Source organism: Vidua macroura, chromosome 31 (assembly GCF_024509145.1).
Source record: "Vidua macroura isolate BioBank_ID:100142 chromosome 31, ASM2450914v1, whole genome shotgun sequence".
NCBI lineage: Eukaryota > Metazoa > Chordata > Aves > Passeriformes > Viduidae > Vidua > Vidua macroura.
Window position 1 is genome coordinate 981,671 of NC_071601.1, and position 576,716 is coordinate 1,558,386.

The following is a 576,716-nucleotide window of genomic DNA, read 5'->3' on the forward strand; positions in this document are numbered from 1 at the left end:
TATTTTTTTTTTTTCTTTCCTATGACACCAGCTTTTAGTCAGGAATGTAATTGGGGAAACACACATTGCCCCCGGATGGAACCTTTTCTCTGCCTAATTTCACTGCCCCTATGCATATTCGTGGACTTAATTGTTTTATAAACTCCTAATTTGCAAGAACTGTGTCAGATAATTTGGACCTTGACCTCAAGCTTCCCGTTAAGCAAATATTAAATAATAATTAAATCAAGTACGACCTCCTTTGTGTTTTCAGTTGAGATTCTTTGTTGGCCGGGAGTGAGAGCTCTGGAGGCAGAAAGTGCTCTGATGCAGCCGAATATTAAGTTTCAAAACCAAACAAGAGAAAAATCTCAACCTCAAGGCATCCTTTAACAGAAATTACTTCACATTTTCCACCTCCAGTGATGTCTTTATACCACAGCGATGCTGCTCCAAACGTGGGGAATGCTGCTCCCTATTGGAGCGATCAAATACAACACTCAGCTCTCAGCCAGGAGACTTAAACATCTCCAAAATGAAAACCACAGCAGAATTCAGCTGGTGTGAAATGGGTCACACAAGTGATCATCCAAACCCTTGACACATGGGTGACAGCGCAATTACATTGATGTAAAAGAGATCTTAGTGGTACAATTCATGGCAATGGCTGCTACTGCCAGGAAGGGCACTTGGATCAGGGAATACAGGTAGAAGGATAAGGGAGGGATAAATTCTTTCATTTCAGGTCCAGATGACAGCAAAGAGTGGCCATTACAGAGAATGCCTGGGTGGCGGTGGCAGGGGAGGAGGAGACTTCCTACAACTCCCTCAAAGGAGGAAGAAATGGCCTTAAGTTGTGCCAGAGGAGGTTTATATTGGAAATGAGGGAAAATTTCTTCACTGAAAGGGTGATCAAATATTGGAACAGGCTGCCCAGGGCACTGCTGGAGCCTCCATCCCTGGAGAGATTTAAAAGCCATGTGGATGTGGCACTTGGGGACATGGGGCAGTGGTGGCCTTGGCAGTGCTGAGGGAATGGTTGGATTTGGAAGTTTTTTTCCAATCCGAGTGATTCTGTGAGGACGCTGGTGAGTGACCCACATGTGACCACTGAAAAGCAGATGAGGTGACACAGAGCTGGGGAAGGGGCTGGAGCACCAGGAGCAGCTTAGGGAGCTGGGAAAGGGGCTCAGCCTGGAGAAAAGGAGGCTCAGGGGGGACCTTCTGGCTCTGCACAACTCCTGACAGGAGGCGACAGCCAGGGGGGTCAAGCTCTGCTCCCAGGGAACAGGGACAGGAGGAGAGGGAACGCCCTCAAGCTGTGCCAGGGGAGGGTCAGGTTGGACATCAGGAAGAATTTCTTCCCTGCAAGGGTGGTCAGGCATTGGAGGGGCTGCCCAGGGAGGTTTGGAGTCCCCATCCCTGGAGGTGTCCAAGGAACGTCTGGACATGGTACTCAGTGCTCTGGTCTGGGTGACAAGGTGGGGATTGGTCACAGGTTGGTCTCAGTGATCTTGGAGGCCTTTTCCAACCTTAGTAATTCCATGATTTTCTGATCCTGTGTGACTCTATGATCACAGAAAGAGGACTCCTTATGGTTGATCTCCAAGGATTTCCTCCTGGAGAAAAGCGTTAAGTGAAACTTTTGAACAGGAAAATATCTCTCTGCCACAAGGTGAAGGTCTGGGCAGTATTTATTTGTTTTCACATCAGTCGAGCCTGATGAATGTGACCTGAAAGTGCAGAGAACTGGCAATAAAGTCTGGGGATAACAAATGCTGTGAGGATTCCTGGCAGTGGGATATGGCCTCAGAAAAGTATAAAAGGACCAGTTCAATACCCTTGTTTAAAGGAGGAAGTTGGGCATCCAGAGCAGCCAGTTTAATAGGACCTGATTATGAACTATTAAAAATAAACCACCAAGCTAATTATAAATTTAGAGATTTGCCAGGATAAAGCTCCACCGTACCAATGTAACTTTGCTGACAGACAGAAGGGGTCTTAGAGAGGAACAGACACAGATAAAATGTTTGTTTGTTTTGTCTATGAAAAAAAGACCAAAAAATATTTTAAAAACTGTCTTGCACGGTGTTCCCAAAGCAAACAGGGAACTGTAACATAAATCCAAAGGCACAGAGGCAAAGCAGTGGGAAAAGCTGAGCTGGGGAGCTGTAACCCAGCTGCCATCCAGACGGGAGGGTGGATGGAGAAAGAGCAGTGGGAAATCTGTCCTGATCCTCTCTGTGAGGAAAGGCTGAGGGAATTTGGCTTGCTCTGCCTGGAGAAGAGAAGCTTTGGGGTGACCTAATTGTGGGCTCCCAGTACCTGAAGGGAGTCCCCAGGAGAGCTGGAGAGGGGCTTGGGACAAGGGATGGAGGGACAGGACCCAGGGAATGGCTTCCACTGCCAGAGGGCAGGGATAGATGGGATATTGGGAGGGAATTCCTGGCTCTGAGGGTGGGGAGGCCCTGGCACAGGGTGCCCAGAGAAGCTGTGGCTGCCCCTGGATCCCTAGAAGTGTCCAAGACCAGTTTGGACAAGGCTTGGAGCAGCCTGGGATAGTGGAAGGTGTCCTTGACCAGCAGTGCCCAGAGGGCAAAGAAGGCCAAAGGGATCCAGGAGTTCACCAGGAGAGCGTTTCCAGCAGGTCAGGGAGTGATCCTGTCCCTCTGCTCAGCCCAGTGAGGCACATCTGGGGTGCTGTGTCCAGCTCTGGGCTCCTCAGGACAGGAGGGACACGGAGCCCCTGGGGCAGGCCCAGCAACAAGGATGATGGAGGGCCTGGAGCACCTCCCTGTCAAGGAGAGGCTGAGGGAGCTGGGGCTGTTCAGCCTCCAGAGGAGACACAGCTGAGAGGGGCCCTCAGCCCTGGGTGTCCCTGTGAGCAGGGAGGTCAGAGCAGGGCCCAGGCTCTGCTCCAGGACCCAGCAATGGCACCAGAGGAACGGGCAGGAACTGATCCCAGTGAGTTCCACCTGGACATGAGGAAGAAATTTCCTGTGCAGTGACCGAGCACTGAACAGAGACCAGAGAGGCTGTGGAGTCTCTCACTGGGGATATTCCAGGTCTGGACACAACCCTGTGCCCTGCTGGAGCAGGGAGGTGGCACCAGAGGAACTATTCCAACTTGACCCTGGTCCCTTCCATCCTGACCCATCCTGTGATTCTGGGCTCAATCCTCCCATTATCAACCTCACTCAAGGTATTGAGGACACCTGGGGCACTTCCAGGTGGCTCCAGCTGGGAAGGAGAAGGAGAAACACCAAATATCCACAATTCAGAAGAGCACAACAACATGGAAAGACACAAATACTGACACAGTAAAGGGTAAAAGACAGAATTGTCACGAACACAGAATATAAAACTTCTATCCCTCTATAAAAAGGGTATTACAGAACAAAATATTGCACTTAAAATGCAGGCAAGAGGGGAGCCAGAGGAAGCTGCCTGAAGAACTCAGTCATATTTTGGGTGCTGGTCTTCAAATAAAACAACTGAAGAGATGCTAAAAATCACAGAAAATATAAAAGATCAAGGGCTCAAAATGTAACTACAAAAAAAAAAAAAAAAAAAAAAAAAAAAAAAAAAAAAAAGCTTCCTATATAGAAGTGCTTTGATTCAGCAGCTCATCAGAGGGGTTGCTTCACTCCTCACTTCACTCCTCAAATACAATTTGCGGCAAAAAGGAAAAACTATTTTGTGTCCCCCTCCACCCCCATTTCACAGAAAGGCAGGAAGGGGATGTTTCTCAAGATGCCTCTGTGTATCTTCCCCCAGTTCCCTCTCACGATAGCGAGATTTGGGGAAATCCAGAGACATCCACACCCGAAATTCTCTGGAATATCCACCCTGCCCGTGCCCCTTATTTCCAACCACACACAGAGAGCACTGCTCATCTCCTTCCCCCTGCTCGGAAACAGCCGGCACACAACCGAGACGCGTTTTGAGACATTTATTAGAATTTTAGCAAATTTGCAAACTTTCTTTTCATTTCTTTAGTTTCACTTTGGTGGCCGCCGCGCTCGCCTGTTTTAAAACTTTTTTTTAATCAGGCGCTATTCTCGCCGCCCTTTTTATGAGCCGGAGGTCATGAAAGTCCCCTAGCAGGGAGGGAGGCCCCCAAGATGGCGATGCTGGCGGAGCGTGAGTGCCGATCCCGGCGGGAATGCCGCGGGAATGGGGACGAGCCGGTGTCCCGGGAGCTGCCTCAGACCCTCCCCACAGCCCTGCCTGAGGGGTCCGGGCTGCGCTGCCCCTCCCGATGGGTGCGGAGGGGTCCCAGGGCCGGATAAAGGAGTTGGGGGGTTCCAGAGTTAAGGAAAGGGGAGTGCAGGGACTGGGAGAGGTGGGATGAGGGGCCCCTCTGTCCAGGAAATTGGGTTCTCTGAGTCAGGGGAAGGGGGTCATGGGCCGGGAAAAGGGTTCAGGGGCTCCCGGTGAGCTGGGGAGCTGGGAAGGGCAGGAATGGGGGTCCGGAGGGGCCCAGTGTCTGGGAAGACGGGAGGTCTGAGAGCTGGAGACCCAGGCCGGGGCGGCAGAAGGGGCTCAGGAGGTCCCCGGTGTTGAAGAACGAGGGGATTCGGGTCCGAGAAAGGCCGGAATGGGAGTGTGGGGGTTCCTAGGGCCAAGGAAAAGGGGGGCTGGGAGACCTGGGCTGAGGCAGAGGAGGCGCTTCAGGGGTCCCGGGGGGTGAAAAACGGAGGATCTGGGGCCTGGCAAAGGCAGGAAGGGGCATCGGGGGGTCCCAGGATTAAGGAAAAGGTGGGGCCTGGAGGCTGGGAGGGCCAGGAAGGGGTTCCGGGGGGACACCGGTGCAGGGGGGCTCTTGGTGGGGTCTGTCGTGTCCCAGGCAGGGCAGGAGCGCTGGGAATGTCCCTTGGACACCTTTAGGGACAGCCGGTCCTGTCAGTGGCTCGGGGCCATCTCTGGCCGTGTGTTTGAGGGGAGACACCTCCAGCTCGGGGGTATGGGTGCTGGGGACACCCAGGGTGTGGGTGCTGGGGACACTGAGGGGATGTGGCAGAGCTGGGTGTGGGTGCTGGGGACACTGAGGGGACGTGGCAGAGCTGGGTGTGGGTGCTGGGGACACCCAGGGGATGTGGCAGGGCCGGGTGTGGGTGCTTGGGACACTGAGGGGACGTGGCAGAGCTGTGTTTTGGGTGCTGGGGACACTGAGGGGACGTGGCAGGGCCAGGTGTGGGTGCTGGGGACACTGAGGGGATGTGGCAGAGCTGTGTTTTGGGTGCTGGGGACACTGAGGGGACGTGGCAGGGCCAGGTGTGGGTGTTGGGGACACTGAGGGGATGTGGCAGAGCTGTGTTTTGGGTGCTGGGGACACTGAGGGGACATGGCAGGGCCAGGTGTGGGTGCTGGGGACACTGAGGGGATGTGGCAGAGCTGTGTTTTGGGTGCTGGGGACACTGAGGGGATGTGGCAGAGCTGTGTTTTGGGTGCTGGGGACACTGAGGGGATGTGGCAGGGCTGGGTTTTGGTGTTGGGGACACTGAGGGGACGTGGCAGGGCCGGGTGTGGGTGCTGGGGACACTGAGGGGACGTGGCAGAGCTGGGTGTGGGTGCTGGGGACGCTGAGGGGACGTGGCAGAGCTGTGTTTTGGGTGCTGGGGACACTGAGGGGACGTGGCAGGGCCAGGTTTTGGTGCTGGGGACACTGAGGGGATGTGGCAGAGCTGTGTTTTGGGTGCTGGGGACCCTGAGGGGACGTGGCAGGGCCAGGTGTGGGTGCTGGGGACACTGAGGGGATGTGGCAGAGCTGTGTTTTGGGTGCTGGGGACGCTGAGGGGACGTGGCAGGGCTGGGTTTTGGTGTTGGGGACACTGAGGGGATGTGGCAGGGCCGGGTGTGGGTGCTGGGGACACTGAGGGGACGTGGCAGAGCTGGGTGTGGGTGCTGGGGACACTGAGGGGATGTGGCAGAGCTGTGTTTTGGGTGCTGGGGACACTGAGGGGACGTGGCAGGGCCAGGTTTTGGTGCTGGGGACACTGAGGGGATGTGGCAGAGCTGTGTTTTGGGTGCTGGGGACCCTGAGGGGACGTGGCAGGGCCGGGTGTGGGTGCTGGGTTCGGTGCTTGGGTCATTTCTGGGGCAGTGCTGGAGCTGAGCTCAGCCTGTGCCAATCTCCCGCTTTTAGGGACTCTCCAGAGGAGGATTTGGAGGTGGGGAAGGCTCTGGAGGGACCGAATGAGCAGTGACCGAGGGCACTGGCTGTGTTCAGGAGGGGGCTGGGGTCGCGTGTTGGGGCTGCAGAAAGACGGGGCCGAGTGAAGAGTTTAAAAGATGGTTTATTGCAAAATCAGTCATGGAAGGGTGAGGCTGTGAGGTTGTGACATTCACACCCATCACATCAGAAGCCGCTACAATTCTAGTTGCAATGCCTTTTCTAAGGCATTTATTGTCCAGATTTCGGATTTCTTACTCAGTCAGCTGCTTCCACGAAGTTCACTGGCATCTTCATACTCAGTCGCTAATTGCTACATTTTACTTGATGTACCCCAATTTATCTTTTTCTATCCAGTCATGTAACTCTACATGAGTTACTGCTGATCTACTTCTTATCAACTCTATAACAAGTTCTATTGTTAAACTTGAGTTGTTTTCTACCATCTTGCTCAGCATATTTGTTCACTTATATGAGGCCTATGTCTACTTGCTTAAAAGATATTTCTGCTTAAACTACAAACCCTTATTCTTATTTCGTGTCTGTTTCACCACTCTATTCTAAAGCTTCAAGGCTTCTCCAGGGCCTTAAATCAAACTCTGTATCCATCTCTATCTCTGCATTTCCCACAGTCAGAGCTCATTGGGGCTGCTTCTCCTGAGGGACAGCTCCAATCTCTGCTCCCAGTGACAGGAGCCAGGGAACAGCTGGGGCTGTGCCAGGTTTGGGTTGGAGATCAGGGAAAGGTTCTTCCCCAGAGGGTGTCAGGCACTGGAACAGCTCCCCAGGGAATGGTGACATTCCCAAGGCTGCCAGAGCTCCAGGAATGTTTGGACAACGCTCTCAGGGATGCACAGGGTGGGATTTTTGGGGTCTCTGTGCAGGGCCAGGGGTTGGACTGAGTGATCCTGGTGGGTCCCTTCCAGCTCAGGATATTCCATAATTCTGTGAATTTTGTTTAAGCTTCCCTGATACTGGAAACAAAGAGCTTCAGTTTTGCCTCTGAGGGGATTGAGAAGTTGGGCTTCCCGTTTCTGACAGCACACCCTTGAGCCCAGGGTCTGGTGAATTTCTTTGCTGGGCTGCAGGAAATATGGACAATCCAAATAACAAATATGGTTTCCAGTAGGAAATAAAGGTCTGATTTTAGGGAAACAAATCTGCATTTACAAATGGAAATTTTTAGGTATTTTCGGTGTAAACTTTGGTTTATTTTTTTTTTTCAGAATTTATTAATTATTTTAATTTGACATGTCAATAATGGACTCATTTGGAGTGGAAGGCACCTTAAAGCTCATCCAATTCCACCCCCTGCCATGGGCAGGGACAACTTCCACTATCCCAGGCTGCTCCAAGCCCTTTTCAGCCTGGCCTTGGGCCCTCCCAGGGATCCAGGGGCAGCCACAGCTTCTCTGGGCACCCTGTGCCAGGGCCTCCCCACCCTCAGAGCCAGGAACTCCTTCCCAATATCCCATCTAACCCTGCCCTCTGGCAGTGGGAAGCCATTCCCTGTGTCCTGTCCCTCCATCCCCTGTCCCAAGTCTCTCTCCAGCTCTCCTGGAGTCCCTTTAGGCACTGGAAGGGGCTCTGAGGTCTCCCTGGATGCTTCTCTTCTCCAGGAGAACACCCTCAGCTCTCCCAGCCTGGCTCCAGAGCTTTGTCCTTCCTGTGCCCCCCAGATCATCTCTGGGCCCACAGGAGGGGTTTGAATGGGAAATTTCAGAAATTATAATTAAAAACATGCTCCAGGCATAGAATTCATCTTGGAAAAGGGATTAGTAATGGATCTTTTCCAGATTATGGAATATCTGAGTGAAGGAGTTGAGTTGTCCAGCCCTGGAAAAGCTGCCCAGGGCAGTGGAGGAGTCCCTGTCTCTGGAGGGATTTAAAATCCATGTGGATGTGACACTTGGGGACGTGGGTCAGTGGTGGCCTTGGCAGTGCTGGGGGATGGATGGACCCGGTGATCTTGGAGGTATTTTCCAACCTTGGTGATTCTGTGATTCCCTAAAGAAATGAGGATTTTCTCCACTGGATGGTGCTGCTCTCCCAGAGTTCCATCGCTGTCTGTGGCATCATTTTTGAAGAAGCCCAGAAAATTGGTGTTAAATTAGGAACTGAATCTTGTACCTGGTTTCCTCTCCCACTCTAAAGACATCAGTAAACAAATTTACATTTCTGGTAAATTATTAGCTAATTAGTGGATTTTGTTGTTTGTTTGGAAAGGGAGGATGATTTTATATTTTCTGTAAATGGCATGGAACTGTTCCCATCTTTCTTAAATACTTCTGTAAAGATGAAAGCAAGTTTGTTTGGGTTTTTTTCCTGCATCTAACTCACCCTTTTTAAAAATCAGAGTATGTTAACCTGGCAGAAACATGAAGATTAATCCCACAGTGTAGCTAAGGAGGTTGCAATACTTAGATTGAAAGTGCTGTGAAAGGGAATATCTCTTAATTTCAAGAAATAATTGTGTTTGATGCCCTTGTGCTTTGTTACCAACAGCTTCCTGGGAGCAAAACATCTCAGGGGCTTCTCCACAGGGAGAGATATTCAGGAAAAACCATAGAAATTCACTTTTGAAGCTGTGATAGAAAAAAAGGGCAGCTGCTCAGCTGGGGAACATAAGATCTGCTGGAGTCCTTGAACCAGAATCACAGAGGTTGGAAAAGATCTCCAAGACCACCAAGTCCAAGGATCCCCCAGCATTGCCAAGGCCACCACTGAGCCATGTCCCCAAGTGCCACATCCACAGGGCTTTGAAGTCCTTTCAGGGATGGGGACTCCACCACTGCCCTGGGCAGGCTCTTCCAGTGTCTGATCACCTTTTTCATGAAAAATTTTTTCCCTGATGTTCAATCTAAATCTCCCCTGGCACAACTTGAGGCCATTTCCTCTCCGCCTGTCCCTTTTCCCTTGGAAAAGATCCTGACCCCCCTGGCTTTCCCCTCCTGTCAGGGAGTTGTGCAGAGCCAGAAGGTCCCTCCTGAGCCTCCTTTTCTCCAGGCTGAGCCCTGTGGTTCTCCATGGGGCAGCAGGGAATCCCAGGTTATTTGGAAGTTTAAAATCACAGACTGCAGTGCTGGTTCTCCATCTTTTCTTGGCACCACAGGCAGGGCTTGGAGGAGTTGCTGCTCTGAGTTTCCTGGTGGGAATAATCACAGAATCTCAGGGTGGTTTGGGGTGGAAGGGACTTTAAAGTTCATCCCATTCCACCCCCTGCGATGGGCAGGGACACCTTCCACAATCCCAGGTGGCTCCAAGTCCCATCCAGCCTGGACTTGGATACTTGCAGGGATCCAGGGGCAGCCACAGCCTCTGAGGTTAATCAGTTGTTTCCTGTAGAGAAGTGAACCAGGCAAAGGTTGGATTCCCCTCACAGCCCTCAGGCCTTCAACCCACTGTAAAAACTGTTTAGGGACTGTTTGGAGCTTCAGAGTTTCGGAAGTGTGTTAAAAAAAGCTCCCACCTTGAATTCTGACAGTCTTAGTTCCTTAAAAATGAAACAAAACTGGGCAAAAAATGAGTCAAACATCCCTGTAATATTCAGTCCCTCTGGCCCACATCCCAAATCTTGTCTTTTAGGGAATGATGACTTCCTGATTACATTGAAAACACCTCATTGGATTTGGCTTCTCCCTGCCTTGTGTGGCCTTGGGTTAACCGGTCATTTTTGATCCAGCATTTCCCATGGTGTTTAATGAAGTTTGTGATCTTCCTGTCTCCCATTCTTTGTTTGTCTTGTTTATTTAGGTTCTCTTCCTGCCTGGGCTTAGGTGCACACTTCAAGTGACTGGTTAACCAGGCTGGCTGCTCTTCCTTGATTTCAAGGAAGCTGTTCCTGGTGGGAAAGGCAACATGTGGGTCTGGGAATCTTTAATTTCTTTAGGAATCCACATAGGACAAGGGAGCCTTGATTCTTCTTTGGATCTCTTTAACTTCTGCAATAATTTCTGGCATCTTTTCATTTCCCCTATAAACCATTTTTGAGAAATCCAAAAGCTGAAATCCCACAGTTTTCTATTCTGTCATTCCCTTTCTCTGATCACTTACATTGGATTTTTCATTTGGCTTTTGTTAGGAAGCCAGATATCAAAATCTGGGTTCTGGTTAAAGGGAAGCCTGGAGAATTGATTTTGTCCAGAGCTGGGAAAGCAGCATCCTAATCTCCTCCTCCATAGAGTCCATGTTGAAGCCAGATGTAAAACAAAATTGGAATAAATACAGAATTCACACCTAAATGGTAATCCTTAAAGCCTTCCCTGAACTGCAGCCCATCCTGAGGGACAGCAACTTCCATAGCAATCCTACTTTGGCATCTTCCCATTAATAATTAATATTTTCACTGGGCTTTTATTGTTGTTGTTGTGTTTTTTCATTTATTAAAATTAACCCCCAAAATATATTGAGTCTGGCATAAGTTCTGGGTTTTTTTGGTTTTTTTTTTGCAATGAAGAGGTTTGGTGAAGTGATTCAATACCAAGAACTCTCTGGGAATGCCAGTAGAGCCTGTTTGAATTTTCCCTTCCTGCTGCAGCCCGGAGAAAGCAGAAGTGGTCCGTGGATCCACGGAACAGCGCTTGGAGCAACGATGACTCCAAATTTGGCCAGAAGATGCTGGAAAAGATGGGCTGGTCCAAAGGAAAGGTAGGATCTAAAGGAGAACTGTGTAGCTGAAGGGTCTAAAACTGCCAGGAGTCAGTTTTGATTTATTCTCTTAAGTGCACAGGGAATTTGAGCAGTGATAGATTTCTACACTTTGTTACAAAGTCTTGTTTGTGCCTCTCCTGCTTTCCAGTTTCTCTCCATTCTTTGACAATCTAAATTCCCAAGTGACAGCAGGAGCTGGAACATTTAATCAGGTTAAAGGTTTTAAGCTGCCTTTAAACCCTTAGTTCTCTTCTTGCTTTTGATACTCTTTAAAGCAACTCCAGGACCTGCTTCAGTCTTGCACCTGGCTTTAAGATTTTTTTTCCTGATCTGTTCATTGAACCCCCAAAATGCTGTGAGCCATGTCCCTTCCCAGCTCCAGCCAGGACCTGTGGGTGAGGGAACTGATTTCTGGCACTAATAAAAACCTCCAGGTCAGCACAGACATCTGCAAACTGCAGGTTTAATTGCACAGAGGTGCCTCAGCAAAGGCTGCACATCAGGGTGTTTAGTGACAAGAATCCCCACAAAACCCCCACTACTTTTAATTATTCTTCTAGATTTCCTCTTCCAGACTTTCCTTAAAAGGCATAAAATTAGGATCATTCTCAATTCTGTAAATGCCTTAAAGCTTATTTTTGGATTTAAACTGTTGCCTCAGTTGTCTCACAACATTTCCCATTCGAGATACTGGATCTTCTTGCCAACAGTTGTACAACAAGGATTTATGTCTCCATTTAATTACAAACTTGGACAAATGGAACTTTCCCTTGATCAAATTAAGGGGTAAAAGCCCATCTGGGCAGTGAAATTAGGCTGCTTAACACCAGTCCTGTGAATGGTTGTACTGGAATTGGGTCAGGGAAGGATGTGTGGCCAAGTGTCCTGCTTGCTTCCACACTTTTTGGTCAGCAGAAGTTTCAAGGCAAATTTTCCACCCCATTGACCAAATAAACTCTTTGTTTGTAACAGCAACAGCATTTTCCAGATAGGCCTCATCCCTTCAAATATTCCATATCTCAGGCTGTGTCTGCAGGGCTTCTCTCCACTGCAGCACCATTTAAATGTTTATTAATTGTAACACATTTGGCTGATGATCTGTGACAGATGAGGCAAAAAGCAGGTAAATACCAGGAACAAAGTTTTAAACCCAAAGCTTTGCCTTTTAATTTTTTAGCCTTGACCATACAGCTGAGAATGATAACCCTGAACCTGGATATTGCTTCATATTATACAATCCCAAAGTTGTTTGCTCCAATATTTTCATCCAGTTATGAGGTGGAAGGAGTTGTGAATGTCCTGCTGGCTCCAGTCTGCTTCTCCCCTGCCCCTCCCTGCTCTCCTTCCATATAAATTTGGTTTGGATTGTGCGTTCCATGTGGATCTGCCTCATTCCCATTACCCTTCCCAGAGACAGAGACATCTGTGGGGTGAGGCACCTTCTTCTTATGTAGAGTCTTGTTTGAAAACTGTAAACAATTTGGGCTTGCTTTGGAATGTCAGGTGGCTTCCTGATTAATCACCCAACTACTTAATGTTGTTGCTATTTTAGTATTTATAATGCTTTGCTGGAGGCTTAAGTAGCAAATTTAAAAAACTTTGTGTGCTGTGTGGTAATGCCTGTGAATGAATTCAGCTACAAGCAGGTAAACAAACAGGAAGTTGTGATTTCTTGCTGTATTTCCTTGTGAACTGTCTCACAGTCCAAAAGCTCTAATTGCTGTTGTGAAATCCTTACATTTTTACCCTCAAATCCTCCTTAGGGTCTCGGGGCTCAGGAGCAAGGAAATCCAGAACACATCAGGGTTAAGGTGAAAAACGACGTGCTGGGATTAGGAGCTACCATCAATCATGAGGTGAGCACTAGACCCAGGGCAGGGAATGGATCCTATTTCAGCAGAAGCACAATTATTTGAGTGGAATATTAGTGAAAACTGTAGTCACAGCTGGTGGTAGCATGTACCAAACAGGATTGTTTAGGATTTCCAAGACAGCCCTTTTAATTTAATTTCAGTTTGGGGTGGCTGTAGGAGCTGTGGTTGGTGTTACCACCTGTGGAGCTTCCCAGGGTCCCTCCCACGGACAAGGATTGGATAGATCCAATTCATTTACTTCTAAGAGTCTTAGTATCTGTTTTGCAAAACTTAATATCTGCTTTGTGTTAGTTCTGAAGACTTCTGCCTTGTATTCATGTGGGTGATATTTACAGGACAACTGGATTGCTCATCAGGATGACTTCAACCAGCTTCTGGCTGAGCTGAATAACTGCCATGGACAGGGTGAAACAGGTAGGTTCATGCTTGGCTCAATCAGATGCTGGAAGCTCAGCAGAGTTTCCATTCTGTGTCTTGAAAAAGTTCCTGAGGCCCAGTTTGTGATGCAAATAATATTTTGGATAAGGTTGAGACCTCCTTCCCCAAAATCACTGGGAGCCAAAGGATGTCTTGCCATCCATGAGCATGGATTAGTGGATCAGTTTCGCTCTCAGCACTCAAAGAAAGGCTTTTTCTTGTGGAAAGAAAACATAAAATGTTTAACCTGATGAAATGTTTATTTCATCCAGGATCACAATATCTGGGACACTTTCCCTGGGCTGTACCTAGAGGAACATTTCTTTCTTTATAAAGCACCCAAAATCTGTCTGAAGGCTCACAATAATCACTCAGCACTGCAATGCTTTGCCTTCCTTTTGCTGATGAACTGTCACACTTGGCTTCCATGCTCCAGTGGCTTCTTAAATACCTCCTTTTCCTGTCCTTGGAGAGCTGCTCTGTAGCTTTTGCCTCAGAGTTCTACATCTCTGCTTTGAGTGTGGCATAAAGTGATTTTTGTAGCCCTGGTGTTGAGCACACAAGTGGGGAAGCTTTCCCAAAAGGGCTATTTTTGAAGTCTTCTATTTTTGAAAAGCTTTTTACAAACTGACCTTGCTTTGTGAAAATGAAGTTAGGAAGTTGTGGTGTGAGCTTAGAGAAAGAATTGGTTTATGAAGTGATTTATCATTTCTCCTTTAGTTAAATGTAGTTTAAACTCTGGTTTTGTATCTGAACACCTCTCTGGAGTGTTGTTAAACCAAGGGCTCCTGTTTGGACACAGCCTGTCCTTGTGCTTCTGGGGCAGAATTGCCAGATTAGTGAATTTAGCAACTCTTCACTCATTCTTGACCTTTGAGCACTGAAGTTTTTCTAGGAGAGAAAATGCAGAAAGAAGAGGAGGAAAATCACTTAGCAAGGAAGTTTTCTAATCCTGGAGTGCTAGGATCAAATTTTTGAGCCTGATGCCTCAAAACACCTTTTTTAACTTGTTATGCAAGCTGTCCTTGTGAAATCATGAGGCCACCCAGGACTCGCTGCTGTCACTCAGCTCCTGGAGAGGTAGGAGATCATTTCATGGGGAAATTCCACAAGTTCCTGTCTCTCTTCAGAACTAAATCCTGCCCAAGTTGCAACTTGAGCCCTGGGAAGATCAGGGAGGTGTAAGTGGTGGGAAACCTGCAGACTGATGAGCAGAGAGCCGAAATGACTTGCCCAGGGCCACGGTGAGTCAGCAGAGGCAGGTTCAGGGAGCAAGGCTTGGCCCCAAGCTCTGCTCTCCTCCCCGGGTCACCTCATGCAAAGTGACCCTTGAGAACTCTTATTTCTCCCTGTTTCACTCAGTTCTTTTGGTCCTTTTAGGAGGTGGGACAAGTTTCAATCACTGAGAATAAATTTGGGTGCACCTTTGGAAATTCCAGGTCAGAGTCACATTTGGCGATTTACAGAAAGGCATCGCTCTGAAACTTGTTTTTTTGGCAATTGTTGAAGCTGGCAAAACTCATCCAGGAAAAAACTCTGCCTGCAGCTGTGCTGCAGGAGCAAATGTAACATTATTGGCCACCCTCCAGTTTCAAACTGCATTAAAAGTCAGCTGAAAAACTTCATTGTTCTTAAAGAACCGGTGCAGTTGCCAGAGCTGGATTGCAATTAGAGGTTGGAAAGGAAGGGCCCCATGGGGGTTGATGCCAACATTCAGATACCCTCAGTGTCTGTAACTTTAGCTGTCTTTTCCTTTTTTTTTTTTTTTTCCTAGCTGAGCACTGAGTGAGGGCAGGTTTAGATTAGATTAAATATTAGGAAGAAAGTCATCCGCTGGTGGTGAGGCCCTGGCACAGGTTGTCCAGAGAAGCTGTGGATCCCTGGAAGTGTCCACGGCCAGGTTGGATGGGGCTTGGGGCAACCTGGGATAATGGAAGGGAGTTGGGACTCCATGGTCTTTTCCCACCCAAACCATTCTATAATTCCCGGCTCTTTTGCTGGGATACTCAGTGATGGTGACTATCCCTTTCCATGGATAAAAAGTGGGAACAACACCCTGGCAGTTCTTTGGCACATCCACCTCGATCAGATTTGCTGCAGAAATGCCACTTTGGTGGCTTTATTGCCCCAACTAAATGTGCTTTTTAAATGCTTAATGTGCTTTTTTAATGTGCTTTTTAAACAGCACATTAATATTCCTGCAGCGCTTGCTCAGTTTGTCAGAGGATTTTCCAGTCCCTGGAAGACACGGGGATGTATTTCCCTGCCCACTGCAAGTGCCAGCACGTTCTGTAGTGAAATTCCTCCCTGCAGGCACGAGGCGGTGCTGCTGCCCCTTTCTCTGTCGGAATAACGAGGAGGAGGAAGGCTCTGTGGAAACCTTTTGCTGTGTAATGCTCCTTTTGCTACCAGGAGGTTGGAAACCAGGCTCAAAGTGCTGCATGTCTGTCAGGATATTTTAGTTGTGATCCTTACTTTCCCCACAGACCCTTTTTATTGAGGATTTTTTTGTTGTTGTTGTTTAAAACTGGGTTTGCTGGTCCTTTCTCTTCCCATTATTGTGGGAGTGAGAGAGTGGATCTCAGCCTGCTGGCCCTCAGCTCTCGCACTGCAGGCTGAGGATTTCAGTTTCAGCTCAGGGATTCATCAGGTGGCACTGCCTATCAAACAGGGAAGTGCTGTAATTCCAGTGCCAGAAAAGCTTGGGCAGCAGAGCTTTCCAGGGTGGGATCATATGAAAAAGGTGACTCAACTTGGCCCTTGGGGTATGAGGTGATTTCCCTACCCATCCCACAGGCAGGAAAAAAACACCTCACCATAGTAACCTTCTGTGGAGTTACAGAGCAGAGACTCCTGTGGTGCCTCTTTTCAGGACTAGTAAGGCAGTAATTAACTGTACAACAGGTTAGTTCTCTCTTTCTGGCAATGTTTTGTAAATTAACAGATTCTGTGACTGCAAAGAGAACATTTGTACCCCCAAAATAACCTGCCACAGCAGAGGAGCTGTGCTATTAAATAGTGAGTTTTAACTTCATGTGGCCTTAACCTGCTCACAGTCTCCCAAAGTACTGCTGAGTGACTCTGGGACTGAGCCAACCCCAGAAACCATTCCCAGAGGACTGTTTAGATGCAGTCCCTCTTCTGGAAGCCTGGAAAATGAGATAATAGGGATGTGACAATTTGTTCTAGCTGGCCTTAGGGACAGAAAAGCTTTGTCACCATTCAGTTTCCTTACACAGATGTATCAGCTTATGTCCAAATAAAGGTATTTTGTGTAGAGTTAGAAATGAAAATTCTGTTTGAGGGGGGTTCCCCCCTTTTTCTTTCTGCTCAATCAGTATTTTATTTCCTACTATTTCTTACATCTTTCTCAGACTCTGGTGCTGGAGATACTCTATGAAAAACAGCACTATTATTATTCTCTTACCATAGACACGAACTTCCCTTTGGCCTGGAGTACCTGTATCTGCCTTTTCAAATTACATTGGATTGGAGATGGGAAAGAAAGGGAATGGGGCAAAAAAAATCAAGCATTGACATATTTCAGACAAAATTTAGAGTGTTTTCTTCAGTAATACTTTATGATATGTTGTTGACTGGATTTTGCGAAAGTTAATTACACTGATGTTTGAATTTGGTGCTTAAGTGCCTCTAACAGAACTGGACCCTGTTTGCTTGGGGTTTGTTTTTTTTAGAGTCCTCAGTGAAAAAGCAGAAAAAGACATTCAGCCTTGAAGAAAAATCCAAATCTTCCAAGAAACGTGTCCATTATATGAAGTTTGCCAAAGGTAAGAGGAATTTTGTTGTTTCATAAGCCCTGGCCAAGATTAGAACAAACCCTGCTCAAGGTGATCTGTTGCCTTGTGGAGTCTAAATTTGGCAAGTAAAACCTGGGTTTAAAAACACCCCCTGCAGCTACTTGCTTAAAGCTCTAATGGGCTGTTCCTCTTTATTTTGGGCAATTTTGGGTGGCCTTAGGCTGCTGATGTTGGGAATAAAACAATTCCCTAGGGAATTGTTGAAGGAACTGAATAAAGGAGCAGCGAATATTCTGAGCGGTCAGGGCGTGGGCAGGGATGGGAGCAAAAGGCAAAGGTGAGATGGGAGTGACTTGGGCATCTGCGTGGCACTAACCCCTGCAATCCCCAGTAACCCCTGCTCAGAGATCATGTGGATGAGATCAGGGATCAGATCAAACCTGCATGAAGGAAGAGGAAAGCCCACTTATATTGACCAGGTGCTTTATGGGATAAATTAGGGCAGCCAGAAAACTGTCAAGAATTTGTAGAGTTTAGTAATTTCTTTCTTTCTTAAGAGTGATGACATTATTTCAGTCAGCTTAGGTTCTGTCCCTTGACAGTTGTTCAGTCCTTTCCCTTTTGCTCTGTTCCCCTTTCACACGGTGTGTGCCCGTTTCAGGGCATGGATAGGATCAGTTTCCACTAATGGCTGATTTATTAAACTGAAAGCTCTGTGTAATGTTTTCTGACAGCAAATGCCTCTGCTAAAACAGAGCTAATTGATATCTGAATGGAGGCCAGATTTTCATATCAGGGTTTGGGATTTTTTGGTGAAATAATTAGACCTTGAAGTCCAAGCTGTTAACATGAGCCTGCCACTTTATGACATTAAGCAAGTAAATTGGTTCAGGGCTTGCAAGTACAGAGGCCATGGCCTTTTTGAGCAAAGAGGATTTATTTTGATTTGGATTTAACCTTTTACTAAATATAGAGGAAAAAAGAAGTGTCTTTTGAGCATGTAAAATACAGCTCAAAGCTTTTATATTCACAATATCGCTGATGTGTTTGGTCTCGTTTCCACAAGGCAGCCCCTCATTTGCTTGTACCCTCTGTGGCCTGACACAGGGAAATTGTCCTTTTTCAGGGAAAGAGGAAAACTTATTTGAGAAAGGCTTGTGTTGTCGTGGCCCTTGTTGTTGAAGTCCAGTCCTGCTTCCTTTCAGACTAAACAAGACAAGCTCACACAAAAGCGGGAGAAGGGAACAGCGACGGCACCAAACTCAGCTTCCGCTCCTGGGGCTGGTTTGGAGCCTCTCTGCTGGAGGAACAGCCACCCCTGGATCTGGGAAATACACCCCAAGCTCAGATTAAAACACTGATTTCAGCTGCTTTTCTAGTAGCTGCTCCCCAGTGATGCTATAGGAGATTGGGGCTGTCAGCTGAGCTGATTTTCTGTTAGAGAAAAAATAGGGGATATGTCCAGAGGGAGGCATGGAAAGGAAGCGTAGCCTGAAAACGGGAGCAGGAGAATTTTAGGTGTCACATTCCAAGTCTTGGCCAAGAGAAAGCTGAGAACAGTCCGTCTCTTCCAGCTTTCTTGGACAAAGCCATTTTGAGGCAGTGAGGCAACAGGAAGCTGGGGAACACTTACTCCTCTAGGCTGATGCGTCTCTTTACCCTCCAGGAACAGTTAAGGATCCCAGGAAAAAGAAGTCAGATTTGGGGATTTTTGTTTTGTTTTGGGTTTTTTTGGCCATTACAAGATTCAATTTGAGGTCACTGATTTTCAGGTGATTGAGACCCCCGCAAAGTCTTAACAAGTTGACCTGTCTGGGTTAATTTTGTTTCTTTAACTTTTGCTGACTTTTTCCAAAACAATTTTCTGACAGAGGCAGTGGACAACTCAGCAACTCCTGCACTGTGGAATTGGCTAAACTTTTGGCTGTATCTCTGAATATTACATCACACTCTCTGCTTCCCTCTCCTTGCTCATGTCTGATATCTGGCTCACCACACAACAATCAGATGGCAATAATGGCCCTCCTGGAAATCTTTGCTTCACCTTTAAATGGTTTTGAGTTGGACTAACCCAGTGTGTGGCAGAGGTGGAGGTTTTGCTTTTCAAGAGCAACATCAGAAATCGGAGAAAAGTCCCCACCGAGTAAAAATGGATTTTTTTTCATTGTGTGGAGGAGCTGTAACTCCCTAATTCTGTCAGAAATGGGGAATCCTTGTGAGAATCCAAAGATCCCAATGCACACACATTTCCTCTTGTGTACCTTCATTTAGTGGCCTTAGCATAAAACCACAGCATGGTTTGGGTTTGAAGAGACTTTACAGTTCATCTAATTCCAACCACCTGCCATGGCAGGGACACCTTCCACTATCCCAGGTTACTCTAAGCCCCATCCGACCTGGACTTCCTGATTTTTGTTTATCTCCAAGAGGAATTTCTCTCTGTCTGTGGGTCACACTGTTACCAAAATGCATCCTCAGATGTGAAGGTTTTGGGGTTTTTCCCTCTCTTTACCCCTTCCAGGTAAGGATCTCTCATCCCGCACTGAACAGGACCTGTCCTGCATTTTTGGGAGAAGGCAGAAGAGTGCCAAGACCCAGGTAAACAAGAATCTTCTCCTTTCTCTTATTTCCTTATTATCCCTTATAACAAAATATCCAAATGTCTTCTGCCGATGTGTTTTTTTAAAACTACTTGAAGTGCTGTGCTTGAACTGTGAGGAAATAAGAGTAAATTTAATCCCTGTTTTTGTGGATTATCATGATGTAACTTCTTTGGAGATAGGGAACTCCAGTATTTTAATTTTTTGGTAGGAAATGTGCATCACAAAGAAGAATTTTGCTTGACCTGTAAGGTCAGAGGTTGGACTCGATGCTCTCAGAGGTCTTCTCCAACCTAAACGATTTTGTGAAAGATCCACAAATATAGAAAATAAAATTGGACATTCAGTAGCAACTGGGAAATCTCCACAATCTGGCCTTGTTTTCACAAAAATTGGGAAAGGCTGAGCAGCTGCAAAAGATTCAGAGGTGGCCTGAACAGCGATAAATAATTGATGAGAAGACCTTTCCCCTGACTTTGGGTAATGAGATCCAGGTTTGAACCCATTTTTATTTTATTTATGTGTTCATTAGCATTTTGCACTTGCACAGCACAGACCAACTCTGTCAGTGGATAAAATAACTGTGACATGACCAACATATCCAGATATGGAAAAAATAACATCTGGAAAAGCACAAATGAATGTATTGCCTTGTTGGTCCCAAGTTCTTGGAAATCTCTGGTTTTAAGGAAAAGATGGGGCTTGAAATGGAGTGGAAATTTCTGGAATACGCTGTACTGTGTGACAACTTGTTCCTTGTGCTCTTGGAAGTTGTGGAATTTCACTGCAGGTCACTGGGAGCTGAAATAAGGATTTGGGAACTTCCAGTCTGTGAGAGCTGTTGGAGCTCTCTTATCCTGTGGGTGAACTTGTACCAGGGAGCCCTGTTGGTTCCGATCACCTAAATATGCCCTGGATCTTCTCCTTGGCTCCCTTGCTGTCAGATTAATGGGAAGCAGGACAAACTGGGATTTAAAGCAGCTCAGCATTGCTGGGGTTGAGACAGCAGATTTTGCCCACTCATGAGTTGTCTCAAGTAGTTGGTATTGTTTTCTCTCTATGTTCTACATCTTTTGAAATTCAGAGTTGGAAAGTTGCTTCTTCTGGGACTTTTTCCTGCAGAACATTTGCTCTTTTGTGGATAAACACTGCTAATCACATGGATTTTATGAAGGGTGTCTAAGTTTGTGCATGTTTTTGCCAGTCCATTGACAGATGCAGTGGCTGGCTGATGGCTACTGTGCAGATTTCCTGAAATGGTTCAAACTTCTGGCAGAAAAGTCACAGCCTGTTCCCTCCTAAGCATCCAAATTTCCTCATGCAAATCCAGGCAGGAGGGAACAGAATTTGGAGCTGCATTGTTGTCTTCTGGCTGCTGCTGAGCAGCCATAGGGGGAGGAAGCCAGAGGCAGCACAATTGCTTCCCCCAGCTCCCCCTTCTCCTTCTCTTCATGGATCAGAGATCTGTGGAGTTTGCACAGAACAGAAGTGCATTGCTCAGGCCCTCCAGCTCTGAGCAGTTTCATTGCACTGCACCCATGAACTCTTATGATCCCTTTCCATCTTGTTCTGGAGCCTGGTCCTTAAGGTGGCACAAAGGGAAGTGCCCTGTGAGGCTTTGCAGGAATTCTCTGTGTTTGCCTTCTGGTTTGAAATCCCTGAGCTCTGGGAATTTCCCTGCTTTGGCACAGAGCTCTCTGCAGGAGCAGGAAGGTGCTGCCATTCTCCTGGAACTGAGTTGTTCCTACGTGGAGATGAGGTAGGAAGGGCCCTGGTGCCCAGCAGAGCCCTGGGTTTGCCTGCAGGTTGTGGTAGGCTCCAGTTCCCCTCAGATTTCAGCTCCTACAACCCTGGGCTGCTTTCCCTGGTGACAGGATAAGGACTTCCATACTTCCACAGGATCCAGAACTGTTCCTGTCCATGAATCTGATTACAGGTTCCCGGCTGTGGTTGCAATGGAGATGATACATGGAAGTATCCCTGTTGATCCTGGAAAAGCTGGAGCAGTGGCCACAGGAATCTCATGGATTTAAAAAGACCAAGTGCTGGTGGTGCATCTGGATCAGGGCAACCCCTGGGATCAATCCAGGCTGAGGATGAAGGGGTGGAGCAGACCTGGGAGAAGGACTTGGGGGTGATAGTGGGTGAGAGCTGGACATGGCTCAGCCCAGAAACCCCTGGAGCTGTTGGAGCAAGTGCAGAGGAGGCACCAGGATGATCAGAGGGATGGAGCAGCTCTGCTGTGAGGAAAGGCTGAGAGGATTGGGATTGTTCAGCCTGGAGAAGAGAAGCTTTGGGGTGACCTCATTGTGACCTGAAAAGAGCTACAAGAAAGATGGAGAGAGACCATTTACAAGGACCTGCAGGGACAGGACGCAGGACAGGCTTCAAACTTACAAAAGACAGAGTTAGATGGGATACTGGGGAGAAATTCTTCCCTGTGAGGGTGGTGAGGCCTTGGCACAGGTTGCTCAGAGAAGCTGTGGCTGCCCCTGGATCCCTGGAAGTGACCAAAGCCAGATTGGATGGGGCTTGGAGCAACCTGGGGTAGTGGAAGGTGTCCCTGCCCATGGCAAAGGGTGGATCTGGATGGTCTCCAAGGTCCCTTCCAGCCCAAGCCATTCCATGCTTTTATAGCTTGAAGTCCTGTCTCTGAGGTTCTTTCTGAGGTACCATCTCCCTCTTGTGTTCTCAGAGATGCAGTTTGAGAAGCATTCAGCACACATTTGATGTGCACTGAATGACCCCAACAGAGCTACCGTTCCACTCTTGATATTTTGACAAAGATTATCAGCTTAATTCTTTTTTTCTTATTTCTATTTGTTTCAGTCTGGGATCAGAAAAACTTGGGTGTAATTTCATGGGGAGACGCAGGAACTGCTTTTCACAGAATTACAGAATTGCTGAGACTGGAGGAGATCTGGAGGTCTCCAGAGGAGTCACCTGCTCAGAGCAGAGTCACCTGTGGCAACTTTTTCAGGAGTTTGTCCGAAGTTTTGATTATCAGCCTTCCCTAATGCCTCCAGTTTAAGCCCATGACAAAATTTCAGTAGGTGGATAAAAGAGGTTACTTAAGGGGCAGAAAAGATCATAGAATCATGGAATTGTTAAGGCTGGAAAAGACCTTTACAATCCAAGTCTATTCACCAGTTAGCCATGTCTTCAGGTGCTATAGCCACGTGTTTCTTGAACGCTTCCAGGGATGGTGACTCTTCCACTCCCCTGAGCAGCCTGTTCCAGTGCTAGACAACCCTTTCCATGATGAAATTTTTCCTAAATCTAATCTAAACCTCCCCACTGTTGCACTAGGTCTGGCTGGTTGGCTGGTGTCACAACAAACTGCTTTTAGAGGTTAGGAAAAGAGAAGAAAAAAGCAAAACAGAGGGAATTCCATCTGTGCTTAATGCTCCAAGGGGAATTAGTGGAAGAACTCAAGGCTCAGTGATGGTCTCTGGACCAGCAGGATAATCCTGGCTCTTCTGAAGTGCTTGTCAAAAATCTGTCACCCCTGAACTGCTGCAGTGATAAACAGGGTCTCAGCAAATCAGATGTGTCACTGTTCCAGTCAGTCCTGTCCACTCTCTTCCAGTGTGGTCATTAGCAGTCATTCTATGATCTTGACTGTGCAAGTAGCCTTTGGCAGGAGATGCTCTCTTAATCTGAGCTCTCTGAACTGTGGGGCTGATCTCAGACTCTCTTTTTAAGTGTCTCAGTGGCCAAGGATTGGTCTGGTAATGGATCCTTTCTCTTGTTCCACACCAGCTTTGCAGCAGTAAGTGGGGAATGTTGAAACTTGGATTATCTACCTTATCAAAGGAAGAGGGAGTTGGCTAGAGGACTGTAAAGATTGCAAAAGAGGGGAATTGCAAAGGATGTGGAAGGAAATGCTGTTTGCCCCTGAGGGTCAAAAGGAGTTTCTCTAGAAGTAATAAAACTACAATGCTGTTGTTTTGATGGTTCTGGGATACATGTTACTAATCAGAGGCAATTGCAACCTCTAATTCTCCTAAATGTTCAACATAAGAGTCCTTTTTTTAAAATTATTTTTTGATAAATCATGTGTCCAACTGAAACCTCCTTAATAAGGGACCTTTGTTTAAAAAAAAAATATATATACAAGTCAAAAAAATGAGGTGGGGAAGAAAACAATGGCTGGGCTTCAGAGTGGACCTAAATTGAAAACGTCTGCAGTTTTTCCCAGGGAGAGCAAGTGATCGAAAATATTGAATTGTAATTATGATGCTCTCTGGAGACCTGCAGTGAGGACCTGTTTTGCAGGCTAAGGTCTGCCGGACTTGTTTTTTGCCACCACTTCTCCCTGTGATTTTCTCACTTGCTTAGGAACACTGGGGAGCTGGGGAGACAGAAAAACAAATTCCATTAGTTCCTATCTGGTTGAACTTCCTGGAACCCCCACTATTTTTTTTTGCTTCTCAGAATTTCCTTCCTCCATCCAGCTGTGTTTCCTGATGGAGCCTTATCACTGGAGAAAATGCTTCTGAGTGAAGCTGAGGATTTGGGAATGAGTTGCAGACAGTCCCAACTTGGTTGCTGAACAACATGATTCTGGCACTGATTTCGCTCTGGGGGCTGGGGGGGCCAGCTCTGATTTGCTCAAGCCCTGCTGGAGATGCATAAAAACCTGAGTGTTTTGCATCCATCACACATGCATGGCTCAGGCCATTCCATGAGTAATCTGCTTCCTCCAAGTTTGTATAACTTGGATGTAAACCTGCGTAAGTTCCCTTAAGCCACCCAATCCAAGTAGCCCAAAAGTCTCAGGCTTGCAGTGATTTCTTCCTTGTTAGGCATTAGAAATGGAACTGTCCACCCCTGGTGCTTTTTCACTTTTTTTTTTTTTAATCAGGAAATTGTCTTCTGACACATTTTGCAGAACTTCCTCAACTGATTTATATTTCCCAGCACTTATCAGAAAAGCCTGTTGGCTAATCTTAAGGGACATAGCTGAAAATGCATTAAAGTCTGGCTCTGCCATGGGCTCCCTGAAGTTATGGGTGAACTGATACCATTCCCTGCACCTCAACTTTCTCCCTGCAAAATACCAATCATGATATTGGTGTTTGTGGGGTTTCACACTTGTGACTTTTAGTCAAGTTGCAAGTTAAATCTTAGGGGTTTTTTTTTTACCCACGACCAAAATTGTTGCAGGGTTAGCACATAAATTAATTTGCTGCTCCCTTTTTTGGCAATGCCAGGGAAGGGAAAAAAACCTGCAGAAGAGGAAAATGAGTTACAAATTAACACAGATTTTTCACTGTTCTGCTTTGGAGACCACAGTTAGCATAAGGTATTTGGGGCTGAGAAGCAGAACAGAAAAAAAATAAAACATCAAAAACCTGGAGAGAGTCCAAAAGGATTTAGTAAAATGGGAGACAGGGTTAGAGGGCATGTCCTAGAAGGAGAGAGTGGAGGAACTGGATACGTTCATCTCAGAAAAGAGGCAGAAAAAAGATGACCTCTCTGCCTATAAATACCTGGGGGTCATGGGGAGGGAGGAGCAGAGGAAGGGAAGGGACAGTAATCAGAGTAGGCAAAAGCCAGGAATGGGACTGGGGGTGAGAACTTCAATTAGAAAAAGGAAGACTCAGACTTACTCTTCAGCAGGCTTCCTCACAGTGATGTCAGCAGGGCACTGGAGGAGTCTCCTGAGGGAAATCCCAGCTCCTCAGTGAGTGACGCCAAGAAAAAAGATGAATTTAACACTTTTAGACCCGTTGGGATGGGCAGAGATGGGTCAGTTTAAGTAAAACATCTCCCAGAAGCCGTTCTGTGAGCAGCTCCGCTACTGAAGTTGGATTCATGTGGTTGTGTTGTGCTTGGATTCTGTGTGGCTAAAGGAGATGAGCTCTTGCTGGAGTCCCTGTCCTTGTGCACGTGGATCTCTTGGCCTTTGCTATTCAGTAATGAAATATTTTGGAGTCTTCATATCTTTGAAACCTCTGCTGCTTAGACTGGCATGTTTTACTTGCTTCAGAATTTTAGTCTCAAGTGGTAGGACAAGGGGGAATGGTCTTGAGACAAGGCAGGGGAGGTTCAGATGAGATATGAGGAGAAAATTGTTCCCTGTGAGGGTGGGGAGGCCCTGGCACAGGTTGCCCAGAGAAGCTGTGGCTGCCCCTGGATCCCTGAAAGTGTCCAAGGACAGGCTGGATGAGGCTTGGAGCAACCTGGGATAGTGGAAAGTGTCCCTGCCCATGGAAAAGGGTGTAATGGGAAAGATTTTAAGGTCCCTTCCAACCCAAACCATTCTGTAATTATTATCAAGGTATTTTTACAGCCTCTGTAGTACTGCAGGAACTTCTTTGACCTCTCCAGTTTTGCTCTGGCCCCTACCATGGAGTCTTAACAGCCAAAAGGGTCAAAAAGAAGATAAAAAAACAACCCCAAACCAGATTCTGCCAGCAGTGAGCGGTGCAAGGCCTTTGCCTGCACCTGAGGAGCAGCCAGGACAGGCTGGTGACACAAAGTGACAAGGAGGACAACGGACAGTACAGCTGAAGGGCTAAATCATAGAACCACAGAATGGTTTGGGTTGGATGGAACCTTAGAGCTCATCCAGTTCCAACCCCCTGCACAGGTGGTACAGGTAGAGCAAATCTGGCTGCACAGACCCATGGAAAGTGGATCTAAAGCCCTGTTACGAGCTTTGAGCTGGTAACTTGCAACATCCTACGTAGCAAATCAGAAAATTAATTAGGCTCCAGGTGTTAATTTGGGCCATATATTAAATATTTCTCCATGCGGATGAGAGTGTTTCAGGAACACCAGGAAGAATTTCTTTTACCCAGCATTCTGTCCTAGTTGTGCTTTTGATAAAAAAAAAAAGAGGAAGAGCAAAGTATTGATGTTTTGTTGCCTATTCTATAAGCACCTTGTTAATCAACTGGAGGATAAATTATTACTGTTCAGATATCAGGAGAGAGGGAGAGGACGAGATATCTCCCAATCTGGAAGTAAAGGTGCTTTTTCTTCCTCTCTTCATTGGAGAAGTCTTGCCTCCACATTTGTTCCTTGGGGGGGTTGTTAAGGAACAGAAACAAGACTGGGGGAGCTCTTTTTGATTTATATTCTCTCCTTCCCTTTTGGTCACTTCCAGAGGCTTAAAGAGCCAAGTTGGCTTTAATGTGTTACCATTAGAGACCAGGCATTAGCTGGAATAACCCATCCTGCCTCACAGTGAAAAATATCCCTTGACTGGCTAATTAATCAGTCAAAGGGGAATGACATGGTCCTCGGCTTGAGGGACTCTGCTGCACAGGTAAACAGGTCATTGATAAATGGTTTACCCACAAATTCATATATCAAGAAAACTTAGTCATTTTTTAACTACACTTGGTGTGAAAGCTGTGCTGCGTTTTTTGGAGGTGGATTTTTGCTGCCTTTGCTTTTTTTTGCATCGTGGAAGCTTTTAGGCTGTGGAAATTTGTAAGAGGAAAAGGGCAATCAGAACTTTGTCACGTTGGAGTATTTCTGTTTTTTTTTTTTTCTTTTTGGAAGAAAAAAAAAAACCTCAAGAATTTTTTTCCCCTCTCAAAAAGAGGAAATCATTGACATGGCTTTGTATTGAGATTGAGTGGGTCTGAAATCAGGATGGCTGATTTTAAGTTGCTTTTGCAATTTAAATATCCTGAGGTTGCTCAGTTGGCCATATCCAGTCCTCAGACACTGCATGGACAAAAAAAACAAATCCATAAATGGATCTGATGAAATAATTGGGGAGAACCTATGGTGTAAGAGGCAGGTCTGTGTTGGTAAAAGGCTTTAACTGACCTGATTTCCTACTGGCTTTTGGCATTTCTGTGTTGTATATTATATATATTACCATCTGTATATTTTATAACACCTTGTCCTGCAAAGGTGGTTCTCCAGTGGGGTTTTTCACTGAGATTTAAAGAAAAAAAAAAGAGGGGGGAAAAAAGAAAATCAAAAGGGGAGGAAGGAAATTCAGCTCTAAATTAAATTGCATAAAAATATAATTTAGAAACACTTTTATCCATGGGGTAAATAGGGTTAAAGTAGTGGAATTGTGTAAGGGACCACAAAACAATGTTTGGCATAGCTGCTTAACTGGGTGCTCAAAACAAATCCTAATTGTGCTTTTTTTCTTGCAATTGTCTTTTTTTCTTTTTTTTTTCCTTTTTTTTTTTAACTGTGTATTGGGAGAAAGTAACACACCAGTACCTAAGAATATGAGTTTGGCTTCTAGGGAGTAAACCTCACCTTATTTTTTGTCCTGTGTAATCCCTTCCTCCCAAGCAACCCTTGCCATGGGCCTGAGCTTTATTGACCAGTTTTGTTTTGTTTTTCCTTTTAAAAATATTTGTCTGATCAAAGAGCTTTCCTTAAAAAAAAAAAAAAAAGAAAAAAAATGCAGTGCAGCAGTTCAAAACAAGGAAAAGTACCTTTTTTTGATCCTATCATAACAGGATTTGTATATGGAAGTGTGAACTAAGCAGGTGGCTTCCTGTTGATTTTTAAGCCAGGTGGGCAAGTTCTTGATGATGAGTTGGTCTCCCTCCCTGCCCTGCTTTCCCTGGGGCAGGAATTTGCTTATTCCTGTGTCTGAAGGAGTGGAATTTGGGCTGACAATTTGTGAGGATAATGCTGCTGTGGGAATGACATGGAAACAGCAGCTTGGTCTCTCTCAGAAATCAGGGATTGGGATACATTTTATTACCTTCGAGTGGCAGCTGGATGGATCTATTCAAGCAGCCTGCAAGGACTGGGTGTTCACAGCAATCTGGTTTTTGCTGACTTAGTGTCATTAAAGGGTGTCTAACCTTCCTTCAAGGGTGTCTTCTGATTTTTGGGTCATCAAACTGGTTATGAAACTGCTGGTTGGTTCAGATGGGTTAAACAAACCAGAAGTTGGAGCATAGGAAATGATTCAGCTTGAGAAAGTGCTTAAAATCTAAAGAAACAAGCTTTTCCACTTCCAATCCAGTATTTCAGCTTCTCTGCTGGATCGTTCTTTCTTCAGCTGTGAATATTTGCTTTTTTAACTCTCCAGTTAGGAGAAATATCTGGTGCAGGAGAGTGACTTGGTGGTGAAATTCCCCATCAGTGTCCAAACTGGTTCTTTGTCTCTCTGAGCTCTCTCCAGCTCCCTGGCATGTTTGCAAACTTGGCCATTTGAATTTAGTTTGGACTTATTTGAGTTTTCCCAAGGTTAAGACAAGGTTAAGAAATCCGGTGTCTGTTTTTCACTACATCTGCAGCCTCCCTCTGCAAACCACCATCAATCCCAGCATGTTTCCTTTGAACAATTATGGTGTATTGCCATAGAGAGAGGGACAAATGTGACAAAAGTGCTGATTCATGTCATTAATTTCACTATCTGGAAATAACTGTGCATATCCCTCAGCTAAGGAAAGAGGAAGAGGATGATGGGGAAGACAAATCATGCACGGGGACAGTTGGTGCCTTCTGTGCTCAGGTGGCTTCAGCATCAGCTGTGAAAGATGTGCCCCTTGTCAGGATCCTGGTGATGAGAACTTGCTGTTCTCTCTCATGGAATACGCTGTGGGAAAGGTCTCAGATCTGTAGTTAAGGGTGGATATTGTCCTGTTTTGATTTGTTGAGAGAACAGAACAGGGACTTGTGGACCTGTTAGAATATTAGATCACAAGGATGCTCCCAGGGCTGGAGTCCCTCTGCTCTGGAGCCAGGCTGGGAGAGCTGGGGGTGTTCACCTGGAGAACAGAAGGATCCAGGGAGACCTCAGAGCCCCTTCCAGTGCCTAAAGGGGCTCCAGGAGAGCTGCAGAGGGACTTGAGACAAGGCATGGAGGGACAGGACACAGGGAATGGCTTCCACTGCCAAAGGGCAGGGATAGATGGGATATTGGGAAGGAATTGTTCTCTGTGAGGGTGGGGAGGCCCTGGCACAGGTTGCCCAAAGAAGCTGTGGCTGCCCCTGGATCCCTGGAAGTGTCCAAGGCCAGGCTGGATGGAGCTTGGAGCAAGTGGATGTGCTGGGATAGTGGAAGGTGTTGACAGGGGGTGGAGTGAGATGGTCTTTAAAGTCCCTTCCAAACCAAAACATTCTGTGATTCCATGATTCTGTGACATTGTCCTTGGCAAACAATGAAGCCAAAGCTGGAGCTGAATGAAGCTGTGGCTGGCCCTGGATCCCTGGAAGCGTCCAAGGCCAGGTTGGACGGGGCTTGGAGCAGCCTGGGATAGTGGAAAGTGTCCCTGCCCATGGCAGGGGGTGGAACTAGATGATTTAAGGTCCTTTCCCACCCAACCCATTCTGTGATAACAACTGAAATTGGCCACAGAACCCAAGAGTTTTGCTGAGTTGGACAGAGTTTGGATACTCTGCTGAAAAGATTCCAAAATTTCCATGCACACAGCAGGGTCTGAAGCCTTCCCTGCACTGGATTAAGGGATGTGATCCATCTGTGGTGTGTCACTTGTCCCTTCTCTCCTTGGGAACAGTTGATCGTGTTTGGATTTGCAGAGTCACAGGGCTACAAACGCAGTGGGTGTGGGGCGGAGAGGCTGGAGGTTGGTCTGGCTTTGGAGCAGGAGGTGCTGCTGTTTGTGATCGTTAATTCCTCGGAAATTTTTGGTTGTAGCCTGGGATGGACCTCTGGAAGGTTCTGCTGCGATGATGCTGGCAGAAAGTTCTGGAGTCCCTCAGGATCCAGAATTCCCAGGGTGGTTTGGTGGCCACCTTGCAGCAACCTCTGCTGGAGTTTAAAACCAGCATATGTTGGATAAACTTTCAGCTCCCACAGAACGTCAGGATCGAAGACGATTTCACCACGGAGAGTAGAGTGGACAGAGGGTGAGAAGTGTGCCTATCCACAGCATTCGATTTTTAATTTTTTATTTACTGGGACTTATTGTAAGCCTGCTCTGTTTCACCAGGAGCTGACTTCTTCCAAGTGCTGGGAAGTGTTTTTGACAGCAGAATCCAGCCCAGCTCAGGGTAACACTGATCCTGTGTCACCTGTATGGTACAGGTTGTTTTTTAACAAATGAAGGGAAGATCAAAAATATTTCATGCCCTAAAATCCTGTTTTCCAGAATATTGAAGAATTTAAATGTCACTCAGTGCTTCAATACTTGAAAGAAAATTATTTATTCTCAATATTTTTCACAAAGAAATATCTAAGTTCGGGAGCAGAAGAAAGTTTCTGTAGTACAAGGTAGTCAAAGGCTAATGCTAATTAGGAAATGTTTTCTAGTTCACAGAAAATACAATTTATTTTTCTTAAAATTTCTAAAAAATATATTTTAATTTCAAATTGTCACCTTGTGTATTTTGCAATGAATATTTGCAGTTACAAAATCAGTAATAGCTACAAACATCTTGCTGTGGTCAAGTGCAAGCTTGAAGGTGCTTTTTTATTATTCATTAAACCACTATATCTCATAAGGGAGTAAAAAAATCTTAGATGAGGAAAAAAATCAAGCAATTTTATTATTTTAGGAAGCCCTTTATTTATATATTTCTTCTTTGATGTCTCATAATATGGATATGAGGTTTATATTTAGTGGAGAAAAAGAGGAACAGTTCAAGTAAATAAGCAGAAGGTTTTTGTTGGTTCTCTCCAAATCTTATCTACTGCTTAAACTCTTAAAAATATTGAAAAAGCACCAAATACTCCAAGTGACTGGAAGAGTTCTCAGGTTTCATGAAATATTTGTAAAGTCCTCTGGGTATCAGTGGATGTGGAATTTCTCTCCAACTACTAATGGATTAAGCCACTAAGAAATTTGATATGAAATATGTCAAAGACAACATCCCAAATTCTGTCTTGATGCATTCTGGGGGTGGCTGACTCTCCATGTTCCCGCTGTCACATCCAAGCAAAAGCTGTTCCTCCAACAACTCCCAAATTATTTTAGAGCTTCAGATCTTCATTGACTTGCCTGGCTCAACTCATCCCAGTATCAGCTCCCTAATCAGTTTGTAAACACCACATTTAGCCCAGTGGATTATTAAGTTTTCTAAATATCTCCCTTTTCTAAGGACTCAGTGTAGTGATAGCACCAGTTCAAAACTCCATTTGTTCCATGAAGACCACCCTAATATATAAATTATATAAACCTCCTGGTGCTGCTCAGCTCCAGTCTGGGGCAGTGATATAACAAAACACATGACTGTCAAATTATTCAGCTCTCAATTTGCTTTCCCCTAAAAATGTTTCTCATCCTGACTTAAAGAGGGAATGTTCTGTGGGGAGCAATTCAGCCTTGGCCAAAGTGACCTAAATTCAGCCTTTTAAGATCTGTGTCTGTGCTGATGCTGGGAGGTAAAGCATTCATTTACATTTCACCTTAAGAGTAGTGAGAATGCTGGGCCAAGCTTAGAGGTGATGAGAGAAAATTGGGTAATCCTACACGTCAGCAAGCGGCTGGAAGAGGAAGTTTTTTGTTGGAACTTGCACACTGAGAAGGCACAATGTCCCTATTTTAACTTCTGCCTTGCTAAGCCTCCTATTAATCACTGCTTTTGAACTCCTCTCTCTCAGCCCCTCTGGATTTGGAGGATGGGATTTGTCTGTAGTGGATCCCAGGAATCTGGCTCAGGTGAGCACAGCCAGGCTTTAGTCAGGGCTCTCTGGTTCCCTTTCACCACCTTCTGTGCAGCCTTGGGTCAAGTTTGCATCCCAATTTCCCAAGCACTAAACCCGATAATGATTCATGTGTCTCAAGAAGTGATATCAGCCTAATCTGTGTTGTGTGTGGCTCTTCATGAAGTGCATTGAAATACTGAGATGATAATTGAGAATTCTGAAGTGCAAAGTGTATCACCCAAGTTTCTCCCGATGGTTATTTCTGGTAGAGCTTTTGGGAGCATTCTGTGCTTCCCTGTTTACCTTTTGAACTTTACAGCCACAGCGCCCATATTGTGGTTTTAAGACATTGCAACTTAATTAAACTTTCAGAGAGTCCTGGAGCATGACTGTCTCCAGCTTTCCTGAAATCCCTGCGAAAGCAGGGCTGTTTACATAAAATCTGGATGGGAGAGGCATGCTGTGCTCCAGAGCATCCCCTGAGGGCACAGCTGAGAGTGGGGGTGTGTAACCCCGGAAATTTGTGGATCTTGGGAAGCTGAGGTCAGGCAAGTGCAGGAGTATCTCACCTGCAGGAGTGTTTGTGTAAGTGGTCAAGCAGAGCAGCAGCCCTTGTTTTGACAGCCAGGACTTCCATGTATCTCTTGTGCTGCTGATTCCCTGCCCTCCTCTCATTCCAGCAGTCCCCCTTTGCCCAGGCTTTCCCACCTGGAACACTGCAGGCTCGGGGGTTTTTCCCCCAACTGCGGGGTCAGGTTTTTTTCCCCTTTTTTTAAATAAGCCTGGCGTTTGTCAGTTACCAAATGGCAAAGGAATGCTGTGTGTAGCAACTGTGATGGATCTGGTCCAAAGGCAGGGAGCGTGGCCCGTTCCTTTTTCCGGCGTTGTCGTAGGGAAATGGGCGTCTCCAAGAGACGCCCAGCGGCTGAGCCCTCGCTCCGCAGCACCGCCGGCCTGGGGGTTCTGATCTGAGCACTTGCTCCTGGAAAACAGAGCTTTGTCACTCCTGGCAACTGGCTGTACAAAAACACTGATAACAATAAAGGGCTCCCTGCCCAGGCCAGGCTTGCTCTTGCTTTCTGGGAATCTTCCGGGGTAGAGGAGATGCTGCCCCTCTGCTTTAACCCCCAGTGGGCTTTTGTAGAGCCCTTCTGCTCCCAAATTCTGTACCTCCACAGACCTAAAGCTTTGCAAGGCTGTGGCAGATCCTCTTCCAATCACAGAATTTTGAGTCTTGAAACTCCTTTCTTCCCTGTATCAGCAGAACAAAATGCCCTTCACCTTTACAGAATGGCCGAAGGGATGGGAACTGTTCACACTCTCAGAGGAAGCTTGGGAAGTAGGAAAAATTATCTCAAGTTCATGTCAGGCAACAAGAGATTGGAATTTTGCCATGACATCTGTAAAGCACTTTTGGTACTAATTTTCCAATAAGTTTTTATGGTTGAAAATTTTGGACTGAAAGCTGCAAAACTCTTTTGTCCTAGTTAGTAACTGATTTTTCTGGAACCTGGATTGTCAGACTGTCAGACTCTGTTTTTGTGGGTCTGAAATCTTTGGAAGAAAAGATAAGATTGCACCCAAGGGGGAGTTGTGGGGCTTGACACCACATAAGGGTCCGGACAGAAAATCACCTTCAGGGTGTCATGCAGGAGGCACCCACTTGGCTTCTTGTTTTGTCCTTCAGGATACCTTGTTGATGTAGAGATTTCCTGATCCTGATTGATTCGAGGCAATATTCTCCAGTTGTTTCAGAGTTAAGCTAAATGCCTAAAGGAGAGGGAGATTAATCCCAGCTGAGAGGTTAAATACAGTGATGTAACATCTAAGAAGCAGGGGAAGAGAAAAGCTTCAGTGAAGGGCCATTTAACCTGCTTAAGGTGTGAGCTGTGCATTTGAGGGTCACCTCTCTCCATTGGATATGAAGATTTGAGACTCCACATGTAAAGCTTCCACTAAATATTAAATATTTGTTTTGAGCTTTAGGTACAAAGCTCTTGGTTTATAATCATATATTGGAAATATATAAAAGCTTTATATTATTTTCCTTCCCATATAGATACTTAGCAAAGCAATATGCTTGTGGCAGTTTCTGTCTTACTCTTTCCATGGAACAGAAGTACAGAATGGTTTGGGTTAGAAGGGACCTTAAAAATCATCTCATTCCAACCCCCAAGCCACAGCCAGGGGTTCACATTTTTCATGCTTATAAAAGGATTCAGTCCCAGAACATGGATAGGACCTCAAGGAACATTGGAAGGGACCACATGTACAGAAATTATTCTGTAGATTAATGCCACTTCCTAACTTATCCTTAGATAAATGATCTTTCTGTCACTTCTGATTGCTTTCCTTTCCCAAGTTCTGCAAATAAAAATACCTTTCTGTAGCAGATACAAGCAGAAATCCTTTTTAAGGTAGGAGCTTTATGTGTCCAGGAATTTATAGGCTCCCTTTCCCCAGTGTGCAGCTCTAAATCGGTACCTGGCTCTTATTTAGGAGGGCATATTATTCACTTTTCTCCAATATTTGGGAAAGCAGGACATGCTGCTCATTTGAAAATCATACCAGCTCCTTTATCACTGCCAGTCACAGTCAGCAACGCTGCATTCCCAGCTTGACACGAAGGAGGAGGTTTGCCCTGAATAAATAGAGGAGATAAATGGTCTTTCTGTTCCTCAGAGGAATTTGGGCCACTTCTCAAAGTTGGTGCCAGGAGTACAGTAGCAGAGTGGCATGGTTAAAGTTAATTGCCCTCAGATTTTAGTTAAAAGTCTAACTAGCTTGTCAGCTTTGAATTTATATTTTCACAGTTCACTAGGGAGTGATAATAGGGAGGCTTTGATGTAGCTGCCTGTTTTTTTGCTTTGTATGAAATGCTCCCAATTTTAGTAAATAAACTCTTATTGAGAGGGGGCAGGATTGACAGCTTAGAGCCAGCCAGGAGAATCACAGATATCCATTCCCTCACCGAGGGGCAGAGGGGCAGCAGGACATTGGAGCATGTGGCTGGAATGATAAAGGAGATTTTTGTGGAGCACGGTGCTGAGCTCTCTAAGAAACAGCTCATCAGAGATTTGTTAATTAGGTGTCACCCGAGACTTGCTGAAACAGTGAAGCTGCTATGCACAAAGCACTACCTAATTAACCCCTTAATAGCCCTGGAATACACTTGCTAGTTCCCTCCACCTGGGAAAGTGAGGAATGCTGGATTAATCCCCTGGGGCTGCCCAAGGCTATCCTGAACAGCATTTGAGAGAATAGAGATGAGGGACTGATTCAGAGCTTGTAACAGGAGACTGTGGCTTCTAAACCAAAAAAAGCCTCACCAAATTAATTGGTTACAAAGATGGTCATTCAGGCTTTAACTGGAACCAAAGTATCTTTTCCTTTTTTTTTTTTTTTAATTTTAATTTATGATGACGCTTGCTCTATACTGTATCTCTGCCTTATAGCCAGCTGGGAGGGACCCAAGCTGTTCAGTCATCTTTCAAGTAACAGAAGCAAAAAGGCACATTAAAAAACATTTAAATAATTTGTTACACCTTACTCTAATATTATTATCTTTTTCAAGATTACCTAATAATGTCACTCAGAGGGTGGTGAGGCCTTGGCACAGGTTGCCCAGAGCAGCTGTGGCTGCCCCATCCCTGAAAGTGTCCAAGGTTGGATAGGACTTGGAACAACCTGGGACAGTGGAAGATGTTCCTGCCCATGGTATTGGGCTGGAACTGGATAATTTTTAAAGTCCCTTCCAGCCCAAACCATTCTGTGATTCTGTTACTGGTTAATATTCTAGTCACAGCATTATTAGGGTTGGTACCTTCCAGGCAGCTGTTCTCTGGTTGAAGGGCAGATCAACTCCAAGAAATTGGAGTGTTCCCCCTAATTCTTGCTAAAATCATTCTTGGGACACTTTTGAATTTTAATAAATTTTTAATCCTTTCTCATTAAATGAGAAGAAATAACTTACTCTCCTGTTTCACCTGGTGATGTGTGAACAAACCATTGAGCTCTTTGGAGGTGCAAGTGGTTTTCTTGGCTCTGCAGCCAGGGTGGATGAATTCCATTGCCAGGATCTTACTGCCACACAGACGTTGTCTCAGTGGGCTGCTGGTTTTTGTAGTCTGTTCTTCAGCTGCTCTTTTCACTGCAGGTGGTTCTGCAGAGTGAGCTGGCTGCGTTTGGACATGGAGATAAACTTGTGCCTTTGTGCCTGAGCTTACACAAGCACAGATCACCTGCTGGCCACCAGGAATGTGGTCTGATCTTGTTCTGGCTGACCCGAGTGAAAATGGGAACTTGCATTGCCAAAACTATTGGAGCATCCAGTGGCTCCAAGGAGTCCAACGGGCTGCAGACAGGTTTGAACCGTCGGAGTGGGAAGGGACTTTCTGTTTTGTAAGCCCTGCAGTATTGATTTCAGCACTGCCTGGATGAGGCAGAGGTAATGTCAGCTCCTGGAGGAATAGCTGGAGCTCTGTCTGGGTTTGTCCACTCTGAAACCATAAAAGTAAAAATGTTACTTCCTTCAGAAAGTTCTAAAAGGAGCATTTGATGAAAAGAATCCATTTGTAAGGCAAACAATGAAACATTTACATGGAAAAAGCCATTATTGCTTTAACATAAAATCATGGAATCACAGGAAGGTTTGGGTTGGAAGGGACCTTAAGTTCATCCAGGTCCATCCCCTGCCATGGACAGGGGCACCTCCCACTATCCTAGGTTGCTCCAAACCTTATCCAGCCCAGCCTTGGATGTAAATTTCCTCCTAATTGGAAAATTACTGATTTTTAATAAAGTGTATGTCTGAGTTGTGGTTGAACTCAAAATTCTCCATTGTTTCACAGTTTCTGCCTGGTGTCACAAGAAATGTATTTGAAAATGATTTGTTTGAGGGAGAGGATGTTGCTCTTGGGTTTTTATGGCAAATTTTTGAGAGACCTGTCTCTTTAAAAAGTTTATGCCTTTGGGCTGTCTTGAAAATACTTGAATAAATACAATTCTGGAGTCCTGGAATGGTTTGGATTGCAGGGACCTTAAAGCTCCTCTAGTTCCACCCCTCTGCCATGGGCAGGGCCACCTCCTGCTATCCCAGGTTGCTCAGGGCCTCATCAAGCGGGGCCTTGGACACCAATTAATAAAATCCATCGAAATTTTAGGGGATTTTCCTTTCATAAGACACAGGAGGATATCATACAGGGAATGTTTAAGCCTCTATGAGGATTTCAGTGCTTGTACTTTGATCAGGCTGGAATTCCATGTTCTCCCAGAGAGTTTTGGGCTGCCTGTGCTGGATTTGGTTGAGTGGATCAGGCCATATCTCCTAGAGGCCTTTACACAATGCCCTTCTTGTACAGTCAGGAGTTTAAGGTTGATTTCATAATTTTTTCTTCTCTCTGTAATGTCACTTCTCCACATATTATATTGAACCTCATTCAAATACCAGTTTGTGTAGAAAAAAAGAAAAAACACCAAACAAAAAGCCCCCTAGAAATGCTGAATCTGAGCTTAATCATGTAATTTGACTCGCTCCAACCCTACAATGAGATTATTTAGACAATCATAATTGTTAATTACATAATTGTGTGCTGTTCATTTCTCTGGAAATGGCACTCACATCATGAACAGCTATTGAGTTTTTTGGGGTTTTTTTTCTCATTTAGGGTGTGCCCTTGGTCTTTATTTACTCCGTGCAATTCAAATGCAGTTCAGAAGACAGGATTTGGAATATTCTTGCTGGGAATTAGGGAATATTCTTTCTGTGTTGTTTACTGCAGTTGTATCTTCATCCTTTCTGGTCTGGGGATGGTATCAGGTACTTGCAGAGGACAGTTTGTTAGATGCTAAGAACAAATCAAAATCTGGAATTTGGGTGCAGCTGCCCCACCAGGCAATGTAGATATTTACTGATTTTAGATTTGCAGGTTGAGATGGCTGAGAACTCAGCTCTTTCTGTTTTTATATTGCTTCAAATGGTTGAGTTTGAGCCCAAAGGCCAAATTCACACATCTGGAGCTGAAAGATTTTGTGTTTTCACTACCAGTCTCTGGTGAGATAACTGAAGTACTAAAGAAGAGACAGTTTCTGATGTCAGCCCTGCTGCTTTGCTGTTCATTTGTCATGTATGGGAATGCATTTCTCAGCCTTCCACGTATTCCTGGATTGAAGGAATAAGCATTATTTCAGGTGATATTATTCATGACAGCACAGTGGGAAGTTACTGTTTTATTAGAAAGGCAAATTATACCTCAGGGAAATATGCTGGTCATATCACCTTCCATTTAGAGCAGTGTTCCATATCTGATGTGTCTGCAAACAAAGCAAACAAATTTGGAATTTTTTTCCACTATTGGATTCAATTTTTTTGATGCATTGACACTTCTGCCTTTTTTGGGAGGGGTTACAGTTTCTTAGATAAGTAGAGTCAGCTGGCTCACAAGGGAAGGGATATAAATACCTGGCTGGGAACTCAGTCTCTGGAGTTGCTCTATTAATTCATGCCATCCATCTGGGATGCTGCTGATGGATGTCACCTTGTGAACAATGCAGGTGGGAAAATGGAGCATGAGAGCTTTCCAGACAGAGTTTCCTGTAAAAATACCAGGTGATATTTTCAGAGGCCTTTGGCTACCTGAGTATAAGTGATGTCCTTGTGTATAATATACACAAGCCTGGTGCTTGTCTGTGTCCCTGGAAGTGCTTGTGAGCACAAATTCACAGCTTGTGCCTTGCTGGCATGTTTTATTAATCAGATCCAATTGATGGCACTCACTGGGAATTCCCTGGGAACACTTCAGAGTGCTCCATGCACAGACTTCGATTGCCTGTACTTCCATCAGGCTGGAATTGCTTGTGTGTGATTCCTGGTGCATTCCATGTGGTTGTGTGGCCTGAAGGCTTCTGGAGTCTGCAGAGTGCTTCGTTTGGGATGGATAAAGGTGCACAGGTACAGAGGGATTCTGCCCCTCTGCTCCACTCAGGTGAGACCTCACCTGCAGAGCTGCCTCCAGCCCTGGGGCCCAGCATAGGAAGTACATGGAGCTGGAAAAAGTCCAGAGGAGGCGTCAAGATATTTGGAGGGATGGAGCACCTCTGCTGTGGGAAAGGCTGAGGGAATTGGGCTTGGTCAGGAGAAGAGAAGGCTTCAGGGTCACCTAATTGCCCCTTCCAGTACCTGAAGGGAAGCTACAGGAAAGACGGAGAGAGACTTTGGACAATGATGTGGAGGGACAGGACACAGGGAATGGCTTCCTACTAGCAGAGAACAGGGATAGATGGGATATTGAGAAGGAATTGTTCCCTGTGAGAGTGGTGAGGCCCTGACACAAGTTGCCCAGAGAAGCTGTGGTCCACCTCTTAAAATGTTCCAGACCAGGTTGGATGGGGCTTGGAGCAACCTGGGGATAGTGGAAGGTGTCCCTGCCTAAGGCAGAGGGGAACTGAATGATTTCCAAGGTCCCTTCCAACCCAGTCCATTCTGGGATTCTGTGATTTGGAAGGCAGCACTTTGCTTGATGCACTTGGTTTACAGAGAGAAAAACATCTGTGTGTGTTTGCTTAGTGGTCTCTTCCTACTCTGGTTTCCATGGTTGCGACCCAAACCTTTTTCCAATTTCCCACCTTCTGCACAATTTAAGTGTCCCAATTATTTCTGATGTTTTCATTTAATACGAAACATGTCACAGTGGCAATGTAGCAATCATACAGAGTTTAGACCTCACTGAAATACCTCAAAATACCCATTTTTGTGGATGCACAAACCATTTACTTGTTATTGTGGAGTATTTTAAGAGTAGCAGCAGGAGGAGTATCTGTGGGTCAGGTGAAAGTTTCTTGTGCCAGGGTGTAAAAGCATCAATGGTTTGTCAGTATTATGAGATGTTTCTCTACTGTGTCATATTCCTGTGCCATACCTTGTCCTTTTTTCCAGCTTCCAGCCTGTGCTCTGCTTTTGGGGTGGATCAGGGCAGAAAAGGACAGCTTTGTGTTTCTTGGAGAGCCATTAAATTCACTCCTGGAGAGGCAGGAGCTGTCCAGGCTTTCTCCCCTTCAGATACATGTTATCACACATTAACTTATCTTGATTAATTCTGCACCAGATACGGGAGCAGTTCCCTGGAGTTCTTGTGAAAATGAGAGGGACCTGCTATCTCCCCATCATCCTCCCTCGGCGTCAGAGTGTCTGTCTCTGGCATGACTGGGAGCCAAGGGAAATTGCTTGACATCACTTCAATTTCTGAATCTCTCGGCAGCGGGAGTTTGGCACTGGGAAGGTGAATTCCAAAGCCAGTTTTATCCATTGGATGGTACAGATCATGTTGACACACTTCCTTTGCTCCTTGTACTAAATCTTCCAGGAAGACTTCCCCAGGTGAAGTCACAGCAGCTTGAAAAGTTGAGGATTTTCTTCTTTTTTTCCCCTTTTTCCTCCTCTGTTTTTTTTTGCCAGAGGTGGGCAGATGCCACCCTCCTCCCATCTAACCCCAGACTATTTCTGAGCATTAAATTGGGATTCTGGTCACTGTAAGATCCAGATGTTGTTTTTCCCAGTCTGAGGTAAATCCTCTTCTGTGTAAAACAAGCAAATTAATGAACTTTGGATAGAAAGTCACATTTCTAAGCCATGATTTCAATTTCATATCCAGGTAATATCCAGGCATGTCTTCAAGACAGAATTTATTAAAGCATGTCACTTTTGGCTCATTTTAGTCGATGGAAGCTTCCTTTAAAAAAAAAAAAAAAATTCAAATAGCCTAGTTTCTGCTGGGGAGGCTTTCTTCTGAATTGAGCATGAAATGCTTTTTTTTTTATTCAGAAAATCTGTTTCAGATGTGTTTCAGACTTTTGCTTTGATCAACAGACAAGTTGCCAATCAGCCTGTTGAAATTCGCTTTTCCAAAGGAGACCAAAAGAAAAGAAAAAAAAAAATGTTTTAGGAAGTTCATTCTGAGTTTTGTTTCTTCAGACACCACCTCAAAGCCACTTTACCAAACAGATTCCCCCTGAAATGGCTGCTTTTTGTCCTTTTTTTTTTCTTTTGGCTTTTCATTTTTGTTGTTCTTCGACAAGATTATCTCAGCAGTGTCAGAAAGGACCTGACTTACCCAAAACAGCAGCAGTTAACGAAATCCAGCCTCTGATCCGGGTTTTCCTCTCGAGACTCTGCTGAGTTTATTTTGCCATTCTTGAGAGGTGGTTGCTTTTCCAGTCAGCTCTGCCTTTGATATCCCAGCTAAGTAAAGCTGCTAAATTTGTCCTGGCTGTGTTTTCTTTTTGAGCATTTTCTGGACAAGTGTTTCAACTCTTCCTTTCCTGTCCTGTCTGATATCCAGGGATAAACACACCCGGACACACATACACATACACACACACACACACACACATGCTGGTTTATCCTGAATCCTGGGCTCAGTGCTGCTTTCATGTGATTAGAGTCTTAAAATACTTCTTTCATTCTAGTTTGAAGGAATATTTGACATTTTTGATGCCATCACTATAGTTCCTGTCTTGCCCTGTCTTGATAAAAAAGTATTTTATCATTATTTCTTTATTTTTGTATTATTGCAGGAGGTTTGAGTGAGGAAATTTTTCTTTATTGTGGTAGAACTTAAATGGCAGAACAAAGCTGGAGAAATGCTGAGCTCTCGTGATTTGCCTTTTGAATTCTTTGCTCAATAGCAGTAAGAGTAACATGAGTTTTCTTGTTCCATGTATACAGAACAGTGTTTTTCATTTAATGGGGGCACTAAGGCATGTTTAAGGGCAAAAATGTATCAGCAAAACAATTATTTTAAAAGCAAAACTTTAGAAGCTTCTTTTAAGGAGGAGGAGGAGCAGGAACTTCTAAGAGGGAAGTTCTATTTCGCCTCAAATGCCAATAAATTGATTTTTTCTTCATTGGCCTCTGTTCGTTTTGGGTCTCCACATGCTGTGGAGATTCTGAGTTCTTCTGTGTAGATACCAAGTAAACTCTTTCAATCACCTGGGAAGTTAGTATATTTTAGGATCTTTCGTGCTTTTAAAAATGAAACTGGACTGTTCTTTCAAACATCGTTCCAAACACCTTGTCCTAGAAGAAACTGGTAGCAGAAATAAGTCCAGAATTTGGGAATCTTGAAGTACTCAAGGACTTTCTCTGCCCTGTCACATCCATGAAATTCTCCCCCATTTTTTGGCACCCCATGACATCTGTGATGTAGATTTAACAGCTGCTGCAATTACATGAGGGGTGTTTCCTAAAATTGTTTCAATTTATAAACTGACAGTGCAGCCATATTTTTAATAATGACATTGAGGGCTGGGGACATTGGGGCATAGGAGCAATTCTTGGGGTTTCTAAAACAGCCATTTGGCAATTTTATGTGGGTATTTGCTAGATGATTTTTGGTTTTTTCTGCATCAGTAGATCCAGGTGGGGCTTTTTGGAGAGCTGGACGTTTGGTTTCCATCTGGAACATTTATTTATCACCTTTATGTTCAAGTCTTACTTGAAGGTGCCTCCTAAAATGACGTTGAGTCCATCTCACTTATGGCTGACAATGTTTCAACAGGAAGTAACTCCAGTTTTATAGAGGGTGGAGACTGAAGCACCCATAAATTAAATCCTATGTGGGCAGAAGATGGAAAGATGGGAGATAACCCAAAATCCTTGGAGGCTCTGTCTAGCCTGTCCTCTGCACATTAAGAAAATGAGGTAGCAGGATTGAAGGAACATAAACAGAAGGAGAGAGCAGTAGAGAGAGAAGGAAAAGCAAAAGAAAGCATGAAGTAAAAATACTAATTTATAGAACGGGCTTTGGAGCAAAGGAAACCATGAAATAAAAGCATTAGTTTAAAGAACAGGGCTTGGAGCAACCCAGTGTAGTGGAAGGTGTCCCTGCACAGGGCAAGGGGTGGAACAGGTTGATCTTTAAGGTCTCTTCCAACCAAAACCATTCTGTAATTCCAGCATCATTTCCATATGCAGGGAATGTCCTTTTGCCAGCTAATTGGTTTTATTTGCAAGGGGAAGAATTCTCATGTAGTAATGATTATTTATGTCATGAGATATCTTTTAAAACCTAAGTCATCCTGGGTGTGTCAGAGTAGGTCAGTTTACACTGAGAATACAGAAGATTTTAGGTAGTTTTCAGTACACTTAAAAATCATAGCAGTTTTTTTCCTAAAACTTCAACCTTTTGAATTATAGTTATGAGAAATACTTTTTTTTTTTTTCTTTTTCTCTCCTCCTCTTGCTTAAGTTTAATTTTTACTGCCAGCCTTGGTGGTGTCTGTTCTGGAGAGTAGCAGGAAAAGCTGATAAGGGCATAGGACAGAAATCTTTGTGCTTATCTCCCTGCAACACATGGAGCTGAGAGTGCATCCTTTTCCTGTCCTAGGACAGGAGACGTAAACTGACCATCTCCTGACAGCAGGGACTTCAAACAGAGCCTCCAGCGTCCAGAGGGTAGGAATCTTCTCAACTTCAGAGGCCAGCTAGGTGAAAGTGGGTCACTGGCTGTTTAGAAAGCTGGGTTTGTGCCAGAAAGAATAATAAAAAAAAAGCCCCACCACATTTCTGATAACTGCTGGGTCAATAGACATCTCTGTAGATATTGTGGAGTTTTGTGGTGGGTTTTTTCCCCCCAAAGGGCATGAATTCAGCCTGACTTCTAATTGTTTGTTTAGACTTTCACCAGAAGGTGAATTAAGTTTAAAACTAGGGAAAGAAAAAAGTGTGTTCCAAGAGAGTTTTATAAAATCAGAATTTTGCTGTCAGATTTAGAACAAAGGTCAGACAAAAATTGTCCTCACAGAAGGGGTTATTTGGACAGTGTTGTTACAGATGAACATTCTTTTATCTATTGTCTTTATGTGATCTAAAATTGAAGGGTCTAAGGCAGAGGGAATGGGAATTGGAGCAAAGAGAACCTTCCACCAGGAATGCCTGAGCCTCGGTGTGCCTGGAGCTGTGCCAAGGCCCAGGCTGTGACTCCAGGTTGGGAACCAATTCTTGGAAAACTGTAAACACAGTTAGGAATTTGTTAGAGCAGCTCATTTGTTACACTGAATAACAGTTAGGGTTCATTCCTAATTTTCACCATTAAGAGAGGCACAGAAAGTCCCAGCTCTTCTGGCTCCATGGGAAAATCTTCCTCAGTGGCCAAAGCCCAGGAAGAGAAATGCAGGAAGAAAACCAGGAGTCCCCACATCAAATATTGATGCTGAACAGTGTGGGACAAACTGCTTCAGTGCTTCCCAGGCCTTGGTGTCCCTGGTGTAGGACAGCCCAAGAACTCCATGGCAATGCCAAGTTCAACACAGAAGATCACAATGGAAAAGAATCTTTGGAAGTGTTTTTCTTTTAATTAAGTGCCTGCCTGGCAGCCTGACCCTTTCCAGAGTGGCTTTGCGCTGGAGTCTCCCTTCAGGGGAGTGCAGCGTCACATCTTCATTTTCCCAGAAATCCTGGGACTCTGCAGCTTTCACAGCTCTGAACAGCAGCTCACATCAGCTGAAGGTGCAGCCTCACTCTCTGAACATTTATTCATTGCTCTGACATTGGCAGGCCTTGCTGAGGCAAGTCTCATCTGCTTCATATGTTCACTTGGAGACCTCACCAAGGCTGAAGAAACAGCGATGATCTCATCCTTTCCCTTTGTTTCAGGATTCACAACAGTTCCTTCAGAATGATTGATTTGTTTTATTTTTTTTTTTTTAACAGTCACTTCTAGTAAATGTAAGGGCTGGAGGAATTAGTAGCATTAAATCTCAAAGGTTTTCAGCTCTAGGCTGGGATTTGAGGTTTACTACAGTCCTTAATCTCAGCTCGTGGTCACGTAACTTTGATAAAGACTGGCTTTGAGTGGAAAACCAGCAAACATTTATCTCTTCCCTCCTTCCAATCTGATATTCCTGTCCCAGCAAACCTCAAATTACTTCCCAAATGCAGCTCAGGCAGTGCAGAGCAGGTCTAGGACCCTTCAGCAAAGGCATGAATGGGATCCCTGGAGCCATGTGATTAATCCCATTATAATCCCAACTTCCTAGTTCTCTTCCAGTTCCTGTGAATCAGATGCAAATTGTACCCAGTGGGGTTGGCTAATCTGTCATCAATAGCAGGCTCTCAGCTGCCTCTGCAGGTCTTTTGGTGTTTCCAAAATCACCCTCAAACCTTTATATTGTTGTTCTTCCACGACTTTCTGCTCTCCAGGATACACATTATTGTCAGCTCTGCTTTAAAGACAAAGCACAACTTCTGGGGAATGTTGTAAAAGCTTTTCCTAAAGTAGTGTGAATCTGAGGCCAGGTTAAATTTGCTGAGATTAAGGGTTTTCTGCAGTCTTCAGACTAGTGATGGAATAAAGGCCTAAATTTCAGATTCAAAATCCAAATACCTGGATGCTGAGTTTTCTGAGAAGCAGAGGAGCTGGAGCTGGGAGTTCAGCTCCCAGTTTACACCCACATCCCCTTTTCTCCAAGGCAGGAAAACTGGGAACTGGTCTGAGCACAGGGTGTGAAGATCCCATACCAGGAGGGAACATTCTTGTACACAGCTCACCCTTCCCCTGGACTTGGCAAAATGAGCTCAGCTTCCTCCCTCTGAATCACTTTTACCTTCTGCACTAGCACAGAGTTGCATGGTTAGGTGGTGAACTGGGTAGAAGATGTAGAGGCAGAAATTAGAGTTATGGATGGTTTAGATTGGAAGGGATAATAAAGATGATCTAATTCCAAACCCCTGCCATGGGCAGAGACACCTTCCACTATCCCAGGTTGCTCCAAGCCCCATCCAGTAACTCTTGTGTAAGAAATTTGCCATTTGCTCTCAAGCCTGAAGAAGAATTCAAGTAGCTGTTGGTTCTGCAAAAGTTTCTGTCCTCTCAGAAGGACCCTGACCTGCAACTGGAATTTATCCCCAACCTTCCACATCACTTGGCCACTGCCTGAAAGGCCACATTACCCAGTAATTCCTGTTGGATATTGCAGAGGCTGTCACTCATCTCTGGAGCTGCCCAGCAGCGTAGTAGGAGCCGTTGTTACGTGAGTCCCATCAGCTTTTCCGTGCCCCGGGACATTTGGGAAGCAAATCCCACCACCTGCCAGGGATTTCAGGGCTGTCAGTAAATTCCTTAGTTCCTTGAGAAGTGTTGCCATGGAAGGTGGCCTTTTATTCCTGTTTGTGCTGGCTTGTCTGCATGAGTGTCAATAGCAGCATCAGACTGGGCAAAATGAAACCTGTCAGTAGCTGCCTCCCGATGTTAACGTTGGCAGCAGCTCCTCGGAACTGTTGCAGGGAAGTAGCTCTGGTGGCCAAATTCTTTCAAAATTCAGAGATTACCTGTTTGAATGGTTAACTCCTTCAGGAGAGCTCTCAATCCATTCCCAAGCTGCTGTCCAGGTTTCTTTACAGGGTAATTTAGGAGAGGACCTGAGAGCTCATGAAATCCATCACCTTTTCTCCAAGAGGGGGATCAGCTCTGCTCATGTGAGTCTTGACAGATGTATTCAAAAATCCCACCATGGGTGCTCTTTTACATCAACCTCACAGGCTTTGCACAGGCTGTTGTGTGCCTGAGCAAACATGGAAAGGCTTTTCCAGCTCTTTAAAAAATGCATCTCTGTTGCTTCTGTTTACAATCATTACTTCTTTACCACATGGAGTAGAACATGGAGGTGAGACCATCGTTCTCTCCCAACCTTTGAATCCAGGAATTATAAACCCCAAATCATGCATTCCTGCCCGTGTCCCTGGTTAAGGCTTTAATAGCTACTGGCACTCCAGGCAGTGATGAGCTGGCAGATTTTCAGGTTTTCTCAATCATCAAGGCTAAATTACCATTTTTCTCCTTACAGTGAGTATAACCTGATCAGCCCTCAGTGTGAATCATGGCAGGCTCAGACTCTGAATCTGTAGTCTGGCATCTTAACCATTACTGTGACTTGATTGTTGCTGTGCCTGACCTTTCCACTGAACATATTTTAGGGAGTTAAACTGGAAAAGACATTTAATATTGTTTATAAAGTGTGTGTCGGAAGGGGGGAAAAGGTGGGTAGGGCAGGTTGAAAGATGAAGGTGCTGGAGCATCAGGAGCAGCTGAGGGAGCTGGGAAATGGGCTCAGCCTGGAGAAAAGGAGGCTCAGGGGGGACCTTCTGGCTCTGCCAAACTCCCTGAAAAGATATTGTAGCCAGGTAGGGGTCAGGATCTTTTCCCAGGGAACAAGAACCGGGATCAGAGGAAATGGATCCTCCACAGAAGTAAATTCCCTCCCAGATTCTGCTTGGAAGTGAATGAGGAAACCCCCTCTGAGTTTCTGGAGACAGTGTCAGGAATCCTTCCCATTCCAGCCATATGGACTAGACTGAACCAAGTCTGGCTCCTTCCACCCTTCCAGCTGTTCTTTAATTCCCAAGTGTGGCCTTTCAGAGGCGGTTGAGCAGGTACCTTCACTTGCACGTTGGGAAAGCAGTGATGCCTGGCTGTTCTGGGTGGGCTTTGCAACAATTACACTGTTATAAATTGAAAACCAGCTTGAATACACACACACAAAACTTGTAACAAGAATTCCCAGAGCAGCATCCCATGGTGAACTCCCTCTGAGCCCAAGCAGAGAGATAAATCCAAATTTGTGCTTTTTAACTTCTACAGATGTGCAGCAAACAAGGGGGGGACTATTAGGGAATGAAGAATGTAGACTCTCTCCAGGGAGTTTAATCTGTCCTGGTGACTCCAGGCTTAGCAGGAGATACAAATGGTTCTGTTTCACTGCTTTGTTTTAATGTTGATTTGTTTGTAGTCTGCCCGAGGTACTAATTGGTGTTTTACAAGTAGAAATACAAAGGTGTCTGCCCTGAAGAACTCACTAACAAAAAGCACTGCAGCACCGTCTTAATGACAGTCAGATTTTCTGCCTAATGAACCAATCGCTTTGATAAAATCTCTACCTCCTGGTGAATTCCCTGCTTTGATTTCCCCCTCGACTCCCATCTCCTTTTACACCTCACTTTGTATTTTTTTTCCACTCTGCTTTAAATTTTGGGGGTGGTTCGAACTCTAATCAACATTTTACAGTTGCAGCTCCTGGAAAGAAAGTGAATCACCTCTTTCATTAGGAACAAACAACACAGGCTGATGTTGCAACTGTGGATATTTCAGCTAAGAAAGTGGAAGCCCCTGGCCTGGCACTGGATTTTAAGAGGGATGGTGGCCTGTCATTAGCTTTTAATCCCTTCAACATGCTGCGGTCCCTAACAGGTTGTAACACGGATGTCAGTGCCTGCATTTGCAGTGCTCATACCCAGGATAATAATTGAACAATTCCTCCTCTTCAGTGCTGTGTTGGCTTCTTACCACCTATGACTTAGCATGGATTCTTGCTTTTTTTTCTTCAGGAGGTGTTGATTGCTGCAAAAATAGTCATGTTAAAGGTTGCCACCAGCACCTTACTCTCACCACTTCCATTTGGATATCGTTGCTACTTTTCCAGAGGTGATTTCCTCTCTGAAAGAAGATCTGTGGCTGCTTCTTGTCTGCTTCAGCACAAAATATTTTTCTAAATGGTCTTTAGTGGTCATTCATACTGTGATTACTGTTTTCCTGTTTCTCATTGAGCCTCACTTCCACCTTAAATCAACACCTCCTTTGAGCACAAGTCGTGTTTGCATGAAGGAGGTGAAAAATGTCTGAGAAGTCAGATTAAGGGTAGTTGGAATTAATGGTAAATAGTTCTGGCACACTTGATTTTGGGGAGCTTTGGACCAATCAGCAATATATATGTATATTATACATTTTAACCTCTGTGTGATATACTGCTTTCTAAATTGTCCAACTACTTTTAGATATGGGATTTTAGACATGCAGAAGCATCAGTAACATCCAGTAACAGGCTGGATGAACTGCTGAAATACATCCTGACTTTCTAATTTTATACTATTTCATACTAGGTTCTATTTTACCCAAGTACATTTCTTTTTATTTATCAACACTGAATTATTTTGGTTTTATTTCAACTACTTAAAGGACTGCTTCATTTTTAGCCTAGCTTCCAGGTCAGTTAAAGAAGAGATTATTTTTTTTTCTTTTTTTTGATCACTCACCATCCTTGGAAGTGTTTGGAAGACGTGGCTGTGTCACTTGAGGATGTGGTTTATGGGTGAACATGGTGGCGGTGCTGGATTGACTTTTTCAACCTTAATGATTCTGTTTTTTTTTTTTTTTTTTTGTTCTATTCCATCCTCTCTCACTGATCTGAGGCACAATCCGCAGGCAGGCAGCAACCTCACAAATATGAAGATCCTACTCTTTCTGAAAATAAATGGTTGCATGAAAAGGAAAGACAAATTGTTTTCCCACCTGTGTTCAACTGTATCATTTGACATCAGAGAATCCACATGGAGAAAACGTGTTTAAAACTCCATAACCACAGTTACAGCTTCTCTCAGAACCTGTTAGAAGCTTTATCAGGTCCAGGATTATCCAGCCACAATATCCAAAGCCACAGGAAGTGGAGCTGCTTTGCTTAGAGTTACCACAACCATCCTTTTCTAAATGAAAAACAGAGCTCCCAGCTCGGAGCAGCCGTGACCTTCACCTGTGCTTGGAGTGAGTTCTTGGAGAACTCCGTGGCTCCACCCTCCTGCTTTTCTCAGGGCATTAAGTGTGGGGCAATGAAGGGAATGAACCTGAGCTGGCATTGCTCAGTCACTGCAGGGATCTGAGATGGGATGACTTGGTGGCGGAGGGAGCACCCAGCTCTGGAGGCAGCAGGAGGGATCAGCAGAGGGCAAACCCAAGGAAAGAACAGGGCAGGGGAGGATTAACTGGAAGGAGGCAAAGCAAAATTAGCAAGCAGATTTAAGGTGGATTTTAGAGCATAAATGGGGGCAAGCAACATCTCTTGAAGCTTCTGTGTTCCTGCTAAACATGGGGCACTCAGGTCTGCTGGATGAGGGGACACTCCCCATCCCTGGAAGTGTCCTAGGTCAGGCTGGACAGGGCTTGGAGCAACCTGGGAAAGTGAAAGGTGTCCCTGCCCATGGTCTTTAAGGTCCCTGCCAACCCAAACCATTCTGTCATTCTTTATTTCCCTTTTCTCTACACCCTTTTAATGCTCAGCATCAAGCAATAATTTCTTTGCTCTTTGGCATCTGTTTTTTTTTTCTCTGCTTCAGGACACTTAGGACTTCTTGCTGAGCTCTCCTGAGCCTTCCATTATGGATTTGAGACCCCAACCAGCAGCACTTCCCTCTCAACAGAACAGCTTCCCACAGCTGAGGAATGGGAGGAGGCTGGGGACAGCCAGCTCTGTGTTGGGCTGATACATCCCTGACAGGAGGGTACAGCCAGGTGGGGGTCAGGTTTTTCTCCCAGGTGACAAGTGACAGGACCAGAGGAAATGGCCTCAAGCTGCACCAGGGGAGGTTTAGATTGGATATTAGGAAAAATGGAAGGTTTTGTCCAGCCCTTACACTGCCCAGGGCAGTGGTGGAGTTCCCATCCCTGCAGGGATTTAAAAGCTGTGTGGATGTGGCACCTGAAGTCTTGGGTCAGTGGTGGCCTTGGCAGTGCTGGGGAATGGTTGGACTTGGTGATCCCTGAGGGCTTTTCCAACCTCAGTGATTCCACAATTCTGTTTTCCTTTGCTTACCTGCAGACCGCAGAGCATTAGGAGCAAATGAGACACTGGGAACAAATTGGTCTTCCCTTTAATCTGACATTTCCTCTTGAGTCTTCATTTTGCTGCTTATTCCTGGAGCAGTTTGCTGCTGAGCTGTGATAAGCATCCCATTCCCACTCCTTTTCCAGAGCTCCTGTGCCAGGAGATGTTCCGGCTTGGAACACGAGTGCTGCCTGCGGGGTCGCCTACCTGGCAATTATTTGTATTGTTTTGTACCCACTCAGAGCTTTAACCTGCAAGTCCCTTGGGGCACAGGTTCTGTGTTTTGTGTGGTTCACTGGGCAACCACAGAGCTCTTCACTCCCCTCAGGGCATTGCACAAAGTGTTAATAATAAAATCCTAGGAAATCTATCTGGAGTTGCAGGCACGGGGATTTTCTCATTGTCATTTTTTTGCATTGCTGCAGAATCTTTATGCTGTTCCATAAAGCTCATACTTGGTGTGATGAAAGACAAGTGTGCCTTTAAAACTCAGCCGGGTCAAAACCAGGGATGCAGTCATCACCAAAACAATTTTAAAAAAAGGGAAAACACCTCTGCACTGGAGTCAAGCTGGGAGAGCTGGGGGTGTTCACCTGGAGAACAGAAGGATCCAGGGAGAGCTCAGAGCCCCTTCCAGAGCCTAAAGGGGCTCCAGGAGAGCTGCAGAGGGACTTGGGACAGGGGATGGAGGGACAGGACACAGGGAGTGGATTCCCACTGCCAGAGAGCAGGGATAGATGGGATATTGGAAAGGAATCCTTCCCTGTGAGGGTGGACAGGCCCTGGCACAGGTTGTTCAGAGAAGCTGTGGCTGCCCCTGGATCTCTGGAAGTGTTCACAGCCAGATTGGACGGGGCTTGGAATAACCTGGGCTAATGGAAGGTGTTCCTGATCATGGCAGGGGGTGGAACTGCATGAGCTTTAGGTTCCCTCACAACCCAAACCATTCTGTGATTCTGTGAAAAGCAGAGCAGAAACACAAAGGTTGGCCATGGAAAGCAGCCCAAAGGCAAAGAAATCCAAGGATGAGGTTGAAGGTGGAAAATGAGTCTGCTTACTTTCAGGAGAGGAATTCAGTGTAAACCCAAGAGGAGGTTGGACGGATATGGATGTGAAACAAGAATAAATCAAATGTTTTCGCCTTTAATGATTGGGAGATCAGGACTGGATTACCCATGAGCAGAAAAGCTGAGATAAGATCCTGACTGTGAGGCTACAAAGTGTCTCAACATTACAGGATCAGAGAATCACAGAAGGGTTTGGGTTGGAAGGGTCCCTAAAGATCACTGAGTTCCAGCCATGCCATGGCTTTTTATCAGTTTTGAAGGACAAGATCTCTCCTCCTGGACATTCAAGACTTCCTTTGCCGCTGAAGCAGGCCTGGGAAATTTCTATGCTGTATGTGCTGATCTGAGCTGTTCTCTCCTGAAATGACCTAAGGTTATACCAGGTGAGTTGTTCTGCAGGTTGGCAGAGCCAAAGTTGTGCCAGGGATGGCAGATTTCACAAAGTGACCATGAGGATCCTTTGTCCCAGGTCACAGCAGACATGCTCTGTCTTGCTCAGGCTGCAGGGCTGGGTGAGACATTCTGGCACTCTCAGGCTCCGGGGATTATCCATAAGTTAGTGCCAACTGCTCCATTACAGGTTTTCCAGCTGCTTTGTGGCTCAAAAGTGCTGTTCACTTTCCTGTTCTCAGTGAGGATCAGCTCACTTTGGTGTTTCAGAACAGAATCAGTAGTGGGTGGATCTAAAATCAGAATTTCAGAGTATGGTCATCATTGTTAACCTACTCAAGGCTGTAAAATGTGGAGATTAGCCACATACTTTCTCCCCCCTCTTTCTTCAACATTATTCCTTCTCTGTACATTCCAAATGCCATCTTTCTTCATCCCAATAACCACTCCAAACTGATAATTTATCCTTTTCTTCCCTTTCTTCATCTTCCTTTATGCTTCCTTGGCTCCCCAGCAGAATTCTGCTTCAGCCTTATTAGAAACCTTTGTCTAATTGCTTTGGCACCTTATTTTACAGTATTGAAGGGATACCCAGGACTCATAACACTTCCTAGGAAGTGTGCAGGAGCCTGGAAAAGCTGTCTTACAGTAGGAAGCCTGAGGAGTTGGAAATATTTTATTTGCTGCTGAAATAAGAGTGAGTTTTTAGGCTTTCCCTGATAATTGTTACCATTCCTTACAGGCTGTTGTGGGGCATGTGGATGGAAACCCAAGAATAGGTTCTGTCCTTGTCTCCTCCAGCAGTTTTTTCATCCTAAATGATGTCATGATGTTGGTGTTGCATCTTGCTCATGGTTACAGTCATCCTGTCTTTCCTTCCTTCGGTACTCCTGTTGCCAGAGTTAATTTAGAACCAAATTATGAGCCTTTCACCTCCAATTCTGAGATTTATTGTGGAGTTCTCTGTCTAAATACTCACAACTGGTCGTGTTAATGAGCAGGGAAAAACAGCAAAGCCTGTAAATCCAAATAAAGTCAGAACATTTTACGTCTTCTTTAAAACACAGCGTTCACCTTTGCTTTTGTGCTGCCTTGGAGGAGAATCTGTGCCTCCAGGAACTTGGAAGCTGCAAGCGAGCAGAGAACAATGCAAGTCTCTGCAGAAATGGGGCTGTGATAACTTGGCTTTTTTGGCCTACATTTCTCAGTGGTTATTATTTGTTAATTATGTTGTAGAGTGCTCACAAGTGGGCTAATTGCTTCCCCAGAGAGCTTGTAAGGAAATGATGGACAGAACAAGGGCAGGATGTTACACATCTCAGATAGCAAGAGGGTAAGGTAGGACACGGGCAAGTGGGTAGGGAAACACTTGGAGCAGCATTTTGATGCTGAGAGGAGAAGAGTTGTGTTGGTTTTTGGAGGGGAGGATGAGTCCCAGTTGGAAATTATCTGAGGAGCTGATTGTCAGAAGAGTTGCTTAAGGAAGCACTGAAACTAAAGGCAGAAATGAAGAAGAAATGCAAGAATTTATTTAAAAAAAGGCTACAGAGAGGTTGTACCTGGCTGGGTTGTAGTCACTGGGCTGTGCTGTGTGAATCCTTGAAAACAAGGATAAGATCCTTATGAACTCTAGGCACACTGCATGAATGGTATTCCTTAAAAAATAAACCCCATTCCTCAGACAAACTCTTTTCTTCAGACCCTTATAGATAGGAGAGAAGAAAAAAAATGTGCATACACAGCCCTGCTGTTGTTTTTCAACTTTAATTCTCATTCTTGCTGTTTGTGTTTCTGCATCTGTCTTTATGCCTACACAGGAGGGCCCTGCTGGTATTTAAGGTATTTCTGGTCTGTCTTGCCCCAAATTGTGAAGCTGTGATTCATTTCCCTGTGCTCTGAGTCCCCCTTCACACCTGCTTAGAGGAAAGGAACCAAGCCTGAGGAAGGCACACTAAAAAGTGACAACAAAGTGACACAAGGTATTTCTCAGGCCCTCGGGCCACTGTTGGTGCTGAAAAACAGGAACTGTCTGTCCCCTTGCCCAGAGGTCTGAGCTGGTTTGGATCCATGGATCAGCTCTCCCCCAAATCACCCTCTCGGATCAGAGGAACAGAAGAGGCTCAAGTGTTGATTTTCTTTTTGAGAAGCATTTTCTGAGGGGAAGGGGAAAGGAGTGAAGCTTTGGTTTAAATTAACTGCTTCAAATGCTCCTGGAAGCACTTTATTTGTACACAGATCTGCTTTTCTACATTTATTATTAGAAAAGAGCCAGAAGAGGAGTTTGACATAGGCAGGTGTTGTTTTCAGATTTCGAAGCATGTGCGGTTTCCTCTGCCAGAAGCCAAAGCTGTGCTGCTGTGACTGTGCTTGCTCTTGAAATTGCTACCAGAACTCCTTTCTCTCCTCTGGGTGCTTCCCATGGTTTTTATTCCATTCTTTCTCTCAGCATCCCAAATCTTCAGAGCCCTCATTGATACCTTTGCTTGTATTCACAGTCTGGCTGGCCAAGCCCACTTGGTACTTCTTTTGGGGTTCTTCGATATCTGTGGAGCACAGGAAGAAATCCTGAACTCGAGAATCAGTGAGGGTTTGGTCTTCTGAATCCTTAATAGCAGCTGCCCATTCCACACACATTACAAAGGGATAATAAAATTGCCCAGGACATGTGGAGAAGGCTTGGATTGCTTCTGAGCATGCCACAGTACCCACAGAACTGGGGACAGGGATAGGGATGACTGTCCTGGACTTTTGAAGACTTTTTAGACATTTAGAGTCTGGATTCAGGATTAACAAAACAATCTGCATTGGTCTGCATCCTGGGCTCATCCCCCAATGTAGGTAGCAGGAGAAGGGGGGATTGTGCTGCTCTGCCCCTCTCAGGTGAGACCCCACCTGCAGAGCTGCCTCCAGCCCTGGGGCCAACAGCAGAAGGACGTGGAGCTCCTGGAGCAAATTCAGAGGAGGCCACAGAGATGCTCTGAGGGCTGGAGCCCCTCTGCTCTGGAGCCAGCCTGGGAGGGCTGAGGGAGTTCACCTGGAAAAGGCTCCAGGGAGACCTGAGATCCCCTTCCAGAGCCTAAAGGGGCTCCAGGAGAGCTGCAGAGGGACTTGGGACAAGGGATGGAGGAACAGGACATAGGGAATGCCTACACACTGCCAGAGGGCAGGGATAGATGGGATATTGGCAAGTAATTCTTCCCTGTGAGGGTGGGGAGACCCTGGCACAGGTTGTTCAGAGAAGCTGTGGCTGCCCCTGGATCCCTAGAAGTGTCCAAGGCCAGGCTGGACAGGGCTTGGATCAGCATGGAATGGTGGAAGGTGTCCTTCCATGGCAGGGGGTGGAACTGGATGAGCTTTAGGTTCCCTTCTACCCCAAATCATTCCATGTTTTTTCTCCTGCCCACTCCTTTAAAATACAGTATCTGAGACTCCTGGTGGTTTGATTCCTCACAGATCTGTCACAGGAGTGCTGCTGGGTCAGGTCTGTGTTTGATGTCCCAGCCCCAAGTGCACATTAGTGAAATTCCAGGGTTATTTCCATCCTTGTTCACCTGGGATACCTCTGTGAAGGATCTCAAAGCACCTTACAAGCACTTTATGAAACTCCTAGCTCTGCTGTGAGTTTCATGCAGTTGATCAGGCATGTTCTGTGCTTTGATAACCTGGGCCAGAGCTGGAGGGAATAACTTCTCCAGGATTTCCCAGCAGCTGGGAAGAGAACTTGGGAAACGTGACCTTCCCAGTCCTGTGCTCGCTTTGCTGGACTGTACTTCCTCTGTTATTCAAGGTGAGAACAGAACAGTTCGAATTGATTTAGGTGCTTTTTGGGAAGATGAAGTCACTGTGTTTGGATCTCTGCATCGTGCCAATAGAGAGATCCTAGGGGAAATATCTTCTAGTAGTTTTGTTTATATCCAGTCTAAGGCACAGATGTAATTTGCAGGGAAATGTGAAGGAAGAGAGGTTGTGCTGGCCTCAGCAGAGGGGCTGGAGTGGAATGAGATGTCACAGGGATATCTTTATATCTATAAGTGATATCTATATATCTGTAAGGGATATCTGTAAGTGTCTTTCAAGATATGAAAAGGATTTTCTCTGCCATGTGCTGAATTTTTTAACTCTTTCCTTATGTGCCTTCAGGCTTCTGCTCCTCTTGAGAATTATCCTATGGTATGTATTCCCCCTTAGCCTCAGCTCCTGGATTTTACTCTTTGCCTTTGTTGTGCAAAAACCTAAATGAATTGTGTTCTTTTTCCTGAAAAGTGTAAGAACAGTAGGAGGAAGTGTGTGTGTGTGCCCTGTGGGACACAGTGCCAGGATTCCCAAGCTGCCCTTGGAAATACAGGTGCTGTGGCCTGACCAGGATCTGCTCAGGACAGCTGGAATGAATCCCCGGGACTATCCTTGCAATCAAGTCCCTGGCCAAAATTTAATCCATTGCACTTTTGCAACCCTGTTGTTTCCTGTTCTGCTGGTGTTTGCAGGCTGGAGGCAAAACCTGGCTAAGTGTCACAGTTTTATTGTGAAGCTCCTGTTTCACTGATGGGATCAGGCTGACCTCCAGCTCATCCTAAAACCCTGGAAATGGATTGTTTGTATCACAAACAAATGGCATTTTGCATACCAGGAGTATTCAGCAAGAGAGATGGGGGTTTTCTGTGAATTATAAGAATGAATGAAAATTGCTAAAATTGGCCACTTGCTGAGGTACAGGATGAGCTTTTGACAAAAATATAAAGTAAAAGGACGAGACAGGCTGGGAGAATTTGGATGTGGGTTTAATAGAAACGCATCACCACAGAATTTAAAACTGAAATAAAAACGGAATCAGCAAATACAATGTAATTGAAAAGCAAGCACCTGTAGATTGCTGCAGTGGGGTGAAACGGGTGCTGTTATGTGGTGATAAAACCTCTTCATCAGGATGTGGTGCCACATCCAAGGCCAGGCTGGATGGAGCTTGGAGCAGCCTGGGATAGTGGAAGGTGGCCCTGCCCTTGGCAGGGGGTGGAATGGGATGGGCTTTAAGGTCCCTTCCCACCCAAACCATTCCATGATTCTGTAATCACAATAGGGATATCCTGAAGGGTGGTAGAACTTCTGTCTTTGGAGGTTTCTGTGACTCCACTAAAAAAAGTGGAGCTGGTCTAGTACTCAAAGTAGTTCTGCTCCAGAGGTCAATGATTCTATTAATAACCTCCAGATTATTTTAGGCATAGATTTACTATAATAAAATTCCTTGGCCTTTTGATTGCTAAAGAAACAATCTGCTCTTTTGTAGTTGCAAGTGTAGCAAAAATGGATCTTCATAATTCCATGGAAAACATTTTTCCTTGTCCTCTTTCCATTAATTACTTCCTTACCTCTCTTCTTGTCCTTGCTGTGTTAGAGACAGCTGATGGCTCATGTGGAGTGTAGAAGTTAATATCAACTGCAAGACAGCAGCTGATGTTTCAATATATTCTGGCACAGAATTTATTTTATCAGAGTCAAACAGGAAAGTGCTTCTCTGTAGTAATTGGAACTTGTCCTTTTAACAAGTGTCATATCACCCAGGTATTGGACATTCAGGATTTTCATTCCATTTCCCTTCAGTGGATTTATTGTTCTATTGGTACACAGGATAAATCATAGTGAAATTAAACCTTCCTATGGATATGTGGTGATTACACCACCATAGCCAACAAAAAATAGAAGTTGCAGGACACCTGAATTTTTACCACTTTTGTCCAGGTTGAGTATCCCTGCTTCTCATCTCTTTCATTAAACCCTCATTAATTTAACAGGCTGCCCATGGAAGTGGTGGAAGCATCATCCCAGGAGGGATTCAAAACTTGCGTGGATGTGGCACTTGGGGACATGGGTTGGTGATGGCCTTGGAAGTGCTGGGGAATTTTTTGACTCAATGGTCTGAGAAGGCTTTTCCAACCTTAACAATTCTGTGATAACCAGGAGGTCAAATTGCATCCCTGTTTAGGTTTTTGAAGCATTACAGGACTGAAAGGTGCTTCTGGAGCCTAGATCCTGCATTTGCCATTCCAAGCAAGGATTAACCACCCTAACACTTCCCTGGTAGTTGTCTGAGTTGCTTTCAGTGGTTGAGACTCCCAGTGGTTGTTGGGGCTTCAGAAAGAGACTGATTTCTCCTACTGGCAAAGTTTTCCTGTGGATAATTTCCATCTGCTGCTTGTCCTTTTCCTCATGAGCACCGGGGCAATTGTCCTGTTTTCCCTTTGCATCAGCCCTTTCTGTATTGGGAGTCTGTTCTCATCAGCTCTTCACAAGATGCTGTCTGAAATAAACCAATTTTAATCAGGTAAATTAAAAGCATTAGAGCCTCCTGGGTACCTGTTCTGATGCCAGAATTGACTGCAGAACTGATGGTATGTGGCCTTATTTATGCATGTATTTATTTTAATCCTGCTTAAACTCATCAGGCTACAGGTCTTTGTTCACCCTCACGCCTGTTTGATCCCAGTCCAAATGTTAATGCTTGTACTTAACTTGAAGTTGTCAACTCCTTGAAGCAAGACTCTGTCATCCTTGATGTCTGCAAAGCTCCAGAGTGACTCTTCAGGAATTATCTGCATCCATTCCTGGGATGGAAAGATACAGGGGTGCCCTCAGCTCTTGCCTCTCAAGTTTTGTGCACTGCATGGGGGTCCTACCAACCTCTCAGTGAGGATCTGAAGCAGCAGGAACAGAACAGGATTATTTTAATCTTATTGTTACAGTTTCTTGGCAAGGAAGTTGGTAAGAAAGGCAGAACAGCGGTGGCTGCATTTTAAAGCTAAGAGTGATCCTGTGTTCTCCATGGAACTCAGGCTCCATGTGCTTCATCTAGCCCACTTTCTGTCATTTAAGTGAGAGCCTATTGAAATAGTTTAGCTTTATTCTGCCTTTTTGCTCATCCCTTCTGGACTTCGCCTTTTGTGTCGTTTTTATGAATCAGATTTCACAAAATCATTGTGAATTAGTACCAACAAAGCAAAGTCATGTGAAATAACTGCCCTTAAGTAATAGTAGTTCATATGTAGCAGACAGAGATGGTATAAGAGATTCTTTTATTCCCCTGTTTTAAGGTTTTAAGTGCTAAAAAGGAAATGATTGCATTCTGAAGAGGAGAGAAACTTCTCTGAATTAATCCAGGCTGCTTCTCTTACTCCTGTATGTTGCCAGCACCCTTTGCTTTGCACATGGGTTCTATCTCACTTTTCCTCCCAGTGTAACATGCAGGTGCAGTTCTTATTTTTGACTATTACTTACAATAATCCCAGAATGGTTTGGGTTGAAACAGACATTCCCACCTCTGCCATGGGCAGGGACACCTTCCACTGGACCAGATTGATTTAATGATGTGTCTAAATCCTGCTCCCTTTAGGCTTCTTCTCTTCTTGTTCTCATTGATGTGAATTCCTTTGATAATTGACCATAATCCCCTGTTTTTTCCTTTCACTGAATAACTGAAAGGTGCTCTGAGAGCGGGATGTCCTAGAGATGCAATCCTGATCCTGCAGGATTCAAGGGAACCAGGACTTCCCTCTGTAAGTTTAGTGTACTCCCTTAATGATTTAATCAGCAGCCGAAGAAAGGCAGAGAAAAACACGGTGGTACATGGAGTGCTTTATGTCCTTTAGATTATTTTCCATACATTTCACTAATTACATAAACAGATGATATTTACAGGGGACTTCTGCCTGTAATTGACCTTCATCTCTTCCTGTGCACTTCCCAACCTCTCCTTGAATTTTGCTATTGTTTCCTCTTACTCATTCCACATTTAACACCATGTTTCAAGCAGTCCTTTTGTTTTGCTTGGGACCATCCTACCAATTCCCTGTTCCCAATTCCTTCTAACTTCATCTCCTCAGCACGATTTTGTGGGCAATTTTGGAACTCATGGCATGGACAAACATCTTTTCCAAAGCCCAGTCTTCAGGTTTCCCTCCAGTTCCACTCAACTGCTCTTTCCCTTTTACCTGATCATCAGTTCTCTGGAGCAAGAATATTTCTTTTTGTCTTTTATCTGTTGAAAATTTTGTCTTTCAGAAGCTTCAGCAGCAGAATCCACTTTTAGGGATATCTGCCTTATTTTTCTTTGAAATTTTTTCTCTGTGTTGGGTCAAGCAGGGGAGGAATTGCATAAACTGTGAGGGGTTAGAGAAAACCCCTGATTAGAGTTCAGCAGTGTTCCCATGGCTACTGGGACAGGTACACCACGGAAGCAGGAATACCTTGGCATTTAACAGCCCTTCCAGGTGATTTATGGTTTTACATAAGCTTTTCCTAAACTCAGAGGTTTTCTAGGGTTGGCACCTCTTTGCTTGTCTCCATGCCCTGTTAGTTCTGTGCTCAGTGGCCCGTGGTTATTAAAATTCTTATCAATAATGGGGTTTCTGAGCAAGGTTCTTATTTTCTGAACTCGTACATACCTTTGGAACTCCTCTGCTTAACCAAAGGAACATTTATTTTTATGCCTAATGTACTTCATGAAAAGAAAGAAATGTGTAGAGTTCAAGTAATATTTGCCTTCAATTACAGTAATTAAGTTGTCAGGACTTGAAGTCACCAAGGCAATGAGAAAATCCTTTCCTGGTTGGCCAGGGGGTAATGGGTGTTCTGAGCCCAAGTGTGTTTTACACATTGGGGTGGGGAGGGAAACAGTTCTGGCTGAAAACCTGGGAGTCTGTTTGTCCTTTTGCAATCCAGGGTGTCAAAATCCTGCTGTGGGGGGAAGGAAAATGACCCTGTTTGCCTGGGCTTCAGCAGGGCCAGGGCAGTGATTGTCCCTCTGAGCTGGCACTGCTGGGGCACCTCCAGTCCTGGGGACACTTCTGGGATTCTCTCAACAAGAGAGACCTGGAGGGGCTGGAGCATGTCCAAGGAAAGGAATGGAGCTGGGGAAAGGGCTGGAGCACCAGGAGGGGCTGAGGGAGCTGGGAAAGGGGCTCAGCCTGGAGAAAAGGAGGCTCAGGGGGGACCTTCTGGCTCTGCACAACTCCTGACAGGAGGGGACAGCCGGGAGGGTCAGGCTGTGCTCCCAGGGAACAGGGACAGGAGGAGAGGAAAGAGCCTCAGGCTGTGCCAGGGGAGGTTCAGGTTGGACATCAGGAGGAATTTCTTCATGGAAAGAGTTGTTAAACATTTGAAGGGGCTGCCCAGGGAGGTTTGGAGTCCCCATCCCTGGAGTTGTCCAAGGAAGACCTGTACATGGCACTCAGTGCTTTGTGCTGGGTGACAAGGATGGTCACAGGATGGACTTGATGGTGTTGGAGCTGTTTTCCAACCTAAATGATTCTGTGATGACATGGGATTCTCTGCTTGTTGGGTTAGGTCTTAATAAAAACAGGTTTAATATAAATACAGCTCAACCTGTTTATCCTGGGAATTCTGACTCGTTAAACTTCTGCTTCAGGTCCCCTTTCAGATGTAACCTGTGTGGAGACGTGTGTAGATACATCCTGTTTTTTCCCGTGTTCCACATCCCTTTTCAGGCTTCTTTGCCAGAAGTCAAATAGTTTTAGTTACTTCATAACCCTTCAGGAACACTACAACATATCCCTTCAAGAAAAGTCCCTAATTTTGATAAGTGCCCACACAAACATCACTGGAATCTCAAGTGCAGCCTTACTTTCGTTCCACTGGAATAGTTCTCTTGAAAGCAGATGGATGAGGAAATCACCACTCGTAATGCATCACTAATGACACCAATTTTTGCATTCCTGCTCATGGGAGTAAAGGTTATGGATGCATAAGGAGCCAGACCTGGAAAACCTTACTCACAAACCCTAATAGACCCTCCTTCAGCCAACAAGTTTAACGATGCCCTCAAGAGAGCCAGGTCCCTTATCTGCAGCATCACACAATAACTATAAAGTGTTGAGATAAGTGGGCTTTTATCTCCCTGCTCTCTGCTGGCCTTCCCTGAGTATCAGGTTATGGCAGTGAAAGTGGCTGTGAAATCTGACTGCTCTGATTTGGGCAGGCAGGATTCGGGATGTGTAGGCAGAGGGTAAGAGGGATGCTCTTACCCATCTGTGCATTTATGAATGGACATTCAGGGAATTCTCTCTGACTGTAATCCCTGTGGATCCCCTTTCCTTCAGGAAGGGGATGTGGGGCAGATGTTGGTGAGGATTCTACACCATCCTTCCCAGCTTTTCCCATCCAGAGGGGGTACCTGTTCCCTGTGGTGTGTGCAAGGCTTTGAAAAAACAATTAATGAGCTGAGGGAGCTGGGAAAGGGACTCAGCCTGGAGAAAAGGAGCCTCAGGGGGGACCTTCTGGCTTTGCACAACTCCTGACAGGAGGGGACAGCCAGGGGGGTCGGGCTCTGCTCCCAGGGAACAGGGACAGGAGGAGAGGAAACAGCTTCAAGCTGTGCCAGGGGAGGTTTAGGTTGGACATCAGGAGGAATTTCTCCATGGAAGGGGTGGTCAGACATTGCAAGGAGCTGCCCAGGGAGGTTTGGAGTCCCCACCCCTGGAGGTGTTCAGGGGGTGACTGGACATGGCACTCAGTGCTCTGGGCTGGTGACAAGGTGGGGTCAGTCACAGGTTGGACTCAGTGGTCTTGGAGCTCTTTTCTAACCTGAATGATTCTGTGATTCTGTGAAAATTTGGGATATTTCCAAGAGTCATTTGTGACTTTTGCTAAGCAAAATGCAATACCACAAAGGCTTTGTTTTGAGTGCTTTGGTATGTATGTGAACAAGCCTTAATTTCAGCTGCCTTTCTGGTTTGTTTCTTTTGCAAATGTCAGATAATTTAACAAATTATACATTTCCAGCTTGTGGTATTTGTTGCTTTCTCAGTCAGTTCTCTTTGTGCCATCCATAACATCCAGCTCCAGAGCTGTACTTTGCTTGTAGTTTGATATTTCTTAGTTTGATATTTCTGTTGTAGTAAGGAGACTCTTCAACTGCAGCTGGAGATGAGCAGCTCTTTATTTCATGTCTGCAGAAACCTTGTAAGATGTAACCTGTGATGTTGTTTGTGCCATCTGATAACGTGTGATCAAATGGAGCCTGTTTAAATAACAACATCTGGGACACCCTGACAGCAGAGCAGCTCCGAAACAAACATTTCCAGAGATCAGATAAGCTGAAAGAGATGCCTCAATGCTGGATTGCTCCCTGGATTACAAGTTCTTTGCTGAAGAGTTATTCCAGGCATGGGATTTCCTTTGTGCCACAGGCTAATGGATTGTAGTGGATCATTTTTCATGCCGGTTTATGTCTTGCAGAGACATGTGCTTTGTAAAGTCAGTGTAATGCACTAAGTATGGCAGTGGTAGACATGAGTTGCGTAGGAATAGGTAAACTAAGGAACTCAAAACAACTGAAAATTGTCTTGGTTTGTGTTGTCTTGCTGCCTTCCCTCCTTCCACCTCTTTTCCTTAAACCTACAGCATCTTTCACATTAAGAGCTGCCTCACTTCCACCCAAATCTGTACTTTCACAGTTAATTTTCAAAGCACCTGTTGCTTTTTAGTATTTTCCTTATTAGCATGCAAAAAAACAGCATTATGTTTTAAGCCATGACTCCTGACTCACTCCTGCTCCTCTCTGTTCCCTTGCAGGAGGATATTGCTGATCCTGATTCCCAGGAAGAGAAGGAGAGGAACAACTGGCTTTCCAGCCCTGGAGATGGTTCCAATACAGTGAAGAGTGCTCTCACTGTCCAGGAATATTTTGCCAAGCGCATGGCAAAGTTGAAGGGATCCCAGCAGGAAACAGAACCAAAGGTGGATCATTCCAGCCCAACAGCTGACGAAGCTGTGGAGCCTTCAGAAGAGCTGGAAACCAAAGTCAAAAAGAAAAAGAAGAAGCAGAAGAGAGATGGTGAAGCAGAGAGGACAGAGGACTGTGAGAAACCAGGGAAAAAGCCTAAGACAGGGAGCTTGAATGGAAAAGAACTGGATGATCCACTGAATGAATGTCACAAAAGGAAAAAAAAGAGGAAACATAAAGAGGAGAACGAAGGAGAAAACATCAGTTGTGATGAAAATACAGGCAATGGAGAAATTTCTGTGGGAATGTCTGAGGGGGAGGAACTCAGCGCAGAGGAGCAGGAGGAAGGGCAGAAGAAACGCCACAAGAAGAAGCACAAAAAGCAAAAAGAGGAGACAGAGGAGTGTGGGGAAGGAGCACCCAGAAAGAAAAAGAAGCACTGCAAGAACATTTAACCCTTTCAGGCTCAGGGGTGAGTCTGTGTTAGAGGAGGCTCTGTGCACAGCAACAATCCAGGCTTGGACACTGCTCCAGCTCCAGCTGGGACAGGTTGGATCTAAACTCAGGCTGGATCCAAACTCAGACTGGATCTAAACACAGGCTGGATCCAAACTCAGACTGGATCTAAACACAGGCTGGATCTAAACCCAGGTCTCCCAAGGGAAAATGTGGTGATGGGCCGACAGGAGCTTCAGTGCCATGTTCAAAAGGGAGGATCAGCACATCAGGACTTTGAAAGGCAGGGGATGACTTTCTGCTGCTTCACCTGTGTTCTTCTCAATCCAGGATAAAAAAATTTAAAATCACCTTAGTACTGCCTTTTTATTAAAATTGTTTTTACTCGTGAGAGCCCAGCTCTGCTTCTGGAAGCAGGAGGGGGTTTGCAAAGCTGTGTTTTTTCATTGATTTTTGAAAAGTGGTGTCTAATTTTTACATTCATCTCTTTTTACATATAAAATGAATGTTGTTTCTTCCCAAAATGCTTACTCTGATTAAAAGTTTGCTCCTGAGTGTCAGCTCTTAAGGGTGAAATAAAAAGACCTCCCTGTGCCTCCAAACCATTGTCAAACAGTTGTTACTTTGCACCAAAGCTAAAGGAAATGTGTATTTACCTTATCATTTATTAACCATACCTAAATCTTTGATTTCCAGGCCATATTCAGGATCTCTTCACTGGTACCTCTTACCTCTGGAATCCAGAAATATCTGCCTTGGATAGAGAAAGGTTTTTTTCCTGAAACTGGGACACCAACAGATTTTAAAAGCACAGTCAGATTGCTGTTGCCATTCACACATTGAAAACTTACAGTTTGGATTTATAACCAAACTAGAGCTTGGTTCTCATTGTAAGCCTGGAAATAAGGAATGCTGGAACTGGGCACTGCCACAAGCAGTTTTGTGGGAGATCTGAAACATTCAGTATGAATTTTGGCATTTTAATGTTACTCAGAGCTGTCAGAAGACACAGGTGAGCTTGGAAGTGGTGGAATGGGAAGAAGGATTCCTCTTCCTGGTGTCCTGTTCTGATATTTCTTTGGCCACACCAAACTGACAGCACAATCCTGAACACCAGCCAGTTATCCTGGCAGAATCCAGAATCCAAATCCATGAGCTTCTCATTTCATCCAGGCCTGGCTGGGTTTCATCAGTGTAAATCTAAAACATCCCATTGGCTGCTCTGCTGAAGAAAATGGGTACATTTTTATATTGTCTCAGCTCAGTGGAGTTGCTTAACATGGTCTGAGGGACATTGTCAAGATGCAGATGTTAATAGGGAAAAAAATTTCCTTAAGCTGCCTTTATTGTGCAGTGGAGGAAGCTCCATCTGCAGCAACCAGACCACATGGATGGTTTGGTTGCAGCTCAACTCCTCTTTTTGCAATCTCTTGGTTTCTAAAGCACCATTTTTTTCCCCTGCCTTCAGGACATGTTCATTCACTGCAGCAAAATGAAGTTTCACTTCTTGTATAGGAGAACAAGATGCCTTTCCCTGGATTTCACATGCCAGGGTTTTAACCCTTGTTGCATCTCCTTTTCAGGCTGTACAATTATTATTCACCATGATCTGCTTGTCCGTGGCTTCCTTAAATTAAATACCACCACATACCATCAGTTATTGTCAAACTGGGAAGAAACTCTATGCTTGAGGTGAAAAAATCATCTTCTCAGTGACAGAAGACAGCAAAATAATGTTTTATGTTAAACTGAAGCATCCCTCCTGATTTCTTGATCACCACAAGTCAGAATTTTTGTTATTAGGTTCCAAAAGCCTGATTGTTTCCAATTATTATTTTTTAACTCTTAAGCCAACTAAACTTGACAGCCTCTCTGGGATTTCAGTTTAAAAAGGTGCTACTCAAGGAATAAGGTTTCCTTCTCTAGATACTGTTGGGCTTGTTTGTTTGTTCCCTCTGTGAATTTTCATGTGTTTCTTTGTGCTGATTCTTGTGGGTGCTTGGCCAAATTCCAGTGTCAGTTACAGGAAGAATAAAACCAGGCATAAACCTTTAAATTTGTACTGTTGCTCCTATTAAACTCAGGATACCCAAGACTTAAATCTGGCTCAGATGGAAATACCAGCTACCAATGGAAGAGTCTCTATTTCTGCAATAAATACACGGCACTTTTTCCTGGGAAATGTGGAATTTTAATGTGCCCCAAGCTCTGCATGTGGTTGTAGGAGGGGAAAATCATAATAAATAAATAATCATAAATCATAAATTGCTTGCATTTGACAGAAACAATTGATTTAACTGCTCTGCTCTGTGTTTGTGGTCAACATTACTCAGTGAAAAGCTCTTCTTACCAGATACTGTCCAGTAAAATGGATGATTGGAACAAGAGAAACATGTCTCAGAGTAATAAATTACATATATATATATATATTTTTTGTTTGCTTCTAGTGGGTTTTGAATTCTGTTTTAACCCAACTCTGGGTTTGGCAAGAAGGCCTTTTTTAGAAAGCACAAGAAAAAGAATTACGTCAGTGCCCAGATGGTGGAATTAGCAGAATGTGAACACAAAGGAACGACTTGGTTTCATTTCCGCGAAAATCAGACTTTCAAACTCCGAGGCCTTTTGTTATAAATTCATCCATTGTACTCACAGAATGAGATGGCTCCCAGTGAAATTACCTGGACACCAAGGAAAATGAGAGTCCTCGCTCTGCTGTCGCTCCCCAACAGGGAACGAGGCACGTGCAGCACAGATATTAAAATGTTTTCAGTTTTGGTAACCCCGGGTCAGCAGTGACTGAAGGAAATTTTCCTTTTTGCTTTGGGAACATTCCAACACTGGTTTCTCCTGAGCTGTTCCATTCTTTGCAGGCATAGGGCTGTTCTTGGCTTTGAGGCTCAGAATTCACTGTGGGATCCACGGCCAAGGATGTGATTGGCAAGTGCAATGTTAGAGCAGCAATCACAGAGGTTGAATTGTGCTTGTAAACACCTGCAGCCACCAAACTACCCTGGGAAGCAGAGACCATGAAAAAATAGTCCTGGTACCATTGTTGGACCCAAATCTGTGTGAGTTTTGTCTGACTGTGGAGCTTTCCTTGATGCCAGGGATGGGAGATGGCACTGGAGCACCTCAAGTGACAGCCCTGACACGTGGTAAAGGCAGAATTACTTGAATTTCCTCCCAAGATGTTCCAGCTCTGATGCTTCACACAGAGCCAGTGTAAAGCAGAGGTAGAATTGTAGAATCATGGAGTCATTAAGGTTGGAAAAGCCCTCTAAGACCATCGAGTCCAACCATTCTCTCAGCACTGCCAAGGCCACCACTGACCCATGTCCCCAAGTGCCCCTTGGTAACAACCAGGGTTTTTTAAAGCATAAACGCAAGACACCATTAAAGATTTCAGAACCACCTGTGCTTGTGTCTAAGTGAATTTGAGTCCACTGGGATGCAGCTGCTTTGCGAATGGAAGAGTCTGGAGCATGTCCAGGCCAGGGAACAGAGCTGAGGAAGGGGCTGGAGCACCAGGAGGGGCTGAGGGAGCTGGGAAAGGGGCTCAGCCTGGAGAAAAGGAGCCTCAGGGGGGACTTTCTGGCTCTGCACAACTCCTGACAGGGGGGCACAGCCAGGGGGCTCAGGCTCTGCTCCCAGGGAACAGGGACAGGAGGAGAGGAAAGAGCCTCAGGCTGTGCCAGGGGAGGTTCAGGTTGGACATGAGGAGGAATTTCTCCATGGAAAGGGTGGTCAGGCATTGGAAGGGGCTGCCCAGGGCAGTGTTGGAGTCCCCATCCCTGCAGGGTTTTCAAAGCCATGTGGATGTGGCACTTGGGGACATGGGTCAGAGGTGGCCTTGGAAGTGCTGGAGAATGGTTGGACTCGATGATCTCTGAGGGATTTTCCATCCTAAACCATTCTGTGGCTCTGTGAAGTGTTTGAGGACAGCTCAGCATCGTGTCCATGGCTGCAGTTCTCCTTTCAGCTGCCCTGGTGCTCTCTGCCTCCAGCTCCTCAGTTCTCAGCAAGGACAATTAGCTGCATTCATCAGCATAATTAACCACTTTTCTCCTGTTTAAACACACGAGGCTGAAGTTGTTGCAGCATCCACCTTCAAAAGGCACAAGTTACGTCAGGACACCTCCGAACCTGCCAACACCAAGGGAAGGAAGGAAGCTCCAAGAAGAGAGGGAAACCACACAAAATCTGTTGAAAACACTACCCAGTGTTTCCTATTGGATATGGGGTGAGGATTGTGGGCATCCAAAGCCATCCTTTGCCTAATTCCCCCTCGTTCCTGGGCAAGAGCCCCCAGGAAGGATCTGAGCTCAGAGAACTTGGGACAATCACCAAGGCTTTTGTTTCTGTACCTGTTCCATTCAGGGATAAACCAATTTTGTCTTGGATCAGCAAACTTTTAGTGATGTGGGACTGGGAAATGCTGTACAAATACATAATTTGTGGTGGCAGAAGTGGGAATATTGTAAAACAAATTGAAGCTTCATTTCTCAGCAAGTCAAAATCTGCTTCTGAATCACACAAATTGTTTTCTTATCTTAATCCATCTTCATAAATTTAAAGGTGTAAGAGGGGAAACTTCCTACTTCCTTTTAACCTAAAGGCACTAAAATATATATTTTTGTAACCTTTAAACTGCATTTTAAAAGTAGTAAGAGCAGAAATATTGAGCACCATGCTGAAAAATTTAGCATTTCAAGGGGTGGGGGCAGGAGTTTTTCTGCATTTTTTTTGTATAATGGGAAAGCTCTGGGGTTTTTTACCTAGAAAATAAATGGTCTAGGTAGCAATCCCTGGGGAAAAGCTGGTTGCATCAAGGAGGATGGGTGGTGGGCAGAGCTGGGAACTACAGCACTGAGGGAATCTTCTGCTGGGAACCCCCAGCTCTCTCTGCAAAAACTTCCCTTGGGAGCCAAGAGTTTCATCAATAATTAAGGAACATGTGAATATTGAGCTAATTTAGGATTTGCACTTTCTCACATATTTTAATGTCCCTGAAGGTTGGTGGGGTGTGAGGTAGGGGGTGGGGGGGAGTGAAAATAAACCCTCCCTTTGCAGGAATAAAATTCCAGATGTCGGATCCACCCAAAAAAAAAAAAAAAAAAAAAAAAAAAAAAGGGATATTTTTAAAGAGGTGGTCGTTCCATATAGGGTTCAGCCACTCATTTTCTGCCTGGCCCATGGGAGTTGTTGCCACTGTTCCCCATCTGTGAAAATGGGGGAGAACAAAGCTTTCTTCCCCCCTTTGTCTGCTCCATCTATTTTCGCTCGCGGCTTTTCGCCGTAATTTCCCTGTTCCCAAAGCCCTGGGAGAGCTCTGCTGCTTCCTGTGCCCCAGATACAGGTGAAGCCTCGCAGCAGAGCGGGGAAGGTGAGCACACACACAGAAAAAAAAAAAAAAAAAAAGGTAATCCCGAGGTTTTTCCAGACTAATTACCCCGATCCGGTGGTAATTAAGAGGTGGCATTTTCACATGGCCCCAGCCTCCTTTATGTAACGTGGGAGCTTCTGACAGGACAGGTTTGACCAGCATTTTAGGCAGGGTGCAGAATGAAACCCTCCTTACTAATGCCATCAGAATGCCAGGTGCTGCAGGAGAGGGGGAGAAAGGGGGGGAAAAATGGTTATTAATAATAGTAGCAGTGTTTGCACTTAAAATTCTGTGTGGGGGCCCTGGGAAGGGAGGAAATCCAAATGAGGAATATTCTGCTGGATTTCTTTGTGCTGTAACCACACAGGAGCCCCAGATTGTGTCTCAGGAGGTTCTGAAAAGCCACGAGTTGACCCCTGTGATACCTTTGGGAGATCAAATGTTATTCCCAGGATGTGGAGGGAATAATGAGGATCAGGAACACCCAGAGAGGTGCTCCGAGAGCTTCCAGGCTTCAGCAAGAGAGGCAGGAGGTGGGTGCAGGTCCTGTCCTTGCTCAGAGTTTTATCCTCTCTCAAACCTATCCACCCATCCTGCAAAATGTGGAAACACAGGCCAAGGTGGAAGCAGTCCTGTAAAAGGCATCAACTGGAATTCATCCATCTATTTTCTTTTCCCAGGAAGAGAAATTCTGCTGCTACTACTAAAAATTCCTGGTCTCTGGGGCCTCCACAGAGGTGTTTTTATATTCATGATATCCAGGTCCTGAGCATCCCGAGGGTTAAAAAGTGAGCCATGCAACATATTCACCATACCCAAAGTACCATCCCATTCAAAATAAAACCTTGCAACCCCGGGCAGCCTCTTTTGCAGGGCACTTCCACCCTTCCTAAAGGGAACTAAACAGAATTAAGGATGTTCCAGGTTTTCTTCCCAAACTCTCACTGCCAACCTCTGCAGCAGCTCCAGCCTGCAAAATGCACCCAGGAGACCTGTGCAGGGCAGGGTGGAGAGTTTGGCATCCTCCCTCCCTGCCCTATCCCGGCACTTCAAGGCGTGAGACAGGACTTTGGGAGAGATCTGGAGCTGCTGGGACAGAACAAGCTGTCCTCAGGAGCGTGCCCGGCTCCAAACCCCAGATGAAAGGCAGCTCCTCCGTGTGTGTGTGTGTGTGTGTGTGTGTGTGTGTGTGTGTGTGTGTGGAAAGGTTTATAAATCTGTCCCGAGACCAGGAAATCTCCTGCGCCTTTTAGATTTAAGAGAAGTTGCCTTCCTGTTGTATTCCCAGATAACGCAGCTCTGATGGAGCCCACTTGTAAATAGCTTAATAGATTTAATCAGCTCCCTTGGAAAATGTTGTTGCTTCCGCAGGGTTTTAGTTCGGTCCCGGGGAAAAGCTCGGGGAGGGCAGTTGCTGCTTCTGCTGCGAGCGAAGTTGGCACATTCCAGCTCTCCTGACCCCAAAATCGCTGCAATCCACAAGAAACCAGAGCCATCGCGCTCCTGTGCAGAGGGAAGGGAGAGACCAGGAAACCCAGGCGGATCCTGCCCGGCTCACATTGACACGAGCTCTCTCCATCACTCCTAATCTGACAAGAGTCAATAGGAACACCCAGGCACGTGGGAAACCTGCCCGAGCTCCCCGGCCTGGGATCTGCGCCGGGGTTTTCCCCCCTGCCTTGGGGTCAGATGGGGCAGCCTTGGCCAGCCCCAGGAAACGCCCGCCCATCCCGCACCCAGTCCCGCTGCTTTTCTGGCAGCGCGGAGAGGAAACCCACAGTCAGTCAAAGCGGAGCCGCCGCAGCCCTGCAGCCCCACGTCCGCGGGTCAAAACCATACAGGAATCCATCCACCAAACACATTCCCCAGGGCAGGCTGCAGGGATGAGCCAGGAAAGGGCAGCCGGCTGGGGATTTTCCGTGCCATCTACCTTTCTGGAGATCCTTTGTCCTAGTGAGAGGAATGCTGCTTGGATGACTTTCCCACCCTTGTGAACACCGTTGTGTGGCCTTGGGATTTCCATCCCATCCAGCCTTTTTGGGTTGGGGCAGCACTCCTTGGAAAGCAGCAGCAAGGAGAAGATCCTTTGTTTTCCAGTGTCCAGGGATGGGCAGCGGGGACCGACTGGAGGTGTTTCAACCTCTTTGAACTGTGCCCAGCCCCATCCCTGCCTTGTTTTCCCCTAAAAGCTCCCTTAGGAGTCAAACAGGCTGGACAAGCCCCCACCACCAGGTTCACTGTGTCGTGGTTTCCATCCAATACAAGGGGACCTGGAAGTCTGGGGTGAAAACCCACATGGGGTGGGCAAAGCACAGCCTGGGCTGGTCGTTAAAGCAGGAGAAGTGGGGAAAAGTTGTCCCTGCCTGTGGGATCCACGCCTCGATTTCCCTTGGCAAACAGAGTTCCTGCAGCTTGTCAAAGCCTGGGGAGGGGCCTTTTGCACCCCAGTGGGATTTTCCTTTCAGTGCCATTTCCCTTTTCTTTCCAAGTTTTCAGTGCCTTTATCTCCTCTCTCTGTGTTACCCTCCAGCCTTTAAAGTTTGAATGTCTCTGAGGTGCAGGGGGGCAGCGGGGCTGTTTGGGGGCGGGACATCTCCAGCTCTCTCCTCACTCCCTTTCAGCGGGCAAAACAAGGAAAAATAATAATAAAAGAGGGGGAGGGGGGATTGGGAAGGAGAAAGGGGGGTGTTGGGGGTGCTACTTCCCCGGGGGGTGCCGGGCAGAGGGTGGGGAGAAGTTCTCTCCCAGCACCATCCCGGCCGGGGCTGAGGAGTTTGCAAACAAGGAGGAGCAGCGAGTCCCTTCGGTGTCATTGGAGGAGGCTTTTTCCAAGGAGCTCATAAATACTGGAGAGGCCGGGCAGGAGGCTGGGACTGCGCGGGGACCCCGAGGGCAGCGCGGCGGGGCGGGGGGGCCGGGGGGGGGGCCATGGCTGCGCTGCTCAGCACATTCCCCTGGCCGGAGCGGCTGGAGGGGGACGCGGGCGAGGGGCTGTCCCCAGGGCCACCCCCCCGAGCGTCGCAGGGCGAAAAGGGCTCCGAGAGCCGCATCCGCCGGCCCATGAACGCGTTCATGGTATGGGCGAAGGACGAGAGGAAGCGGCTGGCGGTGCAGAACCCCGACCTGCACAACGCGGAGCTCAGCAAGATGCTCGGTGAGGAGCGCGGTGGGCGCGGGTTTGGGGGGCGACGCGCGGAGGGAGGTCGGGGACCCACCCGGGCATCCCCGGGGGTGCAAAGCCTACGCGGATCCGGTGTCCCGGGGTGAGCACCCGGGCACCCACCCGGCCATCCAGGTGCAAATCCTGTCGGGATTCAGTGCCCAGGGGCACTCACCGGAGATCCCTGCGGGTGCAGACCTTGTCCGGATTCGGTACCCATGACTCCACCAGTGCATTCCCGGGGGTGCAAATCCTGCCCGGATCCGGTGGCCCAGAGGAGGCACCCACGGAGCCACCCAGGCATGGGATGCACACCCTGCTCGGATCCAGCGCTCCGGGCTTGGTCCTCAGGCACCCCCACCTGCGGTGCCTGGAGTGAAAACCCCGTCCGGATTCAGTGCCCTGGGAAGGGGATGCAGGCACTCTCCGGCCATTCCTGGGCTGCAAATCCCGTTCGGATCCAGTGCCCCGGGGTGAGCACCATGCACCCACCCGGTCATCCCGGGGTGCACATCCCATCCAGATCCAGCGCCCCGGATTGGGAATGCCAACGCCGCTGGCCATCCCTGGGGGTGCCAACCCTGCCCAGGTGGGGCACGCAGCAGGGGGGCACATCTACACCTTCCTGGCTGTTTTTGGGGTGCAAAGCCAGCCCGGGTGCAGCACCCTGGGGCTGCAATACCTGATGGAGTTCTGCGCCCTGGGAGCAGCACCGTGCACCCACCCTGTCACCCACGGGGTGCTCACCCCAGAACCGTCCCACACTCCAGGTGTGCAGCCACTCCTCAGGGTGCAAAGCCTGATGGTGTCCTGCATCCCAGGGGACAGGCACCCTGCCACCCCTCTGCTGCAAACCCTGAGGGTGCTGCCCTGCTGTGCAAGGAGGGACCCCCAAATTTCCCTGGCCTGTTCTTGCTGTGCCGCTTTGTGCCAGTATTACATGGCTGGGGTGGCTGTGTGTATTTCTGCTGTTACTTTTGGGGGATCACAACCCATTTCGAGCACACATTTGTTTCCCACTCCCCATCCACTATTTCTCCCTTCCTCTCAATCCCCATATTGATGTGAAACCAAGAGGGCAAAATTATCAGCCCAGACAGCCTGAGAAAGAGCTGCCCGAATTGCAACACAGCTTTGCTGCCCAACCTATTATCCAAAGTTTGTTTCCCTGGACAGTTCTGTGGTGTTTTCTTTGGTGGTTTGGGTTTTCTCCTCGCTGCTTTGCCATGCAGCATCTCAGCTTATTAGTGTTATTTCTGCTGTCTCAGGCCATGGGAAGGCATCAAAGGCTTTGATGTGTATCCTCATTTCTCTCCCTTACCCTGAGGAGCAGCCTGGGACAGCCTCACTGTGGGATAAAACCCCCCTGCCCAACGCTGCTTCTCTGTGCTGTGTCTTGGGGACATTTTATCTCAAACACGGAGGCACGAGGTCATAGGATTACAGAATCATGGAAGGGACCTTAAAAACCATCTAATCCATGGGCAGGGACACCTTCCACCATCCAGACCAGCTGTCACAGTGCCCAGGTCTCCTTGTGCCCTGGTGCAAGTCCTGGCAGGGCACAAGCTGGGGCACTTTAAAGGACAGCACGTCCTGACCTCTGCTCAGCCAGGCACGGCCTTGGCCGTCCTTTCTGCACAGCCCATGGAGCTGGGAGAGTTCATCTGCCTGGATTTATTTTCTAACCCTAAACCCACCTTGTGTGGCAACTTGGGATGAAGGGAGTCAGAGACCCTACAGCAGCCTGAATTCCCCCCTTCTCCTACCCGCTGCCGCCACGTCCCCCTGCGGGGTTTTTGGGATGTGTCCTCTGAGTGTGCCAGGTGGATTATTGGGCACCCTTGGGAGGCTGCGGGTGCTAAGGGAGCGTGTCCTCCGTTTCAGGGAAATCCTGGAAGGCGCTGAGCCTGTCGCAGAAGCGTCCCTACGTGGAGGAGGCTGAGCGGCTGCGGGTGAAGCACATGCAAGATTATCCCAACTACAAGTACCGGCCCCGTCGGAAGAAGCAGGTCAAGCGCATCGGGAAGCGGGTGGATCACGGCTTTCTGCTGGGCAGCCTGACACGGGACCAGAACTCTGTGCCGGAAAAGCGGACCTGCAGCCGGGCCGGGGGGGACAAAGAGGGCCCGGGTGAGTACCCGCCCCGCCCGGGGCTGCCGGCTGTGCGGGGGTACCGGGAGGCTCCAGGCAGCGGCAGCAGCACCAGCGTGGACACCTACCCCTACGGGCTGCCCACCCCGCCGGAGATGTCCCCTCTGGATGCCATAGACCCCGAGCAGAGCTTCTTCTCCTCGCCCTGCCCCGAGGAGCATCACCGCTCCCACCTCGCCGGTGCCACCTTCTCCCCGGAGTACGCGGGCGGCTCCCTGCCGTGCGGCCACCACCCGCTCAGCCCCATGCCACAGCCGGCCACCTGCATGATCCCCCCGGCCTCCAGCTGCCCTTCCCTTCCTCCTCCTCCTCCTCCTCCTCCTCCTCCCAGCTACTACACACCCGCCTTCCCCTCCCTGCCCCCTCCCAGCCTCCATGCCCACCTGGGCCAGCTCTCCCCACCTCCCGACCACCATGGCTTCGACACCTTGGACCAGCTGAGCCAAGCAGAGCTGCTGGGGGAGATGGACCGCAATGAGTTTGACCAGTATCTCAACAACCCCGGCCACGGTGACCACCACGGCGGGGCCTTGGCCAGTGGGCACGTCCCAGTGTCCGGCAGCTCCCACAGCTCCGAGAACAGCCTCATCTCCGTCCTGGCCGATGCCACGGCCACCTACTACAATAACTACAGCGTCTCTTAGGAGCCCAGCCGGGGCCGCCTGGACCGGCCGAGGAAGGACCCGACACTGTTCCGAGGCGCTGCTCCCTGGGGACATCACCTGCAGCCCCTCAGGGTGACCGAGTCAGAACCACAGGGCCCTGGAGTCTCCTCGGTGCTGTAGGTAAAGGATTTGGGGTGTTGGGTCACCACCGTGCAAAGCCTGGAGTGCTCTGCTCCGACTGTGGCCAGGGGGCACTTCCCGACACCAAAGCTCTTTGGCCAAGTCCCTCTTCCAAAGCAGGGATTCTCCTGGGAGCACAGGAAGGCTGCCCCTCATTTTGAGGCATCCCCAGTTCTGCTTTGGAGTCAGGAATGCAGCAGCACCCCGCAAACATCAGGTCTGAATTCCCCCTGGAAGGGGGAAGGGCAGGGATGGGAGACGGGAAGATTTTGGTAAAGGTCCATGAGCTGTGTTTGGGTTCTGGTGGCGGCGTTGCAGCCTGACCACTCTGACCTGCCTGACCACTCCAATGGAGATTAAAGCCCCCATCCCCTGGCCCAGAGCATGGATTGGGGTCTTCATCCCTCAGGACACCCCAGAGGGTATGGGACACCAACCAGGAGAGGGGTAGCCAGCCCTGAGAGTGCTGAGCCTGTTCTGGAGTGGGGTAAGATCAGGGCTTGGAAAGGCAGGATCCGGCCGGCATCCACCCCTGGGAGCAGGTCCTGGGATGAACATTTTGGCCAAGAGGTGATGATGTAGCAGACACTTTTTTTGTCAAACATCCTTTGAAGGGGAAGGCTCCGTGTTTGGAGCCACAGTGCCCAATGCCTCTCCTAACTCTGGCGTTCTATTGCTTGTAAAAAAGCTGTACATTGATTTATTCCTTCCATTATTCCTCCCGCCCCCCACCTCGGATTTTGTATTGCTCAAGTTCTCTTCCTTTCCATAAAGATGAAGCTTTATTTTAAATCAGTTATATGACATGATTAATCTTAGTGTTTACTGTATGGCACTTGGTAATGATTAGTTAGTAACGTGGTTATGATTTCCTGGTTTCAGTCCCCAAAATGTATTAATAATAATTGCAAAGAAAACTTTAAAAAAAACCCCCCAAAAGTTCACCGGTTTTTCAGCTAATACATTCCATCTCTTTTGTGTGACTCTATGCATTTTGAATGAGTGTAGATACGAGTTTGCATAAAATATTTAATTTAAATAAATATGTTTTTATATGATGATTGTTCGATGATTTAAATTGCTGTCGCTATTGACAACAGTTTTCAAAACAGAAACATTTCCCGTGCAAGTGCTATTTTTTTATATTTTTGTTGTCATCATTGTTGTTGGTATTTTCAGCCAAATTTTTCTACTACCATTTTTTTATAAATAAAACAAAGATCTGTGGTTATCTTTACAAATTGTGGATTACTTTCTAACAAACAGACTCAGGGCATGATGGGTGCTTACCCTCACTTTTCATGGAGTATCTCAGGGCTCAGGTCACTGTGCTGGCCTTGATCCTGCTTTTGCCATCTCTCAGATATGATATTTGTAATCCTGTTTCCATATTACAGTGAAGTCAAGAGCTTTGCCTTTGGTGTCTTGGTGAGCACAGATGGTGTTGCCAATTTATGGAGCGAGTGCCAGTGCCTGGAGCGTGGGTTTTAGTCACATTTAAGGTTCTCTTTTCTTTCACCGTTTGGGTAATTCACCTTTTTAGGTGCTTCACAGTGTGGTGACCTTGAGAAGGGTCCTCATTTCAGGTGCAAAGATCGAGGCAATGAGGCCTCAGAAATGTGTGGGGGTCAAATTTGGGGAGGCACGTGAAGGTGATGTTGAGTGATGGTCTTCAGGCCTGGCCAGCAAAGAGAAAAGCTTAATCCATGTAATTGTCCCTGGAAAAACATCACAGCCTGCTCTTGCCAGACATTAAATCAGGCTGTGCCCCTGCTGTCCTTGAGGTTAAGCCATGCACAGAGAATCCCAGAGTTGTTAGGGCTGGAAGGGACCTCTGGAGATCCAAGGCAGGGTAAATATCTCCCAAAGCAGTGTCCTCCCCGGCTGGGTCCTCCTGCTTGGCCCCCAAAAGTGGAGGAGCAAGTTTCTTAGTGCCCTTTGTGATGCCACCTCTGCGTGGTGGCTGGGAGGGGTCTTCAGAGGTCACCCAACCCCACCCAACCCAGTCCTGTCCCTTGTCTCCCATAAATGACATCTCTGATCCACGAAGCCCATGGTCCCAGAAGGTGGAGGCTGTGTGAGTATTTGGGGAGGCACCAACACGACCAACAGAACACTGTCCTGTTCTCCTTTATCCCCCAGTTGTATCCCCTGGATTCAGCTCTCCCACCCTGCCTCTTCCTTCTTCCATCTCTCAGGCATCCAAACTCACCCTTGGCCTTTCCTTTTAGGGGAAAAGGAATGGATGCCTCTGGGTGTCCTGCCAGCCTCAGGTACTGTGGCTGACTGGGGTGGCTCAGCCCAAATGTGACTCTTCCAAGAGGATTTTGGAGCTGGAGGGAGGGAGGTGCCAGGATCCTGTTTGGCCTCTCTGCCCAGCAGCGCTGACTCACATGGGACCATGCCAGGAGCAAGAGTGGGGCTGGAGAAGTCCTGCTTTTCCCTTCTCCATCTCTCCCTGCAATCCCTGTGGTGTCCCAGGTCCAAGAGGCAGCTGAGAACAGTGAAACTGCCCTGGGGAGGAGGCTCAGCTGTCCCAGACCCCCAGAAAATCAGCTCTGGGTATTGCCACCAGCCTGACCTGGGATGTCACATTCTTACCGTATAGGACCCTTTCTCCAGGACATTGGCTGCTCCCACTGGTCCTTCTCCTTATTCCCACGCCCTGAGCAACGATGGGATCAGCTGCACCACCCTATAAGCCTTTTCCCCTCCTTGCTTTCATCCCATGCAGGGCTGCTGGAGCTCCCAGCAGCTCCCAGAGCCTGATTTCCCCAGGACAGGGGGTTTCTCCACACACCCCATGCCCAAGGAGCCCATTGTGCCCGGATGAACGCAGAGCTCCGCCAGCCAAGCCTGTCCCCACTTGCTCTACCCGGAGCCACGTGAGGAGAGGTGGGAGCTTGTCCCTGTGCTCTCTGCACGCCAGGAACAGCTACAGGCCCCAACCGGGAGCTGGGGCCCCCCGAGGGCGTTGGGAGCCGCAGCCAAGGCGAGGTGCGGCTCCCTGGGAGCCACGGCCGGATCCGGGCACACGCCCAGCGCCGGGAGCAGCCGGCTCCCACCTCCAGGACACTGCAGCCGAGATGAAATTCAGGAGCACCATCCCTTCTCTGGGGGGGATGGAAAATGAGATGCTATGGGTCAATCCCCTCTACCCACAGCAATTTTTTGGGATGCAGGGCGTTGCTGCAGGGAGCAGATGAAAAATAAGTGGCTGGCAGAGGTGGGAAGGAGTGGTTTTGCTTGGAAGGTGGGCATCCATATGAGAGACTGCTGGCCATCATTGTTTACGGATGTTGAGGGGGGTCTCTACCCCAAGCAGGACTTGTTCTGCATCAGTCCTGGGCTTGTTTCTCCTCCTTCCCCATCCCAAAACCAGGAGCCCATGGCTGTCTCTGTGCATGCTGAGGAGTCCTGTGGTTTGTAGCCTGCTGTCCCCAGCCTGTGGTTTGTAGCCTGCTGTCCTCCAGCAGGAAAATCAAATCAGGGCTGCAGGAAGGGATAAAACGGCCTCACACCACATTTGGGCTCCTGCTTGGGGGTGCCAGCTTGGGCCAGGACGGGTATCTCCTTGCCACGAGGTGAGCAGGGTGTGAACCCTCTGCCCCCGGTGTCCAGTGGCCTTGGCCAGTCCTTGGCCCCGTGGCTGTGCAGGTCGTGGTGCTGGGCATGGGGAGCAGGGATGAGGTCACCTTCCTGGATAGCTGGAATTTGGGCTGGCCAGGAGCTGCCTGCCGTGTGTGTCATGCCCTGGGCAATTTCCCTTGCATCCCTTGAGCAGGTGGTGACTCCTCTGTCCTCTCTCTGCTTGTCCCAGTGCCACTGGACAGAGGTGGGCCCCGGTGACAAACAGCCAAAAGGATGTTCCATGCCTCAGTTTCCCTGTCAGTAAAACAGGGATAATTCTTCCTTCCCTCTCACCCTTTTTCCAACCAGTGCTGGACATGACCTGTTTCTTCCCCAAAATTTGGACAGGACCAAGTGCTTGTGCTGCCTTTAGCACAAGGGGTCCCTGCCCCATCTGAGGGATCTGGATCCTGCTACGAAATCAGTTGGGAGACAACAATTTTCCCTGATTTTTCAAAGCAGAACCAGGTGAGGGAAGTAGAGTCAGAGAAGGGGGTGAGGTAATTGGACTGAGCTCACCCTTCAAATCAGCGACAGAGCCTAGAGAGACCCTCAACACAGCCAACTCCCCCAAATCCCCACATCCTAAAATCCCCCTTTGCCCCCTTTTTGCTCACCTTCCCCCTCCATCCCTTTTTTTCCCCCCACCCCACCCTGACTCCGAACCCTGCTGCACCCCACAGCGGGGAGGGCAGGATCAGACCCTCCCTCCTGTCTCTCCAGAGGAGGGAATGAGACAAGCTGCTGAGTGGTTTCCTGCCCAGCACTGCCAATGGGAGCTGCTTGGGGTGCCGGGAGCAGGGGAGGATGTATCCGGAGCTGAGTGTTTCCTGGCAGATAAGGCCAACCCCTCCTGCCGGATGTTATGAGTCCAGGTCCTACCTCCACGTTTCAAGAGAAGGGGCCGAGGAAAGGCTTGGATGTTTATGTCAAGGAAAAATAACTTCTCCCTCTGTGTACAATCCTCTGGCTCCCCCAGGGCTACGTGCGGCAGGGTAAATGCTGGGAATAGGAAAGCGGGCGAGGAGAATGATGGGGAACAAGGAGGGCTGTGGGCAGGCTGGGGTCTATGCCTGCTTGGGAATGTGCCAAGGCAAAGATAGGATGGATCTGGGGAGAAGAGCCTGAGGATGGATAGTGCATGCTCAGCACTGAGGGATCAGGCTCATCATCAATCCAGGGTCACTGTGGCCAAACCCCACGTGTCACCCCTGGTGCCCATCTGGGGCACATCCAGGCCCAATTAGGATCTCTCCTCATCCTTCAGGTGAGCCCCTTCGAGGGCAGAGCCAAGGCAGCCCCCATGGCTGGAGATCAGGGTTATCCTGCTCACCTCTGTCATCCAGGGAATCAGAGATGCTGGCAGAGGGAGGACAGTGGCAGAGCTGGGTCTGGCAGCCCGGATGGCTGGGGAGGAGGTGGAAGTTGTGCAGTGGGTATGGAGGGAATGAGGAAAGCATGGATTTTTTCCATATTTTTTGCAATGAATAAGTGGAATCCAGTGCTGGCCAGAGCCTCCTCTTTGGCTTGTAGCTGTGCTATCCTAACACCCTTCTGGGAACATCCCCAAGGCTCAAGCCAGAACCTGTGCACTGCCTGAGGGCTGGTACATGTCCAGGGCCACCTCTGGATGATGGAAGGAACATGGAGAGACCTGCCCTAGACTTAGACTGGTCAAGAAATTAGGACAGGGAGGACTCCCAGCCCTCAAGTGCTACCATTCCCACTGGAATTACACCAGATCCCAGCACAACCATGCCCAGGCCACAAGTCCTGCCCCAGGCCCAGGACACAGGCAGTGAGGACATTCCTGGTGAGGCTTTGGATGTGATCACCTGGTTTGGATGGGTCCTGACATTGAACAGCTTTTCATGGAGAGTTTTTTCTTCAGCATCAATAGGGAGAAATCTGAAATTAGACAAAATCTGGCAACCTCTTGTCCAGGGTGATTAATGAGAGCTGAGCTGCCTTCCACTCCCATCTCAATCCAAAAGGGACCACTGGAGGTCCCATTCCCCACCCAGTGGGTCCAAGAGAGGACTGGAGGACAACCTGGGAAGAAAGGAGAGAGGGAAAAGCCCTGTTCTTCCTCCTCCAAGCTTGAGGAGCCCATGAGGCGCTGAAGGACATCCAGGGAGCACGGCTGCATTCAGGGAGAATTTTGGGACAAGAAGCCTGGTGCTGGAGCCTTGACCTGTGCCCTCCTCCAGTGCCTCCCAGTCCTCTTCCCTGAGCCCCCGGAATTCCCCTGAGTCCCATCCAGCCAGGACGCCGCACCCCGCCTCAGCCAGCCCGAGATGTTGTTTCTTTCCCTTTGATTTCCAGGAGCTCCCACTTGGCCCCCAGAGCTCCACGGCAAACAAAACATCAGAAGCCCAGGCTTGGCGGTGCAGGAAGGAAACCGGCTCATGTGGGGCTGAGTCACGATCCCGCTGCTCCTCCCGGCATCCCAGGGAGCGGGATCGGGTATCAAGGGATGCCCGGTCCCACCGACCCCTGACCAGCTGGGGCACCAAAAATCCTCCTACACCACCACCACCACCACCCCATTTTATTTGTTTTGATAAACAAAGCGTGGCTTGTGGGCTTTTTTTTCCCATTAAGCTGGAGTGGGAAAGGCTGGATTTGCTTCCTTGTTGAGGGAAAAATCTCCACACTGCCCATCTGGGCCTCGGCCAAAATTCAGGGAGGCTGCCAAAAACCTGAGTTTAAAAGAGGCTCCTCAGTACCCCTGACCTGGGACCAGCTACTTGATTTTCTCCTCTCAGGGCCAGACTTCTTGTCTAGAGCTTCACATGGTTGTGATTGACACCATTCAGACATTTCCAACTCTCCCACTCATATTAATGTAGATTAAAAAAAAATTAAAAATAATAAAAAATATGCACACACACACACTGTTTATATATATATATATATATATATATATATAAGAAAGATAGGTACTTCCAACTCTACCCCTCTCATTTACTGGAGGTACCAAACATACATAAATAAATATAAATGTATATAAATATAAACATATAATTAATATAAATATTTACAAATATATATAACATATATATAAATATAAAGATATATACATACATGTACATATATATATGTATATATAAGGGATCCTTGTGTATATATATAAAAAAAAGAGTTCAAACTTTTTAGCAAGGCCAGCAGTCATGATAGGATAAAGTGTAATCGTTTTAAACTGAGAGAGGGTAGGTTTAGATTAAATATCAGAAAGAAACCTGGTCTAGTGAAAGGTGTCCCTGCCCATGGCAGAGGGTGGAAGGAGAGGAATTTTGAGGTCTCTTCCAACACAAGCGATTCTTGTATTCCATGATTTTATGATTTTATACATATTTGTGTGTGTGTGTGTGTGTGTGCACGCAGAAGATGTAGGACATATGGCTTAGAGAAAGCGGCATCCCTTGGTTTCCTTTGCCACATCTCTCAGCACAGTCTGGTGGAACTCTCAGCAGTGTCCATGTCCCACGTGTCCTCTCAGGGGGATATCAGGAAAAGGTTCTTCCCCAGAGGGTGTTTGGGCACTGAAGAGGCTCCCCAGGGAATGGGCACAGCCCCAAGGCTGCCAGAGCTCCAGGAGCATTTGGACAACGCTCTCAGGGATGAACAGGGTGGGATTGCTGGGTGTCTGTGCAGGGCCAGGAGTTCGACTTGATGATCCTTGTGTGTCCCTTCCAAATCAGGATCTTCTGTGATTCCAGGATTCCATGATTCTCATCCTCTTCAGCACTGGCCTGGGAGAAGTGACAGCCTCTGACTGTACTTTGATGGCCTGGTGGCTCCAGAGGCTCCAAAGACCCCCATGGATCACCTATGCAGGAAAATGAAGGGATCAGCTCTGAACCCCACTGATCCATCCTCTCAGCCTCCCAAAAGAGGATGACAGAATCCAAACAGTGTCCTGGGAATGATCCCTGGCCTTTGCTCACCTTGCACCTGACCTGGGCAGTGGTTGCATCCCTGCCACTTGATCTGGGCCAAGATCACCCCCAAAAACTGGAAGGTCATTGGGAAGCCCGTGACTCTGCTCCTATTCCTTGATGGGTTCTTCTGGAGTGTGGATTTGTCTGCTGGGCTTTTACCACCTTAGAAAACATTCCTGCTTCCCTCCCCCGTGCCCAGGAAGATGGAAGATGTGTTGCAGTTGCAGATCTGTGTGCTCCAGGATTAGGAAAGGCCAGGCTGGAGCGTGTTTGTGCAACCTCCCTGCTCCTTCCAGGTGCCAGGCATTGCAGGAGAGCTGGAGTTGCAGGAGTTCCCAGGATGTGACAGTGCATTGGAAGGCACTGGTGGATCTTGTGGTTGCAGGATCACAATGAACTTTTCTCCCTCCTTGGACCACTCTCAGCTCAGGCAGATTTGGGTGCATCTACTCATCATTTAAGTTTTAGCAAGGCCTGCCAGGTCCCTTCCTACTGACTGCACTGGGAAAGCCTGATCAGTGATTAAAGGTGGGATTTAACTCCCAGGTGTGCCCAGCTGTCTCCACTCTGATTTGGAGGTCAAATCCATCCTGGTGCAGTTTTCATCTCAGCTGGTTGGAACAACAATGCCTTGGTTGTGGGTGTGATCCCTCTGTGGGAAATTCACTTAAAATTTGGACTTGATGACCCTTGTGGGTCAACTCAGAATATTCCGTGATTGCGTGATTCTCACAGAAATGCTGAGATTCTAAGGGACCTCTGGAGATCCCACATGGGATCTGTGACAATCTTTTCTTAGATGGGGGCCTGGCTTGGAGGCAGAAGGAGGTGGGACTTTCCTGGGGTTGGCTGTCCCTCTCCAAACCATCATGGCATTCCAAAATGCCTTTTCCTGGTGGCCTGAAGGCTCTTCACTTGAAACAGAACCCACATCTCCACTAGCAACAAACAGCTTGGGTGTCTCAGCAGCCCGGTCCCATAGAGGATCCATGGAGGTCCCAACTTTCCCAGGATCTCTCATGTCAAAGCTCCTCCCAATCCAGGCTCCTCTTCCCTTATTTTACTCAAGGGATAGAAGAGAAGGAAACCCACAACCCAGGTCCCCCACACCACCCTGCCTGCCTTCCGTCCCCAGCCTCCTGAGAAGCCCCAAAAGCCACTCCAAGGGAATTTCTCCAAGGCATGGGGCTCCCCTGTAAAGGACCTGCTGTACTAAATGACCCATCAGACCTTCCTGGTTGCTCTTCCCTGCTGCCTTCCCGGGTTCAAAAGGTGATTTAGGATGACTTGCTCTGTTCTACATGAACTTACCAGCTATTGCCAGCTCTTGCCAGCAGCGTGACGAGGCACCCCTTCGTTGTACATTAATTCCAGCAGGCGTACGGCCCAGCAATCAAAGTGCCTCATTAAAATTTAATTAAATCTCCCAAGTGATTTGCTCCCGGGCGGAGAACCTGCAATGCAAGCCCAAGCAAGTCTGTGTGTGTGCGCGTGTGTGTGTACATGTGTGTGTGTGTGTGTGTGTGTGTGTGTGTGTGTGTGTGTGTGTGTCTATGTGTGTGTCTGGGCTTTTGGAGTCTCTTTGGTCTTTTTTTCCCCAAAACATTAACAACATTTCATGGCTGTGGTATGAAATAAAGCCAGAGGTGGAAATGCAGGCCAGAGGTGAAAATCCAGTTCAAACTAGGAAGAAAAGCCAAACTGAACAGACATTCTGCTCCTGCTACTCCTGCTGAGTGCTGATCTCCTGGAAGAAGAGTCTCCAAGGCCTTCTCTTCTCCAGGCTGAACAATTTAAGCTTTCCCCGCTGTTCCCCTGGAAGACCAGGAAGATGTTGCACTGCAGTCCCTTTTGTAGGATATGGACAGGAGATAGAATGGTCAGGAATTAGAATTCACCCTCAGATCAGTTCCCGCAACCAAAGCTTGGCAAAAACCAGAGGGACAAAGGAATTCCAAACTTGAAATGGATGACAAACAAAATTAGATCTCTTTCTATCAATGACAAGTCTTAGGATCAGAGGGGAGAAGGTTAGAAGGAACCTTAAAGACCATCTAGTTCCACCCCCTGCCATGGGCAGTGACACCATCCACTGGACCAGCTTGCTCCAGGCCCTGTCCAACTTGCCCTTGGCCACTTCCAGGGATGGAGCAGCCACAGCTTCTCACATGAACCTGTGCCCATCCTCTGCCTTGATAACCAGTTGGCCTGGTCTGGTCAAAACTCTCTCCAGAGCAAGGTGGCTGCACCTGAACAACCACCAGAAATGGTCCTTGGGCCATGCTGACACCTGACCCACGGCTGGGCTCATTTGGGCTCACTCCAGCAGACTCAAACCCAAGCCAGGAGTGCAAACGAGCGACGTCCAGTCCTCATCGAGACACATCCAGGTTGTCTCTGTCATTTCCTGCAAGCTGCGAGTTGATCTCCAGATTCAAATTCCCTGAAGACTCCAGAAGGAGCCAAAACCAAGGCCGTGTTCAGGGGGCTGCACAAAACTGACCCGGCGCGGACTCCGCGGGTCCCTGTGCCGGGATCCTGCACAAGGTGAAATTTCCCTGTGTTTTTCCTTGGGCTGGAGTGGATGGATAGCAAACAAAAGCCAATGCTGGAGCACTTATTCATATTGAAAGAGGCACAAGCACAAAACCCAGTCACCCCCTTGAAACTTCGAGTGAGGTGGGGATTTCCATGTATTGCCTGCGCTTCCAGATCTGCAGATAAGGGTACAGCTGGTCAAACATTTTCCATTGATGATTTCCTTGCAGAAAACATCCTTGTAAGGAAAAAAAAAAAAAGAAAAAAAAAAAAAAAAGCCCTGTAACTTAAAGAAAACTTAGAGTTTAGCTTTGTTTCCTTTAAACACACTTAAAAAGAAAGTGGATTTTATGCAACTTTTCAGGTTTTTCTCATAGAGAAGAAAAATAAAAGTGATGAGGGACCAGTCAGAGTGAGATTGTTTGATTTTTTAAAATGACAAGATGTATATTTTTTTAAATGTTTTTCATAGCAATATCCAAACTCCCCAAAAACACTCATAGAAAACAGACTTTTTTTTTTTTTTTCCATGTTCTGTGCTTTTCCTTTCCATTAGCTGTACTTAACAGTTTCTTGGTTAAGTTTCATTCTCATCAACAGATTCTACCAGTTTGAAGACCTAAAGACCTAATTAGTTTTAGGGGTCAGAATAGATGTTCTTCGAGGATCCCTTGCAGCCCAGTGATTCTGTAATTTAAATCCTTTCTATTTTAATATTAACTATATTCAGGTGTATAACTGTGAGTAAAAATAAGAGATTTTTCAATAAAATTGATAGATTACTACTCTCAATTAAACAAAGATAAACATGAGATAGAGAAGATGATTTTCCCTCTAAAAAAAAAAAGATTTTAATAAGATTTTTTTTTCAAAAGGCAATTTTTTTATTGAGAAAATAAAGATGAGAACCTCAACTGGGAGAACAATTGGGATTTTCCAGAGGTTTGTTGCTGATTTTGCCTGTCGCTTCAGTCAAGCACGATAAAGACATTTCTAGAAATAGAGAATATTCATAAAAAATATGATTGGAAGCTGAAGGGAAACAGGAATCTGCTTCCTAACTCTAGAGCCTGCATTATGCTAATGGAAGAGAATAATTAGTAATGGAACCAGATCTCTGCATTTACACGATTTTGCTCCTGCCAGCAAATCATTCCACACCCTCTGCCACGTCCCTTAACCCCAGTGAGCTCTGTCTAACCTGTGGGCAGTACTGGGATGATAATTCCTCTCTTAAGGGACCTGGGAACATCTATTATTCCCTGCAAGACCCTGAAGTGAGCACACGCTGTTGTTGCTTTCCTCCAAGGTGACACGAGCGAGCTGGTGGGAGCTCGGTGTCTTGGGGGAGAGATGTCTGTAGGAATAGGCTGAGCCTTGGGAGATGAGGCTGTTAGCATGGAAACATTTGTCTGGGAAGGAAGATCCATGGCAAAACCTGGCAAAAGCCCAGCCCAGCCCGCTGGGGAAGTGTTGGATAAACTGATGTGGTGATTAAGCCCAGCATTCCCTCGGTGCCTTTTTGGTGGGGAATATCTGAGACAGGTTAATTGCAGGAGGCTGGAGGAGCCTGATGCCCACTGATTCCACTTGGAGGCTTATTCCTGGACTTTCTTCGGGCTGGATGTCCAAAAATGAGTCATGTCCCGGGAATGGGGTTAGGGGGTGAGACCAAGAATTGACTGGGTACGCCTCGTCCTGCCTAGGCATGAAAAATCTTTCAGGGATCCTGTGGGATGAAGAGGAACAGGTTATTGTTGTGCAAAGTGCCTGGCTACCACTCTCCAACCTTTTGCAATTATAGGTTCACGAGTAAAAGTGGAGTCTGCATCCTTTGTGCGTTTATACAGGGAAAAAACCTGCAGGACTGAAGTCCCCAAATCCTGCAGCTTTGAACACATCTCCCAGCAGACAAGGAGCAATATTATTTTTGGGGAACCGAAGGCCAGAGAGCCACCCCCTGCTTCTGATTTGTGCACAGCATTGGTGAATTCCCTTGTAGTGAAAATGGCAGGATAAACCTCAGCATCTGTCTTTTGATCACAATCTTGGAGGCCTTTTCCAACCTTAAGGATGCTATGGATTCTGTGAGCACAGAATAAAAGGTAGGGTGTTGTTTATCCCACTTAAATTATGGAAATTCAGAGCTTTATCTCCATTAGTTGTCTAAATATTCTAGGGAAAGGTGTCTCTGCCTATGGTCTTAATAGTTTCTTCTGACCCAAACCCTTTTATGATTCTATGATTTTACTATGATTATTTCCTGCCCAAATAATCATAATATTAAAGATTTTAGGATGGTACATCCATTTCGCCTGTTGGGAATCACCCTAGGAAATGCAAACTCCCAAAATCTGCACAGGAATACACTGGGTCTGTGCTGGTTTTCCAAGAAAAAAAAAAAACATTTCAGTGCCTTTGCTCTCTATCAGATGGGACAGCAGTGCTCCAGCACTGGTGCCTTGAGACCTCCTGGTTTGCTGGGAGATGAATGACCAAAAAATCCAGGTCTCAGCTAATTTAATTTGCCTCTAGTCCAAGAGGAGGACTGACAACCTCCAGACATGGTGAGGGCATTTTATACAGCTATTTAAAAATAAGACAACTTCTCCTTTTGAAAAGCAACCTTTGTTCTTACTCTATTTTTCAATTTTATTCTCCAGGTGTAAAGGGAAGCAAGAACTTGGATTTCTCCAGCTCCAGGGTGTTTCCTGCAGTTCAGTCAATCCCAACAACAAACAAAGAGCCTGGCAGCCTGTGCCAAGGCTTGACAACCTTCTCAGGGAACATACTTTTCCCAATATCCAATCTAAACCTCCTTTCTTCCCAGTATCTGACCCTGCCCTCTGGCAGTGGGAAGCCATTCCCTGTGCCCTGTCCCTCCATCCCTTGTCCCAAGTCCCTCTCCAGCTCTCCTGGAGCCCCTTTAGGCTCTGGAAGGGGCTCTGAGCTCTCCCTGGATCGTTCTGTTCTCCAGGTGAACACCCCCAGCTCTCCCAGCCTGGCTCCAGAGCAGAGGGGCTCCAGCCCTTGGAGCATCTCCGTGGACTCTCTCCAGCTGCTCCATGTCTCTCCTGTGCTGAGGACCCCAGAACAGGACACAGTTTAATGAGCCTCATTCCACTGATCATCCTGCCTTTTCCTTGCAGGAAGACATCACAGGTCAGGGAATGAACCAGAAATGTTGTGTTTCTACTTCTCACTCACTTCCTTTTTTATCCAAGTTCATCTAAACGCTGGCTGCTGGAAGCCTTGAGCTTCTTGTGCTCCAGCTGACTTTGCTCATCCAGGCTCTCACTGGAGATTTCCCTCAATGGAGCAAAGCAGGAAGAGCCTTTGTGCTCTCTAAATATGAAATAATTTTGGGTGGATTAAAATTCCCACGTAATCAAAGCCATACACTGTGGTTACAGCCATTAACCTCAGGATTTCTGTTAAAAAAACCCTTCTAACAAGGACAGTTTCAAGGCTTGTAGAGGGAATATCCAAGCAAGTCCTGTCACAGCCCTCCAACTCCCAATTTTCATAGCTCCTCACCTCCCAGAGCTTCTCTCATTCCCAGGACCCCACATCCCCCATTGCCCCCTCCACTGGTCCCTGTGTTTGTGGGGATGTGTGAGAACAAGAGCTGCCTCAGGATTTATTTTCGAGTATTAATACTTGTGTTACGGGAGGAGAAGTGCAGTACCAGCGTGAGAGCCCAGAAGGCAGTTTCTGAAATTACCCCCAGAAAAATGCACCTCCAGAAATCTGACCGGAACTGACAAAGTCCTCAAGGCTGTGCTTTCCATCCTTGTTTCTTAAACTGATTTTTTTTTTTTTTTTTAAATTGCCATCTCTCCACCTCCTCTCAAAAAGAAAGGAGCTGTGGAGGTACATCCTGGCTCTTCTGCAGGACTTTGGATTGTCATTAGCATCTCATGCATTTTTCAGTGAGCTGATTATGAATGAATCAGCATAGATCCCTCCCCTTGGAAAGCTGAGAAAAGCTGCAGCTCTGTCAGAATGCCCCATGGCCCTTCCTGACCCAGCTGGCTGCAAAAGGAGATGTAATTTCTTAGTGACATTTAATTAAAATTTAATTAATTTGTGAAGAAGCAGTGGATGTCCTGAATAGATTTCTATTTCAAAGGGAATGCTTGAGAATTGGTGCCCTGATCCTGTGTAGTGCTGGGAAAGTACTGAATGGACACTTTTTTATTAGTATTGGGAGATCACTGGGGCAAGAAGCACCTAGAGGAGGGTTGGGGGCGCGATGTTTGATCCATGATTGAATTTCTGTTATTTGCAAAATAAATAAGGGATGAATGATTATTAAGCACCTTCTGATTAGGAACACCAGCAAGAAGCAAAGATCCCCTCCAAGTCATAAAGCCTGGGATAAATTCCACCTAAACCCAGCAATGCAGGAGGAATTACCACAGTGAAAGCCAGCTGCTTTTCCCTTTTCCTCTTTCCTCCCTCTCAAAATTCACCCTGTGACAATTTCCTCAGCCTGAGAGCTGATCCCCATATCGAATTTGCTGAATGGATAAAATCTGCAGCAGCAACAGGTTGTCTGTGAGATTAATTTGTCTCTGGAATCAACATTATGCAAACGGGACCCACCCTAATTTGTGTGAACAGGCTGCGTATGTTATCTTATGATTAAACAGCTTTGTAAGCATCAAAATATCTCACCTGGCTTCCCTGAGCAGGGTCTGATCCAGGACAGGATCTTCCCTTCAGCTCTGCTCTGCAGCTCCACCGTGATCCTTAGGACTTAGAAGGTCCCAGCACTTTTTTTAGGGAGAGGAACCAACTCTCTGTCAAGTTATGAATTAGTGGCATCTTAATTTTATTTTGGAGGAGCCCTAAAAGCCCAGTGGGCAAAGGTTTAACCCAGCATCAGCACAACCCCGTTAGCTCTCTTTAGCCATGCCGTGGACATGGACCACCTCTCAAACGTGACTGAGGTGGGAAGAAAACCAGAATATTGTGCAAAATTCCACGGTGCTATAGCACCATTCCCTCTTTTCTCTGCATTCAGTGCAGGAGATGTTTTCTCACCCAACTGTTTTGTGGAAATCTTTTGAATTGATTGATGGAGCCTCACTGGTTCCTCTCATCACTTGCTCTCTTCTCATTCTCCATGGAGGCACGAAGAGAAAATGGATCATCCTCACCTTTCTCTTAGCTTGGATCTGATTCCTGCCTCACATGCTTCAATTCAAATAAGAAAAAAATTCAAAATACCAAGAAGATTGATATGAAAGAATCCAAGAGGAGGAGAATCTTTTTTACTCCTTCTGGAGTGCAATAGGGTGTAACAGAACAACATGAGTGTGTCAGAGAGGACTTTTCTCCTTTTTATGGGAGGCTTTGGTACATGTGGGACACATCCAGAATACTATGCCTGGTTGGAGACTTCCCAGTTTTGAGCTTTTCCACAAGGAGGGGATTGACAAACTGAAGAGAGTCAGACAGAAGGTGTCTGACAGGTCCCTATACCTGTCAGTATAAATACATATATATATGGATATATTTATACTGACAGATTTAGGGAGATAAAGAGCAGGATTTAGAAGCAGAGGCAGAGGGATCTGAGTTTGTTCAGCCATGGGAGGGTGTAGAGAATGTAGAGTCAGATTTTCCTTGGGTGTGCAGAGTGAAAGGAGAAGAGACAATTGACTTTAATAGCAAGAACAGAAACCCCAGTTAGACATTAGGGGATTGAAGGTGCGGGAAAACCACCATGAAGAGAATAAAAAATGGGAGGGGTGACCCAGAGACACCTGGGCAGGGGGGGGGGGTCTCCATCCTTGGAGATAAAATATTGCTGAGTATGACCCTGAGCAATGTAACTTTGAACTTGCATCTAACTTGGAACTGGGTTTTGGATCAGACACCTCCTGTCTGTGAGGAGCCTGGACATGGCTCCAGCTGCAGCTGTCCTGCTCAGCCCTGGAGGTGAGGGAAGCTCTAAGGAAGCTCCCACCAGGCTCCATGGCCAGAGATGATGTCCCCAGGTGAGGGAAGCTCTAAGGAAGTTCTCACCAGGCTCCATGGCCAGAGGTGATGACCACAGAGAGCCCCCCGTGCTTTGAAGCTGCCCTGTTATCTCGTAGGCAAACAAGGGAAGTGTTAACTCAGGATTATTTCTTGGCAGCGAGTGCAGGAGAGAAAGAATCAAACTAATGATGGTTTTAAACAACAACAATGCAGATACTTCAAAGCACTGAGGGACTGAGTGGGTTCAGTCTGAAGCCATTAACACAAGAAAACTGAGGCTCTTGCAGGGGGAAACCCTCAGGATAGTCTTATCTGTGCCTAAGATATTCTTATTCAACAACCCACAAACCAGCAGAGGCAACATAAAAAAAAAAAAAAAAAACCAAAAAAACAAAACAAAACAAAAAAAAAAAAAACAAAAACAAAAAAAAAAAAAAAAAAAAAAAAAAAAAAAAAAACAAAAAAAAACCCAAAAAAAAACCCCAAACCTTTATTGCAATATCTATAGATCAAACAGTGCCTTTTCCATTCTCTGGGACTTCATCCACCTGACACGGTTTGGACATGTCCATCCTGTCAAGTTCAGTCTTCAAAACAGGGTGGACCTGTGCTGACTCCTGATCCACACCTGGGATTTGTTCCTGAGAGTGGTGCAAGGTCATGCTGAAACCCTGCCAGGGATTTGACACTGGGTTTAGAGGTAGCCAGAGTTCCCAGTGACTCAAGTCAGCAGTCAGGTTATCCATGCACAGGCACGGACACACTCCAGGGCTAATTCATTCCTTAAAATTACCAGTGCATTCCTGATGATCCCCGGGGATCACTACTGGAAGGGAGTAGGAAATGCTCCATTAAGAATCATCCCATCTCTCATTAAAGAGTTGGGACCACTTCAGTGGAGAGTCAGAGCTGGGCAAGGTGGTGACATTCGCACAGCACCAGGGGTGGTGGCTCAGCAGATCAAGATGCTGGGTTTGGAAGAGAGAAAGTGCTTGTTCTCTGGGAAGAATCCATCTGCCCTGGGATTTGCAGCAATGGCATAGCCAGGCTTCTGCAAACTCCACCCAGTAGAGCCAATTTCTCTCCTCTGGACAGACTGTAATGCCCAACATGAATATAATAATCAGCATCAAGTGAGGGGTTGAATTCTGAACTTATTTTAATGATGTAAAGCCACAGTAGCTCCTTCATCTTCAATCTGATCAGATCAATGCTACTGTGATGGAGCATCTGTATCCAGACCTGATACACAAGAACATCTATAAGTCCAAAGCAATACAAGATACAAGTAAAATCAGTAGCAATTTTTTTTTACTGACATACAGGAGGCTGAAGTCTCAGGGTTTTTATTTAATTTTTCATTTCTGACATGGTGTAAATGTACTCTGAAAAGGCTGGGACAAGGAAAGGAGATGGATAAAACCCAAGACCTGAGTGCAAAGCTACAGTTGCAGAGCCAGTTTTTACCCAGGAGCAAATCCTCACAGAGCTCTGTATGGGAAGTGTGTGTGTGTGTTGAGTCGAGCTCCTTGCTGCACAAACCACAGGTACTCAGAGGTGTGCAGGGGCTGTGGGTAGGACCCTTCCAGCTCAGCACCGCGGGGATGTTTTCCCTGCCACTCTCAGATCCCTGCTTGGCAGGGCACAGATGGATGTTGTCATCCCTATTACAACACAGGGAAGCTCTTCACAGCTCATTGGGAGGTAGGGTGAGGGCACGATTTCATACCAGTCACAGCGGTGTGAACACACCAGCAACCCCACCAGACTCGTTCTGCCGGGCTGTGCTCCCAGACACTTCACCCAGAGCATGACTGCTCCTGGTGTCCCCAGCAACCACAGCTCCAACAAACCCTTCCCTCCTGGGCTTATCCCAGCCTGGGGCCACTCTCAGCCTGCCATGGAACTTTTCTGCCTGTATTTACACTTCCTCTCTGAAACAACATTGAATGGTTTGGGGATAGGACAAGAGAACACAGCCTTAAGCTGCACCAAGGGAGGTTTAGGTTGGACGTTAGGAATTTCTTCATGGGAATGGTGACTGGGCTTTGGAATGGGCTGCCCTGGGAGGTGGTGGAGTCACCATTCCTGGAGGTGTTTAAGAGAAGACTGGATGTGGCACTCAGTGCCATGATCTGGTTGACAAGGTGGTGTTTGGCCACAGGAGGAACTCGATGATCTCACAGGTGTTTTCCAGCCTAGTAAATTCTGTGTTTCTGGGTTGGAAGGAGCCTTCAAGACCATCTCGTTCCAAAACCTCTCCCATGGGCATCCACCTGCTGTGGCCTGGATTTTGAGCTGAACACCCCACACTCTTTATGTAAAACCTCTCTGGAGGCATCTTTCCTGTCTGCTCTCCCCACTTCCCCTCACCTCGGGAGACACAATGGGCAAACAGCTCCAGTCCTCCATATCCTTGAGGAGCTCTAGATCTTCCTCACTGCTGTTGTAGAGGACATCACTGAAGATCCCAAATCTGGTTGCAGTGGCACCTTTTTTGCTTGGGAGGGGTCTTCAGGCTCTGCAAGAGGCTTTTGGGAAACCAGAATAACGATCTGGAGCCCAGTTAGAAAATTATTGACTCCCACTCTTGGCTACTTCCAGGGAAAAAGAAAAATTCATTTCTGAAGGTGAAAGAAAAGTGAAAGGGAGGAAAAAAAAATGAGAGAGTGTCTGGGAAGAGCAGAGTGAAGTAGCTGGGAGAGTGGATTTTGAATCCCAAAAGGACACATGGTGCATCCTGTAACATTGTCATGTAAGGGAGTTTTAAGGCATTTCCCTTTTCAGCAAAGCCAGGAGAAATCCAAGCCACTTTCCCTGAAGGCATCAAGTCCCACAGTTGTGATTAAATCTCTGAATCTCATCCCCTGAAAGTTTTTCCAAGTGGACCAGAGTTGGGTGGTGGGTAGGGAAGGAACCTCCACTTTGCACACAGTGTAATTTCCCTGGGGAAGCGTTTCTGCCCTGATTCACATCCCCTTCAGCACTTGAGGACCTGACCAGAGCCAGATTTCCTTTTCCTCAAGGTTCTCCACCCTCTCCATCATGTTCTTGGCTTTCCTTTAGTCTCCAGCTTTTTCTGCTCTCTGAATCCAGCAAAATGATGATGCTGAAAACAGTCAGGGACAAGTACTGGGTTAACTGGTCTGTAAAAGCTGTTTGACCACAATCCCAGGTCTGGCCCAAACTGGTACCAAAGCCCATCCCTGATCCCAGACAGGAAACATTCATTTCATTTTGGAGGAAGTTTAATACTGTGGGCATTGCCAGCCCCGACAATTATCGTCAGCACCAGAAAATTTCCCCAAGCACTGATTGGTTTCCTGGTAGAGATGTCACCTTCCTGTCTTGTATCAGCACTGCATCCTAAAAACTGAGGTATGAAAATGCTGGAGTGAGCAAATCCTGGTTGTCATCACCCATCCTCTCTAAACCAAAAAAATCTGTTGTGGTTTTATCTGAATTCTGAAATTATTACCCACCTCTCTCTTCCCAGCCTCCTGTGGTCATTTGTGGGACAATCCCAGAAAACACAGGTCATGCTCCAGCATTCCCCAAAGGTGTCTTCAACTCCTACATTCTCTGGTTAACCATGGCTGCTGATCAGGTGAGATGAAATAAGAGTTTGTGTCCCAGGTTTAGAGGATTTTCTGAAGCATTCCCAGTCTGTGGCACAGCCAGGAGAGCACCAGAGCTTTAAACTTCCTACTCATCATTTCCATCACCATATTTTGGATGTTAAAGTGTTCAAACAAGCAGCTCCTGGATGAGTGGGAGAGGTTTTCCCATGTGCTGACATGACAGGCCAGATCTTCAGTTTAAGAATTAAGGAAGTTGCATCATTCCTCAGAATACAGAGATTTCCACATTTTTCCCACCTCCACCTCCCCTGCACGGCCTGAGTTTTTCCCAGCAAATATCTTCCCTAAGGAAGATCTCCATCTACTCTGTAAATACCTACAGCTTTGTTGGATGAATTCAGGCTGATGCAGCTGAAATTGTGGGAAAAAATAAGCCATTAAAAGCTCTGCTTTGCAGAAATTCCCTCTGGACTGAAGGCAAGGCCTCAAAGTGGAAGTGTTGGGTTATGGCTACAGCAATCAGCCAAAGCAGCTGATTCCTGCTGGGAAATTGTATCACCTGAGGAGAATGGGAGATGCCAAGCTGGCACATGGCTGTATTTGAGGGTAGCTGCAGACTAGGGGTGATCCAATTGAGGCCTTCCAGTACCCGAAGGGAGCCCACAGGAAAGATGGAGAGAGAATTTTTACAAGAGCATGAAGTGACAGGGCAAGGAAGAATGGCTTCAAACTGCCAGAGGGCAGGGGCAGATGGGATATTGGGAAGGAATTGTTCCCTGTGAGGGTGGGGAGGCCCTGGCACAGGTTGCCCAGAGAAGCTGTGGCTGCCCCTGGATCCTTGGAAGTGTCCAAGGCCAGGTTGGATGGGGCTTGGATCAACCTGGGATAGTGGAAAGTGTCCTTGCCCACGGCAGGGGTTTGGAAAGAGATGAACTTGAAGATCCCTTCCAACCCAAACCATCCCATGATTCTGAGACTCTACAAGATGAGAAATGAGTGCTGGAAGGCACAAGGAGCAGGCAAGGATGGAGCCCTTTAAAGACCAGTGACGTGGTGGGCAGGGGTGTGGAGGTTGCATCATTAATCAAGTCCCTAATGCTCTTATGCTAATCTATTAATGCCTCAGCATATACGGCAGTTACTTCTCTCTTAGACCAGTTTTGGGCCCAAGGGGATTAGGACAGAATGTCTCTCATCTCCTGTGCTTGTGTTGAGCAGCGCACCCTTGCATCTGCTGCACCTTGGAAAGTGAAAAAATGCAGTCCTGAAACTGCATTGCCCATTGCGGGTGCAACTGTGGCAAGGCCAGAGATTTATCTTCAGCCCAGCAATGCTCAGCTGGCTCCCAACAGCAAGGTGAGATCCTGATCTCAGAGCCCACCACACTGAGAGCATGGTCAGGGCAGGTATGTCACCCTGTGCATCTGCTGCTTGTGTCCCACCACCAAGAGATGGAGCCCTGAGGAGACGGCAGATGCTGCTCTCCAGATGAGATGAGCACAGGCAAGGCTGGCAAAGCTCCAGCTCTCCTTCAGGCTCACCTGGAAGAGCTGTTGCTGATGGAAGTTTCTGCTCAGACCACTGTGGGGAGCCTGGGGTTGATTTTAAAATCAAATCACAGAATCACAGAATAATGAGGTTGGAAGAGACCTCTAAGATCATCAAGTCCAACCTATGCCTTAACACCTCAACTAGACTATAGCACCAAGTACCATGTCCAGTCTTTTTTTAAACACATTCAGAGATGGTGATTCCACCACCTCCCTGGGAAGACTATTCCAGTACTTTATTATTCTTTCAGTGAAATTTTTTTTCCTAATATCCAACCTGTACCTTCCCTGACGTAGCTTGAGACTGTGTCCCCTTGTTCTGTCAGTTGCTGCCCGGTGGAAGAGACCAACCCCCACCTGTCTACAGCCTCCCTTCAGGAAGTTGTGGAGAGCAATGAGGTCACCTCTGAGCCTCCTCTTCTCCAGGCTAAACAACCCCAGCTCCTTCAAACGTTCCTCACAGGGCTTGTGTTCCAAGCCCCTCACCAGCCTTGTTGCCCTCCTCTGGACGTGCTCAAGCATCTCAATATCCTTCCTCAACTGAGGGGCCAAGCACTGGGCACAGTAAGGAGGGTCCCAGGCAGGAGGTGAGGTCTGGAAGATGCTCGAGCATCCCAAAGCTGTCTCGTACATCTGTGATGGACCAAAGCAAGGTAATGTCACTGTCCTGCCAGTCAAACCTCCACACAAGCAGTGTCTTGAGACCAGTGCTTTTGGCCTCTTACTCCTGACACAGGACATCCCAACAGTCCCACCCTGTGCCCCAAAGCACTGTCCAACCACTCCTGGAGCTGTGGCAGCCTTGGGGCCCTGGCCATTCACTGGGGAGCCTGGTCAGTGCCCAGCCACCCTTCTTTCACTGACCCACATAGCTTAATGCATTCACGCAGCTGCATTTCAGGACAAAACACAGTTTTCAGGCTTGTTTGGTTTTCAGGTGTTTCTATTTTTGTAAAATTCCAGAGCAAATGAAGAGCTTTCCCAAGTGACCCTGCAAGGCTGAAGCAGGATGTGTGTTTGGTGAGGAAAGAGGGGAGGTTTGGCAAAGAAATAACTTCAGTCTCAATGGCAAAGAAGAGTCTGCCTCCAGCTGCACTTCTCAGGTTTCTTGTCTCCCCTCATGCAGTCCTGTAGAATAAGAACCATGGAATGGTTTGGGTTAGAGGGGACCTTTAAAGTTGATCAAGTCCAACCCCCTGCAACAAACAGGCACATTTTCAACTAGATCAGGACAGTCTTGGTAACACCCAGGCTTTTAGACCTCCTAGAAGTTGATCACACACCATTGGGATCATCTGAGCAAAGCAGTCCTTAAGTGCAGTCTGCCTAAAATTGTACCATTCTGATGTGTCACCATGCACACAGTGAGAATTTAATTTTCTCTGGAAATTATTTTGGTAGAGAGCAGAAACTGATAACTGACACAGGGAGGTCTAGGCTCCTTCTCTTCTCCTGGGCAGCACAGTCACCTCTTGATGAACACCTCTGGGAGGCTGGGACTGAGGTCCTTTCACTACATGGAAAATAACTCCATAGGGAGAAAGTGAGGCCCTGTTCAGAAGAGGAAAACACAGGAGGAGGTTAAACATCTCCTGTAAATGAGGTGCTGGCTCATAATCCTATGGGAACAGGGACTAAGTAATTTCCCCAAAATAATCCCAGTTGTACCACACTCAGTTTTTCTGAGTGAGACCAAACAGCCTTGGTAATTTCACTGTTAAGTGCAAAACCTTTCAATAATGGATTAGAAACAGGTGCTAATAATATCCAAGCATCAGGAGGGGTTTATGGGAGTCAAGGGGATTAGGTTCTCCCTGTATGTCAGCAAATTTCTCCTGTCTTCTGCTAAATTTCTCCTCGAGGGGCAGGAGGTGTTTAGTAGGGGAGGAGGGGATTAGAAAAGGGGACCCCTGGGTTTGTTACTGCTGTTCAGTGGGTGTTTGAGCTCAAGACCTTACAGAACCCTTTATTTGGGGAGGAAATAGGGTCAGAACAGCCACTGTGGTGAGGAGCTGGGACCTACAGCTTTAATTTATTAAAAAGGCTGGAATCTGGGTTAACAGTTATCCACTCTGGTGCTTTCTCTCCCCTGTAGACTTTACTGGGGTTCAGCCTTGAATTTGAGCAGTGGTCCCAGCAGGAGTTTTTTCAAGCCTAACACATTTTCCAAAATGCCTTTTCCCTCCTGCATTCTCCCTTAACACTTAATAAAAGCTCCTCAGCCACCTTCATGGGTGAGTATTTTCATTAATGCCTTGAAGTTACATGGAGATTTACAGGTAAAATAGTCCAGGGAGGCTGCCAAAATGTAATTAATTATAATAAACAATTAATTATTGAGACAGTCTCGGAGGAGAAAAGTGCTGGCAATCCAAATCCGAGCAACTCTGTGTAATCTCCTTTTGGAAAAAACCCCAGTCAACCACAGCAGCGTGAGGTCAAGCTGATCATGTGCAGCTTTAGGTGATGAAGACATTGCACGGGGTAAAGCTGGAGAGATTCCCCCTGTTCTGATGATAAACAGCCACCAATCCCTCGGGAGATTTAACATGACACCTGCCTGGAGTTACAGCCTGCAATGTGTAGAATCCTCACACATGGCTGAAATCAGCTCCTTTTTTTTTGAGTCTCGGAGGGGATGGGGTGAGGAAGGAGGTGGGAGCTTAACGCACCAAGGGAGAAACTTTTTACACCACAGTTCTTGTGGCCTTGTCTTTTGGAGTGTTATTTTGGACCAATCATGCAGAATTTTAGATTTTTCTGAGGTTACAACCATTGAATAATTGCAAGCAGCCTCTGGTCTGTCATTAGTGGGGCAAGAGTCACTTGCAGGGGTAATTCAGAGCTGGCTGAGCTTTCCCTCTTTCCCTCTAGAAGAAACAGAAGCACCTGAATGTAGGTAAGAATTTCTGGGACTTTTTATTTACAGCCACACCTCATTTAGGATTATAGGATTCATTGAATAAACTCAAACATTGAACTGTTTATACTTCTACTGCACGTGTTTTGCATATGATGATATTCCTCCTGGTTGAGATGTGGACAAAAGGGCCTGGAAAATGGTTCAGCTCCTTCTCAAGCAAGGATTCCACGGGTGTTTGTCTTGGCCTGGAAGGAATAGTACCACTCGTTACATGGCTTGGAGCAGCCTGGGATAGTGGAAGGTGTCCCTGGCCATAGCAGGGGGTGCAATGAGATGTGCTTTAAGGTCCATCCCAATCCAAACTGCTCTAGGATTCTGTGACAGTTGTTCTGTGCTATAGTCAGTTTTCACTCTAGGATGACGAATGATTTTGGAAAGTGCTTATCCTCCCATATGACTGGTGGGCATGATGAAAGGATGCACCCATCCCATGTAATTCCAGCTGTTCATTCCAGAAGTCGGAATCTGAGCTAAAATCTCAAATTTCACTTATTCCCTGAAGTGATTAAGTCATTCTTGAGGGCGAATCGTGGAATCACAGAATATCCTGAGTTGGACAGGACCCACCAGGATCATCCAGTCCAACCCCTGGCCCTGCACAAACACCCCAAAAATCCCACCCTGTGCATCCCTGAGAGAGTTGTCCAAACACTCCTGGAGCTGTGGCAGCCTCGGGGCTGTGCCCATTCCCTGGGGAGCCTGGGCAGTGCCCAAGTGGGAATAAAGCCTAAGAAAACACAAGAATTTTGGCATGGAGGCATCACCTGGAGTGAGGATGTTGAGCTCGGCATTAGGACATTGGGGTCTGCGTTTGGCCTTACTGTGGGGAAAAATACCAGAATCTGAAGATGCCTCTTCTCCACTGTAAGGATGAAACCAATGAAGGAAGAAAAGCACTTACCCTCACCTCTCTGGGGTTGTGGGTTTTGTCATTCCTTATAGCTTACAATACAATTTAAGAGTCACGGATGAAATATTTGAAACTTTGTCCTGGATACTGAATTTTTCTTTTTGCCATCCATGAGAGTTTTTCAGGTTGGGAGAGGCTTTTGTATTCACTTAATCTGATTTAATTATTGCATATCAGAGGCTGGAGACTTAAAACATGGGCTTGGTGATCAGAGAAGGAAGGAAAGCCTTTGCCACCAGGAGCCAGTTTCTCCCTGTGCTCCAGCTCCTGGCTGGAATACACGTGGACAGAGGAGGAGGAGGGGGCACTGGGTCAGGCTGGGCGAGCAGCAGAGACCACGCTGCTCACAGTGATGCAAAATTCTCCGTCACTAAACCTGCATGGGGAACAAGAAGAAAAAACCCCACAACTTTAAAACCTCATTAGTTAATCATCATCACCACAGATGGTGCCCAGCTGTAAGCTCCTTTCTGCTCATCCTAATCCCATTCCAAGCAGCTCCCCTTGGCAGAGGAGCCTGTTGGCTTTGTTATCTGGAGAAGTGGCTGAGCATGGGAGCACCTGGCAGTGGGGAGAGCTGCAGGAAGGGGAGAGATGTAAAGATTTAGGAAGGGAGGTGGGGGCCCATCTCCCTGTGCAGGCAGGGACTGAGCAGAAGTGTCCCACCCTTCGCTCACAGGGCTGAGGAGCAGGAGCCAGAAGAATTCTCTGCTTGGCTTTTGATCTCCACTGTCAGTGCTCGAGGAAGGCCTGACCTGGGATGGATTACTGACCTGAGCAAAGCTATGTACCTGGATTACCTTTGCTGTGGTGAGTGGAACCTGCCTCTCTCTGTGCCTCTAGGAGCTTTTAAACCAACACTGGGAAAGGAGTGACGAGGGAGGTACTGGAGGAGTGATGTTACTACTGATTGTCTTTTTTCAGCAGCTCTGTCATCCTTTTTGATTTGTTTCTTACTAGGAAATCGAGGTGTTGTTGATTACGTGGGAGAAATAGGTGCCTGTGATAAACAGGAATTCTGCTTACAGGGAAAGGTTCTGATGGGAACAAGCCATCGCTGGTGGCTGTACTTTGCTCTGTTGAGCAATGCAGATGTTATCCCTGGAAGGCCTCCAAGGGCTGTGTTTGTGTTTTCCTAGGAGGCTTTGCAGGACTCTGGGTCCATCTTTTTTGAGGCTTTTCCCAGTCAAACAGGTCTCCTTTCTGACCAGAGCCGGATTCCAGTTTTCCTGATGTCACTTGCTGCGGCCACTTAAAGTCTCTTCTGCTATTTAGGGACAGCAGGAGATTGAGTGGATCAATCCCATAAGAAGATCCATGCTCCTGTGCACAAAGAGGGGACTCCTGTCCATTTTAAGCTGTGCTGCCCAGGCAGGGAGCCAGGTTTGCTCCAGGCCCCGATGGGAGAGATGTCACTGTCACCACAACCCCAGATGGAGTCTAAACCAGAATTTTTGCTCTGATTTTCTCTGTAAGAACTGAATAACCACAAGACCTTTTTTTTTACCCTTTTCTTTTTCTTTTCTTGGCAGCCCCTCAGTCTCTCTAAGCACAAACTAAAAGGGGGGCCTTTTGTTTTTTTGGCTAACATGAGCCTCAGATCATTAACCCTTGACAGTTCTTTAATGAATTACTATTTAAAAATGAATTGATTTCTTGAGATGAAGAGATATTTATACTGTTGGTGACATAAGGGTCATTTAGATCATCAAATGTGACTATTTGTATAGAAAATGGCATTGAATTTCATCCTGTAGCTCCTTTGCTTTCCGATCTTTTCACATTGTGTTGAGAAACTCATGGCAGGACCACATAAACTGAATTAATACAGAAGGGAAGGTGAGAACTGATATAAATTCACCAAGAGACCACAGTTCAGCGTCCCACTGAGCCTTTGAAAAGAAGAAACTGGAAATCCATGGTTTCCTCTGCTGAAAACCCAGCTGGTTCCACCTGCCTGTTATGGGAGGATGTTTTCTGGTAGCCATGCCCCTCATCTGGGAATTTCTGCACCTCTGTGACTCTTCTAGGGTTTGGATCAAGATTTGTATTTGCTTTTGAACATCTGAAACTTGAGTAGGTTCTTGGCCTGGCTGCAGTCACTATGAACCATTGGTTGTGCTGGTGATTGATTTCTCTTTATCTTCCACATCTTCTACTCCCCCAAATTGCTCCTTACAGCAACTGAGGGCACAAGATAATGTTTCCATCTCTTACTGGTTTTCTGATTTTGGGTTTCCCCCCCCCCCCACTTCACTGGATCTCCCTTGGATCTCCTTTGGAACTTCAATAGATCTTCTTCTCCTCTCTTTTAATTTATTTCCCTGTAATGGCTGTCTTCTTATTTTGCTTTGAAGAAACACAAACCATTGGCCAAGAGGTGAGTTTTATTGCTATCAGTTGTTACAAGTAATTTGTGCCCATTAATGTAGAAGAGGGACAAACTGCACATTTAAATATAAAATGATGTTTATAATGCTTAGGTGGTTTAAATATATTTAAAATAATTTTTGTGAGATAAACAATGCATCTTTTAATCTCTTCCCTTCACAGTGTGATTCTTTCCCCCTGCTAGAAAAAAAAAAATCTTTTTCCCCACTCAGTCTAGTTTTAAATAACCTGTGGGAAGGGGCTTCTGCTCCTCCATTTGAAGATTATTCCAATCTAAATGACCTCATCTGCCCTTTTCTCAGTTTTATCCCATCACATCTATTTTTACCCTCTTGCTCTACATTAAGCTGTTCCTCTGCACGCCTGGGAAGAGGAAGAATTAGAGCCTTATAATTTTGGCCACTTAGAGAATAAAAAATACAGGAGAAAATCAAGACCCAGGTGCCTGGCTGCTGCCAGAAATGTTGTTCCAGAAAGGACTTGATTTCATCTCTCTGTGCAGTACCTCCACTCCTCAGCTTCTCCCTCAGCCTAACTTATCTCCCGGCTCCCAGTCATTCCTCATTGTTCACTTCCAAGGGCTGTGAGCTCTCAACAATGGAGATCCTACTTCTTCCTTGGCTCTTGGCTCCCTCCTGCCTGCCAGCTCTTGAATTTTCCCTTGGGCATTACTTGGCCAAGCAGTGTATATTTAGTTCTTTCAACATTTTGTTTTCTCCCTCCTTCATCTCACCAACCCCTCAATCACTCTGCTGGTTTTCTCCAAAACCTCCCAAAACTGGCAGCATCCTGCAGGCTTGTGGTTGTCCAGTGCTACCCTCAATCTTTCTCTTCCTGCAGGGCATGGAAGTCGAGCTTGTTGCCTTTTTTTTGGTGTTTCCACTGATGTTGGTGCCCCGGATGGCATGAGAAGGATCCTGTGTGTGCTTAAGGGCTTAGAGGGAGAGGTGGGCTATGGAGAAGGGAGAGCAAATCCTCCCATGGCTGTTTCCGAGCAGCTCACCTGGAAACAGTGGAATTGTGTCAGATACTGGGTTTGTGTTTCTCTCTTTGCTTTAATGCAGAAATGTAAATCAAAATATCGGGGCCAAGGGGACAAAGGTCATGCTCCTGTTGCTGTCCCAGTGGCCAAGCAACTGGTACTGGGCTCATTACTTGATCCACCAGGACCTCAATTTTCCCTTCAACCTGTCTGTGTCTTCTGCCTCATGCTCTGAGAAATTGTGGATACCCAATCCTCGAAGTGTCCAAGGCCTGGTTTAACAGGGCTTGGATCAATTTGGGACAGTGGAAGTTGTCTCTGCCCATGGCAGGGGATGGAACAGGATAAGCTTTAAGGTCCCTTCCAACACAAACCATTCCAGGACTTTATGACTATCACTTAGGTTTCTGTCTCCACAGTCTGAGATGGGGAGATCCTTCAGGCTCCCCAAGCTTCCTGTGCTATCTGCTGGATTTCAGCTGGGTCTCAGCATCTACCATGTGCTTGGAAGGATCCATGCATGGATACAGGGAGAATGGAGAACTTGGAGAAGAGAAGGCTCCAGGGAGATCTTAGAGCCCCTTCCAGTACCTAAAGGGGCTCCAGTAGAGCTGGAGAGGGACTTGGGACAAGGGCCTGGAGGGACAGCTGAAGGAAAATGGATTTAAACTAGAAGTTAGGAAGAAACTTTTGGCTGTGATGATCAAGAACTGGCACAGGTTTCTCAGAAAAGCTGTGGCTGCTCCTGGATCCCTGGAAGTGTCCAAGGCCAGGTTGGACAGGGCTTGGAGCAACCTGGGATAGTGGAAGGTGTCCCTGCCCATGGCAGGGGTGGCACTGGATGATCTTTAAGGTCCCTTCTAACCTGAACCATTCTGATTCTATGATCTGAAGAGGAGGTTCAGAGGGCACCTCATCACTCCCTCCAGCTCTCTGGCAGGAGGTTGCAGTGAGGTGGGGTCAGTTTCTCCTACCATGACTGCATGGAGAAGACCAGAGGAAATTGCCTTAAGCTGAGACATGGGAGATTCAGATTAGATATCAGAAAAAATATTTTCACTGTTTGGCTGGTCAGGTGTTGAGAGGGGCTGTCCAGGAAGGTGTTTAAGGAGTCACCATCACTGGAGGTGTTTAAGAGGCATCTGAACCTGGCACTGGCTGATGTGGTTTAGGTGTCACAGTGGCAGCTCTGGGCTGATAGCTGGACTGGATGATCTCTAAGGTCTTCCAGCCCTGATGATTCTATGATTCCATGATCCAGCGATGGCAATGCAGCATGACCTGGATGTTAGCCAGCAGAGGGAGGCTGGCTCACGCTGTGGCACCCGGAGAGCAGAGGTGACTCTCTGTGTGCTCACGCCTGATCACAGCAAGTCTGTTCCTGCCTGCAGGCCTGGGCCTGTGCTGCCTGGCTGCGTCCGTGTCCCAGTGTGTGCATTCCCCATCCAGCCTTGGAGCACTGCTGGAGTCCAATCGACCAATAAATCTGTAGAAATTATACCTGCTTGCTCAACAGACATGATGCTCATCCCAGAGCCACATTGTGCCAGTTCTTCTCTTTAAACAAACATTTTTTTTTTTATTTATTTATTTTTTTTACCCAGGTGCAGTCAGTAAAGCTGTCAGAATTAGAAAAGGACTCTTTGCTGCCTGATGGAATCATGTGTAGAGATTCCAGTTAACCTCCAGTTTCTGTGCTGGGTTGAACTGGGTAGTTCTGGGAGTGACAGCAGAGGAGACCCTGCCTCAGAGCCCAGAGAGCAGTGCGGCTCTGGCAGGTAATAAAAATAACCTGCAAAGCTGTAAACTGGGGAAGGGGCTGGAGCCCCAGGAGGGGGTGAGGGAGCTGGAAAGGGGCTCAGCCTGGAGAAAATGAGGCTCAGGGGGGATCTTCTGGCTCTGCACAACTCCCTAACAGGGGGGGCAGCCAGGGGCATCGGGCTCTGCTCCCAGGGAACAGGGACAGGAGAAGAGGGAAGGGCCTCAAGCTGTGCCAGGAGAGGTTTAGATCGGAGAACAGGAACGATTTCTTCCCCCCACAGGGTTGTCCAACCCTGGCACAGCTGCCCAGGGCAGTGCTGGAGTCCCCATCCCTGCAGGGACTTAAAAGCTGTGTGGCTGTGGCACTTGGGGACATGGGTCAGTGGTGGCCTTGGCAGTGCTGGAGGAATGGTTGGACTCGATGATATTTGAGGGCTTTTTCCAACCTAAACGATTCTGTGACCTAAATGTAGAATATTTGATCAAGAGTTACTAGGAAGAAACACATTTGCAGCAACTTTTGGTACTAAAACTGCACCTAAGAATAATGAGGCCACTACAGCTGCTTCAATAAGTTACAGCCGTCTGCTAGAACTTTTTGTCCTACTTCTGGGAACATTCCCAGATGCATCAAAGTTTGATTAAAGTTGTCCCATACCAACTGCTCCCAGGTTTCTCTTGCATTTTGCATTCTTTCTGCATTAGCGGACCAGACTTATTCACCAGGTGTCATCCTCTATTCTTGACTGCACAAGCCAGTCTTGTGTCACTGAGATGTGGCCACGAGGCCTGGCAGGGAGGGAGTTCTGACTTGCCCTCCACGAACACCTCAGCGAGCCCACGAGCACATTTGGCAGGTGCCCTTGCCATTTAAAGTTCAGGCAAAGTGAACACTGAAGTCAGAAAAACGTGGCCCTTGGCCAACCCATGGAAAAAAAAAATCAGCACAGATAATCCCAGGTATTTTTTTTTGCAGTACTTTTCCAGGCCTAGTCCCGTACTGCTGGCAATTCACTCACCCATTTCAACACACTATCACTTTCAAGCTTCCTCAAAGGCATGCAAAGCCTCTTAATATAAATAATCTTGCTATTCCTTATCACATCTGCTTTTGAGTGAGAGGCAGGACAAATGGAACAGTGATCCCATCTGAATCCAGGTCAGGATCAGATATAAGCTGGGAAATGGTGGAGCTGAGTGATCACTGCAGTGTTATATAAGCCTTGCTTTAACTCCGACATGTTTTAGAAGATCTGTGGATTTGGGATAAGTATGAGGCCAGGGAAAGCAGGTGAATGGCAGCAAGGACTGTATCTCTCCCTAAACCTTCACTTACTGCTGTGGCAGGCCCATTCTTCTCTTTCTCAGGATTTTTTCATAGAGGAGCACAGAGAGAAGAAAGAGAAAACAATTTCTATTTCTGCTCCTTGTTTTTCCCATGTGGAATGTGTTTGGAGAATTGTTTGCCTGGGGTGATTGCTTGATTGGATTCTGGTGAGGATTGTTTGAGCCTGATGGCCAATCCAATCCACCTGTGGCTGGACTCTCGCGAAAGGGTCATGAGTTGTGAGTTAGATATGGTAGTTAGAAAAGTAGGTATATAGTTTTAGTATCTCCTTTAAATAGTATATTAATGTATTATAGTATAGTTATAATAAAGAAATCATTCAGCCTTCTGAACTGGAGTCAGACATCATCATTTCTTCCCAACGGGTTCACCTGCATTTACAATATGCTGCTCATTCCTATAGTATGAAAACTGTTCCTGCTCCATGGATTGAGAGGTGTGAGCTGGATTGGCCAACCCTTGCAGTCCTCAGGACAGGCAGGAGCAAGAAAGATCTTCAGATCAGCTGAGCATGGTAAGGGCAAAGATGAAAACATGGAAAAAAGCAGGAGGTTAAGCACTGTAAGGGGCTGCCCAGGGAGGTGGTGAAGTCCCCAACCCTGACAATGTTCAATAAACCACTGGATGTGACACTCAGTGCTGTGGTCTCCTTGATGAGATGATGTTTGGTGACAGGTTGGACTCAGTGATCTTGGAGGGTTTTTTTCCAACCTAAATGATTCTGGGATTCTGTGACTGCAGAAGTGAAGAATTTTATAGGCAGGATGTTGAGTGGATCTTGTATAATATCGTGAAAACTGATAGGAGTTTATGTAGGCTAAAGTCACTCAGAAACAGGTGTTTTGCAAGAAGAGATGGCAGGAGGTTTGGGAGCAATTTCATCCAGGAATCTGGAAGATTTGGCAACATTCCAGATGGGAATGTTTGGTGTGCAGGAGATGAAGGTGTTGAACATGACACGGAGGTCGTGAGCTTGGGTGTTGTGTGAGTGCAGGTTATTCCAGCAGGGAGGGAGGAGCTGTGCTGGGAGATAAGGAGGTGCTCTTTTAACTGTGATAAAAGGATGCCCAGGGATTTCATGGAGTCTCCCTCTCTGGAGGCATTCCAAACCCACCTGGATGCGTTCCTGTGCCACCTGCTCCAGGTGATCTTGCCCTGGTGGTGTGGTTGGACTGGAGCATCTCCAGAGGTCCCTTCCAACCCAGATTATTCCATGATTCTATGACAAGTGTTGACAGAACCACCTCTGGGAAAGCTCAGGAAGGAAAGGAGAGACCCAGCAGTGGAGGGTTGCACCTGACACCATGAATATCAAGGCTGTGGTCACCAGCTGACATCACAGGGATCACAATGTCAGCAGAGAGGGGATGAGGATGAGGAAGAAGCACCAGGACATTCAGATCCTACCCTGGGGTGAAGGCAGCAGAGCAGACCAAATCTTAAAATCGTGGTGTTCCTTGCTATGGAGGAGAACTGGATCTCAACGGTAGCTAACACGGAGGAGGAGCAGGAGGTGACTTTTTTGGCTGTTTTGGTTTTAAATCACAAGTTCAAATGTGGAATCTTTTAAAGACCCCAAACTGTCTCAATATGATATTTCTATTCTATTTCAAGCACTCTTTCAAATGCTTTGAAAAGTGCTTTACTGCTTTGAAAGACTAATTGAGGTGAAGCAAAACATTTAATTTAATTTAATTTTTACTTTCTCATCTCTCAAGAATATCAAAGGAAGGCTATTTGAAGGGTCAGCTCAGGAGGAAATGCAGTGCTTTTGGGGGGCATTTTCTCCCTTCCTTCTCAGTACTTCAGGTGTTCATTCTCAGTAGTCCTTTTCCATTCAATTTTTAAAAGAATATTTTAAACATGTTCTTTGAAGGGTTAGCAAGGAGCCATTCAAGCACACATTTTTCATAATTTAGAGCCAGGACACAGGGAATGAGACAAAACGGATGAAACAACCTATTGTAATCTCTGTTCATCACCTTGAGCTTCTTTTCCAGACAGTGGAGAAAAACAACAGTTCTAAGATAGAGTTCCTTTGAGACTTCCAGTTAAGGATTAAGGATGTGGAGCTGCTGGAATGAGTCCAGAGGAGGCCACAGAGATGCTCCAGGGGGTGGAGCCAGGCTGGGAGAGCTGGGGGTGTTCACCTGTAGAAGAGAAGGATCCAGGGAGAGTCCAGAACCCCTTACAGAGCCCAAAGGGGCTCCAGGAGAGCTGGAGAGGGACTTGGGACAAGGCATGGAGGGACAGGACCCAGAGAATGGCTTCCCACTGCCAGAGGGCAGGGATAGATGGGATTTTGGGAAGGAACTGTTCCCTGTGAGGGTGGGGAGGCCCTGGCACAGGGTGCCCAGAGAAGCTGTGGCTGCCCCTGGATCCCTGGAAGTGTCCAAGGCCAGGCTGGATGGGGGTTGGAGCCACCTGGGACAGTGGAAGGTGTCCCTTCCCATGGCAGGGGGTGGAACTGGGTGAGCTTTAAAGTCCCTTCCAACCCAAACCATTCCACGGGTAAAACACAGCCTGAAGGACATCGTATCTTTCTGGTGGCTCTGAAGGAGAGCTGGAGTGACATTCTCAGCTGGAGTCATTACAGACATCCACATCCAGCCTCAAGTATCCTGCCCAGTAGGATTTATTTGCCTCACATTATCCAGGCACTGGCTGATCCCTGTCCCAGTTCCCTGGCTGCACTCAATCTCCCTGACCCTGTTTAGGGTTGAGCGGTTGTGGGACCACCTGACTGTACGACCCCACCAGGACACTTTGTTCTCTCCAAAACATCTGGGGAGGAGCGTTTGTGTCAGAAATACCCCCCATTGTCCCACAGCTGGCAGCGGAGGGGAAGCATTGTCCCTTCTGCTCCTGCGCAGTGCCCGAACAGAGCAGGTGTTCAATCCCAGGAGATCCCAGGAGCTCTTGCTGGCTCATCTGATCGGAGAGTTCGGCACTGGGATTCAATAGATGGGGGAAATTAAGAACAGTTTAATTGTGCTAAAAGAGTAGGCAAGCAAAAAATCGCAGAAAACACCAAATTTAGACTTTGGCCAGGGTGCCAGTATTAGCAGTGCTACTCTGCATGAGAGGTCAGAGTTTTGCTGACATGAACTAAAATTGAGGATAAGCAAGAACTGGAAGGATATAAATCTTGGGGGTAGAGGAAAAGTAGCAGAAAAAGCAGGACTAATAATAAAATAATAAGGAGGACAGTAATTCAAAACTAGCTGAGTTATTGAACACCTTAAAAAAAAATCTCCTGAAGAAGAAAACTATAAGAGAGTGATTTGGACAGGATTTAAAGTGAGGAAGGAAGTCACTATAAAAAAAGCAATTGGTAAAGAACAAATGGAGAAATCCTTGAAAAAAATGGAAAGAACACAGATCAGCTTTGCTGATCTTTACAAGGTGGAATGATCTTGACATTAGAGAATGAACTGAGAAACCAACTCTGTCACTTCCCAAAGACAGCTGATGTGAACTAGGATGAATAAAGGAGAAAAAACTGGGATAATATCCCTGATAATTTTTTTCTTCCTATTACTCAAAGCCAAAAGGAGTTACTCCAGGTGAGAAGTTAGAAGTGTCTTCTAATACAATGGAGCAAATGTTGAGGCCCAAATAAGAGTACAGCTGTATGGCAGAAGAATTTCAGACAAAAGGCCAGATAAACACATGATTCTAGAGAAATTTGACTGTTTATCAGATTTTACACAGTGCTGGATTTGGCTTGGAAAATTATTTAAAAACATTTTTAGAAAGAGATATTTTTGGATGAATAAATGCTGTCCATGGATTCAACAATACACATTAAAAAATGAAAGGATATATATGTTGGAATGTAGAGGGAGCTGATTTGATTTAATATATTTTGAAATAACTTTTTTAAGAATGTAAAAGAAACATTTATAAAAATCAAGATTGATAATCATTTGGAAGGAGCTGAGGGTATAAGAAAGGAAAGAGAAATCATATAAAGGGGCCTGGAAATGTTAACAATGGTCAGAAAAATGAGATTTGTACTGAGGAAAAAAAAGCCAATGTTTCATTCAAAGGTTTAATAATCTTAGGTGAATGTCTTATTGGAAATGGAAAATAGGGAAATGATGGTGCTGTAGAGGAAATTGAGTTGTGCCTTACGGAGATGGAAACACTGGGATGCAAATGGTTGTTGGACATATGGAGAACCACATGCTGAACTCCAGAGGTCTGGGCAATGAAATGTCCATGTATTTCAAAAGTTGCCTGTTATCCTGAGAAAGGACTGGAGTGTTTTCTTGTGGAAACTGGGGGAAAAAACCTTCCAACCCCTGCAGTTTCTAGAACCTGTGGTGAGTTCCTTCTCCTGAGGCACAGCCTTGAGCTGCCAGGCCAGATGCAGCTACAGACTGGAACCTCTCCAAAGCTCATGGGGACTTTCTTTGTTCACCTCTCAGCAATCAGCTTCTGTGTAGCAATTTTTAGGTGCAGCTTGCCTCAGGTCCTGGGTTTTGTGCATATTCCTGGTTCTTCAGCTTCTCACTCGAATCACCTAGTTTGCTTCCCTGGATGCTGAACTTTCTCAGCCTCTTCCATCATTCCCTGTTGCAGAGAGGAATTCTCTGTTGCAGAGGAGCTCACCAGCTTAGGACATCTCAGCTGCTTCTCTATAAACTCCTTGTGTGCCTGAGCTTCCTCCTCAGAGCTGGGAACAGCCCTGGGATGAGAGGTGGGAGGTACAGGAGCCACCTTGTGTGGCTGTGATCACGTAATCAAAGGACATCCCTACCAGACAGTCTCCATGGAGAGGCAAAAGATCTGCTAACATCTGCTCGGCCCATTCCTCATCTTTGTGATCCATGTGTGGTTTTGGGATCATGTTCCTTTCATGTAATTAATTGTACAATTTTAGGTTTGAGTTGGGCAAGCTGCTCCAATTTTGCCGTGCTCTCTCCTCTGTCTGATGTGATGAATGGAATCATGGAATCAGAGAATCTCCTGAGATGGAAAGGACCCACAAAGATCATTGATCCAACTCCTGGCCCTGCCCAGGACACCTCAACAATGCCATCCTGTGCCTGAGAGCATTGTCCAAATGCTCCTGGAGCTCTGGCAGCCTTGGGGCTGTTCCAGTGCCCAATCACTCTCTTGGGGAAGAGCCTTTTCCTGATATCCAGCGTAAAACTCCTCCTGACACAGCTCCAACCATTCCCTCGGGTCCTATCTCTCGTTATTAGAGGGAAGAGAAATAGCACCTCTGTTTATCAATTTCCTGGTATAAACATGCAGAGCAAGCTGGACATCAAACTTCACCTCAGAAGGAAATACAAAATTATTTTTCCCAATATTGCCAGAAACGCGAGTAAAGGGCAGTGCTGGTTACCTATAACAATATTACTGGGAAATGCCTGGATCAGCACTAGAAACACCCTCTGAAACAAAAGCTTTGTCCCTGATCCTAGAGGTATTTCTGCCCTATTGCTGGAGCTAAACAATGCAGACTCTGAAAACACCCAGATGTGGCAGTTGCTGTCAGATCCTGTCACAGTGTCACTGGGGCTGTGTCCCAGCCAAATGGGCTGCCCAGGGAGGTGTTGGAGTCCCAGGTACTGGAGGTGTCCAAGGAAGGACTGGAGGTGGCACTCAGTGCTCTGGGCTGGGTGACAAGTTGGGGGATCAGTCGCAGCTTGGAGCTGATGGTTGTGGAGGTCTTTTCCAATTCAACCATTTAGGATTGAGGGTTGTTGTTTCAATAGACCACAGGTGGGTGTTGAAGAACAAGTGGTAGAACTGGCCTCTCTGCCTCTAGTTTATTAAGCCCTCATCTTCATTTTAGGAAAGACAAATCCTACATTTCTTTGGGGGAAAAAAACCCAATTCTCTCTGTTAGGTCTCATTTGGTGGGAGAGTGTTTTAATCTCACAGTGGACTGTGCTTATCAGCATCCTGGGGGAGATGTCACAGCGTGATTGAATAGAGGGACTCTGAGATGGGGGCAACAGGATGTGTAGGGAAGGGGTAACAAACAGGAATCACAGTGTCCCTGTTCCTGCTCACCACAAATCACAGAGTCATTGAGGTTGGAAAAGCCCTATAAAGATCACCGAATCCAGCCCTTAACCCAGCACTGTCACTAACCCATGGCCCCACACATCTACGTGTCTCCTGAACATTTTGAGGGATGGTTACTCCATTATTTCCACAGGCAGCCTAAGCAGAAAGCAAAACTCACCACCGAGGAGTTTGAACCAAGTCTTGGTTTAGAGCCAGTCTTGGTAAGGTCTGTCCTGTCTGAGGTTCTGATCCTGGAACCAGACCTTTAGGGCTCCTGAATTGATACCAGGAGTTTGGTCTTCAGCTTCATGAATCCACCTTTTATTTGCATAGTGAAGGCACCTCTTGCCAAAGGAATAACCACAGAATGGTGTGGCCTGGAAGAGAAACACCAGCTAGTACCAAAACACAACCTCTAAAGTTTCTCAACTCATGTATTTTATTGCATGTTGAAGGCAGTCAGTTTCATGATTTAAACCCCTGGAAAATTATGTATCAACTGTAGAGACCTCGTAACAGAATAAATGCTTTAAAAATAAGGAACACTGGAAAAAAACACCCTGATTTTTCAGAAATCTCAGTAGATTTTCTTTCTTTGCACCTGTGGCTGATGGCTGGAAAACTAATTAGATAATATATCTAGAATAGCAGGGAGATTTTCTGTAGATGAATCTGATCCCTGAGACTAATTCTTATCCTCCAGAAGGCTGGGCTTCTTTGTTACCTGGGCTAAATGCTCTGTAATCCTTTGCATTGGAGGTTGTACATGGAAATGCAGCTTGGATTGCTGTGCTTTGAGGTTTGACTTGTTTCAAAATTATTTGGACCCAAGTAAAGAAAAATAAGTACATTATTTAAAAAAAAAATCCAAATTAATAAAAAATCCCTGTTAAAAAAATCCCACCAATGCCCCCCCACCGCCACCAAAACCTAGAACAACAAAAAAGTCACATATGTAAATGAATATTTGAATTTTTAGAAGGAAATCCAGTGATCACAAAAGGGAAGAGTGAATAATGTTAAAGAAACTTGAGGTGGAATATTCCATCAGATCCCAGAAAAACATCTCTGATGACAGAACAGTTCAGGTGGCAGCAAAGGATGGATCACATTAAACTGGCATTTAGGTGGATCCCAATTGCCACAGGAGCCTGACCCAGTGCAGTCAGCCTTTGTAGAAGCTGCTTTGCCTTTGCTAAATCACATAATAAATTAGGTTAGAAGAGATTTCGGAGGTTCTACACTCACAGTCTCAGTAGATCAGATGAGTTTTGAGTATCCTCAGACTTGGCTGTTCCTCCACCTCTGAGGCCCCAGTCTCTGATCATCATCACAAATTATTTCTTTCTGCTATCAAAATAACCTTTTTCCTGTTGCCACTTGTGTCTGCCGTGTCTTAATGCTTTGCTCCTCTGGGAAGAGTCTCTATCCCACACCTACACCATGGCCTAGGCAGTTACAGATGAGGATGTGGATGTCCCCAAGTCCTTCTCCAGGTTCAACAATTCCAGTGCTCTTATCATCTCTTATGACCAACTTTGTGCACTCCTAGAATCCTAGATGGAACCCTAAAGACCACTTATTCCACCCTCTGCCATGGGCAGGGAACCTTTCACTAGACCAGGTTGCTCAGAGCTCCATCCACCCTGTCCTTGAATGTTTCCAGAGATGGAGCCTTTACCCGTCCATCTATCCTGCAAATTCCTAACAAAATCCCAGAAGAGAAGGAAAATAAATTAAGCATTTTAGATGCAGTGAATCCAAACCCTCCTAGAAAATAGTTGATGAAAATGTTCTAGTCTGTAGGTGCTGTCAAATAGAGAAGATTTTTTGGCACAGAAGACAGAGTTTTCATCTCCAGCTTCCTTTCTGATCCAGCAGTGAGGTTCAAGGAATGGTGTCAATCCCTGAAATCTCCAACATTGTTCCTACCTGGAGGTGATTTTCCATGGGTTTAAGACCAGCTCTGACAAGGACCTGGGTGAGGAAAATGAGGAATGGTTTAGGCTCATTCATCTGTGGAATAGAATGACACGTTAGCTATCAGAAATCTCCTTCCCAAACAATGAAAAACTTAAGGCCCTTTTGATAACCCTTTCCAAATAATTTAAGTAACAAATTAATTGAGGAGAAAACATACATTCTATCCATTTTGGTCTCCTTTGTTTTCAGATAATTATTATAGATTCATAGGGAAATGGGTAATCTGCTTTCCAATTCAATGCTTTTATCTTTTTATGAATCAAATTTCTTGAAGTTTTTAATTTTCCATTACTTTGTCTTGGTCAGACCATAAATACTCCTTGTTAATTAAGATCACTTTGATATATAAAAAATATTTTTCTTCATCAAAAAGATCATGGAGCAAATTGAAATTAGCTTTTTTTAGAAAAAAAACATGGTTAAATCTTCAAACTGATTCATCTTCCTAGCCCGAAACTCTCACTTACTCTGGGAAAAATTCCACATTAAGTAATTTTTGTTTATGATTTCCCTGGAAGAGAAACCTGGAGTTTTCAATCAGCTGCATTCCAAATGTTAGTGGTGGTCTGTAAATTTTTCTTCTGTCTGAAAGAAATGACTTTGCAGAAGTAGAAGCTGCAACTACTTGTATGGGAAGAAAAATTTCCAGCAAAATTCTGCAGCCTGATTAATCGACAAAAGTCATAAAAAAACTGACACTGGGGCTGTTCAGGTGAGAGGAAAGACACAGATTTTAGTATTAAGTGAGATTAATGAGCTGTCACTGCTGGGTGGAATGGATTCTTGATAATTTAAAGTATTTAAGGCAAGTCTAGAAGCTCCTCATAAAGGTCTTGAACCGTGGTTATAGACCTGGTGCTCAGTTCATGGAGTCACATTCCCTGACAGCTCTCCTGCCTTGGCTCAGGCCAAGGGTCACTTCTGGGTGACATCTGGATCCTTCTACTTCTTCTACACCCCTAAAAGTGAGAAGGAGGAGCAAAAACTTTCCAAGATAAGAGGAGTGCAAGGGACAAAAGGTGAACAGATGTTAATGCTGCAAGTGAAGGGGCCCTCCAGGAGAGCTGGAGATGGAGTTTAAACAAGGAACAGGAGGGACAGGGCACAGGGAATGACTTACCACTGCCAGAGGGCAGGGTTAGATGGGATATTGGGAAGGAATTTTTGACTGTGAGGGTGGTGAGGCCCTGGCATAGGATGCCCAGAGAAGCTGGGGCTGCCCCTGGGTACCTGGAAGTGTCCAAGGCCAGGTTGGAGCAACCTGGGAGAATGGAAGGTGTCTCTGTCCATGGTAGAGGGTGGGATGAGAGGATCTTTAATGTCCCTTCTAACCCAAACCATTCCGTTAGGTTTTGGCTAAGGGGTCACGCAGCTTCCTCTGTGTGAATTCGAACAACAGACGCTTGATAAGGTTGAAAAGTCCAGGACTTCCTTTTCTGTTATACTTTAGTCTTCTTGAGATTTCATTTCTAACTGGGAAGGGAAATTGAAAAAGAGGGCACAGCCCTGAGTGTGTAGAAAAGCCTCCATGCAGGATTCAGTCTTTCCCATGGATGGACTGCTACAAATTTTCCTGTAGAGCTGTGACCTCTTATACCCAATGCAAGCCTACGAAGAGATGACCTTGGTCCTCTGGGTCAAGGATCCCACAGGAACGGCCTCTGGACCATCAAAGATGTGTCCACAGCTGGAAAAAAAAATCAGTGCTGTACAAAGAGAACTGTAACGGCTCCTACACTGACATTACATTTAGAAGATTCCCGTGAAGGATGTGAGATGTAAACCTTGCTGGATTTATTCTTGCAGGATCCCCAAATCCCTGTCCTTGTAATAGAAGCCCTTTATGACCCTGATCTCTCTGCAAGTAATTTGTTTCTACAAAAGAATGTGCTTCATGCTGGGAGTGAGAGAGGTGCACAGGCTGTGTAAGTAATGGAATCACAAAACCACAGTCACTAAGGCTGGAAAAGACGTCCAGGATCATCAGGTCCAATCTTCAAGGATTCTAGTCCATGCAGGAGTGAGATTTCTCACTGATTTTGTACCTAAATCCAACTGGGTTTTTTTGTTGCTATTTTCGTATGTGTATTTTTTTGCAAGTAGGAGCTGGGAGACAAAACAGGAAGGCCCTTCCAGGTGAATTGTGACAGAAGAAGTAATTTCCCATTATTTGTCATTAATGTGCTTGTCTGTCTGTATTTCATGCTCAAATCTCAGTGATCCAGCTGTCAAGCATCACTCTGAGACTGACTTTGACATCTGCCACGAACTTGAAAATTTTGGGGTTAGGGCTCTCCAGACTTTCCTGTTAATATTTCCCTGAAAAAAGTTGTTATGGATCTCACCCATCTGAGTGAGTAAGGGACTATCAGCCAGGTGAGAAGTGACAGATCAACACAAATCATCCAGAGCCACCATCATCCTTACTCCAGTCCCACTGATTCCCCCAGAGTCCAAAAGAGAAATAAGATTCCAAAGAATTTTAATGAGTGGGTTGGATTAGGAAAGTTTTCCAGGTCTCTGCAAGCCTTTATTTAAGAGAGGAATTGCATTTCCAGTTGTACTGGTGTGATTTCAGAGCAGAGTCAGATTTATGCTGGAGTTACATGGCCACAAGGAAAAGAGGGATTGGACAAATTGTGGCTAAAGCCCCAGTGGATTTCGGAGCCTTCTCCAGCAGCTTAGGTAGCTTTTCTTTCTATCCTTAGCAACACAGCCCTGCTTAACCCTCCAAGCTGTGGTCAGTCATTTCGAGGCCAGTTTGATTGACAGCAGGTAACCTGTTAACATTTTTCCGTGCCTTTTCCAGTGGGTTTGATCCTGCAGGTGGCTGGTTGGATGTGTTGCTTTTCTAAATCATTATTATTTGGTTGATTTTATTTTTAATCCCTTGGATATTCTGTAAGAAAAAGTCATCTTGAGCCAGAGGGATGAAGTATTTAAATGTGAGTACAAAACTATGGATTGAGACTTCTCTAATTTCTCTAAAAAGGTGTATTTGGGCAAGATGAGCATTTTTCTTTGCAGATTAACAGTAGCATTCCCTTCCAACTCTGACCTTTCAAGTGGACAATATTAAACTTCTCTGTATGGGAACTGTTTATATTTCCTTTTTTTGTGGATATATGACTTTGTAAGAGCAGATCTGATAGACCCTCTAGGCTGAGGTGGGTAATCAGCTCTATCACCCAAAACTCAAGGACTAATATTCCTTTAAGTTAGTCATCCCATAACAATCCTATTAAATTATTCCCCAAGAAAAGTGGTACGGGGAATGCATGTTATGGTTTTTCCTGTATTTAATTTTTTTCTGTACTTTGTACAATATGATTTAAAAACTTGAAAAATGTACAATAAATCCTCGGGAAGCAGTTTAGATTTCTAGGAATGCAGTCAGCATAGTGTGGATCACCATTTGTCCAGTGACTACAATTTGGATAATGGCTTTGTTTGGAAATGATGCTCTCACTCTTTGAAAGCTCCAGTGTGGGGCTTGTGGAGAAAATTTGAACCCACCTTTCTGGAAGCTGTTGGAAAATAGAGAAATGAGATATTTTTTCCTGGAAATGATGAGTTGGAGTAATGGATTGACCTTTAACTGGGAAATAAATAAGTGAATAATTGCTTGGTGAAATGTGTACATGGAAAGAATAAATCATACTGAAATCTTTGGGATGTGCCTGGATATAAAAAAAAGCAGGGATTTGTCGCAATAATGGTTTTTCAAATGATGCCTAATGTCTTTTCTCATCTAGCTGAGCTGAAACTTCCATTTATTGCAACATTCACTGTAGTACAACGTGCACAAATATTTTACTTGAGAGTACTGTGGTAAGAATATAATGGTTTTGTTCTAAAATGTAGAAAAATTCAGCATTTACAGCTTTTTGAATGCTCCAACAGTGACAAAATTCCCATTAATGTCAGTGGGCACCAAATTGATTCTCTGAAGAATAAATTGTGATTATCACAATTATTCAAACTAGAACTTCATTCAGCTGCTGCAAGAGAGGTAACCAGGAGCAAACTGAAGGAACCATTTCATTATAAATACATTTACTGTTTTCTAATTCATTTGTGAGCGCTAAAATAATTTTCTTTCTTGTAAAATATTTTTTGAAAATCACCATAGAAAACTGATACCAACTAAGAACAGAATTTGGAAAATAAATTTAATGTAGGTGTTTGTGGTCAGAACCCCCTTCTGCAAGTTACAATTCTACTGATTCCTTACTAACAATTCAAATTATTTCCTATCTGTAAGCAGATAAATGACCTGAAGATGACATATCTAAGTGCCATTTTTAGAGTCTCCATTGAAGTCTGAGTAATTAACTCAGAGTAACCTGGGGAATCACTGCTTGTATTCATGAAATAAATGTATTTTGCTCATTGCAGCCAATATTTTAGTGGTTGTAAAAATGGTGTTAATTTTTTTTTTTTTTTTCATGTCAAAATCAAGGCGTCTTCTTTTTTGGGCATAATAATTTCATTCCATGTGAGGTATGAATTTTTTAGCAACTGGCTTCCATGGCAATGGATTTGATAAGGGCAAGTAATAAGGAGTCTTGTCTTCATCAGGACAGTGACATTAAAGCCACTCGTGTTCAAAATGTGGCATACAACCACCAGACTGAAACACCAAAATCAGTTTATCTTTCAAAGTGAAGGACACCAACAAAAATTGGGCAGATGATCCCAACCATTCTCCAATTTTCCCACTCTTTAGCGGAACCAAGTTTTGTAGTTCTATTTGATGTCTTGTGCTATTTGTTAATTGTTTGCATAACTGCCAGAAATTTTTCATCCAGAACTCAGCACGTTATGGCATGGCCTGTTCTAAAACCACACTGCTCTGCCCCTCAGTGAGCTCAGGACTGATTGTGTGCTACAAAGTATAATCACAACATGAAGAAATTCAGCTTTGTTTTGGTTTTTGTTATGCTCCAGTCCACAGGGTTAAAGGGTTACGTGAGAATCTCAGTGCTGTGCTTGTAAAAATAAAGCTGAAGTAATCACTGGCTCTGATAATTTCAGAGAAAACCTCAAAAATATAAGCAAGGAAGACACAAAACTCCAAAGTCAACAATGCACTTTTTGTGGCTTTCGCTTGGGGTCTGACTCATGCTTTTTGTGCCTTGGGGGAGACTGACACTGACTGGATTCCCACTGGAATCTGCAGGACCAGGAGGGTTTGACTGTGAGGAGCAGGGTTATGGATACTCTCCCTGTTGTGCTTCCCTGTATCTGCCTGATCCATGAATTCCTAAGAGCTGTTGGTACAATCTGCTCATGTTGGAGCTCTTGTGAGGAGCACAAACCTGGCTCCCACAGCAGTCAGGCCCTGATCCTTCCTAACTCAAACAAACCCCACTCTGTTTTTCCTTCTCTTTGTAGTTACCTTTAAGCAAGAGGGATGACTCAGGTGCCTGCTGACTACCTGTCAACCACCAGCTCCTACAACTATGAGCCACCCCTCCCCTCCGTGGCTCGGGCCAGCAACCTCACCAAAGTCCCTCCAGCCAAAAAAATAACCTTCTTCAAGAGTGGAGACCCTCAGTTTGCAGGAGTCAAGATGGCCATCAACCAGCGGAGCTTCAAGAGCTTCAACGCGCTCATGGATGACCTCTCCCATCGGGTCCCGCTGCCGTTCGGGGTCCGGACCATCACCACCCCGCGAGGAATACACTGCATCAGTGAGCTGGACCAGCTGGAGGATGGAGGGTGCTACCTGTGCTCCGACAAGAAGTACGTGAAGCCCATCAGCATCACCTCTGGGGGACACAGGCCGGCCCCGCCACGGAACAGTCGCCCCTCCAGCACCATGAGGAGAGCGGCTCAGGAGGGCAAGCTGGAAGATTATTCCGCACCTTTTACTCACCATGGCCCCAGAATACCCAAGAAAATCACTCTGGTTAAGAATGGGGAAAGTGGATTTCGGCGCTCCATCATCCTGAACCGCAGAAATGCCCGGAGTTTCAAAACGCTCCTGGATGAGATCACGGAGATCCTGCAGTTCCCGGTGAAGAAGCTCTACACTATTGATGGGAAGAAGGTAAATACCTCTGGTGCTGGTCAGTTGTTCAGACAGGAGTCATCATGTTCCTTGTGATGTAAATCCTTTAGCTCATGGGTCCAAAAGTTTATCCACCTTATCTTAGTCCTTCGGGCTTTGTCACATTAATCACTTGCCCATTAATTACACAATAGTTTGATGCAGAAGAATCTTGTTCAGCCACTCAAGAACTTCATGTCAAATATTGTTTGGGGTCAATAGGAGGTTTAATGTTTTGCAGTCAGATATAAAACCCCTTCTAGTTTTAGTATTTCTCACCTTTTTTTGGGGGGGGCATGTCCCAACACAGGTTCAACTTTTCCATACCTGACCACTGGGAATTCAAGAGAATGGGGTGGCCCTTAGGTAGCACCTTGTGGTTGCACAGTTCCCCACAGAACAGGGTCCTGCTCATGATGTGGGATCCTCAACAGAGAAAAGAAAATATAACCAATGATGATAAGATAAAATAAGATGATGCAGCGGTTTCAGTTCAAAACCAGGCAGAATATAACCATGTCAGATGATAAGATAACCAACTAATGCATAAAAAAATTAATGTTTGAGTGGGATCAAGGCACACTTTTCTAGTGATGAATTCGTGAATCTGCTGTGGGGGAAATTCTTATAATAAATTCAAGATGTGGCAATCCCTTCATTCTTCTGTTCCCAAAGGAATTTCTGTACAAACCTGAGATTCTCTTGACTTCTTCTCTATCTCTTTTTAGCTAACTAACCTTTAGCTCCATTTTTTTGAAAGGATGTCACAAGTTGTCCTGACTTTTCCCTGTCCCTGCAGTGAATGGAGATTCCCAGCATCTTTGCCACTTTTCCCATGTTTAAAGGGCTGAGTGCCAGCTCCTCCTTGGTTGTAAAAACACAACCACTTGTGGTGTCATTTTCTGAGCCAGGTGACTGAAATGACCTGGGTTCAAATGGCCCATTATCCAGGAGGGAAAAAAAATGCACGAATATTTTGCAATAAACTCATTTTTACCTGGCACAGGGAGAGGAATGTGCAGTAGGAAGGAGAGAGGGAGGGGATAGTTTAAGCCATCCTTCCTGGTGGAAGCTCTGTGTCTTATCACAGAGCTTTCTGCTGTTCTCACCAGTCTGGAAAGGGCTTCCAACCAAACCAAATCCTGCTGCCAAGGTATTTTCTAACATATGGAAAACTAACTTATTTTGCCACTGATTTCTCCAGTTTTCAAATCTTGGACTCCTGCTCAGTCCAGATGGACATAATAATCTTGAGAACTTATAACAAATTTCTCTTGTTCAATTTTTGAGAATTTTCATTGATTCCTCTAAAGAAAAGTATTGCCTTCTACTTCTTAGTGCAGTCTTAATGCTTCCCTTGTGATTCCTAAATGAATTCCCACAATTTTCCTTCTAGTCATTATAAACACCAATACTTTAGATGGGATATGTGTTAAATATGCACTCTGTAAATACAATATTTTCAACTCAATGATCTTGGAGGTCTTTTCCAACCTTTCCATGTTTTCCATCAGCAGAAATCTGGGTGTGGGTCAAACACCATCACTTAATCTCTCCATGGTCCCTTCAGATTCTATTTTTTTAATATGAAAATTTTCATTACTGTTTTGTCAATAAGGAATTTATTTTTTTATACCTTAATAATTCTATTCTCACTCCTTTAATTCCTGTGCAGAATATCACAGTGATAGGTGACAGGGGGTCCAACCTCAGCAACATCATCTTCTTCCATATAATTAGGAGATATGTGATTATTAATACCTTTCCTATGAATATTTTACAGTGAGTTTTTTGGCCATTATTAATTTTAGTAATTTACCTTCAGCTTTCAAACTGTTCACTACTGTTCATTTAACAACCATTTCTATTAGGGCTTCCTGTTACTCTAGACTTGGGTGCAAAGCATTTAAACCACAAAAAATTAGATTTTAGATTTTTTTAGATTGGAAAATCTTAGATTTTCCAATTTTTTTTTACTTTTGCATGGATTCTCTGTTCTTCTTCTAAGTTTTTTTTGTCACAGCTCAGCTTCAAGATCTCTGTTTCTTATACACAGTTTGTTGTGACTGAGTTTTCACCAGATATAACTGTTTCATTGAGGAGTGAAAATTGTGGATTCAACTCACAGTTTTGAGCTTTCCTGAAATAACCTCCTTCCACTGGTGCTGGAGTTTAATTTTAGCTGCACATCTTGTCTTTATACTTAAATTTGCATTTTCTGTTAAAGATAATGGAAAGAAGTTTCCATTCTTCCATGATCATTCAAAGGTATCTGGATGTTTCATATTTCTTGGGTATTTCCTTTTTTCTTGCATTATTCTCTTTGAAGAATAAATCAAATTCTCCTTAAATAATTTTGTAAACTTCTTTTGTCCAAATTATCTATGTATTTTTTTTACCCATGTCTTAGCACAGAAATCTTTCTGGGAAAGAGGGCTGGGATTGAGTGGAACAGTAACTTTTGATATTTATTCCCATATTTTGACAGATTAGCAGAATAATTCCTAAGCAATGCATCTGGACTACTGATGGACTGACTTTGTATTTGACTGGCTCAGAATAACAAAATTCACAGCATTTAATAGTAGTTTCACAATGTCTCTTTTTCAGCCAGTTTTTCCTTGAATTCTTGAAAAACAAACACCAAAAAAGGGTGTAATCTCCTGTCCTACAAGTTAATCAATCTTCCATCAATTAAAGAGATGTTCATAGACCCCAGAGTGTTTGCTCTTCAATCTCCTTTTGTTTCTTCTACTACTGTAATTCCAGATCTAAACATAAATCTTAAAAGGAATAAAATCAGCTCTGTCCCAGAGGCTCTGTTTTGATCTGCTCCATTTTAATATTCTTACCATTTTGTTGAGTAAATTCAGGACACTTCAAAATTACAAATCTTTATGTGGGTACAAACTTAGACACATGGAACAGGCTTGTTTTGTGTTCTTTTCATGGAGTATTGATTTGAGAAAGTAGAGGAAAGTGATTTCTTCCTTTTGTAGTTCACAAATTTTTCCAGTACACCTGTAAGTTTAATTCAATCATAACTCAAAGTTAAATCAAAGAATCTGAGAATTTTAAAGCCCTGATTCCCACGGAAGTACATCCAGTTTGGTTCCATTGGTATTTACATATTTTCATTCTAACTCCTGAAGGCTTTAGTGAGGGGAAACCAGTATTTTGAATTCCTAAACAGTAAGCAGATTTCCTACTAGGAAATCCTAGTCCCACCGAAGAAAGTAGGTGTGAAGTGTTTGAACACTCATTTCATCAGGGCAAATAGCCCATTTTTCCAAATTAACCAAGATTTTTCTTGCCTAGAAATTTGATGACTATATGACTGGAGAAAAATTTAATTCAGTTTTAGGTAAGCAAAATCAGTTAAATTTTCAGCAAGAAAAGAAGAGTAAATCATAAAGTTTTTTTCAGGTCAAGCCACTCTTTGCTGTTTTCCAGGTGATTAACTGAAAATAATTGGATTAACTGCCCAAATAGAGAAACTTGTTATTTAGGTTAACATTGACACGCAATCAACTGGCCAGTGAAACTCTGTGCACATTTTCCCACTAAAATAGAGACAATCCTGGGCATAATTCATTAATTCATCTAAATCTGAATGTCTTACGAGGCATTTGGGATGGGGGGGCATTTAACTTGTTGGACCCTCTTTATTATTTATAGAACATACGAAGACTGACTGAGACTAGTAAATTAAGCTAGGCCTAAGTTTTCATATACTACTTACAAAGTACAACAGATATTTAGATATTGGCAAACACAAGTATGGGACTTTACATCCATTAGCTGATGAGACTATAAGAAATCATGTATTTCCTAGATTTTACTGAGAACTTCAGTTCTACACTAAAAAAAGAACCAGGTGTGCAGATATCTCAATAAAAAGAATAATTGTAGGTTATCTTCTCCATCAAATGACCTTTTTACTCCATTCTGGGAAGTTTTTATACCACATAGTGGGTTTTCTTCCTCGTGGTCTAAACCACAGGAATGCATCTCTGTTCAGATCCCCACCACCTGCCTCTGGAGAGGGAAGGATGTCTCTGGGGGCAAAGAGACAGAGATCACAGAAAGGGCAGAAATCCTCCCAGGCTGTAAGAAATGACGTGTAGGATAATGAGGCAGCGACAGAGGATTTCCCTTACAAATGGCAATTGTCCAGAGCCCACCAGCTGAACAGTCATTAAGACTTCATTAAGTCACAGGAACCCAGCACCATGGCTGTGTCCAGGCACAGATGTCCTGATTCCTGAATCACTAGGCCTTCCTTTTACTGGCTGTACTAAATTAAAACAAAAACCAAACCAAACTCTTCCTTAAAATCCAGCATTCCTCCTCACACAGTGTTTGAAACCACACTGTGAGATGGCAAATCGTCTACATAGTTTATGGCTGCTGGTGGCAATTACCAAGAGCAGCTCAAATGGGATTTATCAGCCCTCAGAAGAGTTTTCCAGGGGATGTGGCCAGTTTTATGGTTGTTGGAGTGAGGCCAAGGCTGAGATGTTTTTTTGTTTGGGTGCACTCAAGGCTGACCGTAAGTTGTTACTTTTAATGAGTGAATCTGATCCGGTTTTGTTGTGTGGAAAGGTCAAGTGGAAGACCAGAAAGAGTTGATTTTGCCTCAGATTCTGCAAGTGAGAACATTGCAGAAGGAGCACTGTGTGTCACTGAATTTCCTAGAGGGATCAGGGAATTGCCGTGCGGGTTACTCAGGGGAGCAATCACGAGTTAAGGAATGTTTCCTCAGGCACCACAAACTGGGGACAGTAAAGAATTAGTTATTAGAAACTCCTTGGGGTAAGAACCCTCAGTTTTCTCTTGTGTTTTGGTGGAATTTGGCATGGGTTGCACTAAGGCAAGGCAAACCATTCTGGGGCAAATCAAGACATCTTTGTCCATGTCCCATTCTTCGAGAAAGACAGAATGGCCCAAATGCAGTGACTCCTTCCCTGCTGTATCTTCCCAGTCTCCAGCAACCTGTAGGATAAGATTTTCAGCCCAAAGCAGCACAATGAGCCCTCACAGCCATTCCAGTAGCCAGGAGAGTACCAGAGCACAGACTCTGGCACCAAATGGCACCATCTGTGGATAATCCCACTTTGTAGCACACAAAATAGGGTCTAATTCCCACAGGGGGTAGCCACGTTCAAGTCACTTCTTAGAAAAGCTCCCTGGCGTGTGTTTCTCCCAGATCTGCCCAGGAATTGCTTGGGAGAGTATCAGTTGATCCAGGCTTTAAATGCTCTAAAGACCACTCTAAGAAGTGTGGTACAGGCAACGTTGTTCCAGTGCCCTGGATCCAGAATGGATTTAATTTAGCAGTAAAGACAGAACTTTTATTTTTAGATGTTACTAGCCAAGCTGGTGGCCTAACTATTATCACTAAGTAGTTCTTGATAATGACTGTATTTACAGTGACCTAGGGGTGCAAGGCCAGGAAACAGGCTTGTCTGACATATTTCCTGACTCAGATTTACACATCCATAGAGCCATTCCTAGGACATCTGTAGGCTGCCCGCAGGCATCCTCTCGGCCACTCATGTGGCTTTCTACCAAGATCATCTGTCTTAATGACAGGTGTCATCAAGGCACTGATGGAAGTGCAAGAGGAAAACGGGATACATGGAGGCAGATAAGCTGGTTTAAAATGTGGTGTGTATATAAACAGTGGGAGAAGAGAGGTGATAATTTGCCTCCGTGGGATCGTTAATTTTCTTGTTGCACGTTGACATATTCGCTGTGACACTCAGTTTCTGTGCTCAGGTATGAAGGATTGCAATGAATTCCAGCTCCTGATCTGGGACAAACTGCTGTTATCAAGTGAGCTGTGCCACTTTTCCACCCACCACGTGTGTGACTCATGGTCTAAAAACAAACCATAGGTTTCAGGTTCGATATTCTCTGATTCCCTGCCAAAACCGCAATGACTCCAACGAGATTTACACAAGCAATCTGAAAACCTCAGCAAAACTTTCCATGAACCTCATCCACAAGAAGATTCATATCCAGGTGTGTTCTGTGAACCTTTGAGATGCCCTGAGATCATCTGGCCAGGTGCCTTACAAGGTGGAGTTAAAGGGACCCCGTGTTTAGCGACTTTCTTATCTAACATGCAGCAAATCTGATACTTTCTTATCTAACATATACCAAATGCAGATGATTCCTTTAGCCTGAGGAGGTTTTGTTCCTTCAGTAATAATGGAGTAAAGCGTAATTGCTTTCTAATCCTTTTGAATTTAATCCAGGGCAAATACATTTCCATTCATATTATTGAGTATATGCAATAATCGTGGAATCATGGAATATCCTGAGCTGGAAGGGACTCCCAAGGATCATGCAGTCCAATTCCTGGCCCTGCACAGGACATCCCAAAAATCCCACAATGTGCCTGAGAGTGTTGTCCAAACCCTCCTGGAGCTCTGGCAGCCTTGGTGGTATGACCACTCATATTTCCTAATTTTCCCTAATAGCAATTTAGGAAATTCTACCACTTATTTAACTTGTCCTTATGGACATCAATTATACAGCCAAAAGTTTCTGCCATGCTATGGGTACCTCCTACAGCTATTTTTGGCATTACTGAGTTTTCCCCAGAACAAATGATTTTGGTTTTAAATGCAAGTAGTTTTGAAAAAAAAAGAAATTAAATTTTCTGTAGGTACAATTTTGTCACATTTAGGCTTTTTTCCATCTTAAACAAATTTTAGAAAGTACTTAGAAGAAAATTACCAACATATAGAAACTTAGAACTCTGGAAAGATTACAGACAGTTAAAGAAGAAACAAAACACCCCAGACTTACAAAATGCAGATTTATCAATGCAACAAAGGGCACAAAAGTGTATAACAGTAATTTAAACTTGATATAAAAATCCTGTATGGGGGTTTTATTTATGAAAAAAAATGTATTGAGCCAATAAAAACAGCTTTATTTCAGTAACAGGTAAATTGCCAGAAAAATTCAGGGTTCACTAGAAAAAGTTGTGTTGCAAAATATTTTATGAGAAATGTGAAGATTTTTCTGTTGATGGTTCTCTTTATAGTGTAGAAAAGGAGCACTAAATAAAAGTGGACTTCAGGAGAGTTAAGATTTGTCACCATGATCTATTTATTCATTTGCTGAGAGTACAAAAAATAGCAGAATTCCACCCTCTCCTGGAAAAACTGTGAATTTTCTGTAAGTACTTTCAGTAGAAATCACTGTTTCTTCAAAGAATTTTCACAGGAAGGTCTGTGAGGTTTTTTCATAGGGAAGTTGGGTTTTACAAATGCAGACTTGCAAGTCTTTAGCCAGTAAAAGGAGAGAAAAAGATATGATTTTTACATTTGCATCAATTTTCTTCTTCCTTTTGGGCCTTGAACATGGAATTCAAAGGATTCTGCTGCAACTCTTAGCAAGGTCTGCAAGCAGAAGTAAAAATCCTCTCACTTTTCCCATTCATACCATGGACTTTGCAAAATTAGAGTGAAACCTGGACTCAATAACTAAAAAAAAAATACTCAATTAAACCAAAATTTTCACATGAATGTGTCTCTCTTTGTGCCCAGAGCTTCTGGAGACCATGGATCAATTCCATATGGATCTGTGAGCTTGGTTCAGGAGGGTTTATATCCTCAATTCCAGCTCCTAGAAATAATTGGAGCATAACTATGTTGACCTTCCTTCCTTCCCCCACAATTTCCAACTGGAATACCTTCTCATCCACACTGTAAATATTCTCCATATGCATAAGGAGTTAGTTTTGACAGCTTCTGGTTATGGGGAAAAGCTTGAACTCCCAAACTGGAACCTTCCCACTGACTCAGCCACTACAAGGCTGAGCACAAGAACTAAATGTTTCGCATTTTTCAAGGCATGCTAATTTTTAAGCTAATCCTGCCCCAGGAGAGGATCAGGGCAAGCTCTTGGGGTGGAGTGGATGTTACTCTGACTCATCATTTTCAAACGCTGATGTTGGATGGACCAGATTTAATGAACCCAATGCCAAAGGGGCAGGTGGGGGACTCTGATTTCAATCAGAAGGTGAAAAACATCAGCAGCGAAACTTTTCTAGAAAGGCTGTCCTCTCTTCTCAATTGAAATTTGCACCTGTAACAGCAGTTTGCTCTTTCTCTGCATGCTTCACAGCTTGAACACAGTCAGACCTAATTTTGAGCTGACAGGGTGGGTGGGGACAGAAAAGGCCATCAAAACTTGCATATAAGGCCAGTGCAATGTGAACAGGGGCAGGACTGGTGGCAACCCTCACACAATCAAAACTTCTGAACTGAACCAGACTAGAAATCACTTTTCTTCCCATTTATATCCTCTTCACCTGTTTATTAAAAACATTCTTTCTCCATGCCTTTAATTTCCCCATCAATCCTCTTCCCTTCCCCTTTTCCCTTTTCCCATGAGGTGTTTCTCTTCTGCTGCTACCCAAGTGATTTCCAGCAGCCACTGATTTTCTGACTGCAGTATTTCTCTTGGAATGATGAAAGAGTTGCTCATCCAAAGTATTTTCAGGGCAAAACCCAGAATGTTTATTTTATATGTGTGCAAAGTGTCACACACAGTGAAAAAGCAATCCTGAGTACTCCAGGAAAAACTACCAGCAGAGCAATAGCTACACATCATCTTTGCCTGTGCTTGACTGAGAAAGCAGAGCTTGGGAATTATTCCATTTTTCCTCTCTCTTTCACATGCTTTACTTGGCTCACTGAGTGCTTCATGGCCTTCCACAACTCCCATTTTTTCATTCATCTTTACACTGTGGGCAAATGTGAAAGCTGAACAGGTCGTGTCTGTAAAAATCTAGAAGATGCTGATGTTTGGAGAAATACTGGAATGGCAAATTATCTTACATTGATGCATTTCAGCATATGGAGCAATGGACTTACCCATATTCTCATTAAATAAGCATCAAATAAAGGTGGCAGCTTGCAATTACAAGAGCCTTGGACGCTGGAATCCATGCTGATTTATGCATCTTTCTTTGGTAAAAGAAGGTTTTGGGATGAGCCTTCCAGTACCTGAAGGGAGCCTGCAAGAAAGATGGAGAGAGACTTTGGACAAGGACATGGAGTGACAGGAAAAGGGGGAATGGTTTCAGACTGACAGAGGGCAGCGTTATATGGGATATTGGAAAGGAATTGTTCCCTGTGAGGGTGGGGAGGCCCTGGCACAGGTTGCCCAGAGAAGCTGTGGCTGTCCCTGGATCCCTGGAAGTGTCCAAGGCCAGGTTGGACGGGGCTTGGAGAAACCTGGGATGGTGGAAGGTGTCCCTGACCATGGCAGGGGTGGAACTGGATGATCCATGAAGCCCCTTCCCACCCAAACAATTCCATGATTCTGTGTGGATCTGGGGACCTGATATTTAATTAAGTTTAAGAAACCACGTGAGTTTTGATCTGAGAGATGCAAGAGATGCTGTGTGCTCTCTTCTGGACGAACAATTTGGATGCTACCATTTCCAGAGGATTAGATCCATTTCCATGCAGTATTTCCTTGCTCCAAGTTCAGTATTAACTCTTGTTCTGTGTTCCTCTGCATGACAGGGAAGAGCCTTCTGACCCCTGCTAAAGTTAGAGAAAGAGAGAACAAGTCATGCACTTCCTGATCTCTTCCTCCTCCTTTTCTTCCACTACTTTGCTAATTTGTATGTGGGCATGGAGTGGCAACACCCCATGATTCACCTTCTGACCACAGATTACCCAGCCACTCCCCAGAAGAGCCACTCTCTAATTCCTCCGGTGCAAAGTTTGGGGAAGGGAAGGGCACGTGGGTTCTTTGCGTGAATAAAATGCAAAATTCATTATCGTTAAACCGCGATTCATCAGTTCAGAGCCTGGATGCCTCCGGATTGGATGTGGTGCAAACACAAAACAACTGGGCTGTTCACACTGCAAGGAGGTGTAAATGGGAATGGAAGACAAAGAGGAGCAGATGAAAGAGCTCTAGGAAAGGAGGCAGTGAGACAGCCCAGGCCATGGACTCAGCCCATTAGCCTGTTCCTCAGTGGGTCTGTTTCCAGCTTTTCCTGTTCCTCCCATGCATCTCTGCACTCCTTTGGAAGGTGGATTAGTTTATAGATTTGTCCTCTGAACAATGTCTTGCATTATTTCCACATTCTGTCTAAGTCTCAGATGTCTTTGGCTGGCTGGCAGCCACCTGAGGCAGAGAAAGGGTGTCTCCTTCACTCTGCCTTCATCAGAAACTGATATCTATGTTCAGCTTCTGAGGTGAGCAAGGCTGAGTGGTTCTTCTTTCTCTGGGAAGAGCCAGAGGGTGGCATTTTCTCCACAACAACCAGCTGCTTCCGTATTTTAGAGGTGTTATGTTTGCCTTGCTTCCGTATAGGTATTGATGTCATTTTATTATTAATTGTGTTGCAGTAGCACCTAGAGGTCCTTGCTGAGATCACAGCAGTTGGTGGGTCCAGTTGTACAGCAAAATTCATGGAGACAATCCATCCTCATTGGATAGCAGCCAGACTATCCAATGATAAAAAAAAGGCTGTTTCACAAGAGAGGATGTGTTTTCATTTGCACCTCACATGTAATGACCTCCCCAGTGGAGCTAAATTTCTGTAAATCATTTTTATTGGAAAGAACATTGAGCTTTTTTGAACCAATCCATAAATGCCATGTCCCACTGGGGCAGGGACTTCCTCTGGTGGGGGATAATGAATCATAAACCATAGGATGGTTTGAGTTTGAAGGGGCCTTAAGGATCATCTTGCTCCTACCCCCTGCCATGGGCAGGGACACTTTCCACTAGACCAGGCTGCTCTAAGACACAGCCAACCTGGGCTCTTGTCCAGACCTTCACTCACAGCATCCATAATCCTCTTGGATCCTGATCCAGAGTCTGTGGAGGTCACTAAGTTTCTCTCCATCTATAACAGTGGGACTTGGTTTGGGTTTTACAGTAAGATTGAGAAACTCAATTTAATTTTCCGGTATCATGCAATAAAACTTTAGTGAGAGTCTATTCCAGCCCACCAAGTGCCAACTGCTAGAGACTGATCCCATGATTTTTAGTGGATTTTTGTCTCTGGTAATCCACAACCTCAACTGTGACTGAGTTATGTCGAGGGGACTCCAGAAAGGCTGGAATGGATCCTGAGTGATCTAAAGGAACTCTTTGCTAACCCATCAGATACCTTTATCATAAGCCATTATTTCTCTTCCATTTTATTTCTAATTGTTCACTTATGGACTAAAATATTTTTGAAGTTCCCATAATTTGGGACTCAGCTTGCAAATGAAGATTCCTCATTTTCTAACTTTATGAATGTGGTTGATGTTTCCTGCTGAGCTTTCCAGTCTCATGTTTACCTTTTATCCTGTCAGCTATCCTCAGGCACATATTTGATACTCTAGAACATCTCAAATTGTTCTCTGAATCTACATTTAGACAACTGCATTGAGATTATTGACTCTGTCATCAGTGAGAGTCAGGCATGTCCAAGGTGAGGGGTTGACCTGCACCAGGTGAAATTAACTGTCTCCCAAAAATATTGGCTGCTCTCCACCAAGAAGCCTTGCTTGTAGACGATGAGTTACAATCCTATGTGATGAATTAATGGAGAAATAATAGAGCAGGGCATTCTGTTCTCCATCACATCTCCTTCAGATGATCACCAGATTTTAAGGATTTACAATCCATTGCCTTTGGGTGTATTTTAGCTAAATCGTGGTGGGATTTAATACTGTTTTCTCTGAATATCCTAGCATGGCTGCTTAGAAATCTTGCTGTGACAGCCTGAGGGGAGTGGAGAATCTGTTTACAAGAAGAATCTGAGGTTTTACTATTGATTTAAAATAATAGAATGGAATGGGCCTCACCCAGAACACACTGAGTGAGCTGCAAGTTGTTAAATACACAAGAGGGGATGTGCTGTTCAGTGATAATTCAGCACTAGTAAAAGATGTCACTTTGATGGCCCTAAAAACAGATGTTCTCTGGAAATCCCAGGCCGTGTGTTGAGAGGATGGAATTCCTGCAGCAGTGTGGGAAGGCTCCGTATGGAGCAGATGGAATGAACTGCTATCCCAACCCTGCCCTGCCCTGAAACAGTGGACACTGCATTAAATCAGTGTGAGAAATGGGATTTATTTGACCATCAGAAAACATTCAGTTGTACTTAAAACTACCAAAATGCTTTTACCAATGAAGTATGACAAAGATGAATCTCTGGAATTATCAATTCAAAGAGATTAATCTTGCAAGACATTAGGAAGAAAATTTATATTACAGGCACAAACACAGCTAAAGTGCTGCTGGTATCAGAAATACCCCATACTACAAATACAGACTATTTTAAGTGACATCACACAAGTGTATTCCATATAAAAGAATGTATAAATTCCCTAACTCAGCTGGCTCAGTTCCATGGATCCCTGACTCTCTGTCATTGGCACCATCTATTTTCTGCGCACACAGCACAGCAGTGATGAGTGTGATTGAAATATCTACACTCAGACATGGAACCACGTGAGAAAATGTGGGCAAAAAATAGCTCTCACTGAAAAAAATGTCCTTTACCAATAGGAACAGTTCCTAAACTTAGTGGAGCTTGAAAGACAGATTCTTTTACTTTAGGGACAGAACACATGTCATGTCTATTTGTCTTTTTGTTCTCTCCCTTTTCTCTTTCTTTTTTTTTTATTCTCACTTTTTTTTTAACTTGTGTAAGATAAGGGGAAAGATCTCACCAAAGCAATAAAAATTAAAAGAAAAAAAAAAAAAACAGGAAAGAAAAAGAACAGGAAAGTAAAGAAGGAAATTAAATATACAGATGGCAAAAACATACTCAAAATATTTGGTTTATTAAATCCTAGTCTTTCTATAAACATTTAAAGGGAGCTAGAAAGATAGTTTCATTAGGACTATATAAAGATTTTTTTTTCTTTAGGAATAGATGGACCAGAAGAAGAGTGAACAGAAGCAAACTGAGATTTGTAAGCTATTTTTCTGTTTCATGGTACCCATCACATGAATTTGGCAGTTTCGTTGCTTTGCAGAATTTAATGAAAGTTTCAGTGAAAAAAGCTCTCTTATTTTGGGTTTCATAGCAAACTGGATGGGCCTAACACACAAGAATTGTTGTAACACAAACAGAAAATTTTAAAAATGGGAAGACAAAGGAATTCTTATTATATTCCCACTAAAAAGTTGATGCCATATGTTTTATTGTAAGAAATGTTTTCAGAACTGATTAACTAGAATGTTCTTCCATTTATCTCTGTCTTGCTCTTTCACCCTCCACACATTTTTCCTCTTATTTGCACCAGGTCCAACACCAATCCCTTAGTGTCTCCCACAGTCCTGGTGGGACATCTTGGAAAACCCCAGGAGCATTTTGCAAACTGAGGGCTTCAGTTCCAAAAGGGCTCTGGTTCTTTATCCCTTGGCTGTAACAATATTTAGAGGCCGAGATCTTTCCTTTACTCGCTGCTATTTCAGGCACGTGTGACAACTGCAGAACTGTCATTGCTGCTTCTCTGAGGTTCCTTATCTTGGTTCTCATTAAGGGGATGATGATTAAGTGACAGGGTGAGGTCAGGGTGCATCTTGCTAAGCCCAGCACCAGTGCTGGCTTGGTAACCCATGGTGTGGTCACCTCTTGTTGAAGTCTTCCCTATGCTCTAGAGATGTCCTCCTGAGGCAGCAGGCTGAGGAGGAAGGGACGTGCCACATTGTGGAGATGCACAAAGCTGCCAGAAACTGACCTCTCTAAAGTCCTCTCAGACAGCAAGAGAGACTTCTCCTTCTTTTCAAAGACATCAAGTATTTTACCTGAGATCTCAACTTCTGTCTTTCAAATGAGAGGCTGCAGAAACAAGATGGAAGATGGGCCCAGGATCTGTCTGCCCAGTGCTTCCCACAGGACTGATTCCTGCTCTTTGAGAGAGACAGATGTATTTGGGTAAAAGCTGGATGGGGATCTGAGAAACTTGATTCAGCTGAAGATGTCCCTGCTCATTGTTGGACAGGTTGGCATTTAAAAAATCCCTTCCAACTCAAACCATTCTAGGATTATACAGTTCCATGAGAAGTGACACATGAAGGACTTGGTGTGTGATCCAGGAACAGATCATGTGGTGAGGACGAAGGGTGCAAACCTGAGTTCTTGTGGAGGAGCAAAGATTCCTTCACAGGCACTTCCCACGTTGGGGACAATGTCCCTCATTGTCCAGCACTGAGGCAATACTTAGGGTTATAACTGAAGCAGTATTTGAGGGAATATTAGGGGAAATTGCAATTCTTGTCCCTCTTCCTGAGCAAGAAAAGGATCAACTAAGGGACAAAACGAAATATAGCATTTTTCGGGTAATAAAAGCTGCCCCATACAAGAATTTAAAGGTTATAATTCTCTGTAAGACAAACTGGACCACCTCCAATTCCACCCTCTTCCTCACTACCACATGGAATATGCCCAAATTTTTTCCAGAATACGTGAAATCTTAAATAATACATAATAAATTAGATATATTCTCCCTTAAGCAATATCTCCCAGACCTTCCCTGTATTAGGAAATCTGATCAAAATATAGCAGAGCTTCTCTTTCAATGGAGGAGTTCTCCAACAGGCTTTGGTAGACCCAGAAGTTCTCCAGAATCACCTTTATTTTCATTGAATCACAGAATATCCTGAACTGGAAAGGACCTACAAGGATCATCAGGTCCAACTCCTGGCCCCAAAAACAACATTGCGTGCCTGAGACCATTATCCAAATACTCTTTTATTTAGGTGACAACTCATTGTCAGTTGATTGCAGGCCTGGGAAACCAAATTCTTCTGTCTGGGCTCATGGTTTTTCACTTGTTGTTCCCCTTGCAGATCGACAGCATGCAGGCCCTGCTCCACTGCCCCAACGTGCTGGTGTGCGTCGGCCGGGAGCCCTTCAAACCTGTATCCATGGAGAATTTGAGGAAACACTCAGTGGAGAAGCTGCCCAACCTGCCTTCCCGCTCCAACAATGGCAACAATGTCAACGAGAACAATGAAAGTAAGAAAACCTTGGGGCCGTGTCGCGCAGTCGTACCCAGGGCCGTGTCCCACAGCGTGGGGATTACAGGCCCCTATTGTGCTGCCCCAGCGTTCAGATTTCATGTGGAAAATGCACTTCCCTCTCCCTGCCTCCCAGGCCTTTCCATCCTCCTCTTCTTTTTCTCTGGTTTCCTTCTAGGATTTCCTCCCTACACCCCCTAGTCTTTCTTTTACTTGCTCCCCATGTCTGGCTGACTTCCCTTCCTCTTTCATATCTCTGGGTCTCCTTTTCCTTCCAGAACTCCCTCCTTTCCTGTGTCTGTCCACCCAGACCCTTGAGATTTCCCACGAATCCTCTATCCCCTTGTTGTCTGTCCTATCATGCCTTCCCTCCTGCATTTTCCTGCACCAGGACCAGAGGATGCCCTGGTTCTGCCAGCAGGAGACTCAGTTTCTCCTGCAGGTTACAGCTGGCCTTTTGGAAATAGTGTGTGTTTTTAACGAAAGATTATATTCAGGAAGGAGTATGTTGTGGATTATTCAGTATTATATATCTTTGGCACCCCCTCATGAGTCATCTAAGGTCACAGGTAATTTAACCAGCCACCCTCAGTAGCCTGGGAAAAGAAACTTCCTAATTCCAAAGGGCAATTAATCTTACCCGTATTAAGGATTTATTGTAGGATGAAATTAAGTGTGCCCTGGAGGTGCGTCTGTTTCTCTCCATTGTCAACACCAGGACCTTGGAAAGATTCATTTGTGTGTTGCCAAAAAGCTGTAGAAACTCAAGGACAGAGGCATCCTATGCTCACTGTCCAAGGCATAAAAAATTGGAGGGAAACATGGGAATAAACTGGAACTTTGCCCATCAAGAAACTGAGCAAATTCATCAGTTCAATCATTAGGATGGTCAGGGAAGAGCTATTTAATGTGATTTGGATGTGCTCCTGTTCAGCACTTCCTTCCTAAAATGCCCTCCAATTAGCTGCATATGCCCATGGAGGCACTGGATTTTCTGGATATATGTACAAGGAAATTTTGGACAAACATATATTTGAAACAAGACAGATGAATGTCTTGGAAGACAGCCTGATAGCAACATATTCTGCTTGAAATGAAGGGACCTACACAAACCTATGCAGATCACTGCATGGGCCATAAAGATGTTCTTTCAATTGTAATTCCTAAATTCCCTTATTCTCACTGATTTGTTCTACAATTCCCACTATTTCTCTTTGTAATTATTGCCAGCTTACAATTCCTTTTCTAATTGTCCTTTATGTTTTAATAAGAATTATAATTACTCTTAGTGGCACATCCCTGTAGGGACTGAGTGTTGCTCTGGTCTACATGGCCGCACATTTCCTGGAATATGAGTGGAGAAGTGGATGACGCACAATAAATGTGTGACAAGCTAAGGAAGAGGGTCACTTCTCCATGTATTTTTCCCTGGTTAAATAAGAAGAATGAAAACTTTCACAGTTAAATAAAGGAATACTTGCAACATGAAAAAATGCCCGAACTCACAGACTAAATTGCTCCATACGTATATATATATTTTATTTTTCTTATTTTTACTTCCTGACATGCACTTAATAAAACAAAGTGTTTGTATTTCAATTTATTTTTTAAAATAAAGATGTAAAATATTTTTTTACAATTTATTGATTGAATACTTAACATTTAACAAAGAAGTTGGACTAGATTACCTCCAGAAGTCCCTTCCAACCTTAACTATTCTATGATGAAAGGGCGCTAAAGACAAATTTTCAAATTATGTAAATTGGCATAGGCTTGGCTTTAATAGAATAACATCAGGATCCACTAGTTTGAGGGTTTGACTTACATATTTTCTGTCATCTTTATGTGAGTTAACACCTTTCTCCATCTTTCTTTTCTTCACTCCAGTGAACTTTGGACTGAAAGCCAAAAAAAGCGTTATCCATCCACGGTCAGCATCCAGCAACAGGTCAATGAGATTTTCCTTATCATCAGAAAAATCATACCCCAATGGCCTCGTGGCCTCTCCAGACAACGGGGGACCCTTCTCCAATGGCTGCTCTCACCCAAAAGCTGGGGACCTGGTCCAGTCCTTGGTCAACGATGACATCGAGAAGCGGGTCCATGTGAACAAGGATGGGAGCTTGTCCGTGGAGATGAAGGTTCGCTTCCGTTTGCTCAATGATGAGACTTTGCAGTGGTCCACCCAGATCAAAAAGTCCAACCTGATGAACCAGCTGCCTTGTGAAGAGTCAGGAGTGGAGGAGGACAGTGGAGCAGATCCCCTACAGAAAATGAACCCAGAAGCCAGCTCGGAGGCAGATGATTCTTTATATCCCTGTGATATCGATTCCTACATGTCCAAACTTGAGGAATCGGAATGTGACGAGGCCCACTGTCACAGCTGTGGAAAGAAACACCAGGACTATGACATTTGGAAGAACCCCATGCACATGTCCCAGAGGGAAGAGCCCAGCGTGCGAAGCACCTGGCATACGCGGTCATCGTGCTCCAGTACATCTTCCCGGAGGAGAGTAGTCCACAAAAAAATGACATCTGTGGATAGCATCCATACCACATCCAGCGAGGAATTCTCTGAGCACATTGTGCGAGAGTCCTCATCCTACTCAGAGACTATAAAGAACAGAGTGGCATATCGATCCATTAAAAAGTGTGCGTGCCGAAGTGATTTATCCACCGGTGCTTCCAATGGAGAAGAACAGCAGGACTACACTCGGACAAGCACAGGAAACAGCCAGAGGCCTTCATCCTTGGGCTTAATGTCACATTCAAGCTGTGAAAACAACCTGGATACTCAAGACAGTCCTGAAGACCAGGAGATCACCAAAATCATTTCACAAAATGAGGATGCAAATTGTTTTGAAGCTTCCTCTGTGAAGTGCTTGAAGGATGATGTGGAAGAGGTTGAAAGCAGCAGAGTTGGGAGTGTCATGTCCAGGTCATCCCTGCAGTCCAGGCAGAGCAAGAAGAATGTGTGTGAGGAAGTGAGCAGCGTGGGCAGGAGTGTGTCTTCCTCAAGCCTTCAGAAGGCAAATCAGGGAGACAATAGCCAGTGCTCCACCCCTGCCAACAGCGTGCACAGCAAGTCCAGTAACTGCAACACACCAAAAGAAAAGGCTGAGCAGGGTGACATCTCTGATGACAACCCAGTGGTGTCCTCTTTCTCCAGTGAGTCCTGCCCCAAGAAAGAGGCTGAAGAGGTGGAACCAGAGCAGGAAGAAAGTGAAGTCAATGAAGTCAGCTCAGTGTCAGCAAAAACAAAGCCAAGCCAATCAATCAGGGGTGAGAGCAGTGAAGGGGAACGATGCTCTACACAAGGAACCCACCGTTCCAAGGCCAGTGACAGGAACAGCAAGAAAAGTGGCAGTGATGAGAACGTTCCATGCAGTGTCTCTTGCTCTTCCAGAGCGTCCAAAAAGAGCAAACGCAGCCACGTTCATTTGGACGCACAGTCTGAAATATCTGTGTCTTCACTTGAATCCACTCCGAATAAAAAGAATTCCCTACACGCAGACGATGCGAGATCAGGCAGCAGGGCATCAATTTACTCCAAAAGCTCATGTGAAATCACGAAAAAATCTGCTGGAGACACCACGTCTCATAAGTCAGGATCTCTTCACTCAAACATTTCATCTAACAGTGAACCAGAGGCAACTGCAGGTCCTGCTGAGGAGGAGAGCTCCAAAAGTATTGCCAATGGCTACAGTGAATCCTCAAAAAGCTCAAAGAAAAGAAACCATAAAGAAGAAAACAGCAAGCCATCATCCCTCTGCTCAAGTGTTTCAAGTCCTAATGGAAAATCCAGAAAGGGTCATGCCAAGATTAGTTCTGAACCCTCTTCTTCAAAACAGGGAAGCATGAGTGGGAGTGTATGTTCAAAAGTTGACCACCCAGCTGAGGATGGGATTAGGAATGGAAAACCCACAAGTAGCTCCTCAAGAGTCTCTTCAAAGTCAGAAATAAAAGATAAATGCCTGTTGACCCAGATATCCCAGGAAACTGATGATAGGTGTTCACAATCAAACATGTCTCTGTCTTCAAAATCAAGACAGACAAACACGAAAAATCTTCGTGTGAAGGTGTCAAATTCCAGCCGGGCATCGGTGTCAGAGACTATGTCAGTGTGCAGTCTGCAATGCCCTGCCCCACCAAAAGGGAAGCCAAAGAGAAAAAATATGCGTTCGACCATGTTGAAGAATTCCTCCATCAGCAGCATCGGCACCGAGTCAGTGCTGACTGCAGGAAGAGAGCAGAAAGAAATTGTGGATTCCTCCAAAGCAACTTCCTACGGCTCTAAATCCGCTGCAACTGAAGGAAATGGTCAGAATAAGAAAGAGACTGATGATTATTGCAACAAAAAAACAGAGGAAGAGGTAGAAGATGCAGGTGTTCTGGAGGAAGGAGGTGATTTAATGCCATCAGCTCTACCAAATACATCTCCAGAAGAAGTTGTGCAAGATTGGCTCCGGAAAATCCCTTCAGAAACATTGCTTATGAAATATGAAATGGAGGATGATGGAGAAGATGAACATGCAGAGTCAACCACTGAGGTATCACACTGTACAAATGCCGAGGAAGCCCCAGTGGAGGAAAAAGCTGAGGAGAAGAATGAAGAGGAGGAGGAGGAGGAGGCTGAAAAGGATGAAGCAAAGGATGAAGTGGAAGAAGAGAAAGCAGAAGACACAGCTGTTATTGAAGAGCCTGAAGAATGCATCAACCAGGAAGAAATCTCTGAGGTTGCACCTGAAGCTGCTGAAGCTGAGCAGGCAGAATGCAACCAGTCAGTTACATCCAGCCAAAATAACATCAAGAGAGACCTGCCAATCTCTGTCCAAACGTCTGTCCAGATCATGAAGGCCTTGCTCAGTTCAAAGCACGAGACCAAATTTGACCGATCAAACAGTTTGCCTGAAGTGTCCCCCACAATGGGGAGGAAACTGAGTAACTCCGCCAACATTCTGATTACTTGTCTTGCCAGCCTCCAACTCCTTGATGAAGAGTCAGAGAATCCATCAGAAAACTCAAAACATTTGAATAAGTCAAGGTACACGGAGCTGCTGAATATTTTTCAAGCCCTGTGGTTTGGTTGCACCGCTGAAAGGAGTGGCCCAAGTTCAGGCCAAGAGGCAAGCAAGCTGGCAAAGCCAGTGTCTGGGTCTAAAGGCCCAAAATCCATGGATCACGCCTTCACTGCCATGTCCTCCTCTGGGGTTGATGTTTGCAGTTGCTCTGGTGGCTCAGGAGAAGAATGCACAGCTGGTGGCACGCTGGCGGCACAGAAAACCGTGGAATGCAAATCAGCCGAGCAAATGGAAAATGCAGAGACTGGCACAGAACTGACTGAGGTTGAGGAGCAAAGTAAAGAGGAAGAGCAGCTATCCCGCCCTTCCACAGCCTGCTCAGAGGCAAAAGGTGAGGAAAAAGCAGAGTCTGCTAGAGAGGAGTCTGTAACCCAGGAGGAAGAAGAGAATAAGGAGGATCAGGGCAGTAACTGTGAGTGTGGTCAAGAGGAAGTGGGAGAAAATGAAAATGAAGAAGAAAACAAATTAGCTGAAACTGGAGAACAAGAAGAAGCTGAAGCTGTGACTGATGAAGTCCCACAAGAAAAGCCTGAAGAAGAAGCTGAACAGCCAGAGACCACTGGTGATGCCAATGTCGGTGATGCTGATGTCGGGACGGAGCTGAAAGAGGAGTTGCAGGAGCAGCCCCAGGAAGAGTCACCAAATGACCCCGAGCCCACAGTCGATACATCCACCAGTGTGGGCACATCCCTTGTCCAGCAAAACTCCGTGGATCCGGACCCAACCTGGGTCCTGAGACTACTCAAGAAAATCGAGAAGGAGTTCATGGCTCACTATGTCAATGCCATGAATGAGTTTAAAGTCAGGTGGAACCTGCAGGACAACCAGCAGATGGATGCAATGATACTGGAGCTGAAGGAGGAAGTGAGTAAAAGGATACAAAAGAGCATAGAGAAGGAGTTGAGGAAGATCAAAAGCAGGGCTGGAAGGAGGATGCCAAGACCTCCAGAGGAGCCACCCACACGCGAGTCCAAACTCCAAACCGAGCAGAGGAGGTGGCGACTGCAAACTATGCATAAGAAGTCCCTCTTTGGGGACAAGAATGGCACCCAGATGAGGCTGGAGGAGACATCAGACTTCTCATTTGATGCAGATAATGACTTTAACCTTAGTGCAGCTTTGGAGGACAGCATTAGCAAACAATCCAGTGAGGAAGAATACTGTCCATGTGACTCCTGTGTGAGGAAAAAACTGGCTTCCAGGCCTGCCAGAGCCCCTGTGGTGGCCACCAATGCCCCAGTCATGCAAGCCTTTGATTTGCAGAAAATCCTGAGGCTGAAGAAAGATGGCGATGAGGAAGCCATCATCGCAGAAGCAGTCCAGGACACCAAAACACTTCCCAATGGTTCTGTTGAGGAAGGGGCAGAAAACGAGGAGAAGGATGAGGGGCAACCTCAGACAGGTGAAACAGAAGCAGAGGAAGAAGAAGGAAAAGAGCCAGAATTAAATGAAGATGATGGCACAACGTTGAATGGAGATGGAGAAGAACCTGAAATAGTGGAGTGTCAAAATGCTGAGATGGAGGATGAGGCCAAAACTGAAGAAACCAAAGAAGAAGCAGAAGAAGGGGAAGAAACAAAAGAAGGAGAAGAAGAGGAGGAAGCAAAAGAGGAGGAGGAAGAGAAAGAGGAAGAAGAAATGGCTAAGGCTGAAGAGGAGGAGGAAATAAAAGAGGAGAAGGAGGGTGAAACTAAAGAAGAAGATGAGGAAGAGGAAGAAGCAGAGGAAACTAAGGAGGAAGAGGAACTAAATGAGGAGGAAGAGAAGGAAACAGAAGAAGAGGGAGTGAAGGAGGAGGAAGAAGCAAAGGAGGAGGAAGGGAAAGAGGAAGAGGAAGAAACAAATGAAGAAGAAGGGAAAGAGGAAGGGAAGGAAGGAGAGGAAGAAGCAAAAGAGGAGGAGGATGAAGAGGCCAAAGAGGAGGAGGAGGAGGAAGAGGCTAAAGAGGAGGAGGAAGCAAAAGAGGAAGAAGAGGCCAAAGAGGAAGAGGTCAAAGAGGAAGAGGAGGAAGCCAAAGAGGAGGAGGAAGAAGAAGAAGGGAAGGAGGAAGAGGAGGAAGCAAAAGAGGGGGAGGAAGAAGCAAAAGAGGGGGAGGAAGCAAAAGATGAGGAGGAGGAAGGGAAGGGGGAGGAGGAAGAAGAAGCAAAAGAGGAGGAGGAAGAAGCAAAAGAGGAAGAAGCAAAAGAGGAGGAGGAGGAGGAAGGGAAGGAAGAAGATGAAGAAGCCAAAGAGGAGGAGGAAGAAGCAAAGGAGGAAGAGGAGGAGGAGGAAGCAAAAGAGGAGGAAGAGGAAGGGAAGGAGGAAGAAGAAGAAGCAAAAGAAAAGGTAGAAGGGAAGGAGGAAGAAACAAAAGAGGAGGAAGAAGAAGTAGAGAAGGGAGAGGAAGGAGCAAAAGAAGAGGAAGAAGACAAAGAGGGAAAGGAAGAAGCTAAAGAGGAGGAGGAAGGGAAGGAGGAAGAGGAAGAAGCCAAAGAAGAGGAGGAAGAAGCAAAAGAGGAAGAGGAAGAAGAAAAAGAGGAGGAAGAAGAAGCAAAAGAGGAAGAAGAAGAAGCCAAAGAGGAGGAAGAAGAAGGGAAGGAGGAGGAGGAGGAGGAAGCAAAAGACGATGAGGAAGAAGGAAAGGAGGAAGAAGAAGAAGCCAAAGAGGAGGAGGAAGAGGAAGAAGCCAAAGTAGAGGAGGAAGAAGAAGGGAAGGAGGAGGAGGAGGAAGCAAAAGAAGAGGAGGAGGAAGAAGGAAAGGAGGAAGAGGAGGAAGCCAAAGAGGAGGAGGAAGGAAAGGAGGAAGAAGCAAAAGAAGAGGAAGATGTGAAAGAGGAGGAAGCAGAAGAGGAAGAAGAGCAAAAAGAGGAAGAAGAAACAAAAGAGGAGGAAGGGAAGGAGGAAGAGGAAGAAGGAACAAAGGAAGATGAGGAAGCAAAGGAAGATGAGGGTCAAACAAAAGAGGAGCAGGAAGTAGAAGAGGAAGAAAACCCAAAAGAGGAGGAAGAAGAAGCAAAAGAGGAAGAAGAGGGAGAAAAAGAGGAGGAAAAAACAAAGGAGGGGGAGGAAGAAAAAGGGGGACAAGAAGAAGCTCAAAATGAAGAGCAAGAAGCTGAAGAAACAAACGAAGGTGAAGATGAAGGTGAAAATGAAGCTGAAGAAACAGAGGAGCCAGAGGATGAGGAAGTTGTGGCTGATGATGAGGCAGAGACATCTGAATGCAGAGGAGATGTTGAGGGCTCTGGAGCTGACAACAATCCTGAAGGAGATGCTGTGGAAGGAAATGAAGAAGCTGAGCAAGATGAAGCTGAGGCAGAAGAAGATGCAAAACCAGAGTCAGGAGATGAGGCTGAGGAGAAAAACAGTGAAAGAGGTGAGAAACCTGATGAGAATGGTGAGGAACCCACCGGTGATGCCCCTGACAATGCACATGAAAAGCATGAAGTCCAAGGCAACAACAAAGTTTCTGAGAAAGCCTCAAAGACCAAAGGCAAGAAACCCAACAAAAGGTTAGAGACTCTGAAAAAAACCACAGCCTTTTCTTGTTATTCCTCTGTTGGAAACTTCTCACAGCAATCCCAGAAGGGGTCTGATGATGAAGAGGAAAGAGTAGATGAAGAGGAAGAAGTAGTTGAAGAGGAAGGAATAGCTGAAGAGGAAGTAGTTGAAGAGGAATGCAAAGGTGATGATAACCCCACTAGCGACCAGCCAAATGGAGAGGTTCAAAGTGATGAGAGCTCCAAACCCTCCCAGATGTATCCTGACAGTGAGGAAGAAGAAGAGGACAAAGAATCTTCAGGTTCTGATCCTGTGGGAGATGAGGAGCAGCCAGATGCTGAAGGTGCAGATCCAAAGGAGGCTGAAAACACTGAGGAAAATCAGGCTGCTAAAAAGAAAGAAAACTCTGATGAGATTGACCAGGATGACCTGGACTTCTAGAACTGCTGACCAAAAACTGACTTTTTCTTTCTTTCTTTCTTTGTTTCTTTCTTTTTTTAAAGTATATTTTCATTACATATTTCAGTATCACCAGTGAGTTGAGCCCTTGTAATCGGCTTTTCTTCTCAGCTAAATGTGGTAAACTCAATCTTGAATCCTGTGAGTAATGTTGCAATTACCTGCCCTCATTTCTAGAGGGCTAGTAGCTCATTAATATCCTGTGGTCTCAATAGATAAGTGGTTTGGGGAGAGGGAAGGCTGTTTTGTTTGGGATACCTTCTAACTCCCACCCTTTAAGCCATGCTGTTTCCTGCTGGAGTGATCTGTGGCTCTGCTGGGCATCGTCTCTGTGTGACTTTGGGATGCCTTTCACCTGCTGCACGCTGTTTTCCTGGAGAGATTGCCAATCCACAGAAACATGACAAAATCAGGATTCATTGCCAAAGTCTGGTCAGAGCCCACAGAGGTGTACATTGATGCACATTCATCTTCCTCCCTACCCTAACTTCCCTATACCCTGTATATTCATCTTGCCCTCACCAACCCCACCTCTTCTGTATCCAGAAAAAAAGGTCTGAGATATCAAAGATTTTTCCCCATTTTCCTTTTTTTTTTTTTCCTTTAGTAGATGCTGAGCTCATTCCTCATTTCACTGGAAGCCTCAACATGGATAAAGGTCTTTCCAGTAGATCCTCTTCCAGACCCCATTTCTTTGAACTATGCTCGTCATTGTAGTGGTAGATAAAAAAGATGAGTTAATTCACCCTGTCAGGTCTCTGAGAAGTGGTTGAATGCAATATTGACCAAATTAGGGATAGATCCAATCCCTTGTGATGTCCTTTACTATGCCAATGATGGTATCAAAGCACTTTACAACCATCTGGGATCCCTCAGACAATTTTGCATGAGGCCCTGTTCTGGAGCTAAAAGGATTTACAATGGCTCAGTGCCCCATCCTTGCAGACAAAATTTAAACTAATTTTCCCTTTAACATGGAAAAGCTTTGGGCATTTGTACTGCAGCAAACAGCTGGAAGAGGCTGAAGCATTTATTGGAGAGCTTGGACTTTATAAACCACAATAGAACTGCAAACTTCATTTAGCAACAGTTTTTTACCAGATTGTAATTATTTTTTTTTTCTGCTTCCTCTGGGGAAATATAAACATTTCTGAATAAATGCCCAATTAATACCAGGAGAAATTTGACCATACCTCAGCTGCATACTTGTATAAAGCTCTTAGGGACACAGTTCATTTTATCAAAAATTTGCAGGGAGAATAAAACTGAGAGGTTGAAAACAAAATGCCTTAAATTGTATGGAGAAAAAGTATGTGTGTAGTGTTGTGTTGGGTTTGTGAAGATGTATGCAAACATGTTTAAATAATCAGTATTCCAAATTAAATAATTCCTGTGGTTTTCATTTCTAGAATCCATTTCTTAAACTTACAGTCAGAGATTATTAATTTCACTCAAATAAAGAACTCTGGTTCAGCTTGAGGCAAACACCTAATTTTGGGTGTGTGAGAAATGGGGGAGTTTGGGAGAAGCCAGTGGAGAGGTGGATCTCAGCTGAGCTGTTCCCACAAAAGCTGAGAGTGCCTCCAGGGAGATCATCCAGGGACAACAGCACCATCCTCTAGATGGAGAAGTTAAAATAACCTTCCTCAAAAGAAGGACAACCCTCTATGTGAGCCTCATGGAATCACAGAATGGTTTGGGTTGGAAGGACCTTGAACATCATCTGATTCCTACCCCCTGCCATGGGCAGGGACATCTTCCACTACCCCAGGCTGCTCCAAGCCCTGTCCAACCTTGGACACTTCTAGGGATCCAGGGGCAGCCACAGATTCCCTGTGCAACCTGTGCCAGGGGCCCACCACCCTCACAGGGAAGGATTACTTCCCAATATCTAACCTAAATTGTCCCTCTTTCAATTTTTACACATAAAGACCATCAAGTCCAACTGTTAACCCAGCACTGCCAAACCCACCACTAAACCATGTCCCCAGGTTCTACATCATGTACAGAACCCTTTTGGTTTCATAATCAGCTTTGTGACATAACAATCCCTGAAGGATTCCCAAAAGAACTGATCCTGGTAGTCACAGCTTTGATCCTGACATGCGGCATAGACTGGAAGTGGTACATGGTAAGTGAATTCTAAACATTCCTGGTGAAATGTCTCCCCCTGACCCACCTGCCAGACTCCCATCATAACCAGCAGGGAGAGAGGGGCAAAGGCTGTGATTCACCTGCAGCTCCTCTAGGAGGAGGGGGACTACACTGCCAGCAGGCACATTTCTACCTGCAGAGTGCACAGGGAGCCTAGACGACTTCCGCAGATGAAAATCACACAATCACAGAATTATTAGGTTCTAAAAGACCTCCAAGACAATCAAGTCCAACCTGTGACTGACCTCCACCTTGTCACCCAGACTAGAGCACTGAGTGCCACGTCCAGTCACTCCTTGGACACCTCTAGGAGTGGGGACCCCACCACCTCCCTGGGCAGCCCTTCCAAAATGTCTCATATGGGAAGAGCTGATCTCACTGTAGCTACTCTAAAGTATCTTATGTTGATGGCTTTCAGGCTGTCAGGCAACAGCTCAAGCCAGTCATCCCATGGAAGTTTTAAAAGTTTGGGTTTTTTTTTGTTTTTTTTTTTTTGTTCCAAGATTACAAAGGGAATGGCTTCAAACTGAAAGAGTTTAGGTAGGATATTAGGAAAAAATTCTTCCTGTGAGGGTGAGAAGGCCCTGGCACAGGGTGCCCAGAGAAGCTGTGGCTGCCCCTGGATCCCTGGACATGTCCAAGGCTGACAGGGCTTGGAGCAAGCTGGGATAGTGGAAGGTGTCCCTGCCCATGGCTGGCAGTGGGACTGGGTGACCTTTAACATCCCTTCCAATCCAAACCGTTCTGGGATTCTGTGACTGCCTTTCTGTGCTATTGCTAACTTGACAGGTTAGGGAAAGGGCAAACATTTTCAGGATTTCAAGGGCAAACTTCAGGATTTCTCCTGAAGCTGCTGACTTTGATCACTTTAAAGCTGCTTACACAGTCAACACCACACCATACTCATGTTGAATCAGTCAGTTCCTCACCTGCAGCACGGGAAAGGAGAAAGAAACTAAAAGGAACACAAAAATGCAGTTGTCAAGCCATGAAAACTGAAATCACCAAAGTTCCTGCCCAGGAGACCTGTTCCACTCATATCTGTGCTTGTCACCATGTCTGGGCAGTGACTCACAGCTATGCCAGTCATAGTCAAGGCAGAGTGAGCTCTGCTCCCCAAAATCCCCACTCAGAGGGGCCGGGGAGCAGCCAGTGGGGATCCAGAGACAGATGCTGCTGAAGGAGGTGTCTCCTTCCTCCACTGGTCTCACGCAGGATGGCCCAGAGCATCCGTGAAGGAAGCAACCAGCTGAAAAGGATCCCTCACAGCCACATCCCTCATGCTTGCACAGCTTCCAACGTTTGCATTTCCCCTTGGCTGGTGTGACTCAGGCGCCTGTTGGGTCTTGCAGCTTCCCCTCTCCCTCTGACAGCACGAGAACACGTGTTCCCAGCCAGCTCCAGGGCTGTCACGTTCAGAGGGGCTGGGAAGATCACTCCTGTCACCACCTGGAAGGGATTACAGCTGCTGTCTTTCAGCAGGGCTGAGGAGGAGGAGGGAGCAGAGGCGACGTGAGACTTGCACAGCCGTACTTCGTGTTTTCCTGTGATCCTCTGCTTGGCTTTGGGGTGGTTGTTTTTGTTTCTTTACCAGCCAGACAAATTGCTTCTTGATGTGCCTCGGTTTTGTTTGCCTGCTTGGTTTTGAAATGGGAAATATCCAGTGAAAGATGAGGAGGAGCGTGGTGAAAATTCAAGTGCAAACCACGGAAATGACAGAAATGTGTTTTCCAAAGCTGAGGTCTTTGCAGACGTGTGTGAGCAGACTCCTCTCACTAATGGAGAGCAATAATCCCCCTTTCCTGGTGGCTCCTTGTTGACACAGTGCCATATTTAGCTCCAACCACTTGAAATCCCAGCTGCCTGACAGGAAAGGGTGGTTTGTGGTTATTTCTGGACCTCAGGCTCCTCCAGTAGGTTTTGCTCTGGAGGGCAAGGAGAGTTTCCAAGCTGGTTGTGGATGTGCCCTGCAAGCTCCCTCTTTTTTTAATTGGAAGGTGGAGAACTTGCACTGCAGGGCTTGGTGGCTCCTTGGCAAAGTGCAGGAATCAGTGCTTCTCCTGGATTGGATGGGAGCACTCAAATCCATGCACACATGAAGCTCCAGGCATTTGGGAGGTGCAGTTTTTTGTTCCAAAAGTGTGACACTCCTTCCCTGGGGGTAAATCCATCAGCCTCCAGAGAGGCACTTCCTCGAGGATGCAGGAGGAGTGATGAGGACATGGGATAAAAAATACACAAAACTGGTTTGAACTCTGACCATGCATTGCATCCTTGGCCACACTCAGTCCCTACAGTTTGCCCTGTTCCAGCTGGGATACCTTGAGCCAAACAGGCGGGAAAGGATGTCTAAAGAAGGCTTGAAACAAACACAGGCTGCTTGGGGCTGTGGGATCTCTCACCATCTCTTCTGTTGGAGCTGCCCTGCTTTTGGTGAAAAATCTTCCCAGAGTTGCAGGATAAACTCAGCAGAGAGAGGGGCTCATTCTGCACTTCTGAGCAGTGAACAACCCAGTCTTTTGCATCCCAGAAAAATGCCAAACGCCAAGACATCTCCTGAGCTGTGTCCACCCAACACAGCCTTTCTAGGAGGTGACTCAACTGGGGATTCCCTAATTATTCCAGTCCTTACCTTTTTGGTGTGGTCAGCTAGGTGTGTACACATCCTCTACATGCCAGGGAAAGAGAGGGATTATTTAGGGAGGAATTCCTGCTATTCCAAACTTCAGGCTAAAGGCAGAATAAGAGGTATTTTATGTGATCCTGTAGAAAATATGAAGCCTGGAGATGTTTATTTTCTCATGGCCCTCAGCCACAGACCCCATGACCTTGTCAGGCTCAAGGAGCGACCTCCATAACCCCGCGGCCGCTTCTAATTTTAACTCCCTGCCCTCTGATCTGGGCACCAGGGTTTGTGCAGCTCCAACAGGAAACATCCATGTTGACCTTTCTAATTCCAGGAGCTTGATGCTCGCTTATCCCTGCAATCCACAGGAAAACCCCTACCTAAGAGCCACCTGCACCGTTTGCAAGGAATCACATTTTGCTGCAGCTGAGAGGATCCAGCCCTGCTTGGAAAAGGATGTGTTTATTCTCAGCCCTGTGGTGTGAAAGTGGGGCTGGAGTGTGAGGGTGGAAAGGTCAGGCTGTGACAGGCTGGTGGTTTGTTTTTTTTTTTTTCCTCAGTAAAAAGGGCTCTGCCTATTGCAGAGTCCTGGCTGACAGAAGTGACATGTATTAACCTTTCAGCTCTTGCATAAAGGATGGCGCTGGGGCTCATTTTCCAGTTTTAAAAGAGCTGAGCCAGGCTCTTTCAGGCCTGTGACAGAGAGGGAGTGGGTGTAGGAGCAAGGTCAGGACGGTGCTTCCTAAGCGGATGGAAATGCTTCCCTGCTGTGCCTAATTAGCCTATTCCAGCACAGAAATCCTCCCCCTGCACCGGACCCAACCTGGGAGTTCTCCCTGGTCCCAGGGGCACTCCTGCCTTGGGGCAGTGGATACTTTGGCTCCTGTTCTGGTACTCCTGATCTCCTTGCAGAGAAGGCTGTAGGACTCAGGCTCATCCAAGAAACTCCATTCTTCCCACTGCTATCCCAAAGCATCCTCTCCATCACAGCAACCTCAGCCACTCAAGGCTAATTCCATGCTAAGTTTCATGAGTGGCATGGGTAAGTCTCTGCAAAAAAACTCTTTGTTGTGCACTAAAACATTTGAAGAACGATTTGTGGGTTGCTAAATATTCAAATTTCTGTATTTGTTTTTCAAGTATCAGTTTCTTCCCATGTTATCCAGCACAAGAACTCTACTGAATTACAAGGAACCAACTCCTGCTCTTGAGAATCTCACTGAGCAGCAGGACTCACCCTCCTTAAGGAGTCAGAAGCGGGCAAGGAATGCAGCCAGGTTTGGCTCTCCCTCTGTCTGTCCTGGGCTGCAGTCCCTCCCTGGCTGTCCCTCCTTGCATCAGACACCTGATTCATCAAACCTCGGGGAGGGCAGGCACAGCCCAGTGCTGCAATCCCTGCAGGAATTCAGAGTCACAGAATGCTTTGGGTTGGGAGGAACCTTAAAGCTCATCCAGTGCCACCCCCTTCCATGGGCAGGGACACTTTCCTCTATCCCAGGTTGCTCCAAGTCCCATTCAACCTCCTTGAACACTTCCAGGGAAGGGGCAGAATTATGCTCTGCTCTGGGCAGGACAATGCATCAAATTGTCCTTGGGGAAGGACACAGCCCTTCTGCTCTCTCACCTTGTGGGCTGCACAACCCTTGCTGACCCCCTGCACCAGCTGAGGTGTATTTGGGGAGCTTTAATCTTGCCTTGATCTTTATGGTGACATCAGACATGTTATTTGGTTTGGGCTGCTAAACCCAGTCACATGATGGAGCAGAAAGGGAACAGGGATTTCATATTAAAATCTACAATGATTTGAAGAATGGAGTGTTTGCTGTTAATAAAAAATATCCCTGTCTTTCTGATAACTCATTCATATTTTATGGAAGAAGCCTTGATCTCTCCCCAGTCTCCTATCTTGTCCCGAACCTAACCTTGAAGGCAAACACCCATCAGTCCCAACATGCTTTATTTCACTTGGCTTCCCAAGAAACCTAGAGAGTAAAAATAGATCCATAGGATCATAGAATTTTTGGAAGGGATCCTGAAAGATCATCCAGTTCTGACCCCCTGCCATGGGCAGAGGATAGAAGGACACTAAGGAGTAACCTGAGGACACAGCCATAATGCTTGTCCTAGAGGTGAGAAATGTTTTATTAGACCTGGCACCATTCTGCAAGGCTGAAAATTCTATCCCAAGAACACAAATTCACATCAAGAGTAAAATTTTGGAAGTTACTAGTGTAGTAATTTAGCTTTCTGAGCAGTAATGAGTAACTCAGTTTTCAGCCCTGGGGATGCACTTCATAAGTAAGAAAACTTAAGGAATGAGACCAAGCTAGTGAGGCCTCTGGCAATATCAGCCCACCACAGCAATGTGTGCTGGGAGGGAAGGAGAACTGAGGAGCAAATTGCATTTCTCACACGTGAGAGATGTTTCTTATCTCACCACTGCCCACGCCGCAAGGATTTGGTTACATCAGATGTCTTTTGGAGCTGTCAGCCAGTCCCAGCAAGGGACCACATCTAATCTCATCAGGTTTCACCTTCCTGTGACATCCCTGAGCAGGGAAAGAGGATTGTGCATCTCTGGCCACACCCTGGATTCACATCATGTGTGGGAGAGCTCTGCTGGAGAGGAAGGACAGAAGATGGGAAAAAAAATGAGACCCCTGTTCCCCTCCCTTCTCTCACTTTCCTGTCTCTCCTCCCTATCTCTTCCTGTCTGGTGTTCCTAGCAGACACTGACATATTCCTGTCCTATTCCCAGCAATATGACAGGAATCCAATGTCCCTCTTGGGCTTGGGGCTGTTCCCTGCCAGAGAGGCAGGGAAGGCACCAAGGGGAGCTGGGAGAACCCAGAACCCACAGCCATGGAAGAAAAGGGTTCAGGAACAGAGCATCCATCCTCAAAGCAGCTTCTGGAAACATGAACAAGCACAGGAGTCTGAGTCTCTTTTCCAAATCAGGAGTGGTTTTAACAATCCTGCTCTTGGTTTTTGTCATGTCGGAGCAGACCAGCTTGTGGAGAATGAAAGGGTGGATTTGTATTAGTTTCATTAATAATAATGAATTGGAATTCAGATCTGTGCTAATTACATCAGCAGTTGGTGCTAAGATGGGAAGACTTTTACCATTTCCTGACCCTCAGGATCACAAGAGACAACTCCATGAGCTGGGTGTCATAAAAGTCTTATTGATTTGTGGGGATGATCCACAGAGAGAGGAAGATCCATTTTGCTCTGGCATGGATATCCAAACCTGGAGAGGAATTTGAAACGCCACCACTGCCTACATGTTATCAGGAACACCTACAGGCTGGTATTTCTCCAGTTAACATATTCATAGGCCTTGATCACCATAGAATCATGGAATGGTTTGGGTGGGAAGGACCTTAAAGCTCATCTTGTTCCATGGGCAGGGACACCTTCCACTATCCCAGGTTGCTCCAAGCCCTGTCCAACCTGGCCTTGGACACTTCCAGGGATGGGGCACACACAGCTTCTCTGCGCACCCCAAGCTTCTCACTGCCCTCAGAGGGAAGAATTTTTTTTCCCAATATCCCCTCTAAAGATCTCGTCAGTGTTTTCAGAGCAGGCTATGCCATGCACAGCCAGCAAAAACAGACACAGAAATGTTTTCTCAAGTCTCATCAGTGTCTTTCAGTCACGGGTATAAGCAGGGAACTGAGCTCTTGAGCGGTCTCAAGATGTCCCATCTGGAAGGTGGTTTTTTTTGGCATAACTTTTGGCATAACATGGGGAGAACATGATCTTTCATGGCAATGCCCTAACTTCTGGAATATCCAATCCTTGCCATGCACCATTGGATAATTTGATGGCAGTGCAGAATACCTGTGGATTAGTGCCCTTTGCTGTAACACAGAAAATACAGGTTCAAGCTCCATATGGAGCTATTTTAACAAGGGCATCCTGGCAGTGAGGACAAAGGGTCTAACTGCTCAAAAGCCAAGAGATTCCCTCCTCCTGCTGCACAAATTTGTGCAAGGAACAAGCTGGCACCTTCTGCGTGCGCCCTCTGGATCAATCCCCAAAGCTAAGCAGGTAGGGACACGCTCAGCTGGTGAATCCCAGCAGGGTTTAGGGGTGAGTAAGCTCCTCACTGATCATCACTGCTGAGAATCAGGCAGCTCCAAACATGTCCTGAAATGGAGAAATTTGTATGTGGTGAGGACTGGACTGATGAGAATAAAGAGCCGCCGGTGCATCTAGGGGTAGGTGATGGCAAACTATCCCTTTTGGGAATTAACTACTCTAAAGGTTTGCAGCACTGAAATCCCAGGAGAGATGAATAGCACAGGGCCTTTGTTAAGCTCAGGGAATCCAGAACACCAATTTTTTGAAGAGTCAGATTCACTAATTTTCTTCATCCCTGATGAAGCAGAAGCAGAACTGGACATTGTCCTCTGCTGTTTGGTGACCAGGGAGAGGACACAGGGAATAGCTGGAGCTGTGCCAGGGAGGGTCAGGCTGAATATCAGGAAAAGGTTCTTCCCCCAGAGGGGACTGGACACTGCCTGGACACTGCCCAGGCTCCCCAGGGAAGGGTCACGGCCCCAAGGCTGCCAGGGCTTCAGGAGTGTTTGGACAACGCTTTCAGGGATGCACAGGGTGGGATTGTTGGGGTGTCTGTGCAGGGCCAGGAGCTGGACTGGATGATCCTTGTGGGTCCCTTCCAGCTCAGGATATTCTGTGATTCAACAGCTTTCCTGTGGCAATGAAGTGGAGGAGAGAAAGGCCACTACAAAGACAATGGAAATCTCATCTAAAGACTAAGGAATTGTCTCCCAGTTTGGGAAATGCTGGGTGAATGTTGATGGATGATGAACTGAAGCTTCACCATGCCTTCCTGGAGACCCTGTCACCCTGCAGGAGTCACCCAATCACAGGTGGACACAGCAGGGAAAGAGCAAAGCAATCCTCATCCTTACCAGATGTAAGGGCACGTGTAACCTCAGGTCTGTACAAATCCCTGCAGCCCTGGGACATCCTTGCCAGCATTCCATCACTTCCTTGCATCCACAAATACGTGCAGCCCTCCCACCTCCCTTCCATTCTGGACTCCCCTCAGCACCAAAAGCTGCAATTCAATTTACCAGGGATGAATGAATTTGGATTAAATTGGTGCCACGTGTACAAGTGGCAGCTGTTTTGTCATGCACAGCAGACTCTCCTGAATATTTGCCCAATCTCCACTGACAGGATGGGTTTGCCCTCTGCATGTGGCAGCTCAGGAGCCAGAGAGCACCTCAAGTGGCACTCGCTACCTGTGTAAGGACAGGTGAGTCACCCCTGCCCCCGTAACTGGTGTTTAACAGGAAGTTCACTTGGGGACACCTGCAGGTGCCCTGGCTTCCCGTGCCCATAAACTGGAGCTGTCTGTAAAGTGAGGTGAACCCTGCCCCGAGCATCAAGGAGAGAAAGGATAAAGGAATAAAATCCTTTAATGGTTTCGGTGGGAAGGGACCTCAAAGATCATCCAGTTCCACCCCCTGCTGTGAGCAGGGACATCTTCCACTACCCCAGGTTGCTCCAAGCCCCATCCAACCTGGCCCTGGATTCTTCCAGGGATGGGGCAGCCACAGTTTCTCTGAACAGGTACTCACAAAGTGAATTGGAGACTCACTGAGAGAGAAATTTCACCTTTACTGAGTAGTGCATCCCATTAGTGCATCCCAGTAGTTCATCTCAACTGGCAGAGAGCTGTATTTTTTCAGGAATGGTATTACAGCTGCAGTAACTCCCAGACCTGGAAAAAAAAAAATAATCCAAGCATAAACTATGAATTTTGGCCACTGGAGAGAGTTCCCTGCTGGTTTTACCTTTTCCAGAAAAAAAGGTGTTGCATTTGGATCTGCATCTTCCAGGTGTGGAAACCTAGCAAAAGACCACCCTGTCTCCATGTGTGCAGTCCCTTCCTCCTCTGTGAAATCTCTGTGGAATCTTCCCTCAATGCCTAAAGAGAAGAAAGATAAAATCCCACATCATGGGACAGAGGAGAAATCAGGCAACTGGACTGAGACACCACTGGAACAATTCCTGTGATTATATATAATAGTTATATGGAGAGACATAAATGATGACAATCCCAAGAAGTCCAGCAATTTAAGAAGGTTGGAGTGGGACTTTTTACAAGATCATGCAGTGACAGGACAAGGGAGAATGACTTTAAGCTGATAGAGGGCAGGGTTAGATGGGATATTGGGAAGAAAATCTTCCTGGTGAGGGTTGTGAGGTCCTGGCACAGGGTGCCCAGAGAAGCTGTGGCTGCCCCTGGATCCCTGGAAGTGTCCAAGGCCAGGTTGGACAGGGCTTGGAGCAACCTGGGATAGTGGAAGGTGTCCCTGCCCATGGCAGGGGGTAGGAACTGGACGGTCTTGAAGGTTCTTTCAAACCAAACCAACCCATGATTCTGTGATCTTGGAAGAACTGAGTGTGAACAAGTAGTGACTGATTGTATCCCAACCCTTCAGAAATGGAATCACAGAGAGACAGACTGAGATAGAGAAATGGATTAAGTCAGAGAAAAATAGAAAAATGTGTTACAGAAAAATGTAAAAAGATCAAAAAAGAGAGGGTGACAAGACAGCAAAATTGGTATGGAGGGAAGTGCTCCACCACTGCAGACACCAGTGTAAATAGATCAGGTGTGCCAGAAATAAGTGAAACTACCACATCATCATCCAGTTCCTCTCTCTACCCTGAAAAACAGTTTCTGCCTGTCTCTTCTTGTCCAGGCAAGTTTTAAAACCTCCTGAGGCTGGGTTTAAAGAGTGTGATGTGTGTTTTCTTACCTTATCCATACCTGCAGTTCTTCAGTGAACTGCAGAAATAAACACAGGTGGACAATACAGGAACTCTGGAGCAGGAAAGATGGGAAGAATGAGCAGGGCAAAGGGAGGAAGCAGCAATGCAAAAAGGCAGCTGGGAATAGCTGGGGATCAGCTGTAAGAGGAAAGCTTCAGTTTGATATATGGTGCCAGAGACATTATTAATGATTTGCTGGTTTTTACCTTTAAAAACTTGGGGGGGATTATTTATTATGTCACCACTGAGCTCATATGATCTATGAAAGGGGCGATAATATGTACCTGTTCCTGGCCTCTCAGATTCACTGCGTTTTTACAGCCTTTAATTAAGATTTAATTCAGCATTCCTGGCACAGAGGAAGAGTTTGTGGTGTACTTAAAGAAAAGAAAAACACTTCCCCCCTTGCTTAGAATATCCCACTTGACCATGAATGAATGTCTCTGCTGAGAGTCATCACAGCATTTTCACAGGTCAAAGGATTTATTTTCCTCTGAAAATAACGAATAACCCAGGGAAACACAACTGGACTAGAAATATTGCTAAAGCCCTTCCTTCAGTGAAGTTAGCCAGGAAAGCAGTGGGCATTAGCTGCATTCTGAGTGGGAATCTCTGCAGCAGGTATTTTGCATTTGGGAGAAAATGCCTGTGATTTGGGTCCAGAATCATCATTTGAGGCTGGGGAAAGGCAGGAGCTGCATATCCAACTCAGCCAACATCCTCACTTGCCATGCACAGGCAGAATTACAGATAACCCACAGTTACTGCTGTCCTCAGCACCATCTTAATGTTTTCCCCTGGAAATCCTTCTCTTCTCTTCTCTTCTCTTCTCTTCTCTTCTCTTCTCTTCTCTTCTCTTCTCTTCTCTTCTCTTCTCTTCTCTTCTCTTCTCTTCTCTTCTCTTCTCTTCTCTTCTCTTCTCTTCTCTTCTCTTCTCTTCTCTTCTCTTCTCTTCTCTTCTCTTCTCCTTTTCCTCTTCTCTTCCTCTTCTCTTTTTTCTTTCTCCTCTCCTCTCCTTGACTGCAGCCCTGAGCTGGTCCCCAGATGGGTGACAATGGCCTTTCAGATGCCTAAATACCTCCTGGCCCCTGTCTCCTGTCCTCAGAGGTCACACTGCAGACTGTGGGCATCCTCTCTGAGGATCCAAAGGGATTGTACTGGGCATGGCATAACCTGGCAGTGAGTCAGCCCAAAATTACAAGGGAAGAGAAGAAAGGTGATGGGTGGCAAGAAATGGGGTGAGTGAACTGTCAGAGAAGAGCAGTTTAGTGCAGGCACACCCAAGGGTGAAGGTCAGTGCAGAGGAGGTGGATGTGAAGTGCTCCTCCCAAAGCTCCAGATGGAGAGTGCCTGGATCACTCCAGCTCTGCCTGCCACTGAGATCTGGGGTGAATTTTGAAGCTGTGTGATCGAGAAAAACAGATTTTCTGGCTCCCTTGGTTCTCGGCACACACTGAGAAATCCCATAAGCACTGCGCCGGGCTGAACTTGCCCTTTGGGTAGGAGAAGGCTCCAAATTTGCAGGTGGAGTGTAGCCATGGCACTGAGGAGATGGAGACCCCCAGAAGCTGTTTTATTACATTCCAGATCTCCTCCATGAGCAGAGCACCTATTCCTGGTGGTTTGGAGAAGAAAAATAATAAAACAATCCGAATAACTATTCTGAATTGTGGGAAAATGCACTTTTATCCTGCTCCTGGCCTGATTCTTCCCCTCCTCAATGCCTCGCTGAGTGCTTTTGTTGGTTGATAGCTTCAGCATGGGACTGAGGATGTGGGTGTTCATTCAATAAATACCAAGAGCACTTGCAATGGGCATTTTCCTGCCCAGGGGCACCCAGGCTTCTTAATTCCACCTGCCTGAGATTTGGGTGGGTGGGAGCTGGGTGTTGGGGAAGTCAGGAGGTGACTTACCTGTGGTTGTCTCGTGGTGATGATGGCAAGTCTCTAACAGAGGTAGAATCAAAAATCCTGGAGTGGTTTGGGCTGGAAAAGATCTTAAAGCTCATCTCATTCCACCCTCCATGGGCAACCTTCCACTATCCCAGGTTGTTCCAACCTGGCCTTGGACACTTCCAGGCATGGAAGACCTCCGTTGCTTATGTGATTTTATAGATTTAGTCCTCAGAACATGGTTTTTTTCTCATCACTTCTGCACCACTGGGATGTGACCTACAAATCCTCACCCTGGACTGTCCCAGGATGAGGCTATGAGAGAAGAGGAAAAGGGATGGCCCAGGTGTCCTGGACTCATCCACAATGAACTTTTAGCAGGAAAATGAGGTACAGGCAGCAAAATGTGAGGAATGAAGCTCAGGACAGAGCTGACATGAGCTGTGGGATAAGCAAAGCCACCAATAATTTGAAATGTTCATTATTATTTTCACTAAACTGCAAGGAGGCATTAGGGGATCATGGATGTGATGTGGCTTTCTCAAAACCACTCCAGGCACAAACTAATTCTTGTCTTCCAAGCTGCATTCCCACCATTTCCCATCCTATCTGCAAGCAGAGCCTCATATCAGCCCAAAAAACCCAGCTGCTGCCAGTCAGGAAAAAAATAATTAAGAAAGGACCATCTGAAAAATCCAGTGGTCCTTGAGCAAAGCAAGAGGTCTCCATATACCATGGTGGTAAGACTTTAACCTAAACTGATATTAAAACAGAAATAAGACATGATCCCTGTTTAATTTAAAGCAAACATGTGCCATTAAAACATGCTTCAGTTATTAAAATTAATTACATAAGTGAGTAGCAGCCTGAATTAACTTTCGGTTGAAACATTTACCCAAGCTGAGGGACTCTGAGGCTCATTTTTCAGTTTCAGTCTTGCTGGGGATGATATAAAGCTCCCCATAACCTCTGTGACCTGGAAGAAGCCACGCTCAGTCAATACCCCCTCAGAATGACAGGTCCCAAATCCCACTGGAAGCTGTGATGGATTGTCCTGGGGTGAGATTTCATACATCTCCTGCTTTCAGAGGGGAGCTGACACGAATAATTGGTGCCACTTTTGCTGGGACTGTGCCAAATGCTGACAAAACAGTTCCTAATCAGAAGTGCTGGGATTTGTGAGCTGGACAAGAGAGAGGCGTCACTGCGGCAGTGAGCTCGAGGGGTCTCAGCTGGCTGGGACAGAGTGGCCTCTTGGCCAGTGCAAGAGCTCGCTGTTGTGACAAAGGCTGGTGGCACCAGCTTGGCAAGAGCTCTTCTAACACAGAAACCCCACAAAAGTCTCACCCTGAGTCCTGCAGAGCTCAGGAGTTCAGGAGAAAGGGCATCAGCCCCTTTTTCTGCAAGTCCACCCTTAATCATCTCTTGGAAGACCCACAGGATGCTGCCATGCAGGATGGGGAAACATTCTTTGGTGCCATATGGTGCTGCATCACTGTATACAGTTTCAACCCTAAAAATCTGATTATTTCTACAGTCATTCAAGAGTGACAAGGATTAGTGACTTTCTCAACATCCCAAAGGGAGTCTGGATCCAGGGCCTGACCCTGTTTTCCCACAAAACTTCTGCACCACAGTCCCTACCACTTTGTTGCAGCCACTATCCCCCACCTGCTTTTCACCGGGAGCAGGCTGTGCCCCAGCCCTGACTCAGCCCCCAGCACCAGCAAAACATAGCAGGGATAGGGAGCTGTTCCCTGGGAAATTGATCCATCCTGACAGGCTCCTGGGATAAATCAAAGTTATCTCCACTAAGCTGGGGGGTGACTGATACCACAGCACAAAGCTCACTGAGGAGTTTCAGGCTGTTAGAGGGATTCACCCTGTAAAAACACCCGCGGTTCCATCCTTAAGAACTTGGATTTGGAGACACATGAATAGGGGGAGGGTTTTTTTCCATGTCCCCAGGGCTTTCAAAGGCTGCTGAATTGTCCTGCTCCTCTCCCACTTTTCCTTTGCCGCATTGTTAGCGTTATCAACAATTCCCATGCTATAGCACCACGCAGGAAAATAATTCCACACCTGGCACTGGGCTCGTATCCTGTCTGCGGGGGCCACAGGGCGAACAATCGGGTCTGTACCTCCCGTATGGCACCGAGCACGGAGCAGGGAAGGAAACCTGAGGCAGCGGCACAATTGGCGGGGAAGCATCGGCCGCGCTCCGAGTAATTTTGGCCGCCGTCGGATTTGCAGTTGGAGCTCGGGATTTAGGGACACGCGTGCGTTGGACGCCCTCTGCTGCTGATAAATGTGAGTTTGTCGTGTTTCTCTTCAGGGACGGCGTTCCAAGGCCAGGAATCGCAGAATCACAGTCATAGAAATACGGGATCATAGAATCACAGAACCATGGGATCGTGGAGTCATAGAACAGCAGAATTATAGAAAGACCTGTGGAATCATGGAGTCATAGAGCCAGGCCATCAGAGAATCGTAGAACCATGGTATCACGGTATCATGGAATCATAGAACCAAACAGCCATGGCATCATAGAATCACAGAGCCATCATGGAATCATAGAACCATGATATCACGGAATCATAAAATCATGGAATCATGGAATCATAGGATTATGGAATTATGAAATCACAGAATCATAGAACCTTGGAATCATGGACTCACAGAACCATGATATCATAGAATCATAGAACCATAGAATCACAGAACCACAGAGTCACGGAATCATGGAATAACAGAATGACAGAATGGTTTGGGTGGAAAGGGACCTTAAAAATCATCTCATTCCAAGCCCCTGCCATGGACGGCTCTGTTTTCACATGAGCACAAAATAATAACAACAATATGGAATGGAAGGGCCCTGTAAACCATGCCCTACCCCCAAAACAAAATATTTTTGTTTGAATTCTGATTGTTACAGCTTTTTACCTCTTCTTCTTAAACCATCTTTTGAATGATGAATTATTTCCTGCCCCATTCTGCTCCTCCATCAGTTTAACAGCACGGTCAGTTGACCTCCAGTGCTGCAACGCAGTAGAATAAGTGCAGCCATTGGCTGTGAATCATCCAAAAGTTCTCTTTGCCCAGGAAAGCTGTGGCTGCCCCAACCCTGGAAATGTCCAAGGCCGGGTTGGACAGGACTTGGAGCAACCTGGGGTAGTGGAAGGCGTCCCTGCCTATGGCAGGGGAGTGGAACGGGACGAGTCTTAAGGTCCCTTCTAATCCAAACCATTCTAGGATTCTATGATTGAGGTCCCCACAACCACCACCCCAATATCTCACAGAGTTTCTGAAATTCTGGAAAGTCTGGCTCAGCTCTGTCTCCCAGGATCATGACTTTCTCCATCCCTGGACAGCACAGCTAAAGTTGTGGACGCAGACCTGACCTCTCAGGTTGTATCTGCTTCCAAAACCTCTCCATTTTCATTGACTTACCCACCTTTTCTGGCAAGATCTCCACACTGGGCTGGCAGCCTCCTGAAGTTACCTGATCACTGGAGAGGGAGAAGATGCTCTTTAAAAGGTCCATTTTGCTTTGGGCAAAGGTTTGGAATTACCTGATTTAATAATTGTGGCTGTGCCAGAGGGATTTTATCCAGGATGAAATACGTTTGGTGACCTATGCAGACAGAAAATACCCTGCATTTTCTCTTGGTATCAAGATTTTTTAATTAGAACTCTTAAGAAATTCCTTTGTCAATTCAACCCCTCTTTCTCTCCAACTGTGCTGTGATCCTACAGCCCAGGGAGCAACCTGAGGGAGCACATGTCTGAGAGAAAGTGCCTTGTGGGGTCTCATGGGAACACACACCTTGTGGAATGATTTCTGGAGTCCTGGAGTCAGAATCAGCATCCAGGCTGTGCACTGACTGATTTTTGAAGGCACACTGACCCTGTTTCATCACCTTGGCGCCCAAGAAAAACCCTTAGGGAAACAAAGACCCAGTTTAGGTGTTCACTCTGAATCATTTCAGTGTTGTAGAAAAACTTCATCCTCACCTGTCTGCTGATAAAAGCAGTCGGGAGGATTAGGGAAGGCTTTGGTTCAAGTTCCTCATCCTAGGAGTGCTTCAGACCAACACCTGTTAATTGCACCAAGGTGTAATGGACCTTAGGATGAGCCAGGCTGTGATCAGGGGTTCTTTACTCCACAAATGACATTTGCCACCCTTTGGGCCTTTCAGAGCCACTGTCACTTGGGGAGCACCTGTGTAGGAGCTTTGTTGTGGCTTGCTCCAACAAACAGTCAAGGTACCTAAAAAGAGTAGGATTCTGGTCAGGATTCTCAGCTGCTTAGGACCTCTTCCCACACAAATTCTGTTCAGGACATCTTCTCACTCTAATTTCAATACCTTGTGCCCACCTTGCCCAGCTGTGTCCGCTCTGCAAATGGTGTCCTCTGTCTTACACCCCACATGAGTGACTTGCAGCCCCCAGCCCCCACACCTGTGGGTTTGATTTTCAGGGAAGCCAGGGTAGTTTGGATCACAGGGTTTTTTTTCCAGTGAGAGGAGGCAGACAGAGTTTCCCAGTAAGGAATCTGAATGAGTTCCCAACTCCCAGGGGGAGCTGGATGCCTCCTTCAGCTCCCAGGGATGAAGGCACTTCCAAGCTGTGTCCCGTGATGCTCCGTGGTGGTGACAAACCCACTCCCGTCCCTCTGTCTACCTCATCCCACCTGCACCCAGATGTGGCAGCACTCCAGGCTCCCAAGCACTGATGAAAGTGTGGAGATTTACTTCTGGCGTTGGGAAATACTTCATCTTGACAAAACAACAGCCATATTTCCTGTATCTGTACACAAAAGAAATAACAGGCAAATGTGTATCGAGTGGATTTATCTACACAGGATTTTGCCTTACAAGGAACAATGGAAACTCAAATCCATGTGGTTGCCCAACCACAGCAGAGTGTTTGGATTTTTTTTTTTTTTTTTTTTTTTTTTTTTTTTTTTGGGGAAAATATTGTGCATAGGGGAGTTCCTTAACACAGCAAGACAGCAGGGAGCTTCCTGTTATGAAAACAGTCAACAGCCTGACATTCAGCGATCTGACATTCCCTGCACCCACCGTGATAAACAGGGCTGATAACGATCTGCCACAATAGGTACAATAGCACCCCCATAAAGGAATAGGACGTGGACAGAGCCTCAATACACAAATATCCCAAGCCATCTCTTCCAGCTTCTTTTATACAGTAGATAATCTCATCCTGCTTTCCGTATTTTCCCAACATTGATTCATTTCCCCTCAGGCAGGGGTCAAAGTGGGAGCTGGGTCTTTGACACCACTTTCTCGCAGGTCTTTGTAGTTCAGAGGCAATGGGTTGAGATCTGAAAACTGTTTACTGGGTTTCCCTTCCTCCTGCAATTCATGATCCCTGCATTTCAATGCCACAGCTGCTGGAGTCCTCTAGCTTGTCCCCAGAGTCACCTCCTCGATCTGAATTAAATCCCAGAAGCAAAACAAAAAATAGTGGGAACCTCTTCCCCCTTCAATGACCCTGGTAATGGATGCTGGAGCTGCCTTTTTTCCTCCCTGATTCCCTACGGCCTCCACCACAGTGATGCTCTGAGTTTCTCTGCTAAAGCTGCAGAAGAAGAAATATCAGATAATATTAATTTCCCACCAAGAAAGTGTTGGATGAACTTTTCCTACATCTGAAAGTGATGGCAAAATAAAAGAAGAGGATCTCCTTTACAGCTGCTCAGCTCCTAGGCTTCCCAGAGAAGCTGTGGCTGCCCCTGGATCCCTGGAAGTGCCCAAGGCCAGGTTGGACACTGGTGCTTGGAGCAGCCTGGGACAGTGGAAGGTGTCCCTGCCCTTGGCAGGGGGTGGGAACTGAATGAGCTTTCAGATCCTTTCCAACCCAAAACATTCTGGAATTCTATGATTCCTATATTTGTTTTAAAAGGGCTTTGGCCATTTTCCAGCCCTTCCACAAACTCCAGTGAGGTTTAGTGAAGCATCTCCCAACTCTCCCCCACAGACAGCAATTCCTTCTCTAGATCCTATAGGAAAATAATAGAGACTCAGCTGCTGTGTATTAAGAGCCTTTGGGTACCTCCCAGGCAGCAGAAACAGGAGAGACACAGCCTAATCCTCAACTTTTGCTCTGAAAGAAAGGACAATCTCTCCCTGGCTGGCAGGAGCCTTTGTGGAGGGGAGGATATGATCTGTAACATGGAAAATTTTGAAGCACTCCTTGGAGGCACAAATCAGTCCCATTGGCCCTTGATTCCACTGCTCGCTCACAAAGAATCTTCCTTTGAAGCTTCCTTTGAAGCCAGCATTCCCATCCAGGCAGCATGGCTCCAGCAGGAGATGGGAATGAGGCTGGGCATCACCCCATGCAAACTGGGCACAGGAAGATTGTGTCCCACATGCAATAGCTGGCCAGAGGTAGCACTTATGATTTAGCACAGAATTTATTGCTTTAAAAGGTATTTGAGTTCTTTCTGCCATGCTTTGTTAGAAGAAGCTATCTCAGGCTGGTCTTGCTGGTGACTTGGGGAAAAGGCCATCAGCAGCACAGAGCCAAGAGCTTGTCCTGGTGCTCCCAGACATCTGAGGAATCCCTCTGACATCGGGGAGCACAACCTTCACCTCTCTTGAGCTCTGGAGCCTGTGCCTGCCTCCCAAGGGAAGCAAGAACCATGGCTCCCTTTGAAAGCACAGCTGGAGGAGGCACTTGTTCAGCAGGTTGTTGTTTCCATGAGGATGCTGAAGCACCTTTGTCACTTCCCCACGAGGCCAGTGCCTGGGGAGGTGGGCCCTGACGTCAGGGGGTAATTCTTTGTGCCCAGGAGTCTCCTGGGTCATCGTTCTGCCTCTCTCAAATATCTGACTGCTGGCTCAGATCTCTGTCAGTGAACAGGCACCAGTTTTTCCCTCGATCACATGGCCCTAATTCCTTTCTGCACCACCCCATCCATGAAAAAAGGACAGGCAGTGGTCAAACCACCAGCCCTGGGGAGGTTTATGATGGGTACCAGAAGGTGGCCAGGCACTGAACAGGATCCTCAGGGAATGGTCACATTCCTAAGGCCGACAGAGATCCAGGAGTGTTTGAACAGCATTCTCAAGCACAGGGTGGGACTGTTGGGGTGTCCTGTGCAGGGCCAGGAGTTGGATTTGATGATCCTGGTGGGTTTGTTACAACTCAGGATTTTGTAGTCTAGTTCAGTCTAGAAAATAGCCATGAATTCAACCCATACTACAAAGCGTTAGGTGACATCTGGAAGTATTTGTGTCACCTATTAACATCAGTCAAGAACACTCAGAAAAACCATCCTAAAAGCCAAAGAGAAAGAGAAAAATCAACCCCATCTGGTCTGAGAAGCCTCTGCTGTGCAGCAAAGTCTTTGTGTGTGCCTGAGACTGCGAGGGAAGGAGCCGTGCTACCTCAGGTCATGCTGACACCATGTCTGGCACCACTTGGAAATCACAAGGACCAACATCTTGACCCTGGGGCAGCACTTGAAAGCACCCTTGGCTAAAATCTTGCAGGGCGAGAAATGTGAAGAGCATGGAGGGCAGTGAGAGCTGCACTGGGGATCTGGGAACCAGAGCACATTTTCCTCGTGGGGAAATGTCACTGCCATGCAAACACACTCATTAAAATGGGCTCATGCTCATTAAAAACGGGCTGTAACCCTACCAACCAGTGCCAGGACTTGCTCCTAGCCATGGCCCTGTGGAAGTTGCCCTCTAACACATGGGACAGGGGTCCCACACAAGATTCCCAGCTGGTCGCTGGTCCGTGCTGGTGCCTGAGCCGTTCCTGGGCTCGCTGTCACTGGGCTGGGCCAAACCCATGTCAAGGAATGCTCAAACAATCCAGTGGTGCGGATGAAGGAATTCCTGTCTGGGGTAATTGACTGGTGTGATGCAGCCCTCGAGCCCTCCATGACCTCGTTTGGTCACAATATCTGATTTATGCCACCGTTAATTGCCATAATTCACTATTTCCGCTGCAGTAGCAGTGAGGAGCCTCAGGCTGGGGGAGAAATGCTTGTGCTGGGTGCTGCTCAAAAGCAGAGCAGGCCATTTCTGCCCTTAAAAGGGTCTGCAAATCAAAATATAACCTGTGAGAAGGAGAACTGGCACTCGCAGGGGCAGGGGAAGGTTGCTGCAGTGACAAATCACACTCCTGTGATCTCCTGAGGGGGTGGGAAAGGGCTTTTAAAGCCAAAAATGAAACTTTTAAGGACAGATCAGAAGGAGAATCCCCTGTGCATGCACAGGAAGGTCCTTGCCCTCACAGGGCACAGTGCATTTGTTAGAGAGCACCCAGTGCTACCTCCCAGGCACCCACCCTGGAGCAGGAGGGTGCAAAACCTTCCCAGGCCACTCAGGGATTGGGTCACATCCTTATTTCACAGGTGCAAAATGACCCTAAAGCAAACATTCTGGTGCACGAGTGGCTCATGTGTTGCACTTGCGTTGTTTGCAAACCCTTCAGCTTTTATGTGCTCTGTAGCTGGGAGATGTTGAGCTGAGCAGCTGTGTTTGACCAGCAAACTCCTCAGTGCCTCCTGGTCCCCCATCACGGTCTCAGGATCAACCCCAAAAGTTGCTCTTCCAGCAACCAAAGGGACTTTCACTCTCCCTTTCCATTAGGAATGGAAAAAGCTTCCCTCAGCTTCTCTATGCACCAAAGTGGCCACTGCATCATTTATAGGTGGGTAACACAGGTTTAGGAGGGATTGCAGCAATATTTTATATCTTTTTTCTTCATAGTTGAGCTCCATGGAAAGCCTATCTCACCTCCTTTGCTCCTTGTTCCTTGAGAGGCATTTTTTCTTAACACAGAGCAGGCAGGATTTGCCCTTGTGCCCCATCCAAGAAGAAGAGAGAAAAATAACCCCAAACAATTGCAAAGCTTTCATTTGAGAAATTAATCCGCAAGGGAGCAAGGTTAAAAATAAAGTTCTTTGGCCAGGGCCTTTATAAGCTCCAGCCATATTCTCTGGAATATAATTCATAAGCACAATATGTTTTTTTGTTGTGAATGAGTGTGAAGTACCAGAAAAGGAAAGAGGAAACCCCTAATGTAGTCCTGAATAGACCTGTGAAAAAGGATAATAAAACTTGTCCTGGATTTCCTTTAGCAGCAGGTGCTTCCTTTGGAGTTTCTATTCATTCAGACTTTGGGCAGACACAGCCTGCCAATTTTTTTTTTTTTTTTAACTTTTTGTAAACACAGCACTCAGTTGATCTGAATGAAGGTGAATTTGTCTTCTTGGCCACTGTCAAGCTCATGGGCTCACAAGGTCAGTGGCAAAGCTTCTCCAAGCTTTTGGGGTCGGTCCCCTCCCAGACCTGACAGGTAGAAAGGTGCTACCTCAGGTCAGGAGGTTTCCTCAAGAATCCAAGGCTGGAAGGCCCCAAATTTCCATTTTAAATAGACCAGCCCATCATTCCTGGTGAGACATCCAAGCTTGCCCATCCACAGCAAGACACCAGCAGCGCAATGCAGCTCCTCAGCCTCCCGAGGCTCAATTCTGGGGAAAAAAACAGAAATTGAGGATATTGAGCACTGATTGATATCTGTAAAACCTTTAACCAGAGGATTAAATTGCACAGCATGTGAAGGCCTACATTGCCCAGACCCTTTAGTTTTCAACATCTCCCTGGACAGCACCAGGAAAGCCCAACCTCTCCATGTCAAACGTAGCCTGGCGTCCCTCCCAAGCCCTTCTCCCAACCACAGACAGCACCACAAACTCCTCCATTCATGGAATCCTAGAGTGGTTTGGCTTGGGAAAGGACCTTACAGCTCATCCTCTTATGTACACAGACTGAAAAAGGCAGTTTGTTCCAAGGAGCTGAAAATCTGAATTCACCTTTCCTGAAGCTGCTGAAACAGTTGACATTTCCATGAGGAAAATACTGAATGTATTACAATATATCACAATACATTACAAAGTTTCTTGTCTGCCTAAAGGAAGGAGGGATTGGAACAAGAGGATCTTTAGGGCCCCTTCCAACCCAAACCATTCTGCACAAACTGTCAGAACTGCTGCTTTTTAGGTGCATTTAACGAATATATATTATTTTCTGTAGTTGCTTTGTCTTGCCAAACATCCTCACTGCCTGCTCCAACTCACTCCTACTGAGGAAAACACGAACAGCTCATCCCATTCCCTATATTTAACATTCCAAACCTGGCACAGATTTGTGCCAGCCCTGGTAACAATGGCATGCAACACCTGTCAGTGACTGCATTTGCCCAGGGATTCACACTGTTCCATGCTGTGTGTGTTTAATAATTCCTGCGAACAATGGGACAAATAAACTTTTTTTTAATTTTTTTTTTGCTCAGCTCTCACTCAAGCCAACACCACTGTCCAAATTGCACATGAGGGGCCTGCAGAGGCTGGTGGTTGTTTCCTAGACTTGAGGCCTCTTTCCCTCAAAAAAGATGTTGTCAGCAGCTCTGAGCTCAGAGAGGGCATTTTCCACTTGTATGGAAGGAAGGAAGAGGAAGAATGAGCAGGAAAGGGGCAGTGTCGTGCAGGGCTCTGAAGGCAAAGGATGATGAATTTGAACTTCAAGCAGGGGATGACAGACAGATCTTCTGAGAAAGATCTGAGCAGAAGGATGAGGGATATGTGGAGTGCATGGTCAAGGTTGGAATAACAAGGGATTACAGGAGCTGGGAGCTGCTGACCAGAGGGACTGTAACAATCTGCAGCTCTGTCCTGGAACAGTGTGTAGGGATGGGGATGGGGAGCATGTGGAGCTGGTGGAAACAGTTCAGAGGAGGCCACGGAGATGCTCCAAGGGCTGGAGCCCCTCTGCTCTGGAGCCAGGCTGAGAGAGCTGGGGGTGTTCACCTGGAGAAGAGAAGGATCCAGGGAGACCTCAGAGCCCCTTCCAGGGCCTAAAGGGGCTCCAGGAGAGCTGGAGAGGGACTTGGGACAAGGGATGGAGGTACAGGACACAGGGAATGGCTTCCCACTGCCAGAGGGCAGGGATGGATGGGATATTGGGAAGGAATTTTTGGCTGTGAGGGTGGAGAGGCCCTGGCACAGGGTGCCCAGAGCAGCTGTGGCTGCCCCTGGATCCCTGGCAGTGTCCAAGGCCAGTCTGGACAGGGCTTGGATCATGCTGGGATAGTGGAAGGTGTCCCTGCCCATGGCAGGAGGTGAACAGGATGATGATTCTTTCTATGGCTCAATCCATCCTCTTCATCCCAGCATAAAATTCACCTCTCCAGATCTTATGTCTCCTTCCAAAAATCATTTCCCATCTCTGCTCCAGCCACTATCCCCAGAGCAGGACCCCAAACTCACCAGCCAGCCTCACCCTCCCATGTTCCCTTGTCCCCATGTCCTCATCATTGCCCCAGTGGTGCCAGTCTGACCACAACCGCCCTGAGTCTCAGCAAACACCACCAGAACACACCCCAGGCAGAATTTATCACACAAGAGTTATCATTCGAGGTGTCTCAGCCCTCCTTAAACAGCAGAAAATCCATCCCAGGGCTGTACTCCAGCACCTTGTGCAGCACAGCTGGGGACAGGTGATTCTGGGGGACATCCCAGCCTTGGTGGACCTCCAAAAACAGGAGCCTTCCTTTAACATGGGCTGCTAGAGGCCGTTCCTGCATGAAAAACAAAGTCTTTTTAGGTCATTTAACCTATTCCCAGGGTTCAGCAAAGCTTCTTGCAGCCCAGCCTTGTTACAGATATGATTCACACAATGATATTTCAATCACTTCCTCTGGGAGACTCTTTCCAACAATGCAGATTTCTTGGCAGGAGAAGAATTCCCAGGGACTGAGCTGAAGTTTTCCTTCGCCCTTCCAATGCATCCTCTCAAACAGCTTCAAAATGAGAATTTCCCTCCCTTTTCACTGCCCTCCTGAGGAGCCACATCATTCCCCAAGGGCACATGCCAAGCCCAGGGAAAAACTGGGCTGAAAATCCAAAAATCAGAGCAACAGTGATCCTAATCCAGTTCAGAGAAACCTACTGGAGAAAAAACATGGCAGGCTCTCCACAACTGCCTGACAGGAGGGTGAAGCCAGATGAGGGTCGGTGTCTTGTTCCAAGGAACAAGTGATAGGACAAGAAAAAAACAGCCTCAAGTTGCACCAGGGGAGGTTTAGACTGGTTATTAGGAATAATCCAGGGAAGTGTTGGAATCACCATACACGGCGGGATTTGAATCTTGTGGATGTGGCACTTGGTGTCACGGGTTAGTGGTGCCCTTGGCTCGCAAGTGAACCCCAGGTGTCTGGACAGGGATACTAATCCAAGAGTCTGCTAATCCATGAGTCTCCTGATCTCTGACAGGACAAAACTTTGCCATGTTGGACTTCAAAAACTGGTGATTTCTGAAGATTAAATATGCTCGAATGTCATGTAGCACAAACTCAGAATCTTGGAATCACTAAGGTTGGAAAACCCCTCCAAGATCATCGGGTCCAACCATTCCTCCAGCAGTGCCAAGCCCACCTCTGGCCCATGTCCCCAAGTGCCACAGCCATAATTTAACATCTCCAGGGATGGGAATCTACTACTTCCCTGCCAGAAAAGCCACCCCCCTTTTACCAGAAATGAACACCCAGTCATGGATCTGCTCCTGGAAAGAGGGGACAAAGCAATGCAGGATGCAGATGAAATGAGAAATTTTTTAATTGTCTTTGAGCAGGGTGTGGGAGAGGGAGGAACAGAGGCATTGTCCTTGCCTGGAAGACACATTTATGTTCTGCAGATGAAAATTGAAGTAGAAAAGGTCATTACCATTGGTTGAGTTTTCTTGTTGTACCAAATGATGGTTTGGCCACGATTTTTCTCCCTCATGCAGCTCAGTCTCTCACTGGTTTTTATTTTAAAGAATTGTCTCCCCAGAAGTACAAGAAAATAAACTTCTTACCCCTGCAAGTAATTGTGGAAGGGATCCAGTAGACAAAGCAAAAAGTACAAATACAGTCAGATTTGTGGTTTTGCAAATATTAAATTGCAAAGAAACAGGCTTTGTATTAGAATTGTTTGTTATTATTCATCTCTTGAGCATCTCTGAAAACAAATCTTCTCCCCTGAGAAGGAATAACTCATCCCTTTTTATTATTTTTATTATTATTATGGTGCTCAAGACACCGTTGTGGAAGCGCTGTGGTATCAGATCAGTTATCAAAGATGAGCAGTTTTCTCTTGTATTAAGTGATGTGGAAACATCGTGAGACAACCCCTGATGCTGCAAATTTGCAATTTAAATAACTGAGCACTGGGGAAAAACAAGGAGGAAACTGAGGCACAGGAAGGTGTTTTGCCCCCAGTGTTATTGCAGCACTTTTGAGCAGGAAACTGAAGAGATTCTGAGGATTTGGGCTGTTTGAGGTCACACAGAGAAATTTTATGGTGAACTCAAGAGGCGAAAGCTGGGCCAGATTTCCCAGTGCTTAAATCCAGCAGTGACTCCATGTTTGCTGGAACACAGGGAGCAAAACTGTCAGAAGAGTTATTGCTCATGTCCATCTGTCTTGATCAAAGCATGAAAACAAGGAATCAGGGAATGGTTTCGGTTGGAAGAGACCTTAAAGCTTATCCCAACCCCTGCCATGGGTAGGGACACCTTCCACCATTCCAGGTGGCTCCAAGCCCTGTCCAGCCTGGATAGGGTCCCCTGTGTGATGTGGGCATGCTGAGATCTTCCTTCCTGTATCCCACCAGATCCCAGAGCCATTGCAAGGCCCTGGCAGGAACCCCAAAGGTTAGGGAAGGTTCTGGTGAACCCTCTGACCCAAAATATCCCCATATTTGGGCAGGAACCCTCAGGCAGGACCCACAAGTGTCATCCCAGCTTGTTCAGGTGGCAGGGTGGACATTCCAGTGGGATAAATCCCCAGGTGTGTGGGTCATTGGCAGCCACTGAATGCCCCATAAGAATTATTTTAAGCAAGGTATGAGGTGGAGAAAGTCTCAGAACTTCCCAAACCTGGAGTGGTGCTGATTCTCATCTCTGGAAATATTCAAGGCCAGCTTGAAGCAACCAGATCTGGTGGGTGACATCCCTGCCCATGGAAGGGGGTGGGACTGGATGACCTTTAAATGTCCCTTCCCACCCAGATCATTCCATGATTCTCCGATCACCTTACCTGATGGTGGCAGAGCCTCGTGTCACTCCCTGGGACCCCATGCCAGGCTTTATCCCACCACAGGACATCTTGCACAACCCATCCTCTTCCCATTGCTTGTGCACACACACACAGACCTATTTTTCCATCGGCCACAGGGATCCCAGCAAAGCCTATGAAAAAAGGAAGCTGACCATCAGCTTTTGGGATCTGCTCCCTATGGGCCTGGGAAGGGGATGCGAATCCCATTAGTGTTGGGTCGGGTTTGGTTTGCTGTGAATATTTTTTTTTCCCTTCTTTTCTCTCTCTGTCCCTGGATCAGGATCCCGGGATGAGGCCAGCATGAGAGAGTGGGGGCCGTCCGTGCAGATGTTGCCCGGGGAAGCCGAGGTTCCCACACCAAGTAGGAAGCGGGGCCTCACGGAGCCGGGATGGGGACTGCGGAAGTGGCAGCAGGGCTGGTCCAGGGATGATGGGAGAGGAGAAGCCAAGCGGGGGGGCCCCGGCATGGAGGGGGGGACATCTATTCTTGGAGAAAAAGGGGGGCCCTGGTTGGGGGGGGTTTATTGTAAGGCTTTGTTTACACCCCGAGCTGAATGAATCAAATGACCTTGTTTATTGTCGGTCTCCTGAATGGACGGCACAGGGAGAAGGGGGAGGGATGGGGACGGGGGGGGGGTTGTATTATTGTTAATTCTGCCATTTACAACTTCTTCTTCTTCTTTTTTTTTAATTTTTTTTTTCCCCCACCACGCATTGTTGCCGTGATAAAAGAATAAAAGGTGAAACTCTATTCCTTCCTTTCCCCATCTCCGCAGTATTCTCCAAATCCCCAGGCAGGAGCCTGTTGGGATGAAAGTGCCAAACCACGGAGCTATGGATGAGATGCTGGGCCTGATCCTGCTGCTCCTGACCTCATTCCTTCCCAAAATCCTTTCCCATGGGATGAGACCTGTCCTCACGTGGCTCAGTGTCCCTTCCCAGGGGGCACAACAGGACACAACAAACCTTTTGCCACCACCGTTGGATGGTTCCCATTTTGCCCCTGGATAGATGCAGCAGCGTGGCCACTGCTCCCACCTACAGGGACATTATTCCCAGGGAACAGCAACATCCAGGAATGGTTGCTTACCTGCCTGCAGGTTTTGGGAGCTGAAAAGGACCCAAATTTGCAGCAAACCACCTGCTCTTGGTGCCAGCTGCACGGAGATATTTTGGTGCAAGTCCTGATTATGGTTTGTTTTACCTTTTAATTGGCCCCTGGTGATCCCCACTGCTGCTTGATAACTCCCCAGCCAAGGACTCAGCAGTTTTTGGGGTATTTGACTTTGCAGAGGTATGAAGATCCAGGTTTGAGGACTAACAGGCTTGCTGAGGGCACGAAATTGTCCTTTTTGGTTTGAGCATCCCCAAAACCCTCAGGGAGAAGGGCAGAGGATTATGTTGGGTTGGAAATTACATTTTCCCCTCCTTGTCAGAATTTATAAAGATTTTTTACATCTCTAGGATGAAGGGAAACACATTCTGGCCCCTCCAGGGGCATCTTGACTCCACATGGAAGTCAGCTCCTGCACTGGGATTTGCCATATTCATGGGTGTTTCCCTCTATCCCTTCACCTCTTTCAGCTTAAGGCATTTTGATTCCTTCAGGATCATATTTTGATTTCTGAATGACTTCTGGATTTTATTAGCACAATGTCAGAGATTCCCACTGGGGACTAGCTGAAACCTCATCCCAAAAACCTCATCGCAGCTTCTCCCCCTCTCTCCCAGCAACTTGCAAATAGTGATGGAGCTTTCCTGGCTGAGAAACATCAGTGCAACAAGGAAAGCATCCTAAGTAACTTGTACAACCAATCTTCTGGGAAGATTTTTCAGGCGATACAGTTGTCTCAGGTACTTCAAGGCAGCTCAGAAGTCACCAAGTGCCCACATCCTGTGTGGGCAGCTGAATCACACACCTGTGGCATAGACATCCATGTCCCAGGTGGGTGTTTATCCCACAGAAACCCAAGCAGACAGTCAGTGAAGTGACTCATCAGACCACAGGGAGGTCTCTGATTTATGGGGAGGTGAATCACTGCCTGGGAATATTTGCCAGAGATCCATAGGCACTGTAAGAGGCTAAAGACCTGAGCTGATAACAAAGACATAAACACTTAGAGGCAAGTGAGATGAGTTGTGGCATCCAAGTCATCCACCTTGGGAAATGCACCTTCCTAGGACAGAGCCCAGGGAATTCCTGTCCTGGAGCTGTGGTTTTGCTGAAGTGAGCCTGATCCTGTTTCCCCAGGCTGGCTTACAGAGAAGGAGAGAGATGGGCATGAAACCCCAGACGTGGACCTACAGAGGAACTCAGATACATGATTTTAGGTCCTTTCTGGCCATCAAAGCTAGGGATTTATTGTTATTTCAAGGAATAACAAATAATCCAGCCTTTACAAAGGCACCCTGACCACACTCACCACTTGGAAGAGACTGGATGCACTCATCAGTGAAGTCATTCAGTCATTATATTCTTCCTTTATATTCTGCCTTATGAGCTTTTCCCATTATTTATTCACCTCTCCAATCCTTGATTGACCACAGACTTCTCACTAATTAATATCAAGGATTATCCTAGGTTCTTTGGTCAGTGATAAGCTATAATCAAGGTTTTGGTCCTTGGCTTCCTGCATTCATGTGCTCCATTTTACTGGTAGACTCCTTTTTTTTCGCCTCATATCCTTCAGATTTCCCCATGGCTTTAATGAATTCCCCGTGGATTTAATGAATTTAATGCAACCTGTGGGTGTAGGACATGCTGCCAGAGGGTACGGGATGGTCACAAATCTTGAAAATTTACATCAGCATTAGAAGAGCACATTTTGGACCAAGGTCAAGAAAGCCTTGGCTGAGAACAGAGGTGGGAGAAGAGAATTAAAAACACAAAGAGGTAGAAATGAGCAAAGAAAAGCCCTGTCTGTTACCCAGAGCCAGAAGAAAGGATGGACAAGGTATATTTTGGCTGTGACACCTCAGGCAGGCATATAAATAAAAGCCTTTTTTCCCTCTCAGTGGCCCGACCCTTTTTCCAGTAACATGTGAACACCCTGCTTGCCATCCATGCCATTTCATCCAATTTATGGATTTCCATCCCCAGCCTGTGCAGCCCCAGATGGGGATGGAAATCCATAAACTGCAGCAAAGGAAGGCATGACGCTACAGGAGTGCAGCAGCAGCAGTGGTCCTTGAACAAAGTGGATGTCCCAAGAAGGGGGAATTAATCACTTTTCTCACTCCATGGATAATAAAAAACAACCATGAGACCTCCTTAACCTGGATTTTGAACTTTAGGGAATCAATTTTTACCCCCTAATCCAATAATTGCATCAACTAAACTGTGCAAACAATTCTGTAATGCCCCCATCTCGTCTCCGTCTCTTCACCAATGCATCCAAATAATCCAGTATTTAGGCCCTGAGCTCATTCGGATTTACACTGAAGGACTGGACACCAAAAAGCCCCGGGATCTCTCTGATAAGAAGACAAGGAGATGCATTTTGGCATAAGATTTGCAGTTTGATCAGTAAAAGCAGTTTTGGTGAGGTTTAAAATCCACTGATGTCACATCATGGAATGAGATCTTGGATAAGGCTGAGTGTCATAAATACTGACACTTGAGATTAAAACAAACCAAAACACCCCAAAAGAGGGACTTTCTGCCATCTAGGGGTTGTGTTTTTCAATTACAATCAGGACTGAAACAGGAAAACTGTAATTTCACCTCTCTTGAATCTATGCACGTAAATATGTCAGTATATAAAAAATTAATATACATTCTTTCTGAAAACAAGTTTTAAAAGGGAAGAAGTTGAGAAACTCCCTTTTTTTTTCTGTGAATTTGCAGAAAGAAACCCCATTTAATTTCTGTTCTACTGCGACATCTCAGCATTGTTTGTGTTAGAAATGTGCTGGGTAAAGCACATGAGAAAACACAGTTTATTTTCCATTTCCCAACGGGGAGGAAAGTTTTTAGAAAAATCCATGAAAGAGAAGGGAGAAAAGAAAGAGCTGTTTTATCTTTTTCTGCTTTAAAACTTCAATTTTTTGTGAGATATCCAGTAGCATCATTAGCACCACATATTTTTATGCTTAACACCCACAGCTAAGCTCAGCCTATAAAAGAATTCAACTTATGCTTAGAAAAGTAAAAAAGTGATTTGATATTTAAAGTGTGCCCCACTCTTCACTGCTTGGGCATCTTGCTGAAGGATTTAAAATCTTAATAAGCTAATAGCAGAATAATATTTTAATATTTAATATTTCATTTTTGTGCTACACAGATGGCAAAACTATGTGATGAGTTTCTTTTTTTTTTGATGATGGCCTGGAGTGCCAGGACAAGGGGGAATGGCTTCCTACTGCCAGAGGAATAGATGGGATGTTGCGAAGGAATTCTTCTCTGTGAGGGTGGTGAGGCCCTGGCAAAGAATGCCCAGAGAAGCCGTGGCTGCCCCTGGATCCGTGGAAGTGTCCAAGGCCAGGCTGGACACTGGGGCTTGGAGTAACCTGAGACAGTGGAAGGTGTCCCTGCCCAAGGCAGGGGGTCGGAATGGGGTGGGCTTTAATGTCCCTTCCAACCCGGGCCATTCTGGTATTTCACAATTCCATGAAAATCCAACATGCCCAGTTTATGACTGGTCACAGTTTCCCCATTTCCATCTCATGTTGCTCAAACTTTGCCACTTTACCTGGCTGATAAAGATCCAAAATTTAGAAGGCACGTTTAAAAAATTTGTCTTGTTTTCATAACATTTCATTTCTCTGCCTAAGTGGCAACTGGAGGAAGGAGTGCCCAGAGTCAGATCCATCCAAACTGCGGCTGTTTGGCCCAGTTTTATGTCTCCAGACTTTGTAAGTGGATGATGCCCAGGGGAAAATTTTAAGAGATTATAAGGATAAAATAATATTTTCCTGGTAGCTGAGCCATTGGAGCATCCCTAGCCGGGACTCAGACTCAGCTGATGAAATCCTTGGGTAGGATCCATTGTAGGACACCACACTATCCACCAATCCAGAATTTTGCAGGAGGCAGTTGGATTGAGGGCACCCATATGGGGAAGGGAGAGCTTTTAAAAGCCTGGAGATGGCCAAACTGGGTCACTTGGCTTTGTCAGGTTGCCTCCATTGTTGGCACCATTGTTTACTGACATAATGCACCTACAAGTGGCACATCTGGGATTCCTACAGCCCTGTCTGGGCTCTGCGTCAGGCTGGACCAGGAGGTGCCTTTGCTTCCCCTTCACTCCTGCATTTACTTTGGGACTTTGCAGAATTCTTCAAAAATTGTTTTACAGTTTTACAGCCCCTCACTGCCAGAAGGACACTGAGGGGCTGGAAAGTGTCCAGGGAAGGGAATGGAGCTGGGGAAGGGGCTGGAGCACCAGGAGGGGCTGAGGGAGCTGGGAAAGGGGCTCAGCCTGGAGAAAAGGAGGCTCAGGGGGGACCTTCTGGCTCTGCACAACTCCTGACAGGAGGGGGCAGCCGGGGGGTGTCGGGCTCTGCTGCCAGGGAACAGGGAGAGGAGGAGAGGAAATGGCCTCAAGCTGTGCCAGGGGAGGTTTAAGTAGGACATCAGGAGGAATTTCTCCATGGAAAGGGCTGTCAGGCATTGGAGGGGCTTCCCAGGGAAGTGGTGAAGTCCCCTTCCCTGGAGGTGTCCAAGGAATGACTGGATGTGGCACTCAGCTCTGGGCTGGTGACAAGGTGGGGATTGGATACAGGATGGACTCGATCCATGGAGGTCTTTTCCGATCCATAAAATTCTGTGATTCTTTGTCTCTTACCCTTTTATCCTTGCAAATATTTATTTAAAAGATGCAGAGCAGCTCCCACAGTGACTCCCACCAACAGCCCATGGACTTGTGCCTTGGATCATGCCTGGGGTGGAAGGGGATGCTCCTCCACCAAGCTCTGGCAGCCTTGGGAATGTCATCATTCCCAGGGGGAGGTGTTCCCATTCTTGGGTCCCCTCCCATCCTAACAAAGCCCTCTGCTCTGTAGAGCATCACTTTCACCTTGAGTCTCTGGCCAAAACTGCAGCAGATGACAGGAAGGGGTAAGAAGGTTGGGATTCTGCTTCACAGCATCATGCCTGGATATTTCAGGATGCTTTTCACAAAATGCAAAAGCTTCAGTTTAACCACAAAGCACAACAAGGAAAAATCCTTATCCTCTCCTACATGCTCCCGAGATGGGATGCTCCTTTTCCACCTGTGTCTAATTGGGATTTCTCCTGCTGAAATCATCTGAGGCTCATTATGCAGTGAAGCAGAAACCGATTTACCTTTATTACAGAACAGTTCTGCATTTCTCCATGAGATCACAGTGGGATGGCACCATTCCCTTCCCCTTTTTGTATTGTTAGCCTGTAATTGTGCAGTGGATTGCTTTGAAACCCAGCAGCCGAGCAGGGGCGTGGGTGGCATTGAGAAGTTTGGGATGCAGCCCCTTCCCGAATCGACTGGCAGCAGGTTGGCCCAAACCCTTTTCAGCAGTGACTCAGGGTGCCCCCAGACACAGTGGGGGAAACAGAACGCCAAAATGCATCTTTTAAAGCCACTGGAGGATTTCAATAATGGCTTCATGACTCCAGTGAGCCTGCCAGGCTGTAGGAGGATGTTTGGGATGGCTGCAGAGCAGGAATCACTGGCAGAAGAGCTGGGAAAGAAGCAGGGTTTGGAGGAGAGAGCTCTGTATTGGGAAATCAAATAGGGATGAGTGGGTACAGGATTTTTCCACTGACACAGAGCAGAGGTGGCTGAAACCAACCCAAACACCAACTCAAACACAGGCCAGGGCCCTTTGCCAGGAGGCAGTTTGGATCAGCCACCCTAATACAGAGACTGTGACCATATGGGTCTGGCAGGACAGGGCCAGCTGGTTCTTGGGGTGGAAAAGAGGTTTTGGTACCATTTAGGTTATGGGAGATGTGAAATGCCAACATCTGTGTGCTGGTAGCAAGGAAAATAAAATAGAGTCACCTCAAGCTTATGTGAGGACCAACCTGCAGAGGTGGTTTTAAAATGAGTCTTTGAAGGTGTCTGAGTTTGGGATTTAAAATACCAGGAAAATGGAAGTGCGGGGTCCAGTGTAAAGGCAAAAATGCTACAGGGCAAGCTAAAGGCAATTTAATAAGTGAAGCAAAGCTGTGTGCAAGCAAAGAAGCACAAGAATCATGGAATTACATAATGGATTGAGTGGGAAGGGACCTTAAAATTTAGCCCATCTCACCCCTTGCCATGGGCACGGACACCTTCCTCTATCCCAGGTTCCTCCAAGACCCATCCAACCTGGCCTTGGACACTTCCAGGGATCCAGGGACAGCCACAGCTTCTCTGGGCAACTTGTGCCAGGACCTCCCCACCCTCACAACCAATTCCTTCCCAGTATTCCATCTAAATATCTCCTCTTTTATTTTAAAACCTTATGGAAAGGCTGAAACACACCCCCTTTCTCCTCCTTTCTCCAAGATTTTACTGCTGAGCATGACACTATGTGGTATAGAATATCCCTGTGGTCATTTGGGGTCACCTGTGTCCCCTCCCAGTTCCTTTTGCCCTTCCAACCTCCTCACTGGTGGGGTGGGGTGAGAAACAGGGAAAGTTTTGATGCTGTATGAGCCCTGCCCAGCAACAGCAAAATCACTGACACAGATTTAGGGACAAGTCTAAGACAGAGACTTATGCCATGTGTGTTGGCATAAAGAATGTGAATTCCATCCCAGCAGAGCCGGTGCACAGGGCAAGAAGGTCCTGGCCAAGATCTGACTCCTCCTGACAGAGGAGGAACAGGCAAAAAAGAACAGGACAAGGTCACACTCAGAGATCTCCCATCACATGGAACATTTTGGAGAGAATTAAATTCCCCTGAGGGATGGGGAGTGCCAGGATCCTCTGGGAAATGGGTTCAAATGTGGAGCACTGGAGGGATCTGCAAGTGGCAGCAAACCCTGAGCCCACAGCCCTGGCCCCTTGGATGTGATAACTGGGATGTGCTGTGAGGTCCTTCTGCACCAGAGTCTTCATCCGGATATTCCAGCTGTGCAAACGCAGCCACAGCAACTCAGCCATCCACAAAGCAACTCCCTTGTCACAAGGCACCATCAACTGGACCCACCCTGAATAAACACTTTGGGAATCTTCAGACTCCTCTACACATCCAGCTCCAGCTTCCCACTCCTGCTCCTCCTCCGTGAGCAGAGCTGAGCAGGGACAGCGGCACTCAGAAAACTGGAGTCTCCCAAAATGTCCCTTAAGCTCCTGCACCGCTGCTAGAATCAGAATATCCTAAATTGGAAGGGACCCACGAGGACCATCAAGTCCAAATCTGACCCTGCAAAAGACAATCCCCAGAATCCCACCCTGCGCCTGAGAGCATTGTCCAAACATTGCTGGAGCTCTGGCAGCCTTGGGAATGCCACCATTCCCAGGGGAGCTGTTCCCATTCTTGGGTCCCCTCCCATCCTAACAAAGCCCTCTGCTCTGTAGAGCATCACTTTCACCTTGAGCCTCTGGCCAAAAGTTGCAAAACTGGACAAATTATTAGTGTAGCTTAGAATGGAGGAATACATGGAGCACTGGCCCAGCATTTCTGGGTTTCAGGGGCTGTTTGTAAACTCGTGCTCACAGTTAACAGATCACTTCCTAATTTTCCCTTGGCCTTTCCCATGATTCTGCTCAGACCAAGGCGACTCCCAGATTTTTTTCTAGGATCTCAAAGGGTCGCTGCAGAGCTGTACTGCTGTGTCTGCACTCAGTGCCTAAATCATCCTTCCCCCCTCTTTACTTTCCAAGGCACACGGGGCAGGTCTGGAGTTGCTTACATTGCTGTCAATGCCTGCAGAAGTGGTATGAAGACACGTAAGTTCAAAAACCTTAAGGAAGAGGAAATTTTACGTTCCAGCGTTGTGTTGAAGCCCAAACTTCGCAGCAGAGGAGCCAAATGCACTTTGGCAAATCATTTCAGTGGTTTGGTCTGTGGGAACAAAGGGAATTCCATATGTAAAAGCCCTCAGAGCAGTGAGTCACCATGGGAGAGCTGTGAATACAAGAATTGTTAGAGAGCACAAGACACCCCCCATAAAAGGATATGGGAAGCAGATAGTTGGAAATACCCAAAAAGAGGATGTTTCCTGGTGCTGCAGGGTGTTGTGGGCTCAGTTGCTGCCATTTTACAAACCCTATTAACCACCAGGAGCCGTGACCAGTGACAGAACAGTGAAGGACGGGGCTCTGCCCAGAGGTGGCCAAGCTGCTCCTCTTGTTGCCCAGAAATGCTGTGGCTGCCCCATCCCTGGAAGTGTTCCAGCCAGTTTGGACAGGGCATGGAGCCACCTGGGATGGTGGAAAGTGTCCCTGAGTCTCTTCAGCCTGACACCAGAAATGTTCACCAGGTTGTTTTTTTTTTCAACAAATCAAGGAGTTTAATATTGTCAGTGGTGTTTTCTGTCCCAGAGCCACCTTCAGTCAGCATCATTGATTAATCACTCTCACCACTGGTGCATCCCAAGGGACACCCCTGCTCTTTAATTATTCCCATGTTTATCCCAAGGATAAACAGAGCCCTCACTCTGAAAAATGGCATGAAAGTCATAAGTGAAAGTGCTGGGAATTGTGGGAATAGGTTCTGGTCCTGTGCAGCCTCCAGTCTCCACCTCAAATCTTACATTATCATCAATAAAAATCACATTTCACTCCATGTAGTGCATAAGGAGTGACAAATGGATGGCAGTGGTCACAGTCAGAGCCATGTCTGCCCTCTGCCTTCTCCTCAGAGGGACAAAGAGGTGCTCGGGGTGCTGAGGGGAGCAGGAGAAAACCAACCTGGGCTTTTCATTGTGTTTTACCCCTGTGAAGAAATCCAGGCTGGGAAAGGAGAAAATGGGAAACCTCAGTCCCCTACAAGGACAGTTGCTTTGTCTTCAGATCCCCCAGGTGACATGTACTGAGAAGGAGCTGGGTGAGAGGTATGGGATCACTCCCTTTGAATCACAGAATCATGGAATATTTGGGGTTGGAAGGGACCCTAAGGCTCATCCCATGGGCAGGGACACCTTCCACCAGGAGGACGAGTAAAGGCTGGATTTCTCCAGCAGCAGTTACCTGTGACCAGGGATTGCTGCTTTTCCCACCTTCCTTCTCTGAGGAGGAGCCACACAAATGTGCTTGGAGCCCTCCCCACCCCTCACCTCCACCAGCTCTTGCTGCCAAATTTGCACAAACATCATCATCTTCACCTCTCCCAGCTCCCTGCTCCAGCTGGCGTGCGAATGCCAGCTGGGATTGGGCAGACGGGGAAACACGTGGAGACACAAAGCCCTTAATCTCTGCAGAACTAAGCCAAAATTACTTTGATGTATTGGCTTTTAAATTGCTGCCTTCAATGCTCACGGGAGCTTTTCTTCTTATCTCCTCAGCAAAACGTGCAAGCAGCTCCTGACCACCTCTTTTCTCTGCTTGAGTACTCATATCCTCCTATTCCCCCCCCCTCCCCGAATCCTCTTACAGATGTTTTCCCAGGTCTCTAAGCATTTCCATATCCTGTTTATTTGCTGCTAAAGGTGTAGTGCTGCAAACAAAATCTGTCTCTGGAAAGAAGGGAGGGGCCATAAGAAATGAGCTGTAAATTAGGACAAAAATTGAAGTTTGCCAGCTACAGACTAAAGCATAAACATTGAGATCCTTCAGCCTGGAAATACTTCATTTTAATGTTCTAAACCCAAAAGAGAAGCTGTGACTGCCCCTGGATCCCTGGAAGTGTCCCAGGCCAGGATGGACAGGGCTTGGAGCAATCTGGGATAGTGGAAGGTGTCCCTGCCCATGGCACAGGGTGGAATTAGGTGATCTTTAAGGTCCCTTCCAACCCAAACCATTTTGGGATTCTACAAATACAGAATATTATAACATAATGAACACTTACACCAATGCTGGAAAGCTAAAAAAAATAACGTGTCCCAATGAACAGCTGCATTTTGATTTTGAGTGACTCCAAAATATTCCTGTCAAATCCACAATCAGAATGCTCCCTGAAAACCCAAATACCCTCAGAAAAGAACACGGCATCAAGATGTTTTCATCAGATCTAATTGCAGCCTGGAAATGTTAAACAGACATACAGACATGTCCTTTCTCACCCTAATTATTGAATAGTGGAAGAAATAACAGAGATGAATTCACTTTACTGAGTTTTATGATGCTTTAAATAAAGAGGGAAAGGCTTTTCCTGTTTGTTTCTTTGCTGGTCTGAACTTGCAGAAGTGATGCTCCACATAGGAAAGCGAGCCTCTTTCATGCTCTCAATTTACAAGCAGGGAAATTGAGGCACCAAGCACAAACTTATCCCCAAATCCATTGAATAAATAAAGAGCAGGATGAATCAAAGCCCAGAGCAGCAGTGCCCTGCCTTCATTTAGCACAGACCATGATCAATTTGCAAATGCTTCTGATGGAAAAGACCTACTGGGTCATTTTGCAGGCCCCTGTAAGCCCAGGCTTTTTCCCTGCCGTGTGCTGGAGACAAAAGTGCTTTATACAACCCCTACATTAAAATAATTTAAGCAGGAGGACTTCTCTCATTTCCTCTGGGGGAAACAATTCCACAGCTGAAGAGATTGCAACATTAGGAAATATTTCCTGATGTCCATGGCTTCCAGAATCTGTTGATATATTATTAATAGAAAGGAAAATAAATATAGGTATTAATGCCAGCAGATACTGTCTGCTACTAATAGCTGTTAAAGTAATATATTCCCCTTGTTTTTAGCTCTTATTAGTCTTTTTGCAAAGGGTTACAAGACCCTTATGCATCCATTAGCCAGTCAGCCATGTGAAATTAATGTGGAGCAATTTTCATAAGCATTACTCAGAACTAATAATAATTAAGCATTATTTTCTGCTCAGATAACACAGAAAATAAAGCCTGACTTTTATGCCAAGATGGGTTTGCATTAGCTTAAGGTAAATGAATTAATTCTCATTTACAAGGCTTCTCTGTCAGCTAGCCAGAAAATATCAAGGTAATTAAAACCAATTTGTGAGGTTCTGTCCCATTGCACATTCACTGGTTTTTATCATTGCTGCAAATTGCAGGTGCTTTTATGCAAAGGTGGGACATGAAGGGGACTTTGCTGCCTCTCTCCTTCCCCATCACTTCCAAGAAAAGCTGAAACCTCCTTGTGAACAGCAGAACATATCTGGAATGCTGGAGATCAATAAAGGACCATGTGTAGGTGTGTTTCTTTTAACTCAGAAATTCAGTTAAAAAAACCTCTAATAGTGTGGGGAAAAAATCTTTTTCCTTTTGCTTTACCATTGACTTGCAAGGGATTAATTTTGATTATTTATAAGACTGAGGGGGTTTTGTAGGCAGCGTTTTCTGGAGAGCCCCCAAATACTTCTCTCTTCACAAAATCCTAAAATAGTTTGGGCTGGAATGAACCTTAAATCCCATCCCAAGCACTGCCATGGGTAGGACACCTTCCACTATCCCAAGTTCCTCCAAGCCCCATCCAACCTGGCCTTGGACACTTCCAGGGATCCAGGGGCAGCCCCAGCTTCTCTGGGCAACCTCTTCCAGTGCCTCAGTGATTCTGTCCCAGAAGTTTGACAGCACCTGAGCAGGGGCTGAGCTCTCTGTGGGTGCTCTTAGTAAAAACAAAAAAACCAAAAAAACTAAAAAAAAAAAAAAAAAAAAAAAATTAAAAAAAAAATTAGACTAAAATAAATTAGTCCAGCTAATCTGTAAGATTCAAAATCCCAGAACTATCCTACAGCAACTAATGATCATGAGTGAGCAAATCTCTTCCTCTGGGTTTCAACTTTTGAAGGGGATCAGCACCTTCAGATGCCACATCTTCACTTGGCACCTGAGCTTAGCAAACAACTGAGTCCAATGTGACCTAGAAGTGTGGAATATCTCTGTTTTCCAGAGGATTATGGCCTTTTTTGCCCAAATCCTGCCTCCTTAATTTCATTTCTCCAGCCTCTGCCTTGCTCCCTGTTCTCATTGTGACATCTCTCATTGGTCCCTGTGTTCATGTCAGTGACACTGAGCAGGTTGGCCTCAGAAAAAAGAGTGAAGTGGCAGTTCTGACTTTTATTTTCAAAAATCTTCTCTCAGGGTAATTTATATGCTATTAAAAAGATGAATAAAAGGAGACAATACCCCAGAGACACCACCTGTGTTCCAGCCCTGGAACGAGCAACCCTGAGACGTGCTCCACTGTCCACACCCTCAGTGAAGAAAGGTTTTCCCCTTATGGCTGTTTCCTTCTCAATCCAATCCTGGTAGCTGTAAACAGGTGTTAAAATCCTGTGGTTTGGCTTTCCTCCACTGATGATGCCGACCTGGAACCACTTCATGGTGTTCCAGTAGCTGCAGACCAGAGGTCCCCCGCTGTCCACCTGTGGCAGAAGCAGGAATGTTACAGCTGGATCCAGCCTCAGGTCCCTCAGAGCAGCTGCTTCACACAGCCTGAGTGGGAAAATCAATCTCTGTCTCAGCTTCGTGAGGATTTGGGGAGGAAAAAAAAAGGGAATTTGGGTTCAAAATTTGGCAGCTCAGCCCTGAGATCCTGCAGAATAAATAGATACAGGAGGCAAGAGGAGGAGATCAGTCCCAAGCTCTGGCTCAGTGCACTAAGCCCCTGTCATTCCCATGCTCCTGTGGCCTCAGGAGGATACCTGAGACCTGTCAGCAAGAGACACCATCCCAGAGAGAAAAGGAACATTTGCTGTGACTGCTCACTCAGTCCTTGTCTCCTCTGTAAAGCTGCTGCGTGGAGGTGCTGGGTACCTGCCACTGTGAATTTTGGGGGCTGGCAGCCAGAAACTGGGCAGCAGATGAACAATAATCCTGACAAATCCTTCTTGAAGCCACAGTCACTTCCCTGAAAACTTTCCTGCTGCTGCAAGGACAACCACCACTCATCCAGTGTGGGTTAGGCTTCAAATGCAGGTTGCAGCCACCTCAAAAAGAGGAATATTCTCCTGTTGGCTGCTGTAGCTGGAGCACCAAGAGTACATCGAGCTCTGGAATCTCTGGACACAAACCCAGGGAGAAGAGAAAGCAGCACAAAATCTACCCAAGGCAGGTGCAACACTTTCCTGAGGAAAGGCTGTGTGAGAGCTGGGGGTGTTCACCTGGAGAGGAGAAGGATCCAGAGAGACCTCAGAGCACCTTCCAGGGCCTAAAGAGGCTGCAGGAGGGCTGGAGAGGGACCCGGGACAAGGGATGGAGGGACAGGACACAGGGAATGGCTTTCCACTGCTAGAGGGCAGAGTTAGATGGAATATTGGGAAGAAATTCTTGGCTGTGAGGGTGGAGAGGCCCTGGCACAGGTTGCCCAGGGAAGCTGTGGCTGCCCCTGGATCCCTGGCAGTGTCCAAGGCTAGGCTGGACAGGAAGGTACTGGAGGATTTTTAAGATCCTTCCAACCCAAACCAGTCCAGGACATCTTCAGTGCTGTGCAGCCCCTGCTATAAATAAATTTCCTTCCACAGTGGGTTTGAATCTTTTTTTCACCTTTTCTAACCAGCACTTGTGGTAAACAAATTCAATACAAATCCATTTCCCAAGACAGTGAACTTTTCTGGGAAATGTTGTCCTTCCCTGTTTGCACACTACTTTGGGAAACATCTTTGTCATTAATGGATGAAACCCCTTCTGCCAGCAGCTACCCTGAGCTAACACACATTAATTAACGAGCAAGGAAGGGGCTGAAGTTCCCTGTGCAGCTCATCAGCACTCGCTGAAGTTTATGGCTGAATTCCCACTCCAGTAGCTGGAGGGTTCTGGTCATTAATATTCTTATCTTTTTTTTTTTTTTTTTTTTTTTTTTCGAGTTCAGTATTCATTCAGGAGGTAAAAATTAAGATAAATGCAGAAGAAATATTTGTAGAACCACAGAATATCCTGAGCTGGAAGGGACTAACAAAGACCAGACATTTAGGCTGGAAAAGACCTTTCAGATTGTTGAGTCCAAACATAAAATCAACACTGTTGTTATTATAGCCACGTCCTTGCATCTCAAGCAGCGCTACTGGACCCTCTTCAGACTCAGCATCTAAAAGAGGTTTCCCAACCCCATTTCAGCCAAGAATTCCCGTGAAAACCACAGAGGTGATCCTGGAGCCGCACGTTGCGGGCGTCCTTGGCGGTGGCATCCTGGGATGAGTGAGCATCCACGCACAATTCGATTCCCGGGGATTTCACTGCGGATCCCCCTCAGGGCAGGAACGGGCAAAGGCATTATCCTGGCGGCAAGAGGAAGGCGCTGGGAGCCTCCCACGCGGGGATAGGGAGCGGAGTCTGGAGAGCGGGAGCCTGGGATGCTCCGCTCCAGCTTCTCCCACCAGAAAAAAAAAAAAAAAAAAAAAAATTTCCTGCTGAGCCCCTGCACAGATCAGTTTCAGCCTCCAATTTGGAGGCTGTTCACACTTGTAAAGGATCTTCTTTCCCGGGCCGTCGGAGCAGCAGTGAATTCCTGATGCCCTATGACTGCCCCCAGGGGAATTGTCGCATAGCGGTCAGGGTTGGGAAAGCCACGGCAGGGCAGGGATGCGACTCGCACGAGGCGGAGGCAGAGCCAGAGATCCCCCTTTAAACCCTGCTTCAAGCAGCTTCCCTCTCAAATCAGATCTGCTCTTCCCCTCTTTTCCTCTTTAACCACGTCCGTTTGGTTCCCTGCCCGGTTGGTGGTGAAATGGGGATGTATGGGGGATCAGTGATTTAAAACTTGGGCAGAGAGGGAGTTCAGGAATGCTCTGAGCAGCCCGGGCAGCAGCTGCAAATCCCTTTCCCTAATCCACAAGCCCTGGGACCCAAATCCTGATCTCTTTCCACGCGGGTTGAGCTGCTCTGCTTCCTGGGTACTACTTCTCACATGCCATTTCTCTTAACTTCAGCTATTTTACATGAGGATTTTATCACAAAATGGGCCAAATCATCCTCTCCGTGTGATAGTCTCACATAATTACAGCAGCAGCCCGGATGAATCAGGAGCCTGGTTTTTATAGGACTGAAGATGGAGGAAATAAACTCAGTCCTTGGATACTTCCGAATATCCCTGTATCCACCTTAAGCCTTCAGGAATGCCGGCCCAAGGTTTTCCATCCTTGTGTAGGAGAGGGTGTGGGAGGAGTGAGTTTTTGAGTGCTGGGACAATTATCTCAGCTCTGTGATGCTTCCAGTAACGCTAATTTAATGAACGCTCAGGTTAATGACTCTGAGGATCAAAGAATTATTAAACACTGCTTTTTCAGGCTCCTGTATCCTGGTGCTGAAACAATCCTGGTCAGCAACACACACCAGATACCTGCTCCTGCTTTTCCCTCTCAGTGCCAAGTTTCTGGATGGGAAAAACCAAACTAAATATAGCAGCTCTGCTTCTGTTTCATGTTTCTTGTCATCTCGAAGATGAGTGAAAAGCAAACGCAACAAATCAGATCTGGCGCTGAATTCCTGCCTTAAACATGTTAATCCTCCCATTAGGAGAGGTGAAAGCAATGATACATTCACTGATAAATAGCTGTGGGTTGTATAAAATCTGTCACTGCCTAACAAGGTGCTTTGTTCAGTGAAGCTGACCAAAAATTTCATCTTTTTCACTGCGGCCAAAACTTTTTTCTTTTTTTTTTTTTTTTTTTTTTGTGAGCATCAGGAGCCTTTCTGCTGCCTTTAGTGGGCTTTGGATCAAAAGTGTAATCTCTCTTTTACATTTGTATTCGTGTCTGCAGCACACTCATTGATCACAACAAACATGTTCAGCCACATAAATCTTCTGAGGTGAGAGAAGCTCTGGGGGTGGGAGAACAACTCATCTGATCCTCATTAGGTGGATGCACAATCCCTGCAAGTCATTGCTGGTCTCATTTTCATGTTGGTGAGCTCTGTGCAAATTGGAGACAATCAGCACGGGAATAACAACACTGGGAATAATAACAGTGCCCATCAGGGCTGCCCTGGCTGCTGGAGGCAGAGGCTTTGGCAAACATCATTTGCCCAGTTGTTTCCAGCTGCTTTAAAGTGGAAGGAGGTTGTGGCCACATTAATGTGCAGGTATCAGAAAAGCACCAGGTAATACAGGGCAGCTGGACTCCTCTCACACAAACCCTTTGAGAACCTTCAGCTCCTCTGTCCCTCCATCCCCTGGCTGGAAAATGGGAGAAGATGACCCAAATTCACCCACTGTGATGTCAGCAGGGCCATTAGTGACTGCAGTGGCACAGACAGTGCAGATGCCTCTGGCCAAAGCCCTGTGGCCCAGACTCCTGTCTCTGGCTGTCATCTGCAGCAAGTGCTCAGGGGAGGAGAAGGAGGAACAGGACAAGTATTTTCAGAGTTGTATTTACATCCCAGTGGTTAATGGCCTCAGAGAGATCTTCATCCAGGAAATTGCCTAATTGCTTTTTGAATCCATTTATCCCTTAGGATAAATACCCACAACATCCTGGTCAGCGACTCCCATAGTTTAATTACCTGATGGAAGAAAAAACTTCCTCCTCTTTGTTTTAGGTCTGCTGCCTGATGAGGCCATCTGACACCCCTCCTTGGTGTGCTTGGAGAAGCAGTGACATGAGGACAGCTCTTGACTCCTCTCCATGCTGCCCATGAGGTTGGAAATGTGTCACATCCCCATCAGGCATCTCTCCCGCAAGCCTCAGAGTCTTGCTCTGCTATTCCCTGTGCTGCCAAGAGCTCTTCCATGTCCCTGTTCACCCTTCCTGTTCCACTTCCCTCCTTTACTGAAATTACCACTCCTTTCTCACATGGAATGGATGGCAATCATACACAGGGAGGCTCCCAGGAGTAGTGCCCTGGCACAACGCATTTGCTTTGCCACTTATTCCTGTCCTAATAATTCCTAATGCTCTCATTGCCCTTTTGACCTCCCCAGAGCCTCAAGCTGATGTTTTTGAAGGACTACCCATAGTTCTTCTGACATGGTAATAGCTAAATTAAAGTCTATTACGGCCAGTGTACAGCTTGAATTGCTTTTCCATATATCCATTACTTTTTCTTCATCAATAGCGAGCTGCAGCTGCTGTTTTAACCCCTGGTCACTCAGAATGATGGGACCTGCTGCACCTCTGCACAGCTACCTTTCACTTTGACCACTTTAAATAACGCTGTGGCATTGACCAACTCAGTCATCTTGGCACTGGACCTCCTGGAACATCAAAATTCCTTGCAGGGATGCCAGTGAAATTATCCCTGTAAGTTCTTTCTCTGTTCAAATCCCTTCCACTTCATGACAGCCCAGTTTCTCCATGAACCCTTGGTGAGGAATCTCCTTGCAAGGGTTTTGGGAATCTCAGAACATGTTATATGGTTGAACCACCCTCTTCCACAGGGTTGTCAATTCCTTTAAAGAATTTGGATGTGCCTGTGAGTCACAGCTTCCCCTCGAAGCTGTCATTGAATGAGAAGTGGCTCCTCTGAGTCATCACAGCCATTCCCCACTCCCAGGGCAAGCTGGGATTTGGTGTTCAGCTGGATCCAGAGGTGTTCTGCTCCTCACTAGGGACACAAAGCCATGCTGGACTCCCAAACAGCTTCAGTCTGAGGGAGTAAAATCTATGACCCAGAGGAAGAAAGCAGAAGAGACACCCACCATCATCCTCATCATCATCCCAGGATCTTGCATTGGGAATTAATTTTTCACAGATTAAAGAATGAAGCCATCAGACCCTGCATGTGCTCATTTGTCTGCCCACACCATAAAATGATAAAGTGATGAAAGCCCTAAAAACTCATGGAAAAGTGTTTTGATTCTTGCGAGCTGCACATCAAAGGACCCTTCAGAAGAAAACTGAAGGGACTGCAAATGCAGAAACACCTCTCCACTGCTTTATTCTGGGGCTTCCCAGGACACCTTCCTGCAATCTGTCCCTTGGGGAAAAGAAACAGTGGTAGCAAGAGATCAGTGATGGGAAATCCATGACAAGGGTGGGGATTGGATCACTCCCTTTGATAGGAAAAGAGGAAACAGCCTCAAATTGCACCACAGGAGGTTTACATTGAATATTAGGAAAAATGCCTTCAGTGAAAGGGTTGTCCTGCCCTGGCACATCTGCCGAGGGCAGTGATGGGGTCACCAGCCCTGGAAATGTTCAGAAAACAGGTGGATGTGGCACCTGGGGACATGGTTTCATGGTGGCCTTGGCAGTGCTGGGGGAATAGCTGGACTCAATTATCTCAGAGGGCTTTTCCAACCTCAGTGATTCTGTGATTCTATTATTAAGGTAAGATACAATAATTGAGTATTTTTGTTTGCTTTTGTTTGCAATAACTTTGTAATAACTTTGAGTTTGCAATAGCTTTGGACTGAAATGTGGATAGTTTTAACTCCTGGCCGCAGGGAACATTTGGCTGATAGGCAGAAGGACCTCAGAGCTCCTGTGGATGCTCCCAATCCCTACACACTGCAGCCAGACCATAATTTAACCACCTCTGGTATTTTAAGCAGCTTCAGAGCCTGACCAGACTATCCTGGTTTATGCTCTTCTCCTTGAATCCATGACAATTACCTATAAAAACACAGTTTTCGTTTGCAGACTTCTTTCCTTCAACAAAATTCTATTTCACGAGTCTTTCTTGGCAGTTTTGGGGCCATGTTTGGACCAGCAAAAGGATGCAAGACCTTGTGAAAGGATGCCAGAGCTTTTCCAGTGCAAGTGTCAGGCTCCCATTGCAGTCACTGGGCATAGATTGAGGTGGGAGCAGTGGGATACCAGGGGATATCCTGGGATATCTAATAGAGAATTAAATGTAAACAACAGTCCTGCCTTGGAGCCAAGTGCCCCACCATGAACTAAACCCCTTCAGCTGGATTTCAGTTCATGGGGAGCAGTAAACACACACACAGGGCTTGATGTCATTTTAACAGATGCTGAAATCAATCTCAGTGACTCCCATCACCAGGGATTTTTTCTCTCCGTTGATGGAAAGATGGTTCTGTAGATGCTGAAGGTTATAAAATAGACATTTATGAAATGGCTGGAAAACCCCAACCAGGCTGGCACAAGAACTGCTGCTTTTGCTCCAGCTCTGTGGGTGAGAGCCTTTAGCAACCCAGAGGCTGTAAATGGCATTTTCAGGGATGGGACAAGGAGGAATGGCTTTAACCTAAAAGAAAGCAAGGTTAGATGGGATATTGGGAAGGAATTGTTCCCCAAGAGGGTGGGGAGGCCCTGGCACAGGTTGCCCAGAGTGGCTGCCCTGGATCCCTGGAAGTGTCCAAGGCCAGGCTGGACCAGGCTTGGAGCAACATGAGATGGTGGAAGGCTGGAACCAGATGAGTTTTAAGGCCCCTTTAAACCCCAACCACTGTGTGATTTATGGCCAAAATCCCCCCTGCTGCAGCCTGTAGGAGTGGGTGGATACCAGCGGCCCAGGACTCACCTAAGCTGGAACCACCCCACTGCTCCTGGGGGTCACACAACGAATCCTTCCCCTGGAATCAGAGAAGGGTCTGGCCCCCCTTCATGTGCTGCTGAACTGTAGGTGACCTGTGACTCCAGCTGAACACACTTTGTCCTAATCACCACATCAGAGCTCCCCCCACAGCCCCTCTGAACTATAATTGGGCCATTTACTGAATTTTGCCTGGGCAGGGAAGGCATGGAAGGAGGCATTTGCTTTGTGAGCCCCTTATACTCTAATTATTGTTCAAGTTACCATTGCATCAGAGCCTAACAAAACATGCTTAAGAAAGCAAGGAATGAGACATCAATTGTGGTTCATGGGGTCATGGAAGAAATGTAGCACACAGAAAAATAATACATAGGCCATCTCCAGTGTCTGTTCTTTAGCACTTGTACCCCCTGAACATCCATTAATGTTAATGTTTATGACTAAATAGAACTATAAGTCAATTACGGCTCCTGGTAGTGTTAATTCCCAGCCAATCCATATATTTGTCTGCAGAACAGGGAATTGGGATAGAATAGATTTTTCTTTTTAAGGGAATGGGTTATTTTTTTTAAAGTACAAATACTTGGGAGCTCTTGCTATTCAATCTCCTTGAGTTATTAGAGGAACATGGTCAGTTATCCACAAATTAGGCTGGTCTGGTATGAGGGCAGCTGGTGAAATGTCTGAGACTTTTTATTCTTGGCTTTTCTATTCATGGGGTGGCCTCAAGCTGCACCAGGGGAGGTTCAGGTTGGACCTGAATCAGGAAGAATTTCTTCCACTATCCCAGGTTGCTCCAAGCCCTCTGCACCTTGGCCTTGGACACTTCCAGGGATCCAGGGGCAGCCACAGCTTCACCCATGCCAGGGCCTCACCACCCTCACAGGAATTCCTTCCCAATATCCCATCTAAATATCTCTTCTTCTGGTTTAAAATCATTCTCCTTTGTCCTGTCACTGTGTCCCCGTGTGAAAAGTTGTTCCCTCCATCACAGGTCACAGATTTGGATACAGATGTGGATATGTGGACTTACAACCTTGAGTCCAGCAACATTCCTGCCTTAGCCTGGCTCTGGACATGAAAGCATGAATCCTGAACCTCAGCAAATCCCAGGAAAGTTTAATATCAGGCTTTTATCTCCTCTGCGTCCAGACTGCCTTGGCCTACAGCTACTGGAGCAAACTCAGCATCTCCAGGGTTTATTCCCTGATCAGGAATCTCTGCCTTGCCCGAGCTTCTAATCCTTCCTGGCCTCTCCACAGGGACTCGTGGGTGGTCCCTGATCCAAGCAAGAGCTGGAGCCTGGAAGTCCCCCAGGAGACAGCTGGATGGAACAGACCAATGCCATGCCCAGGACTGCTCTGTCCCCACGACAGAGGTGAGGATGTGAAGGGTTTGGGCATTTTGAAATCTGGCCTCACTCTCATCTGACACAAACCCTGAAATCCTTACAGGCAATCGTAGCTTGAGAGGCTGCACTGTCCACAGAACTGTCCAGTTCTGTCCCTCACTCCAAGAGGGACATTGAGGGGCTGGAGAGTGTCCAAGGAAGGGAATGGAGCTGGGGAAGGAGCTGGAGCATCAGGAGGGGCTGAGGGAGCTGGGAAAGGGGCTCAGCCTGGAGAAAAGGAGGCTCAGGGGGGACCTTCTGGCTCTGCACAACTCCTGACAGGAGGCAGCCAGGGGTGTCAGGCTCTGCTCCCAGGGAACAGGGACAGGATGAGAGGCAACAGCCCTCAAGCTGTGCCAGGGGAGGTTTGGATTAGATATTGGGAAAAAAATTCTTCCCTGCAAGGGTGCTCAGGCATTGGAAGGGGCTGCCCAGGGAGGTTTGGAGTCCCCATCCCTGGAGGTGCCCAAGGAAGGTCTGGATGTGGCATTCAGTGCTCTGGACTGGGGGCAAGGTGGGGATTGGTCACCAGATGGACTCAGTGGTCTTGGAGGGCTTTTCCAACCTAAATAATTCTGGGATTCTGCCCAGTGGTCCCTGCTGCAGAAGAAGCATTAGGTTCAGCCCTGTCCTGTCCCAGGCCATGACCAGGACAAGCCACCAGGTTGCTGACCCAGCCTGGTGAGGCTAAAATGTGTCCCCCATGTCTCTAATCAGCACTTCTCAGAAATCCAGGACACCATCCAGCAGCAAAACGCTTCCCCTCCAGCAAATCAGCAAAATCTGGTGGCAAGTCCTGTCACTTGTTTCATCCCTGAAAAGTACAACTTCTATCCTCAGCTCTGGTTTTGTCCTGTTCCCTTTATTCCAATTTACAAAGCATTCCTGCCTGGTCAAGATCCCACTAAAATCAGAGAGATGCTGAATTCTGAGTTTTATCACATGCAATGGATGTGTGCTTCCACTGCTTGGAAATCTCACATTCCTACTTCATTCCTCAGACAACTCTGACATTATTGTGGATCTAAATATCTTCTTCAGCAGCTTTCTGAGTCCAGGAGACTGATTTTGCTGGGAACAAGTGCTCCTGCTATTTCACCAGCATCATTCACCCGCAGAACTTCAGGCCAGGCTGGGCTGGGCAGTGCATCCTTTAATCATGTTAATGTTATCCTGTGGCAGGTTTCTTTTTAAGATTTTTTGATTTAACTTAATGGAGGTGAAAGTCACTCCTTGGATGGTTTCAGAGGCAGATGCTCTCTGGCTAATCACAAAATCATTCTGCACAGCAAACTTCCCCTCAGCATCCCCTGGTCCTGGTGCCCCCTGCCTTTGCCTAAAGGTCAGAGGATCTCTCTCTGTCCTGGGTGCTGCTTTAGTTCCTCCAATGAGTAATTCCTACAGGATGGAGCTGTCCATCCATGTGTCTCCCCATCCAGACCCCTCCAAACCTATGGACATGTATAAAATACAGCTGGATGGGTCTTGGAGAAACCTGGGATAGTGGAAGATGTCCCTGCCCATTGCAGGGGGTTGGAACTGGGTGAGATTTAAAGCCCTGTCCTACCCAAACCCCTCTGTGATTCCTAGAAAAAACATTTCCCAGTGGAGGAGGGAAATCTCAGTCTGGAACCAGAAGTTGCAGGAGAGCCCAGTCCTTGTCAGTCTCTCAGGAGAGGGGTTGGAAGCTGGATGCTATGAAAGACAAGGTGAATTTTGGCTTCCAGACCTCATTTGACACCAGGACAGCGATCCTGGGGGTGGAATGTGTTGTGAGGGCACAAGTTGTGAGTGAGTTTTGCCTCATTTGGGTGTTTGTGTCAGCTCCCTGATATCAAATACTGCTCAGACTGTAATTTAGCTTGAGAAGTCCCTCATTCTCTGCCACCAACACACTGCCACAAGATGTGACTCATTCTGGCACCCACAGACCAGCCAAGCACATTTGGGTCAGAAGAGCCAAGACCTCACCTGAGAAATGTTTCTAATATTTAAATTAAACACCCCCAGATTAAACTTCCCTCCCAATTCTTTTGCCTTGAAGCTCCTGGACAACCATTCCTGTCTCCTTTCAGGGTGTAATCTGGCCGTGAAGCAGACCAGGATTGCTGGTTCCTTTACCTGGCAGCCTCCTCCTCCTCCTCCTTCTCCTCCTTCTCCTTCTCCTCCTCCTCCTCCTCCTTCTCCTCCTTCTCTTTCTCCTTGCTCTGTCTCCGCACACATCATGCCCACCACGAGGTGTGGGATCTGCTTCAAGCATTCCTCCCTGCTGATCAGCTTCATCCTTGTTTTCTGCAGCACAGGCGATGCTGCAGCAAATGAAAAGAGAAGGATCAACAAAGCTGCAGAGCAGCTGGAGACTTCCCTTGGGAAGAATCTCAGCTGGATTTCTGAAGCATCTCAGAGCAATGGGGTCTCTGGGCAGAACAGTAGGGTTTTGGGGTCATGGGGGGCATACAGGGGATCCCCAAGTGTTGGCAATGATGAGTTTGTGCTCCTGAGTTTATCACAGAATCCCAGAATGGTTTGGGTGGAAAGGGACCTTAAAGATCATCCAGTGCCACCCCCTGCCATGGGCAGGGACACCTTCCACTATCCCAGGTTGCTCCAAGCCCTGTCCAACATGGCAGCACACAAAGGAAATATCTGCTTTATTCTTCCCTTGGGATGGGAATACAGAAATCACAGCTGGCACCTGCAAGTGACAAAAAGACTGAAAATGTGCTGGGCTAGTTGGAAACCCCAATTGTTTCACCCATATTTCTCTCTAAAGTGAACCTGAGTCTAAAGGATAAAACTGAGACCTTCAGATCGTTTGAAACTCACTCCTTGTTTCATATTTCACTGTCCTAAATCCTCCCCGAACCTTCAGGAACCTGTGACTCAATGACAAGATCTAAAAGATGGAAAGTTGTCACATCCCTTTTCCAGCTGAGAGGGAAGTGCCCAAAGATGAAAATGCTTTGGGTGTAGGAATCTCCAGGAAGGTGAAGCTCTCCTGTTATGGAGAGAAGCTGGGGGTGTTCATCTGGAGAAGAAAAAGCTCTGGGAAGAGTTTAGAGCCTCTTCCAGAGCCTAAAGGTACTCCAGAAGAGCTACAGAGGGTGTTGGGATGGAGGGAGAGGACACAGGGAATGGCTGCCCACTGACAGATGGGATACTGGGAAGGAATTCTTGGCTGTGAGGGTGGTGAGGCCCTGGCACAGGTTGCCCAGAGAAGCTGTGGCTGCCCCTGGATCCCTGGAAGTGTCCAAGGCCAGGCTGCACAGGGCTTGGATCACGCTGGGATAGTGGAAGGTGTCCCTGCCCATGGCAAGGGGTGGGATGGGATGAACCCAAACCATTCCATGAGTCCCTGTACCTTTTGGCTTTGCCCATATCACAGCCTCACACTCCCCTCTCACCACACTCAGTGGCTGCTGGATTTCTTCTGAAACCTCTGCCAGGCAGAGGGTGGGGCATGCCCGGGCTGAGCACACTGACACCAATTTTTGGAAGTAGAATCTGTGTCAGCTGAGCCCACAAAGTGGCACGAGGCTGATCCCCAGAGCTGCTCCGTGGATTTTGCAGAGGAGCTCAAGGGAAATCCTGCAGAGGGACTCTGCAGCAGCCCCGCTGTTCTAGGAACACGTTACCTTGGTGAAGTGGGAGAGCTTCACAGCTATGAGAGTGTTGTGGGTTACTGTTGAGGGAGGAAAATGAAGCCTAAAAGAAGGCAAATGCAGAGTTTCATGGAAAAAAAACCAGCAACTGGAGCAGGATAGCAAGGATTCAATGGGATATTCACTTACTGCATCCTGGGAAGGACCACTCAAGCTCCAAGGCACCCCCCTGCCCTCCCAGTCCTGATTAATTCTTTCCAATAATGAAACAGCTCATTGACTAATTAGTGGCATTTGTTCAGGACAGACATTTTGGGTCACAATCAGTGCTGGAACTGCTTTCATTAGGGCTTAAATGAGATCAATTAGCAACAGCAATCTGCAGTCCTAAATGAGTGAAGGAAGGAGTGGCCAGAACCAATGAGTCAATCCAGCTCACGAAGGCATTAAGCCGAAGATAGCCCCAGACCTTAATTTCCTTTAGTCCAGACCATTTTAGACCCAGCCTAACTGGGTGATTCATAGAATATCCCAAGCTGAAGTTACCCACAAGGATCCCACAAGGTGACAAGTGTTCAAGACCTGGCTGGATGTGGCTCTGAGCAACCTGGGATAGTGGAAGGTGCCCTTGCCCCTGGCATTGGGTTGGAATAAGATGAGCTTTAAGGTCCCTTCCAGCCCTAATAATTCCATGATTCTGTGCTTAATTTACCCTCCAGGGTGGAGCTTGTCTTCATCTGGGTGCCAAAAAGAGGTCCAAAGTTCGGATGTGGTGCCAAAATAAGTCCCAGATTTTGCTCTGGGGGTCTGTTGGTGACTGGTTCTTGCCCTGAACAGGGAACTGGTGGATGTATTAACCAGGGAGGTGGGAAGTGGAACTTTGGGAAACCCCTCAAGGGAGAGGACAGCCACTTTAAATGGATAAAAGTGATCCACCTTCCATCAGCAAATGCATCTCCCCCAGCACCTCACCTGCACTTGTGCTGTCCCAGCCAGCAGCCCAGCAGTGCTGCCACGTGCCCATGTCACACACAAAGGGCAGGCAGATGGGAATTTTCTCCGTGCTGAACTCGATGGGATTGCTGAGCAGGATCAGGGCAATGTCATTTTGCAGGCTGGTTCTGTTGAACTCCTCGTGCAGGATCAGGCTGTCCGGGTTGTGCTCTTCCAGCGGGAGGCTGAGGTCAAGTCCCCCCACTGCCACCATCAGATCTGGTGGCCTTAAAAACAAAATAGGGCATGGTAAACATGAAGGATTTGGGTTATAAAGGTTGGTGCCTCCTCCCCAGAGCAGGGCATGATGGTGGCTTAGGCAGTTCAGCTGTAAATATCCATGGAATTTACCCTCACTCCTAGGAAAGGATGATTTCCAGGGCAGAGGGGTGCAGAGGTAGAAGGTGAGTGCAGCCAGGTTATAAATAACCCAGTCAGTACCAAGCAGAGGGAATGGTCTGGATCTTTTGGATCTCTGTGCCCTGGGCTAGCTGCTCGGACCCTGCTGTCCCCACCAGCTGCTCCAGGCTGTGCTGCCACAGGTCATTTGTCACCGAGCAGTCTCAGCTGTTGGACCTGCCACACAGAGGGCTGGACTCTGCCCCTGCACACTGAATTGAGTTGCTTTATCCAGAACTTGGTGTTTTAAATTCAGAGTCTCCATGAGGTGAAGGTGTTTGCTGCGTGAAAGCAAAGGTAATTTGGGGGATATAATGAGCTAGAGTGGAATACATCACCTTTTACAAGGTACTGGAACAGATGTGGATGCACAAGAAATGCTTGGGGCCATCAGAATAGCATTAGAGGCATTTATCCAAGGCTGCTCAGGCCATCCCTCAAAGTATTCCCCTTCTGCCTCTCCTGGTTATGCAGATTTCTGCACATTTCTGTGTTCAAAAATGGGCCTGTTTCCCCCAGAGGAGACAATCCCTGTTTTCAGGGCTCAATCACACAAACGTGGCACATGACCCTGAGGAGATGCACATCCTGCACCAGGAGGAATGCGATCCCCCCTGTGCCTGGGCTGCCCTCCCACCCCTGGAGCACTCACAGCTCATCTGCAAAGCAGTGGGCTGCAGTTAAAATCCACAGTGCACTGATGATGGTGCCTCCACAGATGTGCTTCCCCTGGCTCTGGATGCTCACGAGCCATGGGAATTCCCCAGGCTTGACGTCTGTCCCTGTACCAATCCTCTTGCCTGTCTTCTGGAAGGACTCGTAGGATGGTCGGAGGCCACACCCTGAGTACAAAAAGGGACATTTTGGATGCATTCAGCAGTGCCACAGCCTGTGCTGGACAGGGGCAGGACATCCCTGAGCACGGAAATAAAAATATCGACGGAATCAGAGAAACACAGAATCACAGAATGGTTTGGGTTGGAAGGAATTTTAAAATAATCTTTCTAACTCCATCTTCTACTTCTGCTCCATGCCCTGTCCAGACTGACCTTGGACATTTCCAGGGATCCAGGGGCAGCCACAGCTTCTCTGGGAAACCTGTGCCAGAGCCTCACCACCCTCAGAACCAGGAATTCCTTCACAATACCCTATCTGACCCTGCCCTCTGGCAGTGGAAGCCATTTCCTGGGTCCTGTCCCTCCATGCCTTGTCCCAAGTCTCTCTCCAGCTCTCCTGGAGCCCCTTTAGGCTCTGGAAGGAGCTCTGAGGTCTCCCTGGAGCCTTCTCTTCTCCAGGTGAGCACCCCCAGCTCTCCCAGCCTGGCTCCAGAGCAGAGGGGCTCCAGCCCTTGGAGCATCTCTGTGGCCTCCTCTGGACTCTCTCCAGGAGCTCCACATCCCCTCATGGGATCCCCAGAGTTGGACACAGAGCTCCAGGGAGGAGCTTACTCTCAGCAGAGTAAAGAGTGAGAATGACCTCCCCTGGATCTGTTATCTGATCCCTCCCTAAGTGACATCCCTGTCACCTCCCCAAACCTAAACTCTGACAAGCACTGCCCCGGAATTTGGGGTGAGAGGGACCATGTCCCATAGACAGATGGGATAAAATCCTTGTTTAGGGAGTGGAAGGTGCATCAGGCTGCAGCACAGGCCACACCTTTATTCCCTCAGCAGAAGGAATAAGTGCAGACCTGTTTCACTTACCTACATGTGAATATTCTGCAGCTCTTCTGTGCTGAGAATGCTGCGAAACAAAATCTGCCTGGACACGGCTGGTCAGGGAAGCTAAACAGGAGAGGGTAAGGAGCAGCATCTCAGTCCATCCTGGTCCAACACTCTCCCACAGCTCTCAGAGCAGCGATGCCTCTGCAGATGCCTCAGGACATCGCCTGCATTCCATGTCAACACAACCCAGGTGACATCACAGCACCCGCTCCTTCCTGTTGGTGCAGCACTTGGATGTTCCTTCCCAAGGCAAAAGGGCTGCTGAGGGAAAGCTCAGGGATTTCCAAAAGGTTTGTGGTTTCCTCTAGCTCTAACAGGGACAGGGCAAAGTGAAATTCCTGTCTGTATCCCGGGCTAACCTCACAGGACATGGCAATGGAGGATTTCATGAGCTGGGTGCTGTAGCCCTTGCTGGATCTTGAACCATCTTTGAAGACCTCAGGAGCTGGTCCTGTATCAGCTTTCAGCGTCATCTCCAAGGCCTACCATCATTTTAATTTTCTCATTCCCTGGTAATTTTTCTCTTCAGTTAGACCATGCCTGGGATATTGACTTGAATGTACTTAAACAGGAGAGTTGCTCCATCCTTGGAAATGTTCCAGGCCAGTTTGGACAGGGCTTGGAGCACACTGGGATAGTGAAAGGTGTCCCTGCCCATGGCAGGGAGTGGGACTAGATCATCTTTAAGGTCTCTTCCACCCCAAATCACTTGGGGATTCTGTGTTTGTAGGAGAAAGCGGCAGCTCTGTCAAAGGACAATTTTCAAAGAGTGCCCAATCAAAACTCTCAAATCAAAATCAAATCAAAGATGTCAGTAAATAATTCTGTGGTACCAAAATATTTTGGTGTGGGCCAATTGTAATATCAATGGAGCCATTATGCTGATTTTTAGACCAAGACATCATTTCCATCAGGACAGGACTTAAAAAAAAACTCAGCCAGGCTCAGATTGAGGATATCTATAATAAGAGTTTTTCCCAAAGACTTTCCAGCTTGTTTCAAAACAATAACTACAGCATGGCGTGGGAGGGGAGGGAGAGGAAAGGAAGGGAATCAGGAGACATTTTATGAGCCCCAGATGATTCAGCACCTGAAATGCTTTGCCTTGGAGCACATCAGGAATTATCCCACTGGAGTCTGGATTTCACAGAGGCTGACAATGCATAGGATGAGGGTAAGACTTTACTTCCCTCTCTTCTTTGCTTCTCTGTCACTTCATGCCCAGGAAATGAGACACAAGTGCTGGTTTACTTGGCTGTGAGCACTGAAAAAACTCCATGGCAGGACAGGTTAGGGGCAGGATCAGTTACCACAGAAACGAAAATTCCGAGTGCGCTGTGGGCACATTTTGGGGCATCTCCAGAAAGAGCCTAATGGGGCAATCCTGCCTGAGGCAGCTCCTGTAAGCTTGACCCAGGTGTAATCTCCCAGGAGGACAGATTTCCTCTGGATTTTGAGACTGGGATGAGCTCAGCATCGTCTGAGGAGCACGAGGGAAGATGGGAAGCTGATTTTTCTGGCACACACTTACTTCCCATGTTTGGAAACAGCAGGCGGGGCTGCAGCACTGGATTTACAATCCCAAACCCTGACTTTGTGGGGCACATTTTCAGTCTCTCCAAGCTTGGAGCACAATCTGCTCTGCTGTGTAGGTACAGGAGATGTTCAGGGAGCCGGTTTGGGCCTTTTTGAGCTTTAAAGCTGAGCTGGTGAGCAGGAAACATCAAACCAAGCTATGGAGAGCAGTGCCATGGAGAAGGAGGTGCTGTGGGCGTGTGTCTCTGAGTGCCACCATCTGTCCCCCAAAACTGGCTCGCTCCTTGAGCTCTGGACCCATAGGATCCCATTTCCATACGGGATAAACCGTGCATCCCTGCATCCTTTGTCTGCAGCTTTGAGTCTGCGCTCTGAGAACCCCTTGAATAAATCAAAAATTGATTTTTTTCCCCTTTCTGGCTGGTCTGCTATTTTGACTGCACACTCATTGGAGACAGCCCCAAGTTACGTTTGCCATGAGTCTGCTCTTGGTGGGGGAAGTTATTAAAGTTATTAAAGTACAAATAATTAATCACAGGGATAATTCTACTCCTCTGTATTGTCATGCCTGATGATACAGATTTAAACGCCCTGGTGTTTAATTAGAAAACTGCAGCATTTTATAATATTTGATAATTTTTTTTTAGATCTACCCAGATACCTACTTGGAACACATCACAGAGAACATTGTTCTTTTCTTGTTCTGTCATTTATTGCAGAGCAGGAAACAAAACTGATTTCTTTTTGTGTTTATTCACTTCTTGGAACTGTCAGAAAGAAGCATCACATTACAATTTTGTTTTTTCTGGCTAAAATAATTTCAGAAAATAGGCACTACAGGTGGTACTAAATGCTGTGAAAGTGGAGTTGTGGTAGGAGAATCATTGATCTGATCAATTCATCATTCTCAAAGACATCAAATTCCAGCGTTGTGACAGGCAAGGAACCCAACCACATCTCCAGAAGTCAAAGCTCTGGGAACACCAGGAAATCAATTAACACAAGAAAATAAAAAAGCCCAAAGGCATTGGAAATGCAAAGCAGCTGTGGGTGCAACCACCTCCTAATTCACCCTTTTAACAGCATTTCGAGCCAAACTTCAGAAGTTTGGATCTCTTTCCACCTCTCCAGATGACAAGGAAACCCCGGGAGCTGCACAGAGGAAGAAGCTGTGATGGGAGCAATTCCTGCCTCTACTTTGGCATTTGACGTCAACAAACAGAAAACCTGTGATTATGGAAAGCCTCCCCAGCAGGTTCCCACATCTTTATCCACGGATGTTGCGGGAACATCCACCGGGGTTCCTGGTCTTTTTTTCCCTACAATGAAGAGGAGGTGGTGGAGCAAGCTCAGGCTATTTCCTGACGCCCATGGGGCAGGAAACCCCCGTCCCTCCCAGGCCGCAGTACCCGCCGGGGTTCTTGCTGAGGTACTGCTGGTGATATTCCTCAGCGTAATAAAATTCAGGAGCCTCCCGGATCTCCGTGGTGATGGGGCCAAAGCCTCCCTCCGTCAGCACCTGTCAGGAAAGACCATGGAAAGCCATTAGTGGTTTGCTGTGAATGACATTAGGATTTCTCCCCGAAGGAGCCACAGGCATCTCCCAGTGCTCGCATTCCCAGTTCATCCCTGAAAGCTTTTCATCCCTGCTCTCGTGGTGTTTTGCTCGGAGGCATTGTGGGCACAGAGAGGGAGGGAACCATTCCCCTTTATTGGCTCATTTGTTTAATCTGCCACGGCCACACTTTTATTCTCTTTATTAACCCAGGCAGTGATGTGGAGCCATCAATGAAAGTGGAAAACAAAGGGAGAGCACACTGGGATCCACCCCGGGGAAGCTGCAGTGTCCAGGAACCTCCCCTGGAAAGTGCCTCGGCTTCAAAATCCACCCCCAGTGTCCTTGTCCAAGAAGAATTTCTGTGTGAAATTTCAACTCCAAGGATGTCCTTGGGAAATCAGAGCATTTGGGCTTTTTTTTTTAATTTTTTTTTTTTTTGTTTTCTGCAGAGTCACTGCAAACTCATTCTTCAAAGAGAAAAGTTCCATCATGACCAGAAAGTTTTAAGGCAAATTATGGCTCAGTTTGGAAAGATTTGCCAATATGTGGACCAGGAGCAATAATCACTTGGCAGGAAGAGAAGACGGAATGTGGGTGGGGATTTTAAATTAGACTTTAATTGCTTTCTGATATCCCCTAACTGAATTTGAAACTCCCAAGAGGTTTCTGACAGAGGGAATTTCTTTTTAAGATGAATTGCAGTGACATTTTCCCTACTACATTGTTCTTTCCTATGGAAACTGGTAAACACCAACATCTTGAAGCCAATTCTCTTCTCAGTGTGGACATACTTGTGCTCTGAAGTCTGTGCTAAAACCCGGTAAGATCTTTAACAAATGACAGAGTCCTGTTGCAAAGTGTGGTTATAAACACTGGACGCAGATAGAATTGATTGAAGGGTCAGCATTTAGGATTCCCAGAAAAATATTTGTTACCTCATCATACTATTAAATATATAAAACATAAATAAAGGGAAATAATGGCATGGAATCACAAAACTGTGACTCTGTCATCAGCATCAAGCCCATCCTCTTTCATCATGATAGACTGAATGATAGCAGCCTTGATCCCAAAAAACATTGGTTATGGAAGATCTTTGGGGATGGAGATCCTCATTTCAGTATTTTCCATCCTGTTAGAGAGTCCCTCCTAAGCCTAGCCCAGTTAAAACCAATACTTTCATTTAAACCCAGTATTGTGTGTTTACTCATCCTGAAGTGGAAAGGAAATCATTCCCTTCCTCTTTCATCTCCTACATGGCTGGGGAGAGGCAAGGATGACATGCAATGGAAATGCTTCGCTTAAACAACAGGTGATTAACTGGGACAAAAACTCTTGAAATTTCCCACACCGGGGTTTCCCAGATCCTGCCCCAGCACAGCCAAGCCCTGCCCACAGCCTGGCAGCAGCTGCTGGGCTTTGGAGAGCACTACTCTGACTTATTCCCACAATTTCACTGTCTAAAGGACACATTCTGCTGTGTTCAGTCTTCAGTCAGGAATGAAGTGATAAGATGGATACAAAACCCATGGTTAACCAGTCTGGAGAGCCCCGAGTTCCCAACCCTGCACCAGATTTATCAGCACAGCTTAGGAAAGTGTTGACTCATTAATTCCTTGTGTTCCCACACAAGGAATTGGGATCACAAGCTCCATTTCACAGGAACCTGGCCTTATTTCCCCATGTAAAATCAACAACCAGCTTTTCCCCATCTCTGGGACAGGCTCTGTCCCAAGGGAATCAGGTTGTTCACCTGTCAGACATGTGAGTAAGGAAGATAAAACATGTGAAGGTTTGTACAACAACACATCAACAGCACCAAACACAAAGAGGTGTCAACACAGCTCCTTTTACAAAGCACTGTTTCACTTTCTAACCTTCCCAGCACAGAGAAAATACTTTGGAATGATCATCACTGCTGAAAGATGGCACAAACTCTGCCATCGTGGGCATTACTCATTTACCTGCTGCTGCAAATGCAGTCAAAATTGGCCTCTCCCCCTTCCCTGAGTCATGAAGATGCTGCTGGAGGGGGAGAGATTTTTCCACTGTGTTTTCCACAGTGCTTGTTAGAGATTTTTAACCTGGGACTATTCCATCACTGGCTTCATTTTGTCAGTTAGGGAATCCATTCCGTTCGATGTGGCACCACAAGAGGGCATAAACATCATTTATCCCTTCCCAGCCCATTAGAACCTGAATAAAGCAGAACTCAAGATGAGTCCTTATATTGCACTTCGGTCCTGCTGTCAGTGGGAACCCCAGGCTCTGACACTCTGCCAAATCCCACCTTGGTTGTTTGGATTTTAAGGGGAAAATTATTTTCCTCGCACTGACAGTGTTGATATGAAGATAAAAACATCACTGGGAGAGATGGGGAGGTTCAGGATGTGCTGGCTCTGGCAGGTGTAAATCAGCCCACTCTGGATTGATTTCCTGCCACTGAGGCTGATATAATTTGATGGTAATCCTGTTCTAGAAGAATTTTTAGTCCTCTCCGTCTCAAAATTCCTGAGCCATCCAATGAGAGTTCTCATTACCATGCTGCAATTAACCATTGGGATTTTTAACTCAGCGCAGGAAATTTTTAAGGAACCATTGGATGATTTTCCCCTCCAATATTGCAATTCAAAGAGAATTTATTCCTTCAGAGGATTTCTGTGGCTTTTGTCATAGGAGAGATCAAAGCCCTGAAAGACCATCAACTCAAATTGTTAACCCAGCACTGCCAAGTCACTGCAACATCACAAGAGACCCTTTAACTGCTTAAAATCCAGCCCAAAAATCCTGTCAGATTCCACCAGGGAGGGGCAAAACCAAACCAGAACCCAAATCTCAGCCAGCTGCAGAGGGGACACAGCTATCTTGGGACACTGGAGCAGGAACAGGGAATCACAGAATCATTAAGGTTGGAAAAGATCTCCAGGATCATGGAGGTGTCAAAGTCAGCACTGGGAAGCTCAGCACTACAAAATTTTCAGCCAACCTGTACTTTCAGCTTGTAAAAGATGTGTTTGATGATCTTCCTAATTCTTTGCAGACTGTGAAAGTTTATTTCCTGTTGTTTGCTTTAAATTTCTGCCAGACCACTCATGACCAGATTTGTCATCACATCCTCTGTCACAAAACACTGGATCTCAGAATCCCAAACAGTTTGGGGTTGGAAGGGACCTTAAAGCTCATCCAGTTCCACCCCCTGCCATTTGCAGGGACACCTTCCACGATCCCAGGTTCCTCCAAGCTCCATCCAACCTGGCCTTGGGCACTTCCAGGGATCCAGGGGCAGCCACAGCTTCTCTGGGCACCCTGTGCCAGGGCTTCACCACTCTCACAGGGAAGAATTTCTTCCTAACACCCAATCGAAACATACTTTCTTTCAGTTTGAAGCCATTCCCCCATCTTCTGTCACTCCAGGCCGTTGTAAATAGTCCCTCTCCGTATTTCCTGTAGGCTCCTTCAGGCACTGGAAGGCCCAAAAGTCACCCCAAATCCTTTACTTCCCCAGGCTGAACAACCCCAATTCTCTCAGCCTTTCCTCACAGCAGAGATGCTCCATCCCTCTGATCATCCTGGCGCCTCCTAATACAATTCCTTCTTCCCTCTCTCCACAGAAATCTGGATTTCACACCTTAATCCTGCTCATTCATGTCTTCAACCAGATCCAGAGCCTTTCACTCCCTGTCCATAACCCAGGACAGCCTTCTCACCCTTCCCTGCACTCTCCAGCTCTCCTTCCCCACTGCAGTCACCGGGGTGACTGGAATTCCATTGTGCTCAAGAGCCCCACAGATTTATTCAGCCCTGGACTTACATTTCCTCTTTCATTCCCCGTCCCTTTCCCAGCAATTCTTTGCATTCCACTTGCCTTCCTGACCTCTGCTGAGCACAGAGCAGATGTTTCCAAAGCACCATCTGCAATGACGCCAGAACCTCTTTCCCGGGCTAATTTAAACCCTCTCATTGTGCCCACACTTGACTTTTATTGACATGGAATTTCAGCAGCTATTTTCTGTGGTATTGTCAGATTCTTCTGCAACTTTTTTGTAGCCGTGTCTACTTTGGTTCACCTGGAATAACTCCAAACCCTCAGCGGGTTTTGGTGCGTCACCATCGCCTTTTTTCAGACCCTTTGTGAGGGTATTGAACTGCACAGCTTCCCAAGACAGGTTAATCTCTCTTCACTGCAGAAACTGCACAGTTATCTGTACCTTTTATTTCCTATTTGTAACCAGTTCTTCACTCAGAAGGGCAACTTTCCTCTTATTCCACATGTGGCACCTCGTTAAGCACCCTCTCTCTTCAAAAAACAACCTGTATTATGTGTGCAAAACATGAGTCTCCTCATGCTAAAGTCATTATAGATTTGACAAAAAGGCTTTAAAATTGGTTTTGCTAAATGAAACCATTTAATTTTACAAGCAGAGGCATTAGTTAAGCAGGGGAGTATTAACTGGCTTCAAGCATTTTGTGGCTTTTAATAAAAACAGCATCATCCTGCGTTTGATTCAATAGACACTTTATAAACCAGCTTATACCAACATCCATCCACTTTGTCTCGTGTCCCAGTGAGTTGCACGAAGCTGCTGCATTTCTAAAACCTCCTTGAAAAATCACTGTTATTGGAAACACCACAGAGCATCCTGACATGTGTGACAGCTTCTGTACCATCACTCCTGATGTCAAACTCTAACAACAACCCCACCAAACAAAATCTGCTGGGCTCTCCCTTAATTGCAGGGTCTACACAAAATTTCACACCAGCAGCAGCAATCTTGAATTTCAGCTCTTTTTCCAAAAGTCCTAAGAATTAAAGGAGCTGCACTATGAAGAAGAACTGCAGGAATTAGTTCTGTGAGCTCTCTAGGATGGGAGGCTGTGGGCAGCCTAGACACTTGATCCCTGTGATATTTTTAACTGGAAAACAACTTAACTGACTTTGCCAGGTTTGTGGATTAGTCGCTGGCAGGTTTGGGAGCAGAAATCCAGCCCTATAGGCTCACTTGATCCAGAGGAACAAACTTTGGTCCAGAGGAATGAGCAATTACCAATGTTTTATTTTCTCCTTAATTTATTTTCTCCTTCCCTTTCCTCTCCTTCCGGGCAGTTCAACCCACTCTGCTGTGTCATCCATGACATATGATCTGAAATGGTTTCCTTTGTGCCGCCTTCAGTTGGCTGGAACAGCTCAGTTTGTCACGCTGGGTCCAGTCTCTTCTATGTCACTTACTGATGTTGGCTTTTCCAAACTAATTGATGCCAGCAACCTCTACAAGCGCTGGAATGGGCTGAAATCCTGATTATCTGGTAAAATCTGCATTCCCAGCCTGCAGGTGACCTGCTTTTGGAAATCATGTGTTTATGACAAGAAGAAGGACCCTGCTAAGGGAAATGTGGGAGCAGTGGCTGGTGAGTGCTGAAGTCCAGCCCCAGCTACCACATGGACTGGGACCAGACATCCACATTCCCGTTTCCAGCTGCCTCTGCCCAGTGGATTCCATGGTATAGATGCACTTGATAGGTGGTGCTGGAATTGATTAGCAAATGCTTTTCACAGGGCTGTGGAGTGCTGCATAATTAGCTAATGCTCACACAGGCCTTGGAGAGCTGTGTAATTCCTGAGTATTATTAATATCTTTGCAGGGAAGCTGTCTGGTCTCAGAACTCTCTTTGCAGAGTGCCTCTGGCAAATCGGGCAAGATCAAGATTGGGAATAACGGAATCATGGGGATATTAATTCCTCATCTTTCACAGAATGGGCACATGGATCTAGGGGAAGAAATGATGAAATCCACAGACTCCATACTGGGAGAGAAAAGCAGCTGCTGTGGGACTAAATCTGAAGAAAATTGTCATAGAATGATGGAATGGTTTGGGTTGGGAGAGACCTTAACGACCATCCCCTGCCATGGGCAGGGACACCTTCCACTATCCCAGGCTCATCCAAGCCCTGTCCAGACTGGCCTTGGACATTTCCAGGGATCCAGGGGCAGCCACAGCTTCTCTGGGCAACCTGTGCCAGAACTTGCCCACCCTCACAGCCAGAAATTCTTTCCCAATATCCCATCTATCCCTGCCCTCTGGCAGTGGAAGCCATTCCCTGTGTCCTGTCCCTCCATGCCTTGTCCCAAGTCCCTCTCCAGCTCTCCTGGAGCCCCTTTAGGTCCTGGAAGGAGCTCTGAGGTCACCCTGGATCCTTCTCTCCTCCAGGCGAACACCCCCAGCTCTGCCTGTCTCCAGAGCAGAGGGGCTCCAGCCTTTGGAGCATCTCCATGGCCTCCTCTGGACTCTCTCCAGGAGCTTCACATCCCTCTCATGTTGGGATTCCCAGAGTTGGACACAGAGCTCCAGGTGGGGTACACCAGAGTGGAATCAGCTCCCTTGGCCTGCTGATCACACAGCTTTAGATGCAGCCCGGGACACATCCTGTAGGGATTTCCCATTCCCTGGCCAAAGAGGAGAAGTGCTGCTGCAGGAACCTGCTGGAATTTTTTCTAGGAATGTATTCCTCCAGCGCAGCACAGAGGAAAAGCAGGTAAGAAGGAAATAGGATAGAAAAAGAAGATGGTACAAAATCTAAGCTGAAGAATCCTGATTTTCATCCATAAAACTGCAACACTGACTTTATCCAAGCTTTTCCCCGTTGACAAATCTTTCACACAATGGAACATGTCACTGGAATGGAGAAAACTGATCCTGGATGGAGACACATCTCCAGGAGCCTTAGGGAAAGCTGGGTGTGTGTATAAAGTGTGTTCCCTCTCTTTGAAGATCTGCTCTCTCTGAAATGTTTCCCTCTTAACCACTTAGCTTGGAGCAGGTTGTTTGGCCACTCCTCCCTGCCAGAGGGGAAGGAATTGCTGGGCTTGGATATCCATCAGTCCTGCCAAGGTAAATCACAGTTGGATGATAGCCTGGTATTAACTCAGCCCCAAGTGGTTGTGCTCAGAGGGTCTAGGGAGGACCAGGAGTGCAGTTAGGCTGATATTTCCTCCTATTTTACCTCCGAGTGTAAAACCTGAATGTTGCCCACAACAATGAGCTCTGCCAGCTGAAATATCACATTTATCCAGCCAGATTTCATGGTACCTTCTCCCACAATGGGAAAAGAGGAACTTTGAATTTGTCCTAAATTGTCTTAAATGCAATTTACAGTGAAATAGAATCTGCAATTCTATTTTTTCCTGTTGCATGCTGATCCTGTGAACGTGCATAGGAAGGAAGTTGTATCCTGCTCTCCATCATATCCATCTAATTCTGGATTCAAAGCTTTTTTGCTCCAGATACTGCCTGGTTTAACAGGATCAGCTTGACCCCGAGTCTTTACAAGCTTGACCTTCAGTGTGGAGCTTCCTGAACACCCATCCTGTTTTCTCCTGAGGGAAGAGAGATGAAAGTGGGGAATGGCACGGGCAGGCATTTAGGAGGTAGAGGGAGATAACATTAGCAAAGATAAAAGACATCTTGCTCCACTAGCATCTGGGAGCTAATTAGGTGTTGAAGGAGCCATTGAGAGAGATGGAAATTCTGTTTGTCTGGCCAATTTGAACGCAGCCAAACAGCCTCTTACTGCACATCCTGCGCGGATAATTGATGATGCCTAAGAAAACTCCTGCCCCGTCCTGACTTCCAGTGATCTAAAGCTCAAGTCTCCTCCGTGGCTGGAGACAGCAGAGTCTCCTCCCCTAATCACTCATCCTTTACTCTCATACTCCTGAAATAACAATGGCCAGGGCCAAGCTGGGATGGGGGAAATGACCCACACACACAGCAACAAAGCTCAGAGAAGAACCTTCCACTCTGGAGACCACAAGTGGTTTGGCCCTGGATGACTCTGAGAAGCTGACTCAGGTCCAAAAGTACTCTAAGCCCCAGCTGCCTGTGGACAGAATAAAACCCTCCACATGTAAATACTGTGTTGACAAGACTTTCCCACCTCCATTAGCTCACTTATCTCTGGATCACGTTCTGTTCCAAGTGCAGAGCAGCTTGTGGTGCTCCCTTGGGTGTGAGCCCTTGGCAATGAATGTAAGGCTCTGCAATTATTTTTTATTCAGGGGAGCAGCAATGAAGAAGTAAAAGCATTCATTTGCCATATCAAACCCAGAGGGCTCAGGTCAGCTCTGCTGTTACACTGCCATCATTTTATTTTTCTCACTGGATTTCCATCAAGTATTTCTTCCATGATATATAAGCACGACAGTTTCTCAGGAACACATATGAGTTTTCCAGAGAAACAATTTATCTTTACGTAAACTCATCCTGAAAAAAAAAACCAGAAATTGTTTCTGTTGTGATTGGAGGGAAAGACTTCCAGACAAGAGACCATGCACAAATATTTACCGCTAAAATCATAAAATTTGCTATATTGGAATACCTTAAATATCTTTGCACTGGAAATTGTTGGGAAACCTGTCATCCCTGATACCTATTTTGCCTCTAATAAAACACTGGGAATTTCCCTTCAGCCTCCCATGACCATTGGTCTATAACCCTAAACCATTTCACCCCCACAAAAAGCTGGGAGGTAGTTTGTATTTTGCTGACCACTCTCTGGAGAGGTGAAAAACTCACCCTGAACACCCACCATGAGCCTCACCTGCTAAACTCGATGCTGTCACCTTTATTTTCAGTCTGTATTGGTGGTTTCTTATATAAGGAAATATCTCAGAAGGATCCTCCACGGGTCTAATATTCCCAACAATTTACAGCAAAACTATTTATGTTACACATTGAATGTTCCAGCAAAACCGAATCATAAAATCACAGAATCTTTTTGGCTGGAAAAGCCCTCTAAGACCATGAAGTCCAACCATCCTCAGCACTACCAAGGCCACCACTTATATATGGCTCATCAGATATTGCTCATGCTCTAATGCAGCCTAAGGGGAAGGGATGATAAAGGATGGTCCTTGGAAAGGGAAAAAACCAACACCACATTTTTCTGTTTTTTTGGATATTGTCCTTTTTTTTTCCCCCATGGAGACATCATCTCCAAAGATCTTCAATTCCCCCATGGCTGCCCTCTCCAAACATCATCAAACAGAGAGGACATGGATTCAGCATGAGACTGATCTAAGCACCACAACACTGCACATCAAATGAAACAGAAAATTGAGGTCCTTCCCCCGTGGATATAAAACAGGGGGCACACCCCGGTGCTGGATCTCAAGGATCAGTACAGCTGCAGCTCTGTGAAATTTCCAACCAAAAATCCCACTCTGGTTTAAAACAGAACCAAAATTCTTCTGTCTCCCTCAATGTGTGTTGTCAGACAGCTGCTGCATTTCCAGCCTAGGCTTTTCTGACATTTCTGTCCAGCTGATTTCAGTGGAATATTTGCTATATTTTTAATCCACGTAGCAGATCAGAGAGAGGCTGAATACTTTAAAGCAATTTGGATCCTTCAGGATGACAAATTTCTTCTGTTATCAAATATATGCATAATTATGACCAAAATTATATTTGAAATGGCTACCAGGCAATACAATTTTTTGCCCATTCCAAGGACTGAAAAGTCAAGAGAAAATGAACAGAGCATGTTTTAATCAGAAGATAAGTAGTTTTCCAGCCACTATAAATAGTAAAGGCTGGAAGAACCCATCCAACAAGCAGGAGAAAGTGTGAGGAGGGTAAAATTCCACAGTGTTTTGGCTTTGGACTTCAGAAGGTAGTGAGTATGAGATAGTGTGAAATACAAAGAAGTCTTTGTTGTTTACATCTGAAGTTTAAAAGTGGCACAGTGTGAATAAACAAAGGATGTTCCATGAAACGCTGCAGCAGGGATGCACTCGCTCCGTTGGAGCTCCGCGTAAACAGAGGCATCGCCTCCGTGCTTTAGAAAGAGAGGGAGGTAAACTTGAAAGCCTTGCCTTCCAGAAAATCTCATTTACCCTGATCCTCAGGCTTTTAAGTGGTAGGAAAAACACACACAAGCTTAATAAGACCAAGATCTGGATCATTTAGCATTTGCTTTCAGGTTGGTTAAGCTCCTTCCTAACGATAACGGTGCACGTGCTCTGCAAAACCTGAATTAGCTGTTCCTTATCTTTTCAGGGAAAATAGGTTTTGTTCTCAAGAACTGGGATAATATCAAGCAATTTCTTTTCTGGCAGACAATAAAGAATACTGCCTTGATAGTTTCATGTGCTATCTGACTGTTTTCCAGGAGGGTGCATAGGATAATTGGTAAGGACAGAATCTAAAGATACCCAGATTCTGTTCGATAATTACGATGATATTTCCTGCTGAGTAGTTACATAGCATCGAACTTGATCCATAGGATCATGGAATCATGGAATGGTTTGGAGTTGACAGGGACCTTTAAATTCATCCAGTTCCAACACCTCCCACTACCTCCAGTTGCTCCAAGCCCCATCCAGCCTGGCCTTGGACACTTCCAGGGATCCAGAGGCAGCCACAGCTTCTCTGGGCACCCTGTGCCAGGGCCTCAACACCCTCACAGGGAACAATTCCTTCCCAATATCCCATCCATCCCTGCCCTCTGGCAGTGGAAGCCATTCCCTGTGTCCTGTCCCTCCATCCCTTGTCCTAAGTCCCTCTCCATCTTTATTCCAGCCTCCCTTCAGGTACTGGGAAGCCACAATTAGGTCACCCCAAAGCTTCTCTTTTCCAGGCTGAATAATCCCATTTCTCCCAGCCTTTCCTCACAGGAGAGATGTTCCATCCCTTTGATCAACTGGGTGGGTTCAATTTAGTTATGGTATCTGTATGTATCCTTCAATGCAAAAGTCCCCCCTTATTTGACAAATCTGATAAAACTTGATTTTGATTCAACACATTTTCAACTATTCCTATGATGATAGAGGGTAACTTTTGATGAAGCTAAAAATAAAATTGTAATGATTTCCCCCTTGTCCCTCCAGGCCCTTATCCCAAGTCTCTTTCCAACTCTCCTTGAGCTCCTTTAGGCTCTGGAAGGGGTCTAATATTTCCCTGGATCCTTCTCTACACTAGGCTGGACATTCCCAGCTCTCCCAGCCTGTCAATGATTTAATACAATTCCGTTTCTTATACAGTTATGAAAACTGTTGCAGCAAGACCATTTTAGCAGAGGAGGAGGAAAAGATGCACTTGGATGGAACAGCAGCTGCAAACCCAGCACCGTTTCACAGCTGCCAGAAGTGCTGAGAGTTCAGCAACAAGGGTGAAAATAAAAATGCTTCATAAGGAAACAGGGTAAATCCTACAGCTTCAGCTGCTTCCCACACCATCCCTACTCCTTCTGGGCACAGCGGGGAGTAACTATGTGTACAGGGCACCTACAGTCACAGAATCACAGAATGGTTTGGGTTAGAAAGCATCTTAAAGGACACCTAGTTCCAACCCCAAAACTTTCTTTTAACTGTCCCTACCTTTTAGGAGCAGCAGATTTCTTTCTCAAGTTTCTTGATGAGCTCTAGTGATGTTTTGATTAAAGGGGTGCATCTTAGGCTTCCAGAAAAGTATCAGTGAAGGAAACCTCCAGAGCTTCTTTAGCTTTTCCACCTGCCCCAAACTCTGCCTGCTCCTTCCTGGAAGAATTTAGGTACAAACAATTCTGATATATTCGGTTAGTGACCCTCAGCACAAACACACCCCACAGGGGCTGAGATTTGAATGAGACTTACAGTGAACAAGTTAATTTGTCAGGAAGCTTAGAAAATACAAGACCCTTTTGGACTACAGGGTCAAATTCCACTCGTTGTATAAATCACCCACCACCACTGGGATGGATTTTTGTGTCTGGAAAGGAGATTTGAATTTGGCCATTAGTAAAACAAAATACCAAGCTGGTTGAGGCTGGAGAGGAAGCAAAGAAAATGCAGGGAATGCACTTTACATTTCAGAGAGAACCTGGCATTTGCAGCACATCATCTTCCTGCCAGCTACAGAACAGCAGTGACTTGGCAGAGGCTCCATGGCCAGATGTCACCCTCATCTGGTTCTCTTGGCTCAGGCTGCTCCTTTGAAATGAGCAGCAAAGCAGGGCGAGGATGGCTCTGCCGGGTGCTCCCTGCACAAGGAATAGAAGGAGGAAAAGTTCCCCAGTTCCCCAAAGCTGGCATTGCTTTGCACCATTTTGACAAATTCACAGCCCTCACCAGGCAGAATCTGGGGGGTGGAAGCAGAGTCAAGAACCAAAGGGATTTGTTTGACAGCTGCCTCTCGCTGGGTGATGGATACAGCACAAATCCTCTCCGGATGCTTTCCCTGCAGCTTCAAACACTTCAGCGCTCAGAGCCCTGGTGCATTTCCCAGGATAAAACCCTGCACTTTGTTTAAAGGCATTGCTCTGTCTCTATTCCACTGCACCTTCTTAACTGGTTGTTTTATTTAAAGAGAGAGATCCTTGAAATGAGAGAATCTTTAAGATCCCTTCCAACACATCCTACTCTGATTTCTGCATTTCTATTATATTACCACAACCAGGAGCAAGGAGAAAATATCAGGGCATTCCCCACCTAAAACCTGCCTCTTTAGGAGTTAATTGCTATTTAGGCAATTAAGGATTTATGATAGATATGAAGGGACACAGCATAACACCACATGTTCCTCCTAAAACACCTTCAGATACACCAGGAGATCAGAACTAATGGCCAATATTTGGGGGGCTTTGACATGGCAGCAAAGTCTCCAAATGCCTTTAGACCCAGGGAACAAAAGAGACAGGCACAGACCATCCGGGCTAAACCTCCCATGTGAGTGACCTTCTCTCAGAAGGAGAATTCCTTTTGAAACCCAACACCTGATAACACGTGTGTGTTTGTATACACATCAATATGTGTGATAAGAAGGCTGCTCCGTGGCAGAACCTGCCAACAAACCCATTTTTTGTCACCATCTGCTAGGAAAAGAGCGAGCACCTGTTAGGAGCAGCTGCCTGAATGCAGAATGTAGGTAAGAGAGAAAAATCAGTTTCATTTTGGACTTGGCCTGCTGCAGGTAGCACATGGCTTCCACCACCAAGGATGCCAAGTGGTCCTTTTTAAGTTTGTCCTAATTAAGAGCATTATGAAACCTCCAAATTGTTCATTTCTAGGCTGTTACAGCAAGTAAAAGAAGTGATGGGGCCCCCCAAACACCTCCCCACCTCCACCGGGGTCTCTGCCCTGTCCCCTGCCTTCTTCTTTCCTTGAAGCCAACGGAGCATTTGGAGGAGCCGTGCACGGCTCGGTGCCTCTCCTGGCACGGCAGCTGCCCCAGGACGTGTTGCTCTGAGGAATCCCAGCATTAGCAGCACCCCTCGACTCCTCCCTTTGGAGAACAATTGCTTCCCTTTGGCTGCCTCTTTGTGTCCATCTCCGTGGGGTCCCGGGAGGGATTTTGGAAGGAACAAGGGCACTTGGTCCAGGCGCTCGCTGTGATCAAGGCACCAGCAGCTGCCAGCCCTGCCATGCTGTCCTTTCTCCGGGGAGAGCAACGGGGTTGCCACCACCCAGAGAACTTGGAGTGGGCAGAAAAAACACATGAAAGGATTTCCCACCCTCGTCCAAGCAACAGATCCAAGTTCACAAGTCAGCATGGCCTCTCCCACAGTGCCTGACACCATGGATGGTCTCAAATCTGCTGCCCTTAATCCCCACTTATGGCATCTGTGCATCCATAGAAGGAATGAGGTCATTCAGTTTGTTCTTTCCCAACCTCCCAAGCATGGACTGTTCCTCATTCTCTTCAGCAAGCAATGCTTTGTGTCCCATGGCTGCCTCGTCCTGCACAGCCTGTGTGACACAGCCACCCACCCAGTGACAGCACCAGCACTTGCCTGGGTGTGAAAAGGGCTTTTGGTCTTAAAAATCAGCCATCCAGCAAGGAATCTTCCTCTTCCCCTCTACCACACAGCCCTACATCTAAGAATCAACTGGGGAGGAACAACAGGACTATGAGGAGCTCCTGTCCCCATTACCAGCAACAGGAGGTCAATGGGTGGGCTTGCCTTGCAGAGGGAATATTTGAAATCAGCATCAATATTTGGGAGCCCTTGCAGGTCCAAATACCTTCCCATTTTTCTTGTTTTCCTGCTTTCTCATTTTATCTTCCATTTCTTGTCTTCCCAACTACTTCTGTCCATCTTCTGATCTACCCTGTGTCGCAATCCCCTGTTATGAGGAGGATAAATATTTTTTTTATAAATTGTCTGTCCAAGCCATTTGACCCCAGAAATTTGTATTTTCTTAAATGGCAGCAGAGAATTGGTGGGACTGTCACAGCCTGTGAAAATCCAGAGGCTTGTGCACACAGGCAGTGCCTTGAAGAATAAGGGAGATTCCCAAAGTGCTTTTGAGGCTCCAAGCTCTGTGATGTGCTTTACAGTTCACCTGGCTCAAATGCTGATCCCCAAAAAACCCAACCCTGATTTCCAGGTGTGAAAACAACTGTTCAGCTGGATCAAATGCTCATCCAAAAGAAATCCCAACCCTGAATTCTGGATGGGAAAACACCCATCCACCTTGAGACCAAGTGCACGAGGCTGAGGGAGAAATCCCATTTGTCCTGCTTGTAAAGAAGTAAATCTGCTCTTGCTGCAGTGAAACCCAGATAAAATCACACAAAGCCATCCCACAGAGTCCCTTCTCCCTGCAAAGCTGCACTTCCAGTCGTGTGGTTTAGCACAGATCCGCCGGTCAAGCAGGAATTCTTTTTCCTAATGCAGATTTCTCTCTGTGAGCACATCTGTAAGCTATAGATCCCTGCCTCCTGGGACAGGCCTAATGGGCTCTGCATCCACTCTGCCTCATTTCTTTGGGAAGCGTTGGCTCTGCAGTGGGAGGGCTGAAGAGGGGCTTGCACTGGGGGATGTTTTTTCATCCTGAATTTAAATGGACAAACAGAGACCATGGGTTGTTATTGCCGAGATAAGCAACAATAGAGGGCTCAAGAGCCACAGACTGGGGAGTCAGTGACACAGAAGCATCCAAGGACAGGATGGACTAGCTAATTACTGTCAGCCCTGCCCTCCAAATTGGTCACATATTTCCTTAAGAGCTTCTGCTCCCCACCAGCCAAAGGGCAGCAATGCAGGAGCACAGAGAGGGCAACCCTGGGTGTCCCAGCTCTTTTCAGCCTGTTTGGGGGTGGGGAATCTCCTCCTGGTTCATATCCTGTGGTTCCCAGATGGATTTGGGATGTCTAAGGAAGGCAGGGATATTGAACTGCTCAGTGCTGACTTTGCATGCAGAATGGAAGGGAAAGAAGCTGGAGCTGAGCTCATTTATGGATCATGAGAGCAGAAATCAGAGGTGTCCATGACCAGGCAGGAGGGGATCACACCAGGAAAGCTTCTCCCCAGAAGTAACATGGGATAAATCCATCCTTGAGAGCAGCCCAGCTGCCAGTGAAGCTCTGCTACAAAGCAACCCCCCTTGGGGCACTCTGAAATATTGAAATATTAAAATTCTCCATATTTTTGCCCCCGCACATGCTCAGATGAAGAACCTCAAATTGGGAAGAGCTCAGTCTTAAAAACAATCTGGTGAAAAATCCAAACTCTCCCGCCTTAAAAAAAAAAAATCCAGCAACTGAAAGGGAAAAAGAGGAAAAAAAAAAAAAAAGAAAAGAAAAAGGCTTGTTCATGATGTTACAGTTTAGGAACTGCTGGCATCCCTGTCTCTGAGAGGAAGGGATGGGGAGCTGACTGCTCAGCAGCTGAGAACGTGTGTTCTGGAAGCAGCTCCCAGAGCAGATGGTGCAATGATTACTGCCAGTAAATGTTAGAGCCCTCTTTTCCTTCCTTTTTTTTTTTTTTTTTCCTTTTTTTTTTTTTTTTTTAACTAGAATTCTGAACAACAGGGGAAAAATAATTACAAAGAATGCATGAAAGCAGCTTGATTTCCTTTCTTTTTCCCCTCTCTGAGTGTGTCTTGCTCCTTCTCTAATACCTGACACTGCAGAAGGGGATGTTCCCTGGGATTGCTGGGATGATGGAATCCACCACCAAGCACTTTGTTCTGGGGAGTTTGACACGGCTCTTATGCTCCAAGCTGTGTTCCCTGGGAAATGAGGAGCTGCAGGATCATGTGCTGTGTATGGGATGCTAAAAACAGGGAAAAGGAGAAGGGATGCAGCTGTGTATAATGGAAGGCCTCCCTGCCCGTGGCAGGGGCTGGAATTGGTGGCCTTTGAGGTCCCTTCCAACCCAAACCATGCTGGGATGCAATGATTCTATGATTTAAATAGTCACCCTGCTGGCTTGTGGTGTGATAAGCAGTCCTTGGGCCAAGAAATAGGAATTGTTTTTCCCTTTCATCACCAGGGTCTGGCTCCCCTGGTCCCATCTCCCCCTTCAATGTCTCTGAGTAGCTCTAAAACATTTCTCCCCCATTACCTCTCTTGTTCCCCTCTCTTTGTCCCAACATTCCCTTTTTTGGCCCTTAAAATTTGATTTTTTTTTCTTTTTTTGCCTTCTAACAGGGAAGCTTGTCCCTCATCACTTTAATATCACTTTAACCCCCCAGGAGAACCTGGCTTCCAAATTTTTAAAGAGCAAACATCAGCCAGAATGGGAAGGGTCATCCCTGTCTTCTTGGAAAACACACCGTGGTGTTGGAGCAGGCACAGCCAGAGCAGCACAACACATCCCCCTGCAGCATCTCTTGTGGGCTTCAGCTTTTAAATGCTGTGACATCTCTCCCAAATGTGTCTTGGTGAGGTTTTTTTGGTTGGTTTTTTTGGGGTTTTTGTTTTGTTTTGTTTTGGGGTTTTTTTGTTTTCTTTTGTTTTTTGTTTTTTGTGTTTGAGTTTTTTACTGTCTGTAAATTAAGAAAAGCCAGGGAAATTTCCACTGGGAGATAAAAAAAAAAAAAAAAGCAAGCAGGATATGCGTTAAAAACACCTCCTTCAGAACCCTGTTCTGCAGCGGGGAGGTACCAACCAAAGCTCCTCGTAGACAGGCTGGGAGAAATATTTTAGAATTGAAAACAACATGTTTTTCTCCAGCTTCCTGCTCCCAACAATTTTGGCTGGAACTTCAAAAATATCAGTCTGAGGAGGGAGAAAACTGGCACAGAAAATGTCACACCCACCCCTCCCATCCCAAATTAATGTTTGCTGAAGTATCAATCAACTGAGGGAAAAGACTTCTGAGAGGAACTGTCAGACATCCCTAAAATGGGGAGCATCCAGCTCCACTGGCAAGACTGAGGTGCCAGAATTCCTCACTGTGATTCCAGGTCAAAGCAAATCACATTTTCAATTAGAAGGCTGAGGTTTCTTTGTGACCATATAGGAAAAGGAATGGTCAGTATCTGCTAAATTATCAAATTCTTCTTATTATTAGCCACGAAATTCCTCTTTGAAGGTCAGCCATGGTTTTTCAAGGTGAAGCCTAAGAGTAGTTAAAGAATAAGATTTTTTAATTTCAGTTATAATAATTTTGAGGCTTTGTTGGGATGTTTTCAATTACAATCATAGCTCTCATCCTTTGACAGCTTCCAGGGAAGAAAAGAGGGAGTAAATGAAATGTTGCATCTTCATTCAAAGCCTGCAGCACTCACCAAACAAAACTGAAATGAAGGGTTCCAAGAAAGTCAGCACTGGACCATCCATGAATACTCCTCTCCTTGAGATGCAGCACTTGTATCAAGGACACAAACCATCAATAATGACAGCAGCAGTGTTTGTTCTGCAATTTGTGGGTATTCAGAGCCCACTCCTCAAATCCTTGCTTAAATTGTGGCAGCACAAATGGAGTTGGACAGAGCCTGGTCCTCGAGTCCTACACCATTTTCTGGGTTCAAAGGCTGAGCGTTTTAGCTGTGTAATAATGGGTGGTATTACCAGGTATTGTGATGAAAATAAATGTTCCTTGAAATGAAAATACCCTCTTTCCATGGAGCATGAACTCGGCTTTCTCTTTCTTCTCTGCTGGATCAGTGGTATTTGCAGAAAAACTCTTGTGGCACTTGTAGGATAGCACTCCATGCTGAGCTATCAAGGAGCAGGTCAGGCTTGGGGGTGTTTTCTTTTAATTTGTTGTTCCAGCTAACTGAGGACACACCAGATTTAAGATTGGCAGTGCAAACACAGATACTGCATATCTGACACACCTGAGCATTTCTTGGCTGATTGATAAATAAAAATCAGTAACACTAAGGAAATGTGCAAGGGATTTGATTTATTTTTAATATTTTTGTTGTTCTTTCCAGATTGGATGGGGCTTTGAGCAACCTGGTCTAGTGGAGCCATGGCAGGGGTTGGAACTGATGATCCTTAATGTCCCCCCCAACCCAAAACATTCTGTGATTCACTTTCAAAGTACATTTGCTGAAACCCTGGTTTTCCTGCCCATTAAAAGCATTTTCCCCCAGATACTGAAGGGTTTTATTCTCTTCTCTGAGCCTGACTTGATGAAAGGCAAACCCCCCCCATCTCTTTCTTTATATGTTCATAAAGAGATCTTGTGGTCATCAAGAACAGGGCCAAACTGCACTCCAAGACCCCTTTACAACCCCAGAGGTGTGATATTGTTTTCGTGATTTTCCTGACCATCTTCACATCCTGCCTGATGCTGACTTCATGGGATTACAAAGTGAGTCTTAGAGATCTCACTAAAAATATCACCCAAAAATATTTGACTTTGGGGAAAAATTGATTTGTGATCCTGTAAAGTCAACTCAAGATTTATGAGGCTGCAGAATGAGAGGCTGGGGCAGGTCCCTTCCCTGCCTGTCCCTTTATGTGCCTGCTTGCTACTTGCAGCAGAGCTGAACTGTGTGATACAAGGGCACTGCTTGACCACATGGGAGCTGTGGCGTTGCCTGACCTGGTGAGGAGTCCCAGGAGATGCAGCCATGAAGACCATGCACCTTTTTGCTGGGAAAACTGATAAGGAACTAGCACAGGTTGTCCAAAGAAGCTGTGGCTGCCCCTGGATCCCTGGAAGAGTCCAAGGCCAGGCTGGAGTCACCCGGGATAGCAGAAGCTGTCCCTGCCCATGGTGGGAGGGTAGGAACTAGATGGTTTTTCAGGTCCTTTCCAACCCAAACCACTCCATGATTCTCATGCCAGCTTTCCACTTCTCTTCCCTCTGATTTTTAAACTTTCAGCAAAGCTTTGCTCCTCACCTTTACCCAGCAAGTGCCTCTGAAGTGCTTTGGGAACCTGAGGCAAAAAAAGTGCAATGCAAAATTTTGACGAATCCCATGCTGGCCTGTTGTTACCAGGCCTCTTAATGAGGATAATTTATAGAATTCCACTAACATAAATGCATTCTAACCATCCCTGCCCCCCACCCCAAACAAGGAATCAATTGAGGGAAAATGGCCCATGACAGGAAAGAAGGAGAGATGGATTAAATATTTAAAGCGTTACTGTAAATGAAGACGCCGAAGCCAGGTCAGTAATGAGCTTCCCCCGAAGCCACTGGGAACTCACATTAATGCTGCACTTGACTCCTGCAGGTCTCTCCCACATGCCAGCAAAACTCTCCCAAGTTGCCAAGCAGACACATGGAACAAGTGTTGTGTTGGGCTCTGTGTGTGTGTGTGCGGGATGGGGAGAGAGATTTAACCCCTTCTGCACATCCAGAGCCAATGTAAAATAAGACAAGAATCAGAAGTTGCTCTCATTTCGTTCTGGGGTTGACTTCTAGCAATGAGATAATCAAGTTCCCATGAAGGCCTGTGATTCTCCTGAACAAGTTGAACCAAACAGAGAATAAAAGGATTCTGTAGGTTGAAACTGAAGTGTTTGCAGAGGAGAGGTGCTGGAAATAGAATCACGGAGTGGTTCTGGTGGGAAGGGACTTGAGGATCATTTAGTTCCAACTCCCTCATTATGGCAATTAACACTCATTACACCAGATTTTTCCAAAAGAATTCATTCTATTACATGTGTAAACTGTGTTCTACACTTAGTATTGTCCAGTCACCCTCTTGGAGTCCATTTAGGCACTGGAAGAGCTCTAAGGTCTCCCTGGAGCCTTTTCTTTTCCAGGCTGGACACCTCTCTCAGCCATCCTACAGTCCCACAGCAGAAGCAGCTCCATTTCCAGCTTTCCCAATGGCTGTTTTCCTGATCTTTCCCCCTGTCTCCCAGCCTTGCTGTTTTCCACTCCAAACACAAGAGTTACATTCTCTTGCCAAAACCAGAGCCCTGTGAGCTCCATTCAATGCAACTTTCTCTTTTGACACAGAACAAATATCAAAACTCTTGTTAAATGCTCTGACTTCAGACTTCCAGCAAATTTCCTGCTGACTTTCTAGCAGCTCCGTGTAGACCTGGTTGCCTTTTCTTGCTTACAAGGATTTTCTGTGTGCTTGCGAAGGCTCCAATTATTTCTGCCAGCATATTTCAAGGAATTATTGTGGTTGATGTCTACACTGCCAGGTTCTCCTTTCCCATTAAGACAGGCATCAAATATTCCTTATTCCAGGCCCCCACTACCTCACCCATCTCCTGCAAGTTCCAGCCACTTGGAAGTGCCAACAACTCCAATATCAATATGAAGAGGAGTGGAAAACCATGGGGAATCAACCAACTGATCATCAAGAGCTGAGCACTCAGAAATGGATGAAAAAGGACGATTTAAATCCAGGCATGAAAAGCAAAATCTTCAATGATAAAAAAAAAAAAAAAAGGGTTAAAAGGGGCCCTGAAAGGGTTGCACTGCCCAGGACAGTGGGAGAGTCCCCATCCTTGGAGGGATTTAAAAGCCATGTGGCACTTGGGGACATGGATCAGTGGTGGCCTTGGCAGCACTGGGGAATGGTTGGACTCAAAGGTCGTGGAGAGTTTTTCCAACCTCATGATAGGCACAGGTAGGAAAACTTCATCATCAAAACTGAAAGGGTTTAGAGCAGTCCACGGTATGTTTTTATTCCACTAACTTCATTTCCCATCCTTTCCCAGCACAGTTTCAAAGATGGGGTGCCAGGAATCATTCCCAAGGGCAGTTTGCATGTGGCCAACCTGTTTCCAAAAGTAGATTATGTGTAGTAATTAATACCATGGATGAAACCAGGCTCTGCCCTTCAAACTTTACCCATGAAGCACCTCTTAATGAGACAAGTGGAATCCAGGGACAGAATTATCCAAGAAATCTCTTGGATAGAGACATGGACATTAATAATTTCCTCCCATGACTACACCAGGCTGCTTGGTGGGACTGTCTTTCTGCCACAGTTTATTCACATTACAGACTTTTACACTGCACAATTTCTGAGGCTGTTTGGGGCATCTCTTAATCTGTTTCATATTAATTAGCATTGTGCTTTTTTTTTCTTCCACCTGTACATTTTCAAGCAGCTGAAAACATTATTCCACTAATTTACCTACTGATGACACAAGCTGGGGTGAGCAGCCTTCAGTCATTTGTCATTTGGATGGCACTTTTGCTCTGGCATTTATATCCATCTCCCACTGGATGATATTTGCAGATAAATCTTTCAGAATTAGGTGATTTCTACCTCCATGATATCTCTAAGCCTTAGGAGCTGATTTCCACTGTGCTGCTGAACCAGAACCTGCATCAGCCAACCTCAGAGTGGCAGGGTGCTGCCTTTCCAAGATTTTTGGGATCAAACTGACTGTCAAAATAAGGCTTTTTTGGCAAGCCAGTGGGACCTATCCAAGGATCTCCCAGGATTCTGCCACGGATCCTCTCCCCCCACTCCTTGGCAGCAGAGCATTATGACTGGATGATCTTAGAGGTCTTTTCCAATGATTCCACAATTAAACTTCAGGACAACTCACCCCATCCTGGTGCCTGTTCATTGCTTCATCCCATATTTGTGCTGTATAGGGAATCCACAGCCTCAACTCCTGCACTGATGAAAAGCTCACTCAAGCTCCAGTGCAAGAAAATCCCTAAATCCTCCATGGTTTCAACCTCCCAAATCATCCATTATCAGCTTTATTGTAGTGGTTGGCACAAGGAATTAGTCCAACAGGCAAAGACTGACAGTTTTCTCCTAAAAAATGGCACCATCTGGCAAAGCAGAATTGCCATTCCACGTTATCCCGGTCCTCCAAAGCATTTCTGTCCCCTGTCCAAGGCCCATGAGCAACCAGCAGATGTGGACAGGGTTTGAGAGAGAATCTGAACCACAGCTGTGGCTCAATTGGCCATGAAGACACGTGGAAATTAAATAAAAAATATTACAACCAAAATCTTTTACTCTCGGATAAATAAGGTTATTCCCCTCACAATGGGAATATCTGGGAGAAAAACCTCACTAGGTGTTAAATGGTACTTGATCCATTTTTATGGGAAGGATTCCATGAGATTGTTGCCCAGAATAACAAGGAATCACATTAGCTGACCCAGGGAATCCTTTCCAGGCCAAAGTTTCTGTTCTCTTTAAACTAAATGAAAGGAAAATGCAGTTCTCATCTCTGAAAGGAAAATCAGTTTTCCTGGAGCCCTGACATGCAAAAAGGACTTTTTTTTTTTTTCCCATCTGCAGCAGTTCAGACAGATTTAATGTGATTAATGCTGCTAAACTATGTCACCTATGGCATTTTTCTGCTTTCCAGTAGATGAAAAGGCTTCTGTTCAAAAAGAAAACTGCAATATGTGCTGCATGAAATGCCAGCTGGGAGTGGAGGAAGAGAGTGTAGTGATGGCAGATACTTGATTTAGCTCTGCATCAATAAAACATCCACATTTGTAAGAGAGAATGTGATGGAAAACGTCTTAATTGAGCGATATTTGTACCAGAACATTGGGTCACTCACCTGGAATCACTTCCAGGATGCCCTGCTCTATTCCTTGAATTCAGACATAAATCTCCCCCATTCAAAGCTGTCACTGAAAGCAATGCCACAAAGAATGAACTTAATGGGTCTGAGGCAGATTTCCATCTGATTCAGGTAGGAAGGAAGACCCAAGAGGATTGGCCCAGCAACCAAGTTCAACAAGCTGCGGGGGTTCATCTGGAGAAGAGAAGGATCCTGGAAGACCTCAGAGCCCCTTACAGGGCCTAAAGGGGCTCCAGGAGAGCTGGAGAGGAATTTAGGACAAGGGATGGAGGGGCAGGACACAGGGAATTGCTGCCCACTGCCAGAAGGCAGGGATAGATGGGATATGGGGAAAGAATTCCTGGCTGTGAGGGTGGTGAGGCCCTGGCACAGGGTGCCCAGAGAAGCTGTGGCTGCCCCTGGATCCCTGGAAGTGTCCAAGGCCAGGCTGAACAGGGCTTGGAGCAACCTGGGATTGTGGGAGTTTTCCCCTGGCAGGGAGTGGAGTGAGATGAGCTTTAAGGTCCCTTACAACCCAAAACATTTCATGACTCTGTGATCTCTAAGGCTGCTGAGTCCAACAATTCACTGAGTTACATAAAAAATCAATATACCAGTATGACAAGCTGAGGTGCTGGTGTCCCCTTGCCAAAGGCACAAGTGCTCCTGCAAGGGACTTGCTCAGAGCTCTCCCAGTCTCCCCAGGTGAGTGCCGGAGCTCTTGCTGCCTTCTGGACAACTTGCCATGAGAATTGTATCAGTGGAAAACTAACCCACAATATTTTGTGCCAGTTGAGATCTCTGAAGTGGCTCAGCACATGAATCCATGTGGAAAGGAACTGTGGAAGCGGGCAGCAGGAGAGAGGAGAAGCCAGAATCCTCTCTTTTCCCAGCCGTGCGACTGCACCTGGATCTGATCCTCCACCTCCTCCTCCTCCTCTTCCTCCTCCTCCTCCTTCTCCTGCAGCTCAGACTTTGTTGCCAGAGGAGCTATTTTGGTGCAAAACTGGGTGTGAAGGGAACACAAGCCATGGTGTCCTACATAGCAGCCTGCTGGCAGTGATGGCACAGAGACTCCTGACTCACGTCCCCTTCACGGAAATTCCTTCTCCAAAGTTTACATCACCTGGCAGCTTTTTATTATTTTTATTATTTGGGTACCTGGCAGTCAGTGTTTGCAGCTCCCTTCTCTGCCAGGAGTCCAAATACAGCAGAAGACAACATCCAGGATGCTACCAGTGATCAGAAATTAATTCTGGTTTTATAAAAGGCAGGATTATTTTGTTCCTATTTATCCCGATGAAAGGATGTTGCTGACAGGGGGAGTTTTACTTTCTTCTCATTGTTGGATTTTTTTCACATTATCAGAGTTTAGCCTCTAACCAACTTTTAAAGGTTTGTAGCAGCAAAATAATCAGAAAAACTGACCTTTTTCCACAACCACATCCAAGCAGGGTCCAGGATATTCTTCCCCTGGTCTGCTTAAGCTTCACTGTGGCATCCAAATCTCTCCTTGTCCCATGCTATAAAGTCTTGCAAATCCTGCTGCGGAGTGGCTCCAGATCCTCATATTATGGAATCTTCTGCTCTTCAGCACAAGCTCTGAGCTGTGCATGTCCCAAAACATACAGTAAGAGTCCCAGAGGCTGGGATTGGCCAGTGGGCACTGGAGCAGGTGGCTTTGGGAATCTGGCCAGAGCAAGAGCTCTCAGTCCCAGCCTGGTCAACCAGGTGGGTCATCAAACCTGTTCCACTGTCTGAAAAGTGCTGGATCAAAGGGATCCACAAAGAAGGATCTCAAATTCCTTCTCAAGTCTGTTCTAAATCTCCAAGACAACATCTCCTCTCTGCATCTTTATTCTTTGAAGATAATAAGGAATGACATCACAATCTTCCAGTACCCAGAGCTTGTCCTTTCCCTCCTAATACCTTCTGAAAAAGAAGGAATTGTTCTAATCTGGAGGTCTCACCTCCTACTCCAGTCACCTTATCTCCAAACCTGACTGGTTTTGTCTGAAAAAGGAAGGCTTGAGCTACGGTTTTCCCACACCTTATCATGTTTAGGCTGAGATTAAGGCCCAGCCCAGGTGGCTGCCATGGGAGCGAGGGGTTGGGTGGACCTTTGGTCAGCCCCAGCACACCTGGACCTTTGTTTTTATGCAGTTTGCACCATTTTCAGCCTTCCAGAATAACAGACTGGGTGAAGGGAAATTGGCCTCGTGATGACAGAAAGCTGCTTGTAATTCCCTGCCCACAGAACAGACCTGAGTCTTAATCTGATTCCTGCTAGGTTTGGGTCCACATCCATAAACAAAATTATTCCAGGTTTGCATCAGTAGTGCCAGGGACTGTGAAAATGCCTGAAATGTCCATTAAACTCCATTTGTGCACATTTCAGTCTCCCCTCCATACCTATCCAGACATTTTATGGATCTGATAAGAATATTTATTGTGGTGAGTGCCCTTGGGAGGCAGATGTAAATATGTTTTACAAGGGTTTGTGCAACTTTCCAACCAATAAATACAGTAGCCTTATAACTCCTGAAGTTGCCAAAAAAATGACCTAATTTACATTTTGTCTAGGCCAAGGCACTTCTGCCTCTAGGCCAGTCCTGCTGGCTAGCACAGGGTTGGTACTTGGATAGAGCCTTCCTGGGTGTTTGGAACACAGAGAGGGTTCAGATGTGAAGAAAAAAAGCCCCAATTCTCTGAGAGCACAAGGATGAGAGCAGGATTTCATGGAATCACAGAATGTCCTGAGTTGGAATGGACCCACAAGGACCATCCAGCCCAGTTCCTGGCCCTGCACAGACACCCCAACAATCCCACATTGTCCCTGACAGCATTGTCCAAACTCTCCTGGGTCTCTGGCAACCATGGGGCCGTGCCCATTCCTTTGGGAGCCCAAACACCCTCTGGGGGAAGAATCTTTTCCTGATTTCCAACCTAAACTTCTCCTGACACCACTCCAGCCATCCAAGTCTGATGGCAAGCCCAGGGTATGAACACCAAGAGCTGCCATTCCCCCAGCATCACCTCAATACTCCACCTTCCTCTCCACCTCCAAGTGCTGTGCATTAATTTGGGAATTTATTATTTAACGTGATCTTCCATCTGCAGGGCTGAGCAGATTTGTGACTTTGACACCAGAGCTGGGAGGTGGCAGCACAGCCAGGCAGGCACATTAAAGAGCAGAGCAGTGACACTGCCTGCTGAGAATTCAGGTTTTTCTCCTAAGAAGTTACAAGAGGAAACATTTGTAGTGTGTCTCGGTGACATCTCTGGGAATAATCCCCACTGAGCCCCTTCCCCTCTGCTTCTTAAGAAGTCACTACCTACCCTTATGTTTGGAAATCTGTTTCTAAGCAGCTTTACCTCATTTCAGCTCAGTCTTACAATAAGGGAGCTTCCACCATCCCCTGCAGCAAAACTGTGAATACATTCTAGGTCACTTCCCCAGGCCTGGCTTTCCTCCCCAGTTCAAAACACTTGCTCTAAGGAACAGCACATGCAGAGAAGCAAAACAGGCTCAGCCTCTTCTTGTTTCCATCAGGACAAAACTCTTTCAGGAATTTCAGCTCCAACCTACCAGTTCCAGAGGAATTGCCTCTGTCTAAAAGTTGGCCAGAGAAGCTGTGGCTGTCCCATCCCTGGAAGTGTCCAAGGCCAGGTTGGAGCAATTTGGGATAGTGGAAGGTATCCCTGCCCATGCAATGAGATGAGCTTTAGGGCCCCTTCCCACCCAAACCATTCTGGGATTCTGTGATTTCACATTCAGCTGATGTCTGTCAGAAAGCAGCACGTCCTCTGATACTGGAGAGAATCATGCACAGCCCCATTTACGAATATATTATAAATTAGAATTATAAATGTGGCTCGCAGCTGATGTCACTTCAATTCACATCATGCAGATCCCATCAAAACAATGCATCTTCCGTGAAATAATTCAGCATCCTCAAGTAGCAGGAAAGGGGCTCTTTGCCTATAACATGCGCCTCTCCTTTATTTTAATATAACATTAAATATGCACAGTTAAGCACTCAAAAGTCAGGAAATGAGAAATGCAAGGCTCATAGAGCTTTAACTCTGCCTCCTCGAGGATATTAATTATGTTGTCATCTTTTATCAGATCACTGCATACTGTTTCTTAAATAATCTTTTTCCGCAACCTTTCCCACATCCATACATTCCAGAGCAGCCCTGGATGGCTCTGCTGGAAACCACAGGGATTCAAAATGAGCAGAGGTCACACTGAAGGATTCACGTTTCCATTCTGCCTTCGACTTCCTTGGCTTCCCAGAGTTAAAACGTGCAACTTAAAAGGTTAAAATCCCGCTTGGTTTTCCCTGCTGTTCATCCCAGGGCTGCAAAGTGTTACCATGGAGTCAGCATCATGGGATGTCCTGAGTTGGGAGGGACCCACAAGGATCATCCAGTCCAGCTCCTGGCCCTGCACAGACACCCCAACAATCCCACCCTGTGCATCCCTGAGAGCGTTGTCCAAACACTCCTGGGTCTCTGGCAGCTTTGGGGCTCTGCCCATTCCCTGGGGAGCTGTTCCAGTGCCTGACACCCTCTGGGGGAAGAACCTTTTCCTGATATCAAACCTAAACTTCCCCTGGCACCAGCTCCAGCCTTTCCCTGGGTCCTGTCCCTGGTCAGAGTAAAAATCCCCCAAATTCACCTGTTGTTCCCCCCTCTGTACTGAACAGTAACATGTTGAATCTGGCCCTTCCCGGTGCTGAAAAGCATTTGAGGAAGCAAAAATTCCATTTTATACAGTGAAATTTCCTTTGTACTTGCAATATCATATATAATGTATAGATATATAATATAGACATATATATCTTACATATAAGAGCATCTTGTCTTTATCTACAGACTAATTTTCCATACAGAAGGGGAAAAAAATTGCAAATTTTGCACTTAATGATGGAATCGGAGTACCCTGAGTCGGAAGGGCCACACAGAACAATGATGGGTACAGAGAGGCCTCTCTTCAGGAAAGGCACAAAACTTCCCATCCTTGAAAATTAAATATTAATATTCCGCCTCCTTTTTGTTTCATGATGTCTTCCCAAGACCTGATCCCATCCCACTGACTTCCACTGGAGCTGAACTGCTCCCTGCAGAGCATCTCTACAGGGCTGGCAAAATTAACCCCTCTTTTCTTTTTTTCCCTGTCCTCTGGTTGTCTCCTCATTGAATATTTAAGAAATAAAACACACAGACAAAACACCAGCTTCCCACCTCCCTGACAGACTTTTGAGTTGTCACTAAGAATTACAGACTGGCTTTTCCTGCAGGAGAGCCCCAAACCCCAACAAAAAGCTCAGGTTTGTATTGGGTAAGTTATAAATAAGCAGGAATATTCTCAGGGCTGCAGGAAGAGCTGACAGCCTCTGGCAACCAGGTGAGGTCCAAAGTAGGGGTATGCTCCCACTCCCCCCAAAAAAGCAGCTGCACAACCTTATGGAGAGTTTTTGCTCCCTCAGGGGCGGGTTGGATGCTGTTACAGATAAGGTAATGGTCATATGGTTGATTTGAAATAAGAGTGGGTCTGTGCATAAGCTTAACTGCATTACAGCAGCTTTCAAATCACCATGACAACCCTAGGTTTATAGGCAAGATGATTTTATAGATATATTGGTGTATATATATATATATATGTATGTGTGTGTGTGTGTGTGTGTGTGTATTATATGTATCAGCAAGATGTGTATGGCCTTTGTTGGGATAATGAGGAATGATGGGTCTCTGTCCCAAGGAACTTTCAAACTGAATTTGGCACCCCAAGGCATGGAGCATGTCCACTCCGTGCAGTTGGGAGGGTGGAAGACAGACCACAAGTATTTTCTGCAATGATTTCAAAACTCAGCCAGATGAATCCACACTACACACATGTGATTTCTTATGTTTTACCAGGAAAAAGAGCGGGAGAAAAAAAAAAAATTCTTCTTCTAAATAATGCTTCTCCATGACATTTTTCTCCCACATAAACAGCTGAGTTGCAGGATTGTTTAATCCTCTGAGAGCAAGGTTTGGTTGGAGATTCCAAAAGCGCTGGGAGTGCATTGCATCCCTGGCCTGTGCTCCAGGCATGTGGCACAGATAACCAGGTTATCTCCCAGGCAGGGAAATCCCAGGCCATTTCCATAATTTATAGATAAGCTCAGCTGAATGAACCCGACACGAAATTGTCACCGTCTGTTGAACAAACTGTGTGGAACTGTTGAACAAAGGGACATTTTCGCATCTGGCATCACACAACAGAAGCCCCAAACGAGCAGCTGTGCAAAGCTGGGGCTGGTAATTGTGTTTCAGTAGGAGCATTTCTGCTCAAAGATGTCTATTCCCAGCCTAATGCCAACCAAACACTGTTCTTGCTAATATGTGTGTAAAGGTAATCTAATAATATCTTTTCTTGCAGAGGATGTTTACAAGAAACCTTCTTTTTGTCGGAAAAATCACTCATTGATTCCTGTCTCTCACAAAATGCACCTGAGGCCTCGCCGTGGCCCGGAGGCTTTAAATGTTATGGCCCAGCTCGCAGCCATCCATTAACCTCTCTCAGGCCCTCAAAGTGGGTTTCCATGTGCAGATTCCACACTGGGAATGCTTGTCCTGTGTTGGTTTGTCCACCACAGCCAGGAATTGCTTGGGATAGTGCCAGGCAACCCCCCGGGCTTGGCCCCACTGTGCCAAGGACGTGCCCAAAAGGGACCGGTGTGGATGGGCCAAGGGGCATCTCCACGGCACAATTTAATGCACAAGGACAAGTCAGGCTGTGCTTTATGCATTAATTTCCACAGCCAGAGGGCAAGGTTAGGCGAGATATTGGGAAGGAATCCTTCCCTGTGGAATTGGTGAGGCCCTGGCACAGAGAAGCTGTGGCTGCGCCATCCCTGGAAGTGTCCAAGGCCGGCTTGGAGTAACCTGGGATAGTGGAGGTTTTTCCTGTCCATGGCAGGGGGTTGGAACTGGATGAGCTTTAAAGTCCCTTCCAGCCCAAATAATTTTGTCACTCCATGATTTACACCGGGCTTATTTCCCACTCCTGATGCACAGAGCTTTTCTAGATAAGTGATGGTATCTCAGTTCCTCCGGATGATGCCTTTCCTGGGTGCTATTTTTTCCACTAATGTGTTAAACTATTGAAGCACTGCTACACTGGGGGAGAGAGGCAACAGGGAGTAGAACTATTTTAAAACTTTGCTCTTCCTTCTCTCTGTAATCATGGATCTCTTCTGCTTTTCATTGCTATGTACAGCTCAGTATCCAGGCAGTTTCCCTCTCCATCTGCCACGAGGAGCTGCTATTCAGGGAATTATTTCAGTTTAAGATGGCTGCTCTCAGAGAAAAGAAACACATCCTGTGTCCTACCCTTGGATTTGGACTTCCTGTGTCCTTTTGCTTTCATCTGAAACCAAAGTCCTTCACTCTCCAAGGATGCTGTTGCTCTTTATTCATGAGCAGGGGCAGCAGCTACAAAAGGAGGCTGTTCCTGCTCTGCCAGAACTCACTTTTTGGCTGAAGGGACCACAAAGGGAAATTCCAAAACTTCTGTTATTCACAGACTAGCTGGTCTGAATGTCTTGTGAGCACTTGTGCCACCAAGCTTCTTTAGGAGAAAAGGAAAAAGCTTTTTTTGTCTCAAATATCCCTGACAATAAACAGAGACAACACCTGTGAAACCATCAGGGTTTGCGTCGACTTCCTGCTGCAAAACCTCAAACTTTGCAAAGGGCTCCAGAAAGTTCTCAGCCAGTTCCACCCAACCCTTGGAGCTGCTAACCTGCCCCGTACAAAGCTAAATACATTTTACTGCACTGCAGGTGCAGGTTGGAAAGGCAGAGCTGCTCAAAACACATGAAAAACTCCACCTTGCAAACATGGAAACAGCTCCTGAGAGACAGAGGAACTGTTCAAAATAGCTCCTTGATTCATTAGGAACAACAGCAAGGTTGACACATCCCCCACGTTTCATCCCACCCGTGGATTCATTACAGGCACCAGAGAGATGCAGGCGCTGAGGAACTGAATTCCTTCCCCCACCTTTCTTCCCCACAAAGCCTCTCGCTGGGTTTTATCTGTAACTTCAGCAACAGCTTGAAATGCTGGGGAACTTGACAGGGTGATTTATCATAGCTTGTTGCATTTTTCTCAAAACATCCCAAGCAGATGATATTATGATATGAAGGAGGGGGGGGGGGGAACAAGATGTAGTCATTGTACATGACAAAAGCTCATTATTAGGGCATCACAAAACAAAATAGAAGAAGATTGGGGCAGATAATGACAACCAGTGCTGAAGACAGACAAAAAAAAGAGAGAAAACCAGGCAAATGAATAAACAAAAAAAGTGTAAAAATAGGATGGGAAGGACCTCTAACCCAGCCCTCCCTGGAGGCAGGTTGGGTTCTACCTGTGTCAGTCCCAACAGATGTTTGTGACAGAGTCCACAGCAACACCAAAGTCCTGCGCTAAGTAATCACCTGCAAAAACATTAGTGGAATTCTGAAAAGCCCCACACTGAGCCACAACTGCTGATGAAACAGAATTTAAGAGGGAAGAAATAGCTTGCCATATTGCAGAGGAATAGGAACCCCTTGGTGATACAGAAAGAGCTGACTCTACAAATTCTGGGGGCTTGGGGAGGGGGCCTAGGAAAGAAAATATTTCCTTTCTCCTCGGAAGTGTCTCTGCTTTGGAATATTCTTCTCCTCTGAGCTTGCTTTGGGATGGCACATGCTCATGGCATCATTTTACAGCAATATTAGAGACAACAATACTGAATAAATAGATCTGAAACGTGAAATTAAAATGGTTTCCTTTTTTTTACACATCTCTCTGGGAAGGGCTTCAAGACATCCAGGAGCAACACAAGGATTCTGGAAATGTCCTTCAAATTCCAGTAGTCTAGAGGGCGGGATGGGTTTGAGCTCACATCTCTGTGGGTTGGTTTATTTTTTGGGGTATGAAAGCCAGCTCCAGCATCAGCTGTTCAATCAGACCAGCTCACGTTGCTCATTTCTAATGACTCTCATGGAGACCAGGAGCCCATCTTTTATGAAAGGCTGGAAAATCACAGAGCTATGAGTGAAAAAGCACTTGAAAACCTGTAAAGCAGAATAACAGGCGGGTGACCTACAAAGCAGAGGCTTCTTTTGGTGCTTATTGCACTAAACATCAGGGAGAGAAAAATAAATCTTTTCTTGAGCCAGTGGTGAGTCAGAATGAAACAAAACCCTCACATTCCACCTGAAAGATGCCTCACCATCCACCTGAAAGCCACGTAGCTTCAAGGTGAAGTTATCCCCGTGTCAGGGCCGAGGTGACACCTGAATTCAACTTCAGCCCTCAGTGGGGTTACAAGAAGTTCTGAGCCACTGCTATGAACCACTTGAGATTTCTTCATCATTCATTTCATAATACCAATTTCACACCGGCACTGGAGTCAATACAGCTCCTCAAAAAGGAGAAACAGGCACAGAATTGTCTAATCTGTGACCAGCAGCATCTCCTGTAGGTGCAGGTTGGCCTGCCCTGATTTGCCACAGTGCAGATGACAAACAGTAAGAATATTAAACGTAAAAGCTCTTCCTTAAAGTCTGCAGAATAAATTCTGCATACGACATGATGAGATGTCAATTAAAGGAGAAACAGCACAGAGCCACAGAGTCACAGAGTCACAGAATCACAGAATGGTTCAGGTGGGAAGAGACACCCAAAGCTCACCTTGTTCCAACCCCCCTGCCATGGGCAGGGACACCTTCTGCTGTCCCAGATTGCTCCAAGCCCTGTCCAACCTGGCCTTGGACACTTCCAGGTATGAGACAACTATCTTGGTTCTGTTTAAAGACATGCAAAACAAATACTTCAAAACAAGAGGCCACATCCAAATGTCAGTTTGGTACCTGGCATGTGCTGCCTCAGACTCCATCTGGGAAAGGCCCTGTTAATCTGGCCAAAATTGTGTCAGAGGCTTTATAAAAACCCTAGGCCAACATCTGAGCCCATGTCCTGGCTGCATTTAGGTTCCTAACAGAGATGTATTTATTAGGCTCCAGTTGGAGCATATTAAAGTGGTGGGGTTTGTGGGATCCAGCTCTGCTGGGCTTGGCTCACAATTAGGCTCAGCTCAGTGCAGCTGGAAGTCAGCAATCCTGCCTGGTGTCAGCTCAGCTCCTGTGGGCTTTTTTTTTTTATCCAAGGGGCATTGCCAGCACCCACTGCATATGCTGAACATAATTAAAGCATTTTTCTTCAATTAAACCTTTTGTCTTTGTCTAATAAGGCAGGACCCAGTCAAATTTCTGCATAACACAGAGAAATGTGTAAATAAATGGCTCAGAGAATTCCTGTGCACATGTGGGTCTTACAAATTTCATTTATTTCCTTTGGACCTTTACATTGTGGTCAGGCCCTGGCACAGCTGCCCAGAGCTGTGATGGAGTCCCCACCCCTGAAGGGATTTAAAAGCAGTGTGGATGTGGCACTTGGGGACATGGGTCAGTGGTGGCCTTGCTACATGGTCACAGGTTGGACTTGATGATCTTGGAGGTGTTTCCCAACCTGAATTCTATTCTATATAGAAAATAGCACACGACTGCAGGACACTGGGGTCTCTCTGAGGCTTCTGTCCTCAGGCCTTTCTCCACTTTTATTTCAATTTTGTATTATGATTTTGGATCCTTATCACTGGTAATAGATATGGAATCAAAATGTCTTAATTACAAAATGTGCCCGGATTAAAATACCATGAACAAAACCAGTTTAGGAAAAGCCAGAGGGAACTGTGTCCTTTAATCAGCCAGTTTATTAATAATGTAATAAGTTCTCTCAAAGTTCTCTCAGGGCTCACAACTTCCTGATGGAAGATTTTGCTGGAGGGATGTGAAAGGATCTTGTGCTCAGTGAGCCAAACCACGCTCGGGGCACAAGCTGGACTGCTAAAGAAGAACATTTAAAACTGGGCTTTGTGTCACCTTCAGGGGGGGAGATGTTTAAGCCAAATATAAATAAATAATTGCAAAGCCCATGGGAAATAAAACCATAAAATAAACACATAGCAGAGAGATTTGCCCACTTCCAGACCAGCAAACTCCCAGGGATGCTCAGGAAGTGCTTCTGAGTTGCCCTAATTAAAGGGAGATATAGGATATGGTCATCAGTAAATCTATTTTGTCAAGATGAGGCGTTAATGTAAAAGGAAAATAATTTGGAGAAAGCTCTTGGCTAAAAGCTTCCTATATATACCCACCTGTTCTTCTAAAGGTTTTCTATAGCAACCATCAACAAAAGGCTTTCAGAGCAACAGCATCACTGAACAGAAATGTGGAAGCCATTAAATTTTCTTCCAAAAAAATGAATTTTGCCTGGAAATGAAAACTTCAGTGGCAAAGCTGCATTTTTATGAAATATTCTCATTTTCTCAAGAAATCACCATTTTTGAACTCTAAATTAGGGTTCTTCTGGTCTTTTCTGTGCATCACAATTATCTTCACCTTTGTCATGCTTTTTATCCCTGTCTTTTTCCCTCTCTTACTATCAAAAATAATAACAAGGAAATAAAAGATGGCCATGTAATAATGAAAATGTAGTGAAGGACTACATCTTTTATTATATTACAGGTCAAAATGGGGATAACAACAATTTAAAGACACAGCAAAATGTGATTTCTTCAAAATGATCTCACAATGGAAAGAAATTTCTTTCCTGGAAAAGTGTAACTTCAAGATGCCAACATCTCAATAACTTGCTCCCTCCTTTCCACCTCCCTCCCCAAAATAGCTCAACTAAGAACTCAAAGATTGGAAGGAGCTGTATTAAAGAATACACTGATATACAGAATACACACACACACACACACTGAACATCTCTGACCAGCCACAGGTTCCTGGCTATGAATTTCCTCTTTTTCTCTCTAAATTGATGAATTTATTTCACTTCAAGAATGTTATTGCCTCTAGGAATGTGTGACGGGCAACACTTGTTTCAGTTTTTCAAGGAAAACCTGAAAATATCTCCAGGAAGAATGGCTCAACAACTCTTTGATGAACCACACCAAGGAACTGATTCAAACTAAAATGAAAATCAGCAAAAAACCCCAAGAAAAACTTTTTTTTTTTTTTTTTTTTACAGCATGAGGAGTCTTTTGATCTGGTTTCTTGCATGTCCTCATCAACAACTTCTCTGTGCTGTAAGACTCAGCCATGGTGCACAAATTTCCTGGACAGTAAGTAGTACTGCTAAATTATCACAGAAACAGAATTCAGGAATTCAGATACAGGTTCTTGAGAAAGGTATCCGGTGTCCTGGTAAAAAATTCAAACAAATGCATAATTTTGTCCCTGCCTTGAAGGTCACTGAGATTGCTGGGGGTTTGGGACACATCAAACAAAGGAGGGGCTGAGAACTGGGCTCCTCCAACGAAGGGAATGCTGATGGAGATGCCACAGCTTTCTTAGACTATTAAAGAGGGGGTACAGAAGACAAACCCAGGCTCCTTTAGAGGTGCAGAGTGGAGGGGTGAGAAGCACAAATTGTAACAGGGAAAAGCATTTCACTCATTAAAAATTCACCTGGACACAGCCATGAGAACCTGAGATATGTTGGACCTGCTTTAAGCACAGGCTTGGACCAGAGATCTCCAGACATTCTTCCAGTCTAAATTTGAATTTCTACAATCCTAATATTCGAATACCTTCTATTTTACTATCCCAGGTTGATCCAAGCCCCATCCAACCTGGCCTTGGGCACTTCCAGGGATCCAGGGGCAGCCACAGCTTCTCTGGGCACCCTGTGCCAGGGCCTCGCCACCCTCACAGGGAAAAATTCCTTCCTCAGAGTTAATCTAAATCCACCCTCTAATATTCTATTCTATCTCATTTCCATGACTTTCTTTTCCAAATGGATCTAGAATTGAACAAAGAGTATCAATGACTGTCTCAAAATCACAAGAAATGCCAAGATCCTTTACCTGTTTCTCCTCAATACCCCCACTCACGCTGTGTCTGTTACCTTTGGATCAGACATAAGGCAGCAGCTCATTGACTAAATCTTTTTTTTATTGGATTCTGGCTGTTTTTCCAGGATGTTGACTCCACAACTTGTCTTCTCCATGGCTGAACACCTGCACAGTCTTTGTCTCAGCAAACTCTACATGACATCAATGCTATTTTTGTGGAGAAGGTCAAGCCCTGTCAGGTACAAAGAGCATGGAATTTCTGAGGTGGAATTCAGTCCACAGCCCTCGTCCTCAGCACAGGAGTTGAACATTCCTTGAATTCCACCCTCCCACAGACAGCATCTTATGCAGGATGAGTCTCTCAGAGGGAAGCAAATGAATGGCTTTTTTCAGACTAAAACCATTCCTTTCTCCACACAGCAGAGATGCTGCCCAGGCTGAGAGAGTTTGCACTGAGGCACGAAAATGCACATGGAAAAGTTCTTTTCCACTTTTGTCCTTCAGTGATCCTCTCTCCATCATTTTTATGAACATTTCTACCAGCTTCTCAGTGACATCACTCCTATGGCTAAATCTGACCTCAGCAGCTTCCTTTGCCCAAGTTTTATCTATTTTGGTCTTATAAATGGCCTATATACAGACCTAGAATTAATTCTGATGGGCTTTTCTTTTTTTCTGTTTCACAAAATGGACGAGTCCATTTATATCAGGATGGAAATGAACTTCCTACCAATTACATCCTTTCAGCACTTCCTTTCAAAATGACATCATTCAGATGACAACATCCGAGAGTCCTCCATGCATTAACTTGGGCACCGCACCAAGCACAGGGTTGCTCATTGTGCCTTTTTCTTTAAAAAGTTTGTTTTTCAATTAATCCACCTACCATTCCTGTGCTTCCTTGGTTTCTTATAAATAACAGTACAGGGCTTCTGGACACTAATATTTATATCTCCAATATTTTTGTTCTTACATTTCTTTGGGCTTTAAAAGCTTGAAGTTATTTACAGAACTGGAAGAAAAAGATGATATTTTCTCTTTTGTGGATAATTCCATCACTAATGGCAACAATACTGTGAAAGTACACTGACTTCCACTTTTTTTTTTTTTCCCTATAAAAAGTTCTTTAACAAAGACATCAAAGAGATTAACAGTTAAACACAGATTTATCTTCCAGAAACCTGAACGAGTTGGATTCGCATGGTCTGAGCCCACCTAAAAAGTCCAGAACTTCTCCCAAAATATGAGCATTTTTTGCCAGGTGCTATTTCTTGTAGTCCCTTTTTCCTTTTCTCCCTGACAGCTGCTGAGCATTTTTGGTGGCTGACCTTCAGCTTAGGCACAAAGAAGAAACCACAAGATTTGCCTGTAAATGCATTTACTGATAGATGCAAATCACAGAACATGATCTAATCCTTCATCCTCACTTTTCTAAAAGAAGAACTGTTTTCAAGTGTTTCTGTAAGGTTTAAGAGCATTGGATAGCTGGAATTAAATTCTGATGAAGCATCTCTGAGACCTTGGGCAAGGGGAAACAGATTTTTTGCTAATCCTCAAACACAGCTGGCAGGTGAAAGGATTAGCAGGGACTGAGCTTCTCAGTATGAATGAGGAGAGACGTGACACATCAGCAACCAGAAAAACTCAGGGTTTGTGTTGATGGCTTTAAAACACCTACTTTGCCTGTGAGTAGGCTGAATGCGCCAGCCTCAAGCTCAACATGCGTAATTTTCCCTGTTCAGAACCATTTTGGAAGCAATTGGGGTATCAATATCCTCCACTAGTTTTTCTGGAGCTGCAGTAAAGTCACATCTCCCAGCTTGATCCTCGCCACGCTCAAGCCCTAACTGAAGTTATTTTCTTGAGTTTTAGGAGTAGTTTTAGCCTAAACCACCTTTTGTGAGACCTTTGGGAGAGGAGGCGCTGGAGGAGATTCATTTAATACCTTCACTAATGGATCTCTTTGTTACCCTGCATTGCCACCATCTGTTCCTTGAAAATACTTCCTACCTCTCATCTTATACAGGAAACAGAAGTGGGTTTAGAGACAGGACAATCTTGTGCTGTGTGACAGCAAACACTTGGCCTAAGCGGGTTTGGGGCTTGTAGTGGCTACTGAAATATGAGAATATAAAAATGCAGCAAGTTCCAAAAGCAGAGTCTGGGTTCTTGCCCGGTTCTGAGCAAACCACACAAACCTTGGGCTGCTCCAGGTCCCTGTTTAGATTTTATAACACCTAAAATGCAGGTGCCTGGCACGAATTCAGAGCACTTCAATTAAGCACACTTCAATCAAGAGACTCCAGCTTCCACCTAGACTGGCAAAAAATGGGCCAGCTCCCATTTGCTGCCCCTGTGGCCCAAAAAACACGGCATGGCTAAACTTTTTTCCTTCCTGCTGGTTGCATCCAAAGAGCCAATTGGTAATAGCTCCTTGTCTGTTTCCTAACCATGCCTGGTCACTGTCCAGGTCCAAATCTGTCTGATTGTACCAGGAACCCTGATATCATTTTAATAGTGTGGAAAATTACTTTCCAAGTGCCCAAAACTTGGCTCTTCAACAGAACAATGCTAACTCGGCCCCAGGCACTTCTGAAGAGTGATTCAGAATTCTAGACATGAAGATGGGTCAATCCACTTGATTTGAAGCTTAAACATCTGAGTGAAGCATTGCCACCACAGACATCTAACCCTGACTTGGAATATAAAGTGGTCTCCTGAGGCCAAATGTTTGACTGAAAAGAGCTCAGCCTTTTGAAAATCAGTGGAAAAAAAAAATTCAAATGCATCTGTTGGATCCTGGCAGGAGAAAGACCCAGTGTGTCATTTCTGGAACAAAAAATGGGAGGCAGCATCTATTTCAGTAGGATTCACTTAAAATATAGTCACAGGATCATGGAATTCCAAAATGGATTGGTTGGAAGGGACCTTAAAACTCATCTAGTTCCAACTCTTGCCATGGTCAGGGACACCTTCCACTACTTCAGGTTGCTCCAAGCCTTGTCCAACCTGGCCTTGGACATTTCCAGGGACATGGGAATTGTGGGCAGGTAATTCTAGCTAATGTTTTAGGTTCAGCAGAAAGGTGAGGGAAAATTGCCATTGAGTTAGACTGACTCCAGACCAATCCTGGGACATGTTGGATTGTTCCCAGGAGGAGCTGCTATCTTCCCCTGGATAATGGAATGTTTAGGTTAAGGCCATTATTCTTAAACAGCTAAAGATGGGTAAGATCAGCCCCCCTCTGAGTGCTTAAGTAATCAAATTGATGTGCTCTTGGTTTTTGGTCCAAAACATAAGTTCCATCCAGGTTTATAGATTCCGGAGGAGATGTTGCTGGAAAGGAGAGTTCCTGAATGTTTAGCATGTTTTATGCACCACAGAAAAGCCTTCTGATTCTCACAGGGTGCCCCAGGCCGAGATAGAGACATGTCTGTTCTGTGATGATTCCATTTGAAAGGATTAATTTACTATTAACAAATGGATATTGCTCCAAATGCACCTTCCCCACAGTTCTGGGAGATGACAATAGCCTGCTATTATCCCCTGTGCTGGAATACGCACTTATTTTCCCTTTTACAAGAACTAAACACATTGGGAATGCATCTTGTGGGCTGACATTTCCACACATTCCTATGTCTATGTTCCTGCATCTTCCATTACTGAAAGTAAGTGATTTAATTGGACTTGTCACTATCCATGATTCCTTCTCCAACGAGGATATTTCCAGCACATTGCCTGAATAAACCACCACATTAAAGCAATTTTTTAGGGCTCAAGAAATTTTAGAACCCTGTGGAAGGTTTGGAAAATGAAAGAGAGACAAGTGAAAGATTGTTGGTGATACCTTAACCCTTTTTTCACTGCCTTTCATAACAGACCACGGGTTGGATGTGCTGAAGGACTTGTTCAAGCAGAAACATTGGCTGAAATTATCATTTAGATCCCAGGAACTATGACTGATCGAAGGAACTATGGCCAGTCATCAGATGTTTTATTTAAGAAGTTTTACAAGCAAACATCACCTGTGGAAACCTTCACTGCAGGAACAGAGTCATGGGTATTATTTGAGTTCAAAAGACTTCTCAGGGCACTGTCACTAAGATATAAAATAGTACCATTGGCTTGGAATGACCCTTTAAGATCACCTGGTCTCAACCTGCCCCCTGTGGGCAGGGATATGTGCTAAAGCCTCATGATTTATTAAAAAACCAGGAGAATGTGCTTCTCATTTTTAGTTTTATTATTTTTCCTCATTATGACTGGGATTAAGGATTTGGGTACTTTAGATCTCCACAAAGTTAATACTCTGCTACAATGGCAGGCACTCATCTCTTCTGGTGACCAGGGAATGGCTGGAAGTGTGCCAAGGAGGTTTAGGTTGCATATCAGGGAAAGGTTCTTCCTCTAGAGGGTGTCAGGCACTGGAACAGCTCCCCAGGGAATGGTGACATTCCCAAGGCTGCCAGAGCTCCAGGAGCAGTTGGACAATGCTCTCAGGGATGCACAGGGTGGGATTGTTGGAGTGTCCTGGGCAGAGCCAGGAGTTGGACTCAATGATCCTTGTGGGTCCCTTCCAACTCAGGATATTCTGTGATTCCATGAATTGCCTCATTAATTCACAGCTACTTGTGTAGTCATGAAAACTGTACACACATTGCACACTGAAGGTCAGGAACTTGTGAATATTTAATTCTAAGTATTTGAAGACAGAGAAACTGAGGCACAAGGAGTGTTTGACTCAAAAACTGTCAGAGGATACCAGGCCATGCACATAAACCAGTCCTGGATCCTGATGCTCCAATCCATCAGCTCTTATGAAATTCCCCCTGTCTGAAAAAGGAACAGGTTGCCCAGAGAAGCTGTGGCTGCCCCATCCCTGGAAGTGTTCCAAGCCAGGTTGGACAGAGCTTGGAGCAACCTGGGATAGTGGAAGGTGTCCCTGCCCACGGCAGGGGGTGACTTCCAACCCAAACCATTCCCGGATTCCATGATTATAAAAGACTTTCCCTTTTCAAGATTAAAATGCTCAGCCTTGTCATCTCACTCCCAATCAGGTAACCAGCAAATTTCAAAACTTTACCTCTCCAACTTTCCCCCCTGACTCCCCTCCTCGCTCCTTTTCAAGGCACATTTGGTATTTGTTTTGAATCCTGGCCGATTTTCAGTGCGCAAAACCTGATGCCGAGAGTTACTTGATATTCCGAAGGCGTTATTTTAAGATGAAACAATGTAAATTCTGCCTCGGATGGCAGATGGCTGGCAGTTCACTGTTTGGCAAACCAACTGGTGGGGTATGTTGGAAAGTCGGAGCAGCAGGTAGTACAGCTCAATTTGAAACGACCACAGATGCTCAGAGAGGCGCGGGGGAAGGGCACAAGCTGGTCAGGAAATTAAGAACAGTAGTCAGAGCTCACAGGGGAAAAAAAAAAAATTAAAGAAAAAAAAATGACAGTAATTAGCTGAAAGTTTTCTTCTCCCAATCAGCACTTTTTGGATGGGAGTTAGCAGAGATGAGAGCGAGCGTTGTCGCAATTCACGCAAATACAGCGCTCCCTCACTGAGGGCTCCTTTCTGTGCTGTGCCCTGATGGCTTTAAAGCTCTGCACCACTCGCATCCCACATGAGGGCTGTGGGTTATGCAAGCCTTGTACAAAGCTGCTCTTTCCAGGGGGATGAATGTCATCCCTGCTCTCCAAGCTGGCCGGGTGCTTGTTCCTCAGTGCAGGCCTCTGGTGCTTCCATCTGGATGGACCAAGAATGAAGTTGGACTCGATGATCCTGGAGATCTTTTCCAACCTTAATGATTGAACTGTACAATCACAGAATAGTTTGGGCTGGAAGGGACCCTAAAGCTCACCCAATTCCAGCCCCTGCCATGGGCAGGGACAACTTCCTCTATCCCAGCTTGTTCCAAGTCCTATCCAGCCTGGCCTTGGACTCTTCCAGGGATCCAGGGGCAGCCACAACTTCTCTAGGCAACCTGTGCCAGAGCCTCCCCACCCCCCCCCCCCCACCCAGGGAACAATTCCTTCCTAAACCTACTTTCAGTTTAAAACCATTACCCCTTGTCCTGTCATGCCAGACCCTTGTAAATAAACTTGCTCCATTTTTCTTGTGGGCTCCATTCAGGTATAGGGAGGTCACCCCAAAGCTTTCTTTTCTCCAGGATGAAAAATCCCAATTCCCTCAGCCTTTCCTCACAGCAGAGCTGCTCCATCCCTCTGATCATCCTGGTGCCTGCTCAGGACTCTCTCCAGCATCTCCACGTCTTTCCTGTGCTGGGCCCCCAGAGCTGGAGACAACTCTGCGAGTGGGGTTTCACCTGAGTGGGGAAGAGGGGCAGAACCCCCTCCCTAGGACTCCATGATCTCTGCTCCCATCGCTTCCCACAGAGGGAGTCTGGCGTCCCCTCACCATCAGCACCTGCTCTGCCACGAGATGGGAAGGCTCTGCACCCGCTGCCGGTCTTTCCCAAATTGGTAACTAAGTGGGATGAGCCGCCCTTTGGAGAGCCCAGCTTTCTGCACTCCCGCAGCTTTGGGAGCTCAGAGGAGCCATCTCACTTCGTGGTATCTAAAAGTAGCTGCGCTGGATCCCAACGCAAAGGGTGGGAGCTCTAAACCAGAGCTTCGCTCCAACTGCCGAGTGAAATTTTACACCTCCACAGCTCAGCTGACCCAGTGCCAAGGGCCAGCTGGCACGGGCTGGCCGTGCCCATGATCTTCTGTGCTCCAGAACTGGGTGGCAGCATCCAAACTGCCTTTTGGGAATGGTCTCTGGCAGATGCCATCTCCAAAAGAGTGCTTGGGAAGGGTCTGGAAAGTTCACTGGGGCGAAAACTGTGCCAGGATCAGGCAGAAAAAAACTTCCCTGGAAGGGTTTAAGGCTGGGTTGGCCAGGGCTTGGAGCAACCTGGGAGAGTGGAAGGTGTCCCTGGACACAGCAGGGGGTGGAATGGGATAACCTTTAAGGTCCCTTCTAACCCAGGCCATTCTATGATTCAACAATTAAGGTCGGAAAAGACCTCCAAGATGATTGAGTGATTCCACCACTGCCCTGGGCAGCCTGTTCCAGTGCCTGACCATGCTTTCAGTGAAGAAATTGTTCTTAATATCCAATTTAAACTTCCCATGATGCAACTGGAGGCTGTTTCATCCCATTTCTACCCAGAGGGCAGATAATCCAGCTGTAACACAGGCTGAAGCTCTCCTCTGAGAACAACTGCAGGATCAGCCTGCTGTCAACCTTTGGTCTTGACGTCACCTCAACCTCCCCACAACCCAGTAACACAAAGTGGTTTTGGACAGACTCCTCAACTCTTAACACCTTGCAGTAAAGAAGCAGCATTAGGGAAGAACAGCTCATTACAAGGGAGCACATTAATTAACTGATCACATGCTCCAAAACTCTGGATCCACGTTCAAGCTTTCCTATGTGATCATTTCCAGCCTGGATGCTTCCTCCAGGTATTTTTGAACCATGCCCATGTTGCCTGCTGTGTATCGCTGGGTGCTAACGAGCTCTGAGCGGTGTTCAGTTAAAGAAATTCCGCTCTGAGCCAAGTGTATGAGGGGTGTTTTTTTGCAATTAAGCAATCAACAAAATCAGAAAATGCCACCTGCACACTTCCCTCTGGCCCTCAGACAGCACACATGGTTCCTTTCACCTTGGGAAGGGCTTGGAGCAACCTGATCTAGTGGAAGGTGTCCCTGCCCGTGGCAGGGAACTGGAACTTGATGGTCTTTAAAGCCCCTTTCAACCCAAACCATTCTGGAATTCTACAGTCTTGCCCAGATTTGTTCTGATCCAACTCCCCTGAAATAAATGAAGTTATCTGTAGGAGGAATGTTTGTTTTTAAAGGCGATTCTGCTGTTTTCTGCTGTCTATAATTTCATGGACCTCCCACCAGTGTTGGTGTGTTTATAAGGGTAGGCAGCATTCCTTCATGGATACTTATTCAGTTCAACATCACCTTAATCAACTTTAAATGATCTTTCCTCCCTCTAAAGTGTGGATTTCAATATTTCAGCAAGCAGCAATTGTGCAACACAAAGCTCTACAACCCCTTTCTGCCAACAATTCATGGAAATTAAGCAGTTAAGCACAAAAGCAATATACCTGTGAACACACACAAATTGCAGACTGGCAGATGAGGTAATTAGATACAGAGTTAATTTATATTAAAAAAAATCAGCAGAGCTGGATATTTCCTCAGCTGTACATTGGTATTCTACAACATCCACATGTAGAAGATTATATAGGAGTCCTGCATTACTTTGCTCATATCATGCTGGATTTTTTAATGAAAATTGTAGAAAATGTGTGTAGAGACCACTGGATTACTTGGAAACCTGTCTGCAACCAGGATATTAAAGATCCCTGTAAACCAAAAGCAGGTAGGAGAATCATAAGACTGCTTGGGAAACATGAGCCTGAAAAGACTCCTGAATGTTGAGAGGTTGATGAAAGTTCTTGACATTATTTATTGAGGGAATTTCACAGGGCCTTGGCACCCCAAATTAGAGAGCCAGGAGAAGGGAAGATCATTGTTTAAATGCTGGGGGAAGGAATAATTAACAGGGCCCAGGTTCACGCAGGAGACAATGATGACATCCTCCAACAGGCTGCAGAGAGAGGAGGCAATTCCAGGCGTCCCAGTCCCAGATCTACTCACTCCATTAACTCCAGCAGGAACAGGGACAGCCCACCTGGCTGAGTTACCTGCCCATGTTTGCCTCACTTCTACCCTTTTCAGGGATTTATTGGACAATACTGACCAGTAATAAATATCACAAGCATCACTACTCCCCATTCATCTGCACCACTGAGAACCCGAGAATTATTCCTACACACCCCCTGCTTCCCACTGGCTATAACATAAACCACCCCAGCCATTTCCCAAGTGGTGCATCACCTTTAAAGGCCTTGTCTTAGGTCTAATGCTATTAAATTTTCTTTATGGGAGCTGGAAATAAACACAAAACCATTGTTGATAACATTTGTGAATGACACAAAGTTTGACATCATAATAAGTATTAAGGAGTGTGAGGTGGCCATAAAATCAGCTCAGATTCCTTAGTACATTAGGCTCAATCAGTAAACCCATATTTTAATATATGAGTGTGTGTTCAGCTAGGACAGCAGGAAAGCAGGAATGGAGAGAACAAAGGATTACATAATGGAAAATAGCATCTGAAAGTAATTTAGGGGTCACAGTAGCCAAAAAGCTTAGCACTAGGATCCATTAGGATGCTGTGATGAAAAGCACTAATGCAATTCACAGACATGTGCACAGCAGAGGAGGAGTGGGAGGAAAGAGTGACTTGATTTTCATTTACGGCAGCATCGAGACTAATGCTGGAGTATTAAATCCACTCCTGCCAACCACGTTTTTAAAGGATCTTGAAAAACTGGGGATGCTCTGAGAAAGGCATACAGTAGGAATGACCGGACAGGAGAGCCTGTCCTTGGCTTTCAGGTGACTTTGAATTCTGCATGTCCAGGAAATACAAATTATTATCAAATCACAGAATGGTTTAGGTTGGAGGGGACCTTAAAGTTCATCTTATTCTCTCTCTGCCATGGACAGGGACACTTTCCACTATCCCAGGTCACTCCAAGCTGCATCTAGCCTGGTCTTGGATGCTTCAGATGTGATAAATTTTCCTCTGGCAAAAGGAAAAGTGACTGAACTGTGCATACAGGGGAATTGCTGAAAATTTCTAAGATTAAAAAATCCCAAACCTTGTTCGATGTGGTGAATGATCAGTCCCAGAGCTTGCTACTTCATCAACAAAATTTGAGAGCAGCAGTTAATGAGGCAAAAGAAAAACTTAATGTTACGTGTACAAAGATGATTAGGACCCAATTGCAGTCATCGAAAGAAACTGCCTCAGAAATGAATTCTTTAAATGTCCTGAGGAAACTAGGGAATGCTGCCATCCACTACAGTGACATATGCTTGGGACTCATGGGCTGAATCCCCTGATGCCCTTGAATGACAGATCACAGAATACATTCCTAAATAACTTGAGTGACACCCCTGAGCTCAGGTATCCACACAGACTGGGATCAGCTACCACACATCCAGTGTCAGCCAGATGCCATCCAGAGGGACCTGGACAAGCTGGAGCAGTGGGAATCTCATGGATTTAATGAAACCAAGTGCTGCTGCTGCTGCACCTGAGTCGGGGCAACCCCCAGGGCCAATCCAGGCTGGGCATAAGCAGATGGAGCAGCCCTGGAAGAAGGACTTGGGGATGCTGGTGGGTGAGAACGGGACATGACCCAGCCCAGAAACCCCCAGGAGAGCAGGGGAAGGGGGGATTCTGGATAGCTTCCCACTGCCAGAGGGCAGGGTTAGATGGGATATTGGGAAGGAATTCTTCCCTGTGAGCAGGGTGGGGAGGCCCTGGCAGAGGTTGCCCAGAGAAGCTGTGGTTGCCCCACCCCTGAAAGTGAACTTGCAAAATATATTTTGTAGTAACTGTATTTTTAATTAGCCCATTGCTACAATAATTCATAATAAACTCAGAAATGTGGGGAACCTGAATGTTATGCTAAGAAAACACTGGGGTTTCTCATGAACATCTGCCTATTTTGGGTTGCATTAGGTGAGAAAGAAAATGGTTTCCAAGAAAAAGAGCATTTGCTTATCTTTCTGGGACCTGCACAAATCTGTCTTTAAAAAAATCTAAATTAAAATCGTTTGTCAGAATTCAGGTTCCCCCTTTTCATGCTGTCACCTTTAGCATAGAAAACACATCCATTAGGTTCCCTTCTTACTTTTTTTTAAGATGTTTGCATTCAAAAGTGAAGAGAAGAAAACACAGAGGATTGGATTTCCCCCACCCAATTATGAGAACCAACAAAGCACAGCCTTTGAAGAGTGCAGCTGCAATGACAGGATGACAACCTGTGACATTGGGAGTTGTTTCCCAAGGGGCAAAGAAGTGAGGGAGAGGAGAAAAAATAAGGCTGGAGTGGGTCTTACCTAAACAGGATTAAGAGAATATTTTTTTTACTGGGAAAGGAATAATAGAATCCCAGAATAGTCTGAGTTGGAAGGGACCTTAAAGCTCATCCCCCATGGGCAGGAACACCTTCCACTATCCCAGGTTGCTCCAAATCCTGTGAATTTTCTGGTGGGAGAGGATGAACACCTTGTTTTCCTATAACATTTCTATTCCCTATTGCTTTGAAATAGACACAAAAGAAAGGGCTGATCACCACCAAAATCTCATTATTTCTGTTGTCATTACTCAGGGTTCAGGGGTCTGTCCAGCTTCACTTCTATTTTAAGAGCAGGGTAAGAGGCTTCATTCCTATTTTATTGCAACCAGCCTCTGCCTTTAACACCTTCCCCTAAAAAATATCAACCCCAAACTCATTATCCTTTTGCACTGACATCTAAACCATCACTAAGGGAAGTAAAAAGAAATTGCCCTTGAGAAGGTTTTCAGAAGATAAAAGGATTTTTCTCCTCAGTCAAGGACAACACAAAGCTCTCCCTTGGAGAGAGCAGCACAACCCCCTGTGTGCCCACATCCCCTGTGAGTGCCCAAAATGCAGAGTTCTGCTGCAGCCCCCAGCGAAGGCTCAAACCCCACTGGTGCCGCAGGTGAGAACTGGTTCAGTACCACATGGGCAAGTGACACAGAAGTGATGTCCCCAGGACACGGGGCGAAGTTTCAATTTCAATTTCCAGACTCCCTGCAAACCCCAGGGAATGGATAAATTGCCTCTCCTGCTGCTACCCATGCCATGCACTTGCAAGAGATATTTTTCCTTGATTTAGTCTATTAGAGATATACAGAGCTGAAAAGTCCAGAGTCAGCACCTGGTTCTTGCAATTGGGCATTTATAACACACAGGCAATGGCCAGAAGCTACGAAATACTGATAAAAGTAGTAAAAATTCTTTCCGTTCCCCTGAAGAACTCAAATAAAATAAAATAGAAAAATCACATTTTAATCTATTCTTAGCCCACTGATTTTTCTAACTGTCATGAAAAAAAACAAAAATTCATATAATGGCTGTTTATACAGCACATACACACACCCATATGTCAACACACATATACACAATCAACAGTCTAAAATGGAATTTTGAGAGGCTTCAGCATCCAAAGATTAAAAAAATCATCCTAATGAGACAATTTCCCTTAGTTAAAAACCCACATTTTTGGTCAAAAAATATTTCTGTGCAAAATTTTCAGGGAAGTCTAATTTAGGGCTCTAATTTGCTGATGGTTGAAATCATTTCTAGTCTCTTTTTTCCCCCTTGAAATCCAAGCTTCAGATGTAAAACGGATAATAAGGCTTTTCTTTTAAGGAATATGCCTGGAGCTGAGAGTTTTAAATTTAAATCTCAGGAGCTGTAACACTGCTCCATCCAAGAGGGGCTCGTGGTGAATGTAGCAGCACTCACCTGGCATTTATCCGAGCAGGACTGAGAGCAGACACCAACCCAGCATTTCTGCTGTGGCAGAGGTAGGGACAGAAGGGGATGCAGAGAGGAAATGCTGCAATTCCAGCATGAATCCACCCCAGCACTCTCTGACTGAGAGGAAGGGAGTAGGGAAGGATCCAGGGAGACCTCAGAGCCCCTTCCAGGCCTAAACGGGCTCCAGGAGAGCTGGAGAGGGACTTGGGACAAGGGATGGAGGGACAGGACACAGGGAATGGCTTCCCACTGCCAGAGGGCAGGGATAGATGGGATATTGGGAAGGAATTCCTGGCTGTGAGGTGGGGAGTCCCTGGCACAGATTTCTCAGAGAAGCTGTGGCTGCTCCTGGATCCCTGGAAGTGTCCAAGGCCAGGCTGGACAGGGCTCTGAGCACCCTGGGATAGTGGAATGTGTCCCTGCCCATGGCAGGGGTGAAATGGGATGATTTTAAGGTCTCTTCCCACCTAAACTATTCCATGATTCTCTGATTGTGCCATGTAATCCCAACAAAATAAAACAGCTGCAAAGAGCTGCCCAGATGTGAAGTCCAACTCCTCCAAGAGCTGTGGGGCGCCAGCCTGGCTGCAGCATAAATGGAAAGGAATCTCTGTCACTGTTCTAGAAAATACCTGAATTATGCTTGCATAAGACTCTGAGAAACGGAATTAATATACAAAAGGTGAATGAAGTCACATGTCTGCCCCTGAGTTGCAAAATCAGTCTGTTAAGAACACAAAAGGAGAGGTTTGGTTTTTTTAGGTTTTGGTTTTGAATTTTTTTTTTCCATTTGCAGCTTTTATTTTTAACCCTAGGAATGAAAACTGTTTATATCTCCTCCTGTAAGGACTGCCCAGGCACAGGAGTACTCCTTCTCAGACAAGAAGTCAGTCTGCATTCTTTGTGTTCTTTGTCTGTAGAAACTTCATTATTGATAATGTGAGGACAGTGTAGGCAAATAAAAGATATTAATGCATCTCTTTGTATCTGGAAAGACATAAAGCCAACAATGCTCCCTCTCTCCACAAAGAACCCCCCTGGAAAGTTCTGGGGTTTTATATTTCTATGTATATACTCTTGACAAATGAAGTAGACACAAATGCATTTTCAGAGACTTTTGGACTCAGTGTCATGAAATCAAAGTGAAAATTATTTCAATAACATCACCCAAAGCCTTCTCATTGTGGTGTCAGGGAACCATCCCTTGTTAAAGGACTTAGAGGGAGCTGAGCACCTATTTAGACACCATTGTAAATGAAGACAATGCATTTATTTCATTGCTATGGTTACTGAATCAAGTGTGAAGTATAGAAATATGGTGCACAAGGAAAAAAAGGAGATGAAGGAAAATAAATGATACACTGCTTTAGAAATGCAAAGGGAAGATCAAACAAACAGGCTGCACAGTTTAAGAAACAATTAATTATTAGAACTTTCACAACACATTTGATATGATCTCATTGTAAGCTGATTGCAGCCATTCTTAGCCCGGTGTTATCTCATCTTCCCACTTGTACCCATCTCAGCTTTTGTCCTGCTGCTGGTGTGGGAAAAGCTGCTGGTTTTTATCTGTGAGATGGAGAAAATGAGGAATCACTGCAAACCTAAAGCTCTGTGGGGAAGTTTCTGCTGGGATGGGCTGGAACAGACCAGCTCCTCCTCTCTGGTATCTCCAGGGGACATGTTTGGCACAAATGGGCTCCTGGTGGGGCTGAAGGCCAGCACAGGCTCCTTTCAAATGTCTGGGCATTACTCAAAATGTTTCCTGGGGGATTGCTCAAATCACAGAGTCATGGAATGGTTTGGGTGGGAAGGGACATTAAAGATCATCCAGTTCCAAAACCTGACATGGGCAGGGACACCTTCCACTATCCCAGGTTGCTCCAAGCCCAATCCAGCCTGGCCTTTTCCATGAAATGGAAAATAACTGCCTGGTGAGTCGCAGTGAGGAAAAGTGTGGAGAGCAAATTGCAGCAACCAGCGGCCCTGGTGGATGAGGCACAATGTGCCTGGGAGCTGGGAGTTCTGCTGGGTCAGATTTTGGTGGGCTTGGGAAGTTTTATATGTCTTTGTGACACTTGGGGACATGCTTGAGTGGTGAACACAGCGGTGCTGGGTTAATGCTTGGACTTGGTCATCTTGGAGGTCTTTTCCAGCTTTATTTCCACAGATCCAGGGGCAGCCACAGCTTCTCTGGGCACTTTGTGCCAGGGCCCCATCACCCTCACAAGGAACAATTCCTTCCCAATATCCCGTCTATCCCTGCCCTCTGGCAGTGGGAAGCCATTCCCTGTGTCCTGTCCCTCCATCCCTTGTCCCAAGTCCCTCTCCAGCTCTCCTGGAGGCCCTGTAGGTACTGAAAATGCAGAAGCTCTGAGTGCCAGTGGGTCAGAGCTTTCTCTCAGTGACACATTCACAGCACCCAGAGTTCTCCATCCAGCCTGGACACAGCTGACAAGGGATTCCTGCCCAGCAGGTCTGGTTTGGACATTTCCCCACCAAGGGAGCAGATCTAGGCCAGAGAGGTGATCCAAAATTACCAAGATCAGACAAGTTACCAACAGAAACGGTCAACATCACATTTTAATGCTCGGAAATGCTGCAAAGCTGCACTTTTTGTATTGTACAATCACGGTGTTTAAAAGTTCTTCTGAACAAAAATTTTAAAAAATTACTGGCCAAGACTATAGATCCCTCTTTCCTTTCTTTAATGACACACAGCCAACAATTTAATTCCCCTCACTCACCCACTGGAACATCGCTGGCTCTAGAGCTGCCAGTCAAATTCTATTTATTTCACAGGACCCTCATCAGAACAATTCCAAATTCAAGACTAAAAAGGCTGCAGTTGAACTCCTGGGCAAAACGGGTGGGAGGCACAGGGATGACACTCTGAGACAGGATGTACAGAAGCCAGGATTAATCCACCTGACACTCTGCTGCCGACTCCTCAAAGCAAATCCAAACAAATTCAGGATAGCAGTTGCAGGAACAGCCTCTCTCTTATTTAGGCAAAGGCAACCACTCAGGCCACTGTGCACTTGGCACACTCAGAAATCTCTTTGCCACAGCCAATTAGGAAGAGATCTGATTAATTAGGACTTCTTCATCTTTCTTTTCTGACCAACACATAGCAATGGATTATTTAGTGCATTAAATGGGGTTGTTCAGTTACGCTGCCTCAAACAAGAGCTCTTGTGGGGCCACTGAGTACAGCCAAGAGGATCCAGATGGAATTAAAGCATTCAAATGAATGCTGTTCCCACATAGCCCCGTGCAGGAGCACAGCTGTACCCCAGCCATGGCTATAAAGGAGGACAGGCTGGCTCTACCCTGTCACTTAATATCGTGCCACAGCTCCATGACATGGCACTGGCATCACTCCATGGTGCTGGCACAGCATGTGACAGTCATCGTCCCCGTTAGATTCCAGAGGAACTTGTCTGAAATTCCTCCAAGTGACTGAGGAGCCTGAACTTTGCTGAGTTTATTGTGGCTGAGCCTATTCAGTCTCTGAGGGTCTGTAGGAAAGGCCACTTCCTACTCCAAAAGGTGAGAAAAGAGGAAACTATGGAATCAGACTAATAACAAGGACAAGAGATGGAATAAAATTCCTTCTTTTTAATCTCTGACACAAGATGCAGTTACCAAAAAGAGACCAGAGACAAGGCAAGTGCAGATCTACGAAAATAACCTTGTATCCCTTACAGCCCCTGGGATCTCTGCTCCCAGGGATCAGCATTTCCAAAGTCTCCCTAGGAAAGCACAAGTGAGCATCTCAGTGAAAAACAAATTGAAAATCATTTTGCTGAGGTATTTCTGTCTGATTGAGCGTTGCACCAAACCATGTAATTTCCATGAAATGGAAAATAACTGCCTGGTGAGTCGCAGTGAGGAAAAGTGTGGAGAGCAAATTGCAGCAACCAGCGGCCCTGGTGGATGAGGCACAATGTGCCTGGGAGCTGGGAGTTCTGCTGGGTCAGATTTTGGTGGGCTTGGGAAGTTTTATATGTCTTTGTGACACTTGGGGACATGCTTTAGTGGTGAACACAGCGGTGCTGGGTTAATGCTTGGACTTGGTCATCTTGGAGGTCTTTTCCAGCTTTAAAGATTCTGATTATATCTGCCCAGGGCAAGGCAAGGTCAAGAGCTGTGATGAACACTCAATTCTCTTTTGATAAAATCTGTGAACCTCATCTTCATCTTTGCTAAGCCTTGCTGTGAACTTGCTGCAGTTGCTCTGAAAAGAAGCCATGAAGTGAGGACAAAAAGCTCATGGAATCACAGAATATCCTGAAGGGATGCACCAGGATCATCCAGTCCAACTCCTGGCACTGCACGGACACCCCAACAATCCCACCCTGTGCCTGAGAGCCCAACAATCCCACCCTGTGTCTGAGAGCATTGTGCAAATGCTCCTGGAGCTCTGGCAGCCCTGGGGCTGTGTCCATTCCCTAGGGAGCCTGTTCATTGCCCCAGCGTCCTCTGGGGGAAGAAACTCTACCTAAAATCCAGCCTAACTCTTCCCTGACTCACCTTCATGCCATTCCCTTGGTCCCAAAGAGCTTAAGTAAAGGCAGGCAATATGAAAAGAATCAGAATCCAGAATTTTATTAGCATTCAAAATCCAAAGACTTGAACTGAAACATCACGAGACCGAAGGGGGAGAAGCAACCCTACAGAGAAAGAAATTGGTGCAACTTTGAAACAGCTTTCAGTAGAAGCTGGCAGAGAATCACCTCCTCCTATGGAAAACATTACGTGAAGAATGAGCCATTAGAGCCTGAAAGTCACCCACTATTTTGCCTAAATGAGCATGAACGTGTGTTTCTCTTCCTGGAGGTGGCCTAAAGGAGCAGCCAACAAGCGCATGGAGAAAATTCCAAAGACTCTGGCACAAAGTACTGAAAAAAGAGGTTTCTTTGGAAGGTAAACTCGCTCTCCCAAAGGGGATGAGTAAGCAGTCATTTCCCTCGCAGGCAAATGAAAGCTTTCAAAGGTGTCATTCACAAAACTGCCCTTAATGGGAGAGCAGAGTCACTGAAGCCAGGCAGGAAATTAAGAAACTGAGCAGGGACAGTCATTTTGATGAGGAGACTCAAAGAGAACAGAAAAACGAAACAAGGGGCTGTGCAGTGTTATCTCCTTTGACTGGGTCCCATTAATACGAGCCATTTAAGAGAGCGATGAAAAGAATGGGAATCTTTAAATAAAACACAACTCTTTCAAAGGCATAACTCTGAGTTTCCGAATTTCTCTTTCCAAATACACCCAAATACACCCCAGCAGGACAGACAAGCTTATGCTGTATGGATTATCCAGTGACAGGGGTATTGTCATGGAAACATGAGCTTTGTTCAGAAGTGATCATAACTCCTGCTCGCCCTTCATATTTTAATAATAGATTTTTTTAAACTTTTTTTTTTTTTGTATTAAATCAGTGACAGACTAGGGGCAGAAATCTTCTCCTGTCTCCTGTATGGATTTCATCCTGGATTTCAGCTGGTTTGTTTCTCATTTACAACCTGACTGCAGCAATGGGCCATGGGCACAGCCACAACCCACAGGAAAAACTGGTCTGGTTCGGGAAGGAAACACAGCATCCCATCCTTTTCACGGATGGACACAACTTTTTTAGTCTAAGAGCCAGTGAACACATGACAGATGTGACGAATACAACTGTCACCTCAGGACACCTAATAAAATAAATGAAATGGGATTCTCCTCCAGAAACTTTGCACTTGGGCATTTACAGGAAGACACGCAGATGTGTCCCTTGGAGACATGGCTCAGTGGTGGCCTTGGAGGTGCTTGGAGAATGATTGGAAAAAAAAAAAAAAAAAAAAAAAAAACAAAAAAAAAAAAAAACCACAACAAAAAAAAACCACAAAAACCCAAACAAACAAAACCAACAAACAAAGCCCAAACAAAACCACAAACAAACAAAAACCAACCAACCAACCAAAAAAAAACACACCAAAAAAAAAAAAAAAAAAAGAAAGGCAGGAAGAGAAAAGTCTGGAGACATTTGGGTGAGAGATGTATAATGTCTGCCAGGTTGGTAATTGAAGCAAATTTCATAGAATCATGCAATGGTTTGGGTGGGAAAGGATCTTGAAGACCATCTCATTCCACTCCCCCACTATCCCAGGCTGCTTCAAACCCCATCCAGCCTGGCCTTGGACATTTCCAGGGACATTCCAGGGGCAGCCACAGCTTCTCTGGCCAATCTGTGCCAGGGCCTCACCACCCTCACAGGGAAGAAGAAGAAGAATCACTCCGTCTGGAAAACATCTTTAGGATGGAATCAGAGCTTTTAACTACAACTTACTTTTCCGAAGTTTTTTATGAAACTCTCAAAAATCTGATCCTGTTACTGAGTGGAAACATCACTGACTTCCACCACTGCAAGGCTGAGAAAAACCGAGCTCAGATTTATTTCTCAGTTGCATCTGTGTAGCTGCACCCTCCAGATGCATTATTTAAAAATGCAGGGAAGCAGTTCTGTTCAATTATTTTGCACATAAAACAGTTGGGATGATGGGTATTGTTACTTTAATGACACACAAGCACCCTGAAGGCTGCTGGAATGGTCACTGATGAGCTTGGAACAGAGTTTTACAACAGTGCAATATTAAGAGCAGAGTTAACTTTTAAAAAGCGTGAAATCTATGTCCACCACCCTCTTCCTCCTCCCTCCACCCCAAGCCCCCCAAGCCCTGGGTCTGGCGGTTGTTCTGATCCCTGGAGTTTGATGCATGTTTGATTCACAGACTGCAGCATGTCTGCACCAGATGGCCCCGAGTTAATGAACACAAACTCATCACTTTTACTCACGAGGGAAATGTGCAGCTCAATCTGACTTGTACTCGACAACTAAAAATATTTGAGTATTTTTAGTGAGCATTTTACTGTTACAAAATGGCATTTGAGGAAAGCAGTAAAAGAACACAGCCTACCCAACAAATGGACTTGCACAGATGAAGAGCAGCACTGCTGCCTTTCGCCCTTCTCATCCCAGCTAACATATTCCCAAACCTTCAAACTGGGAGCAGCACAGAAGGAAAGCTGTAAAACCTGGGCCTCTTTCAGGCACCATTTGCAGAATGTCTTCTGAGTTTGCTGAAAGCAGGATTGGGATTTGAGTTTGTTACCACAGCAGGTTGGAAAGGATATGGGTCACAATCTCAGCATAAAAGGAATGCCTGGAAAATCCCAGAACTGTGATTTTTTTTTTTTTTTTTGTGCTGGTTAATGAACTGTCTGCTCAAGGTCAGTGTGATCATGAAATCCTGGAATGGTATGGGTTGGAAAGGATCTTAAAGCTCATCCCATTCCAGCTCCCTACCACAGGCAGGGCTCCCACTATCCCAGATTTCCACAGGAGTGCACAAGACACAACCCCATGAGAACATAATGCAAACTTCAGCATTATCCTGCCATGATATCTGAAAGATTTTTCTCCAAGGAACCAAGAGATGTTTGTTAAAGGACAGAACCCAGATTCCTCAGTCTACAATCCAAAAATTGATTAATTGTTCCCTTGGACTCAGCGGGCACAAAGTCAGGATGATAAACACGTGAGTGACGTTCCCAGAATTTAAAGGAATATTGGTTTCACTTTTACTCAAAAAGCTGTTTGGAATGCCAACAGTTTAATGGAATTGTAGCTGGGATGTGACTTCCTGACTACTCTCAAGCATTTGATTTTAAATAGAATTGTTTGGTTTAGAAAAGCCCTCAGAGGTGACCAAGTCCAACCATTCCCCAGCACTGCCAAGACCACCACTGCCCCATGTCCCCAAGTGCCACATCCACAGGGCTTTTAAATCCCGCCAGGGATGGGGATTCCAACATTGATCTGGTCAGCTGTGCCAGGGCTGGACAACTTCTGATGAATAAATTATTCCCTATATCCAACCTAAACCTCCCCCAGCACAACCTGAGGCTATTTCCTCTCATCTTGTCCCTTGATCCCTGGGAGAAAAAAGTGAGGAACTCCCACTGAGCCTCCTTTTCTCCAGGCTGAGCCCCCCCAGCTCCCTCAGCTGCTCGTCACCAGACTTGTGTTCCCACACCATCATAAGATGCAATTCCCCAAAAAAAAAAAAAAATCTGGAAAACTCTGGAAACTTGTCAGAGGCACTGCATGTTGATGTAAGTATTTCAGAAGCAGTACACAAACCCTTCAGGTGTGCAGTTCCAGCTCCACAGCAGTATTCCCACAGAGCATGTGGATTGTCTTGACGGCATTTTACCTCTCTAACTACAGATTTTCCCAACTAATCCATCTCCATTGCACACTGGAGATAAATTATGAGTTATTAAAGAGCAAAGTACCAATCTAACACCAGTGTCAAGCAGGATATTCCCAGTGGTTGAGCTGATAAAAAAGAGAGAGGAAAACCAGAGGCTGCTGAGAGGCCATTTTGTCTCCTAAGGCATGGAAGAACTGTCCAAGGGAAACACCCATCAAGGTCCCATTCATCACTAGATGCTGGAGGAAATCCCAAACCAAGCTTTACTTCCTGCTTTTTGGTCATGCCTTGGTCAGCCTTCTTCTCTTCTACAGTTCTCCACTAAAATCCAAGGAATATTTGCTGCTTGCCATGAAGGGATCAGCTCCCATCAGGGGATTGCACCACACCAGGGAAGGAGATCCCATCTCCAGGATCATCCAGGATCATCCAGGAATCAGTGCTGGGGAGCAACCTCACAGCCATCACAAACTGGGCAGGATGCACAAACCCTGCTCCTCTCAGGATCTCTGTTCTCTCTCTCTCACCCACACCCACACAAATCAAATAATTCTACAGCTTGTTTTAATATGAAGCAAAAGCAAGCATGGAAACCTTGATAAACTTGATATTTTCTAAGAAACAGGTTTTGTTTTCTGACTTGCTCCACTCAAAGTCTACAAAGTATTATAGAAATATTGGAAATAAATCTGCTTTAATCAACCAAGGGAGTCAAAATTCGATTTAGAATGGAATATTGTGACTTCACCACTCCAATAATTCCTGTTGATACACACTGTGATGCAGTGAAGCTACTACCTGGACACGTTCTCTGTTTGGAATTCTTTCATTCAGACTCCTCTAAAGGCTCAAATGGCTCTAGTAAGTACTTCTTTATCTCATTTATCTCTCCTCCAATACAAACTTTCTGATGTACAAGTTGTTCGCTCTCCCCATCCTTTACAACTGGGTGGAATGGAATGGATATGGAACCTGAGAGGTCTTTAAGGGAGCAGGGACCATCTATCACTTGTGACAGGACAGACTAATAGGACAAGGGGGAACGGCTTGAAGCTAAAAGAGGAGAGATTTAGATGGGATACTGCGAAGGAATCCTTCCCTGTGAGGGTGGTGATGCCCTGGCACAGGTTGCCCAGAGAAGCTGTCCCTGGATCCCTGGAAGTGTCCAAAGCCAGGTTGGACAGGTCTTGGAGCAACCTGGGATAGTGGAAGGTGTTCCTGCCCATGGCAAGGGGTGGAATGAGATGATCTTTAAGGTCCTTTTTCAACCCAAATAATTCCATGATTGTATAAAGTTACCAACATTTCCTACACACTGATTCCAGCTCCTTGCAGAGCACGATTGCTCTACAGTGCTGGGCTGGGGTCTCTGCCATCAGGAAAACTCAGCACATGTTTCTAAGGCAGATTTCCCCCTTCACCTTCTCATTCTTTCCTTACTCACCCCACTTTTAAATACAAGCTGAGGCAAAAAAATGATATTTTAGCCTATGCCCATGCACCATTAAAAATAGGCATGCATCACTTCCCATGCATAATTCATTCTTCCTGTATTTCCAGTCAAGACGTCTTCACTTTGCAAGTGCAAAGTGACAATTCTTGCAGATTTGGGAAATAATCCTTTACATCTGTTACAAGCTAGCAGACACCATTTGGCAAGTGTTAAAAAATACCATATAGGACCAGGACTGCGGTGTCTGTTTGGTTATGAGCACTCATGGTCTGAAGTCTGTAAGAAAAAAAAAAAAAGAGATGGCTTGAATGTTCTTTCCTTCTAGCAGATATATTCCAGTTTTCCATTTATCTCTCTTTGTGCATTATATCCTCCTTATTCCTCACTCTCTTTCTCTATATTCCATTTACCTCTCTTTGTGTGTTATATCCTCCTTATTCCTCACTATCTTTCTTATGAGTCAGAGAATCTCCTGAGTTGGAAGGGGATGATCCACAAGGACCATCGAGTCCAAATCCTGGTTCTGTACAGAACACTCCCAAGGATCCCACCATGTGCCCAAACAGCATCATTTCACTGGGTTTCCTTGTTTTGCTAATTTTGGGCTGGATTTTATTTAGCTTTTCAGTCTTTAATGCTGACCCTTCAGCCACCTTTATTATGCCAGACCCAGAACAAGCTTCGGGCTCTCGTGCCCCGTTCACACAGCCCGACTCCCATGGGCTTCTCCCCGTCTCCATTCCCCCTCTCTCTGCCTTTCCCACCAGCCCACGCTTTTCCATCAGCCCAGCCAGTCTCTACCCCTGCCTTCACTTCCCCATCTCCCTAATTTAGCTCTGCTTTTAAGTCTCATTAGCCCTGCCTCAAAGCGTGAGGAGCAGCGCTGTCATAACAAAAGGAGGGAGCGCTCGCAGCCCCGCTCTGGCAGGGCGAGCAGCATCTCCCTGCATACTAATGCTGCTTTAATAACGCTGCCCGAACACCCCGAGCCCGTGCTCGCAGTCTGCAGGCTCGGGAGGAGCTGGGAGTGCGACCTGCATGCACAGGGGGAGTTGAAATGATGGGTGAATGCACATTTCAGCCAAGTTTGCCATCACAGTAGCATCCCCCAGCCTCGACTCTTCTCCCCGCGTCTCATTTGGATGTTTTCTCCTACTCTAACACCACCCTTTTCTCCCTGCACTTAAATTGTCTCCATTTGCATTCCAGTCCTCTGTTGGAAGCAGTAATAGGAGCGGTGCCATCCGCACAGCTAAGTAAAGCAATATATATTTAATTAAAATGATGCTGACGCGGCAGCCGGGCTCACGCTCCGCCTCTGCTGCCGGCAAAGACGGGTCAGCAAAAACGTCCCCGAAGCTCCGGGGACCCGATCCTGCCACCTCATCTGAAACTGCAAAGCTCCTTGAGCATCCTCTGAGGTTCCCCCTCGGAAAGAGCTCGGGACTTGCAAGCGCTGCCTCGGGCATGGCTGGAGGGGGCCCGGAGCACGCAGGGACCGACAGAGCCTCGGCTGCGCTGCCCAAGGAGGAATTGGCTTTTATTGGTGTCGTGCTGGCAGAACAGCTGGGAAAAACACACACCCAGAGTCACAGTCAGGCAGGTTCTAAGAAGTCGCATCTAATCACGCAATCACAGGATGGTTTTGGGTTGAAAGGGACCATAAAGATCATCTGGTTCTAACCCTCTGCCATAGGCAGGGACACCTCCCACTAGAGAATGTGTGAAGGGGGAGGAAAAGAGTTCTAAGCTTATTTCAAGTTTCAGAGATGAAACTCTAAAATATCTGGGTTTTTTTTAAACAAGGGAGGGGGAAAAGCCACTCTCAACCTGTCCTTTTTCAGGTTGAATTTGAGGAACTTAAGACCCGCTGGATGAAGAATATTGATTTTTCCATTTGTGGTTTTGATGGGAATTTAATTGCAAAGCGCTGTTAACAGGGGTTTGAAATTTGTCTGCAGTGTGTTCCACAGGACAAATGTGAAAAAAGGGGTTAAAAAATCCCCAAGCACCCAAGGATTTTTTTTTCTTATCTCCCATCTCCAGGAAGTTGAAATCCCAAACACTTTACTCACTGCCTGTAGAGAGACATCACATTTTGTCAGTACAGCTCATCATGAAAGTTGCTGACAATTAATTTTTCATCTTTTATTTTCCTCCTTTTTATGTAATTGGAAATGGTCAGAAGGATTTACATCAGCAACACTTCAATAAACTGAAAAAGAAGGTAACACTCCAGCCCTCTCCTTTAGGGTTGATTTGCTTAATGTGAAGCATCGGGGAAAACAAAATCCGACACTTCTGAGGTTGTTCCACAAACCCATCATGTGTTTAAATATCCTTTATTGTTTCTGGATCAAAAAATGCCAAGGAAAAGCCTGGAGAAGGAAAGAGTGACAGGGTGGGCATGCCACATGGAGGGATCTTTTTAACAGCAAACAGGAAAGAGTGACACATCCCACAGATTTCCTCTACTTGTTTCTTAGAGAAAAATACCTGCACAAGGCTTTGGTGGTGTCACTGTATGAACTTGCCAGTGTGTGAAATGAGCTTTTAATTTAGTTCTGGCCTGGAATGTGAGTTTTTTCCCAAGCTTCTCCCACTAGCTGAAGTCCTTGTCACAGCAAGGCTCACAGTGGGAATGTGTTCTCCCAGAACTGGAGGCCAAGCTCAATTCAGACCTGAGCTAAGGGATGACACAGCTGCCTGTTCATTTAGTGACAATTCCACATATTTTGCTTTCTCATCTGGAAGTGTTTCCAGTTCAGGATGGTAGTTAAATGTTCCTTTTATCTGCAAAGCCTCAGACAAAACTGGATGTGTTTCTGCGTTTCCCTGGCAATAGAATCATGGAATGGTTTGGGATGGAAAACACCCTGAGGATCATCCCTTTCCACCCCCTATCATGGGCAGGGACACCTTCCACTATCCCAGGGTGGTCCATGTCCTGTCCAGCCTGGCCTTGGACACTTTCAGGGATGGGGCTTTTCTGGGAGAACATTCCAGTGCTTCCCCACTTTTGTCTGCATCAGGAGATTTGATCTTTCAGCTCCCCAATGCCCAGGAGGAGAGGGTTGTTTTGTGACAGATTTGAGGAGGATCTCGAGAAAATGAGGATATTTTCATCTGACAGTGACACCCTCTTTTCTCAACTTTCCAGAAAGCTCCTGGCAAACTACTCCATGGAAATAATATTAATTAAACAGATCGATCAGTGGGATGCGGCATTTTTTCCTCTCTAAGCTGTACATAAAATTATATCATGTCCCTCACAGCCTAATGGTGGCACATAGAAATGGAACTGCATTATCAGTGCAGTGTGAGGATGAGAAAGCCATCACATGGCAGGCAGTGCCAGGATGATAGTATCTGTCCCACATTGTATTATTTTGGGAATAATAAATATTATATGTGGGAAAACACGAGGCCAAAAGAAGCTTGGTCATCCCACAGAGCTTGTGACAGATGGCAATTCCAGCTCTATAATCAAGGCAATAATTAACCTCATAGGTTAAAAAAAACCAAAGTGCATTTGCAATCCAGTTCTCCAGATCAGGGATATGCTGGAATATTCAATAGTGTTTTCAGATACTCTGATCACCTGAATTAAATATGGTTCCTGACAGGAAAGCTCTACTCCTGCAGCAGACCATGGACCACCAACTTCTAGGATTTACTTGATATCTTTTGGCAAATTGGAGCCTGAAATCTGAAAACAGGATCTGTTCAAAAGACCTAAAACCACTTTTGCATCCATACACAGACTAGCTATCATTTTACTCCATGAATCACAGCTCTTTTTATTCTATTTATTCAATACCTGAAAAGGCTAATTTCAGTCTTTTCGCTGCTTGTGATCTGTATTCCCTCTGAATTCAGTGGTGGAAATAAATTCTACATCTATAATTTGTGGGTAAACTGGTTGGACTTTCTGTTTATGTTAATGTTTATAATTTACAGTAACATTTTTAAGCTGGAAATGGTAAAATTAATTTAAAAAATAAATAGGATGTATGTGAGTTTGTATCAAATATGACCTGCTGGAGTGAATCCAGAGGCCTCAGAGATGCTCCAAGGGCTGGAGCCCCTCTGAGCTGGAGACTGGGAGAGCTGGGAGAGCTGGGACTACCCAGCCTGGAATTCCAGCTGGGAATATCCAGCTGGAAGACCTTGGAGTTCTCCCTGGCCACAGAATTTGCTGATTTTCTGTAGAACAAAATTTTTCAGTCCATCTGACTTTGCAACTTGTGACGTTGCACAAACAGCTGGGAATAGTGGGACACACAAAACACAGGACTCAGGAAATAGAATATTGATCAGTTGGCTCTCCCAGTTAATCTATAAATTCATATTGGCCGGGCACAGGATGCAGTACAATGGTTTAATGTAGTCATAGCTTTTTTTTTATATGGGGAAAATTTGAAAAGAAATGAGTTCATAAAATAGTAGCACACTGTACTGATGGAGCCACAGGTCTGGAAAACCTCCTCCCATGTTATCCAGTTGAGTTTCCTGCCACTGGAAGCTTACATCCATCCTTCCATGAATTTTGCATGCCCTGTTCATAAACTGTCAGATTTCTCACCTCTTCTATTCTGTTTGGGCAGCTGCTCCTGAGCCCAGCTGCTCTAACAATTATACAACAACTGATTTCCAATCCTAAACATAAAGATGGGCAATTTATACCCACCTGGATTTGTGCTACCATCATTCTTCACCCTGAACAGCTTTTTTCCTCTTCCTGAAATTTATTTTTACTATTTGTAGAAAAAAATCACCAAAAAACCTCTTCCTTTGCTCAGCTTGTTTGCTAGGTAACAAATCACAGTCTTTTTGTGCTCAATACTTCCATGTTCCCTCATCACCCCATTCCTCAGTTCTACAGAAAATAATTTGGCCAACAGATCCCAGATTTACCCAGTGTGACCCAGTGCCTCACAGATCCCAGATTTACCCACTGTGACCCAGTGCCTCACAGCATCACCCACAAGTGTCCCCAGGTCACAGAATGGTTTGAGTTGGAATGGACCTTAAAAGCTCATCTGGTCCAACTCCCCTGCCATGGGCAGGAGCACCTTCCACTGGACCATCCAATGGTCCTTGTCTGCGTGGATAATTGAGAATATCCAACCACCAGAGAAATTTATGGGTTTTTTGCCAAATACCCCATCAATTTTCTCAGCAGGCATGATGACATCCATCTGCATGACATGGGTATTGTAGGAGTATTCCTTGATTTCATCGCAATTCAAGGAACCAGTGTAAGTCCTTCTCATTCCCGGAAGTAATTCCGTGGAATGACTTCATTCATCCTGGAAAATCAAGTGTGCTGAGTTATCCATCAGTCCCTGTGGTCCAGAAGAGCAGCTGGGCTCACGTCCAAGCAGCCAGACCCTGCTGCTCCCAAGGGTCCAGTCCTGCTGGAACTGCCCCTTGGGAACCATCCCCTTGTCACCCTCAGACCTCTCCTGGGCTTTGGAGCTCCTAAGGCTAAAACCATGTCAGTGACCACTCCAACAGCTGAGGAGTGTGCCCAGGGCAGGGCAGCACCTGGGCCCAGGCCAGGCCAGGCTTAGCACACCTGGACCCATAACAGAGAATAAAACAGCCGAAACTGGGGCCCAATAACTGTAGCTCACTCCATGACCCAGTTCTGGATGACTCCTCAGCAGAGAGACCGGCTGGTAAACTGGAGGCTGGACTCAGTTGCCCAAATTCACTTTGGGCATGCTGTCCATCCACTGGCCCAGAAGCTCACAGGATTTCTCCAGATCCTTTCACCCTACACATCCCCACTCAAATGGCACAGATTCCCTGAAGAGACACACATTGCACCAGGTGCTACATCAGGCAACCAAATTTTTCCTCTACCATCCCCTACAGAATTCCCAAACCATCAGACATTTGTGTTCAAGTTTTAGAAACTGGAGTAGCTCATCCAGGGTGGATCAGCCAGGTCAGAGTGCAGGCACATACTGGGCTTTGTAGAGGAAAAAGGTTTGGGAGTTCTACTTCAAGGGCCCACTGACCCAACCCAAAGAAGGAAGATGGCAGGAGAAAGAAAAATGTGAACAGCCATGGAGAAAGAAAAAAAAGCCAGCAGGAAGGTGAGGGCCATGATGGAGCTGCTGAAAAAACTCCAGAGGAGGCCACGGAGCTGCCTCAAGGGCTGGAGCCCCTCTGCTCTGCAGCCAGGCTGGGAGAGCTGGAGGTGTTCCCCTGGAGAAGAGAAGGCTCTAGGAATACCTCAGAGCCCCTTCCAGAGCCTTTAAGGGGCTCCAGGAGAGCTGGAGAGGGACTTGAGACAGGGGATGGAGAGACAGGACAAGGGGGAATTGCCTCCCACTGCCAGAGGGCAGGGTTAGATGGAAGGAATTTTTGGCTGTGAGGGTGGTGAGGCCCTGGCACAGGGTGCCCAGAGAAGCTGTGGCTGCCCCTGGATCCCTGGCAGTGTCCAAGGCCAGTCTGGACAGGTCTTGGAGCAACCTGGGATAGTGGAAGGGGTTGGAATGGGATGGGCTTGAATGTTCCTTCCAATCTAAACCATTCCATGATTCTAAGATAATTAGCAACAATTAAAACTTCACTAAAAGGGTGACATTGGACTTTTTCCACTCCGGGCAGGATTATAAAACCACGCTAGAAACAAAACCTGCTGACCACGATATACTTTGCACTTTTATGCTCAGAGATGGAATTATTTCATTTTTGTCTTTTCTAGCATGGGCAAATTCCAAAAGGACAAGTTGAAATGGAAAAACACTCCATGGCATTTTTTTTTTTTTTTTTGCAGGCTGCATTTTTCCATTGACCCAGCAGCATTAATAAACATTGCAGAGCTTTCTGAGGGGAAGATTTCCCATCCCCTCTGTGCTCTACCTCATTACCTTTTCATTTTGTTTTGTTTGCTTCTTCCTGTCAGGATAAACACGAGGCACTGTCAGGCAAACAGCAGGTCGGGGGATGACATTTTTTAATGTTCACAGAACAATCTGACCTCCTGCTCACAGCCACTAAAAGGGAAATAAGGAAACCCCTTGTTTTAAGTCCTAAATGCTAACGAGGTTCTCTACTTAATTTGTTTCTCCTTCCCAGAAACACTAATTTCAAATTGAACCACTGACTCAATTAGCAAAATGTTGAATTTGGTGAGACTTTGTGCAATAAAATGTCCCAGTAACAAAGAGGAAGCCAGCAGTGGTTTGGTGCCAGTAACTAAATCCATTTTAATGGGCTATTTTAATTAAACAAATTAAATTAATGATGGCCTCTGCACAATGATGAATTACACTATTTAATAGATCATTGCAATGTGCTAATCCCTTTTTTAATATTATCTTCTAACATTGATCCACGCATATACACACAAGTCATAAACTAAGCTCAAGAAAGAAAAACAAACAATGGGTGCAAAAGGGCCAAATAATGGAACGTGTGGGATGATCTTGTTCAAAAAAAAAAAAAAAAAACAAACCAATTTCAGTTGAAGTTATGGCAATTATTCACCATTATGGGATAATGGAAACCAGGTGGAATCTACAGTGCCCTCCATGAGGGGTTCAGGTTGGATATCAGGAGGAATTTCGTCATGGAAAGGGTTATTAAACACTGGAAGGGGCTGCCCAGGGGGCCATCCTGGAGGTGTCCAAGGAAGGCCCAGATGGGGCACTCAGTGCTCCGGGCTGGGTGACAAACTGGGGATCAGTCACAGCTTGGACTCGATGGCCTTGAAGGTCTTTCCCACCCTCAATGATTCTGTGAGCGGGAGGACCCAGATAATTTTATCATCTTTTAAGGAGAGCTAACTTTATTTTTTGGCTATGTTTAGAAGGCAAGGGTAGGATTTAAAGATTGGAATTGGTGACATTGGAGGTTTTTTCTGACCTAAATGATTCCGTGATTCTGCATGTGATTTACCTGATGTGACATCTCGAGGGATTCAAGTCAGAGCTGAGCCAGTCTAGAGGCTGTGAAGCCTTTCTGCTCACAGGCAAAAAGGGGAAAAAGAAGGGGGGAAAAAAGGTGTTTATAAGGACTGCTAATGACAAATAGAAATGGAATGTCCTTAGGGATGGCTGGAATTTCCATGCAACTGGAAGAGGGTCTATAAAAAAATGGGAACACAGGCAAGACTGAGGGTAAAACACGGAGACACACAGCACCTTAAAGCTGGGAGACAACCATAAATACTAGGGATCATGGTAAAGGCTCTTCTTGTGCCATAGTGTTCAATAAAAAATCCAGTTTGCCATAGTTTTCCATTAAAAAAGTCCCATTTGGGCTGTTTTAGGACTGAACCAGAGCTCCACAGACACCAGACTGCAACTGATTTTAGAGGATTTATCATGTCACTGACAACTACTTAGGCTGAGGGGATCTGAGGTCTGGCTTGCTGATGAAGACTCCAGGAAAGATTATATGGGATTAAATGGGAATAAGTGACAAAATGGAATGAAAAAAAAGATGCAAGGTGCAAACACAGCTGGATAATAAAACCATACAAAGTATATCAGGAATGCTGAAGATGTAAAATATTCTTCACAGAAGATGAAACATTTGGCCTTAGAATCCTGGAAATCCAGGGATTACAGGAAATGGAATAAAAACCACTTTTTAATGAAAACAAATAAAAGAAGCGTGGACCTGAAAAGGACCTGTTCATCTGCCACAGAAAGAGCTCTTCAGAGTTCTTTAAAGTACATCCAGCACTAAATTCCCCTCACCCAGGCAGGACCTGTCTGCCTGGAGATATGTCAGAGCTCAGGACACACACCACACATGGGCACAGGAGGCACAACTGTTATCCCTGACATCCTGTCCTCTCCCAGGTGTTGGAACATGATGATCTTTAGGGTCCCTTCCAACCCAAACCACTCCATGATTTCATGATTTACCAAGCTCATACCAATTTGCGGATCCCAGCTCCCGCTGGCTTTGTGTCCCATGAAAAAAACTGCTCTGGAATAGATTTATCTTTGCAATGGTGTGGCATAATGACATCATGGAATCACAGAGTCATTAAGGTTGGAAAAGCCCTTGGAGATCACAGAGTCCAGCCATTCCCAGCACTGCCAAGGCCACCACTGACCCATGTCCCCAAGTGCCACATCCACATGGCTTTTAAATCCCTCCAGGAATGGGGACTTCCAACACTGCCCTGGGCAGCTGTGCCAGGGCTGGACAGCACTTTCCATGAAGGAATTGTTGCTAAAATCCTTATTTTGATTCCATTCTACAAAGAATGTTTAAAAATGAAGAAGTGTGCTCTGTATTTTAGTAAACTCCCTTTTAGCTGAAGTTGAGAATCCTGGCTCAGAATCCTGGTGTTTGTACCTGAGGGGACGGAGGAGTGAAGAAGCCCCAGACAATGTGGCAGGATGCTAATTCAGGCTTCCTAATGAATTCAGAGCCAGAACAAATCAAAGAAGAACTGCATTTAAAATAATTAAAAAAAAAAAAAAAAAAAAACACAGCTACAGGTGTAGATTGTGAACTGGCATTATCCTCCCTTGTTTAAAAAATGACATGGTAATTCTAATGACAAACTCTGTTATAAATAGACACTTAATTACAATATCTTAGGTCTGGCATCTGCATTTTCACCATCTTAAAGGCAGAACCCGAGGAGGGTTTGCTGCAAACTGGAGACTTGAGCAAGACAAAAGGAAATGTGAAGTTCAACCAAACCCAAAATCTGCTGCTCTTCACACCCTCCACTTCACTGCTGGCCTGCAGGCATTTTTCCCAGGAGAAGGAAGGAAATGACCCTGGAACGTCCTGGCAGCTGCCACCCTTGGGACTCCCTCTCCCAAAACATCCCAGCCCACTGACCAAGGGACAATGGACATCCTGCACCTGAATTTGGCCACTTTGAGCATTTTTTTCCTCCTCTCCCTCCCAGTCCATGGGTCCAGCAGCTACAGCAGCTACCATAGAAACCAAAGTGCTGCTCTGCAGCACAAGGAGCAGCAGCAATGGGAATGTGGGGAGGGGGGTGGATGCAGGAGGAGGAGGTAAAGGAGGAGGAGGAGGAGGAGGAGAGAAAGCAGCATCACACATTCAGAATGAAATGTTCCCACCAGAGGGAGTGAGTCATTCCTGAAGAAAAGTGCAAAGCTGCAGGATTTTTTTTCCCTGCCGCTCTCAATGCACATCTGCAAACACGGACGTACAAATCTCCACCCTTTGCTGGATGCAGGGGGAATGGAGCAGCAAAGGATGAGGAGCAGGTGGGGGTACTTAATGCCTTCTTTGCCTCAGTTTTTAACAGTCAGACCAGTTGTACTCCAGAGAGAAACAAGGAGCAGAATCAATCCCGTAATCCAAGGCTGTCATCAACCCGCTACACCACTAAGACAAGCCCATGGGGTGGGATGGGATCCACCCAAAGATGCTGAGGGAGCTGCCAGAAGCACTCCCTGAGCCACATTCCATCATTTCCCGACATCCTGGCAAAGCAGGGAGATTCCAATCCACTGGAAGGCAGCAAATGTGTCTCCCATCACATCAGTGATGTGGACACAGAGCCATCGTTTGTGGATGGTGAATCCATCACTGAGGACAACAGGAAATGGCCTCAAGCTGCACCATGGGGGGGGGTGGATTGGATATTAGGAATAACTTCTTTCCCAAAAAGGTTGTCCAGCCCTGGCACAGCTGCCCAGGGCAGTGTTGGAAGTTATCAGCCCGTTCCTGGAGGGATTTAAAAGCCATGTGGATGTGGCACTTGGGGACATGGGTCAGTGGTGGCCTTGGCAGTGCAGGAATGGTTGGACTGGATGATCTCAGAGGGCTTTTCCAACCTAAACAATCCCATGATCCCGTGATTCTAAACAACTCTGCTTTTGCCTCTTGCACAGGTGCTTGACTCCCTGGTGCTCTGCTCTCTAATGAACACTACAATTTCCTCATGATGTAAATTAATGCCTGACCTATCCCAAGGATCTCAGACAGAATTATGCTGTCATTTCCAAAATGCCCTTTAGAGCTTTTTCCCTTCCTCTCTTTCCAGGACAGTGCAGAAATACAACTTTGTGTGAAGCCAACATATATTAAACAGGGATTTGACATCAAAAAGTCACTCACTTTTTAAGAGCAGCAAGCCATAATACATGATGATATACTATACATTTGTAAATTGCTGGCTAATTCAAAATAAAAAATAATAACAACCAGTCTGGAGTTGTGTTTGATTTCCTTTGATCTTACTGTTCATAATTAATCTCTTTGCCTCAGGGGCCTGGAGGGACAGGACACAGGGAGTGGCTTCCCAGTGCCAGAGGGCAGGGATAGATGGGATACTGGGAAGGAATTCCTGGCTCTGAGGGTGGGGAGGTCCTGGTACAGATTTCTCAGAGAAGCTGTGGCTGCCCCTGGATCCCTGGAAGGGTCCACAACCAGGCTGGACAGGGCTTGGAGCAACTTGGAACACCTGGGAGGTGTCCCTGCTCATGATCTTTAAGGTCCCTTCCAACCCAAACCATTCTAGGATTCTATGATAAATCATAAATAAACATGATGGAACAATTTCCAAGCCCTCCTTTAGCTGGAGTGTGGGATGAATTCACAATTCAACACAGCTACAACAGCAGAAAACTATAAAAACCTAATTTCTACCTGTCCAGATTGTAAATAGTTCAATGAATGCCCAACATCTACAAGTGTCCTTCCCAAAACTCACTTGAGGAATGTTCACTCGGGAAATGCCCATCTCCTGCTTCCCACAGCAAAATACGCAAAGCACAGAATCCTCTTTTTGCCATAATTTATAAACCCCAGAGGGATAATTCTGCCGCATCTGATCCATGAAATGATGCTCCAGCAACCACACAAATATGGACAAATAACTGAAATTACAGAAAACCTGATGGTTTGTGTGGCACAAAGAGAAGGGGAAAGCTCCTCATTCCCTGCCCTTGCAGAGGAGTTCGAGCCCACTAGAGGGCAATGAAAGAAATCAGGATTTCTACAGCCCTGGAAAAGCCCCTAATTTCACCCTCAAGGTTTTTCCTATGATAATATATCACGGGATAATGGGGAAATATATTTCCTAGGATTGTTGGCACATAAAATAGCAGCCACATACACAGAAGGGCAAGAAGAGCTGGATGAAAAATCACCACCCAGGATATAATTAGCTGATTGAGATAAAAATAAAAAATATTACAGAAAATAAAATGATGATGATGTTAAAAGTGCAGATTTGTGTATGTGTGTGTGGAGAAGGGGGAGTGATGCTACAATCCCTCACTGCAATTTTTCAACTCCTCTTTCCTTTTTTCTAGAATTTTTCTTTGGGTGTTTTTATCTCCACAAAACTTCATGGTTTGGGCTGAAAGTTGTCATTGCTGAAGAAAACGGATTTTTCTAAATTTCTAGGACAGCCACTCAGTCATTTGTGATAAATACAACTGTATCTATTTAATACTTAGTAAATAAATATATAAATTTAATTATTTGCTTTCCATATTAAAAAATCTAGATTATCTAGAAATATCTAGAAAATATCTTTAAGGAGTACAAAAACCTTTAAGTTTGGGTGCTCTTCAGCATGAAGCACTGGCCAATAAAGCCAAATTTGTCTAATTTTTTAGCTTTTTAAGGAAAATGTGGGTTTCACATAGTCAGTAGATGATTAATATTGAAAATTTTAGAAGAGGGAATGAGCACCAGTTCCCTGAGCACTTCAAAAGGGAAAATAAGACAAAACAAACAATACTGGGCCAATTTGTACATGGGTAAAAACAAAACAAAACAAAACAAACAAACAAACAAAACCCCCACGTCCCAAAAAAATAAAAAACATTTAAATGATAGGGAATATAATTAGTGCCAATCAACGTTTTTTTAGAAAACAGGTCAAATATAAACCAGACATCTGTCTTTGATGCTATTACAAGTTCAGCTGACGCAGGAAAATTTGCAGATCCAATGCAGTGAACATTTTGTGTTTGATTAAGTATCATAAAATTATTTTAATTAAAAAAAGTAGTGCAAAAATGGTATTGATACAGGGAATAATAACTAGATTAAGATGGACTTTCACTGGGATTGTTGTGAATTGCAGTGATCAAGGCTTAAAAATAATTTTAAAATTTGTGCTGGTAAAAGTGGGAGATCACGTGAAGGTCAGAGTTACTGCCCTGTACCACTGAGATCTTTGGAATGGAGTTAAATCTCAAACTGCCTCCATAGCTTCCCTGAAAAAATCCAAAATTCCACCATCCCCCATTGTCTGGATACAGCTCTTCCTCCTGCCCTTCTCCACCACCTCACAAAGGGTCTTGATGTGTAAAAGGGTTTTTTCTTCTGTGAACACTTTAAATACTACTCCTTTAAGACTTGAAAGAGACCTGGTTTAACCGAGCTGACTAAAAATAACCAAAGCACAGGAGAAAGGAGAAGGCACAATGGAAATATATTAACCCCAAAAATCCATAGGAGGCTGCTTGCTCGGGGAAAGGTCAGGATTTAATACTGGGTTTAATACTGGGGCTTGAAGCAGGGATTCACTGAAAGTGATTTCTCAGCCTTTGATGACTCTTCCTGCACAAAACTCCATGGCCCTGCCCTAGAAGGTATCTTGGGATGCTCTAGGCAGCAGGAAGAGGAAATATATTTTGTCCACATTATGTTGGGCAGTTGGATTCACTTTCAGACCCAGTGAGTAAATGACACCTAATAAGTGTCAGCTAGAAAAAAAAAAAAAACAAGTTTGTCTTTGTCTGCAAGGGTAAAAAAGAGGGAAGTTTTTTTCACAAAACACAGGCCTGAGGGAAAAAAGTGGAAAATCTGAGGACTGGGGAAAATGTGGAAGAAAAGGATGAGGGACAACATCAAATGACAGAAGATTTGTCCCTGTGAGGGTGGGGAGGCCCTGGCACAGGGTGCCCAGGGAAGCTGTGTCTGCCCCTGGATCCCTGGAAGTGTCCAAGGCCAGGCTGGACAGGGCTTGGATCAACCTGGGATGGTGGAAGGTGCCCCTGCCCATGTCAGGGGTGGAATGGGACAGGCTTTAAGGTCCCTTCCAACCCAAACTGTTCTGGGATTCTGTGATTCCATGATAAACAGAAGGAAAGACCAGTCTACAAGAGATCTGTGTAAGTCAATAAAGGAGAAAAAACACTTGATGAAAAAAGATCACGAGGTCAAACCAGACATGACAATGTTGCTGACTAAAGCATCCTCTGATTTTTCCTTCCAGGAAGTATTGACTTGTTTTCCCCAAAGCTGAGAGTTCTCTTTGATGTACACTTCATACAGAAAATAAAACACACGATCCTATGACAGTTCTTCGGGCAACACAAACACTGAGAGGAACAAAATTCCGGGGCCAGATTTTTATCTCAATTGCATTACTGGAAATCCAAAGTAATTCCATGGATTTGAATGGTGTTGCTCTGGATTTGCAGCTTTTGGACGATCTGCACTGGGTCCTCTGAGGGAATCTTGAGAGTTATTTAAGAAAACAGTAACATCAGCTGGAAAACAACTTCAGCAGGGATGAATTGTCAACACAATTGGCAATCAACCATCTGGTTATCAAATCATGGGGACCTGAGTGTTTAAGTGGACCCTCCTATGTCCATATTCAGAGGCCTGAGTAGGATATTTTATAAATGTTGAGTATTTGTCATTTCCACATGAGAGCTTTGTGGAACTCAGAACTTCCTGAAGTGTCATCATGCTCTGATACATTTTTTGCTTTGTATTTCAGAGTTGGGTAAACAATGGGAAAGCGTTCCATGAGCATTCATTTGAATCCTGGCTCAGGCACACTTCTGTCCCTGAGAAAATGAGGTTTGAGGAGTGTTCTTGGATCCCACAGCTCAGCACTAGGGATAAACAAACTGTTTGGAGAGCAGAAGAAATGCTCCCATGCTCATTAGAAATATCACTTTAAAAAAAGGCTTTTTCATGATTTTTAAAATTTGTATGGAAACCTCAAACCAGGCCAATCTCTCTCCCCCTCTCAGTCCATGCAGAGATTCCCACTTCAAATCTTATCCTTCATCTGGGCATGAATGGATCCAAAGAGCAGAGCAGAATTAAGACATGACATTTTCACACACGATGAGACCGAACACATCTGGAGATGATTCCTTGGGTTTATTTCCTGGAAATTTGTCCTTAGGTCAGTTTTAAGGGCTGTGTTTAACCCAAAGAGAACAAGAACAGCACCGGCTAATGACCATCATGTTCCTTTTACCTTGACTTTTTTCTATTTTATCCTGTCCTCCCCATAACTAATCTCTCAGTTAAACTAAACTCCCTGAGAGCTTCCTGAAGAGAAGGAATTCCATCCTCTTCCCTGTAAATCCTGTGTTCACTTAAACCACCATTATTAAGGTCATTATCACACTTATGCACCTGACATTTAATGTGCTCGTGACACTTTCAGAATGCTGGAACAGATGCATAATCAAGAAATTCAAAAGCCTGGACTAGAAGCTCTTCAGAAGGATCCCAGATAACACTGAACTATGTCAGAAAACATTTCCAGGCTGATGGGAAGGGATTTAACCTCTGTGTTGGCATCAGTGCACATTCCATTGCTTTTCCTTGGCACTGGGATGACCCAGGACCCACAGGAGAGCTGTGCCCAGCTGGAGGCCAGGTCACACAGGGTAGGACCCCTCAAACAACAGCTCAGCCCTCTAAATCTTCATTTTCTGAAGCAACACGAGGTTCTGCCCTGGAGATTGAGAATTTATCTGCCTAAGGATATGAAAATGGGATGTCTACACAAATCCAGCATGTTTTTACATTAATGGCAGGCTGAACAGGGCAAGCCACACAAAGCAGGAAATGTTTTATTTACAACCCACTCTTTGAGTCAAATCCATTTGATATTTACATTAGTTTATTACAGGACAATTTCTAGCATTAGTTTAAATGTCCAATATAAACTTCACATTCCCAGTGCAATAAAGCAAACGGCTCCTTCAGTGACCCCCATGACCTCCCAGATGAAAAAAATGATTGCAAAATACAAACTCTAGTTTCATCCCGCTCTTCTGGTTCTAAATCCAAATACAGGATCAGCTGCATTTGCAACAGTCAAAGGGCCAAATGAAATGCCCACCCTTTATCAAGTGAAGACAATAAATGCAGAATTGAAAGCTATAAAAATCTTGCTTTTCTCAGCATTAATAAAAACAAGCACCATGTGCTGCATTCCTGGGGAGCAGGAATAGTAACAGGATGCACTCAGCATGGGATGGTGGCACTTCTCTGCCTCAGGGAATGCCCATCCCTGGAAGTGTCCAAGGCCAGGCTGGACAGGGCTTGGAGCAACCTGGGACTGTGGGAGGTGTCCCTGCCCATGGCAAGGGGTGGAATGAAATGGGCTTTAAGGAATCCATCACCTCCCTGGGAAGCCCCTTCCAACATCTAATCACCTTTTTCATGAAGAAATTCTTTCTGATGTCCAACCTGAGCCTCCCCTGGCACAGCTTGAGGCTGCTCCCTCTCATCCTGTCCCTGTTCCCTGGGAGCAGAGCCTGACCCCCCTGGCTGTCCCCTCCTGTCAGGAGTTGTGCAGAGCCACAAGGTCCCCCCTGAGCCTCCTTTTCTCCAGGCTGAGCCCCTTTCCCAGCTCCCTCAGCCCCTCCTGGTGCTCCAGTCCCTTCCCCAGCTCCATTCCCTTCCCTGGACACTCTCCAGCCCCTCAGTGTCTTTTTTGTCCCAGAGCTGTCCCCAGCTCTGGAGGTGCCCCAGCAGTGCCAGCCCAGGGGACAGCACTGCCCTGGTCCTGCTGCCACCCCAGAGCTGGCACAGCCCAGGTGCCACCGGCCTCTTGCCCACCTGGGCACACCTGGCTCATGTCAGCAGCACCCCCAGGGCCTTTTCCAGCCCCTCTCCCCCAGCCTGGAGCTGCAGGAATGATGCTGTCACCAAGTTCAGCATCATTCCCCAGCACTCCCTGTGCCCAGCCATCACCAGTTCTTAACCCAGCCCAGAGGGAACCTGCCCAGGCCATGGGCTGCTGGATTTTCCAGGAATAAGCCACAGGAGATGCTGTCAAAGGTTTTGCTGAAGTCCAGGTAGACACATCCACAAGTTCATCCTAAGTTCATGCTATTAATGCTTTTATTTTGCTGCCACTGTCATCAAGAAATGGATTAGGATTAGTTTTGAGAGATTTTGCCAATGTGAGGTGCCCGAATTTTATCAGAGTGGCAAAGTCAAATTTTCTGCAGTTACAGTAACATGAAAAGAGTTCACAACTGCTCACACAAAACCTCCTCATCCATAGCCAAATGCATCTTTCTCTGAGAGGGGTGAACATACAAAGAGTATCTCTGCAGCACAGAAAAGTGATTACAATCCAAAGAATGGCTCAGCTTATCAGATCAGCTTTGCTTGTCTCCACAAGAGCCACCACCATCAATCAGGAATCAAGTTGTTGCCATTCACAGCAGAGTGAAGCAGAGATAATTTGACACATAAAGCTCTGAATTAGACATAATTTGAAGAGGAGTAAGCAGGTGTTATTTTTTTATTGACTATTGTATTGCTTTAATAAAAACAATCTCATTTTAAAAGAGCTATTTAAGTTCTCCCAGCCAAAAATCACATGAAAAACCATCTCCCAGGCAAAGCCTGTTCTGAATTCACACAGCACGTCAGATAAAACACAGATGAAGGTTGTGAATTCCCACCGCCAGGCATTCCTTCATGGAATTAACCACTCAGAACTGCAGATCCCAGAGGTCTGTAAACAGCCCTTCCTCCAGCTTTGACAAATACAATCCTGACCACTTCACCTCCTTTGCAGGTTGCTGCTCCAAAGCTCACTGATTTTGGAATGCTTTTGGAAACTCCAGCTTTTCAATCTCTTTCCCTAATGCCAAATGTAAAGGTCTTATTTTTGCACCTAAACATTTTGCTGGTTTGTTCCCACATCCTATCACAGAAAGCTGATGGAAGCTTCCCAGTGTCTGCTAAAGAGCTGTGCTGCAGGGATTGCTGCATCTTCTGCTAATTCATTGTGTTCCTTATTCCATGGAATGCATCCACCCAAAGCCTCTGCTCTGGAGCCAGGATGGGAGAGCTGAGGGGTGCTCACCTGGAGAAGAGAATGATCCAGGGAGAGCTCAAAGCCCCTTCCCTAAAGGGCTCCAGGAGAGCTGGAGAGGGACTTGGGACAAGGGATGGAGGGACAGGACACAGGGAATGGCTTCCCACTGCCAGAGGGCAGGGATGGATGGGATATTGGGAAGGAATTCTTGGCTGTGAGGGTGGGGAGGCCCTGGCAGAGGGTGTCCAGAGAAGCTGTGGCTGCCCCTGGATCCCTGGAAGTGTCCAAGGCCAGGCTGGACAGGGCTTGGAGCAACCTGGGACAGTGGAAGATGTCCCTGCTCATGGATGATCTTTAGAAGTCCCTTCTAACCCAAAGCATTCTGTGATTCCATGAAGGGGAGGCACTCAGTGTATTCTTACCTTAAAACCCTGTGCTAGTGCTTGACAAAACAACTGCAAGGTCTGATTCTGAAAAAAAAAAATTAATACAAACTTCTTCCCACCCTGATTTCACTCTCTGGATTACAATTGCCTTGATAATTCATTTGAAAATGAAACCCAGCTGAGCAACTGTCTTGAAAATTGAGTAACCTCAGGTTCACCTGCATTAAAAAACCTCAGCTTCAGTCCAAACTGCTCATTCACAGTGATTTCACCAAGGCCTGGCCCTCATTTGATGTTTTTCTGATTACAGTTCCATTGTGTCACCGTTTAGCAGCAGCACTATTGTATTACAGTCTCTGTCACCAGGAGCTGACTCTGACTCCCACACTCAGCTCCCTCAGCAGCTCCAGCCCCATGGCTTGATGTGAATTCAGTGCTCTACTGTCACTTCTCAGCTCTCAAAGCAGCTGCAGGAATCAGCAACAAGTTCCACAACTTAAAGTAGATGTGACCTTGCAGGATACCTGGGCTTGGGACACCCCGAGGGTCTCACTCACAGCCTGGTAATAAATCTGATTATTGCCACTTAAAATCGAATCCCAGCATCAATGAGATTGGAAAAGCACTCTGAGATCATCGAATCCAAGCATCCCCCAGCACTGCCAAGACCACCACTAATCCATGCCCCCAGCTGCCACATCCACACAGCTTTTAAATCCCTCCAGGGATGGGGACTCCACCACTGCCCTGGGAAAACTATTCCAATGCTTGCTCACCCTTTCTGTGAAGAATTTTTCCCTAATATCCAATCTAGACCACAACTTGGCACAGCTTGAGGCCGCTCCCTCTCATCCTGTCCCTGCTCCCTGGGAGCAGAGCCTGACCCCCCCCGGCTGTCCCCTCCTGTCAGGAGTTGTGCAGAGCCAGAAGGTCCCCCCTGAGCCTCCTTTTCTCCAGGCTGAGCCCCTTTCCCAGCTCCCTCAGCCCCTCCTGGTGCTCCAGCCCCTTCCCCAGCTCCATTCACTTCCCTGGACATCTGGAGCAAGTTAGGAAAAACACCCAAACCTCATCTAGCAAACCCATCATTTTCTGGTTGAAGGCCACTTTTAGGGCTCTTTCAGGCCCTCAGCTCAAACCACATCTAAGAGCACATGCACAATTATTCAGTGAACAAAAAAATAAATGACATTTTGATTTTATTTTTCTTCCTTTGCAGTGCCAAAAGATGCTGGAGTCACCCATGCACACTGCAGTGATTGTAATATTTGTCAGTCCTTCCTCCCGTGCTGCAGGCACCACTGCTTATCACGGAAAAATTGTGCCATTCCCACATTTTTATCCATGATTATCTGGCATGTGTCGCTGCCAGAAAAGCTTGATATTTATTTTAAATTGCTGCAATAATAAGGAAAGTGGCTGTATTGCATTTACATTAAAATAATGGCATGCACAGCATTTAATATGAAAAGGGATTCCTGAACAAATTGTTTGCTCAGTGTGTTTCCCACACAACTATTCCACTGCTCCTGCAATACCCCAGTAGATAATATTGGAGATATTGTTGTTAATAATACATGGGAAACACACATCCCTAAGGAATTTCAGTGCATATTTGCTGGGTTTCCTTAGCTGGCAACACCGTCCCTTCCTTCCCCACTTCAGTGCAAAAACAAACTCTACATGTGCTCACTTACAGTTGTGCCTAATTATATAAATGTACTAATTACACACACTTTTCAAAGTAGGTAAATTTTAAATGGTGCCATTAAGGAAATCTATTTGATGATGGAAATTTCTGTAATATCATATTGCAATCTCACACATGGCAATTTTGCTCTCATGTCAGTATTTATTTAATGACAAATAACAGCAGAGGATAATAGAGTTGGGAAAGCAAATTAAAACTGTAAAATTTGCAGGGTGATGTTGGTCAGCAGATGATAAAAGAAAGGAATAAAATGAACTTTGAAAACCAGTGGATTTAAGGTAAATAATGAGTAAAAAGAAGTTTTGAATAATAAATGTCTTCCAAAACCACCAGATAAACACCTGCAAGAGTGACTTATCCTCATCAGAAACAAATATAAGTCATTGAGCACTTCATTTACACACCCAGTTGTCAGATCTGGAAATCACTTACCTGCAGTCCTGAGCACCTCTTTGCACTCAAAATAATTCCAAGTGCAAGTAGGAACCAGTCCTAGAGCTCACCCAGTCATACTCACACTGGTAAAAAACAAACTGCTGCCTTTTGGGACCTTCTGGCTGATGCAAAAAGAGCTTTTTACTTTAAACATCAAATATACACCAAAACTCCTGGTTCTTTAGCATAACACCAGTGAGGTGAATGCATAATTAAATATAATGAACACTGATTGTCTTTTGGTACTACTTAAGTTTAGTGCCCTGATATCCCAGGTGAGTGTTTTGTTTTTTTTTTTTTCATATAAATTAGAATAATTTAATATTTTTCTGCTGCAGAATCTGGATTTTGCAGAGCACTGGGCAGCACCACAGTGCAACAACACTGCAGGATACTAATCCCTCTGCCTTTACTTAAATAACAGCGTGGCAGGGAAGAGACAGAATCCATCTTCCACAGAAAACAGGGGAAAAATCTGTGTAAGAAAAGGAATTGGTCGATGTTCTCACACACAAATCCTTGTATCACAACAAATACTCTCAGTAAGTCACAGGCTGTCACATCTCAGCCAAGACATTTATGGAAAGGCTTGATAGAAGCATCTCAGAAGCATCAGGTGGGTGATCCTGAGTTATCCAGCTCAATTACCGATCAGCAATGTTCAGGAACTCTTGGATCTGGATTTTGGGTTCACCCTTCAGGGTTTGGGGTCCAGAGAAGATTGAATAGCTTTAAGATCACAGATTTCTATTCTGGGGAACCCACATTAAATAAATCTGTAGAAGAGTCTCAAAACATCTCTGCACAAGGAACTACTTTTCTTTCTGCATGGCTATAAAATTACTCACACAAAAAAAAATTCCTAGAAGTTGGAATTTAAAGCAACTGTAATACAAGTTGGGCATTGGACTGGGGAGCCGCAACAGCAGCAAGGAGAGTGCAATGTACAGGGAGTGATTTTGTGTTAATTGGTGACATCTGTGACCTTGGGCCCACAGGTGAAGCAATTCCACCCCCTGCCCAGTGTTACCTTCTGATATTCTTCCTTGGATCTCAGGGCAGCTTCCATCTGTTCCTGGGAAAAGGTGTAGATGGCCGAGCGATACTGAGTGCCGACGTCGTTCCCCTGCCGCATCCCTGGGGGGACACAACGCAGGGGGATCAGCTTCCCCTCCCTCCCTGGGGGCTGGGAGAACTCCAAAACACCCCCACTCCACAGAATCCCAGCATGGGCTGGGTTGGGAGAGACCTCAAGGCCCATCTCATTCCAACCCCCTGCCATGGGACACCTCCCAGTAAATTCAGGATGTTACACACAGCTGGATTAGCACAGTTTCTGCCATGCACACTCAGCAGGGAGTTTTAGGAAGTCCAAGTCTTTGGTTAAAGAGTCCTGAAGGGATTCAATGCTGATATCTCCTTTTAAATGTCATGAAAATTAAATATGAGCATTTTACGGTTTTGTTCCATCAGACAATAGTCAAATACAGATGTCAAACCTTAAATAATTAATCTGCAGTCACTGTAATCATGACATTCTTTAAAAAAACAGATTTTGAATCATGCAAATGGTTACCAAAAAATGTTAATTTTATCAAGTGTTTATAATCTTTCTTATGCTGTGGAATACAACTTAATGAGAGAAAGGCACAAAACACTTTTGGAGAAAAATAGTTATTTTTGGGACAGGCTGCCCAGAGAGCTTGTGGACTCCTCATCCCTGGAGGAGTTCAAGACCAGGCTGGATGGGAAATTTTGGCACCATGATTTTGTGCTATTTCTGCTGATATGTGTAACCCCTTCAAAATACTTTATGCATGAAGTTGTTCATGTACAAATTTGCAAAATATGGGATGGATTCTCCCTGCAAAGCTACAAAACACTGGGCCAATGCAGAGAGGTGACAACTGTCCCCTCAGGTGACCAGCCCAGATTTGGTTTGGCGCTGCATTCCTGGGAAGCCACTGCTGACTCCCATTCCCATTCCCATTCCCATTCTCTCCAGCCAGCTTTGCTGTGGATCATTCCCTAAACTCAAACAACAGCCTCGGAGCAGCTTTAGCATCAAGAATTATCTGGACATGCACTTTTGCAGCTGCATTGGCAGCTTTGTTATCACTGCCTTTCCCCTCTTCTTCCCAATCTTGTGTTCAAGAACCCAACTTTATGCTTTGCTGGAATAAAAATGTGTTAATTTTGACTTTATCTGGTGGTGTGGATGAACTTGGGGTAGTGAAAAAGTTGAAGTTTCTTAAGCAGAGTCCTCCCAAAAAGCTGCAATCCAAGACAAATTAGAAATCATCAGGATTGCTGTTAGGATTGCCACCAGGCTGCCGAAGCCCCTCTGAGGATTCCCATCAACTGTCAGGATTGTGGAGATGAAATGGAAAAGGAAATGGATGTCCCAATACCCCCCTGGCAAAGGACAGAAGGTGGAGAAAGATCCCATGGTACTGGAGGGAAAAGATGCCATCAGCTCACTACTCCTCATTAAATCATGGATTTATCCCTCTTGGACTCCCCAGGGCAACAAAAAAAAAAAAAAAAAAGATTTAAAGCGAAAAACAATAAACAACCAAAAACTACCTGAAATATTTATGAACAACAAGACACAAAAATATTTTAAAATATGTATAAGGATGAAAATTCCATTCAATGACCAACAGTTACATTAAAGAATCTGATTCCAAAACATCTCCTGGAATTTTCTGATGATTTGGGTAATTTTTTAGCTGTTAAAATGTACTATTACAATAAAAACAATAACAATGATCTTCATCAATACTTAATAGTGGCAAGTGCCACCAGAGGATATTTTGCTCATTCCTTTGGAAGTTCTTCCAGGATGGCAGGGAGCTCTGGTAAAGCCAGTTTGGGATAAAATGAGGACAGGCCAGGAAAGCTTTAGTTTTGCCAGAATATGTTAATGCTGATTGATGCTTGAGCTTAAGCATTAACATTCTGCAAATCTATTTATTGCTTAACAAACTGTTAACAAACTGTTTAACAACCAACTAGGGAAGAGATTACGGAAATCTCTCTAAGTGGAGGATCACTACAGAGGGTGCTGGTTTCCAGCATAGTTTAGGAGTGTAAGTTTGGTATGAGCTCAAGTGCACAGTGCTCTGAGTGGAAAAATCAGATTATTTAATATCTGCATGTGCCACCATGACATAGTATCAGGGAGCCAGTCAGCTTAATTAATTTATTGAAGAGAATGTTAAGAGGAGAACTGACTCTAAATTAAAAATACATTTCTAGAGAAAAAAAAAAAAAAAAACAGAGAAATGAGGCTCTTCACTCTTGACAATATTGTTTAACTTGGAAGGGCAATTGAAAGTCAAAGTATCCAAAATCTAAGTGGGAAATAAGACAACATCCATGCAACAAAGAGCATTTATCTCTTGAACAATGCACCTAAAGCCACATTCCATTCCTGAGGACTTCCCTTTAAGGAAATATATTTTCATAGAATCATAAAACAGTTTGGGTTGGAAGGGACCCTAAAGATCACCCAGTCCCACCCCCTGCCATGTGCAAAACCTGCCAGTTTAGGGACAGTTTTTAGGGTAGCTCCAGGAGATCAATCTTTTCCTCAAGGATAACAGAGAAATCTGTCAGTAGGACCGGAACCTCCCTTTCGTTCAGGACTGAGATGAAAAACAGGCTCCTTCTTAAAGTTGGTAAGAAAATTTATTAACCCTGAGGAATCAGAGAATCACTGAGGGTGGAAAAGGCCTCAGAGATCACCAAGTCCAACCATCCCCAGCACTGCCAAGGCCACCACTGACCCATGTCCCCAAGTGCCATATCAACATGGATTTTAAATTCCTCCAGGGATGAGGATTCCACCCCTGCCCTGGGCATCTGTGCCAGGGCTGGACAATCCTTTCCATGAAGGAATTGTTCTCATCCAGATCTACTTCAGTAATATCAGTGGGGCAAGACAGAGACTGGAAAAAGGTGACCAGGAACACATCCAGCAGGAACAGGAACAAACAGACCTCCGAGGTAACAGGCTGGCACTCACTGCTGAGGCCTGAAACAAAGAAAATCGGCTGATGTGCTGGGAACAGCCAGAAATCCTCTTGTCAAAGAGATGCTTTGATAGAGAGGTTGATTTTAGAGCAAGAGAGAAAAGCAGAGAATTTGCACCTCTCTGGCAAAAGACAAAAATATGTGGAGTTTGGATACGGTTGTGTGGTGCCAAAGTATAAAAAAGTCCAAGATCCAACAGCCCAGACCCTGTGTGAGTACTGGGCTGTCGTTGTAAGCTTCTTGTCTCTGGAGAACCAGAGTAGATGAGGGCATCTGCAGCTCCAAATGTGTTCAGATGTTGGGCATGGATCATATTCAGGAATTTCCCTCTGGCTGACCAAAGCATCTCAGCAGAGCTCAGCCCTGACCACTCTGGAGAACATAAAATGTCCTCATTGTGCCAGCAGAGCCCAGAGCACCAATTAACCACAAAAAGCCCTCAAGAGCTGAGCTGTGTTGTATATGAAATGGAAATTTGTGGTGAGAGGATGGTGGCTGGAGAGAAGAGGGGCTGTGATGAGCTCCCAGATCCTGTCAAAGGAACAATTCCCGGGTTGAGACTGCCATGGAATATAAACACACTGCCACTGGGAAAGCTGATATTTGCCAAAGTGTAGATAATAGGCAAAGAAATGGCTCTAAAAATCCCTTTCTTACCAACACTTTGGTATCTTCTGAGGCACCTGTGTAGGAATGACTAGGAATGACTTAGTTTTGGTCTTCTTCACATTCTTTGACATCAAAGCAATACATTCTGGCTCTCCTTTGGTTTGAATGACTGGAATATGGACTGGAATATGAAATTCCCATCCCTGGAAGTGCCCAAGGCCAGGCTGGACAAGACTTGGAGAAAACTGGGATAGTGGAAGGTGTCTCTGCTCAAGGGCAGGGGGTGGAATGAGATGATCTTTAAGTTCCCTTCCAACCCAAACCATTCTGTGATTCTCTGATTAATAAAAAAACGTATTTCCCAGTACTATTTTTTTTTCTTCAGAAACTGCAAACAAGCAGATTTGTTTCCAAAAAGCCGATGTTTAATACATTACCTACAGAAAGCTAAAGCAAAAGACACTTTATTTTATTAGCTAAATCAAGGAATTCTTTCAAAGACTCAACCCTCTAATGACTTGAAAGTAACACTTATACACCACTCCTTATCTTCCCTCCATTTAAAAATAATAAAAAAAAGGTAATGGCATCATCCGTCAACTTTGCTATTCTCAGAGGATTCCAGGCATAATGGAGATAAATGGCTGAGGTCTCTTCGACTCTTCTCTGCCATCCAGTGAAATTTTAAAGGGCAGTTCATAGCTCTTATTTTTATCATAATTTTTCCCATGATTTATAGACTTTTCTGCAGCTGTCACTTATTTTCTTATACCTGCAGCAACCTGAGATACGGATTGGTCATTTTCTTCTCCCCAATCAATCCTTGCTGAGTTAAGACTAATAAAACTCCTTCTTCCAGCTCATCATATCATTATTTAGTAAAAATCAATGGCACCATGTCAGCCTGGCTTGATGTCATCACTCACTCTAATGATTACATCCATACAGCTTAAAAGTTGCCAGGGGAAAGTAAAACTCTTTATGGCACATGATTAAAGGAGAAAAATGTTAATAGGAAAGAATTTCGTTACAGTGCTGTGCATTGAGAGTTCTGGATGATTTTCAAGGTGCCGTGGTGCAGGAAGTATAAATTACATAGAAAATAGTTTCTTCAGGAGGTTTAAAAGAATTAATGAGCTTGTACATAATAAAGAAAAGTTTTACTCTGTCAACAAGGTTTAGAAAGTTTTCAATATACACAGTTTTTAGTGTCAAGGAGGAAACTCTGGTTTTGGTCCTCTTTTGGCACTAAAAGATCTTTGAAGTCTTTTCCAACCCAAACTATTCCATGATTCACATAGCAGTAGCAATACTGCTCCTCTAACACTTCAAATATTTTATCCATATTTTTAAAAACTAGAAATTCTCCAGGAAGACTTGTTTTAGAGGAAAAGTTCCCTGTATATTCATTATTTATTAATTCCCTCAGAAATAACAACGCATACATGGATTTTTGAATGCTCTTTTATTGTAAAATGCAGGCAAACCCAGTGAGAAGAAATGATGATGTCCAACATCATCAGAAGGATGAATGATTTCTTTATTATAACTATGCTATAATACATTAATATGCTATTTAAAGGAGATACTAAAACTACATACCTACTTGATACCCACAACTCCTGACCCTGCTCTCGAGAGTCCAGCCACAGGTGGATTGGATTGGCCATCAGGCTCAAACAATCCTCACCAGAATCCAATCAAGCAATCACCCCAGGCAAACAATTCTCCAAACACATTCCACATGAGGAAAACAAGGAGCAGAAATAGAAACTGTTTTCTTGTTCTTCTCTCTGTGCACCTCTATGAAAAATCCTGAGAGAGCGAGAAATGTGCTTACCACACTCTTTGACCTTTGAAGGAAGTGCATCATCAACCTGAACCCAGAAAAAAAACCCTCACAGGTTTGTTTTGGATACGTGTAACAAAGCTCAAATATTAGCTCAAGTATCACTGGCAGGCAAAAGTGTTAATCCATTTCTAGTTATTAATTGAAAATTCTTATTTACCAGTAGTGCACAGAACAGATTAATAGAACAGTGAATTATGCACATAAATCATCCTTAATGGCACTAAACTTATTGTAGGGGACTTTTGTGTTAATCAAACTTGACTTCACTTTAATCAAAAGTTAAATTATTTGGTTTAGGCAGGATTTTAGACATTTTCTGCCATAAACACGCATTAGGCTTTTTCAGAGGTACTTTCTCTTAAAAACCTATTTGAATCTCGACCTGCTGGAGAAACTCTAGAGGAAACCACAAAGATGCTCCAAAGCCTGGAGCCCCTCTGGATCCAGGCTGGGAGAGCTGGGAATGTCCAGCCTGGAGAAGAGAAAGACCTCAGAGTCCCTTCCAGTGCCCAAAGGGGCTCCAGGAGAGCTGGAGGGGGACTTGGGACAAGGCATGGAGGGACAGAACACAGGGAATGGCTTCCCACAGACAGAGGGCAGGGATAGATGGGATATTGGGAAGGAATTCTTGGCTGTGAGGGTGGTGAGGCCCTGGCACAGGGCCCCCAGAGAAGCTGTGGCTGCCCCTGGATCCCTGGAAGTGTCCAAGGCCAGGTTGGATGGGGCTTGGGGCAGCCTGGGATAGTGGGATGTGTCCCATGGCAGGGCGTGGGATGAGATAGTTTTTAAGGTCCCTTCCAACTCAGACAATTCCGTGATTCTATGAACATGGGAAGGAATGAAATTTTTATCAGTATTTATTGGTGAAGCTGTAACCGAGGTTTGGTTTAGGCAACCAAAACTGACCAAACATTGATGCCTCATTTGAGTCAGCTGTGTTGACCAGCTCTTCCCACACCCGTGGGAGCTGAGCCACTCCATGCCCATGGAAACATCTAAATTTAAGTGGATTTAGCTCAGTCTTTATCCCTCCTGGCTGTGCTGGTGAGACAAGACTGCCTGGAGATCTTGATAGCCTTAAATCCCAAATAAAATGCATGCAGCAGGGATGTGTGGAAGAGACTGTAGGACATGAGAGAGGGCAGAAATGAGCTCCACATTTTCTAACAGCTGGAAAACAGGAATAATACCTAAAAAGCATCTGATATGTCAAGGGCACTTCTGTTTGGGCATCAGGATCGGGCCCCCATTGCTGATTTTCTTCAGGGATTAACTTTGCTGGGATGTTACCAAAAGCTGGACAACAACTGATGATGGGGAAAAATGCAATTAAGAAATGCAGGGATTCAGACCAGTTACCACATGGGCTCAGCTATGGAACCACACAGATTTGCTGTTGTTTTGTTCATGTGCCTTCTCCTTCCTCTTTGTTTATCTGCTGTTCATTAGTGCTTTGCCTCAATTTAGGCATTTGCCAGCACTACGAATCCAAACCCACTCTGATCTACCAGGTGCTGTTGCAATAGTAATAAAAATAATTAGTGATAATAAAAATAATAGTGTTGTCATTTGCTTTTATCAGCAGATAAGCTCATGGGACACTGCTCTCTCAAAACACAGACAAGCGTGCTCTTATAAATATGCACAAGGAAATTGCAGGCAGAGAAAAACAGTCATTCATTGAAAATATTGTTGTTCAGAAGAGAGTCAGCTTTGACCTCTTGTACCTAATTATACACGAAAACAAAGATTAAAAGCCTACTAATAATCACCATAAACTATGATTAATGATGCCACGCTTCAGTGCCTCAGATTTCCAGACCCAAGTACAGTAAATTCACTATTATTTGAAGAAGAAAGCAATGTTTGGTATCTCTTTGTTTTGACTTTATCTATTGTTTTCCTTGCCTTGGATTAGGAACAATCCATCAAAAAACAGACTTTCTAAGGTTGCCCTCTCCTAATTCTACAAACACATGAAAATTTAGATGCTGTTATTCCCGCCACATTCCCATCGGCTTCATGAATAGAAGCACAGCATAATGGAATGGTTTGGGTTGGAAAGGATCTTTAAAGGTCATCTTGTTCTTGTATCACAGAATCACAGAATATTCTGAGTTGGAAGGGACCCACATGATATTGTATTTTATATATATATATATATATATAAAATATATAATCTAATTCTTCCTTATATTCTTCCTTATATCCAGTATGAACCTCACCTCCCTCTGGTGGATTCATGTTTCCCACAGCACCAGAGTTTTAATTTTCATTAGTTCTGGGGAAATGGTCCACACATCCTTGTCAGGTGTAAAATAAAGAACCTAAAAGCAGTTGAACGAGGAATTCAGAGCCCAGAAGAACTTTTGCCCTTGAGCCAGAATTGATTCAGCACCACTCACTTCAAAATTCAAAGTGTTCAGCCCACCTCGGCAACCACTGCTCTGGTTAATAATCCCCTTCATTAAGGAAGATGCAGGGAAAACAGTGTCTCCTAAACTGCAAATATAGGTCAGGAAAAGTCCGTTCTAATTTATATGGATAAGAAGAGTCTAACGTGCAAATTAGGGCACGGCAGCAGAAATTCCTGGGGATGCAAAGCAGCCTAATAACACCTATTTATTTTTAATGCCTGTTTACTCCTGGAGAAACACAAAGAGTGGGAACAACAAAACACAAGATTTCAGTTCAGGAAGGAGATGAAGCTGCATTCTCAAAGTACAACTCTGGCAAAGACTTTACTACTTTAAAAAAATTACAGACCACAGGTATTTTGGAGGTGGTTTTGAGCAGGGTACTAAATTTGTTGCTTGTGGGATGAGTCAGCATCAATCAACTGTCCCACCAATGGGATTTCATTGAAAGAGCAGGAATTAGAAGACAACAGAAAGACTCCTATCAAACAACCCAGTTCTACTCTTGAGTGTCCAGCCCTGCAGGAACCACCTCACATTTATCTTTATTGTGTCCTGGCACATCGATTTCCATGGCTTTTGTTAATTTATCAACACAGAACTGTGCTTTATTCGCTTCCTTCAAGAGCCTCCCAGCAATGTCTGTACCACTGATTTAATTAGCATCCTCCTTACTGTATCCTCCGAGTCATTAATGAAAATATTGAGGAGTATTGGACCAAGAATGGCTCCCTGAGGGGCTGGTAATTCTATTTTGAATATATTTAATATGCCTGGTGACAATAGATTTTATATTTCTACTGGTTTTTCTTGCACCTTGTAATAATGCTGAGACCATCAAGGCTCTTAATAACGTTTGAAATACACTACAAAAGTGCTTTAATCTGAGACTCACAAATCTCACTCAAAATTATAAAGGGAAACGAGTTACAAAAATGTAAAGGCAAAGCACAAAAATGGTCACATTTTACAGGGAGAGATTATTTTTTTCCCTTTAATCTCCAAATGGAGTTCCAGGCCTGTAGCAGAATACCAAATGTTGGTTTAGGGTGGCTGCAGCGTTTTTTATGTGTACAGCTGTTCTTCCACTGGTATAAGTAGACACATCTGCTCATTAGCAACACAATGTCATTTCTAGTGTCTAATTTTAATTATTTGCAGATGATAGATTCCTTATGCAATGTCTAAAAAAAGTACAGGCCTTCAAAGCTGGGGAGAAATAAATATCCCCTCTGCAAGCAAACTGGGTCAGCACAATGAAAAGCAGATATTAATCTGGAGAATTCCTGTATCAGCACCAAGGCTAAATGCCAACGTGTTTGGAAGGTCACAGGGAGGAGAAATGGCTCCTACATTTCTTCTTTATCATGAATACACAAGACATATGGACTGAGAGATGTTCTGAACAAGTCTGGCAGGTGATGAGTTTGTTGTAGGACAGATGGTCCTCAACTGCTGGAAAAACATCAGCCCTGCTTACATTTCCTGCACAAACACAGGCAAGATAAGGACTTGTCCCTGACAGGAAAGGGGGAATGAGATACCTTACAATGACTTTGGTTCTCTGGGTATTCACAAAGGATCAACAAAGCTGGAGAGGAAATCCCAGCAGCCCCTGAGCAGCAGTGGCCACAGGTTTGTCCTTCACCCTGTGGTCAGAGTGACCAAAGCTGTGGAGTGCTGGCTTCTTCTCTGCCACTAACTCAAAAATCCAAACATAAAGACAGAAGGAATGAAAAATGATAGGATTTGTGGACAACAGGCATTCACCACAAGGAATTGTAGCTGTACCCGAGTTGTTTCCTGTGGGCTGGGAATGATTGGGTACTTTTGAGGAATGTGGGGAGCAGAACTACCCAAACAAGCATCTGGTTTGCTCAGGAAAGAACAGAGCTGAAGGAGGCAAGTGGATTTTTCATTTCTCCCTAACAGGCTTCCACAGAATCACAGAATGGTTTGGGTTCAACAGGACCTTAAAGATTATCTTGTTCCATCTCCTGCCATGGATAGGGACACCTTCCACTAGACCAGGCCACTCTAAAAAGAAATTAGTTTTGTTGTCTGCTTGACTTTTGTACAGACCATGAAAGCAAAAAGGAGCCTTTCTTTAAAGTCACCTTGAACTGGCTGAAATCCCTGATAGATTAAGGGCTTCACCCACACACAGGTCAGGAGAATTTCAAGATTAAAGCCCTTTACAGGACTCACATTTTGCCAAACACTCTTCTCTGGTATCAGATTGATTTTTCCAAAGGTCTGGAGAAACAGTTTCTGACACCCCACAAAGAGCAGCCAAACATCCTGATCTGATCCAATATGACACATTCCTCCCTAACCAGGATCACAGCGGGGTTTGGAATTGGCTCAGGCACTGCAGGTCAGTGCTGATGCCAGAAGGGTGATCCCACCAGCATTCCTGCTCCTGGCAATTTAAATCCTGGCTGGAAACCACGTTTCACTTCCATTCATGCAGGGTTAATTTTCAGCCTGAGCAGAGAACTTTGTGATTGCCAGAGTCAACACAAACAAAGAGCTTGTATCTGGCTGAAAGGTCAGGGAGAGAGAAGAAAATCACACTTTTTCCTAACAGGGAAGTCAAATATTACTTTACAGAAATGTGACACTACAGAAGAGGCACAAAACTGATGGGCTGAAAGTCCAAGTCCCTCTGTATAGGCAGCAGGGAGGTGCCAGCAGGACCATGGTCAGGGTGCAACTTTAAGGAGGCAGTCAGGCTTACAATCTAATAAAATCTGGAAAGCTCTGAGGATGGCCCCATTAAAAAAAAAAAAAAATAGGCAATACAAGCTTTGCCCTACACCTCTGAAAACGTTAAAAAATAAAATTATCCACAAAGATTTTTTTTTTTGCAGTATTTTTGGCATATCCCATTCATCCCTCTTTTCTGTATCAATGACAGAGAAACAACATCTCAAGCCCTTACAGAGCCATCCAGAGCAATCTTCTTATAGATCAGATCATCCCTGGGAGAGCAGGAATGCTGAGCAGGGCACTGGAGGCTGAGCAGAGATGACAGCCATATGCCACTTGGCAGAAGTCAGGGCGTTGTTTGTTGCTTTTTCAGTCTCCCAATTCTAATGAATTATAAAATAGAGCCTAAATTAACAGTCAGGAGGATTTTGTCAGGGCCCCACACTTTGGAGATTCTCATCAGGGAGGATCTCTTTCAACTGTTTGATTTGATCAAAGGTTCCTGCTTTTCAATTGACTTCTGTGCACTCCAGAGCTTCCCTAAACAAGAGCCAGGCTCCTTCCCAGGGACAATTTGAATCCCAGTGAGGTGTCAGTCTCTTCCAAAGGACAACTGCTTGGAAAGCAGGAGTTTTTGAATATTAATACACTCATACAATGAGGAATGATAGTACAGGCAGTCTGAACTCTTCAGCAACTTGGTACCAACTAAACCAATACTGAAAGGTCTTTAACTGCCACAGAATGTACACTTTTGATGTTTAATGACATTAGAACAATGAGACAAGTCCATTATCTGTGCTGGGGGAAGAAGAGGTGAAATAGTGTTACCCCAAATTCTGGGAAAAGACAAAACACACTGAGCTTTTGTATTTTTCAATGAGAACTATACTCAAGAAGTTCAGTACTTGCTCTATGAGACACTGGATTCACCCAAAGATTGTGCTGAATTTCATGAAAAAGAAATCTTCTCATTTACCTTTTTAGTCAAAATCTTCCCATTGGCAGACTGATTCCCACAAGGCTGCCTGAATAAAACTCACTGTGTGCATACAGCTCAACCACAAAGGAGAAAAACATTGCAGGTCAGAGAGGTAATTCTCACTTTCAGTGTCTTTACATAGAGTCACATTTCCCACAGCCAGCTAAAAACAGGGAGTAGGTACAAATCAAGGCAAAGAAACAATCCCAACTTAGAGACTTTCTACCATCCCTACCTTAGAAAACAGAAATTTGACACTGGGACCTGTGGTTCAGGTTTTTCTCAAATCAAGAAATATGAATGAGGTGTGAAGAGCTTTGCAAAATTCTTGGACTGAGATTAGAACAGCAATATCACAGAATCACAGAATCATTTACGTTGAAAGAGACCTCCAAGACTTCCAAGACTGAGTCCAATTTCCACCGTGTCACCAGCCCAGAGCACTAAGTGCCATGACCAGTTCCAGTGTTCCATGGGCACTTCCAGGGATGGGGATTCCAACAGGAAGGGGACAGCCCCTTCCAAAGTTTGACAGCCCCTTCCATGAAGAAATTCCTTCTGGTGTCCAACCTCCCCTCGTGCAGCATTAAGGAACCCTAAAAATACCCAGGTAAAACAACCCATGCAAGTCTGGGGCATGCAAAATCTTCTGAGAACAATTCCATCTTTTCCAGGGGTAAAGTGATGCTCTCACTTTTGGCAAATTATTATGGAAGAACCACGTGGAAATTCTATTGATCCAAGCTTAGATGAAGGTTTGGGAGTGTTTCCACCAAGCACTGCCGTGCCACACAGATGCCTGACACAGTTGTGAAGAACTCGGGTGTGTCCACGGCTCGGTGTCACATGGAGACAGGAGCTCATTCCCAGAAGGAATTCAGTCACATTAGCACGGCCTCCTGCCTGGCCTAATTAGGTGATGCTTCCCAGCTGCCAGAAATCCAAGAGTGAATCACACATCTGCCACATCCAGCCTTCTTCTGAAAGCACAGACTGGAACGGTGCTGAACTTCAGTTGTATGAGGATATAAAGACATAATGTCATGATCTTACTTTGGTTTAGAGCCAGAAAGAATCATAAATTCAGCTGATGAGTTTATCTGACCTGTTATCACAACTACTACATTTCATCCACATACCAGTGTGCCCAGATAATGAACTTCAGTCATCCTAAAGCCCTGAAGTCCTTCAGGCACTTCCCTGTTCTCAGTAGGCCACAGGCTGAGTCCAACCACTGCCAAAGTCAAGACTACAGGCATGGCAAAAGATTGACTACGTGGGTGTTGTCCAAATTATTTCAGCAGACATCCATTTCTCATACCTCGAAGATCAAGAATCATAAATTCCTGACCATCAGTTCCCAGCTCTGGCAATCAGGATGAATCCAAACATATGAGTAAGACACGTGGACCAATTGTCCTGATGTATCAAAACAACCAGCCCATAAGAGTCATGGAAACCCAGAATGGTTTGGGTTGGGAGGGATCTTAAAAACCTTCTCACTCCACGCCCTGCCATGGGCAGGGACATCTCCCACTATCCCAGACTGCTCCAAGCCACATCCAACCTGGCCTTGGACACTTCCAAGGATCCAGAGGCAGCTACAGCTTCTCTGGACACCCTGTGTCAAGGCCTCAGCACCCTCGGAGACAATAATTCCTTGCCAATGTCCCATCTAAACCTACTCCCTTTCAGTTTGAAGCCATTCTTCTTTTCCTGTCACTCCGGGCCCTTGTAAATATTCCTCTCCATCTTTCCTGTAGACTCCCTGTAGGTACTGAAAGGCCTCAATGATTTTGCCCTGAGGATTCTCTTCTCCAGGCTGAAAGAAAGAAGCCACCCTCTGGTGATGGCCAATTTCTGATAATCCAAAGAAAAAAAGAGCGACAAAATTATCTAAAACCAAAAACTGGTAGGACAGGAAGAAAAACTCTTTCATAAACTCTACAAGGAAGCCAGGAAGGCCCAGCAGTGTGATTTGAGGGTGGAGATTGTCTTAGAAACACACAATCCTGGAATGGTTTCGAAGACACCTTAAAGATCTCCTCGTTCCAGCCCCCTGCCATGGGAAGGGGTCTTTCTCAATGCACAGAGCCAAGTTTTTCAGGAATTGTGCAGATGAATTATCCTGAGCAGAGCTCTAAGGAAGGGGGCTGGAAAGGGAGGCTCATAAATCAACAGCATGGGCCACTGCATTCAACAGATTCACAGGATTCCTTCTCCTGACTGGAATCAAGCCCCTCCTTTAAAATGATGGATTATCCCATCTGAAAGACTTAAAAGGACAGTGATGGAAAAATACTCTGAGGGTATGTGAAGCTGCTTCATTCCACAGTGGAGCTTTCCAAACTCCAGCTCCCAGCTACTGCAGCTTGTTCCGGTTTATCAGGGTCAGCTGCCCAACCTGTCACAAGGTACCTGCAAGGATCACTTGATCATGTAATCACGGAATTTCCTGAGTTGGAAGAGACCTACCAAGATCATTGATCCAATTCCTTGGGGTCTCCTAGGACACCCAATAATCCCACCCTGTCCCTTGAGAGCATTGTCCAAATGCTCCTGGAACCCTGGCAGCCCCAGGGCCATGACCGTTCCCTGGGGAGCTGTGCCCAACCACCCTCTAAAAGAAGAACATTTTCCTGATATCCAACCCACGCCCCGCATGACACGGTGTTCTCCCTCTTTGATGTGTTTATTCCCAGCACTGGGGCAGTTTTCTGGGCTCTATATCCCTTTTTTGTCCCTCTTCAAATCCCCAGCAATATTTCCGTAGATCCCTGGGATGGCAACAGAGGAACTGCACAAAATGTTCTGATTTCCTGGCCCTGCAGGCAGAAAATTCCTGACTCAAGCCCTTTCTATACAGGCAGAAGTTGCAATAACCACTTTGGGCTCAGTGGAAGACACTTATCCACAATAGTCCCTGGATCTCTCTTTGAGTTTCTCTTTCCCGGGATGGTATCACATTTTGGAGGTATCATCTGCAATTTTTTTGTTCCCAGATGCAGTAACAAGTGGCATAATCACGATGGCTGTTCAAATACTGAAATGAGTTACTTGTGTGCAGCATTTCTGGGAAATGGGAGAAGGGATGAGGTTTATTGGAACTCTATAAACATGCAAAATGTTTTCTGCACACAGTTTCCCATTTCTGTTTGCACAGATGTGGGTCGTGTCAGCACAAAACCTCTGCCAAGAAGGATAAATTAAATCCAAAGGTTTGGATAAGGCAGATAAGTAGAATGATCCACTGGTGCCTCTGCATAGCTTCTCTAACCCCTTTTTGCTCCCTTTTTCTAATCACAAAATATACTCAGTACTGTTGAAAAATGTAAAATCCCAAGTTGTGGTGAAGGATAAAGGGCCTGGGTAGAAATGAAATAAAATAAAGTAAAATAAAATAAAGCAAAACAAAATAAAATTTAAAAATAAGGTAAAATTAAATTAAATTTTAAAAACCAAAATAAAGCAAAATAAAATAAAATAAAGCAAAATAAAATAACATTTAAAATATAAGGTAAAGTAAAATATAATACAATAATAGAAATTCTGAAGATGCAAAGAAATACACTCTAATTGAAGAGACAAAAGAAATTACAGAATAAATTGTCATAATCAAAGTTGAAGAGAATTTTCCATTGTCTCCCGTGCCACTCTGTGGGAATTTTCCCAGCCCAGGCAGCTGTAAGGGAGGAGGGGCACTCAGAGCTTCTGTGCTCCCATTCTCCCTCTCCCTCTCTTTCTCTGTCAATAAATGTCTGCAATCATATTCCTGAGCTCCAGTGTGATTTCAAGGTTCATCTCTTCCATGCAGCTCAAACACTAATTATCCCAGCTGTAATTAGTAAGATAATTAAATACTGGCTCGCTCATCACTCTACCTTGTGTCGGGTCATGATTCTCCCAGAAGACCTTGAGCAGTTGCTCAAAGCTGATGTTTTGTGGCTCGAACACCACCCGGACGGCCTCGGTGTGCCCAGTTCTGCCTGCAAATTCAAAATAAAATCAGATTTTAGCAGTGACAATTAGCCAGAGCACACTCAGGGTTTTGTCTCTGAGATTCCAAGCACAGTCCTTTGGTTTTGTTTCATGTTTTCCTAAAAATACTCTGATTTAGCACCATTTATACCTGATCTTTTTCACACAATATTGTATATTTATGTCAACTCTACTAAATCTGTTTGTTCAGACAGGGCCATCGTGAAATAAACCATGCAGAGAGACAAGAAGAGAAAATAATGATGTCATTACAGCAGTTTGTTAGCTTAAAGGAGAAAAAAATTAATAATTCTAACAAATATATAACAGAAAACCAGCAAAATATTTTAAATATTCTAAATAGAGCATTAAAATGTGAAAGCTTTTATGTCTAAGCTGTCTTGACTGGGTTTTGTTTCTGTGGAGATATGGATAATATAATTGATTATGAAATAATTATCATTACTATAAATTATCAATAATATTGATGATGATAAAAACAAATGTCAAGGGTGTGTTTACACAAGATCATACAAATAATTCCAAACTGTTTCACAATATCCAACAGTCTCAAAAGTGTCAAAGAAAGTCTGGCTGAACTTCAAATTTTATGACAGCAGAAATACAAGGAAGATTAGCAGATGTTACAGCACTTACAAAAACATTATTTCTATTTTTCAGTTACACTTTGGATAATTTTTTTTCATTTCTGATGTGTTTATGACTCACAATATTATTGAAAGATCCAAGATCTGAAGGATCTGGCCACATCATTAATTTAAATTTTAATTAATAGTGATATTGATGAGTGCTCAGACTTCTCAGGTGAGAGTCCACTGCACAAAGTGCATTTTATGTTTTATATATGTTTTATATTTTATAATTTAAAAATTAGATATTTTTGTTGTCATTACCTATTCATGAATGGGGGGAAAAAATCCCGTCCTTCAATTAAATCATAAGAAGTAAATATCAAAAGAATAAACTGGATCTGCCCTTTGGTGGGGACATATTAAGCTCCTTTATCACATTAAGGAGGTTTTTATTTAATTTACACCAGCACAAACTCCAGATTTATTCCACTGATTTCAACAGAACCAAGGAATTCCATACAGGGTGAATCTGGCCCAGTGATGGCTCCTGAATGAGCTGACCCCAACAAGAAAATTCAGATTCTGTGAGTAACTGAGGAGGGTTCAGTAGAGGCATGAGGAGAAACTTGAATTTTAAAAAATAGAAATAAAAAGGATGCTGGGAATTATTGAAGAGCCACGATGGGGCAAAATGTGACAGCATTTTATCAGTTAACGGAGCAGCTGAAACAAAACCTAAACGAGGCACAGAGGGCTGGCCCAGCTGATAAAAGGGATTTGAAAGACTGGGATTAAATTTAATCTGGAATGCAGAGGAGTAAAGGAGGACACATCTGAGATACCTGTAAAATCAAATTGAGATCTGATAAAATCAAATTGCTCCCTATCTCAACGTAGCAAAGATCTGCTCAGTGAGATGAAAAGAGAATATCCATGTTTCCTGGGAGCTGGAGTGAAGCCAGGCCCCCCTGTCCTGCAGGATGTCCCCAACTGTGACCCAATTCCTCTCTGCCTTTTACAGTCCAGGGAAGCACCTCATTACCTGAAGCCAAATTCGGATGGTGGGAAGCAGGAAGGATCACCCATTCAGCAGAATAAAAATACAAGTTAGAGATAATTGGCTTAATAATGAAGTGAAATGGTCTTCAACAAGAACTGACGGCCAGCTTAGGTCAGGGATGGAATTTATTCCAGATTTTGTGGTTTAATGTGGTCCATCAGCAAAAATAATTAATTCTGGCAGTGCCCAAACTGTGACTTTTGATGTAGCTTGAGAAAAAAAAGGAGGGAGCATGACCAGTGCTGTGTCCAGCTCGCCCAAGGCAGCATAGGTCTCGTCAGTCATGAAGGCACAGGGCAGGCCTGGCATGTCTCTGTGGGCGTGGCACGGCAGTTTGCATGGCAAACAGGGGTGTGGCACTTCCCTGTGGGCGTGGCACAGCAATTTGAGCAGCAAACAGGGGCGTGGCACGTCTCTGTGGGTGTGGCACAGCAATCTGAGCTGTTAACAGGGGCGTGGCACATCTCTGTGGGTGTGGCACAGCAGCTGGCGCAGCAGTTTGCGCAGGCAGGGTTGCAGGTTTCCTCCTGCTAGTGGGGTTTTTAGTTTGTTGTTTGCTGTGGTTTTGTTGGTTGGTTGGTTTGGGGTTTTTTTTTTGTTTGTTTGTTTTTTGGGGTTTTTTTGGTAGTAATGGTTTTCACACGATCAAAAACTTCAGTTAGTGAAAGTGTATGTAACCAAATGGAACCTCCAAAAAGGATGTGTCTGTCCAGACGCCTTCCTGTGCAGTGTTTGAGCTTACCAGTGGTACCAGGGGGTGTTCCAGAAGAAGCCTGCCTGTGGTGTGAACAGGAGAATGATCTCCTTTTGCTGGTGGCCAAGCTTAGGGAGGAAGTAGAAAGGCTGAGGAGTATTAGGGAAAATGAAAGGGAAATGGCTTGGTGGGGTTCTGCCCTTCCATCCTTGAGGGAGGCCCACCAGGAGTTGGAGGACTCCCATGCTTCCCACTGTCAAGCAATAGGAGGACGCACCTGGTGGATGAAGGGGAGTGGAAATGGGTCCCTACTCGAGGAGGTAACAAAAATTCCCCCAACCCCCATCACCTACCCAGGTACCACTTCAGAATAGGTGTGAGGCCCTGGATGAGGAGGGTCAGCCAGATGACGTAGAAGAAAATCATCTGCCCAGTGAGCCTCCCAATTACACTTCATCTGTCGCACAGATCACCACCTCTGACATCAAAAAGAAAAGAAGGGTAGTCGTGGTGGGTGACTCCCTTCTGAGGGGAACGGAGGGCCCCATATGTCAGCCAGGTCTGCTGCCCCCCTGGGGCCCGGGTACGGGATATCACTGAGAGACTCCCTGGGCTGATTCAGCCCTCTGATTGTTACCCACTGCTGGTACTCCAGGCTGGCAGTGGTGAGATTGAAAAGAGGAGTGTCAGGGCAATTAAAAGGAACTTTAAGGCACTGGGTCAAGTGGTTGACAGGGCAGGAGCACAGGTAGTGTTCTGCTCAGTCCCTTTGGTGGCACAGAAAGATGATGAAAGGAATAGCAGAGCCCACATTATCAACAAGTGGTTCAAGGCTTGGTGTCATCAGGAGAATTTTGGGTTCTTTGATCATGGGGCAACTTTTCCAGCACCTGGCCTGCTGGAACTGGATGGGCTCCATCTCTCTGTTAAGGGTAGAGAGATTTTAGCTCAAGAACCAGCAGAACTCACTGAGAGGGCTTTAAACTAGGTTTGAAGGGGGAAGGGGATGCAGCTGGTCTCTCTGGAAGCCCAAGGGTGGTAAGCCTGAGTTAGGGGTGAAATCAGTAACCCAGCAGTGGTGGAGTCACTATCCCTAGATGTGTTTAAAAAAAGATTGGATGTGGCACCCGGTGCCACGGTTTAGTTGAAGAGGCAGGGTAGGGATTGGATTCAATGATCTTGAAGGTCTCTTCCAACCTAGTGATTCTGTGTGATACTGTGTGTGATTGTACAACTCAAATGAGATTAAAGAGTGGCTTCTGATTTCAGTATTTTTATTTTTTGTAAGCCAACAGGAAGCTTATGAAAGGTTTTTATCACTAAGGAGCAAATTACTGGTCTAAAATGAGCAGGTTTAGACTACAGGAAAGTTTCCTAAAGAACTTAAAAACAACAGAGGCTTTACCTTTCCTCCCAACTGAAACAGCAATTACACTTTGTCAACACTGCCTGCTCCTGCTAATCCAGAAGTTCAAAGGATCAGCCTCCTTTTTTTTTCCCAGAATAAGGAAATAATGGTACTCCTCTGAGAACTATAGCCTGACCTCATGAAAAATATCCTCAGATGTATGGCTAAGAGACTGTTAGAATAGATTTCAAATCAATATTCACCCTCAGGGGAAAAGAAAGGAAGTAATGCTGCTGGTCCTAGCACATTCACCTCTCATTTTCCTCAAAGCCTTTCCACAATACAGTGGATTTTCTTTCTGCTGTAGCTATTCCTAATAACAATCTTGGCCTTGGTGAATTTTTGCATTAGGCTCGAGTCTGACTATGAAAACAGAATAATCCCATTTCGTTTGTGTCTCACACACTTGGTATATCCAATGCCAAAAGAATACAGCATCAACCCAGCTCACTGCTCCTCTTTATGGTGAAAAAGCAATTGAAATATTTCTAATCAAACCTTTTTTTGTAAGAGGTTTTAAAATGGAGAGGCAGCAATCAAAGAGAAACAGTAAGCCCACTTGTTCTCCAAAAACCCGCGTGTCTTTAACATTCAACAGCCTGACACTGAGGAGCTGAAAGGATTTGAAATTATGTGAGTGGGAGATGTGATTCTCTCAGTGACATCCAGCTCTTCACCTTAGTGCCTCCTTCAGAATTCCTCCTGAAATGTCCACTTATATTGTCAGAGAGTCACAGTGTCCTCAGCTCACCCACTGCTTTTAATTAGCAGATCTTTAACATCCCACAGCAAAAGTTTGGACGAGTATGAACATTTCTAGAACCCTCAATGTCTGGATCACATTTTTTTAAATAATTTATGGAATTATAAATATAATTCCATGTGCTGCTCACTGTGCAAACAGAAACCCTTTCTTTATCAGAGCCATTATCAGATTTCCACTGCTGGTGCTCGGTTCTTTCAGCTCTGGAAGGGCTTTAACCATTGAAGAACCTCCCTGCAGATAGGAAGACTTTATTACACCGAGACAGAGAGGGCTGAGTGCCAAGAGCAGATTGCCTGTTTATCCTGGATCCATTTCCCACTTAGAAAACACGTCCGCTCCTGGAGGATTAACTCCAGCGAGCTCGTTCAGTGGGGATTCCAACCCTGGCAAAAACGTCCCCACAAAGAGCAGGAGAAAAAGATGTCTGAGTGACACCTTTTCAATTCCTTTTCTTCCTAAGAGCATTTCGACTCTCACCTTCTTAATCATGTCCCAGGTGAGTGCCCAAACCGAGGGATTAGGGAAGAGAATTCATTCTTTTTAACTGGCTGGATCCAGGGAGCGTTTAATTATCTCCGGCAAAGTGGAGCAGCTTCCTAGGGCTGGCTGGAGAGCTCCTCACCTGAGAGTCTCCCAGCAGCCACGTGGGTTTCACCTCCACCTTGCCCTGCCTCAGCTGAATTAAATTCTACAGTGCAAAAATTCCGAAACTACTCCCTCCCGCCTCAATTCAGCAATAAAAAAGGACATTGCTCTTTTGAGAAATAAGGTCCCAACTCCAGTAAATCACAGAATCCCACAATAGTTTGGGTTGGAAGGGAGCACAAAGATCGTTTTGTTCCACTTATTTGTACTCAGGCCTATTTAACAGCTCTTCATTACAAGAATGGCCCAGAGTCTGAGGAACAACTTATCCATTACAGCTCCCGCTCCCAGTGTATTCCATAAAGAGCAGATACAACTTTTCACACATTTTCAAAGAGTTCTCAGAAAATAACTCCCTCTTTTCTCACCTCTTCCAGGAATCCCTGAACTGCCCCTGTGCTTGTCACACCAGCAGCACAACCTCTTTGGGATCCCAGAATGGTTTGGGTGGGAAGTGACCTCAAAGATCATCCCATCCCACCCCCCCTGCCATGGACAGGGACACCTTCCACTATCCCAGGCTGCTCCAAGCCCTGTCCAACCTGGCCTTGGACACTTCCAGGGATCCAGGGGCAGCCACAGCTTCTCTGGGCAACCTGTGCCAGGGCCATGATGCCAATGTGGAATGTAAAGAAACACAACCAAACTTCAGCACTCACTGATTGGGGAGTTAAACCAAACGCTGTTATCCAAGTCACGGCCCAAGTGAAAATGCAAAATACTACCAAAAAAACAGTTATGGCAAGGTCTTTCGAGCATCTCTTTCTCCAAACCTTCCTAGGAATTTTTATTAACTCACAGTTATGCTTCCAAAATTTCCAGCACCTTCCTATTCGTTAAATAAACAAACCAAAGGTTCAGCACTAAGATACTGAGAGCCCACATTCTGCATCTCCTTCCCTTTACATTTTTACCTTCAAACCAATGAGGATAAAAAGAATGGAAATAATCCCAGATTCGTAGATTTTTAATAAGGGTCCATTAAAATATTTTTATTTGAATTCCTGCCCAACACTGAAAGAATTTCATGGAACAGACCCTTATTTTGTACTTCTACATGGGCATTAACATGTGGCTAATTTATTTTACCTCCTTCTTTCTATTTTAAACCACTTTAATGACTTTACCAGCACTGAACTAGGAGATAATGCTTGGTTTATTAACCACTGTGAATTTCTACTTTAGAAAATATCATTTTTTAACTTCTCAGTGTGATCCACACTCTTTTTTTTTCAGTTTTATCAAAACATGTCAATCCTCTCCAGCAAGAAGCCAATTTATCACTATGGGCTGGCCAGTCCTGCAGTTCTAAATCAAAATAAATTGTCCATAAATTCTAGAAACTTCCCCAGACTTCTTCCTGGACCACAGAAAATCAAGTATTTTCTAATACCTACAGAAAGTAGCTCATACAGCAGCTACAGTGTGGTGCCTCTGCAGAGAAAATGTTATTAAATTTTGTTTATTTGGTTTATTAGAGGACACATGAATCACACAGTAAATGAAAATTCATAAAAATTAGAAAATTTGCTGGTAAAACAATGAACTGCTATTTCTCATGCCTTCTAGAATCACTTAATTTTTTACCCCTTAAAAACAAAACCAAGAGAATAAAATTACCAGTAAAAAATGGGGTTGAACAAGCTATTATTTTTACATTTTTCACACAAATGCTCATATTTTTCAGTAAACTACTTGAATGAAATTAAAAAAGATTGGCAGCTTTCACAAAAAATACTGGGTTTAAAAAAAATCTGCCAAACAAAAGTACTAAATGAACCTGTTTCTTATTTGCAAGTATTTAAAATTTCTGTGGCAGAGCCGCAAAAAATTTCACTGTTGTTTGCTAAAATCCTGTCTGTTCTTCAGCAGCAAAATGGGTTTGATAAACAGAGGATTGATTGGTTTTGACGAACAGAATATCTGGAAGTGAGACCACTGCTATAAACCCTTTTTATTTTATAAAATGGCTGTACATTGAACAGCCAATAAAAGGGAGAAAATAAATTATATAAACCTGTAGGAAAAAAAGGAGATAGCAAAACTTTCCTTGTTCACTGTACTTATTATAGGTTGTGTTTTCATAGGCTGAATGCCCACACTACAAGCCCTTAAAAGGGGATTATTTTAGACTCCCTCTGGCCGGGTCCTGTGGACCAGATGCTGTTCCCAGTTGGAAACTGCTCCTAGAAAAGATATTCTGGTTTAATTTCAGCCAAGTGAAGGAAAAATGTCGAAGATGGGCTTATAATTAACACCATGGTCCTATGGAATACAAGGTCTCGTCAGCCAAACTCCATTTCATCCTCCCATGAAATTACAAGTCTGGCTGTAATAAACATGGGATGCAATAGCATGGATGGAACTTACGCTTTATTAATGCATTTGACTTATTGCTTCATGACTGATTAAAAAATTAACACTCCCCCATATCGATAGTGCATATGTTAAGTGGATTAAGAATTGTCTAAACGACATCTCTCAGAAAAAAAAATTGTCCAAAGGGAACAAGGCTTGAATGGCAGCATTTTTATCTGTCCTCTGCAGGGACTGCTACAGAGCCTGTTGCTCTTAAAGCCTTTTATCAGGAATTCCAAAGAAATATAAAGTCTCAATTTATAAATTCTGTGGATAACTCAGATGAGGAGCTGATGGGATGGTCTTACAAAGCCATTTCTTACTGCGCTGGTGCCACTCAATCAAAAATGTATTAAAGAAGCCAGAGGTAAAATCTCTGCTGAAGGGAAAAAGGGACACACGTGGTACCTGCAAATGAGGAACAACCTTTGAGGTAAGGGCAAGGGTGGAAATAAACATGGAATGAATCTCTTTGCCATACTGCAATAAAAGGCAATAGGGCCGGAATTGGGATGTCAAAGAGAACAGGGGTTGTAAGAACAGCTCTGGTGAGATCAATCCTAGCACTAAGAAATCCTGGAAACTCGTTTCAGTGACAGCCACCAAGTGCCGGATGAATTCACCCTTTCCAAAAGAAACCCCTGGAAGTTTTTAACTCGATGAGATGAACATGGCCTCAGGAAGGGGCTGCAAAAGGGGCCTTTGGGAAAGCAGTGGAAAGGCAGATCAAGAGTCAGTGGTAGGGATGGAAACCAGGGAATTCCAAATGGAAAACAGCTTTTAGATATGGATATGGGAAATGGTGCCTGCTCAGTTGCACCACTGGATCTTGGGTTGCTCCTCTAAACCCATGTCCTATAAAGCACCTCTCCATTTCCTGACATTTTCAAATCAAATCAGATTTCCTTCTGGGAGAGACACTTCAGTCAAATATCAGCTAAACTTAAAGGAAAAAGTGTTAGGTCTTGATGAAACAGTAACACAATGAAAGATAATGATCTATAATATAAAATGTCAAACTAAATAATGCAGGGAACCCTTACCAGCCTTAAAGGCTGGGAATATATGAGTGAATTTTCCCCTTTTCCTTTGTTCATTTGGCTTTAACGAAGCTTTTCTATGCCAAACTCATCTGTGCAAAGGGTTGGGACTTTTGAGTTATCATCTTTTCATCATGTCTGATGAGGAAGACTCTGACCCACCTACAAGTTCTATATCATTTTTATATAGTGGAGTTGAAATCTTTAAGCTATGGAGCTGGGAATAGAAAAAAAATCCATATTCTCACATCAAAAAAATTCTCATTTAAAGCCCAAATTTAACCCCTAACTGACACATCCAATGGATGGAGCCTTTACATTCCAATAAACTGCAATTCCTGGCAAGTGGGTTATGCAAAGGTACTTCCTGGAAGCTGGATGGGCTTGGAGCCCAGAGATGCTGTGGCTGCCTCTGGATCCTTGGAAGTGTCCAAAATCAGGTTGGGCAGGGCTTGGAGCAACCTGGGATAGTGGAAGGTGTCCGTGCCCATGGCAGTGGGTGGCATTGAGTGGGCTTTAAGGTCCTTTCCAACCCAAAGCATTCTGTGATTTTATGCTTAAAATAATCACATTACAGGAAAGATTTAGTGACCGACAATTTCAGATTCTGTGTTTGGGCAGAATTCAGTCTTGAACTGCTCAGTTTAGCTTCCTGTTGGATCTTTTGGGCTGAATGAACTGTTTTCTCTGAGGAAATAGTGGAATCACAGAATGTTTTGGGTGGGAAGGGAACTTAAATCCCATTCCACCCCCTGCCATGGGCAGAGACACCTTCCACTATCCCAGGCTGCTCCAAGCCCCGTCCAACCTGGCCTTGGACACTTCCAGGGATCCAGGGGCAGCCACAGCTTCTCTGGGCACCCTGTGCCAGGGCCTCCCCACCCTCACAGCAAACAATTCCTTCCCAATATTCCATTTAACCCTTCCTCAATAGCCCAAATATTGAGTTTTACCTGTTTGCTTCAACTGAGACTCGTTCTGAAGAAAGCAAATGGAAAACAAGAATTCCCTTTTGGCTCAAAAGGGAGTGATATCCCAGGACACAGCAGGAGCAGAAGACCCAAATCTTCAGAAAATAATTTTAAGACATGATTTATTGCCAAAAATGAGTGTAACATCCCCAACCAAAGTAATACTGCAGGTCTGCTCTGGTAAAGAAAAAGCTTAGATTTAAAAGTTTATAATAAATACATGAACAATATACCTGGATTTAGTAACCCAGCTTCAATCTATAAAAGGAATTGTTTTCATGTCAATATAACAGAAAACATGATTGATTTTTTTCCTCAAAACTTTATAGCTTTTAGCTGCCAAGCCTCTGTGCCACTGTTATGCAACACAAAGAATTTCCTTAAATAAATGGGTGTAACGGAAAGCAAAGAATAACAGGAATGTGAGGAATATGTCATGCACTGAGAACAGCTTTGAAAGGTGAAAACTGGAGGTAAATACAATATCTGGGAACATCTATTAATAGCAAGCTGGAGATTTGGAAAATATTAACCAATCTGGAATTTAAAAAAACAACAAATGAGAGTGAGGTATTTTAATATTTAATATTTTCTATTAGAATTACAGAAATTGTGGTTTTCTCCTTGTCTCTTTAGAGTGAATCCAGTAAGAGATTACTACTTGTCAGAGATCTCTGATTAAAAGTTTTGGTTTCTGAAATGTGACAATTCTGACTCTTTCTGAAGCTGGAAACTACCAAAGAGCTTAGAAAAAGTTGTGCAGATCTTAATGCCTGAGAACTGTAGACAGAAAGCCAAAAAAAAAAAAAAAAAAGGATAAATTTCTTATTTGTACTCTGAAAACTTCTCCTTCATAGCTGATTTTTATTAAACTACTTTGACAGTTCTATTATAAACATAAGTAAGACTGGAATCTTGTTTCCCTCCTGATTTCCCCAAAACAAATCTGCAAAAAGCAGTAGAGGCAACCTGGTTTCACCAGAGAGCATCAAAGTGCAGAGAGAAGGCAACAGAGCAAAGTTTGTGATGACAAACAGACACTCAGGGGGCAAAAAGGGAGCTGGGATGAAAATTCAGAATTAATTTGCACTAGACAAATACTTCTAAGTCCAACAAAATTAATAAAAGAATTCTAGAAAATTCTAAAAATGCCCAAGGAACTATTTGCCAAAAAAGTCTTTAGTAGAAACTATTAAAGAGATTCAAAATATTAAATTTTGACAATTTATATACATAGAACAGCCATAAGATATATAATTAATTAAAATTATATTTAATCATTTCATTTACAGTACTTTCCCTCAAAGAGCTTTAGAAATCCTGCTATTTCTTCTAATTATAAATTACAGCCATTGCCCCTCTCCAAGTGATATTCCTGCAAGGTTATCGAATGGGGGGGCTAAAAATTTGCCCAGTGGAGATATTAAAAATTGTAGTGGAGATATAAAAAATAGAAGTAAGGTCAGAAACTGGGAAATCAGGAATTTGCAGTTTTGGGTGTGTGGTACAAATGTCTGCAAAGAGCAAAAAAAGGAGAGTTCAAATCACAAAAAGTGACAAAATTGATTGCCTGGTTGATAAAAAGGTATTTAAACCCCTGAAAACTCTGTTAATCAAAAGAGTTTGGAGGCAGAAATCATCCTGGGAATTCATTTTTTCTTCAGCTCCTTGACTGTAAGTTTATTTTTCCCAACCACCTTCACCAACGTCCCTGCAGGGAGAAGAATTTTGCTCCATTCCCGGCATCATCAGAGGCTCTGTTCCAGAATATCTCATTTCTGATTGTGGAGACAGGAATTCCTCATTCCTGGAATCTGAGCACAAACCCCCACTTAGTGATGAGAAGAATTTTCTTAGGGACTTGTGAGAAATACACTCCACAAAGGCCATTAACCACAGAACCGGATCAAACACCAGCTGAGAGACTTCTACAGCTGCACGACCCAGGTCTGAGACCAGGCTTAAAAAACAAAGAGGAGTAGATCAATCACTGGCCTTTAATAAATCTTTACAGAAGTTTCTCCTTTTCTTTTGTGGCCAACTTTTTAGACATTATTAATTCTCAGTTTGAATGAATGGGTCTGCAAAACTTAACCTCAAGAAGTCATGTAAAATGAATTATTGCCATGATTAATTATGCTGGGATAAGCCAATAAGAGCAACCTTTATTTCAGCCACTAATACAATTAATTAAAATTAGTTCCAGTAAACAGTGCAGTGCTCACACAAAACAGAAAATATTTTTTGTTTTTTATCTTTTGCTAAAATGTAAATATCATCATTCACATTAGACCAGTAAAACCATTTCCCTCCAGTTTAAGTCTAATGAACATTCATTGTATTTGATTATCCATTATTTATGTTCAACCAGCCCCAAATCAAGAGTTTTCAACTACAGATCACTTGTATCCTTTTTATATTCCCATTTAGAGGGGATCATTTCAGCAAAGCAAAGAAGGGATTTTTAATTCAAGTGAAACCAGTATTCTTTGACATTTACCCATCCAAAAAGGAATGACCAATTTGGATGCCCAAGAGTATTTAGAAGACAATGAGAAAAAAAAAACCCTATTGTTAATTTATTAAAAAACCCAAAACTCAGGGAATTAATATATGGAAATAATGTGGATCACTGTGCTCTGATTTATGGATTTGTACATCCATAATACTTGGAGAACTATTGGAATTTAGGAACAACAACTCTGGCAAAAGGAGGGGCACAAATTTCCTTTCTCACAGATACCAAGCCTTGGAGATTTTTTTTTTTTTTTTTTTTCTCATGTTGAAATGAGCTCTGGTTTTGCTGCCTGGAAGATCCTGTGGCCAAAAGCTGAGGTTTGGCCATATCCCACAAGGTGGAAGGCTCTAACAGGACATCCTTCTCTATCACCAGGAGGACCATCCTACAGTGCATCCCTTCTATAACCCTGGAGCTGTTCCTGAATTGGCCTGATGGCCTGATGAGTGTTGGAGATGGTCCTGCTTCCCATGAGAACTTGGAGTAAAGACCTCCGAACCCAGTCTCCAGGATCCTACTCTAATTACGGCCACAAATCACAGCTCATTCTTGTCGTTCTCCATTTTATATCAGAGATTTATTTTAGGTGAATCAGAGCACTCTGAACATACCAAGAAACTCTGGCATCTCAATTTCCTTTAGCAGAATTTAGGAGTGACTTTACTTGCAAATACACAGTACTGGGAGCTGTCCCAGGTACTGGGATTAGATCTCTTGAATGCTCCCAGGCACTGGGATTACACCTCTTCGTCAGTTGTTGGAATGGTCACTCCGTGGTCTTGGATCATCCTGTAAATGCCTCTCTCCCTACACACACAGTGCCTAAGGACAGGCTGGACAGGGCTTGGAGCAGTCTGGTATAATGGGAGGTGTCCCTGCCCATGGCAGGGGGTGGAATGAGATGAGCTTTAAGGTCCATTCCCTCCCAAACCATTGTGGGATTCTGGGATTCTGTCATTCTATTCAATGATTTTTTTTTTTTTTGATTCCATGATTCCACGTATAAATTTTCATGGATGTAATTCCTGAGTTGGGAAATAAGCCAGGACAAACAGGAACCCTCCCCACAAATGGGGTCTAAGTGGGTTAGGGATGGCCCCTCTGTATTATGGGTCATACAAGAGCTCTCACACGCTCCTACTGCACCTGGAATGGTTCTAGGATCAGAAATGGATGTGTGCAAATAGTCATAACAAATTATCCTCTCTTATATTTTATCTCTTCCTAAGCTTTCCAGAAGTCCCAACTCCGCTATGGCCTGGCCCAGCTGTTTTCAGTCACATGAGAGACTCTCCTTTACAAATCTTCAGACTTAAAGATGGGACTAAAAATAAAAATAATACAAAAGAAGCCCCACCAACTTGAATTTAGCAAGCTTATAATAAAAATTAAAAGATACTAATAAATACTGTGCTTATAAGCTGGTCTAAATCTATCCAAAATGCCCCGCAGTGAAGTCTTACATCAGTTATTATTGAAACATTAAATGCTTTTCTTCCAGGCTTCCAGCAATCAATTTAACTTTCAGTCATCTTGTCCCCATATGTGCTGCTCCTGTTGATGAAATGGCTATTAATAAAGGAATAGATGGCTATGAATCAAAGCAAGCTCTACTTAATCACATTAATCCAGAGTATGTTAAAGGCTTCAATTTTCTAAATAATTTTGGGCTTAATGCCTCTGAGATGGGCAGACTGCTCTATTGATGCAGCATCTGGTCCAATTTAAGCTGCATTGTGAAGGAGGAATTGTTAGGCCCTTGCAAAATTAAGGAAGACTGACAGTTTTAGGGATGCAACCAAAACTGCTACGGCTGAGACAAAAGATCCTGCAAGATATTGAAAAAGGGCCCGCGACAATTAAAAGGCAGCCCCTGCTCTGCAAATGCAGCTCCAGTGCTCAGTGAATTGTGTATGATTAACTTACTCCTCCTGATGGGATGAGCACTCCACACACTTCACCAGCGCCGTATTTTCCAGTCATTGAACATCCAACAGCTGCTGCTGTGAAATATGTTCACTTACCCATTACATTGGGATACCAATTAGGGAGGAATTATTTCAAAGGGAATGGCACCACCAACACTATCCTTGCAAAAGCAGAAATTTCTGGCTTTGGGATTTTTTTTCCCCCCCGCCAAGTGTATTTTTTTTATTTATTATAATTTTAGTTCTGTAAACAGAGGAATTTTGCAATGAAATTAGAGTTGCCCTGGCTTGTAGCACTGAAATGCTGCTGCATTCAGCTCAGATTTTTTAAAAAAAGTATTTTAAATACTTCTAGGGGGAATAAAAACCTTCACTGGAGAACTGGTTTAAAATGTTTTCAGAATATTTCTGTAGGAGAGTAAGTTTTAAAACCCAATCTTCATAGAAAGTTGTCAGTGAAGGAGACAGCATGGTACAGTCCATCTACATTTTAATATTAAAACTAACATTACCTTCGCTATCACATTTTTATTATATTTAATATTAAAATTACAAAAGCTTCAGGGGCAGATATTTTGTCAGTAACTTGATTAGAAATTAAAAGTAAATCAAATGAACTTAGTGAATTTTCACTCCATATGTAAGGAATTAATGAAGCCAGGAAGTCACATCCTGCAGAGCTGTAAAGATCTGTCTGAAACCTTTAATTTCAATTAAAATAATGTTTAAGTTAAATATATACAGAGCAGTTTGGGGGCAGAAATTGTATGTAGTTTGTAATATTAAATATTGCAAAATGTGGACAATTATAAGGTGCCCAAAGAACATTTTATATTACACACTAGAGCATCTACTTCATCTTACAGGACCTGAGAGGAATCAGAACTTTAAAACAGAGATTAAAATTAAGCAAAATATTCCAATCTATAGTACCTCTTCAGATGAATAAAATAATTTATAGGTATAAATACCAAAATATGTCAGCTAAAATTCCCTATGACTCCAGCAGATAAAACATAACTTCTGAGTTGCCCTTGCTGCCTGTGCTTTCCTCCAACACTCAGCCCCAGAAAAATCCATATATCTATGGATTTCAAAGCCCCTTAGAAGATAAGATAAACTATTTCCCTTTTTCACGAGTGAGGACAATGGGCAGGAAGAGCTGAAGGTCACCCAAGTCAGCCTTGGAGCCAGGAATGAAAGGGAAGGAGCTGAATCTGCAGGTGACAGCCCAGCTGCCCCTGCTCCTCCTCCCATCCCACTCCAAAGGGCTGCCAGGCAAATTCCAGCAGGGAACCACTGCTGAGGAACATGAGAGAGGCAGGAGCAGCAAAGGGGACGAAAACAGATCCCAGCACATGCCCCGAGACACCGGTGCTGCCCCTCAGAATGGAATGGGAATGGCTTTGGCTGCAGCCAGGGAGAAGTTCCATTCCCAGGAAAGGTTTCAAAAGGGCTTTTATGACCAGCAGGCGAGAGGGGGATTCTGCCCCTCTGCCCTGCTCAGGTGAGACCCCACCTGCAGAGCTGTCTCCAGATCTGGACTCCAATATCAGGAGGACATGGAGCTGCTGGAGAAAGTCCAGAGGAATCCACAGAGATGCTCCAGGAGCTGGAGCCCCCCTGCTCTGGAGCCAAGCTGGGAGAGCTGGGAATGTCCAGCCTGGAGAAGAGAAGGATCCAGGGAGACCTCAGAGCCCCTTCCAGGGCTTAAAGGGGCTCCAGGAGAGCTGGAGAGGGACTTGGAACAAGGGATGGAGGGACAGGACACAGGGAATGGCTTCCCACTACTAGAGGGCAGGGATAGATGGGATATTGTGAAAAAATTCTTCCCTGTGAGGGTGGTGAGGCACTGGCACAGGTTTCCCAGAGAAGCTGTGGCTGCCCCTGGATCCCTGGAAGTGTCCAAGGCCAGGTTGGACAGGGCTTGGAGCAGCCTGGGATAGTGGAAGGTGTCCCTGTCCATGGCGAGGGGGGGTGGGTTGGGATGATCTTTGAGGTCACTTCCCACCCAAACCATTCTGGGATCCCAAAGGGGTTGTGCTGCTGGTGTGACAAGCACAGGGGCAGTTCAGGGATTCCTGGAAGAGGTGAGAAAAGAGGGAGTTATTTTCTGAGAACTCTTTGAAAATGTGTGAAAAGTTGTATCTGCTCTTTATGGAATACACTGGGAGTGGGATCTGTAATGGATAAGTTGTTCCTCAGACTCTGGGCCATTCTTGTAATGAAGAGCTGTTAAATAGGCCTGAGTACAAATAAATAACCACTTGTCGTGCCACTGATTTATAAAGAACTCATTTCTAGGTGTAATTCTATGGCAACAGCTTTTGTAAGGCACTCTTTGACACTGCAGCAGAGCTCCTGTTTAACAATTCAAATGCAGAAAAGATGGGAATAAAGGAGGCAAAAAGCAACTCAGTGAGATCCCTGCTCGCAGCTCAATTGTTTTAATGAATTCTGCCCTCACACGTTATACGAACATCTCGTGTGCAGACAAATCCTGTTTCGTGGGAACAATGGGTGTGCATGGAGAAAAGTCTATTATCATATGGAAAATAAAGGAATTAGAGGAGAATCAGAGGCGATAAATAGATGAATATGCAGGGAGACACTTGGCTTTCCACTCAGTTGGTCTGCAGGATTTGCCTTCCATATCTGCTGTGACACTGATTATTCCTGCACTTTGGTGGATCAAAACTGCCTGGCAGAAAAGCAGGAGCAACAGATGCAGTTCTGCTGCAAAGCTGTGCCATTTTGAATTCATTATTTTATTTTCCAGAGCTGCCTGAAATAGTCATCCCTCAAGCAGGCCATAGAAATTGTTCTCTTTATTACGCAAAGTTCCATAAATCTCAACTGTTGTATATGAAAGATGTTGCTAATCTTTGGAGACTTTGGGTCGGAGTCTGTAAATGTTTTGGGAAAGACCAGGAAAAGTATTTTGCTCTTCCTAGTTAATTAGATCTGGAACTGTGGGAGCTGGTAGCAAAATATTGCTGAATTTTGGTGTGACAGCCCTTGGTTCAAACACTTGCCCAGGATGTTTGGAGTCTGGATCCCAAAGGACTCTCAAAATAAGAGACTATTCTCTGGAAAGTCTCCTAACTCCAGGTTTAAGGGAAATGCTCATTCCTTACATGTCCTGGTAAAGCCAGGCCACTGCTGAGACACAAGTGTGAGATTATAAAATTATAAAATCATCAGGGTTGGAAAAGCCCCTCTGAGATCACCAAGTCCAACTGTTCCCCAGCACTGCCAAGGCCACCACTCATCCCAAGTGCCACATCCAAACAGCCTTTAAATCCTTCCAGGGATGGGGACTCCACCATTGCCCTTGACAGTCCCTTCCAATGTTTGACCACCCTTTTCATGAAGAATTTTTCCTAATATTCATCCTGAACCTCCCCTGGCACAGCTTGAGGCCGCTTCCTCTCCTCCTGTCCCTGTTCCCTGGGAGCAGAGCCTGACCCCCCTGGCTGTCCCCTCCTGTCAGGAGTTGTGCAGAGCCACAAGGTCCCCCCTGAGCCTCCTTTTCTCCAGGCTGAGCCCCTTTCCCAGCTCCCTCAGCCCCTCCTGGTGCTCCAGCCCCTTCCCCAGCTCCGTTCCCTTCCCTGGACACCAGGAGCCACGTGGGAAGCTTGTTTTCTTCTACTGCTTGGGGCAATCTGGGCAGGGAGAAGAAGAGACAGAAAGGAAAGGTCCTGGAATTCATTCCCAGTTAACATCTGGGCTGATGCACCTGGCAGCAGCTTCATGCCAGGTACACTGTGGGAAGCCAAATCTCTGCTTTTCCCTGTGCAAGAATCTCATCTTGTTTGCTTCTATTTCCACATTTTGGATTATTTGGATTATTTGGATATGGATTCCATTTTCCCCTTTGGATTACACGTTGCTGCACGTTCAGGAGAAGAAGGAAGAAGGTCCTCTCTCCACCCAAAAATCTGACCTACTTAATGCAAACTGGATCCTACTTTCCTTGTGCTTTCCAGCCTAAATTCAGCTCAGACTAAAGACACCAGATCCCAGCCTACACTTTGCCATTTAATTTTAGCTTCACCTAAAGACTTCTGACCAGCTCACAAAGGCAGCTGGGACATGAGAGGAGAGCTCATTACACATTGCTCCTGTCTTTGAACACCTCTGAACACCTGCAGAAGGGTTGAACTGGCCCTGAACACAGAGCAACGAGGCAGGAGAGAAAATGAAACCATTTGTTAAAACAAAATAAATGAAGCGGTGAAAAATAATGGTCCCATCTGCACCTACCACTGGTTCAGGGTCAGCTCTGCTGGAGCCAAAAATTCAAAGGAGAAGGATGGAATAGAATCCTGACCACCTCCCCCACCACCACCAGCCCATTCAGATAATAATAATAGCAAAGATGTCAATATTTAGCACTCTTGCAATGCTTTATAGCTTCAAAACATTGCAGAAACAGGGCAGGATCAGTGAGAGTGGAACTTCTTTTTCCAAGGTCTGTTTGCTCCTTGGTAGCCACATTTTTATCTCATCATCGTATTAACAGGCCAAGAGAAAATTCTTCCTGATGTAACACCATTAACATCAGCAGAATTATGTCTAGGATCAGTTTGACCCAATTTATTACTTTTTTAGCAGATGATAAGTGTGCTATAATAGTGTTCCATTTGACTTGGAACAAAGAATTTTCACAGCATTCAGCAGAGGGAGTGACATGATTAAGCCTTGTGTCCTTTCCAAATAAAAAAATAAGCCATTATAACACCAAAAAAAAAAAAAAGTAAGTGAGGAAAAAAGGAAAAAAAAGGAGTAAACAACGTGTAATTATGACGGCCGATGATAATTCAAACTTTCAGTTTAACCCATGGTACCTGTCACATCTCAGGATGAATAAAGCAAATTTGTGTCCAGGATAAATCAGGATCTGCTTAATCCCAGGTCATGGATCACCTTTTTGCTCTCTACAACACACTGACAGGAGGGTGCAGGGAGGTGGTGTCAGACTCTTCCAGATGAGACAAAACAGCCTCAAGCTGCCTCAGGGAGGTTTAGGTTGGATATTAGGAACAACTTCTTTATGGAAAGGGTTATCACACACTGGCTCAGGCTGTGCAGGGCAGAGGGGGAGTGACCATCCCTGGAGTGTCCAAACAACGTGTGGATGTGGCACTTGGGGACACGGTTTGGTGGCCCTGCTGGCTGATGGTTGGACCCGATGATCTCAGATTTTTTTTTTTCAAACTTTCCAGCTTTTCCAGCTTTATTGATTCCATGAATGGAGGCCATGAAGTACCAGGAACAGGAATGCAGCTCTATTTTTCATGGCTCACAAGATCCCTGAGAGGAAGGACCAACCCCATCCAAATCATGCTCCAGTGAAACCCCAGTAACAGCCTGGGAACTCAAAGACAGCAGAATTAAAGCTGTTTTCCATTCCCTTCCTCTCTACTCCAACCCAGGCAGTGACATTTCTGTACACACTGAGATCGTGGATTTTCATATTAATTATAATTCTCCTAAGCCTTGATTTCTCCAACTGTCTGCACAATCTGCTGTCTTTTCTCTCAGTCTAACACAACACTTTGGGAGTAAAGGACCTTCTTTTCTTCCTCTGCTTTCCCCACCAAGGTCCCAGTCCACACCAAGTCCAGCATTCAGAACGTTAAACCCACTTTTTTAGCATTTTTGTTCTGCTGCTGCACTCTCTTTGCAGAATGCAAAGCTTTCCTAGATTTTATGGAAATGTGACATTAGGAGAGAATCACTCGAAGGCATTTCAGCTACAATTAACATTCTTCACTCCTCAGAAAGAAAATAAAAACAGCTTCTAATTGAATCGCTTGACTGAGTAAACACTGGATTAAACTAAGAGGGGAAGGAGCCGACAAAAAACTCCAGTTGGACAAATGTTGGGATTTGGGTTTGTTTCCCCAGGAACATTTGATGTGTGTGGATACACTGTGGGCACGTGTGGGAACACAGACACTGCCACTGCCACGATGCTTTTCTGGGCTCAGTAACAGGCACAGAAACGTCTCCAGGCACAGAAACCTCATGATTCCTTCTTGATTCTTCCCAGACTGAGCATTCCTAAGATACATGGATTTAAAAGGGGTGGTTGGGAATGTCAGTAGAGACAACACACCTCAGAAGGACTGAAAACAAGAGCAGGGCAGTGCAAAGAGTGCACTGAGCTGCTCAGAGCAAAATATTCCTTTCTAAGTACAAGTCTAGGAGGAGTCCTGGCTATGTAGAATCATGAAATTAGAATGGTTTGGGTTGCCAGAGATCTTAAAGGTCTCACCCCCTACCATGACGAGGGACACCTTTCCCCATCCCAGGTTGCTCCAAGCTCTGTCCAGCCTGGCCTTGGACACTGCCAAGGATCCAGGGGCAGCCACAGCTTCTCTGGGAATTCCATCCCAGCTGCTCAGCACTCTCACAGGGAAGAATTTCTTCCCAATATCCCATCTAAACCTACTCTGTCACTGTAAACCCATTCCCCCTTGTCCTGTCCCTCCAGGCTCTTGTAAAAATTCCCTCTCCATCTTTCTTGTCGCCTCCCTTCAGGCACTTCTGTGTATTCCTTTTGCTTTTAACAAAGAAGCTGCTTTAGAAGCCAAACATGACAACCCTTTAGCTGATCTTTAAGAGCTCCAAGAGGGCTCTATCCAAGGCAGGCAGCTTCTCCTCCTTTGGAAGGACAGGTTTAACAGGCTGGTCACTTTGTCCACATCTCCAGGCTGAAGTGACCTCATCCATGTAGAAATCAGGTTTCCTCTGAGTGCTGCAGGAACCAGATCACCTTAACGTCGCTCCCTAATTCCAGGATCACAGTTTGGTAGACTCAGTAAGTGGCATTGTAGCTTATTTTTACTTTACAAGTGTCTCCAGAGCAAAAACAAGAAGTACTTCAAGTACAAGAAATACAAGAAGTACAAGAAATACAAAATGTAAGGGACCGCACTGGCTGCCATAACAACAGTGAGCTTGTTGATAACATCATTTTCACCAACTCACCAAACTCTTCTAGTGCAGGTGGCCACAGTTCACATCACAATTTTAATCCTGAGTAGATGAATAACAGCAACTATTTGAACTATTGGGTAAGAAAAACCGTGTCCTGACAGCAGCTTTGTGCATAAGTGATATTTTCAGACCTCCTATGGCAGATCTGTCTTTTCTTTACCCCATTACCTTGTATTTTCATCACTTCCCAGCTCACCTATTGCTCTGAGCCCTACTGATGATACAAAGGTACAGCACGTCACTATGGAATACTCATAAATAAGGGAAGACTATCAGTAAAGGAAATTTTTTCTTCCTCCTCAGAATAAATACTTCATTTCCAGACATGTTGATTTGTAGCTGCCAAGAATTAACCTTTAGCAAAATATCCTTTAACAAGTTCTCTTTGAAACTTCCTGCACAGGTTCAGCACTGGAGTTAATGAACCCCCAATTTCCCCTCCTATTTGTGAATGCCAGGAATAAAATTGTATTAAAGAGGTGGATAAACAAATTAATACAGAAAAGGTCATCAGTGATGATTAAAGACTAAATCATTAATACCTGGAAGCTGGGAGGTAAATGAAGACAGAACTTGGTCTGGTTTGGGTGGGAAGGGACCCTAAAGTTGATCCAGGTCCAAGCCCTGCCATAGGCTGGGTGCTGCTCCCTAGCCCAGATTGTTCCAAGCCCCATCCAGCCCAAGTCTTGCTGATTTCTGCTGGAGAAGATTCTTAGATCAGCAGCATCCTTGGTGTGAATCAGCACAGCAGGTACATTCCAAACAGTCCAATATCCTCCCTTTCTTTCATTCCTTTTCTGAGATTCTATATCCAAGGAATTTCCAGAAAAGTAGCTTACATAAAAAGGGGATTTGGTTCCCGAGTGAAGGGCAAAATAAACCCCTGGGTGACACAGTTATGCCAGCAATGGCCAAGGTATTCCATTAAACATCCTGGTGTCAGGAGAAGAGTGATCCACCCTCCCTCCTGCCCCTGTTGTAGGAGCAGCCAGGTCCCAGACAGGAAGACACAATTTTTGGAAAGGGTTTTGAAGTCAATGAGCAAAAACCAGCAGGAGCCTCAGCTGTACTTCAATTATCTTTTGTCAGAAGCATTTTGGGTGCCTTGTGGGTTATCCCTAGGGCTCTGCAGGCAAAGATCTCTGCTGCAGTGTTAAAAAGAATTAACTGAGTCATACAAATAATTTAAGAGGGGGGTTGCACCCTATTATTGTAGGGAAGGTGCCCACAGATGGAAATGGTGGAAATTCTATCACTCTGGGTGTTCAAATAAAAATTAGATGAGTCTTTTCCATTGCTTACACTCAGGGCTTTCAACCTGAAAGATACAAATGGATGGATTCTACTTTGCAATAGGTTCTGATGTTTCATCCAGAAGTTTGCAGGTGCCATCCCACACCTTCCCTAACCCCAGCTCCACAATCTGCCCTTTTTTAGTGCACCAAAGCTTCTGAAAGGCTTTTGTCTCTTTTGTCTCTCTGCAAAGAATTCACCTACAATGGATGTGCTCAAATCTTAGCCCACAACAAATCCATGAGGAAATCCAGGAACACCCCTGAGCTCTGGCTTTCCCCAAAATCCTTCTCCAAATATCCTTTAGGTTGTTGTTGCTGCAGTGCACCACAGCCATGAGGATCCAAAGGTTTTGCCTTTTCTTTCACTGGATCGAGTTCTTGTCTTCCTCATGGACTAAATTCTCCTCACCTGGAGGAAGCTGAGGTAAAAGTGTGAGTGTCTGCAAAGGCGAGACAAAGCACAACTTCACTATCAAAATTTACTTATTAAAAGCTGAACTACAACAGCTTGGGCACAGCTGAGCAAATAGAAGTTAAGCTCCTGTGGTTTGATAATTTCATTATTCATCCAACACCTAGAAACTGTGCAGGTCACTTGCAGAATTATACAAAATCTTAATCACCTCGGTGGGACAAGAGTCAATTTCCAAACTTTTCTATGCCAGCACAGGAAGATGTTCCATAAAACAAGCAAGTCAGAGGGGGTGATGTTTGCACAGAGTGATTGAAGTGCTCTCCCAATTTCAGGAAAAATACATTATCAGACATATCCACACTGACACCACAGCATTTCAGTCCTGTGCCTGAAAGGAAGGGAGATTTCACCTGGGAGAATGAGCAGCAGGAGCAGCAAAAGAACAGGAACACAACCGCAATAAACAAGAAAAGCAGGGGAAATACCAACATGGTCCATCACCTGCTTTAATTCCAGAGTCACGGTCTCCCAAAAGCTGCAGCTTCTCCCTGGTTTCATTGAAAGTGGTTTGGGCTGGAAGAGACCTTAAACTCCATCCCTTTCCACCTCCTCTGCCATGGGAACTATCCCAGGCTGCTCCAAGCCCTGTCCAACCTCTCCTGGAACACTTCCAGGGATCCAGGGGCAGCCACAGCTTCACTGGGCACCCTGTGCCAGGGCCCTGCCAACCCCTCAGGGAAGGATTTATTCCCAATATCTACCACCTGTAATAACCACCAATTCTGGGAGCACAGTTTGAACACAGACTAACTGCCTTTGTAGCTTATTTTTTCTTTACAAGGTCTCCACAGGAAAAAAACAAAAAGAACAAAAAGTAGGAAATCCCCCACTGGCCACAACAACAGCACTGAGCTTTTTTATAGCACCATTTTCACAAACACAACATGTTCTGCTACTTAAAAAGAAGCAGCTCCATGCTGCATCTTCTGTTTTCAGGCCCAGTGACACGGGGAACATCTCAGGCCAATCCTGCATGGAGTCTCCTGTGAAAATGAAGCTCCTTTGGGAGCTTCCTGTAGGCTCCAGGTCAGAAGATTTTGTCTTTGACTTGCTCTGTAATGGCTCTTTCAACCTCTGGGGCTCCCACATTTTCATCTTATATATATCTTTAATAAAGCAGGAGACGGGAAAGATGGAAACAACACATCTCAGTGGAATAAAATTCAAATAAAGTTGTTAATAATAAATAATATATTTGGTATTTATATTGCTGCTACAGTCCAAGCCTGTGCTTGTGGGCAGTGCTGGGACAAATAGATGAAAGGAGCAGAGGACAGCAGTGAGGCTATTAGGATTTTAAATTTGCCACGAGGCACAATCAGGTATCTAAATAATAAATATCACTTAGGTTTCTTCAAGCCTGAACCAGACAAGGCATTAACCCTGAGAAGTCAAATTCTGAGATGGAAAAGTGAACTCAACCTTGATTACAGACCTCCATCAGAGCTCACTCAGCAGAGCTGTTGCCATCCCTTGTGGACAAGGAGCTTTTTGTTTTTTTAGGCAATGGCAAATTTATTTACCATTTATTTACCATGAAAAATACATATTTATTCTGCCTTTCATTTTTAAATGACAAATCTGCAGACTCCATTTCTGCATCCTGGATTATAAGGTGTAATAAAGTTTCCTTGGTCAACTTCTCTGCTGAAAAAAAAACCACATCAGTTGTGTCAGCTTTGAAAATTTGGAGGCAGAGCTGCAGAGGAGCAGGTAAGTGAAATTCAGTGCATCTGTTGGGTTCCTGTTGCCAAGGTTTTATCATTACAGCAGCATCTGCCATCACCTTTCCAAATTATTTTTGAAGTGAAATTGCTACATTCATTTTATTTCATGACTTAGCAATTCAATGGAGGACAAATTATAGTTTCTAGGGTCATATCAAGGTTTAAATGCACATCCAGGAGGATCCTAGGACGCTAATCTCATGATTGCAGAGACACAACTTGTTCCAACTGTTCTAGTTAACAAAAATTACAGATTTTCTACAAAATCCTGTTCTTCAATTGCTACAAAAAATACACAAAACAGTAATTCCCACATTTCATGACATTAACTTTGATTGATGCAGTATTTTGTACTTTGGCTGACCTTCCTTTCCTTTCTCACAGGTGAACTGGGCGGGGGGGGAAGGGGAGAGGTGGAGCAATTGGCCAATCCTATCAAGGCACAGATCAAGGGCATGGTGAACACTGAGATTCTTCACAGTCATTAAAATTCCTATATCCTCTTCTTATAAGGATAAAAAAAAAAAAAATACCAGACAAAGGCACAACAGGAATCTATTCTCTTGACAGCAATTTAATAATAAAAGAAAATGTTCTGAGCCACTCTCATTACTGCTTGGAAACTTTAATCTTGAGGACTTAGTTCCTGTCCGTGGAAACCTTCAGATCCCTTTTACAAGCCACAGAAAGGGAAGGGAATATTTGTACTTTAATTATACATTTAAACACTCTGGAGAACCAGAGCCACTTTGGAAGAGTGCTGCAGTGTCCAGCTGAAGGGTTCTCCAAGGAATACAAGGCCATGCCTGAACATCAGGAGATGCTCAAATTCATCACAGCCCTGCTGCTCTGGAGCCAGGCTGGGAGAGCTGGGGGTGTTCTCCTGGAGAAGAGAAGCATCCAGGGAGAGCTCAGAGCCCCTTCCAGGGCCTAAAGGGGCTCCAGGAGAGCTGCAGAGGGACTTGGGACAAGGCATGGAGGGACAGGACACAGGGAATGGCTTCCCACTGCCAGAGGGCAGGGATAGATGGGATACTGGGGAGGAATTCCTGACTGTGAGGGTGGTGAGGCCCTGGCACAGGGTGCCCAGAGAAGCTGTGGCCACCCCTGGATCTCTGGAAGTGTCCATGGCTGGGTTGGTTAAGCTTGGATCAACCTGGGATAGTGGCAAGTGTTCCCGTCCATGGCAGGGGGTAGAAATGGATGAGCTTTAAGGTCCCTTCCCACCCAAAATCATTCCAAAATTCCAGGATTCCCTGAACACAGTTGATAGTTTGTCACGTGACTTTCTTCTGTATTTTTAGAGAAGGGCAAATCTGCAAAGCCAAGAACTTTCCTATATTACATTTTTTCTTTGTTGCCATCAACAACTCTTGAAAAATTCCCATCAGATTTCCCATTGTTGCCTTTAATACCAACAGTTTATGCGCAAATATGTAAAATTAACCCCACATTACCCAGCCAAACCCTCCCCACATCTTTCTACCCTTAAATAACAACATCCCAACCACCACCCTGCTCTGGGCTTATGGAATTAACTTGGGAAATCACCAGCTGACCACAGGAACAGGAGGTAACAGAGCAAGAAATTAATTTTCCCTTTCCTTACTCTTCCATCAGCTATTTAGAAGCCGTCCAGGTGACCTTTGGAAGCCGAGGCATTTTAAGGAGAACTGGAAATCCAATATGGAAGAATCAGTCAAAAGAATAATTCTTATGCAAGAGGCAGTAGTATTCCTCAGAAAAACATGGATTTTTTTGCTCAGGAGATGTGAAACAACCTCACAGCCAAATATTTTACATAACTCAGAGAAGAAACAAAGTCTGTGTGGCACATTTTTATATTGAATTGTTAACTATTAGAAGTTGTGATTTGTGCATGAGAGAAAATGCCTCAGAAAGATGAGAATTGACAAGATTATAAATTGGTTTAATTCAGTGAATCTCAGCCTTCTAACTAATATCATATAATAACCGGACATGTTTTATTTTTCTTTACATTCCAGTCACTGAAGATAAACAAAGAAAACAACTGAGAGTAAACCCAAATGACCTGCTCACATGTGAACAGCCTGAACCACAAGCCTATAAACGACCCTGTTTTTAAGGAAATCATCGTTAGCTGCATATTTTATATGGTAATTGTACATCCCCAGTTTATGAATAACAACAGCAGAGTTCTTCCCTTCTGATTTCAGTGCCACTTGAGCTATGCAGATTTCTAAAAGCTTATGAATATACAGAGCAACAGAATTGTTCTGAACATCTGTAAGCAAAATATGAAAAGATGTTTGGTGCTGAATGAACATCCTGGGTTGTCTAATGCTGGCCAAAAATGGTGTATTTATGTATTAGGAGAACGCACTGAAAATAGCTCCAAATCCTGCACACCCTCCAGAAGGCTTTTTCAGATTGTTTTCTGTATGGCTGTCACCAGAAAACGGAAAAAGAATTTTCCCTTCCATTCTAAACAAATTTAATTTCCCTTCCCCCATAAAATGGAAGAATAATTTTCCATTTCATTTCATTCCATTCCATTCCATTCCATTCCATTCCATTCCATTCCATTCCATTCCAATTTAATTCCTTTTCCTTTCATTTTCCCTTTCCCTTTCCCTTTCATTTTCCCTTTCATTTTCCCTTTCATTTTCCCTTTCCCTTTCCCTTTCCCTTCCCTTTCCCCTTCCCTTCCCTTCCCTTCCCTTCCCTTCCCTTCCCTTCCCTTCCCTTTCCATTTCCATTTCCATTTCCATTTCCATTTCCATTTCCATTTCCATTTCCATTCCTTTCCCTTTCCCTTTCCCTTTCCCTTTCCCTTTCCCTTTCGCTTTGCATTTCCATTTCCATTTCTATTTCTACTCCATTCCATTCCATTCCATTCCATTCCATTCCATTCCATTCCATTTCACTCTGTTCCACCTCAAATCATCCCTTTTCCCATTTTTCACAATTTCCAGCAAGTTTCTGCCTTTTTGGCTGCCTTGCAGCACCTCTGCACAGGGCTTCAAGTGCCCATTATTTGTTCGTGTCACTTTTCACACCCTTTCCATGAAGCCCATGTGAGAGTTTGTCACTAAGAACATGCCCCAGTGTCAGCATTTGGCATAAAAATGTTAGCAAGAAAATAAACCAAAGGAAAACTTCCAAGTGAGTGCAGGATTTTCCCCACCAGCAGCATTAGTTGGCTGCCAGGGGTTCTGTGGTTCAAATCGCAGAAAGAAATTGCGTTGGAGTTTTGTAGTGTAGAGTGAAAAATAAATGCAAGGCTTTGGCCTGGAAATGGCAGGATGCTGTGCACTGAACTGTGTGAAGAATTAACAGATTATTAATCAGAACAGAATATTTGTTCATACATTGATCATTAATTATTAGAAGACAGCAATGGGATGGGCATCCATAGATTTCAGTACAGTTTAGGACGTAAAGCCAACCCCAAATCTCCTTTGTCACTGCAGTCACTCATTTCACTCTTTGTTGTCATCCATAATTCAGGATTCCACTCCTGATCCTTAAAAACCAAAGAGGAAAGACTCACCTGAGCACACCTCTTTGTAGGTAGGGTTTGGGGTATGTCCTCCTGCATAACCCACTTGAGTGGAATAGACTCCTTTCTGCCTCCAGAACTTCCTCTCAGCTCCCCAGAAACAGCCCATACCTGAAGAGAGCACAAAATACACATTGTGAGGTCAAAACCTGCCAACATTCAATCACTCATTTGCATATTAATTGATGCAGGGCGTAGTGGAAGGAACATCTATAGGCAGCACCTGCTGGTCAAGTGTTGTCCAAGTTTATTTATAGGGTAACTATAAAGAGAAATCCATTCTGCATCAGAGCACGACTCAAACACAGCTTGATTTATGCTTCTGAATATCAATTTATCACAGAGGGCAAACCTTGAAAGGGTTTGAAGGCCCAAACAAGGAGAAATCTCATGCACACACCAAAAAAAAAAGTTTCTTACAAGGCAATTGCACTGTTTGTGCAGCACCATTTTTACTTGAACTGATTACGAAGCTGTCAAAACACAATAATTTGTATTAATGGCAAACAGTTATTTAATTTTCTACTTTCAGGCAGAGGTGGAAGCAATAATGGATTATATTAGATGTTATAAAAAGGGAAAAATGCTTCAGCTTAACAATTTATGCACAGAGATATTTGATGTTCAGACAAGATTTTTGTAGTCATTCACCCCCATGGCCAATTACCAAAGGACATCAGACTGTTTAAGGGTGTAAATTAAAACCTCTTCTGGTCAAAGGAATTAAGGAGCAAGCATCACCAACACTGACAATTGTCTGATGGCTTAGTTAAATAAATGTTTAAGGGACTATTTATTAAAGTTTTTATTTAGAGTGTCATGGAGATTCCAGTATCGTCAAGCTGGAGCAATGAATTTTCCTTTTCAGTGGCAACATCCTGTTATTATTCCATTTCTAAAACAGTTGAAATAAAGGCAGTAAAAAGAAACTAAACATTAAATACACAATTTCTATATACACAGAGTTTATACTGTATACCTGGAGTTTTCTCCAGGTAACGCTGCAGACATGACAGGTTAAAAAGTCACAGAAAGGATCCTTCAACGCACAACCAGAAGAGCAGAGCAGCCCCTCCTCCAACCTTGATGGCTCACTCTTTGAACCTTCAGAGATTAACTTCAAATTTAAGTTTTAATGCGCCAAAAAGTAAAGAACTGGGATTTCTAATGCAGATGCTTAAGCAAACCGCAGGAATTAAAAGCCAAGGCTGCTCCTGGAGATCCTGGAAAGAGGCAGGAACCTCTTGAGGACAACTCCTGCAGAGGATACAAACTGATAGTGAAACTGCAGTTATTGTCCCTTGATTACAGAGATAACCAGAGCTCTTGGACTTGGGTTCCTCACCTAAATCAGGCTGCTGTCTCCAAGCCCTGTCCAACCTGGCCTTGGACACTTCCAGAGATCCAGGGGCTGCCACAGCTTCTCTGGGAAACCTCTGCCAGGGCCTCACCACCTTCACAGCCAGGAATTCCTTCCCCAATATCCCATCTATCCCTGCCCTCTGGCAGTGGGAAGCTATTCCCTGTGTCCTGTCCCTCCATGCCTTGTCCCAAGCCCCTCTCCAGCTCTCCTGGAGCCCCTTTAGGCCCTGGAAGGAGCTCTGAGCTCTCCCATATGCTTCTCTTCTCCAGGTGAGCACCCCCAGCTCTCCCAGCCTGGCTCCAAAACAGAGGGGCCATTGGAGCTCCCATGGAATCGGGCACACCAAGGCTGTATGAAACTGCTTCCAAGGGTGATTTAACTTGTTCTGGGGGCTTTTCCTTAGGTCCCAAGTCTGGATTTGCATGAGACACATGGAAAATAAACTTCTGCCCAACTCTAATACTTCAGTGCTTTGCATCCTTAATATTCCAAGGGAAGTTTGAGCTCCAGCTGCCTAAAATCCCAGCTGTACCCGCAGCAGGTGAGGCTGAGGCTCTCGCAGGAACAGCTCTGGAGGCAATTTATCAAAGTACCACTGGCTGGACAAACACGCCGCAGGGTGGCCAAGGAGCAACATCATCCATGCCAAGGAATGGGACAGATCCACATTTTCTTCCACATCATATTTCTAGGCCAGCACCTGAGTGTGAATGAGCAACCCAAGATTAAGAACTTAACCCAAACTCAGGTTTGAGCTCAGATACAGGCCCAACTTCAAATACAAAGCAGAAATGTTCATTCTTAGTGTTTTATTTCAGGGATTTTAATGATCAATAAACCCCTAACGTTGCTGTTGAAATCCCTGATCATCAGACCTGTGGCCAATGACCTGATCAATAACTATTATTTGGGATTCTCTCATTGATAATTGTCTCTGACCACTCTTTCCAGGGCAGTGGTGGAGCCCTCATCCCTGGTGGGATTTAAAAGCCCTGTGGATGTGGCACCTGGGGACATGGGTCCGTGGTGGCCTTGACAGTGCTGGGGGATGGCTGGACATAATCTTGGAGGGCTTTTCCAACCTGAAATATTTTGTGACTCTGTGGATTTGACCAGTGGCCTGTGTCCCCACCATGGACTCCTCCATTTTTCCCTCTTCCAGCTGATGCCCAAGTTCATCGTGCCGCCCTTTCCCGGGGAGAGAGGGATTTTATTCTCCTGAATAACTGCTCTCATCATTTTCTCAAGTGCGCTGCCACCTCACACAAACAATAAATCCTCCCATCCCCGAGAACAGATAAAATTGAAATCTTTGTCATAATAAAACAACCTGCTGGTAAAGAGACATCATTTACAACAATCCAGCACTAAATTGCTTTCCCCAGCATTAATCCATTCAGCTGATGTTTGTTATTCTGCTAAAGTGGTGCCACGTTCGACAGAGAAATTGTCATAAGGAGAGAAATATTAACAATAAAATCTCACATAATATTCCGGAATTAGACACGTGAGCTCATGGAGTGCTTGTTTTCCAGAGCATTGGCTGCCTCTAGCCATGGTTAATACGGACAATTATTACCAAAACAGAGAAATAATTTCAGTTCAAGATTTCACATGGTCTTGCAGAACAAAAAAAAAAAAGCTTACTTCCCTTAATTATTACTAGTTTAGTAAGGAAACTGAAGAAATAAATAATTTAAATAATAAATTTAAATAATGAAATAAAAACTCAGAGGGGGAAACAAATAAGTAAAAAAAAAAAAAAAAAAAGAGGTAAAGAACCATAAAAGCAAAATAAGCCACCCATATTATAATTTAAAACTCGAAAACATGAATGTGATTCTAAACTATTCATGAAGTTATTTGCATAATACCCAGTAGTGGGGAAGTGAGTGCAGCTTTGGAGTTACAGAGGGAGCTTCCGGAGGCATTCCTAAGAGGAAGAAAAAAAAAGGAACTACAGGGAAACACTCATGCTCCTAGAAAAAAAAAAAAAAAAAGTCTTACTTGAACATAATGGGTATTGCAGAGGAGTGTTTAAGCACTGAAGACATTTGTCACTTTTTAATTGCTAATTTGCAAAACAAAAACAAGAATAGTGATGGATTTTGACTGACTCTTAATTGAAATTTGAAAAGGTGTTTTAAACTTTTTTCTTCTGGTTTTGAGCTTCAAACCCAAACAGATTCAGACAGGAATCTTTAAACGTTCAAGCATACCTATAAAAAATATTAATCAAACTATTGGGGATTAAATTATAGAATCTATACTCCTTTCCAGCATCCACATCCATTTTCTCCAGCTATTCTCTTTATGGATCCATACTCCTATAGATCCTCTGAACAAGGTTTTTTGTCACCAAGGACCCTGTGTTTCCATAGGCAACCCTGTGATTTGCATGTTCCTAATAAATAGTCAGCATAAGCTGAAATATTCTTCTAAAATAATGAAAGCAAAGTGCTACTCTGATAAGAGAGATAAGCATCCCATTTTTAGAGATAAAAAAATTTTGAATTATTCCAAGACAGAGCAGAATGGAACCCCAGGTGTTAGCAGGGATGAGCAGCTGTATGGATTAACCACGTTGACCAGGCCTCCATTGGCTGCACAGGAGCTTCAACATCAAGGGATTCATTTATTTGCCTAAATGGAGACACTTGGGATCATTTGAGATGCCTGAGGATATCTTGGACATCTGTGTGCACATGGCTGACACAAATGACATAAAATTCGGGAGAGACACATGAAAGGGCAGGCAAAACACTCGTGGACATGGCAAATGGAACTCATGGAATCAGGGAATGGTTTGGGTGGGAAGGGACCTTAGAGCTCATCCAGTGCCACCCCCTGCCATGGGCAGGGACACCTCCCACTATCCCAGGCTGCTCCAAGCTCCATCCAGCCTGGCCTTGGACACTTCCAGAGATCCAGGGGCAGCCACAGCTTCTCTGGGAAACCTGTGCCAGGGCCTCACCACCCTCACAGCCAGGAATTCCTTTCCAATATCTCATCTATCCCTGCCCTCTGGCAGCGGGCAGCCATTCCCTGTGTCCAGTCCCTCCATGCCTTGTCCCAAGTCCCTCTCCAGCTCTCCTGGAGCCCCTTTGGGCCCTGGAAGGGGCTCTGAGCTCTCCCTGGATCCTTCTCTTCTCCAGGTGAACACCCCCAGCTCTCCCAGCCTGGCTGCAGAGCAGAAGGGCTCCAGCCTTTGGAACATCTCTGTGGCCTCCTCTGGACTTGTTCCAGCAGTTCCACGTCCTCCTGATATTGTGCATCCCATAGCTCCAGGTGCGTACACCAGAGCATCCCATTTGCATATTTTAAGGCAGGAGAAACCAGTCCCTACCCCAGACACAGACATTACAAAACCCGGAGAGTCTCTGAATCTGAAGTTGAATCAAATCTCCCAAAATACAGTGATTTGTGTCTGAGAGTTGCCTATTTCTCTTCCACATCCATAAACAATGACCAGCCCGACAAGCTCAGTAGGACTCCGTGCTGCAGAGATGAATCCCGGACAAAATTACTAATTCCAAAGTTATCTATCCTCATAATAATGTTCACAGCTTGCAATACTGTTAATTCCTTTTTTTGGTGTACTATGTACAGAAGCCATCAAAGAGCACCAAAAAACCGACTGGAAAACTTATTTGAAAATTATTCAACATTCCAGACATTGTTCCCCAATCCCACAAGGAACTCCACGATCTCCAAAGGAAACCTTTCCTCACCTTTGTTCTGATCTCTTCTCCAGTGCCTGTTCCTATCATATCTGAATGATCCTTGGTCGCCACGAAGATTCCCTGATGTAAATTCCTATTTATGATTCCATTATGCAAATGAGCACAGGCAGTAAATTTGCATCAGAAGGGTGTTCCTGATCCAAACTCCAGCCTCACAAGCTGCACCCACTCTGTACTAATTAACATCCATTAACTCCAAGCTTTGGGGACTCTCAGCCTCCCATTTATTCCATATATTTAAAGAAGCTCACAGCAGGTGCATTGTGTTCTGTACTGGCCAATTTTCATTTCTTATAATGTACACATATACCACATATACAATGTTTTCATTTGTGCAATTTTTTTTAATGCCTTTTGTCCTTTATCTTTGTGGAATATGCTTCTCTGACGGCATCAGGTGCAGACACACCTGACTCCCCACTGACCTTTCCCTCCTGCCAGCTTTATTTCCAAGCCTTCCCTCTCCCTGCCTTCCCAGCAGTCCAACAGGACATCCAGAAAACTCCTTTTTTTTTGTCATATTTTGAAGAATGAATGCATTATTTCCTTGGCATGCCAAGCCTCTCCTGGCCCGCCGCCTGCCATCCCTACACCCACACTCCAAGGCACTTCTCCATGCAGCAGATTAAGGAGCTGTTCCCATGCCAGCAATGCTTCGCTGAGGAAGATGAACTGCAAAGGACACGGATCCTGCTCCTCCTTCTGTTAGCAGGATTTCGGGATATATTCCACCAGCTGGGAGGGGCGTGTGGGGTGGGGGGGAAATGTCAGCTTTAAATATAATAAAACGTGCTGGGAGAACATAGAGCAGAGTCCTGGAAACCTCTTCCCAATGCCCAGAGGAGAGGAAGAAGCGGGACAGGATCTTTCCAGACAAGAGGAGCCTCTCGTGCCAGGCTCTGCTCGGAGTCCCTGGGAGCAGTGGCTGTGCCAGCTGCTCCAGTGCCACAGGATCCAGCCACAGGCTGCTCCCATACATTGAGGCAGAAAAGGACAGCCAAGAGCACATCCCACCGGCTACCTCAGAGCTTCCTGCCTGAGCCAGCATCTCCGGGAGCTGGAGGCACAGCTGCCAGGATCCTGCTTCCCTTGGCCAGCACAGGACTTGGCCCAGATTTTGAATACGATTCATTTTGTTCCCTCTATAAAATCTGGAGAAGGAAATGCTCAGCTGCCTTAACCTGAAATGATTTTTTTTTTTTTTTTTTTTTTTTTTTTTTTTTTTGTCATTTCCCCCCTCCCCGCCCTTCCTCAGCTGGAAGGAATAAATTGAGCCTCGGCAAGTTCCATCCCTATAGAATAATGCTCATTCCATACATTTCAGCCAAATGCCGAGTGTGATTGGCATTTTCCTCCTTAGAAAACTGTGGAGAGCAGTTGGTACAGCTGATTGATTGAAGACAGTCCAAGTACTGATATTTCTGAGCACGGAGCCAAAGGGATATTGATGCTCTGTGCTCTGAAATCGTGGCAACCGTTAATTCTGAGAACTTCTCAGGCTGAAGAGGGGACCTTGGCTTCACTGAGGAAGGTCAGGATGAGACCTTGGTGAGCACCATTGTGTTCCCTCCCCAAAAAACAGGGGCAAGTAGGTGGCAAGGAAGCTGTGATGGGAACCTGCAGATCTTTGGAGGATCTGTTGGGGAAAGTCCACAGGAATCCACAGAGATGCTCCAAAGGCTGGAACCCCTCTGCTCTGGAGTCAGGCTGAGGGTGTTCCCCTGGAGAGGAGAAGCATCCAGGGAGACCTCAGAGCCCCTTCCAGAGCCTAAAGGGACTCCAGGAGAGCTGGAGAGGGACTTGGGACAAGGCATAGAGGGACTGGACACAGGGAATGGCTGCCTGCTGCCAGAGGGCAGGATACTGGGAAGGACTCCTGGCACAGGCACAGGTTTCCCAGAGAAGCTGTGGCTGCCCCTGGATCCCTGGCAGTGTCCAAGGTTGGACAGGGCTCGGAGCACCCTGGGACAGTGGAAGGTGTCCCTGCCCATGTCAGGGGGTGGCACTGGATGATCTCTAAGGTCCCTTCCCACCCAAACCATTCTGTGAGTCCATTATGTCCCTGCTTGGATAATCAGATAAAAATGTCCTGGGAACCCAGGAGAACGTCCAGCATATTCAGCTGACACACAGTGGATGTTCACCTGGCTACAATATTTTTTCGTGACTTTATGTAAGCATCCATAGCACCAGTAATGCCATAGCACCAGATTCCCAAAAGATTAACTTTTGTTCTCTAGAGGGAAATACTCCCATCAGTCCCTTTGGCTCCAATCTGATTGTGGACACAAATCCAAGAGCAAACTGGATCTCAAATCCCTTGGGAAGTGAGTGGCTACAGCTTTGTTGAACACTTCGATACTGTCTGTGCACTTACACAAGTCTTATTAATGGCTTGAAAATCTAAAATGATCAAATCCATGTCCTCAAGATAAAAATACAGCATGAAAATACCCCAGAGCCTTTGTTCTGAATTTTTTTAAGGTCTTGTTGAGGATCTGGAAAGAATTCCAGAGTCAGATTGCAATGCACTCTCATCTTTTGCACAGCACTGAGATACATAGGGTGCTTTGGAAGCCATCTGGATCCATATAGGATTAATGTTATCAATCAGGATTTAAAAGAAAATTGTACCATTGATACCCTCAGGGGTTTAACATCCAACAGCCCCTGAATATCTGAGCAATCACAGAATATTTGAGATCACTGGGAAATAATCAGCTAAGAAATGGTTGGGAGGAACAGGGGGAAAAAATGGTGAAACAGAACAAGTTGAGCTGAAAGAAATAAAACTGCTGATGACAGATGGCATTAAGAGGATGATCTTCCTCGATGAGCGTTGGCTCTAATGCTCCAACAGGGTTGATAAATATGTTGAACAGCTTGCCTGGGGCAAGTCAAACAAAGCCCTGGGCAAGAAATTTAAAATGCAGTTTGCCTAACAGAGCAACTAAAGAGGAATTTCTTGGCTCACCGTTTTGCCAAGATGTGTTCTGTTCGCACTGCATGAATTCCCAAGGAAACTGTTGGGTTTGCTTCTTTTTTTTTTTTCCATAGGAGAAGCAGAAGCCTCATGTTCATTCAAATTAACAAATGCCCAGGAAATTGGTTCCTGCCTGTGGCTGCTGACGTTGGACGCAGGCGTGGGCACGTGTTTGTGTACGGATGGATGTTTGGATAAAAGCTGCACAACAGATTATTGCAAAGGAAAAGCAGATTATCATCAGAGGGAAGGAATATTTTACTGTCAAGAGAAAAACTGCCATGTTTTCATCATGGGAAATGTGTCAGAAGGATGACTTTGGAAAAAAACCCTTGAAGACAACAGCACTCAAACTGGGAAAAGCAATGGGGAGATACAGAAAACGACTTCAAAATGTGTTTATCAAACCCATCCTAAAGCATGTTACAAGTTATAAATAATACAAACTCAACAGGATTCAAACAAAGCTGAAGCCAATATCCAGAATGTTAATAAGGCACAAAGCACAGTTGCTCTGAACTTCCCAGGCAGAACACAAGAGGTTTCACATATTCCTATTTCAATGCAATTTTGAGCTTAACCAGCAGAGAGCAGGGACAGACCCCAGTCAGTGAATCCCAGCACTTCCCAGGGTGGCCTTATTCACTGCCTCCATATCCTTTCCTGCCCAAAAAGCAGGAATATTTAAACCATTTTTGTCCTGAAAATCCACAGCGCTGCTTTCTGGTGACTCCACACAATAAAATTCCATCATCAAAATTCTCTGTTGGAAAACTTACCTCTAATTCCCAGAAACTGGAAGATGCAACCCAGCCAAAAAATCCTTTCTGGTGACCTGAAAGGTTCTCATCACACAAAAGCAGCAGAGGCCAAACTTTGTGACCTTTGAGAGCTGGCCCAGAATGTCCCTGTGCCTATGACACTTCCCCAAACCTGGCAGAGCCAGGAGAACAACGGTGCACCTCAACTTGCACTCATGAGCAGCACCTGGACCCTCCAGAAATTCACTGTGGATCTGAATAATCAGAATCTCAATAATCCACTTTTCAGGAAGAGAAGGAGAACTTGTGAGAATGAAGAAAGCCAAGAGCCTTGTCAGTTCTTCCCTCTCTTTTTCCTTAATCTTGGGATACAGACTTTGTTTCTAATAACTGCAAATAATCAAGCCTCATATAAATTATAATACATTAAATATTATTTAAATACTCCACAACTGAGGTATGAGTGGTACCAAAGCAAAACAAAGAATCCTTTTTGGAAAAATACCAAAGGATCCCAATTACAGATTTTTGTTAAAAATCTCTTTTTCATGCCTTGCCTGTGACTTTAAAAGGTTGGACTCAATGATCTCAGAGGTCTTTTCCAACATTATTGATCTTTGATTTTGTGTCTGTTGACTAAGACAAACACCACTTGATAAAACTCTGTATTTTCAAACTTTTTCCTTCCCACATTTTGCTTGGTTTGTATTCTTCAGTAAAAACTTGGGATGAGTCAAGGGAATGGACATGGCCCCAAGGTTGCCAGAGCTCCAGGAGTGTTTGGATAATGCTCTCAGGGATGCACAGGGTGGGATTGTTGGGATGTCCTGTGCCAGGTCATGAATTCAGTCAATGATCCTGGTGGGTCTCTTCCAACTCAGGATATTTCATCATTCTCTGAAGATCAAGCATGAGAGAATAGGAATCAGAAATGTTTAACAATAAATAGAGAATTCATCCAAAAAAACAGTTCAATGTCTTACTCCCGAAGGTTTCCGTCCTAAAAAATGTATTTGGTCTTTGATCATGGAAACATCACAGACCCCAGAACGGTTTGGGTTGGAAAGGACTTTACAGCTGCTGTCATTCCACCCTCCTTCCACTAGACCAGGTCGAGGTGCTATCTAGTCCATAGATTAGATCAAGTTTCATTCATGAAAATTCATGAAAATTAACTAAAATCTGTCTACTTGGCTGTGTATAAATCATCCATCCAATTATATTTAGACATATATAATATATATTAGACAGGTGGAGCACTGGGAAAAACGAGATGAGCAGGAGGCTTTGGGAATTCAAGGCTCAACTCAGACTCTAAAAGGTTTTCTCTCTGAAGCTGATTTCCATCATTAGTGATGTTGCTATTTTCAAACCCACAGCACATAAAGCCGTTGCCACAGATTTGAATTCCACTATGCTGGGTTCTGGGTACAAATGCAGAACAAAAGAGCAACATCCCCAAAAGTTGACTTTTTCTATTTACAGGGTCATTCGTACTCCTACGTTCCATAAACATCAAAGAGAACTGTCACAAACTGTAAAATTCAGGAAGGGGAAACCAATAAACACCTGTTTCCTTTAATGTTTGGGGGTTTGGAAATGCAGCTGATTGAATGTTTGTGGCTGGGATCAACAGGCAGCATTTTCCATGAGCAACTGACTGACATCCAAAGCAATATTGCACCACAAATGGATCTGTCCTGCAGGAAAGAAGAGCTATTCACAAAGCAGGAACAATCCGTCCTTAAATGCAAAGTGCTAGGATGAAAATTGCTTCTGTTTCATGTCTAATCCATTAAAGAGTCATCTTGAGGAGTCCTGTAGACACCTGATCTTTCTTGGCCACAAATATGATGAATGAAGTGTCCCAAGGACACAGAAAAAAATGTCAAGGTTTATGGTCAAAAATCTGAGTCCTCGAACTATTTGTTTACTCCTTCTCATTTCTCTCACCAAATAAATTACTTGAGCAATAAAATGTGATGAATAAAAGCATCAGAAGTTCTTAGCACAGCCCTGAATTGTCCAAAAATGGAATCAAAACTTATAATAGAATGGTTTGGGTTTGAAGGGACCTTAAAGCTCATCCTGTTCCACCCCTGCCAAGGGCAGAGACATCTTCCACTATCCCAGGCTGCTCCAAGCCCCATCCAGCCTGGTCTTGGACACTTCCAAGGGATCCAGGGGCAGCCACAGCTTCTCTGGGCAACCTCAGGGCCTCCCCACCCTCACAGGGAAGGATTACTTGCTAATATCCAATTTAAATCTGTTCTCTGTCCGTTTGGAGACATTCCCTCTTGTCCTGTTACTCCAGGTCTTATTCCAAAGTCCCTCTCCAGCTCTCTTTTAGGTTCCCTCCAAGGGCAAGTAGGTCACCCTAAAGCATCTCTTCTCCAGGCTGAACAATCCCAATCCTCTCAGCCTTTCCCACAGCAGAGCTGCTCCATCCCTCTGATCATCCTGGTGTCTCCTCTGGACTCTCTCCAGCAGCTCCATGTCCCTCTGATCTTGGAGTCCAGGGCTGGAGGCAGCTCTGCAGGTGGGGTCTCACCTGAGGGGGGCAGAGGATCAGAATCCCCCCCTCCCCTGCTGCCCACAGAGGTTTCTGGGCTGGGCCATGTCCAGCTCTCACCCACCAGGACCCCCAAGTCCTTCTCCCAGGCCTGTTCCATCCCTTCATCCCCAGCCTGGATTGACCCCAGGGACTGACCCAACCCAGGTGCAGCACCTTAATCTGAATGAGCACAGCAGAAAGCCCAGAGATTCAGGTACTAATCATGCCTCAACCTGGCCACCCTCCTCTGTTATTTCAAGACGAGAACAGTTTCTTAATACATTATGTTTCCAAAGTCTGTTAGGGATAAAAAGAACCGCTGCTACAATAATGCAGTGAAGAGATTGAGATAGAGCTACACGGTCCTATCATCAAGCTGATTATTTGCTTCATTGCAAAGCATCACATCTTTAGTTCAGCCATTGATTTGAGGCTTTCAAATCATTTTGTGATCTTCCTTCACTCTGAGCATTCCAGTGCTTGGCAGAGATTCATTTTAGATCATCCCCGGTCATTTGCCACACTTTAGTGCTCCACTACTCAAGTAGAACTTGATAAACACAGAAAATAAGAGATGTCATCAGGCTGTGTAATCCATTTCATATAAATCCATCTCTGCAATAACACAGAAGCCTTACCCTTGTCTTGTGAAAATCTCTCTAATCTCCCAAGCCACCTTGGGGAGCTTGAGATAGAGAGAAGCAAAACAAAATATATTCCACTCTTATAAAAGCAAAGAGCCACGTTTTGTTACCAGCAAAATAAGAATCACTTCTAGGTCCTTGCTACAGAAAATAATAACTTGTTTACAAAGTTTGTTTACTGCAAAGAATGGAAAAATTGACTTTTCTTTCCTTTTTTTTCTGATGACTATTGCCGAGTTAAATGAACTGCCATAGCCACATTCAGCAAAAGTAATCTCACATTCCTTATTATATTCGTAGCCTTAGATTTCAAACAACAACAGAAAGCTGTAGGCACCCTGACAATTATTTAAACCTACAATCTATAATTGCTCAGGAGCAAAAAAATAATTACATTCATATAACAAGCAATTCAACAAGCAGCCCTTTCGTCCTCCTTTCCCCTTAACCCTTTTCCAAACCAATAAATGCCTTCCAAGAGCACCTAGATCATTCAAATGGATCTATTTTGAACCATAGCTGTCCTTAATGGAAATATGGAAGTTCCAAGAATTATTTTCTCATCTGTTGCAAGGCAATGCAATGATGGTGAGTTCTTACTTGCAAAATAGAATAACTCTTCCTACCCATCTCCAAAAAAAAACCCCAAAAGATAATTACTCAAGGAAATACCAGAGTAGATTGTTAAATAAAAACTAATTTATATCCAGAGGGGCAGACAGAGGCCAAATATTAATGTGGTTAGTCATTTACCCATCATGCAGCACAATTGTTCCCAAGAAACGTGGGCTGGCAGCGTTGGAAATAAGGGAACTATAAAAAACGCTGAGGCAGAGTGGCACCAATGGCTCGGCAAAGGAATTGCCATCACTCACAGCAAAGTCCATGACCTGCAGCTCTCCAGATCCATGGTTTCCTTAGACAGCCCAAAAAAAGCAAATTAAAATCTCTTTATCTACCCCAGGGATAAGCCCCATCCCACTGAGTGAGTCTGAGTGTCACCATTCTAACATTTAAATCCCTGCACTTGTCCTCTCTTGGCTTGTCAGGAAAATTCCACAGAGTCACCCAAGTGAATCCCATCCTGCTGGGCAGCTGGATATAGGAGCCAGGGCTTGTCTGGAGCCTTGGGATGTCCTGAGCTGGTGTAAATTCAGAGACTGATGGCGCATGAGGGACAGACACAGTGACAACGACATTCCTCACCACACTTTCCATCCCAGAAGAGTCAAAAAAACTGGATGACCATTAGACAAACGAGGGTCCATGTCACCCTTTGGACACCAGGAGGACACCCTGCCCTCTCTCCATCCCTCTCTGTAAGTGCCATCCCTAATTCCAAACACATTCCAGCATTCCACTCCAGCTCCATCCCCTCAACTCAAGCACGTGTCTGCTTCTGCATAATTCATTACATGACTCTCAATAATTTTCAGTCAAGGTTCAAGCAGGAATATGTCACACCAGGATTAGATTATTTATGAGCATAATGTTGGATTTAAGCCAATGACACACCAATAAATTTTATCTCCAAGCCTGACACATCTCATGCTGTTTTCCCTGGCTCACAAACAAATAACTACGCCTGTCTCAGAATTACTTGCATTCAACTTAAATCAGATTTTTTTTTTTGTGGTAAGCTCTTATCTTGCTTGAAAAACTGATCATGTTGTTTCGTTCTTCCAGAGGCTGAAGTGTGGTTTTGCCTTCATTTCCCAAGTGTGTCCTGCAGAGAGAACAAAGTCAGGTATTCCAGAATAAAAATCTGGAATAAGGTGCTGTTTGAGCCTCCTACAGGATGAAGTTTTTACTCTTTTCTAAAGACAAAAGACTTGTGTCACCCAGGAAAAGCATAGCCTGTACCAACCAGCATTAACTGCCATTGAAAATAATCTAATATGACCACTACCCAAAATAAAAGAATAAATAATGTACCATTAATACATAAATACACATTATATATAAATGCTTATTAATAGAAATATAGTTACATAAATACGTATCGAGGCATAAAGGATTCTCATCCAACCTCATGTAAACTTGAAAAACTGCACTTAAATCTCTATTTGTGTTCACATGTGACAAAAGGTGCCCGAGCTCCCACGACAGTCACCGGAGATCCAGTTCCAATGGAATGTGATGACATTTAAGGTCCCTTCCAACCCAAACTATTCTGGAATTCTGAGATTCCATTCCAATTGAGCCCTCCACATTTCAGCAGTATTTCTGAGCCAGTATTTTAAAAGTTGGTGAAGGTTTTTGTATCTTTGATCTATCTAATGATATATTTTTTCAGTAACTTCATCAGGTGAGAAAAACTCCTAAAAATCAGGAAAATCACTCTAAATTCTCCCAAACTCAATAACCCAATAGTAAGTAATCCATATTTTTTAATATACAACCCTCTTTGCTCAGTCTCACATGCCCAGATCTAAAATTTCCAGGCTGTGGCAGCAGCCTGGTGAAGATAAATCCATTAGGATCCGCTGACAACACTTTGTGGATGTCACAATATATCTAAAATTATCAAAACACCACCATTTTCCCCCCTCCAAAAACCCTCTTACGTATTTTTTTTTTGTGTCTGAACAGAATAAATCATCAGCCCTCCATGTGTTTTATTCCATGTCACCACTCTCTGTGCTTTATTAGCAGGAAACCAAGGATAAATCCGATGGTAAATGTGCCCATCCCAGCACATAAACAAACACACACACACAAATATATCTCCTGCAAAGCAGCATCAATCTGATCAGGGCGGCCTCCAGTCATTAACAGGATAATTTACTTCCATTTCCAACTTAAACCACCTCAGAATGATGCCAAGCATATGTTCCTCCTGCTCATTGATATACTCCTATTTATCACAGGCAAGGAATTGCTTCTCTGCAAGGTTTTTGCAATTGCTCAAGGTGCTCGTGCTGCCTTTATTTTTTTTTTTTTTTTGCATGGGAAATAAAATAAATTGATAAAGTAAAATAATAAAACCCCCCCAAAAAAATTACTAAAATTTAAAAATTTATATTTAGATAAACAAGAAAATAATGATCTTCTTCAAGACAATTCCTGCTGCTGGAGATCACTGAGCACTAGCCCAGAAGTCATGGAAATTAACTGTGTCTCTTCTACTCCTTTCTGTGGCAATACCCCCAAAACATAATTAAAGGGATGTTTTAATGTGAATGATGCTGATTAAAAAGCTGCAGTCTGACTTTTAAAAACCCCCAAATCTTCCCTAATGTGCAATAGCCACTCTAAGCAGAAATCCACACAAAGCTGAATTCTTCATTACCTCAAGAAACCTAAATTAACATAAAAAACTCCCTGATGGAGAAGCACAGAGATTGTGTTTGAAGGCCACATTACTTTAGTTTTCTGAAAGAAAAAGAGATGTGGCTCCTTTGAAAGCAAAGGATGTTTTGCAGGGTTGTGTTCATCAAGGACATCTTTCACTTTGTGTTAGGGATATTTTATTGCCCCTTATTAGTGTTTATAAATGTCAGGAAATGTCTTTGGTGAGGACTAAGCAGAACTGTAGCATTTTGTTTTTATCAGGGTCTCCTTGCCCAGTGCTTTGCCCATTTACATTCCCACAAAGCTGATGCACAATTCCATCAAATCAGAGCAGCACCATTTAAAGCACAATGACCAGGATATTCCACAGGACAAGAGAAACTGAGTATTGAGGTTTTTATTTCAAAAGGTCCCAGAGTTATGGGATTTTTCTGTGTTTATCACCTTATTTTACAACAGATTTAGGGGTAAATTTTCAGTTCAGGGCTTTTCTGCTTAGGCTTTAAAATCTAAACAGAGAACATTCCCTGGCAGTGATTTAAAAAAAAAAAAAAACGTAGAGGTTTGACCAGCAAGCCAGAGCATCTCACTTCAGGCAAGGTTGTGAGGAAGAAGATGACCTGAGGAGAAGGATTTGGGGATGGTGGTGAAGGAAAAGCTGGACACAGTCTGACCATGATGCCCTGGGCTGATCCCCCAGCATGGGCAGCAGGGGAGGGCGGGATTCTGCCCCACTCAGGTGAGACCTCACCTGTAGAACTGCCTCCAGATCTGGGTTCCAACATCAGAAGGATGTGGAGCTGCTGGAAAGAGTCCAGAGGAGGCCACAGAGATGCTCCAAGGGCTGGAGCCCCTCTGCTCTGGAGCCAGGCTGGGAGAGCTGGGGGTGTTCATCTGGAGAAGAGAAGGATCCAGGAGAGCTCAGAGCCCCTTCCATAGCCTAAAGGGGCTCCAGGAGAGCTGGAGAGGGACTTGGGACAAGGCATGGAGGGACAGGACACAGGGAATAGCTTCCCACTGCCAGAGGGCAGGGATAGATGGGATATTGGGAAGGAATTCCTGGCTGTGAGGGTGGTGAGGCCCTGGCACAGGGTGCCCAGATAAGCTGTGGCTGCCCCTGGATACCTGGCAGTGTCCAAGGCCAGGCTGGATGGGTTTGGAGCAGCTTGGGATAGTGGGAGGTGTCCCTGCCCTGCCCATGGCAGGGGTGGCACTGGATGAGCTCTAAGGTTCCTTCCCACCCAAACCATTCCATGATTCCATGTTTAGACAGTGGCTGCAATAATGATGAACCAGGACCACACAGCAGGGGTTGGGAACTGGGCTGAGTTTCGGCCCTCTGGAAGAGGCAACCAAAAGACAAAATCAGTGTCTAGAAGAGTGGAAAAAGGAAAATGGGAACTAAGGGTAAATTTCTTTAATAAACGTTCTGGAAAGGTAAGAATGGGTCCACAATTTGGTTTAGGGACAGAGCAGCCTCCCTTTAGGCCATTCCCTTTTGTTATGCCCTGACTTCCCAGGTTTTTCTCTCATTCCAGAACTGCAGAAATGCTGTGTCCATTTTCCCATCACTATAAAACAGGAAAAAACCAGGACAGCATTAATTCCTGAAAACAGGACAGCATTAATGCCTCAGAACTCTGCAAAGCCAGCCAATTAATACACTTCCTTCTCCTTTCCACATGCAGAAAGAGAATTAACACGAGGGACATGAACCCCTTCTGCAATACACTCCCTCTGGCTCTCAATTCTTCCACAACGTGATCCTTGCCCACGTGATGATATTGCTGTGCATGTTTCTTCTCCATTTGGGTCAGAGCAAACACGCCTATTTCAACATTATCAAGTCTTACATTTTCTTCAGATAGAGAGAAAAAAATCTTCTGATGTTTAGAATTTTTTTAAGTTTTTTTTCTTTTTCTTTGAGAAAAATTGCTTGTTCTATTTCTACTGTCAAAAAAAAAAAAAAAAAAAAAAAAAAAACCCAAAGGAAAAAAAAAGGTGTTTCTCTTGGGGGCCAAACTTTGTTCCCTGTGATTTTCTTTTCCTGGTGAAAAAAATAGTAATTGAAAAACTCAACTGGACCAAAAGACTTCCAAACACTGGCTCTTTTCTGACACAGCCACCAGCAGCTGTTCCAGGGGGGACAGAAAGAAACTCTGTATGGATTTACCTGTTCTTGAACCCATCATCCCACTTCCAAGGGAAATAATTTTCTTTTAGTTGAGAAGTTGCCTTAATGAGGCCTTTATCCACAGAAACAGAATGGTTTGGGTTGGAGGGGCATTAAAGCTTATCCTGTCCCACTCCCTGTCATGGGCAGGGATAAATTCCACTACCCCAGGTTGCTCCAAGCCCCGTCCAACCTTTATGGGAAGGAGTCAAAGCCCCCAAGAGCAGGGTGTGTTGGAGGAGCTCAGTTTTCCAAGGGCCCCAAGGAACAGGCTGAGACCTCGCTGGACAATCCTGGTGGACCCTGGTTTAATTTTTAAATCACCTTTGGAAGTAGTGGGAACGCAATGGTGACAGGACCCAGTAACTCAGGCAAAACACAATAATGACACAGCTCCATGGAATTACTGGGATGTGCTGCTGTCTAATAAGTGCAGAGCAGAAGGTGACCAGGCCTGGATCCATCTGCCAGCTCCGAAATATCCATAATTAGACCTTATCAGTTCCTTAACATCCTATTTCTGTCTGCGCTTTGTTTACATCAAGAAACCAATTATCCCTTTACAAGCCAGTCTGTATCAAGCAAATACAACTCAATGTGCTCCTACATTTTAGAAGTGTTGTAATTACAAATCTGAGCCATTGCCAGATTTCACTGGAGGTAAATAAGAGCCTTTCTATGCACACACCATATGCAAGATGCTTCCTGTTGGAGAAATCAGGTGACACAGAAATTTTATGGAACACAGAGGTGCTCTGGGACAAACTCGAGTCTTGCACCAGCAGCAGTTGATAAGGAAAAGGAGTGCTTAAAATTCAACAGAAACCTGATCAGAAACATCTCCGAGCAAAATTTGCTTGCCCATGGCAGGGGGTGGCAATGAGATCTTTAAGGTTCCTTCCAGCTCAAACCATTCCATGATGACAATGCAGAAGTGCATTTAAATGTGTTTCAAATATGCAAGAGTTACAATGGTGCTGAGGAAAATACTAATTTCTTGAATTCGTGACTGTTCTGCAGCTCTCAGGCATTTGGGGTTTTTTTACCCAAATAAGTAAGTATTAAAATAAGTAAATAAGTTGAATAAGTAATTCAAATAAAGTAATTCAAAACTTATTCAAGTAAATAAGTTGAATTTAGACCCTAAACTGCTTCTTTTCAAAATACCATCACTCCCCACCCCCCTTTATATATATTCAGATTTTGAGTTTTGATTAAGTTTGGGGTCAAAATCAGTCTCTTAAAAAAATACTTTTAACTGAATATATCCATGGCCATAAAACTTCCAAGAAAACTTTCTGGACAGGCATCTATTGAAGGGCTTCTACTTTATCATTCATAACACAAACATGTAACATCAAGTTTCACTTGGTCCATGGAAACACAGAACCCCAGAACGGTTTGGGTTGGAAGGGACCTTGAAGACCACCCAGTTCCAACCCCTGCCACTGTCCCAGGTAGCTCCAAGCCCCATCCAGCCTGGTCTTGAACACCTCCAGAGATGGGGAGTCCACAGCTTCTCTGGGCAGCAGACAAGGAATTTGGGAATAGGCTTCAGGGAATTTCTGACACAGCATTCCAGTGTCTCCAGTGAGGCTGTGCCTGTGCACATCATGTTCCCTTAGTGCTTTAATCTTAGCTGGGAGCTGGATTACGAGGTCACAGGATGGGGGGCATTAAAAGATTTCCATTAAAGAATCACCCTCACCCTCTAAATGTGGCTCTTTTTTCCCCACTGTAGAAACAAGGACACATTTCTTTATCCTAATGAACAATAGATGCACCTCCAGCAGCTGGGTGATGCTGAACAGACAACAGGAGAGTCTCAAGGTAATTTAAATAATCCTTTGAAATCTGTGAGGTTCTGCTGTGGATGGGAAAGCTGCAGGAACAATGCCCTGAGTACATTCACCCTGTCCCTTGATCCAAACAAGCAGTCACACCATCAAATAAATAATGCACCATTAGGAAGAGCATCTTGAGGAGGTTTTGCAGGAGAGGGAGCTGTGGAATGAAATCCAACTATATTTTGTAGCAGGTGGAAGGCTCAGTGTTTACAACCCCGCATTATATTTTATTCTGCTGGTTTATTGGTGCATCTAAAACTATCCAAGCAACAGGAAAATTCACTGCAAATTGGCTGTCTCTGCACAACCAGCTTTTGGGTTTTGCAGATCTTTTTAAGCAATCACAGGATGGGTCAGGTTGGAAGGGAGCACAGTGGGGTCATCTGGTCCAACTCCCTGCTCCAGCAGGGTCATCCCGGAGTACAGAGCACAAGATTGTGTCCAGATGGGTCTGGAATAACCCCAGTGAGGGACAATCCACACCCTCTCTCTAGGCAGGAAGAAGGATCTCTTCTAAAGTAACTACTGCTCTTCCCTGTGAATCCCAAGGATTAAAGGATTCTTCTGGAAGAGGGGTGTGAAAATCCTCTCTTGGTGAGGTGAAGTCAGAAACTCAACTGGCTCCGGCTCTCTCCTGAGCTTACAGAGTCCCAAAATACAAAGAACTTGCTGTTAACAGGATCACACATGGATAGGATGAGCAATAATCCCAGGAGAGGAATTCCTAACTGATTGTTTTCTTCTCCTAGTGCTTGTTTTAGAATCAGAGAATCATGGAAAGGTTCAGTTTGGATGGGACCTTAAAGCTCATCCAGTTCCATGGGCAGCGACACCATCCACTACTCCAGGTTGCTCCAAGCCCCATCCAACCTGGCCTTTTATTCCCATTCACATGGGTTGGAGGGAGGAAAACGAACTGCAGCTCCCTTTTCCCATCCCACCCCCCAGACTGGGATGCCAACGCCAACAAATGCCAGGGGTTATCATCAGAGTCGTGTTTGTGCACTATTCCAGTGCAGGTCTAACAGCAAAAATCAGGATGTGGAGGTTTTCTGTTCCTTCACAGCACAGACGGCACCAGCCTGAGCTTTCACCACTTAAGCCAAACACTTGAAATCCCAGCCTTGTGGAAAAATCTAGGGCAATTGAAAAAGAATGGAAGTTCCCAGGCTTGATAGGAATGTTGCACGAATGCTTCAAAGTGTGCCGTTTAATAAGATTTTGCACTTTTCCAACTAAATTCTGCTGCTTTCTGTGATTTTTTACAAATTGTGTACAGCAATAGAACCAACACCCATCACAAACACTGGAAATGTGATCTGATCATGACAAAGAAAATTTTAAAAAACCCAAAAGGAGCTTATTTTAAAAAAAAAAAAATCTAAACAGCACAGATTCCATCAATATCAGACTGTACCAGAACCCTCTGACCCTTCCTGCTGTAAGAAACTCAAAGACGAATCTCTGAATCCATCTCAGCCTTGGAGATTAAAAGGTTAAAATAATTTTCCATTTGCTCCAAAAGAAAATTATGAAACAATCATTCCACCACTCCAAGAATTTGTCTATGTTCCCAAAATCCACAGAGAAGGAGACACTGACAGAAAGGCAACACTGGATTGGGGGAGCTCTGAAGAGAAGTGGAGTAAATCATGTTGGAAACTGAAGGGTAACACCCACAAACCATTTCACCTCTTCATCCATGAAACTACACCAACATTAATTCCACAGGAAAGATGACACTCACCAAGATTTTTTTGCCATCATCAATTTAAAAGATCATTTTTGGAGTATTAAATTAATGTGTATCAAGAAGTGATTTAATATTTACTTCAGCATCATAGACAGAGAAACATTTAATAGAATATAATACATTTCCTAAGGCACTTTGGACCATCCTGCACAGGTTAGTAGAGAAATATATCCTCTGTAAACAACTCAGTTGTATCAAAACAGCATTAGGAAATTTTTCATTCTCTGTAGCAATAAATTTTAATAATAACTGCCATAGAAATCCATTTCTTTCTTTCCAGTAAATCCCAAAGGCTTGCCTTACATCAGCACATCCCAAAATGAGAGCTCTGACAATTCCCAGGTTTGGTTAAAGTCCAGATCTTGGTTGGAAAAAGGTGCTTTTGATCCATTTTAGGATGTTTATTACTTCCAGAAGTAATTAATTTCTCTGGAGAAACACCTTTTCAAGTCTTCAAAGTGGGCTCAAAGAATGACATTTTCATAGAAAAGAGAAAGATATAGAGAAATTAAACAATTTCTCTCTTCCAGCTGGCCCCTTCTCCAGCTCTGATGGCTCCCAACAGGAATTCCACAGGACTATTCACAAGGTCAGGCAGAAACCAGCAGGTTTGTTTTGGGGCATGTAAATAGTAACAACCCTCCAAGTCCAGGAGATCCCAAACAGCTGGAGTTCCTTGCACGGTTTAAAGGGTGGAGAATCATGGATCATCTTCAGAATTTTGTTTAAACTAATGAATGATCTTAGAAAAATTATCATACATTAAAAAAGCTATTATTTTGGAATTTCTCGGGAACAAAATACAGAATTTACATTTTTTTAAGAAAAAAAAAAACATTTTTAGTGTATTTCTTTATATGGAAATGACATCTAATGGACATCTCCAAAAGGCCCTGTGGCTTTAGCTGGTGTCAAAGTTTGGAAAACGGCAGGAGCAGCCCATATTCTGAAACTCAAAGAAGTCAGGATGAAATTAAGAAATTTGGAATGCAAAAACACCACAGAGTTTTGAGCTTTTATTTTCAAACTGATGCCTTACCAAACAGAGCCATCTGTGTTCCCTCTGGGAAAGGTTCAACCATTCTGTTCCCATTGACATGATGTTTATCTAGAAGGGAAAAAAAAAACAAGTTAAAATGTGATAGAGTATTTGCTTTGCATAAAATCAATTGTCTATTTCTCACAGATCCATTGAAATCTGAACAATTCCCATGGGCAGGGACACCTTCCACTTTCCCAGGTTGCTCCAAGCCCCATCCAGCCTGGCCTTGGACATTTCCAGGGATCCAGGAACAGCCACAGCTTCTCTGGGCACCCTGTGCCAGGGCCTCCCCACCCTCACAGGGAACAATTCCTTCCCAATATCCCATCCACCCCTGCCCTCTTGTAGTTCAAAACCTTTTTGCTGCCATCCCCACATTCATTTTTTGCTGCTAAGGCACTTTTTAAACAACGGCGGCAAGAAATGAAACTGCCTGAATTCAAAATGCAACCTTCTGTTCACAAAATATTTCCCAGGGAGAAAATCAAGATGCTTTCTCAATGCATGCATTATTTTAATTCCTTTAGTCCTCATGCTGGTGAGGAATGAACCAGGTCAGATAAGGAACGTGGGCTCGCTTGTGAATTCTCTGGGAACAATATTTCTCATTAGCAAGGAGGCACATTCCTAATCCCAGCTGGCATCCAACATTTACCAACAGTCAGTGAGAAGGGAAAATCAGGGTTATCTGCAAGTGGAGCAAGAGGTGCCACGAGTCAATTGGTGGCATTTAGGAAAATTGATTGTCCTGTGCCTCAGGAGAGAGGCTTTGGGAAGAAAATTGTTGGGAAGCTCCAGAGTGGGAGTAACATGACCAAGGTTTCAACCTCGTTAGCTGTAGCTGGTATTCCCAACATGATCTACAGCCACGGGAGAGGAGTGAACAGTCAGAAAAATTATGGAACATCTTGTAAGATCAAATAAACTAACCCTGCCCTCGCCCTGATAGCTGCCTTCATTTACAGAGTGAGTGACATCCATGATGTATGAAGCAGTTATCATTTCAAATGGCCAGGCTTTCAATATATTAAAATTAAAATTAAACTTTCAGAGGTGAGACGGGCTTGAATGAAAGTAATATTTTCAGAGTTCCCAAGTTGTCTCCCAATGTCTTCATACTTTAATTTCTAAAATCTCAGCCAGATAAAATGATTCATTTTCTTGTCATTCATACTTTGGCTCACTATTTTGTCCAGTATTTCCGTCACAGATGCATTAAATAGTAAAATATAAACCAAAAAAAACCCAGCTTTAAAAGGACCTCAACAAAATACACATTCAACCTTAGGAAGAAAGTTACAACACCTAAATAACAATGTACAAGTAACAACAACTCTCCCCAAGGAGAACTAAAGAATGTCCCAGTTTGGGACTTTTTACTGAACAGTTTTCCATGTGAAAATATTTTAACTCTTGCCTACAAATTGGATTGATTAACTCCAGAAAATCAGGAATTGGAAAAAAAAAAATAGGACTATCCCTGTAGCTTGCCAATCGAAAGAATAAATTAATTTTCCAAGCTCATTGTCATTCCAGAGACAAAGGATTGCAGTAAGTAGGATGAAACCTGGTGTTACAGAGCAACAGAGAGATTTCCAATGAGCACTGGACTGGCTGTGGGTTCACTGCAGCTTCCTGGGGTTGAAAACAGCACATTCCACCCAAGTACTGTCAATTTATGGAGTTAATGCATTAATGGGTGCAGAAAAGCTGAATTAGAAGGACATGGATCATCAAATCCCAGAATGGTTTGGCTGGAAGGGACCTTAAAGTTCATCCAGTCCCACCTCCTGCCATGGGCAGGGGCACCTTCCACCATCCCAGGCTGCTCCAAGCCCTGTCCAGGCTAGCCTACAATCCTTCCAGGGATGTCTCTGTATCTTTCTTTTATCTCCTTGATCCTCCCAAGTAAAGCTAAGGAATAGATTCTTACTTTTATTTCATTGATATTCACGCAGTCAGAATTTTCATTAACATAAATTCATGAACAACTTCTCAAAACTTCCAGACGCTGCTCCATCATCAACTGCCAAAACTCTAAATTTTCCAAACTAAGCCTGAGAGATTCCTGTGACACACATTGCTCCCTACTGAACAGAACCAGTAGGAGCTGAAAGCAACACAGATCCTGGAGGACCTGACATTCAATTTCAGCTTCAGGCAAAGTCTGCTTCAGACAGGTGCAGTGTCTGCCCTGTGCTCCTTGGAATTCCTTGATCTTAACAGAAATAATCCTTCACAGATACAAAATACATGGAAAGATAATCAAAACTTGCTAAACAGATGCTCAATATTTCTTAGGCATTACTCAGTTTTTGCACTTGTCACTGGATAGTTTCTAACATGGCCCCGCAACAGCTTTTGGCTAAAGAGTCACTGACTGCAGATGAAGTTCTGTCCACACATGGATTGTCACAGAATGGTCATGGAATGGTTTGGGAAGGAGCCTTAAAGATCATCTAACCATCTAAAAAATCCAACCCCTTGCCATGGGCAGGGACACCTTCCACAGTCTCAGGTTGCTCCAAGCCCCCGTCCAGCCTGGCCTTGGACATTTCCAGGGATCCAGGTGACGCTGTTGAGCAGGACGGGAACAGAGAACTCTAGATCAGAAGGCTAAGAAAATGAGCTCTCTCTTTATTTCAAATGTACCGCTCTATATATAGAGAACATTGAGAAGGCTAATTTCATTGGTCTTAGAGTAAAAACATCCCACACCATTGGTGTGCAGTGAATGATGAACAGTAGCAGGACATATCTATAAACAATGTGAATAACAAGATAGATTAGAGAATTATTTACATCCTTTCCCAACTGTTTCTCAGGCTCTTGCCTGGTTAGAAAACCTTTCTCTTTCTCTCTGACTGAGCTGAGAATATCACATCCAGGGGCAGCCACAGCTTCTCTGGGAAACCTGTGCCAGGGCCTCACCACCCTCAAAGCCAGGAATTCCTTCCCCATATCCCATCTATCCCTGCCCTCTGGCAGTGTGCAGCCATTCCCTGTGTCCTGTCCCTCCATGCCTTGTCCCAAGCCCCTCTCCAGCTCTCCTGGAGCCCCTTTGGGCCCTGGAAGGGGCTCTGAGCTCTCCCTGGATCCTTCTCTTCTCCAGGTGACCCCCCCAGCTCTCCCAGCCTGGCTCCAGAGCAGAAGGGCTCCAGCCTTTGGAGCAGCTCCATGGCCTCCTCTGGTCTCTCTCCAGCAGCTCCACGTCCTCCTGCTGCTGGCCCAGGGCTGGGGCAGCTCTGCAGGTGGGGTCTCATGAGGCCAAGTAGAACCATCTCCCTCCCTGCTGCCCTCACCACGAGTCTGTACCACTGAACCACTCAAAGAGACAGAGTCTTATCTACAAACTATCCAAGAGATAATTAGCCCAGCTGAAATCATGTCTGATCCCATCCCAGCAATTTATCAGCGTGGACAATCGAGCTCCAATACCCAGACCTGTTCTCTGGCACATTTTAATTTGTTAGGATACATTTTATTTATCCTCCCTGTTCCATGGGTTGATGGTATCACACCTGTGATAGATAAATTTAACAATGAAATATGTTCAAATGGGAAAGTTCTGTAAAAAATATTTCCTTTCAAACTAGCGTGACTTCAGTTCCAACCAGATTTACAAGTCCAGGGAAATTTAAAGAACTCAGGGTTAAAACACCCCAAATCATTTAATGAACATCACTTCTCTTTTTGTGGACCCAAATGAAGATGCTTAAAAAAGGTTTGGCTTTCAGAGAATGCTGATCCAGCAGTGAATGAAAATCAGGAATTTTCTGGTCTCAAAATATTCAATCTCTAGCCATCACAGCAAAGATTTGAGAACATTTAAATTCTATTAACAAGATATTCATATGTTCTTCATATTTGTCTTTTGATTTTTTTTAAGCCATTAGGGAATATTTAGATTACATATCCAAACTTGTTTTATCAGAGCAGCCAGAAAGTTATTATTTTTAAATGAAAACTGAGATTCTCACATAATCAAATTAATCCAGGAGTAGGGGTCATATTTATACACAAGGACTGTTAATTTTCCGTGGTAAGTACAGCCAGGAATTGAATTGAAAATAGCTGATTAACCAATTACCAGGAGCCTCCTCCATCTCCTAAAGCACAGCCATGGTGGGAAAGGGGGAGAGGAGGAGGAAAAGGGAAAAGCAGGAATGGGAACATCCCAAAGCAAATCAGCTGCTACTTGAAGGATTCCTTTCCCCTTTCTTTTTTTGCCTTTTCTTACATTTTTCCTACATTTCCAATCACACCACCATGGTGGAGCAAATCGGCTACTGAGGGGTTGGGGATCTGGGAGAAAAAAAAAAGATCAGAGAAGACAAGAATTTTCTTAAGCAGTTATAAAAGGGTCTCACAGGTAATTATCTCCAAAAGTGGAATATAAGGCATAATGTAACTTAATTATATTTCATCCACCTGCTTTAGAAAACAGATCTGACCTTGGTTTGTGCTTGTGCCTGAGTAAATGAACTGATTCTCGGAATTCTGGGCTCCAGAATTTCTCTTCACTTTTCACTTGTGAAAGCCACAACTGGCCAGTACATCTGTAAAACAGGTCCTTCATTTATAGCCCTACGTACCTTCAAGCCTGATTTTTTAAACCTAAGGTTGTTTATTTATTTTTTCACCATTTCCTAACCCAAGAGATATTTCCCTAAAGGAAGGGTTTAGCTCTCTAAAAAGTTACCTGATGTGTGTGCCAAGAGGAGTCACACACATCTCATGTACCAAATTATGCCAAAAATGAGGATTTGGTAAATTGTGCAAGGATGGGATTGTTCCAAATCCTCACTAATTCAAACAGAGAGTGAAATCATTCACTTTATTTATATCCATCCCCTCTCCCAGGTTCTCCTGGACACCAGAAAATGCTTTTGGGGTGGTTTCACAATGGTTTGCAAAGGACAAAGGGAAGGTTTGGCTATTGAAGACTGCAGGAAGTGCTTCTGAAGGAATAGGAATTACCTGCTAAATACCCCCTTTTCCAACTAAACTAAGACCCTCCGATTTTTCCTTGTTCCTGAAGGTGGAATCTGGATTTCAAATTCTAGGATTTCAAAAACTACAAGACATGGAGAAAACAAAAGCAGGAAATCAGAGATTCACTGGAGCTCTTGGAGGACTAAAGAGAGGCACACAAGGGAGAGGGCTGCTCTCCTTGAGTGGGATGAGGTTTTTAATTCATGGCAGAATTTCGTCCATAAATCTTTCCTAGCTGGTGATGAAACGGAAGCTCTTCTTTCTTTTCAGGTCTAGTTCAACGAGCAGAACTGTCAGTTCTAAAAGCTCCTGTGCAATAAGAAAACCTCCTGTCATCTCAGATGAACTCTCAAGTGTTACAGTTCAAATCCCTTTGTCTCCCAGAGGATATTTTCAGCATAGAGACATCGATCCCCAGTCCTGGTCATTTATATATCCACCCCTGATGAGTCTTTTGGATCCTCAGCATTGGCAAAGAGATGGTGAACAGGATCTGCTGGGTTTCTTTCACCTCTCACTTCTCCAGTTCCATCCTCCATTAGGAGAGATCAGCTGTCAGCTCATGACCAATTAAAAGGAGAGGTGGCTATGTCACAGAAATTCAACAATTTGAACTTTGAATTATTTGAATTATTGGACCCACAACTCCCACAACCAAGTCATGTGGTGCTGTCCTCCTAGGAGGGATCCTAGCTATTATTTAAAAAACCCTGATGTCACTCAATGGAATGTAATGATCACGAATGTTGTCGAAAAATATGCAAGTTTATTTATCCAAACAGCTCAGGAAAGGAAGAGTGGCAGCTGAAAGCAGTTTGGAAATGTATTCTGGAGATGATGTCCCACAGTGTGACACACTGTGCTCTCTGCATCCAGGCCATCAAACAGATTGGGACACAGGAACTGACTGATGGCACGGAATGTGATGTGTCCTAGCACAGAGTGTCAGCTCAGCCTCCAAAACACACAGGCTCCTCAAAAAACAGAGGTGCTGCTTAATGAACAAAGGCCAGAGATCACACACTGGGTTTGTTCTGCTGATCCTTCCGGGAAATGGACCAGGAGCGACAGGAAAATGAGGTTTTGGAATGAAAATGAATAAATTTCTTAAAGAGGGTGGTGGAGGTGCAGAGGAGGAGAAATAGTGATTGTGAAATTCCCAGTCCCCTGGGGTAGAGGTACTGGGGATTGGGGGAGTGAATTCATGGCAGCTGGAACAGAGGAGCAGGGTCTGAGAGTAAAATATGAGGATCAGGGATATATTTGGGGTATGAATAAAGGAAATTGTCCTGGAAAGTACAGTAACACTTCCTGCTGTTCAGGAGACAAGGTCACAAACCATGGAGTGGCTGAGGGAACTGGGAAAGGGGCTCAGCCTGGAGAAAAGGAGGCTCAGGGGGGACCTTCTGGCTCTGCACAACTCCCTGACAGGAGGTACAGCCCAGGGACTTGGGCTCTGCTCCCAGAGAAAAGGGACAGGATGAGTGGAAATGGCCTCAAACTGCACCAGGGGAGGTTTAGGTTGGATATTGGGAATAATTCCTTCCTGGAAAAGGGCTGTCCAGTCCTGGCACAGCTGCCCAGGACAGGGGTGCATTCCCCATCCCTGGAGAGATTTAAAAGCCCTGTGGATGTGGCACTTGGGGACATGGATCAGTGGTGGCCTTGGCAGCTGGGAATGGTTTGACTCAGTAATCTCTAAGGGCTTTTCCAACCCAAACAATTCTGGGATTGTGAGATTATGGGACTTTCCCACACACAAAGTCTATGAGGCCCAGATAAAGGTGACCCATCACAGCCTGATTGTGACCACACATTCTGCTTGATCTGTTCTCTGACACTGCAGGTGTTGAATTTTGGAGGTTTGGGGTACAAAACTTTAAGGCTAAATTTTAAATAAGTTTAATAATTTTAAATAAGTTTAAGTATTCTTAAATTTGGACCCTTGCACTTGGCTTTCATCTTCCACACTGGATATCTACATCTGAGTATCCAGCCTTGAATCCTCCTGTACTCTGGAAAGAATGAGACACTTGTGTGGTGATTCATTTGACATACTGTTTTCTTCAGAATAAAACCAATCACACTTAAAAATGTCACTTTCTGAGCACTGATTATAAGGAAAACTTGGATGAATTCCACCTATAACCCTGCAGTAATATCACAGAGATTCAGGATCTGTTCAGGGGAAGGATTAGATGTACCTGTGTGTACACAAATATTTATTAAAACATTGCCTCGACACCAGTGGAGATTATGTGTTATGAACCAGAACAGTAAACAGTAAAATACAAGATCAAAATAGCAAAGGAAACAATGGCAGAAGAAAATAATGACACCAACCAAAAGGAATCTAAGATTGTGTAAGAATCCTGTCTAGAAGGGCTGACAGATCAGAAAGATAACACAGATATATGAGACACACAAAGTAATCAACTCTTGTGGTATTTTTGAGACTGTGACATCATTTCACTTCCCAAAAACCTAGTTCATGGAGTTCTGTCATAACATAACAAGCAGTTCTCATTTTTAAAACTTATTCTTTTTAACCTTCCATAGAAGCTGTGGCTGCCCCATCCCTGGAAGTGCCCAAGGCCAGGTTGGATGGGGTAACACAAAAGAAAATAATAAAAATACAGACACCTTCCACTATCCCAGGTTGCTCCAAGCCCTGTCCAGCCTGGGCTTGGACATCTTCAGGGATGGGAAGTCTACAATTTCCTAAAATATAAAATTGAAAAGAAAATAGAAGAGCCTTAAAGCTGAAGCAGAGCCTGGCATTGAGTTATCCACCTACCACGGACTATCCAGGCCATCTCTGCCATTCCTGCTTTTCATGGAGCCTCTTATTAGCACAGGAGCTGAATGAAGATGATAAAATACAACTGGATTTACTTCATAATTACAGACAGCACCTCTCAAAACCCCACTGGAAACCCTTATATTAACCAGCTTGGGTAAGAATGGCATCAGACAGGCTGGAAAACCAAGAGATCCAAACAAAGGATGGTGATAAACAGAGCGTAAGGGAGCGGGAGGAGATGTCCAGTGGGGTGTGGAGAGCAGGGTTGTTAAGCCTGGGTTTATTTAGCAGCTTTATTAATGCTCCCAACTAAGGGGTGAAAAGCACATGAATAAAACATGCCCTGGATGCTCGTCTGGAACATGGTGCGTACACCGTGAAAAATGGGAAGCAGCACAAAGCCCTGGGCAGGAATTCCAGAATGGATCATGGAGAGAAGCACAGCAGCTCCAGGAACACTCTGTTCTCCTGTTATGGAATATGAGTTTGCATCCCATAATTCTTGAGGAAAAAACTATCTACAAAGGGCAGGAACCACCTGAGGGAAGGGCTGAAGATTCATGGTAGAAATAAACTTTTATAAACTCTGGAAAGCCACAGGCTGGGGTCTGATCTCTGCTGGTCATTGAATTCCTGGCACTGCTCAGTTCAACATCTCCTCATTTGGGAATCAGCACCAGAAATGACAAATTCTAGGGAAGCCTCTGCAATACAAAACAATGCAGACCTAAAAAATCCCCTCCCAACTGCTTTTAATCACATTGTTTATTTACAATTTCCTTTTACAAGTTTATATTTACATAAAAAACCTCCTAAGTGTGACTTTGATTTAGACTGCTCCCTTTTTGAGGGCTCACTCTGAGAGCAGTTAAGCCTCGTGGCACGTAACACCAATGAGCTGGAATTGATTTTTATGTCCATGGCTTCTCAAAATGAGACTCAAGATAATTTCTGCTGGACATTCACACCCATGTTCAAAGTGGGAAAAGCCCTTTGAAATTCGTGGCTGGCCGTGAATTTGTAGACAAAGTGCATAGCTGCGTTGTTTCAAATCTTTAATTACATATATGGAGATTGGAACTGGACCATCTTCCAAGTCCTTTCCAAACCATTCTAGGATTCTACAATTCTATGATATTACAACTTTACAACATCCCAGAAAGGTACTTTTGGGCAGATTATACCAGTAAGACAATGGCAGGTTAAAGAACCTCACAACATCATTGGTAAAACATGTCTTGATTCATAAGGCCCTTATTCCAAAGGGTTTGTCCAACTCCCTCTCCAGCTACTTGGAAAAATGTGTTTACTGGGCTAATAAAACCCAGTGGAGGGAATTCAAGAGTCACTCTCTATTAATAAGTTAACATCACTCAGTCACCTACAATTTCATTTTTCTGAGGCCCTGAGATTTTAATTTGGGTAATACTTCTATTAATTACAATGTCTAATAACAATGTCAACTTCAGACATCTGTTAAAAACATGTAATGTTAATTTATTGGAAAATCTCCAGCAGTGCTCAATTAAAATGTTCCCCAGTTAAGTCAATGCATATGATCTGTCATGAAAAGCAAAATGGGATACAGTTAGTAAAAATAACAGCAAATTCAAAACAATAAGTTTTGAGTTGCAGATTGACTGAATTCAAGATGCAAAACTTTTTATTAGGTGGCAGAACGAGAATTTTTGGAATCGGGATAGTCTCACATTGGCTTGGGACCCTTGCTCTAAATTAGCACCTACAGGAAATACTTAATGGAATCATGGAATGGTTTGGGTTGGAAGGGACCTTAAAGTTCATCCTCTTCCACCTCCTGCCATGGGCAGGGACATCTTCCACTATCCCAGGTTGCTCCAAGCCCCATCCAGCCTGGCCTTGGACATTTCCAGGGATCCAGGGGCAGCCACAGCTTCTCTGGACACCCTCTGCCAGGGCCTCACCACCCTCACAAGGAACAATTCCTTCCCAGTATCCCATCTAAGCCTGCCCTCTGGCAGTGGGAAGCCCTTTTTCATGCTCTTGTAAGCATTCCATCCCCACCTTTCTTTTAGGCTCCCTCCAGGTACTTCCAGGTACTGGAAGGTGCCACAATTAGGTCACTCCAAAGCTTCTCTTTTCCAGGCTGAACAATCCCAATTCCCTCAACCTTTTTTTTATGCTGAACATTGCAGAAAATATGTATTAACCTTCCCTTATTAGATTTTTCCTGCTGCAATTTCAGGTTTATATCACAAGACATTTTTCTTGTTCTTTAAAATATTTAGATTCACTGAGGCCTGTATCTGCCAGGGTGGGTTTTGCCATTTTTAAATAGACTTCGTAGCAGAATTAAGCTGAGATGTGAAACACCCAGTGCTTTCCATCGGAACGCTGCCATCCCATTATCATTCCCTCCCCACACGTCCCCACCCGGATTTAAGAATCCACAAATCCACGGCAGCCCCGTTTCAGTGACACGTCCCAGTTCCCACCGTGCCTCAAAGCCCTGCTGCTGCTCCCTTTTGCCTCGTGGAGCCGTCGGGAGCAGCGTGTGCCTGGTGATAGAGTATCTCCCTCGCACACATTCCCGCTCCACGGCGGATTATCTGCCCGGAGGTTGCACCAGGCTCTCGTCAGCTGTCACTCCATGGATGAGCGCGAACGCTCCAGTGCCTCGTCCCCCATGGCCCCGCTGACAGTGATAAATGACCAGCCCCAGTGCTCAGCTGAGCCTCCCAATCTGCTCCAGCCTTTTTCCTGGTGATTTCCCCCCTCGGCACAGCGAAGGGAAACCGGGAGAGCCAAGTTGGGTTTTGTTGAGAAAAAGGGAATTGTGGTTTTACCGCTTGGAGCAGCTCAGAAGCCGATGGCAAAATGAAGGTGAGAGCAGTGTTACCAAGCACTGGTTTGGGTTTTTGCTGCCAGGTTTGCTCACACAGATGATCTTTAAGGTCCCTTCCAACCCAAACCATTCTATAATTCCACAAGTTCATGAAGATTCCAGAGCTTTTTCCCAGGTCCAGCAGAGCCAATGTATGTACAGGGCCAGTGGCGCCTGGCCTAGGGGAGAATTGGCCAAATGAACACAACATTTGTTAAAGAAATAATTCATTATCGCCAATGTAGCACCTAATTTCACTTTAATTTTCCAGGGAATCCAGCAGCCAATGAATTTCACTCCTCTGAGGAAGAAAACAACCTCATCCAGCCTGGTAAGAGCTGACTATGTTATGATATGAAGTGGATGGGGAAGGGATTCTAATAAAACCTGGATGGGGAAGGGATTCTAATTAAAAAAATTAAAATGACACAGTTTAAGGCTGATATTGTATTTCTCAGTGATGATAACTGCAAAATAAAATATATCATATGCAACAAATTTTTCAATTCTACCTTAAGCCAAATAAATCCCTCCAAAATTTAAGGTTCAAACTCTGTTTCTTTACTGAAGCTGTGACCATCAAAAACCAAACCAGCCACCAACCACTACAAAACTGCATCTCCAGGATCCATCCTGAAGGGATGGCTCACAGCAAACTCCCAGTTCCTATTTTGCACCTTCCCAAGTGTGTGAGTGATTTAGGATGGGATGCAAAAGAGGGTTTGAAATGAAGTAGGATGAGTTTGGCTGCTCAGCAAACCTCAGTAAGTGACACAAGTTCTCAGAGGGAGCCAGGGTTTGGCACTGAACCATAGAATGATGAAATTGGATCCACAGAATATCCTGAGTGGGAAAGGATCATGAATTCCAGCTCCTGGTCCTGCCCAGGACACCTCAACAATCCCACCCTGTGAGTGGGAGTGTTGCCCAAATGCTCTTTGAGCTCTGCCAGCCTTGGAGCCATGAGCAGAGAGCAATTCAGACAATCTAAAATCAGGTTTCAGCTTTGAACTTCCTTCTGAACAGGGTTTTTCTCCCACTCTCTGTGTCTCCATTGGCTGTGGAACAACAAACATGGGAGATTTTAGCTCCCTCATGCTAAAATCAGCTTCTTTACGCTCATTTCTATGAATAGCTCCACAAATCGCAGCGGATTTCAGCTGAAAATTAGAATTTATTCTGAAAATCATCAAAATTAACATTTCAACCTGTTATGGCAAGGGAGATAAACAAATAAGGCTTGGAGTGTTGTAGGCTGGAAATTCTAAACATGATTCATCTCATCCTAAAGCCATCAGCTAAAATATTCCAATCATTCCTTGAGGACATTTATCCTGTTGTGATGGGATGCAGCCAGGGGTGACTGGCCTGGGGTGAGATTGGCCAAATGAATCCAACATTTTTTATTATTTGTAAAGAAGTGATTTGTCATCTCCAATGCAGCACCTAATTTCATTTCAGTTTTCCAGGGAATCCTGTATTTCCAATGAATTTCACTCCTCCGAGGAAGAAAACAACCCCATCAAGCCCAGTAAGGGCTGTATTATTATGTGTTAGTTGAACCCCAAAATTTATTATTTTAGTAGAAAAAAATCCGTAAGTAACAGTGAATCCACTTTCCTTACATAACAGAAATCCCCTTTCTCTCAATCAAGAAATATAAAGTACTTGTACCCAAATCCACAGGCCATTCCTTTTTTCCTAAAAGTTTCCTCCTTTTATTAACCAATAAAGGTCTAATTAATAAAGTGCCTTGTTTAGAAGTTTCACGTTCTTCCCAGTCTTTTTTTGCTCTGAACAATTGTAATAACAGAATTTAAATCTTCAGATCTGTCATACACTGAAATTACTGATAAACTGAGCTAATGCTTGTGGTTTCATGCCAGCCAAAGCATATTTTTGGGACACAAAAGAGATGTAGGGGTTCTTAACAATTTTCTCCTTCCCAAAATGACAAAACTAATGATGGTTTTAGTCCTTTAATGTGTCTTGATTTACCAGAAATAAACTTAACAAAGTGCCCTGAGTTTTAAAAGCCTATTTAACAGAAAACCACAAGAGTTCTACAATATTTTTACCCTTCTGTTGCTGAAACAGTGTCACAAATGTGACTCCAACTTTGCACTGATTTTTCTTGCCTCAGCTGCCGCTTCTGGTGCTACAGAATCAAGGACGCTTTTCCACAATGATTCAACAGCTCCCACTGAACTGATGGCAGCTTTTCCCAAGAGCTCAGCACTTAATATTGTAGGATCTTTCCAAAAACTGGCTCCTGGATATTATTTTAACTGGTATTCAAGGAAAATAATTGGATTTTAACAGGGTTGGTGCACATTTAATCACATAACCAAGAGAACCTTCCTCGTGATGAGGTTCAAGTTTCTTTCTAAGCCACAACTTCTCGCAAATTATCCACGTGCCAAATTTTATGGCAAGCAGTTCACAGAAAGATTTGAGCCTGGAAGATATGGCTCTGTATTTGTGCTATTTTTGAATTTAAACTTACTTTGGAAAGAGGAGGAATCTTTATCTTTGTATAAATGGAGATGGAATAGGGTTGAGCTGCTGCCAAAATTCAGAGAGCAAGTTTTGCCTGCTCCTGACTATCAAAGATTATGGGGTGATGCCCACAGAAGAAAGGCTCTAAATGACATTACCAGAGCTCAAAAATACCAAGTTAATTGGTGAAAAAATCCCTATAATTAAGTTTCTCTGACCTTCTCACATTAAAACATTTCCAATAACAATAATTATGTTTTTCTCAACACTTTATAATACCTCTCAAAGTAAGATAATGTTTATTGCTCTAGATCCATAAAACACTCCAAACCCAATTTAACAAGCAGTGAGGGAATAATGAAAATATAATTGCTGTCTTTATTAAGTTACTGCTGAACTTTCCCTGGTATTTGAAAATTGGCAACCAAAACTGTGCATTCAATCTAAATATATAGAGAGAGGGATGATGATTTATCAGGTAGGGTAATATAAGTTAAAAACCAGGTTTGAGTCAGAAATTACAAGGGATCCTAAAGCTCATCCCATTCCACCCTTGCCATGGGCAGGAACACCTTCCCCTATCCCAGGTTGATCCAAGCCACTCCAATTCTTTGCTTACTTGAAAGCAAAGATTCTCTTCCAAATGAAAAAGTATTCAATTCTCTTTCAGGAAAACCACTTCAAATTTTATTTACTGCATCCGTGGGATTCTGGAAGCTTTATTGTGAAGGGTTAGAATCGCACCATAAAAATGGGAACTTGAAGAGAATGACAGGCTCTTTGTTTCTGAAATAATCAGGTTGAGATTTTTGTGACACTGATGTTCAAAAACATATTTCATATTTCAGGAAAAGACCACGGAAACAGAGTCTCCAAACCAAGCTCTACAGCAAAACACAAAGCATCCTTCTAATCTTCCCTATTTTTCTGAATCCTTGCAGTCTCAAGATTCTCTCTGAGCTCAGGGTCATGTTTCCATTAATGTTCTACATTATCCTGCAGAGTAGAGCACCACGTTCCCAACTTGATATGTCAGTTAAATAAAATAATAATTATTATTATTGTTATTTTATTTAACAATGCAGTGGCATAACTTTTATTAAAGGACTTTTCATGATGATGAACGAGAAAATTACTTTGGGGGATAATAAAGGAAGAGAGGTCTATGCCTACAATGATACTTGAAAGTTTAAAGACTGGAAGAAAAAGCAGAACATCATATTTACCTGAAGAAAAAAAACGAAAATTTAAAATACCAGTGGTCACTTTATACAGGTTTTGTTCCCTTAAACCTCCCCAGCAATAGCAGGTAAAAAGGTTTAAAAATATCTCAGCCCAAAACACCGTGAATTCTGAAACAACTTGGAACAACATCATTCATGCAATTAATTTTAAACCTTCCTATACCACTATTTTAATTTCTTTCATACAAAAAAAATAGATATATAAATTGAGGCACTTGTCTTTCAGACTCTAAGTTTTCTGCATTAAACACAGCTTTTCATTATTCCTGATCTAATAAGTCCTATTCTCATCTGGGCTATCAGCAACTCAATAAGTAATTACCATCCACCTTGGGCTGTTCCAGTCCATTAGACCAGTGCTGATGACTCAGTGGAGGCACAAAATGAGGAGCACGGGGGCTGACAAAGGCACAGAAAATAAGGAGAGGAAATGCTGCAGCTGGAACTCCTCCCCATGGCTGGATTTGCTGAGAAACACTCAAATAAAATAACATAAAATTGATATGATCGAAGGTAGACGGAATTTGTAAGGCGTTGCACAGATAAATATAAAAGCTGTCCTCCCTGATGAGGAATGTGAGAGCAGGAATTTATTCCTGATCTAAGCATAAGGAATTTATTGCTGCCTAAGAGACACTACTGGAAGCAAATGGCCCCGATTCATCTCCACACAGCACAGGCTCTGCTGCCCCCCCTGAAAACCAGGAGTTACTCCATGGAGTCAAAGAGATTTGGAAGTTAAATTAACTCTGATCCTTTTCTCACCCAGATCAATCATTGTGGCCTTCCAGCTGAAGGGAGCCAACAAAAGAAGATGGAGAGGGAATTTTTCCAAGTGTCCTGGAGTGACAGGACGAGGGGGAATGGCTTCAAATTGAAAGAGACTGTGGTTAGATGGGATATTGGGAAGGAATTCCTCTCTGTGAGGGTGATAAGGCCCTGGCACTGTGGCTACCCCATCCCTGGAGGTGTCCAAGGCCAGGCTGGATAGGGCTTGGAGCAACCACAGAATCACAGAATTGTTGAGATTAGAAAAGCCCTGTAAGATCATTGAGCCCAACCACTATCCCAGCACTACCACAGCCATCACTAAACCCACAGAATCATAGAAGTACAGAATCATTTTGTTGAAAAAGGCCTCTGAGATTATCAAGTTCAAACTGTTAAAGGTCAAAGGCATTACCCAAAAAATTGGTGTTTCTTCACTACTTGTCGATCAAGGGAAATCTATGAAAGCAGAGGATGATCACTTAAAACCCTGTTAGGCAAAGGAAGGAGCAAGAAGCTGGATTTCTCCACTGAGAGCATCCATGTCCCAAACCTCTTGAGTAAAATTCAGCCTTTTCTTGCTTTATGTCCCAAATTGATACACTTGGGTTTAAATCCATGTCCCTGAGGGCCACATCCACACAACTCTTAAATCCCCTGAGAGATGGGGACTCCACCACTGCCTTGGGCAGCTGAATGCTTTCCATGAAAAAATTGTAGCCAATATCCAACCTAAACCTCCCCTGACAGACTTGAGGCTGTTTCCTCTTGCCACAAATTGAGAGGGAAGTTTCCAAGTGGATGTAGGGAGGATTTGAGGATGAAGCCCTGGAACACTTTGTACAGAGAGATTGTCTGACCCTGCTTTGACCTGAGACCTCCTGAGGTCTCCCCAGCCTGAGTCAGTCGTGCTCCTACCAGATGATTTGTCCTTCTGAAAAGAGAAATTCTGGGAGATGATTGAGGGGCCACCTCTGTCAGGACAAACAGATTTATAGGCAATATCAAGTGCCCAAATAAAAGCACTTGGCAATGAACTTCGCACTGAGTTTGCAATCCCAGCTCTTAAATTAAAAATTGTCTGACACAGCCCGTCCAGGGCTTGTGACTCACGGATTTGTTCCTCACTGGTGTTTATACAAATGAATTAAAATTACGTAACTGTCAACAAAACCATTACAGAGGATTGAGATGGTTCTGCTGACCAGGGTAACAGCACAAAAACCACTTCTAGATAAGTGCCCACAATTAAAGGGACATCCAAATATTGAAATAGATATGTAGAGTTCCCAAATGCAGGAAAAAATATGGCCCAGTTTGCGTGAAGGCTGTTTGTCATTATACAGATAATTTTACATTTGATTTCTCTACTCAGGATGGCTCGTTAGTTTAAGTAAAACGAATGCTCAACATTCATTTTATTGAACTCTGTCTCATCAAATCAAAATCAGAGTTAGAGCAAAAATGCTTTCACTGTAATTGTATTTTTCTGGAACATTCCAATTCAATTTCAAGTTCACAACAGCAGTTAAAGACAGGGTATGTTAAATATCAATATTTCTAAGAGATTCCTTTCATCAAAACAATCCTTTGACCATTTGGCCACCTCTGTTATATCCCCACTTTACAGACAGAAACCCATGGAATTTTACAGGATCAGTCACAGCCACTTTACAGCCTTGCAGATGACACGCACTAGAAAATTTTTAATGAGCTGATCTGTAAGGAAAAATGTCTTTATTAAGATGTGTTGTTCCTCTCTCAGTGGCTAAATGATTGTTTCCAGAAGCAATAATCAGCTACCGATATGAAAGCACCCAGTTAATTAGCAAAGGGTTGTAGTATTCGAGGAAGCTGCATTATTCAGTCAACCATAGGAAACAGTTTTATTTTACAATATTATTAAATGCAGCTTTTGAAATTGTTTAGCTGGTAATGCAATTCTTGAAACACGATTTTCACTAGAAAAATATCTCTGTTGGTTAATAACTGCAAAAGAGAACACACAGAGTCAGGCAGCCCTGTTGTTGTGCAACAGGATTATTTCCTTTTATTGCTTCTCATCTTTTAATTATTGTAGTAGAGATTACAATAATCTCTAATAAACAATTATATTAAGTTCTTGGACAGTGAATTGAGAATCAAAATGCAATTAAATTGATTTCCTTGTTGTATTTCATGCAGAAAGTGGTGGATAAAGTCTTTCATATCTGACTTTTTGGAACTCCAGCAAATCACTAGAATATTCTCTTAGGTGTCAAAGATTGGGAAGGAAACTTGGTTCAATTACATAGCGAGAGTTTTCACACAAAGACAAGGGACTGCTTTGTTTGTTTCCTCAAAAAATAAATCCAGAACAACTGAACAACAGGAAAAGAAGATCTGTAAATTTAAACTATGATATTTATCCAGTCACAGAATCACAGAATGGTTTGGGTTGGAAGGGACCTTAAAGCTCATCCTGTTCCACCCCCTGCCATGGGCAGGGACACCTCCCACTATCTCTGGTTGCTCCAAGCCCTGTCCAGCCTGGCCTTGGACACTTTCAGGGATCCAGGGGCAGCCACAGCTTCCCTGGGAAAACCATTCCAGCATCTCTGATTGAAGGTTCTGGACTGGAGCTCACCAGCAGTAAATGAACTCTGTAAGGGGAGATGTGAAGGCACAAAAATAAATCACCAGGACACAAATAGATCATTGATTTCACCACTGCAGGGAGCGACAGCAAAGAGAAAAGGGAGCATTTAAAAGGCAGAAGTGAAAAGTTATCCCAATTTCCTAAAAAAGGGGGTTTGGCAGTGGGACTGACAGATTCTGAGATGTCACAGTTCAACAACAACTTACTGGGGAGTGAAAAAGGAACAAAACAAAAAAGATGTGCCTGGAGAGAGGTTACAGGAGTCCCATCTTCTCGCCTCCTCCCTCTTCATCCAGTCCAGATGTTTTATATGAATTTCACTAAAAGAAATACATGAAAAGATAAGGGAAGTGTAAGAAAAGAGTCTCATTAAGAAGTGAGGATGAGGAAAATTTTATTTATTGACTGTAAATTTGGGCTAAGGAAGCAGCACTTTCAACCACAGCACTTCCAGGCACTAATAAGGATCAATAATGACAAAATGACACTTTGATTACAGCAAACCGAGAGGAAAAAAGATTTGACACAGTTCATGGTAGCAGGAAAAAGTAGGGACTGGAAAAATGCCAAGCCATTTAATTTAGAACTTGATTAGGCCACCTTCCCCTTACACCCTTCAACAAACAGCAGAGCAAGATAAGGAGCAAAGCACTCCTTGAACTGGAAGAAGGGGACTTGATTTATTATCAAATTCTGGGAGATTTCCAAATCTGAAAGAGGCTGTCAGCTTGTTGATAAGTTATAGAACATGACAAGCAATATTTAGTTTGGGAACTGTTCTCCAAAATTCCTCCTCCTTTAATCTCTCTCCCTCCTTTTCACTAATCCTGCCTCACCACCACCCCAGGCATGCAGGGGTTGTAAGGAGTTTTTTAAGGCCGTCAGCTTTCAGCCAAAAGAGTGGCTCAACAGCAATTTAAGGGTTTCTCAGAACCCTCCGAGTGTTCTGAATTTGCTTCTGTTTAGGGTTTTCTTTAAAAAAAAAAACTTGATTGATTGTTTGTTCATCACCTCAAGCACATTCAGTGAGTGCTCGCCTCATGCAGGAGAAAAAGGGAGAACAACTGGAAAACTCTTACTCATCCTGCTCCTCTCCAAGAGACCAGGAACGGGCATAAAACCTTTGGAAAGAAATACTGCCAGATGGAAGACAGAAAGTGGCCAGAAGCACGGAGTTCAATTATTTGCTGCATTGTTCTACAGTGTTAATTCAGAATTTGGGAGAGCTGCTCAGTGGCTCTAGGCCAAAAAAAAAAAAAGCATCAGCAAAAATCCCACCCTGCTGAGGGAGTAAGTCAAAGGAGGCAAGAGGCTCACACTGCTGGTACCTGTATTTATAAATGTATATTTAATACAGTAAAAGAAGAAAAAATAAAGAAAAAAAGCAAGGAAGTTATTGAGTTACCCTGCACATTGGAAATATTCAGGCAGTTAAATACAGCTGATGTTATTTTATAGGCCTGAGGTCTCTGAGATACCTGCACAAAAATGAACAAGAGTGAGAGATTTACAATGCTGTTGTGGTTATTACAGTTCACGGAACACATGTGGATTCTACATGCCCAGGAAAAGAAGAAAAAGTAATTAGAAATAGGGAAGGATTTTTGCAGAAAAGTGGCACAAAAAGACACTATTAAAAACACCAATTTGGTCATATTCAATCTCAAGAATCACAGAATCATGGAATGGTTTGGGTTGGAAAGGACCTTAAATCATCCAGTCCCACCTCCTGCCATGGGCAGGGACACCTTCCACTATCCCAGGTGGTTCTAAGCCCCGTCCAACCTGGCCTTGGACACTTCCAGGGATCCTGGGGCAACCACAGCTTCTCTGGGCACTCTGTGCCAGGGCCTCCCCACCCTCACAGGGAACAATTCCTTCCCAAAATCCAATCAAAATTTCCACTCTTTTAGTTTGAAGAAGATGACCATGAACAAAAAGTCCTATTTAGAAAGGAAAGATTCGTAAAGATGATAAAATGATTAAATGGAACATGGGGTCATCCAGTCTGATTAATTAGCAGACCATAGCATTACATTCATTTATTAACAGAGTTTTTTCCTCTTTTAAACCCAGTGGAATATTTATCACAGCTGTCAAATGGAATCCATCATCCTTGCCAAGGAGAAGTCCACAGGTAGAGAGTTAGGACTGATGAACAAGGAGGGAACAGGATGGACAGATCATGGAGTAAATTAATGTACTGGGAACAGACAGGGCTCCAATCATCATAAATAAATCCCATTATCACCAGCCAAGGGAACAAAAGGAGGTAGGGGGAAAAATCCCTCCAACCTCTCCTCACACTCTCCAAGAAAAATGCTGTACCAGAAATTGTTTGTGCCCTGAGCCCTCCTGATCCGTAACAGATCCACCACAGCCCAGGTCAGGGGAAAAGCTCCAAACCAGAGCCATTAATATTTGTGCTTGATTAGTGGTTTTGATGTTCAAATCAGTACTAAATGTTAACGACTTAATCAGCAACGGAAAGAGATATAATTTGAATTAGTGCTAGATCTTGACAAGGAAACAAATTTATTACAGGGAAATGAAATGACTTAAGTAAAGAAGTCACAGTTGTTACAATAGAGGACAAAAAAGTGTGGGAACTCCAAAGATGCTGAAGTCAGACTTTTAAGACTTGGATTCTGCCCTGAAGTGTCTCACAAGATTTCTGAACTGGGACAGGAAAAATCACTCCAGTCAAACATTTGTAGCTGGTGAGAAGCAGAGGGCAGACTTGCAAGAGAAGCCCAAGTCAGAAATGGAAATCAACGAGCAGCAAACCCAAGGCCTGACCCTGTGAAACTGAACCACATGACTGCTCCCATCCAACTGAACTCTGTTACAGGACACATAAAATTGTATCATGGAATGGTTTGGGCTGTAAGGGACTTTAAAGCTCGTCCAGTTTCACTCCCTGCCATGGGCAGGGACACCTTCCACTATCCCAGGCTGCTCCAAGCCCTGTCCAACCTGGCCTTGGACACTTCCAGGGATCCAGGGGCAGCCACAGCTTCTCTGGGCACCCTGTGCCAGGGCTTCCTCATCCCCACAGCCAACAATTCCTTCCCAATATCCCATCAAAATCTCCCTTCTCCAGTTTGAAGTCATTCCCCCTTGTCCTGTCCCTCCATGCCTTGTCCCAAGTCCCTCTCCAGCCCTCCTAGAGCCCCTTTACGCCCTGGAAGGGGCTCTGAGGTCTCCCTGGAGCCTTTTTTTTCCCCAGGTGAGCACTCCCAGCTCTCCCAGGCTGGCTCCATATAACTGATGCACAAAACAAACTCCAGCCAAACCCATTTATAGCATTACAAATCTCCAGACAGTAATTAGTGATGGAGAAAAATGCTCACCACAGGTACCACTCTGCATTATTTTATCGTGTGTGACACATTAATGCCTGAGCTCTCCTTGGGCGAAGGACAAGAAGAACAAAGGGGCTCCTGGGGGTCACAGTCACCCTTGTTAGTGCTGCTCTGGATTTGGAAATCCTGCACTAGAGCTGATCCCAAAACATTCTTGCGAAAGCTGGGCTGAGATTCCAGCAGAATGAAAACTCTGGAATCTGCTCTATTTCTGCTTAAGCAGCACTTGCTGTGCAGGAATCTGCTCAGGAACTGGGATTTAACAGTCCTGCAAATCAATCACACGGGCAGGTCTTAGTCAGGTGTGGCATCCCCCAGGAAAAGGGGCAACACAGGAGGAATATTTTGCAAAAGCTCGATATTTGCTGACCAAACTTCAATCTCAAGTAGCAAAATATTAGAAATCACTCCTAGAAACCACAATCATTCATTGTGAGGAAAATATGGGAAAAAAACCCCTGGAATTTTCCATCAGGAGCACAGTGGAAGCTGCAGTGTCCACACGCTGATAATTGAGCTTGACCATTGCTCACAGTGGATTCATTTCACATTCCCTATAAAACTTCCATTGCTCAAAGAAAAAAATTGTGTTTCATTGTATCTATAAATTTTTTATAGAAAATTATCCCAGTTCAACATTTCCATCTACTCAATTTTTATAAATTCTACATAACTTTAATTCAGCTTCTTCTCAGGACATATTTTAAGAAAATAAAGGAATATGTACCCATATTCAGAATAAAAATCTTTACAAAAATTTGAGAGTTCAAATTGGCCCCCCTATTTTAAAGCAGGGGAATTTGGCTATAAATCTTGGCTTGCTCACTGATAAGTATTCATTTGGATTTCTCAGTCTGGAATTCAAAGCAGAAGCCTCAAAGCTCACTGCTCTCTTCAATCAATCTAAAAACTGTCAAAATCATCTGCTCTGGAGACAGGCTGGGAGAGCTGGGGGTGTCCAGCCTGGAGAAGATGCTCTGGATTTTGTTATTAATTACCACTGACACACATAATTTGCATTTATTCCCTCACATGTGTCAGTATCCCACATTAAATCCCAGAAATTTCCATCTCAACAACCTGACTTGGAAAATTTTAAACAAAAATCATAACAGAAAATAAAAAACAAGCTTCATGTTTAAGCTGATGAAAATTCTGGCCTTAGTAAGGACTATTAATTAAGTACAAGCACATATCTTTAGAATTAAGCCATTCTATTATTCTAATTAATTTTATGGCAATAATTTGCTATGACATCATTGGAATGTCTCTCCATAATTTTTTCCAAAGGAAAAGAACAAACAGTAGCACTTCCCAGAGCTTTGGTGAAGGTTGTTGTCTTATGGTTTGTTTCATTTTGGTTTTAATTTGTAAAAAGGTTCAATTCTTTGTACACTGTAAATCAAATTAAGGCCTGCCTGGGGACTCATCAGCCCAAGCATCTAATGAAGAAAATACATCAGGCTGATGCAAATTTATTGGCTGATTTCTGCACAAAGGAAACAACAAAACAGCCAAGAAGAACCACGTATTAATGAGGAAGCAGATGATATTTAATTCAATAAATATGCTCAGCACTGCTCCAAGGAATGGCATTATGGGGGTGTTGAACGGCCAAATTTTGAAGCAGGTTACTGAGATTTAAACTACATTGGGTTTCTTTCTACTTATAGAGCAAATGAACAGTTCCTAGAAATCAGCCAAATAAAAGCACAATAACAGCACAGGTTCTCTGCTGATGTTTAATTGCTTCCTTGAAAAGAAAAAAACCTATTTTTGTTAACGCCACATTGATACTTATGGAAAGTACTTTCATTCCTTCCATGAAAATAATTCATCAGGTTAATTATTCTACTACTAATAGAATCTCAAATGATTCACTGAGAATAGGTTAGAGAATTTTAAGAATTCCTTATTTGGATGACAAATTGAAGGAGGGCTTTGAGGAATAGGTGTCCTTTGAAGTGTTTTAGGAATAGCACAGCAATTTAACCCTGACAAACCTGGGCTGGGATGGAGGTGAGGGAGAAGATTCATTTCACCTGAGTGAGGCTGAGACACAGCCCCAACAAAGGTTCCTTCAACCGAGCCTGTGCAATAGAACGGGCTGGAACTGGATCACCTCTGAGGTCTCTCCCAACCCAAACCATTCCAGGATTCCATGAACTTGAAATTCTGTTGGTCCCATTATCTAGTTCGGTCTTGGACTCTCAAAAGGAAAAAGCTGCAACAGGATCAGGATTTCCATAACAAAACAAAATACTTGGTATCCTTTGTTCATATAGAGTGTGTTTAAATTTACTGGGAGGGTTTTGCTATGGTTTTATTTTAATTAGTGAGATGGAGAGGGAATGAAGTTTTAGTGGATCACTAAAATGGTTGATTCTCTTAGAGGATAGTGAGGTTTAATCACGGACTTCAATTTAATCCTTCTTTAGTTTAAAAATAAGAACATGTTGCAACCTCTACTCATTTTTGACCTGTCCCATTTGGAATATCAAATCTCTTCCAGACCCCAAACACCATCAACCACCAGTAAAAGCTGACCAGTTCTAGAGTCACTTGTGCCCCTTTTGGCAGGCAAATAAGTTAAATTTTCAGTGCAGTTGCAGGGAATTCTCTAAAATATGTCAGGTTTACTCACATTTTTTAATACACACTTTGTGTGATTCCCAGTTTTCTGTCTCTCCGTTTTCTCTCCCCTTTCATCGCATATCCATTTAGCAAAGGATGAAAATCCACTTTTTCTGCTGATGAGCAAACTTTGATTATTACTTTCATCCCTTACATGTTCATTAGCAAATACAAACCCAGACAAACATAAAGGATTCCATAATCTGCAAACAGTCTGTGGTTCAATTCCATACAGGATTTCATTGCCCTCAACAAATGAGAGCTGTTAAAAAGTCTGAGCAGAAAAATCATACAGAACTAATATCTATATACCTGTAATATCTATCAGGGTGTTTCTATCACTTCCATTAAATTATGTAATGGTCTCTTCTTCACTGTAATTCCACCAACAATTCTTTTTTCCTCGACTGCTACTGAGCTTTGAAGATTTAGCTGACAGGTTTGTCAGCAAAGCAGTGATGGTTTGAATCTTCCCCAAATCACTCTAATAAACCACAGCTGTACTTTGAACTAAAACATCCCATTATCCCTCTTTTTGCAAGATTCATGTTGATTAGTCCTCAACTAAAGGAGAGTGAACGCCTCTTGAACGTGTTTTACAGTGAAGAAACAGGCTGTGTGTGCACATGGGAGATAAAAGGAATGTTCATCTCAGGAAAGTTATCAATAAACTATCTAAAAAAATGCAAATTCTCGCTTTCATTATTATTAATCACTGATTTGGGCCCTCTCTCTTGCTGGGAGCTGAGCAATCTGGCTCCAAGCCAGCAAACCACTTAAGCATTTTCTTATCCTGCTGCACTGAAGACGATATCACCATTCACACGCTCGAAGTTAAGCCTGTGTAAAACAGAATGTTCAGCCTCGCTCCAGCCTGAGCGCCCCAGAACAGTGCAGTTAATGGAATATGGAAATGGGAGAATCAAAATCCTAGGCCAGGATGTTCTACAGATTGAAATAATGCTCGTTTTTAAATAGCTCTATTCCTCCAAGATCTGCTCCATTTCCTCGGGTTGACGGTGTCTGACGGAGGAGAAGGATGGAGGATTACAATTCAAATATTATCTTATCCTATTTATCCCTGTATCCTATAAAACTGTACTTGCTGGGGACTTGAGCCATGGGTGGTGGAGCTCCGGCTGAAATCGGAGTTGCAGCAGGGCTGAAACTGTCCCCATGTGCTTTTTCTGTGAATGTTGGGAGACTTCAGGACATTCAAGCTTTTGAAAACCTCCATTAAAGAGCTTTTATGAACTCCTGTTGCAGTTTCCATAGAAACAGCTGATCATAATTTCGGAGAGAATATAAAACCTTTTTCAACACATTTGATAGTAATTTTCTCCAAATGACCTCCAGGTAATTAATGTGATGGTTTGACCCCTGCTTGAACATTATTTTCTAAGAAACAAGCTGCAATGCTCCATTAAAAACCTGAATGCATTGTTCATACCAGGCAAAAAAGACCTTGGAAGTTTGGGATCTACTCAGGCAGAGATTGTGTACATGGCCAGTTCATGTTTCTGGCTCTTTTAAGATGTTTCTCTGATCTTGGGAAAGATCACATTGATGTGATAACCTCTGTGCCTTTGCAGAATTCGCAGTCAGAAACCTTGACTTGAAACCAAATAAAACCAGAGTTGTCTGTCTGTCTAAATCCCACTGGGAAATCTGTGATGTCAAACTTCAGGATTTATTGCATGACTTGCACGCAACATAAACCATTTTGTAGTCATCATCTTCTGTCAGAGCACCACTGCCTTTCTGGAAATGCTCCTGCAGCACCAAGAGAATAACTCTCGGTTCAGAATTTTACTTTATTTTTTCAAGAGGAAAAGCAAACCGAGTCAAAAGTATTTTCCCGTAATGCCAGATACTTAAATGAGCTGACTGATTTCTATTTACTTCAAGAATTATTTAGGATTTGATTCTGATGGTGGTATTAGACATTCACAATTTTGGAAAAGTCATCAAATCATGGAATGGTTTGGATTGGAAGAGACCTTAAAGCTCATCCAATTCCAACCCCCTGCCATGGGCAGGGACACCTTCCACTGTCCCAGGTTGCTCCAAACCCTGTCCAACCTGGCCTTGAACCCTTGAACCCTTGAATCTTTTTATTGTTCTCAATATTTCAGTCCTTTTTCCTTCCCCAGATGAACTGTTTATCTAATGATACTTCCAGTTCTGCCTACAGTCCTATATTTACTTTCTTTTTTTAATTTTGTTTTTAATTCCATAACAAAATGTAACGGATCACCTGTTACTTTTCAGAGATTTCATTCCTAGTTATGCACGCCTGTCTTTTTTTATCATTCTACACAGAATGGTACCTTTGCTCAAAATTGAGTAAATCTAAAAAACTTCAAATGAAAAAGTAAAATACTCAAATGAAAGGCTGCTTTTTGTATAAAAATTTTGCAGTCTTCTCCAAATGGGATTATTTGTATATGGAATCATAAAATCATAGAATGCTTGGAATTCTCATACCATGGAGTTCAATGAGTATGATCATCAATACATGAAAACTACCAGGTGATCCAAAGTATCCTGACAAATAAATCCACCAGAGCGTGTCCTCAAACAATCTGGGCTACTTTGTGCATTTATTTAGAGATCTCTGCTGAGGTACAAAATAGACACCACTGCTTAAGGGAGTGTTAAATCGTGCAGAGCAGAAATCTGTCTCTGACTCAGATCCTTAAATTGTTCAGCTCACGTGGATGTTTTATTTTCCATTGGGTTCTGTTACCATTGGAAACGCTGCTGCTCTCCTGGACAGAAATTGAAAATACAGTTATGATTATTTGCCACGGATCTCAGACACCTTCTAGCTAGCACAGAAGGAATTCTGACATTCCTAACATGGATGATTTGTTTGCTGCTCACTCCAAGAAATGGGAATTCCCTGCATAACCTCCCTGGATCATCTGTTTCCACAACCTGAGACAATGTAACTCTATTTATAAGGAATAAAAAGGCACTTGTGTAACAAAAGCTACTCCAATTCACTCTTGGGTGGAAAAGGAAGAACATGTATTTCAATACTTCACTGGTTTCTTCACAGTTCTCAGGATTTGACCAAAGTTTCCAACTATTCCAACAGGTTCTTCAGGCTCCAGGGCGGAAACCAAAGGTTTTACCTGACAGGGGCTGTGTGACCCGTGGGTGATGCTAAAAGAAACACAGGTGAATCCCTCCAGAGACTCTCCCTCACACAGGAGACTTTGGAGTTGTATTTCCATAAACAAGGAAGAAACCCCTGCCTTTTCTTCTTGGATTCTGCATAATCTTGTAAATGTGCATTTAACCTCATCACTTAGCTGTCTCAATATCCACTGTTTTTTTTTACTTCTCTTCCTTCACTATTCTTTTTTTTTTTTTTTTTTTTTTTTTTTTTTTTTAATATTACACTTTCCTGGAAGTTTACAAACCAGAAAAGTCATTACCTCAAGTTTCATGCTCCAGAATTTATTGCTACAGGACACTGATTGCTGGGTTGGGTGTCCAAAGTCACCACTGTCCTCCCCTAAGGGTCAAAAGCTGCTCTTTTTCCCTTGAGAAACTGCAACGGGTGCAGAAGTCCTGTAAGGTGATCCTGCTACAGAAACTGCTCCGATTCAAAATTTTACTGTTAATAAACTTTCTCCATAAATGTCTTTATCAAGGGGAAGCAAAATCATGGAAATAGAATGGTTTAAAGACCATCCTGTTCCACTCCCTGCCATGGGCAGGGACACCTTCCACTATTCCACGTTGCTCCAAGCCTTGTCCAAACTGGCCTTGAACACTTCCAGGGATCCAGGGGCAGCCACAGCTTCTCTGGGAAACCTCTGCCAGGGCCTCCCCACCCTCACAGCCAAGAATTCCTTCCCAATATCCCATCTATCCCTGCCCTCTGGCAGTGGGAAGCCATTCCCTGTGTCCTGTCCCTCCACCCCTTGTCCCAAGTCCCTCTCCAGCTCTCCTGGAGCCCCTTTAGACTCTGGAAGCTCATTCTTTTTAATCTTGATTTATTACCTTCAGTTTTGTAAAGAACATTTTCTCACCTTTTTAGTCTTTAAAATGCAAGAGGAAAACTCTATTTCCAGTCCACCAGAATTTGTTCAATTTCTGGCGTGCTTTGCTCAGCTCCAGCTTCTTGTGAAAGAAATCTGACACATGAAATTGAACTTTATATTCCCAAATTATCCTTAACACTGTTCAGGATTTCCAGCAGAAGTGTGAAATGCTGAATCTACTGCCGTGTTAAATGAGTGGAAAAATTCCCTTTTTTGCTGATTGTGGACCCTCAGCTTTCCTCAGCTTATTTATTGAGGGGAAAAAATTTGAATAAATTTGAAATCTCTACTGAAATTTTATTCTGCAAAATTCAGTGTTTTGGATGATTACAAACAGAGGCAACCCAGTTTGTTTGTGCTATTTTTAAAGGAGTGTCCAAAATAGAACACAGCACTCAAACCAGGCAAGTAGGGCAGAATAACGACCTTATTGGAGGTGTTTGACATTTTTAATAGGATCACATTGCTTACTCTCTGAAATTCCTCAGCTCCTGTAACTGTGAATTCCAAACCCGCAAAATCCAATTTTCTAAGACAATTTTGAGCACTTTATGTATTTTCTATACACCTCACACAGTTTAATTGCACTTCAGCCGTCATTTCACCACTCTGCATAGCTTTAACACCTCAATCCCATTTTTTCCTGCTTGCTTCAATGTTCCTAAAATTTATCTGCAAATTCTCACGAGCGCAGTCACTAAAAATTGTATTTTAGATCATCCAGTGATAATCCCTTCTACCATCAAACTGCAGTTGCAGTGGATTAAGAAGAAGTCAAAGCCCCAGTTTATAGGACACCTGGCATGTCCTCTGGAAATGGGACGTTTGGGTTCACTTTCCTGCTACAGTGAATGTTTATTTATTAAGTGAAAAAAGGTCATGGAATAATTTAAATCGGAAAAACCTCTGAGATCATCAAGTTGAACAATTAAAGGTCAAAGGCATTACCTAAAAAAAAAATGTGTTTTCTTCACTGCTTGGTGATCAAGGGAATCCCTTAGAAAGCAGAGGAAGATCGTTTAAAATCCTGTTAGGCAGCATCAAACTGGATTCCTCACATCTGCTGAGAGCATCCCTGTCCCAAAACTCTTGGGTAAAGTTCAGCTTCTTCCTGCTTTATGTTTTCCTAGAGGTGTCCCAAATAGATAAGGTTGGGTTTAAACCAAAGGACTTGTTTTACCCAGTTTCCTCCACTCAACAGGAAAGTTCTGGATTATGTCATAGGGTCATAGAAGTTTTGGGCTGGAAGGGGCCTTGAAGCTGATCCAGTTCCACCCCCTGCCATGGGCAGGGACACCTTCCACTGCACCAGACTGCTCCAAGTCCCATCCATAATTTCTTCAGATCTCTTAATGAGGCAGAAGAGCTGAGTGGTTGCACAGATCTGTTTCCACCTCCCTGTTTGTACCCCCAGCGATCCCAGCAGGGAAAGCATTCCCTGCCCAGGAGCAGGACAGGGACACCCCCACATGTCACTGCAGGGCCAAGAGCCACCAATAGCGACTACAACGGGACCTTGGAAAGAACTGCACTTAAACACCCCCAAATTCAGGTGCCTTAACCCTGAGCTGAGTCCAGCCCCTAAAGGTGCAGTTTTATCTCAGCAGCTGTTCAGATTTTTGGCAATTCTTCCCCCACCTATTTCCCACCTACTCCTGTAGGGATCAGGTTGATATTATGCTGTTACTGCTCATTTTTACCCTAATCACTTCACAAAGATGTTTGTAAAGTGTCCAATTTCCATTTATTCTTGAGAGCTCCATACTTAACTCCCTTTTGTCTTCTTAGAGACATTCACCAGTAGTTTACAGGTAAAAATAAGAGGGATACTGATACAAATTCTTATTATTATCCAATCATTTTCCAAAGAGGAAATTATGATTTGCTGGCACTCCTCAAATAATAACTCAGCACACAAATCTTACTTTGCTCAGAGAACAGGTCCTACACAAACACATTTATCCTGTTGTCAGCCGATTGCCAGTCGCCGCCTAATCCTCTCCACCACCTCTGTTTTCCTAAAGAATATTAAAATATTCAATCAAATCTTAAAAATGAGATGATAGAAACGGCATTATTAAAAAAAGAGGCAGATTTGGCAGTATCACCTTGAGGCCACCCAAGGATTGGGACACTTCTAGGGATCCAAGGGCAGCCTCACTTCTCTGGGCATATATAAATCTATATACCCACACAGATACATATTCACACACATAAAGAAATAAAGTCCATCTCTCTAACAAGAACAAGTTGACAAATGACAGAAAATTGCCATTATTTCTTGATGATAGGTTCCAGAGTTCATTTGATAACATCATGAGGAACATGATTACTTCACATTTTTTACATTCTTGGATATGATGTAATGTATCCACACATTAATTGGACATTTGGTCACAATTAGCATGTAATAAATTCCTGATTAGTTGTACTCATTTAGAGCACTTTAATTGGTTTGTTTCCATTGATAAAATGTAATGTGGTTTAAACTCTGTAATTTAGAGGTTGTAGTTAGTTATCATTGATTGGCTCATCAATAGCATTGTCACAAGTGTGGGAGGGCTGCCTTAATAGTGGCTGAAACTCCCATTTCTCAGGAAACAAGTGATGTAACAATTTTCCCTCTGGCTGTGTTAGCACTTCATTTGCTGCTTTTATTAAGTGCTGTGGATTCTAAGATGAGTTTGCATTCTGTCCCCTTTTTTTGAGAAGCACTTGAAATGTCTCAGAGCTCAACTCCTGTCATTAATTTCTTGTAAACTTGTAACTCCAGTGCTCAGAGGAAATATTTACCACACCTTCACCGCAGTGAAATGACAAGTTCACTCAGCACGGACTGGAAAACTGGCAGCCCTCTAATCACAAATCTGTTTTGTTTTGAAAGGTTATGTAGGGTTTTCAGGATTCTTCATTGGATTATGACTCTAAAAATGACACTTGGGCATATTTTTAAAATACATCTCTTTAATACCTATCTCTCTACTTCTGCTCTGAGTTCTTTTTGCAATTCCCAATCAAAAATTGTTTTCCTGTGTGAATTTACCCTCTTCCATTTATTAAGTGTGTTTTTCTCTCTGATTTCAATGGATTTGAAATCTTGCCTAACATTAACTTCAATTATTTGAGATGCCATTTCAAGACATTCTTTTGCAACTATTTCAAAGTGTTATTCAGCTAATTGTGAGAGAAATCATAAAATCATAGAATCATGGAATAGTTTTGAGTTGGATGGGACCTCAAAGCTCATCTTGTTCCAACCTAACACCGTCCACTATCCCAGGTTGCTCCAAGCCCTGTCCAACCTGGCCTTGGACACTTCCAGAGATCCAAGGGCTGCCACAGCTTCTCTGGGAAACCTCTGCCAGGGCCTCACCACCCTCAGAGCCAGGAATTCCTTCCCAAATCCCATCTATCCCTGCCCTTTGGCTGGGGGAAGCCATTCCCTGTGTCCTGTCCCTCCACACCTTGTCCCAAGTCCCTCTCCAGCTCTCCTGGAGCCCCTTTGGCCACTGGAAGGCCACAATATGGTCATCCCTGAGCCTTCTCTCTCACATTTCTTAGTAAACAAATACAGTGACAATACAATGAGCTTTTGAGGTTGTACCAAAATCCCAGCAAAAAAAATCCCTACAACGGCTGTAAAATGTCTGATCCAGAACTACCAAATTCACTTTGCAGGCCTGAGGCACAGCAGAGAAACAAACCTTGCTGAGTTATTTCCATTTTTTCCTCGACTCCCACATCAGACAGTCCAGAAGTGATTCCCAAGTTCTGACTTACAACCAAAGAATATTTTAAATGTTCCTTAAACCACCACAGTAAATTTTCAGGCACCGAGTTTAATGCTTTGGTCTCACAGTCATAGCATAGGCCAAGACAGCTTAGAAATTGCAAAATAAATACTCCCTAATGTTGGAAATGTTTCCAGTGGGAGACCACGAGGTTCTATCATTTCATCTGGCTACCAAGGAGGTTTTGGGAGTCACACAGCAAGGCAAGGGCTGAAGAGGGCTTGGTTCATTCCAGGTCATCAGGAGACTCCCATCCAGGTTCTCATCTCAGTATTCCATACACATCTGAGAAGATTCATGCTGGATCTGGCCAAAACCACATCTGGGTTCCTTTCTTTGATGGTGCTTTAGGTGTTTCCCAGTGCATCAGCATAAAGACATTGTGGAAATCCCCCACAGATCTCTCATTCACAGCTGCCCTAAAGGCATCTCCTGGAAGTTGTAGCTGCTGTTTAACAGCTTTTCATTGATTTTTCTTCTCTGAATTACTCTAACTCCTGGAATTCCCAGCAGCCATTGCCAATGAGCTCCACAGGCTGTGTGAGCCACTGAACCAAGAGATTCCAATAACATAAACAGCATTTTCTTGGAGTAAGAAGAGACCTACAAAGCAGCAGCTGTCCTAACTGCCTTTTAAAGAATAACCAAGGAATTTGGTTTCAATTTAGGGGTGTTTCAGATGGAATTAGCTGTAATTACCCTGTTCCTCTGCGGCTGATGCAGTTCTATTAAAGTCATGTCCAAGTGCTCAGCCTTTCAAATTAGCAAGATAAAAACATTCCAGTAAGAACTTTCTGCACAGAATGTGTCATCCAGCAAACTCATGATTTGTTGTGGTACAAATCCTTGCTAAATGCTTGATTTGGATGTCTTGTACTTCTCACTAAACACTCGTCCACTCAGAAAGAACATGGCCAATTCACATTCCTGTAAATAGAATTTTTATGTCTCATTATGCACAGCTTGTGCTCTCTTCTTGCTGCTCTCAGTTGTCCCAGTGAACCCAAATGGATCTTGACCCTCTGCAAACTCGACGTCAATTGTTTAAAGAATCAGTGAAAACAATTTTTATTTCTTTCCACCCACAAAACAGAGACAGTTACAGCAATGTGCCTGTGACTAATAGAACTCCCATCTTAGGAAAACATTTAAAGGTTAGGTTGCTCAGAGAATGCAAAATGAAAGATTTTCAAACTAAAGGAACAATGTGTAAAATTGTAAACAACAAAAACACAAAAAGACTTGCCCTACCAAATAGATGATAATACAGATGGATCATCAGAGGAGCCCAAACAGGTACTGTGCTTTGAATTATGCGAAGAACTCATAAGAAATTGGTCTATTTTCAACTTCAAAATACAAACATGTTGAGTGTAGTAGAAGCTGTGTGAGGAACGATTAAATAGACACCAATTTCCTTCTGAGATGTCTTTAAAATGTTCACAAAGAATGACACCTAACCTGAACCAGGTGACACTTTATCTGTGTGCCCCAGTGGGCAAGAGGCCGGTGGCACCTGGGCTGTGCCAGCTCTGGGGTGGCAGCAGGGCCAGGGCAGTGCTGTCCCCTGGGCTGGCACTGCTGGGGCACCTCCAGGGCTGGGGACAGCTCTGGGACAAAAAGGACATTTAGGGGCTGAAGTGTGTCCAGGGAAGGGAATGGAGCTGGGGAAGAGGCTGGAGCACCAGGAGGGGCTGAGGGAGCTGGGAAAGGGGCTCAGCCTGGAGAAAAGGAGGCTCAGGGGGGACCTTCTGGCTTTGCACAACTCCTGACAGGAGGGGACAGCCAGGGGGGTCAGGCTCTGCTCCCAGGGAACAGGGACAGGATGAGAGGGAACAGCCTCAAGCTGTGCAAGAGGAGGATCAGGTTGGACACCTGAAGAATTTCTTCATGGAAAGAGTGGTCAGGAATTGGGAGGGGCTGCCCAGGGAGGTGGTGGAGTCCCTGTTCCTGGAGGTTTTCACATCTGAACATGGCACTCGGTGCTTTGGGCTGGTGACAAGGCAGGATCAGTCACAGGCCGCCCTTGATGGTCTCAGAGCTCTTTTCCAACCTCAGTCAATCTGTGAACAGTATGTTCAGCAACACCAGCTCTGCCTTAGCTCCCAACTCACCAAATGTTTCAGCAGAATATATTTATTTATTTATGTCTGCGTTTCTCGTAACTGAAACGATGGCACTCCAGAACTGCACAGAATTACATCACTCAGCTCCCGTGGGTGACATCCCTTCCCCCTCTGGTGCCACTTGATTCTTGACTGAGCTAAAGCACTGAAAAATTAGACTTCATTTCAGTATGCTAATAGCAATCTATCCAAAACAATGTAATCAAGGCCTCATGTGCTCCTATAATTTCATTCTTGACATAAGTCTGACAGCTATTTATTGTTGGAGTGAACTGTGGGGAGGGGAAGAGAAAAATTCCTGTAATTTCCCCTCCCCCCAAACAACACAACAGCTTTGCAGTTTGAAGCAGGATCTTTGTGAACCACACAAAATGGGAATAATCAGGGGGTTTACATATGTCTTGTCTTAAGCAATCAAGGCCCAGAGTTAACGGAGAGGCACATTCAGATGTGCCAATTCCCAAACTGGCCACCTCTGATGAGCCAGCTGTGAGCTTCAATTGTCACATTATAATTTAGGCGAGGAGGAGGAGGAGGAGGGGGGAAGAGAAAGGCATCCAGCTCCACACTGGATGAACATAATTATTCACAGCAGGATGCTGCAGAATTAATTTAGCCAATCAGAATTATAGTGGGGGCTGGGCATTGGCAGCAGAGAACGGGAAAAAGGAGAAGGAAAGGAGAAAGAAAATCAGGAGAGGGATCAAAACAATGTGACTAACACCTTGCTAATGTTTTGATTGTGCATCCCTCAGTGTACTTGGGATACAGTGAAATGGAAACAAAACTGTGACATAGATGGGCCTGGCTCTCCAGGGCTGGCTGGAAATTAGAGATGCTGAGAATTTGATTCATTGGGGGAAAAAAAAAAAGTATCAATCTGAGGGGGGTTTTGTCAAATATCACATGAAATGCCACCTGGCTGGATCATACTGATAATGTATTGTCAGATAAAGGTTAGGCTGGACAGGACTTGGAGCAACCTGGGGTAGCAGAAGGTGTCCCCTGCCCATGGCAGGGGGTGGAACAAGATGCTCCTTAAGGTCCTTTCCAACTCAAATCATTCTGTGATTCCATGATGAACATAAATCTGGGAACAACACTTGCAATTTCACATCCTTCTGGGGCAGAACTTGAGAAACTCTGCCAAAACGCCACTCAAGTAACAGGGCAGGCAGGAAAACAACCCCCAGCCCAGGCTGCACTCAAACTACGTGATCCTCCCAATTTCAGCTCAAAATCCACCACGAATTTTGTGATGACAACTTTGGGTCATGTGAGTGAAAGGAGCTGCCCTGGGGGAGTGAAGAACAGGAGCTCTTCCATCAGAGATCTGGGCTCAGAGAGAAGTGTTTTGTTTAATGATTCCATTAAATTCATCTCAGACCAATGCTGAGCAATATTGGTCATCACTTCAGCATAAAACCCCTGCTGAGAGGAACAGGGACTTTAACTCTTCTCATATGTTTTTCTGTGAGTTCTGAGTGCAGTGTTTCATCAATTTACAATTTACCAACAGCTTATGTTTTTTCTTTTTTCTGAAGATAAATTATATTCTATATTTTGGCAGCAAAGAAAATAGTAGGATATATTAAAGGAATCAAGCAGAAATGTGTATATTTAAGCTCTCAGCGTCCAGAGAAATATTTCAACCCAGGTCACTGTGTGAGTAAATTTAGATGGAAAGAATTCTACCCATTTCTATTCCCCCTACAGAGAACAGACCAGGACCAGGGAAGTCACACTCCGACCCTTTGATTCTCTTTTACCTGAAGAAGGATCATACAACCTACACCCTGTTTGTCCCTACTCCTGCCAACACCTCTTTGCAGCTGCAAAAACAGAGGGAAGATTGAAAGGATAGGGAACATTTTAGATACCCAAACATGGAGTGTTAAATCCTTCATAAAAATAAATCTCTCTGTTTTCAAATTTCTTGGATGACCATAAGATTTAATTCTACCTTAAGAGACGCTCAGAGAAGGGGTATGTAGACAATGGATCACCAGAATACTCAGTTTAGTTCCACTTAAATGAAAAATAAAATTATTATAGTGCTAGGCAGACTGCAAGGCTTGGTTTGGGTTTTTTTTTTTTTTTTCCTGCAATTGTACAAGCTTGACAGATGGAACGGAAGCAGAATCCTGGAGTTCCTGTAAAAGTTAACTCAAGCTTCTGCTCTCTGATTCTGGTAATGGAGAGGAAAATGCCAGGAAGGTTGGTCAGGTTTTATTTCTGGTGATAATGTTTGATGAACACCACTGTCAACGAGAGCTGTGATTTAATCTGGAAGGATATAAGGCCTTGTGGTAAAAATGGTATAACTACAAATCCTGATTAACAATCACTCCAACAGTAAAATTGGTTCCCATAGCAACAAGAGTGGAATGATACAACAAATGGCAAAGCCACATCAGATAAATTACCCCATGAAATGGCCCTTTTTGGAAGTCATTTGCCTTTCTGCTGCCTTCATCTTTAAGGACTTGCAAATACTACTTTCAATCTCCTGATCCTCACTGCTCATCCTCTAAATTCCATCATCATTTGTTCTTCTAATAGCCAATGTAAAAGAATAAAATAAAAGTAATAAGAAGACAATATGGTATTTAACATCTGAAAGCTCATGGCAGAGCCTGACAGGTTTTTTTTAAAATAAACATTCCTATATATATTATAAATTTTCCTCTTTTTATCCACTCTATGTTTATTTTATGGTATTTCCATAACTTCAGCTTCCAAAAGCAAATAGCAATTTTAGATGTTTTGCATTTGTAAAACAAATGACTGCAGCCACCAGCTTTGCAGGCCTTGCTTAGGGAGCAAACATGGAACCGAGGAAGAGAATAGAACTTAGAGATGGAATTAGAGATTAGATATTGATCACTTAAAACACGTAGAAAACATCTTTCAATAAGAATGGCCCTTTGAGTTAAAAAATGTGTAGTTCCTGCTGTGTAGCTCATGTAGCCACATCCAACCTGGCCTTGGACACTTCCAGGGATCCAGGGCCAGCCACAGCTTCTCTGGGAACCCTGTGCCAGAGCCTCACCACTCTCACAGGGAACAATTCCTTCCCAATATCCCATCTATCCCTGCCCTCTGGCAGTGGGAAGCCATTCCCTGTGTCCTGTCTCTCCAGGCCCTTTTCCAAAGTCCCTTGTTGCTCTCCAGATGGAGGATGTAGGAAAATGAAACCAAACTCTTCTTGCAGGTGCAAACTAAATAGACAAGAGGCAACAAAGAGAAGCTGAAACAGTGGAGATTCCAACTCAGAACAAGAAGGAATAATAAATTTACCACAAACCTGGTCAAGGAAGGGTTTGGAAAGACAGAGACCCCCCTGGTTCTCTAACAGTGAGTGATCAGAAATCCCTTCCATCCAATGTGATCCTGTTTCCCCTGGGCCAGAGACAGCATTCAACTTTCAAATTTTAGCGATTCCTCACTCCAACACAGTAATTCTTTGAAAGGAGCTGGAGAAATGAGTCATCCCATAAAACACCAGGAAGCCTCGTGAGCTTCACACAGCCAGAAACCAAAACACCAAACCACCAAGCCAAGAGCTGCTTTACTCTCATGACCAGAGATAGGACCCAGGGAACTGGGCTGTGCCAGGGAGGTTTAGGTTGGACATCAGGGAAAGGTTCTTTCCCCCAGAGGGTGTCAGGCACTGGAACAGCTCCCAGGAAATGGGCACAGCCTCAAGGCTGCCAGAGCTCCAGGAGCATTTGGACAACTCTCTCAGGGATGCACAGGGTGGGATTGTTGGGATGTCCATGCAGGTTCAGGAGTTGGACTGAATGATCCTGGTGGGTCCTTTCCAGCCCAGGATATTCCATGATTCACTTTGTACTTGTTTAAAAGGAAGTTTCTAAATGTCCTTTTACCAGTGGCTTATAAAATCCTTTTATTCCTGATTTCTAGGAGGAGAGCCCTGGACACCTCACCTGCCCGCAGTGACATGAAAGGGTTGCCAGAAATCCCTGCTTCCATTTGGATTTCGGTACCTTTCAAGCCATACAAACACTTTCTGTCCCCTCAACCCATCCCAAGTTCCTGCAGCAACACCCTCCAGTCCCGGCCTGACAGGAGCTCTCCATGGTGGAGAGTTTGCCCGAGAGAATTCAAATAACAGAAGAGTGAAATCACCAGGTCTCAGCTCTTCCAAGGGGGAGGTGAAGAACAGAGCTGCTCCCCCATACTGGGCAGTGCCCTCCAGAAGGGATTCCTGCTTTAGTTTAAATCACAGAATCCCCAAATATTTGGGTTGGAAAGGACCTTAAAGGCCATCTAGTTCCAATCCCCCTGCCACGGACAGGAGCACATGATGCAAATTATTTCCCTGAAAATTAGGAGGGAAAACAGAAAATTTTTTCTATAACACATTAAAATGTAATGTTTTAACATTTACAAACTAATTAAAAATACAGATGATAAAGTTGTAGTTCTGAAGTTACCCAACCCTGTATAACCCTGCATTTCTCCCTTCAAAGCAGCAGCTACTTGGAGGCAGAATGGAAGCAGAAAATCAGTTTATTATCAACTTCCCACATACCCTGAATGCTGAGAATCCAAGAAGCCTTAAGACCTATAAAAGGATCTCACGCAGAACCATGCAGGTATGACAAGAATCAAAGAATTCAGCAGGAAAGAATGCCAGCAAGGAGCAAAAATAGCAGTTTTAAAGAGCTTTAACGATGAGCTGGCACCAAATAAATAAGCCTGAATGGCAATCAAACAATTTTCCGCTTCTTAAGTCTTCAAAATTTACTTTGTCCAGCTATTATTAGAGCTGAATAGGTATGAAGAAAAGAAAGACAAAAGCTTGGGAAGGAGATGTTTGTTGTATCATGCTCTAAAAAGCAGCATCATGAACTGAGCTGGAAATGCTCTTTATGTCTCTGGGCAGGAGAACTATTCATACAGAACCAAAAAAAAATGTAGTAGATATATATATATGTACACAATCAGGTCACTTTATTCAGTGGGGCTATTTAAAATAGAATATTTTACCAAGAATTTGACCAACAGAGTTTATATAGACTGAATGCAGCAGCAAAATATCTTTTATTCATTCCTCCCAGTGCCATAACTGGAGTGAGCAGCATGAACTTGGGAACTAATTCAGATAAATATGAGCATGGAAGTGGCCAAAATAATTCCTCCATCATCTATTCCTCCTTGAATCTATTTCCGAGTTGTTGATTCAGTCTTGCAAGAATAACATCAGCACAATTCCATCTGCTCTTCCTGCCTGGGAGAGAACTTCAAGTCTGTTTGCTGAAAGACCCCCTCAGCATGACTTTACAGGTGCTCGTTGTGTAAAATTAATAAAATTAATAAATCATGCATTCAGATACTTACCTATTGCAATTAACTCAATTTCAGTCCTCAAAATCGTATATTTTTAAGCCCCCAACTGGTTTAAAATGTCAATCACCATATTGAAAGATCTCTAAAGATATACTGGTCCAATTCTAATTAGACTTAAGATGAAATTTGTGGAATGACTTTGTTGAAATCAGATTCAATGTTAAAACATTTTCCAGAAAAATAAACATTTATATGCACAACACAGCACTTTGGAAAAAAACTTCAAATACTATGAAAGGAGACAACCCCTTTTTCTAAAAGTTTTACATAAATAACATAAAAATAATCTTGTAAGTGGAGCAGAGTGAATATTTACCACCCATATGAAACAACAAGGTTTTTCACATGTTTAAAATGTAATCATTTTGCTCTCAGTAGTTACTTAAGCAAAGCAAACAGAATATGCCAGTGAAACAGAAAATTAATATACATCATATTTCACATGAAATACACCATTTCTCCATAATTCCACTGGCTCAAATTTAGAGGCTGATGTGCTCAAAAACCCAGAGGTTTACCATAAAAACTTCCTCCATAGAAATATGTATTTTTAAGAAGCTGAACTGCAAACATCAGGGTTTTTTTTAGCAGAAGTTAATCTTCATTCTCTTAACTCTTGGAATCTGAGACAGCATCTTGCTGGGACATTTAACTTCAGCATTGAGGCTGCCAGAAATCCACAACTGATAAAACCAAGAGTCAAATCAGATCCTTGGTCCTGGCATTTACACTCGGAACTTCTTTGTAAGTCATAACTTGAAGACAGGATTATTTATGATGTCATGTCAAGGAGACACAGACCTTTCCATGAGCTAAAGCCACATTATTTGATGTCACGCTGGGCTTGCCACCTTCTAAACATTCTCATTATCTGGAAATTCACTTTTTATGGCAGCAGTTACTGAAGTTCAGATGTTTCACCCCTCAGTATCTCAATGTCACTCCTGATGGGGCACATTTACAGTTTTTATTACAGGAAAAAATGAGTACTTTGTTATTTCAAAATATTGTGGCCTTTCCCATTTCCCCTCTAATTAGGGGGGAAGGATTTCATTTTTATTGATTCTTTTTAACTGTGTTGCAAACCCTTTGTTCCTTTTCTGTTTTTGATATTAACTCCTTACTGATCCAATGCTTCCTTTCTCCCTCCTGTAGGAATTCCAACCACAAAGGAACCCCTTCTGACAGGACGGACACTGAGGGGCTGGAGCATGTCCAGGGAAGGGAACAGAGCTGGGGAAGGGGCTGGAGCACCAGGAACAGCTGAGGGAGCTGGGAAAGGGGCTCAGCCTGGTGAAAAGGAGGCTCAAGGGAGACTTTTTCACTCTCCACAACTCCCTGACAGGACAAATGACAGGACAAGAGGAAATGATCCCAAGGGAGGTTTAGGTTGGATATTAGGAACTATTTCTTCATTGAAAATGTGGTCAGGCACTGGCCAGGGCAGTGCCAGAGTCCCCATCCCTGGAAGGATTTAAAAGATAGGTGGATGTTGTATATGGGGACATGGGGCAGTGGTGGATTAACAGTTGGATTTGATGATCTTAGAGGTCCATTCCAATCTAAAATATCCTGTGATCCTACCCTAAATCATCCTTTACTGCCACATGCCTTCAGCTTTAGGGAACACACTGTCCGTGTCCCAATATCACAAAAGGGGACACCTGATCAAAACTCTCCCACCATGTGGCAGAAGTCTTACCAACAAAAAATAAAAAAATATTTTTCCACCACTCTGTCATTCCCTGGGCCAGCACAGCCACACCAGGACACGGCAGTATGCTCTGCACAGACAACATGGCTTTTATATTCTGTTTATAACAATGATATGATCGTGATGAGACCTGAGACTCCAGGAGCTGAGAGAAGAAACCTCAGGCAGGGCTTCTGCTTATCCAGAATAAATTCTCATCTTGTTATAGAGGATCTTTGGATGGCTCTTTTGTTATTGCAGAAAGAATCTGACAGTGTTGATAACAACACAGCCCTGGATCTTGCAGTGCCTTTGAAAGCTCAGACAGAACCTGTCGGTTCAAAAAGTAACAGAGAAAATCTTCTCCTGACTTTAAATCCCGGAAAGAAATCAACGCCTCCACAAAAATAGAGGAAAATGCCTTGAAAAGCCTTTGAAGGAATAAAAAACCAGCAATTATGATTAAAAAAAAAAAAAAAAAGAAAAAGAAACAAAATCCTCACTGCTTTTTAGGTGACATACACAAAATCCAGCAGCGCAGAAGCCAAAATGTTAAAATTAGTGCGGGTGCCTGAGGGAGTTTGCATTAGCACAACAAAAGTTTGCATAGAGCAGCTTTGATGAAGTGAGCAGGCCCTGCTCTGAGCAGGAGATGGAGTTACAAAGGGTGTCAAACCTGCTGTGCAGACTCTTCTGATGGTGCCTTTCACAGAACTGAGAAAAAAAAATTATTTGCTAACATTTTATAGCCTCCTCGTGGTAGAGGAAATGCCACAGTACAAAGAACGAGAGTAGGTCTTCCTAGGTGACAGAACAAAATACTTCCAGGTGTTTAAGGCAGGTAACAGTCACCAATAAATGGTCCTAAATTCATCATGGAAATAAAAAAGCAAACAAAAATACTAAGGGATGACTGAGATCTCCCACAGCAATAATCTACAACACCTCTGCCTTATTTCCCAAGCCAAACAGCCAGGTAGAGCCCAAGATATTAACAGAGTAATTAAGACACAGCTACATCATTACAAGCACTTCCAGTAGAAAAGGATCTTAAATTCAGGGAAAGAATTCTAAGGGTGCAGAGCTGTGCGAATTTGTCACTTAATTGAAAGGCTCTAAAAAGTTCTGAGGTAAATTAGAGCTACGCAGTTGTATTTTAATACAGAAGCACAAGAACTAAGGTCTCAGTACTGCTCATATTAAAAACATTGAGTGCAACGTTCACCACGTGCTCTAAGAGTCAGACGTGCCTGATACTCAAATTATTCAAATCATGGAATGATTAAATATGATGAGATAAATCTCATCCCACTCCCCCCTGCCATGGGCAGGGACAACTTCCACCATCCCAGGCTGCTCCATGCCACATCCAGCCTGGCCTTGGACACTTCCAGGGATCCAGGGGCAGCCACAGCTTCTCTGGGAAACCTGTACCAAGGTCTCACCACCCTCACAGCCAGGAATTCCTTCCCAATGTCCCATCTATCCCTGCCCTCTGGCAGTGGGAAGCCATTCCCTGTGTCCTGTCCCTCCATCCCTTGCCCCCAGTCCCTCTCCAGCTCTCCTGGAGCCCCTTGAGGCTCTGAGCTCTCCCTGGAGCCTTCTCTTCTCCAGAGGAACACCCCCAGCTCTCCCAGAGCAGAATCAAAATACACAAAGGTCTGTCCAGCCCTGGCACAGCAGCCCAGGGCAGTGCTGGAGTCACCATCCCAGGAGGGATTTAAAAGCCCTGAGGATGTGGCACCTGGGGACATGGGTGGCCTTGGCAGTGCTGGGGGAACACTTGGACTCAATGGTCTGAAAGGGCTTTTCCAAACTAAATGATTCCATGGTTTTCTGGTATGAATAAAAATTCTGTTGGCTGCTCTGGGTCACCAGCAGCACGTCAAGAAGCTCTTTGGCACAGCATTGCTCTATTCAAATAATTCATTCAAGCCACATTAAAATCCCAAAATCAGGTTCTCAGAAGTTTGGAAACGCCAGAATTATTCCTGTCCACATCCATCCCAGCAATCCTGCTGGGTGTCCCCATCCTGATAGTGACTCAATTGTCATCCCAATTTTCTGGCAGGATCTCAGCCCTGTTTTGTGACCAAGAACTTATTCTGTGCTTCATTTTCACCCAGCACCTGCCTGTATCTCATAGTCCGTGCAAACTCTTTGCAGCTACAACTGATGGCAGCCATGGAATTGCTCAGCCAATGCTGCAGGTCCCAGTCCACCTCCCAACCCTCCAGGTTTTACAGCTCACAAGAGCCACCTTTATCCACCCAGCACAATTGAACTTGCAAAATTTAATGTACAAAAGCAGAAAGTTATTCCAGCTGCTTCATTAAAACCTCTGTATTTGTGATAAATCAATAAATAACTGTATTCTATTTATTATTCAAGCTGTTTTATGAACATGTTCCCACGGACTGCCAAGATCAAAGGAAGTTGCCAAAGCTTTTCAGAGCACAGGATGCAAAGATGGGCTCCACAATTTAATTGGATCATGTGGAAAATGCACAGAAGCTGAAATTCAAGTGATTATCACATTTTATCTTACCAGGACCTGGAAGAACACCCAGCAGCACAAGGACTGAGGACAACAGGGAAAATATCCGTGCCCTTCTTCCTGCACAAGCCTGAAAGCCTTGCCAGTTACAACTTCATGAAATCAAACTGGTCATTTCTTATTTGCTTTGTATGTGGTGATCAATTACATAGAAAAAAAAAATGCCACTCAATTTGACAAAATTTCAGGATTCTGTGAAATGTGGGGTTCAGGGCACTCAGCACACAGAGACTTACTCTGAGAAAAGGAGAAAGTTTTTTAAATGTTAATTAGAGAAAAAAAAAAAAAGAGATTTGGACTCAAAACTGCCAGACAGACTCCTTAGGGAAGACCTAGGACAGTACTGAGCAACAGAAACTAGGCAGCTTCCAATCCCAGATCCAGAAAATTCATCTATTGAGAGGTGTGCCATGACTCCTGCCAACCATCCCACAACTTCCTTAATGCTGTCTACAAGGCTGGAGAGAATTAATGACAATTGTCATTGTGCCCTCAGAAAATTACAGACATTACTACTGCAAATCTCACAAATAAATGCCAAAAAAAAATCATAAAAGGCACCATCATGGGCTCAAGTCTCATTTTCAGTGCGCGATCACATTTGAAAACCACCCATTTAACAGCAAATGCATAAATACACAAAGTAATAATTTTTATCAGGTAGCTTGCAAGCTATGAGTCTGCATCTTAGTCCTGGCTTTCAAATTAACTTGTCATTTTTTTAAATTACAAAGAGTAGTTTCTGCCATAATTTAGTAGACCAGGAATGTTGTATCTAAATAAATATTCACTTCCTGTCTAAATATGAAAATAATGCTTTTTCTATCACATAAAACTAATTATTGGAGTTTTGCATGGGCATTTTTTCAAAATTGCATTATGAATTATTCATGATGCTGAGTTTAATACAGTTATTTTAATGATAATATCTCATTGAAAAAAAAGTTTTTGAAGAAGAATTAAACACATCTTTAAACAAAAGAAACAAAGGGTACTGAGTTAAAATCATTCTTTTGGTAGTTTTATGGAGATTAAAGTCACAAGCAAATAGAAACTAGGTCTCTTCAAAACCAGGCAGTTCTTTGGCTCCAGGGTGACACTTCAAATTAAAATGTAACAGCTGAGCTAGGAGACAGTATTTGAGCAGAAAATATTTCCTTGGAAGTACTACATTGGATTGGGCAGGTGGAGAGGATTTGAACTTTCACCTTCAGATTTTTGACAATTTCTTTACAGCGAGAATGAGGGTAAAAATGTGAATTTTGGAGACTCATGCGGAAGGAGGGGGCAAAGAAAGGACAATGCCCTGAATGACAGTTCATTGTCACTGCTCTGTGTAGGAAAACATTTACATGGAAAGCCTGGCTTGGCTTCACACCTTAGAGAGTCACAGAATTCCAGAATGGTTTGGATTACAAGGGATCTTAAAGATCACCTTGTTCCACCCCCTGCCATGGGCAGGGACACCTTCCACTATCCCAGGTTGCTCCAAACCCTGTCCAACCTGGCCTGGAACATTTCCAGGGATGGGTTTTCTATTTATTTGCAAACTTTTGTTCCCTCTACTTTCTCACTGATCACTGAGCTCCTCTCCAAATGTCATTTGACACTTTTTTTGCTGCCGGGGAAACAAAAGAAGTTTGAGACTGAACTTAGACACCAGGACACCATGATCCATGTGACAAGAGCCCCTGGAGCAGAGGAACTGAACTTTCCTGCCCCTCCACCAGTGTAAGCCCTCTCTGCTCTGTTTCCCTCAGTTCATGCCATCCTTCCCTCAGATCTCCCTGAGGCTGCTCAGCTGGATCACAAGTTCCTGGGAACAACAGGGACAGACATGTGGAACAACCACAGATAACTTCGTGTGGTTCTAACACAGAGCTACAAGCTGGAAGTATTTTTTTTTTTATGCCTTAGGCAGAAGGAGATGAGGAAGAAATAAGAAATATGACCAAAATGGCCCAAATATTGAATGTCAGAGAATCATGGAATAGTTTGGGTTGGGAGGGACCTTAAAGATCATCCAGTACCAATCCTTGCCATGGGCAGGGACACCTCCCATAAACCAGGTTACCCCAAGCCCAACATCCTAAGATGGCCTTGGACACTTCCAAGGAGAAATCTTCTCTCCTTTGGCTTCTCCGAAGTCTTCCCAGTTTTCAGCAGGATAAATGAACAGTCTTGAAGACATCTCAGCAAAATGATTCCTCCATTAGGCTCCAGTGGCCAGTGAGAGAAGGCTCCCATTCCCCCACGAAGAGGAAAAGGGGGTCAGGTGGTCGCCCACATTCTCTCCTCCTCCACAGCAGTAATTCAAGCCAGTTTTCTGCAATCAAACTGTCTTAGTGCTTTTTTCTTTTAATGAAAAGCTTTTTTCCCTCAATTTTTCCTGCAGCTGAACATATATAAAAGATCAAGATATGAGGACCATGGATTGTGTGTTATCTTCTGTGTCATTATATCAGATCTGTCTATCAAAGCTCTCCTTCACCTCTCCCCTGCCACAGTTCATTACAAGGACCTGTTCTTTTATGACTAAACGATGGAATAATATTAATCCTTGCCAAATGTAAAAAGGGAGATATGATAGCAGGAATTTAATAAAAATACTTTTATTCACCAAGGTATTTTTCTGCAACTATCAATTGGAGCAATAGCACATCTCAAGACTCCCAAAGAATGGCAGCGTATTTTCCTCAATTAGTTAAAATTTTATCTTCAGCCCCTAGTTGTACAATTCATAAAGGCTGAAGAGTCAAATCATTTTTTTAAAAAAAGTCAGATATTCTGATAAACACAACTCACATTGGAAATTATTTTATATTCTCAGTTACTCAGTTTAATTGTTATTCTATTAGGAAGGGACCATCTAGGTCACTGAGTCAATCCCATGCTCCCAGTAATAGCCCTACTCCTTTAATTTATACAGCATTTACATTTTTTGCCTCATTACTGCCTTTGGAAAGCCAGTCCAGAACTTGATGTTTGCAATTTTTGGAAATCTTCTTTGAATTTTCAGGTAATCTTATTGTTGGCCAGTATTTATTTACTGCTATAAACTGAAGGAGGAGAGATTGAAATGAGGTGTGAGGAGGAAATTCCTCCTGTGAGGGTGGGGAGGCCCTGGCACAGGTTCCCCAGAGAAGCTGTGGCTGCCCCTGGATCCTTGGAAGTGTGCAAGGCCAGGTTGGCCAGGGCTTGGAGTTACCTGGGATGGTGGAAGGTGTCCCTGCCCATGGCAGGGGTGGAACTGGATGAGGTTTTAGGTCCCATCCAACCCAAACCATTCCATGATTCTCTGACACCCCAAGCTGATGCATTAAAAAGGAGAATTCCTAAAAGTCATGAAAGTTGGCAAAAGAGGAGAGCTTACAGGAAAGCCTATTTTTTTCAATGGAAAGTGCAGCTACACAACATCCCTTCTAATATCTTCTCTCAATAAATCATTTACCCCTATCCTTGCATAATTACTGAGTAATTAATGTGGACCTACAAGGGCATCATCCCAGGGCTTTGCCTACACCCAGCAGAGCAAGGTTACAACTGAGCCTGTCCCTCCTCAACCCCACAACATTTATTTCAGTCAATCACCTCTTCATGTCCTGTGTGTCAGGGAGCAGCAAGAACGGGGCTCACCCCTGTTTTGGGGGTTAAATTTCCTTGTGTGTGCTTTTCACAGCGTTAAATCTCATGTAGAGCAACTTTGTACAAAGAACCTCCCGGAGCTGAGGATTCATTAGCATTCCAAAGGAAGTTGTTCCAGCAAAGATGATTAAGCAAATACCCCTGTGAGAAGGGAAGAGTTCTTTGAAATGTCTCTCGTGGTTCAAGACAGCGTCTTGGAAAGTGCAGAACGATTTCTGAACTCCCCACATCTGCAGCAGGAACAGATTCTGGGAGAGCTCGTCCCCATTCTGACAGTGCTCTTGGTCCCCTCATCTAAACCATGATTAGAAACTGGCATTTTTACTGGGGCAGAGAAAATCAGTGTGTAAAATGTAAATAAGTACAAAATGCTTTCTACAAATTAAAAAAAAATCTCCTCTGGATCGATGAATAGATTTATGTGACTTTGTTTTTTAAAAAATATGCAAAATGGGGGGAAAAAAGTCCCTTAAGCCAAGCATGGCATGAAATTGTACCAAGCTGAGAGATCAAGATTTTTCCAGCATTCAAGTTTATCAACAATAACTTTTTAACATCCCAAAAGCTTGCAGTTACTACAGGTATCAAATGCAAAGGTTATGTCTTCATATGTGCTGCTTCTACTGTGTTTAAAATACAGTTTGCTTTTAAATGCAGGTTTAGATAATATTTCATATTAATGCTCACAAGCATTCATTATGCAGGGATTGTGTTGTAAGACAGAGTGAAAACATGAAGTAGAATAAGCCAAACTTAAAATTCTAATAAAGCCATGAAATTAATCAAATTAATCTCAAGACCCATCTGGGCAGTGAGCAGAAATCAGGAATTCAGGGACTTTATAATCATTGGTATAAAAGGACATTTAGAAGCTTTTAATCTGGTACAAAGTGAATCACAGAATCCCAGAATCCCCTGAGCAGGAAGAGACCCACCAGGATCATCAAGTCCAACCCCTGGCCTTGCATAGGACAACCCAACAATCCCAATTAAAAAGTATTAAAATACTGAAAAGTACTGAGCAAATAAAGAGGAGTGAAGACCTTTTTTAAAAAAAAATATGGCTGCAATCCCAAGACCATGAAATGTATTCATGTAGGGAAAAGTAATTTCTCCATACACAACCTTTTTTTTTTAATTTATTTCAGCTGCTAGGACACTACAATTCCAAATCATCAATAATTATGGACATTATATTAAATTTATCTTTATTAAAGAATGATCAATACAACCTGTAACTTTAAAATTATGCGAAATAAATATCTTTTAACTCAAAAAAATTCTAACACAGTAACTTGATGTCTTAAAGGCTTGGTAACTACTAAAGAATGTGTGATGCACAATCACAGAATGGTTTGGGTGGAAGGCACTTCAGAGCTCAACCAGTTCCACCCCCTGTCATGGGCAGGGATATCTTCCACCATCCCAGGTTGCTCCAAGCCCTGTCCAGCCTGGCCTTGGACACTTCCAGGGATCCAAGGGCAGCCACAGCTTTTCTGGGTACCCTGTGCCAGGGCCTCGACACCCTCACAGCCAGGAATTCCTTCCCAATATCCCATTTCTCTGTCAATCTGAAGCCATCACCCCTTGTTCTGTCACTCCAGGACTTTGTCCAAAGTCTCTCCATCTTTCTTGCAGGCTGCAATTACAGAATTATCACTGACAGACACAAAACAGAGACAATTTTTAGGGAGGACAGCTCATCCTTTGCTGCCCTGGCAGGTACCCCTCGACACAGACCAAGGGTCATTTTAAACAGAAACTACAGAAAAGGGACGAAAGAACCTTTTGGTACTTGTGGATAAGGTGAAGCCACTTGAAGACATTTTAACCTGTCACTTCTGTATCATAATCTTAATAAAAATCGAGGTTTTGTGTGCATTTACAATGCAAGGAACAAGGTCGGCTGGCTTGGCAACCAGGATAAATCCAGTTGTTTATGGAGTCAATGAAGAAACAGATCTGTGGTTAGCAGAGCCTTCACTAAACCAAAAGCCAGAGGGAGGCCATTTGTGCTTGAATTTGTAAGCATGAGGAGCATGAATGTTCCTGGGCTGAATAATGAGCCTCCTTGGTGCTTTGGGGCTGGTTTATGGTTCCTGGAAGCAGCTGCTTTGTATTCAAATGCAGGATTTTATGCAAGCTTTAAAAAAGATATTTTTCACATTTAGTGAAACCTCTTGATATTAAAATGTGGGCACGTCACATGCCCTAATTTGGGGACGGTACTTATGGAAGAGATAAATTAAAACCTTGCTGCTCATGGGTACACAAATTGTTGGGGGATCTGTTTCCAGCACAGGAGGAATCTGAGGGTCCTGCTGGGGACACGGGGGTTACTGGGAACCCCAGCAAGGGGAGCTGCCTGCTCATGGTGTGGTCAGTGATGAGGAGGGGACATTTCAGCTTCTTTTGGTGGCTTTCCTCCGTGCCTCACGACCTTAAAACATGTCCCTTTAGAATTCCACGTCTCCATCCTGCTTTTACCAGTTGTGTCACAGCTCCCCTGAAAGCCCCAGGATCTCACTGCTCACCTGAGTTCTCCAAGTTATCCTCCTTCCTTCCCTTCTCCCACTCCTCCATTCAGATTGCCCAGGGTTTCATTCTTAGCCCCTTTTCCAGCATTCTTACTCCTTTATCTCTTTATCTCAGGACATTGGGAGGGGCTGCCCAGGGAGGTTTGGAGTCCCCATCCCTGGAGGTGTCCCAGGAATGACTTGATGTGGCACTCAGTGACAAGGTGGGGATCGGGTCACAGGTTGGACTCGGTGGTTCTTTGAGCTCTTTTCCAACCTGAATGATCCTGATTCTATCATTCTGCCTCCAGTTCTTTATTCTGTCACTGTCAAATTGGCCTCCTGAGTGTCAGCCAGAGCTTTGGTAATGTTGTTATTCTATTCTTGTAAGAGAAATAATAATTAGCACACCTTTTAAATTAACATTCTTACCCTTAGACCATAGAGCCAGCTTAAAACAGACCCATTTTTACCTACAAAATATTTTTTCATAGTTTTTTCATTTTGCCATTGACATTCTGTCCACTAAAAACTCTCTTAATAGAAACAGCTCAGAAAAAAAAAATCTACTTTTACTTTCCACAAATAAAACATTTTTGATAGAGAGCTATCTATATTAAGATGGGTGGGCAACTTCACCTCCACAGACCTCCAGACGACTCTTCCAATCTACACTACCCTACTATGACCCAATACAGTGCAAACCTTCACTTTTTAGTTTTCATTTTAAATAATTACCAAAAAAAAAAAAAAAACACCCCAAAAAAAAAAAAAACCAAACAAACAAAAAAAAAAGCACAATGAAAAATAACCCCTGCAAATGTTTCTCAAGTATTAGTTGTATGTTTTTGAAACAAAAATATCCACAGCAAGAAAAACTCCACAAAAGGAAAATATTCTTCACAATGAAAGTAGTTAAGCACAAGAACAAGGTGCCTAAAAATGCAATTAAAAGCTTGGAGATTTTCAGAAGTCAATGAGCAAGGCCCCAACTTTGAAGGCTGCCTTGCTCAGAGCAAGGAATTGAAGTATAAAAACTTCCAGAATCCCTAACTTGTCTGTAACCGTATAAAATGATATTTTAGTTCATCATTGTCTGTCTTAAGCAGGATAACAACAATTTTAAATGGACTAAAATATTTCTAGATTTTAAATATATCAACATTCTTACTTCTTTTACCTTCCTCATTTGATTGCAGGTATTTCTGAACCCTAAAACACACAATAGACCAAGTTGAACTAGAAGTCACTCCAGAACTTGGCTCTCCCTCCAAGAGAAGAGCAACTTCCTAGAATATTTTCCACCTCTATTCCATATCCCCCAGTGGTTCTTCCATGATTTTGCCCAGTCCCTTTCAGGAATGTGGACACTTACAGCTCACAAACTACAGATGAGATTTATGTCCTGTTGTCCTTTACAGCTTTAAAGCAATTCTGTACCAGGTTGATTTTTTACAAACACTAAACAATAATTAACTAAAAAAAAAAAAAAAAAAAAAAAAAAAAAAAAAGAAGCTTTTAGAGAATATTTTTCCTCAGTCCTAATTCAGTAGGTGGTTTAACATGAAGAGGTGCCTGATCACTTCCCCTGCAGCAGCTGTGCCATTTCCACTCTTCAAAAACCCATTCTCCAAACCTGCCACTGGAATTTCTCTCATTAATCGAGCTCAATAAGTCCTCGAAAGCCTTTGGTAAAACAGACACTAGATTACATTAATTAATCATTTAAATTTTCTTCTGATTTTGCTTCGACTGCCACAGGCAGCTCTGCCTCTTCAAAGGTACCTCCAGTGCCAGCACAATAACTACAGTTCAGAAGGGCAGCAGGAGAATTGAAGCTGAGGTACATTAAGGGAAAATTTGAGCCAATTTATTTGCATCATATATCCTACCAATTACTGTTCTAAGTGAAGTTAAAACCCCCTCCTGCTCTGACTTCATTTTCACAAAACAATAAGAAATTGGGGGGGGGGGGTGCAGGAATGTATTTCATTTTTAAGGGATGCCTCTCTTGAGGATATACAAAGGGAAAATATTTATTAACCTGCATGTCTCAAACCAGGTGATGGCACATGAGGATTCATCTTTTCTAAATTTAAATTGGTTCTTCATTAGAAAGCTTTTCAGAGGTTTGCTGCAACCAAAACCAGCAATTCAGCCCTTTAAGTACACAGTAACCTTCTCCTGCTGCTTCTCAAAACTCATCCTCCTACCTGTGCATTCCTTCTAATTCTACTTGTCAGTAAATAATCTCTTTGATAATTGAATATGTTTATCCATTCTACCCAAAATTTAGACACAGTAAAAACAAAAATGCACAGTACAAACTATTAAATAACTGCAAATAATTGCAAATAATACACCACCATTCATCAGTATGCACTGTTCATAAAAACCCTTTTGATATTGTTAGTGGTAAACTGATTTACGTGGGTAAACTGAGAAATATTTACCTTTATGGTTCAGCATGGTTCAGTGGTGGCTTGGCAGTGCTGAGTTAACAGGTGATGATCTTAAAAGTCTTTTCCAACCTGAACCATTCTGTGAATCTCTAATATACAAGAATCAAAAAGACCTTTGTAAAAGTGAGGAGTCATCAGCACCAATCACTTAAATCAAAGAACTGAAAAATTCTCATTTCTTGGGCGATCACACCTGTTACCATTTCACACAGAGAATGGCAGACTCTGTGAAGCATCCAAACATCAAGAATGTCTAGAGGTATCGTGAATTCCTTCAAAAACAACACTGAGGAGCAGACACCCAAAATTCACTGTCACCATCAGGTGGTGAATCATCAATGTCTGGTCTCAAAATTCAATAGCAGGACAAAGCAATCTCCCCTTTATGTGTCTATAACACCCATTTGTAACTGCCTGTATTTATAAAAACCACAAAAAGCAGGGCACAGAATGTCACTGTGAAACCTGTGCTCTGCCTTATTGGGTGAGAAAGAGGAGTGACCCCACCAGGAGTTAATAACCGCCTTGTAATTTAGTCAAGCACAAGAGGTTCTTGCATATGGAGTGTCAAAAAATAGAGTGATCTCAGTGTGCGAGGTCACTGAGCTGTCAGGAACAGAGGCAGAGGCACACCAACAAGAAATCGTGATGCTGAGGAAGAAAAAAAAAGGGAGAAAAAATTCTAATTTAAGGAAATTTAAACATTAGATCCAAGCTGGTCTAGTGGAAGGTGTCCCTGCCCATGGAGGGGGTTTGGAAGGAGGTGATCTTTAACGTCTCTTCCAGCTCAGCCCCTTCCATGACTCTGGGATCCAAGAGAGTCCTGAACACTGGCTGTGTATTTTTCTACTCAAAAAGCGTCAGTATGGACCAGGAACCTCCCCAAAAGCTGTTTTGAGTGTTGCTGTAGTGCTCTGTCAGCTGAAGGAGTTTAACAGCGGTCAGACCGACTCAAAACCAGAAAACTCATTTACTATGACGACACAGCCTATCACAGACAGAAATGTATTCCAGGTGTGATCCTGGGATGGGTCAACCAAGCATGGGCTGAGCTCCTTTCTGTCAAGTATTTGAAAAGTTTGTAAATATTCCCCACTCTGTCCTCACCTCACCGGTAATGTGTGGATTGAGAGCAGCTGTCTCCACAAAGCTACTCCACCAACATCTGGTGGTGCCTCCAAAACCAAGGGAGCAGAACACTTGTGCTTGTCCCACACTCCCAGACCCCAAGGATTAATTCTCCACCTTATCCAGAAGTTTCTCCACATGGCTGCACAGTTCATGAACTTCTAAAGCAGGAGAATGAGAAGATGGTTCCCACAAGCAGTGGGAACACAGAAAAGCTGTCTGACATGGAAGAAATTCACTGAGACCCATGGCAGCACCTCTTACTTTCAGTCACTGAAGGATGCAGTGTGGAAGGATCACTGAGGTGTGGTATTGGAATGAATCATGCAAGACTCCGTTTTCTTCATGCAGGAAAAAGCCCATTCTTTATTCACATAACTCACTTTTACAGTTTTCACAGACCCTGTGTGCAACACCAATTGGTTAGCAGCTTTCTTGCCAATTACTCTATTGGTTAGTAAAAGGTATTTTACTTGTCCACCAAATCTCTCTATTCTTAAACTGTTTACAGATTTTCTTCACTGATTCTCACAGGATAGATCTATTGTTTATGCAGGTGCCACTTATTTTTCTCCCCAAGAACAGACTGTTGTGCAAATGGATTCTCCTTCCCAAGATATTTTCACATGGGAACTTAGCTAGCTGCTTAGCTGCACTTAGAAGAAGTGACAGGCTAGCTGGTAATCTAGCAGAGCAAGGCCTGGTTTTATGAGGCTGTTCTTTTATAATTCTTTTACCTATCACGACAGCGTGGAGCCCAAACCCCTGCTCACAGTGGAACAAATCCAACATTTAATCCAACTGCTCAGGGTCACCTCCAATCAAGATTTTGAATTCTCCAAGGCTGGTGATTCACACTCTGACTATGAAGAGTATTTTCCTTAATGCAATCATGCCTTTCCCTGTCATGGTTTTGCTGTTCATCAAGAAAACAATTGATAATCATCACTGATGTGGAGCTGGATGTGTGATAAATCCTCCGTATCAAACACGGCTCAGGAAGCTGCTCGTGACACACAACAGCTTCAGCTTCCAAATTATTTTCAAGCATAGTGCCCATTGTATGGATTCTGGTACATAAATAAATCAGGAATGGTGATGGCCACTTTGCCAAGCACAAATCATAAATGTGACATCAAAAAATACCCATCCCCTCATTGTACACTGAGCAAACACCCCTCGAAAAAGACATCAGAACATTATTCACGCTCCTCTTCAGCGCACAAATTACAGGCAATATTACAAACCCCATAATCTTCCAATTTGGACAGGGTCTGTCAATTTGGAACTGTGCTTGGCAACACTTCCAACCTGACTGCCCTGCCAGCTTACCTGGAGTTTGGGAAATGTCCTGCCAGCAACCACCTGAGCATGGCTGTGTCGGGCTTCTTGTTATTTCAGGTATGTCTGGACAGCTCCTTCCCACTCCCAGGAAGTCTCAAGAAGTGGAAAAAGACTTAAAAATTTTATGGAAGAGCCCAAAAAGATCAATCAACACTATTTAAGGGGTTCAACACCCATCTTAGTGCTAACAATGAAAATAGCTTGATGGTGGCACCATGAGGTATCAGCCCACATTAGCTCTAACCTAAGGAGATTCAGGAAATTCAAATAAGTGGTACCACTCAAGTTCCTTGCTAACATTTATTTACTGCAGCTTTATACATATCAGTGGCTGCAGAAAAGTGGATATGTGGTAGAAAGTTGAGAAAACTGTGCTTCCCCTTTATTTGGAGAAAATAAATGTGTAACATGCTCATAGAAGAACTCCCAGACTGGAGATTAACGTTCGAGTGTCACAAATCGAGAAAACCTCAGCTTTTATTTGTGAATTCTCAGAAAGCAGGACAAAGCCATGAAGGAAAGGAATGGGAATGCTGTAAACCAGAAAGTACTCCATGAGCAGAGATTTATAATTAATCAGCAAGAGGGATGCAGCACTGTTTTACAAGGCAATAATCTAGCCCCATTCCCTAAGGAAAAGCCTTGGAGAATGAAGGCCAAGTAGCTTTTTCAAACAAGGCAACTGGATTATTGCCCCATAAAGCAGTACAGCTCTGTGATTATTACCTTGGTGCTACATGCCCTTTTAAAAATGGTTTTCCCCCATAAATGTTTAAAACCTCCCAAGTAAAAAAGATCAGGGGAAGGGAAAGGAGATGTGGGGTAGAAAGCAACACATTTAATGTTTTCTTCTAATTTCCTGAGAAATACCAAGCACGCGACGTAAAAGAAATGCTTTCAATCGGGGTTATTACAAATAGCAGCAATAAATCCTATTAATAAGCAGCATACTAAGATTTTATGTCTCTCTTATTCTTCACATGTTGTTTCCTCTCTCTGCTTGCTCCCTCCCTTTTCACACTCTCTCAAAAGCAGAAGCATTTTTCTTTATTTACAATTTTTGTAACATTTCAGTTTCACTTTATATTTGATACACCAACCCCAAAACAAGGCAGAGACTCGAATACCTCCCAGAATTTTATTAGTGACGGCTCATAAAACTTCAAGCCACAATTAGCCTTTGTCCTGTACAAAAAAGAAGATCTTTTTTGAGAACACAGAGTCCTGTCCCCTTGGCTGAACCCTGCCTTGACCTGTGTGACAACTCCAGGCTGTGCCACGTGTGCTCAGGATCAAAAATCACTTTTCTTTAGAACAGGCATATCCAGAACAGCCTGTGTACATCCCATCAGACCAGTAATGTAACAAAAATTCAATATACCAGCTGAAGAAAAGATTCCTGGTCAGATGCTCTGAATACCCCAAGGATGGACTAAACTCTTCACGTGTGAATTAAAAGCAAAGCACCAGCTCCATTCACAGCACTAAATATGCACAATTCACTGAATGAGAACAAGATCAAAATAAGAAAATTCAGCAGACTCCCAAATCCTTGGATTCTGAGAATATTTAGACATATCCCAGCTGCCTCAAGAGTCTGACATCTATTCAAGGTACTGAATTTGAAAGAAAATAACAAGTGGAAGTTTTACAAATATCTCCTGTCTAAAAACTCTTCTTTCTTCCATTTGAAAAACTTTGCAATTCCTTTCATAAAAATTTCTTTGTAAAGGCAAACAACCAAAACAAATATGATTTCGACTGATGTTGTTTTGAAAACATTAAATGGAATCCCACTGGGAAATTAAATGGAAATGTCACCTCTAATAATGGGAGAGAAATGATTCATAGGCAGACTCTAACATTTTAAAATATGTTACCTACATAATTAGAGGAGCCTGATTTTCCAAAGGAGCAGTCTCACACACCTTCCAATAAAATCAAAGCTCAAATACAGGCTGTGAAAGCCACTTTCAACATATGTGCTTCAAATATTTTGTCACAGTGCAGAAATTAAATCTGGGAAGCCCTGGAAGCCTGTTCCTGTTACCTAAGACATGGAACTCACAGGGTTCCAACTGCTTCAGGAATGTCTTTTTGGAATAGCTGCTGACACCAATGACAAAATGACAGCTTGGTTTAACAATGTCTGAAATACACAAAATACCTTTAATATCTTTATGACCACTTAAACTTAAGCCATTCCATTAAAGGCACTGGGATTTTGGAATTTCCAACTGCGTGACCAAAAAAATCATCAAATAAAAAAGGTGATACTTCCCAGGTTGGAAGGGGAGAAGAAAGGTTTAATTTCACTTGCTGGCAAACAAACAAATTTTTAAAAGGTCAAGTTTTATGTAATTCAGACAGAAGCTGTGTGGGGATAGCAAACACTCAAGTCCCACCATTCCAGTCCAATCCCACTACAGCCTGTGAGGTGCAAGTTTCGACTCAGCCAAAACAGAGTTAACAACACAGAACATTTTCTCCAGGCTCTTCAATTTTATATAAAGCAAATTTTATCTGAAACTGCTAAGCAGTAATCATAGGTTATGAATAAAACAATTTAAAGGATAATCTAAGGGAGCCTTTCCATCAATATTAAAGCCATTGCACTTTGTACTGAGTTACTGGAGAAGGATATTCCTCTTACTGCTCCCAAACTGTGATTCCCAAACTAGGAATTGCAGCCTGGGAAATGGGATCTGCAGGTGATCCATACAGAATTATTTTCAGGCGTATCTTTAGCTCTGCAATTCTGACAAGAAGTTTGAAGTCCTTTTCTGAGCACCCACAGGAGTGAGGAAAAAACCTTTTTTGTATCATTTATTTTCTCATTGAGGAGCCAGGACCTGGGATTTTTTTTTTTAATACAGCAAGTGGGGTTCATTTGCAGGAAATGTGGGAACATTTTCATCGACTGTGTTGAATGTCTCAGTTCCCCCTTCTGTAACTGCAGCATCTCTGGGGTCTTCCTTTGGGGTGGAGCATCATGGAATCATGGAACGGTTTGGGGTGGAAGGGACCTCAAAGATCATCCAATCCCACCCTCTGCCATGGGCAGGGACACCTTCCACTATCCCAGGTTGCTCCAAGTCCTGTCCAGCCTGGCCTTGGACACTTCCAGGGATCCAGGGGCAGCCACAGCTTCTCTGGGCAACCTCCCCACCCTCAAAAGGAACAATTTCTCCATAATATCTAAGTTGGCTTCACAGCAAAGCCTCACAGCTTCCCAGTAACAGGAAGGAATTTTGCATACTGCTGCCATCTCTAGAGGATCCGTAAGGACAAGAATTTTGAGATGTGAGTGTCTGATCCAGGAATACAAAAGACCCCATCTGGACAGAAAGTGGCAGGAGAAAACTCAGATGGCTCCAGCAGAAATCGTGCAGGTGCCTTCAAGGCAGCAGAAAGACCAGTGGAGGTCCTGCCTTTCAGTCTATTAATGGTTTAAGGATCACAGGAAGTGCACTCCAAGTTTTCCATCAGGTATTTTGACTTTTGGGCCACACAAGCCTCCCAGTCTCATCCTGAGACACGCAAGTGACAGATTTCATTTTCACATGTCCCTCAGAAAGGCAGTGAAGGGTCAGCCTGTCCCTCATTGTAGCATTAAACAAAAGCCAGCCTGAAGCTCAAAGGCGCTTTTTAAATCTAATAACTGTATTCACTACCTAAATCGATGAACTTTTTACACATAAAAATGACTCGTAGAAGAAAAACGGTGAATTTGAGGCAACATAAGAAACTCCAGCTCCTACCACAGGCTTTTAAGGAAATGCTTCACTACAGGGTGGGCAGACAAGGACTTCACACATTTGCTTGGTTTATTTTTAACTATTACAAATGAAATTGGAATTATTTGCTAATAAATAATTACAGAGTTTTTGGTCTAAATGTCACCCAGAAACTCAAACTGAAGCAGGTGTACAAACTGAGTTGAATATCAGAATATTTGGAAAATTTATGAGAAAAACAAAAAAATCTTTAAACAAACATTATGATACCTGATTATAATGCAAAAATGTAAATGGTTTAATTACCTCAAAGAAGCACTTGAGCAAAAAGTCTTTCACCATGTATATTTTTATATATATATATATATATGCATATTGTATAGATGCATATACACCCCTCTCATCTTTAAATAAAATCTTCTATGTGAAGAATTAGGTTTAATAAAACACACCAGTAAGCTAAGAATAATTTTTAAAAATGCACATAAGGACATTGCAGTTACTCAAAAGCAAAGGGAAAAAAAAATTCTTGAACATAAAGAAAAATCTAAATATGCTAAAAAAATCCAAGCAAGTAGAGGGTGTAAATAGCTTTAACTGACATGCAGCTGCAATACAATAGGATTACTGACTCTTAATATGCTGTCCAAAATTAAATTAATTTAATTGGCTCTGTTCCCTCATACCCCAGGAACACAGGACAAAGATAAAACTCTTTCCCTGCCAGCACAGGAGGTTGATCATTTACTACAAAGCATGGAGGGCAAGGAAAATCGATGCTGCAGAGTAAAAGAGCTCTGCATAACCAACGGATTTCTGTTCCTAATAGCAAAAAAAAAGTGACCATGAAAACTTGTCTGGAGTCACTTCTTGGCAAGACTTCACCTAAAAGCATTTTTCTCATCCCCACTTTCTTTACTTGGTTTCCTTCATCCTACTTCTGTCATTTTTTTGCATTTTTTTTTCACTATCTCATTATGTTTTTTTTTTTTTTTCATTTTCAAACTACCTTTGGCTGCTGAATACCCAAAAGATTTGTTTCAATGAGCTCCTTGCAAAAGAAGCCACAAAGTAAATACAAGCCTGGCCACTCCGGGGCACAGGGCTGTGCCCTTTCACAATGAGACACCGTCAGGAATGTTTTCCAGTAATATCAGGCATAATTCCTGCCAGTGGGATTGTGCCTGATCCCAGAGGATGGAACAGATGAGAGGAAATACCACAGGCAAAATTCTCCACATTTCAAAGACAGCTCAAAGGTGACGTCTGCAGTCGGGAGCACTGAGATTGTCTGTGATAATGACAATTGTGAGGACATTTGTCATGCAAGGGACACACAAGTTTCATGTAGAGAACGACAACAGAGCACAGAAACAACTTTGCTTTTTAAAAGTAAAAAAGCAGAGTAAGAAAAAACCCTAAAAGTTCACAAAGAGTGATCAGAGTATTGTGAACTTTGCGGCACTAAAAGGTCATAAAATCCAGCCTGGCCTTGGACACTTCCAGCAATCCAGGGGCAGCCACAGCTTCTCTGGACACCCTCTGCCAGGGCCTCACCACCCTCACAGCCAGGAATTCCTTCCCAATATCCCACCTATCCCTGCCCCCTGGCAGTGGGAAGCCACTCCCTGTGTCCTGTCCCTCCATCCCATGTCCCAAGTCCCTCTCCAGCTCTCCTGGAGCCCCTTTAGGCCCTGGAAGGGGCTCTGAGCTCTCCCTGGATGCTTCTCTTCTCCAGGTGAGCACTCCCAGCTCTCCCAGCCTGGCTCCAGAGCAGAGGGGCTCCAGCTCCTGGAACATCTTTGTCCTCTTGTCTCAAACCTTTTAAACACGTCTGTGTCTTTTTATGCTGCTTTTAGGAGAAAATTATTTAGAACCTTCTGTGTTTTACTGGGAACTATTCCACCTGCAGCTCCAAGAGCTTGGAATTAGATAATGACCAAATCTCCCGAGGAGTGCCCAGCTCTGGCTGCTGACTCTGAGAGAAAACAGGAGTAATGAGTCCCACACATCTACGCTGCACATCCTGATCCTGGCCCAATTCTCTCATGGGAGTCTAAAGAGACCGTTTCAAGTTAAAATCTTTCAGAGTAACAGCTAAGGCCACAAGAAAATGAATTTACAAGATGTTAATTGAGCATCCATAAAAATATTCTCCCTTTTCATCAAGACACATTGGGCAAAGTGCATCACTCTTAAAATTGTTGTCTAAAAAGTTAGAAAGGTTGGAGAGAACTGGCAATAGTTGGGCCTTTACATTAGCATAAACACATCAAATATTCATTACAGTCGAGCACTCATTATGTCAGCAGCTGAATTAAATAACAAGAATAATGTTTCCCAACTATAAAAATAAGTGCCACAACAGTCTCCTGCACCAGAGCAATTTTCAGGAGGAGACAGTGAGACAGTGTTGCAGAACCACATTGTTCTCTCTGATAAAACTGCTTCATTCACTACAAATGTATTGGCTTTTAACAGTTCCTTTTCACATGAATTTCTACCAAAGAGAAAGAATTATGTTCTACGGCGTGAATCCATAAGAAAGGAAAAGCATTATACTGGGACAATGGGGTTTATTGCAACAGCAGAATGTATCTTAAATGCAAAACTATACCAACACAATGAGTTTACCAGTTTAATCATGGCTTAAAAAAAAAAAAATAAACACAGTAGATATTACAAAAACTCATTTATATGAAGTTTTCACACTGGGTGCACAAAAACAGAAAAGTAGAGCCAGAAGTGTAATGGCAGCAGAACAAAATATCTCAAGCCCTTGAAATACATCAAAATTGTGAACAACTAATGGAAAGACTTATAAAATATAAATATAAAGCCACAGATATAAACAAAAGCCACGTAAAAGGTAGGTAATAAAGCCATTAGGACAAGGAGGAATGGCTTTAAACCAAAAAAGGGTGGATTTAGATTAAATAGAGGGAAGGAATTGTTCCCTGTGAGGGTGGGGAGGCCCTGGCACAGGGTGCCCAGAGAAGCTGTGGCTGTTCCTGCATCCCTGGACGTGTCCAAGGCCAACAGGGCTTGAAGCAAGCTGGGATAGTGGAAGGTGTCCCTGCCCACAGCAGGGGTGGCACTGGATGAGTTTAGGGTCCCTTTTAACCCAAAGGATTCTTCACTCCATGATTCCATCATGTCAGTGAAAGCAACAAGCCCTAACTAAGTAAAGAAGAGATCCTCTCTTTCCTTGAAGTCCTTCCTGCCTTCCCACCTACAGAGATCAGAATGAAAATGGACAGTGAACAAACAAATCACAGCCAAGGACAGAGTAATGCAACCCTCTCCAGCTGGGAACAGATTACAATGGAAACTCATGGGCAAACACCAGGCTGGTCTTGGAAATGGGAAAACTGCCAAAAACAAGAGGAGGTTACAAACACCCTGGAGAAGATTTTATCAGTGGATACCACCTACAATTCAGTGCAAAACTTCCCAACCTACCATGTTCAACCATTTCTACCAATACAGGTCAAAACAAATTGAGATTTTTCTGAGTATGGTCCTCCTGAACCTACACATTTTCTCACAGTCTGTCCTCTCTACAGTCTCTGCAGGTGCTTTAATCTGGGATGGAATTTTTATTACCAAAATCATTGTCTGTGGAAAATGAAAATTTGAATCATCTTAATTAACACTGTACTGTCTGTAGAGTTCTTGGGTTTTATTTGCTATGCATTAAGATGAACAAGAAACAGACTTTATTCCTATTCCTATCTGTAGGACTGGAAAAAACACAGCTGTGGGGCTTCCAAAACAAAACCACACAGAAATCTTTCCTGGAGCAAAACTCTGTATCTACTCTCATACTCCACACTTGGTGCTGTGCTGAGGTGTGAAAGGGATGAAGGTTTGCATGGAAAAATCAATACAGTGGAAACCTCTCAGTGCTGAAATCCAAAGTTTGCATTTGGAGAACGATAAACCCTTGTTATGTGTCAGGAAAAAAGCAGGAACTCTTACATGCAAAATCCAAGAAGACAGTCACAGAAATTTTCCACTTTGATGCAATTTAGCAGAGGAAAAAAAAACCAATGCTTTTTTCATGCTTCTTCTCTTATCCTTTTAATATTAATTTATATGGAAGATCTTTTCATTGTAGTTTAGCAAACTCAACCAAACCATTCCAGTTTCCTCTGGCATTCAGTAAAAGTGTTGTGTCCGTATGAGGGAGACACTTTTCTTGGGATCTGATTAATTCCTAAACCATGGATCTGAAAGTGTCTGAACCATCAGTCATGGACCAGCTGTCCAGGGAGGTGCTGGATGTCCCATCCCTGGAAGTGTCCAAGGCCAGGCTGGAGGGGGCTTGGAGCAACCTGGGATTGGGATAGTGGAAGGTGTCCCTGCTGAAGATCAGGGATTGGATATTCCCTGATTTCTCTCCTATTAATCTATTGATTGACAAGATAAGAGCACACAGAGCAAGCAGTGCTGCATTTCCTGGTTTAAAACCCCAGAATTTGATAGTACAGAGGTTGTAACTTTAGACAAACCAGAATTTGACACAGGCTGAAGAGGTCAGCAGCAAACAGGAGAAAAGATGACACCAAGACTCTGCTTGATCCTGGCAAACTTAGCAAAAATAGGTGATTAAACAAATGTAAAGGAAAGACAATAATGGGAATTTTTTGCATGACCTATAATTTATCCCTAAAAACTTTTTCAATTCTGTAGCATCAAATAAATACAGAAAAACTGCTCTGGTGACTCAGAGGAACAGATGTACACTGGGCATAACTTATTTATATAGAGAAAAATAGGAAAAACATGGATGTCCATAATTATTAACAGTACAAGGTTCTTTTATTTCTATAACAATTTCATTAAGAAAAGATCAGAATCAATCAGATCCTAAACAACTGTGACCTATTCCTCATCTCTTAATAAATGACAATATAACTTAAAAATACTACAAATTAATATTGTTATATTCTTACAATTTTTTCTTCTATTTTCCAATTATTTATGGTCAATAAAGAGAATGATTCACAAGACTGAAGGGACAACCTTCTAAAGGTGTTTATTCTTCCACAATGACTACAAAAGTAACTCACTTAAATGATATTTTAAGAGTTACAGTGGATGAAATAATATTGACTTTGCTCAAAGTTTTTGTGGCATGGATAAAGACTGTGGCTTATATGGAATAAAGAAGTGGAATTCCACCCAAGTCAATCCCACTGTGCCAAGAGAAAACACCTTGGAATGGTGGGCTACAAAATAAGCAATTACTCTGGATTAATGGTAAAGAATAAATGGCAAATGGAAGGAGCCTTAAAATATTTATATCAAATAGAACTTTTTAATTTTTTTTTAAAAATGTTACAGATACTGAGGAGACCTCAGCACATGGAGTTCTACCATGTGCAGGATCTCAAGATAATCTCCCATGGCGATAGGAATTCAAAATAACACCCAAGACCTCTAGAAACTGCATTTTAACATTTGTATTGTTGTCATACAAGCATATTTACGGAGAATCCACAGTCATACTGAGAACTGCTCATCTCTTCCTTGTCCAGTAACCACAGGGGTTCAGAGTAAGCATTCATTTTTAAAATGCTTTGATATATCAGTATAAAAGGCACAAACTAAGCCCATTCCAGGCCCATTCTGATCTCAAACTACTTTGACAATAATTAAGACAGCAGAGCAAACCTTGGTTTATGTCCTATTAATCACCACAAGTGCAATCAGACATTGGCCCATCACAGTATCAAACGTGATGCTCTAATGTGAAATACTGTCTGTGGTTTAATAACAAAAACGAAGTTAAAACCCAACCATACCAAACCTCACCTCCACACTGAAATATGCCACGTTAAGGAACTGTACAATCCAATCTAAAATGGATATTAATGATTCATTAAGAATTAAATACAAATTGTTAATTTATGAAGTTATTAAACCTATCCAATAATTAAAGATCATAGATGAATGGTTGCAATGAATAATCAGATTAAAGTATCCAGAAAAGTCCTGCTGATAAAGAAAATACATAAATACAATAAACCATGTCAAATTACACCAGAAATTCCATTTGCATGCAATCCAACCAGTGTTCAGGTTCCAACCATTTAAACCTTGCAATTCCAATTTCATTTTTAAATTGCCAAGTTGGGATATTGTCCAAAAAAATTAGCACTTAGATGAACTTTCAAAATCAGAGAGTTTAGCAGGAAGAAAAATATTTTATTATGTAGGCCAAAAGAAATGTGCAGTGGTGTGTATCTCATTTAGGAACCCAAAATGTATCGAGGAGATATTTCAGAGACAAACGGTGTTTCCAACGTTGTAGGAACCACTTCAAAATAACTTCAGTGTCCACAGATGTTGAAATACTTGTACAAATGTTTGTCTTTATAAATGCACTGCAAGCACCCACATGTTGATCATGTTTAAAACCTGAATTTATGAAATTATGTAGGTACTTGGGAGAGAAATATGGTTATTTTAATGTATCACTTAGAAATGTAATGGTAATTTTAATATTTCCCTTAGAGGCAGCACCATAAATGTTTTCTGTTGTTTTCTGAGTTTTAATAGGGGCACCCAATAAAGATTTGTTTTGGAATGCCACGACTAAAGAAAACAGCAAATGCTTTGAGACTGCACAGGATTTCTGAAAAATAATGGGAATTCCTTCCAGAATTCCCCACAGACAGACAAACTTAGGGCACTGTTGTGATGCAGACTCAGCCCAGCACATCCCCGTGTCCCCAAGTACATCCCATGGCAATGCCTGTGCAGGAACAACAGACAAGAACCACACAGAGAGCAGAACTCAACTCCTCCAAACACTCCCCTTCCACCCAGGATCCATTTGAAATCCCTCACGGCATAGCTATTCCCACACAGAGCTGCTGAGGGTATTTTTTAAGGATTTAGAAAGACAGAATAATAGAATTTTTTTCTTCAAAACTCCCCAAGAAACCCTATTAAACGTTTCATTGAACCAAATTATTAATCACAACAGCATCTTTCCCACTATTTAACCAGAGCATCTTTCAAAAGGCTCACTGATGTAGTAAAAATTCAGACAGATCTTGCTAAGAAACCAATTTAATCTAATATTAAGTAACCCAAGTTTTTGACATCATCAAAAAGACCAGTTAATTTTAGCAGTCTCATAATCCAAATGCCACAGTTAAAACACAAACACATTCCTATTAAAAACCTTTCCATTAACGTTGTTTCTTCCCTTCAGCAGGGAAGAATGAGGGAAATGTACTTGTGCAGCATGCCAGGAATTGCACATCTCAGGCTGAACAATCCACTTTTTAAGGACAGGGTAATACTTACTCCAAGTGAAGCCGATCCATAAAAATCTACGGTTTACAGTTACTCCCTGAAATAATAATGCTGATTGTCACAGCAGCAGGAGGATAATCCCAGCACATCCAGGCCTAATATGCAGTGCGATCATATTTGCTCCCAGGAAATCAGAAGGCAGGTACCTCTCTCCCTGAAAAACCAGGCACCTTTGGAGAAAACAATGGACTTTTAGGTCCTTCATTTTATTGAAATCGTAAAGCGTCCATGCTTCAGCTGTCACTGATTTTTTTGGTCCATTTTCTTTTAATTCCTGAGAAAAGAGCAGATTTTTTCACTGTTTGCAGCAAACAGGTCCTGTAACTACAAACTGAAGTTTCCGTATCCAGTGCCATCAACTGTGTCATCTTCAAACATCCCTCACTTGGCAGCAGCTGATATTTTTCCATCTCTTGCTGCTTCTAAAAGTAGAAAATTCAGCGATTTCAGAGGCTCTCTAGGAAGCTGCACTGAAGGGAATGTTGGAGAGCAGGAGCAGAATAACCATGCTCTGATTTTGCCCTTCAGGCATAGCCTGGGTGTCTTCGGCGTGTCCTGCTGGGTCTTCAGGTTTGTCCCTAAAGGCTGGGACGTGGAGCCAGGACAGCACGAAGCAGCAAAAACAAACGTTGTGGCTTTAAGAACATACTCACTTTTCTATTGAAGTCACAACTTTCTCTCTACTCTTACTTCACTGCTGGGTCAGATGAAATCTTTAAGGAGGTTCCATTAAAAGTTCGTTTCTGTCGAGAGAAACGCTGGAATTCCCGTTCCAAACGTATTCCGAAGAAGGTCAGGTTCGGTTTTAAAGCATGTTTGTGTCGATGAAAAGTTTTTGTTTTGCTGCAAAAAAAATGAAAATTCTCCCTTTTATTTACACATTCCCCCTGCAATCTTCCAAGTTACTCGGCTCCCTTACAATTTAATCAGACATAGGGGGGAAAAAAAAAAAAAAATCACCAAATATCGTATTTCCCATATGTACAAACTGACATTGTGGAGGCTTCATTAAAAGCTTTTATTTCTCTGCTCACTGCTAACTGGACGTCATTTAATGTCACCACCACTTCCCAAGAGCCCAAGAGACTTAAAAAGCGACGGAAGTTTGAAAACCAAAAAAAAAAGTTGTGAGTTTTTCTGTACCCCAGGACGGTTTTCTTTCGCGAAGCTCAAGCCGAGACAGCAGACAAAAGAAGCTGATTTGACTGAGCCGTGCCAAGTCTTGCCTTTTTTTCTTCCCTCGCCTCGCTCGCTCTCTCGCTCTCTCGCTCGCTCGCTCCCAGCATGGCAACCTTCCCGAGCAGTCTTGGCGGAGCTCCAGCCTGTGCCAGCCTGTCTGAATCCTTGTTTTCCAAAAAGATGCTCTTTGCGAATCAATTAATAGATTTCCAAACAGGAAACTGTGGGTCAGTAACCAAATCTTGGCACCAACAGCCGCTGCTCCTGCCAAATCGGCTTTATAGATTTCATGGTTCCCTACCTTTTACAATGGATGCAACGTTTGTGCTCCCGGATCGTGGAGCACTGGAAGCCATTCCCTGTTCTCGCAGGGATAAGAAATCTGCTCGCTAAAAATGTCCGCATGCGACACATGAACAACCTGCAGTAAATCAAGACTCTTTGGAAGGCGGGCGTATGTGTAATTTTAATAAGCACCAAATACTCCTTAAAATAATGTGTTTTCATTCTCTCCTCCCCAGAATCATGGGAAGGTGCCAGGAGCAGGAGACGTATAGATTTGAATTGAGATCACACTCAGAAGTCACGCACATTTTAACTTTATCTGAACTCCAGCTTGAAAACAACCAGTCTTCTCAATTCCACCATTATTTAAAAATCAGCTGAAAATTAATAAGAAATCAGATCCCAGCTCATACACAAAAAATCTCCCCACATCCGTAGATCCAGTGATGTCATCTGTTAATTCAACAGCTCAAGTTCTTGTGGCACTCAGAGCAGAAATGGCTCAGCATTAACAGTCAACTCTGGTGGGAAATTTTCTGGTGTGTTGCAAGACTTAAAGGATAGAAAATTATATTTGGAACTTCATTCAAGATACTCTAAATTACAAGAATTCATGTGAGGAAAATTACAGGAATAAACTTTATCTTCAAGCTATTTGCCAAGGCAAAATGCCTACTTTTTAAAACACATGCATTACATTAATGAACTAAATAGAATATTCTGAGGGAATAAACCTTCCTGAAGCATTTAATTTTCTAAGTTTATTCAACAGAGAGTTTCAGAAGTTCACAGGATCATAGAATGATTTGGGTAGGAAGGGACACTAAAGACCATCCTGTTCCATACCCTGCCATGGGCAGGGACACCTTTCACCATCCCAGGTTGCTCCAAGCCCCGTCCAACCTGGCCTTGGACAGTTCCAGGGATCCAGGGGCAGCCACAGCTGCTCTGGGGAACTGGTGCCAGGGACTCACCACCTTCAAAGGGAACAATTCCTTCCCAATATTCTCTCTGTTTCCTCTCTGTATCCTCTCTGTTTCTAAAGGTTCTGTTCTGTCAGAGATTGGGTAACCTTATCTAATGTTTAAAAAAAAAAAAAAACAGGTTCATTCTCTGTCCTTCAGATGTCAGACATCTACCCAAAGTTCCCCTTATCTTGTTTGCAATGCCTGTAACAGACCCATCAGTTTTTCCCAGTAGCCTCCTAACTCTGGAAGAAATACCATTAACTTTAAAATCACATTTTTGCATCAAAATATTACACACTCTCTCATTTCCATTTGCACCTTGCATCCTCATGACAGGGCCAACTTGGGAAAAAAAGTATGTATAATCTTTCTATATCTTTTCTTTGTGCACTTGACAGCAAACTCTAATGTGTTGCTTTGCCTTTACTGAAAGACCATCAGGCATCAACAAGGGAACAAAAAGATCTCATGGAAATTATTGACAGCGGAATTAACTCTGAAAGGCTACACCACTGCAGCAGTCACTATTAAATGCCCAGCTTTTAATTAGTTTTCCTTCAAAAAATGTATGTATTGACAACAGGGGACTTCAGCAATACTAAAAATATATATTAAATTCCAATAGAGATTAACTATTTTAACTATTCCTTCATTACTCTTAGTGAAAGTTAAGGCAGTAAAAACAAATATATTCTTGAGCAGCCAAATGTTTCCCTGAAAAGAATTTGCTAACAGGATAAAGAGCCTTATTTTATCCCTCAAAATAGTTCTCCAAAGGCAGTGGACCCAAGAAGAGTGGATCTCATGTGCAGGAACGAGTCCACTCGTCCTGCCTTAAAGCCTTTTGTCCAAGGTGTAATTTACTGCAGCTCTCCTAATTCCCTCTCTCCTCTTAAGGACTCCAACTGCACCACTCCTCTGGAATTGCTCCCAGCTCCCTCTGTGACATCTTCCAAGATGCATCCTCCAGTCCAAAGTGTTGATATCTCCCAATGGAACTCATTTGTCCTCCTTCACTTCTCCTCCTTCACATAACGAAGTTTCCAGCCCAATGAACTGAGCATTCAGTAACCTCCAGACAGGAAGAAAACATAAAACTTTCTCCACACCTTGTTTTGGGCCCTTTTTTCATGTTTTCTGCCTGGTTTTCACCATGTTCCCCCCTCAGCTTCTCCAATTTGCTCTTCTTGTTGTTGTCTCCCACAGTTCTCAAGTCAGCCCTTTCCTCTCCTTCCTGCACAAAATCTATGGATTTTTCCTTGGAAGGCTGCAATAATCCAGTACTCAGCTTCCAGATAACTTGACCTGACACCAGGTTGTGTATTAGTGGCTCCATAAAGTGCTTTTCCACCCTCACATGTTTCTCCTGAGCATTCTCCTCTCTCCAGCTGTCTTACTGATGTTTCTTTGATGTTATTCTCTTCCAATGCACAAAACATGGAAAGAGTCAAGTTCCTCATCACACCAAGTATTTTCCTATCCATCTCCAGTTTAAATTTTAACACCTTTGATGTTTACCATTACAGAACCACATGAAGCTCTGTCCTTCAACACCAACTATATCCCCATGCTCAGAGAAAAATCCCTAAATTTATCCTTTTGCAGTATCTTAGCTATCACTCATCCTTCTTTGAAGAATGAGGGAAAAAAATAATATTGATCTGTACCTTGGTCATCATTCATTTCAATTTTTTTTTCATCTTGGACTTGATGATCTAGAGCTCTTTTCCAACCTTAATGATTCTGTGATCTTTTATGCATTTTACCTTCATGCTCCTGGAATTTGTTAATTCAAAATTCTCCCAGTGAAAGCCTCCTGATGTCATCATATTCCCTTTTATCCATGTATTTTTCCATCTCTCACAAATGCCTCTGTGTTTCCCCAGTGTGGTACACCAGGACACCTGTCCCCGTGCACCTGTGGAGTGGGAATGATTTCCCACCTCCCAAGTGGAAAACTTCAGAATAGAAGAAGTAACTTGTTCATTTAAGCTGTTCTATTTGGAATACAATCCCAAAAGTTACTTTCAAATGTCAGGTATAGCTTTTATTTCCCTTTTTCTCTTCCTTGCTGAACATCTCAGTGCCATGGACCAATGAAAGCTGCGTAACGCTTCGTCCTGACCACATGACACGAGGTCAGTCTGGGTGTGACAGCCTCCAAAATATTTTATTTTAAAAATAAACACATTGGAATATCTGGTATATCAGGGCTAGCTCTATCAGTCTTTCTGCTGTCACACTCCTGTTATCATCTGTGGGCATTTCCATTAGAGATAAGTGAAGCCAATGCCTCTGAGGACTAGCCAGAGGATTTCAGGAGTCTAATTTTGGAGCCAGATGCTTTGCTGATTTATTATTGAAGGGTGAAAGTGAATCATGTGACAGGAAAAAGGCTCCTTTTACCTGGGCTCTTCATACAGAGATGATGACAAAGAATTTCTTATTGACTCTCCACTTTTCTGGGTTTTATTATTAAACAGCCAAACACTGGGGAAGCTCTAAGAACATATAAGTGAGTGACTGTAGCTGTTACACAGAGACCAATAAAATGAGAAGGAATACTGAGAGAAGGAAAAAAAGAAGGAATATTGCAGCCACCCAGCAGAGGCAAGGGAAGAAGACAGTGAGAGATTAAGTCAACATTTCAAGAATTAACCAAATAAAATGAAAAAAATACAAGAACACAAGAATAAAGGGCTATAAATGCATGAAAAAATGGAACATGAAGGACTAGACCTGCAATGGCCTCGGATCCTGCAGATTCACAAGATCAGTCAATATAGTGACCACCTTTGGCAGCTTGTTTTGCACAGTTTTGCACATCCCCAATTAATACTGGTCCAGGATGGGCTGTGTCCTCCTAGCAGCTGCCCCCCTACTACCTGCACTTAGCATTTCTCATTTTGACAATGTCATGTATGCCCGACTGTGGTCCTTCCCGTGCCATGGAAAACATTATCCCAGGAATGGCGAGTTCCAGGTGAAAATCAAAGCAGCGAATCCGCAAGCCCGGTGGGTTTAGGGCTGGCACTGTCACACTGTGGGGTGGAGTCCTCCAGCTTTGCAAGGCAAATAAATGACAAGACCAAACTCTATGGGAAACTGTCAACAACTTCCTAAAATCACTGTGGGATTATCCTTCAACTGCTCATCATGTGCTGGCATTCCACCCCAATTTGAAATTCCAAATCCATAGGTCAATCTCTATTAAATGTGTTCTTCTTCAGCTTCTTTTGGACCAGATGGTTTCCAGAGTATAGCCAACAGAATTTGCATTCCTAGGTTAAAATATTTTCCCATTCTCTCCATCCAGTACCACCCAGAACACTTCCAATATAAAGTGAAACATGGATTTTTAAATACCAGTGGTACCATTGTTTATTATCTCCTTTTAGTTCTCAGGAGAAAAACAGTTGCAGGTAGGGCTGAGTGGCATTTAAAAAGTGATAGCAGTGTGCAACACAAAAAATAAATGCACGGAACTTGAGGTAGAAATAGTTATACTTAATAAAATCCACTTACAGTTAACTTGGGTGGAGTTAAAATAGACTTGAGGCTAGAAATCCTCAAATATCTTCAATTATTATGAAAATGGAGGCTCTAAAAAATCAAATAACTAAGAGAATTCATCTAAAATTTGGTCCAGTTAGGCTCTCATCATTCCAGGTATAAGGAATAAGAACATATTCTTTGTTTTGCAGTAATAAAGGGATTTCTTGTAAAATTCAGGTACAAAGTGCTGTGTGTTCAGTAAGTGAATTTTAACTAATTAAATATTTTTAATGGTTCTACTGAGATCAGTATCACAGAATTCCTCATCTTCACCCAGCCATCAGCCCAGAGAGTGCTGGGTTTTCCTTATTTTCCACTTCCATTATACTTAATACTTTCACAACAGGAGTACCTGGGAATGTCTGTGCACAGGTATCCAAAAGGATAAAATACACATTTGGTGATATTTTTGCCTCTCATTCAAAAAGTTTGCTTTTATTTATTGCAAACTAAACCAAACACTGAGTAGGTTTTAATTGGTGTGTGAATGTTTAACACAAAGATGACTCCTTAAACAAGGACTTAAGAAAAAATGAGTTAATGCAAAAGGGTGAGTGTGGGCATCTGCAATTCCACGCCACCAAGGACTGGATGGAGAGGCACTCAAATCCTGCTGATGGCTCCTCCATATCCCATCCTCTGGACTTGTGTCACCAGCCCAGGCACAGCCAACAACATCCAAAACATGTTGTGCCCAACTGTCAACTGGGAACGGTACCAAATCCAGGAATTTCAGAGGAATGTACTGGTTGACCAGGGAAAGGGCATACCCAGGATCTTTCCAAGGATTTAAGGATGATCTGAATCATCTCCATGTCCCCAGCCAGGGGCACATTCACAATCACAGAAACAATCTGCAATTCCCACCCTGGAATGCAGTGATAGGCTGCATCCAGCTTTTCCTGAGTGGGATGAGATCCTCCTTCAGTAGAAGACAGCATCTTCCAGTGTGGTAAGTACATCTACAACATTCCAGGTCATTTGAAAAGTAATTTGATGGCTAAGAATGGCACAAGGGACCAGGTTACAAGAAATAAGAAGTATAGACAACTGGTAAGAGAACAAATGCATTAAAGCCACTCAACAGGAAGATAAGAGGTGTGAGGTCCTTCCCCAAATCCTTTCAGTGTTCAAAACTCGGGTTTTAAACAGGAATTGTGTTCAATTCCTGCCAACAACATGAGAAGACACCTTTCAGAAGCAGAACTTCCGAACTGAATGTGGCAAACAGATGGGCCGTTGGTCCTGCTGCTTCATTCCAGAGCATGCAGCTGGACTCCAGGGCAGTTATACCCATTTATGGCTGGATTTATGAGAAATGCTAACAAAGTGGAGTGTCAGAACATCCTAAAATTGTTTTTTAAAAAAAGGATCTTTTCTAAGTTCTGACTTTCTGAAATTAATATCTTAAGAACCAGCTGTAAACTTGTCTCTAGGTCATCTTATGAGTATTTTTCTTCTTCATATTAAAGACATATTAGAACATACTAGGACATTCTGCTTAAGAATCCACCCTCTACATTTGGTTTGCCTGCTCATTTCTTCCCTTTCCTGTTCCCTTTCTGAGTGGTAACTTGGAATATTGTCACTCAAGGTCCTACTGAAATGAAGCATTATTATTCTGTGAGAAGCTTATTTTATTAGAAGTTGTCTGAGTGCAACATCTTCAATATGAGATTTTATCTCTGCTCCCCAGGACAAGCTCAGTAAGTGCAGAAAGGAGGTTTATATATCCCTGTTTAGGTAGGAAGAAGAATCCTTGAGGAAGAACATAAACAAAAGAAAGAAGCAATATAAACAGTCCACATAGATTCTATATATTGTAATGTTATCTCTGGTGCAGTTATTTTGATTCTGGTGACCTTAGATGAAATCTTATTGCAGTTTGCTAAATCAGCCACTGATTCCCTGACTCGGAATTTTGCCATTTTTTAAAATGTAAACCCAGCATTTGGGAGGAGCAGATGATTACAGACATTTTCTCTCCAAGAGGAGCAGATCAGCTGCCAATCTACTGATCCAAATCTCAGTGATCTCCTGAAGTCCCTTCCAACCTGGATCATCCTGTGATCCCATTCTGCCATACACAAGTACCAGTCCCTGCCAGTCCCACCACGGGCTGTCTGGAGTCATCCTTCTCCTCCCTCAGCCTGTTAAGTCATCAATGCCAGACGCCCTCAATTCCTGCTCCCACTTCAGAAGTTCTGGGATGAAATTTTCAGGAGTTGAATGTTTGATGAACCAAAAAGTACATTTGAGCCTGTAAACAGTGATGGGCAATGTCAGAAACACAAGGACACTTCCACTGTCTGTCCCTTGCACAACACTTCTCATTCCTCACTGGGTTCCTCAAAGTTTTGAGCCAGAGCCTCAGGCACCAAATCTCTACCCCCGAAGTCCTCAAGCCTAAACAAACATCCTCAAGATGAGGGATTTCTATTTCACATTGAGGACATTAATAAAATTAGTTTCCACTGGAGTTCTGTTTCTCAGCCAGTTTTGTTTCCTGTTTCCTCTCAGTTCTGTTTCCTGAAATGTGGGCATTCCTTAAAGCACTTCTGGAGGCTCCTAGAAAGTCAAATTCCTGAGCAATCAAGCCCAAACTACAGTAAAAATACAGGTATCATCTACCTGGCCACATTTCTCAACAGAAAATAAGATCTTATCTTCAAAAATAAAGACCCAAATAATCTCCACTAATTCAAATTTTGCATTATACGCAACAGGAATTAACTACGAGCAATACATAAGAAACTGCAATAACCATCCCTGGATTGCGATGGGTTTTATTGCACAGGTTTTCATCTGATTTGTACTAAGGGCTTTTTTATGTGCATTATTTTAATTGTACTGGAAATTTAAATGCAAGTTTCATACGGATCATAAAAATTTGCAACAAAGTAAGTGCAATAATCAAATGTATCCATATCACAGAAATTCCATACATAATAATTAAAAGATAAGCATGGAAGGATAAAGCAATGCCTATCACACAATAAATTATAAGCCAAATAATTCAATGATTGCAAAGTAAAAATAAATTCAATAAAAAGTACATAAACCTGAAGTTAAGCAATGTACACCACTGTATGTTGAAGGTATAAATTTGACAGGAAGACATTAATTAAACCAGAGAAGCTTTCAAAGCTGAAAAAATTCAAAAGGAAGTACTGTATATCAAAGAAACAGAGAAGGACTAAGACACAGGAATTAGTATCTGAAATATTCAAGCTACCTTAAATCTGCCTTAAGGGCTATTCTGCACTTATCTTCTCTCAAATCAATTAAAGTGAGTTTTATTATTTACTCCTTGTGTGTTCTGAAGGAACTAAAGATGCTGCATCTCTGCAGTTCCATGTGTAAACAACTTCATTCTCATTTGGATAACCTGACTTTGGAAATTCCTTCCTTCATTATTAGCAATATTGTATACAAGCATGAACCAGGAAAATTAAAGAAAGTAAAGGAAAAAACTTTGATTCTGTGAACTGGTATTTGGTGTAGAGTTAAATAAAAATACAGCTTTTGACCCTGGGCGATAAATAAATTTCTAAAAAATTTAAGGCTTTATACTGAATATCAACTACATGGACAGGTCATTAATACAGCAAAGCCAGGGCTCTGTCTGTGGCTGGTTATCACACAGACACTTCCATGGGAGCTGGTCACTGGACCCTGCACTGGTCACCAGACCCTCCTGCAGCCAGTGGAAGAAACAGCATTTTGGGCACTATTTCCCTGATTGAAACATCTTTTGATGAACCAAACACACCAGTGCCTGTTCTACCTGTGACAGCCAAACTCTGGGTATTGCTGCAGCACCACCCAGCCCCTTCCAGTGCTCTGTCCACTCTGTTCCTGCTGCAATGTAAAGTTTGTCCCACAGTCTCTGATCTGCTGTGGAAAGAGAGGCAGTGGGAAACCGAATTCCATGATTGTGCCTGGGATGTGCATTCACTTAATTATGGAGGAACATGTGGGATCCAGGGCAGAATGTTACCTAAATGTGTAGTGCAGGATCATTCCTGCACTAAAGGTAAATGGACACAATCAGCCAAAGCAGCCAAATGTATCCCAGCACTCAGACAAAATCTGAGAAAATACTCCCTAGTCAGGAAAAATGACCTGAGTAAGTACAACCTTGTGTTTAACTCTCATAACTCATAGGTTTAACACCCCAAATCTGGCAAATTCATACATTTACATCCCTTTTCAAAACAGCAGCAACAAGAAGCTCCTGAACCCTGTGTACCACAACTACCTTCACCCAGGAATAATTATCCCCTTTTATTACACAACCCTGAATGACCCCTCAGAGCAGCATCCACACACAGCCTTCTAGGTAAAGATCCTCTGGATTCCTTTTTCATTTCGGAGAGGGAAATTACAGCATCAGCACGAGAAGCCTCCACCAAGCCTCATTTGGATGCACGAGGCTGCCAGTTGGGTGAAGTTTCTCCCCATTTAGGCGCTGCTGTCTCCCAGCAACCCGGGCTGTTGCCAGGAGAAGCCCCGGGAGCGCTTCCTCCGCACCCCCCGGCTGTGAGCCGCATGCTAAGCAGAGCTCCAGGAACTCCAGGGACTCGAACAACAGACTTTTTTTTTTTTTCCCCACTTTTTTGTTGTATTTTTTTGAGGGGCTCAGTGATGAATGATGTCACCCTTTCTCTTGGGATGTAGTGAGAGGTGATAAGTAAGCACAGGGTGATTCCATCAAGGTTATTCCACCTCAAGAGCAGCATTTGGCAGCTGGATGTGCAGCTCTGTAAATATATTTCCTGTATGCTTTCCATCTCTCCAGCATCCTCTGTGCCTGTTCACTTCCTCTGGGTTGTTGTTTTCCAGCTGCCAAGAGCAAAAAAAGCACATGCAAACAACAGCAAAAAAAATCTCTTTATATTGACTTAAATCTTTGCTACTCCTTGCAGCACCTTCCAAAATGTAAAATGCAACGGGAGGGGAGGGTTAAAAGTAATTCCTGTTTTTCTAATGACAGCACAATATTTACAGCTGCACAGTTGGCTTGAAAATTAGGTGTTTAGTGTGTGAATATAATTACCTGACAAAGCCCACAAAAAAAAATTAGAGAACTAAAAAAAGCCACGATAGGCAGGATTTCCAAAAAAATTCATCCTGAATGTATCTGTAAAGAAGTTGTAACCACAAATTTGAGAAGTCTTTTCAGATAATAAACAATCACTGGGGTGAGGTGTTTCTCTGCTGTGCATTCTGCTTTCAATCTTGGCATACACAACAAAACTGTAATGAAATTTAATAATTTATGGAAATTGATGGCTTGAGTATGTTTGAGGCAAAGACTGTCTCCTAGAATGAAGAAATAAGTAATTAACTCTTCTAGAGTTAGAAAGGTAAATTGCAATTTGGAAAATGCTAAACCACATATGACATTGTTACTCAACACACTCCACTGAACTGCAATGGAAACCAAGTCTCGTTTTTTTTGGCCCATATTTCATACAATCTCAATAAAAATGGACAACTAATTAATTCATTATGAAGAACTGTACCACATAAACAACGTGGTGGAAAATTTGAAGAAACAAATCTTCCTAAACCTTAAGATGAACTTTGAGGTTTTGTCCTGAGGTATGATCTCCGGAATCTTTATTTTAGACCTAAAATACAGTGATACTGAATTCATGTCTGAAAAAATTTTGTATTTGCTCATTATTACAAATTCTTTTAACCAGTAACGGAAATAAACATGAATATTTTTCAATTTATTCTTTATTTTGAGTGTAATGGTGAGCATGGTGGTGAGACAAATGGAAGTACTAGACCACAAGCCACTGGTTTGACCACAATAATTTCTGTTCAGTGTCTTAAGAGTGGTAAAAAAGACTAACAGGGAGAGCATGTGGATTCTCTGTCAAATGAAATTTCTAATCAATGTTTTTTTTAAAGAGCATGATCTGATTCAAGCAAGAATTAACTCATGGCAATGCTGTGCTTTTTTTTTTTTTTACACAGAAGGTCAGACTAAAATTCACCATGACCTCCTTCACATTTGTAATTACTGCTCTATTAATCTTTAGCTATAAAGCTGAGAGGCCTAATGGGTTTAAACAATCCTAAGGCTCTCTACCCATGAGCTGGATTTTCTCTGCCTCAAAAAAGTTAAGTCACTACAGATTTGTAAAAAGATATTCTGACACTGCTCATTGGGAACAGTAGTAAAAACATTCTTTTAGTTTATTACACATTGCCACCTCAGGATATCTAGCAGGGAAAAAACTCTGTGTGTGTGTATATATACATATATATGTTATTCAACATCTACATTCATGGGGCTCCTTGACTACTGCTCCTACCACTGTCATAAAATAAAATAGTTCATTAAATAGTGTAAGCAATATATCCTCATATACTCAGAAAACACAGCCATGTTTCAGCAGCAATCAAACTAAAATTTCCACTGAAAAGTAGAGTTATATTAGAAAGGTAGAAGCAATAAATATTGTGTGTTTTTACTATAAGGCACCACATCTTATTGCACCATTATACAAGGATATGAAAGAAGCAATTTAAAAAATGAATGCAGATGCTCTATTGCAAGGAAAGAAAAGTGCACAACAAACTTTAATTCCCAGATTATGAAATTTGTACAAAACCTGATAAACTCAACTTGCTTACAAAAAAAAGTAAGTGAAGTTTGCTAATGTCTGCATTCCGTTCAGCTAACGCAGAGCGGTTTATCCAGGTCTAACTGCATGATTTTCTTGGATCCTCAGTGTGCACTAACATCTCTGGAACTTCAATCTTCCTCCAGGTGAACTCTGGGAAGAGCCAGGTGCTCCTCCACAGGGATCTCAGCAGTGACAGCAGCTTCACTTTTGGGAGCTCTGCTGCGGCAGACGCGGTTGCTGCAGCACAAGGAAGGAGCTCCAAGGATGTTTTATCCCATCAGGATTTATCCCATCAGGATGAGGAGCAGGAAATCAATGGGATCTTCAAGAGACAAGGAGCTAAATGTTCTGCAGCTCTTCACCTAGGAAAGTAAAAGGCTGCTAACATCACTGAAGGTGAAGAGGGTGGACACTGCAAGGTCCAGAAAGCTCTGGCAGAACTTTTCCTCAAGTGTCTGCACCCTAAGGCAGAGCTTGGCTCACCTGGATGTCCAGGTGTGGTCACAGACCTCTGATGTGACTGACAGAGACCTGGCACAGCACACACAGCTGGAGCAGGGATCAGAACAGGTTGTGCAGGATGTAGGAATAAGCCTTCCTAGCACAGAAAAACTGGATGGGGAGCTGCACTCTACTGAAACACAACTCCTTGAGAGCACAGAGCTCCAGAGGGAAACAGTCCTGTCAGTAACCAGAAGATAGGGATCCAAAGGAAGGCTGGAAAGGTACACAGCATTTTCTACGTGGAGAACTCTGTCTTACATAGGGAATTACCATGGAATCACAGAATCTCCTGAGCTGGTAAGGACCCACAAGGATCATTGAGTCCAACTCCTGACCCTGCCCAGGACACTCCAACAATCCCACCCTGTGCATCCCTGAGAGTGTTGTCCAAATGCTCCTGGAGCTCTGGCAGCCTTGGGAATGTCACCATTCCCTGGGGAGCTGTTCCAGTGCCTGACACCCTCTAGGGGAAGAACCTTTCCCTGATATCCAACCTAAACCTGACACAGCCCCAGCTGTTCCCTGGGCCCTGGTCACAGAGAGCAGAGATTGGGGCTTCCCTCCACTGTCCCTTCAGAGGAGCTGCAGCCTCTGAGAGGTAGAAGCCCCTGGGAGACTGCCAGAGGGAGATAAAGGCTCTTCAAGGTAGTCTAAATTTGGGAAAAAAAAACTTTCTAAGAGAGTTAAGGAACAAAACATCATGTAGAAAAAGTGGGAACTTCATCAGAAACACAGAGCTGCTTAATGGATTAAAATACAGAGACCAAAAACAAAGGAGGCAACGAAAAGCACCACCTCAGCATTTAGGCACAAAATCAGCGAGGACAAAGCTGGAGTTCAGCCTAGCTGGGGACACAAATGACAATAAGAAATGAATCCACAAAAATTACAGGAGTAAAAAGAAGCTCAGAAAAAAATCAAAGTGCATTGATGCATACAGGAGACAGCCTAGCAGTGTGTACAGAAAAGACTGAAGTACTCAAAACCTCTTTTGCACAAGTCTCCAGAAACAACAAGTGCTCCAAAACCTCTCCAGGCTGGTACAGTCATAAAGAAAAGCACCAAACAACATGAGGAAAAATGGGTTATGGCTACTTAAAGAAGCTAAATGTGTTTAAAACCAAGGAGCCCTATGGAGTTTTTCCAGAGCTGGGAGGCCAAGTTTGCTGGTGCAGCCATCAGAACACTGTGACGGATCAGAAATAATGAAAAGCCAGAGTGCTTGGGGATCTCTGATGATGAGAACTGGGCTACAGTAAAAATTGCTTTTAAGAAAGGGAAAAACAGAACTGAGGGGATATAGGATGCTCAGCTTCAGCTCAGTCCCAGAAGATATCACAGAGAATGCCCTCTTAGAAATTATTTCCAACTGGGGAACAAGAAAGTAATCAAGAATAACCAACACATTTACCAAAGGCAAATCATGCTTGTCCAGCTGAGCTGCCCTTGTAGGCTGAAATGATGGCTCTGCAGAGCAAGGCAGAGCAAGGCTGAGTTGACTTCAGCAGGGTTCTGACACCCTCTCTCCCAACATTTTCTATAGAAGCTGACAAAGTCCTGGCTGGAGGAACAGCCTGCATGTCAAAAATGGGCAGGAGCAGCAGCCTCCAAAGGCAGGGATCGATACCTTCATGTCTGGTGGGCAGCAGGTGACCCCAGGGGCTGACGCTGGGGCCAGAATCATTCCACAGCTGAAACAGCAAAGTGAGTGATGTGACAGAAAACACGCTCAGCAGATCTGAGGGCAGCGTTCAACACACACCGAGAGCAGACACAGCAAACAGCAGAGGTTTATCCGAGGAGACCTGGAACGATTCCAGGTCTACACCAACAGAAACCTCAGGGAGGTCAACAAGAAGAGCAAGATGATCTCAGAGCTGCTGGGAAGGAGCTGTGGTTCTGCTGGATGCCAGGTTAAATGTGCTCACAGTGCACATTTTCACAGAGAAAGCAAACTGTGACTCTGGACTGCAGAAAAAAGAAAAATTCCACTCTTCTGTGCTGTACTGGTAAGAATTCACCTGGAATACCAGATCCAGTTCTGTTCCTGACTCACAAAAGACATTATAACATGGCAAGGGTCTGCCAGGTCAATCAGCCTTGAGTTGGTCATCAGCTTAAATTTTAATTGCCGTTCTTTTCTGAGCAATTTACATCTTAAGATTGACAGTTCACTGAAGGACCATGCTGTTATTACATACGTAATACCACATTTAGCCACAGAAAAACATTCTTAAAAATTGTATTTGCTCTTGTGAGGATGCTTTTTCTACAGCAGCCCAAAATTATTCTACTCATGCAGTTACCTAGCATAAAATGAGCTGGGTGTGTCTCCTGTTTTCTCAACAACCAACATGAAGCTGCCACTTCAATCCAGGCAATGTGCTACTGTTGGTGTCATCTCTGGAGTTCACTGCTGTACTTGCACAAACCCCACCTCTGCACCCCTCCTCTGAGTCCACTTTCTCTACAGCAGAAATAACATTCTTCCTGCTGCCATTAATTTCATCACTACCTTCAGCTTTTTACTAAGTATCTATAACATGCAAGGTTTTATTATCCTCTTGACCACTGGGCTTATGCCATCATCCATTTATAATTCTTCCACCAGCACTTATGCACTTAAGGTGTGTAAGTATTTATTTTAAGCCTGAAGTTCTCATACTTTGTTAGGGTCCACAGGAGCCAGCAGCAAAGATACATATAAATAACACCTTGTTCAATAAATACCTCATATGTGAACTATCCAATACACGTGTTAGAGCACCTCAGTGCCACTAAAATTCCTCCTGAACAGCACTGACAGTCATCTTGGAACACCTTCAGTTCCTAGGAGGACTGTCAGAAAGTAAACTCATTAATTCTGTGTTGCCAGTTTGCTTACCTCACAGCACACATCTACTCAAAGGAGAAAAATAATAGGAAGAATTATTAAGAACTTAAAAGCACTTTGCAAACAGAACCACAAAATTATTTGGGTTGGAAAGGACCTTAAAGCTCATCTCATTCTTAAAGCTCATCTCATTCCATCCCCTGCTATGAGCAGGGACACTTTGCACTACCCCAGATTGCTCCAAGCTCTGCTCCAACCTGGCCTTGGACACTTCTAGGGACCCTGGGGCAGCCAGAGCTTCTCTGGAAAACCAGTGCTAGGGCCTCATCACCCTCACAGGGGAGGATTTCTTCCTAGAACACCCACAGAAGATACACAGCATGTCATGGTTTTATTTTTAAGTATTATTATTTAACAAAACCAGTAAGGGCTATGGAAATCTGCTTAAAACCCTGTTGCTAGCTTCAGTAAAAAAAGAAAAAATTAATAGATAGCCAAGAGCAATTATGGAAAATAATCACAGGATGGTTCTGGGTGGAAAGGCATCTTAAACCTCACCCAGTTCCACCCCTCTGCCACGTGCAGGGACACCTTCCCCTATCCCAGGTTGTTCCAAGCTCCGTCCAGCCTGGCCTTGGACACTTCCAGTGACGGGGCAGCCACAGCTTCTCTGGGCCAAGAGGAGCCGCGCTCGCTAGCTGCTCCAACAACCCGCCCATCCCTATTCTTACGGCACACAAGAAACATCACTGCGCGAGCGAACCTCGACACGAACCCCTTCCCAAGGCACATTTACCCCGCCTGTCCCCGTCCCCCCATCACGGCGCGCACCCCCCCGCCGCCGCCATGTTCCTCCCCACGCGCCCGCCCCGCCCCTCAGCGCGCACGCGCCGCGTCGGCCCCGCCCCGCCGCCGCCAGGGCACCGCGCATGCGCACGCGCAGTGCGGGGAAGGGGCGCGCGGCCGAGGCGGCGGGAGCGGGGGACGGGGAAGGAGAGGAGGGAAACGGAGTTCGCACTTACCTGGCACCGCCATGCGCTGGGTCCTGCCGGGCAGCGCTTCGCCCGCCTGCGGCAGGCGGGAGGCCCAGTCGCCCATGCCGAAGGCGGAGCCGTGGAGAGTGCGGAGGAAGAGCAGGAGGTGGAGGTGGTGGCGCGGAGGCATCGCCCGCTGGGGGGGGGATGAGGGAGCCCTGTGGAGGGAGGGGCGGGGAGCGCGCCCCCTGCCGAGCGGCGCGGCAAGGCAAGGCGGCACGGCTCCCTCAGGGGAACGCCCCGGGTGTCCTCTGGGACTCTTTATCCCGAAATAACTCTGTCCATGGGCTCTGCCCGCTGGGCCGCGTTCCTGGGAAGCGCCTCTGTGGAATGCTGCTTGCTCTGAAGTCTGCCCGCGGCGTTGTTCCCAAAGTTTTGGGACCCTCATGGGGTCAACGTTGCTTCCACCTCATGTCCTCCTCCGTGTCACATCCACCCTCCGGCCTGTCCACGCTCCCGGTTTTAGAGGGGCTTTTGCAGACTCATTTAAGAAAACACACTACACGTTCCTTTCATGCAGTAATGCGTTTTATTTGTACAATTACCAGAGTGGTTTGGGTTGGAAGAGGCATTTGAGCTTATTTCCAACCCCCAATAATATATATGTTTCTAATTTTTTTTTCCATGGTTTTTCTGGTTGTTAATTTTGACAGGAGTCTCCCGTGTTGTGTTTAGCCAACGTACTGTATCATCCCAATTTTGCAGAGTATTTTTTCAGTGAATATGTTCCAAATAACATAAATCTCCAGGGAGAATTTTTGTACCTATGTTTGCAATAAAAACATGAAAAGTGATCAGAGTGTGAGTGCTTGTGGAAAATATCTTCTGTAGTTTTGGGGGTAATACAGTGCATATTCAAACAATCATAGAATGATTTGGGTTGAAAGGGACCTTAAAGTTTATGTCATTCCACCCCCCTGCCATGGGCAGGGACACTTCCACTGGACCATACAAGAAACAGGATATTAACTGTTTACAAAATTCATCTGGAGGGTTTTGAAAAATTTGAGTTGTTGGCTGAATAGAGAGAAGATGATAAAAAAACAGACTGATGCCTAGTCTGAGAGGAAGGTCAGGTAATTCTCTCAAAAAATTGTCTATGACAGATGCAGTTCCATTCAGTTTATAATCAAGCTGGGTTTTACATGGAAGCCTAGAATTTGATTCATGTATATAAAGGTGTTGGATATTTACAGCAATATTGAGAATTCCCAGGTGCTCTTGAAACAATCTAGAGGAGTGGGAAAATCATGTTTTAGGAGTGAGGTTTTCTTTCTGAATTAAAAATTCAGACAGAAACAGGAGAAACAGAACTGTCCCACCTCAGCTTTCAGGTTCCTTGTTTTGTGTTTGAAAGGTGAACAAAATCCTCTTTGAGCACAGTAGTCCCAAGATTGCAGTCAATTTTTCAAGGTTTTTTACATGAACAAAATTTCTAATTAATGGCAAGTAAAATTACTGAGGTCAGGACTGGAGAGGATCTCAGGTGACCTACAAAAATATCTTGTAATAACCTGGAGAAAATCCATTGAATAATGAGTGAGCATAGAGATGTTTGTGATAAATAACTGTGATGTTTTGAGAGTACAAGTCAGTAAGAACCAGAAATGCTCAATAACAAAGTGTGAATTTCATTTGAAATGTGTTTACCTAATTAGTTACTCTCTCATTATGGTCACGGTGTCAATTCCCAGTTCTTTCTTTGTAAGAAACCACTAAAGATGACGACATCCGCTGGTTTTACACTGCCCATCTCTTCATTTTCACCACACGTCTCTGCCAGCATGTTCCTAAGAAATGTTCCTAAGACACTGCTCAGTGTCACAATGGATGGCAATGGAATTTTACCCTCAGAATTAATGTCTTCACCTGCGAGCTTGAATTTTTTTTTGCCTCTTAGTGACCAGTTTTGTTCTCATTGCCATCTTTCCTGCGTGAACTGAGGGCAGTCAGAGGTGAGGGGCAGAAAAACAGGCTCATGTTTGGCTGCTCAGCCTCAAAGGTGAAGTGGCTGAGGTGTTCCAGAGCCCTGATGTGCTCCGAAATTCCAGCTGCTGAAAAGCCAGCCTTGCCTCGACGCCAGTGATGCTGGCTGAACGTGCTGTCCTCGGGTGTTGGTACTCTGTGTATTCCCTAAATCATGGGTGCCCTTTCCAGTGCATTAATTCCTCCAGGAAAAATCGCTTCGTCACCCATCACCCAGTCGAGCTGCTTTGTTCATGAGGCTGAAAACAGCAGAGGATTGGGATCCAGAGCAGTGACAGCGGGGCTGCTGATGCTGGAAAATTACAGCTCTTGGGGGCAGGAATCAGCCTGGCGTTCCCTGTCTGCGTGGCACTTCACGCGCCCTGTCCCTGACTTGTCACTGAATCCCAAGTATTAAATTGTAATAAGCCACTGTGCCACTTAACAAATAAAAACTGATTTTCACAAGGGTTTAGTGCTTGTTGGCACCATGGAAACAGAAGACTGTTTAAATTAGATAAATCCTGCTTATATTTTAGGAAAGTGTGAGCTATCCCCTCCTCTTGTTGCAGAGGGTGAGGTCTGGGTGAGAGACTCTGAAAATTACACTCTAACTTTATTTAAAGTTTTCTTATTTTTTTACCTCTACCAGCAAGCAGTAGAACATGATTATTTTTTTATTTATGGTGTATTATGCTTCACACTTAAACATAGACTTTCCATGTACTAACACACTGAATTAAGAAATAGATCAGGAAAAGAAGCCTGGATTATGGCACCTACACAGTGCTTGCATTCCCATGTAATTATCACAGTATTCCCAGCACAGCAATTTTATGGCAGATGCTAAAAATTTTCCATGAAGGTGGAAAATAAGAGGAGAGAGAGAGAGAGCGAGCAGGAAAAAACGGGACGTGGGCTTACCTCTCTCCTTTCAGCCAGGGCTTTGCGCAAATTCCTACTCATCCAGTCCTAGGAACTTGCTCAAAATACACACCATTTTTTTCCAGGACCTGACATTTCCTATATATGATCCATCAGAGTTAAATTTCCTAGTCTTTGTGGTTTGGAATAGATGCGTTTTTCCCGTGTAACAAAATCTGTCGTATCTTGAAATTGATAAAGCCCTTTGTGGCCATCTCCGTGGAAATACAGGGAGTGGGAAGGCAGGTTTGTGCTGCAGTGTGCATCTCCTGGAAAAGCAATCTCTTTTTTGTCTGAAAACATGCAGTGAAAGAAGATCCTCCACAGACTTTAGTGGATTATTCAGTGCTTGATTACTGTTAAAAATATGCAGCTTATTTTTAGGTTGGCTTTGGCTCCCACCCATCACAGCTTAGCTTATCTTGCCTGGAATGAAGAGATTGCTTTTATCCAGGTTTTGTTATCCAGACTTAGTGCTGCAGGCTGCAGTTATCCCTCAAGAAAAGATAAACAGGACTCTGGGAGTTCATCACTGTCAAGGATGTTTTTTAATTCTCTTAAGTCATTGCACATCTCTGGATGCTGTTCAGGTTTTCAAGTGACGTATTTCCTGATTTTTTTTTTCCCTGCTTTGATGAAGATGTGAGTAAGGAATTCACCATTCTGGTGCTGATCAGACCAAGCAAGTGCCAGTGTAATCTGGTTTCTTGATTCCTGGTTGGATGTGCCTTAATCTGTCCAAGAGCAGTATTAGACCTTCCAGTCTCACAGATACATTGCTGTGACTTCTCGAGGGCTCCCAAAGGAATTGATTACCAAAGTGGAGAAATATAAAGGAGATTATGGCAGATATGTAGAAAATTGAGGTCTGTGCCTAGACCTTGTCACCATTTAAATCACTAATCTAGGTTTGTTCCAATCCCTTGTCTTTGTTGCTATTGCTCCTGCAGCTTCTCAGCTGCTGACAGAAATCATTTTCCCAGTTTTGCTCCATAGCTGATAAAACTGTCAGATAGTGAATCACAGAATCACAGAATCACAGAATATCCTCAGTTGGAAAGGATTCAACAACAATCATTGAGTTCAGCTCCTAGCCCTATCCAGACACCCCAACAATCCCACCCTGTGCATCCCTGAGAGCATTGTCCAAATTCTCCTGGAGCTCCAGCAGCCTTGGGGCCATGACCCTTCCCTGAGGAGCTGTTCCAGTGCCCGACCATCCTCAGGGGGAAGAACCTACAACCCCATGGAGGGAGGATTGTATCCAGGGTGTGCCCAGGGCTGCTTTGGGCAGGAGGCTGTGTCCATGAGTCTGGCACAGCCCCACCTGTCCTGGCTCCCTGGCTGCTTCCTCTGGGGAAGGGCCTTGGGGGAGTCCCCCTCCAGGACTGCCTGCACTGCTGGCAGTCACTCAGGCCTGGGGACTTCTTGGTGCCCTTTGGGGCTTGGTGGCTCTGCTGTGGAGCTCAGTGACACTTTTGCACCTCTTGGCTGCCATTTCTTGGAGCCCTCTGCACTCCCTTCCCATTGCATGCAGACACAGACAGGCTATGGAGGAAATTGTTTTAATGGAAAAGCAAAACAGTGGACAACATTTTCTACAGCTACATCTACAGCTGCATCTACAGCTATAACATCAAAACCAGCCTTCCTCCATCCCCAAATGATGTGAACCCTCAAAAGGCCTAATCCTACATTTCTGCTCCAGCTCTGCCTGTGGGAGCCTTGAGCTTGCTGTCAGCTCTGAGCGGAGGGTCCTTCCGCCTCTTCTTCCCTCACCTTTCCAGCCTGATGCCATGTGTGGACATGCTGCCCTGGGGTGGTGGCACGTCTGTCCCTGCATCCTGCTGTGGCTCCTGATGTTTCCTGCCATGGTCCTGCCATGCTCTGTGCTCAGCATGATTTTGGAAGGCTGTTCAGTGAGGGGCACCTTCCCAGGCAGCCAGAGCTGGCTGGTTTTGCACAGGGGGCTGGTGCCAGCAGTGCCTGCAGAGTCCATGGGGGCATGGGGACACTTCTGGGATCACCCAGGGCCCCCAGGGAGCTCTCAAAGATCTGCCCTGGGCAGATGTGGCTCAGGCAAGGCCAGGGGTGCTGGCCGTGCCCTGCTGAGCCCACGGGCCACAGCTGGCCGGGGCACAGGGCTGCGGGGGGCTTGGCTGATCCTGTGGGACGTCGCTGCCCAAGCTGGGGGTCAGACACTGAGGGCACTGAGGAGGAGGAGGAGGGAGAGGGTGAGGGCAGGAAGGGCTGGGAATGTCCCCACAGTGCATCCCTGGGCTGCTGCAATCAGGATCAGGCCCTGCCTGTGCTGCAGGAGGCCTTGGGGGAGAGCAAGGGCTGCAGGAGCTGGGCCATGGAGGAGCTCCGGCTGCCACAGCAGTGCCACAGAGCTGACAGGACCATGGTCACTCAGGGTCTCTGGCTCGTCAGCTCTGCTGACTGGACACAGGTCTGGACTCTGCTCTTGGAACGTCTCCAGGGCTGGAATTGCTCTGTCACACAGAACAGAACGTCTCCGGGGCTGATTGTTCTGTCACACAGCCAGGAATTCTGGGGGTCCCCTTGTCCTGCCCCACACACAACAGCTCTGCCAGTTCTTGGTGGGGAGAGAAAGCGTGAGCCACAGAGTTGGAATTATAGACTATCCTGAGATTTAAGGGACCCACCAACATTATTGATCCAATCCTGGCCCTGCACGGACACCCCAACAATCCCATCCTGTGCATCCCTGAGATTGTTGGCCAAATGCTCCTGATATCCAGCCTAAAGCACCTCTGGCACATCTCCAGCCTATGCATCAGTATGTAAGAGAGCTCAGGATTGATGCTGATATTATATCACTATAAACACAGTAACCCCATGATGGGTGCCTCATTGCAATCACATTTTGTGACTGGTCAGATAACAAGATCTTTGAAAAAACCCAAATTTTCGCCAGGGCACATAAGTCGGTTTCCCAGTTTTAGCAAAAAAAAGCCACAAACTGGTTCTAAGAGTTTTCAATTAAGGGACCCAGAGACCTTTAGTGCCACAGTTCTTTTTGGAAACATGAATTCTTTATCAACAGCTGTATCTGTTGCCCCAGAAGGACAGCAAAGATGATAACACAGTAAAGGATCGACGTGAGATGGTTTCTAGAGAGAGGAGGGAAGATTAATCAGTCATTCATCCGCCTTCCATTTGGGATCTAGATGAGTATTGAGATAGAGATTAAGCTACATAAATTATCCTAAAAATGGAACTGACGTAGAAGAACCATCAGCACTGTACCTCAGGATAATGCAGTGATTTGGGATTTAGAGAGGGATGCCAAAAACAATGGGCAATTTCATGGAACACAGTCTACCATATGTGCTGGGCAGAAGATGAAAACACAGGATACAAACAGTCTCTTCACACAGGTTCTTTATTTTTCCATGGCACTGTAGCAATGAGGGAGAAGATGCTAATACAGCACAAGCTCTCTGCATGGAGAACCTTTGGTTCTCTCTTCCCTTCACTGGAGTTCAGAGTACACTTTTATCACACAATCCCAGGTTGAGGCTGCCCCACCCCTGGAAGTGTCCAAGGCCAGGTTGGATGTGCTTTGGAGCAAACTGGACTGGTGGAAGACGTCCCTGCCCAGGGACAGGAGTGGAATGGGGTGAGCTTTAGGCCCTTTCCAACCCAAGCCATTCCATGATTCTGTGACAGGCACCCGCATTCTGGTGGCCCATCTGCCTGAGGTCAGAATTCACACTTTGCAACCAGGTACCCCCAGCTTTAGCAGAGATCTCTTTCAGCAGCATGGCTTCTCACAGCTCCCTGGATTTCCTAGGATTGAATTCCAAGCAGCTGAGGCTTGACTCTGCAGCTTTTAAATCAAGATTTCCCACTGTGCTACAGAATACTCCGTAGGTCATTTTCAGGAGAGGACAAATTCCTGAGTACATCAAGTGGCCATTGTTGTGCACATCAGGTTAGATGGTCACTGGCAGTGTCCTTGCCTAAAACCTGACATTTTAATACGGATTTCACTAGCTTGTGTCATCATGGCACAGTGCTTTTTTTGTAAAACTGTAATTTTGGTAAGAAATTTCTCAATAAATATTTTCGATTCTGTTCACTTTGGGGTTTCTATGGTTTTATCACTCTGAGCTCTGTTTTTGCAGGACTGACTTTATGAACATTCTTTCTTTTATTTAACTAGGAAAAATTGAAGATTTTAAAGCAAATTTTAACCTCATAAAAATATTGCTTATATTATACATTGAGTAGGAATTCCAAAATAAATTGACTCTTTAGCACAAAATCCTTCACATTCTCCATCCTAAGTAGCATTTTACATTCCCCACTCCAGATTTTCCATATTGATATCACAGTCCTCAAGATTTCATCCTTCCCTTACTAAAACCTTTCTTTTTTCTCAACCCCAAATTCCTCTTTGTTCACATATTTGTTTTTAATCACTGAAAGGCCAAAGTCCATTCGCAAGCAAGTGGCTGAAGTATGTTAATGACTTTTATTTACTTAAATTACCATTAGTGAAGAAATAAGCATGATATTAAATTATCATTAGTGAAGAGATAAGCGTGAAAACAGATAAACTGTTAACTTTGGGGTAACATTTCACCAAGGCAACTGTTCTGCTGGAGGTACTGGTGGGATTGAGCTGGAAAATACAAGGGGATGGTGAATAGCTGGGTTTCCTTTGTGTCTCCCATTGTAAAGAATGATATATATATATAAAAAAAAGCAATCAGTTGTATTTTTTGGTGGAAAATAAGGATCATACCCATGCTCTGGTGGTGGTTCTAAGTGCATTGCCTCGGCCTCATCAGTGGGTGCTGGTTTGTGTTCAGTGGCACTGATGACTTTATAAAAACAAATGACAGAGTTGTTTACGCTGCCCTGCTAAAGAAAATAATCTGATTTAATGGTGCTGGTTTCTCAGTTAAAAAAAAAAAAAAAAAAAAAAAAAAACAAACCAAACCAAACAACTCTTGTGCTATGTGCTGTAATAAGCTTTTTATAAATGTGCTCATGTGGTGCTGAGCGGAGCCTGCTGTGCCGACACCATAAAACCGAGAGGGAGCTTCATCAGCTCTAAGTGCCATCGTATATTCCCTGCAGCAGCATTCGCGGGATTAATAAAGTTTGTAAGAAATACACAGGCAAAAGATTAAAAATACACGCGTGATACTACCCGTGGTAATAAAAGCTGATGTTGTTTGGACTGCTTGTTTATTGGCTTGCCCTAGACGAGATGTTTTAAGGTGAATATGATTGAAGAGATGAGCTTTCCCTCAAGGCCCTGCTTTTTCCTGCCCAGGAGCTTCCCAGGGATGCTGGTCCAGGGCTGCTTCCCTGAGCCCTCTCGTGGGCTCCTTCCTCCACTGCAACAGCACATCTTGCAAATGAGGCATTTACTGGTCTCCAAGAAGGTGATCTTTATGGAATGTGAGCTGTCTCCTCATCTCCTTGCATAAGGAAACATGTAAAAATAAAGCAAAATTAGTATTTCATTAAAGGAATGAGAAATGTTTAGGGTTTCGACCACAAATACCCTGTTTTTGTTGTGGCATCGAGCAATAACAGTGATTATGGAATTGCAACACAGGAGGCTCTTCTGGGAATAGATCTGCAGCGCAGCCTGTCACTGCTTGGCAAAATGCACTCAGGTGCTGATAGAAATGGAAAGGTTGTGTATTTGAGGTGGTTTCATTGAAAAAATCATAATGAAGTGGATTAAGAGACACCTGAAATGCCTCCTGGCTTTAAACAAAAATATCAGGATATTTCCTGACAGCATCTGGTCCTTGAGGGAAATTAAATGCCAGGTAATATTCTGTTTGGAAGAAAATAAATTAACAGCATATGTAAAATATATCTGATGCCCATTAGATTATCTTTAATCATCCATGGCATGTAGTGACTTTTGATTCCATTCTTTATTGGAATTGCTACACTGGATCTTGCTGTGTAGTGCTTACAGGAAGACACAGGTCCAGATCATTGAGTCACAGAATTTTGTCACAGGTTTTGTTTAGAAGGGACCTTAAAAATCATCCAATTCCACCCCCTGCCATGTGCAGGAACACCTTCCACTATCCCAGGTTGCTCCAAGCCCTGTCTAGCCTGGCCTTAGACATTTCCAAGCGTAAAAGATCCTCAGATACTGAAGTTTTGTGGGTATATAAATATTTTAGTCCCAGGGAAATCCGTGGGACTTTGTCACCTATTCTGAGCCCAGATTACATTCCAAATGAGATAGAGCATCCCAAAATGGAGCTGGTCTAGTGGAAGGTATCCCTGCCCGTGGCAGGGGATTGGACTGGATGACCTTTGAAAAGCTCCTACCAACCCAAACTATTCTATGATTCTGTGAAGGCCACAACAAGCCTGGTGCAGATGTTGTTTATTGAATTTGTTTTTTCATTGTGATGGGGTAGAATTGTGAGACTGGTTTGGAAACAGGGACATGAAGAGTATGAAAGTACAGACCATCCACAGAATAGCGTCATGACAATTATGGGATGTAAGGCACCAAAATGAGCCTGAGAGGCTTGGCAAGTGACACAGAGAATTGGACTGTTATCAAAACAGATTAGAGAAGGAATAGAAGGTGGGAGAGTGGGATATGGAGAACTGCAAAACTGGGCATAACTTTTAGGGGCTGTCAACAGCAGTATTTTCACAGACAAAGTGAGCAGAGCATAACTTAGAACCCATGTACACGGATTAAGCAAAGGTTGTGACTTTCAGCAGCAATGTGCTTGGACAACCAAGTGTCCTGCAGCTGCTGTGAATACAAATTCAACATTTGTCATATCTCAGTAATTGCAGTCCCTTGGTACCTTCTATTCTGAGTGTTGCAAGTTATAAATATTGTTGATGACTCAGCATTTACTTTAGACTTCTTGGGCTTTACCAGCCGTGTTTGCACACCTTGTTCCTGTTGTCACTGTTTGTCAGTGTGAACCTTCACCCAAGTGGAGGAGATTTGCAATGAATTCTGGGGGACATTTGTCTTCAGTTCAGCTTACACCAATTTGGACCTTTCTGTCATAAAGATTTTTAAAGTTGATTTGCTTTTCATTGGATGATGCAAAAGAAGAACAAGATGATGCTGTTTTTACCTCTCTTTGGGAAGGGCATGTTCCTTCAAATATTTTCCAGGATGGCTGGAAGGATACAAAAATCTTGATTTGGGGATGAACAGTTCTGGCACAAATACCAAGAGACGACACTTCCATCCTTAAAATAAGCCCCCCGACATAAGTGATAATTTAATATACATCATGCCATCTGCTTGCAGAACTGTGCAAGCTGCTCCCAGAGAAGTCAATGGGCAATGCATTTTTCCTATTATTTTAAACATTCTGGGATCAATCTTGATGTCACAAAGGCAGGCAATAGTCACCTTTCCCCAAAGACAAATACAGCTTGTCACTAGAGCAAATAACCACTGCTGCAAACCCACCATTTCTCCTCCTCCTCCTCCTCCTCCTCCTCCTCCTCCTCCTCCTCCTCCTCCTCCTCCTCCTCCTCCTCCTCCTCCTCCTCCCTCTGCCCTTCCCAGCCCTCAGGATGAAAACACAGAGTGCTCTGCCAGTTAAAGAAGCAGATGGGCAAAGGAGAAGGTTTCAGAGCTACAAAGCACAGGAGCCCTGGCAGCAGCTTTTCCCTTTATCCACTGTGAGCTTCCATCTTGGAAACTTTTACTGATCTTGACCTGACCTACAGAAACGTTTCAGCAGCATTTGAGGTTGGAGGAAGGACTCATTTCACTGTTTTCCCTTTATTCCAGTTGATACAAAAGCAGGGTCAAGCCTTGCAGAGGTATTTTCGTGCATGGGTCTTCTGCTGCTTTACTGCAGGCTCATTGGAACTTGGGAAGACAGCACAGACTACACGGAGGAGTTTTCTCTTTCTGATGAAATCACTCACAAACATGTAGAGAAATGGGAGATTGAGGCCGACTGTTCCCCAGCTCCTGGCTGCTGGTGAACCTGAATGTCAGGCATTTGCTCAGACAATCTCTGGACCTTGTGCTATGAAATGATAAATGTTGCCTGCTCATCTCCTTATAGCGTGTCTGTGTGCAGAACTCCCTCCCTCTTTCTTCAGCTCAAGTGTGCAGTTTAGTCAAATTCCCCTCTTCTCATGTTAGTGCTGTTCCACTGCTTCCATCCTCCTTATTCCTGTCATTCATACTTTTCCAGCTTCCCAGCATCCTATTTGAGGGGGGAGAAAGGAAACTCAAGCAGCACAGATTTTTCAAGGTGCAGAGGCACCAAGATGTAGAGACATGCAAAGCAATCCTGGCTGGGGGGGACATTTTGATGTCTCCACACAAATCATAGAATCGTGGGATTGTGGTATGGTTTGGGTGGGAAGGAACCTTAAACCTTATCCAGTTCTACCCCCTGCCATGGCCAGGGACACCTTCCACTATCCCAGGTTGCTCCAAGCCCCATCCAGCCTGACACTTCCAGGGATCCAGGGCAGCCACAGCTTCTCTGTTATAATTTCAAGCAACTTTCTCTGCCCAGACACTTCAAATTCAAGTTCCTTTGGTGTTCTTTGATCCATCCGCTATGGCCTGCAGATCAGAAGTTACTCATTTTACACCCTGCTCCTTTCTTGGCCCTCCACACTGCCTGGCAGGCTTCCTAATCCACTCGTGTTTGTAAAAGGATTGATAATTCATTCCTTCTCTTAGAAAGTCGTTCTTCAAATCTCTTAGTCTACCTTTTAATAGAATGCCTGCTCTCTATTTTTTCCATGTTTGAACACGAAGTCTTCTTACTTGTAACAGCCTCCTTCGCTCTGATCTTTAATTACAGTAGCTTTCTTCTGGTCTTTTTAAAAGTCTTTTTTGATACACTCCGAGTATTTTCTCTGAGCCTCTAATATGGTGTCTTTAAACAATATCTCTGCTGCTTGCAAACATTTCACCCCGTCGTGGCTTGTACTAATTTCCTTTGAACAAGTCGCCTCATTTTTCGTAGGGCTCCTTTTTAAATCCAGCGCTGTGCTTGGTGATATTTTTGGCTGCCTTGTTCCTATGACTGTACTGGAGCTCAGCACATTATGGCTCTTCTCCTACAGAGTCTCTCTTTGATAACACCATAATGATCCTGGGCTGCACAAGGAGTTCTTTCTCCAATGACTAAATCTCCAAGGAGTGTTTGTTCACAGGTATCTAAACATTTACCCTCAGTATCCATTATATTTATCCATTGTACATGAACAAAAATGTTTCTCCTTTTTATTGCATCTTGTGTACCCACAGCATCTTTGGGCTCCTCTGGGACATCTCAGGCAGTGGCACTGCCCCGGCCAAGACATTGAGGAGTAGCTCTGTTGTTGTCCTATTCTTGGCTCCTGCCCCAAGAGATCTTCATGACTTCCCACGGTGTCTTTCTCACCTTTCATCGTACCCTTCTCTCCAGAACAAACAATCCTTGGCCAGGATTCAATTTCCAGACAAACACCATCCTTTACACTCACACCGGGGCACTTGTACAGCCAGGACGGATGAGCTGAAGGTCAGGAGAGCATCTTCACAGCTGGGAGCTGGAGTCTGGACTCTCAGCAAGGAAAGGACATTGCCTGGAGAGTGGGAGATGCTGCTTCTAATACACTTTATGTAATGACTCTGAAAATTGGGCTCGAAGCAGCATGGTCTAGTGGAAGGTGTCCCTGCCCATGGCAGGGTGTTGAAAGGAGATGAGCTTTAATGTCCTTTCCAACCCAAACCACTCAGTGATTCCCTGATATTATATCATACATCTTATATAACATTATATTCCTTTATATCTATATTTGATCCTGTTTTATGTGCATTTTCTCATGTTTTAGGGGACTACATCTTTCCTCAGCCCTATTTTTTGGAGGGGACTGCCACCAAACCCCAGTGGCATTGTTGATCTGCAAATTCTGGAGCAGCACAAGGCGCTGCTGGGATCCAGGCATTGTCCTCTGCATCCTGTGGGAGTGGAGCTGCTGATCTGGGAATGGAGTTGGAAAACATTCTGATGCCAGGAGCTGTGTGTACTTGCTGCAGAGCTCATACAGGTGTGCTAATGAGAGACTCTGCTCCTCACAAGTCTGAGACTTTGGAGAATATTAGTAAAAATGCCAATTTGCATGTCTTGGGGTTAATTGAGGGAATCTCCGGTGGAAAAATCTTACTGTCACTTCGGAAGCTGGTTCTGAATACAAATTGTGTGTCCCTACTGGATATCCAGAAATCTTTTCAATTTCTTTGCAAACCTGTAGGAATAAAGAAGGTTGTTGGCTCCCAGAAGTTTTCCTCAAAATTTCAGACATTTTTTATCTGTGTTGACATTAGCATAGGACTCCTACACCGAGCATGGAGAATATGTGGGATCCTCCACCAAACAAACAAGAAAGGGGCATAAATATTTTCTCAGCTATTCCCCAGGCCACATGTTTTTCATAGGAAAATACATATTTCTGCATGCAAAATACCAATTCTTTTCAAGTGGGGCAACACTCTGATTTTATGCCTGCACTCTAATCCAAGTTTCTTGGATATAAAAATAATTACTGGATGTTTTTATCTTTGTTTGAGCTAAGCAGTTGTTTGACAAGATGCAGTTGTCTCATTGAGAAACAGGGAAGCAGAGAACTGGTTCATTCACCTGATCCTGATTAAGAATCGGTGCAGGTTTTTATTATCCTGGGATCACAGTGTGTTTTCTCATCATGTGGGCTTCCAGGGGGATTTCTTTCCTTTTAGAACTGTTTTATTATATGCCACTATAAGACTACCACCAGCAGTGCAAGGCACAACCAGAAATCCCAAATATTTCTCTGTTTAATTGCAAATATTTTGTGATGCTCTGATCATTCCATCAGCCATTGGGGGATTTTATAAATGTCTTGCTCCACATTATGTCAGTATAATTAACTAGTCTTGTTGAAACACCTAATTTTTGGAGGAGTGTATGGAAGAACACGAGGGAGAGGCATGGGTTTGATGCTGATTTTAAATGAATTATTCCTTGGTTTTCAAAGTTCGCTTTTAGTACTTTTGACATTCAGTCTTTCTTTTTTTAAACTAGTATGTCCTATGGAACAAAAAGATTAAAAATTAATTAGAAAAGACAAGAAACGAGAGCAAAAAGGCCAAATTTTCCCCTCAGCAAAAGTTTCTTAAAACCAAACTCAGTTTCTGAGCATCCAGCAGAACAGAAAAGTTTTACCAAATTCCTTTCATTCCCTTTCTTCAGTTTCCTCATTTGAGCATTCCGATGGGGCTCTGCGACGCTGCTGATTTCAACGTGTCGCAAGGGTTGTAATTAAAAGCAGAATTCTGCCTTGATTATGGCTCTGATACGTGCCCTTCCCAGCAGTTGGAAGATGATAAGCTCTAAAACCATGGAACCATGCAAAGCACTGCGGATAATGCTGCATGCCGTGGTACGAATGAGTGACAGGACACAAGGACATGGCCTCAAGCTGTGCCATGGGAGGGTCAGGTTGGACATCAGGAGGAATTTCTTCATGGAAGGGGTGGTCAGGCATTGAAAAGGGTTGCTCAGAGAGGTTTAGAGTCCCCATCCCTGGAGGTGTCCAAGGAATGACTGGACATGACACTCAGACACATTGGTCTGGGTGACAAGGTGGGGGTGGGTCACAGGTTGGACTCAGTGGTCCAAGATCCACTGAGGTCTTTTAGAAAGTCTTTTCCAACCTACATGTGCCCTCATCTGGGGTGGGTTTCTATTTAATGCTACAGAGGCACCTGTGGGGGCAGAAATTCTTGGCATGGAACCCCAAGTGGGTGCCAAGTTATGTCTGGGGTTGGCATCAGTGCTCCAGTGTTCTTTTGGGTGAGTCGCAATTCTCCAGGCCCAAGAGAAGCTGTGGCTGTCCCTGGATCCCTGGAAGTGTCCCAGGCCAGACTGGATGGAGCTTCGAGCAACCTGAGATAGTGGAAGGTGTTCCTGCCCATGGCATGGGTGGGATAAGATGATCTTTAAGCTCCCTTCCAACCCAAGCCACTCTGTGATTCTGTAGAACACCATACCCATGACGTGGGGACAAGCACACAGTGTTTCTCCCCTTGCAAAGGCAAGGGGTGTTGCAAGGATAAATAAAATTAATTACTGCCTGAAATAGTAAATATACACACTACATGGGGGAACTGTACAATGAGGACAGGTTTCAAGATCTGTCACTGCTGAAGGAGAAATAAAAATCTATTTTTTTCACCAGGTTTAACATGGGAAAAGCAACCCAGGCAGTCGCTTTTGAAGAGAAATTAGGAACAAAAGAGAACACATGTGGTAAAATGTTATAATAGTCAGAGCCAGAAGATCCTACTCATTTCCTGTAGGAGGAGAGTCACCAAGAATTGGAGAGGGGAAAGCCCACATGATTAAAGGAAGAAGAAGATTGACTTCTCCCTGACTGACAGTCTCTGCATCAGTGCTGTTCTGTTCCAAGACTCCTGTTCCCAAGGTAGTGCAATCCAGCCAAAGATAAAGCTGCGGGAAGGCAGAGAGAACATCAAAGATTCACTTACTGATGGAAGAAAGAGGCAGAAAATTAAATCTCAGGTGGCAAACGAGGTTTCCACCCAGGCTAAGATTGACCAGCAAGACGACCCTAGAAATGAGATATAAAATAGCAAGTGCAAGACTGGAAAAAATGGAGTGTTGTGGGTGTGTTTAACATGTGACACACGCAGTTCTGGCAAGGTGTTGAGCTCCATTTCCACCTCTAGTCACAATGTGGGTATGAATTGGATGAAGCCACAGCAAAGCTGCTGCATCCTCAAGTTTTATGGTAAAATGAATCCTTTGAAAGAGACATGTTTCCCTATTTACTCTCTATTGTGAAATGACTTTAAAGTGTCAATGTTTTTGTGTGTGTGTGTGTGTGTGTCAAAATCAGCTTATATAGATGTGTTTACATACAGTTAAATAAAAAGATGTGTGATTTGTATTTTCACCCATCTCTACTTTTATATACAGCTTTATTTGATGAGCCTCACACATGGAACTCATTTCTATGCCAGACCATAATTTTTCTCTGACCACAGACCTGTGAGTAAATTTTCTAGGATCAGAATTAAATTTTCTAGGACCAGGACTGGATTTTCAAAGGAGGCTTGCCATGTCACAGAACCATGAAGCTATGAGCAGGAGCTGTCTCAGCACCTTGCTGTGCTGTGTCTCCTGAGATCTGCAGTGCCCCCCTGCACTGGGGCAGGGCTGGGATGGGCAGCACCAGCTTCTGCAGCCTTTCTGTGGCACCAAAAGGACACTTGTTTTTCCATATCTTATATAGGAGCCTTCCCACTCATAGATTTCACAGTTCAGGTACTTGAGACTTTGCTGTCATGAAAAAAAATTGCAGTTTTCTTTTCAAACTCAACAAATCAGTGCTGTTACAACACATCCACTAATCAGTAAATTGGTGGGATGGACAAGCAGGTTTGCCCTCACATTCCTTCCTCTCAGGGAGGGAACCCTTTTAACTCCTTGTGCTGAAGCTGTTGAAATGGGTCTCTAATGGGCCATATGTTCCTGGAGCTGCTGGGAGAGCCCTGTGACCCAGCCCTTGCTCCATCATTAATCCCTCACCTTCCTTCTCACTGTCAGACTAAATGGGAATGAACAAAGGCCAGGGAATGGCTCTTTGCCCTGAGGCCAAGTGGTACAACTGAGCTCCTGTCCAAAACAAGGCTGGCCACATCTACACCATTCACTAGGAATGAGCCCTGTCCCTTGGCTATGCCTGAGCAATTTTTGGGTCAATGTTAGTTGGCACAGACCAAAACTAGGCCAGGGAACGTGCTGACCATTTTTCTGCCCTCACAGCCTTATAGCCCAGCACCACAGGCCTCACCTGGGCCTCCCTCCCAGGCTAAAGGGCTGTGTTTTCTTTAATATAATATTCAAATGCCAAGTAAAGCTGAAAAGCTTCCAACGAAGAAAGATAATGCACCTACACCCCATTCTGGGATCAAAGCTCTACAGAGAGATGGAGGCTGAAACTCCAGAGAAAGGAGGGCATAAATCCCTGGTATCCAGCATCCTGCTAGCATTCCCAGAATTAATGAAATAAAACCATCCTCCAATTCTCTGCATTGTGCTGGTCCTGACTGATTGAACCTCTGAAGTGGGATTGATGGGGGAAACCTAAAACATGAGCCATGACAGGTTCAGTGCCCAATCTCATAAACTGGATTTCAGAATGGCACATCAAATTAAACCATTAGACCCATGAGATTTACCCAAATCCCTTTGAGAGTGTCGTTCACATCTCCCCACTCCCCACCTCAATCAGAGAATCACACAAATGAAGACATGGCATTGCTGGGGGCCGAGGCCTTGTAGAAGTTGCCTCCTCCAAGCCTGACCTGTTTCCAAAATCCAGAGACTCCCTGCAGCAAGGTACCTCTTTCATCAACCCTTTCAGCTGTGCTTGGGGATATCAGGTTGGATATCAGGAAAACATTCCTCCCCCAGAGGGTGTCAGGTGCTGAAGAGGCTCCCCAGGGAATGGTCACAGCTCAAAGGCCGCCAGAGCTCCAGAAGCATTTGAACAATGCCCTCAGTGATGCACAGGATGGGATTGTTGGGGTGTCCGTGCAGGGCCAGGATTGGATCAATAATGTTGGTGGGTCCCTTAAATCTCAGGATAGTCTATAATTCCAACTCTGTGGCTCACGCTTTCTCTCCCCACCAAGAACTGGCAGAGCTGTTGTGTGTGGGGCAGGACAAGGGGACCCCCAGAATTCCTGGCTGTGTGACAGAACAATCAGCCCTGGAGACGTTCTGTTCTGTGTGACAGAGCAATTCCAGCCCTGGAGACATTCCAAGAGCAGAGTCCAGACCTGTGTCCAGTCAGCAGAGCTGACGAGCCAGAGACCCTGAGTGACCGTGGTCCTGTCAGCTCTGTGGCACCGCTGTGGCAGCCGGAGCTCCTCCATGGCCCAGCTCCTGCAGCCCTTGCTCTCCCCCAAGGCCTCCTGCAGCACAGGCAGGGCCTGATCCTGATTGCAGCAGCCCAGGGATGCACTGTGGGGACATTCCCAGCCCTTCCTGCCCTCACCCTCTCCCTCCTCCTCCTCCTCAGTGCCCTCAGTGTCTGACCACCAGCTTGGGCAGCGACCTCTCACAGGATCAGCCAAGCCCCCCGCAGCCCTGTGCCCCGGCCAGCTGTGGCCCGTGGGCTCAGCAGGGCACGGCCAGCACCCCTGGCCTTGCCTGAGCCACGTCTGCCCAGGGCAGATCTTTGAGAGCTCCCTGGGGGCCCTGGGTGATCCCAGAAGTGTCCCCATGCCCCCATGGACTCTGCAGGCACTGCTGGCACCAGCCCCCTGTGCAAAACCAGCCAGCTCTGGCTGCCTGGGAAGGTGCCCCTCACTGAACAGCCTTCCAAAGTCATGCTGAGCACAGAGCATGGCAGGACCATGGCAGGAAACATCAGGAGCCACAGCAGGATGCAGAGACAGACATGCCACCACCCTAGGGCAGCATGTCCACACATGGCATCAGGCTGGAAAGGTGAGGGAAGAAAAAGGGGAAGGACCCTCCGCTCAGAGCTGACAGCAAGCTCAAGGCTCCCACAGGCAGAGCTGGAGCAGAAATGTAGGATTAGGCCTTTTGAGGGTTCACATCATTTGGGGATGGAGGAAGGCTGGTTTTGATGTTATAGCTGTAGATGCAGCTGTAGATGTAGCTGTAGAAAATGTTGTCCACTGTTTTGCTTTTCCATTAAAACAATTTCCTCCATAGCCTGTCTGTGTCTGCATGCAATGGGAAGGGAGTGCAGAGGGCTCCAAGAAATGGCAGCCAAAAGTGCAAAAGTGTCGCTGAGCCCCACAGCAGAGCCACCAAGCCCCAAAGGGCACCAAGAAGTCCCCAGGCCTGAGTGACTGCCAGCAGTGCAGGCAGTCCTGGAGGGGGACTCCCCCAAGGCCTTTCCCCAGGGCAAGCAGCCCTTTTGCATGGGAGCCAGGACCACCGGGAGTTTTAGTTTGAATGTCAAATGTTTTTCTTCACCTCCTGGTTTTTGCAAGTGCTCCATGTTTTTCAAGACTCATAGAATCCTAAACCAATTTATGTTGAAACAGACCTTTAAGATCTTCTAGTTGCAATCTAGCCCTCCATGGGGACCAACTCCTGCAGTATCTCTGCAAGTGCAGGAGATAAAAAGTTCCTTCAAAAATGAAAGTTGGTTTTCTCATACAAGGAAATAACAGATAGTTCTTGGGAAAAGGTCCCAAGATTATCCTTAAAATTGTGAGCTGTGCAATGAAATCATGGGCGGTAGTGACCTCACCTTTCTGCCTGGGTAGGACACTGTGTGTTTTTCATATCCTAAAGGTACAACAGTAAAATGTTTCAAAAAGAAAATAAATGTAATGTATTCATAATTGCTAATGTGATTGAGAATGTACATTTAAGAAATGTAATGGCATAAACCTGAAGAAATCTAATTCTGAAAGGAAGCTGTCTAAATTTAGAGTGATGTAGTAATAATTAATCCATTTAGCATTCCATGCTGGTTTCAGCCCCAGGAATGACTAAACAGAGGACTGCCCCCAGCTTAGGAGGGCCAAGAAAATGCAAGAGGCTATTTATATAAATATATGGGTGCTTTTTCTGCCAAGTCAAAACAGATAATCTCTGATCATCTCCAACAGAAATATTTTTTCCAGGTCAATTTGCAATTTGGGTTAGATGAAAATGCTTTCCAGGAAAGTGAGGACTAAACTAGACCACTATCCAAGGTTGCTCCAAGCCCTGTCCAGCCTAGACTTGGACACTTCCAAGGATCCAGGGGCAGCCACAGCTTCTCTGGGAAACCTGTGCCAGGGCCTCCCCACCCTCACAGGGAACAATTTCTTCCCAATATCCCATCAATTTCTTTCCAATATCCCACAGGTGTCCCTGCCTGTGCCAGCGGGTTGGAACGAGATGAGCTTTAAGGTCCCTTCCCACCCAAACCATTCTGGGATCCTGGAATTCCGTCTCTCAAAGGGAATGTGTAAGGGAGATGAACCTGTTCAGCCTCAAGGAGAGAGGATTGATAGAGGATCTTATCCGTGCACACAAATAACTTAAGGTTGGCTCTCAAGAGGATGGGGTCAGGCTCCTTTTGTGGTGCCCAAAAACAGTGCAAGGGGCAATGGACACAAACCAAAACATTCGTAAGTTCTATCTGGATATGGGGAAAAAACTTTCTTAGTTTGCTCTGAGGGTGAGGGAGCACAGGAACAGTCTTCCCAGGGAGGTTGTGGAGTCTCTTGCTTTGAAGATATTCCAAAGCCACCTGAATGAGGCCCTGTGTGACCTTCTCCAGTGACCCTGCTCTCACAGGGGGGTGGCACTGGGTGGTCTCTAGAAACCTCTGTCAATGCCAACCCTCCTGTGATGCCATAATGAGAGGGTCTGCTCTCAGGCCTTAGTCCTGGGGAAGAAAAAACAAAACTACAACAACAATGAAAAATGACCAAAACAAAGCCAAGCAAGAAGGAAGAGTCATTGGGACCATGGGACATAAATAGAGACAGAAATAAAATCCAATATAACTTCTGGCCTTTGAATCATGATAACCATGATATAAGCAATGCAGCAGGAAGTTCTTGTTTAATTCAGTGGATATCAGTGAGAAGCTTCTCAACTGAACAGCATCAAATCCCAGTCCTTTTGGTTTCTGTCAAATATTCAGCCTGTTATTTAACTATTTTTGTTGTTATTATTTATTTTTCCCCCTGCTCCTTATGAAAAACCTGATAACTGTTTTCAAAACCTACTTAAAGTCTGAATCAAAAAGTTAGTGAAATGTTGAAATGTCATACAGATCTCACTGAAACACACATGGCTTCCTTCTCCACAAAGTTTGCAGTGAAAAGGAAGGAATTACGTTGTAGGATTGAAGACTAAAGCATCACCTGAGTGTCTTGTCATGCAGAGCAGGGAACGTGGAGACCCCAGAGGCAGAACTGTCACCTGAATTGAAAGTATTCAAGGGACATTACCCTGAGGGATGGGGGACAAGGGAATTTTTCTCTCTGTGTTGGTCAGACATGTAAAGCTGTGGGGCCCTGGTCCAGGTGTGCAGGAGCTGGTGAATAACAATCAGGCTACACTTGAGCTGTCACTGGGTCTGGGCAAACTCTTCCCATGAAAATATCCACTGGGAAGCCCCAGGACTGGAACCGTATCAGACACGGTGACAGGGAGGTCTCCTGGGGGCCTGCCATGCTGGGATGAGCATGATCCTGTTGGCCTCTAAAAAGAAAAAGGCTTCAAAATCTAAAATATAATACATGCAAATACATCTCACTGTGTTTGTATAAATAAGATTTTTTTTCACATTAAACCCTTTCTTCATACCCAGCCTGGCCTTCAGGTGCTATAAAGTGATGTGCCAGGGTTGTCTGAGCTCTGCTGGCTGCGGACATGAAGCCACAGGGAGAAGGGAGCAGCAATGAATGCGGCTTCGCTGGAATTACGTAATTACTTTCTTCAAGCTAAAAGTATTTCAAGTGTTTGATTGCCAGTGCTACATAACAATCTGGAGTAATTATATAATTAGCAAGAAATTGCAGCTCCCATTAGGTACTTAGAAGAAGTCAGATTTAGGTTTGATTTTTTAAAAAGGTGGGAAGTTGTGCACATGTGGGTTTTTTGCATAACGATATGACCTCGAAGAAGTTAGGGTGTTGAGTTTTTTCCTTTCCATAAAGGAGCATTTCAGCATTCATTTAGAAAATAGATCAAGTAAGACTTGCTTGAGAAGATTGGGAAATCTAGTGAAATTGGTGATTAAAAAGTTCATTAGGATTAACTGCTTCTAATTGTTACCAAAAAGCTTGCCAGGATAGGTAATATTGGATTTCAATACCCCTCTGAATAGCACAAGACTTGGATTAGCTCCAGGGACAGTCTTCCTGGGGAGAGGGCCAGAGAGTGGTTAGGGTTGGAAAGGACGTTGGAAATCATCAAATTGCAGCTGCCATTGGAGATGGGAAAAGAAATCAGGTCTGACACCCAGATCATGATTGTTCCCCTCTGTTGGGAGCTGCCCTCTGACACAACGGAGTTATCTGGTACTTCATATCTAGAGCTGGAGAAAAGGGCTATCACATCCCTGCCATATTGCTGATCCTGTTGTTCAAGTGATCAGCATTTCATTCATTAAAGCCACTGGAGCCTTGCCATAAGTATCAGCCAAATTTCCTCCTGGAGTGAGCTCCTGACTCTTTCAATGATAAACAATTTTATACAAAAGAAAACCAACGTGAGAGGGGGGAAAAATGCCTTTGCATTTTCCACCCAGATGTGCAAAATGAAGATCTTGCCTAAGTAACCTCTTTTAAAGTCTTGAGCAAGGCCCAGGAGATAAAACTGATTTGGATTTTTTAAAAGCCGGTGCCAATTTCATCAGAAAGATGCAGCTCAAACCCACCGGGAGCCGGCATGAAATAATGGAATGGTTAAGTAACTTATTATGGACAGCAAGGAGAATTTGTAGCAGAAACTGTCGGCATGTCATTCCAGTGCCAGGGCAGAGAAATCAGTTCTAAAATTGATTTCATTTGGTGGTGATGCAAAAAAACAACTATGCCAGACAAAGGGAGATGGGGCAAGTGGAATATTCCTGTTGCAACACTGAGCTGCTGAATGGGGAGAGAGCAGTGAAACAATGGAAGAGGAGGGAAAATGGCTTGAAGAGCTGTATATGAGACTGAAATTATGCTGCAAACTTTGGAAGCTCCATTGTCACGTGGAAAAGTAATTTAATAGCCAGGCAGGCAGAGGACTGAGCCTCGGCTAAATGCAGGGCTGAGCAAACCTCATTGATTTCCATGGAAGGCAGCAGTGGATGTAGACAGATCTTGCACAGGGGCAACAAAAATAGGGAGCATCTTGGCACAGGGATGGGGTGGGGACCAGCATCCCATGCCACGTGTGTAGCACCAACCTTTCCACACCACCAAGCCCCAGCAGTGGGATTGTGTCTGGTATGGGATGGGAGCTGCTGCTGCTCCCTGCACAGATTTTACAGCTGCCTCCCAACAGTCAAAAACGGGGGGAAAAAAGCAACAAATTCTACCAAGGACAAGGAATTTGATGGTGGAGGTGGTAAAGCAGGGAATGGCTTTGGGAGATAACTGATGTCACGCCGTAGCGGATGTAAATCCCCGCAGCCGGCTCTGACCATTTACACCGTGAGGATCCAGCCCTTTGTTCCCCGCAGACTCCGGGATTAGGGGAAATGAAAAGGATAAAGAACAGCCCTCCTGAAGCTGCGATTCACCCGCACGTTAATGTATGCGCATAAAGGAGCGGCCACCCGGGCCAGGCTGTGCTGAGAAAAGATGCGAAGGTCATTCAGGAGCAGATGTCACCTTAGCAGAAAACAAAGCAGTAAAATGAACAAGCCTCAATGGACCAAATGCCTTTTCAGGCAGGCTCCAGAATCCGTGTTCCAGTAACAGAAATAAATGTACAGGGGGAAAATGTGTGTGTTTGTTTCTTTCTCTCGCGGCAGTAGAATCACGTCCCCGCGTCTGGGCAGGAGCTACTTGAAATAAAGCTAGAACAACGCTTATCTCTTATCAGCACTCGGGATTTGCAATAATGAAAAGATTTGCATAACAAATGCTTCTTCTCGTTCGGGTTGGGATGGAAGTATTAATTTCCCCTACTTTTCTACAATTTTTTTTTTAATATATCCACCTTCGAGCCAAAACACAAACCTTTCTACTTTATAACCACTGCCTCAACCCTTGTCTATGCTGACTCTCTCCTGCTGCAGTTTGGGGATTGAAAGAAACACATTTTTGGACTCATTTATATCCTTACAGGCTCCTTATGGCTTCTATGCACTTGCAGAGAAAATAAAGACAAAAGGCCTCATTCATCCCTCGCATGGCCCCATTTTACACCCGTGCCACTCTGCTTCTTCAGAGCCAGGGAGGTGAGAGAAGGATCCTCCCCGCGTAGTCAATTAATTATGAAGTCAATCAGGAGGTAAATATATGCATTAGCATCGGCGAGGGCTGGAGGGGATCTCTGCTGCTCTATCACAGCATCTCTCTGCACATCAGCCTGCTCTGCCCTTTGATCATTTATGCTGCAGCCGGGCCCCCTCCTGCGAGCGCGTGTTGGAGCTCCCGAGCTTTGTGCCTCGGCGACGGGAGGTGCTCGGTGCTGCTCTGAGGGCTGGGAGCCAGAGGGAGGGATGGGTGGATGGATGGATGGATGGACATCCAGAGGCTTTCCCAGATGGTGGTCAGACTCCTCTTGCCCCAGAGTGGAAAGAAACAGGCTCAATGGATATTTGACTCAGCCCTTCATCCCACTGAGGGCTTTCCAGGACCTTCCCAGGCCATGCATCCACACAGAAGCATGGGAGAGTGATCAGCACAGAAACATGGGAGAGTGAACCCCTACAGCAAGGACCTGTCTGAAACTTGATGTGGGTCATGTCAGATCCAGGAAGTTCCCCACTCAAACCACAACTGCTTCTTGAAGGTGTCACAGTCATACTGATGTATTATTTTTTTACCAGGTTCTTGGAAAAAGTCTTCTTCCACTCTTAGAGTGGAACAGCTTTCCTGATATCTAACCCTAAAGCTTCATTCTCCAAATAAAGTCTTTTTCTTCCAGTCCTTTTCCTGGGGAACAACTGCATTTGCTCCAGAAGTGCATGCACACTGTGCATGCTCTTCTCATGCCACAAATCATTGTATTTCCTGTTTGGTAGCAAAAAAAAAAAAAAAAAAAAAAAAAAAAAAAAAACACCTTTTTTCTCCCCTTCTCTTTCTCTTTATTCCTGCATCAGCAAAAAGTACGAATCAAGTGTCAGCCTAAACTGACAAAGCTGAATTACACCTATAACCTACTGCAAAATCATCATTTTACTGACTTTATAACCAAGGCTGGCCAAGCTGACTGCAGGAATTTTGAGCTGTTTTCAACCCCAGGTCACTCCGGAAGAACTTCCATGAGCCTCTTCTGGAAGCTTCATTAGAATTTATAGCATTGATATTGTTTTCCCAAATAATGAGATTGTATTCTGAGATCCTCACAAAATCCAAGATAAAGGCCAGAAGTCAGTGTATCACCCATGTGAACATTACTGTGGAAAAGCATCTATTTCTCCCCAGGAGAGGAAATTAAAAATTTTACCATTCTTTCCAGTTCATTGTGCTGGAGCAGTCCATATTAATGATACCCATAGGTCAAAAATGAAAAGGGGGATGCTTCCTCATTCATGGACATTATGGAGAAAATTTAACAGGCCTTTTATTTATTTCTTTCTCTTTATTTAGGATATTCATGCATGCCATCTCTTATTTCAGGGCACAGGGCTTTTTAATTAGGGTATAGGCTTTGAAACAAATGCACTTTGGAATTGCTGAAGAAATAAAACCAGAAGACCTTAAACTAAAATGATAAGGAATTAAAAATGTATATGATTTTCCTGACCCCACCTCAATTTTGAAATTGTTGGGCCATCACCATCACTTTTTTAAACTTAAAATAGAAGAAACTTTTTTCCTTTCCCTAATACGGTGGTGAATCTCTGCAACATAACAAATAATTGTCAGGTTTTGAAATTCCACACTTATTAAAGTCTAATTCAGTACCCAGACACCGTTCTGCCATGACAATGTCCATGACTGACTTCTGCATTTCCACATTTGTAACTACTAAGGGAAAAAAAGTCAGGTATTTCTATCTCCAGTATATCAGCCAGTATGGCTGTTTGGTCATACAAGAAATGATGCCTGTCTCCCTCAATTTCTCCTCTTGACAGTGAAGTGCCGAACAAAAAACAGGAACAAAAAGGATCAGCATTAAAAGTTAATGCTGTAGGATTCGGCTTTTGTGTCTCACTTACAGAGAAGGAATTACAATGACAGGTGAATTGATCTGGTTTTCCTGCCCAGGAATGGGTGACAAGTTCAGAGAAGTTATGGATAGTCTAAGGATCTTCTTACGGAGGTCTTCAGAGTAGAATCACAGAATTATTTGTGTTGGAAAAGCCCTCCAAGATCATCCCAACTGTTAACCCAGCACTGCCAAGCCCACCTAAACCATGTCCTCAAATGCCACATCCAAATGACTTTTGAATACTTCCAGGGATGGTTGCAGTTGTGCAGTCTCAATCCTTGGGTGTTTTTAAGACCTAACTGGATGAGCAACCTGGTCTAAACCCCGGGCTGACCGTTCTTGGAAAAGAAGGTTGGACCCAAGACCTCATAAATGCCCTTCCAGCCCAAATTCTTCTACAATCAAGCAAGACAACACCTTGTTAATTTTCCTTTTTTTAGCTTGAACCCCGCACACTCAAAACTGTCCCCACCTTTAAACAAGGGACTCTGGTACTGGTTAATGACCTGGGATATCCCATTTCAATCCCTACTTCACCTGACTTTCCTACAGGGCTCTCCATGTCTCCCATTTCCATCTGCACAACAGAGACATTTCTCTGTCTGCAAAAGGCAGCTGCAAGATGAATTTGTTGGAGATCAACGGGTCCTGAATTCAGTGGTAATAAGGGCCATAAGACAGACAAAATACAGGGTGGGAAAAATCTGACAAGATTTTGATATCTGGTCTAGTTGCCTGGATACTCTCTCCTGGCACAGAAAACTCATGCGCCGCAGCCACCGTCACATGGTGTGAGCTCAGAAGTTGATTCACTTCAAGGCAGGAGGAATAAACAGAAAATAAAATGTCTTCCACGATTATTTCAGGGCCAGAACATTAGCAGTTATAAATTACTCGAGACCTTTCGCTTTCACACCTAAGAGTACCTTGGCTGATGCAGAGGAGCAAAATTGTCTTTTTGCCACGAGGCTTGGGCTTGGAGCAGCCTATGGGTGCGTTGTGTCGGGAGCATGATTTTGGAAACTGGAGTGTGTTAGACAGTCAAGATCTGCAGCCTACTTCCATATGGCCACATTAATTTCACGGCAACTTTGCGGAGAGGAAGATGATGCACCTCCCACCATCCTTGTGGGGGAGAAGCAGTGCTCCTGCCAAGCAGTTTGCACAGGACAATAATTCTAAGCACTATCCCCTCTGTGAGCAGCCTCAAATGGGGCTGCTGAATCCTCCCATCACTTCTCCAGACTACTGCCAGGGCAACCCCTTGTAAACCTTCAAAAAGCCCAGTGAGTTTTTTCTTCCTGGGCCACAGGAGTGAAATGGGAGAAATAAAGTGAAATAACTTCCCTTTGCTGAACAAGGAGACAAAGTGTAACTGTGGTTCTTAAAAGCTTGAGGAGCTTCCAAAATGCAAGGGTTGGAAGGGTAGCGAATTCAGGGAGATCCTTTTAAGAGCATTTAGGGTGTTATGATACTGAATCACCAAGAAAAGTAAATGTAGATCCAGCTTGAAGACCTGTGGTTCTCTCGTGACAAGAACAGGCCAGAACATGTTCTGGAGCACCACCACCATGGAGGCTCCCTGCCAGCTCTGTGTCAGTGTGAGCCTGCATCATCCAAGGAGAGACATCAGCCCTCTGTATCCCATGAAAATGCCAGTCTGGGATTTATTTAAAGTTAGGAGAGCCTTTCAGGAAATGAGTTATTGGCACAGTGTTCTGGTGCTCTGGGCACTTATCGTGAAGAAATTGCTTCTTCAACATTTTTTTTTCCCCTCGCATTTTGTTCCATTGGAATTCCTCAGTGAAAAGTTTGATTCCCATCAACTTGGGTCAGAATTTGAAGCTTTAGATTCGAAGTTTCAAGTTCTGGATGACAATGGAAAGGTCCTGACCCAGTCTTTCCCTCTTTGTGGTTGGACAAGAGAGGTGAACAGCAGGAATTTGTAACAAAATTGGTTTATTTATTGGATTTATTGGATGGGGCCCTGAGCAACCTGATCTAGTGAGTGACATCCCTGTGCCTGGCAGGAGGGGGAACAAGATGAGGTTTAAGGTCCCTTCCAACACAAACCTTCTGTTGATTCTTTGATTACAAAAATTCTTTCAAATTTTATGAACATGGCACTTTGGCTTGGCTCAAAATTTAGGATCCCACAAAGACGAGCCAGTTAATCCCAGCAGAGTACCCATAAATACCACAGTGTAGTGTAGGAAAGGTTGTAAAACTCCAAAGACTGATTATTTTAATAATTTAAGGGCCACACCTCAAGTGCCAGCTGCCAATCCGCAGGCCTGGAACATGCCCGTTCTTGGCTGCTCAGCACTACAATTGCAAATAGCCCATTCTGCTGCTTCCCAACGTTAGCCCAGTGAGAAATACACAGGAAAAAAAAAATTTACTCTGCAGAACATGTGAAAAGGCATTTTCTGTTCATTTAACAAACTGCCCAGTACAAAACCTACAGGCAGGAGGTGCCTGCTGGGTGGGAGCTCCTCTGAAATTGTATGGGATTTGCTTTGGCCAAAAAATGGCAGGAGCTGGAGTCAGTGCTCTGTTTGCTCTGTATCACTGTGTGACTTGTTAGTTGTAGATGAACAGGATGGATGGATGGACAGAATACTTATATCAAACCCCAAGTTTCAGCCTCTGGAGTTAAACTCACATCGATCTTCCTCAGAGCAAATTAAATCTTGTTTAAACAAAAAAAAAAATCCAAAGGCAACCACTCCTCCCGTAAGTTTACCATTTAAAGCAAGAGGAGCTTTGATGTTAAAGACTCTGGGTTATCACCACCAGAGATAGCAATTAATTTTCTGGAAGACTGCATGACAGTAAAACCCAAATCAGTCCTGGCACTTGGTCATGCTGGACAATGTGCTGGTGTTATTAAAAAGCCAATTACCATCAGCCTGTGTTCCAGATGACAGCAGGAACGACTTGGACAAAGTGGAGTGTTCCAGGGAATCCTGACATCCTTGCACCACTCGTGATAGTTGCAGCTCCCACCTAAGTAATCATTCAGCTGCAAAAGCAACCCTGATTAAAGTGTTTATAGAAGCATTTCTGACAAGGAAGGAATTTCATCCTCACCCACTGACAGATGCCTTCCTCCTTTCTCTGAAACATTCAGCAGCAGTGTCGCAGGGGTCAGCTTCAATCAGCTAAGATAACTCAGATATTCTTAAATTAAAATCCAAAAGAAAATAGAATAGTTCCACTTGACTTCCACCTGGCAAGTCAAATAAGGACAATAAAATAAATGAAATTTTATGATCAACTTGATCTGGTCTCTCTTGCAGGGGGGGGGAAGGAAGACTCATCTCATGGGTTTTGATAGGAACTGTTACAGAGGTAGGACTATGAATATCAAAGATATTTTCTATTTCCAAGATCCCTTTTGGAGAGAAAACACTTCCTAAATGCCTTAATATCTGTGAGTATGGGTGGAGAATGTTGTGACGGCTGGATCCACATCCTTTCAGGACAACTTCTGAGAAGGAAGAGAGTGTTCTGTCATTTTGTTGGTCTGTATTGGATGGACGTCCGTATCCTATGACAATCCCACAAGTCCTGGCTGCACAAAGTTGGGATCTGCGGCCTCTGGCTGACACAGAACGTTGCAGGAGGCTTTTACTCCTGTGCTTGAGTACCCCTGGCTGGGTTAGTGCTGCTCTGGCCTCCAGAGGAGGCCTCAAGCTTGGTTTGTGACCACTAGTGACGTTCACGGTGCCAGCACACGTGTCCTACTGAACAGAATTAACTGTGGTGTTCTGGCAAGCTCTAACTTGAATAATTATGGTCTGTCCTGCAATTTCTCTTTGAGAAACTGCGTTTGGTGCTCTAAAGAAGGGGCTCTACATCATGAGCATGTGATCCCATTTCATGGCTGTTCATGGCTATCTCCCCACCATAACAGGCCACTGGTTTTCTTCCAAAAGAAAAGGCTGTGTGGAGAAGCTAGGGAGACAGCTGGATTTTACCCTTGAGGTAGTGAATCCTTGTGTCCATGATAATGGAATTGTAGAATCACAGAATCAGAATCATCTGTGCTGGAAGGAGCCAACAAGGATCAGCAAAGTCCATCTCCTGGTCCTGCAGAGGACAGCCCCAGGAATCCCACCATGTGCCTTGCACGATGGATCACAAATCACATTCTGAGGCACTTGCTCAGTCCATAAATGCAGGACCAGCTCGAGGTCTGGGAATTGTGAGAGTGTAGGTGCAAGAACAACCTGAAAACCATAGATGACACCTCCCAGGAACACCAGTTGCTCCAGTGACTGCTTTAGGGATGGACTGTCCTGTGGCCTGGGAGACAGAATTACAGATCCTAATGTCCCCAACTTATTCACAGGGGACTTCAATGCACTTTCTTTGATTAATACTTGTGAAGGGCTTTCAAGAAAGGCTCAGCAAGGGTACGAGGTTTGTGGCACTAATCGTGGAATCACAGAATGGTTTGGGTGGGAAGGGACCCTAAAGATCATCCCATTCCACCCTGCCCATGACAGGGGGACCTTCCACTATCCCAGGTTGCTCATAGCACCATCCAACCTGGCCTTGATGGCACCAAGGAGGGTTATTCTGCCATTTATCTCTTAATTTTATTCTGAACTTCAATTTTTTGCCAGGTTTGAGGATACTAGGTGGGAGATGGGCCAGGCCGGACATGTGCAGAGATGCTTCTCTTCTATTGTCTGATATTTCCACTCTTCCCATAAACAGGGAGTTCTTGTTTCCTTCCCAAAGAAGATAGATCCTACAAGAAGCTGTTACAAAGTTTAATGAATAACTTCTGGTTATCAGGTTTTCTCCCCTAATTGACTGGCAGAGAAAAATAAAGCAGCAGCAGCAACAGCTCCATGCTGTCTTTCACTTGAGCTTTCCCAAGCACTTTGAAATCCTGCGTGAAATAAACTTCCCAGCCTCTCCTGAGGCAGGTGGGGAGAATAGGAGGGAAGGTGGAAGAGAAATAATTTCCTGAGCTCACCCAATAAATTGAGACATGTCTTCATCTCTCTGGAGTCACTGTCCCATCCTGCAGGATGGGACCCAGCATGGAAATTAGGGTTGTGTTTGCTTGGGGCTGGGGAAGACTGAGGAAGGTCCTCCTGATGTGGAAAAGAATCTTGATGCTGAAAGTTAATTCCCTGCTTTTTCCCTAATAGTCCTAATTTGCTTCCTATTCAAGCCTGTGGAAAGGAATAATCACCATTCATCCCTCCTTCTTGTGTCCTCTGCAACTTTCTGAAAGCAAAGTCCTTCTCTAGAAGCAGCACTTGTTTGCAGGATGCCCTAAAAAGCCGCATTTTTCCCCAAAAGCAGCATGCACAGAGTGAAGACTGCAGCTCCAGAATGCCACACGGCTTTGAAAATCCCAGCTGGGCACAACCCCACTTGGCTACCTGGCTCTGAGGGTGCTGGGTTCACTGGGGGAGCTGCCATCCCTGACACGGAGCGGGGCATCAGCTGCTTGCCGCATGCCAGGGCCCGACGTGCCGAAAGTGGAGGAGGACGAGCTGCTGCCGCCCTCTGGGAGAGCCGTCAAAACATCTGTGATATTTGGGACCGTTCCAGGGCGAGGGAATCAGAAGTGGATCCTGGAAATCTGCCTATTATCCTAATGAGGATGTTTCCGTGTCGTGGCAGACCGAGGCGGGGAGGCTGATGCCGGGGAAGGGTTGGTCCAAGTGACCTCCTGCTGTCCCAAAGGGTGGCCCAGCACAAGGGCGTCCCGGTCCTCCCCATCAGGATCACTTACTGGGTTGTGTCATGTGTTATTGCCTGTGTAACTTCAGCTCCCAGGAGGTTATTCCCATTAGGAAAAGGAGGGGGGAAAAAACAAAACAAAAAAAAAAAACCAAAAAAAAAAAAAAAAAAACCAAAAAAAAAAAAACCACACACACAAAAAAACCAACCAACCAAACAAACAAAAAAAAAAAAAAAAAAAAAAAAAAAAAAAAAACCAAAAAACTAGAAGCTTTGCACAGGCTTTTAAGCAAACAAAATGTGGAACATGTGTGCACACAAGATTTCACACCCACGCGCAATTTCCCTTCTAACGTTGCAAATGGCTCGTGCACAAGGACCTGGCATAATGCAAGTCAGGGAAAAGTGGGAAAAACAAGGGGAAAACAGGGAAAAAGAAAAAAAAATTCAGTTGTTTTCATTTTAGGGAAACCATGTAAATTTTCAGCAATGAAAATCAACCCCCATCCTGTTTTGTCTGATGTTTGATCAAGTTGAAAACGCTTCCCATGCTCTACCACGGGGGTACTGTAAAGCAAATAAAAACTGGGAATAATAATAATAACAGCACATCTGGGGTGGCAAAGTGATTTTATTTAGCATTTATTGCCATCAGTCACTCCAGGTTTGCTAAAGCCTTTTGGACTTCCAGGTGGGAGCCATAACCTGCCTTATAGGTCAACAGCCTGAAGAAGATTCTGGATCATGATTAAAAGCTTCCCAAGATTTTATGAATGACGACGGGGAAGAAAAGTCCTATTATTCCCAACATTTTTTTTTGGAGGAAAAAAAAGATAAATGAAAACCAGAGTTTCTCTGTGCACATCCAACAGTGGCACTTTGCAAACTTTTCTGAATCCTAAAAATATTCCACTAGACTGGTGGTTTATTATGATTTTTTTTTTTTTTCTTTGTCAGTGAAGGTTTTCCATTGAATGATACATAGAATTTAGGGAAGATATTAGAAATTAGGAAGAAATTCTTCACTATGTGGGTGGTGAAACAGGTTTCCCAGAGAAGCTGTGACTGCCTCTGGATCCTTGGAAGTGCCCAAGGCCAGGTTGGACAGGACTTAGAGAAGCCTGGGATAATGGAACGTGTCCCTGCCCATGGCAGGGGGTGGCACTGATTTAAGATCCCTTCCAAACCATTATGGGATTTTATGAAAATTAATTTAAGGCAAAACCACGTGCAGAAAAATATCCCAAATGAAGTCCTGGCCAGGAATCCCACATGCCTCATCCCTCCGATCTTCTCAGAACCAGTTTCTCCTGGCACTCATTGAGTGTCCGAGTGCTTCCTCCCCACCACGTCAGAAACACAAATGTGAAACACGTGCTCTGCTTCATTAAAAATTATGCTAATGGAAGACATCATTTAAATTGCTAATAGGGTCGGCTGTTTCTAGTAAGACATGACAAACTGTCTGGAAGGAATTTTTGCATTTTTAAAGATCCCCTTTATTCCCAAAGGGAAGCGAGTTGTTTCAGAGGGGAAAATATATATATGTATTTATATACACACACAAGCACGCACACAAACACACACACAAAGACAAACATTTAGGTTTTCACTCAATAAAATGCAAGTGCTACAAATCAGCTTTTCTTTTGTGGGTGCGTGAGGTTGGATCCTCTTTAGCCACAGTGGCTTTGGGAGAGGGGTGTTTGGGTGCCACTGCAGCAGGAGCTGCTGGAAGGGTGTCCCTTCACCACCCGACCACCTCCCCACACCCTGCACGCACCAACTCCTGCTGCAGATTAGCAGCTGCTCTTTGCAAGGAATGCTGATTAGCAGCAAGCAGGGGAGGGAAAAGCCGCAGGGATGGATAAAAGATGAAGCCAGAAGAGCAACCAGGACTTCTGCTCCCTCGCGGGACCGGCTCGCCTTGGAATAAGTTATTTTTGTGACAGATTGGAGCAAGCACTACAGCAAAGGGGCAGCCTCGTTTTGTCTTCATTGGGCAGGGCACTGTCTATCCCATTCTTGGGCAGAGCTTTGAGGTGCCTGCATCCCACCATGAGACATTGGCTCCCCTCAGCAGTGATAGGAGGGAAAACCTGACCCCTGGAAGTGCTCAGGGAGCCCACCCCTGCCTCTAGATTGTGCTGGCGGGAGGGGGACAGATGGCAGCACGGCCACTGGGGACACCCCCTGGAACACCATCAATCTGCCAGAGGGAAAGGGCTTCCAACAGGGGAGCAAAAGAGGACAGGGAAGCATTGGGAGGTGAAGCCAGGAGAGAAAGTCAACTGAGGACCGCTGGCAGGCACAGGCGGCTGCTCAGGGACCACAGCTGAGCTTCTCCAAGGGATCTGGGCATCTTCCACAAACTTCCCAGCAGCCCTCCAGCTGGGAGCATCTCCACATGGTGTTGCTGACATCAGTGGCCTGACAGAATAACTCTGTTTGCATCCTCATAATAATAATTTTTTGGTCAAAATCTGAATCAGCTCTTGCCCCTCACCTGGGATGGGCTCTCCAGCAGCAGCTCATGAGTAGTTGTGGCTTAAATGCTGCTGTTGGTTGTCACTTCGTCATTTCAGTGGTTATTAATAAATTTAAGCTTTGATAGGGATGTCCATGAATTAATTGTTATTTTAGATGACCTTCTGTCATGATTTGACACTGGCCCAATGCCATCTTCTTTCAAAGGCATTTGTGTTGAATGTACTTGGTTCTGGGGGGGTTCCTTTTAATCCTTCAGTTTTATCTATTTGTCCTTACAGTTCCATGTTTAAGAGCAGAAACAGCCTCAATATGTGGGTTTTCCGTGTGCTTCAAGCTCTCCATGCAGGTTTGGAAAACTACCTTAGTCCAGATAACTTCACGTTGTGCTGCTTGGGATTTCTCTGGGTTTTTTAGCAGAAATGGGTGTAGAGAGATGTGGATTCAGCCCTGCCCAGAGCTGATGGGAACTGGGCAGGGAGCCCAGCTATGGAAGAGCCAGCACAGCCAGAGGAGGTGACTGTCCCCTTCTACCAAGGCTGCCACATCACCTAAAGATGATTTTATCTCAGGAGTACAGGAAAAGTGACCGTTGTGCCCATGGACAGACACAAAATCTCTTTGTTTCTGCTCCCAACTCAATTCCAACATCAGCTCCTCTCCCTCTCCCAGTCCTGGCACAATATTTATTATTAACAACATGACAACCACAAGGCTGAGCTTGTCTGATATTTTATCTCACTGTTATTTTATCTTACCTAAACCACTGCTTGGCCATTCCATCTTGGCATTTTCACCATTTCTTTTGCTGTCCCTTTTTACCAGCACTCCAAGGTCCACAGACAAGAGTCCCAATAACCAATATTTACACGTGTCATGGAAAAAATAAAGAAAAAAAAACAGCAAAACAACAAACCCAAGGAAGGCCAGTGGGCCTGTGCTGCACTTAGCAATGAAGGACACAGTGGCTAATTCTGCCTCTGATGGAATATGATTGTGTCTGGCATATGATACAGAAGCAACCAGGCAGACATTAAATTAAATTCCAAGACTCCAATTGCAACTTTCTCACTGCACAGCTTTAGGAAATGCAGACGAAGCCCATGATGCAATAAATACCCAATAGCACTGGAAGATGGCTCCTCCAATAACAGGCTGGGATTCCAGAACATTTATCCTGGTGAAATGATCTGTCCCTAATCTGGGTTGGAGGCCTATTCCACAAAAACATCAAATCACAGAATGGTTTGGGGTGGAAGGCGCCTTTAAGGTGATCTAATCCAACCTCCCTGACACAGGCAAGGACATCTTCAGAGCCCCTTTAGCTTGGCAAAACTTATCCCAGGGCAAAACCATTCCAGAGTCTTTCTGATGATGATTTCTGGGCTCCAAAACACTTCAAATTCCCTATTTCTGACAGACCCTACTGTAAGATGAACATTGGCCCTCAAGAACATGAGGTTTGGGTCTTGTATCTGATTTGTAAATAATGGCCTGAGGTAGAAAACAATGGAAACAGAGATTGGATGAGGCAATCCTGGAATATCAACCAGCTTTCTTGGGCCCCTCTTCCCTCCTGGGCGTTATCCCATGGGACTGAACCCAAAAAAAATCCCTGAAGAGACTGAAATTTGCTCTCCTGAAGCCCAGGTAATGTGCTTGCTCCCCACCCTCCTCACTACCCCCACAACTCCACCATTCCATGGTCCCAGCAGCCCAGGCTGCCCCTGAGCTTCACAGTCCCCCCCAGCCCCTCCTTTTTGATGGGAACAGGCCCAGCATGGCCCCTCTCCTCTTTGCCTTCTCTATCCCTTGGAGGAGGACGTGTGGCAGCACATTCCAGGAGTGGGATGGATCCAGGTTCCGCTCGCGTAAGCGATACAGTAATGCTGGTGCAGAAAATATGATACACACTTGAGTAAACAGGTGAAAGTACTTTACCTGCCATGTTTCAAGGGAATTTAGTGAAGAAATATATTTTTTAACATGAAGAGGCTGTTCAGGAAGATCTTGTAGCCTGTTTTTTTCATGAGAGAAGAGTGAAGTGTCAGAACCACCTTCAGTGCTCACAACAGGAGCATTGGGAAGATGGGAAGTCGTGTTCAGCCCTATAAAAAAGGTCCGTAAGATCCTCTGCTGCAGTCAGAGGTGGAATAAAACAACACAATTGTTCCAGGTGGAGATGGTACTCCGAGTTTTATAAGATTGGGATAGAAAGGATTACCTCAACTGCAGGTTTATTTCAGATGTTAGATTGTATCAGCACAAGTTTATACCAAGAGAAGGCCCCAAAAGAATGGGTCTACACCAGAAAAAAAAAAATCCATTGCAGGCCTCTAAAAAGGTTTTTAAGGTCATTAAGAGATGTGAACCTCATCCACTTCTGTTCTCTTCTGGTTTGCTGTATTGACATTTGGAATGTGTCTGAAGTTTATGGCAGGACAAGGGGGAATGGCTTCCGACTGCCAGAGGGCAGAGTGAGATGGGATAGTGGGAAAGAATTGTTGGCTGTGAGGGTGGGGAGGCCCTGGCACAGGGTGCCCAGAGAAGCTGTGACTTCTCTATCACTGGCAGTGCCCAAGGTCAGGCTCGATGGAGCAACCTGGGATGGTGGAAGGTGTCCCTGCCTGTGGCAGAGGATGGGATGAGATGGGCTTTAAGGTCCCTTCCAACCCAAACCTTTCCATGATTCAGTTTTTATAACCATACAGAGCCTGCAGTACCATGGAAAATGCATTGGAAAATCATAGAAGAGTTTGGATTGAAAGGGACCTTTAAAGGTCATCCACCCCCCTGCCATGGACAGGGACACCTTCCACTATCCCAGGTTGCTCTAAGCCCTGTCCAACCTGGCCTTGGACACTTCAAGGGATGGAACATCTACCACCTTTCTGGGCAACCTGTGCCAGGGCCTCACCATCCTCACAGCCAAGAGTTCCTTCCCAATATCCCGTCTATCCCTGCCCTCTGGCACTGGGAAGTGAGTCCAGGCTGCCCAGGAGAGGGTGGCTAACCCTGAGTGTGTGTGGCACGTGGCACTACTCATCCGTAGCGCTGAGTGTACCCTCCTGGCCTCCCTTTTTATTGTTAATCCTTCCTCCCGATGCCTCCCCTAATCTCTCCAAGCCTTTCCCCCGTTGGCTGGCACCCCTTAATCCTATTACAGAGATTTCTATTCTAAAAGTTTGGCTGAACCACCCTCCAAGCCCTGCCCAGAGCTTCACCTGGGTTGCTGAGGAAGTCGCTGGCCCTTTGGCAGCTCCGGTTCTTTCAGGAATGATGCATTGGAATGCTACTCCTGAAATAAAGCCTAAATGCCCTGTCTCTTCTTTAGCCCTTGCTCAGCACAGCCACTCACAGGGTTTGTCCTGTGAGACCTCTGTATCTCTGGGTAGATCAGGGAAAGCTTGGATTCAGTCATTTTGAGGCTGCTTTAGAGATACTGAGATGGAAAAGAATTGAGGATAAGCAGCAATCAGGATCGCTGGTCTCAAAACCCATCCTGGCTATTAGTACTTTTAGAGTTAGACCAAATTTTTTGGATTATCCCAGTTCCCATTGCACCAGTTTTCCCCCAAAATTGGAGGGGGCCTGACTTCAGCACAGTCACATCATGGAGGGGAAAATGGGATGAGTTCTCATTTGAAATGCAACCGCCAAATCTCACCTTTTGCTGCCTGCTATGGGATGAGTGATGAGACAGAAAGCCAGAATACCTGGGCCCACATCTGGTTTAACCCCAAATTTGGGCACATCACACACCAGGCTCACCCTCACATCACTGTGTGAGCACTTGGGGATATTTTATTTACATTTCAAGTAACTCACAGGCACCTGTGTGGGTACAAATCTCATCTAGGTGAGGCTGGTTTGGAGACCTGAAGTTTAGCTCCTCATCATCAGCCACTTCTCTTTCATACACTTGATGATGAATAATTCTCAGACCCCCAAAATTTCATTAAAAAAAAAAAAATCTCTGTTCAGAGACAGTAGCATTTAAGTGTCATGGCCCTTGCAAATTCCCTCCCCAAAAGCCACTGATTCCTGCCAGCTCTGTGTGCAAGAGAAATGAAACATCAACTGCTTGAATTTCCCTGTTTCAGCCAACAATTGATTTCCAGAAATAAACCCCAAAATATTCACCAAATTTTCCTCCCACATTGCCTAATTTTCTGCTGACGTTGCTTACTTTTTCAGATTAGTGATACTGAAAATAGTCAAACTTCTAATCACATGATCCAAACAAGACTGGTTTCAGCTCCTCTTGCTATAGATTTACCTTCTGGACTCTCACTAGGACCTGAATTATAACGAGTTTATGTGCTTTAAAAGTTTGATTTGATGCTTATTTGGCCTCACAATGTTATTTTCTCATTACCTAAATCCTTCTTTGTGTAAATAAACTGACCAGTGGTTGGGAACTGCTTCCAGAATTTCTTCCTAAAGCACCAGCAGGGGCATTTTCCAGGATAGCATAAACCAGAGCAAATTTGGGTGAACATTCTTGATGCAATTACAGCCAATCCCACCCTGGCCAAGGTAATGCTATTCCCAGGCATCCTAATCCACCCAACACCAGCTCTCTCCCACTGCTGGACAACCAAAGGAAGGGTGGAAGCCCTCTCCTTCAAGTGTGACCATCACCTGCAAAGCTCCTCTAGGTGCCTCCAGGAGCCAGGAACCTTCCATGTGATGTGAGCTGTCCCTCCGTGCAGAGCCAGGCAGCTTAAAAATAGGCTGAATATATTAAGTGGTCAAATCAGGTTATAAATATTAAACTGGCTCTGCTGCCTGCTGGCACATTGAGCTCAGCTGAGCCAGCCCAGCGTGGCAGGGGGGGGCTTCATTTGCAGATCTGTGTTCTACAGGACCACAGCTCAGCTGTGGGATGGCAGGATCCCAGCAGAACTCTGAGGTAATCACAGCCCTCCCAGAGCTGACTCCTGAATTTCTGCTCCTGTTTGTGGTATTCATCAGGCTTCAGAAGAAAGGAGAGAGCAGGAGCACTCCATCCACTAATGAGCTTCCTCCCTCTCTAATTTCCTCGCTGCTTTATTCTCCTGTCCCACCAGAATCCAGGAAAGCCAAATCTAAGAGCATTTGAACTGTAAAAAAAGTGCCTTTTGCCATTAAACATGGCTCCATTAGCAGGACAGAAGATGAGGACCTGGAGAGAAAAGGTCCAAATGCATCTCTCCATCCAGAGCAACCTGGGATAGTGGAAGTTGTTTCTGCCTATGGCAGAAGGTTGGAATGGGATGATATTCGAGGTCCCTTCCAACCCAAACCATTCTGATTCTAGACTGTGACCCAGCACTGACTGAACTGACTGAACAAACCCCTTCATGTCAACAGCACAGCACATATTTTACAGAATTAAAATGCACATTGCAAATGCCTTCCAGATGTGCCACAAGTGACCATGCATGGATCCTGATCGTGGATCACAGATCAGGGCCAGAGCATCCAGCATTCTGCAAGATCAAACCTAAGGAGCATTGTACTTCTGCTCAGAAAAAAAAAATCAAAATATGATTGAGTTAATTCTAAATCAGCTTGTGTCACCAGCAGCTCTTTGCCTAGATACAGGAAGAAGAACAAGTTAAGAGGCTCTTCTGCTTCAGGAACCGGCACTGGTGATTGAATTCTGACAGCCAAACTTGGCATATGGTCACAGTGCATGGAAGAGGAAGAAAAAGATATTTTGATTTTGTAGAATCATAGAATCACAAAATGGTTTGGGTGTGAAGGGACCTTAAATCTCATCTCATTCCACGCCCTGCTATGGGCAGGGACACCTTCCACTATCCCGGGTTGCTCCAAGCTCTGTCCAGCCTGGCCTTGGACACTTCCAGGGATCCAGGGGCAGCCACAGCTTCTCTGGAAAACCTGTGCGAGAGCCTCCCCACCCTCATCATAAAAAATGTCTTCCTTCACTCTCGTCTGAATCTCCTCTTTTTTAGTTTAGGTTTGCATCATTACCCCCATTTTAGCCAACACTTTTTTTTTTTTTTTCTCCCAGCTCTATCTTCTTCCCACTGGCAGAAGTACCACAAGACACAGGACATGGCTGTGGGAAGAAGAAGCTATGGCTGCCCCATCCCTGGAAGTGTCCAAATCTAGGTTAGGGCTCAGAGGAATCTGGGATAGTGGAAGTTCTCCCTTCCCATGGCACAAGGTGGAACGAGATAATCTTGGCATCCCTTCCAACCCAAACCATTCCAGCATTCTGTGTCCATAAGAGCAGCCCCAACAAATTCATCTTCCATATGTGCCCAAATCCTTCAGGGAAAGCAAAGCACATAATCATATGGTGCCCTGAAGGAGGAGTCATTTTGTGTTTCCTAAAGGACTTTTTGGAATATTGGGGTGACACTGGAGAATGAGTCAAAAAAATCTGTGTTTTGAAGACTGTGGGGGATTTACAGAGTACTGAGCCTTGGTGGCAAGAGGAGGATGATCCCCCTGTACAGCAAGCCAGCCCAGCTGGGAGAAAACGTGGAATGCTGTGGAATAAAACCTGGCTGGCAGCTTGCAAGATGTTCCTGCATTAAAAGGAGGACTGCTCAACGGCAGAATTAAGTGCTGGTATTCAAAGTTTGGCTGTAAATTGGTTAAACAAACAGATCTGCTCTGTTGGGCTGTCTGTGATCATGAAATCACGATCAACAAACAACTGGTGGAGGAATAAACCTGTCGGGAAGAATTGATGCACCTCACACCAAGGCTGAGCATTCCCAAGCTCCTTCTTGCACCACAAGAATTGATTAGAAGGGAAGAGATCACTGCCAATCCTGTAAATCTCAGATTAGACTGTTCAATCCAGCTAAATTATGTCTGTATAACCCTCTTTAGGCACTCTGGAAAGAGGCATGGCTCTGGGATAGATCCTGACATTCCTTTTCAGGTGCTTTAAGGAATCCATGTGTTACAACTCCTGGTTAGCCCTGGCTGTGCAAGATTTGCCTGGTGCATTGGAGGTGGTTGTGTACAGATTTTCAGATTTATTCCTACATGAGCAGCAAGCCCCACGTGAAGCAAATCCCTCTGTCAAAAAGGTGAATCTTGAGTAGTGTCCTGAGCTTTGTCCTGAGGAGGCTTCGTGCTCCATCCCCCCTAGTTTGGCAGCAGTTTTTGTGTGCTGGGTTCAGCACTCAGGCCCTGGCACAGTGGTGGAAGGAGGGAAAGGACCATTTCTGCCTCACATGGTGCATCTTACCCCTAAATTTGTCCCTGCGGTGATCAGGCTAACGGGGTGAGGAGGGCAGCAGAGCACACAGGGCAGTTTGGGGGTCTCCAAGCCATATCAAAATATGGTTTTGTCAAAAATGGGGAAATGCTCCCCTGCAACTTGATTTTTCTTCTCTGGTTAACTGAGCCAAGATGACATTGAAGTGGGAAGTGGAATAAATACACACAAGAAGTCTTTTCACCAAGTTACTTAATTCACCAGAAGGGACACTTAACCATACAGCAGCTCCTTATTTACATCGAACTGCTCTTTATGCATCCTGTAAACATCAGAAGCAATTTCTAATAAATTACAATCCAGGGAGCAGCAAATCAACAATATCACTGAGTTGTTTAAATGAATTCATTACAAAATATATTGCCTTTTTCCCTGTGACTTCATTCAGAGTGCACTTGAAAGCATTATTCTCCTGAATTTTCTGTTCAGGATATACATGTGCAAAAATATCTCCAAGCAAGAAGAGGTTGTATTTTAAACTTCATTGCCCTTGACCTCAGGTCCTTTTGAGTCTGTTATGTTCCAGCCTCTCTGGTAACACCATCACTGGTGACATCTAACAACAAACAGCCCCAACAGCAGGTCCCAGCTAATTCAAATTGAGATCACAGATTCAGCCATGTAAGAGTCTGAAAAAGAAATCCCTAAAATTTCTATAACCTCTGGGCTTCTCTTTTAGTAGAAAGGATGTTCTACACAAAGTAATAGGAAAATGTAATATTGTTTGCCAGTTTAATTGGATGTGCTCCTGTTATGAAAGAGATTGGCTCTTGCTGACCGTGTATAAAACACAGGATGAGAGCGGATCCTGGTTGTTCAAAGTGACAAAAAAACCAGCAGTGATTTGAGGTGATGTGACAGCGATGGGGACATTTTCTTGGCCTCAATTCCAAGTGCAGGAGGGGGCTTTGAACTGGTTCTTTGGGACGGACATCACTTGGTGGAGGACAACCCCATCGTGCCCAAATCTCCGCCTGTTTAAAATGAGGTCCAAGGCAGCCCCAACAGCACAGTTCCTGATTTTTGAGGTTAGTGGTGGTGGTGCCCTGCATCCCACTGCCCCTGGCAAGGCAAAAATCCACTGTGGAAGCAACATGGATTTCAGAGATACGATGGAGAGCAGGATAAGAGGCCATAGGGGACTGTTCTCACTCATACCTCACAGACCTGACCACTATTTTATTATGAAACCAAGAGCTGGAAGAGCAGAAAAGGGAATGTGGGCAGAGATGACAAAGCAGCAGGAGGTTCATCTGTGGCAGAAAAGCCTTGTCCCAGCATTCCCACAAAGCTCTTGTACGCTACGACTCTCCCGGTGGAGTGGTTCGAGTAGCTGCTGTCTGCCTCGCTTTCTCTGCCTTTATTTACAGAAAGCCACAAGAAATATTTCATCCTTTTTGTTGAGACAGTTTCCTTGCACTTAGAGAAGCAGAACAAGTGCATTTATGCTCTCACTCCAGGACTTGTTGATGGCCGTGAGGGGCAGCTGGGGACCAGGACTGGGCTTGTTACAGCTTCAGAAGTTCAGTGCCAGAGTGCCTTTGCTCAGGGTGAGAACGAGGAGAGCTCTGCGCTGCCTGACCTCAGCTCCCTTCCCGAGCCACCACGGGAACAAGAGAAGGTTTCCTGCTATGGGAAGGTGGTCTCCAGTTAATTCCCAGGATCACAGAATCACAGACTGAATTGAGTTGGAAGGGACCCACCAAGATCATCCAGAACATCCCAACAATCCCACCCTGTGCATCCCTGAGAGCATTGTCCAAGCGCTCCTGGAGCTCTGGCAGCCTTGGGGCTGTGCCCATTCCTTGGGGAGCTGCTCCAGTGCTCAGCCACCCTCTGGGAAAAGAATCTTTCCCTGATATCCATCCTAAACCTTCCCTGACACAGCTCCAGCTGTTCCTGGGCCCTATCCCTGGTCACAGGGAGCAGAAACTGGAGCTGTCCCTCAGGAGAAGCTGCAGCCCCCAGTGAGGTCTGACCTCAGTCCCCTCTTCTCCAGGTTGAACAAACCAAATTACCTCAGCTACTCCTCATAAGGCTTCCCCTCAAGGTCCTTCACCATCTCTGTATCCTATTTTGGATGCTCTCTGACAGCTTTAGATCATTCTTATTTTGCAGTGCCCAAAACTGCTCACAGTATTCAAGGTGAGGCCGCCCCAGTGCAGAGCAGGGTGGGACCATCCCCTCCCTCTCCCTGCTGGTGATGCTGGGCCTGATGCCCCCAGGACAGGGATGTCCCTCCTGGCTGCCAGGGCACTGCTGCCCCAGACCCAACCTGCCATGAATCATGGAATGGTTTGGGTGGGAAGGGGCCTTAAACCTCATCCTGTTCCAGCCCCCTGCCCTGGGCAGGGACACCTTCCACTAGTCCGGGTTGCTCCAAGCCTTGTCCAACCTGGCCTTGGACACTTCAAGGGATTGATAAATTACAGGAATAAATAAACCAGTTCCAGATTCTCTTTCCTTGGCCATGAGGCCTTGTCTTTGGGGTGGGGGAGCTGTCACCACGGGGTGCATGTGCAGCCTTCCCTTGGTGCCCCCAAATTGCTGCTGGTTCAGAGACACCTTGGAACAGATTTTGGCACGGGGCATCAACATTCCTAAAGTTTGAAGGGGTGAATCCCACCTCACCATGAGCAGGAAGACCTGGGTGTTGTGTAAGCCTTGTTCTTTCACTCTATCGAAGAGCTGAAGCACATTTTGCTATTTTTAAATAAATTAGGCCCTGAAGAATTGTCTGAGAAGGGTTTTCTTGTACTCTCTGGCAGGATGCTGTCAGCAGCAAGCCTTGCCCCTCCTCCAGGGAGCTGGTGTCAAACCCAGTCCATTAGAATCCTTTTTGGTTTCTTCATCCACAAAATACCTTCCCTAACTTCCAAAAGGAGAAAACCCCTGTACTTTGGTGCATCTCTGCAGTCAGCCATCCCAAGATGGAAGATGTTTCCTTGGCTATAATTATTTCCTTGGCCATGGTAGACTGGTGCTCTACTTATCTCTGTAAGTATTGGCGTGTCTCCTGAATTTTGGAAAAGGTGCCATTGTTTTTTCTGCTAATCCAAACAAATGGAGATCACAGCTGAAGGGCTCAGCCAAGGATACCCCATAAATGGACCGTGGTTTATCCCTTTTGGGAAAGGACATTTTCTCCACAGAGCTGCAATTTGCAGTTTAGGTGTTGACAGGAAGAATGCACCTCTGGGATTTGGGCTGTAATGATAAAAGTCTTAACAAATAAAGGCAGATTCTAATTGTGCCTGAAACACCACCTATAAACACCTAATTCGGCTGAAGAAAATGCTGAGAGCAGGAATGGGGACAGAACTGACTGCATCTTCTGCACATGGATATGGGAGAATTTCTGGAAATGGGTAAGATTGGGCAACCTGAGTAAGTCCATTTTTGGAAACCAAACCCATTAACCTCTGTCTTGGCACAGGGTGGGATTGTTGGGGTGTCTGTGCAGGGCCAGGAGCTGAGAATCAATGATTCTCATGGGTGCCTTCCCACTCAGGATATTCCATGATTCTGTGATTCTCTAAAAATTACCATGAATTCCTGTGTTCCGTTAATGAACTGGATGATGATGAGCTCAGGAGAAGACCAGATGAGGCTCAGACCAGAGCGGAGGGCTCAGACCATGAAGACAGAGCTCAGTTCTTGGTGGACTCCCTGGGCCACCCTCATCCAGGTGCTTCTCCTCACACCTTAATTCTGCATATGCAAAATAGAGCTAATTCCCTGTAATTTACTCAGCGTGTGAGCCTTAATTAACATTTTTAGGAGAAACCCCGGGCAGACCTGGGCTGGGGAAGTGGTTGTTGCCGTATCAGAGCAGGCATCATTCCAGGCCTGGGCCAGCAGCAGGAGCTGGCTGGGATCCAGCCTCCCTCTGCTCCACGTGCTCCGGGTTTGTTAACATCCCAATCAATACCACCACGACACAAAATCCAGCTTCAACTTTCCAGCTGCAGCGCGGGCCGTAGGGGTTTTTTTTTTATATTCTTTCCCAGCTCACACCCTAAATCCTATTTTTCCAGCTCCTTTGAGCCCCGCTGGGAGATATTAAGGTGTTATTATCGTTCCCCGTTGCTGCAGGGGAACGGGGGGAATGCTAACGAGGGAGACGCGTCCTGTCCTCTCCATCAGTTCACCTCTCCCACCGCTGTGAGCTTTTAAAAACAACAAATTGCGGGTTATCCTTCCTTTCTTTGGGAGGGTGACCTTTAGGGTTCGCAACGCACTTCGCCGAGGGATAAAGAGAAATTTATTTTCCAGGAGAAAAAGGAGAGGATAGCTGCGATTCTCACAGGCATTAGGAATTGGACCTTAAAGGGGAGGGGGGGGGGGGGGCGGTGGGGAAAAGAGTATTTTGAGGAGCTTGATAAATTTAAGAGCTGCTGGAATGTGGATTTGTCAGGAGCGGGTCGGTTCTGGCTGGTGTGGGAACCAGAGGGATGAGGGATGGGGTCTAAGCAAATATGAGCCTATTAATAATCAATAACTGCTCACAGGGCAGAGATGATTCAGGCCAGGTTGGTGTCTAATTGCCATTATTGTTATTCTGGTTTAAACCCCATTCCTCTCCGCTGCTGCCACCGGTGATCTGAGGCGCTGTATTTTTAATTTGTTCCCAGGCATGGCACAATCCATCACATGCCTGGATCCAAATGCCAGCGCCGGAGCAGCAGCAGAGAAACATTTTTGTTATTTAAGTTACTGTATGCTAAGTTTATGTTGATTGCTCTGAGTATCATCTCCCAAAGTTAACTAGCGTTAAAGTGTTGATAATGTCCCACTTTCGCAATCAGATTTGCATAGCGCACAACGGAGTTTAGCAGGAGAAAAAAATTAGCTTAAGTGCTGTTTTTCATCAGCCCTGTCAGTCTCACACTGTTTGCTTCATCTGGGTGCACGGGGCGTTTGGTGACAAATGGTTATGACATTTTCCATCTCAGCATTACGTCATTACAGAATCGCTGCCGTCCTCTGGCTCGAGGCTGCGTCCTGGCCTGGCAGAGAGGGAGAGGGGAGGGGGTGAAAACAGGGGCGGAAAGGCAAGAATTGTCTTTGGGATTTTTGAAGTATTTTATTATTTACGATTTTTATTCTCTCTGGGGAAAAAAAAAAAAAAAATTTCAACCTCTCTCCCTTCCCCCCCCCCCCCGCTTTAGGCAGCATCCAGGAATATTCCCGTGGGTAAAAGGAAAAGCATCCTGTTCCCGTTGAAGCCAGCGGCAAATCCCTGGATGTGCAGGGCCTGGATACAAACAGGGGTGACCTCTCTTTGTTCGGGGTGCAGATCCAGGACCACTCTTCCCAGAGGCCTTCCCTCCCTCCCGGCATCCTGGCTGACATCCCCCCACCTTCCCGTTCAGCCCCGGATAAACGATGGAGAATCAGGCTGGAGATCTTCCCTGCAACACTGTTTGATAAAATATAATTCAAACATTTCCTCGGCGTTAACAGCTCCGAAATAAAATCCCCAGAACGCAGGAATATGTGATATCCATTGCAATTTTGGTTTGGTTTTGTGTTAAACTTCCCCCCCCACCCCCATTCCTTACTTTTTATCTTGGATTAGTACCTGAATTTAGGAGCAATTTATTCAGTTTATTCCTACCCTGAATTAGACAGAAGTTTTCACCTGCATTTTGAGGAGTGTTAGGTGTCAATTCCTCATTTTGAGGGTCTGGTTTCTGTTTCACCCCCTTGCTTTAGGGGTAAATACAGTGCTGTTAAAGCCCAGCATTATCCTGGGATGTTTTTAGCCTGAGCCCCCCCTCCATACATTAAGTAATTCATCCTTATTGCCATTAGGAATTCAGATGTTATTTTATGGAGGGGGAAGGGAGGATGGATGTGCAGAGCAGAACATAGCTTATATTTTACAGATATTCCTTTTTGCTGTGCGAGTTGCTGATTTACTCTTGGAAACCTGCTGGAGGAAGGTTTGAAGGACGCTTTATGGGGGAAAAATAGGGATTTTTGATGTAATTCAGGCTTCTCCCTGCTCCCGTGCAGCTCTCGCTGGTCGGGTGTGCAGAGCCGAATAGGGAACGGCCTCCTTTGCATTAATAATAGTCCAATAAAACAAGACAACATTCCTGCTTAAACGCACTGAGTTATGTAGATCCTAATTCTAGCACATCAGCAAGGAAAGAAAAGCAGATATTTCGTCCTCGCCACAACAAATTCCGTGATACAAATGCGAGCCGACATATGGTAAAAATTGCCTGCAGCCCTGCTGATTTACAGAACTGTTTTCACTCACAGATAATTCATTAAAAATCATTTCATACTGGCTGTATATACATAAAAAATATTTACTTGTGTAAATATCAGTCAGGAAGGTATTGCTTTTTTTTTTCTGTTTTTTTTTTTTTTTTACCCTTTCTCTTCTTTTTTTTTTTTTTTTTTGACAGCTGGGGAAAAAAAATCCAGAGATGTATGATGGACATGGGGGAAAGCAAAGGTATTCCTGGCATCCATCCGTTCATCCTGGATATAGGTCAGGCCTGGGGGTGGGCTGGGACAGCTTTAAATCTGCTACCTGAGCCATCTGCTCTTCCATGCCAGTGGAATCTGCGTTGGGGAAACACACACTAGGCAGACGTGGATATTGTGGGATACGGCACAAAAGGGACTTTTACCTGATTCGGGGCTCTCTGCTGACCTGAGGAACAATAGGGGAATGCACACCCTGGGAAATGTCGCCAGAAAAACGGGAGCAATGGGATTTCAAGGCCGCTGCTGCTGTGGCAGAGCAGCCTGGAAAATAAAGAGCAAATCCCAGCAAGGCGAGGGGAGTCTTGGGGGTTTAATCGGCTCTTCAAATTGTCCTAAAATGATGGAGGCACCAAACACGAGGGGGACAAATGGCACAATGTGGTTTGTGGCTCCTAAAGATGAACATTCCAGGTATAACCGAGACAAGCCCTGAAATCTCACTCCCAGCCCCATGTTTTTCCCTCTAAAATGTGTTACACTACTCAAAATGCTGAACAAGGCTCCAGCCCGACTCTGCATCTTCCCTCTTTTCCCTGTGCTTGCTCCACTAGATTTGCCTAAATACGATGCATGTTTTAAACCTGAAGCTTGGAGACCTTACGATGATTTTTTTTTTTCCCCCTCAAGGAAAATTCAGAAATAAATCCTGGAGTACAAGAGATTTGGGGTGTTTTGTTTGCCGGGGTTTTTTTTATCTCTACAGCCAGTAGGTGAAACAGCATCATTTAAAGTATGGAAGGGAATTTAGTACTTGGAAGAGGGATCTGGTCCATCAGCTTTCATCCTCCATAAAACCCAGTAGTAAACAAAGCAATAATATTTGGGGGCTTGGAGAGGGCAGCTCTGGGGAGAGCTGGGATGTTGATTAAGATGGAATGGCTACGTGGGGAAAGGGGTGGGGGATGCTGGAATCGCATCCCACGGCTGTGCCCAGCACTGTGGCAAGGGGAGAAAGTTTGGGCCCGTTTCCTCTGGAATTTGGTGCCATGTCTCACTCCGTGGAGCTGCTGCATCAATGGGAAGTTTTCCTATCAAGCTGAACCCGAAAGGGAGGGTAAAATCAACTCTCACTTCCCCATCGGAGCATCTACAGCGCGAAAGCCTCTCCTGCTCTATTTATACGCTGGATAAATCAGTCTCCAGACTGTTACCATAGATAACTGAGTTTTTCTCCTGCTGTTGTCTCTAACAGCTTCTTTTTCCCCCCACTATATTTTGCACGGTTCCTACCTATCACCTCAGTGAGTAATTCCCCTGCTTTAAATCAAATTACTTGGGGGAGAGACGGGTTTTTCAGGCAGAGGGAGATTTTTCATACCCCTCTCGCCGAATTTTGCTCCCAGTTCTCTGAGTAACCCTGAGAAATCCTGCAGAAAGGGGAGCTATAGGTGACTGCATCTGATCCTGATATATATTTTACCTTCTCACAGTCTCCAGGAATTAACTATTTAGGAGGTGAGCAGCCGGCGCAGGCGTTGCACCAGGATAACACGGCCAGGCTGGTTCACAGCGATGCCGAAGCTTCCCACAAAAATCCCTAATTCTCACCACGGAGCTTCTGCAGGACACATTGCCACGGGCTGGGATCTTTATTTGAAATAAATAATTCCGTCAATGCGGCAGGTCCCTATTTCGAGGACCGGTGGATGCGGAGTTTCCCCTCCCAGGGATGGGGTGTTAATGGGATTTGTTGCTCCTGGCTGGGGAGCGAGGGGGGTTAATCCCTTTCTCCATGTATATCCCTGCTAAGCTGGTTTAGGTCATGTTTAGAGCTAAGTTTTGTGGCGCAGTCTCTGTCCACTCGTCCATCCCGCAGTGCCAGGCACAAGGAGGAATCCAGGTGCCATCTTTGCTCCCCTCACACCTCCCAGTGCTTAACAATTCAAATGAGCCCCAGAAAGAAATTAAAGGAAAGGTTTAAATTCCACCAAAGTGGTGAAAAAGCCTCCAAAGGCTTTTAGAAACCCTGCGTTGTCGCTCAGAGAAAGCTCCCAGCAAGGCCCAGAGCCCTTTGTTCGCTGCAAGGGGATTTATCCTGGAGTGGGTAGGGAAGGAAAGGGACTTTTTCCCTCCACCTGCAGGGACCCATCCTCCCGGCATCACCTCTGCCATCATCCCCAGGAGACATGAAGCTGCTTGTGGGGAGGTGGCTTTGGGGATTTGGCATCCTTTTCTAAAGCCTTCGAGGAGGCTGCAAAGCGTTAAATAGCCTCACCTGACCTCCTCCAGCAAAGCCAGGCTCTGCATCCTTATTTAGGGACATACATCACCTCCACAGCTTTCCCTCTGGCGCTGGGGGTGGAGCAGAGAAGTGAAATGTCGTGAGAGGGGAAAAAAAAAAAAAAAAAAAAAAAAAGAAGTAGCTCTAAATCCATCTGAATTTGCCTTGAAACCCCTTTCCCAGCCCAGCCTGGCCGAGAGCATCCCGGCGATCCCGGCCGAGGGCCGGACACATATGCCGTGCCATATGGAGCGGCGCGATCCCAGTCAATCGGATCTTTGGGAGTTTTATCGTTTAATTTCTTAATGTGCTAATAGTGCACCGGGAGGGGATGGATCACCCGTTAAGTCCCAGGATTTATGTTTTTAAGGGAGGGTAATGTATTTCTGAGCGGGCTTTAAATATCCTCGGCCAACGTGACGGGCAGCGGGCAGGAGGGTGAGCTGGAAAAGGTCCTGGGAGAGCCCTTTGAGCTTTAATCCAGCACAGGTTTATAACGTGACATCCAGCTCCGTGTGAGCTGAAATTCAGGCAGAAAATCCCCGTGTCCATTTGACAAAGCCATTTTGCCCAGCCCTGCGGGCTGCAAGCCCTGTTCTGGGTCTGTGTCCCCCTGGTGTTCCCATAATTTCCATCCATGGGTCCATTCCATTTGAAGCCATGAAGGATGGGTGGCAAAATCTCCCCAAGGCCCCCGATGCTCAGTTTCCCCTCGTAGAGAGAGAATTGCATTTCCTTCCTTCAAATTGCCATTGGGATCAGGGCTTATGCAGACTCTCAAGGTGCTTTCAGCTCCTCAAAAGGATAGGTCTTACAGAGAGATAAAAAATAAATGTTCATAAAAAAAAAAAAACGCAGAAGTAATTTCAGGGGAGTATTGAAATTGCAACCGTTCACCTACAACCTGCCACGAAACTCATCTATTTATTTTTAAATAAATCACCTCAGCTCTCCATAAATCTCCAGGGCAGGGAACCAAGGAGGGGACGAATTAGGCAGCACCGTGACCCTATCCCAGTCCCTGCTGGGCAGCTGCCTGCGGGGCAGGGACGGATGCTCGCGTGGCCCCGTGGCTCCAGCTGCGGTTGGAAGCGTGGCAGTCTCAGAGGGATGCTCTGGCTGTTGGCTTCTGTCAGCCAGACCTTAAAATCTGTGCAGTTCGAGGCCTTATTTGAATTGCAAACGGCTCAAGGGAGGTGTACTGTGGAGTTGCTCTCTCAGGGTAAATAGGGTTTGGGGTTGTTTTTTCTTTAAGCTAATAATATTGTGTCATGCTTTGAGGGGGGTGAAGGTATAAAGGGCAGGCGGAAAGATTTCTGTGGCTGAGCTGGTGGCTCTCCCAAACCATTTTTGACAGCTAATTTCTAGCATTTCCTTGAAAACTCTTCTGATCTGATGCGTTAAGTGAAATGTCATTAAGGCAATGGGAACACAAACAGTAGGACTGTGAGGCAGCACTAAGGGAAAAGGGCAGAGGCTCCCAGAGGCTTCTAGCCACATGTTTTGGACCCCCAATGTGCCCAAGGTTCTTGTGCTTACTCAGAGCTGCATGCTCCTGCCCCTCTCTGAGCACGCCGACCCGCACTCAGGGTACCAACCACCTACCCGCGCTTCCATACGGGCTTTTCTCGGCAACTTCTAGGCCTCGACTGGGGAGGGGAAAAGGAAAAGAGAAAAGAAGGGATGTGTTTGTGTTCGTGCAATGGGAAGGGATAGAGGGAAGAGATGTGCGCTGCGACTCGGTGCGGCGCTGGAATGATCTCAGGAGCTGCAGCTTGTGCAGAGAGATCCCAGGAGCGGGCACATGCCCTTGACACCAAATCACCCGGCAAGTAATAAAGGATTTCCTGCCTTCAGAGCCTGCTTGAGCCGGGGCTTTAGCCCGGGTTAGGCTGTGCAGCGCCCTGAAAAGGTTACAGGGTCTAACAGGGTGCTCTGCTGGGATTAATGATGCTGGGAATGTGTAGATATCCCTGGATATAGACGTGTAGAGAACCACAGCGTGTGCTCCTCGCCACAAACAAAAAGCGCGCTCTTCTCCTTGAAATTCACCTTGAACGCGGTGAGATGGGCTGGGTTCGTTGGTTGGTTTGGGGATTATTATTATTATTATTATTATTATTATTATTATTATTATTATTACCCCCCCCTTCCTTTTCCCTGACAACTGTCAGCAGAGAGGCTGCAAAAAAAGCTGAGGAGCCACTGCAGGCTGCGCAGCGCTGGGAGCTGTCAGCCCCACGCCACTGCAGTGATGTCAGCCGCAGCCACAGCCACTGCCACCCCCAGCCCCTGCACACACGCGAGTCGCAAGAAGAAGAATTCATAATTACAGTAGCGTAGCCATGAAACCAGCAGTGCTGGGGGTGAGGGGGGTGGGGGGGGGAGAGAAAGCGAAGCCTCGGCCAAAATTGGTACTTTTTTTTTTTTAATACCTTTTTTTTTTTTTTTTCCCTCTCCCCCTGCAAAGCTGCACCCAGCTCTGCAGCATCCTTTCTCCGCAGCGGGGTTTGGGGGGGCCAGGGCAGGGGGTTCCCCCCCGCAGCCCCCCCAAAGCGGGTGGAGGGTGCGGGGGGCTGCGGGGGGAGCTGGGCAGGGCTGGAGGCTCTTTCCCCGCGGGTCGCTCCTTGTTTTAAAAGGCAGCATTTCTGCGGACAACACCCGGAGCATCTCTGCGGGAGCGGGGCTGGGGGCGAGGGCTGCAGCCGCCTTGTTTGCGGCGCACGGAGTCAGCAGCTGGGATTTTTTTTTTTTTTTTTTTTTTTTTTTTTTTTTTTTTGGCTGAATAATCCTTTACGGGGAGGGGGTGTGCGGGAAAAAAAAAAAGGGGGGGGGGGGGCTGGGGGAGGAGGGAGGGAAAGTGAATCAACATCACCGAAGGAGGACAGCGAGCAAGATTAGGGCTGGCTAATGATAAATGAGAAGGCGCCGCTGACAGCTCCGCGCTCCGCGCAGCGCCCGCCCGGCGGCTCCGCGCTCCCTCCACACCCTCCGGCCGCCCGCTCCGCTCCCGCCGCCGGCCTGGCTCCAACCCGCCCTTCCCTTTTCTTTTCTATATATATTTTTTTATTTATATATATAATTTTCACCCCCCCTTCGCATAGCGCGGGGGGGGGGAGGGGGGGGGCGCACATCCCACCCCCTGCCTCCCCGAGCATCCTCCGCGGGATTACGCGCCTGGCCGCGCACCGCACCGGCTGCAGGACGGAGGGACCACGGCGGGGCTGCCGCAGGGGGTATTTCCTTCGCTCCTCTTCTTGGGGGGGCGGGTTTGGATTGGGGTCGGGCCGGGAAAGGGGGGTTGGATAGACAGGACACCCCTCAGCACCCCACGGGGGAGGGGGGATGCAGTGGGGGCTGCGCTCCCACCCGTTCCCCTCCGCGCCCTTTCTTCCCCCCTGGAGGGCTGGGGCGGTGGGGGGGATGAAGGATGAAGCCAGGGCGGTTTATCCGTGGGCTCTGCCCGCCCCCCCCTCATCGTACCCGGGTGACCTTTCAAATCAAAGCCCGGCTCGTACCTACCAAGGTGCATTGGGCAGCAAGGGCTGGGGGGTGCTGGGGACTGGGGGGGGGGGGGGGGGGGTGATGCACCCGGGCTCTCCCCCTCCCTCTGCCTTTCCCCCTCCCTCCCTCCTCCCTCCTCCCTCCCTCGCTGCTCCCTCCCTCTCTCTCTCTGCTGCATTTTGCATGAGCTATCTAGGTCATTAGCATTTTAGCGTATGCAAGACTTGACAAAGCTGATGAGAAGCCAGATGGGCCCCTCTCCTCTTTTTTTTGCACCACTTGGGATCTGAGCGAAAGGATTGACTGCAGCAGGCGAACGGGGGAAGGTTTATTGCGCTCCTCCAGACCCCCCCCGCTTATAGCAGCGCGGCGGGGCTCGGGGCAGGCGGCAGAGAGCGGGCAGCGTCGGGCAGAGACGGAGGGCAGGTAACGGGGCCCCCCCGCCGCCCCCCACCCCACAGCCCGGGGCTCCTTTGATTTGATAGAGGGGTTTTTGGGTGGGGGGGCTGTTAGGTTGGGTTTTGTCCCCCCCTCCCCCCCGCCCATGGGGAAGGGCGCGCCGAGCCTCCGCGGGGCGCGGAGAACAAAGGCTGGGCTCCGCGGGGTCCCTCTCCCCCCTCCCTTCCTTCCCCCCTCCCTTTTTCTTCTTTTCTTTTCCCATTTCCCCTTCTCCTTCTCTATATTTTCTTCCTCCCGAGGAAAGGCCCCTCTCTCCGTGTTCACAGCGGACCTTGATTTAAATGTCCATACAATTAAGGCACGCGGTGAATGCCAAGAACGAGGCTGACCAGCATCGAGGCCGGAGGCGGCTCCGCGGCTCTCCGCACCCGCGGAACCCCCCGCACGCCCTGACATTCCCCCCCACATCCCCCGAGCTCGGCCGCGGGGCGCGCAGGCAGCGCTGCGCACCGGCGCAGGTGGCACCGCAGCGCGGGGAGGGGGCGGAGAGGGATGCATGCGATGGGATGCGACGGGATGCGCTGGGATGGGATGGGGGCGCACGGCAGCCTTTGGGGGGGCTCTCCGGGATGAAGGAGAGGGGGTCCTTGAGAGCACAGGCGCCCGGGGTGTGAAATCCGGAGCTGTCACTCGGGGGTGCCCCGCGGGTGGGCCCCGGGGGGACGCGGCTGCTGTCCCCCGGGGGGTCGTGGCTGCTGCCCCCGGGGCTGCTCCGCTGCCGCCGCTTTGTGCTTTGCCTTTTCTCTCGCCTTTTCTCCACAGAGCGATGGGGTTTTTCCCTGCTAAAAAGCAAGGGCAGGTCTTGGGGTCACCGGGGCTCACGCTGCTCCCCCGGCGGAGGAGGGTGGGGGGGGATGCTGGGGCAAAGCCGCTTTTTTCCTTTATTTTTTAAAGCTTTATTATGATTTTTTTTTTTTCCGGTGGCTGTTTGTGTGTTTTTCCCCTCCGCCCTCCCTCTCCTTTTAATCCTTATAATTTAAATCAAAAGTGCCGGGTAGAAGAAGGGGGGGAGCGCTGTGTCTGCAGGGCGAGGCCGGGCGTAAATCTCTCGGAGGGATAAACATGTCATTTGTTCCCTTTGTATGGTAATGCTGTTCCCCCCCCCCCCAGCTGCCCCCCCACCCCCCAGCAGCTGCCCCAGCCATACATCCTCCCTACAAAAGATCCCAATTACCCATCGGCTGCCTCATTATACTCCTTACACAGCCCCGGCGAGAGGCGTGTGTGTGCGAGGAGCCGAGGGGAGGGGGGGGGGAAGAATGAAGTGGGGGAGAAACAGCACCTGAATTATTCAGAAAATAAAATAAAATTCAAAAATCTGGAGGCGGCAGGAGGGAGGGATGCTGCGACCCCCGCAGGGATGCTGCGACCCCGCGGCCTAACACGGAGCAGGTGCCCCCCAGAGCCTCCTGCAGCACAGGGGCTGCTCCCCCACCCCCGACACGCCATTGGTTTATTTTTCCCCTCCTTTTTCACGCTTTTATTTTTATTTCGGTGGTTTTTTGTTTTTTTTCCCTCCACCCTTGTAGCCATCACCACCGCTCTGCCCTGCTCCCTGCTGGGGCCCTTCACCTCCTTACCCTTCTCCCATCCCTCTCCTCCCCTCCCTTCTCTTTGCAGCTGGAGGCCACCCCGCATCCCTTCATCCCGGCCCATCCCAGTGCTCCCAGCAGGTGCCTGTCACTGGGGAAGGACAGGCCTTACTGCAGGGGACAGTCCCCCACCCCTCAGGGCATCTGCAGAGCTGTCCCAAATTTGGGGGGCCCTTGGTGACAGCGCGGGGGGTCCCATCTCTCTTTGCAGCTCCGTGCACAGAGCCTCACCTCTGGAATGGTGCCCTTGGGAACACTGACAGCGGCTCGGGGTCCCTGGGACGCCTCTTTGCACCCGCCGAGGGGTTCTGCAGGTATTTCGGGACATCCCTCCCTGGGCTCGCATCCCGGCCGGTGCGGATGCCGCAAGGAGCCCGTCGGGTCGTGCCAATAAAGCTCTTTCCTTGCGGGTTCCTGCATCCTCTCCTTTGTTCCTGGAGGTTTCTCGCCCGTCTCTTTACGGCGGCAGAGGCAGGACCCCCCCCTGAAGGACCTGCACTCAGCACCAGGTGGGGGATGAATGCTAAAATCCGCCCCAAAATAAAAACCTCAGCCTTGCAATTCGGCAGCCCACGGTCGCCTGCTCAATCCTGGGCGGGCACCACTGCATCCTGGACCTCCAGGAGAGTCTGAACTGCCAGAGGGCTCCTGTGTAGTGAATAAAAGGGGGGAAAAGAAAGAGATTTGGGGTGCCTTCTCTTTGGGATTGCCCCCATCCCAGCAGGGCAGATCCCTGCTATGCCGCACTACGTGCCGAGCATCCCTCTGCGGCACTTCCGGCCCCACAGCACCCAGCCCTCACAAACAGGATGGATTTTCTTTTAAAGCTGCGGCATGGGAGAGGAAAACAAGACCTAAATAACCCCAAATAAATACACAACCTGTTTTCTGTCTTGCGAAATGGCCGGGATGAAGAGACACCATCACTGTGCATCTGAAGGCCTGGGACCCCCCGGAGGGGCCCGGCTGCCTCCCTCGGGCTCAGCCCAGAGGGATGGAGAGGAGGGGGCAGAAGGCTCTTATTAATACTAATCCCAAGAAATATTGCTGTGCCCTGAATAAATCAGGCTGGGGGTTCCTCCAGGACCTTTGCCCCCTTGAGATGAGCTGCAGTGCGGCCCCTCCTCTTCGGGGTGGACACTTTGGGAAGGGAATTGGCGCGGGGGGGCTGGGGGGGGGTGGACAGATGCGTTTGATTTTTTCGCTGAGGGATGGAGGAGGAGGTGGCACGGTTTTATTCCAAGCACGTCAGCTCCCCCTTCTCTCCCTGTCCCCTCCTTCCTCCCTCCACCCGCAGTCCGATGTAAACATAACGGCAGGGACCTGCCAGGCTCCATCCCCACTTGGATTATGGGGGGAATTAAGCAGCTTTGATTAACACAGCAATGCCCCCAAATAACCTTCAGGCGTCTGGCCCTCAAGGTCGTGCGCTAGAAGGGGCCGGGGACAGGGACCCCAGGGCACCCATCCCGTGGGCAGGGGGAAGGGTGGATGGAGAGGATTCATGGGGAGCAAAGATCCTTCCATCTGCGATTTTATGCCGGTTTTATTTCTCCCTGCCCACGCCCACCCCTGACCGATTCGCTCGCCACTGCAGCACTGGTTGGGCTGGAGATGCTCTGGCTCCAGCGGGGAGGTGGAATGGAGGATGTGGGAAAATCCTCTATTTCCCTCATTTCCCAGATCTCTGTCGAGTGCCAACCCCACTCTTCACCCAGCCCCAAGCAGGATGATGGTCTCCATGTAGAAAGATCTTTTGCTTCGTATCTCTGCAGCATCCAGCTCCTTTTTTTTCCGTTTATTTTTATGCCATGTACCTCCATGAACCAAAAGCCAACACATCTCCTAGCAGCAGCAGTCAAAGTGGGCGTTTTATTGGGAAATCTAATCAGGTTTCGAGGGGAAAATCCTTTCTTAATGTCTCAGCTAAGCAACAAGCTCGATTAAATTGGTTAGACTATAAAAAGGGCCGAGAGTCCCATCTCCTTTTTCCTCCCTGCTCTTCCTGGACAGCGCTGTCATCTCCGCACTCCACTCAACTGTCTCTAAAGCCCAAACGAGCCTCAATGACACAGGACTCACATGTCATTCCCCGACATCCCCCCCGCCGCGCCTCCCCCCAGCAACAGAGTCACAAATCATCTCAAACACTCTAAATTTAGCCCGGCAGCGCGACCACGAGCAGGGATTTCAGTGACATCACTACTGCAAATTAAGGGGTCAAACAGGGAGGCTGAACGTGGCACCCTGAGGAGCGGGGACGACGCTTCACTGATCCTTCCACACAACGAGGCCACCCTGTCTTGAGACATCTCAAAGCATCCCCTCAAAATACATTTCTCCCAAATGCCCAGAGTGAACCAGCCATTAGGTTAATTCCCATCAGGAGCTGTGCTGAAAGGCCTCGATGGATCAGCACTGCGGAGACGCGCAGTGCGACCGCGAGAACCCGAAAGGAGCAAAGCCAGTGAGCTTTGCCTGGTGCAGAGGCTGGGAGAAAGGGGACCCACATCTCACCCTGGAGCTGGAAGGTGGGTCCAGCACTCCCTGCATGGCTGGGAATGCCAGGCCAATTTTCCCGTGGCACTTGCACAGTGTGCTCATGGTCCCTGGTGGTGCTGTGGTTAGGGGCGGGGGTGCTGCTGTGGTATCCCAGTGCCTGGAGTGATTCCTGCCTGCTTTGCTCTGCAGAGCCAAAGAAATCACTGCACATGGGGAAAAGGGAGCCCCCGAGGTGGGAATGGGGCTGATCTGATGCACAAGGTTCCATATTCCAGAGGATGAAGAAAGAACAGAGATTCCCATGGCTGCACTGCAGTTGGAGGGGCAGATCCAGAGCTCCTCAACAAGACTGGATGGATTCATAAACTCACACAATCACAGGATGGTGTGGGCTGGAAAAGACCTGGAAGAGCATCTCATTCCAACCTCCTGCCATGGGCAGGGACACCTTCCACTATCCCAGGTTGCTTCAAGCCCTGTCCAGCCTGGCCTTGGACACTTCCAGGGATCCAGGGGCAGCCACAGCTTCTCTGGGCACCCTGTGCCAGGGCCTCCACATCCTCACAGCCAGGAATTCCTTCCCAATATCCCATCTATCCCTGCCTGCTGGCAGTGGGAAACCATTCCCTGTGTCCTGTCCCTCCGTCCCTTGTCCCAAGTCCCCCACTTGGAGCCCTGTAGCCACTGGAAGGGATTCTAAGGCCTTTCCAGTCCCTTCATTTATCCAGACTTAATAATAAATTGCTGTTTGAGGGGCCATAACCAGAGAAGCTGAGGTGATACTTTAGGTTACTCACAGCACCTACATCCTTTAGTGGCCAGCAACCCTTCACTTCTGCTGCGTTTTTTTGGCAGCAGAAAAAGGCTGGAAAATGCTGCCTCTGCCTTTTGAATTTCATGCTCCCCTTGCCCCAGTGGTGAGCACTGAAAAATAAACCAACAAGCCAAGGGCTCCTGCAGCATCAATTCCTCCTACAGGCACAAAATACAACGTGGTGGGGAGGAGGGAAGAGGTTAGGGACTAAAATCTGATAGAAATCCCTTAGGCCACAGCAGCGCACGAGGATTTCTCTGCTGTTCATGCACACGGTGGCAATTCTGTGAACGTTCGCTTATTTTTATGGAGATTTTGCCTTTTCAGACCAAGTGTTTTCATGTGGCACCAGCTGTAGGGATGAGCTAATGCAAGGCTCAGTCATTTCCCTGCTCACCCGGGCCTTCCTCCGCAGCCACAGCCGCTCCGAGGAGCTCTCATCCAAGGAGAGACAAAAGTGATGCGTGTGCATGTGTAATTTCCAGTGTCAACGTGTTCAGCGAGGAGTTGGAATCATAGAAGTTATTTCATTTATTACAATCATACATAAAGCCTCTTAGAGCTGCAGACTTGGAATAGGCAATTATGCCCATAGGTTAATAACACGCAGCGATTTGACTGACAACTGGAATTAGATTTAAACACGGCAGAGTGGCAGCTAAAGGCACTTTATTAAAACTGTGGCTGGGGATTTGTTCAAAATACCAGTTGCATACCTTTCCTGGTAAAATATTTATAGGTAGCACCATATTGTGGCCCATTATATTGCATTTTCTTCTCCTTTCCCTCACCACTCTGCAGTACGTCAAGGAATTTCTCTGGTCAGATTTTCCTGGGGAGAGGGGAAATGCCCGGGGTTGGTTCACATGGAGTGATGTGATGGGATGTGATTCGCAGTGGGAAAGGGCCTTACAGCAGTGATTAACTCTAGACCTAGGAGGGACCTGGATTTACCTCTCCATCCTCTCTCCTTATTGCTCCCCAGTGCAGCATCCTCTTAACGCTGCCCTCATTAGCCCAGAGTTAACGATCCCAACAGCCCAGACAAAATCAGGGTCAGTGACTGATACAGCCAATAAAATAAATATTGTTTGATTCTGTTTTACTGGGAGTTTTTCCTGCTACCAGGGGAGATCATCCTTGTGAGATTAGTTTAGTGTGGGATGGATTACCTGCAACCAGGATGGAGTCCCTGCTCCTTGGAGGTTTGAATACCAAGTTAGAGAAATGTGTGACAGGAATGACAGGAGAAAACACTTGATCCTGCTTGGGACAAGGGGCTGGGTTAGAGCCCAGTATTTCCCATCATTCTTGGAAAAAAAAAGTTTTTCCAAGCAAAAAATTGCTTTAAAATAATAACTAAGGACCAGCTGGGGCTGGGCCAAGTGAGATCCAAAGGTCTTGTTCCATCCTAACATCAGTCCATCATTCCATAACCTGGAAATGACAATTAAAATCCCAAAGACTCTTTGTGTGCCACTTCCTTTACTGGCAGCCAATGGAAAAGAGAGGTGACACCTGAAATGCCCTTAAAAATAACTCCCAATTCCCATCTATTTCTTTCTTGCCTCATTTGTGTGGTGTGAAAAATCTCTATATCATAAGAGCTGCCTTGTGACCATCCATGGGCCAGGGGTTAAAATTCAGGAGCACTGCATGGGATTCAAGGATTTCACTTTAAAATTAGCAAGGCCAAAATCAGCAGAGAAGAAAGGGCAATACAGTGTCTGGGGAGGGAAAGCTGACAGTTTTTAACCCACTGAAGGATGGTACAAATAGATCTCCAAGCTGGTGGCCAAATCCAGCAAGGTACAAGGACGCATGGATTTAACAGAGGGAAAACTTTCCAGCCAGCACATCACTGGCAAACCAGAGTGTATGCTCCAGACCCCAGATTCCCATTCTTCTGCAACAAAACCTAACAGCTCAAAATCAGAGTTTAATCCAAAATACTTTCTTCAGTTTCAGGGAAGGGGAAGCTGGAGGTGCACTCAAGTGAAAAAGGAGCTTGAATCCACCATTCCATCATCATTCCATCATCATTCCCTGCCTGGCTCCAGCATATTCCAGACAAGGAGCCACCCTCTGGCTGAAAATGTCCCAACTCCTTGCAGGGGGCTGGACTAGGTGACCTTTAAAGGTTCTTTCCAACCTAAACCAATCTGTCATTCTATGGTCCATGGGGTCCCCAGTGGTCCCTGGTCCTCAGGATAAGGAATTGGCACCAGCAAAGCTTTAACTCCAGATTTTGATCCTACAGACCTTTCCTGCCAACCTGGGGGCCCAACCCCAAATTTCAAGCCCTTTATTACCCAACAATTAAAATAAAACGAAGTCTGAGAGCACCAGCTATAAAAAGATCAGCCCAGCGCTCCTCATGCATTAAATATGAAGGCTCAGATCCTTCCTGTGATGCCATGGCAGGGGAGCAGCTCCCTGGGCTGGGATTACCTGGTCCTGATGCCCTGACCTTTCCCCAAGGAGCAGCCTGTGGAGCAGGGTCAGCAGTGCCCATGGCAGAGGTGGCACTAGCCCCACACACAAACACAATTCCCAGAAGCTTTTTCCAGAAGATTTCCTGAGTGCAAATGGCAACTTTGGAGGAGAAAGTGCCAGGAAGTGAAATAACCAGAGGTATGTGAGGGGCACAGTCTCAATCCCAGGGCAACCCCCTTTGTTAAAATGCCCAGGGGAGAAGAGACCTCCTTTTTTTTTTTTTTTTTTTTTAATGTCCTGAAAGATTTATAACCCTTTTTGTCAGGTTCTCCCTCCTACCGCTGATAAAATCCACCCTGGCACAACTTGAGCCCAGGTTCAGCTTTTAAAGCGTGGCAGAGAAAACCTCTGTGATTTAAAGCAAACATCCAGTCCTTGGCTGCAGCCCAGCCCAAATTCAGGGAGTATCCCAGTGTTTCCAGGCTTGGAAAGGGGGTTCATGTGTGAAACCCACAAAGGATCAGCTCAAATGATCCAGCCAACCTTTGCCTCTCACCTCAGTCCCTGCTGCATTGGGTGTAGGTGATTTGTCACCCTCTCAAAGAGATTCTTGTGTCACCAGCTTGTGTAATTTTACCATTTTACGAAGGTATAAATATCTGTAGGAATGCATATCCACGCATATATATGTTGTTTCCCCTAAAGCCCCTGACCCCGAAGGCAAAACTCAGTTCTTAAAAACCTCAGTGTCCAAAAAAAAAAAAAACAAAAAAACCACCAGAAGGCAAATCCAAAGTACATTAGAAAGAGCACTAAAAATACAATCAAGAAGTTGGAAGCAATTTTGTGATCCGGGGGTTTCTTGCTGGGTTTTCTGGGAGTTTGGGGTTGAAGATAATGGCAGTGGGAGTGGAGTGCAGCACGGTTTTATTTCAGGATCAATATCAGGGTGGAGCAAATGGTGTATTTATCTGCCAGGCTGAGAAGATCTAATTGTGCCCTGTTTTGCACTAATGCAGCTCTGTGGCACCACCAGACAGTCCCAGAGTACCCAAAATGTGCTTGTTTTCTGGGCCACCCCTGGTTTTTGTCGTGCATCCTGTCCATCCTGGTCTCACCCCAGAAGTTTTATGGGTTATTTCGAGGATGTCCAGATCTCTACTCCATCCCTCCTTTATACCTCAGGGTAAATAAGGGACCAACATCATCTTGTAGGAGTTCCCACTAGGAAATAAGGTTTTTATGGCTGATTTTATTTGGGGGGAGACTTCAAGGACATACCCAGAGATATCCAGGAGCAGTAATTGCACAAGGAGATGAGATTCCAGGGACACCCAGCCCAGCACCGTGGACATGAAACCACAATTGTCATCTGTGATGAACAACAGAAAGGGGAACATACAGGAAACAGCAATTAAACCATTAAAGTCTTGGGCAGCTTCCCAGTGACCAGCAGCCTTTAGATATATAAATATCTCACATGGCATAAAAGGAGCTGTTCTCTACCCATTATGTCCCCAGTGACCTTCAAGAGGGACAAGGGGGTTGGGATTGTCACTTTGAACTGGCATCTTCTGCTCCATCTGAGCAGTGACACATCCCTTGGGACAGGGATCTCCTCCTCCCCTATAGCACTGCTTGGAAATCCCAGCCTAAAGTTGAAATCCAGTTGAGATCCCAGTTTAAATTATCCTAATTACTGCCCAGATCTGCTTCCTATAAATCCCTGTGTGTGATGTAGGGAAATAACTGAGCTGGAAGGTGGCAAATGTGCTGCCAATGCCACATTTCAGTGTTAAAATAGAGGTTTCCATATTCAATGTGAATGTTTTGTGGTCATATCACACCCCAAACAGCCAGAGGGAGTTTTTGGGCTCCAAATCCTCGTGGCTCCAGTTTACTTTAATAGTCAAGCTGAGCAAAATGCAAAATATCTCAATGAGTGCTGAAAATTTTGGTCAGTAATTAACAAATGGTTGCCCTTTAATTAGCCAAAGGAACAGTCCTGAGACTGAGATTGGAACCAAGATAACCCAGGGAAGATCCATGATCATAAAAGACAGATACAACCTGAGTTTTCACCAGTCAGAAATCATTCTTGGCATGTGCTGCTTGTTGGGAGAAGAGTTTTGGGGATGGATATCAAGACTGATTGCTCCATTCAGTCTGGATGGGTTTTGTTAACACCATCAACAGCAGATTTAGTGATGTTTACACTGAAATAATCACCCTGGGTTTCCAAAGCCATTCCTGCTTTCATAGGCCTGGGTCGGTGGCTCTCGGATGAGCAGTGCCTCGCACACCTCTAGACATTCCCCCTGGGGAGGCTCAGATGTGCTGCTCTGGTGGTCCCCAAGAAGGAGAAAATGCTCCCCTGCACCCCCATCTTCCCAACACCTGCACAACATCCCCAGCTGGCCAGAAACCCCCGCTGCTGGTGCCAGGTTTGGTGATTTAACCCCAGGAAGGGCTGCAGGGTCATTCCTGCAGGCAGAGCTCCACGGGGATGGAGAAGTGGAGATGTTGGGAGTCCTGCAGCACTTTTCCCTTCCCACCAGGCGCAGAGGCTTCCCCTGCAATTCCTGCTGGAGTGATGCTGCAGCAGAGAGCGTCTGCAGGATGATGAAATGCAGAGAGGCCGTAATGAGATTTCAAATAAAGCCAGCTTTTCCCCTGGCATGTCTGGTCTGGATAAATCCAAACTGTTGGCAAGGCAAAACCGCCGGGAAGGAGAAGCGCCCTTGACCCGACCCGGCTCTTCCCATTCCCACCCCTCCCTGCGGATCGGGACAGCAAATGCGGCATCGCAAACAGCTCATCCCGATGGAGGAGCAGCAGGAATCGCATCAGAGCGGCCAAACCCCACACGGCACAGCCGGGGCACGGCACAAGCTGGGGGGAAGATGTGCTGCGGGTGCTGCTCCCCATCCCGCAGGAACCACCGGCCTCTGGCACAGGATCTGATTTTGGCACCGCTGGCCATTCCTGAGCATGCGGCGCATCCCTCGACATTCCAACATTCCAGAGCAGCAGCCGCTAGAGGGGGGCTCAGCACCGGGAGAGTGACTCGGAAAATCCCCGCAGCCTTTGGGGAGGAGGAGCAACTCGAAACTCTGCGCGGAGGAAGGCGGGAGGCTTGGGGAAGGATGGATGCAAGCGATGCACGAAGGAAACCACACCAAAAACATCTGTACGGCTCCCCAAAGTGCTGTCTCCGAGCAATCCATCCGCTTGTTAAATATTCCTGAAAATCTTTGTGGAAAGCAATGCCCTTCCAACATCACCGAGGGGCTGCAGGGCTGGAAGGAGACAGTACAGGGAAAACAACCTCCAAAATATTTTCCAATCAGAGAAACACAGTTACAATTTGCTAGTTTTAAAGAAAAGCTGCCATAAATATCCGTGACTTCATCCTTGTAGCCAAAGCTTTTTACTTTTTATGGGAAAACAAGCCTTGGGAATGAAGAGTTGCCAGGTGAGCCACATGTTTAGGATGCTAAAGCTGCACAGATGTTGGATGGACATATCCAACCCCTCGGTCACTCCTGAGGTTTCTCTGCCCCTGGAGGGTTTTTTGGGAGCCAAGCAAAGTCCTCCTCCATCCAGTTCCCACCCTGTCCCTGCCTGACCTTTCCCATCACTTCCCATGGCTTTTAAGGAAAATGGGGACAAACTTTTTATTCGGGTTTGTTGCTACAGGACAAAGGGTGATGGTTTTAAAGTAAAAACCAGATTTAGACCAGAAAGAATTTTTTTATTATGAGGGTGGTGAGGCACTGGTAGAGGTTTCCCAGAGAGGCAGTAGATCCCCATCCCCGTAAACATTTCAAGGCCAGGTCAGATGGGACTTTCAGCAACATGATCTACTTGAAGATGTCCCTGTCCACTGCAGGGGACTGGACTAGATGAGCTTTAAAGGCTCCTTCCAACCTAAACTATTCCACAGCTCTGTGATCACATACCTGGGGACCAGGGCTGGACCTACAAATGTCCCATTTTGCTCCTGCTGATGGAAATCCTCTCCATCCTAAATGCCTCCCTGTGAGCCAAAGGAGAGGTTCTTCCTGGAAAGCCCAGCTCTTTGTTGCTGCAAAACTGAGGTTGCTGTTGGCTGGGAGGGGTTTTCCCAGGTGGAATCATTGCTGCAGGACAAAATGGTACCCACGCCACGGTGCCCTGCTGCTGGTGGTGCTGCTGGTTGCTGCATGGATGGATGGAGGCTGCTTAGCAACTCCTCAGCACTGGAGAGGGAGCACAGGACCAGGAGAATGGAAGGGCCACTGCTGCTGATGTCTGTGGGGCCACACATGGAATTCCCCCAGAGCATCTGAGACCTTGCCCCCAAAATGTTCCTGACACTGATGATGGACTCACTGAGTCATCAAGGCTGGAAAAGCCCTTCAGGATTGTCGGAACCCAAGGTGTCCCTCAGACACTCTTGGATGTTCCGGGCCCAGGGCAGAAGCCTCTGAGACCCTGGCAGGCGGCCAGGAACCCCTGTGGTCTTGAGTCTGACCCATGGAACAATTTACCAACCTTGCAGGAAGAACAAGAAATCACAAAAGTTTAGATATTATAATAGAAGTAGTCACAAAGTGAAAGGTAGGATTTTTGAGTGCTGTACAGGGGGGTTTTAGGCCTTGTACAGAGGGGTCTGAGTTTTGTACATGGGGGTCAGAGGTTCTAAGATGGAGGGATTTGGGCGTGCCCTGTCCTCCTTCTTTCTTCTTCCTATTCCCCATGTTTTTGGTGGTGTTGGCACTCACAGATTGGTTTAGAGTAGAAAGTCACTGTTCAACATAGGTAATAGGCATTGGGGAAAAACTATAAACACCTAATACGTAATGTGTGATATAAAAGATGGCACCAGCCCCTCGAGAGAGGGAGACGGGGAGAGAGACAGAGACAGAGACAGGGACAGAGACAGAGACAGAGAAGAAGACGAAGAGAGACGCAGAGGGAGAAGAAATCAGGGACAATGTCAGGGAGTCTGTGTGCCTTGAGATAACATGCAATAAACTGCCTTGAGACCAGACGACTGAAGACTACTGAGTCTTTCTTTGAAGGCACGGGTTGGAGGAGAAACTTTACCACCATCCGGAGTCACCCCAATCTGGGGGAAGGCTCCGGCACAGGATCATCGGGTCAAATTATTCACCTCAGCACTGCCCTGTTCACCACTAAACCACATCCTCAGGTGCCACATCCACACCCTTGGAACGCTTCCAGGGATGTTGTTCCCACCACAGCAGTCCAAACCCAACTGGTCCCAAGCACACTGGCTCTGGGACCCATAGGTCATGAGGTCAGCCACAACATGAGGTCCTGGGACATCCCAGGGAAATGCAGCCCTGCTGGAGAGTCGTGGTTGGGAAGGACAAGCTGGCAGCTCCAGTGCAGAGCAGCACCTGGATAAATGAGCTTATTTGGAGAGGGAATCTTCAAAAGTCACTCTTGGTCTGTACAGCTTCACTGGGCTAGACTACAGTTTTGCCAATAGAAATCTGAATTTCCTAAAGTTATCCCTATAGAGCTCTGCTGCTGTAACCTGCAGGGACACAGGCAGGGAAAGCTTTCCATACAGCCTGAACAATTTAAAACAGGAATGTCTCCACGCCCAGGGAAGTGCTCAGCCATGGATGTTGCCTGCTCCTCCAAGGCCTCCCCAGCTGGGTTTTTCCAGTTTTGCTTGAGCACTGAAAATCCTCCTCCTTTTTCCCCCCATGTAGAAGGTGTCTCTCTCTTTCCCAGCCCACTGGAGTTTGTAAATGGGAATCACATCTCCAGGCTGGGAAGCAGGATCAGGTCCATGCACCTTGTTCTCTGCTGTTCCCTGTCCCCACTCTTGGAGACTGAATTCTGGGCTGGGTGGACTCCAGCTTCCTCCAGGATATCCATTCTTGGGATATAAAAAAATTCCTCACTGGATGAGGAGCAACTTCCCAAAGGGTACTGCCCTTTTTATGTCTATTTTAACACCACATCTACATCATTCTGAGACTGCAAAGGCTTTAAACCATGCAGTGCCCTCAGAGTAAACATTTTAATTTTATGTGAATCCCTAGCATTTGTGTTTCTAATCCAGAATTAACATCATAAGCAAATGGATTTATGCCCCTTCAGTCTACAGATTCCTTAAAATATATTTAGCTATGCACACAAACCTTTCCTCTTGTGGTGGGTTTTTTTTTTTTTTTCTGTTACAGTTTTTCTGTTGAAAAGCACAGGAATACCCTTCTCTCCATCTCTTCCCTTCCCAGTGTTTTGCAGATTCCCTGACAATCATTTGATACCCTGCTCTCCGGACTGCTGCCATCAGACTTTTTCTGTCCCTCACCCTCCTGACACCAAATTATTTTGGCAATTGGTGGCAATTTATTCCTAAGAGAATCATTTATTTATATTAAAATACCCATGGAGACACAGAGTTTTGGAGTACAACTGCAAGAACAGTACGATTTTAAGTAATTCAATATTATGTGATTTAAGTATCACACCACCTCTACTGCCTTGTGCCTCTGTTCAGGGATGGGGTTTGGGTGGGAATGATTTTAAGCTGCAGGATAATGTCCCTGTGCATTTCAATTGTTCTGTTAAACATTGATTCTTATGGGAAAATTTGTTTTCCTTTCTGTCTACCACAGGAATACTATTTTTTTTCCCCAGGATTGTTTAGTGGAGCTCCTCTCTACTAAAGTTTTCTGTCCTAAATTCGTATTTGGGGCATTTTTTATTTTCAAAATTTTGTCCTTCCTCTGCTATTTCTATAATTCCATGTAGGGCTGCTCTTCATTTGTATTTTTGTATTTTCCATCTCTCTGAATTCCTGCTTCCTAAACATCATCTCCATCAGTGCAATGGACAGATTTTCATCCTTTGAACAGAAACACCATTTCCTGAGACGATTTCCCGTTTACCTTTTTGAGTTTATCTTTACATCAGGCTCAAAACCACCAACACTGGGAAGGATTTCTCCCCCATGTAGGCTGAAACCTTCCCCTGTTTAATGGGATGTTTTTTTGGCCAAGCTTCCACTGCAGTTTCAAGTAAAAGTTAATATATTGCCTCAGCATAAGAATTAAATTTCTATTCTTGGGCTGATTATATTTGGTATTCTCCAAATTCTCACTTCTAGTTTTTAAGGGATGTCCTACCAGACTTTAGCTGAGGTTTTCAGCTCCAAGTCCTGCTACAGCCTCAGTTTCCTTTAGCCCTCCAAACCTGCACATTATTTTCCCAGTCTCTAATTTCTTTTTGGGAACCAAATTTCTGACACAGAGCCAGCATGTAGGTAGTGCCATTAATTTCTTCTCTCAGGAAGAATTCTCATCAGGAAAAATTTCTTTGCAAGAACAATTTCTCCATGGAAAGGGTGCTCAGGCATTGGAACTGCCCAGGGAGGTTTGGAGTCCAAGGAAGGACTGGATATGGCACTCAGAGCTCTGGGCTGATGGCAAGGTGGGGATCAGTCACAGCTTGATGGTCTTGAAGGTCTTTTCCAACCTAAATGACTCTGGAATTCTGTAAAGAATAGCAGAGATGGTGCTAAAACCACGAGTCAAAAGAACCTCCTTGCTTTCAAACTCCTCAGAAAGAGCAATCAAACCTTTTATTGGAGAAAAGTAACAAGAAACCCATCCCAGGCGGATGAACTGTGGGGGTTCTCAGAGCTCAAATGAACTCAGGGGTTTCCCTGGATGCACAGGTGTGGATCAAAACGTTGGTTATGGGCTGGAGAAGGATCTGTGACTAAAGACATGCCTGGAAGCTTCTGTGCTGAGAAAAGATTTGAAGGGGGTTTGGACAGGGATGAAAAAACCTCCCCCGTGCTTTTATTCAGCTGCTCATCCAGAGAGGAGTTCCCAACAAAAGCCCAGAGCTTGTTTAATGGTTTAACATTCCCATGAATCCTTGGGAAGCATCTGACACACTGCTTCTGTACAAATAACCACAGCAGCACTCTACAGATGACTTATTTGGTTTCCCAGTGGGTGTGTAAGTAAATTAGCAAAAAATAAATGTCACGCTGCAATGACTTACTCTGTTTCTAAAGGCTCTGTTTTACCTCTGTATTTTTGTTTGTTTAACAAGTCCTTAATTAAAATCTGTTTTCTGGCATTTGAGCTGATGTGATGACACAAGATAAAGTTGTTTAGAATTCAAATCTTCCTCGATTTCTCATTGTGGCAAAGGAAGAGATAAGAGCAGTCAGGCCCTGCCTTCCCCTGGCTGTGTGTGGCTGTAACTCCAGCCAAGCAGGAGCTCTCAGTGCTCCAAAATCCCTCCTGCTCTCATGGGTTTGTCGCTGCTTTGAGAGGATAACACACAAAAAATAATGTGTGGGCTCCCCCTTCTGCCTGAGAACATCAGTGCCTGGAAAAGAATCGGGATGATGGAAAGGTTTGGGTGGGAAGGGATATTAAATCTCATCTCTGTCCAACCCTGACACCTTCCACTATCCCAGGTTGCTCCAAGCCCTGTCCAGCCCGGCCTTGGACACTTCCAGGGATCCAGGGGCAGCCACAGCTTCTCTGAGCAACCTGTGCCAGGGCCTCCCCACCCTCTTGGGGAACAATTCCTTCCCAAAATCCCATCAAGCCCTGCCCTCTGGCAGCGGGAAACCATAAAGGAGGGCCACGATGAGTTCCTGAAGCATCAGGTTCCTATAAAATACAGCAGGCAGGGCACTGAGCATCTCTGAGCAGCTGGAACAACCTGTTCCCAGAGCCACACATCTCCCTGATAACCAGCCTGGGGCTGGCAGGGCAGGAGAAAAGCAGCTCCACTGATTCCTGGGATGGTTGGAGAGACAGACACGAGGATCATTGCAGATCTGCAACCTAAAACATGGAAAAGGTTGTTTGGAGTGGGTCATTTCCCTTTACCAAACTATAAATGAGGCCCTCTAAACCTCCCTGTTCCCCAGAGAGAGATCAGCACAGCAAAAAGGTGATTTATCCCATGTATCTTTGACACTTATTCTAGAAAAGCAAAAATTGTCTTCCAGGTTCTTTTTTCCTTCTCTTTCCCACTGCAAAGACAGGGGAGGTGGCTGATCTCATGGAACCATAGAACCTTTAAGGCTGAAAAATATCAGTGACGCCCAGCACCATGGGCACCCCTAAACCACATCCTCAAGGGCCACATCCACACGTTTCTGGAACACTCCCAGGGAAGGTGACTCCACCACTGCCCTGGGCAGCCTTTTCCAGTGCTTTGCAACCCTTTCTGTGATTGGATCCTGTATTTTTAGGAGCTGAGGTAGGACAGAAAGGTGCCTTCCTGTTCCTGTCTAAGCCTTCAGCAATTTTCAGAGCATCTCTGTAGAAAATACAGAGTGGAAAGCAAACAATCTCATCTATCTAAAATGGAGTTTAGAACATGAAAACAGAACGATCTGAAGGCTGGGATTAAAACCAAAACTGACTCAAAGTGGAGATAAAGCACTGGCAGCTCTGGTTATGGAAAGAATTGAAGATTTAGGGAAAGAATCAGTGTGTAAATTCATCATTTCTATAGAGCAGAGGGCTCAGAGACTTCAGTGGTCCCTCTTTTCTCTGGGATACATCATTAAATACAAATTCTGATTTGGGATAAATCTGGGCATGCCCTGGCCAGTCTCAATTCCACCACTCCAGTATTTCTGGTTCTGCTGTGAATCAGTGCTCTCCTTCTGCAGGGTGATTTGTTTAGCTAATTCATGTGAATATTCCACTTGTAGGTGCCTATTTTAACCCAGGCACTGCCCCAAGGGATGTGCACAGCATCACCCATGAACTCAGATGAGTTTTGGGCTGGAAGAGTAAGGGATGGCCCCTTCCTACACACCAGAGTTGTCAAGAACTGGCCAAGAAAGGGATGTGCAAAACTGGAAATAAAAGATCTCCTGTGGAAGGGGGAAAAAATTCTTACTAACTCTTGGTGAGCAACACAACTTTCCCTCTTTTTTTTTTTTTTTTTTTTTTTTTTTTTTTTTCATGCTGGTAACTAATGAATTGACCACAGATTAGCAGTGACTTAGCACAGAGCACATTCAGTGAAATCTTTAATGCCACACAAGATCCCTGGGATAATTGGAGGCTGTGAAGGTTGGCTGCACCTGGCAAAGCCCTGAGCAGCTCATTTCCACGGGAGTCCCCAAACACAACATCTGCATCAGCCCTTGGACTTGTTAGCTCGGCTGAGTCTTCCTGATGCTTCACATTTTGATGCTTTTATTTGGCTTTTCGTTATCTTCACCTCACAAGGGAGAGGAAGAAACAGAGAAGCTCAGAGTGCTGAGGTTCTGTGTTGAGGCTGAGCAAGGATTTCTGTGTGGCCTCAGGGCTGTGGATTTCTGAGCTAAAGATTCTGAAAACTCCCATTTTGCTGCATCTTCACCGGTGCCAGTGGTTCGTGAAGGGAAAAGGGAGATGGAAGTGGAGAAGAGAATGGAAAAGAAGGAAAAGTCAAAGGGCAGCCTGGTACAGAAGGACCTGGAGGGCATTTTCTTTCCAGAGCCACTTTCTCCAGATGCAGTTTGTTGATCCAATATTTGCTGAATGTTGAGAGCTGAATGTTGGAGCTGTGAAGCTGTTTGACAATGGATGAAGGAGGTTTGGATATTTGATGTTTCCCAAAGGTTTTGGATGTTTCCCAAAGAAGGGAACGGAGCCCCAGGAGGGGCTGAGGGAGCTGGGAAAGGGGCTCAGCCTGGAGAAAAGGAGGCTCAGGGGGGACTTTCTGGCTCTGCACAACTCCCTGACAGGAGGGGACAGCCAGGGGGAGTTGGGCTCTGCTCCCAGGGAACAGGGACAGGAGGAGAGGAAATGGCCTCAAGCTGTGCCAAGGGAGGTTTAGGTTGGATATTGGGAACAATTTCTTCCTGACACAGCTGCCCAGGGCAGTGGTGGAGTTCACATCCTTGGGGGAGTTTAAGGCTATGTGGATGTGGCACTTGGGGACATGTGATGCTCAAAATCACGTGGTTCTTTGCCAATTTGAAAACACAAAAAAAAAAAACTTAGTGGCACAAAAATTATGCTCCTTTCTATGGCATTCAAGAGAGAATTTCATTATTTTCACTCAGATGTTCCCACATTTGGAGAGACAATATTTCTTCATTTTCTTGATTTTGCAGCCAGTGAGAGATCAGAGCACCAAGACCTCTCTCTCTCTCCAACAACCCTCCCCTGCTCCATGTTCTCAGTTAGAAACAGCATCACCCAGCTCCTAAATCCAGCAGCACCAGGAAAGCAGAGAACTGGAAGCAGAGCCAGCATCAAGATCCAAATATCAGAGCTGGGCTTTATCTTCCCAGTAAGCCAAACTGGAATGCTCAGACCTCAACCTGAGCTGCCTCTCTTTGCACGTTGAGATAGGGATGGGTGCCTTAGGGAACATGGAATATCACAGCTCTCCCACACAGAAACATCACAGGAACTCGGATTTAGGAGCCAAACACTGTTTTGTTCCATGGGCACATTTCCAGGGGAGCCTGTGACACCAACCTCTGAGCAAGGCTCTGCCAACTCTTGACATTTATTAAAGCCACAGTTCAGTGAGTGATGTAATTACCTGGACATTTCCATTTTCATGTTTAGTAATTCCAAATGAAAGTCCAAATAAAGCCCATTTTTCATGAAAGATTACTAATTTAACTCTTTTTTTTAGCTCCCTCCTTGTGGTATTTAACCATTCACAATGCAATTCAATAGCCACTTAGTGATGGTATTCAGGTTACATCCACAGCAATAGAAAAATGCTGTTTCATTCCTTTTGTCCCATAATTTTTAGGGTGTAACAAACAACATCTAGCAGGCACAAAGCAAAAAAGAACTCCCAGGTATCCACTTCTCTCTAATAACTGAGCTAATCTTGTTATTTTAGATGAAACATGGTTAAAATAAATCCCACCTCATGTCCTAATGACCACAAGCATGGACAAAACTTGGGAAGGGCTGTGGCAGGATCAGTGGAAATCCTCTGCCCAAATTCAGGATGCCAGGGCCCCATCTGTGCCTCCCTGCTTGGCTGCAGAGTTTTGGGAGCCACGGGAGGGGTGCCAGCATCCCTTCACTCTCTCGGTTTCCTCCCAAAGGAGCTGGTCCCAGGGAATCCAGATCCCAGGGAATCTGTGCCAGCAGGTGATGGATGGCACAGGAGGTAGAAGTACATCCCTGTGCCAGTTCTTCCTTTAAAATCAGCAGGGGAAAAAAAAGCACTAAACGAAGAGAGGAAAAGGGAACATTGCAATCAGAGCTGATTTCATTTTGCTCCACAGCCACCGGGTGTCACTCTTGCCTGTGGAGTCAGAAAGGAATTTTTGGTGGCTGATAAAATCCTTTTTCATCAATAAAATCCTGCGGCTCCCACTGGTGACAGCATCACCCCCACTTATCACAATTTCACGGTTGCAAAATCGAATTACCAACTCATTAGATCTGGGGAGGTCTGGAGCTGGCACTTTGGCCTGCAATGCTATTTGCAAAACGCATTAAATCATCTTTATCATTATTTGTGTAAATGCAGCTGGAAAATTTAGATCTGGGTTTAGATCAGGTGTCCGAGGGAAAGTGATGAGGAGAGAAAGTGGGGATGGGTGGAAAAGCCCAAAAATGTGGCTTTTGCAGGTGTCTCCTCTGCAGCAAGAAGATGATTGAGTAGATGAAGCTGTAACACATTCCAGCCTTTGAAGTCAAGGCAGTTCAGGTCTCACCGATCCTGTGCCTCAGAATCAGGAGGAGATAAAGGCTGCAAACATTACACAACTCCCTCAATATGCATTCTTCAGAGTATTGGTGACTGCTTTGTGTTGGGGGGAGTTTGCCTTTCTGTGATAACAAACTTGTCTTGCAACAGCTAAACCTGCTCTCCTGCTAAATTTTGTATTTTTCGAGCTCTCTGGAGATTCTCTGTTTCCTCCTAGGACAGAAAATCTGTTTTATTCTCACACAGATGAAATCCAATGTGGAATCTTTGTCTGAGGAAGGAACCACTCCAATAAAATGCAACGTGACAGGTAAAACCAGTTGCTTTGGCACAGGCTGGATCAGCAAACTGAGCAGCTGATAAGGAAAATAAAAATTTTTAATCAACAAGATGAGAAAATTCTCATTAGGGGCCTCATTCTGCCAGCACATAAATTGCTGATATTACCTCACCCTGTGTTGCTGCCAGAGGTAAAAATTGTGTTGAAATCCCACAATTAAAGCACAGCTATAAGGAATTTCCCTTCCATAAACAGGGCATGGATAGGATTTATGGAGATATCAGAGCCTGGGATTCCCTCTGGGTCACATAAGAATAAGAATCACATCCTATAATGCCATAAAATTTATGGCCAAGACTTTGAACTTTGGAATGACTTTTAAAAAGTGGGAGATGACTATAAAAAGTTTGTTTGGGGCTTTACTCTGCTATATTTTGCTGCAAGAAGACGTCAAGGATTTGTTTATTTATCTGGGGATTATTTTCACAGTGAGGGCAGGAGGTCGCACACAAATACCTTTTTAAAAATCCATCTCAGGATCAGTGTAATTCAGAGTTATGAAATGGCCTTGGAAACGATCAATCCTTCAAATACTTCAAAGTTCCAATGAAAATAATAAAGCACAGAAAGTGCTTTGCAAAAATTGGGGTGAATCTCCTGAACCTGCACATTTGCACATGTTGCATGAGAAACTTCAGCAATTCCTCTGGAAACAAATAAATAAATTTTTATAACAAGCAGAATTTTGACATAACTGATTTGGAAAAATCGATTTGCTGTTTTATCCAGATTTTTTTTTTTTTCACCTGTTCTTAATATTGGTCTTCCTTGGCACTTTCTTTCTCTATTAAAGTAGAAATAAATCCATAACATGTCTTCTGTTTCTTCTCGTGCTTCCAAATTTTTACTTCCTTTATACATCCATATCTTCAGGCTGGAAAGCAAGATAAACCAGAAGACAAAATCAGATGAAAACCTTTTACCCCAGGGACTGGACAAAACAAAAATCTATGAAAAATATACAATAGCAACAGGTTTTATTTTTTAAATGCTTCACCACCTATTTTGAGCTGAGGATCTGATCATTGCAAGTGCTGAAGAGCTGCTGGATGCCCTGAATGCATCCCAGGACTGTCCCACAGGTGCTGAGCTTTTTGCAAAAGTGGTGAGCGCTTCAAAGTTTGACTAAGCCCTGGAAAGATCCCCTAGTTTGGTTTTCAAACTCCTGAATGATTTATGGGCACAAAGAAGGTCTACAGCAAATCCATAATTGATGCCTCTCTTTCGGCGCGCAGCCGAACAAATGGAAAAGTGGATTTAAAACGCCCTTGATTTGTTGCTTGTTGTGGTTTGGATGGACTGTCATGCTTTGTGGCTTGCCCGGAGATAAAATTCTTTCTAGATGATCTGAGAGCTGAAACATTCGTACCTTCATCAAGATAAAAGCAAAAACTTCTTCCCTGGCAGGCTGGTGATAACGCACGCCCCGGGCAGGACACATGTAACCACGTATTTCCAAACAAAAGTAATCAAATTTAGATGTTAAAAAAAAAAAAAAATAGATTAAGAACCTGTTTTTTCTCGTCCACATCCCTGTTCAAGCCCTGCCGCAACCAGGTGGGCACAGCAATAACTGTGGCTCCTCAACCTGATGAAAACAGTGTCGCATTCAGAAACTCGATAAATGAATGGGAGGGACAAGCAGTGCCTCTCCCCCCCAAGGATGTTTTGTTAATTAAATTAGCATTTAAATAGCCAGAGCTAATCTGGGAAGTCAGCCCCTCATTACAGTAACTAGGAAGGGGGAAAAGAGCGGCAGACAATTCCCTACAAGATGGGGTTAAGTTGGCGTTTCACAAACTATTTGCCCGGCCTGTCCCTCCCAAGTGAAAGCTGCCACCCCCCCCCCCCCCTCTTTCCTCCCAGCATAATTAGCATCTTCCAGAGCTGTGAATGGAAACAATATCCTCCCTCCAAGCTGTGCCCCTCCAGGGAGATGCTTCCCACAGATTGTGGAACCCTGAGCCAGGGAAAGGGCTTGTCGAGGAATTCACAGTGGGGTAATTACACTGAGGTACAGCTTGTTGCCAGTGCAAGAGGAGCTGCATCGCTGTAATTCAGCAGGCGGGAGCATAAAGGGAAAGTCCAGAGGACTTGAAGAGAGCCACGAGAATTTATTGCTCCCGAGCATCTTCCCAGAGCACGGATCAACAGCATCAAAATTGAGAAGGGTCTCTGGACTCCAGGGACGTCTCTGCCTCGGAAGAACTTCGCAGGAAGTAGCAATGGTTATATGTAAAGATCGTTTCTCCTTGGCTATTAGAAGTGAAGAAAGGCTAAAAAAAGTGATTTTTCAGATTTTAAAAGGAATTCTTCATTCCGCCTAGAAAACTGGAGCAAAGCTTGCAAGAACTGTGTGATTGAACTTAAAACGCACCAGGCACCTCTTTGGAACAAATTAAAAAGTGGTGTGTGATCCTTCCCCTATAAGATTTGCTGTTTAATTTCACCAAAACCAGTGGTGACTGACAAGAGAGGAGATGCAGGAGGAAGGGCTGGCTTTGGGTGGCACCTGCCATCCCCAGCAGTGCGCACATCTGGCCATGGGCTTCATCCCGTTCCTCTAAATCGAATTCCAGGTGACTCAGCCCGGGGTAAAAACCACCCACCCTCCACTCGTGGTGCTCAGCTGATAAGTGAGGACGAAATTTACCTCCACGGCCAAAGCACTCGGTTTCAGAAAACCTTGGTGCGGTTTTGTCGAGGCCCCAGCTGGAAAATACCACGAGAAGTTCAAAGCCGGGCTTCATCCTGTAATTGGATCCTCAAGTTCACAAGTGCAAGGACCAACTGTGCAGGCTCAGAGTGGGATGTCCCCTCTCCCAGGGAGCCGCGGGGTTGCAGAGACGATGCTTTCCCTTGCTGCAGATAAAAACTCAGTATTTGTTCAAGCTTTCACAATTCTGCTCGCTCTGACCCGTTATTTAATATTTTTTTGTAGCTTCAAGGCATCTTCCCAGCCCCCATGCTTGCTTGGGATGCTCTTAGGAACATGGGCATTAATCCCAGTGTGACTTAAATGCCAACTTAATATTCAAATTCTCTCTGCTTTGACAAGATATTCTTCAGGTCAGACAGGCATGAAATGATAAATATTGAGTGCAGTTCTTCTGGGCAAAAAGTGCCACCTGCCAAAATCTTATCTCGAACCCACTTGGACATGTGTTATTTATTTATTTCTGTCACAAAACCTTGTTCAATGTTGGAAAGCCAAAGGATTACAACTGTGAATTTTGGGGGGAGGGGGGGTTCTGTCCTTGCTGAAATCTGCCCTTTCAAAGCAACACTGAGAATCCTTGTTTTGAACTAAAATAGCAGCTGCAAGGGTTTTCAACCATGACCATTTAAATGAGGTTTGGGGTTTTTTTTTGCATCTCTGCATTTTAGTTTCGTTCTCGGTCTTTGCAATAGGTGGCTATGGTTGAGCAGTTGAGGGGTCTAGTGAGGATAAATTGTGATATTGTTCAGGCTGTGTGTGATTATTCCTGCTGAGGTTTTTACTGAGCTGCCTTCGCTGACACTGGACCCACCAGGGGTTGCTCTGTGAAACCAGATCCAGACAGGGCCTGACCCATGGTCTGTGCCTTGAGTTGTGGCTCATGATGGTTCTCTGGGGTCCTTGGCACAGGAAAGATGTGGAGCTGTTGGAGTAAAAACAGAGGAGCCACAAAGATGCTCTAAAGACTGGAATTCCTCTGCTCTGGAGCCACGCTGGGGGTGTTCCCCTGTAGAAGAGAAGGAGCCAGGGAGAGCTCAGAGCCCCTTCCAGAGCCTAAAGGGGCTCCAGGAGAGCTGGAGAGGGACTTGGGACAAGGCATGGAGGGACAGGACACAGGGAATGGCTTCCACTGGTAGAGGGCAGGGATAGATGGGATATTGGGAAGGAATTCCTGGCTGTGAGGGTGGGGAGGCCCTGGCAGAAGTTTCCCAGAGAAGCTGTGGCAGCCTCTGGATCCTTGGAAGTGTTCAAGGCCAGGCTGGGTCTTGGGGCAACCTGGGATAGTGGAAGGGGTTGCTTTGGACTGACATGAGCTTTTAATGTCCCCTCCAACCCAAACCATTCTCTGATTCTGTGATCTTAAACCGATGTGACTTATAAAGTGATTTCTGATGGACAGAAACCCCATGGAACACAGAGGAAATTCCAAGGTGAGGTGTGTAAGTTCCAGAGGCAATGCTGTTGTCTGCTCAACATGAAATACCTCAGTATTTCCCCAAAAGGAGGGAACTGAGATGTAATGGGCTTCACTTGCAGCCACCCAGGGTAGAGTGGCAGGGTCTGGGGTGACCCTGAGCTCCCTGCACTCTATAAATGCCATTTTGGCTGCACCCCCTGACGAATCCCTCTGTTCTGAAGGACTCCACATCCAACCATTCAGTGCCTGGGTCCCTCACTTCAGTATGGACATTGAGGGGCTGAAGTGTGTCCAGGGAAGGGAACGGAGCTGGGGAAGGGTCAGGAGCAGCAGGAGGGGCTGAGGGAGCTGAGAAGGGGCTCAGCCTGGAGAAAAGGAGGCTCAGGAGGGACCTTCTGGCTCTGCACAACTCCTGACAGGAGGGGACAGCCAGGGGGGTCGGGCTCTGCTCCCCGGGAACAGGGACAGGATGAGAGGGAACAGCCTCAAGCTGTGCCAGGTTGCTCATTAGGTTGGTCATTAGGAAGAATTTCTTCTCAGAAAATCTGGTGCCCAGGAAGTTCCACCTGAACATGAGGAAGAGCTTCTTTCCTGTGCAGTGACCGAACGCTGGAACAGGTTGACCAGAAAGGGTGTGGAGTTTCCCTCACTGGAGATGTTCCAGGACTGTCTGGATGCAATCCTGTGCCCTGTGCTCCGGGCTGACCCTGCTTGAGCAGAGGGGTCGGACCAGATGACCCGCTATGGTCATTTTTAGATTGACCAGTTCTGTGATTCTGTGCTTAGACATCGGAAGGGGCTGCCCAGGGGAGATTTTGGGAGTCCCCATGCCCGGAGGTGTCCAAGGAACACCTGGACATAGCACTCAGTGCTCTGGTCTGGTGACAAGGCAGTGATGGATCACAGGCTGAACTGGATGAGCGCGGAGGTCTTCCCCACATTAATTAATTCCGTGATTCCAGCCTGCTTCATTACCAAGTCGTAGGCGGGGGAGTAAAACTACATCTCCCAGCGCGCACCGCGGCGGCGCACAGGGAGCTGAGGAGGCGTGGCGCTGCGCTATGCTCGCTGGGAGTTGTAGTCCGGCCGGCATTGGCCCGGGGCGGCGCCTCCCTCCCTGGCGCTCCTCCCCGCTCCGGCTCTCCCTCGGCAGACGGAAGCCGGGCAGGGACGGGGGAGCCGCGAAGGCTGGAGCGGCAGGATGGGGGACTCCAAAGTGAAGGTGGCGGTGCGTGTCCGCCCCATGAACCGGCGAGGTGAGACTTCCCCCTTCTTCCTCAGCATCCCCCTCCCCTGCCCTTCCCGGGAGCGGCGCGGGCCGGGGGTGCCGGTCCTTGGGGACAGGTGTCGGTCGGGACAGGTGTGCCCCAGTGCGGGTGAATCGGTGCGTGTCGGTGTGTGCTTAATTATTTATCAGGAATAAACACAGCCCGGGTAGGCACAGGCGGGTGTGCGGCCGCAGCCGCGCTGTGCTCACCCCCCTCTCCCGATATCCCTTTTCCCAAACCTGCCTGGGTTTATGGCTTTATTTTGCCTCGCCCGCTCCCCCGGGGGAACAGCCCTCTCCGCACCTCTTGCACCTGCTTTACAGCCGGGTCCTGCTGGGACAGCGCTTCCTTCTTCCTGCTTTGCGGATTTGGGGGAAAATGCCTCTTTTTCTGCGTTTTGCCCTGTGCTAACTCACCCCGCTGCTCTCCAGCCCTCGGTGCTTGAGTGGGACGCTGTTAACCAGAGGACAGCGACACAAGGACAAAAAACAAGCAAGAAAATACAGAAGAGGAAGCGAGAATTGACAAGAGAATTTTTTTTGTTGTTGTTTTTGGGTTGTTGTTGGCTTTTTTTTCCCCCTCAACGAAACTTGCCTAAGGGTTATGTTAATCAGACCGTGGTCTGTGCAGCTGTTTAAATGTTTATTACTTGTCTTAATTAGAAAAACTTGCTCTGGATGATGAGGAAGCAAGTATGAAAAGGCAGCTTCAGCCAAGGAATGGGAAGGTGAAGAAGGCAGAAATCCAAGAAAGTGTAGGATGGCTTTTTTTTTTATCCCACATTCTCACAGGAGTATGCCAATAATTCCTTTTGGGGAAAGGGAATCCAGTGAAGTCAGTTTAGTAGCTGAAGCAAAGAAAGGAGGGAGAGGGGGAAGCCCTTTATTGCCTACATCATCTGACACATAATATCTCTTTAATTCCTTTCTGTGAAAAGGGGTTAAAGTATTAAATCCAGTGATTCTGTGCCTGTGAAATGGCAGCAGGGGAATGTTCACTGAGTTCACAGGAGCTCCTGAATCCCACTTCCAGCACAAGAGATGGAGTTGATGTCTTTACAGTCTGGTGGTTTAGGGAAACTGAGGCTATTTTGATCAAAAGCTGCATTTTGTTAAACTTCAGGTGCCAGCTCTCAAAACAGAGCAGAATCCATCGTTACAGAGAATTGGTTGGAGGAGATGGAGTGGCCATGTGGAGGAGTTGGTAGGAGCTGGAAGGTGGTGCCCGGTGTTGGTGACAGATTTGGGCTCTTGCTCATGTCCCTTTCCTGACATAGGTCATTTCCTTGGCTGTGCCCCAGATGTCTCCTGACTGCTTGGTGTTCCTCACCCCCGGGATTAGACAATATTTCAGGTTGGAAGGGACCTCTGGAGCATGTCAGATGAGATGAGCTCGCACAGGGCCTCGGTCAGTGAAGTTTGGAATCTCCAGGGATGACTAATGCACCTCTCCCTCCCACATGCATCCTTAGTCTGTTCAGCCCTGAGTTTATCCACATGTCCCTTTCCAGCCAGGAACTGCGGGGAAGCAGTGGAGGAAGTAAAGGAATCTAGAGGAAATCTAGATTGTATCTTGGTACTCTCTTTCACGGAATATCCTGAGTTGGAAGGGATCCACAAGTTCAACTTCTGTTTGTCGTTTATTCTGTATAAACTTAAAAATCTTATGAGGAGGATGACTCCTGTCAGGAAGCTAGTCCCAGGAGTGAGGGACATTTGAGTATCAGTCCTTGATGCTCATCAGAGAGAAAGGGGGCCTGAACCCCAAACTCTTGGCAGTCTGCTGCTATTAAGCATCCTGTTATTTGTGAGCGATGCCTAAATCCATTTAAGTCTAGCCTAGAACATCCATGGAGCTTTCTCCTTCAAACAAAATGTCCTGGAAGTGTTTTTTTCCCAGCAGATTACTTGTCACAGTCCAGATGTTTTGATTGGGTCTAAACAACTGATACCTCCCTATGGTATTTCTGATGCACCTTGAATTTACAGAAACAGACAGTGGTACCAAGGCTACAGTTTTTCTTACCTATTTAGTGTTCAATCTAAGCATTTTTGCAACTTATTTTCTGAAGAGTCATCCATTTGGAAGACTTCTGTGGCCTTGCTTTTTTTTAAATTAAGTTTTGAGGCAAGAGACAGCTTTCCTGGAAGCTCTTCCATACACATTTTGTTCTGAGCACTATTTGTATGGAATTCTGGGACTTTGGACGTGAAGCAAGTATTTGTTTTCTTCAGGATCACGAGTAATGTTCTTTCCTTCCCTCGGCACCGAAGGGCTTAACGTTGCAAACCTGTCAGATGGCTGAGACTGTGGGAAGTTAAGCTTTGAAATATTCTCGGTGTTTACTTGTGGTGGTGGTGGTTGTCTCTGGTGTTCGAGTTATGAATTTCTTGAGGCAAGGGTTTATTAGATTAATAAAAGTGGTGTGCTTAACTGTTAGGAGTTTTTACAGCTCATAAAAGTATAATGGGTTCCTTGCCTGCATGTGGAAGGGATTTGTGTATCAAATAATTGGTTATTTATAGCACTCACATTTCAAGGTGTTTGGATTGAGGGTCTTGCTTCATTCTCATGCAGAGTGGTAATCCATAAACTTAGTTTATAGCACTAATTTTTAGTGAGAGGAAGCATTTCTAATTGTACTTGGGTTTGGGGTTTTTATCTATCCAGGCTACTTTATTTTGGATCTCACTTCAAATTAGACCTCAATCCTCCCAAACCTGTGTGGAAGCTTTGCTTTTATAAAAATGCTGCTGCGTCCACAGGTTCCCAGTGCCACATCTGAAGTTGGAGGCTCTCCTGGGTGGCAACTGAGGCGTCTTTTTTTACATCCCTTCTACTTTGCAAACTGGGATCTCGATTAACAGGCTTTTATGAATTAAATAATTCAGTACTGCTTTGTTAGATAAGGCTCCTGGTCTTTTATTTTCTTGGCTCTGTAATTCACTAAAGTATTTCCTAGTGCGCTTCGTTATTCAAATGGGGTTTGATAACAATCAGGAAGTTCTTTTGGTGTTTTATTTAAGATTTGCAGTGGATTTCCTTTTATAAGTGTCGTGTTTGACTTCTCTTAGCAGATATTCATCATATTTCAGGTAAATGCAAATCTCAAGCCATACCATGAAGCAAAGCAGATGACAGCTGAAGGCTTTTTAATTAAGAATTTTTTGACTCAATGCTTTGTTTTCAGGTGATGTTTGGGTACAGGCACTACATAAGTATATTAAGTCACTGTGTTTCCTTGTGCTTTTGAATCAGTTCAGTGTCGTGTTAATTAATGCTGATAAAAGTTGTTCTATTTTAAAAGAACGTGACTTGTGCTCAAGGATATTGCTGATGACACTTAAGCCAGTCCAGACTGCTACATCTCACTTGAGCCAATACTTTTTGAACAAGAAAGGCAGTAAAGCAACTGCCTGTATTCTGGCAATGCTGCCATATTAAACTGTTCTTGGACTGTAGTGTAAGACCTGCAGCTCCAGTTTAAATACCTGGATTGCCTGAAAATACACATTCAGGTATCTGTTATGTTGATATGTATATTTATCCAGACTATCAGTGTTGAAACAGGAATCTTCTCATGCTTTGATGCTAAAGGTTCTGTTTGCAGTGCTTGTGAGGAGGGGATTTGCTTCTGTATCTGTACAAGCTTCTGATCACTGTGTCAGGTGGTAACTTTATGTCCTTCTATTCTTCTTGGAGGAGGTTTCATTTCCAGCTACTTGAAATGTTTTTGGGGTTTAGGGGAGGATGGTTGTTCCTGTGCTCTTGTTTGTTTTGCCATGGAAATTACTACAGAGACAACTTATCTATAAATTGGAGTTTGTGCAAGCAGGTTTATAAGATTAATTACAATGTTAGAGGGTGTGAAATGGCACCTGTTGTATCCTGATGGCAATGTGCAAATCACAAGGCTTTTCTTCACCATTACCCTTGTCATGCAAGAGTGCCTGGAGTTTGGAATATTTCCTGGTGATGGTTGATAAGCTATAAAACAGTGTTTGGGCTACAAGCAGGATTAACCTTGAGATAAGGTGCCAAATGGGTAAAGGATGCAGAGTTAATGTTTCATCTTGTGAGGCAATTGTGTTTTAAGAGCTCCTGCAGCCTTACTCCCCTGCACAGCCAGAGACTCCCAGACATCCAGTGTGGATGCCACAAAGGAATTTTAGTGCTAATTGCACCTTCCAAGGAATTTTAGTGCTAATTGCACCCTCTGAGCTCCAAGTGCAGGGGGAGGTTCCCTTGCTGCTCTGGTTTCAGGTTAGGTGCTCCTCCTGAAGATCAGATACACCTGGAATAGGTCTACCTTGGCTTTAGGGTGCTTGGTGGCTGAGCAAACTCGGGCATTTCATGCCTGTTAATAACTCCAGTGTTGAACTTCCCTGGGAGCTCACCAGAGTCCCCACACTGATTTATTTACTCTGTCCCCACGAGCCCAGGGGCGTTTGCAGCAGCAGAGCTGGCTGTGAGCAAGGTCCATGTCCAGATCCATGAAGTGCCTTCACTAGAGCTGTTTGGGAAGCTCTTTCCTTGCAGGAAATGAAGCAGCAGAGGATAGAACACATTTTTAAGCATTTGGACAACGTGGAATTAACATGAGAGGGCACCTTGCCTGTTCCATGTGCTCGTGAGTTTGAGTTGACTTTCCCCTCATGGACAAGCTTTGATAGCATCATGTGCCCTTCCAGATGCACTCGTACATATTTAATGACCTTTAATTGCTGCAACCTGAAAATTTCATGACTTACATTTGAGCAGTTCATATAACAAGAGACGCTTGAAAGGTGCCTTCATGATGGTAGACGTAAAGTACAAGTGAAATGGCTGCAATTTTGTCAGAATTTATCACTATGTCTTGGTTTTACACTCTTTTTTTCCATATAAGCCCTCAGCATTATCATGTAGATGGAAGTTATTTTCACATTCACTCATCTCCTCAGTTAGTTTTGCCTTTATTTGTGTTGGCTCCTATGTGGCAAAGAGAAAAGTCACTGTCGGGAAACAAATACTGGCAGGGAAACTTGAGGACTTGTTGTCTTTGAACTGGCTTTCACATTTTTTTTTCAAACCAAAAAAACCCCAAACAACAGCCTTTTTTTTTTTGGGTTGTTTTTTTTTTTTGGTTTTTTTTTTTGGTTTTTGTTTTGTTTTGTTTTTGGTTTTTTTTTTGTTTTTTTTTGTTGTTGTTGTTGATTTCTGTGATAAATATTTTAAGTTACTGGTTAAACATTTCTCAGTTTTTGCCATTTGCTTTTCCAGCCCAAGAAAGGTATGAGAAACCAATTGTGATTTCTTATCCAATGCAACTTGATGGCTCAGGGTACAACATTCCAGGACTAACCTCCAAGGGAATGTTAATCTCCTGAAAATCTACTGGCAATTTAAAATATAAAATTTCTATCGTCTGTCTTCACAGGAGATTATTTGAGCTTTTGTATTTGGGGCCAATTTTGGCTTATGAGCTTAGAAAAGGCACTTTAAACCTTTCATGTTTTATTTGTTATACTTCAGTTGGCTTTTCCAGCTTTTGTGAAGCTCTACAGGACCAGTTGTTCTGGTTCTCAGTGACTCTACAGAGCCTGAGGCCCATCTCCAAAGGGTCCTGAGGTGTCACTGAGGTACAGCTGCCCTAAATTTGGCAGTGGAACCAGGAGGAATCTGAGACAACTTTTATTTGACCTGTCTTACAGCACCAGATTCACAGCTCTGTTTCAGTGGGGTTCAGGATCAAATGGTATTTGAAAGGGCTGGAAAATTGTCAACTTTCATAAACTAATTTCTTAAATTGAGTTCTAATGGGAAAACTTACATGGAAGTCAAAGCTCTTGATTAATTGGGAAGTGCTTTCCCTTAATTCATAGAATCATGGAGTGGTTTGAGTTGCAAGGGTCCTTAAACTCATCCTATTCCACCCCCTGCCATGGGCAGGGACACCTTCTACTGTCCCAGGCTGATCCAAGCCCTGTCCAACCTGGCCTTGGACACTTCCAGGGATCCAGGGGCAGCCACAGCTTCTCTGGGCACCCTGTGCCAGGGCCTCCCCACCCTCTTGGGGAACTATTCCTTCCCCATATTCCATCTATCCCTGCCCTCTGGCACTGGGAAGCCATTCCCTGTGTCCTGTCCCTCCATCCCTTGTCCCAAGTCCCTCTCCAGCTCTCTTGTGGCACTTCTAGGCACAGGAACGTTGCTGCCATCTTATACAGTGGGAAAAAATAGGGAATGTAAAGTGGAAAATATGGAGAAACAGACCTTTCATCTACCCTGGCTGTGGCACTAAAAGCTCTCATTACACCATGCCCCCCCAACCATGAGTTTAAAACCTTGCATACCCCCTTATTTACTGTATCATTGTTCACCTTAAGATTATTTCAAGCTGTCCTGCAAAAGCCTTCTGTTAGGATCATTTTGTTTGGGTCTGAAATGCAGTGACCTACAGTGGCATGGTTTTTGGGGATGTGGCTGAGGAAGATGCAGTGTCACCACGTGGCAGTTCAGGTGTTTCTGCTGTGCCACCTGAGGCAGCCTCTAGAGTTGGGTACAACATTATCTGACCTCTGTTGTCAGTAGTTGCAGCCAGTCCATGGAAACAGTTCCCTGACAGATCCGTAAGCAAAGACAGAAATTTCCCAGAGGTGAAAACATCCAACATTTTTCAAAATACTTCTCTCCCCTTCCTCCAGGATTCGCACACACTCCTTGTCTCTGCCCTAAACCCGATTAGTACCATGTCAAGTGGCAGCATTGCCAGTGTTTCTTAACTCTGTTGTGGAAAATCTGCTGTGGTGAGTTTATGATTACCAGACACGTGACTGCTGTTACAGAGGGATTGGAAATTCTTACCTGTAGTGGGAATGGGCCATGCCTGCTGAATCCACTGTTCCTTGCAGTGCTAGGCTGCTCCTGGGTTTGCTTTTCCAGCTCTCTCTTGCTTGCTGACTTTCCCACCCTGTTTGAATTTCTTGGTGAAAAAGCCCAAAGCGAATATGGGGAGTGAGTTATTTTTACAACACCCACAATGCTTTTATCCAAGGCATTGTAGTGATTTGGGATTTACACAAGAGTGGTTTCAGCGATGATCTACACTGAATCCCAGTTCTAGAAAACTGGTGTGAGGTGTTGAAAAATCAAGGGAAAGGGGAAGGAGAGTGGCTTCCTTCAACCCCCACCTTCCAGTTCCACAAGTAAAATAAAAACTCATCCAAGGAACTCTCTGTGAGCAGCTTGGACACAACACTTAACAATTATTCTTACACTCAGCCCAGCTTTGCTTAACACTTCTACTGCTGTGAAATGTAAATGTGGAGAAGTGACTCAGATACGTGTTACCCTTTTATTATGGATGTCACAACTCTCTTACTCTGAAGCTGTGAAAGAGATTTTCATTCTCTGCAATAAATGGGTCTTGATGTTGAGAGTTTGAGTTTTAATTCTTCAAAGAGGCATTAGCTGATTAGTTTCTTGATTTGATGAACCAAATGAGTAGTTGATTGTGTTTGCTCGGTAATGACTGAAGGTAGAAGCAAGTTAGCAATAATAATAGGTGAGATTTCTTTTTGTTTGAGGTGCAAAATTTGAGATAAATCTCCATAGTTTGACAGCGAGCTGCTTCTGTCATCTTTTAATTTCACCTTTAATTTTTGAATTTCATGCTGCCTGAAAACACCACACCTGAATAGTTGAAGAAAATTATACCAAACTTTGAGAAGTGAGTCCTTAGTACAGGACAAATTAATTGGGGTGTTTGGATGTGCATCCTTATGATCTTATCTTGGTGCATCCCAATTTTGTTTGTTGTTCAGGAGCAGCAAGTACCCAGCTCACCCGGGAGACACTGAAACTAGTAAAAGTAAGGGTGGAGTCCTTGTGTGATCATATCCAAAAGAGCAGGCAGATAATTTGACTATAAGGCCAATCTGCTTTAATGATATTACAAATGTAATGAGGTGGAAATGATGATGATATAAGTTTCAGTAGTGGCTAATGCAAGATTCATCTCTCAGTGTACCGGAAGCATTAAAGAATTTAGAAATCTGCCAAAGAATGTAAAGGAGCCAGAGCTTGAAGAAAGTGAATGATGTGCTGTTCAAACAGGATTTACACTGTTTCTTCAGCTGAAAGGAGAGTTTCCATGTGAGCCTTTGGCCAAGGTAACTGGGATAAGCAGCCTTAAGGATCCAGACCCAGCTTAGAGGCTCAATATAACTGTTTCTTAGGGGTTTGTTTCGTGTGACACCATGAACTGGTGGAGCAGTTCATCTCAGCTGGGACAAGATCTCTCCCAGCTCCTCTCTTCCCTCTGCACAGGTCTCCCCACCTGTTTGCATGGCCAAGCTTTCAGTGGGCTGATGGAGTTTTCCATAGGGTCTGGATACACCTACTTTCCATGTTGGGTAGTTCTCTGCTGCTGAATTAACTTGAGATGACTTACAGAGGATCCGCTGAGCACAGTAGTGGCAGAAGGTGAGCAACAGGCACAGGAGGGAAGGACTGGAACCTCTCTGTTTGGAAATAGCTGCTAGCTTGGCTCACCACATCTTCCAAAACCGTGCAGCACACCAAGGTGAGGCGTTTTAACATTACCTGTGTGAGGGTGATAATCAAACAAGGTGTATTGCACGGGACAAATTGGCTTTGAACCTTTTTTTCTTGTGACGACATTTGACTTTAAGGAAGTCTTCTATCCTGCCTGTGTGCTTTCTTAATGGCATTTCACAAAGAGAGGTTTAATGAGCACTGGTAAGATGGAGTTCACTGGGCAGTCAGGGATGCAAAGCCTGCCATGGGCGTTCTCTCTCAAGAGCTGCATTAAAAAACGTGGCAGAAAGCATGCTGCTTGCAGACCTTTATGCTTTGCATGAGGCAGGTAAAACCCTTCCTCAGGAGCTGGGAAAAGCAGGTCACTGCAATACAGAGTGTTAATCACTAACCAGCCAGACCAAGATAAAGTGCCTTGTCGGATATGGGACGTATGAAGAGCATGGTTTCATCTGAGCAAGCATGTGTTGCATATTAATGATAGGTAAATTGGCTTTCAGGGTGTGGGGAGAAATTAAAATAAACACTGGCTTCTGGAACTCATCTGGCTCTTCCTCCTGCAGAAGCACAGTGTAATAACAGAGGAGCAGTTTTGCTCAGGATTCCAGTTTCATGTGACTGCCTGCTTTGGCCAGTGATCTCGAGCTTTGGCTTTCTTTGCTGCATGTCAGGTAGCGAATTTTGGAACATTTCTTTCCAAAAACGTTCATGGAAGAAACTCCCTCTTATTGTGTCGATTATCAGGAGAAAGAAGTCTGCAAGATGCTATGCAATAAGCACACCCTCAGAGATTTCCAGACTGAGTTTATAAGGTGCTGTGAGGTGAAAGAGCAAGTACAGGTGACTGAGGAGGAAAGAGCAGAGATGAAGGAGGATGAGGATTATAATTAACATGATTAGACAACGAGCGTATTTGGGTGATTCAGCTGAGGTGCTGAACCCTGTGTGGAGGTTATTCAGTGTAGCCCCTCGTCATCCTGGCATGGGAGGGTATGAGCAGTGTGCCATGGCCATTGGAATCAGCACTTGGGAGCCCTTTCCAGGGTTAGTGTCACTGTGCAGGGACATGTTTGTGTGCAGGCCCCACGGCCTGGGTGTCTGTAGCAGTGACTTTGGCCATGACACGCTGTTCACACCCATCGGAATCAGCATTTGGGAGCCCTTTCCAGGGCCAGTGTCACTGTGTAGGGACTTGTTTGTGTCCAGGCTCCGTGTCCTGGGTGTCTGTAGCTGTGACTTTGGCCATGACATGCTGTTCACACCCATCAGAATCAGCACTTGGGAGCAGCACAGGGCCAGTGTCACTGTGTAGGGACTTGTTTGTGTCCAGGCTCCATGTCCTGGGTGTCTGTAGCTGTGACTTTGGCCATGACACCCATCAGAATCAGCACTTGGGAGCAGCCAGTGTCACCGTGCAGGGACTTGTTTGTGTCCAGTGCTATAGTCACTCCTATAGCAGTGACTTTGGGTGCAGGCTGTGTGCTTTATCCCATACCTAACTCCATTTGTCACTGGGTGGATACCTTGGACTGCTGTCAGTGTTATCTGAAGCTTTTATTTTGCTTTCCCCGCCTCTACGGCCGGCCGAGAATTCTCACACACTCCAAATATCCTCATTACTCATAGTCCACATCCCCCTGCTTGGCGTCACTCGGGAGAGCTGGACTTGCCTGGAGCCTGTGGGGGAAGGACAAGCCCTTTTCTACGTGCTTGCACCTAAATTATTTTTGATGGGACTTGAATTTCTGCGAGCAGGTGCCCCAGGACTGACAGCTGGCACCATATCACAGCGGTGGCCGGGGAAAATGTGCTGCAGATGGCAGGGGCAGCTTTCCCTGTGAGGCATTGAGGGAGCAATAAGAAGAGCTGTCAAAGTGGTACCAAGCCTAAATGGTTCTTTTCCCCCAGAAGAAATTTCATACTGCCCTTGTATATGCTGATTGTCCTTCAGTGAAACCCAAATGCTTTTTCTTGCTTTGAAAAGAGTGCTTGCTTTAAAGCTGGACAGGATCCATCCCATCAGAATATCCCTAGAAGTGGAATTTGGCAAAAGTCCTGTTTCTATTCTCTGCCTGATGGGTGGCTGTCAGACTGCATGAATAAATTTGGTGTCTGGAGGAAGTAATGGTGTATATAATCCCAGTGCTTTAGGAGCAGCACTTGACACTCTCTCATTTCTTTATAGAGCTTGATCTGCATACAAAATGTGTGGTGGATGTGGATGCAAACAAGGTTATTCTTCACCCCGTAAACACCAACCTTTCAAAAGGAGATGCCAGGTAAGATTTTTGAATTGGGAAGTTCAGGTTGCATAAATTAAATATGAGTCTAACAACTGGGAAATGTAGGCCTTGATAGAAGGCTTTTAGATAAAAAATTATATATATTCTTTCTACAGTGTAATTGCCATCATCCATAAAATAAGGCTGATTTTTACTGTGCTGGGAAGTTGCTTTGAAAACCTTGTGTATTTTCTTCCTGCTCCCAACAATGTGTTAGTGGTTAATGAGTCCATGAACATTCATTTTTTTCTCATGTGCTGCTGTGGGACAGGAGAAATTTAAATCTGCAAAACAATTTGAGCAGTTTGGAATGAAATTAATTTTCACAGTTGTTTTCTTGTAATGGTCATGGTGTAAGAAGGTGAATGGGAACATTCTGGAGAGCTGTAGCTCTAGGAGTTGACAGTGGGGCATTCCATGTATTAAAAATCCATGGAGAAGTTTGTGTCGGAACTGGCATTAATCTGTTAAATTACTGTGGAACTGAAAAGTCATGTAGTAAGTGACAGAGTTAAGCATGTGACTATTTAAGTTATTGCTCGATGCAAGGGGAGGAAATGGAAAAATACATGCATGAAACAAAATAATGGTGCAGGAAAAGGCAAAACCTGTTGCTGGATGTCTGCAGTCAGTCGTCTGTTTTCTGGGGGGGAAAAAGGGAAGAGGTCTTAAGGGTAACGGGAGAAAAATTCTAGGTGTTAAACACATAGAAAAGCTTTTTTTAAATTTTCATGTGATGCTGAGCTGTGTATCAGAGGTCAATATTCATTAACTCATCTCTGATAATTTCAACTCCAGAAACCCAAGTGAAGAGATCATCAGGTGCAGTATTTACCTTCCATTGTCATTAGCTGAAAGATTTATTACAGGCAGTGGGACTGGAGTTTTAATAAGTTACTTAAAACCCAACAGGCTATGTGTGGGGGCGTGTTTTTGTTTGTATCAATATTCTCCTCCTCCAGGAACATGTGCATTGTTCAGCTGCCAAAACCCTACATTGATTTGAGCCTCTAAAAACGGCAGGAAATTGAGATTTTCAGAAGCCAAGCCAGCCACAGCTGGATTAAAAACATTACTGGTAGTTTCTCTGAAACATGGCTATGAAATGCCTGGTTTATAGTCCCTGAGATGTGTTTAAAAACGTTCATGGGGCAGCCACACATCATGCAAATCGTGTGCCTTGGCAGGGGAGGGCTGGGTTGGCAGTGGCTTGTGGTCCCAGACAAGGTGGTGAGCTCAGTGTGAGAAGAATGCTTCATTTGCATCCTCACAAATGGCCATTGCTAATCCAGGCAGGAAGCATAGGAAATTTATCTGGGTTGATTTAATAGAAGAGGGGAAAGTGGAGGCCCATTAACTGCCCTGTGGGTTTGCCTGCACATGGTGAGGCAGCAGATCCCAAAAACACAAGTTGGAGAGGTGAGGGTTTGGAACAGGTTACACCCTTGGGAGGCTGCTGCTGAATTGTCTTGGCTTCTGCAGCTCCATCAGAGGAATTTTAAATATCAGCTCCAGGAGAAGGTTAGTTGTAGTTGCAGTTTTTCTAAGTCTGGGGTTTAATTTATGCTCAGGTTCTGCTTCCGTTTCCAAATCCACCATCAACTACTTTGCCTTCTGTTACAAAATCAATTCCTTTGGATTTCAGAGTTTTCTGGTGTCTCAAGTGAGCTGAAGGAATTCTGGCAAACCTTCTAACTAAACAGGGGGAAAGAGAAGTGATTAATATTGTAAATGCACAGTTTAACTGCTTGCAAGGCAGGACAAGTTTGAAAACCTCCAGAGCTTTGCTGCATTTCTCATTGGGATGCCAGGGTCAATTTAGGAACTGAGAAAAGAATTTTAGAGACAGAATTCAGTCCTGTCACCTTCCCACTTGTCATGACTCAGCCTTGCTCTGGCAGGGAGTGACATTTGGAAAAACAACCCATGACTTTTGGATTTAAGCATTTTTTTCCCCACTTCCATCCTCTCTGGGACAAACCAAGTCTGGGAGATGGGGAGAAGCAAATAAATCCCCCAATTTAAGGTGTATGGGACCTGACTGTTGCATAGGGCAAATTGCATCCATGTAATTGCCACTGACATGTTCTCAGGTCTTCAGAAAAGTGTCTGTAGCTGTTTCAAATTCGGCATTAAAAATTAAGGAATGTTTTGAAAATCCAGGTGATAACTGATGGACCTCAGTTCTCCTTGTGTCTACAAACTGAATATATTATTTATACATTTATCTAGAGACTTGAGGATTAATAAGTACATGTAAAATGCTCTTTAAAAAAGTCTCTTTTCATATGGCTGGAAAAAATGTGGTATTCTCCTGTTATTCCTTAACCAAGAAATAACCTTTCCTGAATTGGAGAGAGGCAGCAGTTATTTTATTGAGCAATCCTTAATGCTGTTGTGCAGGTTTCAGTAACTTGATCACGTACAAAAGATCAATTTTAAAATCCATGGGATGACCTCCAGGCTGGGCAGGCTTTGCTATTAACCTTGGGCTGTTGAGGGGGGTGGCTTTGGTTGGGTGGTGGTTTCTTGTGTTAAAATTAAAATTATAGTGTGTGGAAATGCTCACCCTTTTCTTTAGCTGCCTTCACAAAATTAATTGTGACAGCTCTTCGAGTTCTGTCACAAATTTCCCCAAATGACCTCTGTAAATCAAAACCTCCCCCCAAGGATGTGTGAAGCTCCAGGGATTCGCTGTAGTTGGATAATATCATTAGCATGACTTGTCCCCTCTTTTGTTTGCCTTCCCGAGCTGTCTGCTCCCTCTGCTCTCCCTGTTGCAAAGGTCAAGGCTGAAGTTTCTTTATCTACTCGGGATTTACTCCGTGCTGCAAAGATTACTCACAACATTCTTACTTGGTGGCTGGGGCTTGGAAGAGGGTGTGAACTCATTGTGATTGAAGTGAGTAGATAAGTCCTGGGCAACAACTGGAATGTTTATGGGATTTAATTTTTTGGAAAATCTCCAAATTGACTCTAATTACTCCATGTTTCTTTGTAGCCTTTTTTCTTTATAACTATCAATTTGCTTGTGGTATAATTTTACATCTCCCATACAAGACCTGTTAAAAAGATTGATTGATTTTTTTTTTGACAGGTCAGACAAAGGAGGTTTATTCTATCTTGCAGACATAACTGTAATTGATGTGTAACTGATATGAGTTCAGATATCAGTGGTGTATCAGTCTGGCACAGCCCTGTGAATCAGCCATGGTATTTGTAAGGCAAAGCATTCATTAAATCTGCCCAGCAAACCCTCTGAGCCTTTTTATTAAGAGAAAATGCTTAAAAATGAAACAAGTGCTGACTTCACTGTATTTTTGTTGCAGTTTGTGGTTTCTAGCTGCTTTCCCTCTTGTTTTGCAGAGCAGAGAAATTCCAAAGACTGGCACAGGGTAAAAACTCTTCCAAGGAATGAGTGCAGCTAACTGGAGCTGACAAGTGTGTTAAAACAGGCTGGATTTTTCCTCTTCGGCTATTGTAATGTCTTTATAATTAGTGCTTTGTAGTAGATAATGCAGTAATTGAGGATCTTTCTAAAGATTTGCTTTTAAGGTATCTCTTTCTGTATTCAAACCAGTTTACTTTTCTATACCCACACTGACAGTTTTTTTGCCCATCAAGTCATGGTGCTTAAACTCAATTTGTTTGTTTTTAAGGAGTTCTAGAAATTGAGAAAAAAATCTTGAGGATTTTTGTAGCTTTGCAGCAGCTGAGATCAGTGATTCCTGCTTTGATGAATGAGGAACTGGGTGAAGCCCAAGTATATTTTACACAGGATGGAATATTTTTAGAAGATTCTTCTACCATTCCAATTCCTGTTTTCTTTCTGAGACATATGACAGTCCTGAAGAAAGTTGTGAGGAGATGGGGCTTGAAGCAACCTGGGATGGTGGAAAATGTCCCTGCCTATGGCAGGGGATTGGTGAGCTTTAACGTCCTTCCAACCCAAACTATGATTCAAATGGGTAATAAATTGCTGATTTCAGGTGGATTATGGACTTCAGACAGCAGTTGGGTTAAAATGAACAGCCCAGTGTGTTAAAACTTTCCTGAGTTTGTCTTTGGACTGAAGTTTCTTTCTTCTTACAAAGCCGAAGAAGCTTTTAATCCTTCTGAAGAAATGAAGATTAGGACCAATTCAGACAGAATCCTGGCAAAGATTTAGATATTGAGAAAACGCTACCAGAAAACAAGAATTAGGGTCTCAAGGACTAAACAACATTAATTCACTCTTTTTGAAGGGTTAACCACAAAGCGGAGGAACGGTAACAAACACACGTGACTCGGAATTTAAAAACAAACTGATTGGTTGCTAAAAACTGGAATGGGGTGTTCTTGCAAGCCCACACAAGCTCCCTGTGCTCTGTGTTAGCCAGGAATCCCGTGCTGGGGAGGCAGGATAAGCTCCTGCTTGGCCCAGCCTGGGCAGTTACACAATGCTGGGTCTGCCCGGAGCAAGGTGAAGCCGCCTTTCACCTGCCTGGGGTGTGTGGGTGACTCCTTAGCGTGACTCCACAACTCCCCTTAAAGCTGCTAAAAGCTGAAAATAAGTCGTGACTTAGGAGCTCTTGCTGTGGGGAACGTTAGAGACCTCAAGATCCTGGGAAATGCTAATTCTGTTGTGGAAGTGGTGAGGTGGCAAAAGTGCGCGTAAATTGATTTCTTGTGCGAAAATTTTAGATAAAGGGAGTGTGTTGGTTGGGGTAAATGTACATTGAGTGGAAAAACAGTTACAAATTAAAAAATACCTCTGTGATGTGACAAAGTGTATATATCACATATTCAGTGAGCTATACAAGGAATATATGTGGAATGATAAGCAAAAATCCCAGTGAAAAAGATTTGGCAAAAATTAAACACATCATGGTCCTATTTACCTTTGTTCTGTATCTTACAATTTTGCACACAAACATCCATTTGCCTCACTCACAGAGTTGAGATGCCTAGAGAGGAAATGCTGACAGGATTATATAGATGTACTTAAATATGTAGATATATATGAACTGGAAAAGTTGACTGGTAGGAGTAACCAGGAAAAATTGACTTTTAAAAAATAACTCATGGCAGCAGGAGCACGTTGGGGTGCAGACTTCACTTCCACCCTAGGAAAGGACATGCTTGATCAGAAAAGGAGGCAAATGTATGAAGGCATTGCTATTTATGGAACTAATTTGCAGAACTCCACTCTCCCAAGAAAACAGGCAATTACTGGTAGATAGTAATGGAAAAATGCCCACATTTTCTTGAAAATCACCCAGGATCCTGCCTGATGTTAGGCAAGAACCACTTGGAGAGCTGTCTCATCTCAGGCATCTGTGTCCCCAGCTGTTCCTGCATTTGATTGAGGAGTCTCAGCTGTTGGACACCACCAGAAATGGAATATTGGGCTCGCTGAGACCATTTGCATGCTGTGGTATGGTTGCTATTTGACAGCAAAGCAATTTAAAGGGAGAAATATTGTTGTCTTAGCTAGTGAAAGCTAATTGCTGTGCCTTTGCTTCTCCATATCTTTCCTGGTATTGTATTAATTCTGTCTAAACTGCTCAGGGGTGGGGAAAATTCAGATTAGGATGTGTGGAAAGGGACACACAGTTGCGTTGAGCAGGAATGGCTCCCCTGGCTGAGGTGTCACAGTGGTGCATAAAATTCTGAGAATGAAATGTCTGGGTTAGATGCTCTCTCAGCATTGTCATCCAGGGAACAGATTTGTGCAATGTTTTCATGTGCAGCAATGTTCCATGAAGCTGGGGGGGCAGGGAGTGTGTGTGTATTCCCGAGGCCGAAAGCTGATATCCAGAAGAAAGGGAAGTCTGCCCCTCTTGACCTCCAAACTGGTGGGTTTTGGGCACAGAACAGCTCACAGGAAGTTCATGTTTGCAAAAACAGCACCATGAGGTTTTCCTGCACTGCCAGCTTGGCCTCTGTTGTATCCCTGCTCAACTCTTGCTTCAAGCATGAGCTTGTTCTGTAAAATTATAGTTATTTCTGCTGGATTTTATTGGTTACTGTACAGCCTAAAGAAGTTGGAAGAGAAGAGAAAAATAAGTCTAATTTGAAATTGACAGAGTAATTTAAATGAGTGAATGAAATTGTGGTGAAAACATTGCTTTTTCAGTCTACTATCAAAGCTTATTTTGTAGGAAGTGGTATTAAACCTATAATTTGGAGCTGAACTTGTGCTGAGGGAGGTTTAGCTTGGATATTATGAACAATTTCTTCACTGGGAGGATTTAAAACATTGGAAGGGGCTGCCCAGGGAGGTGCTGGAGTTCACATCCCTGGAGGGATTTAAAATTTGTGTGCACTTGGGGACTTGATGGTTTTAGAGGACTTCTCATAATTCCGTGTGCATTAAGGCTAGACTGCATCCAGCTGCCAGTCTTCTGCTTCTCTCAAAATTATCTTCTGATGTGAAAATTATATGACTAATCACTTCTGATGAGTTCCTGCAGAAATAATTTTGTTAAAAGTGTCCTGGAGACAGCAGGAATGGCACACAGGGCTCTGCCACTGCACCTCCCGAAGCTTTGGCTGCGCAAGCGAGAAATTAATTTGCACAAGGAGGTGAAGGCTCACCATAAAAACTCCTTATCTCGTGTAGAATTGAGAAGTGGGAGTTCTGCCAGGAGGGAAGGGGGTTGCTGCGCTTCCAAGCTGTGCTTTTGAGGAAGTGTTTGCTCCAACTCACGTGCTTCGACAGAAGTAAAAGCGAAAATCTGAGACACAAACCCTGCATTAATTTTTGTGATGGATAAAAAGTAAACAGAAGTTTTGAACTGTGCTCATAGGTGTCAATGTGCTTAAAACAGATCTGTAACCTATTTTGTATTGCTTGAGTAAATAAATGGTGAGACTTGTGTTAATGATTTCTTTTATAGCTGATTCCCTTCCCACCAGCTGGGTCACACCTATTTATGTCTACCTTCTTTTATGGCAAACACAGTCATAGCTAATTAGGATTACCTGTTATTTAAAAGCTTTGTGCCCATGTGGCAAGTGAAAACTGCTTTAACATGAGCCATATCTTCCTGAAGTGAGAATTGGGTGGCTTTGTCACTACTGGAATCATCCTTGGGTCCCTTGTATTCCTTGCATGAACATCAAAGAGGCCTTTTTTGATCTTGCTGCTCATTTGACCAAGTTGGTAATAACCTGCTGCGTTTGGGGGAAAGAGCAAAAAGATGAAAACTTAAATTTCTTTCACATCATGTGATCTGAAGTTCGACCCTCAACTTGTGCATTATTGATTCTTAATCTCTGGTGCTTTTTCTCCTTACAAAACATTTGTAAAGTCCTGCAGCCTTAATTCTTCACGAAATTGAAGGTTTTTGCTGTGCAATCTGTCTGCAGGTTCTGAAGCACTCATGGGATTATTGATCTGCTTGCAGACAGCATTTGGAGGCTGGTGGTGATCATTGCTCAGCATCCAGTCCTTCAGGAAAACTCTGGAGCTGGCAAAGGCTTTTGGCTGGGATTTCTCCAAGGAGTAATCTTGGATTTACTCCAAGGAGTAATCTTCTGCTGCAAACAGAAGGTTGCCTGTGGTCCCTTTCCAGCAGTAGGGGCCACTTCCCAGAGCTGGGTTGTTTTCTTGAAAAAACCTCAACGCAACCAGAAAACAAAACCAAAACCCCTCTTGGTGCCATGTTGAAGCTATTAGAATGAATGTGTTTAATATTTGAGTGGAATGTAGCTTTTATTGGGCCATTTATGGCAATTTTGAGGGAACTGTCTCAACAGTTTTGGTTTTCAAGCCTACTTATATCTGAAGCTTCCAGTAACGGGTTGTTGAAGCTTCAAGGAGACTGTGAAGTTTTAATTGTTTTCTTGACTTGTCAAATCTACAAAACAGACAATTTTTTTTTTGTTTTTAGAGGAGTCTTTCTCCCTCTCTCTCTCTATATAATTGTTTTTATGCTCAACCAATTTTGTTCTGCAGATGTTTGAGTTTAAATTCCAAATTCTTGATCTCAGATTAATGTAATGAGATCAGAAAAAGATGCAAGAAAGGATATTTCCCACCCTCCAGCATAGTTGATCAGAAATAACCAGGATAACTTTGTGCTGTACAGCTCTCACACTCTCTCTTGCAGTCATTTTGGTTGTGTAGATGTGTCCCCCAGGCTAATTTGAGCTAAGATAATCAGAATGTTCAGGGTTGAGCTGCTTTGGCAGGACAGGGTTTGATGCTCTCCTAAGAAGGTGAATGATGCCTCATCATATTATCAGCGATTGTATGGTCAACTGGTAGGCACAGGCAGATAATATCACATATGGTCTTCTAATTTCCTTGTGTTTTGGAAAATGGAATGGGGAAACTGTCAGGGTTTGTTTCCTAAATTATATACAGGCTTAGTATGAAAAGTAAAGAAAAGGAGAAACCTCTTAGTGTCTTACAGTGATTGTCCTGAGGAAATTTGCACAAGTTTTTAGTTACTTGAGTGCATCAGTTTGAGGTAATTTGTCCTTTTTTGTTGTGGTGGTGTTAATTTTAGGATGGCACTGTTGCACTTGATGCTGCCTTACACTTATGGGGTTTATTCTGATTTTGTCACCGGCTCTGTAAAGTCTGAAATAAAGCTACTGAATGCAGAGGAACTTGTTTCTGTGTGTGTTACAGTAAAATGAGAAAATTGGAACTGCTGTAGCACCTCAAGATTTGCTTCAATATTTGATGTTCTTCCACCTATTTGAATTTCAGCAGATGAGGAAAAACACAACAGGCCTGTTTGTTCTCCTCCTCCTGTGAGGAGAAATCAACAATCAGCATCCTCTAGGTATTTCTGCTTTCTGTTTTCCATGAGCTTGGTCTGCAGGAATTGCTCTTGCATGGGCAGCACCCTTCCCTCTGCTGGGAATGCTTTTCCTTCCTGGAAAGAAGCTCTGGAAGTCTGGCTGTTTATGGCCTCCTCCTAAAGGCAGCACTAAATTTTGTGTTGTTGCAGTTTTAGAAGTACGTAACTATCTTCCCTTGGTTGTAATTTGCATTAAAATAAGCTGTGTCTTTATCCATTTGTTTTGTGTGGAGCAGGGCAGATTCTGGGGTTATAAATCTGGCTGTGGGATGAGCGTTGCACTCACTGCTCTGGGAGTATGGGAAATAAAATGACATTTTAATTAGTGCTCGAAAGTTCATGGCAGCCTTGATAAGCATAAGGTCTGATAAGCATACACTGCCTTACAAAACTAATTATCCAACTGGAGCTCCTTTGAGGAGAGAAGCAGTCAGGGTAATGGTGATTTTTATGGCTAAAGGAAGAGGACTGGACATGAAGGATGAAGGAGAGGAAGGATGGACTTCTCAAAGAGTGGTGGCTGCACGAAGGGATTTAAGTTTTGCCTTCAGCTCTACCATATGCTCCTTATCTGACTGTGAACTGCAGATTCCTCTCTTCCATTTCAAGCCTCTAAAATAAATCTAGCATTTTTCCCATTTTTTTTGGTTGATATCTAGTCCAAGAAGCATTTTACTGTGTGGGAGGGTGGCTTTTTATTGTTTGAGGAGGTTGGTTTTTGGTTTGTTCTTCTTGTTATTGTTGTCGTCTTGGGGTTTTTTGTGTTAGGGGATTTTTTGGTCTTTTTTTTTTTTCCCAGCAAGAAGCTTCCTGTGCTGGTGTATAATTAATTAGGTCACATCACTCAGTGGGGCCAGAACTCTGGGCCTTTATATTGTGGTAGTGACGTAAGGAAACCCTATATCTTAATGTGCATTGTCTGAGGTCCTTAGGCTCATCCACTTCACTTGAATTTTCAGCCTTTTGGAAAGCACAATACCATTTTCTTCCTTTCTCCTCAGGGTTTGTAGCCTCCTGCCAGCATTTTGTTCTGTCCCTCAGCAGTTGTAGCCTTACTGTGCTGATCAGATAAATGAAATGAAGGAACAGGATATCCCCTCAACTTTATCTGAGTAGTCCTGCAGTGACAAGCACTTCCAGCTCTCTGGATTTTTTAAAGCATTACTTGCATACATTTATGATCTGAATTTTATCTATACTTGGGAGCGAATCTAATCACTCAAAAAATAGTACCTAATATGAATAACTCCAATCACAATTTAGCTCTGATCAAGCTGCCAGAGGGCAGGATTAGATGGGATATTGGGAAGGAATTATTCCCTGTGAGGAGGCGCAGGGTGCCCAGAGAAGCTGTGGCTGCCCCTGGATCCTTGGAAGTGTCCAAGGCCAGGCTGGACAGGGCTTGGATCAACTTGGGATGGTGAAAGGTGTCCCTGCCCATGGCAGGGGTTTGAAAGTGGGGGATCTTTAAGGTCCTTTCCCACCCAAACCATTCTGGAATTCTGTGGCAGTAGCATTATCCATTGTTTTATTCTTCTGTTAAACTTTTTCTTGGTTTGAAGGCTCTTCTTCCTACTCCACTGAGCTCTTGGAATGGTATTTGCCATCAGCTAACTTCCATGTTGGAATGTGTGTATGTCACAGTCCCTATATTTCTGATTCCTCCTCAGAAAATGCACCTAAAGATAACATCTTTGCAAAGTTTGCAGCCGTGGCACCGTGAAAAGGGAGAATTACAATGTGCTCTACCGAAACTTCAGAGGTGTGAAGTAAAAAAAAAAAAAAAAAAAAAAAAAAAGAAAACTGAGAAAACCATATGCAGATTTCGTGGCAGAGAAGAGAGAAATAAGGATGGTTGTGAGAGGAAGCAATTTTCTGGTTGCTGACACCACATTTGCACCAGCTGAGGCTTACCAGCATCTCCAGTGTCTAAAAGTTTTCTTACTTAAACACCTGCCCTAAGCAGCAAAGAGGCTGTGAAGCAACTTCTGCTGAAACCTCCCACCCTTGCTCTGCTCCTGCCTGTGCAAATCCTCTCTGCAGAGTTGGCACATGTGGTTTTATCTCTCCCTGTCACTACTGAGGTATCTTCCTGTGCTTCTAAGAGTCTAATTGAATTGCAGGAGGAGCACTGGCAAGCCTTTCATGGTGTTCCCAGTGCAGGAATTACGTGGGATTAGTAGAACCATGGCAGGTTCACACTGCACATGAGTGCAAGTGGTTCAGAGTAATCTCAATTCTGTGTGCTAAGCAATTACTGCAGCATGTGGACATAGGTTTGGAATTGGGCATAGTCCTCCATGACCCCCTTTCAGGTGATAATTAAGAATCTCGTGGTTAAGTAGTGAGCTGATTAACTTGTGAAGGTGGCACAATGTGAAACTGGTAGAGTTCTCTGAGAGTGTGTGATGTATATCTTGGTATGTGCTGGTACAGCTTTTGTGAAATGATGTCAGTCTTTGGAATCACAGAATGGTTTGAGCTGCAAGGGACCTTAAACACTGACTCATTCCAACCCCTGCCACGGGTAGAGACACCTTCTACTATCCCAGGCTGATCTAAGCCCTGTCCAGCCTGGCTTTGGACACTTCCAGGGATCCAGGGGCAGCCACAGCTTCTCTGGGCATCCTGTGCCAGGGCCTCACTACCCTCTCAGGGAACAATTCCTTCCCAATATCCCACTCAAATCTCCCCTTTTCTAGTTTGAAGCCATTTCCCCTTGTCCTGTTCCTCCAGGTCCATCTCCCAAGTTCCTCTCCAGCTCTCCTGGAGCCCCTTTAGGCTCTGGAAGGGGCTCTGAGGTCTCCCTGGAGCTTTCTCCAGGTGAATACCCCCAGCTCTTGCAGCCTGGCTCCAGCCCTCAGAGCAGCTCCGTGGCCTCCTCTGGACTCTCTCCAGCAGCTCCATGTCTTTCCTGTGCTGGGTCCCCAGAGGTGATGCAGTGTCCCAGGTGGGGTCTCACCTGAGCAGGGCAGTGAGGGAAAATCCCCCCCTTCCTCTGCTGCCCACGCTGTGGGTGAGCCCAGGATAGTGTTGGCTTTCTGGGCTGAGATTGTTGTACACTCTGTAGTCAAACATTTCCTCATACCTTTATTTTCTTGGTCCTCTAGTTCCTGTTCGGGTTTCTCAGGTGACACTTTCCCAGGTCAGGTCTTGCCACCAGCCCCTTTCCAGAGGCCGTGGCTGAGATTCCATGTGCTCTGTGACAGCTCGGGCTGAGCAAGGAGATCACCTGGCTGCCTCCAGGTGAGATGTGAGAGGCAGAGGAGTCCTGGAATGCTTTGGAATTGCTGTTGGAGTGATGGCAGCTTACTCATGGCAGTCTTGGACTCTGGGATGTGCCTGTGATGTCACAGGCTGGAAGGGGCCTCTGGAGGTATCTGCTCCATCCCTCCCTCCTCAGGCAGGGTCTCCTGGAGCTGTTTGTCCAGGATTATGTCCAGATGTTTCTTTACTGTCTCCAGAGATAATTTATGTAGCTCTCTGTGCATTAATAAAACCATAAGTTGTTTGTATACTGCTGAGGAGTGACCTGATTCTGAGTGGAATTTGGATTGCACCTGCCTTGCTGAGATGTGGGAGCTAAGCAGAACTCAGTATAAATACCAGCTGTCACTGGATAATTTTGTCCATAATTAATATGTTTGAAAGTGAGAGACAAGTTTGTTTTCAAGGTAGTAGTTACATCAACAGCTAATTGTAGCTTCATTTGTGAGGGGCTGTTGGCAAGCCACAAGTCTGCACCTTTTGGTAAATTATATTTAGCGGGGCATCCATCCAGAAACTATAAAAATTAATCACAGTTATCTAATGTTCATCTTGAATAATTATCTTCTAAATGAAAACTTAGTTTAACCTCGTGTTGAAGTGGCACCCAAAGAAATTCCAATTCAAGCAGTGCTGAGTGCTTCTTGTATTATTGGCTGCTTTGGCTTGTTGTGGACACAACCTCTGCAGGACGTGCTTTGTTCTAAAAAATCAAGGAGTTAAAAATTATTTTTTCTTTCCTTCAGTCATTTTTCATTTGGGGATGGTCTTGCCTGAGTTTTGGGGTTAAATCTGGGAGGTTCTTCAGCACATCAGTGATTATAACCTTTAGTAAAATTTGCTAGACACCCTCCAGGTTACCATGTTGAAACAACTTTTTTTCCTTACATTTTGAACATTAACTATGTAGATCCTTGAACCTTGATAATGGCAGATGCTGGTAAAGTGTTTTAAGTTTTCTGTAAGGAGAAACGTTGGATAGGAGAAGATTTGAACAGATTAATTCAGACACTGAAGGTGAGATAGAAAGAGGAGTGTTTAGGAGTTCATCTGCTCTGCTCATGCACGTGCCTTGCTGCAAATTTGGCAGATACAATTCCTAAGACTTTGCTGGCACTAACAAGTTCTAAAATGTTGCCAAGTTTATAAAAGTCATTAAACCTCGTTTATTGTCAGGATTAATGCTTAGAAAGAGCTTGATTCCTTTAGGAAAAATATTGAAATCCATCCTTGCAGAAAAATGAAGTTAATTTTTATCACAAAGGAAAGTAACTTGACAGTTTAGTCTCTCCTGGCATCCTTAGGCCAACAAGAAACTAATTACAGTAAAATTGTGGTTTCTCCTGCTGTTGTCCCATCTGTGTACAGTGGTTTATAAAATATTATAAAAATGGAAGAAATGGCCATAAGTTAAAAACCTTTGCTGTTTTGCAAATGATTGTGTTTGGAATTATGGCTGGAGTTTTGGAGCAAGTTTTTAATCTTCATTTGCAGGGGAACATAGTGAGAAATAATGAGTTTATAGTCAAACTTGCAAATCTATTTATGGGAACTCAAGAAGGAGGAAAAATCTTATGTTGAAACAGTTACCAAATTTTTAATGATGATTTGAAGGATATCATTTGAAGACATTTTAAAACCTATTTATAAATCAGATTCTTTTAGACTACAGTACCAAAGGCAGTATGGAAAATGAGTAATAATGGCAGGAGTACTTGTTCTCCCTTAAAAGGAGATATTCAGTTTATTGTTTGAATTCCAAGTCACTGGAGCCTGTTCTTATGTGAGTCTCTTGCCGCTGATGCTTTATAGGGAATCTTTTTCATTGCTAAACCAAGTGAATGTACTCAAATTATGGCTTCTCCTATAAGGCTCATTTGTAGCCTTTTTCTATTATTACATGCTAAAAGAAATAAAATTTAAAAATCAGACCGGTGGTGCATCTGAATTTGGGGGAGGGTTTCTTCTGTCTCTCAAACCTTGTTTAAGGTTTTTGAGTGACAGAAGGGAAGGGACCCCAAAATGTCCTTGAGAACTCCCTGCAGGGTGACCTCACCCTGTTGCCATGGCGGTGCCTCTTCCCAGGAAGGGCACAGTGCCCGAGACAAAGCAAACTTGTCCAAAGAGAGAATTATCTGTTGCTACAGGATCTGTGCAGAGACCTATAGTGATCACAAAGGATAAAGAACAGCCCACTGGAAATTATTTCAGCGCTTTCAAGATGATGCTTGTTCAGGAGATTCCTCTTCTTCTCTTTCCCAGTCATCTCCTTTCCCTTTCATCCATCATGTTTGTACATCACAAACATGATGGATGAAAGGGAAAGGAGATGACTGGGAAAGAGAAGAATCAAGCAAACTGTTGGTTTGATCTCAGTGGAATATATCAAATTTTAGAATGGTTTGGGTGGGAAGGGACCTTAAAACTCATCCCATTCCAACTTCAACACCTTTCACTATCCCAGGTTCTTCCAAGCCCCATCCAGCCTGATTTTGAACACTTCATGGATCCAGGGGCAGCCACAGCTTCCCTGGTCAACCTCTGCCAGTGCTTTACCAGTTCTGAAGTATTTTGGGGAGCAAAGTTCTCATTCCTGTCTGTTCCATCAGTTTGCCTCCCAGGAAGCAGAATTAGGTGGATTACTGATTTTTTTTTGGTTCCAATCAGCTGCTAAATGTTGCAGAGTAGTTGTAACACCAAACTGGGGTGGTTTGGTCCTGTGCTGAGTCTGAGTAGCACTTTTCCACCTCTGATGATGCTAATGCAGGGTATTTATGTACGGGAAGGCAAACCCAGACCTGAGCAATTCTGAGGAGGCATCAAAACCCAGCATTTTCTGCCCTCTTGGGTGAATCTCCCTTTTTAAAGGGCATGCTTTTCCTGGCCTGGTGTTCTTGCCTAGGTGACCACAGCTGCTCTAAATGTTTTATTAATTTTTAATTAATGCAGAGCTGTGAGTTACTTCACCAGTAATTTGGAGTATTTGATGGAATCAGTGAAGTGACCATGTGGTAGCTTTGTCTGCTGGCTCACAGTTCTCCCTGAAGCCTTAAAGAGCGGCCAGTGCTGGAGTTTTGTTTTAACCCCCTGCAAGGTTTACCTTCTCACTTATCAATTGAAACAATGCAGCCACGGAGAACTTCAAAGTCTCTTTGCTTCACAGCAGTGATCCAGGCAGAGCAGGTTCCTTCCTGTAAACACTCACTTTCCATGGCTCAAAGTCTTTGTTTTTAAAAGTATCTTTATTAGGAATCACCTACTGATGCTGTCCAGGAGTTTTTCAGTGTGTATGATCCTCCTGTGCTGTGGGAAGCTAAATGAATCTTTCCATGTTCTTAGAGAGTTGGACAGGGTGGGTTGAAATGAGGGGGTTTTAAAATTTTTTTTCTAATGTTTCTACATGCTATAACTTTTTATTCCTGGTAGTTAAAGGTAGACCTTGCACACAGAACCACCAATGCATATCATGTTTATCTGATGAATCACTGCTTCAAAATAGCCCATTCCCTTTCATCAGGTTTTTAATTAGCAGTGGTTTAGGATCTGATGCAGATGGAAATATTGTTGATCATCTGAGACTGCTTATTGCAGTGAAAGATTTACTGCTGATAAATCTTGTGGTGTCAGCAACAAAAGTGATGCTGGTTCAGCACCGCTCACTTCAACTCCAAACCCTACAAGGTAAATAAGGGCAAATTGAATTGTTTGAAATGACAGCTATTTTCTAATAATCTTGAGTGATTAATTATTCCCTTTTTCTATCTTCTGTCCCACTTGTTTACTGATACTGTCTGCTCGTCTCCTGGCACTCGAGACTTCTGATACCATGGAGATTTTGGCTGCGGATCTGTGCTGCTCTCATGTGGGAATGCCTCTTTAGGTGGAGCATTAGTGTAGCATTCTCCTTGACAGAAATGTGAAGTGCCTGTTGATAGATTTATGCTTTCTATTTAGCTAAAGCAAAAAAAAACCCAGAAAGAACTTTTATTTCTGCCCTTTGGTACTTGAAAATTAGGTGCTTTTTAATTTTTTTGCAGTAGTTGTTCTGTGAAAGCAAGGGCATTTTCTGTGCTGTAGCCTTGCATGTTTGCTATTTGCCGTGGCATTTTTCATTCTGGGATTTTATTGGAATAATTCAGTAAAATATCCATTCCCATTATATAAACCAGGTAGTCTGTAAGCTGGGAGTGGGGAATGGCTTTAGCTCCTTATCCCTTGTTTCTTAATTCTTGATAAAGAGGTCTCATGGAAAGGTTTGTAAGACACCTTAGGATGGGACTGAAGATAAAATGTGATACTTTGTGTGTAAGATACATTCTGTCAGCATATATTTGTCACATTACTGAAATTACTTTGTTTTGCTGCAATATACCTTCACACCACAGGTTTGAAAGGCTGAGGGATTATAAATAGTGAAGTATTTCATGTGCTGGAGCTACCAGAGGACCTCAGTGCTTGATAAGAGTGCTGTTATCCCCTTGGGAACCTGTGTTGTGACAAGGGAAAGGTGGCATGAAAGCCTAAAACTAGAAAAATCCAAATTGGGAATTTATCTGTGCCACTCTTAAGGACAAAATTATGAACTGTTGGAAGTGACTGTGACAGGTAACAGTGAGTTCTTGTTGGCAGGAATGAGGATAAGTTTCAGAAGGGAGCAGTGATGGCCAGATGTTGTAATTGTGTAGCTGGTGTTTGCAAGGTCATGTTGGCTGTGTAATTCTTCTTTCCAGCTTTAATATCTCTGAATATTGAGAGGATATGATGGCCAAACTTTGTGTGGTGCTTAGTTGTGGTTTGGGTTGGAAAGGACCTTAAATCTCATCCAGACCCAGCCCCTGCCACAGGCAGAGACACCTTCCACTATCCCAGGCTGTTCCAAGCCCTGTCCAACCTGGCCTTGGACACTTCCAGGGATCCAGGGGCAGCCACAGCATCTCTGGACACCCTGTGCCAGGGCCTCACCACCCTCTTGGGGAACTATTCCTTCCCAATATCCCATCTATCCCTGCCCTCTGGCAGTGGGAAGCCATTCCCTGTGTCCTGTCCCTCCATCCCTTGTCCCAAGTCCCTCTCCAGCTCTCCTGGAGCCCCTTTAGGCTCTGCAGGGTTCTGGTTGCCTTGGCAGGAGCAGCTCCCTGAACAAACCTCAGTTAATGTGGCAGAAGGGAGGTGTCATCTGGGATAAGGCAGGACAGTATTTTGGTTTTGGGCCTTAAGAAACACCATCTCCTTCCTCTTCCCTTATTTCTGAAGGCCTTCAGTGCTGGACAAAATGATTTGTGCTGTGAGATTCTCTTCCTTAGGTTGGCATGACTGGCAATTAAACATGGAGCAGGGGGAGGGGATGAGAAATACTGAGCTCAGGCTCTGCTGCCAACACAGCCTTGGATAAGTTACTGTTCCCCTTTGACATATCCATGCAGTGGGAACAATGCAGGAGGCATCAACAGACTTGTGATTCTTTTATTGTGTTCAAAAAGTAAAAGAATAAAGGAAAGCCTCACATTTATTACATCTGTTTCTGAATCATCTAATGTGTGTTGATGGCACAGGTAGCTGAGTTAATGTCAGTGAATCACTGGCAGAGGCATTCAAGAACCCAAAGCCAGCCTGATCTAAGGTTTATAACATTTAAATGTAGATATTTTTTCTAAATATCATGCTGTGGTAGTTTGATAAGGCATGTTTAAGAGCATAAAGCAAATAAACTCACTGGGCTTGAAATATTGCCTGCTTCATTGTGTATTGATAATTGATAGATCTCTGGGCTCATTAGTTAAACTAAGCAGGGTTATTTTTATTTAATTTTATTTGCGTCAAGTGCAGGGATGTTTATGTGTGTACTTGTCCATGGTTTTCTTTTCTAATGAAGGGTTGTTTCCCATTAAGGGTTGTGTCATTTGAAAGGTTTTCATATTCAATTTTTCCTTTAAGTGCTTCAAAGTCATTGGAAAAAAATTACATTTAGCAGTTGAGCTTAAAAAAGCACTTCCATTGGAGGAGAATAAATAGGGGAGGATATTGAGAGATCTGATTTTTTTTTTCCTCCTGGTAATTTCTTTTTGGTTTGCTCAGTGATTTTTAGGCAGGCCAAGTCCTCTGCCTGATTTCTGGAAGTAGCCTTGGACTTGACACAAGCCAGGACCCTTTGAAAGTCTAACAAAAGAGCTTGAGAGTTTAAAAATCACTCTCTTGGAATCAGGACCCACTTCAGCTTAAAAATAAAAATCATACTAGGTATTCCTGATGTTTGTAATGTGCATGGGTTACAAAGGAGCTGTGGAGAATTGCAGCACTGGCAGCCTTTCAAGCAGCCTCTTACAATACAGCTTTATGCCTGGAACATATTTTCTCTTCCTTTCTTTTTGCAAGTCATGTTTTAAGCACATTTCTTTCCCTTTCAACTCTGGAAGGCAAATGTAATGTTTGAAATGCTGTGTTCTACTTAGAGAGGCTGGATTTTCCTCTTATTCTGTGAAACAATAAATGGAAATTTGCGTGTTTGGAATTGCACAACCCAACTCTTCCCCCTGGGAGCACTCCGTCATTAAATTCCTGATGGGAAAATTGAAGTTCAAGGGTAAAAATAGAGGTGTAAGGAGGGAGATGTGTGCAAAGAAGGGGTTTTGTCAGGTATTTGCTTTTAACACAAAAATGTTTTGAAGCAATTCTGTGTGGGACAAGTGTTGGAATTTATTCCAGCTCTGATTCTTGAGCGTTTACAAAACCCTGTGTCCTTTTGGTATCAGTCCTACCCAAAACCAGGTGGCCCTGGGTGCCTGGGCAGTCAGGTGAGGCTGCATCCAGTGCTGCTCCAGTCTTGCATAAATGCTGATTTATGGATTGTACTGGGGGAGGAGGGAGAAAATGGCACAGAAGCCGCCCCTCCACCCCTTTGATTTATGATTGTGCCACTTGTGCAAAGTGCTTTATTCCCTGGAGATTGATTTCCTGGACACTGTGACCAGCAGTGCTTTGCTGTCACCCCTCAGTCCAGCCCTTAACCAGGGCTAGGACAGGTTGTCCCCAAGGATAAACACCCTTTGCTCATCCTGAACAGGTTGGAGTAGTGGTAGCTCACAAGCTACTGCTGATTAATTAAGCAAAGAAATTGGGTGTGATGAGGCTGCAGTGACAGTCCATCATTCAAAATCCAGTCTTCACCCTGTGCTTAAAATAGCACCTTAAATTTCTGTGTGGCTTTATTTTTATGGGGGCTGGTTAGGAAATCCTGGATTGCACATTCCAAGAGCGTGGGCAGTTCTGACAAGGGCAGTGCCTGTTCCTCCAGTACCTGTAGAGAGAAATTTTCTTGCTGTGTCCTGTTTCCCTGTGGCGTCAAGTGACCAAACTGAGTATCCAGCATCTCTTCTGTGTTTGTTGTTATGCTTGGACAGACTCATTCAATCAGCTGCATGAATGAGCATTTAAGGATTTTATAAGCCAGAATGGACAAATTATGGTAATTAGACATCTTGTCTATTTTGTTATCCTGGCTGCAGAACAATAATGAGGTTAAAGGGATACTGTCAAGGTGACAAAGGTACCAGACTGTCCTACCTAAAACCTGTAATTTTTCTGATGTATATATCTGAATACTTTAATTTTAGAGTGTTCTTTTTGGCCTGTATTTAATTTCATGACATTAGAGGCAGAAACAGTACAAATGTGTAGTGTGAAATCCATATCAGCTTCTTATTTCTTGGAGCTTGTCTCTTTTAAATGCTGTCATATGACTTGATAGTCTCTGAAGTTAATTTTATACAATAGGTCACGTGTAATGGTTGTAGAAATTCATATCTCACTACTGAAGATAGCAAATATGCATTTAATATTACAGAAAACTGAATGCAATAGAGAAATTGGTAACTCCTTAGGGTATTGCTGCTTAGGAATGCCAGTGTCTTTTATATGGGCTTTTGGTAAATAATTGTGTTTACATGGCTGAGAATTTGATGCTCATTATCAAGAGATGATTAGACAAACAAAAAAAAAGCAACCAGCTAAAAGCCAAGTAGTTTAGTAACATCAGAAGTGGATAAATTAGCTGATACCATACATTAAAATCAAGCCTGTGTTCAAGGAGAACCAGTAGTAGTAGCCAAGGACAGCAAGGCTGGTCCTGAAGGCTGATTTTTGAGGAATTCACTCAGCTGGAACATGTGATCTGAACTTTACATCAGTGTCCCTTTGCTTTTTTTCCTCTCCTGTACGTGTCAGGTCTTGTATTTAGTTCTTATGGTGTCACAGGTTTTTATCTGAAAGTCTGATACTCATTTCAGATGCGTTAAGTTTGCTTTCTTTTTGTCAAAGTCCTTTCCCTTTGGAAAAAAAAACCAAAAAGAAAAAAAAAAAAAAAAAAAAACCCACACAAAAAAAAAAAAAAAAAAAAAAAAAAAAAAAAAAAAAAAAAAAACACAAACAACATACACACAGGGAAAAAAAAAAAAAAAAAACAAAACGCTGAGGGAAAGGGACTTCTTTTACCCGCCACTTTCAGGGCTGTGTTTTGGGGAAAACAACTGTTAACAAACTATTTTTTTTCAACACAGGCATCATCCTAGAGCAGCTGACCTTGGATAGTCTCCCAACCTGTCTGTAAAATGAGGACTTTTCCTTTCTTGTTTCTGTTGGCAGCAGGAGGAGGAGGAGGGATAGCCTGGTCTGTCTGCAGGAGTGGGTTCCAACCCATGTTTTTAGGGCTGGCTGTGGGAGAGGATGTCCTGCACTGTCACTAAAGGCTCTGCAGAAGGAGGTCTGCTGTGTTTAAATGCATATTTGTTCGTTTTGGCCTCACAGGCTCTTTAGAAAATTGTGTTGGTTTTATAAAGTGGAGGGGGGAAAGCTGAAAAACATTTGTAGATGGTGTAACAGCCAGAAAACTGTCTCACTGTGGCTCCAGCCATGAGCTGTGTGAGACGACCAGCAAGAGCAAGGAATGTGGAAAAGGAAAGTGTGTGTGGCTGTCCAGAGTGATTTTATTTTACCCTGGTGCCTGCTCATCTCCCTGATCTCAGCCCTGTGCTACAGATGAGCAGACCAGGCTGCTGACTCTCAGAGATAATTTTTGGCTGTTGATTTTCACCCTCTCCCTGTTCAGAGAGGAAATATTGGCTACATGTCTGTGTTTTCCCTGGTGCAGCATACGTGCAGCTTGTCTCTTTAAATCTCTGCTAGCTGCTGGCATACAGCAAACTTCTATGTGAAGTTACCAGTTTGGAGATTATTATTTTTCCCCTTACTTTCTGCTTTTATGACTAAATGATGGTTTGTAGTAGTGAACAGAGTGTGAGCTCTGTGGAACAACTAATCCACAAATATTCTGTAGTTTATTTTTAATGAGACTTCTGATCAATTTTCTCACAGTAACTTTCCTCCCTCTCTGACAGAGAGTCCTCCTTCCCATTCCCACCCCTACCCCCACCAAAACAGAGGCTGGCCATTAAAGATAATGTTTTCTTTAGCAACTTGTATGTGTGGGTAGGTTTTGTTTTGTAAAGAACTGTTTGGGGGAGTTACAGCCAGGAAACATCCCCATGGGAATGAAGGTGGTTGAGTTTATTTGATGTAAGTGGACAAAGAATTGTAACAAGGATCTGTTGTTAGAAAAACATTTTTTATGGTAATGGTACAAACGGAAAGGAGAGGAGAGAGGAGCTGACCTTCAAATTCCATGTTATGTTCCAAGTGGGATTGTTGGGTTTTTACAGTGACTGAGAAGCTGCTTTGTGACTCTGAGCGATGCAGTCACCAGGGAATCCAGCAGGACAGTTTTAGAAGAATAATTTAATTATTCTTGTTTTGTCCTTCTATATGAAGAGGTGTGTGTTGAGCATTAGATGTATAATCTTTAATGGACAATTTAGTATTTGGCTTCCAGCTTCTTAAAATGGTCTGATGTCTTTTGAATTTAGAAGAATAAAATATGGGTGATTATAAGAGTAGTTGCTTCAGATTGAGAGTAAGCCAGTCCTGTTCATCTGATAAAATTCCAGTATCTGCCCGTTCATCAACATAGACACTCATAGCTGCTCTGTGTAATTCAGGATGAGCAGAAGGTATTGTTGAGCACCTTTCTAATTTCCAGATTTCATTTAGCATTAGCAAAAATAATGCATTTCTTGGTGATTTGTGTGTTGAAAATAATTAAAAGAGCTTCTCAAGATACAAGAAGACATCTGCTTTTATTCTTGTTTTAGGGAACTGCTGTGCTCAGTGCTAAATCATGATAGTGTCACATAAAGTGCTTTTGCGTGTGCTGTCCCATATGAAGCACAGTCAAGCAGGCAACAAGTTGCATCTAAAAGCAAGATATTTTTCAGCCAGAAGAGAAGAGCAGCAGGCAGCCTGGGAGTTCAAAGTTAGAATTCAACAGGAAACATCCTTTGGTTCTGTTCAGTGCACATGAAAGCCTCACATCCCATCCCTGTTTATGAATACCAGCAACTTGCTGTGTAGCCCACACTTGCAGGCTAAAAATAACTTCTTAGCAATGCAAACTTGGCACCAGGAGCTGACAAGTTTATTTGGTATCACCTTTAGGTGTTTTTTTTTTTTTTTCAGGGAAATTAATGGCTCCTTTACTGTGTATGTGAACTATCACACTATTTAATCACTGAGACCACAAACTACGAAACTCTTTTCCACATGGCACGTACGAGAATTTGTCTTCCAAATAGATCCTTGGAAAAGGAAAAGAGAAATTTTAAGTGAAACCAGCTGCCAGCAAGTGTCTGGTGCTGGTGGCTACTGTGGAACGAAAGAACAGTGTGAGGAGGTAAACATCAGTTCAGATTTTGGGTGGAGTTGATTTTTTGTCTTGTTTTAGGTTTTACACTTCTAGAATTTCAACTTTCTGCAGAGTGTTGTGCCCCAAACGAGCAGAACTCACATGGAACATAGGCTGTATTTCCCTCATAAAGAAATGATACAAAATTTGCTATAATTGTGGTTATTGTAGTGGTGGTAGGTTAAAGGTTTCAAAAGTGCAGAACTCCCTGACAGGAGGTTGTAGTGAGATGGGGGTCTCTCCTCCCAGGTAACAAGTGACGGGATGAGTGGAAATGGCCTCAGATTGTGCCAGGAGAGGTTTAAATTAGACATTAGGAAAAATTTCTTTGTGGAAAGGGTTGTCAAGCATTGGAACAGGCTGCTCAGGACAGTGGTGGAATCACCAGCCCTGGAAGTGTTCAAAAAAGTCTGGATGTGGCCCCTGGGGACATGGTTTAGTGGTGACCATGGTGGTACTGCTGGCTGACAGCTGGACTTGGTGCTCTTAGAGGTCTTCTCTGACCTTTATGATTCTATAATTCCACATTTAGGTAAGAATTTAGAAGTATGAACAAGAAATTCCCTCAGATTCCTACAAGGAATGTGATTGCTTTTCTTGGTTATTAGGGGTTTTTCTCTCTTTAATTACAGTGCTTTTTGACAGGATTGACTGGTGACTGTTTTTGCAGGGCTATAGCATGTGGTCAGTGATGGGAATTGATATATTTTGATATTTTCCTCAATGCCCAAGTATCAATTTTGTATAAATCATTCATGGCCATGGGAATCAGCACAAAGGTCCCAATTTTCTGGTGATGAATTGCTCTGTTCACTAGGACTTCCTATAAAACCACTTTATTATGGTGATGTTCACAGAAAAGCCAAACAATTGTTGTCCTCATCCAGGGTGGATATTGTAGGTGCTTTAGTCCAGAAAAAGCTTTGGAGCATTGAATTTACGGCATTAGATCTGTCCTGCCATTGGAATAAAGTCATTTTAGATTAGACCTGAGAGGATTTTTTAAAGGAGGTGCTGAGGCCCTGGCACAGGGTGCCCAGAGAAGCTGTGGAAATGTCCAAGGCCAGGTTGGATGGAGCTTGGAGCAGCCTGGGATGGTGGGAGGTGTCCCTGCAGGATCAAATGAGATGATCTTTAAAAAGTCCCTTCCAAACCATCCTAAAATTCTGTTCTCAGTGACTGCATGAGACTCACAGCCCTGGGGCATAATTTCTTGTTATCCAGCTCTTGTGATTCCCTGTTCTGTCTGCTGTTTTCCCTATTTTCAGCCCCTTTATATTGTCTGAGTGAGGGGAAGGTACTAAAGAGCCACAGAGCTGCATTTGTGCAGCACAGAACACTTGACCATACAATGAACTTTTAATTGGCCTGAACTGAATGTAACCCAGCACATGTTTAACGTCCTTTTAAAAAGGGCTTTAAAAAAAATATCTACAACCATAAACAGCTTTTGCTCCAGAAACAGCGTTATGGAAGGGTTTCAGTCTCCTTTTGGGGTGTTTTTTCTGTTTGAGGGAGAGGTGTTGAAAGGGATTTCAAAAGAGAAGGCATGCTGGGGAGATAAACAGCTCTGGGAATAAGAGCAGCACAGGAAGCGAATCCATGGTGTTGCTTGTGGGAAGCTCTTAGAAGTAATTAGGGATAAGAGTGAGGCAGGAGGAAATCTGGTTGGCAGCTGTGGCACTTCCAGCAGCAACTCTGACCTTGGCTTGTAGGTGCTTTGAGGCTGCTGGGGAAAGATTTGCTGCCAGAGCTCCTGAGTTTTACCTGAATTCCCTTGGAAAATCTGCTGTCAGCCTGCAGAGTGTAAGTTCTCATCCCATGGCTAAAGGCCCTGCATTCCTCCTTCACTTCAGGCACTGCAAAAATATGTGATAAAAGTCAGTGATAGACCAGAGGACTCATGTTTGCACTTTTTAGAAGCCTAATCTAATCCTGGACCACCAGGCGCAGTCTCCCAGCGGTCTGCCCGAGGGTGGGAATTGCATCCTCCTTCCAACACTTCTCTGCCCTGCCCTGGGACAACATGAGGGTTGGCAAAAGCCAGCGAGTCTCTGGCCAGGATCCAGGCCCAGGAGATTGGTTGGCAGGAGAGTACACGGTGGGATTTAGTCTGACACAATTTACTTGGCTGAAAGGGATAAGTGATGGTGTGCGGTTCGTGTTTCACCTTGTTAAATATCTGCTGCCAGAGCATGAAATGATAACTTAATCCCTGATTGCTCCTTACAGCCCTGCAGGCCATAGTCTCTAGAAGAGTGTTTGTCAGCCAAAAATTACGTGTAGTTTCACCAAGCCCAGTTTCAGTGCCTTTTCCAGCTAACTCACTTCTGAATTAATTTGGGACCAGATGGTTTTGCACTCTTGATGTTGTAGCTCCTGTGCTTGGTCCCACCAGTCACACTCCTCTGCTAATGCTTGTTCCTGATTCCTATTTCCCCCAGCATGAATAAATCAGCAGCAGTAATGAACAAACCCTTCAGCAGCTGCCACATTGGTTTTTGGGGTGCTGGGTGTTGGTACAAGTGTTCAGTGAAAGAACTTTTTGTACACAAGAATAACTATCGTTGGAACAAGAAGTAAGGAATAAAAGCATATTCAAAATTATCTTCCTCATTAGATTCTTCAGGATTTTCTGATTGTCCAAATGAGAGTTTAAAGTTGGAACACAATGGGCATGAAAGAACTGCAGTGCTTTGAAATAGTTCTGTAGTGTGTTGACTCAAGACTAGTTCACAAAATATTTCTTACACTTAAAAATTATCACAGCCATTTGCTGAGGTGGGAGGGAGAAAAATAGACAAAACAGATGGGTAGGTTCATCATGCAGCCAAAAGATGCATTTGGGGAATTTAGGGTGCAGAGGAATGCTGCAGTGAATTAGCAACACTTGTTTAGGAAGAAATAATTGGGCTTTTCCCACCAAATAATGAAGGGGTCTCTCTCTCCTTCTCACTCCGAAGATGTTATTTTATGTCTTCGGAACAAGTTCTCAATGCAGATCTGTTCACTTTAATGCAATTCTAGGTTTAAGCAAATATTTAATTCTGCCTTAGAGCACTCTGACATTTTTTTCAGCAGTCTGGAGCCATTAGCAGGCCAGATACAGGACATGGGAGCTGAGCTGTCATGGTGAAGGCTTGCCTGTAATTTTCATAATACGCTGTATTTTCCCCTTGCTTTTCAGAAAACAGGCCAATTATAGCTTATTTCTCATCCTCGTGCTGGGAAGGAAAACCAGCTGATTGCAGTGGTACACTGAGGATAAGGATTGCTTTTCTAGGTCAGCCAGAAGAGAGCTTGGTTCAAAAATGTTACCCTGGAAAGCAGTTCTTTCTTGGTTTTTTGGGACAAAGTTTGTATTTTTTTCCTCATGCCAGGTACTCCTGTAGTCAAATTTCTGGAGTTAGATGGGATATTGGGAAGAAATTGGAATAACAGAATTTTAGAATTGTTTAGGTTGGAAAAGACCTTTAAAATCATGGAGTCTGACCATTAGCCTGGCACTGCCAAGCCCACCATTAAAACATGTCCCTAAGCACCACATCTCAGCATCTGTTAGATCTCTCCTGGGCTGGTGATAAGGATATTGATTGCTGCCTGCTTCCTTATCTCCACACCATCAGTCAGGTTGTCTTAAATGGGTTGAAGGAATATAGACAGCACTGAAAGCTTTGATCAGGGAGGGTACAGAGTCTGTGCTCTTGGGAAGAGCAAAAGACAGCATGACATCGTTCTTTTTTGAGAGATATAAACACGAATTTTACTCTAGCTGAATGTTTGAGGCTTCTAGTACATGTCAGGTTTTTGTTGAAGTGCTCTTTTTGAGATGCCAGTGCCGTGACAAGCTGCTACTCTCGTTCACAGCATGGTTCAGATGAGTTGTGCTGTTCTTTCACCTCCCAGGCTCCTTGGATGGTGATGAAGGGTTTGGGTTGAGGTCTTGTGCAGCAGCCTCTGGGTTTTCTCTGTGATCATAGAACGTGGATGTGCTGAAGTGAGGAAATTCAGGGTTACTGAACAGTGGAGCCAAGACAAATCACTTTTTTATGCTGATGACCAACGCTTCTTGCCTACAGCTCTGATCTTCTCCCTCCTCCCGATCCACCATTAGACCAACATCACTTGTGGTTTCCAGTGTGTTTGTATTTTAAATACTGCTTGAATCCCTCATTTGGAGCTGGATCCAAAACAGGCCATGAATAGACGTTACCACATGAAAATAACACTGTGCTTAGCAGGCATCTGGTTCTGGAGGCACCAAAAATGACTCTGAGGTACAAATTTTGGCACTATGCATGCACCCTCTTCATCAGCTGGAGATCCAGTGGTGCTGAAATTCCATCCAGATCCGGAAAGTGACAGGCTTCTGTACCCAGTGAAATTCCCGACCTTGTAAATGCCCTGTTCATGCACAAACAACACCATTAAGATCGATTTCTTTACAAAATGTGGCCACAGCAGTGTTCCCTTTTGAACTGCTGCCACTTCAAACATTTCCTACTTGCTTAATGCCTGGTGGACATGGTAAAGAAGTTGGAGAACCAAGTTCAAAGAGAGGAAGGTGGAAAGTCCTCCTTTCCACTGGAGGACAAGGCAGACCCGTGGAACCAAAAAAGAAAGTGAAGGAAGCAATTTGACTTCTTATTTAGGCCTCAGGGCTGGAAAGTGTTTCCCAAGTTGATTGGTGATTATCTAACACAAATTGCCTGGTCACTGGTGAGATAAATGACCAAAAGTTCTTTGGGGATGTCAGAAAATGTCGACTGTCAGGTGTTACGAGTACAGAGCTGCCTCATGGTGTTGGTAATTCAGTAGGAGAGTAGATGGGGAATGAGCAAGTACTCAGAGACACCTCTTCACAGTTGTACTTGGAGGGAGTTAGTGCCCATTTAAAAGACACAGAAAACACTACCAACGTTTTCAGAATGCTCCTGGTGAGGCATTTGTTTCCCTGAGTTGAAGAGTCCTTACAGTAATTTCCTGAGTGTGGAATGATTGATTAATGTGAGGGTGAAGAGCTTGTGGGCTGCTCTGGGGCCTCTGTGGCTGTAGACCCCTTTGTACTCCTGCAAATGTCTTGTTTTTTCTCTTTTTCTCTTCCTTGTTTGAAGCAGAGAGGGGCTGAAGGAGATTTTAGAGAGAAATTCTTCCCTGTGAGTGTGGTGAGGCCCTGGCACAGGTTGCCCAGAGAAGCTGGAATCCCTGAAAGTGTCCAAGGCCAGGCTGGATGGGGCTTGGATCAACCTGGGATAGTGGAAGGTGTCCCTGCCCATGGCAGGGGGTGGCACTGGATGAGCTTTAAAGTCCCATCCAAACCAAATTGTTCTGGGATTCTTCTGTCTTCAAATAATACTGGGTGCACACATTTGTATTTAGGTACTTGTGTAAGTATCACAGAGTCCATGGAAAAATCTGCTCTCTTTCCAAGTGATTCTGGTTCATGTATTTGTGTTTTCAAGGAAGACAGACTGGTTTAAGGTGGAGGCTGTAATGAGTTTATGGGTTGGGTGAGGCAGCTGGGTGATATAGCAAAGGTGGAAAAACCCAGTCTTGGTGGACCTGAGAGAGTTCTTGTAATACCCCTTCAAGGATTAAATTCCTTTTATTTCCAGTCTTTTGCTTTGCGTAGTGCCCAGGAGATCATTCTGGCAATAATCCTGTGTGCCAGTGGCTTGGCTGAAGGTTACCCTGCATGTGAATGCTGAGTTTGTTGATGCTGTACAACAAGATTACCATATATTGTGTATTTTCCTGTACATGCTGCTCCACCTGCCATCATTTTCCATTTGGGATCTCCTGGAGGAATTAAAAAGCTGCCATATCCTAAGGAGGCTCTTTCTCTCCCTCACATGGCTATAAAAAGGTAGCTACGGCCCACTTCATTAAAAAATACTGTAATTCACAATAGTAATTGAAAGTTTGGGGACTGGCTGTTCACCAAACATTCTCTAGAGCACAATAGTATCCTGACATCTGAGTATTTACAAACAAAAGGATAAAGTTGTAATCCCCTTGTCATAACACCAGCTTTATGGGATCCATGCACCACTTGAATGTGGTCAGGACTAAGCAGATTATTGTACCAACAATACAGAAAATTTAGCTCTAACTACAAAATACCCCAAACCCACAAAGCTGCTGCTCAACACGAGTTCTTGGGGTTTGGTGGTTTTTTTGTTTTGTTTTGGTTTGGTTTTTTAAATTGTTTTGAGTGAGCTGGCAAAAATTAGTTTTGTCAGTAGAAACTAAGTAACCGCCAACTACGCCTGGAATGCCTTGGAGCACTGGAGGAATTTTCCAAGGAACAGTGATTACCTTTGTTCCTTTTGGCTACACAAGTTTAGGCTTTAAACTGTGTATGCTCTTTCACAGGTTTTTTAAAATGTATTCAGGGATTTTGTTTTAGGAGGCTGCTTCTGATTGCAAAAAAATCTTTTGCTCAAATAGGGCAGTGTGGTTTTCTCCCAAAGAACTCAGTTTTGCCATGGAAGTAGAAATGAGACTCTGTAAGAAAAATATTAATTGCAGGATATCATGAATAATTGGAGTTTGGTGCACTTGACCTGCATGCAAAAATAGTGTAAAAATATTTATAAACTGTTAAACAATTGTGAAACCAAACAACTTTTAGCTTTACAATCTGAAATATTCTGTGAAAATGGATTTCTAAGTATCATAGGATTAGCTTGAAGTGATCAGATTTGATTTAGTTGACTTTTCCTCTCATTGTATATACCTGGCAGCAGCAAAATGGATTGCAAGTTGTATTCATCTGATATGCAGAAGGAGAGGAAACAGCTTCTCAAAGAATTCTAATTTTTGTTATTAGCTATCATACTGCTGCCTTTCAGTAATGTCTGTGTCAGCAAAATCATTAAATCTATTCTCTATACTTTATTTCACCATTGGCTGGTGCTTTTTTATGCCATGAAAGAAATTCTGCAGCTGAAATTTAAACAATAAAACTCTGACCATTGCAGTGCTGGCTCTTCAAAATACTTCGTTCTGAGTCCTCTATTCATACAGGAAAAAAAACCCCAAAACCCACAGAAGCTACCAATTAAAGGATCTGCTTCAGAAAGATAACTGGGCTTCCAAACTTCAAACAAATCCAAGATCTTCCTGATATTTTTTTTTTTTGTGCCTCCTCTGCATCTGCTGCAAGGCCTTGAGACTTGCTAGTGCTGGAACTCTTCAGTAATTCCTGCACCACTTATCAGCTTCTCCTCTCTAGGAAGGGCCTGTAGTACAGTGAAGGATAGGGAAGCTTGGACATCATAAGCCCAGTTTCTTCAGAATAAAAGACTCTGGTTTGTTAAATCCCATCTCCTGTTCAGGCAGGTGTCTAAGGCCGAGGCAATGAGAGCACTTCCTTTGGAATTCCACCTTACCTACACCCAATATTTGCCCTCTGAGATATGGCCAGTGGTCATAAAATTATAGAAAATTCTGAGCTGGAAGGGACCCACGAGGATCATCCAGTCCAACTGTGGTATTCATATATCCTCTGAACAGAGAGAGACTTAGCTTTCTCAGGATTTTTCCTGAGAGAAGCTGAGAAAAGAATGATCAAAACAGTTCTTATCTCACTTGCTGCTGCTCGTTGTTGTGCACATGTGGAATGTGTTATGGAGATTGGTTACCCAAGGTGATTGCTTGACTGGACACTGGTGGTGGTGTTTTGGATTGACTGACCAATTAGGTCACGGCTGTGTTGGAACTCTCAGCAGAGAGTCACGGGTTTTTCTTTGTAGTAGTGAGATAGTTCTTATTAGTGTATAATACAGGATAATAAAGTAATTAGAGTATAATACAGGATAATAAAGTAATTAGTTAGCCTTCTGATATCATGGAACTCAGCGCATCATTTTCCCCATCAGGCACAGCATTTTACTATAGTCCAACCCCTGGCCCTGCACAATCCCGCCCTGCGCATCCCTGAGAGTGTTGTCCAAACACTCCTGGAGCTCTGGTCAAGCCTCGGGCTGTGACCATTCCCTGGGGAGCCTGCTCAGTGCCCAAACACCCTCAAGAACCAAATCCTTGTTTGAAGGATGAGTTTTCTGGAGAAACCCTTCAGTCCATGAAATCCATTATGTTCTAACCCACTGCTCTTCAAACAGAGCCTCATCTGCTTAGCAAAGCTCTGTGCTGAGGAGCTGGGAACGGGATATTTGATGTTCCTGAGGTGCTCCTGGCTCTGCTGTGTTTGAATAGGGAAGCTCATGGCAGGTGAGTGAGAAGGAACAAGGGAAAACACCTTTCCTTCCAGTGGAAGGTATCACTGCCAGGGGCACAGGATTGCAACGGGATGATCTTTAAGGTCCCTTCCAGCCCAAACCATTCTGTGATTCCATAAAACACTGTACAGGAGTGTCTTAGGTTGCAAGATGTGGCTGGGGGTGTGTATTCTATCACCATCTGTTAGAGGTGGGGCGGTTATCTTCTGTTAATTGGGCAGTTTTTCTTTTATCTCTTCTACAACCAGTCCTTTCTCCAGGAGATCTCTTCTATTCATGGGCCATTGAGTCTCACTGCATGGCTGATAAAATTCCATCATCCCACTGGGAGATGCTCCACCTGGGGGGAGGAGCCAAGCATTCCTGCCTGGACATAATCTGATATTTGGAACACCACAGTCAACCTTTTCCACGAGATTCCCAAAAGAACAAGTTTCTTTTCCACTAAATTCCCAGAAAAAGACCAGGCTCACCTACACCACCACAAGACCTTCAGAAGAAAGCTACACCCTCCTACAGGATCACTGCTTACACAGAACCACACCTGTCACTCCAAGAAGACTGCAGCCACCATTTAATCAAACTCCTGCCAACCCCCTGACCCACAGGGTGTCAGGTCATATTCTGAATCTGTCAGTGTTGTTTTGTATTACTGCATTTCTATTTTATTTTTCCCCCCTAATAAAGAACTGTTATTCCTACTCCCATATCTTTGCCTAAGAACCTCTTAATTTTAAAATTTTAATAATTCAGAGGGAGGAGGTTTGCATTCTCCATTTCAAGGGAAGCTCCTGCTTTCCTTAATGAACACCTGTCTTTTCAAATTGAAACAAGTAGCCACAAAAGAAATTGTGCTTCAGGGTTTTTCACACCAGTGCTATTTTTTGCCATACATAACCAAGGAAGGAAAGATTTGAGGCAATGACAAACTCTGCCCAATGTAACTTTAGTTCTTTGATTTCAGGGAATATTGGTAGATGATGCTGTCGTGCCTGTCAGAACCTAGAATAGTTATTGTATAGCTTCTATCTGCAACAATTTATTGCTAAAATCCCAGAATTCCAGAATGACTGCATCCAAATGTTGTTACCAAATGTTGTTATCCAACTATGTTACACATAGTTTCAACTTTATTTTTAGTAATATTTTTTAAGCCTGCTGGGAACATAAAGATGTGGCTTTACAGAGTCATCTCTGGAAGACACTGACACCTTTTCATTTGTAAACCTCAAGGAGTTTTTCCCCATCAGTTTCTTTTTCTAGCTACATTTTTAGATGCTTTCTAGAGTTTATGCTGGACAGTTTCTGCTGAAGGGCATAAAATAACACTAATTACACTGGAATTTGATGTAGTTTTTGCAATGGTTATGGAAAATTGAAAGTGGAAAGCAACAAGAATTTCTGGGGAGATTTGCTGACACTTTCCTGATTCATAATTGGAATTACTGCCTTTCTTTTTTCTAATCCTCAAATTTTACTAGTCCAGAAGCTTCTGAAAATGACAAAATGTTATGTTTCAATTCCATAATTCATAAATCCTTGTGCCACTTGGCAGCATCACTCAAATGTACAGTTTGGATGTTGTTGCAGTTGCTGTTGCCACAGGAAATGTTCTTTTTCAAAAAAATACAGACAAGAAAACCCATGCCTGGCGTGTCAGCTCCTGTCCTAGAGCTTCTGGAGCTCTTTCCCCTGCTTCCTGCCTTGCCACCTCCCACCTTTCTCCTCCCTTTGCCCCATCTGCCAGTTTCTGATTTAGACAAGAAGGGAGATGTGCTGTGACTGATTTAGAGCACGTGCTGATTTGCCAGCTGGCTGCTATCTCAGAGCTGTGGGGTCAGCCAGACAGAAGAGATAAGGGCTGAGCTCTCCTCTCTCCAGCCAGGATTCACCTCTGCTCCTTTGCTGGGGTGTTTTTCCCCTCATCATTTGCACAATCTGAAATACCCTTAGACTTACTAAACCTGCCTTCCCCCTTTTGAACATGGAAAAACTGGGTGTTACTAAAATGAAACTATTAACAATGATTGAGGAGTTTACTGTGTTTGAATATGTAATTTAATTATTCTGTTAAAAAACTGAAGCAGTAGTGGTATTGCACATGCACTGGTGGTCTCAGCTGGGACCTGCTCTGATTCTATTCATATTTTTACACTGTGCTTGAGATCTGGAAAAGGTTCTATGAACACCAGAACGTTCATAGAAAAGCAAGTGTGTCCTGATCAAGAAGCTTGATCAGGACACATTTACACTGTATAAGAGGTAGTTTAAACAGAAATTATTACCGAAGCTCCATGTCTTCATTCACTCTCAAAACAGCATATATATTCACAGAATCACCAAATTATTTGAGTAGGAAAAGACCTTAAAGATCATCTTGTTGCCATTTCTTGCAGCAAATAAAATACTGTTAAATGTAGGATGTTGTTTTGGAATAGTCTTCCTCCTTTTTTAATTTTAGAATTAAATTAGATGCATTAGATTCCCTCTACTTCTGTTTGACATTGAACCGAGAAGAGATAAAAGAAGGGAGTTGGCGAATTCCTGTCAGACTGGATACAAGTGAAAACAAGTAGCTGGAAGCATCTCAGTGACATCCTTCAGTGGCTAAAAGATAAGTTTTCCCTCCCTGCCTCGGATGCTTCTGCTGTGTCTGAGATAGATAGGAATTTTTGGCTGTTGGCCAAGGAGCTGCCTGCACCTCGGAATGGCAGCATCCTTGGGGGTGCAGAGGGACTTGGGACAAGGGATGGAGGGACAGGACACAGGGAATGGCTTCCCACTGCCAGAGGGCAGGGATAGATGGAAATTTGGGAAGGAATTGTTCCCCGTGAGGGTGGGGAGGCCCTTGCCCAGAGAAGCTGTGGCTGCTTCATCCTTGGAAGCTTCTCTGTACCAGGGCCTCCCCACCCTCATGGGGAACAATTCCTTCTAGATATCTAACCTAAATTTCACCTCTTCCAGATTGAACCCATTCTGCCTTGTCCTGTCACTCCAGTTCCTGATGAACTGTTCTTCTCCAGCTTCCCTGTTGCCCTTCAGACACTGGGAGGTGCTGTGAGGTCTCCACACAACCTTTTCCAGGCTGAACAACCCAAAATTCCCCAGCCTGTCTCCTTAGGGGAGGTGCTTCAGTCCTCTTGTGAACCCCGTGGTTTCCTCTGGACTTGCTCCACCAGTTCCATGTCCTTCCCATGCTGGGGACACAGAACTGTGTGCAGCATTCCAGGTGGGGTTTGATAAGAGCAGAGGGGGAAAGTCACCTCCCTGTTCTTGGCACATGTTCCTGTCATGTTTTGTTGTAGGAGATCCTTCCCTGCTGCGTGGGTGGTATTTACCATTCTTGGTATTCACCTTTTCCTCACCTCTGGGATGGACAGAAGCACTTGGGTATGAGCACCCAGCACTCCCAGTGTGTCCTTGCAGCCAAGCAGGCTGCTGTGGGTGCCCTATTTCCCCATATATTCAATTCCCAAGGGATTTTGAATCAGGCTAAAATCCTTTCATGGGTTTCTGGGCCCAGCACACAGCTGCAGCATTAATGGGCTCATATGTTCCCAGCACAATGTATGTGATGCAGGCTGCACCCTTAATGCTTTCCTTGGGGAAACATTTGTCCCATTTATTCTCTTTGTGGTCAAAAGTACATCACACAAGCTGCAGCTCTGTGTAGCTCTGCTGTATCCCAAATGCTGCACACTGGGTTTTGTGGGGCTTCTGTTCCCTCAGGTTTGGATTAAGCAAGACCCAAGACCTGGGTTTGTGTGTTTGTGCAGCCCTTCAGAAAATGAGATACTTAGTTCAGACTAAAGGTCTTAAATTAAGCTTGATGATACATAGCCCTGTGTAATCCATAATCTTAAAATTGTATCTGTGATAGAACTTCTCAGATTATATCCTTATGGCTGCTTTAACCCAAATACTCAATAATATGCCCTATATTGAGGGCTGGGCAGATCAGCTGGGTTGTTGCAATATAATCCTGCCTTGGAATTGGGCTGGGGAATGTGAGCAGGGCTGTGTCACATCTCTGAGTGCTGAACTCAGACTCTGAAGCCAGGCTTGCTGTTCCCTTTGTTTTAGAAGGAGAATGTTTTTGTAGGTGTAGTAATTAACCTGCCCTGCAAGCAGAGCTTCCCTAAAGGCAGTTTCCAGTGAAGTCCTGCAGCAAAGTGCTCCATGAGCATTTCAGAGCACAGAAAGCCATGAAAATGCTCCTGTGCCTCTCTGAGGGAGAGCCAGAGGGGCTCTCTGGAGTCTCCGGTATCTGGATCAAAGCCCCAGTGAAGGAGATTCCCTCAATAAAATCCACCCAGGAGTAACAGCCTAGAGTCTACACCAAGCTGCCAAGGACTTTGGGAGAGCCTTTATTTCAGCTAAGCCAGATGGCAGAGGAAAAGGGGTCATGTTGTCATTGCTAACTTGGATGACCCCGTGACACGGGGTGACCTTGACTTAAATAATCATCCTGCTCTCCCAAGCGCCCATCGTTCCTGTTCTGTCACACAGATCCACACAGCAGATCCAGGCACGAGTAAAAAGGGGTGGTGGATTTGTGTAATAAATAATTAATATTTGTTTTTGAGAGACAGTGCTCAGAAATTACTATTTTTAAACTCGCTTCTCAAGCCCCATGAGCAACAGGAGCTCTGAGGGTAATCTTGTATGGCTCCCATGTCTTTCTCTTGCTCTGTTCAAAAGAAATCAGTGTTGCTTGTCACAAGACTTCACTCGTTGCTGATGTCAAGAGTTTCCTAATGTCATTTGGAAGGTCCAGGACAAGGGGAATATCAGTGGCTTGTTGTGTGTTTACTGCTTTTCTCCAGCCTCTGATGTGAGGAGGCTGCATAACCTGCAGTCATCAACTGAGGCCATGCTGGTATTTTAAAGGTCACTCCAGTAATTTTGTGCTTAAAAACAAACAAACAAAAACCCCCAAACTTTTAAATTCTGCACATAACAGAGCAGAAGAATTGCTGTTCTCTGCTCATTCTTTTGGGGAAGCAAATGTTTGCTCTGCTGTCCCAGCAACCAGGGAGAGCTGAGTTGGGCAAGCCCAGGGGCTGGACTCTGAAATTTCCTCTTGAATAACACTCCTGAAGTTCCTGTTCAAGTGGTTTTGGAAATTTTTATGTTGCTTGGGTACTTTGTTTTTAAGAGGCAGTGACACCCAAAGAGAGGGAGAGGTGTCACAAGAAAAATAAACCCGTGAGAGAATGAGAAAGACATGAAGCATGAGGAAAATTAGTGGCTTTGAATTTTAAATCAACTCTGAGCAGCATCTCAAATCTTGCCCCTAAAAGGGTTTATAAAATGACTTGGGATCTGTAAGCAAGGAGAGATTTGAGGAGACAAATGAACTTTTAATACAGCATTCCAAGGATTAAGGATAGCACAATTAAGCTGAAATCACGACAACTAACAGTCTTTGTTTTTCTTTTGTCTTTTTTTTTTTCTTCCCCTGACCTTGTACAAATCCTTTCCACTCCTGATGCATTGGGGAACAGCAGAACTCACCCAAAGGTAAGGGCTTTTATCAGTGTGTGAGAGTTGTCCTATCACTTGCTCACTCTTGGGTTATCCAAATATTAAAAGCATTTTGCAGAGCTCTGTCGCTGATCAGCTGCTGAGTAAGAAACTCGAAGCATCTCCTTGCTGCAGAAATGCTCTGTACAGCCTGTGCCAAGAAATGAGTCAGAGGAACAAATGAGAACATCCACCCTCAGCACTGCAGACTCTGAATGGAGGATATTTGTTCTTTGTGGGCTTTTTAAAAGCATTTTCTGGTATTTGTGTTAGAGCAAACTCACTTTGTTTTTATGGTCCCGTGACTTCGCGCTTGTTCTGAAGACTCTGCCCTGGCAGATCAGGGTTCAGCTCCATGGATGTGCTCAGCCAGTGGTGTTTTACTAAATGTTCTGAAGGCTTGGGATGCTTTAATAATATGTTTAGCTGTAAAATGAATTGAATGTAAAAAAAAAAAAGAGCACCTTAATTCTTAATACACAAGTTGTTGTTACCTCAGAGGATATAAAATAACTGCTTTATCTCTTGATGCTGGTACATTAGTGTAGTATGGGAGGGAAAACTATTTTTGAAGATAAGTTATTTAAATTTCAAGGCTTTTGCTATGTTAAGCATTTTCATAAATGTTGGTAGTCAGCAGTGTAACAATGCAGGACATCCAGAGGGGAAAGTGCAGCTTCCATTAAGCTTAGAGGGGAAATCCACAGCCTGAGAGCCCCACATTGCACTTCCCTTTTCCTACATCCTACAGAATAAATTTTCCCCGTGTGAATGTAGGTCAGACATTACCCTAATTAATATTTTTCCTTGCTGATACATACCCAGGGGAGCTGTTTTTGCAAACATCTGTCCCAAAATACACATTGTATTATTTCAGGTCATCTTTCAGGACGAAAGGTGCCTGTCGACCTTTCAGTGGATTTATGGCAAAATGGAGAGTTTTCTATTAAAAATATTAGAGTGCTGCTCTTTTTATGATAAAACTGATTTGCTTTCTATTATTCTTTGCAAATATTAGACTTTGATGGCTGCTTTAGTTTGTCATGGAATGTAAATAAATACATACTCCTCTTGTACGGAAAGAGCTTCCTACCCTAAGACTTGTTTTTAATTTATGCAGACAAGAGGCAGGGGGAGATGGGAGGCAGAAAGAGCTAGAGGACATCTGTCAGTTTGCAAAAGAGAAACTCTGGTGAAAAATGAATTGCAAGGATGGGTTTGGAGGGAGAAATGGAGAGGTCCTTGACATTCATTGGGTTGGCACATGGAGAGTAAGGGTTGACACAGAAAGGAAGAAATAGAAACAAGGAACAAATAAAAGCATACAGGAAAATGAAGTGTTTGTTTAGGCTTCAAACTCCTGGAAAATAAGGAATTCAGTGGGAATGTGCATTGAGTTCAGAATGTCAGAATGTGAATAACATGTTAGATTTAGCAGCAGCTGTTCTAAGGTGTCCTGGTTGTTTCCCTGCAGGTGTTTGCATATGATCACTGCTTTTGGTCTATGGATGAATCTGTCAAAGAAAAATATGCAGGTAATAACATTTACTTTGGCCTGGTTGTCTCCAAGTGGGAATGATCTGATTAAAATACAGTCCTTGCTTCAGGGCACAGGCCATATGGCACAAAGTGTTGTCCCTTCTATGACTGGCTGCTGTCAAAAGGAAAAGGGAAATCCTCAATCATTCCAGTTTCTTTTCTCTAAAGATGACAATAGCAGTGGGTACTGCCACCCCTTTGCAGTGCAGAGAGTGGAGAAACCCAGCACATTGATGCTTTACTCCTATTTACAGCTTTATTTAAAATCCTGCTCCACTTCCATCATTTTAAATGCATCAAACCCATTTATTTATTTCGAGGAGCACTGTTATATGTAATTTCATGTTTTTCAGTGCTGATGGGAGTTTAGCATCATAGTAAAACCTAATAAAGGAATATTGATAAAATATTAATAAAAGCCTAATTTCATGTAAGTGTATATTAATTCAGATGCTTTAGTGAGAATGTGTAATGTATTCAATTAAATGTTTTCTATGTATTATTATTATGCATTTTGGCTTATAGTTATGATAAAATATGAACCATTTTATAGTTCATATGAACTATATAGGAACTATATTGAACTATATTGAACTATATTCAACATATGAACTATATAGGACTTACCACTCCTATAATTTATTCCTTTCATAGTTGTTATCCTTTAAAATTTGGAATCAATTGAACTTAATATTTATTTTATAAAAAAAATTAGAAGAAAAATTCACTTCTTAATTTTAATTTCTTTAACAAATAACTAATGAATAATATCCTGTCAAGGCACTGAGAAAAATGTGACACTTTCAGCCATACAAATTACAAAGAAATATTGCATGCTTTGTTTCTCAAACTAAAGGTGGTGCCTATATAACTGATATTTTGGTCTGTTATACAGTGGAAGTGTTACCCCAGCTGAGCTTGGCACAGCTCTTGGTGCTTTTGATGGGGAATTTAGCATGGATTTGGCTGTAAAGATAGGAATTTCAATGAGAGGAAGGAAGAGCTTAAAGGAACATTATTTGAGAGGACTTTTCAGTCCATAAAGTTCTGTCATACCTTGTTCAGACTTGAGTTTTTTTGGTTGTAAAATTAATTCTGGAAATAGATTTTGTTCAAGTAGTTACTACCCAGATATTTTAAGCCTTCCTTCCTCTGCTTGGAAAATTATCCAAAAACCTCAAAGTTCAATTACAAAAGAAATTATACATCTTACTTTTTACCAGTGCAAAATACCGTGTGAATATCCATATCTTCCACATACTTGTAATTCCTTCTCTGCAAAAATCTCTTTGTGATATTATCCAATATCTTACACAGTAAAATTTTCACGTGCTCTGCTGATTCCCTTGGATTAGAATCAATTGACTGTCATTAAAATGTACAGCTAGAGTATATTTTGAGGTGGTGTCATTAAATTCTGCAGTTGGTCATAGATTCTCTGCTGATGAAACTTCTGAGTATGAACCTTGATAGGATGTTGCTTTAAGCACATCCAGTTATATCCATGATATTCCCAGCCCCTGATATTTGCAGCAGCATAAATGTGGAGCACATCTTCTGCTCCTTTCCAGGGAGCAGACACTGGATGTGATTTAGGCAACAACAGCAGGAAAACCCTCACAGCTTTTACCTACTTGTTGAAGAATCCAAATCAAGGGACAAAAAGCTCTTGCTGTGTTACAGTGTTGGCTTGTGTGTTCTGTTTTTTAGGTCAAGATGTTGTTTTCAAGTGCCTTGGAGAGAATATTCTTCAGAATGCCTTTGAAGGCTACAACGCTTGTATCTTTGCCTATGGGCAAACGGGTGAGTCCCAGAGTGAGGGAGAAGTGTTCCCTCCAAAGGTGTTGTGTTCTGGCTGGAGGTTCTTTCCATGGCTCTTGTGACATTGTTTGAGGAGAAATACTTTCTAACGTGGATAAGAAATGTTTTCCTCTTTTGTAACATCAGATATGAGGTGGGCAGGATGAGAAGTAAGGTTTTGTTGCTGCTGGCTACCCTTATTTCTCACACTTCATAATCTTTGGCATGACCATGATCGTCCTTGAGCTCAGAGCATTGCTCAGATTTTCTGCCTCTGTGGTTAAAATAATCTTGAATTGTCATTTTAATGTAATATTTAAAGAGTAATATGAAGAGTTTTCACATTAGTGGCTTAGTCATCTACAATAAGGCTGTATCTACCTAAAAGTTCTCCAGCACTCTGAAACAAATTTCTTGTTTTCCTTTTCCTTTTAATTAAAATAGTCTTTAGCTCAGTGGTGTTTGGGTTACTTTAAAGCAGAAAATGGAACATATACCTTTCACTGAAATGCAAAAAAAAAAAAATAATATTTTTTTTATTTCCTATCAATATTCTGCACAGCAGGAACCTTTGTTGCATGTTCTCTAATCACAGCTTCCCTCACACAGGGTCTGGAAAGTCCTACACCATGATGGGTACTGCTGATCAGCCTGGATTAATCCCTAGACTTTGCAGTGGACTCTTTGAAAGAGCACAGAAAGAAGAAAATGAAGAGCAGAGTTTCAAGGTGGAAGTATCCTACATGGAGATTTACAATGAGAAAGTCAGAGATCTCCTTGACCCCAAAGGGTACGGAATCTGTGTGTGAATGGCACTGTAGTATTTGTCCTACACTCTTCCTTTACATAACCAGTTTGCCTTCATGGATCCCATCTAAAACATTTGCCTAGGATGGCTTTTGCTGCTTCCTGACCTCAGCATCTCCTCATTATAAATCAAAATAAAGTAGCAAGACTAAAAGCTTGGAGTAAGTGTACCTTTTGTGAGGTGACAACACTGTCTGTGTCAGCTTTTTATGTGTTATAAAGCTTTTTTGTGTTTGCATTCTGGCCCTTGCTCTGTGCTTCAGTGGGTATTTGTGAGGCCATCCTGTTTGAGATGTGTCAGTGAGAAATGGATTTTGTGTAAATGTTGTCTTAAGTCAGTCATGTGCTTATAAATCCCTTTTTTTTCCCCCAACCAGAAGCCGTCAGTCATTAAAGGTTAGAGAACACAGTGTTTATGGCCCTTACGTAGATGGCCTATCCAAACTAGCTGTTGCTAGCTACAAGGTAAGGATCAACTTCATGAAAGGCTTATCTTGACATCCTAAACACCAGGTGCTGTCCCTTAAGCTGGACAGAATTACTAAAATGCTCCTTATCAGTAATCTTAGAGCAAGAGAGCTGCAGATTGTTGTGCTGTGATCCCTGGGGAGAACAGGGCTGAGAGCAGGAACTCCCTTCATCTCGTGCTGCTCAATAATTCTGGAAGTAATTCAGCTGTTGAATGGAACAGATTTCCTCTCAGCATTAAGATGAGTGCAAACTGTCATGAGAAAGTGTTCTGTGATTAATTACAGGCCCAGAGACAAGCTCTAAGTGCCCCACTGTGTTACTTTTTGCCTGTCATGTTCTGCTCAGTAATTTCCCTTCCCAGTAGCAAATGCTGGATTTATGAACTAATGGTTGTTTACCAAGCAAATACTTGAGAGCGTCACATGAAACTGGCTTGCAGGACAGTAAATGTTTTTATGTGCATTCACAAAATGCCCTGTTTTTTAAGGAGCATTAACTTGCTGTGGGGGAAATGGATAAATATGGGATGGAATCTGTCAGTTTAACCAAAACATGAAAACAGTGCAGTTGCAGTTTTTCCAGGTGTTCATCCAGCTCTCCTTGGTGGTTTCTGCTAGGACAGGACACATTTCATGCTTTGCCTTTCCATGTTGCCCAGCAGCTTTTTGTAATCCAGAATTTGGAGTCAGTGGTCTGTGGTGGTCCTTTGTTTGGCTGTTTATTTGAGTTGTTTTAGCATCACCCAGCCAGAGATGCAGAAATAGAAGTTTAGCCCAAGACCCCGAGGTTTTAACTATTTTACACAATTGCTGTGAAACCCCAAAGCAGGGGAGCTGCATCTTTCTCAAGCATCACAACAGATCAAAGCACTTAATAAGCTCTTAAAATTTGGAGGAATATAATGACCTCTTCATTCAGCGTGGTTCTGTTTTATAAACCTCTGAGCCTTCTGTCAGTATTCCAGATTCTCAGACCATGACAGCTTGAGGCTAAAATGTGACAGGGTTCAAACACAAATTGCTGTTTCCTCACTTCTTTCTCTGCTTTTGAGTGTTGCTGTGTGCAGCCAGGTGCATTATTTTTGTTGATAATTTAATATCTAGGTTGAGGAGTGGGTGAAGTCATGACACTGTGGAGTTTCCAGGCTTTAAAGGGAGGGATCGCTTTGATTTTTTTTTCCTCACATTTTTCTGAATAAACAAATGGGAGGCTTAGCGAGAAAATGCTGTGTTTGACCAAGATGAGATGATTTTTGGAGGTAACTGAAAAGGATGTCAATGCAGATATGCTCATGGCTGTGAAAATTGTATTTAGGACATCGAGTCCTTGATGTCTGAGGGCAACAAGTCTCGCACAGTGGCTGCCACCAACATGAATGAGGAGAGCAGTCGGTCCCACGCAGTCTTCAAGATCATCCTCACCCACACCCTCTATGATGTGCAATCAGGGGTAAGAAAATCCAGCTGCAAGGTCCAAATGTCAGGCTGGGATGTGTCTTTTACATTAATGTATTTCACAGGAAAAGAAACACTTGGAAGCAGCAGTTTGTAGTACAGGCTAAAGATAAAATAGGTGAAAAATAGAAATACACCTGAGTGTACCTCTGGTAATAACCTTTCCCGTGGTTATTTAATGCAAATTTGTATAAATTACCAGCTTTCTAAATTAATACAAATTTATATAAATTATCAACTTTCTAAATTAAAAAAAATGCTACTTTAAAATATTTTGCATTGTATGCCATTAATGATTTTATGTGTATATATTAAATATTGAAAAAGCATTTAAAGCTGCAAGTATTTTATGTTTCCTTGGAGGGGTGTGTGAAATACATTATGTCGATATTATTTAGTTTCTCACAGAAAATGGTGATAAATTGGAATTGAAATAAGTATCTTTAAACTTCATTGATAGATTCTGTGCTTGGACAATTCTTTAAGATTTTCAAAGCCTTGGAGAAATTTTGAGTGTCCACAGATCAAATCTGAGCCTAAATATTGAATATATTGGAAAGCATAATGAGAATTTGGGCTTTTTTCCCTCCTAATTTCTCAGTTTCCACCAATCTTCTTATCCACACAATTTTCCTCATTCTTTATTTGGAATTTTTTCCCCCTTTGCACTTCAAATCACCATCATACTGTGCTGAATTTTTTTTCTTTCCATAATTTGTCATTCCAGTTTTGCTGTGGCTCTTGTGCATGCTTTTCATACCTGGTTTTTGTGTGGTCCTGCTCAGCCTGGATGCAGAGTGGTTGTGACTGTCCATGTTCTCTGCACCTTCCAGTGACCCCTGTGTGAACTTCTGCAACAGATTTCCCTGTTCTCCCATCTGCTGGTCCTTTCAGTCCTGGAAATGGCACATTCCATGATCCCATCGTGTTTTGATAGGTTTAGGGTGTAATTTTTGAGAGCATTTTGATTTTAATTACTCTGCTCATTTTTGGGGACGCAGCACTTTGCATTGGGATCCTGAGGTGCTGAAGGTGCAGATGCTGCAGAAGAACATGATGTGAGGAAGCTGTTCTCAAAGACAGTTGGCTCTTCAATTTCAAATTGATTTAGGGAGTTCATGGAGTGTTTCAGAATGTCACTTTGGGTCAAATGAGATGAAAGGATTTGTAACAAAATCTGTGTTACAGGTTTAAACACTCACATAGGTGAGATTGTGTTCAGGAGGCTGATAAGGATAAAGGAGACTTTGCAATTGTGATAATTTATGTAAATTATAACATGCTTTTCGTCAGGTGCATTCCTGGTCACTGAAAACCAGAAAAAACTCTGGTATAAAATCCAAGGATTTTAGGAGACTGTTTTCAAGATGGGATTGTGAACCTCATATCTCTGCTTGTGACTCCTTTGACATAACTCTGAATTTTTCAGCAGTTCATTAGTGTGCATCTCCTCTGGAGATTTCTGAGACATTTGAAGATACCAGAGTAGCTGACTTCACATCATCCATGCCTTCCCTGTTGTTTCTGAAGCAGCAGGTAGTGACTTAGCACAGGACACCTGTTCAAATCCAGCCGCTCTCAAAGGGGTTGGAACAAGAGTTTACACCAAAAATGAAGTTTGATTCCTGTTGTAAAATACATCAAGCAGTGTGACTTGAGTGAAGTGACCTAACAGGGGCTATTCTCTGGTTCCTTCCCCAGACATCAGGTGAGAAGGTGGGCAAGCTCAGCCTGGTGGACTTGGCAGGTAGTGAAAGGGCAACTAAAACTGGTGCTGCAGGAGACAGGCTGAAAGAAGGAAGCAACATTAACAAGTAAGACTTTGAGATTATTTATTTTCCTTTTTTCATCACCATTTCCTGCTAAATACAGCCTACTTGTGAAACAGTATGAAGCTCCTGTAGTCAGTTTTCTCTTTTTCTTCTCTCTACAAAGCTCCTGTAGTCAGTCTTTCTCCTTTACTTCTCTCTATTTCTCCTTTAGACATGCAGTATTTTTAGATATGGGAATAGGAACTCCATATTTTAGAAAATATTTGTGTTCCTGCAGCTGCCATGAATTTCATTGCGAAGACCTGATTATTAAGACTGAAAACATACTGAAAAAAAAATAGGAGTGGAGCTTTTGTGAAGAAAGAATGATCAAAATTAAACTAGGAATTTTTTCCTCAGAGCATGTTTTCAGAGGGAAAGTCACTGTCTAAATATGCATTTGACTTATGAATATTTACCCTTGTTAATAACTGCTTGTGTTCTCTGGGCAGATCCCTCACGACTCTGGGGCTGGTTATTTCTGCCCTGGCAGATCAGGCTGCTGGCAAGAACAAGAACAAATTTGTTCCATATCGTGATTCTGTGCTCACTTGGTTACTTAAAGTAAGTAAGTTGTTGTTTTTTTGGTTTTTTTTTTTTGTTTTTTTTTTGGTTTTTTTGGGTGTTTTTTTTTTTTGTTTTTTTTTTTTTTTTTTTTTGGTTTTGGTTTTTTTTTTTGTGGTTTTTTTTTGTTGTTGTTGTTTTTGGTTTTGTTTGTTTGTTTGTTTTTTTTTTTATCTTCTTTTTTTAAAGGGAAATAAAAGAGAGGAAAGGAGGACAAGAGTCTCATTGAATGAAATCAAAATTCTTTGCTTTTTGCCTCATTTTCTGGGTTTGATGTTAACCATAATTGTCTTTGCAAAATGAGCTGGATGTCAGCTATTACATAGTTAGTCTCTGCAGACTAAATGTGTGTCTTCTGCTGACCTGCAATGGCCTGAGGATTAAGGAACTTTAAAAATAAAATTAAAAGCAGTGAATATTTTATGGGTCAGTGTAAGTACAGCTTCACACACAACCTTGGGGCTAATTTAATTTGGGTTATTTCTGCATACAGCTGATTTTACATACTGGTATGCTTAGCTCTGAAGATGTTGATTAAGACAATTACCTTTTCCTAATTGTCTAATTTAATTGTTAAGATATTTTACTTTTGTCAGCAGAGTATAATTGCAGAGCATTAGCCCTGTTGCAGTCTGAGGAACAGGTCAGGAGACTTCAGAGAAGCTGTTCATGTGAAATGAGCAGTTAAATCATTTTCTGAACTGTGCAGGACTTTTATTTGGTCTTTTTTGGCGGGGGGGGAAAGGAGTGTTTGATGTTGGCACTTGAATGAACATATGTACAGTCTAAATGAAGAAACCCAAATTGTTAAATATGAGATCTGTATAAGTCAAATTTCTTTTTTTCTTTTCCACCTTGTGCTCTTTAGTTGTTATCCAGAAGCAATTGAGATACTTATTGGTAGAAAGAAATAATCTGAAAAGAAACTGATTTGTGGCATCACCAGCCTTTCTTTGTCCTCTTACTTTTTGTAGGTGCTCTGGCTAGTCCTTCTTGTCTTGGGTTCCCCACCCTTTCTTACCAGTGTTTTCAGGTGTTCTTTAAATTACACATCCCTGGGGTTTAACTGCACATGTGGAAAGAAAAAGACAAAGTGACTTGCAGGTTGTACAGAAGTGTGGAGATAAAAAAAAAACAACACATTTTTCCTTGCAGAGATTTGAAAACAAAGTTGAATTCAATGCTTAAGTAAAACAAAATCCCTGCTCCTGTAACCTCTTGACATACAAGCCTTCATTTTTCTCAGTGCTTTTAATGAACCTTTTAGCATAACTTGTGAAATTATTTATCCCTAACAGATCTGGACATCAAATAGCCATGTAAAAATCTAAATGGTACAACACAAACAGTGTCTGAGTAAAACAAGTTCTCATAGCACAGTGTTCTTGCACTGAGGCTTTTTTAGTGTTTAAATACATTTTTGTCTCTGTATTTACACTGAGTTTTTATTCTCATTTAGAAGAAACATGATTTTTTTGGCTCTCTGAAATTTAACATCAAAGTCCCTGCGCAGCTTCACTTCGCCCCGGTGCACTCTGGGTTCCTGATGTGGCTGCAGCAGGGTGGAAACCTCCCTGATGAATTTCCAGCCTTGTTGGAATTAGTTCTGCTGCTCCGTTTCTAAACAAATCCAGGGAGCAGACTGCAATTCCTGTTCAGCACCTGTCTGAGGCATTGTGGCCACGGTGCCGCCGGACGCGGCGCAGGAATGGGAGCCCACTTTTGTTCTGCCTCCTTTCAGGCAAAACCTCTTTGTGTCCAACATCAGCCACGTTCGTGCCAACAAAAGGGTTGAGGGCTTTTGGGGTTTTTTAACCAAAAAGCTCTCATTGAAGCTTTGTTTTGAAAGGAGGAAAATTTAAACTATTTTTTTTCTTTTCTTTTTTTTTTTTTTTTAATTAGAGATCAAAGGAGGGATTTATTCATTTAAAGAGGCCTGTTTGGAGAAGCCATGAGATGGTGGCCTGAGCTTTCTCCCTGTCTTTCAACTTGTAATTATGATACCAAAGCAGACTAAATGTGTTCTAACTGCAGGAATATCTGTCATACAGATATGTGTCTCTCCACAAATCTGAGAAATCAGTTCAGGAGACCTCAAGATCTGACATTTTTTGCTTAATTTTGTTGAGGATTTTTGACAAAAGTGCCAGGTGAAAAATATCATTGCTTGAGCAGTGGCATCAGGTTACGTGCAGGGAGCAAAATAGTTTTGTCAGTTCTGTAACTTCTGGTTTTAATCAAATTGTATTGGCACAAATATCATGTTTTCCTGTGTTAATCAGAAGCCTGATGGCTGCTATTAAAATACAATTTCTGAACTCTACATTTTGAGTTGTTTTTACAGTAATCTTGCTGCTAGAGGAGAAAAAGCTAGTTAATTCTTAAAAATAACAATTATTTCCATTCTGTCTCTCTAATACATGCAAGCCCAACCTTACCAGGCTGGTTTACAGACTCTTTTCACTAATGAGTGTCTGATTTGCTTTTTTTTCACCTTTCTTGCTTATCATTAAAGAAACCAGTGAAATCAGCACGTGGGTTTTACACATAAAGCTTTATCAGACAGTCTGGCATTGGGCTTCAATTGCTACAAGAGGGACCTTGCCCAGTTTATAATGGGTGTATTGTGGGTTCTGGTGTATCACTGTTACAGCGTTCTCAGCTGCCTCTACAGCAGAGCTGCAATTCAGATAATGAATTCATCCTATTTTGGAGCTAATTAGTGCAGTGAAGGACATTCCCAAAGTGCAAACAGTTAAGGTTGGATTTGGAAGGGGAGTACCTGGCCAGCTCCCTGCCAAACTCCAGCTTTTTATGCAGAACAGGGATTGCAGTTGCAGGGTGTCATTCTTAATTTTTGGCCAGGAAATCCCATGGACTGATTCGTTACTACTCCTGTTAGTCTTAAAGTTTTCAGTTAAAAAACATTTCTGTGGTACAGAGGGGGACCCTCTTACGCTGTGGATTAATTTGGAGTAAACATTGGCTAATCCTAGGATGAGAAAAACCACGGTGAGATCAGTCAGAAAGCTGCTCTTTGCTGCTGATTTGTGTATAAATACACTTACCTGCCTGTGCTGACTGTGTTGAACACTATAAATATATAAAGATTTACATTTCATATGAGTTCCATGCCCTTTTGCATGACCAGAGACAGCCAAGTGCTGCCAACAGCCTGGCTGCTGTCAAACTGGTTTAGGCATCACGCAGCCAAAAGGAGTGTCTTGGGGAAATACTTAAAGGGGCATTTTAATGATTGCTGGGGAAAGCTCCACGTGTGCTTTGGAACTGAAATGGTTTGACAAGCAGCTAATGCAGTCAGATTGTTCTAATGGCAATGCCTGACCTACATTTCATGGGTTATTGAAGATGAAAATTAAGAGCGTGGTTTGTCTCAGAATGGGATATTGGGTAAAAAACAAACAAACAAACAAAAAAGAACCCACCCCAAAATTCCAAACAAACCAAAGAAACCAAACTGCCACACAGAAAAAAAAAATCTGCTGCACAGTTTAAACAAAAATATTTTATCTTCATGTATCTATATTTGGCCAAAATTGTCAACCATAATCTCATGGTCATTAAAAAGATAGAATCCTTCCTTCCTCATTTCCTTCCTTCCTTCCTTGTTTCATGCTCTTCTTCTCTCTCAACCAAATTCCAGGAGGGTAATTTCTTATATAACTCAGTTTAGATTTTTGAGCTGTGCCAGTGGGAGGAAGGGAAGGGCCCCATTCTGAATGTTTATAGGAATAAAATCAGCTATATTGTTTATGAAGAGATATTTCAGTAATTTATTTCTTGAAGACATCTATCTTCTCGTCTTTAAAATGAGATAATTCATCATGGTTTTTCCTGAGCTCCTTCAGTAGCGTCTGAGAAGTTCAGTGCTGAAGTGTTTACATTTCTGGTTTGTAAACCTAAGCAGAAAACATAGAAAGAAAACTTAGACTCCTTTACCAGGCCCTGTAAAGCCTAAAACAGGTCCTTTTTTTCATTCCTGTTGAAAAAAGCCAAGAATGTCAAAATCCAAGAATGACATTTCCTAAATGAGCTTTTCTTAACTTGCACAGCCTAAACTCTTAACCCAGCAAACCAAAATAAAAATGTTGATTCTAAACCACCCCCCCCCCAACCTTCCAGGACAGCCTTGGGGGCAACAGCAAGACGGCCATGGTGGCCACGGTGAGCCCGGCGGCCGACAACTACGACGAGACGCTGTCGACGCTGCGCTACGCGGACAGGGCCAAGAACATCGTCAACCACGCTGTGGTCAACGAGGACCCCAACGCCCGCATCATCCGCGAGCTCCGCGAGGAGGTGGAGAAGCTGCGGGAGCAGCTCACCAAGGCTGAGGTACAAACTGGGAGCCTTGCAAATCCAGCAAACCCCCCCCACCCTCCCAGGCTCAGCCGGCTCTCCAGAAGGAATTTGTCTTGGTGTGTGCTAAGGAAGGCAGGAGCTTCCCTTGAAATGGAAAATGTAAACCACCTCCCTTCGAGTTATTATGATTTTGAAATTAAGGGGCTCTCAGACAAAGATGTGGGAGTAGGAATAACAGTTCTTCACTAGGAAAATTAAACAGAAATACAAATGCAATAGTGCAAAAAGAGAAAGCTGCTGACAGAGTCAGAATACAGCCTGACACCCTGTTGGTCAGGGTGTTGGTAGTAGTCCGATTAAATGGTGGCTGCAGCCCCCTAGAGTGACGGATGTGGTTCTCCTGTAGAAGGGTGCAGTTTCCCTCTGAAGGTCCAGCGATGGTGTAGATGGGCATGGTCTTCCTCTGGAAATCTGGTGATGAAAGCTGCTCCTCTGGGAATCCAGCGGGAAAAGGCTGACTCTGGTGTTCCAGGTCTCAGATTATATCCAGGTAGGAATGCTTGGCTCCTCCCCCTAGGTGGAGCATCTCACAATGGCATGAAGTAATTTTTTATCAGTCATGCAGTGACACTTAATGGCCCATTAACAGAAGATATCTCCTGGAGGGAGGATTGGTTATGGAAGAGATAAATTGCCCAATTAAGAGAAGATAATTGCCCCGCCTCTAACAGATGGCAATAGAATACATACCCCCAGTCACATCTCGTAACCTAAGACAGAATTCCATGAGGTAATGTTGCAGGGCGTCCAGGCGATGCTTCCGTCTCCCTTTGTATAATTATTTTACATTTTTCTGTGTCCCGTCTTGAAACATGGGCGTTCATTGAGATACTGAGCACCTTGTTGAGCATTCTTGGTTTTACTCTGTGATGCAGAGGACATGGAGGCATGGATAGTTCCAGTTAAGACTGGGTGATTTTTAGGCAGAGCTCTGCTGATATATTTTAAGAATTCAGCATGGCCACATCCTGTGAGGTGCGACTTCGGTTAAATGAAGTTTTCTTGCCTGTTTCCAGCTGTGGAATCTCTTACAGGCACTAGGCAGTATCTCTCTACAACTCCCTCAAGGGAAGTTGTAGCCAGGGTGGGGGTTGGTCTCTTCTCCCAGACAAGCAGTGGCAGGATGAGAGGACACAGCCTTAAGCTGCACCAGGGGATATTTAGGCAGGACATTAGGAAAAAAATCTTCACAGAAAGAGTGATTGAGCATTGGAATGAGCTGCCTAGGCAAGTGGTGGAGTCACCATCCCTGGAGTGTTTAAAAAAAGGCTGGATGTGGCACTCAATGCCATGGATTAGTTGATAAGGTGGTGTTAGGTCATAGGTTGGACTTGATGATCTCCAAGGTCTTTTCCAACCTATTCTGTGATTGCTTCTGCTGTGAAATTTCAACAGAAACACGGTCTAAATGTCAGATGAAGGCCAAGAATTAGTGTAATTCTGAGTTCTGTTCCCAAAGGGACAAAGCAATGGTGATGTAATCCCTGTGGTTTGCAGTTCAGAAAAATTATGATTACAGCATTTGCATCATGAGGTATGCAGGGAATGCTGGCTGTGATACTGCAAATGACTTGTGGATTTTGGACTCTTCTCATTTGAGGTGCCTAACATGCTGAGCATCCACTGTGTGTGTATCTGTTTCTTTAAGGTGTCTCAAGTTAAATATCATTATATTAAATATCTAAAAATCCCTCTAAAATATCAGCTACAGACTTTACAGTACTCTGAGAGTTGCAAGTAATCCCCATTTGTTTCATTTTTTAGTATTACTCCCAAAATAATGGCAGCTGTCCAAAGTAATGAAGTTGTGTTTCCTAAAGATGAAATAATAAATATTTCATTTCCCAAGTATTAAAATCCCACCCTAGTTGTCATCCCAGTGGCGTTGACAAAGAGCAGGGAGAAGCCAGAGCAATTTGCTGTTAAGAGGCTGCACAGTAAAGGTCAAACCCCACATTCACAGCCTTGTGCTCCTTTCAGTTCATTACATTTGTTGCCCATCTAATTGCTCTTCCAGAAATGTGCATAAATAACTTCCTGAAGTGAACAAAAGCAATGACTCATTGTGACAGGTTGCATTTTCAAAGCTCATTTCAAGATATAGAAGTTGCCAAGTTGTGGGGATTGGGGCTTCTTTTACCTTTTGGTGTCAGTGTCCTTTTCTCTCCCAAACAGCCAGAACAGAACTTGACAGTTGACTTTCCCCTCACAGAATATGGAATTATCCTCTTTTCCCATTTTCTTTTATAATCCATGCTTGCTTCTTTTCTTTTTTGTTTTTTTTTTTTTTTTTTTTTTGGTGGAATTAACATGGTGTTTTAATTTATCTGTGCCAAGGCCACCAGCTTGTCCTTCCAGAGCTGGGAATTCACCTGCTTCCAGCAGAGAAGCAGCCTGTGGGTCTGGGATCAGGCTGGGCCCATTTCTTTGCTGTTTATTTGAGCATTGTAGGGAATGAGGAGAGTTACCCCGGTCATTGTGCAGCTGAAATGTGTGAAAATGTTCACTACTTGCCCAAAGAAATGGACAAATTAAACCTTGAGAGTATCTGGGCTTCATCATTCTGCCCTGGTAGTGTCCACCCCTTTGCCCTGATCATGTTTTTTTCTGGTATTAGGAATTTTTGTTTGAGAAATTGCCTTGGTTTCACTTCCCTTCCTGTGTGGAATTCACAGAATCATGGAGTGGTTTTGGGTTGGAAGGGACCTTAAATCTCATCCAGTTCCAGTCCCTGCCACGGGCAGGGACACCTTCCACTATCCCAGGCTGCTCCAAGCCCCATCCAACCTGGCCTTGGACATTTCTAGAGATCCAGGGGCAGCCACAGCTTCTCTGGGCAGCTTGTGCCAGGGCCTCACCACCCTCACAGGGAACAATTCCTTCCCAGTATCCCAAATCTGCCCTCTGTCCATGGGAAGCCATTCCCCCTTGTCCCTCCAGACTGTTGTCCAAAGTCCTTCTCCATTTTACACCATATTTAGGTATTTAAAGCAGAAACAGCCCACACAGGACACATCAGCTGACAGTTCCTAGGCTGTTGTGTCTTGAGGCAGAAGAAACTCCTGTCTTAAAACAGGATTTTCCAATCCTGGCACTTGCTCCTTTTCTTGAAGGAACTGCAGTCTAATGAGGCCACTCTTTGATCTGGATTCCTGTGGGGATTTTTGGGTTTGTGGTAAGGGAATGTCTGATGCTGGAGAACGATGCTCCCATTGTTTAATTGGCATTGCATAAATGCCAACCAGCCAAACCCATGTTCCTCATTAGCAGTAATGAAATAACGACAAAAGGAAGTCCACAGGCTTTTTGAGCAAGGTTTGTAGAGGCGGAAATGCCAGTATGGAGATGGAAGTTTAAAAATTATAGAATAGTTTGAGTTGGAAAGGACCTTTCAAAGCTTTTCTAGACCAGCCCCTGCCATGGGACACCTTCCACTATCACAGGATGCTCCAAGTCCCATCCAGCCTGGCTTTGGACACTTCCAGGCATGGGGGAATGCTGATACCCTTTCAGTTTTTGGGGTGTCTGATGGATGGCTGAGGGAGTGTCTTCTTATTCTTAAGGTAGTCCGTGTTTGGAACATGTGCCTTTGAATATTTCACCAGACAAAGTTAGAGCTGTGGCAAATCAGCAAGAAAATGGAATTTCAGTGTCCAGAAGCACAATGTAAAGCTTCCTTTGATATTCAGTCTCTAAACTGCATATAAAGATGCAGAGGTGCACAACCAGAAGAGCTGCATTTTTCCTACAGAAAAAAATATTGCACACATCAGGCCATTTAAAAATGAGCAATAAAAATATTTTGGTGGCATAGCAATTTACTGAGATGTGAGGTGTCATTTTGAGGGTTTGACAGCTGAGGGGACATAGCCAGAGCAGCAAGATCTTTAAAAACAAAACTGGTTTTGGTATGAGTCACTTGGAATGTAGAAATAAGTATAGTTTGTGTGTGAGTATCTTTGTGCAAATCTGCCAGTATAACATAATTAGTTTGTGTTGAAGTATATAAACTCCACGTTCACATCTGTACTTGAAACTAATTAAAAGAACTTTTTTGTGGATTCTGCCTTTACATGCAATGTGTGTTTTTAAGACCCCCTTACTTACTGCTAAGTGTGCCTTGAAAAATGAGTCATGTTGCCTTTATTCCCCCATCTGTGTGGCCGCAGAGGGAAAAAAACACAAAGCACAACAAGCTTTTCTTGTTTCATTTGCTTTTATTCCTGCAGGCTATGAAATCACCAGAATTGAAAGAACGATTGGAGGAATCAGAAAAGTTGATTCAGGAGATGACTGTGACCTGGGAAGAAAAATTACGAAAAACTGAGGAGATAGCTCAGGTTTGCTGCTTTCTTTCCTCCTTCCCTG

General features: G+C 44.6%; 6 protein-coding genes and 3 long non-coding RNA genes across 17 annotated transcripts in view; 6 read left to right on the forward strand and 3 right to left on the reverse strand.

Annotated features, from left to right (window-relative positions):
- Positions 1-4,097: 4,097 nt before the first annotated feature.
- Positions 4,098-67,853, forward strand: PINX1 (PIN2 (TERF1) interacting telomerase inhibitor 1). 2 transcript variants are annotated; one of them, XM_054001689.1, is made up of 7 exons: positions 4,098-4,122; positions 10,692-10,801; positions 12,568-12,660; positions 13,014-13,092; positions 16,791-16,883; positions 19,375-19,451; positions 63,686-67,853. In XM_054001689.1, exons 1-7 carry the CDS (start codon positions 4,104-4,106, stop codon positions 64,289-64,291), a joined length of 1,077 nt encoding a protein of 358 aa, XP_053857664.1. In that variant the 5' UTR covers positions 4,098-4,103; the 3' UTR covers positions 64,292-67,853. The 2 variants fall into 2 exon arrangements, with proteins under 2 accessions (XP_053857664.1, XP_053857665.1); XM_054001690.1 differs by lacking the exon at positions 4,098-4,122 and adding an exon at positions 4,159-4,244.
- A 4,750-nt stretch (positions 67,854-72,603) lies between these two features.
- On the forward strand, positions 72,604-76,832 carry SOX7 (SRY-box transcription factor 7). The gene is made up of 2 exons (XM_054001620.1): positions 72,604-72,829; positions 74,723-76,832. Exons 1-2 carry the CDS (start codon positions 72,604-72,606, stop codon positions 75,631-75,633), a joined length of 1,137 nt encoding a protein of 378 aa, XP_053857595.1. The 3' UTR covers positions 75,634-76,832.
- Positions 76,833-120,752: 43,920 nt separating this feature from the next.
- Positions 120,753-145,405, forward strand: RP1L1 (RP1 like 1). Its single transcript, XM_054001633.1, has 4 exons — positions 120,753-121,391; positions 136,236-136,404; positions 138,294-143,383; positions 143,531-145,405. The coding sequence occupies exons 1-4, from the start codon at positions 120,753-120,755 to the stop codon at positions 145,403-145,405; spliced, it is 7,773 nt and encodes a 2,590-aa protein (XP_053857608.1).
- Positions 145,406-167,704: 22,299 nt separating this feature from the next.
- On the reverse strand, positions 167,705-201,765 carry LOC128820816 (serine protease 55-like). Of its 3 annotated transcripts, none has more exons than XM_054001623.1 (5): positions 201,559-201,762; positions 200,508-200,697; positions 199,436-199,683; positions 196,983-197,170; positions 167,705-168,431 (listed from the first exon to the last, which is right to left on the reverse strand). In XM_054001623.1, exons 1-5 carry the CDS (start codon positions 201,665-201,667, stop codon positions 168,426-168,428), a joined length of 741 nt encoding a protein of 246 aa, XP_053857598.1. In that variant the 5' UTR covers positions 201,668-201,762; the 3' UTR covers positions 167,705-168,425. The 3 variants fall into 3 exon arrangements, with proteins under 3 accessions (XP_053857598.1, XP_053857596.1, XP_053857597.1); XM_054001621.1 differs by lacking the exon at positions 167,705-168,431 and adding an exon at positions 186,132-186,459 and having other exon boundaries at positions 201,559-201,763; XM_054001622.1 differs by lacking the exon at positions 167,705-168,431 and adding an exon at positions 188,007-188,399 and having other exon boundaries at positions 201,559-201,765.
- Positions 190,327-191,242, forward strand: LOC128820819 (uncharacterized). Its single transcript, XR_008440973.1, has 3 exons — positions 190,327-190,385; positions 190,571-190,670; positions 190,953-191,242. It is a non-coding gene; the product is annotated as an uncharacterized LOC128820819 (long non-coding RNA).
- A 2,084-nt stretch (positions 201,766-203,849) lies between the features above and the next one.
- MSRA (methionine sulfoxide reductase A) lies at positions 203,850-432,532 on the reverse strand. 3 transcript variants are annotated; one of them, XM_054001624.1, is made up of 6 exons: positions 432,370-432,532; positions 349,800-349,868; positions 327,637-327,756; positions 299,519-299,623; positions 284,058-284,164; positions 203,850-204,634 (listed from the first exon to the last, which is right to left on the reverse strand). In XM_054001624.1, exons 1-6 carry the CDS (start codon positions 432,509-432,511, stop codon positions 204,470-204,472), a joined length of 708 nt encoding a protein of 235 aa, XP_053857599.1. In that variant the 5' UTR covers positions 432,512-432,532; the 3' UTR covers positions 203,850-204,469. The 3 variants fall into 3 exon arrangements, with proteins under 3 accessions (XP_053857599.1, XP_053857601.1, XP_053857600.1); XM_054001626.1 differs by lacking the exon at positions 432,370-432,532 and adding an exon at positions 415,368-416,015; XM_054001625.1 differs by lacking the exon at positions 432,370-432,532 and adding an exon at positions 401,827-401,858.
- A 7,730-nt stretch (positions 432,533-440,262) lies between these two features.
- On the reverse strand, positions 440,263-445,533 carry LOC128820860 (uncharacterized). Its single transcript, XR_008440988.1, has 3 exons — positions 445,453-445,533; positions 442,392-442,436; positions 440,263-440,732 (listed from the first exon to the last, which is right to left on the reverse strand). It is a non-coding gene; the product is annotated as an uncharacterized LOC128820860 (long non-coding RNA).
- Positions 445,534-485,188: 39,655 nt separating this feature from the next.
- On the forward strand, positions 485,189-488,306 carry LOC128820832 (uncharacterized). 2 transcript variants are annotated; one of them, XR_008440982.1, is made up of 2 exons: positions 485,189-485,568; positions 488,099-488,306. It is a non-coding gene; the product is annotated as an uncharacterized LOC128820832 (long non-coding RNA). The 2 variants fall into 2 exon arrangements; XR_008440983.1 differs by lacking the exon at positions 485,189-485,568 and adding an exon at positions 485,587-486,262.
- Positions 488,307-511,976: 23,670 nt separating this feature from the next.
- KIF13B (kinesin family member 13B) overlaps positions 511,977-576,716 on the forward strand; it is a 120,333-nt gene continuing 55,593 nt past the window's right edge. For 2 of the 3 annotated variants that reach the window (XM_054001636.1, XM_054001638.1), the window contains exons 1-12: positions 511,977-512,061; positions 522,800-522,893; positions 559,501-559,516; positions 560,994-561,054; positions 562,769-562,861; positions 563,468-563,648; positions 564,043-564,130; positions 565,451-565,585; positions 567,292-567,404; positions 567,854-567,965; positions 572,109-572,321; positions 576,578-576,688. In XM_054001636.1, the coding sequence (XP_053857611.1) occupies positions 512,007-512,061; positions 522,800-522,893; positions 559,501-559,516; positions 560,994-561,054; positions 562,769-562,861; positions 563,468-563,648; positions 564,043-564,130; positions 565,451-565,585; positions 567,292-567,404; positions 567,854-567,965; positions 572,109-572,321; positions 576,578-576,688 (1,272 nt within the window). In that variant the 5' untranslated portion in view covers positions 511,977-512,006. The remainder of the gene's footprint in view (positions 512,062-522,799; positions 522,894-559,500; positions 559,517-560,993; positions 561,055-562,768; positions 562,862-563,467; positions 563,649-564,042; positions 564,131-565,450; positions 565,586-567,291; positions 567,405-567,853; positions 567,966-572,108; positions 572,322-576,577; positions 576,689-576,716) is intronic. The other variant, XM_054001637.1, reaches the window with a different exon arrangement.

What these genes read in the sequence shown, in the direction of transcription:
- RP1L1 (XM_054001633.1), top strand. Translation starts at nt 120,753, where the DNA reads ATGACTCAGGTGCCTGCTGACTACCTGTCAACCACCAGCTCCTACAAC. An exon ending in TGTCAACGAGAACAATGAAA is followed by an intron (nt 136,405 to 138,293) that starts GTAAGAAAACCT and finishes TCTTCACTCCAG; the next exon opens with TGAACTTTGGACTGAAAGCC. An exon ending in GAGAGGAAGAAGCAAAAGAG is followed by an intron (nt 143,384 to 143,530) that starts GAGGAGGATGAA and finishes GAAGAAGGGAAG; the next exon opens with GAGGAAGAGGAGGAAGCAAA.
- MSRA (XM_054001624.1), bottom strand. Translation starts at nt 432,511, where the DNA reads ATGCCTCCGCGCCACCACCTCCACCTCCTGCTCTTCCTCCGCACTCTC. An exon ending in CTACAAAGAGGTGTGCTCAG is followed by an intron (nt 299,624 to 327,636) that starts GTGAGTCTTTCC and finishes TTGAATTTGCAG; the next exon opens with GCAGAACTGGGCACACCGAG. An exon ending in CCAAGGAAGAATATCAGAAG is followed by an intron (nt 204,635 to 284,057) that starts GTAACACTGGGC and finishes CTTTCCTGACAG; the next exon opens with GTGCTGACGGAGGGAGGCTT.
- LOC128820816 (XM_054001621.1), bottom strand. Translation starts at nt 201,667, where the DNA reads ATGCTGCTCCTTACCCTCTCCTGTTTAGCTTCCCTGACCAGCCGTGTC. An exon ending in TGCAGAATATTCACATGTAG is followed by an intron (nt 200,698 to 201,558) that starts GTAAGTGAAACA and finishes TTTTGTACTCAG; the next exon opens with GGTGTGGCCTCCGACCATCC. An exon ending in GAGGAGGAGGAGGCTGCCAG is followed by an intron (nt 186,460 to 196,982) that starts GTAAAGGAACCA and finishes CTTCTGCCACAG; the next exon opens with GTGGACAGCGGGGGACCTCT.
- SOX7 (XM_054001620.1), top strand. Translation starts at nt 72,604, where the DNA reads ATGGCTGCGCTGCTCAGCACATTCCCCTGGCCGGAGCGGCTGGAGGGG. An exon ending in GGAGCTCAGCAAGATGCTCG is followed by an intron (nt 72,830 to 74,722) that starts GTGAGGAGCGCG and finishes CCTCCGTTTCAG; the next exon opens with GGAAATCCTGGAAGGCGCTG.
- PINX1 (XM_054001689.1), top strand. An exon ending in CCATGGACAGGGTGAAACAG is followed by an intron (nt 13,093 to 16,790) that starts GTAGGTTCATGC and finishes TGTTTTTTTTAG; the next exon opens with AGTCCTCAGTGAAAAAGCAG. An exon ending in TTATATGAAGTTTGCCAAAG is followed by an intron (nt 16,884 to 19,374) that starts GTAAGAGGAATT and finishes TACCCCTTCCAG; the next exon opens with GTAAGGATCTCTCATCCCGC.